The sequence below is a fragment of the Anoplopoma fimbria genome, chromosome 15, assembly GCF_027596085.1.
Source record: "Anoplopoma fimbria isolate UVic2021 breed Golden Eagle Sablefish chromosome 15, Afim_UVic_2022, whole genome shotgun sequence".
In the NCBI taxonomy this organism is placed as follows: Eukaryota; Metazoa; Chordata; class Actinopteri; order Perciformes; family Anoplopomatidae; genus Anoplopoma; species Anoplopoma fimbria.
Genome location: NC_072463.1, coordinates 20,390,253 through 20,953,715, shown reverse-complemented (window position 1 = coordinate 20,953,715; position 563,463 = coordinate 20,390,253). Strand labels below are relative to the sequence as shown.

General features: G+C 41.0%; 25 protein-coding genes across 41 annotated transcripts in view; 13 read left to right on the top strand and 12 right to left on the bottom strand.

Annotated features, from left to right (window-relative positions):
* Positions 1-2,678: 2,678 nt before the first annotated feature.
* Positions 2,679-3,455, top strand: LOC129103006 (protein FAM181A-like). Its single transcript, XM_054613247.1, has one exon. It carries the CDS (start codon positions 2,679-2,681, stop codon positions 3,453-3,455), a length of 777 nt encoding a protein of 258 aa, XP_054469222.1.
* Positions 3,456-3,933: 478 nt separating this feature from the next.
* Positions 3,934-13,093, bottom strand: LOC129103565 (ankyrin repeat and SOCS box protein 2-like). Of its 2 annotated transcripts, none has more exons than XM_054614087.1 (9): positions 13,086-13,093; positions 8,842-9,046; positions 6,407-6,576; positions 6,059-6,214; positions 5,722-5,967; positions 5,466-5,637; positions 4,674-5,277; positions 4,440-4,593; positions 3,934-4,294 (listed from the first exon to the last, which is right to left on the bottom strand). In XM_054614087.1, the coding sequence occupies exons 2-9, from the start codon at positions 8,961-8,963 to the stop codon at positions 4,164-4,166; spliced, it is 1,755 nt and encodes a 584-aa protein (XP_054470062.1). In that variant the 5' UTR covers positions 8,964-9,046; positions 13,086-13,093; the 3' UTR covers positions 3,934-4,163. The 2 variants fall into 2 exon arrangements, with proteins under 2 accessions (XP_054470062.1, XP_054470061.1); XM_054614086.1 differs by lacking the exon at positions 13,086-13,093 and adding an exon at positions 9,540-9,578.
* Positions 11,774-14,410, top strand: si:ch1073-416d2.4 (coiled-coil domain-containing protein 42 homolog). Of its 2 annotated transcripts, none has more exons than XM_054614089.1 (9): positions 11,774-11,999; positions 12,113-12,158; positions 12,347-12,523; positions 12,636-12,793; positions 12,875-12,957; positions 13,081-13,253; positions 13,364-13,474; positions 13,572-13,688; positions 13,778-14,410. In XM_054614089.1, the coding sequence occupies exons 1-9, from the start codon at positions 11,896-11,898 to the stop codon at positions 13,961-13,963; spliced, it is 1,155 nt and encodes a 384-aa protein (XP_054470064.1). In that variant the 5' UTR covers positions 11,774-11,895; the 3' UTR covers positions 13,964-14,410. The 2 variants fall into 2 exon arrangements, with proteins under 2 accessions (XP_054470064.1, XP_054470065.1); XM_054614090.1 differs by having other exon boundaries at positions 13,572-13,696; positions 13,778-13,928.
* An 840-nt stretch (positions 14,411-15,250) lies between these two features.
* Positions 15,251-17,053, top strand: LOC129103363 (ubiquitin thioesterase OTUB2-like). Its single transcript, XM_054613805.1, has 5 exons — positions 15,251-15,505; positions 15,618-15,736; positions 15,822-15,906; positions 16,526-16,717; positions 16,834-17,053. Exons 1-5 carry the CDS (start codon positions 15,425-15,427, stop codon positions 17,038-17,040), a joined length of 684 nt encoding a protein of 227 aa, XP_054469780.1. The 5' UTR covers positions 15,251-15,424; the 3' UTR covers positions 17,041-17,053.
* Positions 17,054-17,314: 261 nt separating this feature from the next.
* ddx24 (DEAD (Asp-Glu-Ala-Asp) box helicase 24) lies at positions 17,315-22,751 on the bottom strand. The gene is made up of 9 exons (XM_054613798.1): positions 22,450-22,751; positions 21,320-22,369; positions 20,779-21,231; positions 20,526-20,679; positions 19,068-19,580; positions 18,411-18,486; positions 17,888-18,076; positions 17,673-17,802; positions 17,315-17,577 (listed from the first exon to the last, which is right to left on the bottom strand). The coding sequence occupies exons 2-9, from the start codon at positions 22,260-22,262 to the stop codon at positions 17,315-17,317; spliced, it is 2,721 nt and encodes a 906-aa protein (XP_054469773.1). The 5' UTR covers positions 22,263-22,369; positions 22,450-22,751.
* A 315-nt stretch (positions 22,752-23,066) lies between these two features.
* On the bottom strand, positions 23,067-25,237 carry LOC129103361 (protein Z-dependent protease inhibitor-like). Its single transcript, XM_054613800.1, has 5 exons — positions 25,135-25,237; positions 24,299-24,926; positions 23,914-24,187; positions 23,536-23,683; positions 23,067-23,438 (listed from the first exon to the last, which is right to left on the bottom strand). The coding sequence occupies exons 1-5, from the start codon at positions 25,135-25,137 to the stop codon at positions 23,247-23,249; spliced, it is 1,245 nt and encodes a 414-aa protein (XP_054469775.1). The 5' UTR covers positions 25,138-25,237; the 3' UTR covers positions 23,067-23,246.
* A 144-nt stretch (positions 25,238-25,381) lies between these two features.
* Positions 25,382-31,240, bottom strand: atxn3 (ataxin 3). Of its 4 annotated transcripts, none has more exons than XM_054613803.1 (11): positions 31,158-31,240; positions 29,280-29,444; positions 29,134-29,178; positions 28,951-29,036; positions 28,780-28,846; positions 28,614-28,701; positions 28,404-28,533; positions 28,114-28,277; positions 27,652-27,808; positions 27,393-27,457; positions 25,382-27,289 (listed from the first exon to the last, which is right to left on the bottom strand). In XM_054613803.1, the coding sequence occupies exons 2-11, from the start codon at positions 29,331-29,333 to the stop codon at positions 27,237-27,239; spliced, it is 909 nt and encodes a 302-aa protein (XP_054469778.1). In that variant the 5' UTR covers positions 29,334-29,444; positions 31,158-31,240; the 3' UTR covers positions 25,382-27,236. The 4 variants fall into 4 exon arrangements, with proteins under 4 accessions (XP_054469778.1, XP_054469777.1, XP_054469776.1 ...); XM_054613802.1 differs by lacking the exon at positions 31,158-31,240 and adding an exon at positions 29,928-30,026 and having other exon boundaries at positions 28,114-28,274; XM_054613801.1 differs by lacking the exon at positions 31,158-31,240 and adding an exon at positions 29,928-30,024.
* Positions 30,395-50,480, top strand: ubr1 (ubiquitin protein ligase E3 component n-recognin 1). Its single transcript, XM_054613797.1, has 47 exons — positions 30,395-30,863; positions 32,350-32,609; positions 33,917-33,995; positions 34,450-34,560; positions 35,730-35,857; positions 35,947-36,085; positions 36,222-36,284; positions 36,385-36,508; positions 36,675-36,782; positions 36,882-36,970; positions 37,056-37,154; positions 37,237-37,394; positions 37,479-37,578; positions 37,716-37,844; positions 37,984-38,164; positions 38,253-38,305; positions 38,452-38,562; positions 38,683-38,748; positions 38,883-38,981; positions 39,073-39,136; positions 39,213-39,337; positions 39,426-39,478; positions 39,565-39,667; positions 39,758-39,806; positions 39,927-40,081; positions 40,191-40,290; positions 40,396-40,499; positions 40,889-40,969; positions 41,516-41,697; positions 41,791-41,999; positions 42,100-42,199; positions 42,327-42,479; positions 42,574-42,674; positions 43,196-43,295; positions 43,390-43,538; positions 43,642-43,697; positions 43,809-43,905; positions 44,009-44,076; positions 45,239-45,386; positions 45,489-45,573; positions 46,869-47,005; positions 47,088-47,196; positions 47,300-47,356; positions 47,439-47,516; positions 47,597-47,767; positions 47,866-47,967; positions 48,490-50,480. Exons 1-47 carry the CDS (start codon positions 30,819-30,821, stop codon positions 48,629-48,631), a joined length of 5,220 nt encoding a protein of 1,739 aa, XP_054469772.1. The 5' UTR covers positions 30,395-30,818; the 3' UTR covers positions 48,632-50,480.
* An 837-nt stretch (positions 50,481-51,317) lies between these two features.
* Positions 51,318-54,072, bottom strand: LOC129103025 (photoreceptor outer segment membrane glycoprotein 2-like). The gene is made up of 3 exons (XM_054613269.1): positions 53,492-54,072; positions 52,578-52,824; positions 51,318-51,590 (listed from the first exon to the last, which is right to left on the bottom strand). Exons 1-3 carry the CDS (start codon positions 54,070-54,072, stop codon positions 51,318-51,320), a joined length of 1,101 nt encoding a protein of 366 aa, XP_054469244.1.
* A 1,976-nt stretch (positions 54,073-56,048) lies between these two features.
* Positions 56,049-68,025, top strand: LOC129103024 (uncharacterized). The gene is made up of 15 exons (XM_054613268.1): positions 56,049-56,139; positions 56,259-56,348; positions 56,477-56,620; positions 56,762-56,920; positions 57,015-57,096; positions 57,207-57,396; positions 57,541-57,684; positions 58,129-58,319; positions 58,413-58,545; positions 58,635-58,692; positions 58,781-58,922; positions 59,187-59,364; positions 59,469-59,811; positions 59,967-60,389; positions 67,933-68,025. The coding sequence occupies exons 1-15, from the start codon at positions 56,049-56,051 to the stop codon at positions 68,019-68,021; spliced, it is 2,457 nt and encodes an 818-aa protein (XP_054469243.1). The 3' UTR covers positions 68,022-68,025.
* An 11,764-nt stretch (positions 68,026-79,789) lies between these two features.
* Positions 79,790-81,129, top strand: LOC129103987 (transmembrane protein 179). Its single transcript, XM_054614636.1, has 4 exons — positions 79,790-80,091; positions 80,559-80,696; positions 80,790-80,868; positions 80,956-81,129. Exons 1-4 carry the CDS (start codon positions 79,790-79,792, stop codon positions 81,127-81,129), a joined length of 693 nt encoding a protein of 230 aa, XP_054470611.1.
* Positions 81,130-81,823: 694 nt separating this feature from the next.
* On the bottom strand, positions 81,824-220,079 carry c15h14orf180 (chromosome 15 C14orf180 homolog). 3 transcript variants are annotated; one of them, XM_054613842.1, is made up of 11 exons: positions 219,813-220,079; positions 97,651-97,788; positions 95,105-95,332; positions 94,292-94,322; positions 91,166-91,252; positions 89,465-89,585; positions 87,536-87,566; positions 87,316-87,424; positions 85,204-85,367; positions 84,913-85,045; positions 81,824-83,842 (listed from the first exon to the last, which is right to left on the bottom strand). In XM_054613842.1, exons 3-11 carry the CDS (start codon positions 95,255-95,257, stop codon positions 83,637-83,639), a joined length of 1,035 nt encoding a protein of 344 aa, XP_054469817.1. In that variant the 5' UTR covers positions 95,258-95,332; positions 97,651-97,788; positions 219,813-220,079; the 3' UTR covers positions 81,824-83,636. The 3 variants fall into 3 exon arrangements, with proteins under 3 accessions (XP_054469817.1, XP_054469819.1, XP_054469818.1); XM_054613844.1 differs by lacking the exon at positions 97,651-97,788; XM_054613843.1 differs by lacking the exons at positions 97,651-97,788; positions 219,813-220,079 and adding an exon at positions 184,631-184,763.
* Positions 220,080-220,972: 893 nt separating this feature from the next.
* kif26ab (kinesin family member 26Ab) lies at positions 220,973-287,708 on the bottom strand. Its single transcript, XM_054613267.1, is given in 17 exon segments — positions 220,973-223,022; positions 223,127-223,277; positions 223,665-223,688; positions 224,598-224,791; positions 225,437-228,683; positions 229,546-229,708; positions 230,065-230,224; positions 231,001-231,184; positions 232,056-232,318; positions 232,885-232,978; positions 234,007-234,219; positions 237,103-237,286; positions 254,896-255,095; positions 259,933-260,168; positions 260,171-260,408; positions 285,365-285,583; positions 287,574-287,708. Coding segments are annotated over 17 exon segments (6,087 nt in total). The 3' UTR covers positions 220,973-222,840.
* A 5,304-nt stretch (positions 287,709-293,012) lies between these two features.
* On the bottom strand, positions 293,013-308,931 carry aspg (asparaginase homolog (S. cerevisiae)). 2 transcript variants are annotated; one of them, XM_054614516.1, is made up of 17 exons: positions 308,008-308,931; positions 306,056-306,182; positions 303,478-303,589; positions 303,131-303,256; positions 302,950-303,033; positions 301,508-301,634; positions 301,299-301,411; positions 299,773-299,958; positions 299,520-299,633; positions 299,267-299,386; positions 298,733-298,828; positions 297,591-297,754; positions 296,209-296,295; positions 295,623-295,722; positions 295,468-295,533; positions 295,270-295,323; positions 293,013-294,183 (listed from the first exon to the last, which is right to left on the bottom strand). In XM_054614516.1, the coding sequence occupies exons 1-17, from the start codon at positions 308,255-308,257 to the stop codon at positions 294,142-294,144; spliced, it is 1,968 nt and encodes a 655-aa protein (XP_054470491.1). In that variant the 5' UTR covers positions 308,258-308,931; the 3' UTR covers positions 293,013-294,141. The 2 variants fall into 2 exon arrangements, with proteins under 2 accessions (XP_054470491.1, XP_054470492.1); XM_054614517.1 differs by lacking the exon at positions 295,270-295,323.
* Positions 308,932-316,302: 7,371 nt separating this feature from the next.
* arf6b (ADP-ribosylation factor 6b) lies at positions 316,303-318,901 on the top strand. Of its 2 annotated transcripts, none has more exons than XM_054613890.1 (2): positions 316,303-316,460; positions 316,711-318,901. In XM_054613890.1, exon 2 carries the CDS (start codon positions 317,304-317,306, stop codon positions 317,829-317,831), a length of 528 nt encoding a protein of 175 aa, XP_054469865.1. In that variant the 5' UTR covers positions 316,303-316,460; positions 316,711-317,303; the 3' UTR covers positions 317,832-318,901. The 2 variants fall into 2 exon arrangements, with proteins under 2 accessions (XP_054469865.1, XP_054469866.1); XM_054613891.1 differs by lacking the exon at positions 316,303-316,460 and adding an exon at positions 316,471-316,613.
* A 7,964-nt stretch (positions 318,902-326,865) lies between these two features.
* Positions 326,866-328,272, bottom strand: vcpkmt (valosin containing protein lysine (K) methyltransferase). The gene is made up of 5 exons (XM_054613851.1): positions 327,986-328,272; positions 327,695-327,808; positions 327,509-327,581; positions 327,248-327,367; positions 326,866-327,120 (listed from the first exon to the last, which is right to left on the bottom strand). Exons 1-5 carry the CDS (start codon positions 328,240-328,242, stop codon positions 327,016-327,018), a joined length of 669 nt encoding a protein of 222 aa, XP_054469826.1. The 5' UTR covers positions 328,243-328,272; the 3' UTR covers positions 326,866-327,015.
* Positions 328,273-329,674: 1,402 nt separating this feature from the next.
* On the top strand, positions 329,675-336,087 carry msh4 (mutS homolog 4). Its single transcript, XM_054613850.1, has 20 exons — positions 329,675-330,020; positions 330,212-330,385; positions 330,470-330,633; positions 330,764-330,874; positions 331,066-331,181; positions 331,264-331,437; positions 331,531-331,703; positions 331,794-331,861; positions 332,023-332,097; positions 332,240-332,304; positions 332,392-332,561; positions 332,659-332,795; positions 332,919-333,022; positions 333,546-333,670; positions 334,345-334,545; positions 334,645-334,763; positions 334,878-335,006; positions 335,222-335,396; positions 335,480-335,568; positions 335,853-336,087. The coding sequence occupies exons 1-20, from the start codon at positions 329,873-329,875 to the stop codon at positions 336,048-336,050; spliced, it is 2,715 nt and encodes a 904-aa protein (XP_054469825.1). The 5' UTR covers positions 329,675-329,872; the 3' UTR covers positions 336,051-336,087.
* A 627-nt stretch (positions 336,088-336,714) lies between these two features.
* Positions 336,715-355,347, top strand: ktn1 (kinectin 1). Of its 7 annotated transcripts, none has more exons than XM_054613743.1 (36): positions 336,718-336,862; positions 340,623-341,323; positions 341,419-341,589; positions 341,698-341,820; positions 341,924-342,054; positions 342,181-342,285; positions 342,422-342,562; positions 342,707-342,813; positions 343,149-343,293; positions 344,341-344,437; positions 344,560-344,744; positions 344,965-345,054; positions 345,159-345,196; positions 345,294-345,384; positions 345,617-345,685; positions 345,791-345,828; positions 345,943-346,033; positions 346,175-346,243; positions 346,341-346,378; positions 346,772-346,862; positions 346,983-347,095; positions 347,180-347,276; positions 347,520-347,560; positions 347,682-347,772; positions 348,536-348,622; positions 350,078-350,167; positions 350,291-350,362; positions 350,461-350,550; positions 350,631-350,723; positions 350,834-350,902; positions 351,529-351,612; positions 352,033-352,116; positions 353,675-353,758; positions 353,872-353,967; positions 354,080-354,190; positions 354,314-355,347. In XM_054613743.1, the coding sequence occupies exons 2-36, from the start codon at positions 340,624-340,626 to the stop codon at positions 354,341-354,343; spliced, it is 3,852 nt and encodes a 1,283-aa protein (XP_054469718.1). In that variant the 5' UTR covers positions 336,718-336,862; position 340,623; the 3' UTR covers positions 354,344-355,347. The 7 variants fall into 7 exon arrangements, with proteins under 7 accessions (XP_054469721.1, XP_054469723.1, XP_054469718.1 ...); XM_054613745.1 differs by having other exon boundaries at positions 341,695-341,811; XM_054613744.1 differs by having other exon boundaries at positions 341,695-341,820; positions 347,523-347,560.
* Positions 355,348-358,548: 3,201 nt separating this feature from the next.
* Positions 358,549-369,311, top strand: peli2 (pellino E3 ubiquitin protein ligase family member 2). The gene is made up of 6 exons (XM_054613930.1): positions 358,549-358,856; positions 363,129-363,258; positions 365,635-365,736; positions 366,699-366,896; positions 367,077-367,265; positions 367,512-369,311. The coding sequence occupies exons 1-6, from the start codon at positions 358,780-358,782 to the stop codon at positions 368,088-368,090; spliced, it is 1,275 nt and encodes a 424-aa protein (XP_054469905.1). The 5' UTR covers positions 358,549-358,779; the 3' UTR covers positions 368,091-369,311.
* A 7,576-nt stretch (positions 369,312-376,887) lies between these two features.
* Positions 376,888-402,320, top strand: tmem260 (transmembrane protein 260). The gene is given in 18 exon segments (XM_054613962.1): positions 376,888-377,077; positions 377,193-377,309; positions 380,944-380,975; positions 382,511-382,662; positions 390,895-391,072; positions 391,194-391,307; positions 391,570-391,749; positions 391,896-391,936; positions 393,288-393,374; positions 394,457-394,565; positions 394,906-395,006; positions 395,008-395,076; positions 397,004-397,175; positions 397,811-397,950; positions 398,543-398,719; positions 399,952-400,005; positions 400,275-400,359; positions 400,501-402,320. Coding segments are annotated over 17 exon segments (2,061 nt in total). The 5' UTR covers positions 376,888-377,077; positions 377,193-377,200; the 3' UTR covers positions 400,762-402,320.
* Positions 402,321-421,988: 19,668 nt separating this feature from the next.
* Positions 421,989-424,307, bottom strand: otx2b (orthodenticle homeobox 2b). Its single transcript, XM_054614208.1, has 3 exons — positions 424,211-424,307; positions 423,501-423,652; positions 421,989-422,609 (listed from the first exon to the last, which is right to left on the bottom strand). Exons 1-3 carry the CDS (start codon positions 424,305-424,307, stop codon positions 421,989-421,991), a joined length of 870 nt encoding a protein of 289 aa, XP_054470183.1.
* A 53,949-nt stretch (positions 424,308-478,256) lies between these two features.
* exoc5 (exocyst complex component 5) lies at positions 478,257-488,900 on the bottom strand. The gene is made up of 18 exons (XM_054613902.1): positions 488,715-488,900; positions 488,324-488,418; positions 486,888-487,035; positions 486,561-486,755; positions 485,092-485,156; positions 484,823-484,851; positions 484,609-484,718; positions 484,356-484,400; positions 484,132-484,272; positions 483,949-484,031; positions 483,655-483,864; positions 483,381-483,528; positions 483,173-483,281; positions 482,591-482,711; positions 482,395-482,481; positions 482,167-482,275; positions 481,763-481,978; positions 478,257-481,248 (listed from the first exon to the last, which is right to left on the bottom strand). The coding sequence occupies exons 1-18, from the start codon at positions 488,739-488,741 to the stop codon at positions 481,060-481,062; spliced, it is 2,127 nt and encodes a 708-aa protein (XP_054469877.1). The 5' UTR covers positions 488,742-488,900; the 3' UTR covers positions 478,257-481,059.
* A 50-nt stretch (positions 488,901-488,950) lies between these two features.
* ap5m1 (adaptor related protein complex 5 subunit mu 1) lies at positions 488,951-493,134 on the top strand. 2 transcript variants are annotated; one of them, XM_054613903.1, is made up of 8 exons: positions 488,954-489,171; positions 489,316-489,976; positions 490,067-490,294; positions 490,375-490,514; positions 491,395-491,480; positions 491,585-491,697; positions 491,906-492,002; positions 492,091-493,134. In XM_054613903.1, the coding sequence occupies exons 1-8, from the start codon at positions 489,104-489,106 to the stop codon at positions 492,171-492,173; spliced, it is 1,476 nt and encodes a 491-aa protein (XP_054469878.1). In that variant the 5' UTR covers positions 488,954-489,103; the 3' UTR covers positions 492,174-493,134. The 2 variants fall into 2 exon arrangements, 1 of the variants encoding a protein (XP_054469878.1); XR_008531743.1 differs by lacking the exon at positions 492,091-493,134 and having other exon boundaries at positions 488,951-489,171; positions 491,395-491,422; positions 491,906-491,996.
* Positions 493,135-522,390: 29,256 nt separating this feature from the next.
* Positions 522,391-540,337, bottom strand: slc35f4 (solute carrier family 35 member F4). Its single transcript, XM_054614098.1, has 7 exons — positions 539,919-540,337; positions 525,639-525,939; positions 524,910-525,129; positions 524,682-524,807; positions 524,409-524,601; positions 523,666-523,755; positions 522,391-523,100 (listed from the first exon to the last, which is right to left on the bottom strand). The coding sequence occupies exons 1-7, from the start codon at positions 540,145-540,147 to the stop codon at positions 522,859-522,861; spliced, it is 1,401 nt and encodes a 466-aa protein (XP_054470073.1). The 5' UTR covers positions 540,148-540,337; the 3' UTR covers positions 522,391-522,858.
* Positions 540,338-561,922: 21,585 nt separating this feature from the next.
* The window catches only part of pgfb (placental growth factor b), a 13,458-nt gene continuing 11,917 nt past the window's right edge, over positions 561,923-563,463 (top strand). Inside the window, exon 1 of the mRNA XM_054614054.1 lies at positions 561,923-562,479. Within this exon, the coding sequence (XP_054470029.1) occupies positions 562,417-562,479 (63 nt within the window). The 5' untranslated portion in view covers positions 561,923-562,416. The remainder of the gene's footprint in view (positions 562,480-563,463) is intronic.

The following is a 563,463-nucleotide window of genomic DNA, read 5'->3' as shown; positions in this document are numbered from 1 at the left end:
GGCTGTATCATTGTGGAGGCAGATTGCCATCTAGTGGGGAAGTCTGGCAACACATGCCAATAGGTGCTCTGTAAATATATTAACATATCATTTGGACAAGTGGATACAGCAAGAAATAAAAAAAGGCAGAAGGTGCATTTTTGTCTGAAGTTGGATATTCATTGTAAACTCGTCTGTACTTATTTTGTATCTGCAGATAGACTTTTTGTGACTTCATAATAATTCAAATATATTTTTACAAAAGTAAAAAAGAGAGAAAACATAAAAAAGTGTTTACCAAAGTGCGACCAAATAGGCAATACATCTATCCAATATCTTCATGTCTATGTCTGTATTGTCATCAGATTTATCTAGATCCAGATAGCAATTTCTCTCTCTTATTTTGAGAGGTCTTTGATTTATGGTTTAGCTCACCTAATGTTTTATCTTCTTTGTTATATGTTTGTACCTTTCTTGTCTCTTCATCTAGTCTGTTTTTTGTGCTGTTGTAACATTTTGTTGTCCCATGGGAATCAATGCCTTTTTTAAATATTTTTTAGCTATCTTTGAGCAAAGAAGTGATACAGGTGACAGAGAGAAAGTGCTTACCATATAATGTTGCACTAATGGATGCATCGGCTTCTGTTGAGGATCTACAGCGCAGACAGAGTCCAATTTCGGTCATATTAGAGCTCCACTGGGCTACAACTAAATACATTTCTGTTACAGCATACAAACATGATGAGGAGTGATGGTTCAGTAATTTGTAACATTATTGTGCATAAATGGAGACTCCAAACACTCCCTGACTGCAATCTTTTTCCAGTGGCAGTTTGCATGTTCTCAAAAGATATGCAAGTAAGGTGCATATTTTGGGTGCACATGCAGCAGTTAACTTGTATGTTATGTTGGTTTCCCTGAACAGACTCCCATGACCCTCTACAGTTGGATTAAGGTGTAAAGATAAAGAAATAAGTGAAAATTGTCATTTGGCTCAGTGATTTTTAGAAGTTCCATAAATAAGCTCAATCCTCCAAGTATCTTAAATACTCGACAAACAATTTTGTCCACCTGTCTTGGCACAAGGACAGCGTCACATTGTGGGATTTGTGGATGCCACTATGCTTCCTCTTTCTCTTTCTCCCTCACTTCAAAAGCACAAGAGTGGGGTGACAGGCCAGGAGAGGGGAGCCCCATTGTTAATTGGCCTTTTCAGCTGAACAGAGAGGTGTAAGGAATAAGAAGAGAGGAGGACAATAGGGTCCCATTGCCTCTCCAGAACAAGAGGGATGCACCGCCTAAAAAGATAGACCAGTCAGAGCACATATAGACCTGCAGGGCTCTCCTCAGACAACCCCAAACTGAATGAATGAGGCAATCAATCATGTTGGCTGCAGCTCCCTCAGAATAAATGGCCTGTAGCATCGATGTAGACTGCAGATTGTTTTCAAAAAATGATCTGTCCTGGTGCTGGAGTGGTTCAGATAATGCTTTCAGGGTAGCATAGTGCACAAGCACGAGGTGTTACTTACCAGACAAACAGTTTCCTCACATCTCCTTCCACTGCTGCTGCTCTTCAGTGGAACGATAGGTACTCTTTTTTTTTTTTTGCACTTCAATAAGGGGATGAAGCTCAATTAGCATTTCACAAGTCCCCTTTTCCTCCTCCATTGCGGCCTTCCCCGCGGAGCCCATGCTTTCTCTGGGGATTGTCCTGTTTTGGGCCCTTGTTGCCGTTGGCAGGGTGACAGTATTCGAGTGTGCAAACTTGTGCTATTGTCCGCGGGCCAGAGGGAGCCATGGAGACCCCATAATATGACACAGGAAAATGTTTGCTGATGGCAATTCTATGGGCTTTGTCCGACTCTTTCTCCTTCATGACGACTCGATTTAAGTCTCTAAATGTTTGACTACAAATGCAGGAGTGCTATCCAGCTCCTTTGCCTTTGTCCCGCGAGGTTTGAATGAGTAATTCAGCCTTTGTGTCCCTCGATTGAGGGGGCAAACAGAAAGACAAGATTCTTGAGCGTTCAAGCCCCTTTCCATGGTTATGCACTCTTTAGACCCCCCCCTCACCCAATCCTACAGCTGACATCACTCTTGGGGAGGGTATGAGGGGTATCTATGTTTAAGACTAAACTTTAAACCGCTCCAGAATAAAGTTACATTATATGCATATTTGTTATTCATGCGCACCCCGGCGTTTTTGGAGATGTTTGGCCAACGCGCGGAAATCACCGTGTAGGAGAAATATCGCATCCCCTCAGTGGCTTTTTCCAGATCTCCATGACAACAATTTGCAATGGTGAAGAATTCGATAGCAGGGCGCTTGGAGGCTGATTGGGGTGCATTGTGAGGGGCCTGGGGTCGCTGATTGGTTCAAGGAAAGCACCATAACTACAAGGAGTTTATATTCATTCAACTTGTTGAAGTGCTCAGCCTGGAGGGAAGTCTGTGCCTGGACTGTGGCTTGGAGTGAGTCTGGAGCCATCCAGCAGTGGTGAGTAAAGGGTTATTATCAGCCTGAAAAATATCAACTGAGAGGCATGTCATTCAGTGTGTGCTTGATTGTAAAATTCCTTTAAAAAGAGAAATGTGCTATTATGCAAATAATAAATAGTTTTTCTGATTTCCCTTTAGATCTTGGTGGTGGACTACAAGCTCCAACATGGACTGATTTAATCAAAATCTTTGCAAACATGGCAAACGCAGACAGTGAAGTCAAAACGTTGCTAAATTTTGTGAATTTGGCATCCAGCGATATCAAAGCGGCCTTGGATAAGTCGGCTCCGTGCAGGCGCTCCGTGGATCACAGGAAATACCTGCAGAAACAACTGAAGCGATTCTCCCAGAAGTATTCCAGAGTCCCCAGATGCCACACGCACAGGTCTGCGGAGTATGGATGCGCCAAGCCGCTGGGGACTGCGCACCAGAGTGTGAAGGTCACAGAGGAGGCCGGTTCGGATGCGCAATGTGCAGAGAATGTGGGGAGCGCCGCGGAGCAGGTGCCCATGCGGAACCGCCAACTACCAGCCTCATTTTGGGAGGAACCTAAGTTGACCCCAACTAAGAGGGATCACTCACATTCAGGATTAAAAAAGAACCATGCAGCCACTTCTGAGGGCAGTGAAAATGAAAAGAGGAAAAGGAGTTACGATAATGATGACACAAAGGCCACTCTGTCGGCATCCAGTCGGCGCAGTTCTGCGGATAAAGACACTCTGAAACTGGACCTGACCTCTCACCACTGTGTGAATGTGTGCGGCTGCTGCCCCTTCCAGTACCACGGACACCAGGTTCTCCACAGTCACATTGTTGTCCCACATCCGCAGCTGGGACTGTGGAGTAAAGCAGCAGAGACAGAGAGACCTGAGCATCCTTATGGACAGAAAATCCACACTCACGTTGTGGTCAAACCCATACCGACCAAACCCACCGTCCAGTCACCGATCTTCAGTGTGTTTGGATTCATTTAATTGCCCTACTAATGGAGTAGTCCCACAGAAAACGTGTTAAAAGGACTAATCATTTGCATTCTGCAAAGCCAACTCTACATATTTCAGCATTTGTACATGAGATACTTCATCAAGCACTTATTGGAAAGCTTAATCTATTTTTATTGTTTAAATCTAGAGGACTAAGTTGCACTTGCAGAATAACCTCTTCATGTACACTTTCATGCCACTCTGATGCCTTTCCAAGTATCTGAAAAGTGACAGTAAGTTAAAGTGTTTCTACTTTTAGGTTTTCTGCAGAGGATGGATGCTCTTTTTTTTCAGCACCAAAAGTCATGCAAATGAATGAGAACATCCTGTTTTAGTTTCGTCTTTCAACTATGAGAATAGAATGTGGGACAGAAGATTGCTTTTTTCTTTGTCAAAGTAATGTATGATAGATAGGCACATTTGAAACAATGACTTTTATTTTTAAATAAATGATTCAACTTCCCTCGAGAACTCCTTTGGGCATTAGATTATTTTTCGTTTCTGTGAAACTACAAAACTCTCTGACGGACAGATTAAAGGAATTTATTGTCACATTATACATTTGTTATAAATAGATATTTTACACATAGACAATTGCATCTACAGATAAGAGATAGTGGATGCAGCTAAAAAAAGAAAACAAATTGATAAATTTAGTCACATCTATGAGGCTTATATTGCTTGAAGTTCAGATTAAAGTCAGTCAGCCAGGCTCAGGTATCTGATCAGTCTGTCTGGCAGAGGTAGACTTGTGAGAGATTTCAGTCTGTGTCTCCCCATTTGTGTCCGAATCCTAAATCTGCAAAGGTTCAGCAGTGGACGAGGTGACGCTGTGGACAAGAAAAAGAGAAAAGATCAAGATTGTCGCTTGCATGATTGTTGACCACATTTGCGTTGTATACATGCATGAGGAAGTGAAAGACAGAAAGAGACACGTTTGCACGCCAGAATGATAAGATTTTGTCAGTTGCTTACATGACTTCCTCTTAACGGCGAGCCATTCTTCTCGGCTGTCCAGCAGTTCAGTTAGCTTGCTGCAAAGCTTAGCGTGACCAACATGCTCCAGCAGCAAATCTATGATCGGTCCTGCCGATTTACACATAACAGGTGTTGAGATCCACTCACAGAACTGAAAAGGAAAAAAGACTTAGAAAGCACATTTCAGTTATTGTGAAATCCCTGACACTGTTTTTTGCACATTTTTCACACCTGTGTTGCTCTTCCTTGTGGCTCACTGCAGTTTAAAGGGAGCATATTGTCATTCTGCACAACAAGTCCATTGCTGCCAACTGTTCTTATGTGGGATCCTCCTGATGTTGGGTGAGGGGCACAGCCGTATGTACAGGTAAAACAGGAGGGGGCATCACAGCCATTGTCCAAAAGACACTTGAGGAGAGGCAAATTATTCATGCAAAGTGCAACGACAGCGGGGAACGTAGTGGCGTAAGAGGGTATGCTGGCATTGACATTGGCCTCTCTCTCCAGCAGTAAAGACACGGTGCTGACACAGCCCTGCCGTACAGCCATCAGTAGAGGACTGACTGGGTCCAGACTAAGATTAGCACCGGCTTTCAGTAACACCTCTGCTGTCTCTGTGCTGCCGTTGGCAATTGCAAAGTAGAGAGCTGTTGCTCGTCGATCAGCATACTGGATGGAGAGACTGTTGGCCAGTGTGGCGTTTACATCTGCACCTGTCTTGAGTAGCACAGCTGCCACAGTGTGTCTGTTGTGCTCTGCTGCCAGGTGGAGGGGGCTGATACAACTGTGCCGGAGCCTGGCTCGACTTGTCACTGAGACAAGCAGGGACACAATCCTGCACACAAAGTGAGGACACAAAAGACATGAAGGCAACAAATGCAAAGCAGTTTCTAAAACTTTCGTCATGGTTTCATTCATAATAACTACTCTATTGTGAATTATAACCACACATTATTTATCTGAATACAAATAATACATCATCAATGTTTTCTGTTAAATAATACCTAATTACAAGTGACTTACTCATGGTGTCCACACTGGGCAGCGATATGCAGCGGCAGCAGTCCTGAGTTGGTGGGTTTGTTGGCATCTGCGTTTTTAGTCAACAGCACTGCAACACTTTCCTTGTGGCCATTTTTACTAGCCTCATATAGAGCTGTGACACCATCACACGTCTGCATGTTCACATCTGCACCTACAGAAAAGCATGGTTCATTTATAACCTTGAAATGGGGATCGGAAAAATGAAAAGGAGGAATATTTTGTTGAAGAGAAGTACCTTTTTCAATAAGGTAGCAGAGTGCCCTTATATGTCCTCGCTGAGCTGCTACAATAAGTGGTGTGATGCTGTAAGTATTAGGTGGATTTATTGCAGCCCTGGCTCTTATTAGTATCTCACAGATCTCTGTGTTGTTTCTGGACACAGCTTCATGAAGGGCTGTCCAACCCTGACCACACCGCTGGTTCACAGTGGCCCCATAGGACAGAATGAGGCTCACCATGTCCATATTATCCAACTCGCAAGCTACAGAAACAGACAAGTCATTTGGCTGTTATACAGTTATCTATACAGTTTTTTTTTCTGAATAGTTCTGTTGTACACAACACTGCTGTACCTTTGTACAAAGGGGTTTCTTTGTTCTTGTTGCTGATGTCGGGGTCGGCGCCTGTCTCCAGAAGGCACCGCACACATGACAAGTGTTCAAAAGACACAGCTAGCAGCAGGGCCGTCTGCTCTTGAAGGGTACGTTTGTCCACCGATCCTGGATGGACTGGTAAAGAAAATATTCATATCACACAAACCAGTTTGGTGACTCATTTTGCATTTTGATAATCTACAAACAGAGCACCCAAAACGCCTCTTTGAATAAATCTGTGTTTTTACTCTCCCATATTGTCCCTTTGAGCCCATGCGATTTAAATAGAACCAATGCACTGCCTTAACAATGCTTTCAATGTCATACCCCTCAGTATGATCTTCAAGCACTCTGTCTGTCCACAGAAGGCAGCATCATGCAGAGGTATCCAGCCATCTTTGTTCTCCTTCAGCAGGCTGAGAGGAGCGGATGTTGCCAGATCATTAACAGCCTTCACATCTCCTCTCCTGATGGCAAAGACCACTGGATCAACATCCCTTAAAAAGGAGAGAAAAAAAACCACTTAAATTCTCCTATACACCAAAATGAAATCAAGATTAATTCTAGGCAGATATGTTATTATTGAATCATGATTTAACATGTCCTACTCATATTCTACAACAGTTATAAGAAGACCTCAGATGACCTCAGATGAAGAAGGACAGCTCAGATGACCTCAGATGCAGAAGGACAGCTCACACACACACACACACACACACACACACACACACACACACACACACACACACACACACACACACAGCCCCCGTGTCAAACAGCCCACAAACAACAAAAGACTCACTCCGGCTCTGACGCTTCGTCGCTCGGACCGTCTCCTCTCCTCCTATCTCCCCGCAGTCGCGACATAACATTATTACATTTACTTCCAGCATTACGGAACTGAGATAAGTACTCAGAATAGATGAATTTGGTCATTACTGAGGATGAGGGATTTGAACGGCAGCGTGGCGTCGGAGCAGCTGTGCAGCCTCAGATTATTCTGGGAGCGTTTTGTCACAGGGCGACGCGTCTCTCCATATATGTCAAGAGACTCGGACACCCAGAGATAAGGTGGAGATAATGCAGCCGAGATGTCTTTCTTTGCTCGAAGCCTGTATTTTATTGGCTGGTTCCCACATTAAACAATCAGATAATAAAAAAGACTAATGTTAGAGAGAATAGGCCTAGTACAAGAGGAAATACACAGCAGGGGATAACAATAAGTACTGCAGAAGATTAAAAGGTATATCACCACAGAGACACTCACTTTTGAATGCCACGGTCCTTGACTGTATATGTGTCCATAGACAATGTTATTTGCATCTTATTGTTATGTCCTTCATTTTTGTTAAGAGAGGAGGAAGATGCTATAATGAAATGGACTATACAGTAAAAAGGGCTGTAACTAAGACTTTAGAAATACTGGGGCCACGAGTCTGAATTCCACCACTGATCCTTATACATACAACTTGTTTAACTTTTTGTTTTGACATTTTATTTACTTAATTGTAGAATTATATTTGAAGTAAATTGAATTTGTGCTAGTCGAGAAGCTGTTAAAATTGTGTGTTTGAATCAATTTAGGTCAAACTTCTAAGGTAAGTTAAAGAGTCTGCTGTCCTCCATCTGAGAAGCACCTGATTCCGCTGCACACTGCTGGGAGATGCACAGAGAACCCCCCTTCTCTCTTCTTATGTGAATCGTCCCTATAAAACCCTCCATATGTAATTTGTGTGTATTTGTAGAAAGTAAACTCCATAAGACCCCCAAAATGATCAGAAACATGGTCACTACGGGCATTTGGTAATGTTTTAACACCATGAGAAAATTAAAAAATTATATAACACAAGTATTTACCAAAATACATATATGTGAAGCAGTGGCTTTATTTTAATCTTCAAGCTTTTACCTCTCGATATCACCTCATCTGCCTCCTAAAAGCAGAAAAACTTAAGTCCTATTGAGGGGTAATAAGCAAATTGTTTCCCAACTTCTTAAAATGTTGGTGCATAATTTGTCAGCCAAAACTATAACTTCTTCAAAAAAAAGATTACTTTCTTTTCAAGGCCAACCATCAGGTACTGGTTGGAGTCAGTTTGGTACAGTTACATATTTAATCGCGCTTGGGACCTTTTTTAAATGTGAAGCCCCTTTAGTTGGTAATTTACACACTCATTCACTTTAAGGGGGGCTACAGTTTCTCCACAAGAGGGAGATGTTTTGTCATTGACAGTCCACATGCTAATCTTTGTCATCAATTAAAGTAATAGCAGAAGCAGTTTATATCTGCAGATGTATTCATTGCTATGTCTGCGTGTAGAAAAGAATAGCTGCTGCACAATCACAGGCCTCCAGCGGGCAATAAGCATTTGAGCAGTCCTGTTTTTCTTTTAGATACACTTTTTTTTGTGTGTGTATTTTCAAAGCTAGAACAATAAATTATTAAAATTTAACATCTTTTCGTCACATTTCACTTCCAGATTATGTTAACCACTCAAATACTGTGTAGCTATATACGTAGCTCTTTGTTGTGTCTTTTGAAGACTGATCATGCTGATCCATTGTTGTGACAACTTATAACCATGCCATTTCAAAAATACTACAATTTATATAGAAAACGAAATAGCACAAGTTGTTACTAACCACATAAAATGACTGATTTCAAAGGAATTGTTCTATTATAAGACTTTTGCATAGAGAAACATCATGTGCATACTATACAGTAGTTCTGCGAGTTATAAAGTACATTTATGTTTCCTCACCTGAGCAAGTTTACTGTTGAGTTGGCTGAATTGTGTAGACTCAGGGAGTTGACAGCCAGCCTGTCTTTGATAACGTTGTTTAGTCTCTGGTAAAGAGACCTGGATCTGCTGACTGCAATCATCACAGGAGGAGATGTGTTGCCCAGTCCGAGGACGAAGACATCCAACAGTGTGCTGCTGTCTTCCTCATAAACCAGAGATGAGCCTGATGATCCAGACCAACAGAGTCAGAACAATTACAGCAGCACGTGTAAAAACATGTGTAAACACACATACTCTATGTTCACACTGTGTGAATCAGAGACCAAGCTCATTTGACAGAGCTGAAATCTGCACTGGCAGACATCAGAGAGCAGCAGCTCAGGCAATGAGGCTAGATGCCTTTTAAGGGCATGTTCAACTGCGTTTGATTCCACTTGATTCTGCAGCTCTAGAGGCAACGCTGAGGTGAGGTCGTGTGTAGTGTTACAGTGAGTTATGCAGCAGAAAGTTAGCAAAAGAATACCATAACATTAAGTTGGAGTTAGCATTTATTTGTTCAACTATGACTAGGCTTAACGGTTTAAGAAAACACTGTTTGTTTATTTTTAAACAAAGATACAACACACACAGAAAGAAAAGAGATTTGAAAGAACAAGTGAATAAAACTTTTGAAATTTCTCTTTAAAGCTTAACTATAATTAAAAACTGCAACTCACCCTGTGTCAGCGTTCCTCTTCCTCATTCAAAGAAGTTGCTTTAACATTACAAAAGTGTTGATCTACCTTTATGTGAAGAGAGAAGATAACCTTCTGCTGTAGCTGCACTTGCTGTCACATGATAGAGTGGAAAAATGTACACAAAAGAATGACAGCGGATTTTTGTTTCACAATCCTTTCTTCTGAAGTGTTTGTGAAGAATGCTTCCTGCAACTAAACTGGAAGTGGCTCATGGTTTACTTGACACAAACAAGTCTATCAGCATGGCTATTTACAACTGGAGGAACCAGACTACTCTGATGCTGTTTCCAAATTTCTGAGGAGTCCCACATTGATTTGGCCGATAAAGGCAAACCTGTTTTTTAACAATGTAGTCCCCATTCTTTGATTCCAGGCAATGCTACAAAAGGACCAGCAAGCACCCACAAAACAAATTAAATTTCAAGCAGTTATCTAATAGATCCTCACATATGTAAATATTAATAAGATGTACATTGATGTCAGTGCAGGATTTGCTTTAGATTTAAGATAAATGTATTGCATATATCATTTATCTACAAACTATATATATATATATATATATATATATATATATATATATACTCACTCATTAATATAAATGGAAGTTGAATAAGCAATTGTCTAGTTTTGACAATAACAGAATATTACAACCATCATTACAGAAGGATTTAGTATTGTCTAAAAAGAAGAGAGGAGATAGTGCCTCTGTCTCATTTCAGTGATTACACCTGCGTTTTTCCTGTTTCTCAAGTCAAATTGTCTGCTAGGACAATGGTCCATTGGTAAAACTCTGCAGATGCAACCATCATTTATTTTATTACTTTAACCTTTGATTTTTTGCAATTATGTGTCATATCAATGTCCATTATGAAAAAAAGTCTATAAAACTAGAAAGTCCCTCCACTTAAAAATGTGTGCTTAAAATGCTTAGTGGGACTTCACTTTCATGTTTGACCTTCACTGATACGAATGATGTACATGCAGAGCTGAACACCAGGAGGCTGTTTTCATATCAATCTCCTGAAAGATGAAAGTTTCTCTGTGCTTACATCAAATCTGGATTCAAGACACGTACATTGGTGTGAGCATGATTTGTGAAGTTTATATGCAAAACACTCATGGTTCAACATGCAACTTACACATGTGTGATGTGGAAACTTGAAACCTCCAGTGCACAAACTCAGGCTGAGAACAGACCTTTCAGTGATAAGGACATCTTGCATCCACCAGTAAAACGTTTGAAATGAAAAATATTTGCATATTCACAAAATCTGGAATTTTTTTAATGAGGGAGAAGGAGAATATTTTTTTAACAAGGTAGCCTTGTTCTACTTTTTTTTGTGAAAAAACTTTATCAGACAGAAATTATAATTCATAGCAGAGTATGTGCATAAGTCTAAAACATGTCTGAATGGGATTTTTAATAAAAAGTTGGCAGAGCAGCAGACCTTTTCTTCCTAATTATGCTGTTATTATTATTCAATGTCAATATTGGGTTAATTATGGAACATATTTTGCCCGATTTTTTGCCCACTGCTCCTCCGGGATGGGTCAAATGCAGAGAACTGAATTTCCCCATTGTGGGACTAATAAAGGCTTAATTATTATTATTATTAATTATTATTATTATTATTATTATTATTATTTTACTGGTAAAGTCTGGAGAGTAATTTACAATGTGAGCTCTCATCCCAAACCCTGTCTGGACACAAATTAAAAGTTCAAGTAAAGTCAGTAGAAAGAGTGAGACAATGAGTTGATGTGGATCTTTAACAACTTACCATGATGTCCCTGCTCACAGTAATCTAAGTGTGTTGAGAGTGAAACTTAATTTTTTGACCTTGGAAGCAGTTACAGCAAGTATGACAACTAAGAAAACTACATCCGCTAATGATGAAGGTGAAATGCATGGAAATGAAATGCATGTCGCCACCTATAAGTGGTTTGACTCTTTACATTTTTTGAGTTTGTGTAACAGAGTTTCAGTGTTCAAAACTCTTGATTCATAATGCTATAGTTTGGGACTCGATTCTCGGGAAATAAAACGGAGTGAGTGCTCTTACTTCACTGTAGTGCTCCGGTTCATATGGATGCGTTGCTCTCATCCAGTCATTAAAACAGAACCGCCCCTTTTGCAGTTTTCATGACAACTTAGAAAACGCTCCCTGCACATTCCCTGTTGTTTCGCCGGCGGTTCCCAGGCAACTGCAACACAAATCCAGGAAAACATCCGGAGAAGACTATCTGGTCGCTCGAACGTGGAATAACTGCAGGACTGGTTTACTCATCAGGGTCACTGGATAATGCATGTGCAAAATAAATAATACAAAACAACATGACGTCTTCCCTTCCTATCCTAGATGACAGAGATCCCCGACTTAAGCTGACGGTGGAAAACAGAATAAGAAACATTTTTGTAACACAATCGGAAGACACCAGGTAGGCCGGTGCTTGTATTATACAAGGGGACCATGCACCATGCACACTTCATTTCTCTTAAACCATTTATAAATGTGTCGATTGAATGGTTCTGAACATCTATTTCTCATCAGACACAGAAAGGAGGAAAATGTCAACCTCCTACCTGTTGTGACAGAGGTAAGGCAGAATAAGTCCACATGCATAAAACTAAGGATGTAATTATATGCTGTCGACCTAGGAAACTTTAGGAAGTAGACTATTAAAATAATAATACAGAAAATTAAGTTTTTTTTGGCCTGTGATGACTTTCTTGTTCAAGATATTTTGGTGCATGGACAGAGTTTTAGTGTTTATCATATGTTTAGACTTCCAGCAGAGTCCTTGAGACAGGAGTGAACACTTTGCAAAAGACCCTGGTTCTGAAGAAACAGGCTGAATTGGACAAGGTGGACAAGCAGCTCGCACTCAAACGACAGGAGTTTAAGAACCGTGTGGAGGCTCTTGCTTGGAGAAGGTCTGAACTGGAACTAAAACAACAGCAGGTGAATTGAAAACCCCCCGAGACTTCTTGAAAGCAAGAATGATTATTCTCTAGATATTCACTGATGACACTGGCCAATATTAATGCCCCTTGGGATTTGTATTTTCACCCAGACTACAGAGAGGGTGATGAAGTTTGAGAAGTTTGTGGCTGAAAATGAAGTGAAGCGACGCCGAGCGCTGAAGAAGTATGAGGCTGCACTTGAGCTGAACATTTCTAAACAGAGAGAGATAGAAGATCTGACGGATCAGCTTAAACAACTCAGAGCCAGGTGAGAACCTTCAACCAACGCCTTAATGCGACAATCATACCGTCATTTTTAACCTCAGTTTTCCCACATCTCAATTCACAGAAAGCAAGTTTTAAAGGAGAGAATGTCAAATTACAAAATCTATGAGGACTACTTGATGAAAACACTAGATCATTTCCCCAGCAGTGAGTTCAACAGACTTTTACTGGCCTCAATAGGAAACTTTTTACATGATTCTGTTCTGCTTATCCTAATGAGTGAGTTACATACTGTCTCTAAAATGGACCAAATGGCACAATGTCTTTCAGCTTACCTTGATAATGGGTCTGAATCTTTGGTAATGCCCATCATTCGGCGCCACGAGACCCTGTCCATCACCCACCGGGAGCTGCTGCAGCGTCTGGGGCGTCTGGAGGAGGAGGTTGAGCAGGGCCAGCAACACCTGCTGATCATGAAGCAGGAGCACAGTATTAAAACATTGGTAAGAAACACACACACACACACACACACACACACACACAGATGTTCATCTTTTCTTCAATTGTCAATGCTTGAATGAACAACTTATTAGAATGTTTATGTGAGTTGCAGATGGCCAATAAGGAACTGTCTGAACTCCAGAGTGAGTTAGAAACCCTCAAAGAGAAGAACAAGCAGGCCGAGGTTAACCTGCTGATGGAGCAAGGCCTGTCCAGAGAGAAGGTATGCTTTCAAGATTATGAGTGGGAAAGGACTCTAAGATAATTTGCAGATTGGAGTTAGGGATAGAAATATTGTCAAATGTGCCATTGTCACCCAGGTTGAAGAAGTGGGTCGCTTGCTTATGGCAATCAACAATCTTGCAGAGCAGTGCTATCTATCAACATATGGACCTCTGGAAAACATTAACATACTGACGAGGATGGACATGGTGAAGGTAATATTGTAAGAAAATAGTTGGTTACTATACGGTAGTAATTTTCGTTCCTTTACCTACCTTTTAACTAACCAAGAGTATGATTTCAGGAGTACATCCTGGACAAGGCAGACACAGAGAGGAGAGCGAGGATACTGATGGAGTCTGGGTCTGCCATGATGAGTAGAACAGCTCCGACAGACAAAAGAGAGAGGGGGTCAATGAAAAGCATCGGCAGTAAAACACAAATTAAAAGTTCAAGTAAAGTCAGTAGAAAGAGTGAGACAATGAGTTGATGTGGATCTTTAACAACTTACCATGATGTCCCTGCTCACAGTAATCTAAGTGTGTTGAGAGTGAAACTTAATTTTTTGACCTTGGAAGCAGTTACAGCAAGTATGACAACTAAGAAAACTACATCCGCTAATGATGAAGGTGAAATGCATGGAAATGAAATGCATGTCGTCACCTAAAAGTGGTTTGACTCTTTACATTTTTTGAGTTTGTGTAACAGAGTTTCAGTGTTCAAAACTCTTGATTCATAATGCTATACACCAAAATTTGCACTTCAAATTCTAAAAATCTCTTTGGAATGTAATCATTGTTGCATTTAAAAAAATGTTTACAATCAAATAATGCTGTGAGACAAGAAGCAGTACCCATCAAAACGGCAAATGCAATGGTATGTATGCAATTTTAACAGGTTTAGACTTTACAAACAGCAATGAGAAAAGATCTGTAATTTAATGAGTATTTTAAATTATGTAGAATAAATGACTCTTTGTGATACTCTGTATTTTCTCTATTTAATACAGGACCAAATGCTGCAATCATTTACATTTTCTGTTCCATGTAGTTTGTGTTTTTGCTCAACACACCAAACATTTGCAGCAAATTCCAGAATCTGGCCTGCTCCATGTTGTCAGACACTGGCATACATGTTTTCTTACAGCCCTTTAGTGCACACAGTGATCACCAATTAGGTTGCAATGCTACTCCTCTGCATATGCAGTTAAAGTAGCAAAACATGTTCAGATAAACTTTTTAGGGGGTTATTTTGTCAGTAATTAAGTAATAATCTTCGTTGTAAGGCTGTGAGGAAATGTACTCAAGTAGCTTATTTTATACAAGGATTTTTTTTTAAATAGCCTACTTGTACTTTACTTGAGTATTGTCTATTTTTATGCTTCAACTTCACTTAATTTCAGGGGTAAACATTAAACTTTTTACTACACTACAATAATGTGACAACCATAATTAGACTACGTGTTACTTCGGAGATTCAAAACGTTTCAACAGATACATATGATGCAACACTGAAGGCAACATAACGTTAAAAACAAACCCCAGCTCGACCACATACATTGTACTGCCGAACGTTACTTTTACCTTGATAATAAAAATAAATGCTGATAATACTACTACTTTTAGGGTTTCTACTTGTAGCAGAGGTTCATTGTTGCCATTACTTTTAGGCTTGATTCATTTTTGTTACGTTGCAAGAAGTGCGACTCCATCATGAAGTAACACACTGTCCCTTTAACACGAACACGTGGTTTCTGCAAACATCCGGTTTCCAGAAAATGGAAATAAGATTGCAACAATGTTTTGACACACAGCTTTGACGCACATATTCTTGATAAACTGTAATTAGGTTTGGTCTCGCATTGTCTCCACACTGAGGCGTGTCTTGCGGCTGCTCGGCCCTGGAGCTGCTGCCTGGTCTCTGAGTAGTAAAGCTGCTTGTGTCTCGACAGATGGAGGCAGGCTGCCTCGTCTCTGGCCGAGAGGACATCTCGTCGCTGTTTCCTGAGCTAATGCCGGGTGCCAAATACAAAGTAGGACATTTAGTTTGGGTTGGGCTGGTGAAGGCTACTTCAAGTGGTCTCTCGTAGTTTAAAGACTTCAAACTGTCCAACATATAATAATCACACTGTTGTCCTTTGTTAGGATTTAAGCGGTCAGTTCTCCACCGTCAGACAAGTGCGTGGAGATGGAAACTGCTTCTACAGAGCCCTCTGCTTCGCACACTTGGAGTCATTGCTACACAATGCCAGGGCTCTGCAGAGGTCAGCCGTCCTCATGATTGACATTCCTCCAAACTGAAGCCACTTACAGTTTAATGTGTTGATATCTAACTGTTTACACTTTCAGATTTAAGGAGAAAATCGTTCAAACCTATGAAGACTTGTCTTCAGCGGGATTTGATGAGAGGTCCTTCAAGCGTCACCTTAACACAGTAAATAATGTATATTTGATTGACTTCACCATGAGGTTTAAGACCAGTAAAGCACTAGTTTTAATAAGTCTGGAAAGGAAAACAATCTTAAAGGGGAATTTATTATTTGGAACGAAACGTTCAGAAATGATATAAGCAATAATACAACAAAGTCCTAGTTTGGGCCTTTGGGTCCATCATTACAATGATCATACAAAAGTAGTGTTTGTAATAATCTGACAAATAGGCACATAAAGGTGTATAGTGCAAAATAGATCGTTATAATAATTTGGATAAGTGAGAATGTTTTAATGGTGGCGTCAATCTCTGACACGAGACATCTGCAGAACAAAACTAAATTTAAAAGCCATCTTCTGGATAGGAAAGCCACTGATCTGGCAATATGTCACATTACCTATGAAGGTTCTCTGTTATTTAAATGTAATGGCTAATTTGGTAAAGTATTGCAAGTCTAAACTTGATATCTTGAAAGTCTTTAGGCACTAATCCATCAGTTTGTCATTGGTACTTCTAATGGATCTCTCTGCTTAAAAAGGTGTAGGGAATTAAAATAAAAGTATTACAGGGACACCTAGAACTATTTTGAACCAATGTGTGTAAAAACCTAGTTATCTTGCAGGTTGTCAACATTGTGGAGCAGTGCCAGGCTGATGAGCAGGAAGACACGCTGCTCAGGCTCTTCAATGAGCAGATGACGTCTGACAGCGTGGTTCAGTATCTCCGGCTGCTCACCTCAGCACGCCTGCAAAACCAGGCAGAGTTCTTCTGCAACTTTGTGGAGGCCCCAAATCTGCTAGTCTACTGTCACCAAGTGAGTAACAAAGTGCTGCTTCCATCTAGTGAAAAAAATAGTAGACCCAAGGTTTTACGAATGATGACACAAGGAAATCTAAAAGGTTTGGTAATGTCTTCGCTCTCTTCATTCAGGAGGTGGAGACCATGGCGATGGAGTGTGATCACGTGGACATCTTAGCTCTGTCACAGGCCCTGGATATCTGCATCCACATCGTCTCCATGGAGGGCGATGAACCGCTGCTGGCTCACCACATCATTCCAGAAGGTGCCGAGCCCTCCCTGCACCTCCTCTACCAAACGTCACATTATAACATTCTCTACCCACGACCTCAACACTGACCAGAGACCCACACGGACTCAGCTCAACTCAGGAATATTGACTTTGGTGGAATAAAAATCCCTTCTGGGCTTTAAGACACTTATGAAAACAGATTTTTATAAAGTCTTGCAGTGTACAGCGACTCAACAACATTTGGAAACACAATTTTTTGCACATTGTGCAAGAAGTATTTAAATGAATGGAAATTAATTCATGTAAAGACATTTACATAAATCAACAATTACATAAACCTTGTCAAAGATGGCTTCTCTAAATACACATTCCATTAACACGTCACTGCTGCTGCTTTTTTTTCTGCTGTTGTGCAACACTTTTCTTTAACTTCCGTTTCTTCTCCTGTATTGAAACCCTGGTGAGGGCATTTTCCCTCCCAGATAGAGGCATGTTAGGCAGGGACAGCTTTCCCATCTGAGTGGGGTACTTGGTCTTAATATCATTCTTGAAAACAGGCTGGTCGATCAGATGCTTCAAATGCTTTTTCATCCCCTTCACCATCCTCTGCTGCTCTTTGTCATCGTATTCATCCTTTACCCCGCCTGTGGACATAGATCGTATATTCAGTTGTCTGTATTTAAACATTTTTAAATAAAGGGAACCTGATGCAAGACATGTTGTGTTATGTTGGTCTCACCGATTAAAAGATCCTCATCCAGGTCGACCTCAAGGGCCTCTGCTGCTTGTTTGAACCAGGAGTTGTGTTGCTTCTCCCTGCTGTTGTGGAACTCAATCTTCTCTATCTGTCTGGCCAAGTTTACCCGATCCTGTGGAGAAACGCGGTCAACGATGAACAATCAAATATCATTTCTTTAATGTCACATAAAGGCTTGTCCTAACGCTGGATCTCACCTTGATGGCTTCCATGCATTTGATCTCTATGGGGAACATGGGAAGGTCCTCGTCCTTCCCAAGAGCCTTGTAGATCTTTTTGAAGTTCATCATGTCATCTGGTCCCATTAGCAGCAAACTAAGACCCTCTTTGGTGGCTCTCGCTGTTCTGCCGCTCCGATGGACGTAAGTCTCAGACGTCCTGGGAACCTTATGTTCACAGGATTATAGATAATTACACCATGGACTAGTAACACTAAGGCTCACTTTATGCATGCAGTATGCCGTAGCAGAATATCTATATACCAGCCTCATATACAATATTGCAGTCAACAGAGCTCTGCAGCTGTATTATTTAAAATAAAACATGTAAAACCTGAAACCAAAATTTTGCTCGACAGTATAGCAAGTCCTGCACCAAGGCTCAGTAAAAAATAATGGTTAGTGTTACAGTTAATAAGCACCCTTGTTTATACAGGACAATACTCCGATTAATATAAGTAAATGTCTTTCAGAAATAATAAATGCTGTGGACAAAGCTTACCTGGTAGTGAATGACATGCTCAACATTTGGGATATCCAGTCCTCTAGCTGCCACATCAGTAGTCAGCAGAACACAACTGAGAATGACATTTTGATATTGTGTTAAGTGTCAATTTAATAAGCAAGGAGTGAATGGTGAAGTTTTGAGTTGATTACATGTCAAGGGAAGTGACACTGAAGAGATGCTAAATAATGAAATTTTCCAGAAAAAATCTTTAGCAACTAATAAATGTGTCAATATCACTTTAAGACAGAGTTTATTACAAAAACTGGGGGGAAAAACTAATCTCAATCTGTATAATTTATAATAATTAGTTTATCCTCCATGATTTTCTACTTATTTTTTTAACCAAGGGTGCAAAAGCACATGAACAGACAATTCAAAGTGAACTCAAGTTTCTCCACCTTTCACTGCCAGGAGGGCAAACTTGTAAACTACAGAGCATATTCTGTAAATATGCATTTTTGATTAAACTCTCAACAATAGAACATCAAGTCATGGAAACATAATCCAGGACTTTTAATGCATTCCAGATAAAACCCTGAAGGCCTTAGTTGCAGTAAAGTTATTTTTATATTTCATCATAGTAACACAATTACTAACCTAACCTGAGGCAAACACCTCCAGAATGCTAGTGCAAGTGTGTGCAAACCTCACCTCTCCCTCTCAGCAAACCTTTCCAGGTTTTTGAGGCGTTGTTTCTGATGCATGTTGGCATGAAGGGGAAGTGGAGTGCAGTCCAAGATAACCAGCAGAGAGTTCAGTCTCTTGATGCAGTCTATGCTGTTGGCAAACACCATGGTGCGGCCAGGATACTGGAGCATGAAGTAGTAAAGGTAGAAGTCCTTCTCTTCCTTCTGACAATGGATTCGGGTCTCCGTCAGGGTCTCCACAGTTGCCTCTTTCCTGGTAAGGTCAATGATTTTAGGTTTGGACTTGATCCCCACTTTCTGCATGAGAACTTCCAGCATGCTCCTCTGGTCCACGTTCTTCTTCTTCTTCTGCAGAACGCGGGTGGGCAGGCTGCGAGCCATGGTCAGTGTGGCGGAGAACACAAAGGTCTGCCTCTTGGGATTAAATTCAACGGTGTTAAGCATCTCCAGCAGACTCTCCAGCTCTGCAAAGTGGCCTCTCTCTACCATGCGATCTGCTTCATCGATGACCAGGCACCTGTAGAATAACACAACAAAGAGAAGTCAATAAAAAAATTAAAAAAAAGGTACCTCTGTGAATGATCAGCATCAGAGCAATATTCATCACACTCAAACTATTCCTGATGTTGATCTAGCTTTCTGTAGGGAAGTCAAGTTCAATAAAACAAAGTTTGCTTTCAACACACACAGTTCTGCTGCCTCTGGCTTTTTGTTTGAACATGATTGCACAGGGACCTCCTACAACTGGCAATAATGTGTCTGCAGTCAATGCCAGGACTCTTTGATTTATAAATCCTTTTACTGTTGATGTTGTACTTAAGGCCCGTTCATTTTTTTACAGAGCATTTTACATACTTTATATTTAATCTTTATATTACATCCTGTATGGTTCCCCGTATTTGGAAATTACCTAATGTGGTACATCCATATCGGCCTATAAAAATCAAAGCCAACTCCATATTTATATTTCTTTATAACTTTAAATGTAACAGGACATTGCAGTGTAAAAAGCATTTATGGAGATCCGTATTACCTTCAGGAACCCAAACCAATAAAACCTTTAATCAAAATCTGATTAAGGAAGTAGGGGCTTGATAACATGATCATGACATTAGTGTTTTACAAAATTGTGTTATTATTTATTATTGACTCAAGGTATATTTTCATCACAAACTAATATGTTAACAAAAACAATATAAAAAAACTCCCCCAGAACACACAAAAACAATCCTTGATACCTCTACCCAATGCAGGTACACAAAATACAAATGAATAGAAAACATATATTACATTGACTTATTGTAGTTTTTGTGTTTGATGACCTCTGTCTGTTGTAATGCAGTACAGTGGGAAACAGTTTATTGTACTGAATTTGATAGTATCTTTATAATTTGTTTTACTCCATCTCTATTTATCTGTGATTTTGCACATATTTGCCATATCTTGAGAAACTATGACTTACCGGAGCTTTCTTAAATTCGTTAGATGTGGATGCTTCTCCTGGATCAAGTCCCAAAGACGTCCTGGAGTTGCAATAACGATTTCTGGTCTTCTCTTCAGCATCCTTCGTTGTTTCTGTTGTGCCATTCCACCCACCAATATCGCCGTTTTGATGTCTACAGAAAAGTTACATATTGAGTCTCCTGACATTCATAATTAAGTTTAAATATAAAAAAAACAAAAAACCTGGTAATCATAAAACTTGAATGACTTACCTGTAAATTTTGCTACAGCATCAATATGGTGCTTGACCTGAACAGCCAGCTCCCTGGTGGGACAGAGCACCAGTCCAAGCAGAGGCTGACTGCGACCACCAGCAGGTTCTTCTTCTGCTTCAGCGGTGGGGTCAAAGTCAAAATCTGCATTTTCGATTACTTTTACACAGCCGAGCCTCTCATCGTCATATTTTTCTTCACTGTCGTCTTCGCTGTCCTGTTCATCTGTGTCACCTTGATCCTGCTCTGCGACGCTTTCACTCTCTTCTCCCTCAGCGTCCACATTGTCCTCCATGTCTTCTTCTACTGTGGACTTATCTAAAGCTGGTAAATACAAACTCTCCACCATCGGGGTTGATTCGGTGTTGTCATCCGCCGGCTTTTCTGAACTGTTCTTCCACTCCAGGATGGTGTGGATCATGGGAATACCAAAAGCCAGTGTCTTCCCACTTCCTGTAATCACAGTGCTCTCATTAGCTTCACTTATGGAAACATGAGGACATACTTTTATGGGACAAAAACAAAGGGTACTTTATCTTACCTGTCTCAGCCGCCCCCAGTATATCCATACGATCCCTGATAGCTGGAGGCAAAGTCAGGGCTTGTATGGGACTTGGTGAGCCAAATCCAAGACTGCTCAGTGCCTTTAACACAGGGGAGGGGACGAACAGGTCCTTCCAGGCACTCACATCTGCATTTTTGTCACTGGAGCCAGATCCAGCTGCATTTGTCCAATTCTTTATCTGCTTTTTGGTTTTAGGGGGCTTTGTGACTTTATCTTGAGTGGGTTTTTCTTTTTCCACAGCCTGAAGTTCTGATGTAGACTGGTTTGGCTCTGCCTCTAGGGTTTTATCTTTTTTCATCTGCCTCTTCTGTTTCTGTTTCTTCTTCTTCTTTTTGTTGCTATTCTTTGTGAGTTTTAATTGGGCATCGGGTTCTGGAATAATAGCTGTATCTTTAGAGGCTACTTCTTTAGGCCTTTCATCTTCTCCTCCCTCCTCACCTGCAGCGACATCCTTCTGTGTCACTTCTTCAGCAGTCTTCTCTGCTTGGTCCGATTCCTGTGCAGCCAGTTTCTTATTTTTCTTCGTTTTGGCTTTTTTCTTGGCTGGTTCGGCTGTTTTCTGTTGTTCCTCTTTGCTTTCCACATCTACCTTCACTTCAGCCTCCTCTCCCTCGCTGGATTTTCTCTTCTTCGTTTGCTGCTTCTTCTTCTTAATCTTCTCCTTCTTCTTCTTCTCCCTCTCCTTCTTCTTTTCGAGTTCCTTTGCTGCTTTGGCTTCAGCTTTCTCAGAGTCTACCAGCCGGTAATCTGTCAGCTCTTCAAAGCAGACCAGACCCTCCAATCCCTCCTCGGAGAAGAGACTGGGGTCGAGATCTATAGCTTTCCATTTACTCTTCAAGTGGATGCTCCGTTTGGCTCGTTTCATGATCAGCGCCGAGGACATGACCTTGTTTCCGGGCTTCATCTTCTTTATCTTCATTTTCGTACAAATATATTCAGAGTCACGCCAATATGTTGAATGGCCTCCCTGAAACGCGTGGCGTTGTGTGTGAAGTGAGCTGGCAGCTACGTGCAGACGCGATCCAACTACACAGACAAAGACACGTTAGACCCGACATAAACAACAATACAACAACTAGAAGTAAAAACAGAGAAAAGAGTGCTACCTGGACTGGCTGTGTATTTTGTAAGTCAAAATATTGTTAGGAATGATGACAACCACGCATGACACGAGGGCGCAGCCATGACAGTGTTGATCACGTGGTTTAGAAAACTTTATTTGTCCCACAGCGGTTACAAAGGTTCTCTTCCGCAGGTCGATGAAAACGATGCAAACGATTAGTCATGTTATTTATTTGAAGTGATCAGGAGCATGCTTTCTCTAGATTGTAGGTACTCTCAGACATTTCTAATCTCACTAAGATCAGTGTTTGAGCTGACATGTCTTATTCAAATCAGATGTGTTGTTGTGTACCTTTAATTAAAAGGTTTATACATTTTACAATCTATTCTTTTTTTTTTATACATCGGTCATAATATAACACTTCCATAATGCCGGTGAACAATCTCTAGCTGGAGAGCCATCAGTTAATTAGCCACCAAGTTTGCAGATTTAAATGTTCATGCTTCATCAGTAAAAGTTATTTGTCATCTGAATACATTTATTAAAGTAAATCTATCATTGGCTAAGGATTTTTACAATAATCCGTCAAGTCTGCAGTTTTTTTTTTTTATTGTTAATACATATTTAAAGGTTGATTTCAGATGTAAAGAGACAAAAAGCCAAAGTGAGGCACCATAATGTTAGTTCTTTATTATAGGGATCACATTAGACAGGCTAAAAGAACAGAACAGCACAACGTTTAATCTTTTTTTTTTTTTTTTTTTAAAGTTGCATCAAAACAGCCATTTAAAAGCCTTAAGAAACACATTGTTACCTGCTCAAACAAGCAAGTCATGACTGCTAGTTTTTGGTAGGGTCTATCACCCTGCCCATGAACAGCAGACAGTTTGTGGCTTCATGGTATATGAAGAAGAAAAACGGCCTGTTGACAGTGAAGGTCCTGGGTAAGGAATATGGAATAATGCCAGTTACTGTGACAGCTGCTGCAGTAGTTCCTGTCTCGTCCACCTCAATCACAGCCTTGTGCAGAACCTGGGATTTTACAGTAGAGGTTAAAAATAAATTCACCATCTGCAGAGGTTGGAACATGCAAGTATACTTTTACAGCGTGGTGAAATGGAAAACTAACCTCCGACACTTTGAGAGGTTCTTCCTTACTCAGCTTTGTCAAATTGGCTGAATTGCTGAAGATACTGGCCATGCCCATATCTGGCAGAAGATTATGCAGGGAATACGACTCTTCCATCTTGAATTTGGGCATGTTGACTTCCAGTTTGCTGTGAACATAAAGATATGGCTGGCAATGTTGAGTAGACTCACTTGTTATCTGTTGCTGTAGGTATTTGATATTATGTATTTGCATTGCATTTGCAGAACCTTTCACAAAGTACTTAATGGGCCAAATACAACAGAATAGAGACGATAAAACAGTAGAAAAACTACAAAACGATGAGCTTTTCAGGACAGTGTAAAAGATTCTCCACATAATTACTTTGTAGGAACTTACATTTTTTGCAGATTTTTGATCCAGCTGAGAAACCTCTTAGCAGTGATCCCATCATCGATTACATTGTAGTCCATGTCTTTGTTTGGTAGCAGGATAAGCATGGAAACACCTTCCTGATATGGTAGCTTCAACACTTTAGCACCAAGAGGAACATCTTCCATTGAGTAGAACTTATCCTCTAAAAACATTGTCGGCACTTGCACAATATTATAGTTGTCAATGTAGAACGGTGAATTTTCGGTAAAAGCGGGGTTGAAAGGCTTCTGCCAGGATCCTGTGATGAAAGGATACTATTAGTTTGTTTGTGACACTGAAGGTCAAAACACAAATGGGTTTCAAATCATGGTTAATAAAGACCTTAGTATACAAGAGTGATTCAACTTACCCTGGAAGAAAATTGTGTTGATTAACATGAGTTGGGTCAGTGGATCTAGGTTGGAAATCATCTCTGCCACTTTGTCCAGAGTCTTGTTCTTGAAATACTCATTGATGAAGCTGATGCTCCCCGTTGTGTCCGCAAAGTCTACACTTTTGATGTCAGCGTCAAAAAATGTCTTGATTTGATCTTTGAATACTTTTTCGATCACAAAGTGCTGGCACGAAAAGAGGGCCATGCCTTGGTCCAGTTTCAGCGATCCATTCTGTGTGATGGTCTCACGAAGAAGTTGAAAGAGAGCTGGGATAAGTTCTGGCTGGTCAGCCTGCTCCAGCTGCTCCAGGTTGAGTCCTTTCAGTATTTCCTCGCGTGTGACACCACCAGTGGCCATTAAAAGAGCAGCAAAGCTTGTGGAGATGCTCAGAGGGGAGAAAAAGATATTCTTGTCATGATAGCTGGATATTTTTCTGTATAGGTTCATGGCAAAGTCCATATTTTTGAGGGAAAGATCTGAGATGGTGGCACTTGGAAGGTGCGCTTGGTGGACAGGAGCGAGGAAGAACATGCAGGTTACAAATAAAATAAGTCCCATCTTCATTTTGTGTGCCACCATATTTTTGAGGTTTGGTTGCACAACCTGAAACACACAGACATGTAGATGTCAAAAGATAATTAAAAAAAAAAGCACAATTGAATAGTGACACAATTGCTAACCAATTCGTTCCCATATATCTATAGAATTTTTCATTTCCAATACCAACAAAAGCACTTGAAATAATTCAGTTTTGAAATGCAATAGATAGTTCTGACTAAATATTTTTTCCATGATTGACGGTCATACGTACCATTCAGCTAGTGTGAGATTACTTCTGAAAGCTCCATCTATTATTTGGAGAAACAAAGTGCAAGTGTGCTCTGAGAGTTACATATTAACCATGACACTCCGCCTGTTATGTTGCTCCAAATGAAGTCAGAGTTGTTTTTTGAACATTCAGGGTCTCTTTTCCAGAGGTGAGCCATGAGAACAGTCAATAATTGCATATGAACATTGAGGTGCCAAAACTGAGACATGAGAAACTTCAGGAGGAGTGAATGTCACTTTATTCCTGGATCAAGAACTAATACATTAAATGAAAGAACGTACTATGGTAACATGGAATATAAGAAAAAATATGACTTATTGTGAGAATGCAGTGAGTCAAAATAATGCAAAGATAATAACCCCAAAACCAACATTTAATACTCTCTCGCAAGTGCATTTTAAATAGAAAAAAGCCTAACAGATCCAAAGGAAATGAAAACAATCAGGAAATCATGACATTTTCTTGGAAGTGATCCAGCACAAGAAGCCAAACTTTGCATGACATCCAACACTTTTGTGGAGGCATCAAGATATTTGCATGCTGAACAGTCATTGGTTCCAGCAAACATAATAACTGTAAACAAACTCAACAGTTCAAATGCTGTAATGTGGTCTATTGATCAACGTTGTATGTTGTAATATGACATTGGTATTTATACAATTCTAAAACCAAGAGAAAAACTCTTCAAAGTGATGTTTTGTTCCATCTTTGTATTTTTAATTATACAAATAATGAGGTTAAATAAAAGCTGCCCTTCATTCTCACGATCTGACTGTCATTTCGGAAGGTCATCAATCAGCCGATGGCTTTAATAGCTTTAAGCCAAGGCAACCTCACTAAAAATAAATGTGTCTGCACAACTAATGTGTACAACATTGCTTAAAGTGTTATTGGTGTTACAGGATCAGTCAAATCAGTGCAATAAAAAGGTATTTCAGGGTAAAACTATTGAGGTTTGTAATAGAGAGAAGGATCATTTTAACATTTGTTTCTTTATCATGAATTCCTTATTGAGTTCAAGACAAATACTGATGAGAGAAACAACAGATGAAGTCACTAGTTGGACATGTCAGACTTTTTTTGGTTTTAAGTGATCATACTGTGCTGGAAAAAGGAACTATGTATATATCTATCAGCTGCAGTGTCATGCGGTTACAGATTGCTTCTTTGTTCCCCATTACATGTTAACGTATTCTGGACAAGATATGAAAAATATGCATTAATCAAAAGCATCTTAGACTCAGCCAATAGTTCTATAGAATTCTGTTGTTCACCATCCATCAAAAATGGACAAACACCCTTAATATCGTGTGTGTTAATAAGTGTTGTGAGCTGTGCAATCTTACATTTCATTATGCCTACTTATTCATAAAGCCACAACATCAAAATGATGTCTAACTACTTGGAAGTTCACTCTTAGACATTCACAAGTAAAATGATTGATAAAGTCAGGAATTAATGACCCACACATTTTAGTGCTGCTGGCTAAAAGATATTTCACTACAATAAACTATTTCATAACTACACTGGTGTTCTGATGGGCGTCTGTTGGAATCACATCTTATGTCAGACAAACGCAAGTCCAATGTAAAGGTAGGGGGCTCTGTCATTATCTATCAAACTTTTATCTGTGGTCCTTAGATTGGTCTCCTATGGCTTCCACAGAACAATCATCTCCATATGTATTCACCCCAAACAAGTAAACACACCCTTTGTATGCTGAAGATTCATTTCCATCTCTTGCAGAGAAAAAACAAGAATAAAAAACAGTGTACAATAGAAATAGAAGGCGACATGGTACCAAGGCAATTGCAAACTTGGATTAACTGCATCATGAGTTCTGCGGTCACCCTATTCCCAGCGTCAGTGTCTCACTGAGTTAGATTTGACTAACCGATGCCTTTTCTTTGTCGTTGTTCTCTTCTCTATAGCCTGTCAGCGAACTAATCAGGGGAAACGCGTCAGTCTTCTGACTGTCCTTATGTTCGCATGTGCAAAAGGTTAGAGGAAGGAGCAAAGCTACCCCTGTATGGGGTTGCCAATCCTGGCAGGTGGTAAACAACATAGGCAAACCAGGCACACCTTCACTGGCTGGGCTTTTGTTGTTTGTCCTCTTCAGAGCCAGTGTTTACTGATCCTGAAAGAGGAGAGAGGATTTTTGATCAAAATTCAATATTCTGCACTGTATGCATGAAAAAAAAAAAAAAAAAAAAATAAAAAATACATCAAAAGGTACTTACCTGAGGCACCTGATGATTTTGTGTCTGGTTGTTGAGGATTGTTCGGCTGAGCATGTTGCTGCTGCCTGAGAAGTCAACAGTGAGGATTTGTATCAGAATCAATGCATTCATTTTCCGTTAACTCAAAAGGGGCGGTTATTGAATACTTCAATAACTTCTGACTATAAATGAATAACAACAACAAATATTATGGCTTAAGAAACTACCACCACAATAATGTTTACATAAACAAGTGTTGATAGAAGCCGGTTAAATCTACCGATCAAAATAGGCTTGTCTCCTCTTCCGCAGTTCCTCCGCTGTGAGAGCCTCATTCTGGCCGGCTCTTTGTCCTCCAGCAGCACTCCCTGCTGCCTGGCTCCCTGATTTCACATTTCCCATTTCAGACTCTGAGGACTTGTTGCTCATCACTGCGCCTATAAAAATATGATAAAAAAACCAAAACAGGGATTTCAGGATTAATATTTGTAAAACACAATGGCCAATAAATGTAAACATTAAAACATTATTACTGTGATCCAGGGGCATAATTTGCTAAAATAAGACTGAAATCAACAATATGATCAAGGGAAAAGGACTTAACAGTGCAGTATATATAGAATAATGAGTTTATAAAATCAACAGTTTTGTTGATTTCATACTCATATTTATATAAATAGCAATTCATCTGGAAAAAGAAACAATTTAATATTTTAAAACTTTTGGATAACTCATCATTTACCTTGCATGCTAAGCTGTATGGCCCTGCGAAGATCAGCTTCTTCATCTTCCACATCTATGTCCTGTCTGCTGAGTGCCAGAGCTTTCTTCAGCTCTTCATCTTCATCAATAACCTCATCCTCCACAGCAAAGCCCATTTCTGCCTGGTTCATAGCTGCTGACCTGCTGCTCACAGTACAAGACTTAATCAGTTGCCACAAGTAAGTAGAAAAGCTTATTTTTAGCAACTTGAAACACAAAATAAGAAGTAATACTTCTCCATATTGCACTGTCTGCACATACAGTACATACCCTGCACTTGTCTGGGCTTCATCCTCTCCAATAAGCTTTGGTCGCTGCTGCTGCTGCACCCTCATGATCCCAAGAATCTGCTCTGCTTCACACTCTGGGAGGTTTCCTCGGATTACAAATATGGAATAACCTGCACAAAGTCGACTCTTAGACTGGTTTCTGCATTTGCAACAACTAAACATTTTAAAATAAAAGTAAATCTTACAATACCTTCTTGTTGTAACTGTGCAAGAAAAAGGGCTAGATAGGTGTCTGATATCAACTCTGGTCCAGTCAACAGTGAATTCAGATTAAACCACTGCAATGACAATACATTTATTTTTAGTAATTTAAAGTTGTGTCAACTTTATTTATTGTTTGTTTAAATGCCACATACCTGTTGTCCAAGTTTGCGTATAGTAAACCAGTGCTCCTTGTAGTTGCAAATGAAGGCGTTCTCATTTCTGAAACATGAAAGGAGAAATAGCTGTCACCTTCAACTTAAACTGTAAAGTAGTTATGGGATCACAGAACAAGATATTACACAATAAAGTCTTGAAAACTTTACATTGGATTAATCATCAGGCTCTGGTACTCCCGGCTGTTGAAGAGGATTAACTCCAAACCCCACACTCTCAGTGCATTGCTAATTACCTTGAGGAAATAGATGACAGAAAAAAGGGATTTGATATCACAAATTAATAATGGTTATTGATCAATTATTAACAACAATAAAAAGTGAATCCCTCACTTGTATTGAAAAGAACCCGCTGTCATCCATGTTCCCAGATGGTTGCTAGAATCACATTCACAGAACATAAAGTTAGAAACTGTTTAAACACACAGAAAACGTGTAAATAGGCTGCTGCATTAGCATCCACTGCTATACCTCCTCACCTGTAAGAAGGTCCTGTACTCCTCACTGCCCATACCTCCTTCAGCCATCCTCATTCTCTCCTCTTCATCGAGCTGATGAGCAATGGAGGACAGGTCCACAGGAGTGAAGTACTCACCCTGCAGGAGGTTGTTGAGGCAGTGTTGGGCGCAAAGAGAGCCCTCTTGCTATAATAAACAAATAAAGGTTTAGTTACTGATACCACATACCAGTTCTCTTAACTTAGCTAGCTTCATGAACATGGAACTAGCTAACGTGAATGATGACCTGTGCTGGACGTGGTCTCTCCTCACGGTAGCAGCTACATGCGGCTATCTTACGTAAACAACGTAACTCTCACCGTAACCCATTCATAGAGAAAGCAGCGCCTTCGTTTTATAACATGACATGTTCTCAGCTCATGGGAAGCCCTCTGTGTTGCTCCTACAAACTGAAATGAAACTTTTCATAATATCCGACTAGCAGGTGCAGTTAGCATCTTAGCTGTGTGGACAACACTCCTGACGAGCAGCAGCAGGGATCGCCCCTCACCGGACCGGGAGCTCCGGGGAGCAACGAGCAGGCCGCCGCCGGAGGAGACGAGGGTCCCCGACAACAGCACGGCGGATTACCCGGGGCTTCATGTTGTAATTTTAAAGATTTTAACTTACTTTCTCATGAAATATGGAATCCATATTCAGCTTTCTGTCAACCATTGAACTCTGACCTCTGGCCTCGCTGCATGCATCGCCATGAAAAGGAGCGACAGTCCCGACCGGCGCCCCCTAGCGGCCAGTGTCCAGCACTGCACCGTCTCCGCTCAGAACAACACTGGCGGAGTTATACATTTAAGTGACGTCATTGTGTGATCTTGCTGGACATTTTTTTTAGATTCCCTGGCGTAATATGAATTACATTTTTGTTTGCTGTTTGTATGTTTCTGTGTTTTATATGTATGAAGAAATGTCTCAATAAAATTATTGAAAAAACAAAAATTAAAAAAAACAAAAAAACATTTCACTTAGCGACGACCGGCGCCCCCTAGCGGCCTGGTTCCAACACTGCACCGTCTACGCTCAGAACTCCACTGGCGGATTTATACATTTAACTCAGTGACGTCATCGAGACCCCTGTCTGTTTGCGGCACACGGAGCGATGCAGCTCACTACTAACGTTACTACGTCGTTACATAGGGACGCCGATCCACTAAGTGTCTTTATTTTTGTCCGTAATATTGCAACATTTTCAAAAATATATATAGATTGAATCAAAACGTAACCTAACAGATGTGATATTAAATCCTGTATGAACTACAGAGCACCACCAGAGGGCGAGCGTGGCACATTTTATTTTGTTTACAAAATGTTTGTTTTGACCAGATGCATATCACTAATAGAAGACAGAAACGATCATTTTTGTTTGTTTACGTCTCCCATTACTTAGTCCAAAAGGAGGATGCTTGTGAGCGCTTGACTACACGTATCTATTTCGGAGTATTTTAATGGTCTAAGAATGTCGCAAAAGGTTTCCTACTGACACTCCTCCTTTACGGCAAATGGAATATGGCGGAGGGTGAGAAACCCCTCGGCGGACTGGAGCTCAGCAAGGTATGGTTTTTACAAAGCTAAAAATATCTGTCAGTGGTTATTGAGCCTCAGGGACCAGACACTAACGTAACATGTGTTTATTCCTCTGTACGGGTAGTTTCACCGTGCAGTTAAAGGGCCTCTACGTCCCAGGCTAGCATCCGCGGCTAGCTCCTGTGCTAGCTACCCGTTAAAATGTCCCTGCAGAGGCTGCAGCATGAACCAGTCAACAACAGCGAGTGTATTTGGCTGGCTCTGGTGTCATGTGGGTGGTATGATATTGAAGTGATTTTTCTTGGTGTGTAAATGTCAAACCTGGTGTTTTCAGTGGCGCGGTGTCCATAACTCTTCAACATGAGTTTTCCATGAGTTTGGACATGTTGAGGACCATTGTCCCGACTGTCTTCCGGCCTCAAACTCTTGCATCGTTTTGTCAGTCATGTAATATTGCCCCATACGTTGTTGCAGCGGGACATTGAACATGGCCAAGTGTCATGGCCACTTTTCATGTTGGAGTTCACGAAACGAAACTACAAATGACAGGCATGGTTTGTAGAAGATGGGGCCTGTGATACCTGGCAGAAGCAGCACTATAAGATCATAAAAATGTTCTGATATCTAGTGTAACTATAGCCTCCAGGTATATTGTGCATATGCAGCTACAGCTATTATCTGCCAGTGAGAATGGTGTTAAAAAAGACATCATAATATTTCATCCAACTGTTTCAACTTTAGGTTGGCTTTTAAAATACAAAATCAAATGCAGGAGCAATACATGTCTGTGTTTAAAAGACATCAAAATTCATGCACAGCTTTAAAAATGTTTCTATCATGTTAAACTACTTCATGTTTCAGCTTGTATATTTTCGTAATGGCATCCAAAGTGATACTCTGGTCCTCTACCATATGCTGTATCTATAGTATAAATAGAGCCTACCAATATTACTAATTCTTGTTGCATAGCTATGACAATTCCAATATTATAAACACTACTCTGTGTACATGGTGCTTTGCATCCAGCTGCCAGCCAGAACAATAAGTGTTGCTTCAGTAATTTGGCAGACGACAGGTGGAAACAGGGTGACTAATCCCTTAATGATAACTTAAGGTATTGAGAAGTTGTTAAGAAATCGATTGGAATTTGTTATTCTTACATAATCTTTTTTTCACTTTGATGCCAGTCTGTTTGTGGTGCACGTTTCTTCACTACAGATTTCTAAAGACAAAACAAATTGAAAGCTCTGCCAAGTGGGAGCATCAGCAGTCATTCAAAATAACATAGTTCTACCTTTATTGCAAAAGTTTTAATCTTCATCATTTTACTCAATTACCCTTAAACAAAGATTTTAAGTTTTAGTTTATGAGTAAAGATGATTTTTTGCTATAGTTAATATTTATCTGTGTATCACTATGAGAATAGTGGCTTATAAATGTGGTTATGTGTCATTAGGTGGAGACAGATGTGAGTCACTGCAAAACAGTCATGCCTTTCTCTGTTATCTTGCAGGAATGGCTGGAGGCTGCAGACAGCAGGGCGGAGCTATTCCGCTACCTGAAGGAGCAGGTGCCACAGATCTTCTGCCTGAAGAAGGAGTCCAGCCCTCAGGAGGAGGATGAGCTCATGCAGAGCCGACTCCTCCACCCTCTGGAGTGCTTCCTATTTGGAGAGGATCCTCAGGAGGGTCTGGAGAAGCTCCAGCAGGGCAGCACCTCCTCCCAGCTCTGTGGACGTGTCTTCAAAGAGGGAGAGACAGTCTACTCCTGCAGGTCTGAATAGATCCTCTGATCTTCTATAATAAATAAGTTATAACAGAAACAATAATATTAGTTATGATAAAATACTAGATATTTATTTGCTATTAATAGTAATTTTAATTACTAGATGATTCATATCAATATCTACATAAAATAATAATTGTTTTGGTTGTTGCTATCATTTAGGCATGAAATGCAGGTATCAAATAGTTATTCCACAGTAATTGGCCCAGTTGAATCTGAGGTTATTGGATGCAGCTTAAAAACTACAGAGTTCAAAGACAGTATTATACATACGTGGAGGCTATTTGGAAGGAATAGTTTGGCCTCAGTAGGTTTTTGGCCTAAGTAGGTTTTAGTTTACGCAGCGTTTTTTTTGTTTACAAATTGAACCAAAATGTAATATGGCGTTTTTTTGTTTTTTTTTTACCGTGTAACGTGTGTCAAAATACCATATTTCTGTGCTGCAGATATACCCTGGCCTACAAATCATATTCTATAGACTTAAAGAAAGATTTTTTGGGGGTATTTTTTGGTACAGATTCATAACCTATATTATTGCAAATCATATTTTGCAATATAAATAAAAATAATTGCGATTAGGTTTTTTTTCCAAAATCGCTCAGCCCTAGATCTAACCACATGACAACCCCACATGATTTAGGCTAAATGAGAAGACCCTCTGGTTTCAGTATGTGGCAGTCCTTGAGAGGATTTGAATGATGTGAAATACCACATTACTCACATAGATATGTGCTTCTACGTGTCTATCAGTTTTTGTGGAAACTTTACTTGATTTTCTTCCCAAAGCTGTCATACGTTTTATGTCAACATGAGTTGTATTTCAGTATAACTATGCAACAAAAGTCAGCAGTGTGTCCCAGTAGGTATTCTAAATGGACGAGATAAGGCACTGTCGCTGTATTCAGATATATAGATCCATGGAGTACTTGATCTTGATAAAAGGTATATACCATAGGACAACAAACAATCCTTAGTAACTAAGTAAAATGGGTACATGTAATATTTAATGAGATGAAGTTGTGTTTGCTATTGTATGACACAAATCTTGTGATACTAGAATCGGTATAATATGGAGCCATCGGTAGTCCATCAGTGAATCAAACTCAACTAAGCTGTAGTCATGTTTACACCAGATGTTTATATCGAAGTAAGTAAGTTTGGTTAATGAAGGAGAGGTTGTCATAGGGTTCAGTTTGTACATTAACTTCAGTGGCATGTCTTCACCCTCACATAATGTAATACATTTTATGGTCATTTGCTCCACCAAGCAACAAATCCTCTACTATTTATTGCAGGGATTGTGCAATAGATCCCACTTGTGTCCTGTGCATGGACTGCTTCCAGGATAGCCTGCACAAAGGCCATCGTTACAAGGTTGGTGTCAAAATAATTTAAATGTTTTTTGGGGGATTTTGATGGCTCGCAGTCAGCTTTTTCCTCCTTTTAATAAATGTGAATAATTGAAAATCAGTCATCATTATATTTATTTTCTGAGATTTCTAAATTGGCCTACACATACTATAGCATCCTTACGTTTCCCTTGTCAATTATTAGTTTCTTTGATTCTCTCTTGTGCAAAGTTTCCTGTAATGTGGCTTGATTACCTTTCTGTATGCCCTTTAAGCGTTAGAATAAAAAACAAAACAGATACATTTAAATCTACGATTAATTAATTCCAAATCATTCTAGGGCTAATATTTCGCCTTTCATGTTCAAACTAATTTTGCTTAATGCATTTCCACAGCTAAAGCTGTTGGACAACTTAATTGCTGTTGTGTGTATCCACTACTCTCCCATAGTGATGTACCATATGCACATTTTTTCCCAGATGCACGCGTCATCAGGCGGGGGCTTCTGTGATTGTGGGGATGTAGAAGCCTGGAAGATTGGCCCCTGTTGCTCCAAACACGACCCCGGGGCAGCCACCGCCATGGTAACGGTGAGTTACATAATAGAGCGGAAAGAGGGATGTGGGAGGGGCGTACGTGTCAGTGAACCCCAGAATGCTTATTTTCCCATCTTAGTCCTGGATGCTGCTCTCTTGGCTTTGGTTTCGGATCCGGAAACAAGAAAGAAACACTTTTTTGACCTGCTCCAACTGAGACAACATATAACTAGGTTTAGAGATTGGGAGAGTGACTAAACGCTAGTGGAAAACAGTTGTCAATGAGACTGGTTGTGATCTTTCTTTATACAATTGCTTATATCCTGCTTAACTGTGCAGGGATGTATTCAGTGTACAACTTCTCCAACCAAGCTGCTGCTGGACACATGCTGATTGATTGTACTGCTCAGCAGTTGTTTGTCAGGCCTTTCTTTGCTGATCAGTGTTGGGATTTTCTCTGATAAGATCCTACTCAGGGGCTTTGAGCAAATGTACAGCTTGACGGCTCTGTGCCTTTTTTCCGTAAACAGCAGGTGTTCCTATTAACAGAGCCATCGCTGGCACCGGTCTGGCTCGCTGCTTTGTGTTTTCTACACCAGATCTGAAGCTGTGCTTAACAAGCAGTGACGCATCAGACGACCATGAACGCATCTCTACACTGAACATGAAAACCCCTAATGCTGTTTCAGAAGTCTTTTTGTTTAGATTGTGCTAGATTCCATTGCTTGTTCTCACACAGCAGTGTGACAGAGAGACTGGTGTAAATACACAGACACACCGTATGTTTGGTTTGTGTGTTAAATATCAGACATTTGTATGAAATACTTAGCTGCTATGTGGAATGTTTGCTCTCAGGGGATTTTATATAAACTTCACAGGGCCGGCTGCCTGTTAAGCTCTTATTAAGCAAAATATTTAGTCCAGTTCTTGTCATATTGTAGAGTTAGTGCTGGTGATACAGGAAATAGGGAATTAGCAAATGTTATTGCAACAAATTAGCTTCAGTTTCAGAAAGTTTGAATATTTGTTTTTCTGTCTTAATCTTAGAACACTTATGTCAGTATAAGATCACTCCAGGTTCAATGTTGACGTCACTCAAAAATTAGAGCGTCACAAAATAATAAAGTGTTTATTTCCATTATGTTATTTATGGAGCAAGATACCTCTTGAGGGTTATAGCATGCTCAAAAATGTGTTCTGTGTGATTGTCTAATTTTTTGCAGGATGAGTGTGTGTTGGAGCCAGAGATATATGAGCGTGCTGAGAGGCTGTTTCGGATACTGATGCATTACGTCACAGATTTCTTGGTGTGGGAGGAGAACCTTGAGTTATCAGCGGAGCTCCAGCCCCGGTATGGCCTGTCTAATCACCTTCATATACCTAAATCCATATGCAAAGCACACAATTTAACTTTGACAGCGTATTCATCTATCCATGCAGGACAAAAGACAATGCATTCTACTGTGTACTGTACAATGATGAGCACCACTCCTACGACCATGTAATCTACACCCTGCAGCGTTCTGTCAACTGTGATCAGGCTGAGGCACAGACACACACAGCACTTATTGACAAAGAGGTATTTTTTTGGCTGTATTTACTTATGACGTTTCCTTTACAATACTGTCATTATTTGAATCATGTTCAATAATTGCAATCATCATATGCATTGCAGATTATGCCATTTTTTAAAATTGTTGTGGACTGTTGCACAGGGTCGGCGGGCAGTAAAGAGAGGGACCCTTCGTTCCTGTCAGCAAGCAAGAGATCTCATCAGGGTAAACACCAGTGTGATACCAGAAATGTAGAATAACATTTAGCCTTGATCTGATATTGTTAAGTGAGCTCTTAATCAAATCCTTCACTGCTGTGTTGCAGTCCAACTCCGAGCACATTTCCCTGCAGCCACTACGTGTGGAGATCCTTCACGCAGCAGTTATGGCTCATCAAAGTTTTGTTCTGCGCCTCGGCCCCTGGTTCCAAAAGATCATCAGTTACTCAGGTGCTGTAGTCATTGTCTCCATACTTGCACCACACAAACTTCAGCTTTATTTATAGTTTGTGCACCTTTTATGTGTACCATCTTTAGAAAAAATATCTACACTGTAAGTCCTGTCTGTGCACAGTTGCATGTCATGTGACTGGGAACCGATGTGTGTCTTGTGCAGTGGGCTTCAGACAGGCCTTCTGTCAGGTGGCACTGGAGACCAATACAGACAGTGACCAGCCTTGCCTCATCAGCAGACTTATGCTGCACGATGGCAGGATGTACAAAGGCAAGTACATCTGAGCTTGATTTTCAGTACACGCTTAATCTCAACTTGATTCCAAATGACACTAACATGAAGGTGTTTTTTTATTTTTATTTCCTCAAGGAGCTCGCAAGATAGTACATGAACTGATTTTCTGTAGCATGCTAATGGAGACAGAGTTCAAGAGGCTTTTTGCAATTGAGTTTACAAAGGTAAAAAAGGAGGGAATTCTTTGCAATTTTTTGCAATTTTTTTAAGGTGCTTAAACTAATACATGCTCCATCTTTGTGTTTTCAGTACTATAAGCAGCTGCAAAAAGACTTCATAGTTGATGACCATGAGAGGAGCATATCCATCACTGCTCTGTCTGTTCAGATATTTACTGTACCCACACTGGTAAGAGCTGTTAGTTGTGAGGGCTGTGTATATCTGTGCCTTTACATATATCTCTGCCCTCACATTCCTGTTCCTCTCCTAGGCCAGACAACTCATCGAAGAGGGCAATGTCATTAAAGTGATAGTTGGTACAGTCATGGAATTGCTGCGTGAACATCTGGATAACAACAATCGCTTCTTCTTCCTCGGCTACAACTCCGACAAGTTCTCACGGATCCAGATCATCTTCCATGACCTCAGGTTATTAAACTGGCAACAACTTTAATTCACTCTTTGTTCCTAACTTTTGGGGTCTTTATCTAAGATGTAACTTCTTTCTCTCAGGTATATTCTGATCAGTAAACCCTCAATATGGACTGAAGAGCTGCGGAGGGAGTTCTTAGAGGGATTCAAAGTCTTTCTTGGGCTTCTCAAATGCATGCAGGTAATAATTATTTCAACCCTGATTCATTCTCGGATAGTGTGTAATAGCAGGGCTATAACATCGGCTTATGGTAACTTGACAAACCAGTTTTTTAAATTAATCCTGAGCTTCTTTCTTCTTTGACTTCTCTATATAAGGGTATGGAGGAACTGAAGCGCCAGTTTGGGCAACACATTGCAGTGGAGCCAGAGTGGGAGGCTGGCTTTTCTCTTCAGATCCAGCTTCGGCACATTCTTGCTATGTTTCAAGACTGGTGTTCCTCTGATGTGAGTTGTCATGCAATTTGTCCGTCAAACAATAGAGTTATCCCACAAACAGAGGTAGTATAACTATAACCCCTCTTACTGTCCGTTAACTTAGAATAGGAAGAAGCTGAGGTCAATTATTGCTTGTTTGCCCCTTTAGGACGAGATCTTGATGCTTGCATTTGAAGAGTGCCACAAAGTCCTGATGCAGTGCAATAACCAGCCCTTCCATAGGGAGGCCACTAACTACTACTTGTTAAAGCACATCCTCCAAGTTCGCCCATACAAAGTGTCTCAAGAGCCAGTCAGCATACATCTGCCCATCTCCAGGCTACTGGCTGGTAGGTGAACTAACGTTTGAGGCCCTTAGTGATTTATTGGTATTTTTCTGTTACTGTGTGAACTTACTATGTCTATTGTGATCCCTAGGTCTGTATGTACTTCTGTGCAGAACAGGGGCAGTTGACCGTCTAGCTGATCCTGTAAGTGACCTTTTTTTTTTTTTTTATAAATGTTAACTAAGACTTCATTATTTAGTGTGTGCTGTGTTGTTGTGTTTGTTGAATGACCAGTCATAACTTCCAATGCAGGCATTACAGAGTTATGTTTATTTTTCGGTCTGTTGTAGGAGCGCTTTGACTACACATTCCTGGCAGAGCATCCTCTGCGCTGTGTGGTGCTGGCTGCACAGGTCTCGGCTGAAATGTGGCGGAGAAACGGGCTTTCATTAGTCAGCCAGGTATACAAAATTTTTTGGCTGTTCAATGCTTTGTTTTTATTATGTATGATCTCTGTTTTGTTATGTGCAATGTTCAGTTAAAAAATGCCAAGTAACTTAATTGTTGTTTCACATGATCAGGTCTACTACTATCAGGATGTAAAATGCAGGGACGAGATGTATGATAAGGACATTCTCATGCTCCAGGTTGGTGACAATCAGACCTAGAGAAAGGCTTGAGATTTTTGTCATGCTCTCACTATTCACCTTTTGTTTCATATATATCTTTTTATACGCACACAATGTGGTGATATATGGCTCTCCATCCAAATTGTTTACAGATCGCTGCATCCAAAATGGACCCCAACCACTTCCTCATGATGGTCTTGTTGAGATTTGAGCTCTTTGATTATTTTAAAGGAAGTACAAACAAAGACCAGGCAAGCAACACCCCAATAATCATTAAAACATTTTAAAAGTTATTGTGTCATATAAATCTTCTAAGTGATGTAATGCAACACAATTCTTTAGGATGAACTGATACAGTGGAACCGCTTGACAGAAGAGATGCTGTACCTCCTGATCGTCATCATTGGTACAGTGTCACATTCTACTAGTCAAACTTTGAATATGAACCATACTATAGTGTCTGACTAGTGTTGTGTTTCCAGGTGAGCGCTATGTCCCTGGTATCAGTCAGGTGACCAAAGAGGAAGTGACCATGAGAGAGGTTATCCACCTGCTGTGCATTGAACCAATGGCTCATAGTAGCCTGGTCAAGGGTCTGCCGGAGAACGTAAGCTACACACAGTCTAAGTTAAAGTGTGAATTTCTTAGTTTTTATGAATGAATAATCATTGGAAGTTGTTTTGTTTTCTTTGTAGGAGAGCCATGAAACAGGCCTGGAGACTGTTATTACCAAAGTTGCCACCTTCAAGTATGTAAATACTGTGAAAGATCGAGTTTTATCTTAATAATCTTTTCAGAGTAAATTTAATCTGTCTATTCTACTTCTGTTTTTAGAAAACCAGGAGTTTCAGGGCATGGATTGTATGGAGTAAAAAAAGAGCGCCTGATAGAATTCAACCCTTTCTTCTACCATTATTCAAGATCACAGCATAGCAAGGTAATGCAATGTCTCACACCAGTTTTCCATTTACTCGACACAATTTTGTTGAATATTCCTCATTTCTTTCTTATCTTTTACTCTTTGCAGGCAGAAGAGTCTCAAAAGAAGAGAAGGGCTCATGAGGGTCATGATAAAGGTGATCAATGTCTTTGCTCTGCACAGGCCTCTGTATAGCTCCATGTATGTAAGGATCTGTACTCAAACTGCTAATGAATCAACTCGACTAACATTCCCACTGTTTTTGTTTTATTCTCAGCTCTGCGTCCTCCGGTGCCCCCAGCCTTCTGCCCAGCTTTCTCCAGCATAGTGCGTCTGCTCTGCTGTGACATTATCATCCACATCCTGAGACACACGCTGCAGAGAGCTGCAGAGGACCGGGCGACTCAGTGGACAGAAGCCATGATTCAGAGGGTAGACATTATATCTATTTTTTTTGCTTTACAGAATCTACCTTGCCCGACCTTTGCCTCTCATTACTTAAACCACTTTCAGTAACAAAATACATGCATTTACCACACAGGCCCTGCACTTGATGGGTCAGGCATTGCTTGAAGAGAAATCACAGCTTGAGGAAAGCACTATGGAGGAAGTGGCTTTTGATTTCAGCCTCAAGGCCCGCAGTGAGTAAACCAGATTGTCACTTACTATTTATCATAATTCTCAAAGCTATAAATTGGACTGTTTTTGTGGATATTTGTACATAAATGTCTCTTCTGTTCTTCCAGGAATTGGTTCAGAACACGGCAAGTCAGTCTTCCTCTTGTTGTCCAAGATCAAGGCTGTTCCTTCCCTCGAAGCTCAAAAAGACATGATTAAATGGGTTCTACAGGTAGACTGTTCAATTATATAAAGTTTATCACATAACAGTTTCTATCACTGATGTTTAGTTTATTTTGCACAATTAAAAAAATACACAAACATAACAGAGATAAATAATATCACAGTGCAGGGAGAGGCAGAAAACCCACTGGGCTTATTTGAAGCCTCCACCTTTATGATATAAACATTTCACTATATTGTAAAAAAACACAAAAGTAATATACATAACATATGACTATATAATATTGATGACAAAGTATTTTAACACAATATGATATATAATAACAATAATAAAAACACATTATCAACAACAAGAAAAGAAAGATGATGTGTGGGTGCGTGTGAGCGCATTTGTTTTTCAGTTAACTAAACCAACTGATATTAATGTTTTTCTGCTAGATGTTTGAGATTGTAAAGTGCCTTAGAGAGAAGTCCAGTCCAACAGCCTCCATGAGTGTGGATACAACCAAGCCAGAAGAGGTAAATGAACAATTAATGATAAATAGTAGTAAAAAGTAGTATACCTTTTACAATTGACTCGACTTACCTTTTGCTTCGGCCATTTTGGATGAGTACCTATAGCTTAAGTTTCATACTGCCTCAGTGAGTGTGAGCAACTCTGGTTTTACAAAGAGGGTTCTGGGCAGTGTTAATGAGAATATTTTGCAGTTGAATGGGTGCAGATAAAATAACACATTCATGTCATTGTCTCAAACAATGAAAATGTAGTTGTTTTCAATTCAAGCAATGTATAAACAAAATTTTAAAAAGCATCAAATATACAACTATGCAATCTAATAGGCACCTTGTAGCGCTCACTACCGCTCTGTCTTTACGTTGCACAACCTACCTAGGTTACAGCATCACACTGATGACTCATCATTCATTTGGTTTCCTTAAAGGATCTGAGTTCTATGTGCTAAACACAATGTAGTTGTCAGTCATGAAATTATAAGAAATAACAAAAAATGTATTGCATTGTGTATCTTCTCAGTAGTTTTACTGTCTGACTTGTTATTATTACAGAGTGTTCAAGACAAAGAAAAAGCTGAGCGCAAAAGGAAGGCAGAGGCAGCCAAACTCCACCGGCAGAAGATTATGGCCCAGATGTCTGCAATGCAGAAAAACTTTATTGAGTCAAACAAGATGCTGTATGACAACATGCCAGAGAGTGGGACACAGGGAGAGCCTGTTACAACTACTGAGAGGTGACCATTCAAAAATAATATCCATGGGTGTGTTGATCTGGCTTGCAATCAAGATCTAAACCTAATTTATTTGGGTTGTGTTTATTCTTCCAGCTGTGCCATGGAGCACATGGAGCTGTGTGTAGCAGTCGGGCCCCACAGAGGCTCGTCTCCGCTCGAGAGGGAGGTGCTCACCTGCATTCTTTGCCAGGAAGAACAGGAGGTCGCCGCCCAGGCTCAAGCCATGGTACTGACTGCGTGTGTCCAGAGGTCCACGGTGCTGACACAGTGCAGAGGGAGAATACCTACCAATAGAGCAGATGGTCAGTCTCCATTCACTAATAACTCCATTGAATCGTTAACAACAGTAATTTGATGGGGGGAAAATCTGACTCATATGTGCATCGTATCTATCCCTTTAAGGGACAGGGACATCATATCCCCTCTTCATGCCTCCTGAACTGGCAGTTGGAACCCACACTGGCAGCTGTGGGCATGTCATGCATGCCACATGTTGGCAAAAGTGAGTTATAACAAGAACACATTTGCTAATTATTATCCTGTCAGTTCTCCCTCTGTGATTGTGGTCCACTTGCAGGTTCAGTTGACAGTTAATTTGCCATTAAGGTTTTATTCTCTGTAATCTTCAGATATTTTGAGGCTGTTCAGAATACGACCAGGAACCGGCTCCATGCTGAGCTGATCATCGACCTGGAGAATGGGGAGTACTTGTGTCCCCTGTGCAAGTCTCTGTGCAACACTGTTGTCCCTCTCATCCCGTTTGAAACTTTAGTGTTTAACTAGTAAGTCCAGTTCACCGTCTTCAGGCCAATCTGCAATGGATCATTGGTTTTACAAATTTATGGAAGTTATTTGAATATTTTATTCCGTTTACAGTGAAAATGCAGAGATAATTGGACAGCATTTGACCCTGCCTCGCTGGATCCAGATCCTCTCTGCCAGGATTAAAGGACTAAAGTCAGTCACTCAGGATAATGGTAAGAAGACATACTCAACATACAATGATTGCACATCTTTGGTTGGATGAGCAGCATTGGCACATGAAAAGGCATGTGGCACTGCTATTGTGTGTTGGAGGTTTTTTAGGTCTGTATAACTGAAGCAATGGAAAACCTGCACAAAATATCCTAATATAGATGTGGAGCATCATCAAACCTGGCAGACTCACATGTGAATGATTTTTGTAATATTAGTATGCCATTAATGTGAATTCAACACTGCAGTTGCTTTATAATAAAAAGCTATAATTAACTATTTGATGAAAGGCTTTTGCTGTAAAGCAGCTGCAGAGAAAGACTTATTTAGCAGCATACCGTCTTTGAAAACATAAAACGGATGTTTGCAGAAGCTAGCATATGACGGCTGATAGTGGCTTGCCTCAAAATATGATATCAGCTCTTTTGTTTGAATAGTTACAAACATGTAGCATTCAATTCCATTACGTCTAGTTTTTGACATGTGACATGAGATAAATGATGCTTTTCTCTCTCTTGTGCAGACAGCAACACAGAGAGCAGTAGTGTGGATGGGGACAAGGGGCTGTGTGGAGAGGGCCAGCCAGACTTTAGATCCATTCTGAGCTATGGAGTTCAAGAACCGTGAGTGAAACTGTCAGCTCCTCCTTCACTGCTCCTCGAGTCTCTGTTTCCCATAGAACAGCAGTTTAAATTATCTGCGGCTGGTTGTTTTTAGGAGGAAGTTCTCCGACAGCATAGTGGAGATGCTGGTTGTTTGTGCCACCACAGTTCACAGGGTGGGACTGCAGACGGCACCCAATGAGCTGTGCCCACGTGTGCCCCTCATGGCTTGGAACACATGTGCCTTCACTATTCAGGCCATAGGTAAAGTACGAGTTATAAGGATTATTTTGTCAATCTGCCCCTTTTTTTTTTTTTTTTTTTATTGTTTTTGCAATTCTTAATATATGTTTGCATGTCTTGACAGAAAACATATTGCAGGAGGAGGGCAAGTCACTCTTCGGGTCCTTACAAAACAGACAGGTTGGATGCCACATGAAAAGTTAACAGCTGTCACATAATACATGTTATGTATAATGGTTTGGGTTTTAACTTGCTCAGACATCCGATTTTCAAATGTTTCTCTGTTTTTAGCTTGCAGGTCTGAAGGCCATTGTTCAGTTTTCAGCAGCTCAGAGACTTAAGAGCTCCCAGGCTGTCATTCAGAGGCACTTTACCGACATGTTGGGGGGTATGTGGTCATTTAAGAATACATACAATTTATTCATTGGAATATGATTGTACAGCCTGCTGTCCATTTCCCTTGTGGTCATAACTGCAACTTCTTTCGCCAGTGTTGCTTCCGGTCATGGGCAGAAAGAACACCCCTTCTCTCCTGGAGGTGGACTTCTTCCATCTTCTGGTAGGTTTCCCTTAAAGGGAACAGCTCTGTTGATAATGATGGACTCCAACGCTTCTTGTCCTCATCTCTCAACAACTTTTGTTAAATTACAGTAGTTAAATATATGTATTGATGATTAATGATTATGATGATGATTATTGATGTACCGTATTTTCCGCACTATAGGGCGCACTGGATTATAAGGCGCATTGTCAATGAATGGTCTATTTTCGATCTTTTTTCATATATAAAGCGCACCAGACTATAAGGCGCATTAAGCGGTCAGTCAGTCAAACTTTATTAAACGTGTTCACAATAACTCAACATTGTTCAAACGTTAATGAGCGTATTCACAATAACTCCCAACCCTGTTCAGTTGTAACACGTAAAAAAACCAGTCTGAGTCTTTTCATAAAACGAAAGCACCAAGAAGGAACGCCTCGAAAGTCATTGATATTCATGTCCCGTGCTAACGCTGTTGCCTTCAGTCGAATAGAGACTGTAGAGACGCTCCTACCTGCTGCTCTCTGTTCAATAACCCACTGTTCAATTTTGTCCTCTAACTGTGGCCATCTTGCTTTGTTCCCTCGGAAACTCTGTGTGGTCTTCTTTACTTGGCGCTGGTCATCTTCTTGCTTCCTCCACTTCCGTACCATTGATTCATTAATGTTGAATTCTCTCGCAGCTGCTCTATTCCCATGTTCTCCTGCGTGACTGACAGCCTTGAGTTTGAAGTCCGCGTCGTAAGCGTGTCTCTTGACAGGTGCCATTTTGGGGTCCTTATACACACACACTGTAATATTATGGTGAAGCACAGTATGTATTACTCCGCGACGCTCCTGACTACGGTGGCCGTAATGCTGCAAGCGGTGCGTCTTTGTAGTTTACCAAAGTCGTACTAAAACATTTTGACAGAGCGCCGTGTACCACACAAAACCGCTTCGAGGTCAGTAAGCACAACCAGAATTAATCCATATATAAGGCGCTCCGGATTATAAGGCGCACTGTCGTTTTTTGAGAAAATTAAAGGCTTTTAAGTGCGCCTTATAGTGCGGAAAATACGGTATGCATTCATGCTCTCTTAATGACAGTTTCTTACGTTTTGCCAATTCAAAGCTTATACTTGCATTTTCTATACAAGCAATTTTTTTTTTTTTTCTTAATGGTGTATGTGTTTTGTCAGGTGGGGTTGGTGTTGTCTATACCTGCACTATATCAAGAGGAGGCCGTAGACTTACAGCCGTCTGCTGTCAGCTCTGCCTACAACCACCTGCACATCATTCACCTGGTCACCATGGCTCACATTCTGCAGGTCCTCCTTTCCTCTACAGGTAAAAACCACACACCACCATACATTCTGGTTAATTTACTGAACTGCTCAGAAAGCTGTACATTATCAAGGATGATTAAATAATGGCTTCGTTTCTACCTAGATTTTCCTGCAGTGGCTGGAGAGGAGACAGAGGAGTCGAGAGCAGCAGCAGAGCTATACACTACAGTGTCACAACACACTGAAAGGTACAAGTGTTTCTCATCATCCTTTTATTCATCCGGCAAAATACATGAGCATCATTTTCTTTTTTTTTTACATTTTCATATGAGTACATTTTTACCAAGTATAATATCTGTGGCTCAGTTCAATTGCTTCTATTGTTATTTTTGAAGTTCAGTTATCCTTTATTAGGATAATGGCAAACAGGAAAAGGTTGATGAGGTACACTTTCCCTCTCTACTGAATGACAAACAAAACAAAACAATTTCTGGTAAAAATCCATTAGCATAATCAGCACAACCATTAAAAGTAACGACAGGCATGGCAGAGAATGGATTTTCTGGCAGTATAATCATTCAAGAAGATATGCAATTTTTTTGTGCTCAAAACTCATGAACAGATAATTAACTAAATGAAAAGTTAATGTGTTCGGATGCCTTGATAATGGAATTTAAAAGACAATACAAATATGAGCCAAAATGATTGCCTGCTACTGATGTATACATATTACCATGAATTTCTCTTTTCCTTATTGGAGTGTTTTTATAAAGGTCACACTTTAATTATCTTGTAAAGAGTCCATTAAGAATCTGTGTTTGGCTGTCATTATAATCAATGTTGGCACAGAAGCCAAGCAAAACGTTCTTCTACCATCAGACATTAAATCTCAATGCTGCTACTTCATCTCTCATGCCGCTGCTAAAATTGAGTCTGTGAAAATGTAAACTTCATGGTGGCAAATGGCCGTTTTTTTCAACACAGATTAGTTTGAAATCTGCGTTTCTACCAACCCATATTGATTTTTTTAGGTTGTTTTGACCGTTCCTCTTACCTGGCATAACAAAATGTTCATATAAGGCCTGAAACCAAATGATGGCTAGATATACATTTGTGATTTTTGTTCAGTTGGACTTTAAATAGCAGCGCTTGACAAGAAAAACAAGGAATACATTTATAAACCATTTCCATTGCTAAGGCTGTCCTTCTAGGGTTGAAGCCACATAACTTTTATTCAGGGAACATGTCTACTTTCACCTTCAAAATCCACCATCCGTGTTCTCCATGAACACAGTCTACAGAAGTTCTACTGAGTGCTGGGAGCAGAGTGGGACAATTATGTTTTTTTTATTATCCTGCTTCGTAATCAAACTTGACAGGATTCAACCTCGCCTGTTTGTAATGGAAACATGCTCTCTCGGTAGAGGCAAACATTGCTTCTTATTATCAAGGCCTTTTCCATGCTGCATGCTCAGATGATGTACACAGCAATGTGAACTGTCTTCAGCTAGTTTGACAGATTGTTCTGTGGTTTGCTCATCAGGCTGATTCCGGATGTATCAGGAAGCTCTGTGGCAGAAAGAGTGAAGAGAGGAATTGAACCTTTCCTGCGCTGCGCTGCTCTATTTTTCAATTGCCTTACAGGAGTACAACCTCCAGAGGAGCTTTTTAGTACTGCTGGTGGGTGACGTATTTTATCATTATAACATACTATATGTGATGATTTTATTAATTCAAGCTTAACATTTTTGGTCTCTTGCAGTTACCCCTCAAGGACAGATGGAGGCGCTATGCAGCTATTTGGCACTACCCTCCAACGTGTTCCAACTCTTCCAGGAGCACAGAGACCCTGTTACTCCTCTGCTGCAAAGGTAAGTGATAAACATCAAGGCAAGATCAAAGAGTTTGATCAGTAATCTTTTCATATTTACTGGTGAGGTTGGCAGTTTTATGACGATGCTTTTTCTTCCTTAGATGGTGTGGGAATCCAGCTGTAACCAAAGCCCTGAAAGGCAAAATTCAGACAGTCAGGTAAACTTTGTTATACTTCAGTCCCCCTTTTATCTTGTAATGAACCAGCTTCTAATTATTGATCAATATACTCTTTCTACAGATACCCCAGGAGAAGGAATCGTTTAATTGATCTTCCTGAGGATTACAGTGCTCTCCTCAACCAAGCTAGCCATTTTCAGTAAGTGGGAAATTAAAGTCCTTTCAGCGGAAAATTTGCTAGAGATGTTCACACTGCATTTTCACTCTACTTTTCATCAGGTGTCCCAAATCTACAGATGACGACAGGAAACATCCGACCTTGTGCCTGTTTTGTGGGGCCATGTTGTGCTCTCAGAGCTCCTGCTGTCTCAGCCAGCTGGATGGAGAAGATGTGGGAGCTTGCACTGCCCACGCTGCTACCTGTGGTGCTGGAGTGGGCATGTTCCTCAGGTGGGGAAATTATAGGCCTTAGAGCATTTTGACTTTTAATTATATTTTGTCCTGCTTGAAATGTGCTGCATAAATTTAGTTTGTTTTCATGTTGACAGGATCAGAGAGTGTGAAATTGTGTTGATGGCCAGTAAGACTCGAGGAAGCACATACCCTGCCCCTTATCTGGACGATTATGGGGAGACTGATCCTCACCTTGGGTAAGAATCACAGCTTCTCTTGCAGCTGTTGAACTGAATTAAAAAAAAACTTCTGCCTAGAACTGCAAATGTAGATATTGCCTCCTACATGTAAATACGTAATAGCGGCCATGAGTGTTACAACTCCAGTTTTCATTGTGTCCCAAACCTGCATTTGGAAAACATTTCTGGGCCTGGTGCCTTTCTTGAATGACACCATGTGTCCTTGTTTGAAAACAGTCTGTACTTGATCAAAACAATTTAATTTCCAGATTGGAAGAAGGATTAAATCACACATTTATACACATAATATTAAGTCAAATTTCAAGTCTTACTTTACAAAAGTCTCCCAATTAAGTCTTGAATAGTTTGTCATTCAATAATGCTGTCACCGGGGGAAAAAACGACTGAATATCTGAATCATTACTGGTTCCGTAGGCAGCCTATAGCCATTGCCACAAAATTCATAATTTTCTCTTATTATATGTATTGTTTCTTGGACAAACCTTGATTTAATCAGGCCTTCTCTCTTTTCATTTTTAGAAGGGGCAATCCATTGCACCTTTGCCCAGAGCGCTACAGGAAGATGAACCAGCTGTGGCAGCAGCATTGCATCCTGGAAGAAATAGCCCGCAGTCTAGAGGTGGTCAACGTTATGTTTGCCTTTGAGTGGCAGATGTTGTGATGATTGCTCCAGCTGTGGTGGACGGGAAGTAAAGAGCACAGCCATAGAGCACAATCTGCTCCAGTGCTCCTTAGGCAGACACACACACACACACACACACACACACACACACACACACACACACACACACACACACACACACACACACACAGACATGCACATACACAAACAACCCTCCTACAATCAAAGGAGGCCTGAGCAGCCAATCCCTCACTGATGAAACCCCTGCCGGGGTCTAGAGAGGTGGGACACTCAAAAGAGGAAGAATGGTGGAGGGTAATGATTAATGAGTAAACCCAAGTCGCCTTGTTTTAATTTGATTGTCTGCTGTAAGAATGAGTTTCTGCTATAGAAATGGTATTTGCAAAGAGGCTCATTCAATAAAGACAAACAACAGATACACACCAACATGTTGCAGTTATCAGTTCATAGATTTAATTTCTCTCAGTAATGCTGTGAATTTTCTGCATTCTCTTTCGGTGTTATAAATTATGATTTGTCATAAGTGATTATGCTTTTTTGGAGGGTACATTCATTAAAAAATTAGGCATAGTCACAGATTTCACACATTTTTGCTTTTGCCCAATAACTATGTAGAAGGTTCAAATAATGGAGCCACATAAAGTCACCTATACACACATATAGAAGCGTATGTAATGGATAAAACATTTATAGAAGATACATTATTTTCAAAGTTGTATTAAAACAAACTCAATATTCTGAGAAAAGTATACAGTAACCTGCTTCCATGATTTCCTGATTTATATACTTTTTAGGATAAGCAGACATTTTGACACTTTAATGTTATCTGAAAATTTCAGCCACATTTGACATTTATGGTTGGAATTCCTCACTGACCTTAAGAAACGGTGAGTGAAATATATAAAACATCGCTACCAAACTATATGGCAATATGATTTAACTAAAATACCCTATTAGGCCAAAGGGATTATGATTATCAGATATCCACTGTATGTTTTATAGTGAATGCAATTTATCAAGGGGACATTTGCTTGACAGATTAGTCTTATTTCACCATCTGTTGGTAATCCACTTAACACAAGTTGAATTTAAATAAAAAAAACTTTAAATATTCTATTTAAGAAGGAAATGTTCTTTTTACTGAAAATAATCTAAGGTAGTATATGATATCTTTCAGTTATTACTCCTTTTTGTTGTTGTTTGACATTACTACATGACTTCCAGGCTATAGAAATGAAGACACTAGCTTATATACAGATAAACTGCTCCTGTGCCCTGAATCCATCCAAGTACAGTAGTGTCTATAATGTTTGATGTGTTATGCGATAAGATTTGTTTCATTATAAAGGAATAAAAACCTCCCCGTGCTCACCCATAGAATAAATGAATGATCTATTTTCCATCATCAATATTTCAATATCCATCAAGTGAGAGCCCCGGGTGAGGTATAAAGAGGCAGCATTATCTTATTTCACAAGTTTGATACTACATTTAACTCAATGTCTCAATGCGGGAATTAAAAGTTGTTCAACTCACATGCATTAATTTAGCAACCTCCAAGTTTCTGTATCTCCCCAAATGTTTTAAGATGTAATCGGCCTTCTCAGCTGCCATGTGCTCAATTATGTCTGAAAAGAAAGGCAGAACAAGCAGAGTTCCTTTGACCAACAGACAACATCCAGCCTCCAGCCAATATGATCTTTGAAACAAAGTACGGCAAAGTAGCTTAGTTTGCAAAGTAGTGGTTTTGAGTCCAATCACAAATTAAAAGCCAACCATCACCAGCACAGACGGTTTATTGTCAAGGTTTTGGTAAGTCATCCTAGTGAAAACGGCTGAGGCGTTTTGATAAGACCATGGTGGCATTGCTGAGGCACATGAGTCATTGTAGTGATGGATTAAACTAATAAAATGTCTGTCTGTTTATGTTTGAATGTTTGGACTAATGCAATAGCCTTAACATACTTATACATATTTCTCACATTGATACTACTTTGTTTCTTAGAGTTAGGTAAAATGCAAACTAAGTATCCATTGATCTGAATACCCAGAACTAATGTTAAACTTGAGGCCAGAGCACTCCGCACCTAAATTTGTGGAATCTAATTAAAATATCCTTTATTCCTGCTATATTCATTTTAAACTCTTTTGACTGGATTTTCCATCACACTTTGAGAAAATCAGGCGAAAATGTAGGCTTAAACTTCTGACCCACATAACAAATTTTTCTTCATCAAACAAAAATACATTTCAACTTAATTTTGTCTCCAGCTGTATAAAACAGTTTTGAGCAAAACCATGATACACAGGCAACAAGATATCATTTGTAAACAACAGAATACAATACAGATGTACAAAAAATGATGTACGTTTGTGGTGGATGTTTGGATATTTACATTATCAAAAAAGGAACGTGTAAGGAAAGATGTTGACTCAATAATGGTTGTAAACAAGTCAACAAAGCATTATCTTCATTTTGGAAAAGGTCCTCCCCATCATACTAGGGAATGTATTATATATTGTGTGATATTTTCCACAATATATCTAAGTTTCCATACACACAAACACCTTTGTATAGGTATTTTTTTGTTGTTATTCTTGACTCCTATGGATAAAAAACAAGTAATGAACAACTCTTTTCAAGTAACTGGGAAAAGGCCTTAACTTAGGCTTTCATGGATGCTGTTCACTGAGGCATGAGAGGTCAACTGGCCTCAGGTATTTCCTGTGGGGGCACATTGTCTGGCCCATAGTGGGCTTTAGAGGTGGAGGGAACATTAATGTTGGGGTCTCCATTGTCGGCCGTGTCTATCTGGTTGCCCTTGCCGAGGCACTTTATGATGTTCAGGTTCATGCGGGCTGTTTCCATAAAGCTATTTTCTAGCAGCCAGCCGTCAGACTCAGAGTTGAGGTCGCCCTGTCTCAGCCCATTTTCCAGAGAAGTCTGGAGGTAACGAACACCTGTCAACACCGACAGCTAAAACAAGACACACAAATACATTTTATTGACAACATCACACAAAATGTGGACACAAATCGTGTTAATATAGATCACAGAACTAGTTTGGTTGTTTCCTCTATATGGTTCGCTGTAATTTTGTGTCTTATTTGTACTTATGAACTTCACCCTGATAGGTAACTAAGTAAAGGACAATATGAGTCTACTTCAAGTAATACGTACAAAAGTTTCACACTACAGTATGTCTTAAAAGTGTCATTAAAACTTCATATGATAGCATGTCACAAAAAGTCATTCTATTTTATAAAAAAAATGTCCTAGTATATTGTGTCATAAAATAAGTCATAGTAAAGTATGTATTATAAAACTTTCAAAATATGTTATGCCAGGAAAAGGGTAAAAGTACAGTAAGCCGTAAAAAGAGTTATACTATTCTAAGCCATAAAAAAATCATAAAACAAGTCATAGTATCATATATTCTAAAACATGTCATAAAAAGTCAAGTATATGACAAAAAACGTCATAGAGCATTTGCAACGTATGCTATAAAAATGACAAATAAAGTCATAGTATGGCAGCTAAAAACACAATGGATGCAGCATATCAAGTGATGGCTTTTTTTTTTTACACCAAATACTATGTAATCTTCTTCCTTGTCTGACACCTGGCGCGTTTATTACCCACAATGCAACTCAACTGCAGTTTGAAATTGGAGACTCAGGTGTTCTAGTTGGGACACGATGCATAAACGTAGCATTAAGCTAACGAGCAGGCTACAGAAGTCTGACTTTTTCAAACTCAACACAACCCAAATGTGTTTTATATCCAAACTTGTAACAATGCTTTATAAGCTAACGTTGGCCTACGACTTTTCACATATGCAGCAGTAACGTTAAAGTTACCCCACAAGAGGACCTGAAACAGACCTTGAAATGTAATCTACAATAAGTGGAATCCCCTTTAACTACACCAATAGGGCAATATGTTATCAACCTATCTCCTCACCTCAAACAGCCAGGTGATGAGGACCGTGAGGCCAATGGACTGCACTATATGGGTGTAGTACTCCAGCAGCGCCTGACGACACCCTTTCTTCCACAGGTTCAGCTCCTCCGTCTGGTGCTCGTAGTTGAAGTGAGCAGAGTTGTTGGTGATCTGCTGCTGGATGCAGGGCCGAGGGGAATTGATATTGCAGCAGCTGAAGGGGACTCCGTCCATCAGGTACTTCCCTTCTACGTTACTTCTTAATCGGCTGGAAACAGGAAAAAGAAGCTCAGGGTCTGTCTTTACACTTTTTATGCATCAGTGTATCAAAGATTGGACTTGAGAGTATCATTGATTCCAAATTTTTACTTGGGAGGGGATATGTTGTTTTTCTTTTTGCTGAAAAGAGGTTATCTGACTTTTTAGAAGAGCAGTGATGTATCTTATAACATTCACTCATCCCAAATATATTTCTTTTTTGTTTAAGATTATTAAAAATAGATAAAGTAATAGTCACAAATGATGGTTTTAGTGTGTACAGTGGGTCACTACGACAATAATCTTGTCAGTGTTTCCGGCCTTGGTATTTCAGTTAACTAGCTAATGTTAGGACATAATACACATGGATCTTTAAACATATTAGTGGTGAGGTTTTTATCTCCACCAAAAGTTGCACCTGCTTCACTTTAGTCTGCATCAAAACAGAAAGTTTGAACTTAACGCTTTTATCGTGACAATTATTATTCAATAATATGTTATGGTTTAATTATATTACAATATGTTATAACTTATAGTTATAAGGATTAACAAGTTATACCGACACATATTTTGAGATATTATTGGGAGGGTTTTGTGTATTCTGTCCTTTTTTAACTCATCTAAAGTGTGAATTTAATCTTAAATCAGTGTCCTCATTCTGTAGTTTTTACACTTACTCCACCACCTCCTTTTTGGACATATCCAGGTAACGGTTGCTGATCCACTGTATTTGAAACCAGTCTTTATAGCCGTTGTTCCCACAGCAGTGGAACTCTATCTGCAGCATGTCCACCGTTCGCTTCAGGAAGCATCGCCCTGGTGTGTCTGTGTCCTTATAGAACCTGATGGCCTCCGTCAGCCCCAGGTTCAGAGACTCCTCTAGCTCCCCATGCATGCTGTAACACATCAGAGCTCCTACCAGGACGCAGAAGGTGAAGAAGAAGGTGCATACTATGTAGGGCAGCATGATCAGCTTCCAGCGCAAGAACTTGGTGGTGTCCACGCAGTCGTAGCAGATCTTCCCTCCCAGAAAGTTTATGGCACAGGCGATGAGGCCGACAGCAATCAGCATGTTGGGCACGTACTGGATGTCCCTCTCAGCCATCAGCTCTCCTCGCTTGTTGATCTCCACCTTAAGGAAGAGCCCCAGGCTGAACAGGAGGATCCCGGTCAACACTGAGATCCAGTTCAGGATCCACAGCACCTGAGCCAGCTTGTCTCTCTTGTTCTTGGTTAACTTCAGTCTCAGGACCGCCATTGTGTTTATCTCCTGTAAGTTTTCCTCTAAGTCTAAGGGGGATTACTGGTGGGGCACAGGTAGAGCAGGGGAGAGGAACTGGTTATCCTCCAGGGTGTGTGGGGGACCAAGGGGATTGGTTGTACGGTTCTCTGAAGGTCTTCTCATAAGCAGCTTAGCCTCGTAGTCATGATCAAAATCTTGTTGACGCTTCATTATGGTTATTCTATAGATGCAGCAGATCTGTAAGAGTAGTCAAAATATATATATATTCTCACACGACAAAACAATTTCTTTGAATGAAAAACACTGTGACATTTGATCAGTTGTACTCAAACTAAAATAAATCTACTTGAGACTAACAGAAATGTTCAACAATCTGTAATTTGGTTTAAAAAAAACATTTTCTCTTAAGTCCAGTTGTCCTGCCGTGTCTCTCTGGACAAAGCTCCTAAAAATAAAATCTAAGAAATACCTGACATAACAAAACAGAATCCAAGAAGTCCACTGTACCTTAGTTATTTAGGACAGCATTCCCCCTGAACATCTGGCATTATTCTCTTCTCATTCTCTGTTTGTTTTCCTTCAGACATCCTCAGATTTATTCCTGAGAGAGGCGAGTGGTTGTAGTGACACAGATAGTATGAGGGCAGCCACGCAGCATCAGTGAGACTAGTAGCAAAGTCCTGAACCTCCTCCTAATCCGCCTTAATCATTAATCAGCCCTCTGGGTCCGAGAGGGATTTGAACACACCTTCTGCCACCTCCGCAAATCTGACTATCCCAGCACTGTGAAAGTAATGGTGAATTTATAGTAGTAGGAAAAAAGAGTAGACATCCATCTTGACATTCTATTAATTTATGTGCACAGAAAAAAATATATATATATTTTTCGAGTAACAATATTTCAACATGTGCTGCCCCCAGACACATAATCTTAAGAAGTAAATAAAAGGTCATAAAGGGTAAACAAAGGTTGTATAAGCACTGACATGATTACTGAAGGAAAACTGCTACTGTACTTCTATACTGATGCAGAAAACAATTATTTTCATTTTTAAGGAATCCGCAGATAATTTTCTTGGTTAATTGTTTTGTCTGTAAAATGTCAGAAAAATGACCGCTATATTTTTTCACAGCTCCAGTTGATATCTTGAGATGTTTAATTAATTTGATTATGCAAATTATCGTTGCAGCTCTTCCTTCCAGTTTGGTGTGTTTTGTGTCCACAACAAGTGATGTCATAGCAGGTGTAGCCTTAGGGATAGAAAATGCTGAGAAAAAAACTTGCTATTAGATTGACGGAGGTGTGGCCTAAAGAGCCTAATGCCTGAAAGATTCAAGCTGTAGAGAGCAGAGTACTTTTCCTCCCTCTGTCATTTAAGAAGATCATTTTCACCTACTGCTATCCTATCATCCTTCTTGGTCTTAGCTATTCTGTTTCAAATTTTAATTTTAACACACACTTGCACACATTAATACACACTCACAGCCAGACTGCAAATCAGCCAATGAAATGTTAACTGAGAGTGAGATTAGTGGATTAACATGCACCAAAGTAGCTTGTGTAAGAGGAGAACATTACCGTAGCCACCGGGCCAGTCACCTAATCCACAAGGCAGACAGAACGCACAGGACTGACCGCTGTGTGGTCCGAGAGTGAAGCTCAACAGAGCTACTGGAAATCCAAACAAAGTAAGTATTGAGAATTCAACAAATCTTTACAATTTTCTCTATGGAGGCTTCTCAAAATAATGACTTCCACATTCACAATCTGTTCTTGCACAATATGGAAAAATGTCGAAGACAGATTTTCCAGGCTTAAGTGCACAAGCTATTTAAGCACATAAGAACATTATATGAGTTATGCTTAAAACACCTACAGTACTAAGGATGTTTTCATGAATAATCTTTTGTGTCTTTTGCTATGATAAACCAGCATTTTTTTCAGTAATGGTCCCTTGATGCCATCATGTGAACTTCCTTTTTAGGGCATCATGCTGGATACAGAGGGCCAGTGGTCAGAGGCGTTAGCCAGCAACAACATAAAAGCCATCATACACTGGCTGCGGGATTTTACAGCTGAAGGTACATTAGAAGCATTTTACTACCATCAAATTAGTATTCTGTACAATATTTGCAAAACCTTCTTTAATTATTTCAGTGTGTTTCATTAACATTTCATCTCCCATAATACATTCCTGCAGGGGAGGCTGATGTGGAGGAAATCCTACCGACTTTCAGCTGCTGGGTACAGAGGGCATCAGAGTTTGCCAAAAAGGAGTTATTAACACTGTGTAAGAACATGTTCCTAAATCAATCGTGTAAATGTTTGAGTTGCAAAGCTTGGGATCGTTTTCTTACATTTTTATATATCTATATAGATATATTAAGATATATATAAATAAATTGTGTCTTCTCCCAGGTTTCAGCCGTTGCCAGGGCCTGTGGATGTACCTGGACCGTAGCTCTTTCACCAGGGTGCACATGCTGCTCCAGAGACTGAGGAACTTGCTCACTCTCGCCCAGTGGGCAAGAAGGCAGCTTGGTTCAGCCCACTTCTGGCACGGTACACATAAGGAATACAGCATACAGCTGGAATTGCATGATGGTTGGGTTGATATTTGTCAAGGCAGTTGTTGTCCTAACTGTTTGACATGTCAACTACAAATTGTCAAAAATCCAATTCGTTTTTATGTTTGTTTTTTAGGAATGGGGGTCCCATGCGTGGTCTGCAGGAATACATTCGACTACTCAGACATCAGACGTGGCTGCTGGAACCGAGAGCACAAGGCCCTAAAGCAACACATCTGGCTAGGGCGGCTGGTTCAGTGGTGGGGCATTATGGGACTTCTGCCCAAGTACCCTGGTACAGATATAATCACACAGGGTACATTATATTGATGTGATGAGCTGTCATGACACCTCTAAATTGTTTCTTTGTTCTCTCCTGTTGCTGTCAGAAGCTAATGAGGTGAAACACATCTCTCAGATGTGGAAGGAAATGGATCACAGCCATCGGAAAGCTTGTCTCAAGACACCTGGGTAACTCGGATGATTTGACTTGATGGACGAATTACGTGTTTATTTTCCTTCTGATGAAGTTTCTCTTTTTATTTCTTCTCGGTTTTTCCTGTTTTCTTGCATTTGACTAGTTGGGCCGAGGGACAATCGGAAAGATTCAGGTCCTTGATACAGGGTATGCTGACTCAGCTGGAAAGACAACATGGGTGCATTTGGACTTCTGAAGATGGCACAGACCAGTGCTATCCTCCTCCTAATCTGCAGGCCCTGCTAAAGCTTGTGTTGGTGCCTCATATTGACAACACGTCAGTTCAAGCCATTGTATCCATCAAAATACAATATAAGCAAATTCTATGGAAAACACTGTGCATCCCTTTTTCTTCTGTGGTGCTCTGTTCTACTTTATTATAGATAAATACTGTATATGTGATTCAGGTTATTACTTCTTAACCTTATGTATCACAGCTCATGTACTTTGTCCTGGATATGGCGAACTTCCTGCAGTGCAAAGACGACCTCCACCAATCTTTCTGCCACGCTTTCACTATTTCTTCCAGCTTTTCCCACCAAATCAGGGCCTTCTGGATGCTTGATCATGGACACATCAAGGTAAATAACCATAAGCAAAATGTGTTTTATACAATAAGTGAGTGACTGCTGCTGATTTTGATGAAGTCTTTAAAATCAGCACGTGCAAACTGACTGTGATACGAGTGCGACTCAAGAACCAGTCAACCATCCTGTTGATTACATTATTTTCCTTGATTCAGCAGCCATAAAGGTCTGCAGGTGACACTAATGGGCCACTGGAGTAGCGCGTATGATCAATGTAATAACGCTCCACTGCCAATCAGTAATGAATTTACAGTTTACTTCTCTTTTGAAAAAGAGATGCTTTCATGAATGATAAAACAATTGCAAATAGTTTATTTCTTGATAACAACAAGAAGTAGAATAACAGATGGAAAAAAAATCATAGATGTTATGAAACATTTTAAATGTCAGTCAAAAAAAACTTGAATGCTGCTCTTTGTCATGTCATATCCTACCCAGGCCTCCATGGAGTTATTGCTGAGCCCCAGGGCTGCTGCTCCCTGTCTCTCCTGGCAGCATCGCTGCATCATCCACTGTTTGCTATCAAGGAAGCAGCCTCAGTTAGCGTTAAGGTACCTCCACTGGACCAGACCTGCAATAGAGAGCGTTGAGGATGCTAAGCTCTGTGCAGATGTGCTACTTCAAAACAGGTACACTGTGGTACACTAATGACTGGCTTGTCATGTGTTTAATCATCAATAATTGTTTAATTGTGTTTCGTTGATGATGTCTTTGGTCTCCAGTTATGTATCTGAATCCTTGGCTCTGCTGAAGAGAAGCCACGCAAAAAGTGACAACATGGTCATGTACTTTCTCCAGGCTTGTAATGGATCTGGTCTGTGTGAGGCTTTACAGTGCATCTCTGCAGGATACAATGTAAGTGAATGTCTTGTAATGCAGCAAAAACATATACACCAAAGATATCCAGCCGTGAAATGACATTCTTTCCCCTAAAAACATGTCAGGATGAAGGAGACATTGAAAATTGGACTACAAGGCCACAGTTGCCACTGATGATGAAAGGTAAAGCAGATTAATTGAATAGGATATTAAATGGTATAAGAACAAATTAAAGTGTGTTGTATCTAACCATGAGATTTCATTGTATAAGACCCGTCAGCAGGAGGACCACCCTGCCCGCTGTCTGCCAAACTGTATCAGGCTCAGAGAGTCAATGCAGTGTCGCCAGAGGAACTGGTCCAACTAGTCAGAAAGGCTGTGACAGAAGCGAGAAAGCCAGATTCTAAGATAAGGTACTGTGTTTGTAGATGGCATGTGGATAACAGATAGAGTCTTAATGGTCCTTTTCCATGAAAATGTATTTCCTCAGTCTGTACAGAGCATCACATAAACACATTATACACTACAACATTTGGTACATGGAAGAAATCAGATAGCATACATCCACACATGCATACCTATACACAAAGCACCTACAATAGAGATTGAATTATGTTAAAATATGTTCAGCATCCCAAATAACTCAACATATAATTTCTCTGTGTTTTTTATTCCAGTGAGGTGGTGTTGGTGTGGCCGGAGCACAAAGCGAGAAAATCGAACAGCAGAGATATGTTTCTGTCAACCCAGGCTCTCCGTCAACTCACGCCCAGCCCCTCCCCAATGGACAGGGCAGAAGAATCAGAGCAAACGGCACATACAGATGAACCAGAAAAGGAAAAGCCCGTCCATAATGTATGCACTGTCAGTGTCCCTGTGAAAAATAACCACAAAAGAATAGATAATTGATTTTGAGGAATAATGATCCTTGCCATTTACATCTTCTCTTGTCCTAGCAGCAACCGAAGTCACCAGGGCACATTTCTTCTTCTGGGGATCTGAGATCTGAGTCTGTCTCCTCCTTCGTCTCAGCCTCCTGCTTGCCTCTGTTGAGACAGGACCATACTTATGTCTATGAAAGTACATTGACTCTGCAGAGGATCTCCTCTCTCCTCACTGATGGAGAGAACCAAAGTGGGGAAGAGGAGGAGGAGGTAGAAGAAGAGAGCAGAAACCCTTCCTCAGTTGATGCCCTGAAAGATTGCCCTGAGCAGACAATGACACTAGATGGAGCCACAGACTCTATTTTTGTTAGCAACTTGAACAAGGACATTGTGGTACAGCTGGTGCTTTCTGCAGAGGGTAAGCTTTGTGTTTGATTTTATTTGTATACCATTCACAATGATAGGCAGTCATAAGATAAAAAGAAAACTTCAACTATTTATAAACCCTTATTATATCACGCTGAATTGTGGTTTACTGAATGTTCACATCACCGCATGAACTTTTATCTGCAGAGAAAATGGCCTGCTGTAAACGAGAAGAAATCATTCACAGTCCCCCAGATGTCACTGATCTGTGGAGCTCTGCATTGTCACTCAACCAAGAAGAACAATCAAACTGCATCAGGACTGGTCAGCAGGACATATCCCTTCTCACCACAGTGTGTAGCTCCATTTTCCCCACACAGCTTCAGATCTCTGGTTGCTCTCTGACAACAAGCCTATCCTGCAACATCATACCCACCTCTGCTCCGTCTGACACCACCAATGAAAACTCCCTCAAAGCCCATTTAACGATGGACAAACCCTGTGTTCGAAGCACCTCCACCGGGCTCGGCCATTGCAAAATGGGTAGATGGTGGGAACAAGACCTGGAGACCCGCAGAGCTTCCACAGGCCTTCTACCTGCTGCAGAGCCAGGAGCAGCTATCACATCAGGTGAAGCGTTTGTGATGTTTTTATGCCTCCGCGCCAGGGACAGCCGTGGTCCAGGCAAGATGTTTTTAGGTTGTCCCTACGTCCTTCCGTCCTTCCGTCCTATGACACTTTTATTGCTTACTATGTTATGATTATTTGTACAAAATAATATTCTATTACTTTTTTCTTTATCATAACTTTTTTAAAATAACAACTTTATGAAATGGCATACTATACAGTTACATTTTTTAAAATTTGTATGGCATACACAATGACTTTTTCTGTGCCATACTATACTACTACTTTTTTTACAACATTTTTATTGCAAACTGTAAGACTTTTTCGAAGCAGTTTTTTATGACATACTATATTGCCAAAACATGTTATTGTGGCATACTATTATGACATTTTTATGATATTTTATGGTAGCCTACTACACTATGACTTTTTATCAGATGCTATGAAATGTTTGACATTTTTGTGGCATACTATGACTTTTCTATAACATATACTTAAAAAAATATATAGATTTTTTTTGGCCATACAATACTATGACTTTATTTTGATGGAATATAGTATGGAATGTTTATGATTTTTTTTGTGCCATTATCCTATCACTTTTTTTTATGACCTTTTATGACCTTTTTTATTCACCTTATTATGCCCAGCCCATTTTGCCAATAGTATTTGTTCTTCTGGTTAAGCAGTAGTAGCAATGATTCATATTTTGGAACATTCAGCAGCGATTGGATGGTTTTACAGTACCTCATCCATAAAAAAAGTATAGAATAGTATGAAAAAAAAAATGTCATCGTCTAGTATGCCATAAAAATATTTTGTAAAAATGTTGCATTTTTATAGCATACACTATATGCCATGACTTATTTATGATACACTATGCCCTTCATTTTTGTGACATACTATGGCTTTTTTTCATGGCATACTATAAAATGCATTTTTTTTGTACATATTACACTTATTATTAAAATGTATGGCATACTACCACTATGACTCTTTAAGGCTTACTAAACTCTGCAAGTTTTAATGATATTTTTATTGTTTAGTAAACAGACTTTTTCGTTACAATTTATAATGGCATTTTTATGCCATGCTATACTTCAACTTTTTATGACATTTTATTATTTTTTGTAAATAAATTTGTATTTGGAATAGGCTATATTCCAGTAGTATCTGACTGAGTCCAACTGTCTTGCATCTGCCAATAACTCCAACAAAAAAATACCTATGGAAATGATTTGCCTCCAATGAGCCAAATTGTCTCCAACACGTCAAATTCATATTCTTGTACTTTTCCAGATTTTGGGTCCTAAAATAGAATATTTTAATATTTTCCAGGTCATGGAGATAGTTGAGTAGATGACATACTATTGTATTGCTTTTTTTATGGTATACTATACTATGCATATTTTTTATTGTATTTGTTTTGGTACACTATACTATGACATTTTTATGGCTTTCCATACAGTGACATTTTTTTTAAGCCTTTTGTATGGCATAGTATACTATGACTTTTTAATCACATACTATAGTATGGCATTTTGATGTCATACTATTCCTTTACTTCTTTATGGCATACTATACTGTAACTTTTTTACTACCTTTTTTGACATGCTTTATTATGGCATTAATTTACAAATTATATTATGTATTTTTTTGTTTTTTCGACATACTATATTATGGCATACTATACCATGACTTTTTTTATGGCATGATATGCTATGACTTTTTCTATGACGTTTTTTTTGACAAACTATACTAAAGCTATTTTTACATATCAAACCATTACCCTTTTTTTAAAGCATTGTATACTATGGTTTTTTAAATTATATTTTCATCTCATATTATACAATTACTTTTTTTTCTACATACTATACTATTTTTGGACCTCTTTCCATATATTCCATTTATACTTTTCTCTGACTTCATTCAGCATATTATACTTATTAATAATAAGTATAATATGCTGAAAGTTATAGTATCCATAGCATAATAAGTTATTATGCTATGGATACTATAACTTTTTTTGACATGCTATACTATGACTTTTTTTTACTTTTTTTCGACATGCTATACTATGACCTTTTTGGGACTTACTAAATTATGACTTTTTTCGACATGCTATACTATGACTTTTTTTTACTTTTTTCGACATACTATACTATGACTTTTTTTCAACATGATATTCAATGACTTTTTTCCGACATGCTATACTATGACCTTTTTTGACATGCTATACTTTGACTTTGCCTTGGAAAGATATGAAAAAAACCTTAGCAAAACCTATCCCGGACGAGCCCCCAATTTGTTATGACCACATGGCTCAAGCATGGCATAACAAATTGGGAGACACGCAGTGACAAGCTTTTGGTATATTTATTTAACAATAAATAGGCCCTAACAAGGAAATTAAGTATCAGTGTAGATGGCAGCTTAACTATGTGTAATGTGCTATGGACTGGTGTAATGAGAATGTACAACAAAACCAAAATAAAGACGATGAGGTTTGGCAGCAGCTTCAGTCACCCAGCAGCGAGAGCCCCACAGGCTGGATGTCTTCCTCCTTTTATAGGCCAATCAGGCCAATCAGGTCAATCAGTTGCACCTGCTGCAGAAAAGGAAGAGCCAAATGGCCCAAGTAGTAGCGCCTCCCCCACCACACAGGGGAAGGACACCTTCCCTGACCGCCATGGTATACGTTACCAGGGGGACGTAACACCCTCCCCCTTAAAACAGAGGCCCAACATACGTATGTGGCCTCTGTAAACAAGGCTGCGGCAACAAAGAAATTAAACAATATTAATGTCAAAGGGAGGAAAGGCAAAATGCTAAATGGGATCGGTCAGGGAAAACAAATGCCGGGAGCATGTGTGCTACGGTAGTCAACATAGCAGGTTTAACCTCCTGAACCACATCCGCTCCTGGCACAGATATACGGGCATAGTAAGCTTTCAGCAAGTTCACATGACACAGTTGTGTTGACTTTTTACGGTCTGGAGTATCAACCAGATAGTTCTGTTCAGAGACCTGTCGGACCACGGTGTACGGTCCAGTGAACTTGGCCTGGAATGGCGAACCAAGGATAGGCAGCAATGCCAACACCTGGTCTCCAGGACAGAACACTCGAGGCTCTGTTCTGCGGTCATAGTACCGCTTCATCTTACTCTGGACGGCTGTCAGATGATCACCCGCCATCTTAACCGCCAGATGTAGTCTACTTTTTTTAACTTTTTTCGACATACTATACTATGACTTTTTTCCGACATGCTTTACTTTGACTTTTTTTCAACATGATATTCTATGACTTTTTTCCGACATGCTATATTATGACTATTTTCGACATGCTATACTTTGACTTTTTTTCAACATGATATTCTATGACTTTTTTCCGACACTATATTATGCTATTTTACATGCTATTATGACTTTTTTGTATTAAATTTTTCGACATGCTATACTATGCTTTTTATACTAAATTATGACTTTTTTCGACATGCTATACTATGACTTTTTTTACTTTTTTCGACATGCTATACTATGACTTCTTTTAAACTTTTTTCGACATGCTAAATTATGATTTATTCCGACATGCTATATTATGACTATTTTCAACATGCTATACTATGACTTTTTTCGACATGCTATACTATGACTTTTTCCGACATGCTATACTATAACTTTCTTTGTATTACATTTTTTGACATGCTATCCTATGGCTTTTTTTTTTACGTTTTTCAACATGCTATACTATGACTTTTTTTCTAACATGCTAAACTATGACTTTTTTTTTCTTTTTGGGACATACTAAATTATGACCTTTTTCGACATGCTATACTATGACCTTTTTTTTTCTTTTTTTGGGACATACTAAATTATGACTTTTTCCGACATGCTATACTAAGACATTTCGGGATATACTAAATTATGACTTTTTTCCGACATGCTGTACTATGAATATTTTCGACATGCTATACTATGACTTTTTTTTAACTTTTTTCGACATGCTATACTATGACTTTTTTTTAACTTTTTTCGACATGCTATAATATGACCTTTTTGGGACATACTAAATTATGACTTTTTTCGACATGCTATACTTTGACTTTTTGGGACTTACTAAATTCTAACTTTTTTGACATGCTATACTATGACTTTTTTTTACTTTTTTCGACATGCTATACTTTGACTTTTTTTCAACATGATATTCTATGACTTTTTTCCGACATGCTATACTATGACCTTTTTTGACATGCTATACTTTGAGGTTTTTTTGACAAACTATACTAAAGCTATTTTTACATATCAAACCATTATGACTTTTTTTTTAAAGCATTTATACTATGTTTTTTAATTATATTTATGACATATTATTTTTTCTACATGCTATATTATTTTTGACTATTTTCCATTTATATATTCTATGACTTTTTTCAGACATGCTATATTATTTTTGACATGTATACTATGACTTTTTTGGGACATTTTATGACTTTTTTTGACATGCTATACTACTTTCTTTGACTTTTTCGACATGCTATTTTCTTTTTGGGACAAACTAAATTATGAATTTTTTCGACATGCTATACTATGACTTTTTTTGAACTTTTTTCGACATGCTATACTATGACTTTTTTTTAACTTTTTTCGACATGCTAAATTATGATTTATTCCAACATGCTATATTATGACTATTTTCGACATGCTATACTATGACTTTTTTCCGACATGCTATATTATGACTAAACTTTTTTTATGCTATACTATAACTTTCTTTGTATTACATTTTTTTACATGCTATCCTATGGCTTTTTTTTTTACGTTTTTCAACATGCTATACTATGACTTTTTTTCTATTTTTTTTGACATGCTAAACTATGACCTTTTTGTTTTCTTTTTGGGACATACTAAATTATGACTTTTTTCGACATGCTATACTATGACTTTTTTTTTCTTTTCATTTCGGGATATACTAAATTATGACTTTTTTCCGACATGCTATACTATGAATATTTTCGACATGCTATTCTATGACCTTTTTTAACTTTTTCGACATGCTATACTATGACCTTTTTGGGACATACTAAATTATGACTTTTTTCGACATGCTATACTATGACCTTTTTGGGACTTACTAAATTATGACTTTTTTCGACATGCTATACTATGACCTTTTTGGGACTTACTAAATTCTAACTTTTTTTGACATGCTATACTATGACTTTTTTTTACTTTTTTCGACATGCTATACTATGACTTTTTTTCAACATGATATTCAATGACTTTTTTCCGACATGCTATACTATGACCTTTTTTGACATGCTATACTTTGAGGTTTTTTTGACAAACTATACTAAAGCTATTTTTACATATCAAACCATTACCCTTTTTTTTAAAGCATTGTATACTATGGTTTTTTAATTATATTTTTCATCTCATATTATACAATTTCTTTTTTTTCTACATTCTATACTATTTTTGGACCTCTTTCCATATATTCCATTTATACTTTTCTCTGACTTCATTCAGCATATTATACTTATTGTGCTATGTATACTATGAATTTTTTCGACATGCTATACTAAGGCTTTTTTTTTCTTTTCATTTCGGGATATACTAAATTATGACTTTTTTCGACATGCTATACTATGACTTTTTTTTACTTTTTTCCGACATGCTATACTATGACTTTTTTTACACTTTTTTCGACATGCTATACTATGACTTTTTTTACTTTTTTCGACATGCTATACTATGACCTTTTTGGGACATACTAAATTATGACTTTTTTCGACATGCTATACTATGACTTTTTTTGACATGCTATATTATGACTTTTTACAACTGCTGATGGCATACTATTCTCAACCTTTAATTACCTTTTCCTTACACTATACTTTTGTTAATTACTTTTTTCGAAATGCTATTTGATGACTTTGTATAACATAAGATGAAGGTCATATGACTTTCTTTCTGACATGCTCATGAGATTTTTATGACATCTGACATATTATACCATGGCATTTTCATGGTAATTTTTTATGGCATACTATACTCTTGACTTTTATGACATAATATACTTTTACATTTTTATGGCATAGTATACTACAATTTTTTTCATGATATTTTAAATGACATACTATACCATGTTCTTTTATGACATACAATACAATGACATTTTTATGACATTTTTCACGACATAACGACTTTTAATGTCATGGTATACTACAAATTTTCTATTACATACTATACAATGACATTTTCTTGGCAATTTCTATTGCTTCTTTATTATGACTTTTTCATTAACAATTTTAAGGCATACTATACTATGTCTTTTTAATAACTTTTTATGACAAACTATACTATGACATTTTATCCCATTTTTAATGACATACTATACGCCGACATTTGATAGCATATTATACATGACATTTTCATTATAATTACATTTTTATGACATTTCTTTGCCAAATTATACTATGACTTTTGCATCACATTTTTATGTCATACTATACTGTTACATTATATTTCCCTATTACCTTTTTGTGACATACTATACTTTGATATTTAGTTTGACATACTATCCTGTTACATTTTCGTGACATACTATACTGTTACTTTTTATGGCATACTATACTACTTCTTTATGTAGCATTTCTATATGGCATACTTAATTATGACATTTTAATTATATTTTTTTACATTCCTTACTATGACATTTTTTGGCAAACTATACTACCACTTTGTATTACATTTGAAGAACATTTTGTTTTGGGCCATCTTATATGGCATACTATTCTATGTTTTCGGGTGGTCCGTCTGTCCATCCCTCCCATTCTCCTGAAAGAGATTCCTAAGGATTGCCACAAGAGAAAATCTTAACATTTTCCACAAACTTCCACTTTGACTCAAGGATCAACTGGTTAGATTTTGTTGGTAAAAGGTTATTTTGACCTCACAAAATAGGAGCTTTATCCACAACTCAAGAATTGATATGCATTTTTTTTTGCACACCACACTATAAGTGTATAATCGACATCGAAGCCTTCATCGAATCAAGGACACTTGAAGTGCGGAACTTACGCCCTTGGCCCAATTTGTCGTTGCTGATTTGTTCCCATCGCAAGTTTGTCTCCCAAGATATCGTATCCCTTTATTTTAAAATCTCACTACTTTATGTCTCAGATTCCAATTTATACATGTGTGTTTTCTTTTGAATATATTTTTAATGAGCACTGTTGGAGGGAACCTGAGAGCTAAGATTTCCATTGCCTTCGACTGCCTCTCTGTAATTGTGGAGATGAAAAATAATCTTTTATGACATACTATCCCATAACATTTCTTTACGACGAGTTACTGAACTATGACTTTTATGACATACTAGGCTATGACATATTTTGCGATTTTTCTTTTTTATTACGTGCTATATTATTATGACAACAACAACAACAACAACACGCAACATTGCCAGGAAAGCAAGACTGCTCTTCTTCCTCCTCAGGCTGAGGAGGCTCAACATTGACTCCAGGATATTCTGCAACTTCTACAGGTGCCACGTCAAGAGCATCCCGATCGGCTACATCACTGCCTGGTATGGCAATTGCATCCAAGTTAATCGTGAGGAGCTACGGAGGGTAGTGAAAATGGCTCAGCACATCACAGGCACTGAGTTGCCATCAGTGGAGGACTTCTACACACATGGGTCTAGGAAGAAGGATAATCAGGATAAACAGGATAAACAGGATAATCACAGACCCCAATTACCCCGGCCACCAACAATTTGGCCTACTGCCGCGGCATTCAGTCCTTTATCACCTAAGCGAAAGTTCAGCCAGGAGGTCTTTCCACTCTCATTCATCTATTCTCTCTGTCTCTTTTCTCTCTTCTGCTTCATGAAGATGGGCGTTCACTCTGAAACTAACCAATCAGATTCTACAACAATCTCTCTAAGCCAATCACATCATTGCTGTCAAATTAAAAAAATGTATATCTTCTCTGCTGCTCTCAGTTATAATTTCAGTACGAACTGATGCGACTCTTCTCGACCCCATTCACATCCGGTCTCCATCATATCCAGTGCCCAGTCCTGCTCCTCATCTCCTCACCTCATCAACAGCGGCTCCCTTCACCAGCACCAACAATATCAGGACTCCAGGAGGGAACATTCCTGATCCAACCACAGAATCGCTACTCGCTTTGATTCAATACAATGGAGTCTAATCTTCATTATTCATCTTAGCATGCACATGTAATAAATTCTTTCACTCAAATTGAAGTCTTGCCTGATTAAAATACACTTACTTATTGTTTTACTAACTGTTTACCCTTCTGATATGTATTTTCATTACTTGTCATTACACATGTACATTTACTATATCCCTGATTTAAGACATGTTTATGATATACTTTATCACTTTTTTTATTTCATAGTATACAATGACATTTTTTAAAACATTTGTATGAAATGCTATAAGATAAAAAAAATGACATACTTAGCAGGACTATCACTTTTTTTTATCACATTCTATACTATAAGATTTCTCGACATTAAATGACATACTATATTATCTATTTGTTGACATACTCTACTATGACATTGTTATGATATATTTCTGACATATTATCCTATTGCATTTTGACATGGGATATTGTAGTACAATGTTTTTTATGGCATACTATACTATGACTTCCTTATTACATTATTATGGTATAGTATTATATTTTATAGCATCCTATTCTATGGCCAGTTTTATTAAAATGTTCATGTCATGTTATACTTTAGACATTTTTCTATATACTATACCATGACCTCTTCTTTGACTTCATTCAACATACAATATATAATAATAATAATAATAATAATAATAATAATAAGACTTTTTATGACTTCTTTCAGCATACTATATTGACTCATTTAGACATTTTTTTCAACATACCGTACTGTCACTTTTCAATCCTTTTTTTCTAAGAATAATACGATGACATTTTTATGACTATTCGACGTGCTATGCTATTATTTTGTTTGACATGCAATACTATGACTTTTTTATGCCTTTTTTTACAAACTTAATTATGCCTTTTTTTGACATACTGTACTATGATTTTTTCAAATAGGTATACTATAACATTTATGGGTTTTTGTACATGCTATACTTTGACTTTTTCGACATGCTATACTATGACTTGTTTTGTATTACATTTTTTGACATGCTATACTAGGACTTTTTTTTACTTTTTTCGACATACTATACTATGACATACTATATTATGACATCTTTATGGCATACTATACCATGACTTTTTTTTATAGCATGATATGCTATGACTTTTTTCCTAGTGTTCTATGAGTTTTTTTTGACAAACTATACTAAAGCTATTTTTACATATCAAACCATTACCCTTTTTTTAAAGCATTGTGTACTATGGTTTTTTAATTATATTTTTCATCTCATATTATACAATTACTTTTTTTCTACATACTATACTATTTTTGGACCTCTTTCCATATATTCCATTTATACTTTTCTCTGACTTCATTCAGCATACTATACTTATTATGCTATGTATACAATTACTTTTTTTGACATGCTATACTAAGGCTTTTTTGTTTTCTTTTTGGGACATACCAAATTATGACTTTTTTTACTCTTTTCGACATGCTATACTATGACTTTTTTTCACTTTTTTCGACATGCTATACTATGACTTTTTCTTTCTTTTCTTTTTGGGACATACTAAATTATGACTTTTATCCGACATGCTATATTATCAATATTTTCGACATGCTATACTATGACTTTTCTTTTACTTTTTTTAGACATGCTATACTTTCAGTTTTTTCGACATGCTATGGTATGCCTATTTTCGACATGCTAAACTATGACCTTTTTGTTTTCTTTTTGGGACATACTAAATTATGACTTTTTTCGACATGCTATACTATGACTTTTTTTTACTTTTTTTCGACATGCTATACTATGACCTTTTTGGGACTTACTCAATTATGACTTTTTTCGACATGCTATACTATGACTTTTTCGACATGCTATACTATAACTTTTTTTCGATATTCAATGACTTTGCTCCGACATGCTATACTATGACTTTTTTACTTTTTTTTTGAGTTTTTCGACATGCTATACTATGACTTTTTTCGACATGCTATACTATGACTTTTTTTTACTTTTTTCGACATGCTATACTAAGACTTTTTTTAACTTTTTCGACATGCTATAATTATGAATTTTTTCGACATGCTATACTATGACATTTTTTTTTTTTATACTAAATTTTTTTCGACATGCTATACTATGACTATAATTTTTTTTTATGACTTTTTGGGACATACTCAATTATGACTTTTTTCGACATGCTATACAATGACTTTTTTCGACATGCTATTCTATGACATTTTTTTTTTTATGACTTTTTTCGACATGCTATACTATACTTTTTTTGACTTTTTTTGGGACATGCTAACTATGACTTTTTTTTGGGACTTACTAAATTATGACTTTTTTCGACATGCTATACTATGACTTTTTTTTTTTTTTTTTTTTTTGACATGCTATACTATGACCTTTTTGGGACTTACTAAATTATGACTTTTTTCGACATGCTATACTATGACTTTTTTTTTTTACTTTTTTTCGACATGCTATACTATGACTTTTTTTTACTCAATTATGACTTTTTTCGACATGCTATACTATGACTTTTTTTTTAACTTTTTGGGACATACTAAATTATGACTTTTTTCGACATGCTATACTATGACTTTTTTTTTTTTTTTTTTTACTTTTTTCGACATGCTATACTATGACTTTTTTTTTGACTTTTTTTTGGGACATACATATATTATGACTTTTTTCCGACATGCTATACTATGACTTTTTTTTTACTTTGAGTTTTTCGACATGCTATACTATGACTTTTTTTTCACTTTTTTCGACAGGCTATTCTATGACTTTTTTTTACTTTTTTCGACATGCTATACTATGACCTTTTTGGGACTTACTAAATTATGACTTTTTTCGACATGCTATACTATGACTTTTTTTTACTTTTTTCGACATGCTATACTATGACTTTTTTTTTTATGACTTTTTTCGACATGCTATACTATGACTTTTTTACTAAATTATGACTTTTTTCGACATGCTATACTATGACTTTTTTTTTTACTTTTTGGGACATACTAAATTATGACTTTTTTCGACATGCTATACTATGACTTTTTTTTTTACTTTTTTTCGACATGCTATACTATGACCTTTTGGGGACTTACTAAATTATGACTTTTTTCGACATGCTATACTATGACTTTTTTTTGACTTTTTGGGACATACTAAATTATGACTTTTTTCGACATGCTATACTATGACTTTTTTTTTTATGACCTTTTTTCGACATGCTATACTATGACCTTTTTGGGACATACTAAATTATGACTTTTTTCGACATGCTATACTATGACTTTTTTTTAAACTTTTTTTCGAGATGCTAAATTATGACTTTTTTTTTTTTTTACATGCTTACTATGACTTTTTTTTCGACATGCTATACTATGACCTTTTTGGGACTTACTAAATTATGACTTTTTTCGACATGCTATTTTTTTCGACATGCTATACTATGACTTTTTTTTAACTTTTTGGGTCATACTAAATTATGACTTTTTTCGACATGCTATACTATGACTTTTTTTTACTTTTTTCGACATGCTATACTATGACTTTTTTTTTACTTTTTTTGGGACATACTAAATTATGACTTTTTTCCGACATGCTATAAATTATGAATACTTTTTTCGACATGCTATACTATGACTTTTTTTTACTTTTTTGGGACATGCTATGACTATGACATGCTATTATGACTTTTTTTTACTATGACTTTTTTCGACATGCTATACTATGACTTTTTTTAAACTTTTTACGACATGCTATACTTTGACTTTTTCGACATGCTATTTTTACTTTTTTCGACATGCTATACTATGACTTTTTTTTTACTTTTTCGACATGCTATACTATGACTTTTTTTTTTTTGGGACATACTAAATTATGACTTTTTTCGACATGACATGCTATACTATGACTTTTTTTTTACTTTTTTCGACATGCTATTATGACTTTTTTTTTTTTTTTTGGGACATACTAAATTATGACTTTTTTCGACATGCTATACTATGACTTTTTTTTACTTTTTTTCGACATGCTATACTATGACTTTTTTTTTTTTTTTACTTTTTTCGACGGGATATACTACTATGACCTTTTTGGGACATACTAAATTATGACTTTTTTCGACATGCTATACTATGACTTTTTTTAACTTTTTTCGACATGCTATACTATGACTTTTTTTTACTTTTTTGGGACATACTAAATTATGACTTTTTTCGACATGCTATACTATGATTTTTTTTTTTTTTTTTTTTTTCGACATGCTATACTAAGACTTTTTTTTTCTTTTCTTTTTTTCGGGATATACTAAATTATGACTTTTTTCGACATGCTATACTATTTTTTCCGACATGCTATACAATGAATATTTTCGACATGCTATACTATGACTTTTTTTTACTTTTTTCGACATGCTATACTATGACTTTTTTTTACTCTTTTCGACATGCTATACTATGACTTTTTTTTTTTGGGACATACTGAATTATGACTTTTTTCGACATGCTATACTATGACTTTTTTTTACTTTTTGGGACATACTAAATTATGACTTTTTTCGACATGCTATACTATGACTTTTTTTTTTTTTTCGACATTATTCAATGACTTTTTGGGACTTACTAAATTTTTCGACATGCTATACTATGACTTTTTTCAACATGATATTTTTTTTTGACATACTATGACTTTTTTGACATGCTGTACTTTTTTTCGACATGCTATACTATGACTTTTTTTTTTTTTTCGACATGCTACTATGACTTTTTTTTATACTATTTTTTGGGACATACTAAATTATGACTTTTTTTCGACATATACTATGACTTTTTTTTTTTCTTTTTTGACATGCTATTATGACTTTTTTTTTTTTCGACATGCTATACTATGACCTTTTTTTTTACTATGACTTTTTTTACTTTTTCGACATGCTATTTTTGGGACATACTAAATTATGACTTTTTTCGACATGCTATACTATGATGCTATACTATTTTTTTACTTTTTTCGACATGCTATACTATGACTTTTTTTCTTTTTTTTGGGACATACTAAATTATGACTTTTTTCGACATGCTATACAATGAATATTTTCGACATGCTATTCTATGACTTTTTTTTTTTATGACTTTTTTTTTTTTTCGACATGCTATACTATGACTTTTTTTTTTTCTTTTTTTGGGACATACTAAATTATGACTTTTTTCGACATGCTATATTATGACTTTTTTTTCGACATGCTATACTATGACTTTTTGGGACATACTAAATTATGACTTTTTTTCGACATGCTATACTATGACATGCTATTTTTTGGGACATACTAAATACTATGACTTTTTTTTCGACATGCTATACTATGACTTTTTTTTTCTTTTCGACATTATACTTTTTTATGACTTTTTTGACATGCTATACTATGACTTTTTTTTTCACTTTTTTCGACATGCTATACTATGACTTTTTTTTACTCTTTTCGACATGCTATACTATGACCTTTTTGGGACATACTAAATTATGACTTTTTTCGACATGCTATACTATGACTTTTTTGACTTTTTTTGACATGCTATTCTATGACTTTTTTTACTTTTTTCGACATGCTATACTATGACCTTTTTGGGACATACTAAATTATGACTTTTTTTCGACATGCTATACTATGACTATACTATTTTTTTTTTTTTTTTACTTTTTTCGACATGCTATACTAAGACTTTTTTTTTCTTTTCATTTCGGGATATACTAAATTATGACTTTTTTCCGAAATGCTATACAATGAATATTTTCGACATGCTATACTATGACTTTTTTTTTCACTTTTTTCGACAGGCTATTCTATGACTTTTTTTTTACTCTTTTCGACATGCTATACTATGACCTTTTTGGGACATACTAAATTATGACTTTTTTCGACATGCTATACTATGACTTTTTTTTACTTTTTTTCGACATGCTATACTATGACCTTTTTGGGACATACTCAATTATGACTTTTTTCGACATGCTATTCTATGACTTTTATTTACTCTTTTCGACATGCTATACTATGACCTTTTCGGGATATACTAAATTATGACTTTTTCACCTTTTTCAACCTGCTATATTATGACTTTATTTTTCTACCTTTTTGGGATATACTAAATTCTGACTTTTTTCGACATGCTATACTATGACGTTTTTAGGCAAACAACCGCGATACATATTCTAGTTCATAATTGAAAAATAACAATACCATACTTCTAAAACCATATTCAAACCTTTGAACCCGTGTAGTGTACACTGGACCATAAAGATAATGAAATGTGCGCTACCAGTTGCCGTCATTAGCAATAATCTAATTAAAACCCAATACATGGCATTGCTAGTATGGGTTTTAGAATTAATAAATTGTGTTTGTGTTAGGGTTGGACATAAACACTGTCAGAGGTGCTGCTGTTCACTGCAGGGTGCAGGACACCAGCACTTGTACCAAAGGCGGGGGGTCTTGGCTGCTAGGAGAGGGAGAATGGCGAGGAAGTAAAGTGTCAGTGATTGGTTCCCTTAACCTTGCCGCAGCAGTCAGTCATCCACAAAGCAACCCCTTCTACCCCCTCCCCCACACTTTCTATTGGGGGTTACTGTCTACCACTGAAAGCAGACCTCCCTCCATCTGCTGGGTTGTACTGATCACCACTGGGCCTCAGGGATCTACGGCCCATTGCCCCACACCGATGTCCCAACCTTGTGACTGGGACAAGGGTTAAAGACATAACAGTGAGCAATGTTGCATAAAATTAAAATAGTGTATTAAATAGTAATTGATAGAGTCAGGCTCTTTCCTTGTTTGCTGGAAACATCACTGACAATAGGTCAGTGATGTTTCCAGCAATAGATCATTACAACTGGTGAGATTTTAATAGATAGACATTCTGACAACAATTTCTTATTTACGGTTTTGTTTCTGTTCATTCACAGATAATAAGAAGCCTTCTCTTGTACTTGGCCAACCATATTCCTACAGTCCGGTCAACTTTGGGGACTTCACTGAAAAGCAAAAAGGAGACAGCAGAGATGGCAAACAGGTACTTTTCATATGATACATTGAAGCTGTGGCATATTCAACATAGGGAGATACAAACCAGTCTGGCCAGTAGGGGTCACTATTGTTCCATTCAAAGGCTTAACAGCATCTTCTTATTTGGATGATCTCATTTCTTGTCCCTGGGGATTTTCCTTCATCACAACCCAGCAGGTGCCCACTTTACTACCCTTCATCCCTCTTTCTCCTGTCCTCCGGCATAAACACCATTGCTTTGAAGAGATCCGCCTACAATGATGTCATTTTCCAAATATGAAGGCAATGTTTCAGGGGATATGAATCAATTGTATTGTATCTTGAAGTGCATAGTAAAATGTGAATGAAATACCTAAGAATGTAGCTATTATTAATTTGTCAAAAATACAACACCTCACACTGATGTGGTCACCTTTTTATATTGCATAATTTTCCTTTTGGGCATTGACCTGAACATTACACTGCTAAGCACTATTATATCATCATTGGATATGACCAGGTAATTGTTTTACTTAGGTTTCATTGGATAATTGTTTGATTGCAATGCAGTTACCTAATTATTTTGTTCAGAATTAGAGACCATATGGAGCTTGGCAGGTGAAACGTAATTAGGCCATGTTAATTTATGATTATTATACCTTAGGCCTGAGTACTCTATACTGTACAAGCACTGTGTGTCTATCAAGGCCAATCTATTTTGGATGTAAAGTGCACGTTTGAAGTGTATGCATTACATCCATTAACTTGCAGTCTGAGAGATGTTTCCAGGGGGTTGTTTTAAAAGAAATGCCGTTAGTGTTATCTAATCGTCCATCCAGGCCATAAATGACGCTGTATAGGATTTGCTTAATTCGCAGATAAAGAAATACTAATGACTAATGTGTGGAAATTAGTACAAAGCAATCCCTAACTGGCCGATCAAACTATCATCTTTTAAATGCCAGAGTGGCCAAAGATAAGAAAATCAGGATATTAAAAAGAGTTATTAGTGTAAACTATAATTTTTAAGTTGTCCAGTATGACCTGAAGCCTGACTGTTTATGATTATTGTGGCACAGTTGTCAATGACATAAACACCATGGTGAAAACAAAGTAACTGATTGAAACATAGAAGCAAATCACAAAGAGATCAAGTCTGCTTAAAAAGATATCACAAAATGAAATATTATTGACTTTGCTGTCTTTATGAAAACACCAATATTTGCACAGTGAAAGGCAGGGCATAGTACTGTTGGGTGATGTTGCATGTTTTAAACATTCAGGATTGGAGGGGAGACGAATGGCCTCTATTAGGAGCATTTAATCAGTGCTCCCAGTCTCCTGCGCCCCCCTGGGGAAAGATTAATGGGTACAGGATATTTCATCAGGCCCTCCACATCACTGCACAGGATATGAGGATGTAATTGTGTCTGTTTTTTCTGTTGTTTTGTGTTACAGACAGACAAAGAGGAGCCTGCAGGTTGGAGTAGTTTGGGGACGGGTTCACAAGGTGCAATAAGAAGTGGAAGAACACTATCAAGGAAAGGAAAACGAGTGAAGAGAGCATAAAGATTTAACACATCTATGAAACAGGACAGTGGAGAACTGAACTGAATATAATATATTCTCTAAGTCTTTTAACAGGATTCATCTTTCTTTTGATTCAGAAATATACTGTGAGTCCAAATTTGAATTTGATCTATTAACCTAAAGCAATACTGTAAGGATTAACTCACAATAAAAATGTACTTACTGACCATACAACAGGCTTGATGATTACAACATAGAGTTTTCACCTTAAAGTTATCCATCTCCCTTTTGTCATCAACCTCCCCAAACCGGTGATTTTGTCCTGCCACACCCTTTTTCTTCCACTGTCATACCACGTGTCAGAAAACTCAATGAATTTCTCAGGAATTATTGATAAACTTATTAAATACAGTAAAATAGATAGTTTGGCTTGTATTGTGTATTTGTATTATCTGGTCACAATGATGCATGTTGCTCCATTTCAAACATAAATGCACCTCATTTAAATGCAGTGATGGTGTCCTTAAAAATGATTCTGCAAATAAGATTCTTCACTCTTTTTTTCCTCTTGAAAAAAGGATGTTTGCTTTGCTGCCATTGGATCTCATGAAAAATGGATGACCTCCCGATGCTTTTCTGCCGCCCATCGCGGCCCATATTTGCACAGAGCCGAGGGACTACATTTGGGTTAGCATTCTCCTCCCCCCCTCCTTCCCTCACTCAGTGGCTTGTTCTGGGGCTGAATAACTTAACACATATTTCAGCTTGACACACTTCTGCACTGGGTCTTCACTGGATGCCTGGTCCACGAGCCCACACATGCTGTATTATTTAAAAGTGTGGTTTGGAGTTCTGTGTGTGTGTGTGTGTGTGTGTGTGTGTGTGTGTGTGTGTGTGTGTGTGTGTGTGTGTGTGTGTGTGTGTGTGTGTGTGTGTGATCTCCTGTTTGTGTAAGGAGGAGTGCCTTATGGCGTTATTAGGCCTTTCCCTGTGACCTTGCAGGTGTGGCAGCACCTCTGATACCAGATGATGTCTGTTTATGTTTTCTAGCCAGCGACAACATAAGCATGGCAACATAGTTATGGTTCCCTCCTCATTTTTTCCTACTTTTTGCTGTTGTGTGCTTGGATTAGAAACATTTTAAAAAGCTGCAAGCAGCACAATACTCTAGTGATAATATATCTACAGAAAGGCCTAAACTGCAGTGATTTATTACAGGAAGGACTCATCTGAACGATTTATCATACACCAGAGAATAAAGATCTGCAAAAGTAAAAAAATGCCCAAGGAGCATGAAACATAAGTAACAATGATGCTTTAAAGCAAACCAAGACAACACACGAACATAAGCACACACAATGACTCAACCTAACCTGAGAGCTGATAACATCATGGAAATCAGAGTGCTGCGGTGCAGCAAAATGACACATAAATCATGCGCACGGGAGAGGATGCAAAATGCTGCATTTGTATGATGGATACAAATAGCCGTCTGAGGTCTGGAGAGCTCCAGTATGAATACTTGTCTTTCTGTTGAATAGGATATTTCCCAGGAAACTGCTGTACGATTAATATTTTCTGAGACAAAATGACTTCATGCCAGCCTCTAAAGAAGCTTTTCACTTTGCTGTTTTACGTTTATATCTAAAAATTAAGGTTTTTACATTTTTCTAATCAGCATTAAAACTTTTTTAGACAATTAGCTGATGGTCTTTATATCCCAACATGCTGCAGCATCCTGCATCACTAGACTACATCAAGGCAAGGATTGTTTGAGTATGCAGATACCTTGCCCACTGGAGGGCACTGTGAGCGGCACTGAGGCTGGGTGGTCGAGGAAGGTTGAAAGACACCTTGGCCAGCTCACCAGATGGGCTCAGTGAAGCGTGTCAGATGGCTGTGACAGCTACCTGCCTGTGCTTAAGGACTGTCACCATGTATAAACAAACTATTACTCTAATTTGTGAGTGCACTGACTTGTGTGTGTGTGTGTGTGTGTGTGTGTGTGTGTGTGTGTTTACAAAAGTGTGTGCACAAGGGTGAGACTGCATTGAACCCACTGAATGAATGTATGTTTCCCTGAAGAGTTGTACCCACAGTATCTAGCCAACAACAAGAAAACCTTTAAACATTAACCTCTATACAAACTAAGCTGAGAAGCCAAACTTTGTGAAAATCTACAGAACTGTATATTAAATAGTGGAGACAATGTTTCCAAAAATACCAAATATGGCTAGCAATTTTGGGGAAATTTCTGGGAATGATATTTCAGTTTCATGGAATGGAACCATAAAAACATGGAGTAAAATGTTTGCCCATGACTCTCATTGTAAACATGTTAAAGCTTCAATGAAGAGATTGAACTCACTGAAACAGAACATGTAATCCTGTATGCATCACTTGATTTGTTCTCATATCTAAGGGGTGAACAGTATGTTGTTAAGGGGTTAAATGTCATAATTAACTGTTGCAAATGGGAACACCAGTGAAGACCTCCACAGCCTGGATGTAGAGAAGATGGAGAACCCCGAAGGCCTCGGGCTGCTCATTCATTTGCAGCAGAACGTCGGATGCTGAGCCTCCGCTCATCGCTGCCTCCACTGCGCAGCCGCAGTTTCTCCAGCACGCAGAGAGCCGAAGAGGCAGACAGAAAGATGGCCCTCGATAATTTAATTTTCGCCCAGTGCATTCTTTATTTTTTAGCCTTCGTATTCGGTTTCATCGCCGTGGTGCCTCTGTCGGAAAACACGGAGGACTTCGGAGGGAAATGCCTGCTGTTCACGCGGGGTATGTGGCAGAACGAGAACATCACGGTGTCCAAGCAGCGCTTCATCGTGGAGGAGTGGGGCAGCGAGTCCTCCTGCAGCTTCATCACTTTCGTCGGGATATCGTCCCTCATTCTGTCCGCAGTGCAGGCATGGAGGCTGCTATTCTTTCTGTGCAAAGGACACGACGAGTGAGTGACCGTGTACCTGTGCTAGTTCACCACTGTTCACTACTGGCACCATTAAAAGCTCAGCTGGACAAACCACTACTGGTTTAAAGTCAACGTGATGCTGTCTATCTCCCGTGCCCTTATGTGCACGCTATTCTGGAAGAATCGGAGGCTGCATGTTATATAGGCTATATGCTATGAAGATAAAAAACATAGAATGGTATCAAAACGACTAGTCACTGTTGTCCTCCATTACAAAGATGGAGGGGGGTTTGCCTTTGAAAAATCTAAATCAGAATGTGACTTACATACAGACAGTAGGTCCAACCTGTGTCACTATTTTCATGTAAAAAAAAAAAAAACAAAAAAAAATCATGCTGTGTGATAGGCTTAAGTATTTAAAAGTTTTATAATACACATTTATTTAATAAATATGCAGAGATTTCACAGTTCTTATTATTTCCAATTTCTGCTTGACCTGTCTGCAGCTCCATCTTCAACGCCTTCCTCAACCTTCTGATCAGCTCCCTCGTGGTGTTCACAGTCTTCCTGTCCAGCACCATTATCAGCGTGGGTTTCAACATGTGGTGTGACTCCATCACAGAGGGCGGGACAATGCCTAGCAGGTGAGAGAGCGGCACACAAACTCAACTTTTCTGACAATTTCATCATACAGTAGGGTGACGTTACTTCATACCAGCTTACTTGTCACATTTTAGCTGCGAGGACCTGCAGGACACGGATCTAGAACTCGGCCTGAACAACTCTGCTTTCTACGACCAGTTTGCTATAGCTCAGGTAAGACTATGGTTAATATTGTTCAAGACAGTTAAACAAAATCCTGAATCACACTCATTATTACGATTATTGCTTTCCGTCCTTCAGTTTGGCCTGTGGGCTGCGTGGCTCACCTGGCTTGGGATTGCAGTGATGGCCTTCCTGAAGGTCTACCACAACTACAGACAAGAGGACCTGCTGGACAGCCTGATCCATGAGAAGGACCTTCTACTGGGCCGCTCCTCACGACGCAACTCTGACCTCAAGACCGGCCTGATCTAGAAACCAGAGGACACACAAACATGCACTCACACTCACTCGTACAGTCCTCTCGCCTGCCATGAGAAACACCAATGTTTGCCTCTGTAGACAATCAAATTAGCTTTTGCTCCCATTGATCATGGATTGAATCAAACAGAAGGTTTAAGCTTTGTTAGGCAATTGATTTTCCCTCAAAATATCTCCCAATGGTTGTTAATCCTTGAGGAATCCTGCTTTATTGAGTTTATTCATCCACTGTGTGCAATCCTCTTCAACACACACAACCATAGTTCAGCTCCAACAGTATTAAAACCATTCAAGGGAAAAGCACACCCATTTTTTATCAGCTCATGAATTTCTATTAAGCAACACAGTATTAATAGTGTGGACAGATTGGCTGATGGATCATGTTGTCTTTGTGAAACTTCTGCATGGACATAATGCATGACAAATTAATAGGGTGATGGTTTTTAGATGTAAAGGGATGTAATTTAGTTTTATACACCATTTAATGTATTCCTAAGGAAGGATTTTTTTCTGAAGGGATGTGCACTTCTTCTTGATGAAGGGAGACTTCTTTGCATGCTGCTGCAAAGTAAAATAATGGTGGTTGCAGTGCATTCACACAGTGTGATCAGTGTGATCAGTGAGTGTTTAATGAAAGTGACAAATTGTAGTTCAGAACATTCATGTATGGGGCAGATGGTCCAAAAATGCTTTTAGCAATCTGTGTGAGATTTAAAAAAAGAAAAAAAATCCTATTTTGTGCCAAATAGTAACTCAGGCTTCTCCTTCACACTTTATAGGCTTCAAACCAATATATACGGTATTACTGTGAGTAGGCGCAAAAAAGTACCTGCATGCACCTCTCCCTGTTCCATACACAACACACACTCACTTATTGCCAGAGATTACAGGAAGAAAGCAAATCAGCTCCTTGACTTTGATAGGCAATGACAGTTTTATTCAAAACAACTGAAATCATAAAACGGTAGGAACTAAGAAAACCCTCCATAAAGGCACTTCTTACAAAGTGACCATAAACCTTTGGACAGCTGTGATATGCAGCTTCTAAGCTAAATGGGTATATGCAGGACATGGGTTCACTGGGTATTGTTTTATTGCTAATGACAATATAGTTTGACAGTACAGAGCAGAGAGTGTTTCTTTCTTCTATACAGGCGCTATTAGCCTTATATTGCTTTGACATTCAAATGCAAAACCTTCAATCCAGTGCTTTCCTTCTGAGTTCCCTGAAACCTGTTATATAAAGAACAATGTTTTACTGGAAACCATGTGATGTGTGTTATTGCTCATAATGAGAGGTATTTGGGATTTGCATCTCTGTGCCCATTGGTTCCTTTAATCAATTTGTGTGGTTGAACTTTTTTTTTTTGCTTCATTTGATAAAGGGACTCATACAATAACAAACAGAATCGGATTCTGTCATATTTGTGTTTGGCCTCATATTAATGGCAATGGACTTGATAAAAATGTTTTTTTTGTCCAAAGCTTGATGAGCATTTGACATCACGATTAAACCTGAATATTACTGTTTTTAAATAGAAATGTACCGGTAACAAAAAGTTAAAAACGTTAAAGTAATGGAAAGTTGGATATTTTGTGATGCAGAAATACAGTATAGAAGAATAAATAACATTTAGGATCAAGGACATTTTGTTGGATTCAAGCCGTTATAAAGAGGAACACTGTCAAAAGCATTAGTATTCATTCATTATGAGTATATTCTATTTGACGTTAGATAAGGTGAGAAAATTCATAACATTGTGCTGCAGATTTTCTCCTCAGTGGAGCTAGAAATCAGCTTAAGACAGTCAGTCGTACAGAAGACCAGACAGTCTGTAAAGAAAGAGGTGTTCTCATCTGTTAGTCATTCAACCTGGTGCTGTGAAGTGATGCAGCCCTGTGTTTTCCATCTCACAGATAATTATCCAACAGTTCACACATTTGTGCTTCCGTCCACCTCCCCTCGAATGTGCGCTGTGCAAATCAAAGCTGTCTCCAAACTTCTCTACATTCATTTTTGTGCAATTACAAGGCTAAATATTGAGTAGTCCTTATTATAGTGAACCATATATACACATTCAGTTATGTGTAATATCTGATGGAGACAAATCATGTTTTGAAACTTAATAAATATTTGCATTCCATGGAAACGGTCACTTACATACAGTGACATGAAAGATCGAATGGTTGTTGTGATTCAATGAGCGGTATATGTGAGAGTCAAAGTTGCAGATGTGCAAAATCATGGCTTAAATAGGGAGTGGCGTGTCCACCACCTTAGCACATTTGTACATAAAGACATGGAAGCTACATATTTCTGGGATTAAACATTTTTCCATTTGTCGATGCGAGAGTAGTTCAACACCACAGACGGTGTACAGAGCCTTGCCAAAAGGCTGAGGTGTTTGTTAGCCCTTGTAGGCTCGTTCAGAGACAGGAAAAAAAGATGGATCTGAAAAAATTAGAGGCGGCTCCGTGTCTCCACCTGTGGTCGGTCTAAGTCACTGCATTGTCAGCCATATCCAGCAACCCCACAGAAGCCGTTTCATATGCAGCACGTAGACTGACAGAGCGTCCTCCAGCTCCTCACACACTCGCTGTGGGTGCCGCCGGTCTGTGCAGTACATGGCCACACCCAGGAATGACATCAGCAGGAAGAGGCAGGTGAACAGGGCGAGGTGGGGGCGGGACGGTGTCGTCTCATAGGCTACAAACAGAAACCAAAACCAGTTTTTTTATTGAACAATTTTGATTTGTAAATGAACATTTGAATTGTCACATGCAAGGATGGCTCTCTTTCCTGTTGAACTAATAAAGACCTTAAGAGGCCAGTTTATTGATTGAAAAATATATGTGGCTACATATATACAGTAGTGGAGGCCTTGTCACACAAACAGGTGCTCTCTTTGTTTAAATTATTGTTAAAAAGGGGGTGACTGTGAAATGTTCAATTTTGCATGGCAGGCAACAAAGTTAATAAAAAGTGATATTTAAAAACACCTTTGCCCTAACAATTAACCTTAATCACTTTTCTTGATGCTTTCCCTGCACATACTTACATCCAGTAAACTTAAAAATGAACAAAAAGTGTAATGTTGGCATTTTCTTGTGCACATTAATATTGTAAATCGGAACACTTTTAGACAGACTTACCACCTAAACAGTCACAGTAAGGAATGTCTGTGAATCCGACAGAAAAGAGGCCAGTCAGTCAACAAGAGCCAACCTCTGTGATGTACAGCAGCTACCAAACAGCTGCTGAGCCCTTGTAGACTCTACTATCTCTCTGGAACAGACTCTATGGTGCCTCATTTGCATGCATAATTAATTACTAAGAGTAAATCACTTGCTGATGTTTGGAAGTCCCACAGCATTACATTATTTTTAAATAGTACAGAATTCCCAAAGGACAATGGTTTACGATGCAATCTCAGGATGTTGTGATGCATTTTGTCTTTTCTCTTTACTGCTAACTGCAGAGCGCACACTTCTGTTAGCTGGGATGGCACACATTTTGAGGATTTATTTTTATTTTTTATAAACAATATAAATTACATTCATCTTGTTACTTTATGAATGCATTCCCATATTCAGACTTCTGTAAGTAGAGCGAACTTTGAAATGTTGCAGAAAATAAGGCTGATATGAAGTCACTGGACTTGTTTGGTCAAGGGGTAAAGACACCAGAGGACAGCATGTTCTCTACAGTTGCACAAACACATGTCCATGCCTGAGCAGGCTGGACATGTGACAAACTTTACTTGTCTGTTTTCTCACCATGTACTGTGGTCTCTGGCTCCCTGAAACGAACCCTCCGTTCACCTTTCCGTCTGTGGTTGGGTTCTGTGTCTGGCCCGTAGTTGGAACTTGGCCTCTTCAGAATGGAGGTGGGGACTTTGTCATTGGTTACCTGCATCAGATACAGCTGAGGATGACTATCTATATAACAAGCTCCTGAGAAATTTCAAAGGCCGCCAACAAACAGCTGGAAGGCACAGATTCAACAAACAAACTGCTCAGATCCAGAGTAACACTGCTAAAGATAACTGCAGGTGTTGTTGACACTACCTTAGGCTTCAGTGCATCCTCCTCTTGGTGGTGGGAGTCCTTTCTGTGGCGGACCTCTGAGTGTTTCTCCCGGTGGGAATGAGGAATACAGTTGACCGTGTCTCTGATGGACTCTGCAGCAGCAAAGCGTTTGGACAGTGCAGACACACACTGACCCAGGGAGTCTAGTAAGAGAACCATGACCATACATGAGTAGTGATGTAGTGCTGCCTCACACAGCTGCCTGCAGCCTGCTCTGAAGAGAGTCAATGAGGCTTAGTTAAACATGCAAATGTGTCTCAGAAAAGACGCCAGTGTTAACTCTGTCAGCGCCAGGTAGAGTTACTACCTTACTAAATTACAAATAATAAGTCAGAACATCTCGTTCACATAACACTTGCCAATATGTTTGCACTTAAAGAAGAAAAAACTAAAAAGTTCTGGTCACACTCACTAAATAAAATTTTCTCAACAGTTTCTTAAAAACAAAACTAAAATGTAGGTAAAATGAGCCTCAGTCTGGTTGCTGATTCATTTATATTGTCTGCAATTTTCCTGTATCTCTCCACTAAATACTGTTTATGTTTCGTCCATCAACACTGGCTGATGAATTAGTCATTGTCTGACTTAATCAACTGATAAGTTGATCTATTACTGTTCAGGGTCTCGATGGAGAATAACTGATTGACAGAGAGAGACACAGACAGGCATATATATATATATATATATATATATATATATATAGAGTAAGTGTTTACTTTCTTTGATTTTGTTGGACTAAGGCAAACAAAAGTAACACCTCTTTGGACTACATTTTTGTATGTGCTAAATGATTATTTAAAAAACACACATGTGAATACCACCTCACCAGAATTGATACAAATATTAACACAGATATTGAAAGATAGTCAAATATTCCTCGATTTCCAGTTGTTCTGTTTTGTGAAGTCAATCAAAAACAAACAAACAAGGGTCCTATATTTAGGGACAGTTTAACCAGTTTAACTTTTTTATAAGATACTATATGCAAGTTATTTGTGGAGGAAACGTACATCACTTTTGCATGCACCTTATGGTTAGCTTTGTAAACAAGGTGGTCCAACCCAACAATCGTATACTATAGTATGTTGAGTTACCTTGTATATATATATACATATATATATATAGACACACATATATATATACACAAGCATATATTGTGCGTGCGTGTGTGCTAAAAAGTAAACAACAAAGTTCCTTAAGTCCCTAAGTAGTTAGCAGTTTTGTTAGCTATAGTCTCTGAATGTTACAACATACTGCTACACAACATACTACATTTTATATACCAATTCAACTCGCAAACACACACAAATAGTTTGTCCACTGAGGGAGGAGGCTGAGTCAGTTTACAGTGAACGGTATGTAAGATACCATATCTGTAACCAGTTCAACATGCCTCCGTTGTTCATCTTACTGTGGGTCAAAGAGCATTTCTGTGTACAATACAAAATAAAAGGTTGCAAAAAGTGCACAGAGTCTACTGTGAGCTCTGATCTGCAACAACAAATACAACCACTCTCTGACCCTGCATTTTTTCACCATTTCACCCAAAAAGTTTAACACCATCTGAGGTGAACAACAATGGGTGTTGTAAATATTTTTCTTAACAGCCTGTACATTTGTGTCTCTCTATAGCCGGCCCAGTTCAGCACCACTGCCTCTGAAAGCTGACTCAACAACAAGGCTGGTTTGTGAGGATTGCTTTTTACACCACAGCAGTCTTTTCACAAAAACGCAGAGTTCAAAGTGTTTCTCCCTCTTAATGCAAGCCAAGCATACATACTGTACAACAAAACTGTGCCCTCATACTGTCACTAAGCTTTTTTTCTTTTTCGCTCTGCGTAAAAAGCACTTGTGTCTGACATGACTGCAAGTGTTGTACGGTTGACATGGTTTAAAGGGTAACTGAATAACCTGTTTTTAAGATAAACATCACTGTTCTGATATTGTCATGTCTCAGGAGACAGCGAGGTCCCAACCCTCATGCTTCCTACTGAATGGTATATCATATAAAACCATGTTTGCTGATCACTGTCAGGATGACAGTAGTGTTACTGTGCCACACTGTGTCAATCATCCCAGGTGAGGGTTTACCTGAATATTCAGTCTTGCCGATCTCAGCATAGACGGTAGCCATAAGCTCCAGGCTTCTGGCTGTGACGGGATGGTCGTTACCAAAGGCCCTCTGGTGGATCTTTGCAGCCTGAAAGATTAATTAACAAACGGCAGAGATTCAGAGTTGACACAAGAGTGCCGTAAACATTTTTATTAGTTCAAAAATCTGGAAAGGAAGCAAAGAGAATTATGTACATACCTTACCGCTGTATTCTAGAGCGAGATGCGGTCTGAAAGAAAAAGGAGATGCACAGTTAAACAAATACAAAACTTTCTTCTTCCATCCCAACACAAGACAACAACAGCAGCGCCTGACTTCTTAATCTAATGTAGTGGCCCATGCTGCATTGCCAGGCCAGCGTATCTGTTCCAGCAGCATGAGAAATCTAAACGTGTGTGCTGTGATTAGACACGGGCAGCAGGGCTGCAGGTGCTCAGGCTCCTTATGGAGGAAGTGGAAACCTTCTATTTCTGCCAGCACTGACTGTCCCTTTTCTATTCTCCAGGGTGTATTACAGAAGGCATGGCGCTCACAGGTTTGTTTACTGACTTGTGCCCTTCCACTACTCTTCTGCTTACTGCTAAGCTAGATGAACATGAGGTGGTACATGGAGAATCTGCCAGCTGTTCCGCTCATATCTGCCCCGGAAAGTCAGCCAAGGACATTCATCACCCTCACACCCTCTTGTGTGCCTATAGATGTAGATCACGCTCTGTTTAGTGTGACAGATGTGAGCTTCGCTGTTCCAGACCCACACTTCCCTTCAATTAGTAATGGACAGGTGTCAGTTTACACTTTTTTAGAACATCCTTTTCAGGGGAAATCTGATCGGCAAAGACAGAAAAGCCCTTCGCCGGCCCAAAGGACTTCTTACAACATTGGCGAAAGATACAGGGAGTATTACAACTTCCAATCAACAGGAAGGAAAGACTGGGACTGAGGCTTATGTAAGGGTAGTAAGAACTTTGAGGCATTAGGACTATTCCCCCCTTCAAGAAACCAAAGCTAATTTGTGTTTTTTCTTGTGTTTGTTCCTCCTTTTGTACTTTTATAGTCCTCACAGGGAAAGTCTGCAAGAAAAGATCAGAGAGTGGAATCAAATTCCTGCTTAGTCTTATTTAGCCAGAAACCAAAGCACAATCAGTACCATCTCATTTAAGTTTAACTGCTATATGCTCCTTGCATTAATGAAGCACTGTGACCAGTCCTCAGTCAAGCAAACCTTCCACCCTCTGTCACCCTCTCTGGCAATCAGGTTAAATGGCCTTATCCCAACAATGACAACAGAGGCAGAAAATGGGTGCATGCTACGGCCTAACAAAGTAGCCTTGCAACAGGAGACACCAGATCCAGTTAAGGTGTTCCTTCTCCAACACTCACGTTGAGTGTGGTGTCTCTTTTCTCCAAATCTACAGGGAAATTCAACTCTAGCTAAAAGACTTGGAAGCCAGAGTTTATCCAGATCAAAAAAATTCCATTCGAGACATTTTGTGTACGTGCAAGTCGACATGAATATACAAACATTTTTTGTCTGTTACCACATATTTCGCATTTCCTCAACACATTTTTAAACATGACAAATAACTAATGTTAATAAAAGCAAAGATCAAAGTGATTACTTCCTTGAAGTTGGTTTTTCAACTGTCATACAAATTTACCCTAGCAAGCCAAATATTCAGTTCTGTGTCTTGTAGTAAATTATTTATCTCAAGATTATTTCAGTCTGAGATGAATCTAAACTCAGGGTTCGGCTTCTTTAGGCAAATGAGAATTTTATTGCTCCGAGCAGCTGTTTTGGTAATAAAACTGATAACTGAAACAAATGCAAATATATATATATATATATGTGTGTATACACACATATATATATATATGTGTACACACACACACACACACACACACACACACACACACACACACACACACACACACACACACACACACACACACACACACACACACACACACACACACACACACACACACACACACACACACACACACACCATAAAAGTGAACTATAAATTCACTTCTGATGAGCCCACTGAGCCTTTAAACTCCCAGAACATGTAACGCCACATTAATTACACCAAAACCGAGGCTACTACAGGACACAGTTTTACCTACTGTTTGCTCATGATGCAGAGCTGGGCCAGCCGTTCGAGGTGCTGTGCCTGGGAGGCCTGCTCCGAAAGCTCCTCTGGTGTTGTCCATCCTTCAGAGCCCAGCGTAGCCTCCTCCTGAGGCCCTGTTACACAAACACAGGGCATGGAATCAGTCAGCCTGCCAGCAAACCACTTCGTCTTTCCCTCTGCTTGTCTCTCTATCAGTCTGTCCCTCTTGACTCACTTTGATCTCTTTACCTCTCTACCACTGCATAGAGATTGAAAAATAAAACCCCCAAAAGCCTAGGTATCTGGCTATCAGCCTGTCTGGCACTACTGCGGACTTTAAGCCTGAACAGCACAGTGGAGCCAACTGAGGACTGGAGACAGGAGAGCAGAGATAAGGCAGGAGAGAGCGGATAAGGGAGTCAAACAACACACTCACCACGCCCACACTGTAACACTGAGACACACGCACGCACACGGTGACACACCACAAACATACAGTTTGTACTGTGTACACACACACACACACACACACACACAGTTTGTACTGTGTGTACACACACACACACACACACACACACACACACACACACACACACACACACACACACACACACACACACACACACACACACACACACACACACACACACACACACACACACACACACACACACACACACACACACAATAATGGAGGTGGTAATTAGTTTGACGCGTAATCCATGCCAAAAGCAAATACATCATTGTAAGGTACATTGATATATTTAATAGGTTAAGTCTTTTGGTTGCATTACAAAAACCACAAAATGACAATTATGTGAGCTGTCGGTGGGGAATTACTGAGAAGGTTACATTAGAGAATGAGAGCTTGTAAGCCGCAGCTACAGTGCCAGCTCTGCCTCTGGAGAAGTCCAGCATTCATCCAAGTGAGTGCTGAATCAGGGGCTTCAGTATTCTGTAGCGACACAGCTCCTAATGAGAAAGTGCAAAGTGTGGCCATTTGTCTTCTACCACGTCTGTCCCTGTCCTCCACTGTGCCCACGCTACACTGCACTGCTGCCTCAGCAGCAGACACAGAGGAAGAGGCAGACGTCTGGAGCAGCAGCAGCAGGTGATGAATGAGCAACCTCGCTGTGAATGCCCGCTTATAGCTCCACCAGGTTTGTTGTAAACAAAGATGGACTTGGGTAAAATGGGATGTCATTTCATTTTGGCTTAATCAGTTAACAGAATAGGTGTTACAGATACACGTTGTGTAATAGTATAATTAGTTTGTAGATTCAGGTTACACATAACTCACTTTGGAGAGCTGCTACAAGCAGTCTGTCAGCTAAAGTGCATCTGGTGCTTTGCTAACAGCCCCAAAATCAGATAAAATGTTTTATTTGATTTCATACTATTTTGCATCACGCACCATTCCCAGTGATGGGTGCGAGAGAAAACGAAACATTTTTACACTTTTAGTCTATCGGATTTTCACCGGCTAAAAGACTCGATATGTTGCTTAGTAATTTTTGTGAATCAAATATATGAAATCTCCATTTTACCTATAATAAGCCAAATAAAATAAAGCATTACTTAAAGATACTCAAAGTCAAAGTAGATAGCTTATCCAAGGCTGCCTAATATACATACAGTACAAGCATACTGTTTATATGCACTTACAGTATATTCCCAGAAGTATTCAGCTATATCTTAATGTCAAAGTACTTGCCTGTGCTCCCATGAAGAGTGGTGAGCTCGATCAATGCCACCTCATAGAACATTTTCTCTGCCTGGATGAACTGGAGGGCCTTCTCATCTGTTTATATAGGTGAAGGATCAGTCTCAGTTGTCAACAGGATTAGTCAGTTGTTTGATTCAAACTTCTTTGTTTTTTCCACCCTTCTCGTGAATGACCGCACCAGGCAAACAGAATGTGTAGTAATCAAACAGCGGATTGTTGATCTTGAGGTCTGGGTTTTGCAAAAACAGATTCAACTACAGGCGTCTGTGTTATTGCGAATAAGCTGCTATCTACAGTTTTTGGGGGATTGTTTCAACAAGTTTCAAATGCTGAACAAAAGCTCACAGTGTAGTTTATCTGATTACACCCTATTGTATCAAATCGTATTATATTCCTATTTAAGTGCTTTTTATGTTTTGTACAGAATCCTTTTGATTGAGCTGAATGCCACTTTTGTTTCCATGAAAAGACTCTATAAAAAGCCTCCTATAAATAGAATCTCTTCACTTTGTCAAAAGCATTCGCACTGAAAGTCCGTCCCACTGTAAAATGACACCATTGATGCTTGTCAGGTGAATCTAAAGACCAATGGGAAGAAGAATGCTTAAAATAAACACAGCCCTGCCGGTCTGAACGTCCTACTTAACACCAGATCTCCAATGAGAATAACACTATAAATTACATCATAGGTATTTCAGTTTTCACTTTATTTGCCAATTATTCTTTAATATATCTCACATAAAAGTAGATATCTACAACTTTTATAATGAGGTTGAAAAGATAGACAGTGGGTTTTCAGTTGAACATGAAACTGAGAACCACACAAGCCGGTTTCCTTCATTTTGTCACCTGGACAATAATGGCAGTACTGCAGGACGGGCGAGCCACAGATCCACCAGAAAAAACAAGAAACTGTGCAGTTAGAATCCTATTGTACATATGAATCAACAAAGATGTTACTAAAATGGAAAGATAAAATATACTACATCTGATGAACACCACAAGATACCAGAAAAGATGATGGATAGTGAGGGCTGGATGTTGAAAAGCTATTAATGGATGTACATCTGAATAATTTACTGTAGAGTACAGTAAAATATGACAGAGCAGGTCCTGTCATGAAAACCCAGCAATTCTACTAATAAAGTAGAAGTCCCTGATATTATATTACATTTGCATACCACACATTTTATGTTATGGACACATTTTTAGATATGCATTATACCTTCCCCACTTCCTGGGAGTCACCTGACAGCAGGGAATGAGGTAAGTGTGTGCTGGACCATCTGGGAGGGAGGATTAGGGCAACAGCCATCATCAAAGGTCAGTCTACTACTTCGGTCTGCTATTTTTAGCCTTGCTGGACCAAAACAACACCACAACAGTAACCTCACACAATCCTCTCCAGGGAATGTGTGCCCAGCTCCACGCACATCCACACAAACAACCTCCCCATAACTGGTAATTGGACTGCACTCCGAAACTCGACAAGAACTTGCATTAACACTGACACCTTCAAAGGCATATCTGACCACACGTGCAGCACAACTCTGCTATAGGTACACTGAAATGAAATACACCATCAACTCTAGCCAGTAGAATTATAAATCATGTGATCAAATATGACAACATATATACTATACTATTATGACAATGTATTACTACATTTAATGTACTGCATATCCAATTTAAGAAGGTTAATATAGGATATGCCCAGATTTAAAGCTCATAACCCTGTATATTTGAGTCTAAAGTCAAAAAGGCAGCATGCTTTCCAAGAAACTTGTATCAGTAAACACTAAGCAGCCAGAGTAACTTTTGGCTTTGCACAAAGGTCGCTTGTTGATACTGCCAGCTCTGATAACGATACATCAAGCCTTGACTATGTATATTCAGCTTTGTTTCCTAATTGTGGATTGTGGTTTACCCCCACAAAAAATGTGGGAGGACACAGCTAATTCTGTAATCATTTGTGTAAAACCCCGGAGTTCCCATATCCTCTTCCAGTTTGAGCACACTGACCCTTCACCCTCATCCCTGGAGGACCATTGCAGAAACCACAACATCCATACTTCAGCTGCTATGATGCTCATGAGAACTATGATAATTAAAACTACTCTTTCTTCTTCTCATTTTATGGAAAATTACCTTCTACTTTCAATCCCTGCACACAATGATATTACTGAAGGCACCATTAGATGCAATTCTTACTGTATTATTATTGAAAATACATGTGATAAATTATGAAAACATAATACATCTCTTCTGCTGACCAACAAGATGTTATTACATTTTCTTGACTGTAATCTCAGACTAAAGGTAAAATAATACACGGTAAGTAACTCTACCATACAAAAAAGGACACAGTTTGACATGACTAGACACCATTACTATTGATGACGTTATGTAATAAAGTGCTGTATGTCAAAATATTTAACCCTGTCATGGTAATGGCCCCTCTTGAGTAGATACCTTTACATGCTGAGAAGTGGCCTACTGATGGCTATTGATGAAGTGAAGCTCAGCAAATCGAGCTATTTTGGAAAATGGACAGTAAGGGGTAGAGCCTTGCTGAGGTAGATAGCCTGAGCTGGCAAGTTAAGCGTTGGTGTGTCTCAGTAACGCTGAGAAGAGCCACCGAGGTAATACATCCTGCAACGTAACACCTTTCCATTATCTCTATGTCGTACACTCCTATAGTTTATAGAAGCAGTGAAGTGGCGATGAACAGGCTCGTCAGTGCAGATACAGGTTAATTAGTGCTCTCCACTCTGTTGTGCAGAGATAAGAGCGTGCAAATCCTCTTAAGAGGCAGACACACAACCTGAGCTGCACACAAAACATATGGCATTCTGGGACAAATGTGTTATGAACTCGCCCACAGACATCCATTCACCCCCCTCAGTTTACACCGCTTTCTATAAAGGGTCTATGTCCTTCATTGTGCTGGAATTTGCCGCGCCTTCAACCACAGACAATCATGTTCACCTCACAGAAAGAGAATGCTAGTGTTGTAGTTAGCCTGCGTGCTAACACTTACAGTCCTGAAGGGACGGTGGAAGTTAAAGTGTCGGATGTGAGATGGGGAGTGAAGCTCTCCCTGAGAAAGGATACAGTTCTTTTCAGTGATGAAGAGTTCTGCAATCTGTAAATCACAGACAAGGGACATGGTTAAATAATTAAATAGTTAATCACCATGATGCTTTCATAACAAGTAATTCTGCTCTCCTCGCAACACCACTGGTCCGGTCAACATCATCCCCCACGTTCCAAAGTTCTGGTGTAGACGCTTTGTTTTGACATCAGGGACATTCCTTCAAACATTTCTAAACAAAATAAAATTGTTGCCTTGCCTTTGTAGGAGAGCCTTGAAAAGGACCCCAGTATGTAATCTTCTAAGACTTTGGCCTGGCTACACAGTGTAATAAAACCTGTGACCTCAAAAATACGAAAACAAAACATAGCCCCCACACACACACACACACACACACACAAAATGGGACAGACTTTAACTGGATACTCCGGTATCTTTAACAATGTGACCAGTCTAACAACATTGTTACTGTATGGGAGTGAGGCTTTCGATTTAGTAGCAGGCACACTATCAGTCCCACTAAGAATGAAATTATCTTCCAGTGTCAACACGGGGACTCATGATGGACTGTGCCGTTAAATTTGACTTTGGTGTTGGTGATACCAAGGTTGAATGTGTCCTGTGGTATGCGATCATTTATGATGCTCTGAAGGAGAGGTGATGCAAATGTGTCAACACAGCTGTGCAAATACATGATACAGCAGATTTAATGGATGCATGTAGTGAACATGCATGTTGGTTTGTGGGTGAAAGACAAAGAAGGGCATAGAGTAACACACATGTTATGTTGTGTGTGAATGTGTGTGTGTCAAGTCTTCAGGCATCTGGCTCACCTGGTGTAGGCAGTTGGGCAAATAGGTGAAGCTCTGCACATGGGTCAGTCCCAACAGGCAGCTGAGGAAGCAGTGGAGGGCGGCCTGATACTCCCCCTGCTGCTGGAGCTGCTGTCCCAGCTCAAACAGGCCCTCCCTCCCCCTGTTCAGCATCCCCAGTCCCAGCCAGAGCCAGCGCTTCCTCCCATCAGAGCTCCACCGGTCGACGTTGCTCTCTTCGCCACTCCACTGGAGCAACACGGGTAGAAAGAAACAGCCACACACAAATTAAAAGATTAAAAAAAAATGCAGCTGTTCACATAAACACAGACATATAGGAGCCAGAAGGAGGAGTGAGCAGCACAGCTTCCACTCAGTCTCGTCTGAGCACTGTAAGTCAAGGACAGGTGGTAAGGAACAGGCTGAGGGAGCTCCGGCGACCCACATAGAAAAGATCCATTCCCCTCCCTCCTCCCAGGCTGCACCAGGAAAGGAGGACAGAGGAAGTCGGGGAGTGTTTGCTGTTTGAGTGGCAGAGCTGTTGACCAATCCCTGCTCTGCTCATGTACAGTAGCCTTGCCGGCGTGTGTTTAACACACTGAATCTCTCTCCAGTGATAAAAACCACATATAGTGTGCACATGTCCTGTGATGTATATCTAAGTGTTGTATATAATAAGACTTGCATTTTCTTCCAGTTTGACCTAATTTCCCTGCTACTGTGCATTCACAGAGCAGTGCATTATGTATATCTACAGTACAGTCTGTGAGAGAACCATTTTAAGTCTTACTGCCCGACTTATGATTTATAAATGAGAAGTGCATAAGAAGTATGCACCAACAAGCAAACTAGAATAAATGCTGTGTGAGGGCGTTTCACATTACCTCAGAGAAAGCAAGCTTTTCTAAATAATCTAAAGCAAACAAGAGAGCTGATGCAAATACAGGGTCATTAGGAACAGCCACTGTTCTCTATGACAGAGAGAGAAAGCACCCTCACTATCCAAACAAGGACGACAAATATGTATTCACAAGGAGTGCCTCCTCTGGATGCGTGCTCACTTCTCTTCACACTCTGCAAATCAACATTACTGTTAGGGCAATCTGTGCCTGGGGAGAGAGAGGGAGGGAAAGGAGAAGAAGAGATACGACCACAGCACATGATCCACGGATGATCCAGAGGATCATGAATGGGTCTCGACTTTGAGAGCAGCACTTCTCCACACCATCGCTCCATTTGGACACAAACGTAGTAGCTGGAGGAAATGCATGGGGGGAAACACAAAGCAAATGTGCAGAGTCAGTCTCCATTAGTGTCTGATGCACCTAGCTAAGCTAGATGGGATTCTATTGGTTGTGAATGCCATTAGACTGGGGGACCAGAGAGCATTAAACTTGCACTGGCAGGTCAGAACACTGTTCATTTTGGACTAACAGCATCTTGAACAGCGGCGGGACTTGATTATGCTGATTCAGCATTGCTTTATCCCATCCACCTGGAGTACCGGGGAACACAGACAGGTGATTGTGCTCACTTTACTGTGGAAGCAATAGAGTTGAATTAGAATGCAGCGCAAAAGTAAGCAAAGCTTCTGATGTGATTGAGTTAGAAGGCCACTGTCTGACTCTCTGTGTTCAGTCCTAATTGAAAAAGAGTGGGCTCGTTCTCCTCATTACAGGCCAGTCAAGCTGAACAGAAGCACATCAGCTGAGAGGAGGCGGCACGGGATGTTCTTGTCGTCATGTTAACAACATTTGACAACAACCATGCAACAGGAAACTCAGCCAGGCAGGACTGCAACCCTTTCAAGCTGAAAAAGCATTATGACGCATCATTTCTGATACGATGACAATCCAGCAATATGTATTTTTAAAAAGCCATTGTGCTTGTTATGTTGGGCGGTTAAGTAAAGTTCTAGTTACTTTGAGTGAAATTGGAGGTACAAAAACACTGAGTTTTTCTAAATCATTCCTTTTTTAAAAAACATATGTATTAGTTTTAAATATATAGAATCAGATACCTAAAACACATCATAGACAAAATTAAATGAAATACATTAAGAAAAAGAGCAGGAGGAAACTTCCAGATTCACAATATTTCCAGTCATGCAGATCAGTATGTCAAAGCTGTCCACTGTCTATAGCACATGCCACAGACTTTCAAAATATTAGCCCTGAATTTTGCAATTAAGGTAAGTCTTGGCACACTTTTGAATATTGTCACCATGCGTAGACTTAAAATGTATAGTTATTTTTCAGCATATTTTACATTGTGTTTGGAAAATCCCTATAATATTGTACACTAGCTCCAACTTTGCATATCATAGATTGGAGAACTGTTCAGCAGTAGTGAAGATTTACATTTTACCAACCGACGTCTGCTTTTCTAACACGTTAATATAAAATTGTAGCTTGGACACTGACTAATTTGATATAGTGGCACCACAAGGCTGCAAGTCATTTGCTCACATCGTGCTCCAAACACCTTTGCGTACATGTACTGACAGTCATTTTGACAAAGATACTGACTGATATTCGCTACTCCACAGCGCAAGAATGGAAACCTACCTGTAATTGGAATATTGATTGTCTGTCTTACGGAGTTTGTAGACAAATACATCAGTGTGATCAGTAAACACTCTCCCCAGCTCCCGATTCCAGGGAAGCCGATACACCAGACTAATGCAAATGAATGGTGAGCAGGCCCTACAACAGAACGCAGAGAAGAAGGAAACAGTGACTTATCCACAGATATAAATCATCAACAGGTTACTGCAATGCAGTAAACCTCAATATATTCAATTAGTGTTAATTCTTTGTATAATATAAATTTACACTGTGCAATGAGTACATATTCAGCTGGTGTAAAAATATCACAGCATACACCCACTAAATGACTACAAAACTTTATCAGAGGGTTAAAATCTATTTATTTTGTTCTTAAAATCTCCTCTTGCTGTGGATATTTGCACATTCCTCTTCTTCTGACTTACCATAAGGTCATTAATCTTCGATGAGTTCATAAACCATTTGTTAGAATAATGCATTTTGCATTGTCCAGCAGGTTTGCAGAGGAACATTGCCTCTCTTGTGCCCTGTTGTCATTTCACAACACTGCGCATGGCCCTACATCAGCATATACTATTTATATTTCCTGCATTGTGCACATGCAGCCACTCTATGCAATTTTGCTGTAGCCTAGAGGCCTCTGGTATGGAATATTTTACTCTGTATGAGTGACAGCAGCTATGTCCCTGGCTACAGTATGCCAACTTCACTGATGTGAGATGAAGATCAAGTACTTGTTTTGCTATAAGGCACATCAGAGATCCTAAAAGTTGAAAAAGCTCCACTGTTACAGAAATGATACTTTGCATCCATGCTATGATATACATATTCTCTGCCTGTACTCTAGATGTTGGAGTCTCTAGTCTTGGCCAAATGTTTAAACCCCTCCAGTCCCCAACCCTCTAAGATTCAGGCTCTGGCAGTTTAACAAGCTTGGACCTGACAGCACCAGCTACTGAAAGGCAGTTTATGACCTCCATGTAATCAGCAGTAAATGCTGCCACCATCTGTCTCTTTTTACTCAATTATCTGACCCAGTGACTTTAACTGACAAACACTGCTCAGGTAAACAGTAACGCAAATCCCCCAGCTAAGATTATGACACATCTATACATCATCTCACACTCTTTATGACTTATTTTTGGTCAGCTCTCATGCCAACAGTGCTTCAGTTATGAGCAGAACATTCTAGTATGAATCATAGATCCTATACAATCACGGCTATGGGGGCGTTATTACTTGAATCCTCATTGCCGATTCATTTTAAAAGGGTCACATACAGTATATCAGTCTCTTAACTGGGTTTATAATGATTCATCACAGTATGTTAAAATCAATTCATTAAGAACTGTTGATTAAAGGGAAAGCCTCATACAGCACCTTTGCTGGGCTCATTTTCTTTTGCTCCACTCTTGCACAGCCTAGTGGACAATGTGTGGATGGTAAATAGTACGACATTTTCAACAAAGCTTTGCAAAACAGGGTAAAATACTGTGTATCTCTGTATTTAAAGAAAAGTCTCATCTTCAAACATTTTAATGTCAGAAATCACTGGTGTAATAGTCATTTTTTTTCTTATATGGTTCATAACCACAAATGCTTGAAGTAAAACAGAATAAAAAAGAGAATATGTAACAAAAGATTTAGACTATGCTGATGATGCTGATATAAGCAGCGGTGAAAGAAATATGACTTAAAGGGGTTGTATCATAAAAAACTAATTTGCATATATGGAATGCCTTCCAGCCAACAAACCTTGAAATCAGACAACCCAGTCAGTTTTTTGTGGCCTACATCATAAACCGTAATTCAACAAGCCATTCAGATTTGCCTCCCCTTCCTATTTCACACGCAGGCTCATTACAATATACCACCCCCCATCCGAGTTTCTCCACACACGGCCCGAGAACTACCTTTGCAAAGATGCATTATATTCCATCACAAATCAATCAGAGCAGATTGGGCGTTTTTTGACTGGAGGGGGCTTACACTAAAACAAAATGTTTCAGATAGACGGTGAAAACAGGTATATTCAGAATGACAGAATGAGAAAATTGTGTTTTTTGAACATTAATTCATGTAAACCTGTTCTAGTAGACCCCCAAATACAAGTAGGAACCTGACAATGAGCATATGTCATCTCCTTTAAAGAAAAGTGGCAATATAACAACACCCTAAAGTATAAGTATAAAGTTGATTCTATTTTTATTTTATGCAACAAGATGAAAAAAAAAAAACATTTGGGAGAATGGGCTCTTCTAATGTTGTTGTCGACAATTTTCATCTTATTCATTCTTTTTAGCACACGTTGACCTCATGTAAATTCCAGCAAATGTAGCTTTGCGTAACTTCAATCTTAGCATTTCTATCATCCATATAACTCAAAACAACTGTGGCGGCATTTTAACTATAATGTATCATATTTTATAAGCTGATTAAATATTTGGTATGCAAAATCAAACCGAGTGGTAACCACAACTATTAAATAAATCTTGTTGAATAAAAATAACAATATTTCCCTCTGAAATGTAGGAAAGTAGAAATTTAAATTAACATGAAATTAAAATACTCAGGTAAAGTACAAGTTCCTCAAAATAAACTCAATACTTGACTAAATATACAGCACTGCACATAAGGCAGTAGTACTGAGCCTTTATTCATGCATGACAACCACCTATCACACAAGAATTTAACTGAATGATTGTCATTTAATGTGAGTAAAACAGGTAAATCTTTAATCTGCTGATGGTTAAAATCCTTATAGGCACTGGTGTCTCATGGCCCTCTTATTCTGAGAGAACTGTTACTGTTACATTGACTTGTCTCTGACTGCTTGAGACTGTCACCTACTCCTTCTCGTCCTCTTACACTCCCTTAACCATCACAATTATTAACTCACCTCAAAAGCTCTCCTTACATACGTCTCTTCTATTCCTGCTGTGGTCTCTGTCCCTTTAAATGCTTATGAGACATGATGTCAGAGTGTAGGATAGGAACAGTGACGCCACAGCTGCTTACTCACTAACAGGGACATCATGATGCTTAGAGTCACAGGATCTCTGCCAGGTCTTGTAGATGTAACCCTTTTTCACACTGCATGGTCATAATGCAAAAATCATTTCAGAGCATCCAAGGGATTTTTTCTTTTTTTAAACTAATAAATAGATGACACATTAATAATAATAAAAAAAAGCTAAGTGCACTCAATCTATAGGCAGCAGATCATCCACGGAGAGAGTTTTATCAGCTACATAGTACCTCATGTCCAGCTGACAGTACACTCATGTAAAGCTTTTAGGATTTAAATGTGTTGTCCACACAGCGTCAAAGCACAGGAGGTTGCCATGCCAACTGGCATCAGCCTGAGGGGTTTTCTAGTTGAGCAAAGGTCACAAGGTTCATTTCTGTGATGAATTCATAGAAGGCATATGCCACCTGTCAATAAGGCTCAAGTGTCAACAAGACACCTGCCGCCTCACCGGCCTTGTTGCTGATAATCATTTCATCATCTTCCTTCACCCATGTCCCCCCTCTTCCTGCACAATCAGGCAGGTGTGGGCCACTTCATCAAAGTGGTTACATTTGGCTGCTTTCTCCCATTCAAGGTGTCTGAGGGGAAAAATGATGATGAGATCTGGGAGGTTTTTTATAACAACACCAAAGCCCAGTGATTTATGAGCTGAATACAAGCAAACATCTTCAGCTGGCAGTCTTCAGGACAGACAAGTGTCTAAAGATGAATCTGAGGTGAGAGGAAGCTGTAAGATAAGGGTGTTTTCAGTTTTCTCCACTAGGAGTCTAAATTGAGCCACAAAGAACCACATAACAGCCACAACAGAGCTACTGTGTGTTACTACAGTGTGTTACTACAGTGTCATTACTGAAAAGCTTGATAACATCCCATGAATGCTGTTTTCAAAAATAAGAGCAGATAATGACACTGTTTTGGATGACAATTGCTAAATAAAGAAATTGACATTGTAGTGCAGGTCAATTGCAATGGGAAATAAGCGTCAAAGCAACTGAAAAAAAAAATTGAATTCTAATTGAAATCCCAGTTTGTATTGAACAATCTGATTAAATGTATTTTCTACATGTTATTTTCTATTCAAATTCCTGTTTCTAAAATCATTAATGATTTGACAATGTTTTAATTTTCCGCTTGCAGCACAAATATAAAGCCTCAAAACACATGTATTAGCTTCCTGAAGGTACTTTCTTTTATTTTTAGCCAAGCTATCTGCGTGGATTTACTGATTCTGTTAATTTTCCACTAAAAACCACCTTGAGGTTGACAAGGTTGGTTTTGAGTGAAATATCACAACAGTTATTAGATGGGTTGTCATACAATTTGACACACGTTCCCCTAAAGGTTAATTTCTAATAACTTCCGAGAATTTTCCTCTAGCACTATTAACAACAAGGTGGTTTATGAGCAAAAAGCTGCAAAACTAATGACATTCCTACCATCCTCAACTGTAGTTTGTATAGTGCGTATTTGCAAATGTCATGCTAGCACTTACATGGTGAAAATGGGAAAAAAATCCCTTCTAAACATCAGCAGTTAGCATTGTTACCATTGTTAATTTGAGCATGTTAGAATACTGATTCGTTCGAGCATTTTGCTCAAAACACAGCACAGCCTCACAGAACTGCTACCTTTGAAAGGCTGATCTATTGAAACATCTTGTTAAAATGTGAATTTGCATGTCACCTCTTTAGTCTTGCTGTGAGAGCCTTCCTAAAACAGCTCAGGGACTACTGCATGCTACTAATCTGATAAACTGAAGCTCTTTGCAGAACCCATTTCATCTTCACTCTTATTACATGCTGGTGAAATGGTAATTTGTTAGATTTTACTGTTGATCAGAGTAGCATAGTTTAGTCGAGCAAAACTATCAGGCAAAACAGCCCTCTGATATCAACTCCTGCTTTTCAATGTAACGCTAAGAAAATTTTAATTTGATCTGTTCTTCCTGAATGACTTCATATAAGAAACCTCTCACATGTGCAGAAGAAGAAATATACAACTTAGTTTTACTTTTCTGAATATTCTTTTACATTGTCTTTGTGTATTCCTTCCAGTTCTCTGTAACAGTAAGCTCTGTGCTGAGAAAAGATTTTACATTGAGTGAAACCTTTGATGCAGTGTGAAGAAGAGCACAGGACAGCCCTGTGAGAGGTCCTTTGCTCTGTGAAACAGACTTGTTTTAAGCCTTTGTAAATCCACCCAGACAGACATGCGAGTTGTGTCTCTGAGATGCCCTCCCTCTGAGACTAACATAGAATACATATCTTGAGTGCTGATAGTTTCAATGTCTCTTTTCTTTCCAGAGAAGATTAGTTAAACCCAGCCTTCACTGTTTGTTCACCTTATTTCCTGTGACCCTGTATATAATCATGGCCAGAACTGATTCTGGTCAGAGAGAATTCTACAGTTTTGTTGTAACCTTCTGTCTCCACTTCACAGATAATTGTAACTCATGTGAACCAGCTACAGAATTGGATCTGAAATACTTTTTCTTCAACACAGGTTTTAAGGGATGCCCATGATGAAATTAAAGGTCAAGCGTTGTCTCTTTCCCTATCCGGTGACCCACAGAATGGCCATGACTGTGTGATGCTGCTGCCTCGGCAGTCTGTGTCACGGTCAATCAACCACTGGTATAGGCTTCAGAGGCACACACCTCACTCTATAATCACTCCATAGGTATGGGGCTTATTGTGGAGAGGTAGAGAAGGGCAGTGACTGGCCACACACAGTAAATGTTTATGTGTCATTATTCAACCTACAAGACAATCTCTCCACTTCTACTCTCAAATTCATTTTTATTATGGTCCATTTAAAACCAGGATAAGAGGCTTTTAAATTTAATTTGTTGGAAAGTTTGGTAGTTTTATTTTTGTGGTGAACCGTTGCTACTGTACACACTTAATCCTGTGAATTTCCAATCGTTTTACATGCGAGTGGTTTAGAGAGAGTCAGGGAAATTGGCTCATCGCTCAATAGAGCTGTGAAATTTCTGCTGATGACATTTCCATTAACAACAGGACATAATATGTTTATAGATTCCTGTTTGCTTGGCCCTTTAATTTCACCTTCTGCAACACAGTTTCTAACAGCTGTGTGGGCGTGATGAGGAGGGAGGACTTTATAGATTGTCCATGCAGTGGATCTATAAGCAGTAAATTGTGCTGACAAAGCACGGTGAGGTGGCTTGGGTAGAAAACTCCATCGAATGGTGACTTATAGAACATGCATAGCTCAATTAAGACGGTACAATGAGATTGGATTGCAATAAGTAATTTTTAGTAAATGCATCTCAGGAAGTAAATGATTGTATACAGTACTATTGTACTTTTGAACCCGACATTTTTCAGAAGATAATGGTTTGAGCTCAAACAGATTTTCTAAACCAAAGGAAGAGCAAGAAGAAAAATCACTAATGTAAGCTATTGCAGCAGTTGCCAGACTTCCTGTTTCTGCGTTGTAGCCCTGGTTTCAGCTGTTCTGGTGTTAACAGACAACTCCTGCCACATGATGTCCATTAATTGTCAGTAAATTAGATCCAATTCTGTATGAGCAGGTCTGCTTATTGGGTATAATTGGGTTTGGGAGGCCCAGATGATGTGTCCCTTCCATGGCAAGAAGATTGTTGGATTCTTTGTGCCAGAGAAGATGTTTGTCCGTCTTGTACCGTCAGGATTATATGTAAGACCGTCATGTTGTGTGCAGAATCAAAAGAAGCCAAAGTTACCAGTGAAGGGGGATAAAAATATAATGCCTTTGCATTTTCATTACATAGACTATATTTAAATTGAAAATAACTGTAGATAACACATTCCTTCAATAAGCAGGCTATAATAATAAAATGTATAATTACCTTTAAAAAGGGGGCCTACATTTCTCTATTATCAGTGCACTAACCCAGTAATTGCATTTTTGTTTCATCCATAAAACAGACTGAAATTAAGGATGTATTTTCATCTTTAAGCATAAAACAACAAACAAAATAAATTATTATGATTATAGACTTCACCAGAAAATCTATTCTTGTGAAAGGACTATTGTCCTTTGCTGCCTTAGCTTTGATAACTGTCCAATTGTCGTATCTTTTTTAGAATGATACATGAAATATTGTCCCCTCTATTATTTTTTGACAAAAAAAACAAACAAACAAAGTCATGCAGAGAAGCTCCATGTACGTTTTTTTTTTCTTCAGTTTGGCAGTTCTTTTATATTTGAGACCATTCTAAACAGAAATGACACTGTGGAAGTGGTGGGGGAGGCGTCACACCTATAAATTGGATTCTTAGACACAGAAATGACACCCTGAGACAAACGCGGCCCCTTATATCGAGAGGATGCAGGTGGTGTTCTTGAGTCTCTTTGAATTGTTACAATAAAGAAGCTGCAGGACACCTGTATGGGCACATCTGCCCTATGATGATTACACATTAAGAATTACATTGGTCACCGGAAGCCATGAGCTACTGCTCCATGAACTGTTTATTTACGGAGTCATCAGGCTCTGGACAATTTCATCATGGGAAATAAACAACCAGGGTCACGTCCTTCACTGGTGAAATATGTCAACTCGTCTGTGAGGCACCGCATAAATAAAACATTCTGGCACAGAGACATAAAACTCAAATATTAGGTGCACACACTCACACACACGCTCGCACAAGGTTTAGGCAAGATGAAGCCCCGGTTAAACCATCAGTGTTAAAAAAAAAAATAATATATATATATATATATATATATATAGAGCTTGTGCTGACATTTCACTGCACCTAATTAACAGAATCCATCTGGGATGGCAGCTTTGCCATAATTTGGTTTTCCTTAAAGAGAGAAAGAGCTGGAAAACTCAGTGTGCATACTCTTTATAATGACGTTGCCATCAAAGAAACGATTCTCCTCAAATAAAACAAATCTGATCCTAAAGTAAGGAAAAGCAGCATGTTTGTAGTCTGACATCCAACATGTAAAGTATGCTTTATATCATGTCATTAACATGGTTTAAAATAAAAAGTGGAAAAGCCACCAGATCCACATTATATGTGTTATTGGATAAGCACTATTGTACCAGCATTACTGCTTTGACAAATTAGCTTTCCCACTCTATGTCAGCTCCTGCTCCTCCTTCACCTGCCCTAGTGTTTGATGCATGAATCAGAAGATGGATTCAAATAAAATTTGAGCATAATTGCTGGTCTCAAAATGAATCAAAGCATTTATTCAAAGAACGACAGGCATGATAGGCATGCCGAGTTATAGCACACCCTCTCATTTTGTGCTAATAATTGAGTTGAATCTAAACCGTGCTCTCCCCTCCGCACAAACACAGCTTTTTAAAAATGGTGTTTTAACTGTTTTCATCTGGCTGTGACGCCCGTAAAGCATGTCCACTGATAACGTTGTGTGTGGGTTGGGAACTCTCATGGGAAATCTAGTAGTTTGTTTGGCGGGAAACAGGAGGCGTAAACAAATGGAAGGCGGTGGAGGATTTACAGCTTCCTGATGCATACATCTCTGTAGTGGGACAAGCCCACCTGCTCCGCCATGGCTCATTCTGACAGGCTGCAAAGAGACAGTCGGAGAGACTAACCTGCTGCTACTGTGAGTCTTAGGATGTACTGCTGCTTTTCTGTCATACAATGCTGAAGTAAAATGTACTAAAACTGCAGAATTACCTCCCAAGCAGTAAATTAAACTGAGGTATATACATGGGTGGCTGGAAAGAGCTGGGAGTGGATTTGTGTCTGCTATAAAGGTTGATAATTAGACACAACTGCCCTGTAGTTGGTTTAACGTCTTTTTTAGGGACATTCTGGATGATAAAAAGGTAAGCCATTCCCTTATATCAGTTGAATGCAGCCATGATGCATACCAGGAATTCAATTTCAATGCAGCTCAGGAGCCTTGACATGTCAATCCCTCGTTCGCTCCCATCATCCCTGTCACGTTCCAGTCAATAAAACAAACATGCCTTTGTCCTTAAGAATAAGAGTTATATATATTTTATCAAGTTCTGACAGAAATCAATAACCAAAGTACTTGAATATTTTGAAGATTTATCTATGAAGAACTCTATTCAGGAACAAAAATACACTGTAGAGCTCTGAACAAGTCAGCCAAATATCAAATGGTACAGAAGTAAACTTCAGTTGTAACAGAGACTATTTACAGTATGATAGCATCTACACTGTGGGCCAATCTGGACATTAATTACCTATAAATGAGTACATAATGTATAATATGCATTATGTTGCACATTACATTGGTATGCAACCGCTGATGCGTTTATTTTTTTATTGCAGGTTCCCTCGACTATAAAGCTAGGCTATTGTATTACATCCTAGATAGTGAGGCAATGTTTTACTGTGAGATAATAAAAAGCAAAATCCATCTGCAAACGCATGACCGTTTCCCCTCTAGGAAAGATTCAGTGGGCATATTGTAAAATCCATGGTAATTATCTTGCAATATTGGTTTTATTACTGAAGAAAGTATCCCAAAACACATGCTGCTTTCTGCTATAATTTAAATGCTTCACTGCCAAATCATGAGGGGAGGGTTGTACCCACAAAGCAAATAGACAAAATCAAGTAAGGACCTGTCCAGATTTACTCTCCATGGTATTGTTTATTGTAGAGAGTCATGAACTCACATTAAAAACGTAAACATTAACTTCCGTCTCTTTGTGATTTTGGATGAAGTATTATGTTTCTAACAATGCAGGGCATACTTCCCTTCCCTGCTACTTCCCAACTACTGCATTACTGTAAATTTGGCATAGTATTCAATAAAATCAACAATGTTTTATTGTTGTAATCACTGTTGTAGGTTAACCTTGTGCATTCAAGCACAGTTTAATCTCCGGGGTTTAAAACAGGTTTACATATGCCTTTTGCTATTAATGTCCTCTCATATACACACACATATTGTATTTGCTGTATCTAAATGTTTTAAAATTAAATCACTGTAGATGATGCTGAGTCAAATATTCAAAACCAATCCATGTATTTTGACTACAAAAGAAGGAATTTATCTATACCTATTCCAATTAATTTATACGCATTACTTAAAAAATGAGACAAATTTAAGATAAGATAAGTTAATTTACAAATTTGTGAAACATTTTGAAATATCGTGCTACAGGAAAAGTCAGTGGATCATTACAGTTAATACAATTCAGCCTAAGGGAAAAGGATGTCTGAACTAAATTTCTTGACAATCATTCCTATAAGAAACATTTCCCTAAAAACAACAAATGTCATCACATGGTATAGAAATAAAGTGGATAGACGTACTGCATGACAAACTGACATTGCCATCCATTGAGCTCCGCCGGTATAGCTAAAAATCTTCAGGTTTTAACACAACAGGAGTTTAAGAGAGTCATTTCATATCAGGATGTTCGATACGGTCTCCTGTGGAAAACCCTTTCAATAGCTACTTAAAGCCATGCACTGATCCTTTTAAAGGGTCTAGCTGTGGCCTTTAAACAAGATTTCTTGGCATGGAAACACCTTGTGCACAATTTTCAGTTTCTCTCCCTTGATTTATTCTTTGTCTGGTGATGTTGGTGCATCACAGTGGGGAATCCCTAAAGCCTAACATACATCTTTCAAGTCACTTCCTGCTAACCAGCCAATATATGTGGGTTCACCATGCCTCTTGCCTGATTAACTTCTTGTCAGAGGAGAATGGACCCAATAGGAGTGAAACCTCAGAAATAATTGCACTTACTGAAACCATCGATGGAGAGCAATCTACTGTAAGACTTTATTCCTGATCCCCATCTTCCATCCTCCTGAGACCATCCAACTGTAATGTACGTAAAGATCTCTGTATAGAATCACACAGCTCACTGTCAGACCTTATGTGGCCCTGGACTAAAGATTGAGAGGGTCTGTGTATAATCCTGAAGGAATACTCCTCTAACTCTGTGCAGAGGCCTATCAATAAAAAGATTACACCTTTTCATTTTTGCTTCACATGCTTGTAAGAAATCAGAGAGGTATTGTACTGTTTCAATGTGCAAGGATGTATTTCTGATTTGAGAGCCATTAAGAGGTCGATTTTTGCCTTCTGGCTTTCATTATTTCATATTTTAAATTCAATCCTGAGGGGATTGGAGAGGGAAAACTTCACGGTGCATATAGAGCACAGCGCCGGCCTCTGCCCGGCTAAAACCAGTCTGCCAGCGCAGTGCAGTAGGGCATGAGGCCTGTTATAATTGCATCCGCTGTTGGAGGTCAACGAATATTGGGTTGAATGTGTATTACAGATGGAACCCTGTAGAGTGAGAGGAGCCCATTACCGCAAGTCCAGGACAAGAGTGAAAAAATGAAATGGCTTTTAAAAAAAAAAAAAAAAAAAAAATGGCTGCTGTAACATTTCGGTGCCATACGTTGGTGGAGTAACTGTGTCAGTTGCAGCGGGGGGAGTCGGTGAGGAAGTGGGAGGCTCAACAGGCTCGGAGATGATCGAGTGATACGAGAGCAAGGTGTAATTTCCTGGAAGTCCCCCAGAGAATCCCTTCCCTGGATGGGAATTGTCACAAATTGTACATACACTGCAGCAAATACACACTGTAGCTTGATTCTCTATTGTGTCTACCCACACCCACCCACACACACCCACACACAGAGAGAGAGAGAGTCAGAGAGAGAGACAGAGAGTCAGAGAGAGAGACAGAGAGTCAGAGAGAGAGAGAACCAGATCTGTTCTGCACTTCTTTTTACTGAGGGAGTAATTGGCTCCAGTAGCAGCTACAGATGCTGCTGGGGAGAAATGGGGCAAATAAAACAAATCTAATTGCAAATAAGTTACCTGGTGAGTTCAGTTAGATATTTTCCTACAGGGCCTTGGAGGGAAGAAAAAAAAAAGACAAGAGGGGTGGGGTGGTGGTGGTGGGGGAGTACACCTACTGAGATACACCCAACGCCGCACCTGCCACACCTGTTGGGTTAATTGGATTTTATGACATTCAGATTCTGATCATCTGCTATACAGTACACTGGTAAGATTATATGTCCTTATTATTTTCCAGGCCTGAAGAGGGCAGACGGGTCCTACTTTAAACTAGGAAGGCTGCAGTCACATCCACAGTGTTTGTTCATTCAATCTGAGGTATTTCAGCTCATTATAAACTACTGTTGTCTTTTATTCACAGCTGTAGAATTTATCATGAATTATTATTAAAAATGAAGCGCATGCAGCTCCACATCGAAGCCACATAAACCTACACATAACAGTATTGTATTCAAATGCATTGGGCTCGGCAAACACACCCCTATCAGTTCCATTAGTTCCACCAATGTAACAGTGACAATAGCTTGATAACCTCCCAGCAGGCAACAACAATCAGGCGAACTAGAAGTGTATTTCTCTGTGACGTGAGCCGTAAAAGGCATCCATCCAAAGAAGTGTGTGTGTGTGTGTGTGTGTGTGTGTGTGTGTGTGTGTGTGTGTGTGTGTGTGTGTGTGTTCTAACAAAAGCCAGCACAGTGGCATATTGGCTGGAGAGCATAGAAAACACCTGTCTTCTTATCTTTATGATGCTGAGGTGGTGGAGCTTTCCATGGTTGAAGCTTTTACAAGAGCAGGAGTTCCCCTTTATTCACATCCTTTTGTTTTCTGTCAAGGAGAGTTCATGTCTGCTACTGTGGAGCTACCATTTATAGTCACATCAATATGGGGATGCTAGGCTTCACGTTTGAATATGCAGAGAAAAAAACCCTTTTCACACAATTATGTTAATTGAATGTCCAGGATAGTAAATCAGATCTCTAGTTTGATCATTTTCATTCTATAGAGACAGAAGAAGGGACTGCAAGGATCAACAGATTTTGCTGATACTAAAGAGCCTATTAAAACAACTTGGACATCCCTGGAAATCCTACTTGTCCTTTCATTAAGAAAATGCTGGAAACGGCAAAAACAGGACACGGCCATCAGAAAATGACTATCCTTTAAACTGAAGGAGACAAGCTACTTAACTTGTGAAATGGTCCTTTTAGAGAGAATGTGGTTATTATAGAAAACAAAATGGTGCAATTTCTGAAGCAGTAATAACACATAAATAAACAGTTTTCCCTTTGTAATCACATTTCTGCATTGTTAAACTCAGTGGTGAGGAGCAGATTGACGTCATTACTTTGTGGTCACCGGATCCATCGCTCTCACTGTAATAGTCCATAAAATTCTACTGCAATCATCTCTCTTAGTACAGTAATGTTGCAATGTCTTTGAGAAACAATGGGATGACTCGCACAAGATGATATGTCTTTGGATTCTGTTGCGAGATCGGCTTGTCTCAGACAAAATAATAGCAGTGGATGCCGCTCTGTCCTCCCTTTCATACTGGAAATGAAAATGAATCAGGGCAAAAGATAAAAGCTTGACAAGCACCACAGTCAATCCTTCAGTTTAACAGCCAGAGAATTCACTACTGAACAAATGAAAGTGGGCTGCTGGGGAGAGGGGAAAAGCATTATTGTGAAAGCGAGAACTGAGCGGTAATGTGTGTGTGTGTGTGTGTGTGTGTGTGTGTGTGTGTGTGTGTGTGTGTGTGTGTGTGTGTGTGTGTGTGTGTGTGTGCCTTTTTAGCCACTGTGCACTTTCTCACTTACAGAGTGAGAAAAGAAAGGAGGCAAGCATGTGTTTAGAGGATGTGGGTTTTGAATGGAGAGGATGTGTGAGCTTTAGGCCTTCCTCAGAGAGGAAGAGCAGATTTGACCAAATAAACTGCCCCGACTCTGATGTCTGTTGCCCTTCTCTCTGAGGGGAACCGCTGTATTACTCACTGCAGCTCGGTTGAAGCTGTGGCCGCTTGGCAGTGATGCAGTGACTTCTAATCGGTAAGTAAGTCTAGCATCAGCATTTCACACAAGACGTGTTGCTGTCTCTCGAGCCGCTGACCTAATCGCTGGAGCTAGCAATGAGCGGACTAATCCATCAATGTGACACCACCGTTCCCCCCATGCCCACCGCCTTCACCACACACATCTCTACGTACACACCTAGTCTATTTTTGTGGGTGTGGACAGTGAGAAACAGGGACACCAGGATGTTAAACTGTAAACCCAGGGTCAAAATGACAAAGATTTCTGCTTAGGTTGTGTTTTCTGATAGGGAGAAGCTTCAGTGTGGCGGATTTGGGAGTTTTCACAGTCACAGGCCTCTAAAAGTTACAGTGTCCTTTACCCCTAATCAGATAACCACATGTCCTGCGTGAGGTCCTACAGGCTGCACTAATCTCATTACAACCCCCATGTGGAGGAGCTGCAGAGGAGTCCCTCGGAGGCCACACCTGCTCACACAACAGAGCCCTGTGCACTGATCTAATCAGGTGATATGCTCATCATTGATTTTCAGCTATAACATTTTGAATAGGATTGAAGGGAATTAAAGCAAGGAGACAGACAGGGGAAATGACCAGGAAAAATAAAAGAAATGGGATGGAAAGACAATACGAGGAAACGAGAATGATGCGTGTGACGATGGGAGATCCACGACTCATTGTGGCTGCTGTCATCTGCATATCCCCAGGGCAGTCGGTATTGAAAAGTGACTCCAAGACATGGGAAATACTAAAATTATTCATCTTTTCAAATCCTTTAATTTAATTCTAAGCCTTAAAAAACTTTTTTCCTAAAAGGAATGACAAAATCGGCATGATGGATTGAGACATTTCCATTATATTACTATTTTTCTTGTATCATATATTCCTGACATAGATGAGGTAAAAATGTTTGATGCTATTTAGTTTATCAAGTGCTCTTGCAGATCCACAGACATTTAAATTGTGGGTACTGGCATTAGAGGAATGATAAGCATTACATTGTTTGTTGTGTCTCTTCAACTCCAGCTCATTAATGCCCTCTCACTGTCGCTTTTCTTGTGTCGGTCATTGGAGGGGAAGGCACAGAGCAGGTCAATGGAACAATAGTGGGATTAATAGGGAGTCAGCCTGGCTGCTGATATGAGGTCCAAACAGACAGAGGACTGGATCACTCCCCCAAGGGACAGCTTAATGACGAACATTAAAAATAATTAGGAAAGACAAAACAGTTCTGCTCAAAATTAAACCTCTTTAAATCCAACGCATGTCCCTCTGTGAGCAGCATTTGGGCTGTTCAATTATAATCCTCATGATTGTAACAGATACATTACCCCGTCATGTATCTGTTTTTATGATGTGGTGTTTGCTGTTTAGTATTCAGTATGGCTATCGCAATAAGTGTCATATTCTTTTCATTAATTAGACTGAAATGGACAGCTATCAGGTACTTTTGCTCTTTGCACAGGTTAGTTTTGTAATTCCTGTGCTTTTAAGCCCAAATACCAAAAATCAGTTATTTTGGATTTGGAGCTTTACAGATTTTTGAAGAAAAGATTGGGTTGGGGATTAAAATAGGAAAGAAGAAGATAGTGGAATCACCATGTGCATTATCCGTTTTAGCCCAGGATATGTCCTTAAATATCCATTACTTATTCAACTTAAATCACTGAGTTAATGAGCCTTTAATTTGCTTTAGGGTCTAACTACAACAAGTGTGAAGTATAGTATTACTTTGCATAATCATTTTCAATGTGGATTTAATCCGGAGGGTATTTAATGAAATGAAAGACTTATCTTTAACCATGACTCTATAGGTTTTCTTAATCTAATTTCAGAATGCACATCTTGTTACCAAACGTTAAAAAGCCCTGGTGTCTTTCCACTCACTGTATTAAATAAAATCTTACAGTACATTGAAATGACAAAGCAATGAATCATCGGAATAGTGTGTGAAAGGCCTTTACCTGACACTTGTTGTGTTCTTATGCAATTAGCTTTAGAAATGAAGAGCACAGTAAAGACACTAATAGATTTGTCAAATCCTACATGGCAGGTACGAGAACAATATTAAATGAGTTGGGAAAATCAGTAGCTTGTTGCTGAAATGAGACATGGCCATTGTAATTTCACAGTAGAGGACTCCATAAAAAAGAAAAAGTAGGGAGTAACTAGAGGAGATGGGCTTTGGGAAGTGATTTGTGTGAATCTCACAACCATATAATTTATAGGCCGTTGGGGAGTGTTAGTTAGAGTTACATGTCCAGTGGACAGCAGCTTCATATTTCCATAAAGCCTCCTTTCAGATCCCACACTGTGTATGAATGTCAGAGACATCCGTCTGCTCTGCTCTGGGGAGGACTGGGATGCTGCCAGAAGCACAGTGGATCCCTGTTAAGGAGAATGGGTGGGACAGAAACCAGAGATGGCTCCTTTTCCCCCTCCTGGTCCCAAAAGAAGGGGTGTATCGGCAGCAGCAAGCTGCAGACCCCCTCAGATAATTAAAAGTGAGGTATAAATCAGTGTGTAAGCAGTAATCACACAAGCTCCTGCCAACTCCCCGCAACGATCATAAATCTAGAGGAAAACAAAGCTTCAGCACTAACAAAGGCTCTGCAATCCCCACTGATCTGGGGTTGGTTATGCATTTCATAGAAACCACATTGCCCTTCTATTGCAGACGTAATATATCTGTAATACTGAAGATATGGTTTTATGATTAAATGGATTTGAATTGATCCCAGTCTCTGTGAGGGATGACTTAATACGGGAGGTTTTTCATTGAAGAAATGCCCTTATACAAAAATATGGATTAAGAGAAATTTCAGTGGTAATGTTCCTTATGCAATTTTAATCTCCTTGGCCAGTGTTTAATAGGTTTTCTGTGGAAGAAAACCTTCAAAGGAAGGCCAGATGAAAGAGAAGATGTAACCACTTGAATGCGACATTTTGACAGGAACAAGTAAAAGCTGAATGGAGCCAGTGTTGTTCTTGCATTTGTGTGGTGATGGGGATATTGGTAGCAGAACAACACATCACGCACCTTATTGATTTGTGAAAAAAAAAGTGTGAGACATGAAAAGAAGTTATTGATCCTTACTGAAATCATGCTGATTAAAAGTCTGGGCCAAGAGGGAGGTCAATAATGGTTCACCAATGAATGCATCCTGATAAGGTCAGGGACAATACACTTTACGTGCACAAAGACAGAAAAAGAACTACAACCACTGATTTGATCTAATTTGCTTGTGTACCAGTTAGTGAAACAAATTTCCTTTCACATGCACAGAAACACAATCTCTTTATGTTACTGCCTCCAAGACATGATTTCAAAAAGATGAAAGACAATATCAAGATCACATAAGATGAGCCTAAAATGTCTTTGTTCTTTAATTTTACCTTGTTGCTGATAGAGAATCAGGGACAAGGACCTGCGGGGCCAGGATCAAAGCTGGTCTTGTGCGCTGAGCAGTCAACTGTACAACGTGATGCCTGAGGACTTATCCGGGCTAGTAGTGCAGAAATGACTCCCTCTTCCCTCCGTCAGTGCAATGAAATCAAGATGAAAAGTTCACCTCAGCATGTCATTAAATGAGATTCAGGCAAATCTTTTGAGAGTTACAAACTGGAAAACAAGGACCATTAATAAGCAAGTGTCTCAACCTTCTGCAGAAATACATTATTTAAAAGCTTGTTTAAATAAGCAGCATGTTTTGGTCTTCAGGATATGAATTCGTAATCGGATCCATTACTACATAAAGCCCATAGCCTGACCTCTAGCATTAAGCAAAGCTGGGGTTTATTACAGCTAAATAGAGAAAAATACATTGAAAACTTCTCATCTAAGACCACTGGGCAACAGAGTAGAGACGGATTATAGCATGTCTAAGCTATCAGAACAAACATGTTGTGTACTTATCCTTCTGCTAATCTGCAGGGATCAAAGCTTGTTACTGAGATTACCTGCTAATCAGCACAAAAAGCACAAGTGGTTCCAACGGACAATGATATTCCTGTGTGTGTGTGTGTGTGTGTGTGTGTGTGTGTGTGTGTGTGTGTGTGTGTGTGTGTGTGTGTGTGTGTGTGTGTGTGTGTGTGTGTGTGTGTGATCAAACCCCCATGTGATCAATAGGGTTGTAAGCGTGCGCTTAAATCACGCTGCCCTCTGTTCTTGGGTAAACATGCGTGTGAATGGCAAAGACAGCTATAGTATAGTCAGTGTTTTCTCAGTCAGGCCCCGGATTTTAAACAATAATGACTTTTTAATGTGGAACTGTGATTACATTGTCATGGTGAAATATGGCTCTTCTTGACCGCATTGGAAATGAGGGCCTAAACGTGAATTACTACAGTGGCATAGATTACCGCAGTGCTCCAGGTGAGGCAATCTTCATAAATTCAAATCTAATCTTAACAGAGCCAGCAGTGTCAGCCCGTGGAGAAGGCCTTTACTGAGGGGAGGCAGGGCCAGAGGAGACGAAGCCCAGAACTCAGGCTACTTAAATGAACCCTCAGGACAAAAGGAAGGATCAAAGAGTCAAACCATTAAAGGAATAGTTTGACATTTTGGGAAACAGTCATTTTCTTGCCGAGGACTACATGAGGTCGAGATCACATTCTCATGTCTGTAAGGCAAATATGAAGCTAGCCAGCCGCCAGTTAGCTTAGCTTAGCATTGAGACAGGACATGGGGGTAAAAAGAAAACCGTCCTCTATCCAAAGGTAACAAATCAGCTTTTCATTGACTCTAAAGTACAGTGACCAAACATCCTGGTTTGTCCTGAAATGCTTCAAGTTGGGTGTCATGTAACCCGACAGATATCTGTAAAACACTAACACATCCCGGTTTGCAACATTCACTTATGTGTTGTCCCTGTTTTCACCATAATTCATAAAAAATGATAATATATACTATTTAAAACAGAATTTTCAGTGCTTACATAGACATTTATACATTTTTGTCCCACTCATTATTAGCTAACCCAATATTAAAACAAACGATGCACCAAACACCTGAATTCAACAATTAATTCAGACCTCACTGAATTCAATGCTGGTAGGTGTGTCAGTCAATCAATGTATTGTTGTTGAGGCTGTTGCCGTGACGCTTGTGGCTTTTTCTGACAGAACAGTCAGTATGCCAATGGTTAGCGGTTATGCCGGCGAGAAATTCTTTCTTTCTAAATAGCTCATGGAGGCTTGAGTGCGATGTCTGCTTGGATTGTTGGTGTCCACATGGCTAAAGTTCAAAATGGTTAACTACGCGGTTGAGCAAAGAAAAGGGAGAAATTTTAGGAGCTTTGAGAATGTCGGTTTGCTGTGGGGAGAACACCACACGGAGCATTAAAGATCAGACATTTCCTCGTAACGATTTCACGTCAGGTCCTTTTTAATGTGATCGTCCTTGGGGAAAGTATAATCAAGGCTTTACTCCTTCCTTCATGAAATACCATCAACAAAATATTGCATTCTCGACATACTGCAAGGGAACAATTTTAGTTGTGAACATCGAAAATGCCGATATAAACAACAAATTAAGACAGACAAATATAAGCAGTGGCTACAAGAGAGAAGTCCTAGCGATGCGACCTACTTCAGCGCGAAAAGCGCCCGTGACAGCCATCTGAAACGGGCACCTCAGGAGGGGACCTCTGCCATCTTACACAACCAGAGCTTTTGATCCATGAACTTTACAGCTAGTCTTTTTCAAAAATTCTACAATGAACGTTTTATATGTGCTCACATACATAGGAGAAATAATTGTTCCCCAAAAAATTAGTCAATTACTCTAAAGCTCACTGATTAACACATTATATCTTGTTTGTTTTATCCTGTACAAAAAATAAGACACATGACCCCGGTTAAACCACAAATTATGTTACGACCGATAAAGTTTTTGTACAGGAGTGTGCTTCCACTCTTTATGCTAAGCTAACAAGTTGCTAGCTGTAACTTCATTTTGACAGATACAAGAGAGTTGTATCGATAATTTCCCAAATGCCGAAAAGATGATTACTTATTAAAGGTGTTTCAAATCCAAATACCTCTAAAATGCAAATCAACCCAAAAATGTAATTGTCAGGAATATACTATGAGTTTCTCCTGAAGTGTCAACAGTTAAAATAATTGTCTCTTTTAAAATATTATCATTTGTTGATTCTCCGTCCAGGGCATGTGTCAATTACATTTTATACCCCCATGAAGTGGTGACACAATGGTGTCAGAGAGGTGACAAATCACTGGAATGTGGTGTAGGGCAAAGCTGAGTATCTGTCAGCACCTTGTCAGGGGCTGCTTCCCTGGTTTATCTATCCTCTGCCTGCAACTACAAGTGATCACAGTTTGATGGCTCAAGCCACGCATCTCACAAGGACATTTCTTATTCAAGTCACAATGCTGCCATTGACGTTTTAGAGCCTGTGGGCCGCTACGGTGGTGATAGCACAGTTCCTATTAGCGGCACGCATTTTGACATCCTGACAGAATTCTTATTATGTTGCCGGCATAGATATCTCACACCTTCAAAAACAAATCATATGTGAAGAACCTCCTACACTACAGTGAGAATATAATATGTTTCATGCATATATCTACTAAGCTTTAATTCTCAATACCCAGTTGGCACTCTGAGGAAAGAACAACTGAGGGCACAGAGGCCATGTCTTGTGTATTTTGTTTCTGCGAATTTGGGGGTTCAGCTCGCTAAAATTAAGTTTACATTAATTGCAAAAAAGTTAAAAGCTATATTTTTTACTAAATTGACTATATTTTAAAGTAAAAGATTGTAATTTATTGCCAAGAGTTAGATGATGAAGATTGATACCCCTCATAATTGTCCGTTACATTTTAGGCTACAGGCTGCATCCGGTTAGCTTAGCTTAGCATAAAGATTAGTTTAGGGGGAAACAGCTAGCCTAGCTCTTTCCATTAAATCCACCTACAACTAACTTATTTCAAATATTATGCCTTGATTGTTTAGTTTGTACATAAGATGCAGAGTGAAAAGAACTGTTCTCATACATAACGTGTTAATAAGTGAGCGTACACATTTAAAAATGGATTTAATGAACGAGGAAAGATAGCAATGTGGTGTACGCTGTTTCCCCAGATAACGCATTGTTTTTGGATATGGAAAGAAAGTGAGAGAGATGACAGGAGAGATGAGCGGTGGGAACAAGAATGAAAAGAGAGTAAACTTTTAATTGTCTCAAGATTTGTCCCTGTGAACTGAGTAGGCATAACATCTCAAGATGTTACACATAAGCCTCAGTATTATTTAAAATCCTGGCCACAACTTTAAAAATACTAAGCTCTTGGAATAGTTTCCACTTTGCTGGTGCTGCTAATCACATATTTGAAATGTAAATGTGCATGCCTTTCCCCTAAGAAGGTATATCTATTATAAATTACCCTTTGCTCCACTGATACATCATACATTAACCTTTGTCAGCTGACAGGCCATTAACTGGCCTTTTTAACTGAGATGCATCAGCAGACAGAGGTGCATTTACCCAAGAGAAAACCCCCTGTGCTGATGAATGAAGCCACACGGATGTTCCAAAATGCATTTCCTCAAGTGGCCACTTGAGGCTGGACCCAAAAGCGAGTCTTTTCACATAGAGGGCCATGTTAAAATTTCTAACTTTAAGTTTTTTGTCTCTGTAGCTAATATCCACGTTCATGACAACTGTCCGGGTTTTTTTTTTTTAAATAACTCACCGGTTTCAATTATATTAAGCCCTAAAGTTATGCAGAATCAAAGACATGGCAGCTTTGAGTGACAGGTTGATGCTGTTACAGGTCGCTAGCTGCAAGCTGTCTCCGCTGCTGCATCATCTGGGCCGCCTCAGCTCCACTGACGATCAAACGATGTCATCACCCACTTTAAGCTTCACAACAACCCTTCAGAACCCAATGGGTGCATTAGGGAGACTACATCCATATTTTATACAGTCTATGCATTCACCAACCCTCACATACCAATATAACTTCAGCTCTTTGAAGGTATTTTTCAGCAGCTGCATCCGGGGCTGGAAACATAAGAAATTAAAATAGTTGGTATTTCAGTGACGCCCTGGTCTGAGAAAGGTATATATTTCTGTGCGCCTCACTCCATGACAGTGACACGGTAAAAGGTCAAAGCCCCTGAGCGTGCAACTGAGCTGGCAACGGAATTAAGAGGCCTGCTGTAAACCTGCCCCACACGGTTTTCATGGCTCAACGCTCTCTTCCCATGTTCTCCCCAAGCAAACACATAGCATTTGCATACCACCCTGCTGATGTGCCCCAGACAGAAATCACAGAACAAAAAAGATTATACAAGGGTGAAATACAGTATTATCGTGTGTGTGTGTGTGTGTGTGTGTGTGTGTGTGTGTGTGTGTGTGTGTGTGTGTGTGTGTGTGTGTGTGTGTGTGTGTGTGTGTTCACATGTGTAAAGTAAAGACAAAATAAAATAATCCAAATAAATATGGTAATGAGTGAATCTGGGACTTTACACCTGAAGTGCTCCCACTCTACGTGTTAAGATATATTGGAGGAAAGCATTTTGAGAATAGAGAATAGGGAGTAAAGAGCAGTTGAGCGAAAATGCATCTCCTCTGAATCCCTCAAGCCCTCGCATGCAGCCATTATCCTTCTTGTGTACGATTCTCTGATGCCTCATATGCTCTGGTAAAGTGCTCCTCTCATTAAAAAACAATGTGATATCTCCAATTTCTAATTAAATAGGACATTATCTCAAAGACAAGCTGGAGTGGAATGAGGCCCTCAAACGAGTTATGAAAAAGACTAGCTGCTCATAGCCTAATCATGCTTATGTTGATCTCAATGGTGTCTTTGCACTCAACTGATACTCAGGGATAAAGCGGGGTTATTACAAAGCTAATTTATCCAGGAGAATGGTTATGTTTTTTCCAAATCTATTGGTAATTTCAGAAGTGCTACTTTGTAAGGGAGAAAACCCATGAGGTTTGAGGCATTTGATGGAAAATAAGTGTGGTCCAAATAGACCTTTGTTTTCTCGCTGCCCCTTCAAATGGTTTTCATCTTTACACAGTAAAAGTGAGTGGGTATTTGAAGCTCAACTCGTACCTCATTGCTGGCTTTGGCTGCAGGAAAAATAGCTTGTCATTATTTCTCAGAGACAGATAAGCCAAAGAAGAAGGAGGCAAAAGATATCTGTAGCAAAACAGATTAGAGGTGAACAGAAAGAAGTGCTATTCACCACAATACAATGCAATACACAGTGAATCCGCTTTTCAGCTTAAATCTACTTGAACACTGAAAATGCCACAAATAAAACTATACTGCAGTCACTCTTCTGCAACATTTGCTGTTCTCATCTATTATTGATTTTTTTCTTTGTAAAAGTGTATTTGTGTATGTGTGTGTCTGTGCCCGTCCACATAGGGATCTTGATGATGTCATCTGCTCCAGCAACTCAATCTGCTGTACTCAGGGAGCGAACCAGTCCTTTTTTTTTTTCTCAGGACAGTGCTCATACACAGCGTAGAAGAAGCATTCTGTTGCCACTGGCTTGTTGGCCTGAATATTCCTGTGAACACTAAGTGTTTCCGTGTCAGCTAACATCACATGCATCAAACATGATGGCTGCTTTTGTGCGTGAGTTTGTGTGTATGTGACTGCGTACAAGGAGTGGTAATGGGTTAAATCAGCTGAAATGCCAGTTAGTGCAGACAGACGCTCCATTAAAATGCACAGGTATAACAGTGAGATGTCTTTGTTTACATTTGAGTGCTTGAATGCAGCTCACAGACATTGGCAAAAAAAAATCTCCCATTACAGTTTTAAAAGGTCTCTACCATGTGAGGACAGTAAATATATTTCCTGCAAGTAAAATGCCTTTTTTGTGTGTAATAAAACATATACAGTACAACATGCCATAAAAGGATGCTGTTTATTGATGTGAAGAAAGCCAGTGTCGCCTGTAGAAACATTTAATTGTGCCATCTTGCAAGCATCAGTGATTTGATATGAGGAAAAGACCTTAAAAGGCACCTTTCCTTTCGCAGTGCCATGGGGCCACGCTGGCATCGTGCTTCATGGCCAGCGTGCCATTCATGGAGAGATGACAAGGACACAGCCTAGGTGACTTCTTCCAGCACCGGGCTGCCTGGACCTGATAAAGACACATAATTACACAGCTCCATTTATCTCGCAGGGTCAATCCCATCTCTACCTGATGATAGTAGGAACTCTCAAGCTCCAACCCTGAGTTCAATTTCAGATAGCATTGTCTCCACTATTTTATTCAGCAGTTTGCTTCCTGTAGATGTGTATTGCAGTGAACCTGGAAATAAATGTGCTAGATGATTGGCTATCCTCCTGAAGGGCTAGTTATTATTTCTTCTGGGTTCTTTTTTAACTGGTGTAAACCCATTCTCTATTATACATAATTAAAATGAACGAATACACATAATATTCCTTTGTGAACATCTCTTGGATTTAGCTTTAGCTACGGCTAGCTGTAGTAATCTCTCTGGTTTAGCTAGGTCTCTGGTGTGGTTTTTAGCCATTTCTTTGAAATAATACCTTATATGGCAAAACATTTTTTCCATGTTACAAGAAATGTTAACAAGTCAGATTTTGGTCTTCACTAAATCTTGCTAAGATTGGTACTTTGTTACTGTATGTTGGCTTTGTAGGGTGGTATTAATTAAAGGTGCTAAAGAAAAGTTAAGAGCATTATTTAGCAGCAAACAACTATCTTGAACAGAGAAACTAGACACACATATTGAGTGTGTTTTTAATCCCAGTTTCCCTGTGCTTTGTTTCCATAGCAGGTCCGGCCATGCCTGCATGTTAGTGCTTGTGAGTCCCAGTGTATGTTCCCCACTTGCTAGCTAAACGTCAGCACTTTGCTCATAAGTCAGTTACAGCTGATAATGCCCTCACGACACACGCGGTTATAGTGCAAATGTAATGCAAGCGTCCGGTTCCCCGTCTGGTAAATACTGTTAGCACTGTTGCCATTCTTTGCACTGTTAGCACAGTTAGCACCATTAGTTGCTTGTCACTGGCTCAGGCATCTCCGTGTTGAAAGCCGTATGGAGACGATCCCTCAATCATAGATATGTTCTAATTTAAGAATTTAGCACATTTAAAGTACTGTTAATGTAAAAATATGCTCAGATTGTGTCCTGAAACTTACAAAAATATAACATCACCTAAGAACTCTCTGTTTGTGGCTCTAATGACCAAAAATCATGTGCCAAATGTGAATTATTGATCAAATCTAAATTGGTATTGATCGAGCCTTGATATGAGGGAAATAAGGATGACAGGCCCTTTACACACCATTAAGAGTTGTCACAGTCACAGCATGCACAATGTAGTTCCAGTCATCCAATGGAGCATGAACAATCAAATTTCCTATCAGTTCCCCAAATGTCTACTGGTGTTTCACTGTTTGTCGCTGTAGTTGAACATTTTACGGAGATCTGTTGAGAAGTTGCGGAAGGGACCTGGATAAATACTCGACCATATGGGCCTTAATGGCTCTCTAAATGTCATGGTTTGAGATGGAAATATACAATGAAGACTAGAAGGATAGCTCAATAAATCAACTACTGATGTTGGCTGTCACATTCTGCAGTGACACATAAGGGCTGCTGTATATTTATATTAAAATAAACCATGAATGATCATTTGCTTTGAATTTATTTATTAAGTGGCTGCTTATTTACCTCTTTAGCAATAGACATCTTTAAAATAACGTACAACATGAATGTAGCCAATATATTGGCATGCTTTTCATGAGCTGTAACCTATAAGTTTCAGAATCATGACCTGCATTGTAAATTTCTTCGGAGGTGCAATTTATATTCATAGACCTTTAAAAGGCCTGTTACACCAAAGGAGGCAGATATTCAAGTCTTATGGACTCATAGGGTTCAAGATCCTTCCCCTAATTCTTATTTGACAAAAGGGATAACTGTAAAAAAAAAAGTTATTATGTAGAAATAGTCGTCAAGTCAATTTGAAATCCAATTTCAAAGACACACAGCTGAATTTGAGTTTTAAAACCCAGGGACTGTATTCACAAAATATCTTAACCATAGCTCCTAACTGGCTGATTTAGGAAAAAGTCATAAAAATAAGATGTCCAATATTAGGACTCCTGATTTTTGGTCTAAAAGTAATTCACAAAGGTTTTTAGTGCTAAAAGTAGGCCCTTAGTCTGAGAGAAGTTAATGGCAACCCAGAGAATTCCCAAGTCACTTAGACCTGCTCACCATCAGTCAAGTGTTGAAACTAATGCACCTTATTGTTTATCTTGTAATAAACGTCAATAAAGGTTTAAAGGTATATTTAGATGGCGGGTGAATCAATAAGAGCTCACGGCTCATCAACAAATCAAAACAATAAAATACCGAAGATATTTTTTATACAACTTATAAAATACCTAAAACATTTGTTAAGTAGAAATGTGCACTCGATAGAGTAAAGATCTCTGCCTGCTGTGTCTGCAACGACTACTGCTGTATTGTGTGAATGAATGAATACAAAAAGTGCTACAAAGTGTCATCAAACAGACTTCATTAAAAATCAAAAACAAGCGGCGATGGAAGGTTAAAGTCGTCGTATAATACACTTCATAGAATCGTATCAAAACACAAAGTTGATCACAGCAGCTTTCAGGGCAGCTCTTAAGAAGAAAATCTTTGCAAAGAATGTGTAATGCTATTTAAGAGGACTTTTAATGTTAAGATAAGACTTTTCGTGAATATGGCCCTTGATGAAAAAAAAGTTGACTTCTTATGGTATAGCTGTTGAAGAGACAGTAACTAGCATGTTTTAAAATGGCCAAGGTAAACTCAACACTAAAGGTTTCTGTCTCCAAATGACATGAAACAGGGATCATCTCAACATAAACAGGAAGCTCATACTACACCATCAATTATGCAACCAAGTTGGCCTCCTGATACCAACTCAAAATACCGGAATTTGCTCCAGGTGAGTTGTGGCGGGCATATGAATATGGTTTTGTAACTCTTTGTGAATACTATTCAGATCATATATCTCAGCATGCAGTTTTCCAATATAAAGATCACATCTCCATTTTGTACTTGCATTTCCCAAGATGTTTTCTTTTCCAAGGAAAGGTGAATTTGCATTTTACCTTGAGTTCTCAATATATGCATAAGCAAAACAAGCCTGGATCAGATCAAATTTAACAAGTTTATATGCAGCTACAAACATGCATTAACAAGAAATTCAGTGCAAGAGCAGAGACACACAGGAGCCGTCGGTAGCTTTTCACCTCAGAGATACAAACTACCAGACAATTAAAAGTTCTTCTGGGAAACTCAAAAGTGCCTACATTTTCATTGAACAGCTGCCTCTATGCACTTTGTCTAAAATTGACAGCACTATATAAAGTGTCACTAATGAGCTTTTTTCAACAATGGCATGTGTGTACCGCAATGAGTTGAAGTCATTCATCGTTTTGAATCAAGGTTATAGAAGACAATGGTGAAGAGGTGAATTAGAATTTTTGTTTGAGGGTGTCGCTGTAATATTCGTACAATAACTGAAAGGAGTGTTTCAAACAAAAGGCTCTAAATCTACAGACAGTGCTCACAAATATTGCATTAAATAACTCCACTATTGGAGTTTTCACGATCACAGAGTAGAGATTATATTGTCTACAAGTCAACATGTGAAAAGAACAAAAGAGATTTACTATCAATTCTCACAATATTCTCCGCTATTTTCAGACTAAATCTCAGACAAATCTGCACTGATAGATACTGTTACTGTAGGACATGGATGACTCAGTTCGGATTGACAGTTTGCGGTTGCGGTTTCTGCGATAGATTAATAGAAAGCGGAGGTAGACTGCAGCTCTTGTGCTCAGGTCTGAGACGGTCAGGTGTGAAATTAAACAGGAAACCGACATGGCCATGGGTTGTGCAATACAAAACTGGATCAGCCCGACTGCATGTATAATTGATGAAAACATTTCAAGTGAGTGTATGATGCATAAGTGAATTATAAAGTGAAGTATGCGATCCAATGGCAAAGGATTATAATATAAATAAAACACAGATTTTGCCTGTCTGTGCAAAACATGCTCCCAAATTAAAGTCAATTAGATCAGCTCTCTGATCCCAGCTTTGGAAAATGAGTGAAATTGGGAAATGGGATTTGTTTGCTTATAGCCACTGTAGAACCAGCACCACAGCTGAGGAGGATAAGAAGGATAAAAACAAAGAAAGGAAAATAAATGTAATCGAACACAAACTGCAGGCAAAGGTACAAGTCAGCTGTCAGTAAGAAAAACACATTCCCCACGAGCAGCAATCACAATCCATATATCATACTGCGGTGAACGTCTGCCCTTACTGTATGTGTGTGTGTACCAAAGGGGAAGGGAAATGCAGAGCGTACTGAATTATTGAGTTGAATTTTCACGGGCTGAAGGTCAGTGAGGGAGTGGGGGAAAAAAACCCCACTGCTGATTAAAAATAGATGTTTTCTTATTGTCTGCCACGCCAAGTGCTGAAATATTGCATAGATGATTATTCCCAGAGTCAACACTATCAAATCATCTCCATGAAAGAATAAGCACGGAGAAATATGAGCAACAGGATTGTAACTATAAACTGAAGTCAGCTTTGGACAAAATGAAAGTCCATCAGAATGATACACATGCCTATGGACGGACGGATATTACTCACTAAAAATCTATGATTATTAAGCACTAAACATGAATACAGCCTCCATTATCACATCATAATTGATCTTTAAGGAGCTTCTGAGATTTATACGTCCCCTGTGCAGTGAAACTTTACTCCAATAACAAAGATTTCTCAACCAGGAGAAATCCATTGTGGACTAATTGGATTATCAGTGGAGAATTACAAAGTGATCTCATGCCGTTGCCAGCAGTCCTCTTAATGAGCTCTGTCCTCATAAACGTAGCATTGGCCTTCTCTTACGGTCTAATTGATATTTCATTAGAACCTTTCTATTTATGATTTTAATGGCTTGTCCTATCGCAGTACAAGGCAGGGCTTTTAGAGGGACTAGGTTCCTATTGGATATATTGTCAGCTTCAATGTGGTTCTGTGCAGAATCTAATAAAAAAAACTGGATTTATGCTTTTACCCTTTGGATACTGGTTTACAAGAACAGGGAGTCATTAAAGAGAGCTAGATGTCCCTGTCCTTCAAGTACACACAGAGAGACATCCATGTACATGTAAGGGTTGTGTTAAAGGCTGTTCATGTCATGTCTGTTCTCAGCTGGAACATAACCGTTAGTAATGTGCTTCATAGACTACTTCTGTACTCACAACTTTCTTGCTCTTTCTCATGTCGGGATGTGATGACATCAGTCTTGAAGGCTCAATAATTGTGGTAAAAAAATATCATGATAAAGGATCAATATAAAATCCCTAAATACTACTGCACGTATTGGTACTAAGATATAGTAAAATTACTTCCTGTAAAGATCGCATTGGAATTAATCAAACCTAACTGTTGCAGCATGGTCAAACTATTGAAATGAGATAACTGAAAATGACAATAGTTAGAGGTTTTTGGCCGTATCCATAAAATGTTTCACAATGATGTATATTAAAACAGATAAGTTGTTCCTACTCATTGAGCTTGCCTCGTCAACACTTAATCTGATGTAATGCATCTCCATCCTCGTTAGGGTGCCTGGCCGGACAAGTGATGGCTCTCCTTGCCAGACATGACACCACCTCCAGCTGCAGACCCCCCATGTCTTCCTCTTTACAGCTTGATGAATGCTAATGGTGGAGTGGAGTCGGATATGGTGGAGGTGGAGGTCGGTGCGCAATGAAGGGTAACTGTTAAGCTACTTAATAGATGTATCCTGCCAAAAGGAACCTCCTCTCTCTCCTACCCACCCTGCACCTGTCCTGAGCCCCTGGACCGCTTGACAATTTGTCACACTCTTTCCATTCTGCTCTAGTCTCATTTGCTTGGTGGACAACAAGATGGAGCGTGAGGGCTCCACAGGAAAGGCTATGGGTGGCTCATTGACTCTGCAGGTCCTAAGCAAAATCGTAGAGTTACCCAAAATATGTGAAGACAAATAACCTTGCTATACTCTGTGGCTATTTGTTTAAAGACCTTGACGTATGTTGCCTCAGCACTGATACAGCCAGCGTTATGGAGATGCAGTCCATCATCCAGTAACAAGCTCCACACTGAAGAAGCATCATTACAAGCAGAGGCCAGTCTTCTAATGACTCGCGTAGAGCGAACCCTTGTTCTGTTTGAACATGAAGACTTATGACTGTGGCTGCTTATAGGGAGTATACGCAGCTACAGTACAGTGGGGAGTTGGGAGTAAGGCAAGGCATTGTGGGTTTGCTCTGATCAAAGGGACGGGACTTTGATGAATGCTGTTCATTAGGCACACCCGAATGGGTTTAAGGGAGAGGAGTTTAAGGGACGTCAAGGAGGGGATACAGAGAAATAATAAGAGATAGAGAAGGAAGGAGGGAGAGAAAATAAGAAATATTGAAGGGTAAGATGAGTAACATTTTGCAACAATATGGAAACATATCATCATTAAACCCAAAACCATTTCCAATGCATCTTTGCATTGAGTTTCCACTCATTTCCAAAGTGACCACTGGGTGGAGACAGCTGTCTGGTGAGTCAAACCTCCCTCTGCTCAGTGCTTCATTCACAGCATGAGTTCACGCATTACCCTGAACTGCAGCATTTTATGTATTAATCTAAAAGTAAATGGGGTAGTGTGTCAGTGCGAGAATTATGTGTTAATCTGAGGGAGTGAGTAATGAGCAGCCATTAAAAACACAGCCACTCTGTGGGCAAAACCAACTGCCCTACAAGTGCACCTGACTGATTGTTTTATGGATGGAGGCTGACATGAACAAAATGGGGAATGACAGATTAACTCATCCTCCACTCATTAATACCTACAACTGGATTATGAGGTTAAACTCATCTGCCTCTGCCGGTGCTGGAGTCTCAGATGCCGGCGTAATGCCTACGTGTGTTATTATTGTATTGTAAACTTAAGGCTTAATGGGGTCCAGAGGAAGATTTTCTATGACTGCCAGTAGGAAGGAATGCCAAACAACAACCTTCCTCTCTCTGTTTGCAGCAGAACTGTACAAATGGATTTGGTATGCTGTCCGCCTACGTCTTTGCTGAAAAATATGGAGAGAGAACCAGATGTCACAAGAAGTTTTCTGAGACACCTGAGATTCAATTTCGGAGATATGAATACCATTTTTGGAACACGGTGCTTGGGAAATTAATCTGTGCTTCAGACTGTTATTTTAAAATTCTCCGCTCATAGAAGCTTCTTTTATATATTCCATTCAATCCCATTGCAATTCAATTTCACCAGGGTAATCTAAGTATCTCGACCGCTCTACTAGAGAGCGTATTGTTATATATATATAAAAATATATGAAAAAAATATATCCAAGACGACACAGGATCCAAAACAATTAAAAAAATATATCAAACAGCAATAACAGTCTGAAAACTATATCGATATTATGAGGGAAAAAATGCAGACAAAGTTCTTTGTAAACCGGTCTGTTCATGGTCTTCAAGAATGGAGGCCTGATAAGAGTAGGGGTAGGTGTGAAATGTTTAATATAATGTTCCTGTGATGTGCACTAGCCATTGATATTTTACCTCATCATGCAACACTTTCATTTGGTTATTCTGCCCATTGATTCTGCCTCGGTAGATTCAAATCCTAGGAGTGTTAAGCAAACAGAATTACGGGCAATTAGCATGCCATGACTTCATCTGTTATCTGTATTCATCATGTGATAATGAGGATACACTCATTCATATGTGATGGTGCTAGAGCAATTAGTGAGGAGCAAGAAGAGGAACCAGATGTCCAAAATGCAGCAAAAGATTATGGTGCATTATGGTATCAAATTTAAAAAAGAATCTTACTTTGAAAAGTTAACAAGTTACGGATGTAAAATGAGTGCTATTTGTGAAATGACATTGCTATAGTCCACATTTCGTGGTGTGGGGTGTTTGTTGTACAAGATTAAGATGAAATGAAATGTCAAAAAAGCAAACTGGCTAGTTTTCTTAGAAGCAACATCATTTGCACCACAAAGGCCCTCAGCTTTTGCTTTTGAGATGGATCCTTTAAATGAAAAAAGGAGGCCTGAGCCACCTTCTAAGGATAACTCTGCGCATCTTCATTATTCTTTATACGGACAATTAATGGAGGGTTTTCCCCCCCCCCTTTCTTCTTAAAGGGCATCTCACGAGTGATAAACTCCGGATGCAAAACGGTTTTGAAATCTGCTGAAGTGGTTGGAGGGATGAAGGAGCATGGGGAGGGTGGGAAGTACACTGTGCAGAAAACTAAATTTGGATGTGAGATGAAAACAGCCAGGGTGGTTGAGAAAAAGGGACATCAAAGGAACGGGGGGGGGAAAGAGAAGGAGGCAAGCTTTCCGATCGTAGTTTTTGTCTCTTTAGATGTACTCTGATACCACTTCAAACCATAAATCCTGTGCTTGATATGGAACGGTGAAAAAGCATACTCATAACTGAATGTCAGGTTAATTTCTGGTCAGAACCAGTTACACAGACCTGGATCTATAACTGTAGTTTCTCACACAACACTGTCCAGTCATTGAACTATACCAAACCTCCTTTATTGCCGAAAAGAGAGTTGCTGCGTTCAGTTCATTAAACATGACAACTACAATGTTTACACTGATGATTCAATTCACAGAATGTGACCAACTTCACTTCCAGGCTTATTTGAAAAATTTTGCAGCATCATTTAGTCATGTTCCATTATCTGATGGAAAAGGGGAGAACTGAAGTTTTTAAAGGGCTTGAAGTCAGTGCCTGCATCTATCTACTAAATGTATAAGGGTATTTATACACGTATTGGTGCCATTTGATCCAAACATGAAGCCAAGAAGCCTTGCTCGAGGCCAGCGGCTACATTGGCTACTACTAGTATAAAATGAACAAATCTCCGACCGAACTATTGGTGGTGAATTGCATTTTGGGAAATAGCGACACAAGGTTTTGACAAGTAAGAGGAATGCATGGAATAAAAAAAGATGTTATCTCTGGTTCTGCTGCATCAATGTTTCTCTTTTTAAACTGCTCATTGTGCAACGTGAAATTGGTGGAGCACTCTTAATCATATAGTAAGAATGTTATGATTTAAAGCAAAGATTTAACATTAATGTCTAGTTAGGATTAAAATGGTGTAATTGCACCTATCAAAGGACTGAAGATACAGTACATCATAGTCTTAAGTGATCTGGGTCAGTGGAGATCCATATTATCACCCCTTTAACCCAAAAGAGAGCATGGCTAATAGCCTACCCAACCTAGCCATAGCGATAATGTAAATGGCTTATTGACTGCTTCATTGAACTTTCTCAGTTTCCTTGCCCTCCTCCACAAAGCAATCAGAGTGCAGATTGGGTGACACATAAACCAGCCCAAACCCCTTGTAGTGCGAGGGATTCACTCAGGTCAAAACACTTCAGGAGAGCAGGTACAGAGGTTCTTGAAACCAGATTCTTATATATTAAAGTCAATCTTCCTTTTCACTGTGATTGTGACAGATATAGCATTCACACAAAAACACAATTACATCATAGAGTGAGGCTTTCAAAAACCCTGTCAGTCAGGATTATAAATCTTGGAGACATGGCATCTCATTAAGTAGGTATCTTGAGAGACCTCGATTAAGGTAAAAAAAACAAGTGTGAATGACAGTTAGCAGTGCACGTCTATGCCAACTGATACTAGATCAGCAGATATTCCATTGCAGCTCTCTAGCCAAATCTCTGATGTATAGTTCAGAGCTGAGCTGAGCTGCTGGTATTGTGTCTGCACTCATTCATTGGAGCGTAATCCCATATTGAGGAGTAATCCACAGGCTGAGCAGTCAAAGCGAGCTCTCCTTCTTCTCTCAGCCAAGCCTAACTGAGGTGGCTGAGGGGATTTTACAGCTCTCCCTGCTCTGCCTGCAGGGTCAATGAGAGGTGAAAATAGACCGGAGCATTCACAAGGTCTATAAACTGGTTAAAATGTGCACACACGTAAAGCACAATGTCAGATTTCAGGGACACACATGGTGGAAAAAGGTTGCAGTGGGACGTTGTTGGAATTTTGATTGGTTGGCATTTGTTGTGTGCTCAGCAGAAAACACTTGGGGCCACACTGGGTGCATGTACGCGTGATGCATGCAAACACACATACTTATCTCAAGGCATATGGTAGACTGATTGACTTGTTCTGCATGCATCATTCATAATTCTGACTGTCTGAAAAGAGATAGATTCTTTGGGGGGAAATTCCCCATATCAGCACTCTGCTGTAATTTCCTGCAACGCTCAGGACATGCCACAGTTGAATGGCAAGCTAAATTGCAGTTGGGAGCATTACCTCCGAAAGGTGCCTTGCTCGCTCTTAGACAGGGCTATTAGCACTGGAGTGAGCCCAATGATACGCTGGCCCCTAAGGAGCCTGGGAAAAGGAGAGGCTGTAATGATGACAGTCACCACCACTCTCCATCTATTTGTGCTTCTGCTCAACTGAGCTGGTAAATGTAAAACATCAATCAAACAGAATTTGCATGTCTGTTTTTTTCCCCCAACTCATATCTTATGCTAGATATCAGGTGAGTACCACACCAAAGCAAATGAGCACATGCTACTATTGCCCACGATCGGGGCCATCACTTCTAAGATGAATAGTATTTAACTGGTTTCAATGTGAATCAACAAGTAATAATTTACACTTTAAAGTGGTTGGAATCTATATTTATACTTTATTTTACTAATGATCCAAATAGCTAATGTGTTATGTAAAAATAGTTGCATTCAGTGAGCAAACCTCCACGTTTTTTTTTTTTAATAATTTCTTTGCACATTGTTTCATTTTCAGATGTAGCAGGCTGCTGTTTACAGTAAATAAGCATATTTTGAATGCTACCTACCCGGCATCAAACAGCAGACAGACAAAGTTAACTAACTAGCTCATGAACATAGTGCAGCATTTAGCAGCTAATGAGCCAGATATTTCAGTAGTCAGTGGAGACAAAAAAAAAAGGCTAAAGCAGTGAAAATATTGGAGTTACAATCATCAGATGTACGGTAACACAACACCACTTTGATGCTTATGTGGCTCAGTACATCCCGGATTTGAAAATAAAGGTATGTTTGCAAGTTTGTATGGCAACGATATCAACGCTAAATTGTGACAATTTGTCATTCTTGTGTTTACATTTGGGTTCTACTGCAAACTTAACTGCAGGTTTAAAGTTTGTTTCATCAGCCAGTTTGTCATTTAACACTCTCCTTGGTCTAATTTTTGTATAACAAAATCCCCAAAACACAGACAAAGAAATGGATATGCTACTTATTGACGGAAAACAACTTGTGGCGCAATATGTCACTTGTACTCGTCTCTGGAAGAAGAAGCCATCTCACCTTGCCTGGTAGTGAATGGTACACCTGCAACACACTCTCTCTGTCTTATCACTGTTACCCAGACACCAGCCGTAACAAACAACCTGTAATCCTCTTAGAGCTGTAGAAAAACACTGGCTCCACAGACCCATATCACTATTAACAGAGTGAGACAAAAACCATCATACAGTTAATTACGCTTCTTATTTCCCTTGTTTTTTTATTCTATCATTTTCTGGTTTGTGGAAAGTGGATCAATAGGATTCAGAATCTGTGGACATTGAGGAATATTTTAAGCTACAATCCTGACATAGGAGAGGATGATGAATTTTTCAGTACCTGTTTGGTCAAAATTTAGAGTTCATTTCATGGAGTGAAACTGTATCTTCGCATGGCTCAGACAGACTCGTGGGATGGAGCGCTAGACACAAGATTTGTGTGTTGGCATTCATGTCTGCGTGTGTGTGACTGCGTGTGTGTATGTGTGTGTGTCACTAACGACCTTGAGTGTCTCCTGCATGCTTGCCACTGCCACTATGCTGGCACAGTCTTTGATTAGGAGTAATTAATGCTCTCACATCTGGTGGGAGCTCCCTAATCCCTTCTTAAATTTGGTCTCATGCTCTCCATATTTCCTCCTTCTCCATTTTAAAACCATACAGATAAATCGTTGATTATCTGACATTCTTGCTTCTGGGTGTTGAACATACTGTCCATAGCTCTCTCTCAACTTTGAACTTACCGGAGGTGTGCGTGTCGGTGTTGATGTGAGCGAGTCTCTGTCATTGTCACCTTAGCTGTTGCCCAGCTTTTGATCCGCTTTCCCTTCTAACCTGCACTGCTTCAATGTGCAAGAGATGAAACGCTTGTTTTCTGGCAACCTGAGCAAAGCAAGTCCCCCAGCAGTGATCCTTAACCAGTTTGGCCTCTCCCAGGAATTGCACATCACATGCTCTCAGGAAAAAAGAAATGGAGGAAAATAAACAGTTGGCGAGGAATTCTCACTCCAATCACTATCAACAGATGTGAGCCGTGGTAGACACAGGAGGGGTAAAAATGGCAGAGGTGCATTTTATAAACCAGGTTTCTATCCAGATGGAGCATAAATTTAACAGAATTTTCAGTATATCTGCAAAAGAATATGCAAGTTTATTCACATTTCAGGGATAGATTTAGCTGAAATTATAACTTTGACTAACAAATGTAATCCCTAGTTAGCTAGCTAATTAAGATAGTATTAGCTTCATAAGTTGGTTGAAAGTCCAGTCTCAAGCTGACTTTTTAATGTTTCAAGCTGTGTTCAAATGAGGTGGGCTCACTCCTTTCTTCGTAAGGTACCCGGCAAAAAAAATGCTCTGTTTTGCAAATAATGCAAGAGTACTTTTTTGGTGTATGACAATATAGAAACAATATACGATAGATGGCAGAAAATGTGTCACAATCAGCCATTTAGCCGGCAGCCTGCGCTTTTGTACACAATCAAATACCTCGTGTTTAGATTTTAAAGGTATCTGACAATAACTTATTATCTTGTGTTTTTGGTTTATGAGTGTTATGTTTTGGTGGATTTTGGGAGACAAACCATTATTTTCTGTTGCTGAGGTGCTGTCTATGGTGTTAAAGATACGCTCGGTAGATGTGCTAAGCACTAAAATAATGGTCCCCGTCCTGATGAAAACGCCTCTGATGTGTATATTTGCGCATGCATGAATGTGCACTGTACAGGGTCCCAGTTTGAGGGGTTTGAAAATATGGTCACCATGTTACTACTACATACTTGTACTAAAAGACTGAAACTAAAAGTCCATGTCCCAACAAAAAGTCAACATCCTTACAAGTTGTCAAAGAAACAGCATTGTTCTGTTTTCAATTTAATTCCAACGCAGACCCGTTTAAAATACATGTTTCACTTTGTGAAAAAGAAAAGGCTTTTATCATTTGGGCTAATCAATGTGTTAAGAAAAAGTTGTAAACATCCATAAATCCGATAGACCAAGACAGATAATGATGGCTTTTGCTCTGATATGCTACATGCGTAGCATTCAGGAGTGGTTCCCAATCAATGGCCCAATATTACACAGGTGATATCGTATAAAATAATGACATGCTGCTGGGAAGTAATGCTGGGTTAGCTACTACTTAAGATAAAAAACTAGTTTGCCAGTCTTGCTAATGTATGCAGCTTCTGTTAGGTCAGACAGATACCGAAGAACTGTTACAGATGCACTGTTTAATCCATTACTTACACTTAGATTGTTGTATTTTTGGTTTTGGAAAAGAAATCCCAGGCCTGACAAACCACCCTTGACCAGGGACAGTTGCTAATCTCAATTGAGATATGACAATTGCTGTTTTGGTGAGGTGTTTATCGAAACGTCAAATGGTTCACTCCAAAAGTATGCTAGCCGCATACTACTCAGGCATTATTTAAAGATGTCCTACTCAAATGGAGGCTTATTTGAGGTTCTAGTGTGTTAGAAAACACACAGGGTCGGGTTACACAAGGTAAAACTTAAATGGCAACTGGGGTTTTGTTCCTGGACAGTGACCAGCTCAGCTTTCAACACCAGCCCATTGACCGCAGTCCACACAGCAACACACCCTGCCTTGGGTCACTGGCCCCCTCCATTTCCCTGGCCAAGTACAATGAGCAGCTGACTGCCAGAGAAAGGGCCATGTCCAGCCATTATCACTCCCAGCATGGGGCAACATGCAGACAGAGACGGGGTGAGGAAACTCCAGGAGGGTTTATCTGTTAAAACTATTTTCTTTCTGTGCTGTATTTATTTTTTATCATGTTTTCTGAATTCATCAGAAGAAAATAATATAGTATTTCCTAAAGTGATTCATTTTTGAAAGCCAATTCTTAACCTGTGGCTACAAATTATGAAAGAATTAAAAAACATGCACGTTAACAATGTGTCTTTGTTTGATTGTGTTCCGATCAAAAACGGCAACTGTAAGGTGAGATCATATTTTTTGTCAGTTTCAAAATTCATCTGGCTTCACTGATATGGAGTCATGGCATCAGTGATAGAGCAAAGCTGAACATTTGGGGGGGATTTCATCAATGGATTCAATTCAGCAGGAGGTCTTAGTTGAGGTTTTCTGCGTATCTGGAGATCGCTGGAGTTGGGGGATGTGCTGAGATAAATATTCAGCAGAGATGCACAAAGGGGAAAGGCCGTCAAGGCATGACCGCATGAATAAACATTGTCCCCTGTTGCGCTACAATTACAGCCCACGAGCAAATGGTTCAAGTAATTGACGCCTCAAAACGCTCTCAGAGCCACCTGATCTAACTGCAAATGGGGTTTTCACCTACATGATAACAAGAGATGGGTTGACCACTCGGATTATTCCCCTTCCTCTCTCTGATGGTCGGTTCTATTTAGGCTTTCAGCCATGATAGTTTGCTGTGTGCGGTACCATTTATGCAGTTTGTTTGTGTATGTCTATCCTTAAGTGTGTGATTTGCGTTTACAGAAAATTATTGGGTATTGAGGGCTGTTTTGACAGCAGAAGTAAACTTTGCAATGGTTAGCATTAACATAATCAGTCCCTGCTTGGGCAGCAGCCTCTGCAATGTTTTGCTCTGGGTCGTAGGCAGGCAGACCGTGCACCAGGTCCAGCAGCAGTCCCAGTATGTGGGCAGCTCCAGGCCCACAGTGGCTCTGTGGCCCATGAACAGGGCTGCTGAGACTGATAAAACCCAAATCTTTTGGGTCCCCTGGAGCCAGAGCTAGCAATCAACAGTCCTGACCTGCAGTGAAGACACAAAGAAAACTGAGGGGTGCACAGAGGGACACGCTCAGCTATTTCTACAAATTCACAGAAAACTGTCAACAATAAATCACAACCTTCAACCCTGAAGACGTTTGGATTTAATGAAGTGAGTTAGTTCAGAAAAGACTGAGGGATATTTCTGCTGTAGCAATGACATTAATGTTTCAGGGAGAGGAGAGGTGACGATTCAATTTAGAAGTCCAGTCTTTTTTCTATCACTGAATGAGAGCTAATACATCAACAGCACGGTGCGTAATTAGAGGTTCTAGGCTATCTTTAGATGGATCAAGACATTAGCAGCCACAGGCAAAGGAAATGAGCTGAGTCAAAATCATTTATATTGTTCAAATAAATTGAAGCTGAAAGCAGTCATCCATAGTGCGGCTCTGCACTGTTCTGAATTCACACAGTCAAACGAGCAAATCCCTGCATTCCTATTCAGAACAATCCACAATTACTGGATTTCACAGCACATTTAAATAGAATAAATAAGCCTGGGAAATTTAAAACTAATCAAGCCTGTTGAATTATGCAGTAAGGTGTGCTGTGCGCTTGACATGACCAGCTATTTCTACGGGGAAAAAGCCATTTTTCCCATTCTCCGTGATTTATTTGATTATATAAAATGGAGGACAAAGGGAGGAGCGGGCATGGGCAGCTGCTGTATGGTAGCCACACATCTAAAGCCCTGATGGTCCCCTATGGAGACAGAGATAAAACCAGAGCACGCATGAGAATGCAACATTAGTCATGTGCTCTTGTAGGAGCATTAAAGACACACAATCTCTTGGCTGGAAGGAGCATGGTTCTGAAATGCCCTCAGTGAATGGATCTATACAACAGATTATATCATTGTCTTTTTAGAAAATGTCTACTTATATCCTTTTTCAAATTGAATTTTTTAAATGTACAACATTTTGCTTTGCAGCTAATTTACATTTATTTTCAAATAAACATGATTTGAGAAATGTTTTTGCTTTGAAATGCTGATATGTAAAACTGAAGCCCACATGACCACCGGATGCATTGTGCACTTGTGCTCCATCTATCACGCATAAAGCCAATGGGTACATCATCCTACAAAGGAAAGACATATCCCCGAGAGATTCCATTTCCAATTCCCAGATTACAGCCCCACTGGTTAAATGCTGATTGAAGATAATTTAATCATCTCCAAGAGAATGTCGGCGCATATCTTAGACCAGAAAAGATTCAAATAAGATTCTGGTCAGGGACTCTAATTATGGAAATCCTGAGAAGAAATATTATATTGTCATTTACATCTTCAAAGTAAATTGGAAGTTACATCAACTTGAATCAACTGGAGCAGTATTAGGAATTTATTAACCACCATGTATCAAAGTCTATACATTTTTCCACAGGTAGTGAGGAGTATTTTAAAAGATAACAAGGGATGGGCTCAACATCTAAGCCTGTCTGTCGCCATGAATCTCAAACACTGTGGCATCTTAGCGATGGAGAAAAGTGCATAAGCTGATGATGACTGAATGAGCAGGTGTTAGATGCTCTATGCTAATGGTGTTGTTTGTTTGAGATGTGTGGTAGCTCTAATGGGCTCTGCACAAATTGCATAAAACACTTAAGACAATCTGAGCTGCAAATTTCTCCCTATTTTTGCATTATGTTGTTGTTTTTTGCTGTCAAACTGTGTTTTTGTACTACTTTTTCTAACTCTGCAGACCCCAGAGGTCCAGACAACTAGCACGGTGAAACAAATGACCCAAAACATACAAGTACATGCTAAATGTTCAAGGTTACAAATGATTAACAACATTACACAGCGGGTTCATGCATATCCCTTTTAGAAAAATAAGTTTGTTTTACGTCATTGTTAACACAGAAATCTTCTGGGTTTTTTTTACATCTCAACTTACACTAGGTGATAATGAAATCAATATACATTATACAAAATCAGTTTACTTTTTAAGGGGAGTACGACTCAACCTGTGTTCCAAAATGTCTTGTTTTCTTGGAGGGGCTTTGTTTAGTCTAAGAAAAAAGCTCAAGGGTCGTTATCAATGTTAACTCAGCTGGAGGTTGAGGTAACAGGACAAGTTCAAGAAATTCAAATAATTCTGGAATACTTTATAGGATCGCCTGTTGAAAAGACATTACCTGAGAAAACAAGTCCAATACTGTAAATAATGTGTTGCACTTCAAAGACAGAATCTTTTCTTGAGGAGGCATTGGGATTTAAAGAAAAGGCAACCAAAGCTGGTTTTCTGTCCGTGTCCACACGTTATGTCCAGGGTCATAAATAGTGAATTGGTCCTCCATGAGCCACCACATGAGGAGTTAAGATTGAGTCCTTTCTGGTGAATGTGATCCATCTGAACCCAATCAATGTTTAATATTTGAGGTAGCTCAGGTGAGGAGAGGCGATAAGAGTGCACACAGATGGACACATTCACACAATTACACACACACACACACACGCACACGCTATCACAACAAAGTTACTTAAATACACATATACTCACACCTACTGTAACACAATCATTTACACCCGCTTCAAACCATCTCTTTGAAGCAATGAAAGTCACAGTCTAAAGGGAGAGAAAAGTAATAGGATTGCTCAATTAGGTGCCAAATGGCTTTCTGGGGGCTAGTATTTCATCTCCACTGCCAGTGCAAGCAAAGTGGAAAGAGAGGCATAGGCTTCTGAAAGGTGAGTGCAGACATAAGCTGCATATTGGAGGGATTTTATTGCCTTTAAAACACAGGGCTGATACTTGTTACAGTGCTGGGGAGCTCAAGGTCTATCACCCAAACTACCTGGGCAACATGTATGCTGATGACGTCCTGAATCAACCGAAGCGTTCACTGATGGCATGAAAGTAAGATTACATTTTCATGCAAGGCTGCATAATGCAATTTTATTTGTATTAATGGAGGGAGTACAAGGGAAAAACAACTTACAAACACAGTGAGGATCTACTCGACTTCCAAGAAAAATGTGCCCAATGCACTGTAGGCAGAGACGGTTGGCAATAATGACCACTCATTGTTCCACCTCCTTCCTTTGCATCAGATCCAATTGCTACTTTTAAATAACAATAACAACAGGGAGCCAAGAGTGGCAAAGGCAAATTTGAGATTCAAGCCTTCTTCTATAATCAACCTCACACAGACTGATTTGTAATTCCCAAGAACTAATCAGAGAGGTCTAAAACTAAAGGCTCAACATTCGACTCGGTCTCGCTTTAAGATTTGGCAGTCCACCATTATGCCTTGAAGTACTGTACACTAGGAAACCTGCAATATGGAACTACTAAATAAAAGGAAACGGGCAGATTTTGGACAGAGCCAGGCTAGCTGCTCCTGTCTCCAAGCTAAGCTAAGCTAACCAGATGCCGGAGGTTGCTTTATATTTATGTACAGACTCATTAACACTCCGCAAGCAAATACGTATTTTCCAAAATGCCGAGCTATTCCTTTAATGATGTGCAATATTGTATTGCATCAATACATTCAGTAGTGAGTCAGTTGGTATCCCTCACCCTTCTCAAATGAAATTCTGATAGCGGTCGCTTCTGAAAACCCAATAATTTCATATATCCCTCCAAATAAAGAACAGAGGTCAGAAGAGTCTGTAATAACAGCAGTCCCTCCGTTACCTAGGATATCCTAGATCAATAACACTCACAACATGTTTGTTAGACTGCACGGATCCTCTAAACCTTTCCTTGACTCCAGGGCTTGGCATATTGGAATTTCCATCCTGCTAGTGTTTTATTTACCATATTACTAATTTAGTATGGCCTTGTTATCCAGGCCTTCTAGGTGTCCAGCTCCTCCTGGGAGTCACTGTCGTAATTGTGTTCAGCAGATCTGTGGTGTAGAATCCCTGACCGGGGCAGAAATGAGAATATCAATAAAAACAGACCCTGGATGATCTTTGCTTGTGGCACAGCACTGGATGGTGAGATTGGTAATTACATTCCCTTGAATAATTGAAATCACTGTCCTCCAGCTATAAGTAAATCCAACTGAATGTTCAATACTATATCATTTTATATATCATATTTTACATGCTGTCTCTCAGGCAGTTAGATAAGATAGCGGGGAAATTTGCAATTATTCCAGGAGACAATTAAAATGTCACAGAGGGCTCAGTGAGGAAGTCTTAACAGCACAGTAAACAGATGAGGATGGCAACTTGGTCAAATATGAACTTTTGTCAGTCCACAGACCTCTGTGCTCCTGGCTATCACAAAGCATGTTTTCATCAGACTCTCTACAGCTGACACCGTGATGTGCAAGGTTGTGGTAGTTATCTGTGGAGGCAGGCGGGTGTGTTCTGGTCACTCTGCCCTCATAAATTGCCGTTGGGGTTTATGGCAGTGCACTAGCAGAGCAGGTCTTGTCAGTTCATTATCACAGTAGTATAGCTTTCTGATTTCATGATGTCTGCTCGCTCGGCAAGGATTTATTTCCAGCGCTGTGAACGTGTATATTTCACTGCGGCTTTCCTATCCAACAGAGAGCTAAGACTCAACAGTGTTTCAATCATTAGCTTACACTAAGCAGGGGAATTATTCACATGGATCAGCTTAAACCACTGATGGCCAGGGTGTTTTGTTTGAATTGTGATGCCTGTAGTAGGGATGCTATGCCAGTTTGATGAAGACATGTTTTCTATCCTCTTCCTCACAATGTTTACATTCTGCCTCTTCCAGTAGCATCAGATGCTGACCTTTACTGAAAAGAGTGTCTCTTATCGCCCTCTTGCTTAACTAGCTATCCATATGGTAACACCTTTACAAGACTATTAATATGCAAGCATCATTATTGTCTTCTTATCAGACAGTGCAGAGGCTTTATGTCTTTTTCAATTCTCATTAGCGTCTAATAACGGATATATATGCACTGCTGGGATGGCGTGAAAGTGCCTTTTCCTTAAAACGGAGACTCTTTATAATGCTACTTGACTCTATGCTATCTGCACAGAGCAGTCTTAAATCAGCTAGATAACATGTAAAGTGGGTTTGGGGAGTAGGCAAAATAATCTAATTAGGAATTGTCTAATTTGTCATATCATTGAGTGAGATTACTATTGACTCACTAATGGATGATCTGGACTGGCTGGAGCTTATAAGACCTTAGCGATAAAGGTTAAATGAGCACAAACACTTTTCACAGGAGTCTCCTAGAGAGAGCAGTATTTGTCACACGCTCGCTTCCTTTTGATATCTGTTGCAAATCCACAGTACGGGCACTCGTGAGAAAAGTTTATAAGCTTAAGTGCAAGCGAGCATTGCCCTTATCCTGGAAACAGGAATTTAGTAGGATGGTTTTTGATGATGTGAGAATCCTAAATTCATCTATTTCATAACATCTCAAGGTTCACTAATGCAATTATGAAAGTTCCCTGGACATAACAGGGACGGTGATTGATTGACTGATTATGTTTGTGGATGTTGCCGTACATATGGAAATAAAAAAAATGACATTGATAACCACTTGAATCTTTTATAGCTGTAAATCTCTCATATCTATGAAGAAACAGTGATACGGGAGAACCCCATATAGAAGTATGTGTGAATTCCCACAACAGTTCACGAGGGAAACAAATTCAATGTTTGTCAAACCACAACTTCCTAGTGCTGCCTCCTCTTAGTCGACTTATCGGTCGTTTTGGTCTCATTCTATTAAAATTACATCCGAAAGTAAAAGAAAAAGTTGCTTTTGTGTGATTACTTTTTGGAGAAACTCAGTTTTACAGTTCTGTTAATTAAATAAACTAATCAGTTATACTGCAAAATTGTAAAATTATTAATCGGGACATTTCTTTTCATGTGGACATCCATACAAGTGACAGCTCGAAGGAAAAACAGGCAGGAGCCTTCATGACTAAAACTATTTAGTATAAACTCTGATTAATAATCTTAATGGCATAATATACTAAATCCAAATGACTAAATACAGCAATGTAAGAATTCTGTAAATATCTGAAAAATAATGATTTTTCAGCTAATAATTCATTTAATTGAATTATCCACTGAAATGTCTCTTTCCAAAGTCTTTCTTCCTCGTTCATCCTAAAGCAATTATGGACACTGTAGCCAGTATGAAGTGCTAATCTCCAAACCAAATTATCTAGAATAATACCCGATTGAATTGAAAGAAACGGCTCGGAGAAGACCCGCAGTCCACTTAATGACCTGACCGATGATTTAGAGTCTGAATGTGAATCTAAGCCTTAGATTGAATCATGCTCAGCAATTTCTGAGAGAACATCCACATGCTGGACTGGGTGTGCGCCGTGTGTGACCTTGGTTAATGTGCTCAGCCTCACACACATATGGCCTTTCTTTTCAATCACTTGAGGGATTGATTCCACACTGTGACCCCAGAGTTCAAAGGAGGGGATGATTGCTGTTTTAAATATGTCTCATTATAAGCAGAGGAGGGTAATGTTCCTCACTAGCATAACTCTGATGGCTAACCCTTCCTCCCACACAGAGGTGATTCCTTTTTTTTACTATCCCATTATCAGTCATTGCGCCGAGTGGAGCCACACATCGTCATCGCAAAATGGCTCCGACATCGAATTGGGAAAAACAACCAAAGATGTCTAGTGGTGATTACATTATTGATCAGAGTTAGCTTAATTCTCACACATTGGAGAGTAAATGCTGGTTATAGTTGAACAAGTGCACAAGGATGCTTTGAGGCTCAGTCCAGGCCAAACAGCTACGGGCACACCCAGACTTATACAACAGCTATACATCCCAGCAGGCGGTCTTTCCCTGTGGAGCTCTCCAGCTGTATCCTCCACAGACATGCAGACATGTACTGTAGAATTGGATGTCAACAAATTATACCAAGGCGTACATCTACCAGAAAACAGCTGAATGTAAATACAGCTTCTGATCCCTTGGGTTTCGAGGGACATGCAGAGTCCGTCCCCCACCACACACATGCACACACACACACTTGCTTTGAATCAGGGAGGGACCCGGTGGTGACATCCTATAAGTAAGTTTGCACAATGTATTAGAGAATAGAAACTCATACATATTTCAAATCTCAGCATCGCCTAAAGCTTTATAGTGAGGCACTTATTTTGCTATTCACACCAAGGGGATAAAAGGCAGCAATCTCCTGCATCGAGCTTTTCCCCTCTGCTTCTCCGTTTGTGTGCTGGCTCGTCCTTTGCTGATCAGTGGATGGGCTCCAGCGCTGGCCACAAAGCCCCTCAGATGAAAAACAGAGAGGAATAGGGATTACCTCCTTCAGGTGACCTTCCTCAGAGGCAGAGAGTGAAAACATAAGAGGCAGGGAGGAGAAAAAGACTCTGGAAGGCTAAGACACGTAATCCCACTTTCTCGTATAGTGAGAGCAGGACTATCCATGCATGGGTGTGGGTGCTGAGGGCATACACTGACTACAAAACCAGGCCTGTTATCTCCACTCAAAGATACAGTAGGATTGGATTCTGCCAGATTCAATCTGAGCAGGTTTGGGGCTCTCACACTTCTAACATTCCTGGGAGGACACATCAGTTCACATGTGTGTATTGGGAGTGGTTTTCATCAAGAGGGCCATTATTTTAACACACACCAAAATATGTGCTGAAAGCATTCCTCTCTTAATACAGAGTACCTTACAGAGGTCTGGAAGATGTTCTTCACTGAATCAAGCTATTAGAATCAACAAAACATACACACTCACATTATTGTAAGTCAAAAACATTGATTGTCTTTCTGACAGTCAAGACATGGCGCTGACAGAAGAACATATAGAAGAACGCGCATCAGTGGGATGTGTTAAACCTCACAGAGGGATTTGAATCCATGCTGAAGCATTGTCTTCATTATCTGGGCCCAGCACTCCTGGCCTCCAACTCTCAGCTCAATAAGTATGGATATGAGGGGAGATTTATTGACAAAAGTTGGTGAATACAGCAGAGGTGCAGGAAAATGGCTATGAAATACTGCTACTCGTAAGAGCCGCAATGCCCTATTGTGAAAGACGTGATGAGATGATTTGTTCTGCCGAAGCAGGTCTGGAGCCTAATTAGCCTGCTAATGCTGCCTTTATTACCTGGCTTTGTCGTTGGCCCACTCCCAACAGGAAACACACAGCCAAGCTCTTGGAAAAAAGGAAAGCAATCACTTACAACAAGGAGATGACAGCGGGGAGAGTCAAAGCTAATTTGGGAGTCTGTTACAGTGACTCTGCTCCCCTGCTCACATGCATTTGCAAGCCTTATTAGAGGAAAGGGACAGCTAATGTAATTGTGCACACTGGCCGTGATCCGAGCCAGCTGATCAGAGTAGAATCTGAGGAGTGGAACAGGAGCCAAGGTTTCATCCAGCCAGCCTCAACTCAGTGGAGCAAGTCTCCTCACTTTGTTCATCAGGCCAAGGAATAGCTATAACACAGGCAGCCTAGCAGGGTTCAAGATTAAAGTCTGGTTGCCCCAACGAGTGACTTGAGGTGGACTTTGAGCCTGACTTAAACACATCCATCCATCACAGAGAGTCGGCCAGTGCTAAGAGGTTAGGTTGCAGTTACAGGGTTGACACAGAGACCAAAGACAACTCTGTGCAGCTGCGCCCCATAAATCTCCATGGCTGACAGCAGCCCAAAGCTTTTTATCACGGGTTTCACTTTTGTATGTATACAAACTACTCAGTGTTATTCCAATAAGTGAACGACACTGAAACTAGACAAGTCATTTAAGACTGAACCCCTCTTCAGCTTATTGCATTTAACCAATTTATGGCTCCTATCAGACAATAACTATTCTATTTTATTAAGTCAAATTTGCCCAGAGAGTATGTACATCATTTAAATGCCCTCTGTAAAAGTACCCTGCCATCACTTCCCATTTCCCTTTCTGACCATTTCAAATGCCACTCCTCCATTCCCAGTAATCTTTAGACGAGGGCTTCATCTCAGAAGCGACCTCCCTTGACCAGAGCTCTGCCATCCCCTTTACTTGTTGCCTTCAGAATCTCATAAAGTCCTCCTGCTTCAATGGCCAGCCGTACCTGACAGCATGTTATTCCTCCATCCATCCCAGACAGTGAAACCACTTGCCTCCTGGTTGCCCGGAGCCTCCGATGAGTCTTTCATTAAGGCTACTGTCAGTTGTGTGGCCCATCTTTTCTCTCAGCCTTCTCAGGCTCTGAGGGCACTGCCAAATTGTTTAAGGATGGATGATCTGTCAGGAGGGTCCAGAGGAAATAGAAACATCCCTATCAATCATCGGGAGCCTGTGACACACACACACACACACACAAAAAGAAACATAAATGGAGACATACAACCAAAGAGAACACATACATTCAGGCATGCATCCCGTGCACATCAAGCATCGTCCTGCCTGCTGAGCTTCTCAGGCCCCAACCACTCTGCCAGACCCTGGCTCCGTATTCATTGTATCGACTAACAGAAGCTCGGTCTCGCACAGCTCTCCACAGGGGCAACTTGGGCCTTTGTGCCAAGGCGTTACCACCTCCTGAGCAGCCATTAGACAAACTATTCATAGCAATAATGAACGAGCCTGTTGAACAAACAGTGTTTCATGTGGAGAAGAAACAGGGATTTGTCTGATACTTTGCCAAAAGACACTATTGTAAAACAAGATATTAATTATTAATAGGCAGTGCTACAGAGTACCAACAGCATTCTGCATGTGAGTGGGCTGCTATGAGTTTGTAATATGAGTTTTGGCTCATCTTAGTGATCTAAGCTAAGATGTTATGTTACAGCCTTTTATAATAACACAGCTATAATAATATTTTTCCTGTCATTATTAGCAGAAACAATTAGGGGTTACAAAAACAAAGGTCTCAGTACAGTAGCTACCAGCTGCTTGGATATCCTCTGTATGTATGTGTGTGTATGGAATAATGGTCAACCATAGGGATGTTAAAGAGGCTACAGAAAGCAATCCTTGCCTCCTTAGCTTTGATCTACACTTCATTTCCAAAGCCAACACAACGTAGCACAACACCACAGCATGTCTCCAAACTGTAATTGATCTTGCCTTCAAACGTCCCCCATGCAGCAAGTTTTCCTCACCCACTGGATCTTTGTTCTGGTAGAGTCCCATCAGATTTCTAGGAGAAATCAATCAAACTAAAAACATCTGTCTGTGGGGAAACGTCTGGCCTCGTAATTTATTCCTTTTTTCCCTAAAGTTTAATTAGTTAAGATGGATAACATCCACTGGCAAAGTATCCGTTACATGTGTCAAATGCAAAACAGTAACAAGTCTAAACTCTATGTATGACATGTGGTTACTCAATCTTTTAGTGGTGAGAAATGACTGCCAGGGAGACGGGCACGCCTTGCTGTGGTCCCCAAAGAATGCTGTTAGGTCTGGGTCCCAATCCACCATGACAGGTCAGGCGTGACCTTTAGACCTACATGACATTACTGGAGCATCTGAGCATGTCAGCATTTGAGGTTGGAGGCTAGTGGAATGTTTGGGGAGAAAGGAGGGAGGTTTGACGAGGGGACAGTCGACCTGGTCCAGAGGCTGAGGTGGGGGATGGCTGCGGGAGGTGGTGCCTTTGGGGGACTCACAGAGGTCAAGTGGTGCTGGTGGTTATTAAAGAAGCCCCCATAAAACGCTGTACGGGTCCATGATTACACTGTCAGCATGTGAGGGAGAGGATGCATGGGGGAGGAGATGTAGAGGGACATCCCATAGATAAAAGCTGTTATTTTTCTGTCAGGAGCTCCTTGAAATGAGTTTAAATCAAAATTTGTGATTTAATTAAGACTTTAATTCACATAACTGACAGATATTCAAGGTAGTAGCAACAGTGTTCTGCTTATCCAAGATTTGGAGGCATTGGATAGATGGATGGGGTAACTGTAACAGCAGCCCTGGCCTGAAGACTTAATTCACTACACTCGTCCATTTAACCATGAAACAACATTCTTCTTGTTCATGTTGAAGGATGAAAGTGTGACACATTTCCCTCTCCAACAATCATAAATGACGTTGATAGGCAACCAAACCCTCGGGCAACAGACTGCTGATTTTTTTCTGTGAAATATAAATACATGCAATCTATCCTGCTGTCAAAGGCCCCATGATCTGCGGAAGGCAGTTTGACACGGTCACTGGGAAAGGGCTTTAGGCAAACCACCATTGAGAGAAGCCATATGGACATGGAGTTAAGGAATTGTTTTACACTGCGACAATAAGGGGCAATGAGGAACTCAATGGAAATTACATTTAAACCCAAATAAGCTGTCAGTTCTTTGAGGGCTCACGTGTCAACAGATCAAAAATGGGCAGGAACGCAAAGAGAGCTTGGTCATCAAATTAGAAATTTGAACTGTGACAACACTAGGAGCTGATCACATGGTTTAGCTAAAATGTCTTCTGCTACCCCTCCATGTACCTAAAATAAACCTTATCAAATGTAAATAAGCTACAGCTCAAGCTTAGAAAAAGTAAATTGAAAGTGCTTTTATCAAACCTTTATTTGTTGCAAATAATACATTTTGGAAATTTGCAACCCAAGAATTTTTGTAAAGAAAATGTTTGAAGGTGGACCAGCCAAGTAAATTACATACATTTGATACATTCGATACATTCATTGGGATACTTTACCATGGCTTCTCTCAGAGGAGTAGAACAATTATTATTTGCTACCATTCTCATATTTAAGTGGTATCATCCTTGCATCTAACTCTTGGCAAGAGAGCTAATAACAGTATTTCCCAAAATGTCAAACTATTTATTTATTATTGTTCTTGCAGGTACTGTTGGTACAGTTTATCCTTGGTCAACTCACCTATGACCCATCTAAATCAGTCAGCATGTGCAACAGCTTAATAGACAAAATGTTGATGGCATAACAAATTAGCTGCAGAAAATCTCCCAAAATGTTAAGATAAACTTACATTATACAATGCTTACAATACAGATTTGTTAGAGACAGTTTGTGCTGACTCATCTACAGTAAGTTTAGTGTTTTCCCCACTAATTCTCCAAAAGCATACTGTGCAGTAATATTGTAACATTTCAGAGAGGCTCCGGGGGTCAGGGAGTTCACAAAAGAGATTGTTATATATCAGGCTCTGGCTGTGTGGTGGCACTGTGGGACAGGCTAGTGTTTCTGCAGATGTGAAGGGCAGTTTGAGGTCAGCTAGTCCTCCACCGCTAGAAAACAAGCTATAAATACAGAGCGAGCAAACAGAAGCCCTTACCAAGTCCACTGGGAGTGAGACTCAACTCGTATGAGAGCACTTACAGTAGCAGAGACACTGTGCTAAAGCACTGAGGCTATTGTTTGTTAACTTCATTAGCTTTGCAGTCATCTAAGTGCTAAAGGAATTACACAGAGTATAATGGCATATCCTGTAGCTTTTATATTATTTATAAGCTCTGCTGCTGGTTTATTGCAACTAGGGGCTCCGTTTTAGACAACAGTATAGATTCAGGAACATTTAAAAACATGTATTCGCTCTTGTAGGTGTGGCTGCGGAAGACTAATGGCAACAGTTTAGGCACAAGGAGTTTCAAGCCACACTACAGAAAAGACAATGAAGGCTAACCGCTGCTAGCATTTTAATGATTATACATTTTGAACACCCCAGGGAGAGGAGCATGTAGGCTTGTGGCTTGTGGGCCAGCATGTTAAGGCTGGGGGACAGAGGGGGTTTGAGTGCTGAATTGACTTTTCACAGCACGCCTTCCGAGGTAATCAGTCATTTTGACTGGCAGTGTTTGTGTAAATGTTCACGCCTGTTCAGTGGCCTTCTGCCTCACGCATGTTCCACCAGCAAGTTCCTTCCTGCCTGGAAATTATGTAGTGATCTCTCACTCCACCGAGACAGTGCCACAGAGTGATGCGTGAGTCCTCCTTTGCCATAGCAGCAAGAGCATAACCGTAACCGAATCCTCTAACCTGAGCTAGGGAACAGTACACAAGCATCCTTTGTCTCTGGCCACACACATATCAGTGGGTAATTTCCCCTATCGCGTCCTCATTGGCTCAAGATAAGACGGTAATAGCAAAGTGAACGTCAGTCTTTAGGGTTGAGAGTCTCTGTTGGTGTTTTTTTAGGGGAAGGACAACATCTCATTGCTACCCTATACATACATTATTAAAAAGGAAGTGTATCTCGATGGAAGATGTCTCACCCCTCCCCCGGTTTCTCTGTGGCAGGTTGTTCTATCTGCAGTGCCTGTGCTCTCTCACTGACTCTTATCACTGCTCACTCGTCCCTCAAACAGGACCTGTCAACAAACAATCACAGCAGGAAGAGAGGAGGTCACCTACACCCTCATACTGATGGCTCCCTGTGCCTCTGCACCAGTAATGGTATCCTAAAGAGAGAAATGGGCACATAAAGATAAAGCCAACATATCCATGACTTGCCCTGCTATGTCCACAGTGCTGTAAAAACAACATTATTTAGGCCCAATGCAGGCATGAGATAAATGATAAATTGGAAAAGGACTATGGTAGTAAAACAAAGGAGTTATTGAATTCTTCCATGTGATTTTTTATGATTCAATCATCGTTCCCAACAACCTCTTTACCACTGCTGCCTAGTGATGTCATTGTGCAGCTTGACTAAACAAGCTCAGAATGAAATTAAGTTATAAAGATACTAATCTAATACACTCCAAAACACCAGGTATTCTAGTTCATCCTGAGGAGGAGATAGATATCAGTATCAAATTTCCAAATGGCAACTCATTCAATAGTAGTTTTTTACTTAAAACCATAAATGTGAACCACATGATGCGATCAGAGGAAAGGTCAGTCAATCACCAAAGATAAGGTAATTCATCCTCTTTGAACAAGAGTGTCTGTACCAAATGTTCTATCCATCCAGAAGATATTCTACTGGATAAGTGAAATTTTGACCTGCTGGTGGAACAAGATAAAAGGTCATGGGATCACTAAAAAAACATTAGGATTCATCCTCTGGGGATCAGGACTGTCTGCAAATAATTTAATGCCAATCCTTGATATTGTTGTTGAGATATTTCAGATAGACTGATCAACAGACATTGCCATCCCAGAGCCATATATCTAGAGCCTGACTAAATTATGTTTCACCAAAATTAAATTAAATTAAAAGAGAAACAATTTTTTTTTTTTAAGCTCAGGTATTAAAAGCGAATGCAGCCAATGTAGATTTTAATTAAGGAAACTAATATATGTAAAATAAAAATAAAAAGCTGTTGTGCAAAATAGTGCAAAATATCTTTATTTTGTTAAACTGCAACAAACGTTCAACTAACCATCAACAGCTGAGTCTTTGCCAGTGTTGGAGATGGATACTGTCACCTAGAAACTGGTATGGGGACAGGCCATTACAGTAGAGTCACTTTACTCAGACTGTGACACTGGCTGATCTATCTCATTTCACTTGGGTTGAGTCACTTGATTGACATGGCCAGCACAACGCTGATCTCCACCACTCGAAGCCTCCTCTCTCGCTCTGTCAAGCACAATAACCCTACAGGGCTCCTCAGCTGCCATCCAGCAAAGAGCTGCTACATGTATCCAATACAAACAAGCTAAGCATGGAGAGATGGCAAACCTCTAGAATAGAAAGAAGATACTCCAGCAATTCAGTGTTTTCTGGCACACAGCATGCTGCTGATTGGTGTCAAAATGACCATTTGGAGAGAAGAGGCCATCATTGTGAGGGAGGGGGAGGAGTTTCTCATGATGAGATCATTTGGCATGGCAGCTGTAGCAGTAAAAGTAAATATCAATTGACAATCTTTGTCTATATGGATGATTAAAGCAGCTTCTTGTATTTGGAGTCCCTTTGTGCTATAACCAGTCCAGGCAGCACATTCATGGTTTGATTACACATTTTAAGTCAAACAAAAGCATCTATTCAGTCCGTTTACTGCACGTGATCATGAGCAACGGGAGATAAACTGGAGCATGTGGTGACCCTTGGAGACAGCGTATTTCCTGGCTCAATGGTCATAAACCTTAAATTGATTTTCAAATAGTTACCCTTTCTGTCTAACATTATATGATGCAGTTACTGACTGCCTTTTCCTCTTAACTTTCACATATTTGTCAGTATGGTCATTCACCGCATTAACTCGTGATCATGATATCTAGCTCTCAATAACCATGGCTCAGTATTATGATACAGGCATTTCATTGATATGCCATTAGGGTGTAGACTTTAAAACGTTAATGAACAGATATAATAACTGCATCAGTCGTACTGTGTATAAAACTTCAAATTACTTTTTACATCTGTGAAATGAATGCATTCAGTTTGAACTGATTTTAAACAGTTGTGCATGAAACAAACAATAATAAATCCCCGGATACATTTATTAAAACAAACTAAACTGCTCTAAGGCACAGAGTGAATGAAATTCCCTTTTTTTCGCCCAATTTATTATAGTTTTGCTTCAGGTACAGCTACAAGTCACAGAGTTCACATGCAGGAATATCTACAGTACAGTATAGTTTCCCCTCCATGCCCTGGAGGAAGACTTTACCCTTTGTGAAACTATGACATATAAAAATACCTGCTGGGTTACAAAAAAAAAAAAAAAGTGTGATGGTTTGGATGAAAAGCTAGCTCATGAAATAGATAATGATAGTCATGAATGATAATTACAAATGTGCCATCTTGTTAAGTTGTCATTGCCTGTGCAGCTTGTAACCTCAGGTCCTGTTCTATCATGCAGCGCCCCCCCCTCCACAGTTAGCGGTGTTGGTACCTGTCCTCTGTGAGAGGATCTTTTCACAACACCCTGGCACTTCCCTCCCAAACCTGAACCCAACCCAAACCCAGATAGCTCAAACTGAAGCCCTGTAATCACAAAGTCCTCGCAATGTTTATGGCCCAGTGAATCAGGAGCATGGACAGCTTTACCCACGGGGCTCCGAGGGCTTGTTCCCAGCATCTTCCTGACAAGAACAGACAAACCCCCTGCTAACGACAGCTGAAGCAAGCCTCAGTGATGGATGGCTTTCTTAAACAGCACCCTTACCTAACCTAATGCAGTGTTGGCAAATCCTCTTATGATTTTATCAATAATTAGTAATTAGAATTGGAGGCAGACGATAGAGTTCACTGTAGTTTTCAGTTTGGTTTTAAATGCCATGACATCACCTTGCAGCAGGAAGCAGACTTCTTGCCACCTGTTATGAGAGCAGTTCTAAATGGTTCATTTTGGCTGGTTGATGTTCACACTATTCACAAGTGTGAGTCTCTGCTCAGAAGTAGGAGAAACCAACAGACACTTTTCCTGATCGATGCTCATTCTGTGTGTCACGAGGGAGTTGGAAGCACTTTCCCTGCTCTTCCTTCTTTTTTCCGCAGTCTTCTCTTTTCTCTTCCTCCTCTCTCTTTATCCTAGCCTTAGGTCTCCACGGGTTCTTCCCATTAGCCACTCTGCCGGCTTTCCAGTCTGCAGAAGACTCCTTTTAAATCAGACTGTATAGTGACTATAGCCTTGGGGGCTTGTGGGACGGTATCCTCACCATATTCATCTTCCACCAGGAAAACGGCAATCATATGGCCTCAGGAAAAAAACTCATTACTGTAGTATTCCTCTGCGGTTCTAAATTGTGATTGGAGGGATTGTGAATTTCTTATCAAGTTTTTTCAAGAGAGCAAAAAAGCACGGAGAGATGCATGCCATGCCTCCTAGATTAATCTGGGCCTGGCTGATCCCGGCAGGTGACAGCGGCGTGAGTCTCCGAGACGCCAAGCGCTGCAGCTCAGAGCTGATAAGCATAGCACACAACGTACAGAGATTCTCGCTGAGCTACAATATGGCAATGTTTACACTTGCTCCAAGCCATGTACTAGAAATCCTGCCCTGCATAATCAGGGAAGTTTAATTTAATTCCCTGTAGTGTGTATCACATGAGAAAATTAGATCCACACAAGCAGAACAAGCCATCGCTGAATTTTCCTGCAATCATGAAATGAATGCCAGCTGAATTCAATATATGAAATTAATATAATGATTAATAATGTATAGAAAGCTAAAAAGTAAATATTAACATTCTTTTAGGGCAATGTAAAACGAGAATGTTCTAAATATGAAGGAATGGCTCAACAAGTCTGTTTTACAAAATGATTTCTGTCCATTTTCTGAGCTGTTTTTGCATGTGCCTATGTTTCCTCACAGCGCAGGTGCAGGAGATACAATAAATAGATACATACTGCAGGGGCGACATACTCTAGATGATGCACCTGTCCAATGCACTGGTACATTAGGAATGCGTATTCCTGTCTACATACAGTATGTGAATGTAATTAGATACTCAAAAGTGCCCATTAAGGATCTTCGAGTAGCAGGATGTCACAGAGGTACCATGCTGTCCACTCATAAGTCCTAATGAGCGCTGAGTCATAAAAATAAAATGTATTCAGGTGTCAATCAGTGCTACAACAGGATTGTTCCTTGGACACCCACATCAGATTGTAAGAGTGGATGGCACAACTGGAGGCAATTTAGTCTCAAATGCTTCTAATAACACTCTGTACTCTGTTTTTATACAGACATTATTCAGGAGTTGAAGCAATTTACTTTATCATGACCCTTGGTTGTCTTTAACTCTGTGTCATCTGACATCATGGTTTGAGAATTTAATTTCTTTCACAATTTCAGAAGTGAGAGACAATCAGTTTACATCTGCAGTTTTCCCACTTATGTTGTGAGGGTCACTTCATTATTTGGTTTGATATTGATTACTGAATCACAAAAAATATTTTGATCTATCTTACTCAGATGTTAAATGGAATTGTTTGGTTAAATTAGCCTGGATTTGCATTTAGTCACACACTGCTTTCCATTTGATTATACACATCTCAGCCAAACAGAATACATTTGAATTTAAACTCAGATGGTCGCATTGCATTATGTTTTCTGTGCTGCCTGTTTAATCCTCAAGGGAAATCAGCTGGGAGAAAACACACAGAATAATCTGTCAATAATTGAGGATAATTTACGGCTAAACTATAGACGTTTCCAAACAATAAAACTATTTGCTTCTATCCATTACAAACTATTTGTTATGATGAGGCTATCCCCTTAATTGGACCCAGCGTCTAATCGATGTGATATCTGACCAATTGCCCATGAGTCATCATACGACAACAGCACCAGCAATCACAAATCTACAGGAGTGTCAATACACTTTGCTAAAATGATATATCTACTGTATTTCCATACACATTAATTCCAGCCCTGTTGACACAGTGTATTGATCTGTTGATGCCCTATGGAATAGTAAAAGCCTCTTTAAGGTATGTGGATGTCGTTGTTTGGCTATAAGCCCAAATGCTGTATGACAAAAGCCTGAGGAGGATACTGTGGACTGAGATTCAGAGAAGCAACGCTGCCAACCCATTCATCTGAATCACATTATGGAAGTGTCCTTCCCACGAGAGCCTGTGCACGCCGTCATTCAGGATGCTCAGGTGTTGCTCCACTATCATTAGTGGTCAGTGTTTCTGGGAAGAACAGCCTAGGCTGTGAGTAAACGCAGGGTTTGTGGTGGTGGTGAACTGAAGGGCTGCTGCTTGGAATGGCTCATGTTTTCCACCTCTTGGGTAATAGCTATGGATCGCTATGTAATCATCGCTCTTTGTTATGTGCTGCGACTTGGCTGCTATGCTGTGATGGGGGGCTGCAGAGAGATGAGGCTGCCAGCACAAACCTGGACGATAGTCATGTTGAAAAAAAACCAAAAAAAAAAACACAATTGCAAATACAAGAAGTTAATTGTATATCAAAGACTTGGATGAGCTCGAAAAAAATCTTCCATCTGCACTTACAGAGCACATTTTCAAGCAGTGCAACTATAAAAGACCGTGGTTACACTCGTCTTTTCAATGCAAAGACTTTTGTCATCCAATCACACCAGGACGCATTAACTGTCAAGTCAGACCAAGATCGGACCTCCATCATTTTCTTCCCACATGGGAGTTCCTCTCCCCAGAGAGAGCAAAGGGAAGAGAGGAGGAAAATCAGGGCTGGAAGTGAAAAAGTGTAAAGCGTGGACATACATATGCGGATACAGCCGAGTTCCAATCTGGTCCATCCAATCACAAAAGTTGCATTGAAAAGACAAGTATATTCATTGCCATAGCCACTCAAATTATATGTTAATTTTAGGTAGCTTCTTTGAACATCAAGCATAAAAAAGTACAGGTGACCCAGAAATCAGAGTGGAAACTGTGCAAAAGAAATGAATAAAACAGATCATTAATTAAATATGGAAAGAGTTTACTTCATGTTGAGGCATCTTGCACTTCTGTGCCAAATATTATGATTATCATGACGAAAGGGAGAAAAAAAAAAAAGCTCTACGAAGGGGGGACTGGGTGCATACTCAACTATTTTCCTCCAACAGATTTATTAGAGGGCATGCACTCATAATGAAACAGAGAAGCTGCTTTTATTTACTTACTTCTGATTTACGACTTGGCAACTGTCTTTTCCAAAACCACCTGCAACAATTTCCCTTTTTGTTTTGTCGTTAGGACTGGCCAATTAATGACATGATGACAGATAAATGCTTAGGTCTATATCAATCACAAAAAGTAATTCACACCTTTGAATATCTAGGTCATATCCTTTAGAGGAATTTTGCTCTCACGAAATGCATCAGTGACCGCGCAATATTTTTTGTAGGGCTGCTTTTGTTTGATGCTAGAGGAAAAAATAAGACATATTGTAGTAGACTGATCCGTACGTCGGTATGCTCAGAATACAGTATCCTTGTAGATAACATTTATAGTGGTTCAAGCCTAAGAAACAAGGACAAAAAATATCTCTGGCAAATGTGAAGAACAGGTGGACTCTGAAGGACTTGTAAGTGAAAATGTAGGCAAGTTCAAGGCCTAAAATAAAACACTTGTGATGTTAGGTGGCCTTCAATAAACTGAGTGACATCTGCATTACGTTATATGTGCAAACTAAGAAGATGCTCTTCTCTAGTAGAAAATGTTTTTAGGCAGTGTGCCCTCTCTCCGACCTTTGTACTCATGATCTGTCTGTGTCCTCTGTTCACTTCTGAAAATAAAAAAAAATTGGGAAAATCTGTTAAAAACGCAGAAGTAGATTTTTTTTCAACGCTCTACTGAATTATGAATTATGCATAAACCCTGACACTTAGTGTATCACCAGACTGTAGATATTTTACAAAACCTTAAGCCTGTTTACAACATATTGGTCGAAATACACTGCAAATCATTCAGAGAAAAAGGTATTTCTGCCTTTCACATCACTATTACAACCCGCAAAGTCCTTAGAAAGTCGTAACAGTACACATACTAATATAGCCACATATCATTTAACCATATAGCACCAAGTACTATGGAACACTGTGCATAAATGTCACAAGCCAATAAAGGAGTTTCACTACATCCCCTTCAGGATTATGGGAAAGCCTGTTCAAATATCTAAATGTCAACGGCACATAAACACTTTCCAATTACGATCTATCCAAGCAGCAGCTGGGGGTGGGGGGGTCACACACGCTTTGTCAAGCCTTCGATCCCCATTGGGGTTTGATCACAACACACACGGAATTCACAAACACATTAAAGAACGGAGACATCTCCTCATGCAACAATTAGTGTTTGAAAATAGGATGGAGCTCAGGGGTAGACTTTGAGGTGTCAGTATCGGATGAAACATAGTGAACAACAACAACAACAACAACCTCTGTTATTAAATGTTTATCTGCAGATATGGATAGGGACCCTGAAGATAAAAGCCCCCGTTTGCGAAAGTTCAACGACCCTGTATTCCTGCAATCTTCTCATGTGTGGTGGTAATGATGATGATGATGATGGAGACTGCTGGCTGCCTGTCATCACCCCTCCACCAGCACACATATCATTATTGTCACAGCAGATGATGGGTCATTTGTGCCTCACTGGGGGCAACAGGCATAGCTGGACCTTTTCTGACCCTTCTCCTAATTATACCCTCAGGACATGGGGACACGTCTAACAGTGGATGTCCCGTCTGGTTGCCAGTCAGATATGTGGCTGCTGTTGTCTTGCAGACATAACCTCAAAATCTCAGGAAAACGCATGAGGAGATCTCCTTAAGCTTAGAGACACACAGGACACCTAAACTACTAGGCTTCTTAAGGGTGTTTGTGACTTCATGTCCGCTGGTGATCTGTGGGGCCAATGCAGATGAGGTCTTTTTAGTTGTGTTTCCAAAGGCTAATTGCCCAGATTATTAGCATAAATAGCAACCCTTATGCCCCAGACTGGGTGGAAGAAATCCCTGCCCAATTATTACAGCCACTGCTATGGTGGCAGCATGTACTCCCAGCAGCCTGGTTAATACTAGTGTTAGCTGACTGACTGTTCATGTGCAGACCAGTGAACCTGCAGCAAGATATCTACACCTGTGTAGCAGTGCTAAAGATGATAGTTTGTATGAAATGAGGAAGAAAACACACAATATTATGGGGTTTGTAAATATAAATATGCATCGATTGATTAAATCATGCTTTCAGGCTGCCACGTGCTCTGGGACATCAAAAAAAAAATACTTCAATAACTTGACCTTGTAGGCTCAATATTATCATCAATTAGAGCATCAATGTTATTGGATCTACTTTCAGTGGAATTATAAAATGATAATATTAATATACCATTTTATGGTTTTGCTCAGGTTGAAGAAAGGAAGCGCCCCGCTGGGACTCCAGGTACTAAATGATAAGCTGTCCTTAAGCAGAGCTTTACCAAGCTAACAAGAAAGTCAAGAGGATGTCAATCAAACACAGGCTACGTCCTAAATCACTATGTTGTTCACTCGTTCACTACTCCCTATATAATATAACATGTAACAGTGTACTCTATAGTGATCAACAAATTGAGAATTGTGATACAAATCATATTTTGTTTGTCATCACTGTGCCTTCTTCACAGAGGACATTTTGACATGATGGCTGAATTATTTTTAGCTGCTTCAGTTTCAGGGTCTTTCTATGTGTATACTTGCTCATTGTAACTTTGACAAGACTTATTGTAACAAAGACATTGTCAATGTCATTGGTAACACCTGTGCTTTTTCCATTATGACATTTCAAAATGACTTCCGCCAACATCATGCCCTATAGCAAAACTAACAATATAGAGGATATTATTTTATTTTTTTCCTTCTCTTTCTCACATATTTCGGCTTAGACACCTCCATCGTTTATGTTAAACACCATGTTAAGACACCATATTACATTATCGCTTCACATCAAGGGATTTTCTATCTGGCTGCAAATTTACACTGACTATTTCAGTCAGACATGGGTATGTGCTGTAGCTCCATGTTTACATTTTCTCAGTACTGCATTGCTCCCACATTGTTATATAAAGTATAAAAGCATTCCCCAGATATCAGCCAACACAAACATGATTATAAATGAACAGTTAAGGTAATAGGACCCTCCTAAGGAAAATTAGACAATCTGTAGTGATGGTAACAGGGTAAATCTTGGGGTTATTTGCAGTCATACTTCACCTAAGTACAAACCCCTGCAGCAGCAGAATGTTATTCTGGCTTTAAGTACTCAGCAGGGAGAGATATTTCAGTGGTGATCCAGAGAATAAACACTTTATTAACTCCTTACTCCACAGGTTCAGTGGACTGCACAGAGAGGGAGAAGAGAGTGAGGACATATCACAATATGATGCTCAAAGATATTTCTTTACAGTGCAGCGGCAAGGTTAAACGAAAGGTAGGCTCTAAATAATTTGTTTGTACGGGAGACATATCTGGCCTCAGGTTAAGTAGGGATCTGGGGCACAATAAGGATTACTGCATGTAAGCATCTATACCCTTCACGGTAAAACAACAGCAGCTGGTCATGCAGGGTAACAAAAGAGGGATACACAGAGAATCCTGTCATTAAAACTGGAAAGGGTGACCCAGGTAGAAAACACTTTCGACCTTTTAGCCTCTTACTCTCTTTTATCCACTCGTTCAATACCTCTCTCCTCCGGCTGCTTGAGGTTAAGGTTCTGGCTCTGTGCCACATCAGATGTGTGTGAGCAGTTCTCCTGTTTCTCCTGAAGACATGCTCAATGTAAAAATGATTCAGCACCCATGTCCCCCTACCAACCCAACGCAGAGTCCTTTACCAGGAGGATCATTATGCTGTGGGGCATGGGTAACAAACACATTCTTAGGAACATGGACCAAGAAAAATAGGACGGGCTTGCGTGCATGGATGGCGTCATGTAAACAACTGCTTCATGAAGTGCTTTTTCAACGCAAAGTACCGTTGGACATCTTACTCTTAGAAAAGCAGAAATTATATATTGCATATAATGAGGTAGGGGAGTATTACATTTGGGCTTCTCATGCAGTCTATTATAAAACAAATCTTAATACTTTAACCAAGAACAAAAGGATATTTTAGCATCTGGCTGATGGAAACAAAAAGATCCTTTGCTAGCAAATATTTCTTCCTCCAACACAATGAACAATTTTTCTTTGATGAAACTGAAAGTCAAAGATTACTTATGTTACATTATTGTGCAGGGTAAAATAAATATGTGCACACTTAAATCTACGAAGAGAACACTTTATTTTTAGCTTTTGGTATAAAGGACCTTCCTCAGAGCATACATGGTTTATTATTTGCAGTACCACTGATCCTGAGGAGGCAGTAATACAACAGAACCAATGTACCAGATAAGATCGGTCATTCTGTGCCTTAAAGCTGCAGTAAGCATCCCAATCAGTCAAAGGACAATATATCTCCACATGTCTTCCTGGAATATTGGGTTTGTATGCCTGGCTTTTTAAGACAATCTATAGCCTAGAAATCATTCTATCCCTCGGCTCTTTTTCATTTATCTGTTTCAATATCCTGTATCCTGATGAGTCTGGGAACGGGGTGTTGACCTGACGTTTAAATCCCAGGCAAGTCCATTATGGTAGGACAGCAAAAAGTGCTGATAGAGGAGAGAGATACAGCTCAGAGGACAAAGAACACACGTGGACACCTGACTTTACGGCCCAGTAGGACTATCTTTGTTATTGTGTATACCGTTTGTGTGTAGTATATCTATATGTGTGTGTGTGTGTGTGTGTGTGTGTGTGTGTGTGTGTGTGTGTGTGTGTGTGTGTGTGTGTGTGTTCCTGTGATTGTACTGTGCTGACTGAGCCATGGGGTCACCAGAACATACCATACGCAGAGTTATGGTCAGCTCTGTGCTACCTCCATTTCCCCATTGCAGCTGAATGTCTCCCAGCGGACCGAATCCTGTCAGATAAGAGCGGACAGCTATCGTTCCAACTCATCCGCACAGACATGCCAGCTCCACGTTGGGAGAGATTACGCCAAAGGAGAGGGTGACAGCCCTATCTCTAGGCTTTGGGGATCTCTGTGGCAGTGTCTGGCTTATCAGACCTGCTCTGATGTCTCTTTACCAATGCATCAACAATGACAGCAGACACTTGGAGAAGCATTTTTATATACTTGTATTTCAAGTTCTTGCCAATAGCAGCCAAATTTAAATAGTCACTGTATCAAGCCAGCAACAGTAACTGACCATCAGTGTGACCTTTTCAGATCAAGCTATTTAAGGATGATTCCTACAAAATACATTTCTCATCTATTTGTATGACATGAAATATTCTTTCAATTCATTATGATTTGATTTTGACAAAAAGACTACAAATCTTTAAGGACAATAATATATCACCTAGCATGATTACAAATCTTGCTAAAGACAAAATATACACTCATCTCTCCATTTTAAATAATGAATAAAGCCTTGTGTTCATTATCATGAACTCTGAGGTTGCTAGGGCTCATAAAAAAACATATGCACTATAGAAGCTTTTGACTCTGTTTCACATATTCATTAGTTTCAATTTTCAACAATAAATCTGACCTTGAAGCAACTGACCTATGGGCTTTTAAAAATAAAGCAATTTGCTACATGCTCTTAAAATGAATAGCAAATTAGTAGTTAAAAGCCACATAAGGTAATAAAAAATATTCATTGAATATTTAGCCTTTAGCAGGGCTATTTGGAACGACAACTGAAAACTGAAAATGACATGAAAAACCCATAGAGTCACATATGAAATGAGACAAAAACAAGAAACCACACTCAATGGGCTTAATGCAGAATACATCACTGAATATTATTGCAAATCACTTCTGCAATGAACTGAATCAACCCCACATTTAAATACACGTATTAAGTTGCAACTTAATGTAATCCAAAACAACAGCACCTATTTATGTAAAGCATATAATGTTCAGTTTTTTTGACTCGTCACAGGTTGTGATTCGTGGTGGTGCTGTACTGGACTAAATGAGGTTGAAAGTGTCACTATCTAGGGTGCCCTGTATTGTTGTTGAACTGTGGGACACTGATATTGCAATAATTCCCCAGCTTCTCAATTGATTGTATGCCTAATGCCAAACGCAGGGTCAAAAACCATGTTGCACGAGCATCCCAGGGAGACTTTGCAGCAGGAGAACCTGAGTGAGAGACAGAATCAGCAGACTATTCTTTTCTTCCAGCACAAAGAGAGAGCCGTCATCATAATGTTATTCTTTGTGCCATTATTTCATCTCATTCATAACCGTGGATGTTAATGTTTCTGAGGACTTTATAATGTCCAGTGGTTTACAGTCAGTCAGCCTGGACTGGGTTTAAAGAGAGTGTTATAACTTCAGCTCCTGATGGGGCAGATGATGGGCTATTGATTGGTTTGCTTGTTGTTCTGCAGGCTCTATAAAATGTGACTGACAGAGGCTTCCAGACTTTGAAGAAAGCCCAGCAGGTTCTTTCTTCAAAAGTCATGCTCCAATGAACAACACCCATAACTATACACGCACAGCCAGCCACTGTTCCACGTGTCAGATGACATTATTAAAATCTTTTCTTCCTGCAGTTTTTGCAGTAAAGAGAACTTCTTTCATCTGCATGCTGCTAATTCAAAACAAGGCAAAGCAGACAGTTTCCATTTATGTTACATTGCTTTTTCAGAGCGTTGGCCAGCTAGAACAGCAGCAGCATTCAGTAGAGCCTGAGGGGATTTTTATTAAAAACACAGATTCTCCACATCCAAGTGGATGACTGGGATAAATGCATAGCTTTCTGTCAATTATTATCTTGCTTTCCATTGTACAAATTTCCATTTACAGAGATAATGACTTCTTACTGCCCCCAAAAGCCCTGCAAAGTGGGCTTTATGGATGAAATCTCTGCACCACACAGGTATAATTGCAACCTCCAATCTGACATTAAACCACTCTAAATGCATAATGTAATTTTTCCTTTTTCTTTGAGTTCCATTTTATAAAAAAAGCACCATAAAAGCACTCTGTTTCATAGAACATTGAGCTTTTACAATGTGCATGTGCAAAGGCTAAAAAATAAAAATCCCCTCGGTAGAAAAAGAGTTGAAAGATTGCAATTTTAACAATTTGCAAAACGGGAAATGGATATTTTTCTATAAAAGCAAAAAAAATTCTCACTTTTAAAGAGATGAAAAGCAAAGTCAAAAACCTCTTGCAATACCTATTAGATATTATATTTAAAATAAAATGCACCGCTCACAATTACAGCCAATTACATCACTGTCAGATATTCTTCTGTATTTCGTTTGATTCAAGGAAACTAAGTTCCCTGAGTTGATCTTTTGATCACTACATACAACATGACAAGCAATTAAGGTGCTGATGGATAGTAGAAAATTACCGAGATCTAAAAGCAAAGTACAGCAGAGGGGTAAGGAAGCTCCGTCTTCTAGCCTCTCAATTTACTTGAGAAAGCCTGGAGGGCAGATCCTATTAACCACTGGGGAACTCTCCCCTCATGGCTGATGTTGTTTTATCACAGTAGAGTCGGGGGAATGAGGCAAAGTAATCTCCATGGAGTGCTGTGGCTGTTACTGCTGCACTTTGGTTTCAGCAGGAAAACCAAAGTACAGCAGTAATCATCAACCGCAACTATTTAGGACATCAATCAAGGTCAAAAACATACTGTTGAGGATGACATGCTCATTTTTACAGGGCAGCCTTGCTGTGGCCTGACAGGCATTTCTTATACTTGGCTTTGATTTGAGTTAACGTAATTGGTTCTGTCAACAAAAACAATAGTGACCTGACAAGCCATCAATGATTTGCCAAAGCTGGGAACAGAAAACGTCTGAAACTACACAGTGGGTTTGTGCTACTCAGATATGCAGATGACGTACTGTATATTAACAATTTAGACATCTAAAATAAAACATTATTATCAAAACAACTTGACATACCCAAAATGATTTACTTTCTGCAAAGGTAAGTAAACATTTTGGATATCTGAGACAGCTAGTCAGTCTCCTCTGATGTGGTGGGCCACTTAAAACCTGAACACTGCCTTCTCCAGGGCCAAGTCATCACCTCCAGCAAAGGTCATGGCCGACCGTGATGGATGGGCACTGCTGTGGATTTAATTTAAAATAAAGAGCAATAAACACAGGGCGAGGGCTAGTGGCAGCGGGGACGATGAAGAATCCATTAGTTAAGAAAAGGTCGCAGGCTCCTCCCCTGACAGTCGCTGTCACCGTGGCATCACAAACAGTGACATGGGACAAGGGGCCAAAGAGGGTCACAGGGCGACATGGGCTCCACAGAGGTTCCTCTCTGTCAGAGCTGTCTTGTTTATCAGCCATGTCAGAGGTTCTAGCACAAACCTATTGGTTGGTGATAAGGGAATGACTGTGAGGTTGTTATGAATGTCAGACTTTGCTGTTAAGATTCAGAAATTGAGATGCATTTTAAATGTCACTTCATTTGCATGCACCGAGGGTAACCTGTTAGTCCTATATTCAAAGTAGGACAGGAATCCTCTCTCTTTCAAAATAACAAAACCATTAATGGCAGCAGGTGTTCCTTGTGATTTTAAGTATACTCTCTGAGCGTAAGTGTACATTTGATTTGGATTATTAAAATGCATTTTTAGTATTCACACCCCGCATGGTCTTCATACAAGAGTCTGTATGCTAAAAGCTAAAGTTACACAGTGCTTATAGTTCACTATCCATGTCAAAGCAAACATGTTGGTAACACTAATGCAGAGACCTGTGTAGCACATGGGTAATTTGCTGCCTTTAAATGCTGCCCACTAATGGCATTTAATAGGTTCTGTGGGCCAAAATTGTGACAGCATGATGTATTTGGCCAACCAGCCAAGCTAATGAGTGCCATCAAATGTGATTTTAGTTTTCAGCCGTGGTTATCGGAGTGAGCCCAATTTATTTAGTGTCACCTTTTAACTACAGCGTTTGGCATAGACACATGGCCGATGAAAACATGAGTGAAGGCTATCTCCTATTAGCCGTGCTGATTGGCTAGTGATGGAGATATCTCGTTTGTTTCCGATTTACAATATGAAGCCATTTGCTGCAGGACGAGGTGACAAATAGACGAGGTGAGAGTCTAGACACAATGTGACAAACAAGATGAAAATTTCGGCTTGGTTGATCATGAAAAGTTTAGATGTGATTGAGGAGCTCTGTATTGAAGGCTTTTAATGGTAAGGGAAGAATGGTGATGTCTGAGATAGATAGTCCTCCCTATCTTTCGCAGCGTTTCGCACAACTAGATTTATCACAGTTTTGCCGTCAAAAAGGAGAATTAACTGATCCATCGCATCAACATAATGGCAAATGTCAAGGCATTTCATATTTTACATGAAAGGAAAATCAAACAAAAAAACTAACCTAAATAATTAAAACCCAACAAAATATGCTTCACACTCACAATTACTGCCATTGTCTGGTAACTTTGCCTTCCAGCACATTTCCTTGCACTGTCATTTGCAAAATACATGTATTGGGTTTCAGGTGACTAACACAACCCCTTCTCCACTTTCTGCAAACAACATCTGAGCAAACAGACACTCTTTAATTGTTGTTACACATTCCTGAACCAAGAGAACCACATTCATTTCACTTTCACTTAGATGGCGTTTTAAAAGCAGACCCTTTTATTGAGCATGCACACATTCACAAGCCTTTATCAGATAACCACTCATTTACATGTATAATTATTACTGGCGCTTCAGGACCCGTTTGCTAAAAAGCTTTATGCAAATTCTAATTAACGGTAATTAAAAACCCGGCTGCCTTGACTGGGAGCCACGATACCAGTGCATCATTTACAAAACCAAATTGAATCTTATGACTTTACTGTGTGGAATCAGCAGGGGGCCTGAGCTGGGCCTAAAGATGTCCTGTCTTACATCAAGACCAAAGAATGCAACAGCGTAGTCGCATTGCTAAATATCTGGACGTGAGCCAACTGTTGATGCTAATCTTTAAATGCCGTAATTATTCACTCAAACAATTAAACGTCCATATACGCAATATGTGTAGATATGTGCCCTGGAGTCCTGCTATATTTCCCGGTCAAATAAACCCAGAAACTTTTAATTGATTATAGTAAATTATCTTTCAAATGTGGCCAGCTGGTGCATGTGCATTTTATTTCTGCGATAATACCTTTCCTTCCGTTTTCCCAATGAAGGGCCTTCAAGAGGAGTGAATAAAATAAAAAAGAAAGAGCTAATAAAGGATCATTGTAATCACCATATTCTTTCATCTGGCATTGAGTTGTATTATGTGTGAAACACCTTACAGAAACTGCCATATGCAGCTCCATCTAGTTTTAGACAGCATCCCAAAATATTAGAGCACATTGAAGCTAAGTTGCATGTTGTTTCTGACACAACTGCATATTGACTTTTTCTTTTCAAGTACACAGATATATAGAGAGAGAGGGTTAATTGAGCAACATTGCAGCTCCGATGGAGCAATCCTGGATCACTCAGTGGATCTTAATCTACAGAAATGCCACATTAATGTCCTCTCAGAATCCCAAATTACCTGCCAAGTAGGGAACACAAATATGAACATAACAATTCAGTTGGCTTGCCTTGGAGTTATCTCTAGAGATGCAAAAAGGAAAAGAGAAAGCATCTGCTGCTAAACAAGAAATGACTAACTCTTAAGCAAGGAGGCTTATAAACTATAGCTGTGGGGAAAATAGTAATGCTAGTTTGCCTTTAAAATAAAGCTTACTGTACTTTCTCCCATAAGGATCAAAGAAATGAAGCCATTTCAAAAGCTAATAAACTGCAAAAGGATTTTTTATGTTAACAACATGGGCCACCAGTGGTGCTCGTTGAAGAGGTCATGATTTGAAATTTGTTACAGATTTGCTCTAGATTAATTCCCTCAAAGGGAAAAACAAACACTGCAGAGCATAATGATTGTGTTACTTTTTAGAGTTGCCTACTCACACAACATGACCACATATAAAAGTTATCACATGGCCACACATGCACACGTATAGATAACAAGACAGGACGCTGGATCCAGAATGTTAAGTCCCAATGTTTGAGTGGAATCATCAAACCACAGAGATCTCCATCATTTGCTGGAATAAGCACCACCACTCCTTCTCTTGCGGGGATGTGCACATGCAGCATAATTCAGATTAGATGCATATGTTTGGCCAAAGCTGTCACTCAGCACGCGTCAGGCCAAAGTGAGCTGCTGAGTGGGAATCTTAAACTATGCAAATCCCTCCTAAAACCCTGGTATTGCTGTGCAGTAAAATCAAATTTAAATTTCTATGTTAATGTTATTCATTGATAGCTTATATTTCCTCATTGGTAACATTGTTATACTTCAAAGACATTGACATTTGGGTATATACGCTTCTTTGTTTTTTTGCAGAGAGTTAGATGACAAACTTGATACCACTCTGATGTTTGTATATAAAAGGTGAAGCTACCGCCAGCAGCTTATGCTATCCAAGTTCAGCATAACGTTTAGAAACAGGAGGGACCAGATAGCCTGGCTCTGTTTAAAGGTAACAAAATCTCTACCAGTGCTTTTAAATTTGCCTGACTATTTATTTGCCTCTACCATTGGATAGAGCCATGCAAGGTGCCTCTAATCTTTATGCTAGATAAAGCTAACCTGCTGCTGGCTCCAACTGCATGTTTACCATATAGTCTATGGCTGCAACTATAACTATTTTAATCATCCATTAATCGGTCAATTATCTTGTTGATTTATCCATTGAATGTTAAGTAACTAAAATGCCAGACAATAGTAAAAATGCACTTCACAGCTCACTTAGCCTCAATGAAGACTTCAAATGACATGTTTTGTCCGACCTACAGTCCAAGAACAGAAAAGAGGCACGTTGTTACATTTGAGAAGCTTGAACCACCAAATATTAACATAATATTTTCCTGGATAAATGACTAAAACAAGAGAGTGGTATCAACCCTACTCTCCAAATATAAACCAAATAATAAGAGTGACATATCTCCCTTCACCAACTACGTTAGTACTGAATGCATTCCTGCCACTTTGAATGAGAGCTCTACATTGAAAATATTGGTCTTCATTATTCCCCCCCCCCTTTTCTTTGCTCTGTCCTGGATTGAAGTTGGTTACAGGTTTGCAGCAGAGACTGACACACCTCACACATTCTAGACATATCTCCCATTCTTTTCAATACTTTTTCCTTTGCACATCTGTCGGGTAGATATCAGACCTTGCTCTATAGACTCTATATCCACATGTCGTAGGGCCATTAAACTGTCAGCCAGGATTTACTCCAGATGGGCGGAGAAGAAAACCAAGAAATTATCTTCTCCCGCACATGTAAGGGGACAAAGGGCAAATAAAGGGAGCGAGACAGAGGCACGAGTGTGAAGAAACATGCTTGAGAGTAAATAACGTGTATGGCAAAGTGCCTTTGATGGCTCACAGCATGGGATGATGATTACACAAGGCAGCTACAAGGAGAATGGGGATTTTAGAACAGAAAAAGAAGAAATAGAGCTTGTTTTTTCACTTTCCATCAGACCACGTAACAGTATACTTAAAGCAATGGTGCATAAAGACATTCCCCTCCTAAGAATCTACTGCTTTCACCATTTCATTTTATTTCATTCAACTGTAAACCCCAAAATCTGGACAACTAAACCATGACGATGGTATGTGCAGCAAGTAGCTCTTGGTGGCTGCAGTAGCGAGAGACAATGATGATGTTCTGATAATGACGAGAAGGGGCACTGGGGTACAGGGAGGCACAGATGCATCGTCACCCAATTCCAGCAGAAAGCGGTCAACGATCTCACACTCTGTCAGTTTATTCATAAACCTCCCTCTACACAGAAGACACACATGCGGTGGAACAAGGTGTGACGGACTGAATGAGGCCAAGGATGTGTATATTGATGGCTCTATCAGGATACTACTCCTCATACGGCATCATCTGCTCACTTATGTGTGTAATACTGACAGCTAGAATAATAATGGCTGTCAGACATCAGTGAAGGAGCTGTTGGACCTTTACAGCCAAGAAAATATTGTACTTGTTTACCATGCATAGTTTCTTAAAAATGGTGGGTCAGCAGAGCTTGAGGATACTCATCAAACCTAAACCTGCTCGAGGAAGGTGATTCCCGCTGCCTCTGACTTGACAGATGCTAATGAGTCAACATTTTCGCACATTATCTCAGGTTTTGTGGAGAAAGCTCTCCTACCTGAAAGCTTTGCGCTGCCTGAAAAAAACTGAATGATTTTATTGGCTGATGTGGAGAAAGGTGCTAAAAATAAGGGCTTAAGTCAACCTTAGTGTTGTAGTTAACTCTGTAGCCTATGAGCATAAGAAAATTTAAAACTGAAAATTTCTCAGTTTCAGGATATTTATATTCAAAAAAAAAAGATAAAACCATGTAAAGTAGGTGTTGAGGGTTATCCAATGCTAATGTTGGTCAGACAGATCATTTGGGGTTGCTTGAAAAAACCAAACACAGGATGTTGAGTGAAAACATTGTCAGAATTAGCATATGAATTAATGAGATAGACCAGAAAATGTGTTTTGTGAGGTCAAGTTGACCTTGACCTTTGACCATCAAAATCTAAATTAAGGTCTGTCTCAAGTTCAAGTGGCATTCCTGAGATATCTGTCCAGATGTAAACGTCCCGAAAGCGTAATGCCTCCCCGCCACGGCTGTCTCCGGAGGCATTAAAAAAAACTACCTGATTCTGCAGAGCCTTAAAAAGGAAAAAGAGAAACACCTTTAGGCTCCTGATGTATTATGTGTTGCTGTGCATTGTCAGCTTATCACAGGGATAGGTAGGAATAGGCAGATTTATGAAGATCAATCACTCTTGCATGAAAGGAATTATAAAAGTCTGTAATTGTTATTCATGAAAAATACAATCTGACAAAGTAGGAATTTCCGATCCACCAAAGGCTTGCCAAGAGGTAGAGTGAAAGAACATGCGCCGCTTTATTGACAGCCCAGGGGAACATGATTCCCTTCAATGAATATCATTTGGCATATCCCCATCTCGCACCTTCAATAATTTACAGTATTGATTTGAAACAAAGTCATACACTGTGAAGTGGATAGTGGAATATGTGCCTTCATTTAATGCTTTAGTGATCTGTGGCTCCTGATTTGGTATACAACAACCGACAACAATGAAACATACATCCGGATTTTGTCCTGTAGGGAGTGTTGACACATCTATCTGTCAATGTGAAATAGGGACTCAAAGAAGAAAGATATTCGCCACTGATACCTCACATGTGACATCCTGATACTGCCAAGCAGCATGATGAAATGCATTATGGGCCAAATAAACACAATATAAAAAGATATCACTTAATCCACATTTTTGAAAAATCCTACAAGTTATTTATGACATTGCCCTCGTCTTTGACATTTCCAATCAATTACAGATTGTATCCAGGTGATTTAATTTGATTTTGTGTTGCAGTGGAGCGATTTTGGGATGCACGGCATTAATCAAAGAATTATGCGGAGTGAAACACAGGGGAGGCCTGTTGTCACCGTTACAGCCAAATCAATCAGACTCTGCTGAGCCCCCTCTGAACACACAAGCCATTCTTATTCTCCTGATATCGACAGATCTCTCTGTGCATGTCTATGGTACACAAGCTTTTATGCTGTTTTGACACAGTATTTTCTTAAACACCAGGGACATATCAAAGAATAATGTATTACATATTATTATTATTATTATTATTATTATTATTATATATCATATGTTTAATCATATACATTTTAATTTAAACTACTTCAGAGGTAAAGTTGATGCATAGGGTCTTCTCTGACATAATTCTCATACCTGGCATTTATGTACTCTTTTTTTTGAATACCTCATTCTTAAACAAGAAGTACAGAGGGTTTCTTGTATCGTGTATTGCATGAGTTATAGAGATAGCTGCTTCCTCTGTCCCCTCCGGCACCTCAGAAGAAAAGTCTCATAGCGGTTTTTTTCTTATTATTGTGAATATCAAACATGTTATATCCTTTTCCACAGGCCCACCAGTGAATTAAACTCATCGCTCTCATCTTGATGGGTCTCATTCTTCTCTTTCAAGAGAGATTGATGCTGCTGCTCGCCAGGTGAAAGTCATATTCTACCACCCACTTGGTGTATGTGTAGGTCTGTGTGTGTGCGTGTGTGGTTCTGTCTGCAGTAGGTAGGGGTCTGTTTAGCCAAAAATACAAAACAGTCATTTCCCAGGTTCGACCTCCGTGTGTTCAAAGTCGCGTCGATGTGTAGGTAGTTAAATCTGACTGTGCTCATAATTCAGGTCTGGATCTTTTCCAAGATGCTTCCCTAGCCGCAGAGCAATTAGCACAGTGCTCCCAGACTGTTTTCACTGTGCAGCTTATCTGATCCCACTGCTAATAAAACCTAACAAATTCTTTCAGATAGTACACATGATTATCTAATATATAGGGCACAAACATTGGCATGACTACCACACAGTGCTATCGTATGAAACAAAACAATGGAAGCAGAGGATTTTTCGATGGTAAATCATGTGGAAAGCCTTTTCTTTCTTTCGGTCTACCAGCAGATGTCCAGCAGCAATCCCCCTGAGATCTGACTCCATTCGCACCTCTGAATGATACACGCTTCATCCGGACTAGGATGAGGAGTATAAATTATTAAATCCGAGAACCATCCATCCTCTACTCTTCATAAAATGCTGGATTTGCTTCATGAGAAACCCCAAGTGACAGCCAGACACTATCAGCTCCACCAAACCGTCTTTGAATAAGTATCGTATTGAGAGCGATAACGGCATGACAAACAGTTAGCTAATAACCCAAAGTGATCCTTTTTTAATTTGACTAAATCGCATGGAGTCCCTCTTATCAACAGTGTCATATGTTCAGTGTGATGCCTCTCCAACAACAGGCTCCCAGCAGGGGATCCAAGGATTAGGGGAGGATTGTTCTGACATCTCTGAAACGCTACACAGCCAGCTGTCTGCAGTCTACTGGCAGAGGCTGCAGCCCATTCATACCGTTCCTGACTGAGGCACACACCGGCCGCCAAGCCGGCTATAGTAATTAGCCTATTAAAATGGAGATCCAGGTACAAGTAGAACAGCAATATGAAGATGAACCACGTTTATATCTTGAGCCCTGGGCAAGGTCAAAATGGATTTGTACAGCAAGTCTTCTTTTCAGCTGGAGACTGCAGTCACATTGTCCAATCAGGTTATCGTCCAGCTATAGTAAAATATATATATATATATATATATATATATATATATGGAATCATACAGCTTTGCTTTTCGACAGAAAGGCATACATTTATGGTAGACCATCTCCATGGAGGCATCTCCACATAACAGCTTTGGGAAATGCATTTTACACAAATGTTTTTTCCTTGTTTTGTTTCAGGGTGCAATTTATAATCTGCATTAGCCATTAGTCTACACATACACTCAGTTGTCAGTCATTATTAGGTACACCTACTGTAGCTAGAACTAATGCAGTCTGCTGCAACAGCGCTGCATTAATCCTACCTTCATGAACAAGACTACTGTTCAGTTTAGGTTGAAACTGTTTTGGAGAGGTGTTGATTCGACTGATCATTTTGGAGGATGTGGTTGTGGTGTTGTTGTTGTTACATCTTTGATATAAATGGGGTGGACAAAATAATAGAAATACCTGTCAGTTTAAAACAATGCAATTCAACAGCACCATCATTTACAGCTTCCAACAACAAAAACAGAAACCTTAATGAAGGTAGGATGTGTTGCACTACTGTCGTATTGAATTGCATTAGTTTAAGCTAAGTGTACCCAATAAACTGGCAACTGAGTGTATGCTCACATTTTTGGACTGATCATCATTTAGTCCACAAAACCACAGAATAAAAATAAGAAATAGGGACTAGTGAAAAATGACCAGAAAACATCACAGACGCCATCGCAAAACGTCCTAGAGCCCAAGGCCATGTCTTCAAATTGCTCATTTTGTATAAAAATAAATAAATGATAATAATACGAAAGAGATAAAAGTAGCAAATTCTCACATTTGAGAGGCTGGAAGCTGAAAATGATTGGCATTTTTGCTTGATAAATGACAAACTATTATTGATCATCATAATTGTTAAAAGTTGCCTGTTATTCAATTAATTGTTTCGTCTCTCTTTGCTATATACCATCTGAACCAGTTTTACATTGACAACAGAACCAAGGGTAATACAAATCAGCAGTTTGACATCATTAACTCAAGCAGGGGAGACCATCCCTCTCTTTGAGGAATTGCTGGCCGTCTGCACATCAGTTACAGAGGAGATATCAGTCCCTGGTATAACAACGTTGAATCACTGGCTGTATCAACCGCCTGGAACGACAAAATTAAGCTCCTAAATTTCACTAAGAGTGTCTGATGACTGATGAATCTGTCTAGCTCCCGGGCATTCTCATCCTTTCCCAAAGACACATTGATTGTCTTTCGATGGTTCTCTGCCTGCCACAGACTGATAGATAATACAGTACGTATACTTTTATTTGGAGAGAGACCGAATGGAACAGTTTAAAATTACAAAACTGACACTGTGAAATACAAAATGATCTACATGTCTGTGGGTATATTTATGATCACTTTGATTTAAAAGGGTATTAACAATTCACTCACTTTTAATGGTGCAGCTGTTTGCTAAGCCAGGTAGGACTCATTAATGAAGTGTGCATTAGACTGTGAATTGGAAAGTGCAAATGAATAGAACAGATACATTAAGTATTGATTTACGCAGGGATGCATGTTAAAAGGCTCAGAGGAAATGCACGAGTCTCTCTGATTGGACTGGGAAATAAACAAACAAACACTTCCATCAAAAAAATATTCAACCTTTCAAAAATGCATGGCGACAGCTCAGAGCAACAATATAAGTAGGTTTTAATGAGCATCCCAAAAAACAAACTGTGGTGATAGTTTGGGAACTAAATGATTACAGAGAAGATTGCTCGGGTTAATTTTCTTTGGCTTCAATCTCTCTATGCTTCGGTTGGCAGCTGAGTGAGGAGCTGAAAGTAGAACAGTAACGATGTCCATTTAACACATGACCTGCACAGACATGCCAGCTCCACTGTTTGACTTAAGAACGCATGAAAAATTTACATTCAAGATCACCTAAATCAATACGCTCATTAAGCCCTTGTCAGTAGACCATTAACATGCTGCTTCTCAGAAAATCTCCAGCCAAAGATCACCTCCTTTTAGACATGTAGAGCAAAGCAAAGGCACGGAAAACCATCAGTTATGTTATACAAGTCTTAAGCCAAGCTCAGTATACGACCATTATGTCATACCTGTTCAATTTGATTGCTAAATATTATCGCATCAATTTTTCTCTCTCTTACAAACACGTCAACTTTAAGATGAATATCTAATGAGCCTGAGAAAGGTCTGAGCCAGGCTGACAGAGGAGACATCCTGTTATTGCCCCAAAAACTCACGTACCAAGGAAGCACGTGCAAGACTTTTTCTACTGCAGTCAAGAGGAGAATTAATGTTAAATGTCAAATAATGTCTACCATATGAATTCCTTGTTATTAGCAGTTAAACTAAGTAGCTCCCTGACTGCCCATATTTAAGATCAACTGGAAGACAAAGTAGTGGATTGAGGTTAAAATCACGACTGTATGCAGTTATATTTACAATTTAAGAGCAATTTCAGTGTGGGTGAACTTTAACTTTTATCCTGTTATGTTCCGTAGTCGGAAACAAGGTATAATGGCTTTAGCTCTTACTGAATAAGAATTAGGTTGGGGTATCGTCATTTTCTTTTAGCTGAAGGTAGGTTGACCTTTTTTTTTTTTTTTTTTTCGGAGAGCAAAGACGGCTTTTATTTGCATTTAATTTGCATTAGTGTCAGAAGTAAGTAGCAGTAAGAACTTTCTTCAAGAAGGCAACTTTTACCTGCTTCATTGTGCACATAAAATGTGCCCTTTGCCATATGAACAGTCTGTCTAGGTATCGTTATTTTTCTTGTCAATGTGTACATTGGAGGTGCACATTAAAAGTTCCATTTCAATAGTAAGCTTTCATTTTGGGACACGATTAAAAAAAGCTCAGTTTGAAAGGAAAGTTTTCTTTTTTAAATGTGTTGGGGATGTCGTCAGTTTTATTCTAAGTCATTGGTTAGAGGCCGAGTCCTTACAATAGCAGCACAGATCTGTGTCCATCCCAGGGCCCTTTGCTTCATGTCATCCCCTCTCTCCCTCTCTCTCTCTCCCCTGCCATCCTGTCTGTCTCCCTCACTATCAAATAAAGCAGAAATACCAGAAAATTAGATTTAAGAGAAGGGTTGAAAGAAAATATGAATAACCCCAGGAAGGGCTTTGCCTTTTTAAATGTTAAACACAAGGACCAGCCTTGCTCACCTTCCTACGAAAACCTACAATGTCAAAACTGAATCTAGAAACACATTCCCTCTATATGGCCTCTAAATGCACACAAGAAGGCTAATCCCATACACACTGTGCCTCTAATCTCCATACAGAAGACGAGTACACAAAGTGAACACAGAGTTGGTTTTATCCCTGATGCACTCTTCCACTGTCTGGGCTCTAGCGGTGTGGTTGAAGAGATAAACCAGGTGGAAGGAGGATTAAAATGTCCCAAACATTCAGGCTGTTTAATTGAAACCTCCCCTGGGACAGGCGAGAGGACGAGAGGGCGGGAAGGCTGTCCAGGGAGCCACCTCTTGGGATCCTCTTAGGTGAATCCATTCCCTCATCACCTCTCAATAGGAGATGATGAATAGTGTGACATCAGCAACCCGCAGGGGAACAGGCGTGTGCCACTGTCCCCTGAAAGAACTGAGCGATCTGTGGCCTTTATGTCAGGGATGGAGTGGGGGGGCGTGGGTGCTACTGTGATCAATAATTAATCAAAACATTAAAAGCATTTTCCTTTTTTTTGACAGGCCAATTGGAGCATCAGTCTTATAAAAAGGAAGGCAGAAAGAGTTTGTTTCGGGGATGTGGCACATATCCCCCTATGGCCTGACTGGAAACTGCTCACCATATGTTGCTGGGAAAGAAACTAAAAACTTAAAAGGGCCTCAACTTGCCTCATTGAAGTGAAGGATCCAGCGTTTCTGGAGTTTGATCCATATTAAAAATTAAAGCCAGGATATCTCTGCTGCATTGACTTGGACCTCTCTTTTTAAAAAATCTCTCCCTGGTAAATCCTGAAACTTTATAAAAGGGGAATACAAAACTGCTGGTCTACTTTGAATATTTTTAAGTCATATGTTTAATCTGAGAATATGAGAAGGTGATGCGGAGATGATTATGTGTCTGCAAATCTCACTTTGATGAACATTTACAAATATACAATTAATTATGAGAATAAGGTTATTGAAGTTAATGTCTGATACAAGGAGTGGACAAAATAACAGAAACACCTTACAATATATGACAAACCAATTAAATAGCCTTGTAATAACTTATTTGTCCTTCGTCAAGAGGATTAGTTTTTGTTTCTTTTGCATGAGAGCTGTTGATTCAACATGACGATAACTTTTCAGGCCATGATTTGGACTGCTTTTTAATTGAATTGCTATATTTTTAGATTTTTTTTTAATACTTTCCCTGCACAACATGGGATTTTGGCCTCATCACCAAGACCACTACACTCCCTTTTGTGCTGCCCGTCCCTCCTGTAATAGAGCACTGATCCATGTGACATGTGAGTGATGGCTTTTGTCAAATCAATGAGATGTGAACAAGTGCTGTGATAATGTTGTTAGCGGCATCATTTTCTCTTGTTCTTGGTTGAGCTGGTGATTGATAGAGGTGGTAGCCATTTCGTCCAAGGTCAAGCGCTGAGAGCGTTAGACATAAACTTGCTTTGCAGTACGAGTCCTTGAAAGTGCACCACAACAAAACAGCAACAACAGATATCGAGCAGTTGGGAATCGCTGACACATCAGTTTGAAAGGGACCCTTGAAGCTAGTAGATATTTCATTAAAAAAAAATCTCAGGCATCAGTGGATAGATCTACCTTCAGCCAGTGTACAAGGATGTGAGAATCAAACAGATTTCTTCCTGTGAGATTCACTGACACATCACTGCGTTAAATGCGTCCAACTTTGACAGGTGAAAGGTCAGATGATGAATAAAGAGCCTGGATGCCTGGAAACAAAAGGCATAAATGGCTTCCCAGATCCATTTTCATTAAAATGCTGAGAAATTGGCACTTAGCTTTTATTCACAGTAGATGTGGTGTCCAACAGGCTGACAGTCACAAAGACTCACAGCATCCATTTGATAAAAAGAAGCCTCTTTAGTTAACATCACATCTCTTTCATGGCAAGCTAATACGGTCATAATTATTCCAGAAAGGTGTCAGAAGCACACAGTTGCAGAGGCGCTGAGGTTGAATGGTTTAAATGTACCTTTATACAAATCCCAACAGTTACTATGGCTTCTGGTAATACATTTATGAGAGATCTTTCAAATGGATGTGTCAAGAACCTACTTTTAAGTGGATTAAGCTTTCAAAAAAAAAAAAAAAAAAAAAAAAAAAAAAAAAAAAAAAAAAAAAAAAAAAAAGCTTTAAAAACCCACAGAACAGCCCATCCGTCCTCATTGTTACTCTCTACATGGCTCTGGGTGTTGTGTTTATGAGGGTGCTAAACTCCTGTCAGTCTAACTTCACACTCAACTCACTAGTGTATACTCTGGTTTGGATTTTTAATTAGCTAAACTGAGAATATTAATTGGATGACAAAATACTATTTCGTTTTGTTTAACAGATTAGAGATGCTTACTCGATTCCCAATTAGCTGCTGAAATTAAGCTTTATGTAATTGTTTGTGTGAAGCCCAGTTTGCTCCAAAGCTAATACTCAGTATGCAAATTTAGTTGAATACATCAGCACAGGGTTATTCAACAAGAGACAGAAAACTAATGAATTAGTCTGGGTTTAGTTCCTTTGATCAACAGAGAAGTAAAGCATGGCAGTCATTTTCAAAGAGAAAGTTTGACAAATCATTACTGTAGTATCTAGTGGGCTGTGATGGGTGAACTGCTGTTACCACACTACGGTTAATCCAACAAGTTTTACTCAAAATTATTTTATCAAAACATTATTTGAATTTAGAAGGAAATGTTGCCAGCGCCAACCTTCAATTGATAGTAGTCCGTCTTAAGTAACATATATCCTCAAACTGTAGTTTTTATCTGTCAATCTATCAATTTTCTTAAAAACAATAAATGGATTTTATTGTCCCCAAATGGGACATTTGTTTCAACATTATGCGCATTATGTTAGCCTCTAGAATACATACATAACAACATAGCTACAGTATACAATAGTGAGTTATTGTGATTTGCGAGTTATGGAATTTAGCACCTTTATGTCAGAGTATTGTTTCCGTTACTTGCAAATGAGATGCAGCACACTGTAATGGTTCATTAAAAAAGATGCAGGCTGGAAAACGACATTTTCACTTCTTCTCTTAACCATCTGGTGGCACTCTTCCAGCTCCTAAAGACCCAGGAGTGCGCTACATGTACAGTCCCGTAATGGGACCAAAAGCTGCTGCGCCCACTGAACAAAGGCTTTTGTGATGGAGATCACATTCACTTCATCCTTACAGTCACACAATCAGATAAAGCCTCTATGTACAGTACAGTTCCTGTTCACAATGCCCATTCTGTTATACTGAACCCTTATGACAAAGTTCATATGCAACCAATTAAAAAAATGCATGATCTGTGACAACCACATCAGGATTAATGAGATGCATCATTAATGATTATATCAGTGATGAAGACAAACTCTGTAAGTGACACTTCTGCATTACAATACATCACGCATAGTTGGCGAGTGGTTTCATAATTGTCGATCTATTAGGATTCTGAATTTCAATCAACAAATATCTATTTTTTTGTGTTGATCAGTAGAATATTAATAGTTCCTTTTTCCTCAAATGGTTTGGGCTCTCTGTAAGTTATTAATAAGACACATCTGTGGTAAAAAGAAATATGAGTAACTGAGTAAAACTGCAAAAAATGACACAATATTCATACAGGATGTGAGATTTATCTATGACTAAAACTGTAAAAGATGAAAATAGAATTCATCACACTACCAAGTATCCAAATTAAATATTAGCAATATTTAGCCACTAGAGTTAATGCAGCGATTATGTCAGCCGTCCCTTAAAGTGCCTGATGATTTAGCAGCAGTAGGTCTCACCATGAGCTAATGTCTTCCAGAGAATCACAATGACCCTCGTTGTGAGAGGACTTTAGCCGGGCCCCTCTTCTCCCTTTAGCGGCAGCGACCCCCCCCTCTCCACGCCCACTGTCTTGACTGTCAGCAGCCCCTCCTCTCCTCTCCTCAGCCCTAATGAGCGATCTCCTGGGGCAGGGCTTTACCCCCGCCAGGGGTAAAGAGGCCATCATGTTGCTCATCTAAAGACGACACATAGCCATGACTTCCCTCTAATTGTGTGCCTGTGTTAGCTCATTTGTTTGCGTCGTTAAAAATTCACCCCCTATATTTTCCCCTCCCCACTGATAGACCGGCTGTAAGCAATTTGGGGGAGCAGATCGTTTTTACTGGCTTGGGAGGGCTTTGAGGCTCTCTCTCTCTGATGTATGTAAACACCCACAGACACATAGGCAGACTTGCAAAGTACAATGAAAATATTAAACACAAACACTCTTCATTATGCATACACACAGACAAACTCACACACACAAGTACACACTCACAGGGACACACGGCGGTGAAACCCGTTGGGACTGTTTGGGTTTGATGTTTACTACTTTGAAATTCGCCACAGACGCAGACTGGCTGCGACCTGTAGGAGAGGAGACCTTTAGCTAGCACATTAAATATTGATGCGGTAAAGTTATGCAGATTGTTTATTGACCGGCTTCAGAGAAACTTTGGGGGGGGAATTACTCCTGTCTGGCAAATTCCATTTTTCTGAATACTGTTTAAATGTACCTCCTCTTCCTGACAGTTGGGTTTAATTCCACAGACAAATGAGCAATTGAGAAAATAATTTTATAATAGCTGCCTTGCTTAAGTGCCTCTCTGAAGTAATGCTTCAGTTTGCAAAGAATGGATCTGATGAATGCGTATACTATTAGTGTGTAATACCTCAATCAGCCACAATTACAGCTGATTCAATGTAAGCATGGCCCTCCCACAAGTCACTTGACTTGGCTGTGACATTTGCCAGGTGGTGTTTGCCTTCACCATGCTCGGGCTATTATTAGTCTAATGCCCACCAAGCATCCTGTTTATCTGACTGAAGGCAATAAGGACACTACAAGGCTGCACCTACAACAGAAGCTATAGTTAGTAGACCTACATGGTCTTGTCATTGCCAGAAAAAGTGAAAAAAAATAAAAAAAATAACGAGACATAACAAGTCCAGCTAGAGAGTTGACATTTAACACTGCACTGAATGCTATACATGCTGAATTCAGCTGCTGATCATATACGCTTACTTTAGTTCATCAACTGTATACTAGAAACCATACATGTAGAATTGCAAATATTAAATGTCAGATTCAAGAAGCCAGATGCTGTTTAAGATGTATTCACACATGGACTGAAGAGTGATTTGTGTATTCATGGATCATTATTTCCCTGCCTACCCAGTTTTGAAAGGGCTTTGACCGCATCATTAACGTCCTCCACTCAGGGCGACTGTGAATAACTATTTTTGCATTTCATAAAAAGGTAGAAACTCATGTTGCTTAAATTACATTTAGAGAACAGGAGCGCGAGGCTCCAGGAGTCAGAAAGATAATGATGTCAGCTTCCTGTGAAAGACACATCCTACTGTCAAACCGCGCTGATATGTGAATTAATCTTACAGTGTTTAATCAAGGGAGAGCAGCTCTATTGTTCTTCAGCCAGACTGCCTGCTTCAGAGAGAGGGAATGTGGGAGGGATGCGGAGGAGGGATGAGATATTAGAGGTATAAGGACAAGCAGAAACGCATAACATGATGACTCATACAGAGCGCAATGTAAACAGAGGAAGGAAACGATGCATTTCTGTCACACTTTCCCTCAAAATACTCCCAGACTCTTATTTCCTTATCGTCTCATTTTCATGTTAATGTCACATTTCAACGAGTAATTTGCAGTCATTGTGAAATCTCACATCTACCATTAGCCATGGCTGATGATATTACAGATCAAATCCAATTTGCAATAAAGATTTACACGTGCAGCCTCACTGTGTGATACCTTGATGAACAAAATCTAATCAAAAACACACACACACCACCCACCCACACACACACACACACACACCACCCACCCACACACCACCCACAACCTAAATCAGTTACCAGTGCCTGGTCTGGGCTCCAGTGCCTGGCACCACCTTGGTGCCGTCGCCAGCATAACACCTTGCTGTGTCATGTCATGACCTTCTGTTAATCTAGCCAGCCAGCATGCGTGCATTGCTGGGAATGTGTCCAAACTAGGCTGCAACATGTTGTTCATCCCAGTGATACTATAGCGCACAATGGAAGCCTGGGTACCAAGTTCACTACGATGTTCCCACTTTATCCCAGAGAGCTGTAATGAAAGATAAATCCAGAGTGATAAAAAGGGGGAAGACAGTGATACAGTGTTTTTGCCTTAGGTGAGACACCTGTTACTGCATTGACATGACAGAGAAGATAGAGATCAGAGAAGATGCTCAGGAGAATGGGCTTTTGCTTTGTGTGTGCATAGCTGTGCTGCTGTTGCTGACACAGTTGATCATAACCCCCTGTTTCAGGCTATTTCACATTCGCACAAATACTTTCATGCAGATGCATGCCAGCTTGTATGATCACATATACACACGCGCACGCACACACGCACACCTCCAGCAAGTACACCTACACATACAACACCAGAGATGATCATGAGCTTGGGTAAAGGTCCTTTTCACATCTCCCCCTGTGTAAATCAATAGCTTTAAAAACAGCAGACAGAACACTCCTCATTTTCCCTCCTGTCCTTTTTCATTGATAGTGTTTTTATGGATGCCAGCTACTTTAAACAACAACAAAACAAAATCCTGCTTGACACACATCCAGCATTTTTAGTGTGGGTAAATAAATGCTGGCAGCCATGTGGGAGTGAGCAGACATTAAATAGCGTCAGTGTCAGTTTACCTCCATGTTTAGGTAAGACAATCCCTCTGACAAAACATACTGATATCTACCACACTGAGTACAAAGTACACACAGAGAAAAATGTAATTAGTGCCTGTTTGCAAGCGTTCAATGCATGAATGCATGTTGAGATACCTACAGGGGATACGCTGTAAAGAAACACTGGAGAAGAGAGTGAGGGAGAGAAAGCACACATTCGTGTGTGAGTGCATGTAGGTGGAGGGGATTAGCCTGATTGGCATGCAGGTGGAGTAGTGCCTTCTCTCAATGCAGCAATATTTTGCAGCAACCTTCTGACAAGCAGGTGCCACTCAATCACGTGGGCCTCATTCAAACCCTTTTCTCAAAGCACAGATGGTGCAGGACTGAATAACGATTTCACCGCTGTTATCCTTCAGAAAATCACACACGCACATACCGCAATAAACAATATTTCATTTAATAAAGAAGACAGCTCACATCCAGCTTAGAGTGTCATTTTAGAAATTCATGTTAACGTGACAATTTACACTGCAATCCACTAAACACCAGCAGCTGATCTGTTTCACTGTGCCTTCAGGGGAGGTTTTCCAGAGGTAGCTTCCATTCGCACCCTGCACTCATACCCAATATGGTGACACAGAATGTGCCAGAGTCGGGCTCTGCTATGAAGCTCCAGATAATTGTGTGGCCTCATGGAGAGCCGGCACATGGAGTTTAAACTTGCCTTCAGCTATAATCACACCACAGCACTGTCAAAACCAAAATGACAGAGAAGCAAACAAGAAGAGTGAAGACACTCTGCTTCCTGCCTTGAGGTAATAAACTTTCTTAACAGGTCCCTTGTTGGAAAGTAATAGAGGGATTTTTGAAACCAGTGCAGGTGTTTTATCATGCAGGACACAACAGGGACATTTAGGTACACAAAGAGCACTTTGCACCATAAAGAGGACATCCTTGACTGTCAAAGCAGAGGTGTGTAATGTGTTTGAGTAAAGGAATGACACACAGCAGCCATTTCACAGTGACTTATGTTCAAGATTTCCACGTTGTATCTTTAATTGTCTTACATTTGAGTGGAAACCAATTCCAGTGACGATCGTCTCAGAGGGATTCTTCTACAAACTGTGACCGTTCCGTAGATTGCCAACTGACACCTCTCCAGCCAGTCTGACAGAATCTAGCACCTTTAGGTGTCCTTTCACCCAGTTTATCATTATCACTCTTTTTTCCTTTCTTTCACTTGTTCCCTTTGTCATCTGTGCCCAGACCATGAAGTGACATGTGACCCTGTTGGTCGCAGAGGTTAACGCAAAGCCTAATGACTTTGAAAACTGACAGTACAATTTCTTCTTGTAAAGAAGAGAGAAGGGGCGGCAGTAATTGAAATAAAAATGAACAGGATCAGCAAAATTGAGGAAAAGGAATTAAACACAGCACTCCTTTTCAACGCGAGAGGGAATTTCTATCAACAGCTCTGTAAACAACCAGCTGTAACACAGTATTTACCAAATAACCAAGTGTGATGGAATGGGCTAGAGCAGCCTTGGTCAAAATCAATACATTTTATGCCAGCTGTCTGTTTCACTGGTCGGTTTACCTCCCAAATAAGCAGGAAAGAACCCCATTATGTTTTTCCTACACTTAAATATATAGCTGTAGATAATCGTATATCATGACGTACTGTAGCTTTGTTTTTTGTTTGAGGTTGCATTATAATTAACTTGTGATCTAGGTACGTAAGAAACTGGCCATCTTAATCATAATAATAACGATTTCTTGATGCATATTGATATTGACGCATCTGGTCAAGAGCATCAAAATATTATAACTTTTTGACAATATTTCCGAGCCCTGCTTTATTTTGTGATATTTGTTTGCAATTGCTACACCATTCCAAATTAAATCTTTCTTGATGGGAAAGGACTCTATGTCTTGTCATGGAGTAACTGCTTTAGTTTATAGCCCTGCCAGCATTTCGGATCCGGAGGGGCTCGCAGTAACATGCTGACACCATTTTATCCATTTAGTTGAAAATGAGAGGAGAGTGCCTTGCAGTTTTATGATCTTATCCCACTTGGCGAGATTTCTGTCGCTCCTGGTATGTCTAACGCCCAGGGCATGGAAAATAGAAAATATTCTCTTGTTCTCTCTCTCTCTCTCTCTCTCTCTCTCTCTCGCTCTCTCTCTCTCTCTCTCTCTCCGTCTGTGTGTTACAGTTACAAACACCCACACTAAAATATTTGTCTGCATGCTAAAATATTTGTGCGTGGGTGTTCGTAACCCCTGAGTGCTTGCCCTTTGCTTAAAAAAAACTGCAAAGCTTCTGTACTGCTGAACCCGTCATCTCCAAGCCTCTCAGCTACTCTGTTTACCTCTTGCTGGTGTTCCTCCCTCCTGGACTGGTTTGCTATGTGCAGAGTGAGTCAGCAGATCAGAGGAGAAGGAAGGCTTCAGGTTGAGAGCTGGCTGTGTTAAGAGTCAGTGCCAAACCGTGGCTCCATGATGAGTGACCCGCAAAGAGGAGATGACAGTCAGACACATAGCACCTACAGCAGTAGGCTACACACTGACGCAGACCAACATACCGATGCCTTTTCCCCCTCATGAACCACCATGACTCCACTGGTATTAAAAACAGGAATATTCCCAGAGAAGTCACGCTAAAGGTAACCACATTCTTACATATGACAAGTGTAGCTCCATAGCCACAAAACATTGAAACAACAAAATATTATTAACCCTCCTCACAAAATCTTATGAAATGTATTACACATCTTATGATTGAATAAAGACTAAATAACCATGTAAAAAGATGGACAAATGGACGTATATTGCACATACTATAAAAACCTACCTTATTCCGATGTTTAAATCCAGCATTTATGCAGGTTTCTTTTGTTATAGGGGTTTGGTAGAAACAAATATTCATGATTACCAGCTGTTATAATCCCTCCAGCACTCCGAATGTGCTCAGCCTCTAGGTTTAACTATAAAGATGCACCTCTGGAAACTTCTATACCGTAACACATATAACCGCTGCCTTACAAAAAGGACAAATGCAAATTCAATCACAGCATTAAAGGAAGAAAAGCCTAGAAAATCTTCAAATAAACCATATAGCCATAGGGTTGCAGGGTGAGAGACGGGGGGTAGGGCTAGAAATTGCACCGAGACAAAGAGAGGAGCAACACCAAAAGTCTTTCTGTGATTACATGTCATAACACACCATGCTGACGACTGCGGGTGTCCTGCCAGAGTGTAAATCACTGCCTGGTCTCCCTTGGGCTCCCTCAGTAGGTGACAGCTCCAGACCTTGTCTCGCCTGCTCCTCACGCCTCCCCCCTAAACACAGTGGCCAAAATTTAAAAACTCTGCATAATAAATACAGTGGGAGGATGACAGTTACTGTAATATCTTATCCTTGCTGGCAGTTAATCAAAACTTCCTGCATATAATCGTCACACCAGAGGAGAAGGTGAACAAATGAAAGACGCCTCTGGGTTTCCCACTTACAGTAAGAAGACTACAGGTAACACAGGGATAAACTGAACTCATTATACGATCCTTAGGGGGGGAAATGTGTGATTGTGTTGATTGAAAAAGAAATTTTGATTTTAAATGAAGCTTTAATGAATTAACTGCCTTAATTTTCCAAGATTTCAACACAATGATGCAACATACAGTAGCATAGATTTTCTCCAAAAATAATCACATAAATACTCATTTATGTAAGTATCAATACTTAAAATGATCATTCCCGGTGAATAATGCCTTTGTCTGCTAAAACAGGTGGATGCTCTAGTGCTGAGCAACAGAGTACCAATGGCTCAAGGTTCAGCAAGAAGAAATCAAAAGGCAAAGATAATTTCTGCCTTAGTGTGTCAAGTGAACTATATCAAAGGCCATGGTGAAGATTTTCCATTATCCACAGTAAGACAGATGTACAGAATGCCATGAAACCCACGAGACACCAGGCTCTGAATCCCTACTTCTCTACAACACAGTAATCATTTACTGCTGCGAGTGACAGTTCTGCTTTGTAACAGAAAAGTATGTGGCTGTTTATCCCCCATCTGTGGTGGCATCTGTTTCATATTGTGCTCTCTATCGGTTTGCCAGTGTTTGGCATCAACACATTTCAAATGTTATTTTTATCCGAACACAATGAGAGTCAGGGAGGCTGCCAAACTCACTATGTAAGATTTGCTTGGTTCTATCTGACAATTTTAGATGACAAATTCTAATTATATGTATTAAAACCAGCAAATAAGGATGACTGTCAAATAGACGGCGGTTTTACTCTCATTGTTTCATGCGTCTGTCAAAAGAAAAAAAGGAGCTCATCATCTGTCAGTGTCAGGTGGAAGTGCATATAAAAATCACTTGTGCTAAAAGCCAGGGTCAGCGTGAGCCTGATGTCTTCCATATTCCATCTTCTTCAAGGTCGGGATCCTGTCAAGTTCAATGACCCCGGTCAAGAGTCAAGATTACGGTCACAGGACACAGAGTGTTTGGGATGGATGTCCATCTGTGAGGTGGCCACGAGGGTCACAGACCCTTTAATGTGATGGCCTCACTATGTGCAGCGCTCATACTACTACTTGCAGAGGTGTATGTCATTCAGTCATATATTTCAATGCACAAGACATAAAACTGTCCAATCAAGACCACACAATGAAAAGAGATGTTCTTTCTCTCTTTTGCTTTTTAATGTAACCATAATTGCATTTTAAATTCACAATTTATTTAAAGCAAAATCTTATGGTTTAAATATTTTTTTCAGGTAAAAGTGGCACATCATACTAAAAGCCCTGTCTATTCAAACATAAAGAACAAAAATATTATTTTCTCTGATGTGCTGGCAGCCATTTAAGTAAATTTTGGTCCAGATTGAAGAGTAATGGAGCCTAAGAAAAATCAAAAGGGGTGCTAGCCATGCTAAAAGGAAAAAGAAGTGTGATTCACCACACACCATTTCACACATACAGAGCAGCCAGAGAATGTCAGAGGTATGTGCTGTTCAAGAAACCTATGCATTCACACGGGCTTAACCTCAATACAGAGGGGGATGGTGCACTGTGCCAACCATGAAATTAACTATTTCTGAGACCCATGCAGCTCCAAACACCTGTAAGGCTACAAATTCCAGTTGAGTTAAATCACAATGTCACCGTGCAGTACATGGAATAGTAAAGTAAATATACTATTGTAGGAAATGGGTTTTTTTGCTTTTCATTCTACCTGCTGACAATCCACCCTCATAGCGAAAAATAATGGAGAACCAGACACTGTAATTCTCCCCCAATAAACTAACTAGCCACATATCATGGACTTATGTTAAAAGTCAAAGCCTCGGAGCAATTTTGGCCTTTTTATCATGATGTGTTCCTGCTAAGCTAACCGAATGCTTTTGGTAGCTTATATTTAGTCTACAGGCATGAGTGGTTTCAATCTTCTCATTTAACTCTATGCAAGAAAGCCTATAGAAGTAATATACTACTGTACATTTTGCTCGAAAAATGGAAACTACAATTTTAACCATAAACTTTATTTTTAAATCATTATTTAGTCAGGATAATCCCATTGAGTCAAAGGTCCTTGAAAAGATAGCAGCGTAAAAGTTCCACACCCGCACCACACAAAACACAAAAAACAGACTCAATAGAAGAATTGTCATTCAGTGCTCAAATGCTGTTTTTAAAATCTTGCACGCTTAGAAAATAATCTATCTGTAGCTCAACAAGATGATAAAAGTGCTTTCACCAACCACGGTGCTGGGGAACACCTACCTAATTTTTCTGCATGATCTGAGGTTGAAGCCACTGAGTTTTTGGTGAACATTTATAAGGAGGCATTTCGTGTAATATGGTTTCATCACCTCCCTTCCTTTTTGGAGGGAGCTCATGCTGACTTGTTTGGTATAAATTAATTGTGACATGTTGAAAATTAGACTGAGAAAAGGATGGAAGTAGTTTTAATCTGTACTGTGGGTCAAACAAAAAGGCCACATCACTGCAAACTCAATAATGAATTCTCCGATTTAAATAGAGTCACAGCACCAATTAATCAAAAAGTTCTCCAATAAAACAGAGGAAGTGACAGGACTGGGCCCGGCTTAGCGATGCTGCCAGAAGTGGCTGCTCAGCCTTTCCTCTCATCTGTTCTCATCCAGCCCTGGTGTGTGTGTGTGTGTGTGTGTGTGTGTGTGTGTGTGTGTGTGTGTCTTTTGTAACACTCGATGGCATTACACTGCAGACAGAGTAGAGAGATGTGAAGAGGTCAGTTTTACTATGCAAAGCTGTAAAACTATTTTATGGGGACTTTCATGAGGAGCTTGCTAGTTGCTGCCCTGTCACTCTTTATCTGCTTAGCAGCCGGAAGACCACAGCTCCACCACGACCTTGGAACTCTCTCATATTTGCTTTTTGCACACTCGTCTTTGAATTTCAAGTCCAGGAAGTTGAAAGCTCAGCCTTTGAAGTTGGTCTGATTTACACATAATAACAACTCCATTTTTCTTTTTTAACAAATCATGCTTTGATACCATAAAACAGCTGCACTGTGCTCATAGTATTGCAGACTAAGCTGGCTTAATGTGACAGCATTATGAAAAAGGCTACTCATTTATGTGGCCATATCCTTGTGAATTTATAGACCGTGCTGCAATGGTGTTACTGCTTACAAAGGTGACTAATGAGAGTGAGGTGAGAAGTGAAACTTGTCATTAGAGTGAAAAATATAAGAGGGTCAGGCCTTGTGTGAAAGGAAACAGGGATGGTGATTGAAACTGCCAGGTCAAATTTGAGCTATGGGGTTGTGATTAAACTGAAAGGACAGACATTATGGCCCTCCTATCATTTAACACCTTGATTGCAAGCCTGCCATGTCCCTGTCAGACGGACTGCTTCATCAAAAGGTCTTTGTCTGGCACCAGAACCCCATTTGGTCGAGGGCCTTTCCCCGGGGACCAAGGAAGACAGGAAAAAAACTGCCAAAAATGATCATATTACCAATGTCAGAATATATTACATTTTTATATATTCTTATTCTTTGCAAAGTTATTCCAAAGCTGTGTGAGCTAAAGTGATAGTACTTCATCATAGCTCCTCAGATTATACTGTAAACTACTATGGTATATGATCTATGCAGACTGCTAACAATGATTTTCAAGTGGTTGTAAAAGTAAATAAAATAAAAACTCACCTCATAACTATGACTTTATAAAAACTGAAGTGTTTCATTAAGATGGTCCATTTTTATTATTTGTAGATATGATAGCAGTGTGGCTTTATGGATGGTAAATGTCAGCTACTTGGTCAGTCCAGACTGACATATCTGCACCACTACTGGATGGACTGCTTTCAAATGTTGTACAGACAATCATGTTCCCAGAAAATAATCCAAATCACCTTGGTAATAGCCTGACTTTATTTCCAGCTCCACCAGCAGGTAAAATGATCTACTTATCCAGTAAAAAATCTCAACATCTATGAGACGGATTGACACAAAAGTTCGTAAAAACACTGATATAATAACCTGAACATTAAAAAATGATGAGCAAAGACCTTCAAAACAATTGACATTGCCTGAGTCTCCACATTTTGTGCTAAAAAACAACTGTTAGGAGAACCTTGTAAACAAACCTGGTAAAATCAACATGTTATCAGTCATTGTGAGCTTGCTGATGTTCTCTTTAAGCACTGTGTGCACAGCAGTATTCCTACGAGGCATCATATCTATTTTAAACCAGGCTAGACTCAGTGTTGAGCAGAAAGATGAATCTTTTACCACCAGCATTACAGGCTTGAACAGAACATGGGTGAACTGACACAAAAAAAAATGACAAATAGTTTTTTGGTGAAGCAATACTAAAATCGGATGGAGATTAAAAGCCCACTTTGAATCGAGTCAGGAAGCAAATCATGTCCTAATCACTTCTCCTCTTTGTGGTTTCAATAAATTGTCTCACAAATTGGTGGAGGGTTATAGGGTGCCACATCAAAATGACAGAGTAATAGTGGCCAGGGCTATTTCGTTTGTATAAAAAAGCATTCTGAATAATGAGAGGGCACCGAGATGGACTCTCTGTGTGTTGTAGCATTTCTTATATTTCATACTGCTTTCTCTCAAAATAATAGAGTAGATAACAGCTTGTTTGAACATTTTAGGGCATAATTTATTGTACACATTTGGTCTACATCTTTATTCTCTTTATAGTCAGTGTGCATGAAGCTCAGACACCCCATTCTGGTCCCCACCCGGGAGGTCTGGCCCTCCCAGTGACCCCAGCGCACCCAGTCAGACTAAACAATGATGCTGGGTCACCTCCTCATGGCCCAAGACAGATGGCTGGCTCCTCTCTGCGGTCCCCACCATGGCCAAGGTCACCTCCCCTGCTCTCAGTGCACCTGCACCCCAACACTCCCATCATCATCATCATCTTTATTCCTGCTACACCTAGACGCTCCGCTGCGCAAAACCTTCCCCCTCACATGTTAGCGAGGAGAAAAGTGACCATTTAGATCAGACATCCCCAAATGGCAGAACGCAGTCCTGGCCCGGACCGAGTGTTGGTTCTAGCCGGACCCCTGAGCAATTTCAGATAAATTTATGAGAATAATAATCTTCTCCGAATGGACTTTTTCTGAAAGAGTATTTAGGTAGAAGATTTTGACCGGTTTTCTTTCACTTAAATTGTAGGCCTTAGATTCATTATGCTAGGACTAATTCTAGTTGTTTTTCATACAAGGTAAATGTGTGCAAAAAGAAAAAAAACACTCTAAAAGAAAATTTCACAGGAAGACATTTTTCAAGAGTTTATCAGTTGATAGATCCATTTCTACAGTCATTACTGAAGAGCTGTTCCGTTTCCTCTAATGAAGACGTGATGCAAGGCTGGCAAAAGACGGCAACAGAATAGAAAACTGATGAAAACACACTGAAATAACGGTAAATTACGACAAATGCCTCCCTTGCATTACCCCGAATCAATGGGCACCTGTGTCATTCGACAAAATGGTCCACAGCAGACCACTGGAGAGGGCGGGCAGTATTGACGAGGGGCTGTGATCCATGAGACAGGCGACCTGTCACCATCGCAGGAGTCCCTCCCTCACACGTTCAATACAGCAAACCATCAGATCAATGTCCACAGACACAGTCCTCCCCCCTGCAAAACTAATTATATGAACATTTTATACTGCCAAGTCCCCTCCACGCTTTGTTTATGCAGGCTGCAATTAGTGAAAGAGTCAATAAAAAAAACTGGGGGAGGTAACATGAAGGAGGAACAATGGCAGAAGGTGAGAGGTGGAGGCTCAGGAAAGCTGCCACTGCATTGGCAGCACCAGCGGGCAGGAGGCATGAAGGCAGGTCTGCATGTGTAACGGAGCAGACTGTACACTGGGAATTCTTCATGACACGGACTGTTCCTGCGAGTTTCTGACAAGTCGAGTCCGAGTGAGGTGCCAAAGTACTCCGTTCTGTAGCATCAATTCCCCAGAAGTGTGATGCTGCTGGGTCTTTATATCACTTCAGCACGCACAATTAAGTTGCTGTGAATATTTATGACTGGTTTAAAGACATCCTTCCCAGTCCCCCAGGTGTCACAAAGTGGCTGTAATCAGAATTCAGAGGAGTCTCCTGCTCTCTGTCGATAGCCTGCTTGTCCACTGAGAGCTGTAAAATCCAGAGCTGCACTCCGCTTCTAAAGGTCTGGTTAAGTAGCAGAGAGCTACATTACAGCCGCAGCTCAGCCTCTCATACTGCTGTTGCCATCATCATTGCTGGATATACGCATAAGAAGTGTAGTTTTTCAAAGTTTCTCAAATGATGAGCTATTAAACAGATGGCAAGAGCAAAATAATTGTAGAAACAATGGCATCATTAGAGATTTGATATAAAAAAAATGTTTTAGTATTCTAGTATTCTACATTAAATACGTGGTTTGTAACACACTACAATAAAAAGGAGTTATAGCCGTTAGTAAATACATAAACTTGTTTATATACTGCCTATAAATGCAAAATACATGGACCAACATTTTTACAAATGTCATATAACAGACATTAATGAATATGAAGCAGTCAACACTAACATGAGTGTAAGTTTGGCCACCTGTCAGTGTGTGTGTGTGCGTCATTGAATGTGTGTTCCTGATTCACAGCAGGGGGTTTGGAGCAAAAATATTTTAATTAGACTTTTTTTTTTCCACAGAGGCATCGTTTGTGTTAGCGGGCAGGTCTAAGGCCTGCCATCTGTCAATAGAGTTATTTTGAGTCAGTTTGAAAGCTCGCCCATGTGGTTGAAATTGTGACGTTAGATCGACTTAGGGGATACGGATCTGCAGCAATGACTCCTAATCCTGACTATTATGTTCATCTGATAATACAAAGTCAGAACATTGGACTCCACTATGTGGCAGAGCCCATAGATTTCTATGTTAACAGTAGAGCAGTCAGTGTTTCATTTTCCTCCAGGGAGCTTCTCAGCCTGGGCCACCAGCTTGTAAAACCTAAAGACCTACACATTGCCTATATTTGCATGCAGTCTTATCTTTAATTAAATTAAAACCCTGATTTCCCTCAGCTGAGGGTTGATTTCCTCCTGGTATAATTATGCCGGTCTAAACGTGTTCACTGGTGTGTTTGGCCACTGGCAGATGATCTATCCAGAGAGCATTGATCCCTGACCAGCGTAGCCAAGAGCATTCATTACCTTGGTTTACAGCAGATTAAAGCATTACGAGACTCTGTAGGGCACAGACGCTTAACTAATATTTACCAATAAGACGTGTACATTGATGCTAAACATACAAGTTCCATCTATGACAATTAATAGTTTTAGTATTAGCTAGTTACAGTTCCAACCAAATCATGTCATTTATATTTAGTATTTGAGAGTGATCTCTGTTGATGGCATTAATGTTGATGGTCAGCTCTGATCATTCCGTCTATAGAAAGAATGAATGTTCACATTCAAAATAAGTGTTGGCATGAATCTACAATATTAATGAATACTGTGTACATGCTGGTAGCAGCGTTGATAAAAAAAATATATACCCCGATAGCTCACCAAAATGGATCGATTGCTATGAAGTAACAGTTAACAAGACTGTGAACCTCATCTATAACAGAGGATATGTTGATTTGGAACTTTCATTACAACTAACAGGAGAAGAGGGCAAATCTAAATCTTCCCCTATTCCAACAGTGTGTTTTGCAGTTATGAAAGGGATATAAAATATAAATACAAAACTGTGGTGTTTGAACTGAAAATGTCCAGTGATTCAATGCTTTAATATTGTCCATCTGTCTCACTGGCAATGAGAACTGGGGGAGGCGAAAAGTATTTAAAGTATATATTATAATGAATGAGCAAGATGCAAAACACAGAAAGAAAGATGATTATAGAGCAGGCTAAACACTGTCATTGTAATCCTGGAGAGCTGTACAAAGCATAGTCTGAACTAGAGACCATGTTGTGATTGGCTCACACCAGACATGATGTCAAATCAGTGGCTCCTTCCCCACTTCCTCCCCCACTACTTCTGGCGGCCTTGGTTGAACAACACTTATCTTTGAACCCTGCCTTCATTTTGATCACAACTTCATACCTGTAAAGTCTGGTGACTGTCACTATCGCAGTGACAGAATCTGTCTGCAGACAGAAAAAGATAAAGACTTGACAAAGGACTCAAACCTGCTTCTGAGGTAGTCCCTTTAGGTTGCTCCAGGACCACATTTTGCCACGATGACTCACAAGCTCAACGATAAAAACAATACCAGCGTATTTGTTCTTGTGAAGTTCTGGACATGTTGCTTTTCTAAATACTAAAAAGAGCTTTTTACACTGGCCTCTTTTTGTAGGATGACGGCAAGAGTACTTCATTCCAATGGTCGCTTTCTTCTTATGAGTAAAACTAACAGTAGTTTACAAGTCAAACTTTGATGAGAACTTTCGAAAAACAATTCTATGATTTCTTCTCCCTTTTTTGTTTCCTATCAGAACATAGGGAGCCAATAGTGTGGGGCTAACTGACTAACTTCCACTGCCCTCCAGGTATGCAGACAATTAGGAAAGCCTCTCTGTTTGGTATTATTCCCTGCAGCCGTTCTGCTGAAGGCAGGAGAGTGGTGTTGCCTTTTAATCAGCACCGACGTGGGAAGCTCCCATGTGTGACCAAAAGCCCCGAGACAATCAGAGTCAAGAAAAAGAAGTTAGCCCCTACTCCCTCACAATATTTTCTTTCCTTTTCTTTCCTTCTCCCCTTTCTTAGCCTCTCTCCAGTTGTTCTGTGGCATTAGGTTGGCGACTCCAGCCTCAGTGTTATCTCCAGACTGCAGACATGGAAGCAAGAGCCAAAGTGTGGAAAACAAGATCCTGTCTCAAACGGGACCTGGAAAAGGAGCCTTATCAAATGCCAGGTATGCCTCAGATGCCTCGAATATGTTCAAAAACATTTTTTTTTAAAAACTACCATTCAAGTGCTTAAGACATCAGTCAGCAACTATCTGCTGATCCATCCATTTATCCCTGCTGATACGCATTCAGGCATAAATCGGCATAAACTTGGCGAGAGGCAGGAACACAACCTGCACTGGTCCCTAGACCATCACATTTCATATAATTTCCCATCCAAGGAAAATATCTGTGTTCTCCCATTTGGTTAGGATTCACCCTCTAAAATGAAGTTCCTCAGAAGAGATCACAGTAATATTCAGGGTTTTTTTCTTCTAGAATTTGTTTTGGAACCAAAACAAAGGGTTCCATAACTCAAACAGTTTCCTGACATCCTCGGCGCAGCAGAAGGAAGCGTCCTCCTCCCCTTATCTTACAGGAAGACGCTCTTTGTTCTGAACACAGTGGTGAGAATCTTTGACAACATCAAAGAGTTGCAGAGCGCTTCTCCAACCGGAGTGCTAATGAGAGACGACTGTGCTGCACGAGTGTGATTACAGCAGCTTCATTAAGGGGTGAATTGATATCGTGCACTCAGCTCTGGAGCTGCTGCCTTTGGGAGCTCGTCTCCTACTCAGAACTCACATTCACTGAAGATCAGGTCCGTCAGTGATGAGTGACTGGGTTAAAGCACTTCTCTGATAACTTTTGATCTTGAGAAAAAAAACAATGAAGAGTGGTTTCCATTGTAGAATCTTAAGAAGATATGGCAAGCATGTTGAAAGAAGATCACATGTAAAATCAGCATCCAACTAAAGGATGACAGCAGCTTCCCTACGCTGGTGCAAATTCTCCTCAGGGTGAAAAGATCCAGTGTATGCAGCTGAGCTGTTTATCATTGCCTCCAGAGCTCTAGAGCCATTCACTCAAAACGGAGAGGAAAGGGAAAAACAAAAGGGACTCTGTTAGCATTACATGTCACAAACCATAAACTCAACAAATCACCAGAAAACAACAGAGAGCGAAAAAGAGGGTAAATGAGAACAACTTGACCCTGAATTCTATTCTTTCACCGAGGGACAACTGTAAGAGTTTATTTCCACCACAGTCTTCAGCGGACACGCATCACAGCATCAGCCGCTGTATTTACAGCCGGGACAACCAGCACTGATATTGTTATGGATTATTCTGCAAAATTGGTTTTGGTAATTTATCGGGGTTTATGGTTTGATTAATTGCTTGACCTTTTTGGTCATGTTTGTGTGGTAGTGGGTTGTGTGTGTGTTTGTGAAAGAAAAGGGAAAATGCTCCCTGGACAATAATTTTTCCAAAGTGTGCCTATTCTACAAATGTAATCACAAAAGCAGATAAAACAGAATCTATGAAATAAAGTTACTCATTAACTAGATCAGTGATCACACTCAGGCCCTTATTACCTGCTATACGGCTTTCAGCAGAATCAATTAGTGACAATAGATCTGACTCCACCTTTTGATATACAAACTATCTCCTTCCCCTCCTTTTCCTCTAAATGGGGGTGAATGATTTGGGCGTCCCTCCACTTCTCCACCCTCATCCCATCTAGCTATAATTATTTGAGTTGCATTAGGTCTCCCATTTAAATTAGCAATGTTTTATGGTAATTCCTTTTGAAAAACCATGTTGCTGAGGGAGATAATTATCTTGATTATTCAGGCTCTCATACCCAAGATGCATAGGGCACATCCTCCCGTTTGCTCGGGGCGTTCTTACCCACAAGTGGAAATAATTGAAATGTAGCAGATGTTTAATTATTGCTATTTTAAAACACTGTAGATCGTAATGAAGAGTGTATCGTTCTAACATTACCAAGTATAATAATCACACATTTCATACAGAGTAATTATTTGCTTACTAATTTAAATGTAGAACTAGTGAAATGTTTATCAAGTTCATGAATCATCACACAGAGGGAAACCCTGGATTTATTCCTGCAGATCAAAAAACGTGATCTAGGCTCCCTTTAATGAAGACACATACAGGACTGACAATGTAAATATACAGTACAGGAATATGTCCAACCCACATATCATACATTATGATGTATGATATGTGCAATACCAAGGCAACATGAAGGGTCAGTGGCCGGTTCTGAAAAAGGCTTTCCACCAAAGAAAAAAAGTGCTGGCTTGATACTATATGGAATTCTCTCAATAACAAGCGCACCGGTCTCAAAGGACATCATTTATTATTCATCTGAAGATCTAATGAATTAACTATGAGATAATCTCACCATATATGTTTTACATCAACAGGAAAACAACTATTATCATGAATATTGTCTTATCTTCTACAATTATAATTCTAAGGAGACCGCTGCACAAGAGCAATATTAATATTTGATTGAAATGGAAAATACTGTCTGATCATCTCAAATTTGAGATAAATTTGTAAAATTGATTTTAATTAAAAAAAGGGCAAGTAAGGCTGCCATATCATTGTAAATGCAACAAACTACAACAACTCTCCAGTCATCAGATGCAAATCAGTATCAGGCAACATGCTGCTGCGTATAATACTCACTAGCACTCCAAATGTGTATTAATCCACTGCAGAAAATAGTCCCAAATACACAATTTACTCTTGTTTGAGTAACATTTCCTGAAGACTTCGCTACCCACCTGCTTTGGGAAATTGTCCAGGCTTTTATAAAAACAAAAGTATATTACAGACCTGTATTTACGTAGGACCCCACAAAGGTGTCCATCTGTCTTTGTGCTTGTAAGGGCAGATGTCTCTCACCCTATGGTCCACCTCTCACCCTCTGAGCCTCCCTCCTCTGAAGCAGGTATTTTAATTAAAACATTTTAGTAGGACTGTACCATGGGAGAAACATACCCTCTTCCCCCCCCACAGGAACAGGTCGAGCCCAGCATCAAGCTGAAGTGGATGCACAGGGCCCGCCACGACTGAGATGTGATAGGAGTAGACATGATACAAGTACTTCACGGCGGGGCGGAGAGAGGACATGGAGATACGGCCGTGGTCCAGCTGTCCCTCCCTTAGTGCCAAGGAGTTCAGTACACAGGCAAACAGACATGATATAAGACAATATTTGCTAAATATGAAAGCCCACAGTAAAAGAGTCAAGTGCAGGATGTGATTTAGGAAAAATTTAGATTAGAACAGGAAATTGCAATTCATCTCAGTTTTCTGTACACAGATTTCTGTAGATCTCGTTAGCGCTGTTAGCTTGTCAGGAAGAAGAATTACATTATCCATCATGTTTTATGAACATCTCAAACAGAGAGCGACAGCCACGCGTAAAGCCAGACTGGCATGCCCTGCAGCGGTCCCCTCTCCTCCTGTGCAGAGGGAGCACCCTGGATCAGTCACAGAAACAGCCCGAGTGCACATCTGTACGCTCGTTGGTGTAAATGTTTGTAACAAGCTATCGATGCTGTTATTGTGTTTTATGATTATCTCTGTAAGGAGAATCACGTCACCGGTTTGGCTTGTGAGTGCGTCCGTGTGTGAGGGAGTGTGCACCTCTGTGTCTGTCCACAGGTCATTTCGTATTCTGCATACTATTTTGGGTGGCCACTGGACCTCTCAAGGTTGTGAAGACTCACACTTTCTAAAAACACCTTTTATTGACCGTTTTTTAAATGCCATTATCTGCCTGCTGACTCCTGACTCACTACATTTTACCAGTATGATTACACAGCTGAGTGCATCTCGGTCACCTATCTGCTGTTCTGCGACACACTGTTTGCTGTGTGTTTTGCAAACAACTAACAAAATGGTACAAAAACCGCTGCGCACCTCTCCGCCACTGGTCTGCCCCTCGATTATATTGTTTTGGACATTGTGTTTGACTAACCGCTAACAGATAACGGAACTACCGGCACTCACACTGCTGGACCTTACTGAAACTCAGCCGCTGCTAATTGAGCAGACAAATTAGTGAGTTGAATTTTGTATGAAGTGTTTCAGTGGTTTTTGGTTGTCTCACTTTTTGAGAAGCCTGTATGACCCGTCTTATACAACTACTGCAAGACGATACCCTGCAAATTATCGCCGCTGGTTTTTGAGTTTGAATGAAGTGTGTTCTACGACGCTATACAGTCAACCGGTTGCTCCCATCGCTGCTTGTTAGTTGGTTCACTGTGTTTTACGACTTACAGCCAGACATGTCTAGACAGGAGGTAAGCCAATTATAGGTGTTTTTCATTCAATAATACACTACAGCAGTGGTCGCTGCAGCTACACCTGACCAGACCTGAAATGTACTGATACTGAGCACACCTTTCTAGTTATCATTAGTTTCAATTGGAGCTGGAATCAAGGTCTTGGATTAGATTTGGCCTTAGACAAGTCCAAGTCAATTCCACAACCCGGTCCAATTAGGAGTGTGTCAAGACCTGGTATATTGAATTAAAGTCACTGTAAAAACAGATGATTCTAAAACAGATAACTGAAGAAACAGCTTTCATCAGGCATCACATACTACACAAGGTTGTAATCTGGGACACCCAATGAGTAAACTAGATGACATCTTTATACAAGCAATACTGTGAATAATGTGGTTAAAGTGTGATAAAGGCAGACACTCTTACTTAGAAAGCATATCTGCAATCTCTGAGCAAACCATTTTCAGTTCAGTACATTTCCATTTTTTTCTGGCAAATCAAACCAAGTTTAAGAGGAGTATCTGTCGTAGTGGAAGATTGACATGCAAATTGTGCATACAACTTGCACATGTATGTGGAGGTGTTACACAGCAACTGCATATGGGACAAGATTTGTATGCAGGTTTTTCCCTTGAGAATGCAATTACAGACCAATTTACACCCCCTCATTTTTCCATGCAGCATTTATCTTTAGCAAAGTGCACTTGGTATGAAATGAAGCATGGCAATGGTCTGTGTTTATGAACCCTATCAAAACACACTGGAATTGTCTGCCATATGCTCCACCATGCTCAGGTTGCCCATCAAAAAGACTTCAAATTAGAAAAAAATCCTCCCTTGTTTTCCTATTTGATTCACTTTCAGACTAAGTCGTCTTAGCTTCAACAGATCACTGCTAATTGGTGTGTTTTTTCCTTGCCAGTATGGCTGCAACATTGCTGAGGCCTTTCTCATTTCTTGTTGTTGTTTCTTGCTTCTGTACAGTTGTTAACATGCACGCACAATACTGTGTTTAACACGGCGACCCATGGAATTGTTTTCCACTAATGCTTCTTTGGATGAGTAACTGAAGAGCGAGGGTGAATCTCCCGAAGTGGTAATATGTCTACAAATACCATTTAACAATGCCTGATGAATATTCAAAGTTATTTTTCCCAGGCAGGAAATCCCTATCAGCCATTTTACAAAGTATAGCAGATAATTAGGCCACCTCTAAAATGGAGATCTTGTCTGATGCCTCCCAGCTTTTAATTAACTAAATTACTGCATACTTTCCCCCCATTGATTACTGCTATGGAGATTGATTATTTCCACACAAACACAAAACTGCTGCAGGTGTGAAAACTAGTTGTAATGAGAAGAAGTGTTTAACATTTTAAAGAAATCATGACAAAATGAAAGTAAAATATATAAACATTGTGCAGTCTCCTGTTTGACCTCATTTGCAAATGAAACGTATTACAGTTTTTTTCTAGTGGGGGTATGAATGTCCTCTACGCACAGACAGAGGGCAGAGGTCTGGCTATAACCTGTCTTAGCCCTGGATCTCTGTCAGGTGGCACAGAACCACAGCGCACAGAAAACCCGTTGCAGCGATGTGGAGGAAACCTCATTTACCCGCCTGTTGTAGGCCACAATTTGACTTGACACGTGAAAGGGCAAAGTTGCATCTACAGACCTTTATTAAGATGGACATTTTGAACAAGAGTGAAATTGCAAGTTTAAATTGAGTAAGACTGAATGGAAAATTGCAGGCAATGTTTTGCCTCTCAGTGCAGAGGGAGTGTAGGCTTGGAAAATGTGAGGTGGTCACTTCCCCAGTGTTTCCAGTTACCAATCAGACTGGTTCTTGTTTCAGCCTCACCTTAAGATCCTTTTCAATATGAACTTGCATTATTAAGAGCTGAGTAAAATATCTCAGCCTTCAACCACACCTTAATTGAAAGGTAATTATTAAAAGGCAGTTAATCAAATAGTCATACTCAGTTTGCTGTTACAGATTTAGGTCAAGAACATATTTTAAAGATACACAAAACACATGTACCACAAAAGACTATTTGAATTAGATTGGTTGTTATTTCAGCAGCACGGTTTACAAGTACTCACATCATGATACAATGCTAGACTAAGCCTGAGGCTTCCTTTGAGTGAGCTTCAGGGTTTAGGCTCTCTGAATTACTGTAACCGCATATTCACACTGAAAGGACAATTTCTAAGACAAGCCCAAATAACAGTTCAAAACTTGTAGGCCAATTTAAATACATACTTGTGTGCAGGCACACCCTTTTTTTTTTACACATGTAAAACTCCCGTGAACTGTGAACCAAAATACTTTTCTTTTGTATCAGACGGACACATCAGCTGGAGACACGCTGACCATTATTGTTTTCATCCAACAGAGCAAAAAAAAAAAAAAAAAAAAGTTGCAGCTGTATGCATATGGCACCTTCTGTGACATTCAGAAGAGATGATTTGCAATCTCTCTACTACACTGACATTCAACATCATGGGCTCCATGTTATGATAGCATCTCTTTTTTTCCCCTCTCTGCCCCCCTTCTTCCCCTCTTGGGCTCTCACAGAGAGATGGTGCAGGCTGTGGCTGCCACAGCCCTGCTGTCAGACTGCCATAACAGCAACTCTCCCCCTCTCAGCCCACGGGGTACAGCTGACAACACATGATCCTCAGAGCCAGACAGCCAACTCCAGCACAGCAAGAGAGCCTTCAGCTAGTGCTGACATATTCCAGGGCCCATTTCAACAGATGGAGTTTTTACAGGTACCGTTTGGGGTAAAATACCTCGCTTGAGGGTACAGCATCTGGTCCATCACAAATTGGATGGTGTACCCCGCCTACCCCTACCCTCCACCTCACATCTTCAACCCCTATCACCCCAACCTTTCTTTCTCCTTCCCCATTATGTAGAAGTTGGGTACTGTCCATCAGAATAAACACAACATTCTTGTAAATAAAGCAGCCCTGCTGTAGAGTTTATTCAGCACTGGTGAAGCGTTACTGTTCAGTCTATAATTCCTACCTTCATACCTCACTAAACATTTCGAGCATCGCATCACCAGACACTATTCTGTTCCACCCAGATTTTTTTTTTCTCTTCTGCCTCAGCTAAGGTCTATGACATGACACAGTGTTAAATCTCATTTCCGCAGCAACTTGAGCCTTGTGGACCACTCCAAGTCTCCATCACTCACGCTGCGCTCAATAACCTTGGACTCATATTTCTCTGGCAGTGATTTAACGACTTGCAAAATTACATTGCGGTTGGTTGAGCCTGTGTTGATGTTGATATCTCTACTCTTTACTGTCCTGTGACCTGTCAGTCTGCTCCTGTTATTTATCATGACTTACGCCATGACACATGAGCAACGCCCAACCGGCCATTCATCTCCCTGTTAAATAATACGTGCCAGGCCAGGTCCAGATCAGAGGAGCAAGGTGAACTATGAGGTTTTGAAAACTGCAGCACATGAATTACAGCCATCAAGGAGTTCCTCTGAAGTTGTGCCACCAAGCGTCTTCGCTAAGGCCCGACAGGCTGTAAAAATGGATTTACACATGCAAGGCAGTTACTGTGGTTAGTTTAGTGAGCTGCTTAATCCTGTTAAAGGGAATTTATTAGATTGTTATATTACAGAATGCCACAAAACAACCCTTGTGTTATGTACGCACTGATGCAAATACTGAGCTAAAGCATAAAAAGGCACTAGAAGAAGACACAACAAGAAACAGAATTACTGCCTTTTCACATTCCTTTGTTTCACATGTCACATAAAGGGGCTAAATCGGAGGTTCGCTGCATAAAAAAAAAAAAAAAAAAAAAAAAAACTATCGGAGAGAGGGAGAAAATCAATATTTGAAGAGTCTCAGTCTGTGCATTTTAAGCAGTCTATGAGAGAAAAAGCATGCATATTCCACCATGTCTGAATTATTAACAATTCTATGGTTTGTCTCAGTGTGCTTGGAGTTAAATGTAAGAGAGGTAAGAGGACAAAAGCAGCATTAACCTTTGGCAATAGCATGTATTCAAATTATCAGCCAGAGCCATTGTTTCAGTGGCAATTCATATACATTTGTTATTTAGTGTAAAAACATTAAAAAACAAGAGCTGTGACTTTATGTATGTACTTGAAGATATGAATACTCTAGTTTCTGTAAATGTAGGCAATTCTGCGGAGCATTCCTTCCAGTCGATATCCCCGCTGATTTCTTATTTATTTACTCATACTAATCGTTAGTCCACACAACGCAATCAGGGGCCATTTCTACACACTGCACACAGCAGGGAATTCATTTACCAAAATGTGGTGCAGGAACTAGAATACATGAACACAATATACATTACATAAATACTGTTTGTGTTGCAATGTTACACATTTACACTGCAACATGCCGTGTTTGGGCATTTTGATAGGCCCACCTTGCTTCTACCAACAGGGTACAGCAGTGAGATAAGCATGGAGGAAAATCATTGTCAACATGATGAGGGCCTTTTTTTAGCACAAATATTCTTTTAAATAGACACACATTAACAGCATGACTCCCCACTGACGTCAGGACAGCAGAGTCGCTGCCCATCTTTCGGCGCAGGCTGAAAACTCACCTCATGAAGTTCTACCCTGAGCCTTCCTCGTAGCACTTATTGTATTCGTATCAGTTCGCTGCACTTATTATATGCGTATTAGTTTATTGCACTTATCTTATTCGTATTAGTTTGTAGCACTTATTGTATTCGTATTAGTTTGTTGCAATTATTGTTTTCGCAGTAATTTGCCTCTGCACTATACTTTTGCTCTGGTTTATGCTTTTAGATGTTTGTTTAAGAAAGGAGATGCACTTATGACTTCTGGTGACTAGTAGTTCTCTTGAATACCTTTGTTGAATACACTTCCTGTAAGTCGCTTTGGATAAAAGCGTCTGCTAAATGACTGACTGTAATGTAATGTCTCTAAAACCACACCGGAATGAGAAATCCTGCGTTTCCATTTTTACGGATCATTGCTGAATAGATTTGTTATTTTGAGGTTTATACTTTGGGTGTGAATTAAATCTTGCAGACAGGATGAAAAGATGAGGACTGAAAGGGAGAAATTCCAGTTCCCATTAGAAGACTGTCTAAGTCATGGAGATACTTAGTAATTCAAATTGGTCTTATGAACGAATATATGGGATCCCATAACAAAGACAATCCTAAAGTCACTGCAAAATGTTCTTTTATTCCTTTGTCACATCTGATGAAGACATGATGGGCAGCGCCTACAACGAGATTAACGCTGATATGACAGCAAGACAATCATGGCAGACAAATGGCCAGTAATTCAATCACTGGTGCAGGACATGTCATGTCAGCCAGTCTATGGACTGTGACAGGCTGCAAGAGGTGCTGGCAGACCTATATTGACCCGGGGCACACAAAGTGCTGATGCATCATTGTGTAAATTACAATGAGACCGGTCTCCTTAACATTTGACCAACAGCTTAAGGGAGGCGGACCTAAAAATTCAACTCAAAAGAGAAGAAAGTCAGTGCACCTACATCAACAGCCATCTTATTTGACACCAGCAGTTTTTCTTGGTTGTCAATGGTAACTACAAAAACAAAATGTCATACAGAAAATAAAACAGAACACAAAAGCAATCTGTAGAATGACCTATGAGAGAACTGTTCTGGTATCTAGAGAAATATTTTCAATTCTCAGTTTCCTGGGCACCAGTGTAAGTGGACTCATTAATCCAACAATAACTTCTGCTACCATGGATATTGCACCAGACAAATCCCTGTACAGATTAGGAAAACATTTCAGTTGCAAAATATTGAGAAGAAAAAAAAGATTGCATCCTATATCCCTTCAGTTCTCATTTCCATCACAGCTCGGATCCATGCACAGCCTCACCAGATCCAGATGCCAGTCATTAAATAATTTATGTCCAGCTGAGATGAACTTTGATTTAATTGATCCGGGCAGCCGGGTGGAGAAAAACTGATGGACCACAATGTTTGGATTGGATTCAAAACTGCAAGAGAATCAGTGAGTCCGAAGGATTTATTGAACACATTACAGCAGGAAGCAGATACAAGATCCTCTAACCAGCATGACTAATACCATAACAAAACAAAAACCATAGTTTGTGTTTAGGTAATTACTGTTTAAACGCAGTGATGGACTGTTGATTAACGCCTACACCCATCCGCGGTGATGTAGATAAAACACACAGCGCCATTCAGGCTTTCAATTTTACTGCCATCTAGCCCTGCTGGCAATTGAAACTTGTTTTGTCCAATTTTTCCTCTTTTCCTGGGGCACAGCTGAGCCTGATATGCATAGGTGCCCGAAAGGGACGCTCATCTGAGAGCAGTGCGTGCGTGCGGCCCAATCATGGAGATCTCTTAATCGTGTTTCTTTTTTTTTTTTTTTCTTACCTGAACTCACAAAGGCTTTATCAGAATGACGACAGAATTGAAAAAAACAGAAAGGTAAAAATAGGCGGGTACAAGAAGTGACAGTCTGTAGAATAAGGGGGGGGGGGGGGCATGAGAACGGGTGAAGGCAGGTGGTGATACCTGTGCCATGACACCTCAACTGCACTGCTTGTATGAGGCAGGTGTTGCCAGCCTCAGGGGTTGGACCGTCTTTCACCTTTACTGTACTTGATATTATTCCACCGCCCAACGCATGCAGAGTAACACAGACGGCGTGCACACAGATATGGGCAAGCAACCATACACACAAAGAACAGAGGTGGATGGGGGTGGAGACAGCGGCAAGGCGAGCGAAAGAGAAGGCATAGCAAAAAAAAAAAAAAAGCTGCTGCTTGTGTAAATTGGCTGTTGCTGCCTCCTCTTTGCCAGATTAACTCCACAGGGCAAGGCAGAGGAGGAGGGAGCGAAAGAGTGCGAGTGGGGGGCTGGGCTCAGTCCTTTCATCAAAGGGCCTTTCTTTCCCCCCCTTCTCTTTCTTTCTCTGCGTGAGGGAGTGCCAACTCCAGAGTGGGCAATCCATTCTGTGATTGCGTGTCAAGAAGTAAAAGCTACATTGTCTACGCTGGAAATCACACCTAACAGAAATAACAAGCGTTGCCTAAACTCTTGACCAAATATGCATCGATCACACACTTCCACATTCTGCTCAAATTTAGTGCAACAAAAACACGCTGCAGAATTTGTATGGAAGTCAACCCAGTGGATGCGCTTAGAGCAAAAAGGCAGAGCACTGGAATAACAATGAATTATATGCAACATCCTCACGGCCCATTATTCCAATTGCAGCTCCTGTGTCCCGTGTTTGGGCGTGCGGTTTCCAGGCCCTACGGCCAGGATGTTTTAATCCGTTGTGCCTGGCCCGAGGCCATGAGGCCAACCCTCAACCCTGAGAGACAGGTCTGTTGACACTCCTCTGCTCTCCATTGTGAGGCTGTCACGTCTCTTACTCAAATGCCCAGCCCACTTCTGTCATCTGCTCTCCCCTGAGTGGGTGTAATTACATTAAGGAGTCGGTCCTAGCTCAAACTTCCTCTACACACATCTCCATCCTGCTGCATATTTTAGCATTAGCTTTTCCATAATCCTGACCTAGAGCAATAATAATGACCTGTGTACAAGGGGCCCAGACAAGACTTCGCTCACTCTTAAAAGAACATACATGCAATTATGAACCATTTGGCTCGCTGTGCCTTCTGCCTTTTCTTTAATCTGATTTAGGTTTAGGATTAAGTCAAATGTCTGCTGGAATCTGTGCAGCCATGGTCAGTCATAGATAAAACTAGGCCCAGATTCATATCTGTATTGATGAAAAAGAGATGTGATATAATTTATTGAATGAGATATAGCCTACGACAAAGGTGAGTTTAAGTGGATGTCAATGAAAGACCTCTGAATATTAATCTTACTGTAAATGACAAGTCAAAGACAAAGGGAGGTGTAGCAGCGCTGGATAAATGATGTGTTATTCAATCGGGAGGGTTGAAGTTCACCGTCTTAATCTGATTTTAGAATATTCACTCATCCTGATAATTGCTTTAGCACCAAACCTGTAGTCGTAATTACATCACTTGGTTAATATCAGCATTCGGCTACTGTTAATCTAATTCTGTATGAGGTGGGTGAGCATTGCACTAAAGTTGTCTAAATTGAGTTAAAGGCTATCGTTTTCAGCAGATTGGCACAGATTTCCACCGCTCTAAATGGATGATTTGCTGGTGTGCAATCACCCAGAGGAAATCAAAGCCTGATAAAACATTAAACTAAAGTGGCAAAAGAATTGCTGCATCAAAATAAAACATTAGTCATCTTGGTTTTACAGCTGCTTTACAATGATATATATAGCATTAATAATCTAGTCATCCCTGCTTCATTATAGTGAAGCAGCTCAAGAGAAATGGATATAAAGAGTGCACTTGTTACATGCTGTAATCTATTATAATAAAAGGTTTGGAATTTAAGTTTGAAGTTATTTGACACTATAATGAATTTTTCATTACAACATCAATACCTATTTTTCACAATAAAATGTTATTCCGTCTTACTTTTTACTTGCAGCTCTGATGTTTAGACTGATGATTGTAATTATATCCTCCGTCTTTCACTGTTTGAGTTAAATTATGTTACACTATGATGTCATAGAGATTTCATAGTAAGGAAAATTGTTGCTTTTCCACAAGTGGAAATGCCCATTTTAAATGTAAATCAAGGGTAGCTGAGGAAATACAGCTGTAACAACATCCACTTGTATGAATTATCTCATGAATAATTAAAGTGCTTCAGCCCCATGTTCAATCATGTACAACCTTACTGAATAATTATCCATAATTCTTTGATTGATTAGGGAGGAGAGATCATTACAGTGCATTTGAATCATCTGTAGTACCTCACATTGCTATTCTGGAATATGAGAAAGAAAGGAATGAGTTCCAGCACAAAGCTAAGGCACCATCCCTCTCTTCTCCTTATACATAGGATTCAAAAATATTTATCCATCCTCTGTCTTTGGTGGGTGAAAACACTGAATTTTGCATGGCTTCTCTCGGAAGACAAAAAAGTGCCAGGTTTGTTAAGAAGGCTGGCATTGTCATGGCCCCCGGAATCCACTCCAGACCCCCCGCAAGGATCCTCCTCTGAAGTTACTCTGAGAAGTGAGGAAATGCCTGCCTGCCTGCCTCATGGAGGACCTGCTGCTCCATATTCATGTGTGGATTTCGGGGGGGGGAGGACACACTCATCAAACATGGCAAAAAGTCAAACTAGGAGCAACTCCTTTTTTGGATAGAGGGGCCTTTTTGAAGTTTGCAGGGATGCACTGTAATGGAAAAAAATACAAAATAGCAGGCACACCATGTGTTCGCTTGTGTGGTGCAGAGAATGAGTCCTGTAGTAAGTCCCCCATAGCCATTGGGAAAAAATGCATGTACAGGATCTGGTACAGAGCTAAATATTTGGCGTATGTGATTGGTCAGTGACATAATGCTCTATCTTGCACCCGGCGCACAGCACAGCGCAACTGTCATCGGTAGTTTCAGACCGACACAGTGGTCATTTTCATGCCCAAAAATGTTGTCCAAGTGACAAATGTACTTGTACCCATCTGTAAGCCACTGGGCATGTAGGTCTTAAAATACGGTATTTTCAGGCACATTGTTGGAACATTGCTGTCTTGAAGCAGCACAAAGCGATAGCACCATTGACAAACAAAAACCTGGTCTAAAGTCAATGGTGCAGTATTTTCTTGCTATTTAAAAAGCAAAAAAGATGCGTCTACATAGGCGGGCTCACAACACGGTACACTCTTCCTTTATCAGGGCTTTATTTGCTCATATGCAGTCAGACGGAGATGTTGATGTGACAGAGGATTGGGAGACGGTGGAGGCAGAGGCTCCCTTCCTTTCCTTCACAATATGCCACGGCAACATTAAAGGGATAGTTTGGGTTTTTGGAGTGGGGTTGTATGGAGGTACTTATCCATAGTCGGTGTAAAACCTACAGTAGACGGCGGTGGGCATGAATCAAGCTTGGAAAAGTAGGCAAGAGCATCAGCACGTCAGCAAAGCAATACAGTTCTGTGGACAGGAGCAGCACAAATGTATTTTAGCCAGCATTCCTGCATCCCAGAATACACAGCAACAAAATGTTATCTGTGTGCCCTCTTAATCAGAAAACTCATCAACATAAGACAATTCCGGGGCTGAACCGAATTGCTATAAACTTCGAAACTTAATTTATAATAACATTTACATTTGAATTCTAAATCCTATATTTGTTTACTGGTTTTTTTGCATGTCTAATTTTTCTGTTGCAGATAAAGATAAGGCTGCACTAATGTTATTAATATTATTTTATTTGAGGAATTAGCATTCTATCGGGGCTGCATAGGATTGTAGTTGTTTCCGACTTGTGTGATCCAAACCTTTCCAATATCTCCAGAGCATTGTAGTTCAAGTCCAAAGGACAAACTTTATTAAAACAAAAGAGAGATGTAAAAAACAATTTCAAAAATCCACAACCTGTTTTTGTTATTAAATATTCTGCTTCGATATGTATTGGCGTTAAGCCTTACAAAAACATTTTCCAAAAAATGCTTGCTTCTCCAATTTCCACCATTTAATTAGCAATGTGCGCTGCAGGTTTGAAAACGAATGGGAGATGACACGGATTGGTTTATTTTATGTTATGTCCAAAACACACACCTATGATTAATTTAGAGGATAACTAAAACTCCCTTGGCCATGAGATACTTGTTTACTATAAATGGTTTAAATAGGACCCATAATGCTTTCATACAACCAGCCAGTCATTCTGTGATCAAGGTATACTCAAGCTACAGTCAGTCTGCTTTGCAAACTGACCAGGCTGCTGTGGGTCCTTCCATGTTGTATGTACGGATTAATGCGATGCAGCAGCTCATCAAAAAGGGGAGCGGGCATGCTGAAGTAGATGAGGTGAATTTCCTCGTTGATGGCACACATCAGCCTCACACCACAGCTATATTCCCCAGCGAGAAAGCTCTTTGCATGTCAGGGACCAGCAGACCATCTCCTATCGTGTTGCCTTTGTTGTTTTAAGTGGCATAAGCAGATTAATTCTCCCTCAGCTACAACGAGATCCAGGGCAGAGCGTGTGCCATGTTGGATAATAACGTTTTTGACGGCAAAGTTCTTCCGGTAACACTGGCTGAATTATCCACAGAATATTTAGTTTGTACGGCACCTGGCCTTTCAAAGCATATTGCGGCAAATAACGTGTTGAGCATAAACATCACTGTGCAGGCCCGCGACACGGTGTCTGGTACGAGTATTTAAACAAAGCTTAAGGTTGGAGGTTGTTGCACTGCAGTGTGGCAAAAGCTGAGCCAGGAGCAACTTTTTGATGGACAACTCTGTTTTTTTACTGGAGCCCTCTGCCGCAACAACCGTGCTTTGCCGGTTTAGTGGTCTCCTTGAAAAATAATGAGTCTGTGTTTTTTTGACGCAGTGCTATTATTGGTCTGAGCAAAGCCCGAGGATACAAACGTCATGTTCATGTGGATCACGGACCATAAAGGTTCCTATTCAAGAACACTACAGATGGTTAGAAGGTCTTTTAAAAAACAGGCAACAATACACACTAAGCATTTTGTGTGTGCGTTTCATGGCTGTGTATGGCAAGAGGATGAGAGAGGACGGGGCTGGCAGCCAACAGATTGTCAAAACGCCTTAAGTGCAGAGTCCAGCTGCTGATCGTGCCATTTAAATGTGCTTTTATCCAGTCATTCTTTCCACAAAGAGAGTGGAAGAGGGTAATATATAACATACTCTAGCTCTGTAGACTCTGACCATCATACTCAGGGATGAACCCTGCAATCCATATAACACAGTTTGTAAACTCTCAGAAACCACTTTTGTTAAATATGTGCCCTCAATTATCAAACTGAAAAGATAAGGGAACTTTTCTTCTCCATGCTGAAGATGGAGTTTTCTATGGGTTCAAGTCTACTGCAGCTGTGCATAAGTGCCTGTCAACATCTCAGCCAAGATAAACTCTCTGCATGCATCTGCATCCAGCCTTGTCACATGAGACGTCTGAAGGCCGTTTACGCTACTACACAGCTGCAAGGAAGATATGACCCCATCAAATCTGCAGAACTAGCAACTGACCAAGACCCAAAAGGTTTCTCCTCAAGTATTGTTTGTCTTCTTGACTTCAGCCGGTTGTTATCTTGTTACCCTCTCCATCAGAGCATTTGGAGGTTTTATGGTGATGTGATTTATATTGGCTTGTGGCACGTTAATGATGCCAGGGAGCCATGCCTGGCATCCATATTCATGAACAACTGTGTTTGGGGAGCTGTGGAGATGGAAGGAGGAGGGATTGCCACACGTCCGCCAAAAGTCTCCCGAGCACAAAGTGTGGATGGTGGAGCTGCTGAGGCCTCAAGTTCACATGCCTGTAGGCACTGGCCCACCTGTTCATACTGACTAGTCGCATTCCCAGAGAGAAGATCAATGAGAACCAATGAACAAAGAAGCAGCACGCTAAGGTCTCGATATCCAATGCGCAACTGCCACAATCTGACCATAGTGGCTACTCGCACAGGATACTGCCATTTAAAAAAAATTTGGGGATATATATATATATATATATATATATATACATACATACATACATAGCAATTGAGTAGTGTTTATGTTTAATGATTGATTTGGCTGACATGTACCACTCTAGATTAACCATTTCATAAATTATTTAGAAGGACTCTGGCCCTTTTCATAGGCTCATATGCCAATATCGCTTTGGAGGCGTTCTTGTCACAAGTTTACTGGATGCTGCTAGGAAGAGAGAAGCAGAAAGCAAAAATGCATGTGGATATGAATCTGTATAAAGCTCTTCTGCTTCCATTAGGACATTTATTTTTTCTGTAAATATGGTAAAAGAAGGATTGCTGTATAATTCCATGTTCAAAATCAGCATGTAAGCACAACCCTCATAAATAAATGGGGTCCCCAGGATATGCACTAAAATGTTCATAACTCCAATGTGATTGTAAAACACTGATATTACACATTTGCCTATTAAATACTTAACTCCGAGGTCTGGCGGCAGTTTAAAGCCCCCATTCATTCTGGCCTATATCAATAGAGAAGGCAGCAGGATTTCACGTCCTATTAGCGATCATGACCTAATCAATGAGCTGTGCCTTAAAACAGCTGACGGCTAATTACGAGGGCCGCTCTCTGTGTGCCATGCCATTCAGGTAACCAGTGGTAATTAAAGAGGAGGAAGAAATATCTGTCGAAGGTTGTTCATAGCACAACGGAGGCAGTGCAGAGTGAATTGCATGGATACTCCAGGGTGAGGCGTAATTTGCTCCCGAGCAAATCAATAAAACCATTTAATCTCAGTTGCTATGGAACAACATATACTAAAACACAATGAACATTTCCTTGGGGAAATTTGCACAAGAAATAATCTTACTGCTGCTATTTTGAGAAATGTCTTGTTTCTTCATTTGGAAAAGAAAGTGGCTGAGTGTTGTCAAGGACATTATGTTTTGTTCTATCCTCAGAGGTGTTTCCATCCCTTTTCATTACTGTAACAACAAGAACCAAAGTCAAATTACTTTTGTTTTACCACAGTACAAAATAAATAAACATGCAGTTTGTTGTAAAAACGGTTCTCGCTATATGACAGCTAACAAAACCGTTATTCATTCTATGCTACAAATCATAAGGAAGGAGGCTGGTAACTAGGCTCTGTGATTTTAGTACCTTCGGGAATCTGCTTAACTGCACTATCTTCCATATGGAGCTCCACAGAGAAATATAATCATAAAAGAAAATAATTAGCAGGGTCCTCTTGTTAAATAAACGATATCCACTAACCTTTTGATATTGGAAGACCTTTGCACATGCAAGCGTAATAGATAATTCATCACTCGTGAACGAGATTTCAGTATACAGCTAACAGTAATGTGTAATTCAACATAGGAAAAATATTCAAATTTCCTGTTAATCTCTGTCACTCTCATCAAAAAGCCCATCATTTGTTTCAGCAGTGCTGCTCATTACCGCGGTGGTGAGAGGTCCTTCACTCAGCGTATGGCAGGATTGGATGTATGTGCCTCTGACAGGTCAGAGAGGTCATTCTTTCAAGTGAACTAGATGAAAGCTGCAGTTGTTAATTCAGGCAACCGAGGGAAGACGTTGTCGACGTGGAACGACTGGTGGCGGCCATACGTTTCAAACTGTGGACAAGGGTCATCGTGTCAGCAATGAGTGTCAGCACATTGGGGGGGGTTGAGATTTTGTACAAGGGAGATGGCGATCAAACATATGTGACACAAATACCACAGCAAAACATACAGCAGCATCATCTCTGGCAGTTAAATGTAGTTGGAGTAATCAATTATAACAATAATACCATAAACTAGATGTTGCAGGGAAAAGTAATGATAGCAATAATAATGGAAGTAGGTAAAAAACAACACTTTAAAGAGGGGGGAATTAAATTGATTAAATTAGGAGATAAATGAATAAAATACAAGACACACTAAAAACAGCTCTAAATAAATGAATAATTAGATAACAAAAATTAAAGAGGGGTTTGTAGCTCTTTTTAAGGCAATGTAATAAAAAAAGACTACTTTACACATTAAAAGATATAGCAGAATACTTGAATATTCGACAAATTGTTTCCATTTTAACATGGTTGCCAGCTTTAATGAAGCACAACCAGACACAATTAAGAATGATGATCCATCAGTTATTCAGAGGACACATTTATTCTCCACCTACTTTTGGCTATGAATGAATTGCAGGAAAAGAGAGGGGGGGGGATTGTATGAGCCTGCCAACCAACTCAAACAGACAAACAGCAGGACACGCACTCCCTGCCAGACAATCCACCATCACGGCAACTGTTGCCACGGCGCAGAGCTGCCAGCCTACTTTTGATTAGCGAGGGTCTTGGATGTGATTGGCTACAGTATGAATGGTGAGGTAAAGAAGGGTCTTAAATGTTGGGTAATTAACCTCTTCACTTGCACATATTCCACTTCATACATCACAGCTACTGACAGCCTCCTGTCAGCAACCTGCACCAATCAAGCTCTAATCTGGGAGACAGAGAGGGAACACAAAGACAGTGTTTGGGCTGTCACCACTGTGGTGCGTCTGAAACTGTCTGATTAGACAATGCACTGGATCTCAGTGTTGACAATGAAGGGCCCCTCACTGCTGCTATGGAAAAAGCTCAGGGTAGACAAAAAAAAACACCTCACAGCTATAATCATCATCATGTACATGTGTAAAAGAAAACAGCACACATAATCAAAAGGTGTGAGCGAAAAAGGCAGACGGAAGCATGATGGGTAGAACAAGGCTTTGGCTGATTGGTGGATTAACCCAGAGGTTGGACCATGACAGATTCATGAGATTTTTTTTTGTTGTGTTAAAAAACATGCAAACTGTGAATGGGATGCAAATGATATCACAATAAGGTGAAATACAGTGAGAAAAATACAAAGGAAGTGAGCAGACATAACTAAAATATACACCATCATTAATGCAAACTGCTCATTGCATTGCAAGAACTGACACTTAAGGAGAAGAACACAGTGCTGCAAAGACGTTCACATGGTGTGAGATTAAGTGTGCAACAAAGCTATTCCAAGTTATTGTAGATACATCCTAATCCTGAGGAAACCAGATTTACTTTGTAGTTAAATTGGTGTGATTTAAATTTTGTTTCACATTTATTCACATTATAATCTACTCAAGATCTTGCTCGTTTCCAGTGGTTTGGTACATTTTGTAAAAAGAAAAAAAAGGTTTAATGAAATCTTGAGTAAAAAGGTAAAAATGAAACGCCAAACTAAGGTTTACATTTTTTACTACCTTGTAATTTGCAAGTGCCTTCATCATTTCAGGTGTTGATTGTAAAAAAGAAGTGTTATTTCATAGTTAGAGACAATTTTCTTACTCCTGACATTTTTGTATTCTGCACACGGCACTACAATTTGGTATGGGCATTTCAAAAGTCAGCAAACAAATAAAAAGAGCATATTGTTTTAAGATACTACTTAAGACAGATTTCACACACTTGAATGTTGTGTTCACAAAAGTAAAAAGCGTAATCCAATGCATAAGGTTTCCTGAGAAAGAAATCAGAGCCTTGAGAAATCGAAAGCCCCTCTTCAACAAGACACACAAAATGATTATTCCTGGTAAAAAGAGAAAGAAATGCACAAGTCTGCTTTAAAATGAGAACTAGAATTCAATTTATCTTACCAGTAGCCATAACAGTGACCTCAAATCAAATTAGCTTTGCATTTCATGAGTCACAGTTCATCCGGGAAAAAATGGAAAGTGCCAATGCTCTTGCGATTTAAACATGTACTGCTCTAAAAAGGGACAGAATGTAAGAATAATGACTTGCCAATCACAGCTCACTGAATGTGAAGTCATCCAAACAGAAAGAAAGCGCTTTACAATAAAATGTGTCCTGCAATCTGCTGATGCAAGTATCCATCACACAGCCTGTCAAACTGCAATTCCCAGGTGGTAATCTTTCTGAAACTATACGTTGATAGACAATTTCATTTAAATATTCTGATTGCAGTGTGTAAAACATGCCATTCCATTCAGCCCAAACAACACTGACAACCATCAAGGTTTGACTTCACACTACATATCTTGGTGCGTTGTTTGTTTGATCCCTGATCCCCACACAGAGCAGAAAGGTAACAGATAAAAACAGCGTCAGGTACAATCCTTGAGTCCTTGAGTCCTTGGGCTACGTGTCAGCTCAGTGGAGTGAGGAGCCACCCTGTAGCCCCGGTTCTGCTGTCCACCAGATGGCTGCTGCTGGGAGCCAGCTAAGAGTCGGCCTGGTGGCCACTGAAACTTAAACGTAAAACGGGCTGTCGATTATGAAGAAACGTCTTCAGACAGACTAATTAAAAAAGGGTCTTTTTCATCACGCCTGCCCATCTGTTAAGAGAGCCCAACCTGATGGAATGACTAATGGCTATTCAGTTTAAATGTGCAATTCACAGTAATATCTCAGTGAACACTTTTTCTGGTATTAAATGTTTATGCTTCTTTTATGGGAAAAATATATTTTTTATGGCCAGTAATCTCCTGAGTGCAATTTTCAGATCAGAAAAAAGGTGGAAACCTTTGAAAAAACAACAACAACAAAGACCTGCATAGGACGACACCAAGTCATTAACCTGACTGTTGTGTACTGCAACCTGCCCGACTACTGATGTAACCAAGGACTTTACCCTGTCTATGTTTTCTGTGTAGAACCTTTTTAAAATCATGAATATTCATTGCACATTAGCTTCTCACATCAGTATTCTGGAAGCATTTTAAAACAGTGTTTCTAAACAAAGATTGTATGTAAATCAGCTCTTATCTACAAGTAATCTGGACCAAGGGACTACACGACCACTGATAGAACAAGGTCAGTGCATGTGGAGGAGGAAGGAGTTCTCCTCATCACTCTTTGACAAGGTCAGTGCATCAAGTACTGACCAAACACAATAAACCAAGGAATAACTAGCATTTGTTTCAGCAACAGAGAATAAAATAAAGAATAAAAATGTAACCCTTCATCCATGCAAAAACATAAAACAACCAACTCTCCTGTGACTCATTCGTCCACCAGCACTTTCTGACGACAGCTCGCTGTCAGACCGCATCTGAGACTGTGTGTGTGTGTGTGTGTGTGTGTGTGTGTGTGTGTGTGTGTGTGTGTGTGTGTGTGTGTGTGTGTGTGTGTGTGTGTGTGTGCACATCTTCATCACCTAGACACTCATTACCTTGCCAGCCTGCAAGCTGTCAACACACAACAACAGGCTGTTTGAACTCGTGACCCACATCCTGCTCGTCCTCCTACTCGGGGAGTTCAGTGATGGTAATGAAAGCGAGATGATTCATATTACAGTTTGTAATGGTCCCCAACCTCTCTTGCCCCAAAGCTTGCTAAATTACACACAGTAAACAAGGTTAATTCTTCAGTTATGGATAATTTCAAGTTGTCTCCGAACAGCTAATAAGTTCACTTTCACATTATGGATTGCTTTGGTTTGATTAACTGCCTGTAGCGTTATCTCAGCTCAGTGGCATGTCGTCGGACTTGTATGGCCACCCATCCTGAAATTACAGTACACATGGAGGAAAGCCTTCAGGACTACGGCTCTTAAAATGTTTCTGTCTTGGTGCAAAACTCCTCACACATGCAATCTGTTGTGAGGATGGAGATGTCAATGGTTACGACCCCCCTGAAGCACGACCACGCAGGCAGAGACTGTGTGTGTGTGTGTGTGTGTGTGTGTGTGTGTGTGTGTGTGTGTGTGTGTGTGTGTGTGTGTGTGTGTGTGTGTATCTTGCCTAGCCTCTGATAATTTAAGGACTTTTCTCCACGGCAGCTTGTTTTAATTACTGAGAATAAGTGGCAGCATTTGGTCAGGTTTATGGGTCTTCTTCAAAGTGCAGGCTTGGTTTAGACAGACCAATCTGTGGGACTGCAGAGCTGTAAATCTAAAAAGTGAGCAGCTACTACCACTAACAATGCCCAGGGCAGATGCAGGCAGACCAACACAGGCAGCGGGGGTTAGACAGGGTTCAAAAAGCTTTCCTTTCATATAAAAGTTTTCCTTTAATATGTCTGAAGCGAATGACATTCAGTCTGAGGAGACATGAGGTCATCTAAAATGATGAATACCAAAGGAATTAAATAGTTTTGGACCTGCATTTGTAGGATTTAAAACATCTTTGAAGTGTTTGACAGGATAAATCACTGTGAACTAGATGTTCGGATAATATATTTTCCCTTACCAACAACGATTCTGATACTTAAACTTGCCTATTGGCCAACACAGATTACTGATTCAATACCAGTGCATTAGAAAGACAGGTTATAATTCCCTCTCTATTATCTATTTCATATTGCAATCAAACATTTAATCAAGTTTCTCGCCAAAAGATTTCAAAAGATGACATTTGATCACGAAAATTTACTTTAGAATTGACTTTCGCCCCAACCCTTTTTTTTTTTACTGAATGAAGCCTGAATGCATCATAATGGAACTTCTGTTAACAATTGTTAGCTTAACGTTTAGATAAGCAGGATTGTGCTGCCCACCAGCTGCTAACAGCTAACATTTAGTATCTCTCCTGCTGCTGATTTCAACACGGATTTGTTGTTCACAATGTAGCATTATCAGGGAAAACAAAGGGTGCACTATTTTTTAAATACAGGTGTATAGTACTAGTTTGCACATGTTCAGTACCGAATGTGCAGGATGGGTCGATGTTGTTCCAGTATAGTGTAAAAGAGCTGATAAATAATATGAAAATGTGATATCGTATTGGTACGTATACTCGATCCAGCGTTTTGGGCTGTATCAGAGACATTTCCGATACTGGTATTAGTAATGGAACAACTCTACTTTAAACAGTACAGACATTGAATAGATTGCTTCAGGGATGACGTTTTAGGTCACATTCCTGCAGTACGCTATGTCAGCAGACAATAATGGAAACAAAAGACGCAAGACATGAAGAAAGGGAAATATATAAATTGGACCGAGCAATAGGCTGGATTGGGATTGCTCTTGAATTTAAAACTCTCACAGTGAGGAATGAGCAGAGTTCCAACCCAGGGTCATTATTGGGTTTGGGTGAAGGGGGTGACAGGGGACTCCCGACTTTTCAGTGAACTCATTTCTATTCTCATACAACATCCAACTCCCTCCTAATGATGAGAGCCCTGAGGCAAAGTGTGCTGGGACACACGGGACTGACTGTGCTCAGCAGCCATCAGACGTCTGCAGCAGCCCCGGCCAACTGTTACCACTCAGACACAGACTTCCTGAAGAGGTACAGTCTGAGCCCACAGGATCTTGAGTGGTTTGTCAAAACAAGGCTTTTGCCGTCCGCCAAAATCACTACAGGATGAAGACTAACTGAATAAAAAGATAGAATTCCCTACATTGCATTTGTCAGAATCGGGTGTAACGAGATACCTCCTTACAGGAACACGCCTGGATCTGTAATCACAAGTGTCAAAAAGAGCCAAAAAAACACTAAGACCGAAAGCTTAAAAGAAAAACCCAAAAAACACAACATAATTCTCCCAAAGAATTTGATTTGAAACACAGTGACCAGCTGGTCTTGCAAGTCAGCCAAATTAACCTCTTATGCTTTTGATCAAAACAGAATTAACCAGGAGGAGGCAAGATGTTATTGCACAGCAGGGTCCAAGTTCTATCTGAACACACACACACCTACAGTATAACGCTCAACAGGGCACCATGTATCCCACTGAGCAGAAGGCCCTCCTGATATAGGGAGTAATTAATCACTCTGGACCTGGCCCTTCTCTTTTTATGTCATTTCCTTTAGATCAAACTCAACGCTTTAACAATTTTTGCCAATTTGCTATTGCTGATTCAAGTAAGCAGAGACAACTGTATGTTCTCCGACGAGGAGCAAGACGTCATCCACAGAGTGTGTGATTTATATATATATATATATATATATATTTTTAAATATATATATATAAAAACGTCTTGAATGTCACGGTGCATTTGGCTACTGGGTTCAACATCACTGTAACCTACAGTAGTTGAAAATGTTTAAAATGTTTAAAACTGCCACAAAATGCACCTTAGAGCAAAGATATTAAATCATATCACAGTGGAATGAACCACTGATAGTGTTCATGTGTGGTGTGAAGCTAATGAAACTAAATAGTAAACCTATGCTTGACCAGCACCCACTTTTACCTCTTTATTCAGGAAAGGTGAGGCTTAATTACATGGTTTCAGTGGCCTGCAGAGGCTAACAGCTGTTTCCAATTACATCTGGTTAGGCCTCTGCTGAGGGAGGGTTTGACAGAGCCATGCTTGTCATGTAGGCCCATACACTGAATATAAATATAAGATAGTTTGTTAGTTCCAACACATAAAAAGAAATACTTTTCTCACACTTACCTGTGACGTTAATGGTATTTAGACGTTCAAACAGCTGGTGGTTGGCTTCTTTTGGTCTCAGTACAATGGTGGTGAATGATGTGTTGAACCGGCGCACATTCAACAGTGACACATTACATTTAAAACAATTAAACTGCAAAGCTGTATTTCCTGGCACAATTTCCCTCACTTCCCCCGTGTTTAATCCGCAGAAGACGTCGTGAATAGTATCTTAATGATTGTCCAGTTCCTTCCTGGGATAGATTGGCCGCAGTGTGCGCAGGTGCATCAGGACAGGTGCATCAGGACAGTCAATCAACAGTGTGACACGCCCCCACCTGTTAGAACAAGAGGCCAATGCGGGGAATGGAGGCTAGTTTAACAACAGCAAAGCTACTGGAAAAATGCTATAATCGTACTTTTTTAAACACTCCCCCCTGTAGTTGCCGTAATATTAGCATTTAATAATAATAATAGATTTTATTTATATAGCACACTTTAAAATACAATGAAATCTCAAGGTGCTGTACAGGGTAAAACAATCACAATAATCAAATATAATAATAAAACGCTAAAATCAAATAAAAAATCTAATTCATTCATTCATCTAAGAAAATATATTTCATCGGTTTTCCATATACTTATATTTTTTGGGGGAAATAAATGTCAATTTAGTGACAAATATAGTTAAAAGTTGATTGAGAATCAGCCAGTTATTAACAACATTTATTTAATTTGTAGGCCAATTGTTACTCTTTTTGTCTAATGCATATAATAATATACAGACCTTTGCAAACAACATAAACATTCATATTGGGCCACTTTGTGTTTCCTGATGCAATGATTGGTAATGCAGTAGCTGACAATACTGTATTGTATTATATTAAACTAATAGAAATCTATAATGAGTTTATAAACTGCATAAAGACCGAAAATGAAGGTGTGCAAAAGTAAATAAATACTAGACATATGATACTTTGTTGAGGAAGTGATTTAGAACAGCCAAACATATAAATGTAAATGTTTTGATTTCATAAGCAGATTGCAGACAGAGAGGGTGTTCAGCCCTTTCTTCCTTAGGGTGTTGAGACAAATAAGTACATGGATATAGAATATGTGAACCAGGACAAAATATTCAACTCTGAATCATCAGTAAGAAGAAACATTTTATTCACAGGTACTGTAAAAGTAAAACACAAGCTGCCATATCATACATTTATACACAGGGTTTGAAAATCCTATACAAAATCAAAGATATCAGAAAATATGGGTTTTGATATGAAATATGACCTCACATATAATAATTTCTTGGAAAAAAGGTCTTGGTTTGGTAATAGTTATTTAATGTATGAGCCTTACCCACATTAGTGAAAATTGAAGTTATTGTAAAAAATTAGAATGGTAAAAATGGAGTAGAAATCATTCTTTAAAAAATGATTAAAAAATCTCATGCAGCATCTTCAGAGAGGCCCTGAGAGAGTACATCTTTGTAAAAGAAAGAAAACAAAGTCATATTTGTAACAGATATAGAAATCAAACATACCAAAATACAACAAAGCCAGTTTGTTTTACTCAACAATAATTTTCACGATCATCTTTGTTCTCTCTTTGTCAGCTGTTTGATTCATAATAAGCACATTCTGGCAGCTTCAAAGAGCTGATATCATGATTGATTTTCCCAAACAATGACACGCTCAATTGCTCTTATTCACTCCATCATTTAAAAAGAAACTAACAATTCTTGAGTCTTTGTTTGAGACACTGGATCAACTTTGTAAATTCGCCTATAACAAAAAAAAGGAAGAACAGGGGACAAAAGAGGCCAAACTGTGTTGCTGCCCTCAAGTCAGCATTGAGGTTGTTACAGTAGTTGCAGTAAATGTATTGGAATGCATAGAGCCGAGGCTTGGTAGCGCTTGAGAAAGTGTTGTATCAGAGGCCAGTAGACTTGTGCTATTTCATCTGTGCGTCTTTGTTGTACAGTGTATAGATAGCACCCAATCCGAGCCCATTTGGAGAGAAATTTGGCTCACAGTCGAGCACTTCTATCAGTGTAACCGGTCATCATGCAATCCTCAGAGGCTCGTGTAACAGGGAAGGTTAAGTCTCTCAGGGTTGCTTGACCACATACTGTATTGAGGCACCAGAGTGATTGGCTGAATCAAGAATAATCACCCACTATCCATCAAAGTGGCCCTCTGATTGATATGTTTTGGCGTAATCTCTCATTTTCAGTGAGATAAACACGGGCAAGGACAGCTTGAATAAGCCCTCCGTCCCCCAACATAACTGCTGCCCTGCCTTAGTGCATCCACTGAGACCCATTTCTATCAAGGCAACTGGAGGGAAAAACATTCACTCAACCCTGCTAGCTTTCACAGGCCAGCTGGCAGGCGATGAGTGACAACAGCAAATGCAGTCCTTGATGAGATAACATAGTCCAGTTTGAAAAATCTAGAAAATTACAGAACCAGAGAGTTAAAATAAGGCGCAAGAGGCTGAATGAACATGGATAAAATGCTGACTGAGGTTTGAAAAAAGAGAAAAAGGCAAAGTCTGGGAGCGCAATAACATTAGCTTATTGCTTTTTTTTTTTCCTCTTTATTTTTTTCCTTAAAAGGATATTTGTACACACCACATAATCGTATAAATACACTATACAATGCAATATAAAATATTTTTCTTAAAAGCAATATGTTCAGGGTTTGCAAAGGTATGCTTAGGATACCCGCACCGTATGAAAAATAATGACTCAAAAACAAAACAATACAAAAGGCACTTCCAGGTGTTGTTCATCGACTCTTGAGTAAGTGATGGCCACTGCATTGGTGCTCGCGTTTCATTTCTCTGCCATTAAAACATGTCCTGGACAACGAGGCACTGTAGCTAGGAGGTTAATATTTCCTGTTTTCATGCAAAGATCCACTCTCATCTCATCTCCGTCACTTGTTGTTCCTCATTCCAGTGATATATGTAGACTGACGGCTACACATCATCTTCCTTTTGTTTTCTCACTTCCTTATTTCTCCACCTCGACTTTCTTTTGTCCTCAGACTTCAACTTCACGCAGTCCCTCCTGAGCACCAGATTTTGGCATGCTGATGTCAAAGCAGGTCACCATCATGACACGGGACTTGCATAGATTGACACAGAACTCCAGGTCCTCTGTGGCCTGTGCCAAGGCCTCCAGGTACTCTGGAGACTCTTTATCCAAATTCTGGTCCACTTCAACTGTTGAAAAGGGGAAATTAATGTTTGGTTAATGGTTTGTCATCAAAGAGCTTTCAAAGTCGACATATGAATTTACAGTAAAAGAACATTTAGCAGTCACTTACACTCTCCCATCCACTTGCTGGGGTCCATCATCAGTCGAGCCTTGGTGTCTTCCAGCTCCTCCAACAACACCTCATACTTTGCCCTCAGTTCCTTCACTTGCTGTTGCCTTCTCTCCAGCATCTTCAGCTTATTGTTAAAATACAGCAGGCCCTGAGAGAAAAGGAGAGATGTTTAATTACAGTTACCTCTAAAGTTCAGTTGACCGAAGTAGCTGAAAGTATAAAGTCAAAAAAGTTGAAACAGGCACAGCAAAAAAGTAGGAAAACTAACAGTAAAAGTAATTCCTAAATGCAAAATGTCAATTAAATGGACAATGGAATAAAATTAATAAATAAAATAAAGTAGGAAGTACAATCAATTAAAACATATTTTAAGTAGCTGAGCTGTGCTTTGAATGTCGGAATTGTTCAGGTTTTGGGATCTAAAAAAATGTTTTGTCTCAATTTTGGGCTGAATAATGAACATGGTAATATAACTACTGTAATACAGCCTGTTCTGCTAATAACAAAACCTCAGTCACTCCTAATATTAACTCACCGTGTCAACATCCTGGAATGGTTGCTGAAGACAAGATTGGGGGAAACAGATAAAACCAGTTAGCATGTCAAACAAGACAGAATATGAACAGAATGAATGGCATATGAAAACAGTATGTTAATATTTACGCTTAGTGTAGACACAAACTACTGATGCACATGCACGAGACTCCAATGCTTTTGAAATAGTAAAAAGCAATTCAGGCAGTGATGGCGAGCAGAGAAAAATCTAAGACCATTTTTTCCTAATTGAAAGTAAATCAAACCACCATCTAGCTGATTTAATATCTTCTCTCAACAAATCCCTGTCTGGCTGCAGCAAACTTGTGGGAGCAGTCAATGATCCACAGAAGAGGAGTCGGCTATAAAAAGCGATCAGGCGTCCAGCGATGAGTGCGAGCTCTGAGCTGATTTGGGCTGGTGCTGGGCGCCCCTGCATTCATCACACATTCTCTAAACAGTCTTCTCCCATCATCTTTTTCATTTTACTCCCCCCCACACATCACCATCGTCAGCGGTAAGCCAAGTCGTCACTCAATTCTAAACCAATTAACCCTCTTCAGTAATTGCCTCCTGAACTCTTGACATTCCCGAGGAACGCTGCCAAAATACCAAGCTCTGGGAATCTGGAAGCAGACACTTTAACTCCGGGATTTGCCTCTTAGCTGACTGAAGGTCAGACGTCTGAGACATATTATTACTGTCTTGTTCTTTAAAAAGAAACTGTGAAGAAGGGAGCTAAGACATTCCCACAACGGCAAGTCAATGTGACACATCTTAAGCATGCACGGCATCAATGTCACACATGCAAAATATGGCTGAGGCTTAGAGAGAAGATTTTAACGAGACCTTGACCCAGACAAAACATTATCTTAAACAAGTTCAGCGAGCTGTACCACCATGTAGAACAAGTCAGGAGTGACCCTTCGCTCACCTCTGTGGTTTCCTCCAGACGCCGCCTCTGGAGCCGCTCCACATCATCGATCTCATACACCTTGATCTCAAAAGGCTCCTTTAGAGGCCCCGACATAGGAGGCAAGTCCACCCACTGGCCTGCTGTGCCCACCTTCTTCCCCAGGGAAGAGGAGTCTGGCAGGGGTGCGGGGATGAGCCGTCTTCTCTGGAAGCCTAGAGAGCCATTCATATGGTCAGATAGGCACCAGTTGCGTGTGTTGACATACCATAGTTGTGTTTGCTGGGAATTATGAGTAAATATTTATGAGTCTCACTCTGAGATGTAAAGGGATGCGAGGCCGAGAGGCAAGAGTTGTGGTGATTGCATATTTATGAGGGTTTCCAGGGGTTGCTATTCTGTACATACACAGCCCAATAATTCAAAAGGTTGGTTTAAGGCGTATGAATTTAAATGGTTATATATACTGGGCTACGAATACCTGAAACCAGGTCACCCCTGTTCGTGTTCAATTCATCTTATTTTATCATCACACGGTTCAAAGTCGTCTTGTTTGAAACATTCATTTTCATTTCCCTGTATATGTATGAATAATGTATTCTGCTGATTCAAGAGGAGAGAAAATCCAATGAAACACCAATCCGTGGATGTAATGAGAATGGATTCATAAAGTTAGAGCTGCTGTAAGGCTAATTTCCTTTGAGAGGGCATTCATTTCTGGATGCTATTTGAATGTGTGTAGCTGCACGGGCAAGCGCTGTTTGATACATCTCACATACAGAACGCTGCTATTATCAGTATTATATCAGTGAATATTATTATTTATATGTAGAACCCGAAAAGCCAAATTACATTCTCACCATTTGCTCTCTTCTTGGGATACTTGGAGCTCCTTGTTCTGCCTGAAGTAGACATGCCGCTCTCACTCATGGAGTCATGGGCAGACGAAGCGCTGCCTGTGGCTTCGCTGTCACGGATCATGCTTTCATATCCGCTGCTGCCACCACTGTGGTAGAACAGAGCTGTGCGGCCCATAGCTGGGGGCAGCTCCCCGCTCAGCACACTACTGTTGTCACTGCCATGGCCGCTGCTGTAGCGTTGAGGCCGCCTGGGTGCTGTAATTTTGCTGTACGGAGAAGGCAGGATGGCTATGGGGGATTTGTCCTCACTCACGTTCACCCCGCTGTCATTCCCGCTGTCTGAATCTCCTGAACCTCTTATGTGTTTGCCTGATATGTTGCCTGTCGCCAGTTCGCTCACGCGGCTGTTGGCGGCCCTCATGGCCTGCTTGGTGCCCATGATGGTTCCTCTCCCAGGCTTACTGGTGACAACAGCAGTGGTTCGGGGAGCCGATGTCCGTCCTGATGGCGGGAGGTTGGCATTGGTATTTCTGGTCACGGGGGTGGCCAAAGATTTGGTGGAGGAACTTAGGCCCTTGGAGTTGTTGACTGAGAGTGAGCGTGCCTTACTAACGCTGACTGCTCCTAACGCTCTGGGATTTACAGAGGCTTTTACCTGACCAGGTTTGCTAATACTTCCTCCACTTGGGGATGATGGGCAGGTGGCTATAGGAGAGCTGGATGAATTAGGAATTCCAAATCTCGGAATGGTCCTGCTGGATTTGTTACTGCTGCTTCCCAGACTTGCCCCACTATTCTCCCTACTAAGCATAGGCCTGGAACCCAATAAGGACAGACTTTCACACCTTTCCAGGGACATTTGACTGCCATAATGCTGCCCAGCCTCTCCTCTCGGGCCTCTGGCCTTCAGGCTGGAGGTTACTTTGGCTGTGTTGAGGCTTGAGGTTTTGAAACCGGTAGAGTTCGCTCTGTGACGTACTTCAAGCTCATCCTCTGATACAGCTGCCCTTGCCCCGGAGACCCTTCCTGCTTCCCCATATGCTGACTTTAAGGCACTTTGGGGCAGCAGGATCTTAGTCTTGTGGTCAAGACTGGACTTTCGCACTGGAGGAGGGGGAGGTGAGGTGCAACCAGGTTTAGGGAGATTGCTCGCTTTCTGTGAGTTAGCCTTGTTGTTTTTCCCCAGGGAGGAGTATTTAAGGCTTGTGGTAAATGCAGTAATATCTTGGGTTGCCTTGTAGTCTGTGGAGGAATGGATGACGGGCACTGTTCCCAGGGTGGTGGCGCCTCGTCTCAGCTGAGGCATTTTGCTGGGTGGGTTCTTACTGGCTGACTTCTCACAGCCATCGACCACCCTCTGGGATGAGGTAGACCCCTGCACCTTGGGTGTGCGAGGTACGCTGTTGCTGTTGTTGGATGTTTTGCTGGAAGGGATGCCACTGGGGGGATTTCGGAGAAATTTGCTGGTGCTGCTTGAGTCGGAAAACTGAGGCTCTGGGTGGTTGTCAACACGCTGCCAAGGATCCTCCTGCTTAGCATCTTGCCTCGGTGGCTCTTTGCTGCTGCTGCTGCTACTACTACTACTATGAGAGATGGATGAGGTAGGTTTAATCTTCCTGGGAAGACTGGAGTGGACTATGGAGGGGCCCTGTGGAAGTGGAGAGGAGCTAAGTGAGTGAGCTTTAGTTATTTTGGATGTCAATCTGAGGGAGCCTTTGGCTGATTCCGGAGATGGGGGGCACTTTGTCAAGGATAGTTTGCTTGACGCGGCACTATCACTGTCTAGTTCGGAAAAACTAAATCCACTGTCATTTAAGGAGTTCTTGGCATCTCTTGGAGAGGACACACAATGGAACATATCCAGGGAATCAAAGTAAAAGGCAGCCTCTCGTCCCATGTGTTTGGCCTGTGGAAGGAAGACGTCTGTGGAATGAGCCCCTTCACTCTCCAAGGCGCAGACACTGACCTCACTCAGCCAAGAGCTGATCGATGAACCCCTGCTATCGATACACTCCATTGCTCCTTCCTGGTGGGGTGTGCCCACTGCGATGTTCCCCTCCGATCCTCCCACAGCCGACGTGTAGGCGTCAAATTCATCATTGATGCTGCTGATGATGCTGACAGGTCGGGAACCAGAGGCCAGGGCCTGAAGGGAGCAGTCACTGTTAAAGCTGATAATGCTGGATGGCCGACCCTTATCTATAATATTGCCTATAGACAGCTCCTCCACCACAGTGAACACCAGCTCATCCTCTCCATTCAGCTCCACAGGCTGCTGCAAGGTCACAGTGGCTGTAAGGATGTCCCGATCCAAACATCTTTCCCTCAAGGTAGATCGCACCTGGCACATCTCAACCGGAGCTCTTAGCAAAGAGGAGGCGTAAAGATCCCTCCTTTTCACAGCCTGGTGACTCATTCCTACAGGAGGCATCCTGGTGCTGGATCTTTCCTCATTGCCAGTATTTTCCTTGCTGGAGTCTCTCTGCTGTGAAGGAGGTGGGGCTGGCTTAGGCAAAGCTTTCTTGTTGAAGTACACCTTCTCCCTCACCACAGGCTCAGAATTAGGCCCTGAGGCGGTTGCTAGTTTGTTGGGGCTAACTCTGCTTTCTGAAACCATGGCTTTTTCACCATCAGCGCTGGTTCTGTCTGATGGTATACATTGCGTCTTGGCATTGTCCAGTTTAGATTTAGTGGTTGGACTGCAAATCGGTTGTGTGGCAACAGATTTAGGGGATTGTATGGATGAGATGCCCTCTTCGGTGTGAGAAATATTGGCTACAGTCTTTGGTGAAACGGGGCCTTGGCTCTCCTTAGATATGTCAGTCTTGGGGCTAGCAGGGCCTCGCTTGCCCTCTCCAACAAAGGCAGTGGGTTGTTCACTGCCGTCTATACACTCCAACCTCTCCTGCAGCTCAGCAAATGTGTTGCATTTAAAGAACTGGTCTCTGTCCATTGGGCCCTCTTTTGCAGACTTCTTTCTGTTCAGGGATGGGATGATTGGAACAAAGGAAGGTGGGCCTTCATTGTCACTTAGCTCCCTGTCCGAGATAGCAGTTCCCCCAGGGCCCACATAAATGACAGTATCACAAGACTGTTCACTACTGGATGAGTAGTCTGGGTCACTGAGCATGGAGGGTAGATCTGGGTCCAGGGCTACCGTCCGAGGGTGGAACGGCCTGAGGTGGGGCGGCCGGCGGATCCTCCCTTCCTCACAGGAACTTTCCCCTCCAGATGAACTGGATGCATACTGGAAAGCAGAGTTAAAACAGAAGAGAAAATAGTTTGGGGGGGGGGGGGGTTTCAAAAATGATCTCATTAAGCTATGACAGTAATGTGATTCTATCTTGCAATATTAATGTTACAATCTCTTTTTGCAAAACCGTTTTAATCTTTATAATTCATAGTGGATTCATTTCTTAACAATTTCATAGCAAAATCAATCGTAGGGCAAATATTAATTCCTATGACATTATCAGTCGATATTTATCTAAAGGTTAAAAGTGCACATCAATAGTCACACAGAAATTAATGTCAATAATACAAATTGCTGTATGTGGACTGCATTAAAATCGTGCCTGGGACCAATTCCAAATAAATACATGCTGTCATTCCACCTAATTATCTGGAGCATATATTTCTTTAATCCTAGGCAAAGCATTACACACTTCCTTGGGCAGTGGTATTGATTACATGATTATGCGTCGAGGAGCCGAGAAAAACTAGCTCTGAGTTACTGCACTAATAATCATTTGCAGAAGCATTCACACATTCATTTGCTTAATAGCTCCAAAATTACAGGAGGAAGAAAGATTTAGGACGTGAGTCGTGGCATTAAATATGATGAAGGCAATCAAAGTTGCACAAGCACATTAGGAATTGCTGTAATAGCAACACTTAAATAGAATGTTAAAATTAACAATTACTCTGCATTTATAAACAATGAACAACATTAAAAAGGAGCACAGTTGTTGCAGGAGTATTAATTTGAGTTGCTAAATGCCTACTGCTAAGAATGTAGCACTGGCTTTTCATTCACTACTTATTCATCAGTTTATTACTGCATGTGTTTAACCATATTCATCAGAGCTAATCAGTTTATTTATATGTACCTTAGATTTCTTCTTCCTCATGCGGTGGATGCGGGATGCCAGCTGGATCGTGGTGAGTGAGTCAGCATAGTTGACGGGGGAATCGGAGATGTGGGCGATCATGGTGGTTCTACAGTTGATGTTGCCAAGGGACTCCCTCAACAACATTGTCAGTTTGCTGTCCCTACATGGTGAAATGAAATTGTTGTTAGCAAACTGCACGGTAATATTTAAAATGTACAATGAAAGGTAGCGGACATGATTCCGGGAAGAGCCATTTTTTATTATCTGAGCTGACAAATACTCCTGTGACGAGTCATCAATCTTTACATGCCTGTGAAACTATAATACAATCTTGTGCAACACCAGTGAAAGCTATTATACAAGGCTAACTAAACTAAATAAACTGTCACACAACTAAACCTGTAAGCCTGACGACACATGCAGCAACTTGCCTGAAACCACTACTTATAGACACAACTTCACAGAAGCTAAAACACAATAAAAAAAAGACAGTAAAACTAATGGTGGTTTTCTTACCTGTAAGGTACATGTTTTGCTCCATTTGCTAAAGCCATGATGACATTTCCCAGCGCATTTAGGGAAAGACACAAGCCTCCCCCTCCGTCTCTGCTTTTACTCAGGACCTTTTCACAGCTCCCCAGGTCGATGAGGTGCAGCCTGCTCCGTCCGCCTGACACTGTGCCAACAGCAGAAGAAGAACCAGGTGAGCACAGCCCAGACACTCCCTCTCTGAATTCAATTCCTCATGCACAGTTCCCATGATGACAGGATTGGCACAGCTCAGCCAAGAAAAGACAGTTCATTGTCACAGTCTGATTTATTTCCTAGTAACATTCCCACAATGAAGTAATCCAAATTGCAGCCTGGCTGGTAAATGTCCACCAGATGTGTAACTAATGGTAACAAGGAGGCACGAAAACATTCCTCTTCTACCGTATTAAAAATACAGGAGGAGGGAGTTGGCTGTCATTGTAAAAAATCACAGGGCTGCACATCGTTATGAGGGTGACTGATGTTATTGCTACTGCAGCAGCAACACATTAAACTCCTGTCAGCAAGGCTTCAAATCTTAATTTTGTCTTGACCAAAGCATAATACATGCATACAAACACATTTCTGTCTTGCAAAGAGCTCAACCAATTAATTCATAAACATTTCATCTAAGGGACTTGTCTGATGTTCCAGTCACACTTATCGTATACTTTTCTGCCATCTAGCTCACAAAAGGAACTCGTTATTATTAAGTGTAAAAGGGGGCTATAATTAGGGGAGTATATGTTAAAATAAATGAACCGCTCTTGGACTCATTTTTAACACACACATGCTAGAAAATGTGTGTAGCAGTGTTGTGAAATTGAACAATGATCATATAAGTTTGTTGCATAAATGCAAGGTGGCAACTTGTTGGAAACCCTGCTAGAGTTGTAGGTGAAGTAATCTAATGGTACTGACTTCCTCCCTTGCCGCTCTTCTCCATGCGGTACTGGTAAATGTGCAGGGTGAACAGCATGTGGGAGTTGCGGCGCTCCTCCTCCTCCACGTTGGGTCGGCTGGTGCTGCGTGCGGCGATGGCAGCATCCAGGAAGAGGGCAGCTTTCTCAGCCGTCGGAGCTCGTAGCTCACTCTGATTCTGGAGCTGTTGGGTGGGGGGGAAAGAGACAGAGAACAGGGTTAGGGTGAGCAACGGAGACCACATAGGGCCGATGTGAAAAGGATACTGGAGAAGAGAGGGAAGAGAACGAGAGGGGAGTCAGTTAATTGGACCCCGGCACACATTTCTTGCCCATTAGATTGGGTCTCGGGGGAGATTAAAACAGCAGATATGCACACAGAGGGAGGAGGATTAGGAGAGGTAATGGTGGAGCAGGAGGCAGGGGGCACTTCCCTCACCATGGATGTGATGATGGTTGTGGTGAGATACAGAAAGAGAGGAGGGGAGAGAGAAGAGAAGAGAGAGAGAGAGAAGGCAGGGGGCATCACGAGGGGAGCCCACACGTGGCTGCTGAGAGAAAGAGCAAGACGGAGCTTCACAGAACTGAACAGCGTTTGAAGTCAGAGTCCATACGGCTCCCCAAAAAAACAACATCTGACAGCAACACCTGTGAGTGCCTTCAAACCCACAGTCTACCACCATCCCCCAATAACACTTCCATTGTGCTGAAGAGGGCTAGCGCTAACACACAGGTAATAGATGCTGATGGATGCTGACAGGAGAGTCAATACAAAGGTAAGAAGAAAGCCATCAATACCACAGAAGGGTTTGGTGGAAACAAAAGCAGGGATTGGTGAGGCGGGTAGGATAGAGGGAGGCGGACTGGGAAGTCCTGAGAGATTGAAAATGCATACATACACATATAAGAAAAAGTCAAACATTTCTGGGAGAGGAAGAGGTAGATCATCAGACAGAAAAAGATCAATACTCAGACAGACTAAGACTGCAACACCCCACAGAGAGAATGAAAGGATCATTGAACAAAGAAAGAGTGGAGAGGTTGAATGCTTCTCACCTGAGTGCCACAGATGGGATCCTCCCTCAGGTGGATGCCAGGAGACTGCCCCTCCGTCAGGCTGCCGCTGGACACCTCAGACAGCAAGTCCTTCAGCTCCTCATCTTTCCCAAAGATTTCCACCGCAGACACTCGGACAGAGAAGCGCGTGCCCGTCTTCTCCTTGCGCTCATTGATGAGCTTGAATAGCCAGGAAATGGCACAGGGCACGATGCCCAGGCTCTGAGTGGAGCTGTCTTTGCCAATCATGGTGTATGTCTTGCCTGGGGACGTGTGAAAGAGAGAGGGGGGGTGGATATGGAAATATAGCCTTGTGTCTGAATACAGAAGGGAATATTTTTGGGATATTTTCGGGATTTTTTCTGAGGTTTTTTACTGTGTTTAACAACTGCTGATGAAAAAAAAAAAAAAAAAAAAAAAAAAAAAAAAATAGCTGATGTGGGGCTTACGTCCAGGAGGTAATATCTAGTTCATGCATAATAAAAAAACACTAATCCAAGGACCCATTCCAGAAGCAGTAACTCTGTGGAGAATTATACCTGGTGGAAACTGCAGCACGAGGAGAGCAAGCCCTTCAGCCTAAGAGCCCTGGCCAATTACTAAGATTTTAATTACAGACTGAGCCCTGAAGCCTGGATGCAGCACTTCGCCCCTCACCCCCCTCCACAGACTCCCTACCCATCATTCCCTCCACTCTCCCATTCCTTGACTCACCCCAGTGCATCGCTAAGCCAATTGTGGACATCAAGTGCTGCTAACAAAGAGCAATGACAATTTTCTTCAGCTGACAAAGCCTCTTGTCTAATCTCTTGCCAGTGGAGGAGCTTACCGAGCTTGACTTGGCCAAAGCAGAAGATGCAGCCGTCTGCACCGTTCACCACAGACTGGATGACCTCGGCTACTGTCCCTGAGCACACCTCAGCCTGTGAAAAACACACAGAGAGACAGCCCCCTCAGTCAGTTCAACAACATCTAAGAAATACTGTCAAACAGAGAACAATGAATCCAAAACGATATCCTATAAACTAAGCAGTTATTTGTCATTAGTTACACACAAATCACATTAATGGTTTCAGTATTTTTCATCACTCAGGAGTATGTGTGTGTCTGTGTTAATATGTGTGTTTGTGTGTGCTGCAACGTGTGGCTCATTTTTGCAATCTGTTTCAGCACAGGTCCTCTGGGGCAAGGCTCCTGCAGCAGAGGCCCCTTCCCATACATCACACTGCAAACAAGGCCTCTTACAGCACAACAGCTTGCTGTTACTGTTAGCCACCAGCAGTGCTGTCCCAGCGGCACAATCTAGCAGCTTGGCCTCAGCTCTGTAGCAGCAACATTTAGGCTTTAGCAGCAGCTTCCTTAGGAAAATACTTAGTAGGTGGTGTGATAGAAGATATAAGGCAAAAAAAACACTCTCTTATCTGCTCTCTTAGCTTTTTGGAGTCAACTGCACCATGGTGAGATGCATTAATTACTTGACCTCGGGTTCTTTAGGTAGAAAAATAGATCCAATCGTTCCATTAAAAGACTGAAGTGTAAGACTGAGCTGCGGAGAGAGCAAAACTGGTCTGCTCCCAAGTCAGTATATAGTAAACATGTATCTGACCTTTGTCTTTGATCTCCGTGGGTATGCCTGCTGTGGGCTGCAGAGGGCTGAGGTTACATATAGCTGTTCTATGAAAGGAGAGGTTAGATATAACTGTGGTGGATTCAAATCATTCCCCAGGGAGCTTAAAAGGCCCAGCTGTTAGGCCCACACTGGTAAGAATGCCCTCTGACCCAAGACAGGCATTTTTTCTCTAAGCCCCTGGCCACACCCTGCCAGCATGAAGACATCCATTTGTCCTTGAGAGGCTGAATTCCCACACGACACCTTAAAAAAAAAAAAAAAAACACATACGTCGTACACACACAAACACACATGTAGGACACATCCCCTGCAGGCCCTTACTTGTGAGGCATCCTGGGTAAAAACAGCATCGAAGGCGAATATCTTTGGGACGGCCACAGTGGCGGATCTCCTGTGTCCTGAACTGGAGTGTGGGCTGGATGCGGGGTCGTAGAGGGTCAGCTGCTTCTTCCTGCTGTCCACTTTCAAGAAGGACTGTGACTCTGAGGAGTCTGCAGTCTCCAGAGATGGACAGATACGCATCATCACTTTCACCTAAACCACAGAGAGAGACACATAAGCAAAAACGAAAAAGGAAACGGATTAACAAGTGAGAAAGCATAAAATCATAAAAATGCGGAATAGGAATGACGGACTCAGCAGAGAGAAGCAAGAATGCATTTTTCGGAATCAGCACAGAGAAGGAAAAAGTAACAGGATGAGCTTAAAATATTTGACTTACATTGAACCAGAGGAAAGAGGAGAAATGTATGGTATGAGCTTTGAATATACAGTAGGTTATAGGCAGGGCCAGTGATGGTGCCTTGAGGCCCCTGAGCAAATTTTAAACACCAAGGGACCGAGGGACCCTCACAATGTAGGTGCCGAGGGACCCGTGCTATGTGCACTTAAGACCCTGGTGTTCAACTTCCCCTACCCATCGTGCATGGCCTGAGGCTTGGAGACCTCCGGGGCCCTGGACCTGCTTGCCCAGTCCATAAGCAGGCATGGTTATAGGTTCCAAACAGAGCACGGCTCAGCATTGTGCATTAACATCACATCCACTATGTCAGAGTTGATGGACATTGACAGTTGCCATGGAAACACTCGGTCTCACATTGACTGGTGAACCTGATGGGTCAACACATTGCCTAATGGTGTCAGTGAAAGGCAGCAAGGTGCATATTGAAAGTCACAGCAGAAAATGGTGGAAATGAATGTGTGTGAAGCGCCACGCTGGGGGATTATCTCTCTAGTGGGATTGTTTTTCTGGACCGGTAGCTGCTCACCAGCATGGGAGTGCCGGAGCATATGGCCCCCCTCTTTTTCCTCCTACTCACTGTCCACATTAAGAGCCTCAAAACCTACTCTGTTGCATTCCGGGGCTTGACATTCATACAGTGACCCAACAGTTTTAGCGCATTCCCACAGGTCACCGTACAGCTCATCATGCCCGCATGTTACGCTAAAAAGGATGCCGGCTTATATCTGACAAGCCCACTCCTGTCTAACGTCATTGCCATGGTTACAGAAGTGGGGGTCATTCTGCCAGCACCTCTTACAAACAATAGAATTTAAATTTAACAATTTCCTGCCTCTACCACGCTGTACTGTGTGTGTGGTCGTGCTTGTGCGTGTCCGACTGTACGACACCTCCTGTTCCAATCTCCTTCTTTTGTATTTTTGTCAGCTCTGTGTTGCCTAAAATCTGATGGTTGGAAATACACCTCTACTATATCTCCAAAGTCACGGCATAAATATATCTGTGATGACAGGAGACATAAACGGCTCTCGGGATATGAATAGCAGGCTTTGGAGTCCCTGTCAGCCCCCTTGGTGATAAGTGTTATGCCTAGCATTATATCAACTGTACAGTTTTTATATCCATATGTGATTGGGGAACTCAATCCTGAGCCATTTCAAAGCTTCTTGAAAAAGTACCCATGATGCATCTCAGGCATTGAAATAAAAACCTTAGAATATAACTAACTCTCCCTTTTTGACAGAGGACTGTTTCACTCAGCCTGGGACTCTCCATCGTCTTCACGCCTACACAAAAGGCCCATTCTTCCCACGTCTAGAAGATAAATATTGCTACAGACCAAGGCTCCAGCATTCTGAAACAATGTGACTGGAAATCCCTTTCTTTCAATGAGTGAATTCATCTTGCATTCTGCAGGCCAAGTGCAAAATGTCTTTGTACTCCGCAGGGAGCTGTTATCGTGACTGACGTGTGCATATGTTGTGTAAATTACATTTGCTATGACATTTAAACTGGGGCTTCCACTGACTGCTGAGTCTCTGTCTACAAGACAGAGGCTACCAGGCGAGCTAATGTCTCAGTTTTATTTATGTTGGCAGAGATCAGATACTGGAGGCCACAGAGGATTGGCTACAGTATTTTCACACCTTGGACTCCGTGCTAATGGCCCTGTTTCCCTGTCCCTTGATCCCCCACAAAATCCATTAGTGTGGCTTGGCATTCCTCCATCCACTCAACTGTCTATTCCTGAAAGAACTGTGTCTAGGTCAAAAGTGGAAAAGTGGAAGTGACCCACATACGGTTGATGGAAAAAAGAAACTCACCTAAATCTTATGGTTGAATTTGAAACAGACACAGGCAAAATAAAAACCATGTAAAAACTGAAAATGTTAAAGCAACTGTGATTCCACAAGCAAAGGATAGACAGAGACAAATAATCAAAGAAAGCACATTGACGTGTTTGATTTACAATAAGAAAAGCTGAAAATCTGTCCTGATGCAATAAATCTTAAATTTCCCATTTAAAACCATCCCCTTTAGCTACACAGATGTATAGTATACCTCAAGTCTGGGCTTGAGGAGGCTTGTTAATAACACAGGTTTTTTTTATGAAGTCCTTGTGTCAATGGGTGATTTACAATATGTGGCAAAATCTCAACCGTCTGGATACCTGACAACAGAAGCGAGCACTTCCTATCCAGGTGGGATCTAATCTTGTTAGGGGACTTCTTCTGCTTTAGAGATACAGGACGCCAGCTCAGACAAACAATACCCAATAAACCACAAAGGAAGAGCGATGTGTTTATACAGCTTTGTTTAATGACTGTCCTATTGCTGCCAGCCTGACTTTCATCATCGCACACTGTGCCTTACATGGAATTAGAAATTCCGCTGTTCGACGTGACCGCAGATTTGTGGATTATAGTTTTGCTGTCTTTCTTTATTCAGACAGAGGAACATTGGTCTAACAAACATGAATTCATGACATTCCAGGAGGCTTATCTGACTACATCTGCATGGACTGGACCAGACGGCACGCTGCCTGTGGACCAGCGTGTCGCCACCCTGCATTCCCCCCTTCAAATGGGGGTCTGTGTGTGTTGTATGTTTGTGTGTGTGGTTGTGTAGAGGGGGGTTAAATCATGCATTCAGCTTTGAGTATACTGTGTTCTCACCTTTCCCATCCCTGGGTTCTCTTTCACTTTGGACACGGCTCGTAGCAGGCATGGCGGGGCTGGGGGCGGCGAGACCTGCAAGATGCCGCTGTAGTTGGTGGGGTAAATGGAGGGCTCCTGTGGGTGGAGCAGTGAGGGCTGGTGCTTCTTCCGCTTAGAGGACAGATTCAGCTTCTGAGCTGCCCTGGAAAAAGAACGACAACAAAAAAACACATTTAGGTTGAAGCCTAACCTAAAAAAAAACACCATTCCATACAGCTTGTGCATAAGCAAATCATTTTTTTTTTCTCATGTGATGTTTTCTTCCAGTGATGCCCAAGAGCTTTTGTAAGGGTGTGCTGCAAAGCCTTTAGAAATCCCACGCTGAAACCGCTACATAAAGGTCAACAAGCTCCTTTTAGTTCCCCTAAAGGAAACAAAGTCAGCAGGGGAGCTACGCGGTGCCACCCCTCCTGACCATTCCCCACTAAAACAGCTTTTTCTTCCAACTTCCACCTCGAACTCCCTACCAAGAAAAATAATGCTTCAGCCCTCCACTTCAAATAGAACAGGTATCTTTACAACAGAAACTGCAAATCCATAAGATAAATGATTGCTAGACAACTCTCTTTGCCTGTGAGGGATCAAACATAGGCTGTCTGTATACTCATACATTTATCTTAATCAAACACAAAACAATTGTTATAAACATGACAGGCATAGACTACTGACACACTGCCCTCTGGGATATGGTCTTGTCTTTCTCTGTTACTAAAGCTGAGGAATTATGAGGGACTGTTCACCCATCATTTAAGTCAAAGCTGGAGCATGTACTGTTTTAAATTTGACAATAAGCTGACCAACATTAGAAGTTGAGAGGCAGGTTGGTAAACCCAACTGTCTACTTTCCTTTAGTAGACAAACTGCCTGAGTAGTTCTGCTGTGCTGGCATCTAACAGAACCCTCTGCTGTAACCGGATCCAGCTTTTTGACCGTCCTCTAATTAAAATCCACTGTCATCCTGGCCTCTTGTCTCCAAAAGTCAGTGCTAACGAGACATCTATTGGTCACAGAGCCAACTGAGTCAGGCACATGCACTCCTTTCTGTCTAAACTCCTGTACCTCAAAGGACAGAACCAATATCACTGCACAGCCTGCAGGGAATCGGGCCAGACTTAGAGTGGTTCCAGGTATGGTATCGCCCTGGATCAGCTAACACCATTACTCGGCTGGAAATTCAAGGTCAGGGAGGAAAGTAATACTCCAAGGGAAATTCAAATGCACTCAAATGGTTTTCACTCAGGCAGTCGGATTTCAGAGCAATGCAGGGAAGACAAAGACTCTGTTGTCAACATGAAGGTATGACTGGCACAGGGAATGGAAAAAAAAGTGTGAGATTAAAAGATGAGAAATCTGCAGAGCAAGGGATTTTATGAGAAAGTAGAAGAAGCAGAGCATGTGAAAGAGCAGAAAAGGGCAGAACCGTGTGTGTGTGTCCTGGTGAGCAGCAGTCCCCTAATGGGCCAGCCGGAGCTCATTAGCCCTGCTCTGGGCTCCTCCGGACAGGACTGGGTGGGCTGCTGCCAAAAACACAAACCCCCTTTCCCCTCTCCCTGTGTGCTGGAATCTCCTAAACCCGCCCCCTCTCCACTGTACGCCCCCTGCAGCGACAGCCCAAGAGCACAATCAGGGAACACACTGCCGGCTGATGGAATAATTATTGCATCCAAGAGGTCTACAGGAGAAGGCTCTCCCCAGGGAGCTGCCTATGTGTGATAGCATGTGAGACGGATCATGTGACTGAAAAAGAAAACGAGATGGAATAGATGAATGTGAGATGGAGAGAAGGGGGGAAACTACACCAGGGTACACGTGGCTGTGTGTGTGTGTGTGTGTGTGTGTGTGTGTGTGTGTGTGTGTGTGTGTGTGTGTGTGTGTGTGTGTGTGTGTGTGTGTGTGTGTGTGTGCAGGCTGGTGGGTCTGTATGCGCATTTATGAGAGGTATCCACAACACATTCATTCAAGATAAATGTACCCTGTCTCTCACACGCTCTCTCTCACCTCATTCTGTCTCTTTCGTCTTTCAGCGAACAGATAAATCAAGCATCAGCAGTCACCATGAAGGGGGGGGGAGACGCTACTATCCTGTACTGATTTATAATTGCCTTGTCCAGTGAGGAGCGCTCACAACCCAGAGCTGAGCTTGTAACCTTGAGGTTTGAAACTATGCTGCACGATGACGATCAGTGCACGTGTTCTTCAATGGAAGGTGAGGGGGAAAAAAGGATGATATTGCTGGATTTCTTTTTCCACCACAAACAAAAGTACAAAGGGAAATTAATTGCTTGTCACTTTCTCTCTCTGTCTCTCTCTCCCTCCCTCCTTCTCTCTTCCCTCTCGCCGGCTTGCCGAACTATATGATCAGTCAAAGGAAAATAGGCGGTGAGGAGAGGCTCCAATTTCTTTGCCCACAACAGCTTGTCCACCTGTTCACTCCCAATCTCCATGCTAATGAAGCTGTTTCCCTACACAACTTAGTCTAAAGCAGAAACTGTGCCTCTGATATCAGTCAGTGTTAAGTTAGTACAAAATATACACACACTGCATATGCTCTGTTGAGTGCTATACATATGACAGACTGAACCACAGGTTTGCACCAGTCAAGAAAATGCTGCAATGGTGTACTTACAGCTCTTTCCAATCCATTATCTGGTTTATGCTTATGGTCAAAAAACAGACAACTGATAGAGTTCAACTTTGCGGTCCATATCTGTGTTGTCACTGTTCTCCATTACTTGCACATTTGATACGCCGGCACGGTGGCCCGAGAACGGAGCGAGGCGGGGCTGCTCACTAGTTGGGGCACGGGGGTCCTCTTTGCTCCGATCACAATCATCGAGGTTCCACTTGATTTCACAGAGGTCTGTAAGAAGCCGGGGGGGCGGAGGGAGAACCGGGAGGAGGAGGAGGCGTGGGCGTCATAGTAACTAAATCGAACAAGCGCCAGGTGGGGGAGAGTGGAGGTGGGCAGACAGGCTGAGTACCCTGCAGGAGGTTCACGGTGAGCTGTGCAGGTAGTCCAGAGAGCTTTGTAGGAGGAGGTAAGGAGAAGGTCAGGATGAGAAGGAGCAGCTCCCCTGTTCGTACGCCACCAAAGAACCTCTAACTCTTTCCATGCCTCTTCCACCAGAAAAAAGTTCAGCGTCAGTGCGGAGACGCAAAAACCCAGCAAAAGCTCGCTCTCCAACTTTCCTCTCCCTCTTTCACATCCAACTCTGCGTTCATCCCACAGGCTGCATGCTCGTCTCTCATTTAGTAAATCCACTGTGCTGTGTCTGCTGCGAGTGGCTGCAGGTCTGGATGCCCAGGTCCTTCCCAGAGTCTCTGCTGCTCACAGGCAAGAGGAGGGGCAGAGAACCGGCACGCTTGGCTGAGCTGGAAGATTTTCTTCGGGTGGCTGAGAATGAGGAGAATTCCTACTCCTGTTCCGCCTCTCGGTCCTTCTCCTGCTGTCGGAGAAATGCTGGCAGCTGTCCTGCCGTGTCTCTCTCTCTCTCTCTCTCTCTCTCTCTCTCCCTGCCTCTCTCTCCCTCACACACACACTCCCTCCTCTCTCCCTGCCGCCCTCTCTCTCTCTCTCTTTCTTTCCTCAGCCCAGCCCCTTTTCCCTCCGATTGCCAGACGAGGTGTCAGCGCTCGATTGCTGGCTGCTCGCGGCGCAATTTGTGAGTATTCTCTTTCTCTCTCTACACACACACACACGCACACATATTCTGTCTCACACAAACCCCAACGCACACACACACACACACACACACACACACACACACACACACACGTCTGCCCCCCACCACACGTCACATGAATACTTAATGCATACAGGAGCCTTCTCTTCTTTTAGGGTCCCTCACTTCAAACAGATTTGGTTAGTATGCCTACAGTGCATGCATGCATGAGCACGAGTGTGTATGTGTGTTTTTGAGGCTAGCGAGTGTACACTTGCACATTTGTATTTTTTTTTTTGCCTTTGTTGAGGGATGTAATTAGCCAGATGAATGAGAGTGTTATTAATCATAAGGAGTGGCACACAGATAAGGAAGGATATACTTAAGAGCACAAATGATGGATTGCCTGAATGAGCGATGCTCTGATTCAACTGGAAAGCAGAGAGAGATTAAAAAAAAAAAAAAAAAAAAAGAGTGAAAGAGAGGGAGAGGACAAACAATGAACAGATGACATCTTAGAAAGACAGATTTATGCTGGCTAGTGAGAGAGAGTGCAGTCAGTCAATGGTCAAGGGTAAAAAGGGGAATGAAAGCATGTGAGTGGGCGAGCGCCGGGGTGAGAGTACCCTGTATTCCCTCGGCTGCCAATTTACCAGTAAGCCCTCTCAGCCCCCGACCAGCCAGCCTTGTTTGAAAGGCTGCCGCTTTGGCTGCAGAGTGCCTACTACAACGTATCGGCCACAGAGTGGGTGTGAGACTTGCCAGATGAAAGTATATTCAACACAAACCCACAGCAAGTGCTCTCTGCCTCTCTCTCCCTCTGACACAGTGCCCCTCGTATGAACTCTGCCGGATTAAATTTTCGGGGCAATAAAAAAGCCGAAAAATAAAACCCACCACTGGCTACCTATCTAGAGAGCACAGTATACTGTGGTAATGAAGCGGTTTGATATATCACATAACCTTTATCTCCCTCCTTGCCACAGCACGCTTACCTCTGATTTTCTGCAGTGTGTCCAAATGAATCTGCCTGAGGTGGGCTTATTTTAAAGAGCACCAGCCATTTCCTGAAGCTTTGCCACGTGCTACTTTTACTCTGAATCCCTTTGAGCCACGACCAGCGACAGTCGATGAGCACGGAACAATACTAATGTGGACATTGGTCACCCCGACAGTGCAACCTGTCATTATTCTCACACTCATTGCTGCTTCATTTATTGTGATTTCAAGTGTTATATATCAAAATGAAGTAATGATATGGAGCAGCCACAGTTGGAGGTGTCCTGATAGCCTTTCAGCTCCATCACTGTCTCCTTCTGAACAGACCTCTGGGACAGATAATGATTGTAATGTATATATATATATATATATATATATATATATATATAGATATAGATGAGCCAAAGCAAGACGGATGTAAAATCAAGGATCGTTTGGAATAAAAGGTCTCCTGGTGCCTTTGTTCAAGAAAGGACATCTAGATTCCACCCTCACCTCTGAAGGGAGTGACAATGAGTGAGGAGGAGAGGAGGTCAATGACTGGAGAACAGGCAGAGTTTGCCCGCTGCTTCAAAAGCTTCACTTTGCCCAGCTGTCAATAATCGCTCCAGCCCTCCTTTCAAGCTTTGTCAAATTAAGAAGAGAAATTCCTCTTCCCCAGAGAATCATTAGCTGGAGCATCCATTAGCTTGTTTGTGCACATTTGTCTCTGTTCTCCAGGCCAGCTATACACCTCTTTAGGTTGCCCCTCTCTGTGGCTAATTATCATGTTTGCCACATTTACTATCCTTGACATTTTCCTTTCTGTGATTCTTCTTTATTTTCGCTCTGCAGACAAGATAAGGCTACTCTGACCATTCATGCAGGGATCAGATCAGTGGGGCTGATGTCAGACTGGTTTACCTCCCTACCCCCCTACCCCCCTCCCCCTCCGTGAGTCTGCTTCACACTGCTGCTGATTAGCAGGTCGGCATAGCTCCTCATGAATGGAGGTGGGAATACTGGGCTCCAGCCAGCCTCAACACCATGCAATGATAATGACTACAGCACAATGAGTCGGGCTGGCACGCTGCTGGAGACATTCAGAATTGATCACGGACTCGGTAGTAGAGGCATTTGTGAGATTTTTAGAGTGGATGGGTGCATGAAGCCATGTTGTTGTGTGCTGGAGACCAAAATGCCATATCAGCATATGGCCATGATTGGTTGGGATGGATTGGGTGTCGGTCTATCAGGTGAGGCGCTGTGTTTTTGAGTCATAAGATAATCAATAGGAAACCTCCTCAGAGCTAAAATCAGTACACACTGTTTTATTGATGGGCTGCCCTTGACACGATCAAACAGCCATGTGCCCCAAAGGTGTGGGGGGATAACATAAATCTACCAACTTAGCTCTTAAAGAAATCCAGACCTAGGTCAGTAAAAGTAAGAGCACCAGACTCATGTTCAGCCTCCACAGTGCAGCAACACATTTCTGCATGATTCGCTAAATTTGGTTTGGATTAAAACAAATCTGCATCTCCGCGCTGGCCTCACTGGCTGCAGTCCCAGGTTCCCCTGCAGCCTGACCCAACCGCAGCTTAGCTTCAGTGGTGATTAAGCGGCCATGACATCAGCCTGTGAACACACACAGATTCGTGTGGGCGCACAGACAAGCGGAGATGATGTCATACTCTGCCAGCCAGCACTGGCAGCGGGAAGGCCCACCCAAACAAGATTTACAAGCGAGGTCAGGATGGCGATCATTAAGTATGAGACAAATGCTTCCTCACCATAAAATGCTTTTTCTTTGAGTCATTGTAGCTGTGTTTAAATGGGTCAGCAAAGACAGTTTGCTGTGAGTGTCAGCATTCACCAGATTTATGGCCATTTATGTATAAATATATGCATTACCCTCAACACTAAAAGCCCAGAGGGTCGCATAGGGTGGGCTCTTAAAATAACCAAGAGGTATGTGGATTCGGGTTACCTGAGACGCAGCATTAGGCACATGGGGACAATAACAGAAGCACAGGCTGTTGAATGTATGGCAAAGCTGATCCGAGCGTCCTGTGTGGCGCTGGGGTTTAGTCTGGTAACGAGCCTGTCTCCTCTCTAAAGTCTCCCCTACAATCAAGGTGCTATAAACATTCATTTTTCTCACTTCCTCTCCTTTACTCTAAATCACTCAAAACAAGAAAAAATGCCTGAGGCTGAAACATCCTGAATATAGCGATTGATCTTGGAATGTGGTTCAACAAATGTTAATTGTTTGCAAAAATGTGCAATTTTACTTCACAGAAGCTGCGAAAAAAATAATGAAAAATAAAAGTCTTCCACCTGGAGATACAGAAACAGACATTCCCCCTCCGTGCACTGCGGTTATCATATCATTTAGATTATAATCAACCAAAACGCAGATCTTTCCAGTCAGTTTGAAAAATGTGTTTCCCCTCTCCTCCAGCAGCCCGAGACACATTCAAATGGAAGAGAGAACCAACAGGCTTATCTGGCTGTCAGTTAAATCTTATCAATCCAAAGTTCTGAAGCTTTCAACTGACTGCCAGCCCGTTTCCTGCCCGTTTTAATACTGGTCCGAAGGCAGAGCGCCTCCCTCCTGTGTCGGTTTTCACAACAGCAGTTTTGCAGGAATGGGCCAAACACCTGCGGGCTAAGATTTATACTCTTCCTATAAATCCTCAGAAATAGATAAACTGATCCCCGCTAAGCCACACAGCTATGAATGTGAAGTCTAGTTAGCTGAGCAATATCTGGATATTGGCACCCACCAAACACATTGGACCAAGGCCTTTTAGAAACTATCTTTGTTCCAACGAGGTGTTGAACAAGCCTTTGTCCCTGCACAGTGTCTGGCCTTGGACACAGAATACCAAATGAGGCATCATTTGTGTGCTGACTGCTGACAGCCCAAGGCTGCACGCACGTCTTCACTGAACCAATCCCCGGCCAATTAGGTAAGGCCAAATGCATTCATGTAACATCTGTGAATACAAGGGGTTGTCATAGAAAAGAATAATATTCCCCACAAAAAAACTGAAAAAAATTGATGTTGCCTCGTGCAACTGACTTGTCATATTCATGTTCCAATGCAGATTCAAAGAGCCCTTCTGTCAGAGCAAGAGAGAAACACGCAGCTTTGCGTAAATAAAATCCTAAATTCTACCTGGGGTTTGAAAACCTGTTCTGTCACGGTCTCCTCAGAACTCCTTTGAAACGTTCTGTGGACTGAGGTGGAAAACGAGGGATTAGTGCATCCTCTGGAGAATTGCTTGAATAACGGGGGGGATCATTTGAAACACAGGGGAAGAAAGAAAAGGGAGTGCAAGTGGGAAGAAAGCAGTGCGGAGGCGATGAAAAAAGAACAAATTAGAGATCACTGAGATGGAGTAGGGGAAGGAATATCCCAATACAGTCAGGAAGAGGAAGGAGGAAGAGAGACAGAAAGAAAGAGGCAGTGAGAGAGGGAGCAGCAGGGTGTGCAGCCAAGTCCTCTGTTCGATCAGTGGTCCTGGCTCTGCGCCAGTGAGGCGCTGTCCATGAGGAGGTAAATCATTTTCTGCCTGAGAAGGAAACAGGAAAAAATGATCGTTGGGGCTATGCCACAGCCAGCTTGGAATTGCTTTATTCCCAAAGATGGGAATCCCCCAGCCGGCCAAGAATAAATGGAACAGTTGGCGCCAAAAAGTTAAAAAAATTCATCAATATTCAAGAAAGCTTGGTTTGGTCCTCCAGTATAGCAGATTAAGCAACAGTATATTTAAGCACTAGCTTGTATCAACACAGAGGTGACATCATCTTTGACGTTCATTTTAATCTGAATTTCTCTCAAAATATCAAAGGAAATATGTTAAGCAGACTTATCATCCGTCCCTTTGGACATCAGATCAAGAAGAGGAGGCTCATGCCAACAGATTTCCAAAGGACTGTGCAAACACGGTGCTCTGTGTCTGTGCCAAGGTTAAACCCTGTACTGTTGGAGGAGGGAATATTGTTGGTGCAGCACCGCTCTGCAGGAGTGTGTGTCAAACCCTTCTTGTGTTAGATAGGACATGGGTGTTTTTTGTGTTTAATGCTTTGCCTATAAAGCACTGCGTCTCCAGACAACCTACACACACATCAATCCCCACACAGAAAAGGCTACAAAGCTCTCTTGCCAAGCAAGGGGCTTAAGGAGAGTTTAAGACAAAGGAAATAAAGAGTAAAAGTCAGGGTCTATAATTCTATTTACAGTTCATTTTATTGTTCTTTCTAGAATTCAGGATTGAATCTTGCTAATATGACCCTAACTAGCTTGAACATAAGACCATGGTGAGATGAACAAAGCACATGGCATTAGCTCTGAGGGACCTGTTTGTCAGTCAATGAGATAAAGGGGCCAATTTAAGGCCCCTAGAGGAAAGAATTGGAGATACCTACAATGAGAGTCACAAGGTCCTCGAAGGAAAATCTCTAGCGATTGACCCTAACTTGTTTGCAAGAGGCTTCCAGAAAACTGCAGCCTCGGATGCGAGCGGGGGAAAGAGCACAGCAATTACGTCAAAATTGGTTCAGGCAGCGAAGAATAAAAGTCTTGGGAAGAAAATTCACTTTTCAGCTGATGGGTGACAGATGATAATGAAGACATGTTCTTCCCTGCTCTGCAGACTGCAGCCCACCCCTGGCACTGCTGACAAAGATTAACAGCTGCTTTCATCTCTTCCAGTGCATTTCTTCACTCTGCTCCTCAGACACTGCTCCAGGTATTCTGCTACGCTTCTCTCCAAGGCTGCAATAACTGGAATAAACTTCACACCCTCAATACGAATGTTGAACTCCAATTCACCCAGCATCCCACCCACGTCTTGCCTTGAAAACCTCAGGAAGGCTGTTCTGCTCCGAAGAGAAGAACTCTTGGCATTGAATCATCGCTGACTGAGTGACGTTTCCCGTCTACTGTCTAGTACAGCACACAGCGGGGACGGATATTTGATATAAAAGAGACAAATGAGGACTATTAGTAACATGAAATGCCCCCCTGATCAAATATAATGCCCTCTTAGATTAATACATAACACCATATCAGAATTGTGAATTACTAAGGAGAATGATGAGTGTGGGAGAGACAGACAGAGAGGAAGAAAGCCAGCGTACTCCTGCTCCCCTCCTCTTCTTCATTAATCACTTGCTGCCAGGGTAAGACACCTACCGATTATTTATTTGCACTTCTCCACACAGAGGCTATCACAACAAACAGGCCCGCAGGCTGCTGAGAACATTTGGGAGTGATTAATCAGTGGGCTGTTCGGAGAGACACAACGCAGGGGGGGAGGGGAGTTTCTAACACGTGTTTCTTAATCTTTCATCTATATTCAAGTCAATGGGCAACCTTAAAAAAAATAAACTAGAGGGCGTCCAAGTCAGGTGAAATGAGCTGCGCGGTCAGAGAGATTGCCACGATAGCAGATCTGGGAATAGACAATGAGGTGACATGTCGTAAGATAGAAGGAAGACACAATTATTTGGATCAATAAACACATCACAGATGTATATAGAAAAGGGGAATACTAATCTAACTGCGTGAGGAAAATGTCCCTGAGAACAGCCGCTAAGATGTTAGTGACTACAACCGCATTATTCTAGTTAAGCAGTTTATCCTGTATCACACACTCATAAAGTCAACCACAGACATAACACACAGCAACGCTCACTGGGCCACATAGAGTGTATGGGGATAATGGGATTTCTAGCACTCTGCAGCTGGCTCTCACGTGCTGGGTCGTGAACCGATTACAGGCTATAATCCTCTCCATTTAAGACGTTGTGCATGAGGAAGGCAGGAACGGAAACCCAGAGGGGATCAATCATCCTTGCCACTTTAAGTTTGATACAGTATGATTTTGCACGTGTCCAAAAGGAAAAGGTCGAGGGCATAATATCCTACATAATAACTCTTAATCTTTACTAATTCTCATTCAGAGACGGATTGTGGTTCAAATATAATGGGGAATATGTACTAGAAGCACTATTATGTTCCCCCCGGTGTCTTAATGTGGATCATTATGTATTTATTGCACCAGTCAACAGTGAAGCCAAAGGTTAATTTTATACATTTGCAGATAATAAACTCAACGATACAAAGTATGTCTCATCAGTACCATAACTCCCGTTTTAATTCAGCACAAATGTCATTTGGCTTTCAAAGCCCCAGCAGCCAAGCAACCTCTTGATGGAGATAAAAAAAGTAAGAAGGCAGTGTGATGGTGGTGAAAGGTTTCAGCCATTGTGGCTCTGGCTGATGAGGTAAACGCTTAAACCACCTGTCTTGGCAATGGCCTTATCCTCAGCGGTAATATCAGCTCCGTCCATAAAAGCTGGGCCCTTCCCATTGAGAAACAGTAAGTTTATATATGTGTCTGAAAGATATTAAGCATAGCGTTTGGGGAAATCAACCTAGAACCCCTGATTAGGCAGCTATCAGTTATTCATGTTGAATAGAAGGCCACGGTGATGCTGAGCACTGAGGAGCAGTGATGCTGAAGAAGCCCCACAAGGAGTCATCTTTGTTTCTCTGGATTGTGAGACATAAAGGCAGCTCATGGGAGCAGAGGCCACAGGCTCTATTCTGCATCTGCACACAATGGGTCATAAAATTTCCTCAACGCGTATTCCCTGCCACCAGCCATTGCAATTTTACTCTTTCTTATCCCTCAACACTCTCACACTGGGTCTCAACCACAATGCAGAAGTGACTCAATTGTAATGGCAAAGATAATAGACTCCATTTGCATGACACCTTTCACTGGGGGACACTAAAGAGGTTTAGATGGCATCCCTCTGCTACCTACAGGCCTGATGCGTTACATCCATTCACCGGAATGGGGGTTAGAGAATTGAGCAGAGTCGACCCGGTAAAACCGAACACTAATGTTCTGATTGTGGGGCCCCGTGGGCGGCGATCAGAGCCGTTATCCAGTTGGGGAATGCCCGACGTGGGACGGCAAACAGAGCAGGAAATAGATTAATGCTGAAGGTGTGACTTCTCCTGCCCACGTTCAACTAGTCACACACAGCATAGCCTTTCTGATCATCCGCACCGACACACTGAGAGACAAAGGCAGCCCTGTGTCAGGTGACAATCCTACAGGACAGAGGTCTGTGCTTCACATCCTCTCATTTCTCTGCTCATGAAAGGAATCTGTCAGGAGTGGATGGCAGTGCTTTCCCCCTATCCCCATAGGGCTTAGTACACGTGGACCCGGGGTGAATGCACAGGCTTGAGTCAGCGCTTTAGCTCTTTGTTTGTCGGCCCTCCCTCCACTGGCCCCCCTGTAGGCTATATGAGTGGGCCAGACAGACTTCCTGACTCAGGGATTTATTTGGGGGAACAGGGAAAAGGGCACAGAGGTTATCCTCTCATGCAGGCTGAGACAAACTCTCTGCTTTTTTTTTTTCCTCTATCACTGGAGCTGTTTGCCATTCATGATGACAGGCACAAGTGATTCTACGTCGCCTGCCACAACAGTGCCCATCACCCTGGTGCTGCAGGGGGCACAGCACCATCACACCATGTTATCGTATTCCAGGGAAGTGACACGCACCCGGAAAAGACGCAGGGGAATCCGCCACAACGAGAGAGCTACATCAGCTGTGCAGCAAATTCTTCTGAGCACCGATTTTGTGAAGAGCGAAAACACTGAATCCAAATAAGAATTTCTCATGCAATATTCAGTCTGTACTCCTGTGCAGCATGCAATACAGAAGAGTCACTCAGGCTGTCTGGACATGATCTTTCCCGTTACAATGTCTGATACAGTACAGATTAAATATGTATCTCTATATCAGAAAGCAAAGTTGTTTGTTACGCAACAGTCATGGAGGATTATGAGTCAGATGGAGGATGAGGAGATGCATGAGGGTAGCGGGATGTATCTACCTGATGTAGATCCCTGAGGCTGCATGGCCAGGCTGGATCTCCATCAACACCTCAGCCTTGACGGCGCCTGACAGGCCTTGGATAGATTCACACCTGAGCTTATCTACAGGCTGCAGCCCCTCCATGGCCTCAGCTGGTGCTGTCACTGTGTCTGCCGCTGCATGGAGGCAGCCATTAGTCCCATCAGCCTGATTATGGCAGGGAAATGCCAGCTGGTGTTTTATCCAACAGTACACAAAGACAAATACCACAGAGCGGCTCAAACATCCCTGCTACCACCCACTCAATACTTCTGATGAGCCGTTCGCTGCCCTGGGCATGTGTTGCTCAGATTCAACAGATTGATAGGAATCAATTCTCATTTGTCAGGCTCTGGAGGCACAGGTAGTATTAACATTTCAGCTCCACTGTGGCTGTTTCCTCAAAATGGAGCAAGCATTTCAGCAGTATGTTTTCTGCCATGCTATACATTCTGCTCACACTCTCGCTCTGGTGGAGGAATCCATCTCGCTGTGGGTTGACAACAAAACCATTACCCTCTCACCTCCAGGGAGAAAGTCAGTCCAGCTCCAACTGCACAAAACTGCACATTCCACAGAGCGGAAAGCGGAGAGGGACACAGAAAGAAAGATAAAGAGAGGAAAGACACTAGACAATGCAGCTCAAAACATGCATTGGGCTGCATGTATAACACAAACACACATCCACATGAGCTCGGTGCTGTCTATGCATAACATAACTTACTTGACTCCCATGGCAGTGAATCCAATATTCTTCTCCAAAGACTTCCTGACTCTGATGCTGTTAGAATGGAGCATTAGCCAGAGCTCGCCTTCTGAGTGACAACATTTATAAGCACATTCGTCCCGGGCAGCTACCGTCCTGCTCCGTGTCTTTATCCCCCTGCCATGTGGGCCAGATCCACTGTGCTCAGCAGACCCCTCTGCTCCACATAATATGTCCTGCCTTTTTGTCAGTGATGGAGATCCCTGCTGTCAATCACAGCACAGCCAACCAAACACATCACTGTCCTGCTTTGTCTGCTTCAAGCCCCTCTGTATGGATGACCCCTACTGTGAAAGAGATGGAACTACTGTATTTCCCCCAGCAACAAATGCTAGCAGCGCATTTACAGACAAACAGGATGTACTTGGCGGCCAAGTTTCTCATGGAAACTTCATAAACAATCAAACTATAAACTGATTAAACAATGGACCTCAGCAAGGCAGCCAACATGTGTTGTCCAGAAGAAGAACAAGTACTTGTGTTCCGGCTTTTCTTCCACTTTGCAACAAGCAGGAGTCATTATTGAAGTGATGCTTTCCCCTCTCCCTCTGATTTAATTATAGTCCAGTGGAGTGGAGAGGGCTATTTCAACTTCCTGATTTCCAATCTCCATTTTTGAAAAAAAAACCCCAAAAAAACAGTAACATTTTATTCCCACAAGCTAATGACCTGTTTCTATGGTTACTCAGAGCCTGGGGGATGAAGGGCAGAGTGAGTGTTGCTGACACAAAGACAGGGTCTGGTGTGTGCAGGAGAACAGAGGCTAAATGGCCCTGCTGCCACAATTACAGGAGGATTCCTTCTGCACAATCACAGTCATTACCGCACAAACACTCACCTGGGCAGCAGCTGCGGGGCGGCGATGGACGACCATAAAACCACATCCTCCTGACACTCCTCCAGGGCCGCATTCCAGCAAACAGCTGTCCACCCTGCCCCTCCAGCAGCCCGCACGCCAGCCTCGGTGCCACCTCTGGAGTCTCTGAATCTCTACCAACTAGTCATCTCTCCAAGGTCTTCTATACTCTTCTATACTCATTACCTCCATGTATCTTCAGAGTGAGTAAATCATAACTCTCCGGAGTGTAATTAGTGTGAGGTAGCAAACAATTGAGGGACTATCTTCCCTCCAAACAAACATAAACAAGGGACCACCTATAGACCATGGAAAACTGTTTCATGCTGATATGCAGAAATGAGCACAGCGAGAAAAGTAGACTGCAAAGTGAGCAGCCGACTCCTCTTAGTGGTGTACGCTGAGAAATCCCACGGGCCCGGTGGGTAATAAACACACCGTCACAATCAGCAGGTGTTAATGGAACAGAAAGATGGGTAGAAGGCGGTGGTTAGCCACACCGTCTAGCCCCCGCTGTGAGCTCCGCCTGGTTTCATTACACAATGCTGTGTCAATACACTAATCATATGCTCTGTCACAAGGCAATCAGTGCTTAACGTGCTAGTCAGCTGAACACATGGCTCTGAATTCATTACCCCCCCAGTAATACTATGACGCACACACACATAATTACATGCACACATGCACACACACACACACACACACACACACACACACACACACACACAGACACCATCCGGTCAGAGTTTGACCCTTGACTCTTCCTGTCTCCCTGCGACTGTATAGTCAGTCTAATTGCCAATTGGTCATTACTGACCCCGGGGTTATCGCTTTGCTCTCAGCAATTACCAGAGACAGGAAGCAGGATGACAGAACCATTTCATAACTGGAATTTCAAAAGTGCCTTAAGGGATACATTTGTCGCGTGACCAAAGACATTTTCTAGTTTATGAAAATAGAAGCATCCCATGATAATATTCATAAACAGACTTCTATGGGAAAGTTGTCCCATGAGCAACAGAACAGACAGTAAAAAAATATTCTCATTCATCTACACGTTGAGTAATTTGTTACTTTGAATTAATAACAACTTCCTTCACATTAATCATTTGCTCACCCCAGTTGCCAAATCTATCAATCGGTTACCCCAAAAAATGTTTTTCAGGGAAGACAAAATATCTAAATGTTGCATTTAAAATACAAAACTATGCACTAAAATGAACGCATTAACTTAATGCTAAGCAATTCAGTGATTTGTTGCGAAGGCCGTTAATCTGTGGGTCCTTTGACGCTGAGTAATCAAAACATTCTGTATGTTCAATTCTTATAATAACTTAATGCTTTTAAATTATTTTGAAGGGATTTTTGATTGAAAGTTATTTGACTGCACAAGTAAGTAAATCAGGTGGACCGATTGTATTCTGGGGGGAGACATTACTAATTTGTGCAAAGAATTTGACAAAATGTGACTCTGAACTGCTGGTCTCAGTATTTATCGATTCGACATTTAAACTAAAATGATTTTTCAAGTCAGTAGACATCTTAAATGAAACAAATTAAATGCTTTTTTTGTAACCAGTTCAACGGTTGACTTATTTTTGCAATGAAAAAATTTAACGAGGAATCGCTTTTGTTCACCACGCTCTTCTTTTCTCTCAGCAGCAGAATAGCTAAAGCAGCCAGACTCCAGCTAATTGCATTCTAATTAAAATTTCATCTCGGAGTGGAACGGTGTTAGTGAATGTCAGACAAGTGTCTAAGGAGCCCTCTCCACTCCATTGGGGTAGAAACTGCTGTTTGGTTATTCTGCTCCCACATCCTGGGCTCTCAGGATTTACACATGCATCCCACTAATTGTATCTTTCGAGAACAAAAAGGAATACCAATCAGATATGAGTTTTCAATCAAGTCTAGGGCCGTTGCTTTTATTAAAGCGCGACCAACAAAACAAGAAAATCTGTTGATTGATTCAATTTGTTTTCACTCAATCAGCAGCGATATACAAAAACAAAGACACCAACAAAATGATGATGATGATGATGATGATGATGATGATATTCCTGTTGCAGTCAACAGCTGCAGAGGGTCAGGAAAAGGGTGTGTGCTTCAAATCAAGCACAGAGCATCTCCACCACCTTTTTCTGTGTCTGCGAAATGTGATGCTGTTTCATAGTCATTGTGTTTCTCTGGGCCAAGTAAAACACCACATTCTTGGCAGCAAACTATCTTGAGGATGAAATGAGAGGTGAAACCTTTTACTGTGCTTCCCCACCAGGACCTGCTACAGGAGAAAAAAACAAGTCCACCTCCCTCTTTACCCAGCACTTAGCCCACGCTGGCTGGCCAGACATGACTCCCTACAGAATGCTACTCTTTTAAACTCAGATCCAATGAAAACATAAGAACTAATACATCTGTGTCGGGAATTAACCCTAGCAAAGGGCCACACCTCTCTGTTGTTCAGGACTTCTGCTCTTGTGACAGGAAGTGGTAAGCACAGGAAGTTGCATATTTAGTGGAGGATCTGGAATGTACTCCTAGCCAAAGGAGAGGCCTCATGGTCTCACTGATATACTCCGACCCTGTGAAAACTGGCAAGACAAACTCCATTCGGGGTGCTTGGAGAAAAGCGAAGCTCCACAGTGATCCCCCATGGGCTTCCTGTCACACTCCACAAGTCCCCTTCACCTCCTGTGGTGCAGAGCTTCAATGGTCCTATGCATCATTCTTAGCCAGCATTCCCTTTTGCCAACATTCATTATGGCGTAGCTCTCCTCTGAGAGAGGAGGCAGGGGATGTATGCACTGACCAGCCTGCCAGGGAATCTATCAATGACAATATAGCACATTGCACCAGCCATCCACCCGCCTGGAGAGGGTGAAGTATTCTCCGGGGCAACAACAACACCGGAGCCAAGCAGTGCTGAAAAAGCCTCGCTCAGCCTGAGAAACACGATTAACATAAGGTTTCACTGAAATATAAAATGATTGTGCTGCAAAGCTGCAAAATGTTAAGAGATTCTTTTAGGTAGAAGAAACAAAAGAATGATAAAAAAATAACTAAACATTAAATTCCTCAATACAATACATGGCTTTAACCTAAGCCCCTTCGTGAGAGATACTCCCTCTTCATATCGAATGATGTAATTCTATTATCTATTCATGGGCAGTGATGCCTGTAACTAAAGGCTCATTTAGTCCCATGATGGTGTGTATCCCAGGGCAATGATATAATTCAACCATGGCAAGAACAACATCTCCATGGAATAGGTGCCCCACATGGAAGTCAACACCATGAGCCACGACCTTCGACAGACATCTGAAGGCGAGTCTGTGCATATCTCCGCGTCAGCTTTCTTCTTGTGCACACACACACACACACACACACACACACACACACAGGAGCCTGAACGCATGCAGGTGTGTACGCACACAAGCTCCCAAAAACACTAAACACTTCATTTAGCACTGCAAAAGCTCGATCTAATCTCTGAACGTTTTGACAGTGATTTGACGGAACGGGGGGAAGGCGCTTACCTAATGAAGAAGGAGGTTGCTGCAGATGAGGACGGAGAGGGGGAGGTGGATGTACTGGTGACGGGTGCCGGGAGTCCCGGTTGGCTGGAGCTCCTCAGCCGGCAGGGCGTCAGGGTGCTGCTGATGCTGGTGGTCATGGTGGTGACCGGGGCCTCCGAGGCTGTGACATCCCTGTCTGCTTCCCCCATCAGACCATGAGTCTGTTGACACACAGATACAGAGATAAGACCACAGCCTTCACTTACAAGTTTTAGTGCTCCTGCCCACCTTCCTTCCACTCCATTTACTCCCCCTGTGCCACAGATGGACAGGCAGCTGCTGCAGCCAGCACCGACTAGCAAGAGTCAGCAGTATCCACAGCAGAGAGCTCCCTACAGAACAGCAAGGATGCTGCACCATTCATTGATTCTGGCAACACTCTGGAGGTTGCTCTGGCTGTAGCCTACTGTAATTAAGCGATAACCCACATTTAATTAGTAATTAAATCACAAGCAATTTACCTCACTCTGCTCCCGATTATATCTATACCTCCATGGCTAATTTGGCACTTTGCAGGCTAAGTTCTTACTTGGACTATCTAAGAGGGAGTTTCAAAGGGACCAAAAAACATCAACAACAATCTCAGAAATGTGATTTGTTCCATAAATGTTTACGAGCTATCGACACTATGCCTGTTACTGGAAGCTCGGTAGCTGTAAACAGACCTGAGCTGCATTTGTTTCAGCCCTTGGTACTCTGGTACCTAATGCCAAAGCTACTCTAGATATACCACCTGTAAGTCTTCATATTTGTTACATGTGTGCTGCAGGAGGCCTTACTACGATGGCCTCTTGTTTCTTGTTGCACTTATTTCCAAAAAGTTATGTAAAGATTATTAACATTGTTGTGATGATGCTACAGTTTTGGACAATGCACAGTTAAGTATGCATACGGCTTAAAAGGTTTGAACAAAACCCTGCAGATGCACAGAAACAAACCTCTGTCACACACCAAGCATAGCCCTCTGTGTATGGTGAGGCTGATTGGAGATGGAGCATAAAGGCTCGGCTGGAGCTCAGGACCCTGCTGTGGTTCAGTGATTGCTCGTAGTCCAACTGAAGGAGTGCAGAGAGCTAATTATATAAGCCAAACTCAACTCGGAGACTACGCTTCAGCTGGAGTCACCGTTCGGACAAAAGGTTAATCCTCACCGGAGCCGCTGGTTTATCCTGCGAGACAATGATCAATAGACGCTGACAAGAACCGGTTCTGTGGTTTTTCAGCATCAGAAATTAAATAAATATAGGCCAAAGTTTTCCTACAAACATTTATTACACTGACACATGGACATCGGCAACGACCTTGAAGTGAGCACAACGCAGCCTCAGTGCCATTTGACAGGATATGTATTATAAACACAGTCCAGGCCCTCTGCATATTTACCATAGTGTTTGCCCCTATATTCATGTTTGGCACCTAAAATAAAATTCTTTAAAATTCAAGTGTCTGGCCTTCTATTATCTGCCATTTGTCAACACGGGCTGACAGCTGCACTATTTATATGCCAAGCCTGACATGTGAATGCTATACATCAGGATGTGAGGACATACTTACATTCTGATATTCACATGAGAGGCCTGGCCATTGCTCTGCACAGTGCTGCCACTGTTAGCTTTACATGCAGTATAATGGTTGCTATAATAAAGCGGGGGAGCGTTATCTTTCCTCGGAAAAGCTTCACTGACCATTTGACAAACGATGGACCTGCAGTGCACATGCATGAATTCCCACTTTCCCATTTTTTCCCTTTTAGCTTGTTATCGGAGTTAAGAATCCTTGTTTTAGAGTTCTGGTTTTGCTCTCTTGAGACTCCATCATGGAGGTTGAGTCTGATATCAAGCTGCGGTATGTGAAGTTATGACTTGAGAAGTACACCGCACAAACCACTGGCTGCAAACTGAAACGAGCCAAATACAGATCCTCAGCAGAAGCCAGATCGGAAAGCCTCATACCATGCTGGTGTCGGTGACAGGCTAGGAACTCCCATTACACTTTGGCACGAAAGGCTAGAGCACTTCACATGCAGCCGTACAGGAAGCTGTTGTGTGTAACTCATCGAGTCTGTCACTGATTGAGTCGGTGTAGTGTCGGCTTTAAAAATCAATCTGCAGCACATTTTCAGGAGCATGACAGCTGTTCGTAGCTGGGGTGTGGGCTCGAAATTGATGAAACTTCCGACTCACACACACACACACACACACATATAGGTGCACACACCCATGAGCTCATCACAGTGCCTGTCAAAAAGTATTCCCCTTGGTATTAAGGCTGCGGACCTCAACCCCTCAGCCGAGCTGCTCTCTGTAGCCTTGGACCTGGACTGGCCCTGATTCTGACTGAAAAGAACAATCTATCCCCTGGTCAGGTAATTAGGCCGTGTCAGTGGAGCCATGTGTGCTCACCCGCTTGCACTGAGAGCCAGTAATGAGCTGGCCTTCCACCCTTTAACCCCGCAACTCTCCCTGATCCCTTTTTCTTGGTTTACCACTGGAAAGAAAAGGCAGGAAGGGGGGGGTGCTTGCCCCCTATCTGCTGATAGGGGGCAAGCACGCTATCAGCAGACCATCTTCCCCTCAGCCGCTGAGAGCACCAGGACTCCCCAGTGACTTTTGATCCCGGCGGTCAACAGACGATTACTGCTGAAGTGAAATGGGCCTTGTATTAATCCGACTGTCGTGCTTGGCTGGCCTCTGTAACCAACTGAGTCCAACTGAGGTGAAAACCGACTTCTAACAATACCTCTCATGTGAGAAAAGGACTAAAGTAAAACACCCTGACGTTACACTCCTTCTCTGGACAGAAAATGTCCACTGTCTATAAGCAAATACCATAGTAGCCATTTTTTTCAAAATTATTTCCTAATTTGGCAAGAATCGTCCTTCCCTTTCCTTCCTGTATCCATTTCTTCTCTTGTCATCGTTGCTTTCTGTGGCACACAGCCATGCGAGCACAGCTGCACCAAAGAAACAGCAGCCAAGATCATCTGCTGGGCTTCAAATTGGTGGCAATGGAGCAGGCTGTGGCAGCAGGCGACCATGGGGCCAATAACGGAGGCCCTCATGGGTCAAGAGCACTTGGTCTTGGTAGATTAGCGCACATGTGGTTGTGGATTTTATTGGGCAAAAAAAAGGAAAGAAATCACAGACTTGGGTAAGTAATTTTCTTGTTTTGTATAGTACGTAGTATTTGATTTTCTGGATTACTTTAAATGCTTGAAGATCTTATTCGAACACCCAACAACACCAGGAGTTACTATAGGAATTGAGAAGTTGGATCTTATCTAAGTTGGGGTTTTGAACCAGACTGCCTCAAATCAGTGCATCTGGATGGCAATTTGCCCAATTCAAGTCAGCTACTCTCATATGAACCAGTGTAAATTACAAAGAGGGGAGCAAGACATTTTCATTTCAAACGATCACAAACATCATTTCAGATGTTAACCAGAGACTTTTCCCAAATGGGAGATTCAAGGTATAATGTGCTGTGTGTGGGAGCGCCTCAGGCAGCCTGGTCTACAGGATTTCTGTCTTACACACACACACACACACACACACACACACACACATCCATCTCTGCTTCTTTGTCAGAAGAACACTGCATGCTTTCCCAACAGAAAACCAAGAGGGACTCATGAATTAAAGCTTGTGCCTTTCGGCACAGCGTAACTCCCAATCCTCGTGAGTGTGTGTGTGGATTTTTGTCTCTCTGAAGGATCTGGTTTTAATGAAAGAAACAAGCTAGGGGAAAACATTTTTTGCATTTCTGCTGTGTCTGTAACTTCATGTCCTGAAGACATTTCTCTCTGTCCAAGGAGGGCCTCAGCCTCAGCTGTGTGGCATTGAGTGACTCACCCCAGCTCTGAGGGCCACTAATTGCTTTTAGACACATACTAGATGGAGAACACAAGTCAGCCTCTCCCTCCTGTGCCAGGCCGTTTCATTTGCCCTACATTGTGTACATGCAGTTAAAAGCTTTTGATAGCCTCCCATAAACCATCTCTAAAGGCATTTGTTGACATTAAACGGGGGAGTGAAAATCTGTCTCCAATTGTGAAGCAGGAAGGAGTAACACTGCCAAGACCTGTAACGGACTGCAGTTAACAACAGTTAGCAAAAACGGTAAAATTACAGTTTATATACTGTATCTGTTAGGAAATATTAAAGTGTAAGGACCAGATGATGTTAGCACGTGCTGTTTGGTATGAACAGTGAGTCTGCCAGGTGAAGAATGTTACAAAGGTCTGAGACCAGATGTCCCTGTCAACACAGGAAGAGACATCAGTAGAAAGCTTCATATCAGCAGCCAACAATATGCTTTGGGATGTTACAAAAATCACTGTCAACACTTACAATGCTTACTGTATAGCTTGTAAATGTGCAAAGACATTATCTGCAGTCATAAACCAGATACAGGATGATCAGTTCCATGACACCAAGGGCAAAACTCAGGACCTTTCCAAGTCTCTTAGACATCAAACAAAGCACAGACTAATGCTTCTCCAACAGCACAGAGGAGTTATGGTGACGCTGCGGGGTGGTCATTTGAAATGCCCTTGAGGAGAAGGTCAGCAGATTAGTGTAGCGATGACCTCTGACCTCAGATCACTCAGACTCCTTGACTACTGAGGAATGAGAGGTCAGCACTCCTGTGGAGCTCTGACTCACACATTCTCTACAGGGCTTCCTCTCCTCGAAAGGTCCGAAATGTAACATTTGTACTGAAGACACTTAACCTGACGAGCACTACGGCACTAAATGCAGACATTTTAAGAAAAAGCAAATGTTTAATCAAAGTATTTCATGATACATTTTCATTTATTTAGGTTGATTATTTTGAATATTTATCATCACTTTTCCTCCTTTACATTATCAATTATTTTCTGCTATTTGACCCTTTAAGAATTGAATCTAAATCTACTGCACTTTTTAAAATCACTCTAAATGGATGAGAATGCATGAAACGTTGTATAAAGTTGCAAAAAACGCATCAAAGACATACCGGTTTAGGCTGAGGGATGAAGTTGTTGACCCTGGAGATGCTCCACATGCCCTCCAGATACTGCTGTGCCTGAATGGTGACGGAGCTCAGGGATCCACTGATCTGCCCTCCTGCCACTGTCACCTGGACACTAGTCTTAGGCCCTGAGGAGACAGAGGGGCTCTGCGACCAGCCTGGTACCCTGTGCCGCTCCCCCAAGGGCAGGACAGAGTGAGCAGCCGGTTGGCCTTTGACGGTTGTTTTGCATGAACGCTGGAGGACGACACAGTGAATCTAGCGGGCTGTGGTAAAAAGGATCTAGTGGGCAGGGCGGCCATGTCTGAGCTGAGGGTGAGGATGGGAGCGTGCAGCGTCTGCAAGGCCTCCTGCCTCAGTTGGTGGAGAGGTGTGGAGCACACCTGGCAACAGCTAACACCAGCTTCATGGCTCCCGGGTCTTTGGAGCTGCTCGAACAGGAAGGCTGCATATCCAGGGTCCTGCAGAGTAAACACAAACAAGAGAGGGGGCTTAAACACAACTCTATGTCTAACCTGATCTCGAGCATGTCTAACTATCTGTTCTTTTGAAAGGATTTCCTGTTTGTTGTTCACATTTTCCAGGCACGTCAGTGGTCTGCTAGCAGTGTGGTCCCTGGCTGCCCTCCGGGACCCTCACACCCCTGCTTTAACCACTTCCTCTCTCTGGGATGGTTGTTTGTTTAGACTGAGATGCTTTGCCTGCATGCAATTTAAGACTGCTGATCAGTTTCACCAGGCAAGTGCTCATTTCACAGCGTCTGCTGGGGATCTGAGACCAAATGAGCCAAACATAGGGAGGCAACTCTGAAATAATGCTCGGCGGGATTACTGGAAGAGACAATCCTAACAAACAAACAAAAAAAAACAAGCGAAATGTGTGAAGCCTTAGATATGGAGGGCCAAGCAGATTTCAGCTTATTACTGCTTTTAGCGACGGTGTCCAGTGGAGTTTTGTCCTTTCAGTTCGTCTCTTAGAAGACTCCCTAAGGTGTCAGTCTCTGCTTAGGAGGAAGGAGAAAAGAAAACAACAGCTGAGGGGACTCTAGTGCCCAAAGCCATACAATTTACATATGATAAGTGTCCCAGCATGAAAACATATGATAAGACACCAAATGTGACAATAACTAGCTCCTCCAGGAAGCATGAGGCATGCTGAGCTATCAATGGACTATTCAAATCCTAAGTGAGGCTGGAACATAGTTTTCTCTGTGTTTTAGGGAAACAAACACACACAAACACACACAAACACAGACAGTCAACACAGTCTCTTAAGAGGCATAAAGGGGCACCAGGCTTCTGCCCTGTGGAGTCGTGGCCTAAGACAGGAGCCCACAGCCCATACATAAATGTTTATGAGGCCTTTGCTCCGTGGAACCTCCGAGGTGATCAGGAGGAGTGAAGCAGCGGCGAAACAGCAATCCTCTGCACTAATGTAGTGCCACTTAATACAGCTAACCCAATAGACCTAGAGACCAAAGAGCTAGGCTGAGGGACTCTAAATCTCCTCCCCGTGAAAGCAGCTCAATACAAAGACTTTTATATGACCTTTCTCTGCAAACACCCACAGAATTAATAGTATGATCACGAAAACCTTCCCACAGCCTTATAGAAAGTGGACACATATCATCTGTACATTTGTCTTTATTCTCAAAAACAGACAAAAAGTGGTATCCACTGAATTATACTCATTGACGGATAACCACAATCTCCATATCATCACTTTATGTAAAGGGAAATCATGCAGAGGACTGTAATGTAGAATGAGTGCTTCTGGTAAATGATTTACTGTATTGGCTACTTTTTTTACACATAGGCAGGAACGAACAGGATGCAAGCAAATCTAAGAAATATGTAGAAAATCCCATAAATCTCACAACGAACGATGGGCTGACGACTGGCTGATGATAGATCAAGTGCAGTATGTTGAATGTTGATGCTTTAGTGAGGAATGGATTTAAAATGTAAGAAGCTTATAAAAGAAATATGAAGCTATGATAGGGATTTAAAAAATGATATCAAACACAGCTGGATCCTGGCACGTGAACAATCTGTACTTTAACGCTTCGGCGGGATACGTATGCACAAGACGGGACAGTTCCGCTGAAATAAGATGAAAGAGTCTATGACAAATTGGAGCGAGAGAAAACGCCGCTGGCTGCTACTTTCACAGTCTCGTCTGGCTTCATGTAGGTGCTCTCTAGACAGGAAATTGAAGTAAAGTCATAACCAGTCAATTCGGCCCTTTCATCACCCCTCACCCTTTACCCTCCGACCACACCCTTACCCACCTCGGGGCACTGGTAGATGGAAGAAATCAATTTCCCTCTCTATCTCCATGCATTGTTATGTGTTGATTTAGGGGAGCTAATAAAAAAGACACACAAAGCTGAGCCCATCTGCTATTCAGTTAGGATTCTGGAGGTTGGAGAGTGGGGCTTCTCCTGTAAAGCTGTCTGTGAGCTTTACGCCCTGTGGAGTGAATAAAGGGTCAGGGCCGCAAGGCTTATGAGGGTGATGGCGCTGATGATGAGGATGATGATGTCAGGGATGCGGAGGAGAGTGAGGTGGATGTGATGAAACTGAAGGCCACACAATCCGTCTCGATATGCTACATGAGAGGTGGAGAAGAGCATTTTAGACAAGGACATCGAGATCTGTAGATAGTTCACACATCGCTCAGACAATGTAGCTTTGGATATAATCCTCAAAAAGTTAACTCCTATGTTTGTGCTTCCATGTTCAAGCTAACTGCTTGAGAGCTTGTGCATAAGCATAAACATGAAACATATGATGCATGGGTGTGCCCAGCCCCCGTAGTCATATTGTTTCTTTAATCATCCATATGATCTATTACTGACAGGTGCAAGTGGGTGTGAAGAGCAGCACTGCTAAAGGAGAAGTATGTAATGCACAGCATCAGCACAAACCAAACTTTCAAAGCATTCCCGAGAGGCGTGGAGCTACTTCAGGGCTCTGACTCTTCGGAGTTTAACCGTAGAGAGACTCACACTGCCCGAGCGAGGATAAGAGGACAGGGGAGAGAAAGAAGAGAGGTGGGAGGAGGTAGGCCGGGGTTGTGGCCTTTGCCTGGAGGCTTGTGGGTGGTTGTGTTGGTTTACTGCCTGTCGGCACTGATCTTTATTAAACTCTGGGGACAAATGTAGTCAGATGCTATGGCCTTATTATGGAAAGGAGGTGTGCCGAGCTCACTGGGGAGAGGAAGCCCTGCCTTTGGAATGAGCCCCTCGCTGCCCTTAGAGACCTAAGTTTGTCTCTGTCCCTAACACTAACTGTAATGAAAACCAGGGCAGGAGCAGCAGCAGGAGAGAGAGAGAGACCACCGACTAACTGACTGTCTCTGTGGGTTGATGGAGAGTGTCATCACAGACATCCCATGCCCAGAGGCTGATGGAAACAAGCTCAGCCGTAACCACTTACTGTATGGATGAGGAGACGGGCAGAAAGATGTGCATGATTTCTCTCCCATGCCTTCTTGAGGCGCAAACAGCACCACCGGTTAAAGTCACACATAGGACTCTTCCTCGAATCACACATCATTTACCTCGTCTCGTCAGTACACCTTTTCTCTAACCAGACAAAAGTGACACTGCCTCCTGACTGTTTCAGCGTTGGGAATCTGATGTGCCTCTGATGGGGAGCGGCAGGCCAGATATAGCAAGCTGCCTTAAATCAAGGGAAGGTCATAGTGATTTGAAATGCATGAGGCTCCTTGCCAGCCGAGAGACTTTTTAGGCACGCTCCATTGAAAGTAAAATACTCTGGAAACCATATTTTCTATTCCAGTTGAGCCCACGGTGACCCACTGCATCAGTGGCAGAAATAGAAATGAAGCAAAATTCTATCAATGTGCATCTATGATGAGAAAAAATAATAAAGTTCTGACAATCTGGGGCCTGCGGTCTGCAGCTCCTATCTGCTGGTAATCTGTGGCATTCTGTCTGAATGTGATTTACTTTCTTATTTCCAACATCAGTCATGGTGCGATTTGCCCAGAATCAGTCCAGAACATTATAGCAATGTGACCTTCACTAATGATTCTATATTAATATTAAAATGCTCAGTCTTCCTTTCTATCCCTCCACTTCCAGGTTTCTCCTTATTATTCTACCAACATGGAAACATTCCTCCAACTGAGTCAGTCCAGCACCACGCTTTATATCTGTCCTCACTAAACCTTGCTCTCACCAGCACCAGTCCTGTTTCCTTCAGTACTTCCTATAACTGCGTTTCTTGTAAAGTCAAGACCACACAGCAGCTGCCAAATCAAATGCCCTTTCAACTCCCGCCTTTCCCTTCCTCTGCTTCCCTGTAAGGATGCGACCCAGCCGATCTCTGTTTGCTTGGCCTGAGACAGTGTTGACCCCAACCACACACCGTCTCCAAAAGTCTCAAAGGGATTGCTCCCCCCCCCCAATAAACCGCAGGAGCCCTGGCAGTCCAGATCCCGGGGTGAGGACGAGACCTTCCAGCAGGCCTGCTTTCCCACAGGTAGCCCGGCTCCCCCTGACAGCCGAGTCGGGAGAAAAAACGAGCACAGCTGCTGGCCTTGCTCCGGGTGAGCACGGGGCATTAAGGCAGATTACATTCCCAGGATGAAAGTAACACATCCAGCGGTGTAATCCCTCTCTGCCCCCTGCTCCTTCTCAACTGTTCCCACCACCTCCACCTTAAAGCCCCCTGAAGGAGAGGAGAGCTGGGAGGCCGGTGGCTCTGATTAGGTATCAGGTAGAGCTTTTAGTGCAGCAGCAGATCTGGGATACAGACCATTAAATTTAACCACTGCCTGCTCGGAGGCAGAGAAGACAATGACTCAGGATGTCACACTAGCATGCTATTTAACTCTGTGGGAATGCCTTTGGTAGAACACAGAATGGGCCGGCTCACCAAATCACATGAAACAGATGTTTGCCCCCTGTTTGCTGACTTGACAAGATTAAACAAACCTGTAATAAGACTTTCTCCAAACAAAGCACGGTATCTGCAGCAACACTGTTATTACCTACCTCATAATAGTGCCTCAGAGAAAAAGCATCCAGCGCTATGCACTACTGAATTCATTCATCCTCTAGAGCTGTGTGCAAAACTGATTCATTTTTCTGTCAGTCTCTGGGTTTTTTATTGGCGCACAATGAGATTCCATCAAATCATTATGAAATATCTCTTCTGCTTTTTCTGAATTTCTAATGTAGAATTTGGCTTTTGTCTAACTCTTATCGCATTATTCAGATAATGTGATAAGAGTCTAAATGGAGTCTGAGCTTCTGTGAGAGAAATGCTCGCAAAATGCTTTTCAGATTCCTTCTCACTGCTCCTCTTTCTCTTGTAAACCTCCTGGTTTAATAAAGGTGAAGCACCAAGAAACAAGCCCTGTTGAGGTATACTGAATATTCAGTGTTACACCTTTTCACCTCTGACTTTACAATATTACATTTATCTCAGAGAGATAAGCTAGCATTACCACATTCTGCAACTATCTTGAAGACAAACTGCTTACTTACAAAGTCAACAACACATTACAATGAACAAACTTCCCTGTTTCTGGATCAAACAGACGATTACCTTGTTTAGAGGAGTACATCCGATTTTTGCAAAAGTATTCTCTATGATGACCAGCCAATATCCATGCACCAAGCATCTGTTCGTGAGAAGCTTACAGACAGAGACGTCACTCTGTCTGCCCTGTGTGATTTAGCCCTTACCTCCCTTTAACTGTCAGTGAATGGCTGACAGAAAATGCAAATAGGCTTTACCCCTTAGTGACATTTTCAACACATGATAGCCCCACCTGTCCAGTATATCACAGTGACACAACCTCAGATGATGAACGTTTACAGGGTTGAGCAAATCTGCCCTGAGAAAGAGCACACAAGATTAACTACAAAGTGCAGTTTTGACCTTTTTTAAGAATATCTCGATAAGATCTGGTGCGACATGTCGCTGTGTTTCGGGCCTACCAGCTCTGCGATACAGCTCATTGTACGCTACAGTGCAGCCTCCAGCCTCTGCTGTCATCCATAAAAACAGATGTCGCTGTCCATCAAAAACAAAAAAAAAGCCATAGATCCTGCTGACCCTCAGGTTAAACATAGATAGAGTCAGATGTAATCACTCATGAGTCTTTGCCGAACCACCCTGCAACCATTAATGACCTCCCATAATGATGTGTCACCACTCCATATGGCCGACCCATTTATCAGGGTGTGATTGCTTGTAGCTCCTCTTACTGGAGGCAGAATGACACATACTGTACATGTTTTTATTCAAGTGTGACTATATAAAGGGTTCACTTAGCCAAGAGGATGCATGCATGTGTGTGTGTGTGTGTGTGTGTGTGTGTGTGTGTGTGTGTGTGTGTGTGTGTGTGTGTGTGTGTGTGTGTGTGTGTGTGTGTGTGTGTGTGTGTGTGTGTGTGTCCTTGTGTGGCTGTCTCTTTACACCACACCCATCCATCACTCCAGTCTTTCGCCACTTGGCCAGTTAATTACCTTTTCCTGTTCACTCACGCACATAAAGAAAACAAGCCCCTTTCAGATTGTTTGGACAGACTTCATTCTCCCCCCTCTGCCCTCTCCCCCATCTCTCTATCTCTCCTCTGTGGACCCAAGGCAGCCTTCACTGTCTCAGCCCCAGATCCGTCAAGCTTTCATCGGCTCTGGCCGAGGTCAGGCTGTTGGGAGGTCCAGTCTGGACTCACCGGTGGGAGAGTGAAGGACTTTTCACAACTGCCACAAAGACTTCTCTATTACTTCAACTCCACAGCAAAAAATGATTTCAGAGTAGCAATGCTCTGACTTTTACAGAGAGAACAACATGAATGAACCATGCAAAGTTTTCTCATTAGTGAAAGTAAGGCTCAGCTGCATCACCAGATACATTTTTTCTCCCAGAAATATTTTCCCCTTGCCTACTCACTCATACAGTAGTTGCTGTGGAGCACGTCAGACAGCAGCAGGGCTGTTTGCTATGCCTCCCTCACCGGGGACTCAGTGGATTGTGTTTATGTACACTTGCACCAACAATTGTGCACCTCTAATTAGAATGGCTGATTTTTGGCTCAGAGATGCTCTCAAGGTAGTTTCTCTTTTCTCCCTCCCCAACCAGGCTTGGCCGTGGAAACGAACCAAAAATGAGTACATAATGAAAAATTCAACAGGCAAGCTGGAGAGGCAGGAGCCAGGTGTTGCTGTAACCTGCAGGTGAGAGCAAGGACAGAAGGGAGGAAGAGAAGGTGGGCTGAGGGGATGGAGGTTGAAAACAAGGTAAGAGGGTTAAAAATCATCTGGCACATTCTCAGAGGGCATGGCTAATGAAAGGTAGAGATTAGTGCTGGGTCCTCTCCTCTCAATCTGCTATTTTGCAAAAAAAAAGGATGCATGAGGAAAAGAAAAACACATGACCACTGGCATTTAAAGCTCAAACCGACCATTTAAGGCCGAAACAAAATGTCCCCAGTTTTCCACACTTTTGCAAAGTCCTCGTTAGTGTGCTGTGTGAAACTGAAACAGTATTCAGTATCCATCCACTGGAGCTCGTTGAGAGATCTATTTTTGTCTAAGAGCCCACTCTAAAAACACTCAGTGTGGAATAGAGGATCCTGATACAATAGTTCCCTCCAACAGCCCAAACCGCTACTTCACTTGTATTTCAAACCCCCATTCAGTCTACACACAGTGATGACAGCCACCTGCTTCTCCTCTGTCTGAGCTGTCGCACCAAGAGAGCTGCATTCACTGCAGTTTGTTCTACGGGAGGGCTGCTTTTTCGTTTGGACTGGGAAACGGAGCACTCCCAGTTCCCTGCAGTTTATTTACAGAGAAAACAAACTGCTGCTAAAGCTCACGGGAAACAATCACTATCGCAGGACTCCCTCAGCCACACGGAGAGTAAAGTGTGCACGCAAATGGTTAATTATCAAACAAAAATGCAAAGGGAGTTACTCATGCTCAAACAGAAGTAATTGCATACGGTATCTTCATCAACATCCTCCAGATCCCATAATGAAAAAAAAAAATCTCAGTCTGTATTGTCAACAACATGATAAGATCATTTTTAGATCGACATTTAAATACTATTTAATGCCAAGCAGCACATAAACATATAAGGAGCGCTTTGGCCTTATTTTATATGATTTTACATAGGATATTGCAGTATTTCCTCCCAGGCACCTTGTGCGTGAATGAATGGATACTCCAAGTCATGAAAATAGAGCGTTATAAAAGTGATGACAAGGTGAAGTGTTGAGTATCCTACCACAATTATTCTCTCCACTCTCCTCTTGGAATGGACGGTACAGTAATTAAGCTGGCAAGCTGCCATATGGATAAATATTCAAGTTTTCTGTGTCTGCTGGAGTTTCAGTCTCCCTCCCACTCCCTCTCTACACATGGAGTGACTATAGATTTGGTTTGCGAAGCCACATAATGAGGCACTGCAAGAGGTTATCGTTGAGCATGGCATTTTTTTGTATTTGGTGGATATCTCAATTTTCACTTATCGGGCCCGTGTGCCGGCGCGGATGCGGGAGCAACAGGGCGACTGATTAGCAACACAAAGCCGTAGGGACTGTGGAAAGAGCTAAAGGTTACTCCCCCATTTTGGCTCCTTAACCGTGTTCATACAGCAAAGCACAAATCACCCTGAGCCAAGGTGAGCTGTGCCGAGCGTCCCTATCCCATCCTCTCCCAGCATGCAGAGCTTTATCTCAGAGAGTGACATGCTTTGTGTCTCACAAAGCTGCTGCGTGTCGGCAGAACAATGGAGAGGCAGAGTTGCGAGCGGCAGAATCAGTCTGGTGCAACAGCCTAGTGTAGGTGAGGCAGAGAGGGGGGGGAATACTAATTTATCATGAAAGATGTCATTACCATGCCAATGACTTCTCAGAGAACACAATTATCACTAATAATAGAAATTTAAACATCAGCCCGGGGCTTTCAGCCAGGAAGGGCTGTATTAATGGAAAACTGTAGTCTGTTTGTGAGAACTAGTTGTTGGAGGCTGGTGAGAGTACTGGTAGATAAGCACTAACCATTATCTATTTTTTGGTTGTTTTCTTGCTAATTGAGGCGTCTAGACATATTCAATTGAACATCAGTGAGATAAGGAATGTAGGCTGAACTATCTCGGTGGAAAATAGCGCACACTAATCCACTTACTGAGTCCGAAGGATTTTCATTCAAAATGCTTTGGCTTATCAAAATGTTTTCACATGCACATTTTGCCACTTTGTCTTTGAGAGACAATAGCATCCTGCAAATGGCCTCGTGGCCCCGCAAAAAAAGCAACTCCAACCAATTCACTTCATAGACAAATGAGTTGGTGAGGATTGGTTAGGCAAAAAAAAACAAAAAACACTTTTCATTTAGATTAATCCATGTGAAAAAATATTTTAAAAAATGTATAGTAATAATTGATTCATTAATTATATTGTGCTTTATTTCATAATGTTTTCAGTTTCAGCAAAGTTAAATGGAACATTTTCCTGGCATAATACTTGTTACAATACAATATTATCACGTAAAGCAGGTATACTTTCCCATGTTTCCCATGTTCACCATCGTAGTTTAGTAAGTTAGCATGCTAACATTTGCGCAAAGCACAGCCGAGACTGATGGGAATATCATTAGTTTTGCAGGCATTTGGTCATTAACAAAACTGTTGGATACATGAAATGTTGACCTGCTGGTGTTGCTAGATGAAAAGTCAGGGCATCACCAAAGTCAGCAGGAATCCTCCTCTGAGAGTCTGTGTTAAGCTGTTTCAGTCTGGACCAAAGAAGTGGATTGACAGACTGAAAAACTGACTAGACTAAAAAAAAGATTGGCAAGGGTAATGCTCAAACACATTCCAGCACACCGGAGAAAGCAGACCAATTTGTCAAAGCTTTGTAATTTATCCACCTGTTTGAACGAGCCTCTACATGACTAAGAGGTCGGACAAATCACTGACACGAGCTAACTGGAGACCAATCCAGCCTTTTACTCAGCCCAACCAAACGCAAAACGGGGAACAAGTTACGAAACCGACTCTATTCACACGACAGGGACGCCAACATGAGCGGACAAGGACATTGCTGCTGTCATTTCACATTGCGAAAATGAAGAGTTAACCTTGGAGTTGTTGGCAGCTTTGTTGAGTTCTGTCTTGAATTGTGCTCTTCACATTCTTCAGGGGCTTTTTTTCTGCTCATATGAAGTGTCAAAACACGGAAGAGCTCGGTGAGAGTTGAGGAATTCGTTGTGATGGAGAAACACGCAGTCTTGGGAGAAACAGACGGAAGCTGCAGGTTCACAGCGGAATTGCGAGTTCAAAGCCACACTGCGAGGACGGATCATGTCAAACAAAGTGAAAATGGAGAGCTTGAGTCTGCAATGACATTTTTATTTTTGGCTCAAGGGTTTGAAGGCATTCATCCCAGTCTGTCTGTCTGCATGAGCCCTGAGTGATGTGCTTTAACAGCACTTAAGAGCATGAAAAACACCCAGTTAAGATCAGTTAAATAACAATAGTCACTCAAGGAGGAAAGCTGTACGATTTGCAGCAGATGGAGACAGACTAATGGATCTTTTATATATTTATGAGTGTAGAATGGAAAGCCGCCAGATATATCATTAGGTTGGGGGAGAAGATTTTTATGCATGGCTCCAAACGCTTCCTTTTTTTAATTTTGAGTGTTAAGTAGACTTAAAAAAGGAAAAAGCTATTTATTACATCATGTCAGACTGAATCAAATGCTACATCTGGGCCTTTTTGAGCTAACACACACACAGACACCCCCAACACACACAGACACCCGCAACACACACACGCACACACATAGTCATATGTAAAGTGGGTCTGGGGATGCAGAAGCATGCCCGGTCCATGCCCTGAGTTTGATTGGGGGACCGTGGGGTCAAAGGGTAACTAATTGCGCGGCTCATGGAGGTCAGCGTCGGTGTGGCCTTCTGCCAAAGCACTGCAACACAACCTGAAGGTCTGTCAAGAAAGACAAATGAACTCCGACCTGCATGCTGATGACAACGACCCCAGTCAACAAGCACACGCCGTATCTTAATCTGGGTCACGGAGAAAGGAGCCGACCACTGCTGCCGCTGTAGACACTACGTGCTGAAGGAGCAATCGCCTGTGTTTACCTGGCAGGTCTCATGTTCACTTACTAATCAAATACACAAACAAAAAAAAAATGAATTCTACATGAGGTCAAACTGGGTAACTGAAGCAGTGGTAGTGCTCTATAGCTTCTTGTGAAACGTAAATAAGAGTTGAGGTCACTCAGGCCTCAATACAAATTGCTTGGAAAACGAAAAAGCCCGCTAGGTGCAATCGGGTCAATCTAACAGTAGCGTTCTTTTGCAAGCAGCTCTTTCTTCTTTAGAGACCCCATGAAGAGCTAAAGTTAACTCTGCCTTCAAACTCTTGGAATTCCACACAAGAGTAACTCTCGTTTTTACACAGTGACTCCCTAAGCGAAGCGGAGTGGGAGATGGTTATCTTTTTTCAACAGTCAATAATTTGCTGACTCCCTAATCAGCTGTTTGTGCGGCGTGCCCGTCCGTGCCTTCTCATTTAGCCATATCACAGCAGACGCCGAGGCTTTTACCTACCATGCCATCAGAAGTACGCCGCCTGAACCACACTGATAGCTGACTCTACTGTCTGGAATGTACTCAAAGTTACGCCCCATAAAAGAGCATTTAGCAGGAATGAACAAATATGTGTGATGGATGGATAAAATCACATGACAACTCCAGCCTGACGGAAAAGGGTATTGTGATGGAGGTCCAGGGATCATCCAAAGAAAAGGAGTGTCTCGCTTTCATGATTAACGAAACGCCAAAAAGGATTTCCCTTCCTAAACAGAGACCACAATCATTTGAGGCTGCCAGCCGAAGGGACACGTCCAGATGGGACGTCTCCCTCTGTTTCTCCGCCTGCTGCTCCTGCGCTGTTTTGGAGACAAAAATGACCCAGACCTGTGTCAACAGCTGGGAAAAGCATCCCTCGCTGTGCTTTGTGAAAGTGATAAAAATAACACCATGAAGTATCCCATGGTGGGTTACGCCCTGGACGGGTCTGTTTTTCCTGGCCAGAAGGGTCACTGTCAGGCAGAGCTGGAACTCCAGCCAACGCACATCAAGGCAGCACTTTCCTAACCTCCATTTTCGCCCATGTCCTTTCCTGTTTTGACAGGAAACGGGAGATGATAACATAGTCGCACAAACAAGCAGAGATTGCCTCCGACCTGCTGCCTGGCCGTCCACGTGTGGCGGTGGATGTCTGTTTTCTTTAGAGGGCCTCGTGTCCAAACATACAAAAAATAACACACACACTGTCTTGTACAAACACGGACACCACGCCACTGTGAGGCACAGGCACGCACACCTGACACACAAACACACACACAACCACACGACTTACACACCTGTCTTCATGCCAAGCCTTGAATAACCTCTAAAGAACCTGGCACAGCCGCGCACTTCCTCACAGGCTCCCAGCAGCGTGCCAGCAAAGCGCCACACAAAGGGACGCAATAAAACAGACCACCAAAGTCACGGACACAGGACTGAAAGAGGGGGGAGATGAAAGCTTCAGCGGTCGCCACGGGGAACCAAACATACACGGCGGAGTTGAGCGGAGGAGCAATGTCAATATCTAGCGGCGATAGCAAGGGTGGGGAGCGCCGCTGTCCAAGGGAGGTGTGGACGGGTATCGTCTCTTGTCCGAGGCTCCCTTTTGGAATGTGAGCCTTTTATGTTGTCAGGAAGCACACCGTAGTGAGACACAACAAGTGGAGTGACGGGGCCATTAGAGGGGCTTTGTTTGACGGCGAGAGAAGCTCAAAGGGACGGGACTCTTTGATTGCCCTCTCTGATCCCCCACTAGCCTTTGTTTATGAGCTAATTAAGTATTGTTCAGGAGCCTGGAGCCCTCCATCCCCACAGCGCCACCATGACTTTGAATGGCTACTGTAGGGCTTTTACAGCACCCTCTATAACTTAACAACGCGAACAGGAATTACTTTCTAGCATGGGAACCAACCCTGATTCTAGATGTGTATGTTAATGCATAAGAAGTGCATAAAAGGGATCAAAGCACACAAATCAGGTTCAGTCTGAAAGGTCAAATTCAGTCCAAAAGTGGTCTCCAGCGACCGCTTCTATGGGAGTTCAAGTGTGCCCCGGTTTCACCCCTCCATTGGACACTTCAGCCAAAACAGCCTCCCACTCACAAAGAGATAAAGACATAAATGCCCAGCATGGGATGAGGAGGCCGAGGGGTCAGTGGATGGACAGAATAGGGAGGGAGTAGGGTAGCGTCTCGCTAGATGGAAGTGGTAATGACCGTGTGACAGCGGTGAATACATTCTGGTGAAGAAATGCTCACACAGACGGAAGGTCAGTTCTATAGAAATTGAATACTTATGTTCAGGTTAACCTGTGTTAGGGGGCAGGAGCAGCACATGAAAAGGAAATAAATGAGAAATAAATGAGAAAAATCCCAATTTGTGCGTTAACAGCTCGGAATCTAATTCCTGTTTGCTAGCCAGATGAAAATCACAAGAAGAGATTAATTAAAGTTGTTGATCATATCAATTATAACATTTCATGAAGTCAAGTCAGCATTGGTTTGTGTGACTAACGCCTCCTCTGGAAACCAACACTTTGCTTCAACCTCAAACTAGAGCTGGCACAACATGTACCATTCTGTGTTTTAATAAAACCACACATTTAAGTTTGACCACAATAGTTTTACGGCCCGCTAGCTGTCTGGACTTGAAGTGGACATGAGAGAATGACCCTGTTTTTTGTAAGTTTTGGCTCTTATGAGCTGCTGAGTGGTTGGGGGGGGGGAGCAAAGGGTCAGCGGACCGACCACAACAGTAGCATCCTCCTCCTCTGAACAGTGAAGCTATGCAGGAATCCACCAAGGCCAAATACACAGGTGTGCTCCCCGAGAGCTTCCCTCCTTTCACAGAGGGAGGGAAGCATTTCCGTGTTGCACAGACATGTTCAAAGGCATTCCAGCACAAATGCTAAATAAAATGGGATAAATTTAGAGCAGTATACAACAGGGGAAAAAACAAAACAACGCCAGCATGTCGGAAAATAAATACTAACTGAAAGACGCTCCAGAGTTAAGTGAAATGCCAAGGCAATCAAAACACATTCAGTGGGGCCAAAGAGATAATTATGAATATGCATATCAGAATCAGAATCAGCTTTCTGATATATATACAACTATGAGTAAACATGTACGCATATACACACATACTTGTCCACACACTCTCTCGCAGACTTGTTTTCACACCCAGCAATGGAATCGGGCAGAACTTAGCTGGGGGTCTGTACAGCGAGGCCCAACAGACAGATCCCAGTACAGCCAGGATAGCTGTGCTTTTATGGGCGATGCTGAACTGATACTGAGCAGCAAACACAGAGGATGGAGAGGCAGTTTGGGACTCGTAAACAGAGAGGTTTACGTTTAAGTGCCCGACACACACGAAGGAGATAAAACAGCCCAGAGCTCTTCAGTGGAGAGAGTGACATCATAAAATAGAGCGGCAGTAACAAGAGGGGAAGCATAAAGGATGGATGTATTAATGGGAGTCGGATCATGGGAGAAGGCAGGGGGAGGATTACTCCACAAGCATCCGCTGGGAGTAATGACAAGCTCAAGATGGCATCGTTTCTCAAGACAGTACTGTATATCTCTGCTGATCTGAATATAAATCTAATCAGCCGCATTTAGATTGTTTTCTGTGACCTCCAAAGTAACCTTGCTTTTCTTTATTGTTTCTCAAAGTTCAAGGCACAATGTAACACTTTTATCAACTTTGAGGAGATTATACAAGGGCCTCCTTTTCTCTCATTTGTAGCACTCTGCTGAGCAGATCATTGGATGAGACAGACATTTAAAGGGAAGCTGTCAAGTATCAGTACTCGAGGCTATACTAACTAAAGTGTAGCAAAGAAGGGATGGAAATCTCTTAAATCAAGCAGTACGAAAGAAGCAAAAATCACAACGTATCTCGGCCTGCGCTGCTTCTCTAACGTCTTCTCTAAGACCTCGCCTGCCACTCAGAGACAAACAACACTGCAACTGTATCTTAGTGTACTTCTTTCTGGTGAAAATCCATTATGAAAAATCCATACAGCGGAGGTTGACCTTTTCGGGTTTCCGCCTATTGAGAATTCCAGCAACACGGTTTTCTGATCAAAAGCAACTTTGCTGCCATTTTGTAAAATGCACCGCTGTTCCATTTCTTTTCAAATGTCAGCAGGCAAATTGCTAAGACAAGTCATTCAATAATGAAAGAAAAATGAGTTCTTTGCTACAACACTTCAGAGGTTTTGGATATTTATATTTTACAGACCAATAATTAGGCAAATAACTGAGTGAATTGTAGTTTTACATTATATGTGGTATGGCTGGGGGATATGGCTAAAATCTTCTATAACAATATAGGTCATTTAATATCTTGATAACAATATATATCATGATCTATCATGTTTTCTGGTCATTCAGTAATTAAATACTCTCTATAAAACAACTACATGGTAATGTAAACATCTGTGTGAATTAATACAAATGAAAAGTACTGAGTATTTTCTCATTTAATTATGACTTTTATGCAAAATGAACATATCAGTTTTAAGTGAAATAATAGAGTAGAAGAAGAAGAAATATGTCTAGCTGAACACTATGTGCACACAAAAACGTAGTAATCAGATAAATACAATAGTTTGATATAACTACACTGAGGTATTACCATAAGTAGAATTATTATCAATTCAGTTTTTTAATGATCATTTTGAGTTAGTATGTGCTTGTTATTTTCAATTTAGACAACTTAATTGGTTACTCGATATAGGATTTAATCGTTTAATGATTCCATTGAAAGATGATGAACTATCAAATTGAATTATTGCCCAGCTTTTCGTGGCCCCTGATATAAACACCAAACCACGAGCAAGTCAAAACCAGCAGGGCTGATATCAGAGCTAAAGAGAGCTTGTATTATCCTTATATTTACCCTTAAACTAAGCCCACCAAGAACCAGAGTAATGGCACGGGCCAGTCACCTTCTCCATCACCTTCTCCATTAACTAGACCACCAAGAGGCCTGCGTTTTATAAAACTCTGACTGTAATAATGCACTCATAAATTGGTAGCAGTTAAGTTCAGAAAGATGGATGACTTCTGCGGCAAAGTGGAAAGGATGGAGGGACTCTGAATGTGCTTCATCTCTTTCTTTTTCCTCTGGTACTTACACACACATTCACACATCATCAATACACGCACTCATCCTGCCCCACGGAGCTGGACACTCAAGCATGAAATGAACATGAGCAGTGTGAACTTTGACTGGCATTTTCACACTGTGCCAGGATTTATGGAGCACTATATACGTATCAGAATGAGCTCCTGACGATAAAGAATGGACCAACGCGTAGCTGGGGAGGCCAGTCGGACGGGTTAACACAACCCATCTACCAATCACACCACAAGCCATCACAATCCATCTACTATTACACAAACACAAATAGAATAACACAGGGATGCATGCATAATGTCAACCGGACATATATATAGAAATATGACATGAAAGCACACTGGTGCATTCACACAGCAGCTGCACCGGTTACTGCTGTTGGTCACTGAGAGGCTCCTCTAGCAACAAACATTAAATCGCACCCAGTAGTCCAAAACAATTATTGTTGGGATTGTTGAGAAAAATGACTTTGCTGACACGATCACTATAGTGAGAAAAGTGTATTTAACTACCTTTGACAAGCTTGAGTGGACTCTGTATTATCCATAAACGTTGAGTTAGCTTACTAGGGTTACAAGCTTTGCAATTGTACTTGTATTTATCCACTAATGGGTATTTCCCTCCGGAGTTGGAGGAGATTAAAAAGAGCTAAATTAAAAAGGGGTGAATATTTGGCTTACATTTGGCAGGGGTCCAGAAACATGACTCAAAACGAACACTTTATACGTGCGACATGAATGCCTGATGTGTGAATAAGCCACTATTTGCTAAGACATTCCACATCAGCTTTATGAGGTGATAATAATAACTTTGTCATACTTTGCTAATTGCAGTCATTAATGGAGCAAATGTAATACATTCGGCTGAATCTCAGCAGTATTACCCAGTCCTACCCATTCCTATAAATCATATTTAAACATACCTTCAACCTGCATGCAAAATACTATATAAAATCTAATCAGTCGTCTTTTAGTTTGTTTCACTTTGTCTAAGTAGGAAAGGGAATTACAGTCCCTGCCAAACTACAAACTCCTTAACTGCCTTGCTCCTGGAACTTTGACAATAGTCGTTCAGAGACAGTTTTGCTCATAAACATTGATCACATATTTCATTTTTGTAAAAAACACTCGATGCGCCACACTTCCAGGCTAAATATTGCCACAGAGGCCATCTTCTGACCTGGCAGACCATTAACATCTGCCAAAGAGGAAAACAAACAAAGCAATGTCGAGTCAACTAAGGCACGATACTCCACTGATCCACTGTTTGCTGTGATGAAGGGAGCCACGCCCAAAACAGCCCGGAGTTTGCTGTCTGCATATCCATCTTGGCAAGGACACACAGCACTGGCATTCTCTTTCAGCACATTGCTATAAGCCAGGCGATTTGTCTGCTACCACAAGGCCTGCTGTCAATTGAACGCTTTTTATGGAGCCAGCAGGAGATTACCTCCAACTCAGTGCTCCTCAGTGTCTGTGTACCGTCTTGAAAATTTATCTCAACAACTATGTTTTTCCAATACTCTGAATCAGACTCAATAATGGACTGCAGTCTGCCTCGATCATGCACGTCTCACTTCACCATGACATATGGAGCCGGGCAGTGGGAGAGCCGAGTGCATAAAAAAAAACCTACATACGCACATACTTTATATCACACACCCTGGCGGTTTGCCCTAAATTAACAAGTCAAACTGATTAATTCCCACTGGTTACACTTCCTGTTGCATTTGTGTCATTTGCTCATTGACATTTCTGCCTTTGTTGCTCCGTTCTCATGCTCTGCAGACCTGGGCTGTGCTGTAACACATCGCCCTGTCAGCCTAGACAGCAGATCCATTGTTTCATTTCAGTCTGGCGCATTGTAACACATGATCCTTCACCAAACAACTGCAAACCCATTCAGACAAGTGCTATTATGCATGGCAATCATTCTTCAAATACACTAACAATGAGAAAACAGTTAAAGTACATAGGTGTTGTCACAATCCCAGCATTATCTGGTGATTTAATTCAAAAAGGATGGCTAATAAAGCAAAACCAAGCGTCCGTTTAGATTACCGGTCGGAGTCACGTCTTAATTCAAACACAAATAAACACCTGTGAACAGGTACTTTAAACATTTATGCACCAACTCAAAGTGACCACACATAACTAACTCATTTCTGTGATGCTGGCTAGCATGTTGCAACAAACATGTTGTTTAAAGGTGTGTAAAGGTGCCTTCCAGCACATTTAAAGCTCACATATTAACACATAGCTAATTTGTATAATCTTTACACAAACTGAAGTGTAAAAGAAAAGAGTTGTGTTGTTGTTATTTTACTTTTTGAGAGACTCAGGCTGGATGTTTCTCCTAGCTTTAGCCTTAATGATATACTGTCTTATGTCTGTAGCTGCTCTTCTTCTTTTTTCTTCTTCTTCTTCTTCTTCTTCTTCTTCTTCTTCTTCTTCTTCTTCTTCTTTTCTATTCTTTTATCATCATAATAGTGTGGTACCATTTCTTTGTTAACACACAACATGTCTTTTATAAATGCAACAGGCCACATCAGGCCAACATTTACAGATATTTGAGAAAAATGAAGACGCTCCACCAAGCATGAAGCCGTAGCTTGTTGCCTTCTCATTCTCATTATTAAGGTTATGGCGCAGCTGGTCTCCCAAGTCACATACTTTGATTGAACGTCTTTACTGAATAGCTGTAGGTTGTCCTTACATATTTGACTTTAGTGAATGAGAGAGGCATTGCAACCTTTACAATAACTGAAGGCAGCAAAGTAGATCCCCAGGTCTAAGCAGCTCTAATTTGCTCTTCTCACCTTGACAGGTAAGTGAGGGAACATCTGGTCGGCTCTCTGTAGACATTACAGTGGCATGCAGCCGTAACCAGAAAGGGCCAGATGGCCAGAAGAGGACACATTCAGGTAAACTCTGTGCATCTGTGTGTCTGAGCTCACTCATGGGTTAACCTGTGTGCACGTGCCTGTGTATGTAGATTGTATGTGTGTAAGTGGGCATCTGCTGTGGAGCCTCAGTCAGCTCCTGTTTCATCTCGGCCGCCGTGGATCTGCTCTTCTGAGCAGACAGTGCAGACGTAAGGAATGGCAGTTATTCCAGGTGGAAAATTCCCCCTCCTCTGACAGATTTCTTCACTGTCCTCCTGATGAAAGGCGATCCGCATCAGCCTTACTGCAGGTTAGTTTCCATCAGACCCATCACCCTTTGCATCAGCGCACCCTGAAACCATTTCCTGCACTCGTAGCAATTTACCCTCGCAATTGCGATAAGTAGTGGACTGGGCAGCAACAATTGGGGTCAAATCACTTTCAGCTCACTAAATTAAAGATGTAAAAAGAGACTTCAGCAGACAGAGTGAAGATGTGGCATTCATTACCCAAGCTGCCTGAAGGTTAGAAAAAAAGGTTTCTGGACAGTGAAAGTCAGCTACTTTGAAAAACGGGACCAGCTGTGAAAATCTAGAGGCAGGAATGTAAACGAGAAACTTTTTACACTCCGTTAACTACTGTCGGAGTTGTTCTACTGTCCACATTTAAAGCACTATGGCTGCAAAGTGCAGCTTGCAGATGGAGAAATATGGTAAATAAAAGAGATGAAGGACAATTAAATTCCTGCAGTACTTGAACAGAAAAGTTAACCAACTGAGCCTTTTTTTCTATGCCAGTATGTCCACTGTACTGTAATACTGTATAGTACAGTAAGTACAGCTTGGTATTGATTGGAAATGTTGCAACTACTCACAATGGACAGCTGAGTTTTATACAACTACCAAATAATATCTTTTTTTAATACCTTACTTTAAGAATTACAAAAAAGTGTTTCTATAAAATACTTTTTCATTGAACAAAAGTAGGCAAAATTCTGGAAAATGAATAGAGCGGGGCAAACCTTTGATTTAAATCAAGAACTGTCTAATAAAAGAACAAGATAATTACATTATTTATCTAGCCACACATTTGACGCCAGGTTTCAGAACTTCACAGTCAGTATCACTAGGTGCTACGGACACTTTTCATTTGCAATACCCAGCCCCTACATTAGGTTTAAAAGAAGAGAATACAATGCATGCAAATTTGTCACATGAAGAGGAGTCTGACAGCTGAAAGAGTTTATGAATGAAGCTGTGGAGACTTGAGGTAAACTGGCAGTGGACAGCTGCATGCTGCTGAGGCTCCCAGATACAGTACAGCACGGTAGCGCCATGACTGATGTCTATGGTCTCTGCACCACTTGACACCAGATTATTGCTCTGCAGTTTAATACAGCCACATGCCATAAAGCAGAAGTCACACTGCATGCAGGGATGAGGCGAGGGGGACGGCTCAGCCCGGAGTCTCCTCTATTTTCCCGTCATGTCTCTCATCTCCTCCCAGGCTCTCTGGAGTGCATGCACTGGTGAGCAGGCACACCGGCACGCAACAAACACATCACAGAGAGCCCCAGGGGCTCAGGTGCTTAGAGGTGAATAGAATAATATCGTCATGCTCTGTTTTAACTCCACATTAGCTCAAGTTTCACAACCAGAGGGGTTTTTCATGCAGCCTTTTTTTCTTTCCCTCCCTCCATCCGTCTGCCAGTCACTCTGTCCGTTCGTCTGCCCTCCTGCAGCGAAAACCTGGCAGCGTACACCTGTTCCAGCCCAGGTCGGTCATCTGAAACCCTAACCCACCATAAAAGACTGTGAGAGCTGACAGAAAGGTCAGAGGTCAGTCAACAAAGGAGAAGTAACAATCCCAACTGGCCTGAGAAACAGTAGCCAGGTAGATAGATCTGCAGCCATTCAGCAGCACTCACTCCTTCTTCTCTCAGAAACTCATCTATGCACAGGGACATTCTCAACAAAGCAATGTTCCTGCTGGCTCTTTGGCCATAGCAAACACTCTGCCTCACTTATTCTTTGACAGCTATACAAATCAATAAATGGGCAAGCAGGCACAGAATGCATTAGAAAAATAGCACCAGACCCACATATGGCTGTGTAGAAATAAATAATAATTTATTTCACACAAAGCCAAACAAACTCAGATGTGCCTGACTTTTTGGCCGGGAAACATTTTGTTCATGACATGGATGATTAATTTCGTTTCCTCTGTGCTTCAGGAAACAAAACACGATTTGACACATTTGCATGAATTCACTAATAACTCTGCGTGTAAAGTGGATCAAGGGTCAAATGATGAACAAAGCAGAAACAAATCAAACATGAATCCAAATGAGTCGTTTGAGAGAATTACTGGTCCCATCATTTATGAATTTGCATGAAAAAAAACTGGCAAAAGGCTTCATGGTACAAATTAATTCCTGCAGCCAAATTCACAGTCACACTCATACACACCATCCATAATAGGCTTGGACACATGGTGCATAAATCAGCAGTGCACTGTATTCATGATTAGCTGGTGGTTGGCTCATTTTCTGTCACTAAGATTTAACTTCATTAAACCTTCATCTCCATAGTGACCTGGTGCTAAATTCAGTTTCCCCATATGCAGAGGGCAAAGGTCATCAGATAGACGAGTCCTGGCTGCAACTGACCTCCACCTCCAATGGCTCAACTTAATCCAAATGCTCGAGCCCTCACAGCCCTGCAGGACGTTCTCTGTTAATCAGTCAGCGGACTGGTGGAGCACACAAGTGCTTGTATATTCATAGGCCTAAGTATTTACGAGCGGGTGTTTCCTCTGCTGACTTTATTACTGACCTGTAGTCTCTGCAGCAAACCAAACCCCAATGTATCTGCTGAAAATAATGAATATGTTGCTCTGTATTAACCTATAGTTTAAGCAGTAGAAATACATACATTTTATATAGCCATTGGGGGCAACAAACATGTATTCTTTGCAGACATTTTAAAAGATTTGTTTTAAATTTTGGTAAATGTGCTTATTTACTTTCTTGCAGAGAATACGATGAGAAGATTGATGCTCTCATGTCTGTCTACTTAACTTGTAGCTGCAGTTTATAGAACAGATATCGGAAACGTTTCGTTTTAACTCTTTGCTTTTCGTACCGATTAAAATAGGATGTGGTGTGCTAATTACTCAGCTTAGAGGGTTTGGAGAGAGCAAGGCTACTGTAGCTGTATACCCCTATTTCCTGTTTTTGTGCGTAATAGGAAAACTATCTGATGGCTCCAGCTACATATTAGACCTTAATGTTTTCAAGAAAGTGAATTAGCGCATTTCCCAAATAAGTTTTATGCAACTTGTTCTTGAAATATTCTTTGAACATTTTCATGTTTCTTTTTGGCTCCCATTCTCCCTTAATGTCATCTCTCTCATGGATCAGCAAATACGATTATGGTTAGCCTTTTCAAAAAACAGATATCAAGTGACAGAGCTTCTGTCTAAGCTGTGACTGAGGGGTTTGAGCTGCTGCAGCCTGGCCACGGGCGAGGAATAGAGTCCTTACAGGTCACAAGGACTCCAGACTACTCGCTCCATACACACTTAATCGCCTTTTGTTGTCAATGACACTCTCTTAACTTTTCATGAGATGGTTGATGACACAGGCACAGAAAACATCTATACATCCAACATCAGAGGTATAAACCTGCTGTCAGGTCAGAGACTTACAAAAAAGGCAGAGAACAGTTAGCATGTATAAACTGAGGTTGGATCTGATCCAGAGCCTGGGATTAAAGTAAGAAGCTAATTGGTTTCTTTGAAGTTGAGGTTGAAGTGATCATCTTTCTTCATATCATACCTCACATAGCCACTGTGTCCAGCCACAATAAACACAGTCTGCAATTATTGAATCCAGACTGTCTGCTATTCACCACTGAAGGTATTATTTACTGTAGCTTTTAATTATGCAAATGAAGTAGGTAAATTCCTTTGATTAGATCCAGTCTGAAGGTTGTCAGTGTATATGCTCTTTCTCCCTGGCTTTTAGCAAAGGGCATTTTTTCCCAGGGTTTTTTTAATCATCTGCTGTCTGAATAACATAAAATGTGCAACGGCGGCTGAAACTTAAGGGTAATAGCTCAAGGACATAATTTCAGCAGAGTTAATTTGGGGTTGAGCCCTTCAACACAATGTCATAAAATATTCATAATCAGAAAATCATTGCAAATTAAATGCATAAAGGGCAATGTATTTGCATGCATGGTTTAAATAGTTTTAAAAAGTTGTCAAACACAAGACCATGTGCACTGTGTTGCTCTTGATATCAGGCAGGCACTTAGAGGCAGGAAGCATGACAAATATTTAATTGCTGCCAGTGGATGTGGACGCAAGAAATACATTTTCATTTGGAGTTTTATAATGCTGCCCAAGTGGTTTCTGTGCATACATATCTAGGCCACAGTGTGGAGGGAGAAGGCCTCAACTGCCCTATATTTGCAGACTTGCAGGACATAGCATAAGCAGGTTCCTCTAAACCCAAACAGGAATACACAAAAGCTGTCTGGGAGGCTTCAGTGTGTGTGTGTGTGTGTGTGTGTGTGTGTGTGTGTGTGTGTGTGTGTGTGTGTGTGTGTGTGTGTGTGTGTGTGTGTGTGTGTGTGTGTGTGAACAGTGAACTTTCCCTCCAGTACTTGTCATTTAGAAAAGCACATTCCCTCTACCCAAACACTCTTCCTTGAATTTTTATCCACTCACTACTACTACTATGGCCAAACAATAAGTCTGCCAGCAGGCTGAGGGGGAGAGGGATGTCTGGGGACCAAGCCGACTTCCTCTTCACAAAAACGGGACGGCCTGCGGATGGGGAGGGAGGGGAAGTGCGACCACGGGTAAACAGTCTCCGCTCTCGTTTTTTCCCATGACAGCCACAGACACAACACCGGCCGAACCACTGCAGGTATCCTGATCCCAGACACACCAACAGGCCACCTGAGTCACCCCGTTGACCTTATTCCCTCCAAGGAGGAAGCAATTTGGAAGCGATCATCCATGACCGCGTCCATCCTATTAGGCCCAACAGGTGGGCAGCTCAAACTCACAAAGACAATGGGTTTATTATCCTTCCATACCATAACCCTGGTACAATAAGAGCACCCTGCCATCACTGTTTGTCACCCCAGAATTAAGGCCCAATTTAGCCATCAACAAGAGCGAAATAGGGGGGGAAAGGGGCTGCTCCCAACTCTTTCTACAACTCAGAGCACCTGGTGAAGGCCACAAAGCAGTGCTGGAGGGTCCCACAGTAAAAAGGGGAGGTCAGTTCCCATGGCAGATAATGGCAGTTAGGGGTAGGCCTTAATGTGTTTACAGGATGGACTTACCTGATACCTGAACACAGATCTGATATGCTTAGAACAAAGATTAGACCACACATGCAGACGTCTCAAACAGAGAGAGCCCAGGTGCTTCAGAAATGCCCCCTTGTTCCTTGTCTACCTGTGCACCTATGAACATCGGGTGCTGTGGGATTTGGGGGTGAACCTTGAAGAGCTGTAATCCAATCCAACTTCGAGACTCTCTCTCTAAAACGGGACAACAAAGGAGAACCGACCCGAGGGCAAAACCCGGCCCGCCACAACAGCAGCAGTCTCAGGGCCTATATTTAACAGCGGTGGGAATTGTGGGAGCAGCCATACAGGAACACTTTCAATGCACAGCGAAGGTCGACTGGGACTTAACTTCCTCCTCAGTCTCCAACGTGAGCAGCTCGCTCATTTCAACTCCAGCAAGACTCCCCCACACCCAACAGCAAAATAAAGAGATAAGCATTGTTTAGCAACACAATGGGCTACTTTCAAAGTCTCGAAAGCTTCCATTTTCACATGCAAGGCCAGCATTTGAAGTCAAGCATGCAATAAACAACTTTACAAGTGGATGGAGGGGGGCTTTCTTGGTACAGTTATAAACCATAAGGACTATTGAATTCCATTGTTCGTAGATATCAGCTTTAGGAGCAGGTGCAGGTGGACAAGAAAAGACAACTGTAGTGCTACAGGAATGTCACAGCAGTTCAGACTCACATGTTTGGATTGTTTAATCTCATTTGACTATTTTCTTAGGGAGACATGCTGTGAAATAGAAATGCAGCTTGGGTGATATCAGTTTTTTAAACTTTAAGGTGAAAACAGTTGCAAAACTGTGCATTTCTAAAATGGGATTGGACAAAAAGTGTGTGGAAAAAAAAGTGAATAAACCAACCTTGAGTGAGTTTTGGTCTGCCAGGGTCAGCGCCTGCTTCTTCAGCTCGATGACTTTCCTTTGACATTGCTGGCAAAAGCCCCCCTTCTCCTCCGACTCGGAGATGGGAACAGACCCGGCGCCCTCGGGGGGAGGCCGGCTGCTGCAGCGCGCCTCCTCCGCAGAGTGGAGCCGTTTCCTGGGGGTCACCGGGGACTCTCCGCTCGGACATCCATCCACCTTCAGCATGGGGGGGGGAAGTTTGGTTAACTTCAACCGCTGTAAATAACAACAGCTCACACCTCCAGTGCGCTGAAGTGTGAAAGTGAAACTGTTTTGTTTGGACCTCGACGACGCATTTAAATACAGAGCACCTGTGCACACACGTCTGGATGCTTTTGCTTTTTAACTTAACCTATGTGATCTGATGTATACACTTAATCGTGTGCAGTGGGACACTTACAGTGGACATGCGGGTGTTGGGGTCGGAGTTACCCCCAGTAGAGCTCATTCTCCCGGACCGAGGGTTACACCTTCAGGACGTCTTCGTCAAACACAGACCTCACAGCGGAGCCATAGGCTAGACGGGAGGACCTGACCGAGGGCTACCAGTCATCTGTCAGACTGTACTGGACCAGTAAGCTGCTGGTCGAAGGCAACTGGTGTTTTGGCACAGAAGGTGCACGGGAGGCGGTGTTACTCCTGGAATGGGAGGGCTGAAGGAAACTTTTTCTGCGCAGGGTGGGGGGGGGACTATATGACGGTTCAGAGCTCTCATTCTACCTTACTGCACTCTGATTTGACTGTGTGGTGAACGGTGATTTATTCATCTACTAATTTAACCCCATTCAAATATTTCCATCTTGCTCTTAGGCTGAGAAAAACCATCCTATTCCACACAGTGTCACATACACGCTCAGCCTCCAGATCTCCATTGAAGCTATTTTATGCTTATACTAGGAGAAAAAGTCAAACCCCAGACTCACCATTACATACATTTTAATATTGCAGATGTCTTACACATCATTTTTATACACATTTCTCCAAATTTCCGCCTGGAATTTGAGGGGCCTATGTGCACTTTGGGATCTGCATTTGGACTGAATAAGGAGTTTTAACGGGGGTTGATCATGGGAAACAAGTAATTAGAAATTATGTTTTCAAGGAATTATAAATGTGTGTGCCCTCCAATAAGATCACAAGACTGACATTACTTTCATATTGTTACATACAACAAATGCACATTAAGTCCTTTGGTGTAAATTGAGTTCAGGATACTTTACGCTCATTATATTACAATTACTGTAAGTGTGTATCATTTGTTCTGTCTGGCAACCCTTTGGAATAGAACAGAGTAGCATCAAATAGATCACTTGTGTTCTGGTTCAGCAACTGTTGCCTCCCTCCAGACGCAGGGCTGCCTCTCCGTGCTGTTAGTGTCTGGCGCCATCCTCTGGTGAAACGCAGAACTGCACCTCTCAAACTGGGAAAGGGTGGACCGACCGGGGTTAAATATTTAATTGGTAAACTTTTAATATTTCATGTGAGTGATGTAAGCTTCCTCTGTCCCCTGCCCTCAAACGACCTATTTAGGGCAACACACTGTCTTTTGTCTTGTGGCTGTGCAACTCATGCCAAATGGTACGATGTGAAAGAGTAAATTGAAATGTGCAAATATATGTTCTACTGTCATTAAAGCCCTTCCATGGTGGGCTGCTGCAACATCCTTGGGGCTGGAAACGATTGTGTAAACGCACATGCAAATATGTATGTTAAGAAAAACACAACTAAGATCACGATTAGGCCTTGCATATCTTCCACAACGCTCCCACAATAAGTTATCAAACATATTGAAATCGGCTGGTGTTCATTTAGAGCAGCTTTAAATGTTATTCTGTAAATATTCCGTAGGTATTTTGACCATAGAGCTCTGCGCCGAGCAATGATTTAGTAGAATAAAAGTTCATCACAGGCAAAGACACGTTTTGGGTTGTTTTTTTTTTGCAGCTCCGTTTTCCAAAAGTGTTGAATAAGCCGAACTGGTGATGAATGAGATGCAAGGATGAAGTTTGAGAGCAAGAGAGGAGGGCTGAGGATGCTGCGAGGTGCTGTTCACTGTCTGTCTCATCTATTCTACATTTATTCTATAGGCTACCTGATAACAAAAACGCATTAGATCATTCTTTTTCTCATAACCTGTGTTTCAGTCATCCCTTCAGGCTACTCTTACCTTGTTTTTTCTCTTCAGCAGATGACTTGTAAATCCAAATATGATGTCGGAGTCAACGAAGAATGTCCCCAGGTCAATGACACTGGGGTTGGGCTTCCCAGCTCCGGGAGACCCCGATGAGTTTGGCAAAGCCATGTGGGCTGCGAGTTAAGCCTAGAAAACACTCCACTCCTCGGGGAACCTATTTGATTTGTATATCCATCTAAGTGATTTCTCTCGTACCCTCCAAACAGATCCACGAGGTGTTTTAATCCGGACATCCAGTGACTCACGGTGGGCACGTGTGCGTAAAGCCACCTCTCAGGGTTCCAGCTGTCCGAGGAGACAATAGAGCAGTACAATCCATCCGACAGGCCAAAGAAAGGTTCACATCCAAGTGAGATACTTTCTAAGACATCCCGAGGCTGATCACGCCTGATCTGTGAGCGCTGCAGGTCTGAGAGGAAGGAGCACCTTGTGTGCAAGTGCTGCTCCTCTCTGTTCTCCAGCCTCCCCCTTTCTCTCTCTCTCTCTCTCTCTCTCTCTCTCTCACTCCCTCACTCCCCCCTGTCAGACAGTGATGACCTGTTCTCCCACCCGATTTGCTGGTGCGTCGTTGTCAGATGTAAAACACAATGACAGCCCTGGCCATAACCCCCTAACGACAGAATCCCTGTAATATTCCTATAATATGCACGTACAGTGTGTCTGTGGCACGCAGTAATGACCTCATCATGGCTTATGTCTTTCTCCTCCATAATATCCCTGCATGATGTTCTATAAACTATACTGTATATGGTTGGGAGAATTGGCCTCTGCTTTCTTTGGCCAATGCTTCAAACCTGGGCTGATATGGTGTGACTGCTGCTGAGATGGACTGTCTGCCTCGAGTTTGGGAGGGCTGGAGCGGTCTGTGGGCTGGAGTGCTATCTGTTTATCTGTTTATCGTTGAACCCCCAGCCTCGTATTGAGATAGTGTGCTACTTGAGTATGACTGCTGTATATGGTTATACTAGTGTGGCTTTATAACAATATTTTTCACATGGGAACATCTGATAGGAGACACTTGATTTCTTATTGATGGTAGAAAAACCAACTGTAGGGTTTTTTTTCTAATTAAAATAAAACTGATTTGATTTTGATTGATTTTAATATACTTTATTGCAGGCTATATCAAAATATAATCAATCAAAATGTGCTTTAAAATAATCAGCGTTGACTGAATAAACTCTCTCGTGGCCTCTTAACTTGATAGTTTAACCTAAATCCTACTGACTGTGGTCCCATGTGACCATATACGTTTTTGTCATATCTCACAGGTTCTTCTTTCTGACCTTCCAATCAATGTGTTCCTAACGCCTTCATATCATTGTTTTCTGTTTTAGCTAGTGCTTTCCAAAAATACCAGTGTATTGAGGTTCTGAGGGTCCCCAGTTAAAAGCACCCAATTCTGCTTATTCAGTTTTAATAAATGGATGTATTTATTGCGTTCATGTTTGCCAGGGGTCCTCTGTCATTCATTTTGAAGGAGACAGACACAGATGCAGCAGACACAGAATTCCTGTTTTTGTTGTACATGATAGGAGAATTAAATAACTTTCCTTCAATAGCTATTTTATTTCTTCCAGATTACATTTATTCATAACTAATCATGTTTTGAGAAGAAATTATGATGTTTGTTTCTTACAGTAGTTAATTCAGTCCCCGTATGTTTAGTTTGTTGGTAGGATGAGGGTTAAGGTAGCATATTTGTAGCTACTGATGCTAAATAATGCGTCTGGTGTCTAAAATTCATGATTGGTAATCAATATACTATGAATAGCCTTCAACACGTCTATACGGCTGAGGCTTCCATAGATTGAATGGCTGAGTGGGTAGCCATTAGTCGATGTTATATGCTCTAATTATAGAACATGTAAATAACTGTGTTTGCAATAGGAAAGCTCAATCTGAATCAGAATGCACAGAACATCCTGACAGCTCAGTTGAACCAGTTTGTCCTGAAGCTCAACATCCCCGTGGAGCGGCTCCACACAGGGTGAACAGTGGGGCAGTATATGACAGCAGTATAGTGATGTTACTGAGATTTGTTTCTTATTCACACTTGGAGACTGCACTCAAATAAGTAAAGTAAGTCATTTAATTGTGACTACTAAAACAAAATCTGTGTGAATGAATATAGTTCCAGGTTTTTGTGATTCAGTATTGCACTCTAATTCTGCTTTTTATGTTCAAAATCTAAGCAGCAGAGGCAGATAACACGACTTTTAGTTCATACTATTTGGTCAAGTTACAAAACACTAGATTCTACACCTCCCATAATGTATTAGAACTTTCCTGCTTAGTAAATGCCCACACCTTACAAACCCAATGCCCTCAGATTGTAACACATGCAGTTTCCGTTAAAACTATATAGTGTCCAAGTCCTCCAACCTGTTTTCACAGGTTGACTGTAAAGTTGGTGGAGCACCTCTTGAACTGAAAAAATGAATAGTGGAATAGCTAAAGCGGAATTCTATTTAGGGTGGATTTTCCCTTTAATCATTTGACACTTCTGATCACGAGACTGAGTTCAGTTGGCTGTCAAAAAAGTTTAGTTAAACTTCCTGTTGCTTAGTTCAATGTTTCAGTTGCAGATCAGTGGCTCTGGAAAAAAAAAAGGTTTGGTGTGCTTTAACAGCATTTATTTATTCTAGCATGTCAGAGGTGATTTATTAAGAATGAAGATTTAAACTCATGCTACAATGACAGCCGAGCACAGGGCGATAAATAATAAATATTCTAAGGATGAATAAATTATTTTTTGATCCCACAAGCACCTCGCAATCCACGCGACTCATCACCCCCTTGTCTCTCTCACACACACAGACACACCCACACACACACACACACACACACACACACACACACACACACACACACACACACACACACACACACACACACACACACACACACACACACACACACTTTGGTGAGAGGGGAGAGGCAGGGTTTGTCAGCAGACCGATAATTACAATCCATAGTAAAGATGATTTACCACGTCCGTCACCCAGCCCTCCCCTCTGGAGGAGGTTGGGTCCCCCCCCTCCCTGGCCGCTGATGAAATTCCTAGGACGGGATCCCCTGGGACTTCATGTGCTACATCTGCTGCCCTTGCGCACGCACAGGGGAACCGCTCTGGGCATCTCATTAATGCCTCTCCTGTGTCTTATCCCCTCGCCCGTGAGACCCTCAGTCTCGGACAGCCTTTGTGAGAAACGTTTAGCAAATATTGATAGTTCTTGGCGCATGGAGGAGATCAAAGGGAAGAGGAGAAGGGGCTGTCTAAAAGGAGACCCGGAATAATCGGCGCACAGTGCTTTCATGAATTATTGATGCAGCATTAAGTAGCCTATACATTGGGAAAGAGGGCACCTGGATTTTCTTGTGTCAGAGTTTTAGTCTTTGGGTCTGGTTTTCCCACCAAACGTATCTAAACTAGTGTGTTTAGAATTTAATGAAGGCATTCACAGTCTAAGAGAGTCCAGCTTTTGACTTATAAGTACTTTAATAAGTTTAACAGAGAACGAAATTCAAGAAAAATTGGTCATTTACAATACTGTGTTTAAGAATACATTTCCTATGCTGGTTGGCCTACTAGCTTGAGTATTTACATTTTATTTAATATACTTATACTCGACTATATTTGTCTGACAGCTGTAACAAGTTACTTTCAGGTTACGATTTTTCCTATTTCTTAGGCTTCCTGTTCAGTGAAAACCATGAATCTCCAAGTTTGGTGACTTTGAAATATATCTTTATTGTTAAATTGAATGTTGAAGTGTTGCTTTATGGGTTAAAAGTACATACAGTAGTTAAAATTAGCACAATCATAAACATCTACAGTAATAAAATGGAACATACACATAATTGCAGCAGTAATAGCGATCACAAAACATTAATAAGTGACCATTTTTCTGCATAGTGAGTACTTTTACTCTTGGTACTTCAAGTAAAGTTTGCTGATAATACTTACACACTTTTACTGAAGTCAGGTCGTTTGTTCACAGTGTGGTATTAGTACTTTTACTTAGTAAAGAATCTGAATACTACTTCCACCACTGCCCGTGTCTAATCACTAATATACGTTGACCAAAAAATACACATCTTTCTTTTCTAATTTAAAAAAATTAGATGGCAAATTCGAGCAAATGCACTGATTTTGCAGCAAGTTTCCGTACTTTGGACAGCGATTAAAACTTGTTTTAATCAGTACCTCTGAATAGTGACAACAGTAAAGCAGCAAAATGACTGCTCTTACTACAGCAGCAGAGCTGTTAAAAATGTGTCCAGGTGCCAGCAGAATGAAATGACTGAAGCCTGGTGATTTTTTACAGCCCCCCAACGTACCTGGACTGCAGTTGGCATTGTAACACAAGGGGGCACAATGGGAGAAGAAGACAGAGAGAAACATGAAAAGTCAGGTTCATGTTTTCAGAGATGGTTTCCTTGTCAAAGATCGACACAAAGGCATCATTTTTCCCAAGCTGGTAGCATTTGTCTGACTGGTCAAGTGGTCCTAAACATTTCACAATTTTCTCAAAGAACTGTTGAACTGTTGAGAACCACTTAATCAGAGGGACCACAGGCTTCTTCAGGGAAAAGTCTTTCCTTCAAACTGTTGATTCCACTAGTGAAAGAAAAAGAAAACAGCAGCTAGAATTAGTTTCCTGAAATAATCTGCTGGTAGGAAAGGCATCGCTACGACAAATTTAAGACCCTTCATGATAGAGAAGAAATCTACCTACACAAGCAGCCAAATACAAGTTCTCTCTATAAGGGTGCTTACCTGGAGAAGGTGAACTCTGTCCTCGCAGTGGTGTTTCCTTGGTGCCATCCCAGCCCGACTGAGTGACTGCAGAGTTAACAGCCTTTTATATACTGTTTTGGGGCTAGGTTCATACAAGCCTCTCATTCAGGCAGGAATGAGGCCCATGCTGGTCCGACCGGCTGAGCTGGGTTCCATTAGCACAGAGCTCGACGGGGCAGCCGCCCTCAAGACAGAGATAGCAAATACCAGCCAATGCAGGCAGAGAAGTCACATGGACATACAACATTTTTATGTCATCTTTGTCTTCTAAGTTTGTCTCATTTCCGTCCGATTTATCTCAAAGTCAGACAGTAAAAACTCACCAAAAAAGCACTACGTTTTGGGTTTGATGTATTCCTCCTAAAGGCCTACAGCGATCACAATGAATCCAATTATTATTCAGAACACATTTCTGGAGAGAACACAAAGGGACTCAGCTCACTCAGAGAAATGACCTTCAACAATTGGGTAGACGTGCGCTAATTCTTATAGAAAACCATGTCCAATTGAAAATTGCTCAGGTGGCCTTAGCCAGGAGCAGTATATGCACAGTTTCATGTGAGTTTCAGTGTTTGGAGAAACTCAGAAGCAATCACAGGAGACAATGCTTTGAAAGAAAAGATTTATTTCTGTTGGGGTTTTTTTTCCATAGAAGACAAAAGACCACCGAATGACTTTCTCTCTCACACACAAACACCTTTTTTTAATATATCAGTGGGGCAATAACACTTGTAACAGCAGGAATTTCAGGTCATTTACATTAGTTTGCACTTCAGAGTCCCATTGATCACAGGAGAGGTGTTAACATTGCAGTGTAAAACACACAGACCTAAATTGATTTAATAACTTTTCAAACCATACAAGAGTTGTGATGTTTTAAATCCCATACTCGTCACACAACAAAAATAAGGAAAGCACACTTGGCAATTGTTTGCAATTGAGTACGCAAAGAATATAATTTGACATCAAAATAGATGAGAACACAGACAGTCTTTATCTGGCTCACAAAATAGTCAGAATTTCCCTTTTCCATTTCAAAGTGAGATATGCGATTCTTCCAGCTTGATAATCAGTGCAAGAAACAGGCTGGATGAGTCTGGAAGCTAACCATAGGTTTTTGTAGTACCTGTTTGAGCAACAGGAAGGGATCTGTTTCAGGGGCAGCGGACAAGGGCTATAGCTGAATAACAGCCAAGAAAATTAAAATATATTTTCACTTTCCAGCATTTCAGTACAAAAAACTGCATAAAAATAAAATCTGTAAGTGAACCCTGTAGTTTCAGATATCATGAATGTATTGCAACATTATATCATCAAGTATGTGACTGTAGTCAAGAGTTTTGTAACTCTTTTAGTTCATATAACAACATAGTGTAATGGTAGGTTTCAGCATTCATAAAACAGCTCAGGTGAAGTTCACCCTTAATCCCTGATTGGAAAATTCACATACATAAACTACTGTGCAACAATCACACATCTACATACATATGCCAATAGTCATGCCCTTTTTGTGCATCTTGCACTCAAAGTAGTGCTTACACAAAGTTGTACTTTTAATGGGTTTGGAGGGAAACGCTGTAACGGTGATGGCTTTAAGAAAGCATGACAATCTAACATCCAAAGTCACGGTAACTCTGTGAAATTGAATAGTGCGGTGGACGGAGTGAAGAGGATGTCTTGTGTGAGGGAAGTGGATGCTGAAGGAGGATGAGTCATGTTGGTTGAGGTAACGTCAGCTCACAGTCCTGTCGGGGTGGCTGTAAACTCGATCACTCCACTCTTCCACAGAAACAAAAAGAGGACAGGATTAACAGGAAGCACTGGGAGGCAGGCAGGCAGGCAGGCACGCGCACACGCACACACACACACACACACACACACAGGTCAGCCTAGTGTAAAGCAGGCTGCACAGGTTTAGCACCCACAGGTGTTGGTGGACAGGCATTAAAAGGTGCTTTATATCTGCTGTAGAGTTTTGATGAAAAAACAAAGTGTTCTAAGGCATGCTTGGCTTAAATCTCAAAGATCATGGTTGCTTCTCGAAACCAGGGCTGAAACTAACAATTGCTTTAATATAAATTAATCTGTTGATTGTTTTCTCGATTTATAGCCTGAAAGATCAATCGATTTAATGTCATAAAGTAGAGAAACAAGCCAGTTATAATTTCCCAGAAATGGATTTATATTGATATAAAACAGAAAACCTAGTAGATACTCATGTTTAACAAACTGGAACCTGTAAATGCTTGACGTTTTTGCTTTTAGAAAGGGGTCAAAATTGTTTCTGTTTAATTTTTCATCAATCTTCAATCAACTAAACAATTATTCACTTTGTTTCCCTTAGAAATGTATATTTTAATAACATATAACCAATTTTTCTCCGACTCTCTTTTGTTGAATCCTTTTGAAACCTCTTTTAATGCGTTTTTCTGTGTCTCGTGTGTGTGTTTTACGACACAATATGCACAAAGGTCCCATGGGCACTTGGTGATTAGCACTGCCGCTAGCAAGAAAGCCGTTGTTTTGAAACCCATCAGGGACAACTGAGTCCTTTCTATGAGCAGTTTGATGTTCTCTCACTGGCCTCATGTGTTTCTTCCAGGTGCCAGGTGAATTGGCAGCTCTAGATTGCCTGTAGGTATGAACGGGTTTGTTGAGTATAAATGTGTGTTTTAGTCCTGTGACCCTAACCAGGGGTGAAACCTGATTCTTATAGAAAGCATGCCGGGACACAAAAGCCACAAGCCCAAGCAGGATAAGCTGTATATAAAAGATGGATGTATGGATTTATAATCGGCACATGCTCATGCTCAATATGGGAAATGCACAAACTGGGAAAACGCACGTTCACTACATCTAATTTACCTCATCATCATCATCCTCATTTTCATCATACTCATTAAATTCACCAATTACTGGCTGAAATTAAACAAAAACATGTAATTGAGAGACAATTATGGACAGAGAATTATACCAATCTGAGTGCTGCACTAGCGTGCATATCAAATTAAAGCTGTTGAGAGAGAGAGACATGAAGCAGCTAAAGTGGAGAACAATGGTTACCTTGGCTTTTTTGCTCATGAGTTGGACTAAAAATGCCACCACTTCCTTTTTGCCAACAGAGTGGGCCTGTGAGAGGTGAAGAATGAGAAATCGAATGAATAAGACAGGGTTTTCTTCTGAACTTTGTTTTGTGGAATATAGTCCCGAGGACCCACCAGTCGTAGTGCTGTCTGTCCGTCGTAGCCTGGTTTATTCAGATCAGCTCCAGCAAGGCTCCACATTTCTAGGCCCTCCAGGTCGCCGGTGGCTGCCAGGCTGGAGGTACACCACAGAGTTAATACAACACAGGGCTCCGTTTCTCAAAATCAATATTATCAACAATCAAACAGCCATTGGGTGAAGGAGAAATTGTTGTGTAAAGAGACTTTTCCTGAAACTGGGCAGCACATCAAGGGAAAGAATTGATAACGTTGGACCTTGTGACTTAGATGTTTTCGTTTTATCTTAATAGCAACACAAGCCATACTCATCGTGCCTTTCATAAAGGCGTGTTTATGAAACTGTTAATTGTCTTGACAAAACCCGTCGGTTGTCTCAGGTAGGTAAATGAAAAGGGCACAGAGCAGATACGAAGCTATGCTGCCGGGGAGCATTCCTTCCAGTTTGTGTAACAGAGGGACAACTGGTTGAACCTGTGACAACTATGTAGGATGGGTCACTGTAATGAAGGCTAAGAAACCAGGAAAATTGTGACTTTATGCGTGTGTAATTGTTTGAAGTCGTGCTCTACGAGCGTCTCACCTGCACAGTTCAGTTCCGGCCTCATCCAACTCGTCTCTGGAGAAGTGAGCTCCAGTCTTTCTCAGCAGCTTCACGACCTCCTTGTGCCTAAGTTATTTAGAGAACATGCAATAGAGTTACATACTCAGTACTTTATATGTAACATATACATACTACAAGTATATCATTCAGTTTCACTTTTCACTTCGATAATATGTTCCTTTCAAACAGTTTGATTTAATGTCGTCTGACTTCCCTTGACAGTCTTTGTGGCAGTGACTGTGGTTTGACATGTAAGAACAAGTTCCTTATCCCCTGCAATCAACCACCCACGCGGGAGTCACCTGCAGTGACACTTGTGGTGGCAGGAAACTTTCGATGGAAAAAAAAAAAAGACCTCAAAGTGTTTACCACTGGACAGCTCAGGCTATAAATAACAGCTGAACTTGCTATGTTATACGGTAAATTAGCCTACGATTGACGCATAGAGGTATGTAGAGCAGCGCACAGCTAAGAAAACAATTAAAAGCATTTAAAATGCTTCCTGTTGAGAACCCAGTGTCTCTCATCTGTGAAACTGGGAGCAGGTTGGTCGGACTGGTTCAGAGGACACTCCCCATATTTGTTCTATAACCCTTCTTTCTCTCTGCTTTCTGCCACTCCTTATATGGGCACCGGGCTGTAGTGCACTGTGAAATGTCAGGGACATTCAAATAGAGTCGGACATGGTAACATCCTGACAGCTTAAACTCAAATCTCCAAGTGCTTAACGTCATTCCATGAAACGCATTCAGGAAGGGCAAAGCGAGCAGAGGTGTGTAGCATCAGGAGTGTAACGACAGGTGTTAGTGCGCCAATGCATCCCTCCAACATCACAAAAGGAAACAAGTCCCTACTTGCAGTGCCAACCGTTAAAATAGGACAACAGCCATTTGGCACAGCTTCGACACATACAACGTTTTCACCCTGAGGCTCAACATAGCACTACAACATTAAGAATGGCTTTTCCCTGATAGACGTTTAAGGCAAAGTCAATGAATGACAAAAAATAAATAAAAAAACAGCAAAAATAAACACTGTTTAAACGGTCAGATGACAATTAGCCTAATTATTTTATAATTATTGCCTGGCCTCTAAACTCCATTACGAGTGGCTCCCCTGGTCTCAACCCCCCTCTTACAGCCGCTGCTCCTTTCCTGTCATTTAAGCAGAGCCAGACTCCCTCCCTTGCAGCAGCTCATTTAATGAATCCCCCTCTATAGCTGCTATTAACAACATACTCAGTGTTACTAATGGCCAAAGGGGGATTTTAAATGTTGTGTTTGCAACTTCATAAAAAGGACACTATTCTTTTAACAGACAGATAAAAACAAACACATAAGCTCTTACTGTTTAAGTCCTACCTGAAGCGTACAGCGTTGCTAAGGGGTGTGTCTCCATAGCGATCTTTAGCATAGACCGTGGCTCCGTGACTCAGTAGGTACTCCACCAGTTTGAGGTGGCCCTCACAGGCAGCGATATGTAGGGGTGTACGTCCATCGTAGTCGCTCAGACACAAGTTACTGCCCTGTTAAAGACAAACATGCACAGTGTACATGTATTCTTTATTTTTCTTATTGTCAACAAAACTAAATTAAAATGGAAAGAACAAGGCCAACAGTAATTTGATCCTTAAATTAGTATTTTATGTCAGGCCAAAACTTTTCCCTTAGTGCCATAGAGTGTAACTCAACAATAAAGCACACAGCTGCACTGGATGACATGGTCTTTGATTACTATTAACATGGGCGCTGTAGTTTACAATGAATGAGACTAAGTGATACAGACAGTGTTGGAATGTATTGAGAGATTGACGGTTTTAGTATTTTTATGGGAGGTGTTGACTTTAAAAAATAAACAAAGAAAATCTCCAGCCTTATCCTTTAATTAACAGTTCTGTAACCTTCTTTCTTACTGTTCAGCAGCACATATAGAGGCAGCAAATAAATATGGTGAAGGAGGATAGATGAATGTGAAAAAATAAATCCTCAAAGACAAAGTTCACAAGAAGCAGGGACAATGTATTAAAAGATCCCTGTGTGGGTGTGAAAGTAGCACATCTACACTTGTTATTTGTCCATAGAGAAGGTAAGCTAATCTAAGAAGCGACTGTCGAGCCACATACAAACATGAACACGTGACCGCTTGGGCAACTCTAGGCCTGCCTTACCAGTCGAGCCTCATGTTTTGTTAGGCTGTGTGCGTTTCCCATACCCCCTCATACAGGATAGTGACCCTTGTTGGTGAACCATCAATGTGAAAGGTTCACCTGGGTGCGTTGACCCTACAAAACAAACATGATGGAGATAAAGTAAAATGCTGCTCTGCTGGTTTAAAAGTCTAGTGCTAAGCTGTGTATCGTAGCCTCAGAAGGTTGATGTGCTTGATTTCGATGTCAATGTTTAAAGGCTGAAGGTGCGAAGGACATTTCCCTGAAACAAACAATAATAACCCCAGGCTGTGTGAATGAAAGGGAAGTGCGTAGTTATATCGTATGGTTGCGTACCATTTCCTGTAGGGCTTCGAAGGCCTCTATGTCTCCGATCTTAGCAGCAGCACATGCTAGTGGTGGAGTCAGGGCATCACGGATGGCTTCCAGCTCCTGTGGACACCACAGACTTCAATCAAAAAACTAATACTTTTCTAGGCTGAATTTAATGAACTTGGCTTTTTAGGAATAGACTTACAACACTGCATGCATGAGTCTAATCATGTCTGGACGTCTATGTGAGTTAAGTGCTTTCTCCTTGGGTAAGGCAAACATGAAAAGAACTGGGGTCGTATTCACAAACATTCAGAGAATACCCTCAGAGAGCCCCTAACTTCTAGCATTTCATTTATTTTTGGCATTAATACTGTTTTGTGTTGGGCAGGAAATATATCCATCTCTAATGAGATCGACCGCAAACATTACCTCTGAACCATCTAATCAGTAGCGTTTCATTCACTCACTGTCATTCAACCTCTTTGTCACTCCACCCTTCCCTCCCCTGTCATACCAGTCATACTATTTGAGTCTGTGTATAGGTGGTGCCCTCACCTCCTTGCAGCTGATGCTCAGAGACTTGGCGATGACCTGGATGAAGCGGCTGTCGCTCAGACACAGCTTGGCTCCTGCTAAGTCTGAAACCATCTCACCTCGCAGGTTCTGACCCATCATCTGGACAGAGCGACACACACACACACACACACCTGAGCTTCACTTTTTTTCCCTAATGATTATAATTGTAATCTACATAGTGATCCTCTTAAACTTTTTAAAAGCAATATTTCTTTTGAAAGTAGAAACCAACCTTTTTCTTGGCCTCAAAACTAATGTCTTTCTTGGCCAATACGTAGGACAGCTTAGACAGGGCCGCCTCTGGAGTCATGTCTCCACCAGCTATCAGCCCTGCATCCATCAACACCTGAGAAGTCAAAAGGTAGACATATGACATGATTGATTCACTCAGCTCTACGGTCTCTTCATTTTGTACTTGAGATGGTAAACGTTCACAAAATGAAGTAGAAATGGGTCAGGGTTGACTAGAATGTGAGGTGACATGCCCTGCCGGTGGCGTAAGATGCAGACACGGTCCCCCTCAGACACTGGGTGCAGTTCATGATGATGACACCAGAGTCGGTGGCCTTCTTCAGCTCCTCCAGAAGGTCAGGTCGGTTATCGGGGGCATTTCCGCTGCCGTAAGTCTCCAGGACTACACCCTCCATGGGTGACTGCAGGAAAGCCCTCACCTGGACACAGATGTACCAATGATTCACATTACAAACTCCCAAGATTTATGGCCAACTGGACTGGCTTCTCAACTGTGTGTAATCAAATTGAGGAATTAGTATTCCGTGTTATTTTTCCTGCAGCCTCTTTCACTCCAATGCATGAGACCATTCACTCTCCTAAAAGCCCATCTGGTGCTTTCTATGCAACCAGTATCTCAGTCACCGGTTGGCTGGCAACGGGAGGCCCTATACCACATCATTAGCCATGGCATATGACTAGAATGGCAGATGACTGAAATGACAGCAAGGAGAGTAATTAATCTGAAGGTGTTAGCAAGCATAAAGTCACTTGGCAAGACCAAAGCAGTAACCATAAAAATGTAAGGAGAAGGCGACATTAAAACTGCCAGGTTCGGTCAGTATTTTTCTGATGTGATAAGCAGTTTGACAAGAAAACTTTTGACGCAGATTACCAATGAAGCGCTCACACAGCAGTGGGCGCACAAGAGCCTGGTGCATAATCAAAACAGCGCCTCATAAAAGGCAGTTAAAGGCTGTAAGAAAGTCTTGATAGCCGGGCTGGGTGGTGTGAGCAGATTGAGACAGTAAAGTCACTCTCCCAGCAACCCTTGCAGGGGGAGGTGCAGCTAAAAGTTACAGTATCTACGCCAATCCTCCCTCTTTACAGGGTGATTGGTCACGGCCCATAACTCCCTCTCATCCTTCTTTGGGCTGAGCTTTGATGGCAGTTTACATGACCGGGGAAGGTAACGGAATATGGGTAATGGCACAATTAAATTAAAGTTAACTATATTTTATTGCAGTTAGACAAAACAGTAGTTTTGAACAGTCAGTTACCTTTGGAGAACATATCCTTAATTACATTTTAATACACCGTGACGGAAAACTTGAAATTTGCACCTAGCTGATTCATTTACTTTTCATTTATCTAGCATTATTTGACAAAATATATAAATTTGTGTGGATTAGATTTTTTGTAATTACCCATAAATAATGAAAAGACATCAGGTTACACCCTTGAAATAGAGTGATTTTTTGTATTATGCAAATACTTATATTTAAAGCATGTAATGAGTGATCTGTAATGTGATTATTTTGTCTGGAGTGTAACACAAACACTCCGGACATATCAGTCAAATCTGTGCAAGAAGCAATGCATCAAACTATGAGCAACTGAATAATTACCCAAAGAGAAAAAAACAAAACTGCTTCTTAGTATTATGGTGTGGGTCACATCCACCAAAAACCAAGGACAACAAGTAACCTCTGGACATTAGAGGGCTCTGACAGAGACAGAGTAAACTTCTGTGGTCCGGTTCAGGCACTGAGTGACTTACAGTAGCAGAAGTGATTCCCGGGAACAGCCTGAGCAGGCCCACGTTCCTGTTCAGCTCAGTGCTGACTTGAAACTTTGCCGTGGTGTTTGCCCTCCACACTGTATCCCAGTTGACTAAAGAAGGAGATGGAGAAAAACAGATTTAAAGTGGAGAAACGTGGCGTTTATTTTCCACATGACGACAGACCCATGATGACACCACCGGCTCACTTGTAATGTCCACTTCAGCGACGGCCAGAGGAGCCAAGTTAGGGGAGGAGAATGCATTGAAACTCCCAGCATCCACCTTGGTCACACGGTTCCCTCTGTAGAGTTTGTTGTAGAAGTACAAGCACACCTGAATAGAGACAAAGATACTTTTACTGCACAATATTTGCTTCTCTACGTAAAGACAAAATCCTTTTAGTGCTGCAGGACTTATACACGATATATATGCAACATATACATGAAAACCTGTGTGCACCCATCTGAAGATGCAACTGTTGTCTCAAAACTCATTGAAAAATGCTTGTCACGGAAGACATATTAGTATGTTTAAGTACAACCCTCAATGCAGCAAAATGAAATTCAATAGACACATTTTTACTGCACTTCGGTTGTGGATATGTAGAGCAGGTTGATGTCTGCACACCAACGTGTCCTGGGTAAGATACTGAACCCTAAATCGCTCCCAAAGGCTGTGCCATGTTTGTGTCATTTAACTTAGTTTAGATCCTGATGGGCAGGTTGAACCTTGAATGGCAGCCCCTATGAATGTGTGATACTACTTTTCAGTGTTCTTCCTGTTCCAGTATTTGTTGTTCGGTATTGCGAAACACTGTCATTAGAGAGTATTCTCCTGTTCCAGTATTTGCAATAATAGTTAAAACTGTCATTTAGTTATTGTGTTTTTATTGCTTATTTATTCTCACTGGACAAGTCTAATAAAGGATTATCTTATCTTATCTTATCTTATCTTAAGGAGAGCTTTTGTTATACACCTGTCTCAGCAGATCATACCGTATTTCCTCAGCATATTAACAAATATAAAGGGTTACAATATTATTTAATATTCTTATTTTCATTCAGCGGTTCATTTAAAATTCATTTAGCATTTATTAAATCCATCCATCCATTTTCCATAACCTGCTTATCCAGTTAAGGCAGGGGTGCTGGAGCCGATCTCAGCTGTCAATGGGTGAAGGCAGGGTACACCCTGGACAGTTCACCAGTCTGTCGCAGGGCTGACATATAGAGACAAACAACCATTCACACTCACATCCACACCTACGGGCAATTTAGAGTCTTCAATGCACCTAAGCTGCATGTCTTTGGACTGTGGGAGGAAGCCGGAGAACCCGGAGAGAACCCACGCTGACACGGGGAGAACATGCAAACTCCTCACAGAAGGTTGTCCAGCCCGGGAATTGAACCCAGGCCCCTCTTGCTGTGAGGCGACAGTGCTAACCACTACACCACCGTGCAGCCCTATTTATTAAATCCCCTATAAGAAATCTAAGTCACTATTGGTGATCATCTAAAGTCTCATATTCCCTCTGTTTCTTTCACAAATAGGGCAATTCTTAATGTTTCTCTTTGAGGCTTCCAAATGTCTCTAATAATCTTATACAGTGTAGCTGAGTAGCATTTATGTCCCATCTCCATTTCCTCACCTCGGGAATGACAAACTGGCCTGCGATCAGCAGTGCCCCCAGCAGGTTGTCTCTGCCATCATTCCTCATCTCATAGATCGGCACCTGAAGTCAGAATGTGTGTTGTCTTAAGAGGGCAGAGAATATTTAAAATGCAGCAGACACATTTTGTTCTTTTAGTCTGTTAGACAGCAGCTCTTACCTGTGATCCGGTGAGAATGACTGGTTTGCCCAGGTGTTCACACATAAAGGACAGGGCAGAGGCTGTGTAAGCCATAGTGTCTGTGCCATGGAGGATCACAAAACCGTCATAGTTCTCGTAGTTTTTCTGGAGAAAAAAAAGACCATTTATTGTGGATAAATTTAGATGGCAGCATTAATTACAAATAATATTTATTTCTACAATATTATATGCTGTATTTCATGAGCAAAATGAATATTATAGGATTGATTGATGCCTCGCTTTTTAAAAGCATAAATCATTTGGTGTTTAATTAAACATGGAGGCAATTAGAAACCTAATAACGAAATGGATCCAGCAGCAAGTACCTCAATGTCCTTTCCAATTCTACCCCAGTCATCTGTGGTCATATTGGAGGAGTCCAGCAAAGGGTTGTACTCTATAACAGTATAGACTATCCTCTTATTGTCTTTACTCAGCCTGCAGGAGAGAGAAGTTTATCCATGAGGTTCTGTCGTTATAAACCCAAGTTCAAACGGGACAAACAGACAAAATTAATCTGGTTTTAGTCTTTGCAGGCAAAAACGTTCACTCCAAAACAAATCAAGGACACATGGTTAAACAAATGATTATTATCTTCACTGTGACGAACGATTATTTGTCTTCATCATGCTCGTTAAATAGAGTTGGATTATGTTCTGGTTAAAATTGAGAAAGGGAGTTTAAAGAAGGATAGGGGAAGGCTAAAAACCAAGCTGACTTTATGAAGCGAGACAAAGTCTATTTAGCCGGGCCTTCTGTCTCAGCAGCAGGGTGCCAAAACCTGTTTCAGACACACACAGAGAATTTCTGGAAGTGTAAAAGGGAGGGGCATGTTTGCATACTGTTAAAGAGAGCAGCACTTTACTGTTTTGCCATTTTCCCTTTCCACAGTAAAGACTTAATGTTCTGTGGAGCTGTACCACTGTGTATGGTAAACACAGGCATGAGGGACATGATTTGAAATGTCTTGAGGGTTATTTGGTGAGCCATTTCATATTAGGGCAAAAGTCCATGTTTCTTTTTTCATTCCAGTAACAAGGGCAGGAGCCTCTCATATGTATATATATGTATATATATATATACACATATATATTTATATTTATGCTGCCTCTGTGTGGATTTTAACTCGGGCGTCTAACAGCTCCGCCTGCGACACTCCATATTAAGCAGCGTGACTGGCTGAAGAGCCATGGAAAGACTTTCTTTTTAATCTCCCTTTTAAAGAAACAGGGTGGGACACCCCCCACATTACCATAGGGCAGCCTTATAACATGACGATAGGAGCTGAATGGACCAGCGGGGGGGGGACGAGCCACCGAGCCCCAGTACACCCAACCAGGGGTCCCACAGACACCCTTCTAATTAGCCTTAAGTCCACCCACGACCCTGGAACATATGTTGTTGATAATCTTGAAGCCAAAGTGCCACAAGAAAACACTATTCAAATCACCAATTATGCATCTATCTGGCAGTGTACCCTAAGGTGTAGCAAAGCTACACATTAGCATACCCGTGCTAAGATGCCTCATAGCTTAAGAATAATGAATGTATGTGCGTTTCTGTGCGTGTATGATTGGGGACTTAAGAAGTCGAAGAGGAGGGTTGGAGGTGGGGGGGCAAACAGCCTTGTGGCGTTGCCTCTCAACATCACACGAATAAAGCTTTTCAATAAATCAATAAACTAATTCCCTCCTTCAACATAGACTGGAACCGCATACTATCAACAGGATTAGACTTGCATACGAGCCTACTTCAGTTGAGGTTTACACTATGCCAACACAAGGATGAGCGAGTGTTAAAAAGTGAATCATGCTATCAACCAAAATATTAAGTCAGCAAAGGTTTTAATATAATTCAAAGTAAAAATGATTGCTACCATTTAAGACATTTACAGAGCAGTTTATTAAAAAACAGTAACCTCTTGTGTAATTGCTGAAGGTGTGGGAACATTGCGAGTTTAAAGTCAGTAAAACTGAGCGGTCCTCTAAATGAATTCTTATAAGCCCTACAAACAGACCACAACAGTCTACCACTGCCTGGTGTATCAATAACTTATCTCTACCACACGTCCTACTGCCTCTCAGTCGGTTTTCTCAGTGGCTCAAAATGAAGGAGGTATGGAAATGAGTGAGTAAGGGTACGTTTCTGGTAGAGGCGCCCCTGCTATCACTGACTATTAAAACCATTAAGAGGTTGTTGCTCGCTGGGGAGACCCATCACAAGGGACTCCACACAACATGGATTAAACAAACAGCAGTAAAGTAGATTAGCTTTCTTTTACTAGTATGACAACAGCAGCTTTTCTCAAACAAACCCTACATGAAACATCCGGTTATCTCAGCTGGGCTACTCATCTGCCACACTTTAAAGCAGCTGGATTGTTGGTGACAGAGGTGATATTAGCAAGTGAAGAGTAAGAGACACAAAAATACTTCAGGCAGTACACAGCTCCATGCTCCTGTGTCCTTCGCGGCATTTAAGGCCACGTCGGCATGCATTTCCTGTCACGCGAGCACACCCAAACATTCGATCTCACGGACTGCAGAGACATCCAACCACTCTAAGGCACAGTGCAGGCACACACAATGCTACCAACGCTACAGCACCCGTGAAATAGATGGTCAGAATGGGGCGTTGGCTTCCTGTTAAAGCAACAAGAGCAGTTAAGAATCATTACAACCATTAAGGACAGTGATTCGTTTCCATTCATTGTCTTCCCGATTTAGGCCAGGTTCAACTCTAAAGGGCAAAAACTTTACATCGGATGAAGTATAACATTTTTCTCACTAAAAAGAGAAAGAATTGTGATGTGGGAAAAGCAGAACATGGATTATTGTGATTTTTCTAAATAAAAAGTTATAGCTATGTGCTGATCGAACAGGAAATAATTCTGGGTTCACTTACGGCAGGACCAGGCTGTTCTCCGATCCGTAGTACTGATACAGGCAGGTCTGCTGGGCATACAACTCATCGTGGAGGATGGGCAACTTGCGCAGGCCCTTCACAAAAGAATTGGCTTTTGGGGCAAGCACTGTGGGTTACAGAAATTATAAAATTATTAATAAAAAAAGGGGGTATTGTGATATTTCATTTCTTGCTCTCTGTGGGATTACTGTTTATCAGCAACAGTTAGGAGAATAGCACACGGGGCATCACAATCAGCTCAACACCAAACATCAGTCTCATACTGAACCCTAGTGGTAAATGTAAGAAACATCATTGTTGCAGGGGCTGAAAAATCCTCCAAAGTTATGATTCTTAAATGCAATGAGTTAATAGTTTTAGGCCATTGAAAAGTTCACATTTTTCAAATATATTATATAAAACTGGAGAGCAGTGACTACAGTGAGCACAACACCACTGCTGCTGAAGAAAAGCTGAATGAAAGCCAAATGAGAGAACGTGGCAGCTGACAACCACATCAGCAGAAGACATCATGAGAGCTAAAGTCAGATATCAAGACAAGATGACTTGATAAGGGTAACACTGCAAAAGGGAAATTACCAGGCAAACATAACCTTAGAGCAGAGGTTATCAATGTGACTAAACCGTTTCAGTTGAGGCTCAGTAGAGGAAATAATATTGCATTACTTATTATTCTATTATACATCAGTTTTCAAAAGAAGCTCACATAGAAATACCATGATTTGGTAAAAGAGATACAGAAGTTTGTGGGAATATAACGAGTCTTTTTCCAATCTTTGTCTGAAGGGAGGCCCTGATGGCTCTGACTTTGAACCCCCCTGCCTTAGTTAACTCAACGTAAATATGTTAAATGTTCCAAAGTAAACTCAACTTATTTTTCATTAACTGGGACATGGCCTTGGCTGTTAAAATATCTCCCTCTGTGAAGTGTTAAACAAGCAGATAGAACGACCCTGGCTAGAAATTGGCGATCCAAGGCTGTTAAAACTAAACAAATGTGAGAGAAACAAGAGGTGTTTGCATATACATTTAGTGTTATGGACCTGCATATCCACATTGACGCATTATCAGAGAAAGGTTTGAACGATCCCCAGGCCATTTCTTTTTTTTAAATGAAAAGACAATCAAAAAACTATTTAATAATATAGCATTGTCATAACAACAAAACACCTTTATAATAGGTGAGTACATACTAGAGAGTAAGAGTCCATGAATGTACAGGAAGGGAAACATTGATGGAAGGCCTTGGAGGAAGAAGTCTTGTTGTAGTTAACTTGCATCCAAAGCTGATAGGACCTTTGGATGACAGACTACTTACAGCAGCCTCACCATCTGCTCCAAACGTTGCCCAACAGCTCATGTCAACATCTAGTTATTCATTGAGAGAATTCGTGATGCCATCATAGCCACATCAACAGAGGCAGCTGTTACGACTGTGTATTCAGCATTACCTCCCTAAGAGATTTACATTCTGCTGGAACTATTAATCACTTAAATAATGATCAACTCAATTTGGATTAACCCTTTCATGCATAGAGGTCACTACAGTGGACAGCTATTAAAATGTTGTTTTTCTTGTATATTTATGGGTTTTGATGGCATAGTTGCACATCAGCCACTCCAATAGTATCACTGTAGTGGCTGATGTGCAACTATGCCATCAATACCCATAAATATATATATACACAAGAAAAACAACATTTAAATAGCTGTCCACTGCAGTGACCTCTATGCATGGAAGGGTCAAGGGGTCAAGTAGGACGGTTGCTTACAGTTATAACTCCAGTGAGCTGAGCAGGACTATTTTAGGGATGCACAGGCGCGTTGCTGTGACGCAGGGCTCAACCCCATGCCTCGTGTTCGCAGTTAAAAGGAGAACAACAGATCTGCGGCACAGGAACAGACACAACACGTGGCCTTCAGCCGTGTACCGTTATCGTGGAGCGTCATTCCGATGGTCCCTCCGGTGTTGATGACCAGGACCCGCGCCTCGATGGCGGAGGGTGAAGTCACCGGCTCGATGGTCTCCAGAGAGTTGCAGCTCGACAACTTTCTCCTTCTGCATGAATGCCGCTGAGCGTTTCTCGGAGAAAACACGTCGTTCACTTCAGTCAGCTCTAGTGTCGGCTGTGACAAAGCACGGGCGAGAGATGTCATGTTGTTGAGGCTGGAGTCCGCCATCACGGCTGACGAGAGATCCCGGTGCTGTCCCTTTAAACGCGCTGGTTGCTGGCTGCTGGCTGCAGGAGCTGCAGGCTGGCTGCAAGACGAGGCCGCTTCTCCGGCCCTGAAGAGCCGCGTCCCATCGCTATCATGTGATTAAACAGTGGGCGGTGCCATGGGGCTTAAATGTGTCCCACATGCAGCCAACGGTGCTTGGCTCTTGCTCATCTAGGAATAGATCTTGGATAGTTGTGACCTTGAACCAGCTTGATGGATATAGTTCCCTCTGACGTCAGTAATTTGGGTGCGGCATCAAGGGCAACAAACTTGATAGACAGTTGCAGCAAACCTCCTCCACACTAGTGTGTGTGTGTGTGTGTGTGTGTGTGTGTGTGTGTGTGTGTGGTTCAGCATTACAATAAAACTGCCTAAAATATGTTTTTTTAAATTCTTTGAATCATATTTAATACTTATTCAGCTCTGAGCTCTCTCACTCTGATACCACAGTTGATTAGTCTCAGTATTGGGACATTATATGATAGCCTATATCTGTAGCATGAGTACGAAAGTACAGTAACCCTACATCAGAGTCCATCTGTCGTGCAGTCAGAGGGAGCTGTATACTGGTGAAATGTTGAAGACACACTGTGGTGCAGCTCTTACTCTTATTTTGACTGGGGGAACCATGTACAGAGCAATTACATTGTAATGTCTTATTAAAAAAGTGATTTTAAATCTGTTATGTCTGTTTGTTCAGGATGCAGCCAAAGCCAAAATTGCTATCGCATGTTTGTTTTTTCAAAGATTAAAGGCAGTTAACTGCAGTTCTGTGGATGTAAATGCAGCAGCTAAAATACTTAAATAAAGTAATATAACCTTACTGGACCTATCACTTGCTTTACATCAGGGATGTAACTAAACAGTACAGACAGTGAGGTGGCACTGGGGCCCGAGGGCAAGGTAGAGATACAGGATTACTCAGTGACTCCTAGGCTGTCTCCTGAAGTGCCTACTACATTAAACACATGACCACAAACCTTGTATAAAGACTTGGATCGCTTCTAGCCATGACCCATTTGGTGTGTGAGTTTAATTAATTGTTATCAAAGGGTTCTTGCAAGTGACTCAGACAGCCACCTATGCATTACGCCTGTGCTTAAGGGGGCAGCATGTAGGATTTTGTGGCATCTATCCCAACTGAATAACCCTCTGCTCACCCCGACGCATTTCTGTCCAGTTACTAGGTTTTCCTTTCTTTTGTTTTTGTAAAAGAGACAGTAGCAATATCAAAATGAATGCTTACTCTACATAAACTATGAAAAAAACTATTAAATAGAATGAATAATTTCATATTTTCTTTGATATTTTAGTTATATACACTCATGCCATCATGATTGTTGGGTAATATGTAGGCTTTGTTGATAGCGTTCTATATCAAGTCTTTATTTGATCATATGACGAAACAACAGGATGGTGTTTGTGTGTGTGTGTGTGTGTGTGTGTGTGTGTGTGTGTGTGTGTGTGTGTGTGTGTGTGTGTGTGTGTGTGTGTGTGTTCTTTTTAACTGGTAGCTATAACGAACTAGGACCAATATATAGAGGGCACTGGGGCCCATCATAACTACCTTATGCCAGTGCTTTACATTCATTAACATATATATGTTCAGTGATTTAAATTACTAAGTACATACTCAAGTACTGTGCTTAAGTACAATTTTAACCTGTGCTTGACCTAAGTATTTCTATTTTATTATACTTTATGCTTACATTTCAGAGGGAAATTTTGTACATTTTTTACAGGTGTGGACATCAAAGTGATAATAAATATAATTAGATAATTACATTGAGTACATTATAATGCAATCATTTTTGTAATTCTACTTGAGGCTAATTTGGAATGCAGAAACAGAGTATTTCTACACTGTGATAATACCACTTTAACTTCAGTAAATATTGTATATTTTATATGTCAATGTTATTATCTATTTAACTTCAGTGTACATCTCCCTAGTTCACCTGAGATATTGACATAGAATATGCAACAAATAACACAAATGTACTTATACAGTCCCAGCTGAATGTTTATTAATAGATAAGATAACAGAGACGTTATTCAATTCAATTCAATTTCAATTCAGTTTATTTTGTATAGCCCAGAATCACAAATTACAAATTTGCCTCAGAGGGCTTTACAATCTGTGCACATGCAATATCCTCTGTCCTTCCCTCACATCGGCACAGGAAAAACTCCCCTAAAAAACCCCTTTAACAGGGAGAAAAAAGGAAGAAACCTATGGGAGAACGACAGAGGAGGGATCCTTCTCCCAGGATGGACAGAATGCAATAGATGTCATGTGTACAGAATGAACAGCATAACAGTTCTTAGATACAACACATTCAATGTATATGACATAAATGATTCATATAATAAGACTACTTATAATAACAGCAGCAATTATTACAGTAGAATTATAGCCATGAAAATAGGGATAGTAATGTGACTAATAATAATAATCGAAGTAGCAGTGGGTGTCAGTCGGCTCACAGCAGGAGGCACTACTACGGTCCAGGTACCACAACGATTCATGGAAACCTGCAGAACGAGAAAGCAAAAGGGCTTCAGGGTGGAAGTAAAGCTAAAATGCTTAATGGTACAGGTAATAGTAATAGTAATGTGACTAGTAATAATAATAATGGTGGTAGCAGTCGGTGTCAGCAGGGCCGTAGCAGGATGCACATCCACGGTCCAGGTACAGCCACGATTTATAGAAGCCTGCGAAGCGAGAAAGCACAAAGACTCCAGGGTAGAAGTAAGTCAATAAGCGTAATAGTACAGGCAATAATAATAGTAATGTGACTAATAATGATAGTGGTAGTAGTAGTGGGTGTCAGCAGGGCCTCAGTAGGTGGCACGATGACAGTCCAAATATAACCCGATTCCTGGGAACCTGCGAGGCGAGAAAGCACAAGAACTCCGGGGAAGAAGCAAAATCAGTAATGTGCATAAATAGGAGATTAATACATAAAGAAGGAGGGAGAGAAGAGGAGAGAGGAGCTCAGCGTATCCTAGGTAGTCCCCGGCTGTCTAGGCATATAGCAGCATATCTAGGGGCTGGACCAAGGCGAACCTGAACCAGCCCTAACTATAAGCGCTATCAAAAAGGAAGGTCTTAAGCCTGCTCTTGAAAGTGGTGAGTGTGTCTGCCCCCGGACTGAAACTGGAACCTGGTTCCACAGAAGAGGAGCCTGATAACTGAAGGCTCTGGCTCCCATCCTACTTTTATATACTCTAGGAACCACAAGTAACCCTGCATTGATTGAGCGCAGCTCTCTAGTTGGGTAATATGGAACTATAAGTTCCTTAAGATAAGACGGTGCCTGACCAGTTAGAGCTTTGTAGGTAAGTAAAAGAATTTTAAATTCTATTCTTGATTTAACAGGGAGCCAGTGCAGAGAAGCTAATACTGGAGTAATATGATCTCTTTTCTTAGTTTTTGTTAGAACACGTGCTGCAGCATTCTGGATCAACTGTAAAGATCTAAGAGACCTATTAGAGCAGCCTGATAATAAGGAGTTACAGTAATCTAGTCTAGAGGTAACAAATGCATGAACTAGTTTTTCTGCATCACTTTGAGACAGGATTTGCCTGATTTTCGCAATGTTACGTAAATGAAAAAAGGCTGTCCTTGAGATCTGTTTTATATAAGAGTTAAAAGACAGATCCTGGTCAAAGATAACTCCAAGGTTCTTAACGGTAGTGCTGGATGCTAGAGCAATGCCATCTAGAGAAACTATATCGTTAGATAATTGAATTCGAAGGTGATCTGGACCTAGTAGGATAACTTCTGTTTTTTCAGAGTTTAACATTAAAAAGTTACAGGTCATCCAGGTTTTTATGTCCGTAAGACATGCTTGAAGTTTAGAGAACTGGTTAGTTTCGTCTGGCTTAATTGATAGATATAACTGGGTATCATCTGCATAACAATGAAAGTTTACTGAGTGTTTTCTGATAATATTCCCCAAGGGAAGCATATATAAGGTAAATAAAATAGGTCCAAGAACAGACCCCTGTGGAACTCCGTGACTAACCCTGGTTTTCATCGAGCTTTCATTGTTTACATATACAAACTGAGATCGGTCTGATAAATACGACTTAAACCAGCTAAGTGCGATTCCTTTAATGCCTATTAGATGCTCCAATCTCTGTAATAGGATTTGGTGATCAATGGTATCAAATGCAGCACTAAGGTCTAGCAATACAAGTACAGAGACAAGTCCTTTGTCTGAAGCTATTAGAAGGTCATTGGTAATTTTCACCAGTGCCGTCTCTGTGCTATGATTCACTCTAAATCCTGACTGAAAATCCTCAAATAAACTATTGTTATGCATAAAGTCACAGAGCTGATTTGCTACTGCTTTCTCAAGGATCTTAGAGAGGAACGGAAGGTTAGATATAGGTCTATAGTTAGCCAACACCTCTGGATCTAGAGTAGGTTTCTTAAGAAGAGGTTTAATTACAGCTAGTTTGAAGGCCTGTGGTACATGGCCCGTTAGTAAAGACAGATTGATAATTTCTAATAAGGAGTTGCTAATTAAAGGTAAAACTTCCTTAAGCAGCCTAGTCGGAATCGGGTCTAAGAGACAGGTGGAAGGTTTAGACTTAGAAATAGTTAAAGTCAATTGTTGAAGGTCGATGGGAGAAAAGCCATCTAAATATATTTCAGGTTCTACAGCTGTGGATCGATCGGTACTGGTTGAGGGCAGTAGATTATAAATTTTTTCTCTAATAGTTAGAATCTTATCATTAAAGAAGTTCATGAAGTCACTACTACTGAGGTTTATAGGAATACACGGCTCAACAGAGCTGTGACTCTCTGTCAGCCTGGCTACAGTGCTGAAGAGAACCCTAGGGTTGTTCTTATTTTTCTCTATTAATGCTGAATAATAGGCTGCTCTAGCATTACGGAGTGCCTTCTTATATATTTTAAGACTGTCTCGCCAGACTAACCGCGCTTCATCCACATTGGTGGAACGCCATATCCTTTCAAGTTTTCGCGATATTTGCTTTAAATCGCGGGTTTGAAGATTATACCATGGAGCAAACCTCCTTTCTTTTATTAGCTTCTTTTTTAGAGGAGCTATAGAGTCCAGTGTCATTCGCAGTGAGCATGCAGCACTATCAACAAGATGGTCAATCTGAGACGGACTAAAGCTAGCGTAGGAGTCCTCTGTTATATTGAGCAATGGTACTGAATAAAACCCTGAAGAAATCGCTTCTTTAAATTTAGCTACAGCATTATCAGATAGACATCTAGTGTAGAAACTTTTGCCTAATGGCGTACACTCTGGTAGAACAAATTCAAAGGTTATTAGAAAATGGTCCGATAAAAGAGAGTTCTGTTGAGAGACAATTACATTTTCTACTTCAATACCATAAACCAGAACAAGGTCGAGGGTATGGTTAAAACAGTGAGTCGGTTTATGTACACACTGACAGAAGCCAATAGAATCTAGTAATGAACCAAACGCAGTACTAAGGCTATCATTATACACATCCACATGAATATTAAAATCCCCTACAATAATAACTTTATCTGTCTTAAGGACTAAACTAGATAAAAACTCTGAGAATTCAGATAGGAATTCAGAATACGCACCTGGTGCACGATACACTATAACAAATAAAATTGACTTTAATGCTTTCCCGCTCAGGTTTGAAAGACTAAGAACAAGGCTTTCAAATGAGTTGTAATTTAATTTAGGTTTAGGGTTTATTAATAGGCTTGAGTCAAAGATAGCTGCTACTCCACCTCCTCGGCCTGTGCCTCGAGGAATATGAGTATTAATATAACTTGGAGGAGTTGATTCATTAAGGCTAACGTACTCTTCATGACACAGCCAGGTTTCAGTAAGACAAAATAAATCAATATGATTATCTGATATTAAATCATTTACAAGTACACCCTTAGATGACAGAGATCTAATATTTAAGAGTCCACATTTAACTGTCCTGTTTTGATGCACTGTTGCCTTAACTTTTATTAAGTTATTTTGTATAACTCCTCTTCTGTTGACTTTAAATAATTGAAGTGGCCGTGGGGCAGACACAGTCTCTATAGGGTTTTGGGTGGGTAAATGGGTGGGTAACTGCTCCAAAGGAAGCGCAGAGAGGTGTGAAAGACTGCGACTCTGCTTCTGCTTCCTGGTCTGAACTCTGGGTCATGGATTAGGTCCACTAATGAACTGGGTCAGATTTCTAGAGATGAGATCCGCTCCATCCAAAGTAGGATGAATGCCGTCTCTCCTAATCAGACCAGGTTTTCCCCAGAAAGTATGCCAATTGTCTACGAAGCCCACATTGTTTGCAGGACACCACCTCGACAGCCAGCGGCGGAATGATGACATGCGGCTATACATCTCATCATTGACCAGATTAGGGAGAGGGCCAGAGAATACTACGGAGTCCGACATCGTCTTTGCGTGTATTGTCATTACTCTTTATACAGTGCAGTACAGCAGGAACAAAATTGTGTTTCTTCTCGTCTCCAGTGCAAAACAAAAGAATGAATGATGCATCATTCAAAGTGAAAGAAGGAAACAATTCAGACAAAACCAGATACATAACAGGTACAAAAAACAAAACAAGGTACCAACATGTAGTGCAATATGCAGGGCAATACAATACAGTGTTGTTAAGATTTTAAAAAGTCTAAATATATGTGAGAGTTTATAAGTAAGTGTTATGTCAGTCAGCTGCAGTTTGTGGGTGCCCGAGGATATTTATTCAGAGTAAGGCGCAAGAAGAAGTTAGACAGGCTACATCCACCTCACACTTGGTTCCAATGATTGTATTGTATTTAAATGTTGTTTTCCCATTATATTATTATATTGTTTTGCCAGTCTATTACCAGTATTCAAATTATATCAATTGAAAAGATGATTATTATGTGAAAATTATTTAAAATGTTGGTTAAAATTAAAGTCATAGTTATACACAATGTGGCAATTGTGGTTAGGATTGTTTAAACAGGTTAGAAAATGTAAATGATGAATACAGAAGATCAAACATCCCCTGTGCCAGTCTGACTGACTCAGCAGTTTGTTTCTCTTTGTCTCTGCATAAGATAAAATAAGATAAGATAATCCTTTATTAGTCCCGCAGCAGGGAAATTTACAATACTCATGTGCCTTCCTCTATCTGATCACTGTCTATGCTAAAGCAAATAAAAAACAGTTGAAATACATACAGTACCAGTCAAAAGTTTGGACACACCTTCTCATTCAATGGTTTTTCTTTCTTTCTTTTTTTTATTTTTTTCTACATTGTAGATTAATATTGAAGACATCCAAACTATGAAGGAACACATATGGAATTATGTGGTAAACAAACAAATGCTCAACAAACTAGAATATGTTTTATATTTAAGATTCTTCAAAGTAGTTGAATGAGAAGGTGTGAACACACTTTTGACTGGTACTGTATGTATGAAGATGATCAATGTCAGTTAATAACTAAATGTGGCATGTATTACATTACATTTACATTACAGTCATTTAGCAGACGCTGTAGCAGTACTTTACCAATAGAAAGTACTTTACCAATAGAAAACACCAGTTTGGCTTTAGGGAGGATTGGTTTGGCAATGGTTTGTTTAGTATAAATTTAACAAAAACACCATATTGACACACAGGGGACTGTCAAAACAGACTAAACAATCAAATGATTTGCTCATGGGACTGAATTTGGGAGTGAATGTATAACACCTGTGACCACCACAAGGGAGTGCTCTTACCCTTTACATGCACAGAGATTCACTCTAATCGGATGACAACATAAGATATGTTTATAACATTACCAATGCCATATTCAAAATATCATAACGCAAACAAAATGTTATTCTAAACATAATGTGTTCACTTTAAATACACCAAAAAGAATCCAGAACAATTTAAAAATAAACCCACAACAATAACTATGTACATACAAACATACAAATAAGGTTATTTATTTGTATTTCATGGTATTTGGGGTTGTTCATTGTGTGTGGTAGGACTGGTGGGCTCTCCAGACAGAGGCAGCAGCAGCAGCACGCCGACGGGAGGAAGTGGCGCTGAACGCAGCTCCACACCTTTCCGGTGTAGCAGCGCTGCGACCAGCTCCGCCGAGAGGAGAACGACGAGAGCCGGGTGTATTTATCGAGCCAGGAGGGGGGAGATAGGAGGTAAAGTCACCATATTTCAACCTTCAACTCACACACATGCGAGTCCAACATCCAGTCCGTGTCTCACGTGTGTTGTATCCGGATGTAACGCAACGAGAGCCCGCTCAGCCCCCGTTATCTGCCTGTTAGCATCGAGCTAGCGGGCTAGCTAAGGTTAGCCTGCTAGCCTCTCTCTCCTTTAGCAGCCATGAGCGATAGCTTTGCTAATTTGGCATGTCTGACCCTCCTCTTTAAATCTCTTTTTCTCCAGGGGGATAAGAAGTGGAGTTGTGTGAGTGGATACACGTGTTGCTGAGTCATCCTCTGAAGACGCCGGCAGCAGGGTGAGGTTACCCGGCGCCACGCTGTGTGGACTAAAGCCGCCGAAAGCTGCTTTTTCTCCGCCGGGAGCGGTGAAGAGAACAAGGGCGCAGCCGATGAGGAGGACCGGACACCAGGAGGAACCACAAGCACCGCGGCCTTCCCGGGGCCTTGTCCACACGCGTTTGAACCCACTGTCCTGTCTCTGTGTTGATGTGACACAATGCATGTCCAGCCACAGCTAGTGTAACCGTGCCATGTTGTGTTCAGGGCCTGTGAGCATTGTGCTACTTTAAACATACACTTCACTGGAGGCACAGTGTCAAGTCAAGCTCCTGTAAGTACTGTTTGTTAGGTTAAACATGAGTGTCTATTTTTGACTTTTTTTTTTTTTTTTTGTTCACCCCCCCCCTATGGTCTTCACTGAGTCATGTTTTCAGAAGTGAGCCCATAAACTGAAGCTGTAAGAGAGTAAATCACCCCAACATAGAGCAGACTTTTCTTTCTGGTTAGGATCGAGGTGTGTATGCACAAGAGTTCAACATGGGGAAAGTGCTGTCCAAGATATTCGGCAACAAGGAGATGAGAATATTAATGCTGGGACTGGATGCAGCTGGAAAGACAACAATCCTTTACAAACTGAAACTGGGACAGTCTGTCACCACAATCCCCACAGTCGGCTTCAACGTGGAGACTGTCACCTACAAAAATGTCAAGTTCAACGTCTGGGATGTGGGGGGGCAAGATAAGATTCGCCCCCTGTGGCGACACTACTACACCGGCACCCAGGGGTTAATATTCGTGGTGGATTGCGCGGACAGGGATCGCATCGACGAGGCGAGGCAGGAGCTCCACCGCATCATCAACGACCGGGAGATGAGGGATGCCATCATCTTGATATTCGCCAATAAGCAAGACCTCCCGGATGCCATGAAGCCACACGAGATCCAGGAGAAGCTCGGCTTGACCCGCATCAGAGATAGGAATTGGTATGTTCAGCCCTCCTGTGCGACCACAGGTGATGGACTGTATGAGGGCTTGACATGGCTAACCTCGAATTACAAATCTTAATGATTGAGTGCTGACTGTTTTAGGTCAAAACTATAATACCATTGCAAGTAACAAATAACTTCTCGAAATGAGTATGGTTAAGAGGAAGTTGATTATCTCCCATTTATTTTTAATACTACGTTTACCCCACGACTAATTTATCTTAAACTGGGTCTGCTGGCTTATGGTTCGCTTGTACTCTGTAGCAGGCCTGTATCACATTCATTAGCTTGGGCTTTGCTTGATGAATATTGAATTAATTGGTCCTAATTTTAAGCCAGAGAGATCACTGCCTTTGCCTATTCTTTGCCCTGTTTGTATGATTTTTTTTTTTCTTCCAATGAAGCTGAAGCTTTTGTCTTCATTCTTGGGACTTTAAAAACTTTATTCAAGGTTCTTCGGTCTCTGTTGCATTGAACTTGGATCTTTTTTCTTTTCTTCTGAGGTGAGATCTTTAATGTCACAGTATACTTGAAGGACTTTGACATCTGTATGGACACAGTACTGCGATGAAAAGTATTGCTTAATGGTATTTACTGCTGCAAAGGGAGAAACAAAAAAATAAATCACCTGCTTACATTTCATTGTCATTAGTCTTGACATCTGAGAAACAAAACTACTTGACACATGTTTTGATGCCCCTCCCAATCCCACTCTGCGGGCTATATAGTTTACTGATTGACCTTCCGTGTCATGTCTCGATACCCAATTGTGCTGAATATTCAACCAATAGGCCTCCAGTAACTCTTAAACATGCTTGTTGGGATGCATTTTGATTTTGGGTAACATGTAGTAAGTTGACTCAATCTTTCCAAAGGAATGTTATTCAGCTCTGAGCTCTCTCAATCTGATACCACAGTTGATTAGTCTCAGTATTGGGACATTATATGATAGCCTATATCTGTAGCATGAGTACGAAAGTACAGTAACCCTACATCAGAGTCCATCTGTCGTGCAGTCAGAGGGAGCTGTATACTGGTGAAATGTTGAAGACACACTGTGGTGCAGCTCTTACTCTTATTTTGACTGGGGGAACCATGTACAGAGCAATGTCATTGTAATGTCTTATTAAAAAAGTGATTTTAAATCTGTTATGTCTGTTTGTTTGTTTTTTCAAAGATTAAAGGCAGTTAGAGTAACTAGGCCTGTGAGTAATCAAACCTTAAGACTGCCAAAAGTTTGTCTAAGCTACTTGTAAGTAGTTTAATATATGAACAGCTATTAAAAAAAACTATGGGAAAGCTTCAAGAATGCTCACAGTAAAAGTCTGTATTGTTAAATTTCTCTTGGGTTTCAGTGCTATTGGGCAGATTCTTCATAAAGGGTTTATGTCCACCCTCAGACTAAGTGGTTGGCCTCAGTTCCCTTGCCAGTGAATGGGGGGAAAATGTACAAAACAGGAAGTCCAACTGCTGGTCTTTTTAGAGCAACAACAGAGCCACATGATAGTTTGCATGAGAGTTGGCCGGGCAGCAGAGATATACAGCTGAATCGTGAATTCTTTTTGAATGTTGCGTGTTGGTTGCGAGGAAAAGTTGAGTTGATGCTGAGCTGTCAGCTGTAACTTCCTGAGTTTGCTTTTGGTCGTTACTGGCATTAAAAAGCGACTCTGTTGTGTTTGTTCAGTGGGAATGATCTGTTCAAGTTGACTAATGCACAGCTGGTGCTGAGAAGTGAAAAGGAAATGTAAATAGGATAAACACTTGAGTTATGAGTTACTTAGGAATAGATGGCGGTTGCTAATGAGACCATTTATTGAACCTTTTTAAACATGGGAGCCACTCACAACTATTTGTTACACACTTACTACTTACTGAGGAGCATAATGTGTGTATAATGTTTTTATATAATCTCTAAAGTGAGAGGGATCTCTGTACAATCTTTAGTGTTTCCAACATGTTAGGAAGATGAGGCCCAGTTCCTGTGGAGTCTATAGCACTCCCCTTTTCTACTCTGCTAAAATGCTGACCTCATTTGATTCTTGCTTCTGCTGAATAATCACTTCAGTTTAGGTATTTTCATAAAATGTTCCTTTAAAAGTTGAATTTGCCAGTTCAAATGTTTACTTGTAAATTCTGACACAGATAGCACTGAGACACATTGAAAGAAGGTTTTGGTTTCCATTAAAGCTGATTAACAAGTGTGTTTGCATTCCTGACAAAGACAGGATTAATTTTGACAAACGGTCTGACCACTGTGTTTAGGGCTACAGAAGATTAGTATTATTCCACCCATTTTTAGGATTTTTTTCCACTCAGCAAACTGAAGAGTACAGTTTCCAGTGTTTTACACATCCTCATAAAAACTGGCACTATGTAAGCTGCTTAAAAAGCACAGAGTTTGCATTTTTTTGTTTTGCATTTACAAGAACAGGATGCACACTCGTATATCCCACATATGTTTGCATCCAGGAGCAACTGGCTGTATAATCATGGTGGCAGATTCGCTGTGTTGAGGATCTGGTGCTTAGCAAGTTGCTGTAGAGGCCTCAGGATGTTTGCTTTAGCACCACAGAAGCTTCCGTCACACAGGTCAGGTGACAGACAGATCTACTCCTGCTGCTGGGATTTAAATGCCCCCATCAGAAAAAGAGGTCTAAAATCGTAATGATCAGCAACGAAAACTGCAAGTCTTCAAAATATCAAAGCTTCCTAGGGTATATGTAAATACTTGCCTTCTGTAAGGTCTTGCTCAAGAACGTCCATTAGATGCTGATGGCAGTTTAATTGGGCTGTAATGGTCGCTTTGGTTGCCACCACTTCATTACAACCATATGATCCTCACAGCTTTATTGGTAACACTGGGGCCCCAGGGGCAAGAACAGAGACTATAAGCGATGTTTTATGACCTCTCCTCTGTAAAGATGAGACCTCCTGGCCCTAATGTCAACTCCCTCTGTGCTCGGCTGGAATTCCTGACACTTTCTGAGGGAAAGGTCATGGAGGAAAGCTCAGTAATAGGTGCTTGGTATAATAGGCGTCATTCCTCTTGCTTAATGACGTCTTCGATTGATCAGCTTTTTCAAAGGTGGGTTTGAATATAATTGTGTTCACTACAGCACCGCAACAGGTTCATTTAGCATCTCACTAATGGGAACTGCTTTTTTCACACTCATAACTCACTGGTGGCATCATTCAAAAAGTAAAAAGGTAAATTACTTTAATATATCCACTGGTTCGTACAAGAATGTATACCACAGATTTCTTTTCTCAGGCGGCCAAAACGCCTGTTTGTGAAGTTCCTATGACGATGACCTGATGAGATCTCTGCCAGTGTGGCTTGGTTTTTTTTTTTGTATTATAATGTACGAGGCTGACTGTGTTGCAAGTTTCCCGTCAGTTCCTCTATTCTACATAGAAAGAGGAAGAGTGGGGAGAAATTGAAAGAGACCCTTCTCCCTGTGAGCATAGTTCTGCAATATTGGAACGTACCTTTTTTTCCCTTTGACGTAATGACAGTTTCCACTGTCATTGGTCAAGATTTAAAACAGCTCAGGAATAACAATGGTGAGTGGTATTACAGCTACATGCCTGATATGCCTACAAACCCAGCCTGAATTCTGTTTTGTGGTTTTCAGGGGTGTGGTTTGTCTTCACTTCCTCATAACACCAGCTGCAGGGTAACATTTGCACAGGTACTACTAATGTAATACTCCTTTTCTGACTCAGGGTTGTGAATAAAGTCATCGTGGCTTAACATTGGCCTACAGTTCAACAGCCACACCCAGCTGGATAATAACTGTAAGATTTGAGATGCCTGCAGTGACAGATATTCTTGTGCACATTGGCCAACACCGTCATTAAAGTGGTTTATTTATCTTCAAAATGGTAGGAGGGAACACCTACTCTAAACCACAGCTCACACAGCTTGGTTCAGTGGCTGCTTATCCTCAAGGACAGTATAAAAAAAAAACTTTTTGGTTTTAAACTTCTCTCCCTCTGTCTGTGGGTTAAGTTCTCTGAACCTTCGGTAGCCTCTTTGAGTGAGCTGTTGAATAATGAACTCACGCGGAGCTCGGTGTAAAACAAGTCCGGAAGTGGCTGAAAGTTGTTTCAGGTTTCCTGCTGAGGTTAGCTCTCTTGAATGCCACGCTGCATGCAAACCCCCCTGGTTGCCTTTACACAGACGCTCTCTTTGCCGTTTATGTTGTAGGTGTGACTTGAGTTTGTTTTGAATGCAGGTGTGTCGGTGCAGGTTTTACTCAGAAACAATCTAAAAAAGTCTTATGGTTTAAATGTGGGCTATGCTGTGGGATAGGCCCGATAAATGAGGTTGAAAATGTGTGTGACTGTAAGTAAAAGGTGCACTCTGGGCATTGGTCCAAAATACATTCCATTCATATCTGTAACTGAAGGTTACTTGCTGTGGTGAAATTACAAATTCAGAGAACCATAAAATTAGTATCAAGAGCTAGGGGTCCACACGACAGAACCAATTAGTTTTTAATGGATAAATGAAGTACAAGCATTAACTACATCATTTAAGCCACTAACCATACAGTTTTGTTTGTATAGCAATGACATATAATCATATTGTTTTTCCACTTTAAAAACCATCCAATCTAAGTTCCATTACATATGTTAAGCCTCAGGGCTTCTATTTATATTACATTATGTGAAAACTTTGAAAATTGTCCACATAGTTCCTCTTGAGAATTCCAGGATGTTTGACACAGCTGTGTGAGTGGGAACCAGTTTGTCTTTGGACTCATATGCTGTGTTTTCCCAGCTGTAACACACAGAGAGTAAAGAGGATCATAGCTGAGTGTTAACAATCTTGCCCTTGAGATGTAAGCAGTGCTATGTATCTTGAAAGGGGGGGGCAGACATTATAGATGGTGCTGCAGCTTGAGGTCTCCTGCGTCGCTTGGCTGCGAGGAATGAAAACCTCAGTGCGTCTGTTTCTGAAGCAACATGAAATCTATTGGATGCTTTTGAAATTCTTCTTCTTCATACAGTACGCAGAGCATGAACTGACCTTTGCCATGTGCCATCTGTAATTTGGATTTACAAAACCTCCTCAGCACGCACAGAAACAGTAACATAGAGAGGAGTCATTCACTCAGCTGCTGCATCCACCAGCCACATGTATTCATTCACAGCCAGCACACACTGACTGACCGAACTCAGGCCTCATTCAGCAGCTTGCCACCACACTGTCACGCTCCATGACTGACTACATATGTATATATGACACAATCCCTGTTAATTACTGAGGAGTCAGTGTTTAGAGTCTCACTACGCCTGGATTAGACAACAGTCTGGGCTTGGGAAGAAATCTCAGATCTCAGGCTAGTCAGGCGCTGCTAATCACACACACAGTCCTGATTCAGACTACTGAGAGCTAATGGTTTAGGGATAGGCTACACACACACTCACACACACACACACACACACACACACACACACACACACACACACACACACACACACACACACACACACACACACACACACACACACACACACACACACACACACACACACACACACACACACATGCTGCACCCACCCTTCTGCAGTTCTCCCCTTGGTGCTGGGCCGCCACACATTCTAATGATGACAAATACATCATTGCACTAGAATGCCGTAGGGACAGCAGTCACAGGCAGTCAAGTCTCCGCAAAACCGGTGGTATTTCAAGCAAGGAATCAATACACTACTCCACTTTTACTGATACCACGTTGGAGCCACACTCAACCTATAACACTAATATTATACGTAGTGTTTATTATAACCTAACACTGCCTACAAAGACTAACGGGAGTTATACAAGTTTGTGTTCAGCTCTTTTTAGTTTCGATATGGACTGATAAGCACTGGTGTGTTGTAGTGCTAATATGGCTGTATTTACAGTTATGGAGGAAGGGGGCAAGTGTGCACTATTTTCTCACAGATCTGGATTTGTGTCCCCCTCTCAACTGCAGCACAGCTGTCTTAACAGCACCCCCTCCCTCCTCCTGTTCCCCTGCAGGGGGTGTTGGTGGAGGTGGGTGTGAGGGGGGTTAAGTCAGCATTGTGTTTCTATAAGCTTGTTGTCCTGGTGGGATTTGCTTCACTGGCACCACATCGCCTCATGCTTTTAAATCCATGAAACAAGAGCGTCAGAGATTATTAGCATTGTGGCATCTCATTATCAGAGACACTGATCACATGCTCTCTTTTGGAAAGGAGCTCTGGCCTGTTGTCTCTTTCTGGAGCACAAAGTGAAGCATTACGTGAAGCATAAAGAGAAAAAGGTGATCTGTGTGTGTGGTAAGAGGAGGTGGAGGGTTGGAAACCTTTGCATGATCAGAGGAGTCACACATTTATGCAGCTTCCTCTATTTTTAATCAGCCCAGTTTGATGTCTATTCTTGAGCCACTCCCTAATAGCGAGAAAATGAGTCTTCCTTTCTGGAGCAGTGTCTCTTGGCTCCAGGCGGCGTGATGATGGTGACACAAAGGATCTTCTGTGTCACTTGGCTGTGATGCGGCAGAGTGGTGCGCACCACACAGGCTGCATGGAGCAAGGCTCTCCTCCACCCATCTGGTTTGGAGGGGAGCTGCACTGCACCCTCATGTTTTCTTGTTTTCAAAGAACCAAGGGGGGGATACGTGCACATTACGGAGTCCATGCAGATGTTTTTCACTATGTTTTGTGTGTAGAAAGTGCAGACTGGCCTGGGGTTTGAATTGTACATGAATCGAATGAAAGTAAGACTAATTGCACACAGAAAGACCAAACAGCCGCAACGAATTTCATCACCATGCTATAATCAATAAGTTTCCTGTGTTAAAGCAGTGCACAATGTGGCCTATTTATGAGGACTTGAACTGGGTTGTTCTTACTGCAGGTTTTTCCACACAGGTAAGAGTTATTTCTACTAATAGCACCATCTGTTGGTAGAAAATGCCCCCATTCTGTCTTGGTGCATGCAGCATGTACGCCACATGTTCAGTAATGAATTTTTACGGTCACTGGAATCAACTGTTAGGTGTATATGATAACAGATTAGAGACACCACTGCTTCACTGTGGGCCGTCCTCATTTACTCCGAGCCTCCCCGATTCCCTGTAGTGCTAGCCTCATTAGCCAACCGCAAGAAGACAGTAACTACATTATATAAATTATTTTGGGTTAACATTTAAGGGGGAGAGAACACCAAAGAGACTGGAGAACAGATTCTAAATGAACTGACTGAGGGAGCTGTGTGTGGCGAGAGGATGAAATGTTGACACAGAATAGTGGAGCTCGCCTCTACCAGTTTAATCTTCCAATAACCCCTCTGGGTCCCGTCCTCGCCACACATGGGGACATGGACTTATTACCAGCTGTGAGTCAAATTAATTAGCTGAACACATCCTGGTCACAGCCAAAGGAGACCTCAGTAGTAGGCTGACTCGGATTGTAACAGTCCAGCTGCCCCAGGCAGACGTAAGAGTTCAGAGAAGGGCCACAGGGAGAGATTATTGTAAATGATCCGATGTAGTAATTTAAGTAACTGTAAAAAAAGAAAACATTAATCTCACTACTCCTCTTGTGAATGGCCATATCATCAACCAAGACCTATCAGGGGGTCGGATTGTTAAACTATGATATTCAACCTCACCAAATCATAAATACATTTAAACATTTTCGATCACAGTTGGAATAATGACTCTATTAGTTTGGACAGGAAGGGTTGTATTGGTTCAATTACGTGTTTTATCAAATGTGCCAACAGTTCATGTTGTATTTAAACGATGATTTGGCATTAATTAGCGCTTATGAAGAGTTGCTTGTTTCTGTTAAAATTAAAAATCTAATCATTAAATTCCTAAAAAAAAAAAAAAGAGGCAGTATGCCATCACAGATGTTTCTGCCATAAAGTAGAAGAACATTTCAGGCAAGCTTAGCTTTGTCCCTCTGGATTCGCATAGAGAAGAAATTTAGGATGAGCATGAGGAGCATCTTATTAATGCATAATCAACTTTGCTCCCACTGCATTCTTCTATAATGTGATTTAACTATTTAATGGGACCTTCAGTGTTAACCCCACCCTGTCAACATCAACATTAGCATTTTTATTTGGTCTGAACGTTGGAGGCCACCCTGCTCATTACACTAGAGCCCCACTGTGTAAACAGAGAGCAGCATGAAAGGCTGTGAGGGGCCCCTGCATGCCTGTGGGAGTACGGGCGTACTTCATGGTTTATGCTTGAAAAAGAGCCATAATCTTCCATCTAATCTGGGGCTTTGGGTGGAATTCCCCTTTGCATGGAGGGCTCATATGAGCTAGCATACACAATGTTGACCTCAGTAGTAAAAAAGGCTGGGTTAACTACATAAACATAAACTTTGGATTGAGAAATGTAGTCATGATTTGTTTCTTATCTCTCTCAATGTGATACATTCTAATAATGTAACAACAAAGTCATCGCAACTTAAATTAACATTTAGTTGCGAGATAACCAGCTTTGCTTAATACTCTAATAATACCTTTTTGCACAGAGGAAACATTTACACACTTTTTTTGGGACCATTGCCCCCTAGTGCTCCAAATGGGCAATTTCTGAATTTACATACCTCATTCACAATTAGAAGAAATCCTTTAAGTTACAGTGAAAAGCACTCTTACAGCAATATGGCTGTCAGTAGCTGCTCCTTTCTAGGGTAAGGTCAACAATTTCAATCTTACATGTGACCGTGCGTAATATACTAATGTTATTACCTGCAACAATGTTTATTTAATCATACACAGCAGAAAAAGGCAGTGCTCACGAGCAAAAGCACAGTAAGTCTTGTGTTTGTAGTTTCCTGCAGTTAAGTGTGCTTTAAACTCTGGACTTTAACTGTGTTTTGAATTAAATGACTAAAGATCACAGACATTTGCAAGACTAATCCTCAACCTCAAACATACAAATGAATGAAAACATGGTTCAGTCCCTTCCTGGCCTATTCGTGAACCCCTCTCGCTTTAAAGATAAGCTCTTTCTGTCATGTCTGTGCTTGCACATGTCTGCCATCTACCTTCGCATCCCTACAATTACACAAAACAACGAAACTGATATTATTTAAACTTTGTTTAATAGTAAATGAAAAATATATATTTTAAAATTGTTGCAATTTTCAGTATTGTTTTAATCCTATTACTATATCAGCAAAGTCATATATAAGAGCCTATTTTTACATACACAAAACTGTTCAAGAGTGCAGACATGAAGATACATTGATTAGGGGGCCCGTCAGTCTTTTCTCCGGATGTGCAGGATGTGGATGTCAGGACAACTAAACTCTGGGTCTTGTTTGTCTGAAGGGATCTCCTCACAGTTGAAGTTTTGTTGCAGCAACTAAAAGATAACAACAACAACAACAACAACAAAAACACATACTTACTGAGGGAAGAGGCCATAAATCTCAACTTCTTAGTATCTATTTAACGTATTATTAGTATGGAACAGGCAGTTAGGCTCTCACCTCAAAAAACTGCTGTTCCACTTTTGGGTTGACACCTTCTGTGCGCTGCTCATAGCAGCAAATGATGCAGGTCTCTGGTCCAGAGAGCAGCTTCAAGCTCTCCACCAGTGGAACAATAGACTGTGTGGAAATGAAATGATTGTGAATACAAAGACAAAAACAGCATTGACCCTCAAGTTTAACTTTGAATTACAATGATGGTGATACAGTGCACATTTGGTTCAAATTTAGATTAAAAAGTAGAAAACTCTTTTTAGTTACCTGCTCATAATAGATGCAATCTGCCATAAGGACATAATGAGGGGGAGGCTGGAAGTCAGACACATCTTCACCCCTTTTAAAAAGAGAATAAATCAAACAGTCAGCATTTGGACATGTCTCGCAAAGTGTTGAACATGTGGCTTGGATACATGAATGTAATCCAAAAAACAGAACATAAGTACAAACCATTTCAATACCTTGGCAGTTACTGATCCACCACTGATGAGTGCCTGGTTTTCCTGGATGTTTACTCTTAGCAGGGTCTGCAAGTCCTCCAGGTCTGTCACAGTAACCAGAGCTCTGTGGGATGTAGTACACAGCAATGAAAACAACTGCCCTCTTGTCCTTTTGCATGTTATTAGTTTAAATCTTTCTTATATACAGTCTATGGTTTTTAATCAATGAAATTATGTCAAGGCTGAACATATACATCAATACTTTAAGGACAGAGTAACACACACTAGGCAGTCATCTCACCCCAGTGTTGCTGCCATCAGACCCACAACTCCTGTCCCAGCTCCCAACTCCACCACACTCTTTCCAGCCCAGACGTTCACTCCAGAGGACGGGTCATAAAATAGTTTGGTCTCTAAATATTTCGCCAGAACGATGGCTGCATCCCAAACCACGCAGCCAACGTCCCCCAAGTAGCACTGCTTCACTTTCAGGGTGCACCCGTCGTTTTTCTCTATTTCCCTCACAAAGTAATCAGCCTCATCTGCGTCCGCCGCCATGTTGGCCCTCGGCAGGAACGCATGAGAGGACTTCCGGTTTGATTTTTCCAGAATAAAAGAGTTAAGAACAAGAAGAAACACAAAGGCAGAAAACTTATTTTCACAAGAACAAATTGTTAGCAAAATGCAACTATTCATTTTGTAAAATACTGTCTGTGGTACTCATCATTCTAATAAAAGTGATGGCAGCCCTTCAGCAGCACTGTCAACTGTTTTGAGATATAAAGTGATACAACTCTTTTTCTAATTGATAGAGACTACATAAGATATGTCCTAAATACAGTCCATGGGTGTGTCAGGCACTTACACAAATAAATATACATAAATAAATATAAATATAAAAATATATAATAAATAATATAATATAATATAAATAAATATACATAAATAAATATAAATATATATATATAAATATACAAAATACAGTTGTGGTCTTGACCTCAAAGTCTGCCACAGGCTGCAATGGTGATGGTTTGCTTAAGATAGCTATTTTGATAGCTAACACTCCTCAGGCCATGTATATATTGTTATTTTATGTATATATACGTATTATTAGCTGCTTCCTCTTTCCTTCCTTCACTCGTTTTAGTTCCTCTTCTTGCCAAGTCATGATTTGCTTAACCTTTTGGATAGCTGTTGCCTTTGTGACCCAGCCTGTTTTATAACACCATGGTCTATTGGAAAACTAATGATGAACAAATCTTCCTATAGGGTATTTCGGTGTAACATTGGATTGTGTGATACGGTTTTGTTGCTGGTTTGATGGTTGCTTTAAAATCTATACTCAGAAAATTGTTGCATTATGTTTCCAACTCCTACATCATCCAAAGGTAACTAAATCAATCATCCAAACTAAAAACTATCCAAACTATAAGTTATCCAAGCTATACTCTAGATAATTCAGTTCCCTTAGTATACTGTTCTCATCAAGACCATCTCCATTTCACTGCCTATGGGCCTCTTATTGGCATTTGTTCAAATTAGGGTGCTTTCGTTTCATTTTCAGTTACAGATGTAAATAAGTTTAAAAGATCTTTAAAATTTCAATCAAAACTTTGCTGTTTCAGAAGGTTCCCAAGACCTAAACAAATTCAAACCTGGTAAAAACAACTAAATAAATAAAACAAGACTATCATGTTACTACTAATATGAGATCTTCTTTTTATAATGTGTATAAGCTCATTATCCCATAGACACCATAGTCTACTCTGAATATCACAGCCATTGTTTCCTCTTAATATCTTTCCTTTTCTTTTACTGTATTATTTTTTATCTCCAATATTTGGTAAATAAATTTGGTATATAAAACATTAGTTATTATATTATATTTGGTAAATATATATTATTATTTGGTAAATAAAATGTAGTTATTGTGGCTTTGAGCAATAACACTGCATTCCTGTGTGAGGAACATTTGAGGTCAAGGGTCAACCTCTGACATCATTGCGCGCGTAGCTAGCAGAGCCCGGTAGCTAACAGTCAAAGCTAGCTGTGGGTCTCATTAACATTCAACATTACCACTCACACATGTCTTCATTAGCTGGGTAATATAACTGTTTCTTTGCGGGGGTCTGAACATGTTTGGCAGCAGCACAGAGGAGGTAGGGGACACCTCGGGGTGTGGACCGACATGGGGGTTTCCTCAACGGACAGAAGCAGACTCCATGAAACCACCTCGTACGGGCCCGCGTCTGCCTCCTCCGGCTCATCCCACCAGAGTTTAGAGGAAGGCAGTTCTAGCTCCTGTCATGGCCCATCACTGCCCCCAATGGCCTCAGGTGATGTTAGGGATGCCAAAGGAGTTTAAGATAGTACTTTAACACAATTAGATAAGGGACAGTACATTATGATAAGGACATTATTAAAGTGTTTAATAGTGGACCATAGAATAACAATAGGGCCACATTTGCAATTTGAGGCACAGTACTAATAATATGACACCCTCTCCTCATGTTTTGTCTCTCCATAGGTCAGATCCATAACAGCTTCAGGTTAGGCCGGATAGATCCATCCCTCCTTGCATCCACCTCGGACAGCTCCTCCCTCCGCAGCCGTGGAGGAACACCTAAACCCAGGAGGACACCGGGGTGTGCCGGGGTCACTGGCACACACCCAGCACGCACACCATTGACTGATCCCACCGGTACTTCAGCCACACATCTTCTTCGAAACGTATCAAGATGGCTGAAGCTGTGTTTTCTAATTCTGATTCCTGTGTTTTGTGCAGCAACAAGTTGCTCCTCTGTGACCACGACCTCTGGTGCCTCTGTGATTGTGGCAGTGGTTGAAGGGCGCGGTTTGGCTAGGGGAGAGATTGGCATGGCTAGTCTCAATTTGAAATGTCCAGAGCTTGTACTCTCGCAGTTTGCAGACACTGGGACGTATGCCAAGGTAACCAATTCATGGTCACAAAACTACAGTACAACCTACATGCTTGATTGGCTGTTAATCATGGCTACACTCAGCAGAGACTCTGAAATAGAGGAAACTCCTGTCTCATTCATATTTTACTCTTCTGAAGGTCATAACCAAGATTCACATCTTGGTGCCGCTCGAAATACTTATGCCAGACACAGCCAGTGAGAAGGGGAAAGGGACGAAGCTGTTCAGCCTCATCACAGAGAACTTCCCGGTACTGATCTAGTTTAGGAATAATAAGCAAAACCCACAATTCATTGAAACAAATACTTACTTACTCTCATTCGCTCACTCCCTCCTGGTTTATACTACTGTGAACTGTGTATGGGGCATCCCACCTATTGACATGTGTTTTAGTTAAATGCTAATGTACTGTAATTAGCATAATATTATGGTTTTTTTCAGGGAGTAGCTTTCACTGCTATCCAAAGGAAGTATTTTAATGAGAGGAAAGGACTGGAGTACATTCAGCAGCTGTGTGCTCCAGAATTTGGCACCGTCCTCATGGAAGTGCAAGCTAAGTACGCCACTGAGTACAATAATGTATACAAATAGATATACTGTAACACAAATCTTTTATTACAAATGTCATGATTTGTTCAGGTATTATTGCCTAGCAGCAGCTGCTGCTTTGCTGAAATATTTAGAATTCATCCAGAACTCCGTCTATGCTGGCAAGTCTCTCAAAGTGAGCTTTAAAGGGAGTGAACAGACGGCAATGGTTGACTCTACATCTGCTGCTAACCTGGAGCTGGTTGTCAATAATAGAGACCACAAGTAAGGGGGCAAGAGTGTGACAACATCATCCTTTGTATGTGTAGTGTTTGTATAATCATGTACAGTAAGTGTTCAGTCTGTTTGTCTCTACAGGAGCGAGCATACTCTTTTAGGGGTACTTAACCACACCAAAACACCTGGTGGTGCGAGAAGGTTGCGCTCCAATATTCTGGAGCCTCTTGTTGATGTGGACACCATCAACATACGCCTGGACACCATACAAGAGCTGCTGCAGGATGAGGAGCTCTTCTTTGGCCTGAAGAATGGTCAGGAATGAATCAGACATTTAATAAAGTTAATGCTGGAGATGGGAGCATAACACAGTATTTGACTATTTATTCTTTTGCACTCCTTAGCCATAGCTCATTTCCTTGACATTGACCAGCTGCTCTCTGTTCTTGTCCAAATCCCGAAGCAGGAAACAGTACGTACCGTACTTTCAGTACTCACAGTTGCACAAGATGATATCATTGCAGTGGAATGTCTTGCCCTGAAGTGAATTCATGTGTGTATGTTTTTAAATGCTTAAAGACACAAGGTATTTCTTTTCATGCACTTTTAATTACGTTTGCTTTGTTTTTACAGGTTCAGGTTGCTGAAGCAAAAATTACACACGTCATTCAACTGAAACACACACTGGACCTGGTGCCACGGTTAAGGGTATGTGAATTTAGCTCAACATCATCCTTTAACCATGGATAGGATGAAAAAACACTTTTTACCCCACCAAAAGCCTTGTACTAGCTGTTATTTTGTTATAATGTGAATTGCAAGTCTTTTAAACCTTGCACTTTATGAGCAGATGGTGTTGAAGAATTGCAATACAGCTCTGCTCAAGGCATACAGCACCTCATTGGAAGACAACAGGTACCAAGCCTTGTGCCTAAGGTAGATATAGATTTACTATCATGTGCAGTCTACAGACTTCCTCTGCCATGTTTGTGTCCGCCTCAGGTTTGACATGATCTTAGAGCAGATCAAGACAGTGGTTAATGAGGACACTACCTACATGAAGGGGAGCCTGAACATGCGCACCCAGAAGTGTTATGCGGTCCGCCCCAACATCAACGAGTTCCTCGACATTGCACGCAGAGCTTACACTGAGATAGTGGACGACATTGCAGGTGTTTAGACTGGCCGTTCATTTAATATCTTTGGTTTACGATGTTTGTATATGTTATTTATACATCCAAGCTTAATGAATGGCATTGTGTTGCACAGGGCTAGTGAACCAGATGGGGGAGAAATATGGTTTGCCAATGCGTACCAGCTACAGCACAGCTCGAGGTTTCTTCATTCAAATGAAGCTCGAAGGAGTGGTCTTACCTGAAGGGAAACTCCCCCCTGAGTTTATCAAGGTATAGTCCACTAGAGGCAGGGCTAATAGACAAACTCAGAACAAACTAAAATGAATGCATCATCTGGGAAGGAAAACAAAGTTAAATGAAACTAATGAACTCATAAAACATATGCCACCACAGGTAACAAAGCACAAGAACAACTATGGATTCACCATTGCAGACCTGATGAAGATGAATGACCGCTGTGATGAGGCCCTGAGGGAGATCTTTCACATGTCCTATGTGTAAGTAGATCATGATCCTATCACTGACAAACATGCACAGTAATGTATTGTAGGCACTGATTTGCACTACTCTGAATATTGAAAGAAAAATTGTTTTTGTACAAGGGCTTCCCTATACTAAAGAGCTTCTTAGCTAGGTAAATATAACATTTCCTTGAGCAATTAGTTGATTTAATATGTCTGATTGTTTCTCTAGCACATTTTCCATTCCACCGAGGAATATCACTATGCAGAAAAGACCATCTTTAAATATAGTTTTGATGCCAGAGATGACTGACAATCCCTAGATAAAAGGACACAAGAATCATTTCTTAGCCGACAAAAACCTAAACAACCAATTAGTTAACTCATACATTAAATGGGGGCCCTGCAAGTTTCTAATTTTCTCTATCCAAGCAAGTTTGTATCTTAACAGATTTGTTTCCTCAATTTATTCTAATTCTTGTCCACCAGAGGGTGCTATTTGTTAGCTCATTTTCCTCCTGTGAAATGCCCCTTTAGCATCTAACTTGTCTCCATACAGGGTGATATGTCAGCTGCTCAGCACAATCCATGAGCATATTCACTGCCTTTACAAGCTCTCGGATGCCGTATCCATGCTGGACATGTTGCTGTCACTGGCCAACGCATGCACCATCTCAGACTATGGTAACTATGACTAACTGTCGATATCCAAGTCCGGTTAACTGTCAAATTAACCTTGAAGAAGGATACCCATATGTTGTCTGAGGGAGGACTGTGTGCACACAAGGCAGCACCCAGCCAACGTCACACACGACAGCCAGAAACTACTCCTCTGAGCTGGCACTTCTGCCGTCTTCATTTTTTTTTTTTTTTGCGGGTCGTGGGCAACACCAGCCCGATCAGCCACGTGGGTGGTGAGCGCTGGCCTTCAGCTGTCTGAAAGCATATCTCTATGTGCTGACTGCATGCCCCCCTCTATCCCAGCCAGCTTGTACTCAGATTACCCTTGTTACATAAGTGTGCACTGATGTGATGTATTTGCAGGGAGGAGCTAGCTGGCTGTAACAACTGCACACCCCTCTGTCAGAAATAAGCTTTCATTATATTGTGACACACTTTTCAGTTCAACAACTAGCAATTAAGAATTTAAATATAGAGATGAAATCATATACCTAATAATTATTTTTACAACAAAATTGCCAAATACCAACTCATTGCCAAATACTACATTTAAGCTGTATTTTAATGCATTTTGGTCATTCCATGGAAACGCATGAAAGATGATTTATTATGTAAACAAAATACCAACAAATCGATGCATTTTTGATCATCGCTTTTTATCCTGCTGTGTCTGCCAGTGCGCCCAGAATTCACAGACACGCTGGCCATCAAGCAGGGTCGTCACCCCATTCTGGAGCGGATGGTTGGACAGCAGCCCGTATCGAACAATAGCTACATCTCCGAGGGCAGCAACTTTGTCATCATCACTGGACCCAACATGAGCGGCAAATCCACCTACCTCAAACAGGTGGCGTTGTGTCAGATCATGGCTCAGATAGGTCAGCAGGAAACCTTTCAGCCTCTCGTGAATTTGGAGTGCAAAGCTTGGCATGTGCTTGGCTTGATTTTGGAGTAACGCCCTTACATTATTATTCCAGGCTCTTTTGTCCCTGCTGAGTATGCCTCTTTTCGTGTTGCTGACCAGATTTTCACCAGAATAGGTGTGGATGATGATTTTGAAACTAATTCTTCCACCTTCATGTTGGAAATGAAGGAGGTATGTTTGTGTGTTTGTGTCTTCTTAGCATTAGGGCTGCTGACGTTCTTTAATTACATATATGAAGGAACTGAATTACAAAATTATAATTTACTTCATATCTACTCCCCAAAGATCTCTTACATAATCCACAATGTAAGTGACCGATCCCTGATCATCATAGATGAGTTGGGGCGGGGTACCAGTGCTGAGGAGGGCATCGGCATTTGTCACTCAGTTTGTGAGTTTCTCCTCAGCCTCAAGGTAAGAGTATCAACTTATACAGTATCAACTTATACAGCCCTGCACTGACATATAACAAATAGTCAAATAACATTCCCAATCTCTATATGAGTCGTTGAACTTATTGTTGATTTTGGTACACCTCTTAGGTCAACAGCAAGGTAGTAAAGTCAATACAGGAGTAGCTCGTATTTTCAGTTTTTTTAAGGTGTGTGCTGTCTCCTGAATGTTTGCAGGCGTTCACCCTGTTCGCCACACACTTTCTTGAGCTGTGCCAACTAGAGTCTCTGTATCCCAACGCGGAGAACCAGCACTTGGAGGTTCAGCACACACGTAGTGGTGACACTGGTGCAGAGAGCGTGGTGTATACATACTTGCTGAATCGAGGATGTTCTGAAGAAAGACACTATGGTACAGAACCAGTGAAATCTAACTACAATCCTGTTGAAACTGGTCATGAAAAAGGTTACAGAGCTTGTTTTTTGCTCTTCTAGGTCTGAGAGCAGCAGAAATGACGGCACTTCCCTCAGATATAATCCAAGAGGCAAAGATGATTGCCTCCAAAGTTAGCCAGCAGCTTTTGGTATGATTCCTTAAGATCAGCTATTGCCTCTTTGTCCTACCACCCTTGGTACCATAACCTGTTCTATATGCCTTTTATTTACAGTATATTTTAGCCTGTGCTTTTATGGCATGCCACACATAAAACAAGCATTAATTTACATATTTGACCTTGAGAGAGTCAAATGCTGTACAGTGACAGGTAGCACAAATATTTGTTTGTGCTCGATATATAATCCTGCTTCATATCAGAGAAGGGCGTAGTTAAGAGACAATAACCATGGTGTGGTTTGTTTATTGCTCCAGGCCAAACATTACAATGATCCAGGAACACAGAGGCAGAGAGCTGTGTACAAGCTGGCCACCCGCCTCCTGCAGACTGCCAGGAACTCCAGACTGGACCGTGACAGCTTGCGTATGTATCTGAAGGGCCTGAAGAAGCAGTATGAGGCTGAGCTGCTGGCAGCAGGGCAGCCAGCGTCCATTGACACAGAAGAGGAATGATTGATTGAGTTACAAAATTAAAGTCTGAGTACCATTACTGGGCATAGTGTGTTCAGATTAACATATAATATAATAAATTGATTTCTTTGAATTCCAGTGTTCATGTTACATTACATTACATTACAGTCATTTAGCAGACGCTTTTATCCAAAGCGACTTACAGGAAGTGTATTCAACATAGGTATTCAAGAGAACTACTAGTCACCAGAAGTCATAAGTGCATCTCCTTTCTTAAGCAAGCATCTCAAAGCATAAGCCAGAGCAAAAGTATAGTGCAGAGGCAAATTACTACTCATGTGTTTCTTTTTTGACAATAATATCATTATTACACCACAAGTTAATTTGGAAAATGTTGATTAAAACATCCCTAAAGAAACACTGTCCTTATACCTTTACTAACTAAAACAATGTAAGTGTGGTTAGGTCACAAGATGCCACAGATATAGTGCAAGTCCACACATAATGTGCTCGTGTTTTAAGGACTTTGGAGGAAGTGCCATGACCACTCCCCTCTTTGATTCTGCCGACAGTTAGATTTATGAGCCGGGGCTGTCTCCAAGAGGCGGGGCGATCTCTTGTTTCTTTCCACGCGTGTTACCGGCTCTTCGCGGTGTACGCGGAGTCCCAAAACAAGCGTCCCCCCTGACGCCTGTCTATGACCCGCCCCCGCGAACCAGAAACAGCAGATAGTGTGACGGATAGCGCAGAAGAAAGCCAGGCTGGAGCTGCCCTGGGAAGTCGGAAGTCTGCAAGAGTCAACGCAGAACAACCACATTTCACCACCGGTTACCGGAGCAGAGCTGAAGCCACAGGTAGGCCGTGTTCACCGGGTGTGTGCGGGCTGTTTCCTTCTTTAAAAGGCCGCTCGTCCCGGCCGTAGCTCGGCTAAGCTCTTTACCCGGGCCTGGGCACGGCCTCAGGACTGGAGCGGAAGAAGGAGGCAGCAGCCCGGGTCAGATTATCAGGAGAGAGGGAGGCCTGTGGGGGCATAGCGTCCACGCCTCCATGCGGGTGTTTAGGGGGGTAAACCACCGTGAGGGGCCGCTAACATGTGGTCTGTCCCCCCCTGGATGTGTCACGTTACCTGCACCGGTCTGGTGGGCGACGGTGGTACGTGGCGGCCGGCAGTGGGTTAGCTCCTGAGTTAGCCAGCCCATTCATAACATGAGCTCACTCCGACACCCACCTGGGTTAGGGTTGTGCGAGGCTCTTCTTTCGCTTTCGAGGCTCATGTGAGAGTGAGCAGGGGAGATGGATCAGCTCTGCTATGAGGCTGTCTCAGCGAGCAGGTCCTTCCCTGGTGTAGGAGCAGCTGCCATTACGTGTCTTGGTTCAGTAGTGTGCACAAGGCCGACGATTGGACATGCTGGGACATTTGGTACTCTACCACAGTGAGCTGTCCTGGTTGGATTTTGAGGAGGCCTGCTGGACATCGAAGACAATTCGTTGTTTTATCTTATTTGTGGTACTTAAAATGAATGAAACTTTTGTTGGTAACCCTACTATACATCTGGAATAGGGTTGTGGCTAAATAAACGAAAGTCACACTGTGTCCAGATGATAGTTTTTGTTTGTTAAAATAACTTAAATGCTAAATTAACTTTGAACCAAAAGTACTTTTTTGGTTCTCTTTGGAAATCTAAGGAAAACACCCCTTGATCCCACTTTTAGAAACTTTGGCTTAAGAGTCCGTAAAGGTATTCCTGAACTTTTCCAGTCTTGTGGCTTGTTGGCATCTCTGTCAATTTCATTGAGGTCTATCTGTAGGTAAGCTGTTATCTAGGGTGTTTTGTTTGTATTTGATTTTTATATGAGCCACACTCATATAAAAATGATCAGGACCAGCAGTGTTTTCCCACTATAATCAGATGCCCCACTGTGTAGTTTGCTACTTTCTGTTTAGTATATTACTTTATAATGGTCAATTATCAGTTAGTCATCCTTACAGCTTAACTATTAAGACAGTCCTCTCCCAGTTCTCTCGCCCATTGCTCTAAACTATGTATTTTTCAATCTGTATCTGTAGTCATTGAAACTTTCTAGATAAAAGGTACTGTTATTGGTACTGTTTTTAATGCCTAAAACTAATTTGTTAAGCATATGACACTTGCACTAGTAAACTGTTTTATTTGTTATGACATTTAGTGTAATTATATTAATAATTATAAACTTTTGAGCCATGTTGCCGAGCACTAGCACCATCATAGTCTAAGTGTAGAGTGCTGCATGGACTTGTTCTCAAGTGCTGTCTGCACTGCTTTTTAGGCCCAATAGTTATCAGGAGTTCCCTCTCTGTCCCTGTCTGCCAAATCAGGAGGCCTGGCCAGCCAAGTGGTTAGATTCCGGGGAGCCAACGGCCCGAGAGGGCTTTGTCCTCAAGGCTCATTTTGATGCTGGGACAGGGCTATGCCTGCACAAGGAAACTCATGCACCTTCCACTCTGAGGCCTGGGACTGACTGACTGAAAGAAAGCAAGCAGGCTTCAGACGTTTACGCCACTTACTCCACCCACTCCACCCATACCTAATATGTCAAGAAGCAATGTTGCTTTGAGAGTTATTTCATAGCTTCATTTGGTCTGACATGGGAGTTTCCTGGAACATACAATGAATGTGAAGAAACAAAGAACTTCCTTATTAAGTAGCCACTGAAAGATAGCAGTTAAAACCTTGTAACCCAGTTCAACCATGGTGTGTATGGAGGGCACAATGTACTATTGTGTCTTTATGGCTTTGGTCTTATTTTATAAAACCTTGGCCTATTTAATTCATTTCTAGGTTTTAGACATTTTAGTCCAAATCTCCAGACTACTGAAAGGCATTTTTCTAGCTTGCTCTTTGCCTTAGTGTGTGGTTTCTGTATTGTCATTTGTGATATGACACATCTTCCAATGAAGTAATGAGTAAGAAAACTATACAGAAGACAAGAAGAGAACTGCTATATATCTAGTCACATATTTTTTTATGGGTTTACCCTCGGCTGTAGTCTATGGAGTGTATAGGAATGCATGCTCTTTGATACAAATGCCATACCAACACCTCAGAGGAAGTGTATAATCATTGAAAGTATCAGCCAAAAACATTCAATAAACTAGTAAAATCATCCAATGTATTCAGAAAACCAGAGTCAAAGCTATTTAAAAAATGTTACATAATCCGCTTTTTAGCCTATGCTCAGAGGAAAAATGTTGTGCTTAGAAGGCTTAATATTTTTTTCAGAATAAAATGTCAAATATTTAACATTAAAACAGGCCTGGTACATTTTTGTGTGTTGTGGAAGATGTAATAAGAGGTTTGTGAGATGGGACTGAAACAGGGTCAACATTACACTATAAGGCTAAGTCTGTCAGTCCACAGGAAGCCCTGCAGTGGAAAGTTATTCTTAAATGTATTATCATGGGTAATCTCCTTAATCCAAATTACTGAAGAAGTCTGCTCTACAACGCCGACTCCTACGCTATATTACTTCCACAGATCCTAGGTATAAAATGGGATTTTGCAGCACTTCAGGTCACTCACTGTTGGTGCCACTCTGTAGTGTTGACAACGCAACGCTGCTGTCGTAACCCAAGGCCTACATTTAAATCTAAAAGTTCCAGTTTTTCAAAACATCCATCCATCCAACGGACGACTGCTGCAGGAAAAATATTTATTAAAAAAGATGGGACTAAAGTGTCCCTCTTTGAACATTTTTGTCAGGGTCCGAATTTTTCTAAAACTGATCGGATTACTTGTCTGAGTAATCACCTTCATTTATATACTTATACTAAGTCCACTTATCTATTCAGGGTCATTTTATGCCAGGAAGTGACAACAATGCTTACAGTTGTTTTAGTTTATAGGTACTCCTAGTGATGAAGCTATTAGCTTTGGTGGATGCTAAATTGATGAAGTCTTGGGACTCTTGACTCTGTTTGCCTGCAATGGAAGAAGACCCCCTGTCCTTTGGCTTGAAGCATGCAGGGGTTAAGCTGCAGCTGCAGCAGTCCCCTTTGGGTGACACTTACATGTGGGTGTATTTTTGCTTCTTGCGAATCCATCTTGATAGGAGTTTTAAATACCACCATATAGCCTGTGTGGGGGCTTAAGGAGCGAAGTGAAATAAGCCTGGTTGTCTCTCAGATGTTCTTAACCTATTTGGTCCCCTGTTAAACGATGAGTGAAGTTTTCTATCTGGCTCTCACCAAGCTGGGTGCCAAGTACATGAACCTTATTGAACATGAATCTATATAAAGATGGGGGATTTAAGCTGTGAAGCCGGGGTGGTGTTGTCTAATTGGATCATATCACTAACAGAGGACAGGGTGTCAGTGAGAGTCCTTACATTCACACTCTCTCAACATTGCCTTCACCATAAGTCATACTTTCACCAGGTCATACATGGCAAATCACAGATTCATTTTCATTCTTGTGATCTATGGATTTGAGCAGCATTTGCCGGTTGCCTTTCTTAGTAGAAATCCATTACCTTAATGTCATACATTAAGTATGTGGAACATTTAGGCAGATCCCATACTGTGTTGACTGTTTGCCAAGTGGCCTAAATTTTTCTTGTGTCTCTCTTTTTCTTCAGAATGGCGGTGGATATCTACGACTCTCAGTACCTGCTCATCCTGGCCCCTTCCCTGGTCATTGCCCTTATGTTCCTCTTCTTCTGGCTCTTCATGAAGGAAACCTCCTACGATGAGGTGCTGGCCAGGCAGAAACGCGATCTCAAGGTACCACCATCCAAGCCAGAAACGCGAAAGAAGAATGAAAAGAAGAAGAGCAAGAAGAAGGAGAGTGCCAGTGGAGGAGGAGGTGGGGGAGGAGGTGGGGGAGGTGGAGGAGAGTCAGAAGAGGATCTTCGGGATTTTGATGTTGCTGATGGGGCCAATAGCTCCTCCATGGAGTTAGAGGAGGAACCTGCACCAGCAGCTACACCAGATCCTGCGCCACCCTCACCAATTCCCAACGTGCCGGTTTCAGTGACACCCGAGGCGCCTACCAGTCTGAGGGAGAGAAAGAAGAAGGACAAAAAGGCTGCAAAGGCTGCTGCTGCTGCCGCCGCCGCCGCTGCTGCAGCAGCTTCTGTTGGGCCTGAAGTGAACGGCTCACAGCCAGTTAGTCGCAAAGCAGAGCAAACTCTGGCTTCAGGTAAACAGTCCAGCCCTCCCTCTCCCAAGCTTGAGGTTCAAGTCCAGGTCCAAGCTGCTCAGGCTCCTGTTCAGGCTCAGACACCTCCCCAGATCTCTGGGAAGAAAAAGGACAAGAAGAAACAAAAAACAGAGCCTGGTGAGTATCTAAGAGCGCAGTTAGAAGTGAGTGTGTCACTTATTTTCTTGTGGAAAAGATGGAAATTGCTAACAACTCAATGAATTTCTCTTAAGTGACAGTGAATGACCAGCAGCCAGAGGTTATAGCTGAGCAGCATCCAGCTCCAGTCAAGAAGGAGGCTCCCATTTTGGCTGAAACCAGAGTCCTGGACGGTGCAACCCCAGTTGCTACCAGTGGCAAGAAGAAGAACTCTGCCAAGAAGCAGAAGACCGAGCCTGCTAATGGTGATGCAACTGTCCCACATGCTAAATTATATTTATGGACACAAACCAAAGCCTGAACATATCACCTTGTATTATGTATAATTAACCAGTTTTTCTCAAATCCAGTAGATGAAGCCCATGTTCTAGTTGACTCTGCAACTCCTGCCAACCACCAAGCGGGCCATAACGATGATGTACCATCCAAGGGGAGTGGCAAGAAGCAGAAGAATGAGACTGACAAAGGCAAGAAAAGTCTGTTCCAGAATTTGCTTCCTTTTTTTCTATCCCATATATTCCTCTCCAGCCATATAGTAATGTGCTAAATTGTTTCCCCTATCTTGTGTGTTTAAAACAGAGAACACGGAGGTGAAGCTGAAGGAGCTGCTGTCCGGTCTGTCCAGCCTGGCTCTGTCAGAGGCTGAGGCTGTCAGTGTGATGGTTCTCCTCCGGGAGAAGAGCCCTAATGCCTTGGATGCATGGCACAAAGTGAGAGATTAATAAATCTTACATTTCAATATGGTGTTGTGTGATATCACACTATTTGCATTTTGCAGGATACTGTAGTTGGACTTTCTATGCCCGCTGTTTTAACGTCATGTGTCTCACCACCAGTCTGCAGCCAGGCCTGACCCAGCTGCACAGGAACGAGAGAGACTTCTTACAACTCTGCAGGAGGAGGCTTCCATTGCCAAGGACAAAGTGAAACAGCTTAGCCAGGTCTGGACTACCTGATATGATGAATAATAATAATATGATATGATGAATGATTTAATTCCCAATGTATTGTCTGCATAGAGTAATTCCATTTGTTTCAGTTAAGAACTTCGTATGTCCTCTTACTTCTGTGCTTTAGGAGCTTCAGGTTGAGAAGCAAAAGACAGGCCGGGTGGAGTCCGTGATGCGTGAGCAACGTGCCGTCATGGAGAAAGAACTGGGTAGCATGCAAGGCAAAGCACAAGGCAGCTACCAGGAGATTCAGACCATGCAGATAAAGGTTTCCAATTTTGTTGTTTTATTAACAATACAGTTATTAAATTATATTAGACAACACTCTCTGTTATCAATACTGTAGGGTAAATGTGAATGAACCCAGACCTTTTTGGCGTTCTTCTAAAGGCTTACCTCTCTTGTTGTGTAGTTCCAGCAGGTGAGGGAGCAGATGGAAAGCCAGATCTCTCGACTGCAGCAGGAGAACGGCATCTTGAGGGACGCAGTCAGCTCTGCCACCAACCAGATGGAGAGCAAGTCAGTGTTGCACTACAACAGATAATACCCTACTGGTCATGCTCTCTAGATTGTCACACAAGTCTAATTTGCTCCTCTTGGTGAAACAACACTAGTGATCCTAATCAAATTAGAATTCCAGATCATTTTCTTTTGCTTTTAACTCAGACAGTCTATCTTAACATTATCGTCCATCTCTTCTGCATGTGGTGCTTACATTAAGAGATCATCTGTATGCACAGTTACAGCATGGGAAACGGCCCATACAGGCTATTTGTAGTTTTATTCATCAATAATGCCCTATCAGCCATTTTCACATCACTCATTTGTGTATGTGTGCGTGTCTGTCTTGATAGGAATTCTGCAGAGCTGAACAAGCTGCGTTCTGAGTACACCGGTCTGATGAAAGAGCTGGCAGACAACAACGGCAAGCTTCAGCAGGAGGAGCGCCAGAGGCAGTCACTGGAGGTCAACTACAAGCAGAATGTGTCCCAGCTGGAGGTACACTAATCCAGATGCACAATGTGTTTATTTAGCCTGTGCTTCAGTTTCCCCAGCCGAGACAAAAATTAACTGAGCTGTGCAAAACCTTTGACCGTGCCGCACAGCTTCAAATCTGGTTAGCGGCTGTGGAAGCATTACCGAGGAAATGGGAGGAGGTTGTAGTCGAAGTGCTGGGGCGGGAGCGGTGTGGGAAACAGAACCTGGGCTGGGAGGATTGTGTTGGCTTGGGAAGCTGGAATGTTTGAGGCTTTTGTGCGTATGAACACTTTCCTGTGAGACACTGAGATCAGCCTTTCCTGTCTTTTCATTGATCACAATCAAAGACGGAAATTTTAGTTGCTGGGTTGACACAGAAGTGTCTCCGTAAAGAACCTGAGAGCGATGCCAAGGGTTGAGATATTGATGAAAACTTTTTTAAATTTTTTTTATTTTTATTATTGATAAGACTATAAAAAGAGCAAAACTTTTGCACTCCAGCAGGACGACAGGTGTGTAGAAGAATACCTTAGGTAGACAATATAGAGCAAAAACCTCCTGCACACTGTCTTCTTCACTTGGGGCAATCTGATTGGTCTACCAACCTATTTACAAACCCCAAGTTCTATTTAAGGCATGCATCCTCATTTCCTTGTAAAATAACCTGATGAAGGTCTACGTACCGAAAAGTTGCTACTAAAAGATATTTATACGCAAGTGAAGAAGACAGTGTGCAGGAATTATTTGTTCTATATTGATAAGACTATAAAAATCAATTAAAACATCTACAAGATGTTTTGTAATTTGGACTTGCCATTAACTTAGTTTGGCAGATCAAAAGCTGTGTTTGAATTCTTGGGGGGAAAAGGCTTGAAGAAATTCAAATGGCCTTATTTCAAACCAACCTCCTTCTTTGACCCTACAGTTTAGTGTTGACAGTGAGATGGAAGTAGATTGATGGATGTCATTTTTTTGTTTACTTGGTGTTTTGTGGCGGTACACCACATGTCTATTTTAATTTGTTGGAGAATAGTGATCATCTAATTGGATATGTCTCTCTATCCCCAGGCCCAACTGCAGGATACTAAGCGACGTTGGGAAGATCTGCAGAATTTCCTCCACAATGTCAATACTGAGAGAGAGAAACTTCAGGGCTCAAATAAAGGTGATAAAATATATCACACAAATGTGATCCTTTTAACTTAATGCATCTGCTACATTGCAGTGAATCGCCGGGCTACTTCAGCAGCTGATTGTCTGTCTGTGTCTGTGTATGTGTGGGTGCAGAGCTTCACGGACAGCTTCTGGTAGTGGAGACTGAGATGAACAACAAGAACAAGGAGATCCAGACCCTACACAGCAGCCTGACTGAAGCCATGGTTTCCAAAGAGCGACTGGAGCAGAGAGTGATGGAGCTTATGGAGATGTCCCAGCACAGTATGCCTGATGACGCACTGCAAGCCCGGATTCAGGTGAGCCACCACGCCACCACAACATCACACACACAATACCTCTTTGCTTGAGTTGTATCCAATTATATGTTTGTATAAATCAAAATGAGCTGTCGTATTGTTCTACACTCATGGATAATTAAAATGCATTTCAGTTAATATTGGAATGCAGTGGGAATTTCTCTGTGATGCAGAGCAACACACAATTCTTGTATACACTAATACGGACTGTGTTTAACAGGATCTTGTGAATGAAAACAACGGTCTTCAGGTCCAGAGTGGGACCCTGCAAGTCCAGAATGAGACCCTGCAGGCCCAGATCTCTTCACAGGTATATGGGTTAACCTCATTTACTTATGTTCAGTAAGAAAAAGATGCCAGTCTGCCTAACTGTATGTATGTAGGCTAATAAGATCTTTTTTCCTTCTCATTTAGGTCACCCATGTCTCGCACATTGAGGAGCTTCAGAAGCTGTGAGAAACATTTTTTTTTTCTTTTTTTCAGACATAGTGACAGCATGACTGACATTGTTAAGCCATTTCTCATTCACACTTGCCCTGCTCTTTTCAGATTGGCTGATAAGGAGTTGCAGAGAAAGAGTCTGGAGGATTCTCTAAACGCTGAGAGGAGCAGTGGGGCCGGTAGAGAAACTGACATGCAGGTATCTACAGCTTCCTATACTAACATGGCATCGGTTCATTAGTCTGCTGGAATTTTGCTAAACATGTTCTAGGCCTCTCATTGTGTTGAGAGAGAGAGTATGGATTGAAGACCATGTGTAGAAAACGGGCATGCTGGTTCACATTTGCAGATAGTTTTTAAGTTCCATTGCCAAACGGACATCATTTATTTTACAGCTTTATAAACTTCTCTTTCCTGTTTATCGTCTGCAGGCCTTGCACAATGAGAACGTGTCAATGAAGGCAGAGGTTCAGAATCTGCAGGCACAGATTTCTGATCAGGTTAGCTGTGTACCTTCATTGTTTGTTCCAAACTTTAAAAGGTCGGTATGTGGTTGTGCATTCTTTTGGTTGACACACCCTCTCTGTTTGACTCTCCCCATGCAGACTGCCTCCCAACTGGCTTTGGACCAGTTCGAGAAGAGGTGGGTGTGTGTGAACACTGGAACATATTCTGAGTACTTCAGCTGGTTAGGCTTGTTAATAATAACTCGTACTGATTATCTGAATGACCTTCTAAAACATTGCTTCCTACCCAGTGTCCGAGAAAAGGAGGACAACATGAAAACCATAGAAGACCTGCTTGAGAAGGGGCTGATTGAAGTGGCGAATAAGGGAGAAGAGCTCAAGGTGTTTGTTTTCTCTTGTGCTGCCTCACACTCATTTGACTGACCTCAGCATGCTTTCAGTGACTCTGCATTCCTCTCCTTGCCTTGTAATCACAAACCCTAATGGGGGAAAATCTTTAAGTAATTTCTTTCCCTGATGCAGTTCGTAAGAGAAGAAAATGAGGTGCTTAAACAAGAAATGGAGGACCTTAAGAGAAAGAAAGCAGAACAGGCAAGTTGTCTCCAATCTTAACTATAAGGATTTTATGTTTTTTCCACACCTTATTTTGTACTAAATTATTTTTTAATTGTTTCCCCACCAATCACAGGCATCATCAGAGTCCCTGGTGGAAGAACTCCAGATTACGTAAGATTAATCAAGTTGACTTTGATATTTTAATGTCAAAGTAATGGTACATAATTGCCTGATCACCCAACCCCGTCCACACGCAAAGACAACGCTTTTATTTCCTTAACATCAGTCAGCGAATGGCACCAGCTTTGCCAACTCGCTGATACTCTCAAGTCATAGGTACATGTTATGAGCATAAAGGCCACTGCCTACTCTACTGTAAGCATTTTAAAACAAATTCCTCCTGCCACTCCCTAAACACACCTGTTAGCAATTCTCCACTAGCACGACAGGCTGTGTATTGTTAAATGTCCTCTTGTAGGGGGTTGCATCATAAAGGTAATCGGCAGATTCTGTGTGACGTCAAACTGTTCTGTATGATGAACCTTTGCTCACTTTGCTTTATAGGATCAAAGAGAAGGATGGGAAGCTAAAATCAATGGAGGAGAGTCTACAGACGGCACAAGAAAGCAGCTCTAACAGAGAGAAGACGGTTGAGGTGGGGGGGCTTTTCTGTATTAATAAAGTACTGGGTTTGCATTTTGAAGTGATTTCCTTATATTGTTCATGTTTTATTGTCCTACTTTGAGCTCTTGTCTAAGGCAGTTTTTTGTCTCAGGCTCTGGAGCAGCAGTTGGTTGCCCTGCAGGCAGAGATGGAGCAGCTGAGACAGAGGGCGATCTCAGAAGAGCTGACCAGTTCTGGTGCCCAGCTCCAGGAACTCCAGGCTCAGTAAGTTAACACCAACACTTCAACATGTAGTCCTCTAGCATTGACTCACAAAACAGACTACTGATGAGCACGTCTGACCCACAGGCTAGCAGCAAAGGACCAGGACATCCAGATGCTGCAGGCTGAGCTGGAGGCAAGAACTAAGGAGCTGAGTGAGAAGGTGGAGCAGGTTCATCTTCAGGTGAGGAACAATCTCAAAGAACTGCTCAATAATTGGGATTGTGACATATGTTATGGTGTGAAGCAGGAAGATTAGATATTAGAAGATATCAAGTTGGGGGAAGGGGCTTTTTTGGCTAGTGACTCAGAAAAGACTAGACAGTTCTTTGTTCTTAAATTACAGCGTTTTTCCTATGAGAGTCATAAAGTGATGCAATTCTCATTCATTCATAGTTTTAACAGACTCTTTTTCCCCTCCAAATAGCAGTCTCACACTGAAGTGCCAAGCCCAGAGCTGCTTACAGCGTGAGTAATGTTACATGCTATATGATAACATACATATTTCCCACATCATTTCATTTTAAAGGCTCTTTAACTACACAATAATCCATAATAAGTGGTAATTTATGTTGTTGTTGTCTCTCAGGCTGTCAGAGAAGGAGAAGCAGGTCTCAGATCTGCAGGGTGAGCTGGCCGAGCTGGGAGACTCCCTGGAGCTTCATAGGAAGAAGAACAACGTAGGTTTTTCTACAGCGATTACCTGAAGTGTATTACACCAGTAGCTGCTCTGGTTAAGCCCTGCAAGACATCATCCCCCTCCCTTTTGTGTGGAACCCCCAAAAACTCCCCTCACTCTGGAGTTGCATACATGCATCCATACGTGCTTTTTTTTTAGTCACACTTGTTTTGCTTTTTTTGTTCATTTAATAACAAATGAAAAGGTTTTTTAGGCTAAGGTTGTGTTCTCAACATGACTGTACAGAGGTCTATTTCGATTTGGATTGCTGAGCGTTGCATAACTTGGCTTCTAGCCTACTCTTGTTATGATCTACATTGGCCTTGAATGTTTCGGCAAGCTTGTCGGTGCTTGTTGGTGAGTCAGAGCATTAGAAACTCGCATACCTTTTTATTTTCTAGTCATGTTTGAATTGAAAAGCGTATATATTTGGACCCTTTTTGTATCTACCGTATATATCTGCCGATATTATTACCTTATTTTGAAGAGAAAGCACTCACAGAACATTGTTAAAATATATATCTTGCGTTTTGTGCATGTTGCTTTTACCCACATGAGGTGCGAGATTGAGACTCTCGAGGCTATTTGTTCACACTTATATTTAGCTGTTGGAGCATGGGTGAAAAGCAGGGTGTAGCAACCTTAAAATGAGAAAAGCATTCGGTTTGTTCTGTTACTATACCAGTGTTATTTGAAGGGTCACTGAATGCATTTTTCCTGAGGCTGAACTGAAGGTAGTATCTCTCTGGAACTGACCAAAACAGGAGCTTCGGGAGAAAAACTGGATTGCAATGGAAGCTCTGTCAGCCACCGAGTCCATGCTTCAAGGGAAACTCAGCAAAGCTGTCAAGGTTCGACACCCCACCTCAGTCTCCTTCACGCTAGTTCCAATCTGATGCATCCCCCCAAAACAAAAATCTTGTTTTTTTTCCATAATTGACCCAGTGAGATTTTAATTTTTTTGCCACCATCCATAACAAAGCTGCATACTCATTTACTTAACTGTCACCTCTGCTGTTTGCCCTCAACTGGCTTTGTGTTGAGCAGTTGATTTAAGCTACTCCCCAAACAAATCTAGGTTATAGGCTTTAAGCTCTGTAACATATAGAAGATTTCAACCTGCCCAAAGCTCAGACTGATGCTTGGAAATGAGTGTGCAGTGACCTAGAGATTGTTTCACTAGATGTCATTAGACTGAGAATCATGGTAATCGTTTTTGCCGCTTCCTGTCTTTCTGTCATGTGACTCATTTCTAGCATGTTTTCCCCCCCCTCATTCTGCTTTCTGACATCCGTGCTGTCAATATTACCAGTTAATCGGTCAATGAAAATCTGTTTAATTCACTTTGATTTTATTGCAGTTTTTTTCTTTTTGAAGGAAATGTGACCATTTAAAACTTAAAAGAAATATATTTGTAAGAACATTAAAGTGTAATGTACAGTATAGTTCTTGTGGCTGCCGATCCCTTCGTGTAGAAATAGAGTGGGCTACCAGATAGCTGGTCTATTAACAGTTACAGTGAGCGTATATTTTTGCCCTCCTCCCCCTAAATTAGGAAAGGTACATGCTGAATCATCAGCTCAGCAGTTGCTCCTCTGCCATTTGCGTACAGTAGAAAGCACCTCCTCAGAGCCGAGCCAGGGAGTCCCTTGGCAGCTGTTGTGTACTGTCAGTGCACGCTGGTTGTATTCAACTCTATACAGTCGTCTCAGGGCTGCCTTTGACACGGTGTGTTAATGTGAATAGCGGTTAGAGCGCCAGCTGGCTTGTGCTTGGCATACGTTCTCCCTTCAGGCCTCAGAGTGACAGTGCATGATGCTTGCTTATTGTGGGAGGACTGATAGCTACCTTTTTATTTATTGAAGAGTTTCAAGGTACTTTGTACGATTACATGAAAGCAAATTGATGTATTTGTGGTTGCAGGAGGACTGAAGCATTTGATATGCTCTGAATCTGAGGTTCCTGACACTTGGTGTAGGTGTGGCCTGTTGAGCGATGCTGATGTTTTCTTCGGGTAATTGAAAGTAGGAGTGAGACAGCGTTAATCCTAATGCTGTAGAATTATAATTTAAGATTATATTAAGTGAATCATTCCTGTGACATTGATTGGAGCGCCTCAACGGATGACTTGATGACTGATTTTAAACAATATCATGAAGAGTAGATGGAAAAGCGGTGGTCATAATTGCTCTGCTGACCACTGGACCATGTCTTCGAAGTGATTGAACTATTTGAACAGTTGGTGATCAATCTCTCCTCCTCTCTCTTTGTCTTTTTCCTCTTTGCCCCCTCCTATGGCCTTGTAGGAGAACCAGACAGCACTGGCAATGTGTCAGGCCGAGTGTCGAGATGTTCTGCACAGACTTCTGCCCCATGTGCCTCTGCCCAGTGAGCAGGTATGGGTAGTATTAGATTTTTACCTCTGTGCCAGTTGTATTTGAATACCTATCTTACTCCATGTCACTTCACATCCTGTCTCATGATGTCTTTATTTACTCTTAATCTCTTCCTTTCACTAGAAACATCAGGAGTGGCTCCACAGATTTGAGGGGGCAGTAGCTGAATCCACCCCTGCATCAGGGGACTCTAAGGTAAATATAGTTGAAATGTAAATTTGAACATCTTTCCTCTTAAACTGAAGAAAACTTTAGCAACAAATACTTCTCTCTCTCACTATCTCTAACACTAGGGACTGGTTGAGAAGATGAAAGAAGCTGAAGAAGCCCAAAGGATTCTACAGAAAGACTGTGAGACGTACAAGAAGGTGTTGGCAGAGACGGTGAGATGAGGTTTTAACATTTGTGCTTCTATAATGGTGTCTGTTGCCAAACTGACCTGTCATTCCTGCTGCATCCACAGGAGGGCATCCTGCAGCGCCTCCAGAACAGCGTGGAGCAGGAGGAGTCTCGCTGGAAGGTGAAGCTGGAGCTCTCACAGGGAGAGCTCAGAGAGGTATGTGGTTCAGTTTAAGCAGGAACCAACTCCCGGATTGAATACCAGATCACTGAATATTGCTCAGTGTGCGCAATTGATTGCATCATTCTTCTGTCTCTTCCTTTTAGATGAGCCTGAAAGTCACAGCTCTGGAGCAAGAGGTTGAGAGACTAACTGATGGAGCAGAGTTGGAAAATGTAAGTCCACTTAAAACACACCTCTCAAATCAAGGCTATTTTTTTTGCTTAGGAAGGTTTCTAAAAGGGAAATGACATGGAAATAATAAGTGGCTGTTTAAATTATTTAAGCTCTAAGGAAAGGTGCTTCAGTGCTTCCTTCTCCCCTTTAGCAGAGGGTAAACTGGAAAAAACAATCAGCCGTCAATAACATCCGCAGATCCTGTCTAATTGTACATTATGGATAAATTGAAAACATTTTTCTTCGGAGGTGTGATTTCTGTTTTGGACAGGAATCCTTAATTGAATGGTACAACAGTGAGTTTGTCACTTTACGCTTTTTTTTAATATGCGTTATATATAAATGGTCTTAAAACATATCCACCGTTGCATAGTGTAAGTGCAGTTAGATTTCCGAAGCCCTTATGAATCCTCCTTCACATCTTTCCTAGACTTCAGGATGTGTTTCATCAGGGTCAAGAAAAGGGGTTTGGGAAACATGGGACTTAATTTTTGTTTTGATAATTCTTCCGCAGCTTAACACCCTCGCATTCCTTCTAAAACTTATTGTAATTCAAATATTCGTCCATTTTAACATGCGTTTGTCTCGGTCATAAGTGACTCTGAACCTCTGTTGTGCTTTGTAGCTGAGAAGAGAAAAGCAGCACTTGGAGTCTGAGTTGGAGAGAGCGGAGCGTGAGAGTGCCACCTATGTAACAGAAGTGAGAGAGGTGAGCAGAAACATGACTCCTTCACCTTTTTGTGATCCTCAATCATGTCCTAAGCTCCTGTGGCAAAAGAACAAGCCCTGTTGAGCGTCACCTTCATGTTCATGGCGTGTTTTGATTTTGTGATGTATGAAATCCACACAACACGGATATCAAACATTGTTGACCTGAAAGCACAGACAATCTTCACATAGTCAGCTCTTAACAGGCTAACTTAATAGACTGCTTTTGGTAGTTCACAGCCATACACAACAGGATCCTGTGCTTTATTTCTCACTACACTGCTCTGCTTAATAGTAAGAACATTCCCTTTTGGTAGAGGTCTTATGGTCCGATCAGCTCGTATCACTGCGTAGCCTGTGTGCTGGTGGTGCTGTCCTGGACCAACTCCCATTAAACACATCATCTCAAACTTAATTTCAGCTCAAAGATCTGTTGACTGAATTGCAGACCAGACTTGATGGCTCATATACAGAGGCTATCAGACAGAATGAGGAGCTGACTTTGGTAAGCGTGGCTCACCCTCCAGCTAGAGCTCCTTTTAAACCTATCCCTTATTGCGCTCAGCAGTGGCTCTTGGCTGACTGCTACGAGGCGGGGCTCTCCATCTTCTGCTTGTGCGGGTCATCTTCCATAACCTCAGTGAACTTACTTAACCCTTAACTAACATTCTCTCTTATTTCTGGAGCCAGAACATTTGCCTCTGTAAAGTAGCAGAGGTTGAGAGTCATGACTCACCTTGACACTCTGGGATTCTTACAAGACTAACTCCTCCTTCTAAACTGGCACTTCATTTCAGTTTGACTTGTCAGGCATCTAACAAATGGCGCACTAGTCAACTTGCCTTCCTTCTGCGGTGTCCAAAAATATTTTGTCCATCTTCTGCTATAACTCTACCCAACACCTTCAACTGCACACTATTAAACCCTCTTTAGCCTTCTCACAAACCTTGTCTGTCTGTCTGTCTGTCTGTCTGTCTGTCTGTCTGTCTGTCTGTCTGTCTGTCTGTCTGTCTGTCTGTCTGTCTGTCTGTCTGTCTGTCTGTCTGTTAGTCTCAGGACCTTTGTCTTGCCATAATGCCACTGGACACTTTTCTGTAGTCTTTGTGAAGTGTTGTAGTCAGTAAATTATTGACAATATATTGGCTGCATTCAGACCGACAATAGCACTATTAAAAAATATGTAGCCTCAAGATTAATTGCAATGAGGTCTTATAAAAAAATCAAAAGAAGCGACACAGGATTGCCAAACTTTTGCTTCCATAACTAGTGTCTGGCAACAATACATTGGCCTATTGGGTATGCAATAGTAGGTTAATATGTAAGGTGAAGGATGTAGTTAAACTCTTCATCTTGTGGTGATAACTTTCCAGTTATATGACCTTAGTATGGTGACTGTAATGCCTTAAAACTGTAATGCCTAAACTGGACTTCCAGGATGGTGATTCATTCTCTCACCTGTACCTTTAGCAACATGCCCACACCAATGCAACCACTTGCACTCTTTTTATACAGTGCTATTCTTGGTTTGAACATTGTCACAAGCAAAAACTGTAGAATCTGCGCAAATGTTTAGCTCTTTAATGTACATTACATTGTCATTTGCACTTTTAAAAGGACAGGAAGTGTATGTTAAAAGGACAGTTCACTCCATAATCACAAAAGGCATAATGTCCTCCTATCTGTAGTACTATTTATCAATCTAGGTTGTTTTATTGTGAGTTGCTTAGTTTTGGAGGTATCGGTTGTAGAGATGTCTGGCCTTTCTCAAATATAATGGAACTATGTGGTACTGGGCTTGTGGTGCTCAAAGCTTAAAAAAAATATATATATATTTTTAAAAACTCAACAGCAATGTCTCTTTCCAAAAGATAATCCACAGACCTTGTTGAAACTGCTCATAACAATTAGTATTTTTGGATTTGGGGTGAACTGTCCCTTTTTTAATGTTGGCAGGAGGCTCAGAATAAACAGGAAATGGTAAAATACAAAATGGGATTCACCGGTGTGACTGGGAAGCTAAAATGTGCTGTTGATCAGGTGCTGAGTGTCTGTTTTGATTCCAGCTGAAAACCCAGCTCACCGTCACTGTGTCCAAGCTGGAGACGGAAGAGAATGAGAGGCAAAAGGTGGCCGGTGACCTGTATACGGTAAGAATACTTTGTATTTGATTAAACTTCTATTACTGACTGCTGATATGGGTCCAACTCCAGGCCACATTGTAAACAAGTTATTAAGGTCATCTATGTGGTCCTTTTCCCAGGCCCAGCAGTCTCTTGATCTGATCCAGGACGAGCTCGCAAAAGTGCCGGACAACGCTGATGCCGTGATTGAGAACAGCAGCCTGTCGTCACAGAGAGTAAGAGCCTGGAGCAGTACGAGTGTTGTAGCAGTCGATGGCGTATGTCTTTGCATGTGTGCTAATGAGGTTGTTACACTGAGCCCTTAACCAGCCATTCTGTCTCTGACAGGAAGAGATTGACAGAAAGGAGAAAATGACTGCAGGACTTAACCAAACAGTCAAGGAACTGCAGCAGCTGCTTCAAGGCGTCAGCCGGCGACTCGCCAAGAAACAGGAAGGGGTAAGGAATGTTACTGTGCTGTTCTCACAGCCCAATGAAACCACGTAGTGTCATCGGCTTTCCACTCACCACAGTGTATTTGAATGTGGAGTCTGAACAGTGTATATTTGTGCTTTCCTCCAGGAGGCTGACCAAGATCGTCCCAAGGTATAGTCAGAGGAGGACGGACCCCCATGCAGCCACCCTGACTGCACTACAGAGACCACCTTTGACCTTTGGTCTCATCACTACCCGGTCAAACATACTGTCACACCCAGCTCCCCCTTTTTCCCCATCCTCCGTCACCTCACCTGTACTGGAGGCAGCCGCCAACTGACTGGCCCGGGGCGCTGGCAAACCCCTCGTAGTCTCACTGTTGGCCGTAAGGGAGCAAGTAAAGGTTACGGTTAATTCCAAACACTCCAGACACTGTACCAAAACACACTACTCCACTCCCACCACATTCCTCTTTTTGAGCAGCATCGCCAGTTAATTTTTAATTCTTAACTTAATAAAGGACATCCAGTATAATTTTAAACTGTGTGGCAACCATTCCTCTGTTTAAAACACCTGCATTTTTCAATGAAATCCTTTTTGAATACTACAGTAGTATTTGTTGTTATTTGTCAATAGAGGGCAGTGATACAAATTTCCAACTTGTTGAAACAAACTTTGGGGTTTCAGTACTTTCTTTCATAACTTAAAGATATGTATTGTTTTAATGTATCAGTTAGGACCTGCTGAATTACACTATGTTGTTGCTCTGTTTGACTCCTGACCAGAAAACTATCACAAACTGTGGATCATTGTGCATTCATGAATTCATAGCTCCATGCATACCTTGGCTCAGTATTGGGTGGGAGAAGGGAGGTCAAAAGGGGTCTCAGCATATCAGAAGGGTCACTACGTGACTGTAACTATGGAGATGCATGGACATATTGTAGTCAAGTCTGTACTGCAGCTCCAGAGAGAAGGAAGCCTGTGACCCTGGCTGTGGAAAGAGAAGGCCAGGTCAACAGTGTTGAGGTTTTTAATCCTTCTGCAACTACTCTAGGAATAAGCGTCCCATATCATTTGTAATCAACACTCGCTCTGTTGTTGCTAAGTTCATTAACACTGAAGATTTTGTTCTTTTTGTAACAGGCGATGTTAATAAAAGGGATGCTTGATGAATCTGACCAGCATCCTGTGTTTCTTTCTCCTCCTCTGCACTTCTTTCTCCCCACCACTGCGGGGCAGCATGCAACCTTAGTTGACATTTCACACTGATGTGATTCATAGCCTGGAAAAACCTGAATGTGCAAATGAAAATGACACAGCTTCTGTTGATGCTGACAGGTGTAATTCTTGCTTGGCAAAACATTAGCCTGATTTACCTGTACATGATAAACAAGTTTGTTATGTTGTGGTGTTATTTCAGGTAAGTGTTTGTATAACAGGAGAGAAGATGACATCATGGAATATAATCTTTTAGAACAGGAGACTGTTTTCACAGCTCCTGCATAAGCTCTTTACAAAATACTTCCCATCAGTAAGAAGATGTGAAAGGAAGTTTCAACTGGTAGCTGAAATAATCAAAAGCTCACCAGGGACAATATGTGACTTGACTGCAATGTTGGGGGGGAAAAATAAAAACACTTGTATGAGGTCACTTGTTGATGCTGTGAGTGGCTGAGTGTGAAAGTGTATGGTAAACCCAGATGTGCCATGGGTGGGATTTTCCCTTTCTAGTGTCTTAGATTCATCTTCAACACTACTAGCGTTCTATTTTTATTGAAAGGGTAAATACATGTTCTGCATGGCTGGACCTAATTTGACTTTGGGTATTTGTACAGAAAGCTTTTGCTCTCATCTTTTGCATGTTAAAAGGCCTTTGAAACAGCAGGACTATTGTGCTGGTAGGGGGGGTGGGGGTCAGGTCAGAGGCGTGAGCAACATGGGATCAGCACATTCCTCGCATTCTCCCACACCGTCATGCTGCAGTCAGCTGATTGGAGATCTGGCTTTTACCCTCACGGAAACTGTTGCAACTAAACAGGCATCTCTGTACTTTCAACATACTCGTCATTAAATGGATTACACAGGGAGTTCCTGCTGTTACACATACACGTTCCCCTGTAATGTATCTGATTGCTAATATACAGGCATGGGCTTAAATGTCTTAATCCCTCTGAATTAAATAAACAAGCTGTTTGCAATACATTGATTAAATTACAAATGTAGGATGTTATACAGTTCTGTCCCTTTCATCCCATATATTATGTCCCTCAGTTCTTGGAAAAGCCGGTCGTCCTATGTGCGTAAATGACAAAAGCTTTAGGATTGTGGGAAAAAACAGCAGTAAATCTGCCTGAGGTTACACTTCCTGATGCCTCATAACTTCCATAGAAAGGCTTACGCATACAGCCTGCCAAGGAGCTGTGAGGAAGTTAATAGGAGCTTTGTCTTCCTATGTCATCACTGCTCATACTGTTGAACTCAATTTTGCAATTAGTCTTGTTGTGGTAGACCTCTGCTCTTAATGCTTCTTGCCTGGCAACATTAAACTCCTCCTCCTAAACATAGATTTGCACTCAGACTACGCCAGTACAACTTAAGCAAAGGAGCCCACTCCCTGCATCTGCTCTCCATCAGCGTGGTATGCGCTAGAGAGCCTTTGATCCCCCCCACCCTCCACCCTCCACCCTACTGTGTATGCATGTGCATGTGGGAGGGTGAGTCAGACAGACATAGAAAAGACTGTAGTGCTCGTTTACACAGACAATGCCCAGTGGATGAAAGCAAGCGAAAAGACACAGTGATACAAAAGAGCAGTAAACATTCATTATGCCCACAGTTTTAAGTCCAGCCTCCAGGCCTGTAGTTAAAGGCCCTAATGCAGCTTGATTCGTGTGGACAACTGCTGAAGGAGCTGAAGTTCACTCTGTACTATTAATGGACAAGTATGCGCAGACATGAACAGAACCAACAAATGCCATAGTTTAATCTGAGTTGTATTGTTTACAAATGGAATAACACATTAATGTATCTTTTTGTCCTGCAGAATGTCAGTACCAAAGGGTGGGGAGGCTAGTAGCCTTCCTTCATGGGCCCCAATGACCCCCTACTACCTTTTGTTTTTGTGTCAAGTGATATTACACTTTGAAACTGAACACCAGTTCAAACAGGGAGCCATAATTGCACAGGCAATAGGACCATTGGAGGGGCCTGAAGCAGTAAGGGCACCTCCCGCCAATGAGCTTCTTGTAAAAACAAGGCAGAGGCAGTAAAATGTTGATGAGACTGCCAGACAAAAGTGGAGAAGTGGCACATTCATCAGAAAGCTGTGAGAACTACTGGAATTGTGGGATACTGGAAGGTTGAGAGGTTCTTCACATCCTCTCATAAGGTGTGGACATTTGCTTACATTAGTCATTCTGTGAGTCATTTCTCAGAAGAAGCAATTAAGCAGATTACCAGGCCATGGTGTTATTATTAGACTGATTTACATCTTCTCACATGGAGCCTGTGAATAATAAGATATTAGAGAAAGAAATAAGCATATACCTGTAGGCCAGCAACCAACAAAAGGAAAGCTGAGAATAGGGAGCTAGACAACTAAATGAAATGATAAAAATTAGAAATAGGGATGTGAAAATAAAACTGCCAGGCATGCAGATAAAAAGTCACGTCATTAGGTTGTATAAACAACCACATGCATTAGCCAACTGCAATAAAGTCATAATCAAATAAAGTCCATGAAACGGCCCTAGGGGGCAACAATGAAAATAAGCAAACCTGATTTCACTGTCCTTTCACTCTCTACGTGATATCACAGCCAGGAAATGTACCAGGACGGTAATTTCCCCATGTGTTTCCCGTTATTACGCCACACCTTCTTTAGGCTCACATAGGCCTGTGTGACTTTATTCTTTAGTCATATAGTATAATAAAAAACATGTGATCCTCGCTACATTTGTGCTAAAAAAACCAAAAACTGATTCACATGATGCCAATAGTCAAATGATATTATGAAGAAAACGTGCATAAACCCTTATTTTCGTTAGATATGGAAATCTAGAAACTTTACACAGACACATCAGAAAAAGTATGATGCCTTTAAGAATTCCCAGATTGTACTCTTTGTTTACATAACACAGGGGGCGACCCATGGGCCGTGTGAGGGGACACCAGTAGGGAGGTTTACACCAAATACGATAACGTTTGTTTTATCCAACAATAAATTAAACGAAAAGTACTTTCACCTACAGTAATAAAGTGCTTTTATAACTTCACGCAGCACATTTGGGTCCAAAACACTGTTTTAAAACAAATAAGTGTGAGCGAGTCCCCCCTACACAAAGTGGAGAACACGGTGATGGTACAGTCCGGCCCTGCTCCTCGCTGTTTTTGTATCTGCTTCAGAGCGGATTCGACCGCCAAGTAAGTTACATTTTGCCATGTCACGCTGAAGTAGTTTCAGACCGGTTTATTTTTAGGGAAACTGGACACACAGACACACACAGACACACACGCAGCTGGACGTAGAAGTGAAATGAGAGCCTGCGGTGTTTCTGAAGGTGAGCGCCGGGGGTTTGTGTGAGCCGCTGCTACTGTGAACCAGAAGCCTCATGTTTTCTCCAGGCCAGGAGGAGCCCTGCGCCCCGTGCAAAGACCCGGTGAAGTACGGGGAGCTGGTGGTCCTGGGGTAAGTGTTTCACTGCTTTTATATGTTGATAACACCACCGTATGGACTATGAAACATCCAGGGCGGTCATGAGTCTTGAGGAAGTTTCACAAGAGGGCACCCACGAAGCCAACTAAGGTGTGAACTTTATTACTGTGTTTTATTGTAGGCAAACATCCATGTATACAGATATCTTTATAGGTATATTCAGGAAACATGCTCACGTTACTGAAGTAATCAGACATGTGCGCAGTCAGAAATGTGTACATTTGCGTGTTGGCGAGGTTTCATTGTGATAATTGGGGAAGAGAGGAAAAACAATGTAAGAACCAACCCAAGAACCCCTAAAACATCAGCCTGAGGAACCCGGATGAAGGGCACCCGAGGCAGCTCTGAGCAGGGCGCCTATCTTAAAAGTTGGATTCATGGGGTTTTAGGAATTCGGAAGTGGTGCTGGTCCCCTCCCCCAGCTCCCAGGGCTTTTCCTATTTTCTAAACTATCTGTAGCTCAGACCGCCTCACAGCTTTACCCTTTTTGTGATTGCGCACATGCACCACAAGGCCATGGTTTGTACTATTTCCATGATGCTAAAGTTGGGCCATAGATCATTGTTGCGTTCAATAGTTTGTAATCACACACCATGGTTGTCCCAGCTCACAGTAGCTTTCTTTACATTCACTAATGTGCACATGGTCAGGCTGGGAGGAGAGGATCTTTATCACGATATAGAATTTAAAATCACAATATCCATGTAAATTGTGACACAATAATAGTGAAATGTGGAGTAACAGCATGGATACAATATATCCATTATTAGTTAATCCAGCAAATCAAACACTTGACACTTGAACTGATGACTGTTCAGCAAAAAAAAAACTTCAACCATCTACAACTATGAAATGGTTGCTGATTAAATTTCCCACGATTGACTAATCAGTCGATTATTTGTTTCAAAACTGCTGTAGAGTGTAGAAAGTTGTCGCCCCATGCCTAGTGAGATTTAGTTTGCTTATGATTTCATCAGATAACCAGGATCTTGATCTAAACGTTGCATTTTTACATGTTATTTGGCACGTTTTGTTACAAAAAATAATAGACTTTTGTAGATAAAAACACCTTTTTTACATTCTAATAAAGTTTTGGGATTGACACTGAAACTATCATATTTGCACTTATATTGCAAACTTTCAAACCCACCCATAATCTGTTGATGTTAAAGAAAAAAACAAGGTAGTTATAGTGTCATTAGTATACGTGTCTCATCCTGCATCTGAGTAAAAACTGGTGTGTCTCTGTCTTTGTTTATGTCAGAGCTTTTTGAAACCACTGCACTTTTTTTCAGGATCTGTTCAGGAGACTGTGACCAATTATCATTCTGGACAATCATGTTTATATTGATAATCTGTCCGGGGCAACGGCTGCCACAGATAACGGAAAACACCTGCTGTGTCATCAGCGATTGGAGTTTGTCCTGTTTTGCAACTGACCTAAAATGAGCATTTTAGGTGTTTGTGCTCAACAAGCTTTAGAGAACACATGTATATAACTTTTGCTTGAAGCACTTAAAATGAGAGCCATATAAAGGTTATATACGCAGAGCATGGTACATTGTGGTTTTGTCCCTTGCCCTCCACCCATAGTCTCACAGCCATACTGCTTATTATAGGGGACAAAAAGCGCTGACTGCTTATTACCCCAGGCTGAACACGTGGCATGTTTGTATCTGATACGTTTGTTCTCCTTCCTGACATAAAGACACATATTCGAATCAGATGTGACGGGTGTATAATCACTGCCATGACATCACATCCCCAGTGATAAAACCGATGGTAGACAAGATAGCTGACGCCATGGAACAAAGCTTGTTTGAGCAGCACTTCCCTCAGTGGTTTATTGCCATGACCGTGGTGGCTCTTATTACTTGCATGGCTGCCCCCCCCTTCCTATCTCTGCCTGGTTGGATTGGCTTGGTCCTGGTCAGTGAGGAGGGGGTTGGCTGTGTGGGTACCCTGGAAATGAAAGGATGGATTGATCAGGACTCAGCCTTCGCCTCTCCTCCGCTTCCTCTGTCCATTGTGACTGGGAGACTGGGCCTATTGATTGAACTTTGTACACTTCTCCCGAAAGAACCGCTCGGTAAAGGAAGTATACAAATCAACTTGCGGACATCTTTGATAAAAAAAAAACTGGCAGTGATTGTTCAGATTGTTTGCCATCCTTAGCTCCACAACAGTGTCAGAGTGTAGTTGGAGCTGATGTGGTGTCCGTTTGTTGTGCGAGGTTATATCAGTCAGATGGATACATGGCGGCTTAAATCTGAGTCAGTTGACTGATGCTCCTCTCACTCACTGTGCCATCTGGCTGCCTCCATGTAGTGATAATGTGCTGTTGATGTATTCGCACAGTTTAGATTGACCTATCTGAAGCACTAATGGCCCTTGAGTCCTACTTTGCAGCATCATCTAACCTATGTGCCATCCTCTGTGACCCTCCTCATACTCTGAACACTTTAGCATAAGAGGTGGGAGGTGCTGTTGGCTACTTAGTGCACCCCTGGTGGGGATAGGTGATGCGCCAGAGTCTTCTAATCCCTGCTCCTAAATATTGGAAGGTAAATCCGCTGTCTGTCTGGCACAGGTCAAAAGGTAAAGCGATCACCAACGGTTCGAGGGTAGCTTTAAAAAGCCTGTGCTAGCTTATAAGACGGTGGCGGTTCCTAAATGACAGAATATTGTTCCTCAATTTAATGGTGAATAATGGAAGGCATGTTGGATTTTTCTTTTTTAAAGAGACAGGATTATATTCTGCGGTTAGAATTCACCACGGAGGAGAAATGCTAAACTGCATATCATCTTATTGTGTGTTATATATGTGTGAGACATCAAGGCAGGTATCCAACTAAGACAATATATTTTTATATGCCTAGTTTTTTTTTTAAATTGGAGTACAGAGTCAGGATGGTGTTAATATAGCTTCATACATTCTTTATTAATAATAAATAATCAGTATTCCTTTTCCAAATGGATCTTTTTTAGGATCAAGACCATATTGGACCATTTTATATAGTTTTTTTCCTCTAATTTTGAAGGGTGTTATCCTGTACCTTGTTACCAGAGTGAATTTCTTTTTTGTAAAAGAAAACCTCTATTAATAATCAACATTAGCTGAAGAGCCTTTGCAATAGTGAACAATCTAAACACTAATACAATTATTCATCCACTATTATTTAGTGGTTTCCCTCCTGCTGTCACTGTATTAGTTGTAGTTTTGTCCACAGTATCATACAGTGCCTCTCTAGCTCTCTGGGTGGCTTGTCCTACAAGCCAGCTTTGTGCACTGTGCTGACTGGGACCATGTGTTTCCATGCCTGGCCAGCCGCGAGGAGACCCAGGACAGGTGGACTAGCTTTAGACGGACATGTGGAGGAGCAGAAAAGCGACTGTTGCTTTTGTGGTACAACAAAGATTGCAGATTGTGTAGTGGTTGAAGAGTTCACTCCCTCATGATATGCATTGTTATGCAAACATGATGCTTTTGAAAGCGATATTTCCGTTGTGTCTGTTCCACACACCGTGGTTACATGTGAGTGTGTGACAGAAGGTCTGTGTGTTGGATGGGAGTAGAGCATGGGGAGTCCCAGCTGTAGGAACCAGCTGGTGGATGGGGAGAGGAGCAGTCCTACCGGAAGGGGCTTCCTCATTCACAAGGAGCTGTCTAGGCTAGATGCCTCACAGCAGACTGAGGGGCAAAGTCTGATTTCAGAAGTGAAATCAAAGGATTCTCTTCCGGTGTTGCCGAGGCTTTGAGATTGAGACCTTAGAACTCCACGTATCAGTGTAAAAAAAAAAATCCAACTGAGAAAACGTGAGCCAGCTTTCCACCCTGACTGTGCGTTCCCCAAAGTGATAGCAAACCTGACCTGCATCTTAAATCCTGCTCCTGCCTGGGATGCAGAGCAAAAGAACAGCTGCAGTTAGCACAGAGTTGGCTCACTGAAATCACAAGTACCAAAGTGCCTTATGTAATGAGAGACATTATCCAAGGTAACGCTTAGATTGCTAATAGGGTGCATTAGATTGCCAAATGATGTAATGCATGGCAAAGCTTCTTTACAAAACACGTGTTTCTAATTCTTCCTGTTTACTTGTTATACGATGACAAGAATTTAGCCCCTAAATCTCATTGGACAAAGACTCATCTTTTTGCAGCTACTAATGATTGGATGCATTTCCATAACATTTTTGAACTGTTATGCTAATTTGCTGTCTTTCCCTCCACCCCTCCCCTGACAGGTACAATGGCTCTCTGCCCAATGGAGATCGGGGGAGACGGAAAAGCAGATTTGCGCTGTACAGGAGGACCAAAGCCAACGGTGTTAAGCCGAGCACTGTGCACATCCTCAACACACCCCAGGCAAATAAGGTACAGAACAGATCAAAGGGCGGATAAGTGATTTATTGAAGAGACAGTCGGTCAGAATGAACAGCGGTCTGCTGGGTTTTTTTTTCCTCCTAATTTTAAGACAAAATGTGAATAAGCATGTAAGTGAAACACTTGGACAGATTGATGAGTCATTCTGTAATTGCACCTGTGCAGTTTTGAATTCATATTGTATTTTATCTTAGCAGTTAGAGGAATGACAGCTGAGGAAAAATCTTGAAAAACACAGCAGACTTTTTCAGAGCAGCAGAGTGATTTTTTCAGTGAACCCAGTAGCTTATGGAACTTGCGGTGAGCTCCTTTACATTATTGTTGGCAGACCTTAATGTTGACATTTCCAGTACAATAACTGCCGTTCCTACCTGGGCCTCATAGCTTTTCTTTGCTCTGGAGGGCCTGCCAGAAACTGCCTCGTCCAGTATAACATGTCTGCTGCCTTCCTGCATTCCTGCCTTTGGTTCCCAAGCAAAACTGCTAAACAAGCAGGAGGACCTGCTTACCTCTGCACCTCTTGGGGGCCAATATTCCAGACATTTGCTGGGAGTTTAGATCGCTGGCCAAAGGCCCTCTGGTTCAGGTTACTCTCACCTTGTGGAACTTGACTCCTGGTATCTGCTCTGAGGTTTTTCTGTGACAGAGGCTTTTTTTCATCAAAGAGATTGTGCATCATTCTGGTTGAGATTGATCTTAACGTTGTGCTGCAGTGGCCTATGAAGTATATAAATGTTGCTGAAGTGGTTTCTCACACAGAACACAATGTTGCACTGAACCTAAGCGTTTTAACTGCGCAGCTCAACTTAACAAAGAGTGCCCTTTACACAATTAGTCACAGACTGTTTCAGAGATGGGAGCTGCTGTGACCTCCTTCACCTTTCACTGCTGTTCCTCTTTGCCACCCTGTTGCCAGGCCTCGGATTAGGACGGTGAACCAAAGAGGAAGTTGTTGCAGTAGCCTGACCCTGCACTCTCAGCTGTACACATGGCCATATATAGCCATTCCTTAAGAACCTAGCAGGGTGGTGAGCTTGATTTTAGGAGAGCCTTCTTTTTGAACCAGAACCAGGCCATCTCTTTTTGTTTTTTTGTCATTTATTTTCTACAGCAGTCCAACAACTGACACCAGCTCCCTCATAGTGTAGCAGTGTCAGACGAATGAACTGAGAGTGCTCTGTGGCTCAGAAGCAGAGAGGGGAAGCTCACGTGTCTGTGCACACTCTGGTGTTCATGACAGATAATGAGGAGCTCCCGTGATGCCGCTGCCAGCCTCCTATTCAAATCCCGCCTCTGCTTTCTCACCTCCCCATTTGATCTCAATTACTGCATTTGTGCAAGTGTGATTTGTTTTTATTGGCCTTCCTTCTGGGACTGGATGACCAGTGGCTCTGTTTTTTATTTTCACTCCTTCGCCCGAGTAAGGGTGTTTGTGTGACATTATGTTTATGTTTAGAGTTTGCATCAGCTGCCGAACAGGTGGAGCACCATTTGTTTGTAGCGGCGCAGTAGAGACAGGACTGCATGTGATGATGACATTTGTCCCCGTCTGTCTATGATGTTACGGCAGAGTGTGGAAGCGCTGATGACCCACTTTCTCTCTCACTCTTGCACTTTGAGGGGGGGCGGGGGTTGTTGTTTGGGAAATGGAATTTGCAGATTAGAGCGCGATGATGGTGGCACATGTGTTGGTGGGAGTGGGGGCCTCTAACCCACCCTGCCTCGCTGCACTGACCGAGGCCGTCCAGCTGGTAGGCACGCCTGTGTTAAGTGAGGCCAGCGGGCAGTTTATGGTCACTGTCATGGGAGTGTGACTTTTCATGCTCTTCCCTGTTCCTCGACCAGAAATTCCTGCCACAGATCTGTGCTTGTAGGTAATATAATGGAGAAATGTTCTTGCTTTACTGTTTTGTTATGAGAAAACCCAGTAATAATCCATTGTAATAAAACACCTAACAATGTTATGTTGTTGTAAAGAACAGGGTGAAAATGAAGACAAATGTATAATCTCTCCCAACAAACACTGTAGTCTTCTGAATCCTAGGATGTGACTCATCAATTGAGTGCATTTTAATAGTGGGGTTTGTTTTGCACTGATCTGTAATTTACCCTCAGCTACGATGCAATGATTGCATAAGACATATGGTTGTGAAGCCTGTTTGTGAACCCTTGGCACTCCCAGATCTGGTGTTAAATCCACAAACCGAGACATCAAAGGGTTTCTACTGACGCAAAACCGTAAAACACCCCCTTGTTGTTGGTGTGCTAAGTGCTTAAACCTAAATTGTTAAGAGTATATGTTTGTTGTGTTTAATGTGATATCATAATGGGTAGCATGTTTGTAATGAGTTGGTTGCTTTATTTCAGGCTGTGCACTGTAAAGGCCAACACAGCATCTCCTACACACTGTCCAGGAACCATACGGTAGTGGTGGAGTACTGCCATGATAAAGACACGGACATGTTTCAGGTAAAAACCCATGAAATGACACTGTTACCTGTTAGGATTGTATTTTGAATAACCTGATTAAAGCGTTCCTTTCCCAGGGTCCATGGAGATGTATTCAGATTGTTTGTTTTATATGGCTTGTATACAATACTATATAAGATAAAGAAAAGCAACAAATCCTTACATTAAAGAAGGTGTAATCAATTGTTTGGCATTTTTGGACAATGAAGAAATTATCAAAATTCCTTCACACACACACACAGCCGCAATGAAATGCCTTCATTGCGGCTGTTTTGTTCTCTGTGTATTCAGTTATAGTGTAATTGACATCAGCTACGCCTTTAAAAGAATCTATGCACATCGTGCTATTTTTCCCCTTCCTGAACTTAACACTGCCCCAGATTGTGTGCATGTGTACTTTCCACTGTTCTGTCTGTAGCAATAATCTGAATGTACAGCAAGAAGATGATGACCAGAGGGAAGTCAGCACAGCAGACACGTGCTTCACATCCAGCTCTGTTTAGTCTCCGTGTGTCTTTAACAACGCTAAATAAATAGTCAAGCTGCAGAGTAGTGGGAAACTAAGATGTAAGGAACAAGGACATAGATGGATGAAGAAAATGAGGAAATGAAAGAGGGAAATGCTTATTTTTACCTCTGCTTGTTAAGTTTAAGAACTGTTTGGACATTTTTCATTGTTTATCGCTGTTGTCTGCGAGATGCACTGATATAACAACATGCTTCTGTATGAAACATAAAAAACATGCTGAGACACAACGACTTTGGTTGTTGTGTCTCAGCATACACATACACAGCAGCATGATCTCGTACGCCTTCGTTTGGATGTTAAACTAGCACAAACTGAGGGAAAGAAACAGCTGATATACCTTGAAACAAAACAGTTCAGTTCAAATGTCTGCTATCACATGAAACAATATAATAATAAAGCATGAAATTCATTATTTTTCTGTGCTGCTTTGTAGATTGGGCGTTCCACAGAGAGTCCCATAGACTTTGTGGTGACGGACACAGTAGCAGGAGGCCAGGAGGGAGAGGAGACCCCCATCACTCAGAGCACCATCTCCCGTTTTGCCTGCCGAGTTGTCTGCGAGCGTAACCCGCCTTACACTGCTCGCATCTACGCAGCTGGTTTTGATTCTTCCAAAAACATCTTCCTTGGGGTAATTACCATTTAGTGTACCATGGTAGATATACGGCTTCTCTACTTACACTGCCGTCTTAATGGAGGGTTGTATGTCCAGTTTGTGCCTTTAATCTAGTTGCAGCTGACTTCTAGTCAGATAAACAACTTCAATTTCTTCCACTGTTTCACTTTCATCTGTACTCCGTCTTGCCTGCAGGAAAAAGCCGCAAAATGGAAGAACCCTGACGGTCACATGGACGGACTAACCACCAATGGCGTGCTGGTGATGCACCCCAAGGGCGGGTTCACGGAGGAGTCAAAGCCGGGCGTATGGAGAGAGATCTCAGTTTGTGGGGATGTTTACACACTGAGAGAGACGCGCTCAGCACAGACCCCAGGCAAACTGGTCAGTAGCTCCATACGAACAGTACACGTGAAGCAGATGCATTATTAAGAAGATGTTTCTCAATTCACAAACAGAATAAGATAAGAGGTTTTTATTGTCACTGTAGTGATACAACGAAACTTCGCCTGGTAGCTCTCAGCTAGCCAGCAGCAGAATAACAACAATAATGACAACAACAAAAATATATGTCTGACCAAAGCATTTTATCTGAAACTAAATGTCCATCTGCTGCTTCCCCCTCTGCAGGTTGAGCATGAGAGCAATATTCTGCAGGACGGCTCCCTGGTGGATCTTTGTGGAGCCACTTTGTTGTGGCGTACTGCAGAAGGCCTCTTTCACACTCCCACCCAAAAGCACCTGGAGGCCCTCAGGCAGGAGATCAACGCGGCGCGCCCACAGTGTCCCGTGGGTCTCAACACGCTCGCCTTCCCCAGCATGCAACGCAGCCGCGCCCTCTCCTCTCTGGAGGACAAGCAGCCTTGGGTCTACTTGGCCTGTGGCCACGTTCACGGCCACCACAACTGGGGCCACCGCTCAGAGCAGGAGGCCAGCCCCCAGCGAGAGTGTCCCATGTGCCGGGTGGTCGGGCCCTACGTACCACTGTGGCTGGGCTGCGAGCCGGCCTTCTACGTGGACACGGGTGCTCCCACCCACGCCTTCGTGCCGTGTGGACACGTGTGTTCGGAGAAGTCGGTCAAGTACTGGGCTGAGATCCCTCTGCCACACGGCACCCACGCCTTCCACGCCGCCTGCCCCTTCTGTGCCACCCAGCTCGGCCTCACTCAGGGCTGCTCCAAGCTAATCTTCCAGGGCCCGGTGGACTGAGCTGAGGGCTCCTGCTCTGGCAGAGGAGATTAGACAGGAATGCCAACATGCTGTGAAACTGTTAAGATTATTTTGTGCTTTCTTTTGTTCATGTAAGCCAGCTGTGGAAAGGAGTCATTCTTCTCAAGATCTGGTCATATACTGTGGATTCTGCACAACAGAGAGCCATTACAGATTGTTCAGGGCCTCGTGTGGCTATTTGGATGGCCACTGTGGGATACAGAGACGTGAAGCACACTGGACCACTGATGCCTTGCTCCTCCAGAATGAAATACTATTTCAGCTGTCCCATGAACAAACTGCTTTAAATACGGCTGTTTTTAAACTACAATGTCTGCTGGTTTCCCATCCGAGGGCTGGGGAATTAGGGTTGTTGAAGGCATAAATTGAGAATGATTTAAAGTTTTTACAGAGCCAGACAGCTGGACTGTTGGCTGGGAGAAAAGCCAGGAGAAACTTTGGGTCTAATAGCTAACTAGTTAAGTGCTCCCCATTGCCCTGTCAGGCCTGAACCCCTAATGGCATCTAGACCATGTAGTTCTCTGGATTTGGGCTTCCATTTGCTGAACAAACTCTAAGGAGGGGGGGAAAAAGACTTAATGTACAGAGATATAATCCAGTGCCTCAGATCCCATTAAACGGTGGGAATATTTTTAATAATTGAGTAGAGATGGCAAAGGGAGAGATAGTTTTGCATACTAAAGACATATGGAAATGACAGCCCACATGGATTCTTCAACACATTTTTATCTGACAGAAGAGGTATTTTACTACACTGAGGCCCTTGTTCTGTTTTGTAATGCAAATGTTTAATATATTTTTCTCCTGCATAAATAACGTGTGTGTGTGTGAGAATGTTTGAGAGTGTGTGCATGAGTGTGTATGTGGGTTAGACTGTGTGGGTACCCTCTGGCTTTGTTTTAAATCGCCCTGCATCATTTCACCCCAATCCCCTTTCTATGATCTCACCCACCATCCAAAACACTACCAGAGAGAACAGGAATTAAACCAACCTCGCAGGGTTTGACGATGAATGTACTCCAATACATTAACTCTCCTCACTAGTGGCATTTTAATTCATTAATACAACTCACTTTCTCAATGGCTGTGCTGTTAAAGGTATATGCAAGGCCTATTCGCAGTGAAAGACCAGATTAGAGCTGTTCCACAATATGCATCAACCACACCTGCTTGCTAGCTTGCTGGCTAGCTGTGCCCCCCCCCCCCTGCCCCCACACACCCACCCACACACACACACACACACACACACACACACACACACACACACACACACACACACACACACACACACACACACACACGTACTGTATTCAATCTGCACTGTTGTTAGCTTTATCCCATGCTGGGTCTGATCCAATGATTTGTACGCTGTTAAACCTGGGCACAGTCTCAGCAGCATCCAGAGATAATACCAAATATAAGGAGGAGCTGTTTTTTTTCTCCACATGCAAGATGTAACGACCACTCTCTCCGATCCAAAGTGTTTCTGTAAACAATCCTAAACCCAAACTGCTGCTATGGTGGAATGTTGACAGCTCTGGATTAGAGTCGAGGCTGTTCAGCTGCTCGCAACCAGCTCCAAGGGAATAATGATATTATCGTACACCAAGCCAAATTTGGTAAGTTCCATTGTGTGTGGATGAGTCAAGTTGTCCAAAAACAAAGTAGCAAATCAATTGAAACTACAGAATCTGGGACAAATTGTGCATTCTTCTGTGATGTTAGCTTCCCAGACTGTGCCCATATGTAGAGTGGAGTTGAAGGTATTCATTCTGCCTCTTGTTTATAAAGTACAATATTGAGCATTAACATTATGAGATGTTGAGGGGTGTTCCTATTATAGCATTCAAACATTCTTCAGGTTGCATTATGTTGAAAAGAGTTCCTTCTTAAAAGACACGTACCTAGCATTCTTAAAAAGTAACAGCAGCATTACTCTTCACTCATACCATAGAGCATTTCCGAATCACTTGACTCTTCCAGTTTTTGTGTAACTGCCGAGCAGGAGTCAAGTACTAAGCCGCATATTGTACAGTAGCATTCCTCTCCAAAACGTTCAGCTCAAACACTGTGCCCTTTGCTGAAGACCGTGTTCTGTAACAGCTGCAGAGTAGCTGCCCCAAACATTCCTCCTTGGTAAACATGGGTGGGGCTCTCAGTTCACCCAAGGGCTTGTTCTATGATTTTGTCTGTACACAAGCCATAGAACGCACTGATGCTCCCAATGCCTCCTTTGCAAAGAATAAAATGGTTTTTTTTTGTTTTTTAATTGTCTTAAAGTGAGTGGTTTCTGAGTTGTAGGCCTTGGTAAGATCTGACAGTCTGGTAAGGGTCGGTTGTGATATTGATTCAGTGGTTTAAGAATATATGTGCAGTTGATGGAGCTACTTTTTTGAGGCCTCTGCCTTTTGAACTGCTGATGTCTCAGCTGTGTGCACACAACACAGCAGTAATGTTTAATCACAGTTACATATGTGTTTCATCATTCCTCAGTATGAGCATTTCCCCGCTATCTTGGTTGCCAAAATGGCCCCGGATATTGATAGCTCTATCAAACACATTCTTTTGTGAGATAAGGGACACATTTTTCTTGAAGTCTGTTTTATTCATGTTACATTTTTATCAGCTTTATCTTAATATTTACCATAGAAAATGACTGCATGGGCAACCTTTGCTGGTGTTCAGTGCTGAGTGTAGTTTCCCCTCTGAAGCCACAAGAGGGCACTATTTCCTCAGCAATAGAGAGGTTGGCTCTATGCCCAACCAGAACCCTGAGCCTGCGGCATCGAATAGCCAAAAACACAGAGAAAAGAAAGAAATGGAAGTTTGGTGTTTATGATGAAAAAGATTTAGTATAAATAAATTCAAAATACATTTAAGGCGAGAGAAAATTAACTGACTAAACTTGTAAGCCCATAGATACCTGACAATCCTCTACATGTGCAATTACCACAGGAAATATATGTAGGCTATACATTTACAGTTGGACATTTATTGATTCATCTTTTACATTCCATGTGTCTTTGTTATTATATATTTTTTTTCCAAATTTAATTATACTGTTCTTAGATTTATGCTACATTTAATTCCTGGCATCATACATAAGACATCACTGACAAATATGCACCTTAGTGAGCAATTTTTAGCTTTTATTTTTATTTGCATGCAATAATATTTTACGATGATGACATTTTCCATCATTCGCATGTGACTTCATCTCCTCTATAATAAGGGCACATGAAAGGGATTTAAATACGTAACATGTCAGTTAGGCGTTTGGAGAGGAATGGAGCTGTGGGATGCCTTGCTTCCTAATTAACATTTCTGCAGTAGATGTGAGATGGGTTCATATGTCTGCACACTTGCCTGTTTTTCTGAATGACAGAAGAGACTCTGAAGGTGACAGCATGCTAATTTGAGATCACTCGGTGGCTCCCCTGCCTTAAGCAGGGCAGGGTTATGCAAATAAAGTGGAATGATACAATATTTTTTTTTGAACCAGCTTCCTGGATGAGAAAGTGAGGTTTGTGTGCTATACTGACTTTGGTCTTTGTAACAGACAAAAACCTCAGTACCTCTATCATTACCTCTTTAAACCTAATTAACTTTTAACACTTTTCATAGCCGCACAACTCAATTTTACATCAGTTGCATTACAATTGTACTAAAAAGTTCCTCTTCGGATAAGTAATACACCTCATTATTATTTGACATGGAATGTCAATGAATACAGTGGAAAAAAATCTTGATTTTGAAGGGCTACTCCAGCATTTTAGTTTTACAATTCCATAAAGTTGAGGAATTCACAAGAGAGGGATTCAAAATAAAATTTAAAAAAAAAAAGTTGTAAAGGCAGAGATATTCTAACTTATAGTTCCTATAGAATGGGTAAAACACGCTGAATCCTACGTTTCCCATAATGCAACTCAATAGTGTATTTTATTAGACACGGCTTCACAATTACCAGTCCGATTACCCCAATACTGCTGTTTAGACTCCAGTCTGCTCTATGAGATGAGAACATTCTGTAAGACTTGCATTTAAGAAAACATTTAAAAGGGCAAAATGTGAAAAGTGATCAAGCCATTTACTTGGGTTCGTATATTTATGCTTTTTTTCCTGACAGCAGCCGGCGATATAGATTGGATTATAATGTGCAACAGCTGTCTGTCAACCAGCTGCCACATACCAGAGGGCCTCTATAACTGTCAGTTTTAAAGAGTTCAGATCCGTTCTATGTGTTTCCTTGTCCTGAGACCTAACATGTGAAATGCCACAGGTGTCTGCGGGTTGTGAGCCAAGTTATCAGCAAGACACCTTCGATGGCAAGTGGAAGGCTGTGATATTTACCCCAATTACCCAACATGCAACTGATGCAAATTATATGCAGATAATAATCCGTAAATAAGAGATAGTTCTCTTCCCCTCATTTAAATTATCAACCCATAATCAACGATGTTGTTAATGTCCCACTATTTCTGTCTCATTTGTTTAGTCACTATTTGTGACGGAGACTGTTTTTCCCGCCGACACTGCACTGATATTTTGCTGTAACTTGAGCCCACCTTTCTTTATCCATGCCCAAGGTCAGACACCTCACACATGGCTCACTTTAGATTCATGCAATTTGATCTCATTAAACAAAAGCTTCACTTTTTTTTTTGAGGTATCTTTTAGCTTTCAGCAGGCTTTGTAGGGCCAACATTACACAATTCAAGCTGTATGCAGTGCCGTTTGAAGAGGATTATGATTATATCAGGCCTATTTACTATTTCATGTGGCTCTTGATGATACTTTGTACTCAGCCTACTCAGCTTATTACTTTCTCAATGAATAACAAATGAGTTGTCAAATAAAAGGCAAATAAACACAGGCTGAAGAGAAGCTGGAACAAATATTTTGTTACAACATATGAGGGGGAAGTAGGTTTGGAAAATCGAGCATTAATTTCCACCATCACGAGTGAACCTCTTTGAGCCTCTGATGCACTCTTTCGCTCATGTGCTCTTACAGAGGCATGTGGCGTCTCATCCAAACAAGGGGGCAAATTACTTTAATTATGGAGTAATTGCAGAGTCGTGTGTTAATTAAATCTTTATCAGGTTCAAGTAAGTGGATTTCTCCCGCATGGAAACCATGCAGAGGCGTATTGCTTTCCCCCCTCCTGCTCTGTCTAAATTTTCCACCAACACCACAGTCTGAGACCAAATTTATTCCCAGTCTCCCCCGACTCTCCCCCTCTCTCTCACCCCTGGGTCTCCAAATGATTGGGATAAGCATCATTTGGGGAAAGGGGGTTGTTTTACCAACTCTGTCAGTAGCCAGCTGTTTCTTCAAAATACCATAACAAACATGATAGCACTGGCGTGAGGCAGCGTCCTCCGCTGGAAAATGAGATACAAGATTTATCTTAGGTTCCCGGTGTTTGACAAAATTGAATCCTCTCATTTTAATTGCTCTCGACTAGGTGTGCTGCTCCAGGCGATGGAAACAGGAGCTCCGTATGTTGTCCCTTGTTCTCTTCAGACTATTATGCTCCATTGTGCAAAATGCCGATTATGATTTGCTTTATCCTTGTCATCTATCTTATTTAGAATCATTTAGGTAGCCACATGTTACAAAGGAACAGCAGTCAGCCCTGTTATTACGTGTTTGACTTCCCTGCTTCATGTAATGAGAACAGGATCACAGAGGAGAATTAATCCCTCTGAAGACTTATTCACTGGAGAAAATGCAGGAAAATTGACTTGTTTTGTTGATTTTTGTTGGCCCAGCATTTGATCCAAGGTTTGGAATATTAATAAAAACACTCGTCATGTGTCTTGCAGCTTTCACTTGACAGTTTTTTCCCCTAGAATATTGCTCCATGGTTTTCTGAGTATAAGGAGAGGGTGACTGTTTTGCATGACAGGAAGTAGTGAGTCTCCAGAGTAACTTGACTTACTGTCTACAGTATCATATTGGGCCTAAAATGTATGGTGTGTTGTGATATTGGTTATTGTTTTAACCTTTTTTTAGCTTAAGGAAAGTCGACTAAACACTGCTTCTCTTTGCATTCCCTCCACAACTGCAAATACCAATGCTGGATCTTTTAACATCTACGGTATGTGAGTTTTAACTCTCAGTGAGCTACTTTTTAGCATTGCGAATGTTTATGGGGCTATGAATGGGTGTAATATGGCTGTGGAGCAGATTCAAAAGGGCTTAACTGGATTACAACTCATTTCAAGGATGCTTAAGGTAAGATTAAAACAGATATGTGGTAATACTAAATCAAAATACTAAATCAAATAGATTGAATTTCACTCACTGGTCTCGTAAGCCATTTGCTTATGCATGTCTTTCCTGTGTGTATTTGTGAGGTGCTGAGCTAAAAATCAGATGCCTTTCTTTGTGAGACAATATGTAGCTTGTTAGTGTAAAAAAACGATTCAGCAGAGGAAACACACGCACATTTCAAACAACAGTTTTGCTCTGTTGGACCGTCACAATTCACCATTAATGCCCTTTCTTATCTCATGCTGCAAATCCCCAGAGCTGGAACATTAGAAGTCGCTAATCACACACACTGGCACACATCGAGTGTGTGTTCATGCACTCCAACACACAAACACGCACACACACACACACACACACACCTTACATAGAAAAGATAATGAATTTAATACCACTGCTATTACAGTCAACTAATGTTTGTTAATAGTGTGGTGCCATATGGAACGAGGGCCTCAACCATGTGGGTAATTCCTCTTTTTGGACGCGCTGTCAATAAAAAGGCCTTGCATTTTGTGGATGCATGGTAGAGGGGGGCTGGAGGATGTGCTTAATCCAGCAGACTCTCTAATGATTCCTCCGTGCCTCGAATGGGAGCTACAGGCCTCTGTGAATATACTCGCGTGGCAGCTGTGTTTTATCTTTCCTATCAGAGCTGTAATATGTGTTCATATTAACACTCCATTGAGCCTTTTGTCAGTGCATATGCTATTCGGTTTGGCTCTGTGCAAGACTTTGGTTGTGATGGGGGGGCTAATGGAAGCGGTGGTTTTAGCAAGAAAACTTTATGACGTCCCCCCCTCCACCACCGCCTCCCCAAATTCACTCCATCTCCTCCCCATATCCCTCTGGCAGCACTGCAGCCCAGCGGATAACCAAGCGTGGATTAGTAGTGACATCACACTGAAGAGATGGCTGAGCCCGAGTGTGAGGAAGGGTGAGTACTTGGGTGCGTTGTGTGTGTGTGTGTGTGTGTGTGTGTGTGTGTGTGTGTGTGTGTGTGTGTGTGTTTCAGATGGGTGTGAGCGTTATGTGTGTGTTCAAGACTGATTAGACGATGAGGGTGGTGGTGAGAGGGAAGCGAGGATTAGAGAGCCATCCGAGAGTTGGCTAGGTGCTGACACCACTCCACCTCACCAAGGGCTCAATTTACTGAGGGATCAGACTCATTTATGGTGGGCTGGGATTATTATCAGTTCAACAGGGCAATTTCTTTATTACAGTCACCCTTCAACCTGTGAAATATGGACACTTGTGAAACATTTATGGGTGCATTTATCTTGTTTCAGTTATAATCTACTGCTTCCCTGCAACAATTAATTGTGTATTTGCCGCAGGTAAAGTTACAGCTCTAGTAGGAAAATATTTGAATTAAGTAGTATCACTCGTTCTACAAAGTCTAAATGTAAAGTTTAGAAAGGGTATCAAAGTGTCTGTGTCCTGGCCGTGTTCCACCCAAAAAATGACGTTTCTTCCTTTTTAGAAAAGACTGTTAATAATTAAACATCTTTTAGCAATTTCAGATACATACATCCATCCTACTTATACTCACAGGAGTTTAAGGAAGGCTCAAGTGATGACGTGGATCTTATTTTTTTAAAGGGTCCAAATCGTGAGACACAGGCAGCTATATTTGAGTTTGGGTTTACCTGGAATGTCAACACTCTTAAGCTGGCCCTCTTTATCGAACCCCTTGTATTGTCATTCACCTGATTCTTTGACAGCACCACAGTCCACTGACAAAAACAGTTTTGATTGCATCTACAACAACAGAACAATAGCTAAGAGAATGTAACACACATTGAGTTGTAGCCTTAAATAAAAGATGAAGGGAGTGGGGCTGTGCCATTGAGTCAGGTTTGAGACCAAATGTGCCATCGTCAAAGACTAAAAACCACTAACACAGAACAATTTTTAGGTATACAAAAGGTATGCACACATATATAACCTTCATAATCAAGACTGGAAGTTCATTTTGACATTGGAAACAAACCTACCAATCTCACTAGCTGTTCTGAGGCAACTGAAATGCCCACTATGAAAATGTAGATGTTTACAATGTCCATACTCTGTGGACATTAGGGACTTGTTGTCTGCCATAAAGTTTAGATTAAGAATTCCTTCTTGACCTTGGAAAAGCAGTCTGGGAAATGTTGTATGTAATGCTATCATATTTTTCTGTAGATACATTTAATAATCTGGCACACACCCATATCATAGGCCTATTTGAAAAATCTGAAAATACGATGTAAAAAAAGGATACAATAACACAAATATGGAACAAATGAACAGTATTCATCATTTTATTTATTTCCACATTAATGTACATAGTGTTTGTGCAGACTATGTGCAGGAGACCCTGAGTCACAGTGAACAGGGGAGTGTTACCATTGTTTTTATTTACACAACACATCTGATGAATAAACACTCGTCTTCCACCACTGCAACGAACCTGAACACAACAGTATTTATTCAGATACAACACAAATCCCTATTTTGATAACTGCGTCCCGTAGTATCGCGAGATTTTGTCGTTGGCGTGACTTGAGCTGCTTCTTCCCGGGAAGAGAAGCGTTTCAATTGAGCTAACTCTAACTGTTACGCTGCCACACATATAACCGTAAAGTTAAGTCAGGTCTTTTCTAGGTATCATGTAAACTGAACTTCCTCGCTCGACTAATGTCTGTGTTCAGGTAACTGGTAGCTGAATGGATGCTAACCATTCAGCCGATGATGCTAACGCTATGTGCTAGCTCGCTAGTCGGTCTACACTAGCAGTTGTTTTTAACATTACTGCTGTTTATCCAGAAACCAACATGTCTGCGGAGCCAAGGGCGAGCTGGATACTGACATGCACTACGGCTGCTTTGGTCACCGCCCTGTATGTGCCCTGTGTGCAGAGGACGGTCCCCGGCGGAGACTCAGGTTGGTGCTAGCCAGTTAGCTAGCTCATGCTCTTCCGGTCATGTGACTTTGTTGTGTTGCCAGGCAGCCAATCACGTGGCGTATCGTTGCTGCTGCAGCTGAACGGGTGCTGTCCGTGGTGCTGCAGGTACAGAGGGATACACTTAAAAAAAACAAAAAAACTTTTGCCAATATGAGAAACAAAAGGCTTTGTTCAAAACAACTTAATAAAAGTGTGGACACACCTTCTCATTCAACTACTTTGAAGAATCTAAAATATAAAACATATTCTGGTTTGTTGAGCATTTGTTTGTTTACCACATAATTCCATATGTGTTCCTTCATAGTTTGGATGTCTTCAATATTAATCTACAATGTAGAAAAATATTTAAAAAAATAAAGAAAAACCATTGAATGAGAAGGTGTGTCCAAACTTTTGACTGGTACTGTACATAAACACACTAATACATTTAGAATGTCACATGTGAGTAACGTAAGAAAGGTAAGACATATTATTAGAACACTTTAAACATACTTTGGTTCATAACTTTAGATTGAAGAACATACACAGTTCGCACACCAGCAGCGTTTTCTCAATCTACTATTTGCTATTGAATATATGTTGAAGGCAGACTTGAATGAAGAGTGAACACATTTGAGATAATGCTTGCTTGACAAACATTTCTGGTAAAGAGATAGATGTGTAGGGGATTCTTTGTACCTTGTGCAATCAGAAAAATGACCAAACCACGCTAAAATATCCTCATGCCCTGAGATTATAATTCCATTATTAAGTGTGTGTATATTGTTTTTTATTCTTTTTGCTGTGATTGATTTCTTTATTGGTGAGAGAAAGATACATGTTCTGGCCTGGTGGGGCAACTGAGTTTATATGTTCAAGTAAAAGATGAGTTTTGAAAAAGCGTCTTAAAATGTTGTTAATGCTTTTAGAAGGAATTCAGTGTTATTTTTGAATGAAAGGTTGTGATAAGACTGTTTCTTTGAAATGTAAAATATTTTAATTATGCTCTGATGTCAGGATCAAAGACTAATTTGGCCCAGTGGATTAACATGAGTTTATGTCATGATAATAATCACAATATTAACTTTTACCATTTGACACCTAATTTCAGTCTCCCGCATTGAAACCAAACATGTGTTTTTCATAGTTATTAGAAAAGTTATTGACTGTGTCAAAATGTTGTCCCTTATACAAACGTTATTCTTGAAATATCTTTTGCTGTTCTTTCTTCAGAAGCCACAAGGAGAGAAAAGATAGTAGAGCATTATATATAATACTGAATATACAGCCATGGCAGGTAATATAGACACCATTTGTAATGACAAAGTGTTGTTGACAGCCCATGACTTATAACAATTTGGGTCAGTTTGTTTGAATTTTATATTATGTGTGTGTGCATAAATTTAATTAGCCCTCTTCTGTAACCAGCTTTAACCGTGGTCCCAAATGTATTTCACTCAGTACCTTCCTTTGTTGTAGGCCAACAAATTTTACAACATTCTTGTAATGCAGTTTATGCAGTACTACCTTGCACAATTACAAACTGTGTTTAGAAGTGATAGCAAGGTTACAAACTTGTAAATTTGGACTTGAGGGCATGAAGGCTGTGCTTGTTAGGTTTGCGCTGCTCTGGCATACAAGCTGCTATAGAGGGGAATGCTCATTTTGCAGAATGAAAGCGTGTGAAAAGCTCGGCCAGATATGAGCGAGGGGAGACGAGGAGAGAGCAGGCAATTGGAGCGCTGAGTAGCCCTGCTGCTTGTGCTGCTGCCTAGCGAACGGGGCCTTTGAAAAAATGGCCAGCCCCTTCTCCACAGTGTTTAGGGACCGTGCAGGATGCCCGCTCTGATAGTGCCAGCTGAACACCCTTCTGAATTCTCCAGGTCTCCGTCTCTGTGTCCTAATCTCTTTAGGTGTGATGTGCCCTGGAGAGGCTTGAGCACAGCCCCGCGGGTACGCTGTTGTCTAGGAATGTGGAGTGTGGAAATGATGGGGATTATGGGTAGACTGGTGTGGGTGCCCATGCTCCACTATCACAAAGACTCTTGGCACCCATGCTACTACCCCGTTGAGTCAATATTTTTCCCTTTTTAGTATTGGGGCTGCAGAACTGCATCTCTGTGGCACTGAGATGGATGTTTTGGCTCGCTATTAGTTTGAGTTTTTCTCTGTTGAATGGTGTAAAAGTGTGCCACTTCTGAGGGAAAATAAGTGAAATGAGAAACTGATGAGGGACGAGAAAGTGTGATGTAAAATGATGGCAGGTAACTAGCTGGCGGCTCATGCCAGGTGATATGGAGCTGAGAAAACATTTAAGCTGTGCAGGTGCAGGAGTTCTGACTTCATGGTCCATTAGAGTGATAAGAGTTAGGGCTCCTCATGTGGCAGAAATTTAGGCATAATAATTCACTGTATCGGCAAGGTTGCAAAATACGTGAAGCAGCCAATGCCATCTGAAACTCAGCCGTTCTGTTCTATAATGGCTGGTGCTGCATCAGGGCACATGTCCCTGCTCTTGAAATGTTTATTTTGAACATGTAAAAACACTTTGATGCGTTCTTTGGAAATAACCACCTCTTCTGTGTTGCTGTTTTTAATGTTTAGTTAAAAAACAATTTAAAATACTTTTACCGTTTTAATTTAATCATGTATTAATTTACTAGGTGTCTTAATTGAAGCTTGTATGCTGGTAATAGAATGACTATCCCGACAGTGCTGATGAAGGAAACAAGGCTAATTGGCTGAATTGGATGGATGAGATGAGTACCCATGTAGTACCAGTAGAGGGAGCTGTCTTGAACCCAAACATTTATCAATGTCATTTAATCTGAACCAAATTTCAATTTTCATGAGTGGGAGATGCAAACATTGGGTGAGAAATCAGTATAATTTGAAACGCTCTGGGTGTATTCTGGCACAAATGGGTTTGTGCCCAGATACATTAAAGCTTCCTCAAATAGCTTTTAGGGGTTTTTCTTTTCACTTTGTGCTGCGCCTCACACAGAGCTTGTCACAAAATTGTGCAATTGGCTCTTATTTTTACAGCTTACCTCATTCTGTGACTGTCACCAGCGTTGCCTTTCTGTTTGTGCCCAACGGACTGAACGAGACATTGAGGCATTGGGAGTGTGGGAGCAGGAGAGAGGCACGTAGAGCAGCAGAAGAAAGAGGAAGGAAAAGGACCCTGATACATGGGGAGGATGGGACTGGAAGCATTATTTTCAGATCAGCATATGTGTGTCTTTGTGTGACAGAGCATTGGAGAGGGAATCTAATGGCTTGTGTGTGTGTGTGTGTGTGTGTGTGTGTGTGTGTGTGTGTGTGTGTGTGTGTGTGTGTGTGTGTGTGTGTGTGTGTGTGTGTGTGTGTGTGTGTGTGTGTGTGTGTGTGTGTGAAGACGTGGGATCTGGGAGGCATCGGGGAGGGAGGCATCAGGGGAGAAGCGAGAGATGAAGAGAATGAGCGTGCCGCTTAGGAAATGTCACACTGGGAAGATTTGTAGGTTTTGATCCTGGCAAATTAATGCAAAACCCCAGTGCAAGTATTTGATTTGGGAAAACTTTGGGAGCAGACTTGTCTCTTAATAATAATTATTGGGTTTACATTAATTTCCTCCCCTATTCTCTTCCACAGGAGAGCTGATCACCACTGCTTGTGAGCTGGGGGTAAGTATTAGCTGTATTGTTTAATCAATTCACTCATTAACTCTTATACGCATTAAGGAAGTTTAATTAAGCATGGGCAGAAAGCAGATTAATTTACTTTCAGTCCACAGGTTTTTCCCCTTCTTTTCTATACACTTATTTTACTAAGTTGCAAGTAGAGAATGCTATAATTTGCAACCCGTTTTTCAAATCCAATTAAAGTCAATGGTAAGGCGATGGCTTTTGTAGGCTTTGCCTTATGTACGGTATAAGGCTTATTATATCCACCCCTCTTTTTTGTGTGTGTGTGTAAGCCGCGAAGAATGAACTAAATCGGGTTAACAGTTATAATAAGTTTTATTATTTAATAAAGTTTATTACGCTGCTGTGATCCTTTTAGGGAGGCTGTGTCGGTGTCACTATGCCAGTAATCCTGCCGTTAGTGCTGCAGTCCGTGTGGCCTGCCTGTCTGCCTTTCAGGCCTCCCAAGGGCCTTGCAGTTCGTCCCTGGGCCCCAGGCTGCTGCCCCCCCCCCCCCCTTCTGATCCCAAGAGCTCCAGAGTTCTGCTTCCCCATGCTCCCTGTGGCCTCTGTCCCCCAGCTGTGCTTTTGCTGCATGTCTGTCCTTTCCTGTTGGCCACACAGTCCCTCCTCCACATGCTCTTTACTGATGATACCTACGTGTCTCACACTAACACTTAGTTCACCGAGCTGTCTGCTATATTTTTTTTTATTCCCTACATGACATAATCTCTTTTGCTCCTTGACTTATTCTGACCTACATGCTCTATTCCCGGCCCATCCCTCTAATTTTGGGGCAGCTGTATCCATGTTTGAATGCAACCAAGGAGCCTTTGCTGTGTATGAGGTGAACAGTGAGGTAATAGCACTCTCACCTTTCAGCTCTGTTCTCATTTGAAGAGCTGCCCCTTCTCCCTGCCTGCCTGGCTCGTGTTATCAGTGCCAGGGAATGAGTCTGTGTTTAATGACTGAGCCGTTATCTGGGTGGAGGAGACTTAGCGGCTAATTGCTGTGATTGCTAAGATCCCCCAGGCGAGAATGACTGCGGCTTGGAGGTGGTTTGGGGGCTGGGGCTGGCGAGCACCACGTGCTGCACCACGGGCTCTAGGGGGCTGCACTGTCCTTGGGCAGAGGCCAGAGAAAAATAAATGAGAAGAGGTGGAGAGAAGGGCTCTGGTATCATAGCAGTCAGTTTGTCGTGTCTTGTTTTTCCATAACGGCAGCTCTACAGCACACAACTACTGGCATCTACAAAGGGCAGAGGAGCAGCGAGATATCCCACTCAGTCAGAGGGGACTAGTAAAGTTAACCTTACTGCTTGACTCATGTTTCATGGTCACCTCCTATGTTATCACTCTGGCTTTTGTTCTTTTCACTCATATATCTTTTCACATCCACACTTTTGCCATCATAGCTTGGCATCCACACAAGTACATCTTGAGTGAGGCATTGCCTTGCTGTTCTCTTGAAGCTGTGACTGTATCTCTCATTGCATCTTGGGATTTCAGTTTCCTACCTCGTTGTTTTGTTCTTAGGTGGCCCATCCTCCAGGATACCCTGTCTTTACCCTACTTGCTCGCCTGGCTATGTGTCTTCTGCCCTCACTCTCTCCAGCCCACAGTGTCAACCTGATGAGTAGCCTGCTGGGGGCTGCAGCGTGTGGTACCCTCTGCATTACTGTCTGCAGGTAGGCATAAAAATATACATTTCCATGTCTTTTTCCACAATTTTTTGTCGTATTTCTTATTCCTTTGCCATTTTTAAGTAATGTGCTCCAATAAAGATATGTATTTAAGTCACCTCAGCTTGTTTGTGTATGTCTCAAATTTAGATTTTGGGAAAGCACAGAGAAGCTTTCCCCCTTCAGCAGAGGAATCTGGCAGCAGACGCCTAGTGACAAACTTTGCACATGCGTCAATCTGTATAGCAAAAGTCAAACAACCGAGGGAAGTAACAATGAAAAAGGACATTTTTTGTGTGGAGGGGGTCTTCAAACATTCCCTTACTGACGTTGTGCATCTTGATGCTGTCTGGAACAGAGAGTGGTATTTTTGGGTCCTGACAGACTGGCAGCGTCGTCCCTGATCCTCTGTTCAGTATTCAGGAGCAGAGCCCAGCCGCACTCCTCCCTCCCACCACCCTGCCCTGCCTGTTTACCCATCAGCCACCCGTTGTGAGCGTGCGTGTGTGTATGTATATCACAATTATCGTGCCCTCCAACCCCCACCCTGGTGTGTGTCGTCCCCCCCCCAAACACTGCCCAGCGTGCTCCCAATCCTGACATAGCACGATTTCTTATCTCCCCCTTCTTGCCTCCTGGATGACTAACTCTGCTCCTCCCTCTCTCCTCTCTTCAACCCTCTCTCCCCTCGCTCAGGCATGAGCATAGTTAACGGTCTCTGCATTGCCATCTATCTACCACCCTGCAGTTTCGCCTGCTGCTGACCCTGTCATGTAGGAGTATTTTACCCCTTTCCTCTTTGTGTGTGTGCGCTTATCTCCCATGGTTGGCTGGACTACCTTACATCACCCTTTTGCTGATCTTAGTAATTTTCTACATCACATTGTTAGTGGCAGCTTAGTGTCAACATTTTTCCTTTGTCCCTGTTTATGCATACTGGGGCATTTTCAAGCATGTCATATACTTGTAATTTACTCTCCCAGAATAGGAATTGTTGAATATGATGTAATTTCGTCCTGCTGTACATCTTGGCAGGCTGTGAGGACCCAGTGATGGTGGCGGAAAAGCAGGTGAAAATGGAGTGGTGTGTGTTCTCAGGTGCTCAGCACTGGGCCTACTTCCTGTGTGCTTGGCCAGTGTTTGCTAGGTGGCAGGTGGTCCGGAGTAGGTCAGGGTACAGGGTCAGCCCTGCTGCAGTAGGGCAGGGGCTTGGGAGGCTGTGCTCCCCAGGGGACTGGCCCAAAGCCCAGACTGCATCAGTCTTTTTAACTCTGAGAGACAGTAAGGCGAGGGCCCTACTGTCTCTCAGAGGTGAATCGAAAATTTGCCAGTTTCAACCACACTTCCCAGAACAGGAAAATAATAAAGAGAGGACAGCAAGAAAGGGAAGGAACAAAGTGCTTCTTTTGGGCTTCCTGACTTTGTATCTGTACTGCCCTCCTAGTCTTAATAGATTGATGAGCTACCAGTCAATTGGAGGATTGAACTCAGATCTTGACCAGACATTTACAGATAGTTATTTTAGGCCAGAAAATATTTATGCAGTCTGGGTGATATTTGGCTCACAGAGTACATGTTAACTGCAGCCCTGTTTGTAATCTCTGGGGATTTAGATCCAATTTTGGATTATGGTCAAGTAAAAAGTCATAATGAGGACCTCCAACCCCACCCACTCCTCAAAAAGGGATGATGGGTAGTGAGGACTTCAGCCAGAGTACACAGTCACACCATATAAGCTCTTAAGTATGAACGTATAATCTAAGCTTTCAATTTGAAAAATAAGCATAAAAGGTTTTAGTCATTATCTGCTCAGGGCCTAGTTTGGGATGAGCTTGTGGCTGTAGATCAGCTGGCAGACTCTGCCTGGTGAGGGGTTACTGGAGAGGGCAGAAGATGAAGAGGGGGGTTTCCGGATGGTCAAGACCCCCCTCTCAGTTCTGTCACAGAGGGCATTGGGGGATTTGACCAAGATGACTGGCATAGATGTCAAGCCACATCCCTGCAGGGATTCTCTGGCCAGGCCTTCCCCGCACATGAAATGCCAAAACTGACCAGTCGACACCCATTGGTACCTTGTCTATCCTAGCGGTGACGCCAGTTTGCTGTGTCTTTTCCCAACGTAATTAAATTATGTACTTTGTTGTTTTTGTCCCTTTGAGGCCCTAATAAACTTTTTCACTACTTCTTATTTTTAGGTTTGCCTCAGATGAGAAGTAGACTTTCCCCCCCGCAAACAAATCATCGCTTTGTGTGATTTATTTTCAGATGGCAAAATGTATTGAAGTTAATACGGGTACTTGAAGGCAGTTCTCTCAAATAGTAAATTGTAAGACCTTGAAATTCATCTGGAGTATACCCAACATGGCAAGCCTTTGATGTATCAATTTAAATTAGTCGGCCCGATTGCCTTGTTTAATGTGGGGGAATGTAAGTTGATAGGCTTGAAGGCCACTTCTCTCTCTTGCATAAGTTTAAATGTAGCACTTAGCCTCCCTTTGATTTGTCAATTACAGTTCTCTTGGCTTGATCATATGGTTTGATGGCCAAATTGCATGTCTTGTTATGTTTTCACACCATGGCATGACAAGCCTTTGAGGATGGTGGACGTAATGATAATTGCTATCGATTGCACTTGGAGGTTCACAGAAAGAAACATTTCTGCCTGTGGAATGCTAAAGGCCTGAGCCGTGAGTCTCTAGAGGAATGCACCCTTCATAGCGGGATAATCCAGACAGCTCGGTATTTTCTGCTCTCTCGTTTCACAGTTTATCTGCTAAAGCTGCTCTGAATCTCTGCTACCTGAGAAGAATCTCTCTCCATTCCCGAGCTTATCCTGAGAAACCAGGAGCAGACACGTTAGCGTGCTGACAGTCATCAGAACGGAAAAACAACCTCGCAACGCTCAGTCATCAGCACTTTTTGTTTGGTCACATGATTACATAACAGGGCTGTTGAAGCGCATCAAATGTGCCTGGACTCCCCTTTTCCCTGGCGCTCTCGAAACAAAATGCACACCTGCTAGAGGCTCCCCCACCAGGACCTGGCCCATGTGGCACAGCTGATACCTCAGTGGACCGGAGGGTGGGCGTGGTGCCATCCCCTGCCTTGTGCTGCGTCCCCAGCTCCTTATAAGGACCTTCACCATATGGTCCTGGTGGCACCTTTCCTCCTCGCTCAGGTGTGTTGTTTTTCCACAGGGTGTGGGGTTGCATGTAACTTGTTGGGGTCACGTCAGGAGCAATGTGTGTGGGAAACGTTGTTTTGCAGCCATTTGGGTAGTTTTGTTCTCGGAAACAGCTGAGTTTCGTTGGGTAATGTTCTCACCTCTCCCTGCAGGTGGCAAAGCTGCCCCTCCCTCTCTCATCTGCTGTGGTCAGATACAATCTTCATCCCAAGTGGCAATAGAGAAAACACACATTCCTATTTTCTTCTGAAAACGCAAAAAGACAATTTTACTTCTCTGGACCTTTTGTTCCATTTCTGCCGTATCTCATTCTTCATATTGTAGTCCAACAGACCTCCTTTACTCCCCCCATCCTCAGCATGACCAATGGTTCCCCCAGGACTCATCCTCTAATACAGTTAAACAGATGTCTAATGAAGATGTTATTTCCTCATTACTGGTTATGGGATGGGGATGGAGAGGAGGAGGAGGAGGGAGGGAGGAGGGCTAGATAGACAGCAGAATACAGTACCAGTTTAATATTCCTTTCGCCCGTGGGCTCGAGATTGTGTCTGCCTCGGACGTCAATATTACATTCCTCACCCACCACAGGCAGTCTTAATAAGGCACCAGGCACGGAGACGGATCAGACTCGGCAATTACAATTCACCCAGAATTAGTTAATGGAATCTATACAGCGACATTTATGTATCACTGGTGTGTGCCTAATGACTCTGTTGGAAAAAAGCAGCAATAAAAATGGCATTCAGTGAATTGCATAAACACAGGATTTTTGTAAATTGTTTTTTTTCCCCCTCTTCCTGTAATTTTTGTGTGTTGGGTGGAGATTAAGATGGCATTCTGGAAGAAATTGTCATGTCAGTGGCTGCATTGTTTGAGCAGAATTGTGGTGATTAATTTTACACGCACTTGGAGCACTGGAGCTCTCTCCTGGAGGAGGGGTGTCTGAGCGGGAGCGTCGGGACCCTTATTTGCCCTCCTCTCTGAGCAGACAGCCTCTTCTCCGCACACCGGATGAGGCAGGAAAGACAGGGAAGTGATTTAGTGACTTGCTGAAAATGAAGCTGTGGTATCCTAGATTCCAATATACTGTTTTGAAAGTCGGTTATAAAAAGTACTATGGCTGGGCAATACTTAAATAAATATATTATATGTATTATATTTACCTCAATATTAACAATGTATTATTTTGGTGATGGTTCTTTGGAAGATAATTTCACACCAAATAATTTTGAAAAATGAAAAAGACATGATACAAACAAGTAGAAGCATTGGGTATTCACACAGATAGTACTAGCCTTACAAGTTCAAAATAATACATTTAATATGCATCATTACATAATAAACGACTGGGTAGTATGGCTGATATTAATATCAGGATATTGGTAAGAAAGGATTTTTGATATTTATGGGTATCATGATATTGCAAGTTTATGCAAAATTACATATTAAATAGTAAATGCAATTAATTATGTTACACTCTTATGCTCTTCGCACAAAAATAAAGGCATTAATAATATATAATTCTTTCAGTCTTTAAATCATTTAAAGGGGCACTTCAGTGATTTAATATTGCACTTACATAAAGTTAGGGGATTTAAAAGAGATTAATTTAAATAAAGAATTGTCAAAATCGGAGCAGCAGGGGCCGAGATATTCTGACATTTAGTGGCAGGTATAAGTCGAGCAGACATTATACATCTGTTTTCACAGGCTGATAAAATAAAAACACAAAATGATCATACGGTCAAGATACAATACCACTGAAAGACATTATTGCTCGGCCCTAATCCATACATTGACTGTCTTTAAAACACTTTGTCGTATTTGATTTAGTATTTTGTTTTGTAACACACATACATAACTTATTATTTAAAAGCTTAAATTTGTATATCAATTGCTGCTTGGCTTTGAAATGTCAAAGCAGTGCACCAGACACTTACTGTCACATAATAGCTACTAAGTACCCTGCTAGTGTCCCTGCCAGAGGAGAGCCCTGGGGTGTCAGCGAGGGCCAGCTGGAAACCTCTGTCTGAGCCCGAGCAGGCCACCTCCTCTCTCGGGCTCTCTAGCCTCTTCAGGAATGTGTGATTCTTTTCCAGCGCTGCTCCCCCAAACCACCACTCGGTTAGAGAACAGCGCAGCCCTGATCCACGATGGCACAGCTGTGGTATTGTCTGTTCCCCAGGGTGGTGTGCGACAGTGCCTCCATTGGCCAGCTCCATTGTGAAGCCTCAATAGTGCAGAGTGCTGTTGTAGGCTTTTTTGTGTGCTGTTATTTAGCACAGACGACTGGCGCTGGCACGCCTCTGGCCCATACTGTAGAACTGAGGGGGTAAATGAGGCAGGTCCCATTTTGACACTTCAAAGTGATTTATACTGAGCTTTTGTTGTGTCCTTGAAGGGGGCATTGCTTATCAGAACCCGCTGTATCATTGTCATTCATTCGTTTTCTATTTACCTTTGATCTTTCGTTTCAAACCTGGTTTATGTATAATTTTGTATGACATATTTTTTCTTCTTTCTATTTTACCATTTTCATTCCTTATGTTTGATTTTGAGCAAAAACATTTTTAATAATTGGTAACTTTTTTTTTTTTTTTTTTTTCAAACAACTCACATTATTACCAAGTTTGTGCTTCATTCCAGGCTTCATGCACACTATTTGTCAGTGGGTTAATTACCCAAGTGATGACACAGACATTTTGGCAGAGTGGATCAGTTCAGGCTAGAACGGTCTCGTTGTCAGCCATGTTATTCTCCTGCCACGTCTCAAGCAGGCCATTGCCACTGAGCCACAACATTTCAGCACAGCAGCATCCTGCACCGCATTGAGTTGTGATAACAGGGAACACGGCCACACTGGTGTCAGAATGTGTCCTGCTTTATCTGTGCGCCCTGGGAGCAGCCATCCTGGAGAATGAGCTGTGGAGAGGAGCGGAGAGGCTGACTGGGACCCAGGTGGTCCCGCGCAGACAGACAGGTCATTTACAGCCTACACCTCACTGAGCTCTTACACACTGACAAGCTCTAACAGAGAGATTTGTCAGGCACTTGGGGAGAATAAAGAAGTTGAAGAACAGGAATGTGTATGTGTGCATGTCTGTGTGTGTGTCTCTGAAAATGTGACGAGTGCTTCCTGACTATCAGACAAGGCTTCAGAGGCAGGGACACACTGGGTGCAATAACCCCGTCCCTGGATCCCCACCACTGTTGTGCACCCAGTGCTGCCCCCAAATCAGCCCCCCTGCGAGGTGTATGAGCTATGGGTTAATTGTCATGCAGGGAGGTAAAATTATGGGTGCGGGGGGTCTCTGCACCTCAACAAAAGTCCCCATCTGCCCCCTCCACCCCATCCCTCTTCATCCTTCCTTCAAGTTACAACTAATTCCTGGAGCGGTGCAGTGAGAAAGACGCTGCTATCTCTTATTAAGACCCACTCCTAGGCGCCCCATCAACACAGTCCACCCCCTCTTTAAGTGCACACACACACACACACACACACACACACACACACACACACACACACACACACACACACACACACACACACACACACACACACACACACACACACACACATACATATTCATTCACCAAGCTCGCCTTACAGTGAACACAGAGGAAAAATAGTGGAGGGAAGGAGAGAGAAAAACCCAAGAAAAAAGGGGAAGTAGTCAGCAAGCAAGAGTTTTTTTTTTTCCACCCTGCTCTCCCTCTCCCTCTCCTTTTTTTTCCTGATTTACCGCGCTTTCCTCAGAAAGCTCCATTGTTCCCCTAGCCTAAGTCTCATCAGGCCTTTTGTGGCTGACTATCACAGCGGCAGGCAGAGAGCTGGAAATGTATAAATGGTATCATGCCTTGTGATTAATGGCGGTGCTTATGAGTCAGGTCTGATAACGGCCCTGCTCTCTACTCAATTTCAGATACCGTTAATGGAATCTGTCTTCTGCGATTGTAATGTGAGAGCGCCTAATTTGCTATGGAGCTTGAAGCTGTCACCGGCAAGGGATTGTGGGGTCATAAGGGACCTGGCAGCCGTTTGGCCTGCAGCTTGTATCTGCGGTGCTGAATAGAGCAGCTCTCTGCCTGTCAGTTAGCTGATAGGCTGATGAGGACTCTAAGCCACTCCACACAATGGCGGAAAGGGCCATACTGCCTGACTTCCCTAATTGTCGAGCCTGCTCATATTTCAGAGCCAGCATGCCGAGGACTGGGCTGCCTTTTTTTTTTTTTTTTTTTTTTTCTCCTTTCTCTTTTTTCCCCCCTCTCTCTTCTTGAACTTTTTTCTTCCCTTTTCTATATTTCATCCTTTATCCCGCACACTGTCTCACCCCTTTAACGCACCCTCCTCTGCAATATTTTTCTTTTCTTTCCCTTCGCCCCATCATTTGTCGCCTCTCTCTCTCCCCCTCTGTCTCTCATTTTAGTAAGTGGTGGGTCTTAGCGTATGACAGATTATCCCAAGTTTGCTTCAATTACCGCAAAGGAGATGGAGACAGTACAGGAGAGGAGGAAGGGGAAACTTTTGTGCACACATTATATTTAAGAAGCTGAGGATAAAGTGCTATCGCTACCACGGTGGTTTCTGTGCCAGTCTGCTCGAGATCAACCGGCTGCTGGGAAAGGGGGGGAGTTCTCATGATATGTGGATGGCCCAATTCACTGAGTGTTTTTCAAGGTCCTGTCCGAGAGGCAAACTTGGGTCAAGGGAAGATTATAATGGGTCCCCAAATTAGTCTGGTGGAAGTGGTGGCTTTTGTTACGGCAAAAATTACATTTTGTGTGAAGCTGCTGACTTTGTTGTTTTGCATTTTTTTGTGTCAGAAAAGTGTAACTTGGATCGAAAAAATACTAAAAAAACACTTAAAGTTCTGTAGCCTTAAAAAGTGACTCAGAAAAAGTAAGGCTTGGATTGGTATATTTGATTATCTGTTTACTCAGTTTGCTTGGAATCAGTTACTGAATGCGATTTTAAATCCACAAAATATATTCCTAGTTTTGTTGTTTATAGTTGTTTATAATTATGAAGGCGTCTCCTCTCTCACTGTCAGGTTGACCGGCCCCGGCCCCGGAGCAGTACTGGCTGGAGGGCTGTTCGCTGTGTCCAGGCTGAGCTGGCAGTGGTCCATGGTGGCAGAGGTCTTCACCCTCAACAACTTTTTTGTTGGTCTGCTCTTCTTCCTGACTGCCAGCTTCCACTGTGCTAAAAATGCCGTCCAGAGAAGGAAGGTAAATCTTCCACCCACTTTGACCCGTCTTTCAATTTCCTCTGATCACTCCTTAGATGCCTTGTTAACATAATTTCAAATTAAACTCACAGTGCTGTAGTAAAATGTTTGACCTTTGCCAGATTGCACACTGGGGAGCACTATGCTGTGGCTTGGGGCTCTGTAACCAGCACACCCTGCTGCTGTATGTACTGGTCATCATTCCCTGGGTCCTTCACAGACTTTACTCTCTCAGGGTAAGTTGTTGGTACTTTTTTTTATAAAAGCTAACATAGAATAGAGTCTAAATGGGTGTTTAAAAAACCCAAAGACAGGCAAGAAAGGGATGATTTTAAACATATAGTAGGTATTGTTGGCATCCCATCTATGGTGAAGGCACTTGCCATGCTCAATATTAAATATAAAGTCATGTGTAAAAACGATGATCTAAATCTGAATTTCTTGAGACGCTGCTTTTTTTTAAAATTGAGAACATTTCTCTCCAAACGATATCAACAGGAGCTGACTTTACGGGGCCTTGTGTCTCTGGGAGCATTTTTTGTAGCTGGCTTTCTGCCGTACATCTACCTGCCCATCTCCTCCTACCTCAACACAGCCCGCTGGAGCTGGGGGGATCAGACCACCCTATCAGGCCTGCTAACTCACCTGCTGAGGGCTGAATACGGCACCTTCAGTCTGGTACGTGCTGCTTGACCTGCTGTAATAAAATAAAATAAACACACTATAGATTCTTTTAATTATTTGCCATTAGGTTGTACATGTGCTCTAGTCACGTTTCATCGTGTATACCAATTGTTTTCATTGAATTCTTTTTGTGTTTGCAGGCAAAGACGGACAGCTCTGTAAACCTGACCTCAATGCTGAAGTGAGTCTGCTCGGCCCTTTTTCTCTTATTTCCCTTAATTGCACACATATTTGAAATACTAAATGCAACTATTTATCACATTTTTTTAATAGAATTGGACTGTTTAACTCGAGGGGGACGTGATATAAAAAAAAAAAAAAAAAAAAAAAAAATCATTACATCATCACATACAATGGAACACAGTATAATGTAGCAAATTTCAACCTCTGCATTTAACCCATCCTCAGTATTAGGAGCCAGGGGCAGCTCAGTAATGGCACACATGATTCTAGAGATGGAGGACCAGACCACTGTTTGTGCTGGGTTTGGTGTTTTACTACAGACCCTCCAATCTGTTCTGAGAGCCCAGAATCATTTCTGCAGCCCATCTCTCTCTCCCCTCTCTTCTCCCCAGCAGCTTTTGTTCTTCCCATTCCACTCTCTCCCATCAAAGCAGAACTGAACCTGCTTAGAGGGCCAAATCGCTGTGTTCTGTTTCTCCAGCAGTTTGAAATGATCACTCAGCTCTGGTGTTTAAGCGTGACAAGCTGTGATGACAGACACTGCAATAGAGCTGGAGAAATTGTATTTTTCCACTCCAGCAGCCCCCCACCTCCTCCACCCGATTCCCTCCCCTGCTCCCTGCTTCCACCACCACCGCAGTCATCCCACTCCTGGTATCTTTCTCCAGCTGACGGGATGGGGGTGCATGTGCGTCTTAAGACCCCCACTACCAGCCCCCCTCTGCCAGGCACCCACCCCTTCCCATCACCCCTGCTGCTTGATGGACAAGCACACCTTCAAGATGGGGAAGAGAGGCGAACATGACAGGCATGTCGCACTGGAGACGTAAACCCACTGGAGAAACTGACACACACACACACACACACACACCCACCCACACACACACACACACACACACACACACACACACACACACACACACACACACACACACACACACACACACACACACACACACACACACACACACACACACACACACAACCACAGGCTGGTGAGCACACTCACACATAGTGTACATTGGGAGATATAGAGACTCAATAAGCTGTCAAATAGAGATGGGTATTAAGGAAGAGGCAGGAAACTATCTCTCTGCTCTGAGCAAGCGCTCTGTGACTGACAGGCACTGTGAGGAGAGGATGGGGCAGCGGGGGATGGATGACACAGTCATTCCTATCTGTCAATCCGATTGAAAGAAGGAGCGAACAGGCCAAGGAGTTTGTTTTGACGGGGGTTGGAGTGCATTTGATAATTAGTGTCCTTGAGTTCTGTAGCAGGGAGGGTAATTGAGCTTGTCTTTGGTGTCCATCATAAACTGTAAGCCATATGTGTGTTTGTGTGTGTGCAGGGCCCAGTTGGACCACTGCCTGCAAGACCTTTCACTTCCTGCTTTGGTGCTGGCAGGAATAGGCCTCCTCCTCTCCCCATGGGACAGGTAGGATGAGTGAGACGCCGGCATACAAAACACTAAACTCTGTCACACACATCCCAGCAGCCACTTCAACCAAAATCTAATCCCTTGCATTAAAGACAGGGAACAAAACCACTGACAAAATGCTGATCTGAGTAAAAGAGAATACAAAAAGCCACTGAGGCACCTAACTGTCAAGATGTCGCAACGCTCCACTTTCAAATCAAGAGAGGTTGATGTGTATTTTTGTGTACAAGTAAATCGCTGCTTGTACGTATCTGTATGTGGCAGTGTGATCCAGTAATTCATTACAGCAGTGCCTTTGCTGGGGTCTTTGGGGTGGAGCTGATAAGGCCTAGCGAAGCCCTGGGCTCTCTAGTGCACCGGCCACCCCCCGCTTCCCCCTCTCCCGGGGTGCACTTTGATAAACATGGCTGCATTCACACACAGATGAAAAAGAGCAAGGTCATTTCATAGGATGCCAAAAGGAAGCCATGCAAATGCTAATTTACCCAATGTTAAAATATTGAGTGGAATTATTTGTTTGAAAGAACATCAGAACATTTTATTATAAGAAAAATCAAGATTTTTTTATTGTTACTAACGAAGCCCTAACGAAGCATAACATGTAGACAAAAAGAGAAGCACAATCTTGACAGTATGTGTTAGAACCCATTAGATCAATTTGTTGGAAGGAAAACCAAAAGTAAGTTTTAAGGCTTGAAAGTGTCTCTTTCGGTTCAGATTATGATTTGTTATTGCCACAAGGGTCACATGTTTTGTTTGTAGGGCATAAGTACATTTTACAGCTGTACTGTAATGAGGTTGTGATTCAGCGTTTGGCACCAGCTCATTATGACTAAGTCTGCATTAGGATCTCAATCATGCACCTCTTAGCACTCTGGAGTTTACATTTGCTCTCAGGCTTGGGATCTCCATCCCTGCATTCATGTTTCTAAGGATTTATTCAAAACCAGTATATTTATTACCTTCAAAACAGACATCATAATATGTTAGGCTAGATATATATACAGAACAAAATTAATTTAGTATAATGAAAATGACGACAATGATTTGTATACAACTTGTGGCCTTTCTTATCCTAGGAAATGTCGCTCAGTGTCCTGGCTGTTTGGTGCCATGCTGGTGGTCTACTCACTGTTTTTTGCTTGGAGAGCCAACCTTGACATCAGCAGCCCCCTACTGCTTGGAGTGGTGAGCATGAGACTACAACTCAGTTTGACATCCTCTCTCTAAGCTAAGGTGTTTCTCTTGTTTTTATTTACTGGAAGGGGTCTAAAATGTGTCCTTATACATTCAGTTAGGACTCAAATTAAATGTTCATGTATGAGAGAGCTATATACAGTAGGCAGTACACACATGTAGAAATACAAGCACTGAAACAGAAGTATATATTGACTCTGATCCTTGAATGGGTCCTTTGGTAAACACATGACTGGAATGAGAATCAAAACCAACTACAAAAACAAAACTACAAGGAAACACTGGTGCATGTGTGTTTGTCTGTATTAACATGTACGCTCACTTCCTGCAGGTTGAGCGTTTCTGGCTCCAGAGTGATGCTGCAGTGTGTGTGCTGGCAGGCCTCGGCTTGAGCCGGACGCACACTGAGCTGGAGAGGAGGCTGGGCTGTGGGGTTGTGGAAGACCACTGGATGGGTCCTCACCGTGGCTCTACTAGCACATATGGTGCACACCAATCACAGGTGAGCATGGCACTAAGTTAAAGTAACTAACTTCCTGTTGGGTGTGATGAAAACATACATTATTGCCAGTAAATGTCAACAATATTACATGTCTTTCAATGAAACAATGACGTGATTTTTGTGGGTGTTAATATTCATTTTGGGTGAACAGTTTTGGACTCAAAGTCTTTTTTACAATAGCCCTAAGAGCTCAACGCACTGCAAATAGCCAACACAAGCAAATAAAGAAACATTCACCAACCTGTGACACATGCGCAGCTACAGAGGAAATGGCTACAAGAAGCTCACAATACGACGGGAGCTGTTTCCAAGGGAAACTGAAAAGTAATGCGCATGGCAGGGACACGCTTGTTGTTGCCACGTTTTGGTTTTGTGAAGTTATTGAAGCTGGCAATATGTCAGTGGTTTTGGAAAATGACCTAAAATATACATCTATTTCTGCTTATTTTCACAGTGTGAACTCATGATTCAGATATTACTGATTACAGATCTGCAGTTAACCTAGCATGTTAGCCTGCTGTTTATTATTAGACTGCCAATTAAAATAATAAGACACAATCCACACAATTAATGATGAAACAGGCTAACCTTTTGTTAGCTGGCGATGTAATAGTTACTTTCAGAACCCGTAATAGAGACAAGCAGGTTAAATTGCAAGAAGGTTTGGCTGACTAATAAAATGATGTAACCCTAGCCGGCGATCCTTCAGTTAACTTATCTCTAGGGTGGAAACTTATACTAGTTAGATAAATGTGCCTGTGGTGTTAAAGTGTCCCTAGAACAGTTTCTGTTTATGTGAGCTTCTTGCATTGCGTTTTTTCTAAATGCTGAGCATGTGTTGTCAAGTTGGTGAAGATGTTTCCTCATTTGCTTGTGTTGTGTCTAATTGCAGTGCGTTGAGCTCTCAGGGCCACCATACTGTTTGCTTTTGGGTTGTTTCACTTCAAATCAAATGGAGCCAAAAAAACAACTGCCCTTAAAATACCATTTTCTGTGAGGGCTCAGACATAAGACACATACAGTTTTGTACAACAGGAAAGATTGTGATCACAGCACAACCAGGAACTTGACAACAAATACACACAAACAGGTCACGCATAATTGTAGCTGCATTGTATTGTACTTCTCAGCTGTTGGTGATTTCAAGCTCTACTAGTGTGTCAAGCTGCTCTTGTTGTAGAGTTTTGTTTGGTGGTCCAGATATCAAAAATAAGTCAGATTCTGTACAATCTGTGAGCATTAATCTATGGAATCAGTTTTACTTTACAGTATCCCTGTTGCAGTAACTACACTAGAGCCAAATGTGTCCTAAGTAACTTTTAAATACTTTTAATGAGTAAAGTTATAGTGAAATAAAAACTCTCCTCTCATTCTAGTTCCTTCTGAAATCCCCTCGCATAAGTTTTCCCTGAGTCAACCTGATTTGTTTCTCCTCTGAGCTTCATACCGCAGGTCTGAACTCCACATGTCAGGTTTTTTTTCTGCTCACCCAATGGTAGGGGCTAAAGAGAGGCACGGTTAGCACATAGATTCCACTCACAGGGCTCAGTCTGAGATGTTAGCTGTCCGAGAAGGCAGATTACACCAGCGTAGTGCTGGGGAGTGCCAGACAGCCATCACTGAGCGGCTTTGATCAAGGGGAGAGCATGGCCTGTGCTGTCAGACCCATCACACCTGTCTCCCCACGATTAGATAGGCAGCCAGAGCACTTTGCAGAGGGGAAGGGGCGGGGGCACTGACAACTTACCCTCACAGCACCTTGAAAGCGTACCTACAAACACTCACATACACACAGTTGTACACATATCACACACTTCTAAGCTGGAGAAAGGCTGCACTCAACCCTCCTTTTTAAGTTCAAGTAAACACAACTTGTGTTTTGATGATATTATACAGTATGATGATGTATGTTTCTGATAATCCTAAGGGAGTGCGATCAGAGCAGAAACAGTGTGGTCGAGAGGTTCGGCAGGGAGCTTCTGGCCTCCGTCCCAACAGACTCAATCATCCTGACGAGAGGAGATCTGCCCGGAAACTCTCTGCGCTACGTATACTACTGCCAGGGTGTACGGCCCGATGTACGCCTGGTCGACCAGGAGGTCAGAGCTGGGATTTATCCACTGTCTTTGTCTTTGTTGAGCTGTTGTCATGGACATTTTGATATTTGATACAAATCTAAAGTAAGAATTAAGTAATATTAAGAACGGTTCAATTTCAGAACCAAAAATCAACTTAAGTAATTCAATTAGTATTTCAAACATAGCAATAAAAAAAAAAAAAAGGAATACTTACTGGCCAACCAGAAGTTAAACATTATAGCATTGTGTGTATTTTATTGAAATTTAATGTTCTTGACAAAATTGCTTTTATCTCTTTTGGTTGTCAGTAAGTAAGATATAATTCCAAAAAGGATGATTTCTGTATTTAAATTATATTATAATTCTAAATTATATCTTTGGACAAAATGACAATTTACCTTGGCTGTATCATAACTGTTTGAAATTCATACAAAATACAATTACAGCATTTCAATCATAAAGGGTTTTATTGAAAACAAGAGCCTCCAACTTTAGACTCTTAGGTGAGAAAATAAAAACCCCTCTGATGACCTCAAATGTGGAGTAAAAGCCACTGAAATAGTCAATAAGCCTTTTTCTATAAGTGAATTGTACACCCATAGTTTAAGGGATACAATGAATTAAACAGAGTTGGTGGTACTCTTTCTTCTCTCTAGATGATGACATACGCTTGGTATGTGGCCAAGCTGGCGCAGCACCACCCTGGGGTGCTCTTTCCTGGACGCTGGTGGGACCCAGTCCACCCTGAAGGGAGAGACACCTTCAGTCTGGAGCAGTTTCTGTCCGTCAACACACAGTGAGTCACAAGGAGAGAGCCCAGAGAGATCAAAGGGTGGTCTGAACAGATAAATGGAAGAGTGTAAAATGGAGAGACAGTGAATTGGGAGGGCAACAATGGCCCAAATGAACAAGTGGGTGATCTAATGAGGCAGAGATCAGTGGGATGAGTGCAGGGAGAAGATAAACCCATGGAACCGTTGAGGCCATAAAAGGAGTTTGATGAACTAGAGAAGTCGACTAATCTACTTGATTTGGTTAAACATTCTCTGGTGGACTCATTGCTGCCCCCTGCTATCATCTCACTCCTCCAAGAGGAATTGAGACACAGAAACTGGCTGGAGACCTGTTAATACCAAGCCCACCAGGGGGCAGTGTTTGCCAGGCCAACATGCCAGTCTCAGTGGGGCAACACCGACCTGTGGGATTAACCCTCAAGGCCCGAGTCTTTGGTGACTGGAGGGAAGCTAGAAAGTGTTGGGATGTGAGAAAGGGTTTGTCTACATGCTGTTTCTTTGTCTCATCAGCAGCAGTTGCCTTGCGGAAAGAGGGGTGTTTACATGGATATAATAGAGGAAGTGAGAAAACCTCTTTTGGATGTTTTTTTGCAGGAGACATGTGTTTGCCTGCATTGGGCTACCTGAAGGAGACCCGAGCTGGGAACGTAGCTTCTCTCGTTGGCCCCTGGGTGTGTGTGACTACTTGGTGCCTGTTCAGCGGCAGTTTCACCCCGAAAGATGGGCCCAGCGAACTCGCAACATCTACAACTGGAGTGAGCCACACAACAGGTGCATACACAAATAAACACGATCATGAACATCTCCCCACAGGTAAGGGTTTTACCCCTAAACATACAGTTTTCCCTTTTAAGTCTCTTAAGCCTCTTCAGTAGAGGTTGAAAAAAATCGCCTTATTCCACCCAGTTTGAAAATAATATAGGTACCCTGTATAAACCTGTTCAAACTCTCCATTGAAGCTATATGATGTTAACATTGAGTGAAATATTCAAACCCAGAAGTCAGATGTTTTTTTACACTAGCACCAAGTGGAAATATTCTCCTTATTCTGCATAATTTTATACACAAAAAAAGTTAAGCCTGACATATTTATCTCTGAAAACTTTGTGAACTCGACTAGACTAGACCATCTGTAGGTTTGAACACTGTTAAGCTCCACTGTAGGAGTTTGTAAAGACTGATCCAGTGGCAAGTCAGTGTTGTTTGCAGAATGTAATTTCCCGGAAATATAGGAAGAATCCTTATGCATATTGCTTAAACAACTCATGATCTTTCAATGACTCTAGAAATATTCACTCAGAAAGATAATGAACCCCAACTAATGAGTCCTCACCGTGTATTTCATCACCAACACCTCCTCGCCCCCTCGTCTCTCTGTGGTCTTCTCAATCCCCCTTCCAAAGACTCCACAGAGCTTGCCTCAGTGAGGTTTTCCTCTGTTCTCCGTGCTGTGATCCAGGTCTTTGTGAATTCAACCAGAGCAAGACATTAGGCCCTCAGCATTCTGAAATGAGACTGAAGATGAAAAATAATGAGTTTCTTATTGCATTTTGTCAATAACTGTGTCAAAAGTGAAATTAGTCAAAGCTCCATATTCTGTTGCTGTTGCCAGCAGCCCTTCATTCACTCAGATATCCACGACTGAATACTGTGACATTATTTCCTGCACCCTCACGACAAGCGTGTCCGCCGATGCCCACAAGCCAAATATTAGCTCGGGAACTCTGCTAAAATATTCTTTTGAAGAAGAGGTCAAGTGTTTACAGTCAACAAAGTGAAAAAGGGAGATGTGGTTTAACTCCATGTCTAATGTGCTCGCTGGTATTGTTGCTCAGTCATTTAATGTTTATGCAGCAAAGATTGATATTTAGTGTATCGAAACCTGCACAGTCGAGTGGAACAATATATTCACATAAATAATAATTTATAGTAAGTGGAACTGTGCACAAGCCAGAAGCTGTTTACATTTAAAAATGTTCTGTTTTTTTTTCATGTGTGAGCAGTTTCCATCCGGCGTCCTGGGAGCGTGTTGCTAATGAGGAGATGTGGCAAGCCAGGTACAGCAAACTTTTTACAAAAGACATTGGTTTCATCTTTAAAGAGGTTGTATACTTTAGTGTGCAGATAACAAGATGAGTCACGATGCATACTAGCCCACTAGAACATCTCCATAAACCAGTCTTGTGTGGTAGAGCATCTACATGTACATTCTATTTGGTGGCGGCATCTACATAAATCACTCCATTGGAGTGGTGCGTCTGTGAGTGTGGATCTGCATGGCTCATCCATCCAGCACTTAGCCCTGAGCCTGCGTGCTTTGTTTCAGGATGAAGACGGCTTTCTTTCTGTTTGACCTGGCAGAAAGGATGCAGGGAGAGGGGAAAGCTCGCCTCTTTGAGCTGTCTTACACTGTGAGTCTGACCTCAACAAACACGTAACAACACTCTCATTTACCAGAATGGAGCAGATTTAAGTGCATCACAAAGCAAAGTATGACATATACATATTTTTTTTTTATGTAACATCTGTTATTGTGTCTTTGTCCTGGGCAGCTGTATAAGGAGATTGTGGAGGCCCACTCAGACTACCCTCCAAACTGGGACAAGAACTTGGCACTGGCCTGCGAGAGGTTGCTACGATCGGGTCACCGGGGCTACAGTGCAGACAGCCTGCTGACCTGCAGCACTCAGCACTTTAGTCTCTACTTGGAGAAGGAACCCACAGATCCCCAGACACCTGCCATACGCGCTGCCATTACTGACCTGCTCAAAGAGAGGGACGAGCTCCGCCACAGCCGGAGGCAAACCCCATGACAAGACCCAGAGATACCCACATGGAGCTGGCACACTGAGAGTGTGCCCGGAGCCCAGCTGATGTGCAAGGCACTGGGGACGAAGTCTGAGCCAATGTACCTCTTCTCTTGGTTTGAAGGTGGTGTTCCAGAAGGCTAGAATGATGTTGAGTTAAAGTTTTGGCTCAATGGACTTGGCCAAATTGGACTTGGGAGTAAGGAGGAGTGGTGATGCAGACGTACTGGAACTCGGTTATCAAACAGAACTCTGCACAAAGGACAGAGAACTACAACTCAGCAACGCTTCATCTGATGAGCGTTTACAGTTGACCATGGACAGAGCATGACTTCGGGAAGCCTTGACTGACCCCAATCAAACTGTGCATGCTCCACTTAAAATCACCCATTCGATTGCTTTATCGTTATATCTAGTTCTTTTTTTTCTTTCCTCTTCTGCTCTCACAGCTTTTAACGTGCTGATTATTTTTGCCTCAGACAGTGCTCTACTTCTCCTTTTCTCACATTAGGACGGCAAGGCCGAGATTGAGGGAAAACCAATTTGGGGGCAGAAATGGGGGATTAGAGCGACTGTTTAATCTAGGACAGACTTGTGCTGTACCACACAGTCCTCACTCCGCATAACGGGCACTGCCCACCCACCCCTCTATCCTTCCATCAGTCTATCTTAGATGGTCCTTTAAATGTTTAAAAACTAATGGATTCGATGGGTGTTTTTTTCTCTCTCTTGCTTCCTGACGGGAGGGCTGTAATCCCTCATGGATTTATATGAAATGTGAACTGTCACAATGCCAGGGACCCTTTTAGAGGTGCAGATCCATGTGAATGTGTGTGGATTTGTGTTTTTATGTTGATGTGTGCGTGAGCACGCCTAAATCTCAGTCCAAGCCTTTTTCCTGCCGGAACTGCATATAAGCATAGTCAATAAACTGATCGACACACTGAAAAGCAAATTACTTTGATCATCATACAATAACAAAATAATGCAAACTCTGGAGACACATGAAAACACGCAAGACCATCAGCCCATCATCCCACCAGCTCAAGGGGCTTTTAGCCCTGTGAAGGTTGTTGGAGAGACAACGTAGCATGCAAACACAGCGAGTGGACCAGAGTCATTTGTCTTTGGAGTGTTTTCAGGGTCCAAGACCTCGGTTACACACTGTTTTTGTAAATGTTGGTTCTTAACCCCTCGGCCATGATTTTTGTTGCACAGAGCTGAAACCAGTCTGTTGCTATAAGGTTCATATAGCACTGCTGGAGGAGCCTGCTGTTTGAATCGCCACTAGAAAGCGTAGGGCAGTATAAAGTGCATTTGTAGTTTTTTCAGAATGTAATCTTCCCTCTCTGTTCGCAGGGCTGGTTAGCGGCTGTCAGATTCGACCTGCTGTAGCACTGATGGTTTGGTTTCTCATAGAAAGAGGGAAATCTGTCACTCTGCTTTTTTTTACAGATTCAAATGTTTCAATAAAGATTCTGTTTATTTTATTACATTTTTGAAAACATTTTCCACAGTAGACGAGGCCTCATATATATCAATATGGATCATATTTTTCAACCAATTTTAACCTCATGTACATATTCATGTTTGTTTTTTTTGTTAACATTACAAACATTTGCTCTCACTTGTCTCGTGCCCTCCTGTTGTTTTTTTACTTTACTTTCTTCCTGTCCTCCCCTTTGTTTTTATCCCTCTCTTGTCTCCCACCCTCTCATCCCCTCTCACCCTGTCTTTCCCTAACCCCTCTGTTTCTCTCCTCTCCCCTGTCTTTGAGAGTCAGTTGCCCACCCTAAATCAGCAAGCTGCCGAGGATTGTGGGAACCCATGGAATCGCCGTGACCAGGGATGCAGGCAGGGAGCCACGGCAACGCTGGAATGTGGGGCGTCTGAGGAGATAAGAGCTGTGAGCCCAGCCAGGGAGAGGGGAGGGATGCAGCGAGAGAGGAGCAAGGGGGGGGGGGGGAGGACGAGCCAGAGTGAGGAGGGTGAGACGGAAACAGGGAGTGCAGCAAGTCTGTGAATGGAGAGACAGAAACACAACACCATAAACAGCCCAGAGAGCAAGACAGAGTGAGACAGAAAGAGGGGCGGAGGACTTAGGGGGGCACACACTGGAGATGGGAAGCCAGCCTTATTCCTCTTTGCATTTCATTTACATCCCTGGCCGTATCGACCAATCGGATTGGGAGCAAAGCCCAGGGCTTAGGAGGGGAATAAAAAGACAAAATGCCTTTGCTGCTCTCATCCCTCCCTGATAATACCCCTTCTGTTTTTCTTTTCTCTTTTTCTCCCGTCTATAAGTAGATACTGTCCGAAATGCCAGCGGAAAAGCGACACCTCCGCTTGCTGTGTATCTCAGATAGACCGAGCGGGAGCAGGGGCTGAAAAGACAGCTTTAGCAACTGGGCCTATCTCCTCTCCTCTCCCTGGCTGGATGGAGGCTTGGAGTGGAGGAAGGCGGAGGGCTGGGGTGTGTTGGTTAGTGTTTGGGAAGAGAATAGAGGGTGTGAGAGGCATGATATACTCAGCTGGCCACAGATTTTGCAGAATCTTGCACTCTGAAAAACTTTGCCTGCAGATCCCTTTCCTAAGCATGAGAAACCTGTTTCAGGGTTGTTTACGAGGTGCCACCCATCTTTGTGGAGGTTGCCAATGCCTGCTACCAAACTCCACACATATTTTTAGCCTTGGATTGTTCTTATTCTAGTGCACTAAGTTGCAGGTTTTTCCGAAACTCTAGTCAGTTGGTTTACCGCAATGTATTAGATAACATTAACCCTGAGCCTTCCTCGTAGCACTTATTGCACTCGTATTAGTTGTTGCACTTACTGTATTCGTATCAGTTCGCTGCACTTATTGAATTTGTATTTGTTTACTGCACTTATCCTATTCGTAGTAGTTTGTAGCACTTACTATATTCGGATTAGTCTGTTGCAATTATTGTTTTCGTAGTAATTTGCCTCTGCACTATACTTTTGCTCTGGCTTATGCTTTGAGATGCTTGTTTAAGAAAGGAGATGCACTTATGACTTCTGGTGACTAGTAGTTCTCTTGAATACCTATGTTGAATACACTTCCTGTAAGTCGCTTTGGATAAAAGCGTCTGCTAAATGACTGTAATGTAATGTAACATTAGATTTTCCATACAGTGAAACCTTAACTGTTAAAGTCACTTAACATACTTAAAGTTGTTGTTATTTTGGCTAAATGAAATATTTTCCTGTAGACTCAGTGATGGGTATTGGGTAGAATTAGGCCCATTAACGTCAGTCTGTGTTGACATGATGTCATGATTGACTTGTCTCAGGTTTTTGTTTGCTATCACTCTTGATGTGTGTGCTTCTCAGTGTGTGGTAGCCACCGTTTGTATGTCAGGTACAGTATGTTTGCAGGTTTACTTAGTTTATTTGTACAGGTGTTTGTAGTGCTCTTCATTGTGTTTCCTGTATTTGGGTTGCTATGCGCCTATTGTTCCTAAATGGACAAAGTATTTTTGTTGTTTCTTCCCTGTATTTAAAGGACTGTGTTATTGTCTTTGTGTAGGAGCACCCAGACTATTGTACTGCCACTGGATGCAGTGCTGGCATCGCTGCTGATATGGAGCTTATTGAAAGTGATTGTTGTTGCACAGATGCGAGTTCATCTCAATAGAGGTCTGCGGCAAAGCATTCAGAAATGGAGAGGGTCCTTTACCTGCCTCCACCAGACGCATGTGAGAGATAAGGTCACCTTAGGACCCTGTGTGGACCCCCTCCACCTTCCTAGCATCCTCATCCTCCTCTGACCGCACAACCTCATCCCTCTAGTAAAACAAACCAAACAATGGAGGCAGATCTGAGAGGGATTATAGGTCAGAGGGTTGGGGAATGCGACATCTCCATTTCCAGGATCAATCTTCAACCGCTTGGTAATCTCTGTCCCCAGGCCCCACATACCTCCAGTGGACTCTCTGGCTGAGAGCTGGCATTGCCAGGCTGTGTGAGCTGGTACTCTGGTTGTGGGGTTGCTGATAGGAGAGTGGGAGGGGGGGTGGGGTTATGAACCTGATAATGTGGATGGATGGAAGAGCAGAGGGATGGGTAACAAAGGGTCCTCGCTTTATATCCAGACCTCACCTAAATCCTCACCAATAGATGTGTAAATGCATGTGTGTGCGTGTTTGTTTGCCCATGTATGACACGAACACGTTAAAGTGTGTCTGTGTACTTTGTGTGTGCACACATTGGTAAAGTTTGTTTTAATCTGTAAATGTGAAATAACTTTGAGTTCTTCAGAGCAAACTGAATATTATCCCCAAGTTCCCGTTGTTATCTTGTGTACACACATTTGTTTATTTGATACAGCCCCTCTCCACTACAGCACTTCTGTATATCAAAGACAGCAGTGCAGAGCGCAATTGAAAATGGCTACCGTGAAGAAAGGTCTCTCTCTGCCTTTGACTGCGAAGAGGCAGAAAAAGCCCCTTTCTCCGCTCCCTTCTTAGATCTATTTAAATAATTGAGGAGTAAACTGACAAATTAGGCACCTTTATGGACGCCCCTGGGCTCTCTCTCGGGTCCTCCAGTTTCCCCAATACAAGAGAGTGCCACCAGCCACAGGATAATATCTCTGTGTGCTTTGAGAGAGGGGGAGGGAGGAGGGAAACAGGGTAGTGGGCCAGGAGGGGTTTCGCCAATCAAGCGGGCCACACTTCCTCCCCCAGGTTCTAATTTTGTGCCACATTAAAGAGCTCGGCCTCCATTTAGGACACAGAGAGGCATTTTCATAATTTGCCGGGTCTCTCGACTAGCTCGGGGTGCCTTTTTTTCCCTCCCTCTCCCCGCTCTCCCTCTCACTCCGTGTCTGAATGGAAGGCCTGGGGAGGAAGAGGGGTAATTCATTCGCCTCCTTTCAACCAACCGGCTACAGTTCTGCATAATGTTGCTGCTAGGTGTGTATTGCAGCTAATATTTATCTCTTTAATAATTCTCTATTAGACCTGAATATTATTTGCCGTATATATAAAAGCTAACACTGCCTATTGTCTGCTATACAATAATGTTCACGTTTTTGTTGACACATTAAGGCTAAATCTTACGCCTGTGTTTAGCATTTTCAGTTAAAGACTATAGTGTGTCTAATCTGTGACTTTGCAGCCATACAGCTGTGATTCTTCCATTGATAACATCTGTGATGTAGTATACATACGGTACATAATATAGGTTAGGGATGTTCATTTTCATTTTCTCTTGCTGACACTATTCATTCATGCACTACAGTATGCGTAAGCATTGATTCATATGTGATTGGTCACATAATTCACAGTCTCAGGGGGCATTTCATCGCTGACAGACAAGCTAATCTAAAATCCCCCAATTTACAAATGAAAATCCCACCATCCAATTGAGCTAATAGAGGGACTTGAATGGGATAATAAGATGTGGTGTAATACTGTGTAAAAAGCCTGTAATGTTGTGTTGGTGTAAGAGCCTGTGTGACTGGATGTTTGACTGTTTGCAGTGATTACAGGGGCCTGCGGGCCTGGCGGCGGCTCCGTGGCTGGGACAGGGAGCTTCTCCCTGGGTAAGGAGATACGCCTGTCTCCCCCTTCTGCTGGAGCTACAGGGACCAGTCTGTCAGGAGGGAGAGTGCTCCCTGTGAGCTCCCTCTCTCTGTCTCTTTCTGTCTGTCTCTCTCCCTCTCGTTCCCCCGTTCTCGCTGTGTCTGTACTATTGCAGTGCTTGCAGATGTGCACAAACAAGGGAGGATTAAAGCAAAACGAATCTAAACAGACAAATGGAATTAGAGTGATGGGTGTCGGTGGGCTGGTTCACAGTGATAAACATAATGATGCTCTGTATGTGTGCGTGTGTGTGCGAGTGTGTTCCCGTGTCTAGGGGATTATCAGTGGTTAGGTGTGTGGTGTGTATGGCTGGGTGACTGCTTCTGGGTGTCTTTCTGTGTTTGCCTATCCGTCTGTGTTTTTGTAATTATGTGTGTGTATATTTACTCGGTCTCTACTTGTGTGTGTGATAAATGTGTTATTCTACATTGCCTCACAAAAACAAGTCTCTGCGCCCTCTGCATGTGCGTGGATATGTGTCTCTGTGTTTTCCTGTTGGTCGGGGTCACATCTCTTTCTTGTATTTCACAGTGTTTGTTTGTATTTGTGTACTGGAGCTGCTACCTAAGCCTGTATGTATCTACTGGACACTAAAACTCTTCACCCAATATTGACATATGCCAAGAAAGATGAGACAATTTGCGGAATATGGTCTGAAAAACTAATTTTGCATACAGTGCCCTGCAGTTTATGTGCTGATGTGGTGTGCAGGCTTGCTTTCTTGGGACAGGGATCTGTGTATTTTTGCGCTGAGGAGGTCATGAGTGTGGACGAGCCAGCAGGGGGGCAGTGATCAACAGACTGGGGCTCCCCTGCCGAGGGGCTCTGGGATTAGGGCTAAACCCTGCCCTGCCAGATGGGCACAACACAAACTCAGCATCGCACACCAGCACCAGCACCTTCGTCCGTGGAAACCAGGCTACTGGAATTAAGGTGGCACTCACTGGTACGCTTCTCCACTGACTCGGAGGTCAATTGAAATGGTCACAATAGATTATATGTGGAGTCTACCCAGCGTTATGCATTTGAAAGAAACACCTAATTGTTGCATTTAAAGAATACCCCTACCCACCTAACATAAAGTTAAAAAAAATGACTATATCTTAGTTTATTATTGTTATAGATTGGTTAACTACATGAGACCTGTGCTCATAGGAGCAATTTTCGTAAATGTGTCATCAATCGTCTCTTCTCAGGACCTCACAGAATGGCAGCAGCAGAGACGACTGAGATGAGCTACTCTTCAAAGTGTCAGCTAGTGGACATTATGGCCAGTCAGCAGGTTCAAGGGTATCGGAAATGAAACTTACAGGTTGTTTTGATGTGCTGTATTTCAGAGCCACAGGCAACACTGAAATGATAAAGTGTGTGTGCGTGTGTGTATGTGTGCAGGCATACGTGTGTGTGAGGTTAGACTGGTGGGCTCAGGAATCAGCAGTGTGTTGATTGCTTCCTGCTGGACTTTTATCGCACACAACCGGCACTTAATAGACTCCAATTCAGTTTAAAAATCACTAGGTGTGTGTGTTTATATCTTAGGTTATCCATACATACATACATACATACATACATACATACATACATACATACATACATACATACATACATACATACATACATACATACATACATACATGATTATCTCTGGAAGGCATTAATCTTGTTCAATCACACTTCATTTACTATTACATGGGCATAAACTGTGGTTTTATAATTGCAAGCAGATAGTCACTATGGTAACAGTTGCTGTTTCCAGTTTCAGGTTAGCTTTAATGTTGACTAAACAACATGTTTAAAAGCCCTGGTAGCATCCCACAGAGGCTGTGCTGCTTTTTATACCTACAATATGTGGTTTGAACTAGCCAATCAATGTTGTGTCTTTGTCATACTACCCCACCTGGATCTTTTCCCCAGCATGACTTAGGAAATCGTCTCTGTATTAGTAGAAAGCAGATTACATGAGTAAAGTGTACAAACAAATAAAAGATTACAGGCTGTGAACATGTTTCAGTCTAATGCCCTTTCAACAAGCTGTGCTCAGCACAATGCTTTTCTCTCCCCAAGCTAAATTTGGATTTCCCCTCTGATGTGAAGGCCTGCTGGCCAGCCATGTCTTCCACCAAGAGCACAACCTCTGTAATGACAGTGTTCCACACGACTGGCCTGTCTCCTCCGCTGGTATTAGTTAGGCTTTGGAGTTCAAGTGACTACGGGGTTTAAACACAGATTTTTCTTTTTAAAGGGGGGGAAGAAAAGACTTGCTGTTGTTCTTGAAAAGCTGTGTTTATCCAGGATTAGAGACACCAACATGTTAATAATTGTTTCTCACAGAACTGCAAAGAAGCACTTTCCTGTAATCCCCTAATCAGGCATTACACCTCTGAGCGAAGCCACAACGCAGGCGCGTGGTGTCTGTGACGCAGCACGCCCACACTGTGTGATACACCCGCGTCTTCCCCAACACCACACCCACCCGATGTACAAAAGCAGCTGCTCTAATCATTCCTTCTAAATCTTATTTCCTGGTCCACTACATCCATTTACTACCGAAGATCTATTGAGACAGTAATATTTTCTTTCGGTAGTGGCATTTTCCGTGATGGAACTTGTAAATATTAAAACTAAGGATGCATAAAATCTGGCATGCATATAGTGTTGATGATGTTTTAACACTTGTTGACGTGTGCAATGGTAGATAAGGTTTTTTCTGCTCACCTGTTTCCTATCACCTTCTTGTACTCCAGAAGGGGTGTGAAGCATTGCCAGCCTACAAATTAAGCTTTCTCTCTCTTCAGGGTAGTTTTGCTTTAGATGATAATATCATCGCCAATTGGTGGTTTCTTTCAGGATAAGAGCCCATAAAAAAAGCACAATATTACCTTCAGAGCAGTTTGAAAGTAATTTATCTACCCTGCACATAGGAGGTGGAATGTATGTCACATAGTTTGCTAGTGGTCGGTCTGTATGTCAGCACACAGGAACAGGGTCAGACGGTCAGACACAAGGCCACTGTACTTGCTGAGATGATGACAGGTCTGAGGCTATACTGGGAGTGTGAGGGCAGGTCACGCAGCCAGTCAACATGGGAGCTGCTTGTTAACTTTATTAAGTCTATGTATTCAAGAAAGAAATCTGTAATCAGCAGGAGCTTTGGTTTACCTTACATTTATTAACAAAATATGTTCACTTTATTTAATAGGATGAAGATGAATTATCATCATGTTGCACAATGAGTTTTTTTCCTTGGGATGCATTAATGTGCAAGCTTGTCTGGCACTGTTGGTGTGGCCTTCCTGCTTCACTAAGATGCTTGTTTGTCCACATACTTGCTTCTTTAAACCAGCCCCGCCACGTGCATCGTTTCAGTCTTTTCATTTTCACATTCAGCCTCTTTTTCGTGCCCACTGTTGGTGTTGGATGTTTGTTTGTGTTCCCCTGGTCGCTGCCCCCTGTCTCCTTGCAGGGCCTGGTTGGAGAGTGCGACGAGGGGATCGGCAGGGATTAACCTGGGGAATTTAATTAGTGGAGCTGTCGTCCCTGCTCTTAACATTTCAATCTCCGTGGGCTGGCTGGCGGTGCTGGAGCTGGACCTGTGATGTCTAGCAGCTGGGGAGGGAGTGAAGGAGGGAGGGGCGTTGTAGGGTGCAGAGGAAAGACACGCGTTTGACAAACAGATTAGTCTAGCACCCTGGTGGAGTTATTTCTGGTAGGGGGAGGTGATGGAGAAGGATGGAGGAGAGACGAGCTGAAAAAGCATGAAGACTGTCTTTTGGCCTAAACACACATTTGAGTTAGAAACATTGTTATAGCTATACATCTCAATTTTTTTGTTTATCGTTATAACCAGCTATGGCCATGAGAGGGAGCACTTCTTTTTATAACACTTAGATTAAGTGGCTAATGCAGTTAGCTAAATGGGAGATTTTAGAATGAATTATTAATTTTAAAAACATATGATACCTTTTTGGTATTGTGGAGGAACTCTGTTTTCTGCACAAGATTTTTGGTTAAACCTGTGTTTATTAGAATGCCCAAGACTCATTTGTACATATGTACACCAAAAAAAAAAGGTTTATAAAAGACATTAGATGGTATAAGTTTGTTTTTAGGTTAAAACATTTTGGTTATTGTGTTTCCATTTTAGTAATACTCAAGACAATATTGTATTTTGTTATCATTTCGGCCACAATGTCTTATTTATTTGTCCATCTCACCACGCCCTGTCTTGTTGGCCCAGCGGTGGTGTTGCTGAGCAGTAGAAGGGGGGGGGTAGCCAGTGTGAGCTTGGGGTAATCACTACTCAATCCAAAGCCACACTGTTGCATTGTAATCCTGATGCTAAACTCCCCATTAACCCATCTGGGACCCTACAACAGCCCACCCCCAGCCCACCCCCCACCACACACCCCACACACACACACACACACACACACACACACACACACACACACACACACACACACACACACACACTAGACTGTGGGTGTATGTTAAAGTGCTGTCTGTCCTGTTAGCGCCTGCTCGGGGGGGTCATGTCCAGCAAATTAAAAAAGCTGCTGTAGGAATGCCGCCAAGTCCCCCAGGAGCAACCAGCACCCGTCCCTCTTCCAGCGCTGACCCACTGGTCACTGGTGAATCCCCTGTTTGTATTCCACACACACCCCAGCTCTGGGGAGCGGTCCCAGAAGCCTCCTGTGGGACTGCTGATAATTTAAGTCAAACATTATGTCCGCGCTTGTTTGACACCCATTTAAAGCTTTTCAATCACATGTGTTTGCTACAGTCCATTGCCCAGCCTTGGAGTGCTATCCATGTCACACCCTTTCAAAGACCTAATCAATTTTGTTTGATCAAGTTCCCCATGTCAAAACAATTGATTTTCTTTTGGAATCCAATTGGTGGACTTATAATTCAGAATAGGTTAGATGTCTCTTTTTTTGTTTTTTCAACAATGAAGCAAACAGTGGATTTATAAACTCGACTCCCCTCCCCCAGTGTGCCTCCCCGTCTTCCCAGCATGCCCCTCCTGGTGCACGGCCGGCCAGTGTCAGTGTGCCACTAATTAAGGACTCTTAGAGAGCTATGGAGCACACTCATTAACGAACTGTAGCATCCTTACTGTCCAGGGAGAGACGAGGGGAGGGAGGGCAGATTCAGTTAAAGGGTCTGCTGGCCTCGTTGGCCAGAAGGTCATGGACCCACTGAGATGAAAAGTAATGTTGGCAAATTAATATTTTTTCAGTTGATTTTCAAAAATATGTTGGGTTATTAGAAGTGTTCAGAGAGGCATTCTTTAATTAGTTTATTTTTAACTTTATTAAGTATAAACCCATTTTTTATTCTTTACTGTTAATGTTTAACAAGTAGCTTATTCTCATGTGTTTACAGTCTAAAAAAAATATTCCCCAGGAATTATTGTTTTTTATGACCGTTGCTCTAGCAGTTATGTATTCCCCATCCCATACAAAAAAACCTGCTCCAACTGTCCCCCTCCATGCCACTTGTTTATTCCATTTTCATGGAAATGCAAAACAAAACAAATGGCTGTGTTTGTCTTTATGAAAGTAGGCCAAACAACCTCTGACAAACAAGAGGGGGGAGTTGTAGGTCAGGGCGCCACAAGCCATGTGTAACCGTGTCTGACGAGAGAGCATGACACGATGTAGTAAGCCACAATAGACACAATAACATACAAACAGCGCTGCCAGAATGATGTAACATCGTCTAGACTAAACAAAAACACACACATTAATAAATTAGTTTTTCATAGTAGACATACAGGCAGTGGACAAAATAACACGAACATCACATTATGAATGACTTAAACAATTTGAACAGTTACAAATTCAGTTATTAAGACAAATCTACCCCATATGACTGCTGCTGATATGTGTACGTTTTTAAGGACGCTAATAAGAAAGATTTTATAAGAAAGATTTTGAAGCAAAGTCAGTCATCAAATAAATATCCAAAGAGGTCAAAAAGGATTGATTGTACTGATGGAGCAGCTAATCATTGCTTTTTTTGAACTGATCAATATTATTTATCTGTGAGGCAATATAAGTGAGCAAGGACTGTAGTAAGTGCTGGCCCAGACAAAATGTAGTCAAAATGTAAGAACACATCAATTATATAGAAGTTCATGAAAAAGTGGAGGGAAAATTCAACCCAAATTTCTTCTCAAAAACTCTAACCTGTAATGTATTTTATAAATCGGGATTGTTTTGTTGTAAACTGCCTAGTTTTGGAGATGGCTGCCGTAGAAAAAAATAGATTTGAAAAACTCACTAACAATGTTTCCAGAAATCATCCCCCGGTAAGTAATCCTAAAACCTTACTTTGAGAAATAAATCGTTCCTTCATGAAACTTCTCACAGCATGGTCTGATTTCTGGGTCATGATTTCTGGAAGGAGACACTGCAGTTGAGTTTTTTTTCTTCTTTTTTAGCATCAAAACTCTGGTGCTATATAGTCCCACTATTTGAAAGCAGACACAATTATTAATTCATTTATATATCCACTAGGCAACACACAAGCAAAAAACATTTACAGGTAAGAAGATAAATATGCATTTTTGAGTTCTGAAGGTATTTTTAGGGCTTTTATTTGCACTGTTGACACGTTTCACTATTAGGGACAGACAACATATTTTGAATACTGATCAGCAGTTTTCTTGCACGTTAAAATCAGTTAAAGAATACATTATGAAGCACAAGTTGCCAAGTACTCCAATATGAATTTCATTAGCAGCAGAAGTTGACCTGTTATTAGTTAGACCACAATGTATTCAATTGTAGACCTCATTTAATTATAATAGATGCAATTGTTTTTAAGTGCCCCCCCATCGCCTCTCTCTCTCTCTCTCTCACACACACACACACACACACACACACACACGTACACACGTCATATTCTTTGTCTCCTGCACCCTTGTCTGGCATAAGACCTCAGGTTAGACACACGCACACACCCGCACACACCCACACACACCCACCAGATGCCCCCTGACGCTCATTCACATAAAGCGGGCACGTGATCGACGGCCCCGAGTCCACAGGCCTGCCAGCCTCATGGCATTGTGTTCCCCTTGGGCGGGCAGCCGGCCTCCCTAAATACCCCTTTGTCTTGGGCGCGATAACAAAGCAGTGGCCAAGCCGCTGGTGTGGCACGCGCACCGCCACTCATCCCCCTGGTCTGTGACCCAAACAGGTGGATAGAAGGGAAGGCTGGTTGTTGTGGGTGGACGACAAGGGAGGGGAGGGGGAGGAGGGGGAGGGGAGAGAAGAGGTTGCATCTGTCCCCCCACACTCAACGACTCCCTGGGTCAGCCACGGCCCCATATGCTCGAAGTAAAGTGGGAGGCACGCATGCAAACCCAGACTAACAGGTGGAGGGGAAAAGGGGGATTACGAGGTAAAATTGATCAGAGGGGGATAGGGGGGGGGGTTTGAAACTGTCAAATTAGCTGTATAAGAAGAAGGAAAGGAGATTTGGCTATCTCCCGGAAGATTTCACTTAGAGGAGATTCTCAACCCTTAAGCCATATTAAATGTTTGGCCTGCATTATGGGAAGCACTTTTTTGTCTTTGCCTAGAGGCCATATTGTCTCTCCCACCCTAGAGCGTCATCTCCTCAACACGCAACTGTCGCTGTGTTTGTGTGTTCATGCAATTTGCCCCGTTTTCAAGCCAGAAACTAATTTTTCTCTAAGATGAGACACTTACTTAATAGCCTCGTATTAAGCTGTGTTTTAAGGAGTTTTTTCCCCTGAGCTGTATCTATTTAATATGTATTGTGTGTGTGCAGAAGATCAATGGGGAAACAACTTTCACATATGATCATTTTCAAGACAATGATTTCTAGTTGTGCCTCTAACCGCAAAGCAATTGAAGCAGAAAAGGGTAACGATACTTTTTCAGTTTTGAGCAGCACGGTGAATGTGAAGCCGAATAGACCTTTTTCCACAGCAGACATTTTGACTTGTCACAGCAGGAAAAGCCCAAATGAAACACAAAATGTATCAATGGCTCAGCTCCATCAAGTGTCCCAGTAAGCCATGCCAGTGAGCCAGCATGCCCAGTACCAGAACCCTGGAACAAGCTCACCTGAAATGAAAGCAGTTGTTTTTTTAATGTTATAAATTACACCTACGCTTTTCCTGGTATGACATGCCAAAATGTCTGCCATGAAAAAGGCCTACATCTATGCCTTAATTTTACAACTCAGTAGCTGTCCCTGGTCCATAATGCATGCTTATTCTAACTGGGTTTTGAGTACAGTATTTACATCATTTGTTCACACTGGAAAAGTAAGAACATCTACTATATTCAGACTATGTGTTGAACTTGTGCGATAGAGACGGCTGCTTACATGTATTCGAGGCACGTCGGATGAAGGCATACACTTGTGGGCTATGAATTCAAAAGGCTTAGCTTCTGTGCATTGACACTCTGGAACAGTTCATCGATGTATAACGCTCAATGAAATATTGAAATAAGCAAAGAAGAGATTCTGCCTTTTAGGCTGATTTGCCTTTCCTCACTCTCTGCACTGTAGTCTAACTGTCCATCTAGGCGTGTGTGTGTGGGGGGGGAGTCTCACAAGAGACTAGTGTTTGCAGGAGATTAAGAGACAGAGTGTTTGTTAGAAAGGTGTGAATTATCAGCGCGGCCTCATCACATGCACCTGTGTTCATCGTCGTAATGAGGAGTCTCGTGGGCTCAGCGGCTGGTGAGGAGGAGAGAAGTGTCTTTCACAGGTAACCACAGAATCATGAGACAACAGCTACTTATATAGTCTAAACATGATGAATGGAAATGAAACATTATGGTTGTATTATGTTTCTGGAAATGGTAAATTACACATATTGAAGTCTTCACTTTTGTGAAGTCATTTATTGACATTGCTGAATTCATGGGGCCAGGGATTATGAATACATTATATTATTGCACTACTTATTTTCTCTTTAGCGATACACTGTAGCTGTTTTTGAAATACCGTGTAGCCTGTGGTGAGAATACTGGCAGAATGGTGAGAAATTGGCTCTGTTCACCATGAAGTCATTCAATTTGTAAGCTTTTTGTCATCAAAAGGTGTGTTTGAGGCCATTAACTATAGAGTTTGATCATGGCTTCCATGCAATGTCAAATGTCAGCTGTTCCTGCGATTTCCCCCAATATTAGTTGAAAGTAAGTGTTAAACCAGAAGAGAGCATCAAAAGCGCCCTATGTGAATGTTAAATGCCAGTATTATATACTGTATTGTTTCTGATTCACATTTGGTGCTCAATAAACTCACTGTGCTTCAATTTTAAGTGGGATTACAGGCAGTTACGTCCACCAGTTCTTTGGTTAGGCCACTTGCCTCAATAGTATACATTTGATGGACTATACCATGTAGAAATATTTTGAACTTGAAGATTCATTCTTGACCTTGTAGCAGCAGATTGACAAAACAAAAAATCTGTTCATAAGGTCCAATTTATTTGTTGTTTCCAGAGTTTATAGCCTCATCTTGTGGACTTCCTACAACTGAATTGGGGGACATAGCTGACACAACTGACATCTTCCTCCATCCACAGAGCAAGACCACAAGCTTGGTTGAAAATTAGAAACCAAACATAAGCTTGACATTGTGTTGAGGATTTCTTTGTCAACATGTACGTTTTCAGTTTTAAATTCTAGATATTTCCAATGTAGAAATAATGTATTTATTATAGGTCTAGGGATTTAGTTCACCTTGGACCACTGATTGAAGGCAGATGGCAGAAGTGTCTTCTCATATTGTGGCTTTACATACATATTACATGTATGACAGAAACCAACATAGCAATAATGTGACCTGTCCTTTGCTTTGAAGTTTAATGTGGCTCCGTTTAATACCGAGGGGCCAAAGTTGTCGGTTTGAACTCTAGGACTTCGGCATTACTAATCACCATTATTCATCAGTTAGGGCCGATTATACTTGTAATATTTCAGCACTTTACCATCCCGCTGTGTGGGGGCATCACCATTAGGACCAAGCATTATGGAAATATTCCCAGTGGTCTCATAAAAAGAGTTTTTGAATGGTTTGTGAATATTTAATCCAAGGAGTTTGAAAAACCTGCAAGCTTAAAGTGCATTACCACTATTTTAATGTAATGTAACTATACACATTTGGTCATCAAACATACATTTATTGACTATCTGCTATTTTTGTTTCAACATTTGCAAAAAAGGTTTATTAATACTGAATGCATGGTCCTAAACTGTGAAAATGTAACATAAATTCTTAAGCAAAAATGCCCTTTAAAAATGGACAGCCTCCTTAGTGCTAACTAGGTGAGCTTTAACTAACTAGGTATTAACTCGACCCATAAGCATAGTAATAATGTGTTTTTTTAACATATGCTGAGATCTGCTAATCTTCTTATGGGTTTGAGGTGTTTTCTCTCAGTATAATAGCTTAACAAAATATGCCTCAGTAATGGATGGTCGTATCCTCATCCATCGCCCTCCTCCCACCTACTATAACTTGAAATAGGCCATCAAGTGGCTAATGAACTGATAAGCCCTCTGTGTCCTGTGGGGCTTATGAACATCATAAGCCAAATGTTTAGGCCTATTTGGCGAGAGCATTTTTATGAAAGAGCACTTATGTGGTCAAAGGACCCTGCTGAAAAAAATAGGGACTAGTTGCAACAGTATGAGAATGTGTTTTAATAAATCCCTGCAGGTTATGGAGGAAATGGTGAACTATTTTGAGTATTTTTGATTTATCTCATAGATGCTGTGATGCTGGCTGGTGTAGAAAGAATGTGTGGCCCTTTGCTTCATCAGACCTCCAGCTAGTCAAGCTGCTAGTATCATTATCAGTTTTGGATCTCTGTAAATCCGTGGATTTGTGTGAGCAGTCTGAGAAATTAAAATAACATGCTTTTTACTGCGCTTACTTCAAATCTCTTTAGACTTCATTTTTTAAAACATCTAAATCTGTTATTATGTAGGCTATACAAAACCCTTTTAATTTAATCTTTGACAAGATTATCAAATTCATTGATGATGTCACAAACTTAAATAATTTCGGAAAATGTCGACTAAGCCTGGATAAGCACTTTCAAGGGGATACTGCTGGATTAGCTTTAACATATTATTTATTTTTGTTGTTTTTTTAGTTTTCACATTTTCCACATCATTATGTTATTGCTTTGATTTTTATTTTCATTACAATAAATACACATGCATATGTATATATCATGCACCCTATGCAGGCTTTCAAACAGGTTGTAAGATCTAAAAGCAATTAGGTAATTTCAATCCAAATTACTTTTTCTTTTTTAATTAAGAGCCATATAATTATTTTTCTTATTTATTTATTTCTTTGCTTTTTTTTTTGTTTCTGTATGCAATTTTAGAAAAACTGTCCCACATTCCTGGGCAGCTTTTTATAGTGTCCCTCCTTCTGTCTCCTTTTCTCTAAATAAAAAACTTTTTTTGTTTGCCCTAACATACTTACGCTTTATATTCATTGAAAGTTCCATCAACAGCAGCAGCAAAAGCAGATCGTAGTGTGATTGGTATTACTTGGTTTAAGGGGAAACACCTGCAGACCTGTGCTCCCACAATCACTATATCCTAACTATGACATTCTGATTGATTCTGATTGATAATTGGTGAATAAGATTGCCTGTTCAACCTACTCTAATATCATTTTCATAATTGATGATCAGAACACATACTTGGTGAACAGGGGCGCCGCTAGGGATTTTGGGCCCCATGAAAAGAATCTTTACAGGGCCCCCAACACAGCGGCAAAATTTTTTGATGCTATTTTACATACAATTATGCATTTTAATGGTATTTTTGACTATCATTACCATATTTGTGAAAGAAGAACAGCATGACAGTTGACATGTACAGTAGGGGAAGAACTGAGCACTCTGATATATTATATGTTAGTTAATAACTTAGTGTCATTATTTTTTCTGTATTATAATTTCATCATCATTAGGGGCCTCTCTGGGTCCCCCTCCATCATGGGCCCCTAGAATCCGTCTCCTTTACCCCCCCTTTTCGGCGCCCCTGTTGGTGAATAATCCCCCCCCTGCAGGCGTTGCGGCCTTGCATCAACTTTTAAACAGGCCGGTGTATTGCGGAGGACCACTGAGGCCGACCGGACTTCATCCAGACCGGGGGCCGAGGGGCCAGGGGGGCCAGGGGACCGAGGGGCAGACAAACAACCAGGAGGGATTACTGCCGCGTCTGTTGGTCCCATATGGTCCTCAGCACTGCTTTGGTCTTGATTAAAACTCTTTGTATGTGTGGAGCAGTGTGGAGGCCGGAGGTCTGATCCTCCTCGTGACTTGTGCACTTTGAAGACACGAGGCTCCGAGGTTACAATAACAGGCCGGGCTGAAGCCATTGTGTTCCCGGTGATATTAAGTATCAGTGAGCATTGATTAGGGCCAAGTGAAATGTAGAAGGTGACTCTTTGAGTTGCTTTTTTAAACCACTCTATTGGGGACTTACTTCTTCATTTTGAGTTTATACCGACTTAAACTTATAACATATCAGTTTATACCCTTTATTATAAGAGAGATTTGTATGAGTTATAGGTTTTTCTTTGGGAGTCTTCAGACTTTTCTGATGATTCTTCTTTCTTTCAGTCACTTGATGCATTTCTCTCAGTGGTTGTTTTTCTCCAGCTGACATTTAAACGTGACCCTGTGGCCTGAAACGCAGTCTGGCTGGAGGAGCTGTTGACACTGAGAGGAGAGACGCGTCTCATGAATATTCAGTCTATTGTTTCCAAGTTCAATTGTTGCATTGTTTATCGCCATAACGATGCATGTGCGTGTCGCAAAAACGTGGCGTTGTATTGTTGCGAAATTATAATTGATTCTTGAATATTGTAACGTTACAATCGGCCTGTGTGATAAATAAAAAAATTAAAAAAAAAGCGCAAAGGCACCAATATAAACAGCTATTTCTAATCAACCTTGAATAAGTTATGGATACGAGCTATTGTATAATTAAGTCTTTCAAAAGTACACACACACACACACACACACACACACACACACACACACACACACCTATTTTCTGTCAACGCAGGAGCGAAATCAAAGTCGCTCTTCTCTTTAACGCTTCGATTATTTCAAGCAAGGCTTTTAATTAGTGCTCCTTTAGCGGAGACTCCAGTGAAAGAGAGATTATTGGCAATGTCAAGGATGCTAATTGAATGTTGGACTTCTAACAATTAGCCCACTGCAGAGCCTCGTTACAGATCCCAGAGCCGGTCTGACTTTTTTTTTTTGTCTTCCCAAAACTGACAGTAACGTTGGACCAAAAAAAAAAAAAAAGTAAATACAAACAAACGCTCCTTTTTTAAAAAGTTATTATAAGAAGCTGTAGCCTCTCCTGTGCACCGTCACCTGCAAATAAACCCTTTATGCAGGTGGAAAAGCTACAAAGTATTTAAAAGTAATCTGCATTCGTGATAGCCCATATAATAATTTTATAGAAATATTATTTATGAGTTTTCTATGAGTTCAGGCTTAGAAGAAAAACACAGCTCACAACGTTGCTTTAAGCAGTAACTGTGGGTTTTAGTGCCGAGTTTTTGCAGATTTCTCAATTTTTTTTATTCACCACCCAGCGATGATAATTTGTATTAATATGTTTTTTTTACACAAATGATCACCTACAATGCCAGCTACCAAAAATCATCAGCAAAAAGAATACATGCAGTGATTTTCAGTTCTTTTTTTTGTACTTTGATAACCTTGAGGATTAAAGGTTTTGCTGCAGAATCTTGATGGATTCAGGAATTATCAACGTGTGTTTGTTAGTTGAATTATGAGGCTTTGAATGAGAGCGAACATTTGAGAAGCAGCCATGTGACCCATGTGGTGGGCTTTGATTGAGGCCTTGCTGCCGAGAAACCCCCGACGGTAAGATATTGGGATTAACCTCTCTTGGAGGCCGGGATTAAACTCTGCTTTTCAAGCCGCACACTCTCTTTGTTAAAACCATCTGAATTGAACTACCGGAAACTTAGAAGTGGAATATTTTTTTGTATACAGACCTTTAATATATTTTTGTATGCATCTTCCCATATAATTAAATGACTTTGAAATACAATCGATAAATGTAATTTAAATCCGCATTGTGTTGATATGGGTGTTTTAATCATATCACACATGTTTGAGTAACAGTGATGCTTAAGGAAAGAGTGTGTGGTCGAGAGACAGTAATTATTGGTCTAATTAACAAGAATGAACACACATGCAAAACTGTCGTGCTCGACTTTTTGAAAATAGTCTCATTAAATCATTAGATGTTCCCATTTGTATTTTACCCTCAAATATTGAGTCATTTTTTTTTTTGTTAGCAATGAAAATGGTCGTCATCATAAGTTAAGGTTCTGTTTATTTTTACTCACTATTATCTCGGTTGATAAAAGTTAAAATTTGCCTTTATGATTTTTTTTCCCCCCACTATTGATATTTAATTGTAGTTTGTTTAAAAAAAATATTCCTGTAGCTCAAATAAACCATCTAGAAAAAACCCACGCTTTGTTTTGCACACACTGCCTGTCACTTTGTTCATTCACCATGTTTTCTCCCCACCACACACACACACACACACACACACACACACACACACACACACACACACACACACACACACACACACACACACACACACAGATCGTTTGTGATGAAAGAGTAAGCTCACAGGACCTTTATTCATGTCTTTTCAGCGGTGAGCTCACACCATCTTTGGAGCCAGTAAAGGATCCACAATCACCGTGTGTTGAGATCAATGGAGGGGAGCAAGTGTGGAGCTCTCAGCAGCCGAGAGTCTTTTCCAGTATGGCTAACTGTGATTATACCTACCATTTGCTTGGAAAGTCTCGTCTCTCTTTGTGATGCCGAGTCATTTAAACATTAGCGTCTTTCGTTGTTCAAAAAAAGTTAGAAACCTATTAAAATCACAGCAGAGAGTCTGGTGCGAGGGGGGGGGCTCACAGATTGCATACAATACAACATATCACAGTTTCGAAGGCTAGCACAGATAAAAAAACCAAAAAAAAAACACATATGTACCATTTATATAAGACACACACTGATTGTCTCTTAGAAACTACATATTGATTCCTTATAAACACGTTTTTTTCTTAAATAAAGTAGTGCATCCATGTCCACACACCATCCCCATGTCTCTCTGCCAGCAGGTCGGCAAAGTTGTGTAAGGAGCTTTAAGGAGGTCTGTCCAGCCCAAGCACTTCACGAGCAGAATGGACGTGAGTTATGTTCTTGGATAAACATTAGTTCCGTGGCTGTGGGGTATACTTTTCTTTCAGTCCGTTGTGTGGTGCCCTCAACAGGTGTTTTTACGCACTGACAGACATGGATGAGGGGCTACAACCTGTGAATGAACGGACAGAAACCTCTCAGCCAGTGCTAAAATAAATTAAACCTCTTCTCTAGGAGGACCAACCACCATCATGCCCAAAAACCCGAGGCCCATGAGAGCCCTGAACCAGTCCGATGTGTTTTATTGAGTGTCTGATGTGATCGTCACTTGTTTGTGCACTTTTTTTTTTTTTTTTTTTTTTTTTTTTGGACAGCTGATTGCTCTGTTCACAGGACCTGGAATTTCCACGAGGAAGTTTGATCCTTATAATCCAAGCAATCGGCATTGAAGTTCAGCTTCCACGACGCCGCTTGGTCCTTATAATCCAGGCAGTCTGCGGTGGAGTTGAAGCCCAGGCCGGACGTCCCGTAGCCCTGGGTGGAGAGGGACGCCGGGGACTGGTTCAGATGGCTCGTGACGGCGTTTGTGCTCATCGGACTGAGAGTTGAGCCGGGGCCTGACAGCTGGTGGTGCATGGGAGTGAGGTAAGAGCCGCAGTCCATGCCGCCGAAGTAGGACGTCGAGCCGGCGTAGCTCTGGCTGTAGCCCGAGGCCTGGGTGTAGGTCATGGGGTAAGACCTCTGCATGCAGGAGGAGGAGGTAGACAGGGGGTCTGCGAGAGGAGAGATGGACGCAGGGCTCCAGATGGACACCGGGGCGGTGCTGGTGGAGATGACCGGGGCTGTGGTGGTGCTGGGAGGCGTGAACTGGCCGCTGGCCCCGCTCTCTGAGCTCACTTCTCTGGTTGGGGAACTTTTCTTTTTGGCAGGTCGCACCTTGTTCTGGCCTCCGTTCTGCTGCTGCTGCTGCTGCTGGCGACACTTTGCCCGCCGGTTCTTAAACCAGACCTGAAACAGTCACACCTACATGTCAGTGTCGAGATCCCTTAAGTAAAGAGTAAGTATAACCCACATTATACCATTATACACGTGTACCCTAATTGTTGAATGTTAATGTTATATGTTATATTGTTATAATGTCATAGTGCTACAGAGATATATGTTTTTTTTTTTAAATTGTATGTTAATGTTACTTTTTATATGTTTTATTGTCATAGTGTTATAGAGTTTTATGTTATTTTTGTTATATGTATGACGTCTACTGCGTAGATGAATGATGCTTGCCAAGTCGTAAGAATTTTGCTGTGCTGAAGCAATTTGGTACATGCAATAATAAACACACTTTGACTTTGACTTCTCCCAAAAATAAAGAACAGACAGTTAAATCCACTCGCAAATAATATGGAGTTTTTTTTTTTAACTCCATGAAGAAAAAACATTGTGATTAATTATTTTCAGTCCAAATCAATATGTCTAGAGATCTAACTTCTCTTTAATAATCAAACAAATATTGTTGTACCAGTGGATCGGTCTTATTTCATTACACAAATTCTCCTAACAGGATTTTACAGTTAAGTGGAATTATTTCAACCCAATGGCAAAAGTTTTCCACTTGATTTAAGGAAGACGAAATTCTAAGCGTGTTTCTGGCAGTGCAGATATCAGATTTATATTAACCAGTTTCATTCGAGCTTCTTATGTTTCATATTTATATTTCTATACTATTTTTCCCCACTATTAAATCTAATAGATGTCTTAACATTCAAATGTGTTACAAAATGTGTTATCCCCAAAGTTACACTTTTGCTTATTTGGTGGTTCCCAATTTTTTTCATACCTAAAGTATTTCTCTACATTGATCAATTTCCAAATATGCTGCTGATGTTCTGGTTAACTCACCTGTACTCGGGATTCAGGTAGATTGATTTTCAACGCCACCTCTTCGCGCATGAATATGTCCGGGTACCGGGTTTTGGCGAACAACGCCTCCAAAACGTCGAGCTGTGCGCGTGTAAAAGTAGTCCTCTCACGCCTCTGCTTCCGTGGCGTTGCTGCAATTAAAAGAAAAATGTAAATCAATTGAAACATTTAACTCTTGTGTCCCCTAAAAGCAAGTCAAAGGCAGATTTCTAATAGAATCACAGTATTTTTTATTTGTTCTTGTTTGCGTAATTACGCACAAGTCCTGTGAGACAATTTAAAGCACTCCACCTACTTTAGACTAATTTGTCCCCCGAAAATAATGGATGCAGTTTGAGCAGAAATCAAAAGCAATTTGTCACTAATTCATTTGAAAGGCACATCTAAAAATCAAATCACACAAGAGGAGGAGACACTCACAACAATCAGAGTTCCCTTCACTGCTGAGTGCGTTTTGGCAGGTTTAGTAAAATATCCATTGCAATATAATGTTGGATTTATTTAGCAATTAATATAAATCGTCTGTATTATATCCCCCAAAAAATGCAATATTGTTCAAGTCAGTCGATTTGGAAGTTTTGGAATTGGACCTGATCACACACTGTAACATGGAGTTTATAGTTTATAGCCCGAAGCCATTACTGTCATTTCATTACTCCTGATTTATTCTTCAAAACGTTTCAACCCACCTGGATAGCCCACTGATGGATGCAAAAGGTCCATTCCAGAAGTAGTTAAGCTGAGGCCATTGACTGTGTAAGGTGGTTGCTTTAGATACGACATCATGCTAATGTTCGTCTGAGGGCTGAAGTTGGAGAAAATTTTGAAAAATGGATGGAGCTCCCGATATGTACTTGGTGTCTTCTGTTCGTGGTCCGTCTTACACCGGGCACCTGTTCCAAAAAAACGACAAGAGGAGAAGACACCGATGAAGATGCACCTCCTGAAGAGACTTTATGTTTTTTATGCGCTCTCTCCAAAAAGCACCGACCACTTGTCCAGCTGTCTTTCTCTCCACAACCCCCCCACCCCTCTCACAAACAAAAAGCAATACACCGGCACTGTGATTGCAACAAGTCACTTGAAAGTTCAATTACAGACAATGGCTCCAGTATGTGAAGTACAATAAAATTTAAAATAGGACATTTTAATTTAGGCTATTTCATTTCCAACTAAAAAACAAAACTACACCATTAATTCTCGTTTTTTTCCTCATTTTCTTTGGCTCTATTTTATACTATGTTTTACCTTATTTTATTTAAAGTGTAGTTTAGAAATGTTAACAGAAAATCAGTGGCATTTGAAAAAAAGATACTGAATTTGATGTAATGGAAACCTATTCTATAACACACGCTCAGTCAACATTAATATATATATTTGTTTTATCAATTTAAAATGACCTACCTTTTAAATTATATTCTCTGTCATTTAAGAAATCCTGAATAATCTATAATCTGTTATCTTTTTTTAACAAGATTGGTATGCATTTTCAAGGCAATTTAGTCTGAAAATCATCAGATTTTTTCTTAAAACACCAGATTATTTGTTGCAGGGACGCTTTCTACCCGTAAAAACCCTCCTTCCTTATTGAGAAACAGTTGCCTAATCAGAACTAAACGTGCTCTGTGATGTTGATTGGTATATGTGTGATTGCTGTCACTTCAACTCCAGTGACCCTCATCCTCTATCCCCACTGCGCGTCTTGATTAGCTGCATTTTTTTTTTTTCAACATCCAACGGTTTTAACCCCCTCATCCCAATCTGTCACACTTAAAACACACCCGTCTACCAGTTGCACACTGGTCAATAATGATCACCCTCTCGTAAAATTCATTATGATAAATGTTTGTTTTTTCTGTTGATGAATTAACGAGATAATCTAACTCCAACTGCAGTTTGATATTAATACAAAGTGCTGTAGGCTCCTTAAAATAATGCTGCAAATCAGCAACGGTGGTGAATTGCAATCAAATATTTTTTTTAAGTCTCAGAATAATCATCACCCCCTTTTTCATAAAAAAAAAAATGCATCTACAGGGGGAGACGTTTGATTATTATAAATGTTTATTTAATGGAGGTAAACTCCCAATTTTGGACGCATAAAACATTCTGTTACCAGATCCTCTAAAACACGGCTGGAATATGAAATGATGTGTTTATTGTCCTCTAAATGGTTCGTCTCTGGAGGCAGAGGAGAGTTAGCAGAAAGAAAAGGCTCGAAACATATTTCTCGATAGAAGGCCTAAATGTTCTTTCTTCCCAGTGCAGCTTTCAGCCTCAGTCCTCCACATGAATTTACAGGGGACAATATGGATAACTGTGCAGGATGAAATGAGTAGGGTTTCGTTTTAAGTTTAAACTTGGCTCACTGAATGAGTCCTCGGTAGCAGCACTGGCTTCAGTTAGTGAGGATGTGGAAATAGTCAAATATGAATCTATCATTATTATAAAAAGGCAATGCTATTAATATCCGAAAAGCTTTAATTTACCTTTGAACCTGCCTTTGTTTCCATTAGCAGAGACTATCGTGGTGTAACTTCGTCACTTTGGTAGCCTACTATAATGATCGGATGCTCTGTGTGCATTTCAATCATTTACGTCAATTTGTGTTGATCCAGAAGTGTTTAATGAGCAGACACACTTACTTCTCTGTGCTCATAACATGCTGAGTTCATAAGAGGGCATTTCTTTTGAGTGTCTTCGTGTGTTTTATTTCAGCGTTCCCTCTTTTAAAGAAATGCTTTTGAAAGACTTTAAAAAAAAAAAAGTGCTTTTATAAGTGTGATTAGGCTTCTAATTGTTTTTACTTCTTTGTCTCTTTCGCGATTCCTTCTTTCGATATAGGATCATAATATAAATACTAGGCTGATAGTTATGATGTTGATAACGATAATAATAATAATAAGAGAGAGAGAGTTTAAATAATAATACTTAAAGTAACAAAAGTGAAACTTACCCTGGTATCGACGACTGTAAAGATCTTTGTCTACTTGGTTTCCTCCTGGAGAAAAAAATACACCTCGGTGCTGATAAACGGCGTCCTGGCGCGTAAAACGACCCAGAACCGACCAGAAGCTTCTTCAGTGGCAGAACATCAGCTAAAATAAAAGCATAAAAGTTAAATGTTGAGCGGCTGCATCCGGGTTGGGAAGCTGTGCGGCGTCGGGGTGATGGAGGAGTGATGGAGGAGTGATGGAGGAGGCTGCGTGGAGCCTTTAGGATGTGTTGGTGTGTTGGGAGTGAAGTGGTTGGAGTTGGATTTTGTACAAACTGCCAGCCAATGGGAGCCGCAGGACTGAGGTCTGTCTCTGTCTCCGTCTCTCACACCGGTGGGGAGGATGAGGGTTTTTTTTTTTTTTTTTTTTTCTTTTTTTTTTTTTTTTTTTTCCTGGGAAACAAATGTCTCCAGCTACTTTTTTTTTTTTTTGACGCACAGTCCTCAGCCAATGGCAGCGAGAGGGCGACTGACAACATCCCCATCGCACCGCAGAGAGGCTACTGGGGATACATACACGGTGTGCCGGTGGATGTTGAGAAGTGGAGTTTAAAACGAGAAAAAAAAAGTCAGTTTATTCACATTTTATTACATTTTATAGTCGACATCGCTGTTGTCATTGACCTGAGGAAAGTTGCAGGTTGGCAGAAATATGCGCATAAAAAGAGTTAAAAACATAATGTATGCCCAGTTTATTAGTGGTATGAATGTATACCCTTCTCATATTTAAAAAAAAAAATATTTCCAGTGTCACCTAATAATGTTAATTGTGTTTTTCAGATTTATTCACATTTGAAAAGTTCGATCTTGGAAAATAAAAGCATCTCAACATTCATTTTTCGGACTTTATGGAAACCCGAGCAAATCAGATGTCAGCTGTTTAAATCTCTGTATGTCGTATAGAAGAGTGTTAAATTAAGTATGTGACACAAATAAAGGCAGGGAATGACATCGGCTGAAGCAGTGCTCGGAGGCTGAACCGTCCTCTCACATTCCAGCGCGTCGCAAAAAAAAAGGGGATTTAAGAGCGACTTATTTCCTTAAAACTGTCCTCCCATCCACAGAGCCAGTCAGTCAGCTCCCATCAGCCACACACAGGCCTGCACCAACATCCACCGGCAATATTTACATGGGAGCTCCCACCGAGAGACACCCAGCAGCCGATGACTTCCATGCAGCAGTGGAGCTGCAGTGTGCATAGACCCAGAGATGAGGAGGGATGAATGGGGGGGGAAAGGTAGATATAGGCCGGTCCTACTGATGGAGACATTTTCACTTATTTCACTTGACACGCGTTCTGCAGGAGGAAGAGGTGTAAGAAGATAAATATGAAGGTAGGCCTGTTTAATTTGATTTATTTAAAAAAAAAAAAAAAAAAAAAAAGCTGTTATTTTTAGGTTTGATGTTGTAACATTGTAATATCATGTAATACGAAAAATAATAATAATGTGGAAAAAAATGTATGTTATGATAGCCGTTTGGATCAGTTTACATCTTATTTCATAATTACTGGAGGAAAAGCTGCAGGGGACCAACAAGCTTCCTCTAATGTCGCTTGAGTTCTGAACCTGCCCATCTCACAATAATATGCCGAAGGTTTTTGTCACGGCTTGGTAAATGTATCATCTTAAGAGGCTTTGCGGAACACCACACACACACACACACACACACACACACACACACACACACACACACACACACACACACACACACACACACACACACACACACACACACACACACACACTTCAAACAGATTTGAATATTGATTTAGATTTATAAACACAGGCAGACCTTGGGTTTTTATGAATCGTCATTTCGCCTCTCTGTGGCTCGGGTGGAAGGCCAGAGTCAAAGGTGCAGTGAAGCTGCTGGGAGAACTGGTTTCCAGTCAGGAGCTGCAGCCTGCTGCTGGCTCACACAAACTGGTTCAACATTCATCAACTTTACCAACTCAGTGACTTCTCTTTTGACAGATTTCGATCAGAAGAATGGATCATAACCCCGGATTTCTTTTAACAACCAAACTGCAAGAGGAGAGGCTTTTCTGTGAGTCTGTTAGGAGACGAGGAGCTGCAACACTTCCAGGTATCCATGTTTGTTTATTTTTTTTGTCTTTTATTGATGTTTATATATGTTTTTGCTGATGGATAATACACATGTATTTTGTCAACTATTAAGATGAAAAAAGTGGAGTTAAACTACATAAACTCACCTGTTTATGTTGATTTAAAATGCATGTCATATGGCCTATCAGAGAGCAGCTTCTCACGGGTGGGAAGATCAACTCTTTGGGTATTTTAATTATGTTGCTGTTTGCCTTATGACCATCACAAAGGTCAGCCTTCACACATTTTTACTGCAACATTCTCCACCAGACTACAGCCAGAAAGCACCACATTTAGTACAGTGCAGTTTAAATTGAGAGGCTATAGAGACACATGTTGTATATTCTTTTATTTACTTTTACTTACTTTATAGCCTGAGATTTCAGAGTAATCAGCATGCAGCTTAAAAAAAAAAAAAAGGTGAATTCAAGCTGCTGTATTTTAGCAGCTGCATGGTAATGTCCCCTAACGCGAGACTTTCTAACTGCTGCGTGGAAAATCGTGACGTCTGATGCAGTTATCTGCTGGATCTCACCGTTTAAATTGCTAAATAATTTATTAAAGTGTAAAGCCAGGCCCTCCGCAGGGACTGTGTATCTTAAAAGGACGTTTAAAGGGAGAAGGAGCTAAACGCCTCTGGCACTGACTCCCGGCTAATTGACGACGACGGCTTTTATCTCCGCCTCTGCTCCACCCAACCTGAGGGCCAGGACTCCACCAGGACTCCACCAGGCCGGCTCCAACCTGTGCTTTCCACCAGTTAATGCGTAGCCTATGCATCGTTACTAATGCATTGCACAGGCATGGATGTTTGACCCTTGTTTGATAGCTTTGAAAGGAAAAATCTTATTTCAAGATTGGATAATTACCGAGCAGGCTGCTCTGCTCCTCATCCAGGCATACAACCAAACAAACAACACATTATAGGATGGTTAATGTATGTTCTCAAGATCTAATAGGATAAATAGACGCACAACAGCACTAACATTTAAATTGCTGTTTTGCTAAATAAAAACACAGACAGATTGTGAGTTTTTGAATTTAAATCAAATGCATATTTACCACGTTTACATCTTTTAACTATCTAGGCAGCTTTACTCTCCTCTGCCTTTTCCCCTCCTTGTTTGATATCCGCATGGCTGAATATGAGGAATGTGTTGGTGGAATTAATTCTGAGCTAAAAAAAAAAAAAAAAAAGAACCAGAAAGAAGGGAATTAAATCCAAGAAAGACTATTCATATAGAAATGATGATAATCTGTAATGTCAAGACAAAGCTTTTCCTTCGGCATTTGGAATATAAATTGACCTGAGTCTATACTGCCTTTTGACTTTAAAACAATACGTTACTTTATAGTTGCTTTCATCAATATTTTTTCCCTTTTCTTTTTTTTTGCTATTAAACCCAGAAAGTTATAATTAATACCTCAACTACTGGGAGAAAACATTCTGTAGATCTGTATACCTTTAAACATGATCTTGCTCTACGTTATCTTGTTATCTTGACTGAAAAACTGACATATAAATGTTGTAATAATGTTTTTTAAATTATTTATTATTTATTGGGTCGTGTGTAAGTATCTTTTTTTTTTTAAAAACCTGGCTACAGAAAGTATAATTGTGGATAGATATGCAGTCTGTGTGTGTGTGTGTGTGTGTGTGTGTGTGTGTGTGTGTGTGTGTGGGGGGGGGGTGTGTGACAGATAGAGAGAAAGGAGCTGAAGTAGGATAATCACAAGATGTATTTTAATTAGCCTGGCAGGTTTGATAGATACGTTGCCACTGCAGCTGCTGCTTTGCAAAAAAAAGGTGCAGTGCGTATGAGAAAGGTCTCTAAACAGAGGGCTTTCCCAACACTGTTTTCTTATCACAAAGGAGCTAAACCTTTGTGTAATGTAACATGTAACTGACCCTAAAGGTCATCAAAACACATCCAGTCTCCTCCCCGGGGATTAAAGAGGGAGAAACCCCATTCAGTGTCAGTTTGGAGAGTTTACTGACACAGAGGCACACAGACGGATTCACCACTCTGCATCTGGGATTGTATCTCTATATAATTATTCACAATGTTACAAATTTAGTTTTTGGTCAAAGTTGTGCATTAAATGATAATATAAAATGCTGTTGAACGAGTGTGTGTTCTAGTGTGTAGTGCTGTGCCTCTGTAATGAAATAGATGTGCTGATCATATATTGGGTTTATACTCCAAACACACATTTTTTGTCAATTCAAACGTGGTGCCTCAATAATGCCGTGGCTGTGTGTGTGTTTGCCAAGTGTGCTCTTTCCATTAATATGACATGCCTTTTAATTAGTGCCATAATTGTTTGTGTTGTGTTTGTGCAGGAGTTCGCCAACAAACAAACGGATGCAATTAAACACACTCGCCTTCAGATCATCAATGAGGAGGCAAAGTCAAGACTGCTAGAAAAACCAACAAGGACAAATGTAAGACGGAAGAAGACTCAGCCTCCTCAAGGTTAAGCTTGAACTTTGTTAAGAGGCCCGACTTCACACAATCTGAGTAGTTATTGCTTCTTCTATAAACACATATCTTTAGCTGTTTTTGAATTAAACATCCTCATTTTAAACCCTGTTATAACTCTTAGTTTATGTTATATCTTTGCTGTATTTGCTAAAAAAAATGTTTCTTGTTTCTTCTCTTCCTGCACTCTGTCTTAAAAGTAATTAAAAAAATAATTTGCAAATAAAGACTATCATTGTCAAACCACGACCCTGCTCTCTTACTCTCTCCCTCTCAACCTTAGCCATCAGTAGCCTTCTCCTCTGTGTGCTGAGGTGTCTGCATGGCGTGGTAAAACCTGCCCTGCAGACCGGACCTCTCAAGTCTTCAAAGGAGTAGGAACTCAATGTGGGGGATTTGTTCAGGCTTATTTGGTAACCTAGGATTTGAATTGGATTCTGGGAGGCATTCATAACACATTTGAAAATGTTACATTGTGTGATTTTGTGTGTAATCCCCATAATAAATTTTAGAAATGGTCACAGCACTTGCGCAACTGTGACTATTCATGATTTATCAAATGGTTTTCTTGTCTTGCCTCTCGGGGCTGAGGTGTGTGTTTGCCGGCAGGGAACGGGAAGATCTCGGTCGTCGGATGGAAGAGCCGGTGAGGAGATGATTCCTGCGTTTTAACCTTTCTCTCAACACTTTTTTTTTTGACCTGAATATGTGATCGGGTCAGACACTGTGCCTCCAGAGGGATTCTCTCAGACCCCCCAACAGCACTGGTGCATTACAACCTCTAGTGGATTATACCTCCCTGGTAGGAGGGTTAGTGTACACACACACACACACACACACACACACACACACACACACACACACATACACATATACACACACACTGAGGGTACAGTTTATTAAAGTCTGTATATTTGATCAAAGCCACAGCCATAGATTAATACGCAGTTCTCTTTTCTCCATCGTGCCTTGTAAAGTACTTCATACTTTGCATTAATACAGTTAAGTAGGAAACTGTGCGGCTGTATCGTTTTGTACTTGTTGAAAAGTATTAAATAATATGCAAGTCTAATGAGTCCAATTTTAAAGGCCCTCTCCAGACATGTTTTACGACGTATAAGATACTCAGCTTTGAATAATTATTTGTGTTTGATACGGTTTTTACACAAAAAGTTAAATTGCTTCGTCAAAAATTCTTAAAATTACGTCTGCTCTTTCCTTCTCATTGAAGCATTCAGAGTCCATGAATACGCAAATGTTCAAAAGTTTAACTGCCGGACAAAAGATGTCTCCTACTTTGTGTAAAAGTTATTTCTGAAAGTTTCAAGTTTCCACATTAAACTTATGTGTTTGACATCCAGACTCGATGTGATGTCACACAATCTTGAACTCATATTTAAGGTGAGCAAAGAGAAACACTTCTCCTTTTGCAAATACATTTGAAAACAGCTTTGTAGTGTCAAACTCTGTACATACATCATTCTGCTCACTAAAGGTAAACCATCCAAGTGAAGTATAAACAAGCAAAATATATTTTACGAGTGGAGGCCTTTAAATATTACGCCCTTTGCCATCAAAATGAGCCATGTGTGATTGCAGTCATTTTTGGCCAGGGGTTTTATTGAAATAGTAAAAAGATATGTCCCAGTGCGGCATGACGTTTTATATGGTGAAGTAAAATGAGTGGATAATGTTATCCAGTAGGTTAACTGTCCTCACAAACATGGTCCATCACATGGTTTGATGGCTTCACTGCTTGGATTTCTTTTCTGGTACATATACTGTAACTCTCCCGCCTTAGTTCGATAAGAGCGAGACCAGTGTTGTGTGTGTGCGTGTGTGTGTGTGTGTGTGTGTGTGTGTGTGTGTGTGTGTGTGTGTAAATCAGAGTTTGTGCCCTGTCCAAACCCTACTTTGCTTTGAATGACACTTTGGCGATGCCCGCAGCTCCCCACTTCGACTTCTCAAGCGTACCCCCTGTTAGTGCCAACTCTGCCAATTCCTCTCATGTCTTTAATATCTCTCTTTGGGCCCTTGAGTTCTGCCAGTGAAGGCTCCCCTGTGACAGTTGGACATCGACCTCACATTTGGGAGACAGCGACGGGTGTTTGTAGCGTTCCCAGCCCCAGGCCTGTGGGGAATCTGTGATGGCTCGCCTGTCAGCCGGCCCCTCCCCTGTAATTAGGAGAGTAAACACAGCGCCTGGCTCGGCTTGGGGGAGAAGTAGGAGGGAGCGGAGGAGGGGACCGTCCGGCTACTGTCCTACTGCTACTTGAGCCGTCCAGGAGCAACTTTGGACTGACACCCCATCACATCTCTGAGATGTGGAGTACAGTGTAGTCTGCTAACATGCTGAGAAACATCAGATTTCCATTTGTACCTTGTAGCATCAGTGAACAACTGAGGAAGCTCGTCATTGAACTGAATCTTTGTAAAGAAAATACAAAGAAACTGATCACTCAAGATGATCTGAGACTTTGCAGATCAGAACATGTACAGCGATGAACATGTTGATGAGTGGAAGCTGTTTCCTGCAAGGTATTTCATGCACATGCATATTATTCCTATGTAGCACCCCAGCAGATAAAAACACCACTAAGCCTCCGTCCCTCCTCTCTTCACCTCTCTCCTGGTTGCTGGGGGGACTGGTCAGCAGCTGGAGGAATGTGTTGTGGGCTGGAGTTGTAGCCGTAGCTTGGGACCAGCTTGGGGGGAGCGCCGTCCCACCCGGCCCCAGCCACTCCGCTCTGCCCAGGCAGGGAGGCTGGCTGCGGGAATGCCGAGACCAGGAGGGGAGGAATTTCACTGGAGGACCTGCCAGAAAAATGCCATGCGGGGAGCGATGAAGAGAGAAACCTAGATAGAGAGGAAGAGAGAGAGAGAGAGAGAGAGGAAAAAAGGAGATCTCAGCCAATTGAAACACAGCCTGTCAGTGTCATTTCAGTTTTGTAGGATGCTTACTGATGATGGGCCAGTTGCTGAATGAGCTGGTTGCCACACAGACACAGTGGCACCGCATCTGACTTAGATCCTTCGCAGATGGCTCTGGGTTCAGTGGGCGTAGCTGAGGTAGCTTGAAGGAAAGCATTTAAAACCTATTATTGTTTTACAGTTTCAGTGTAAATCATCCGTCTGTATTAACCGCCATCTGTCTCGCCAAGACATGAGCATGATCACATGCACTAGTTTTTGTGTAAGTACATTTTAAATCAGATGGTGTGCATCAGTGTGTGCATGTGGCGGACAGGGTGAGTACAAAGGGAGGGGTGCTTGAAGGCCCAGCGTACTTGCCAAAGTCTTTACGGCGCCCAGAGAGCCATGCTGCAGCATCATGGTCCACAGCATGGAAAGACATGGGGCAGATGGGTGCAGTGTAGCAGCACAACCTCCCCCTTTCCCCTCCCAAATGTGAGGCAGCAGTGGTGGGAATGGCACAGTGTGAGAGGGAGCCTGGGTTCATGGCTGAAACAGAAAAGCTGTTGGAGGGGCATTTGGGGGCTGGGGGAGAGTGGGGGCTGAAAGCTGTTTTAAGGGGGGTGACTATGGAGAAGTTGGTCGGGCAGGATCCTGCAATGGAGAGGGAAAGCCAGTCCCCCTGTCACATCCCTTTGAAATCCAAGTGCAGGGGCACGAGCCCAGGGAGGAGTGGCAGCGTGGCCCAGCGCCTGGGCAGACAGGCAGTCACCGCACTGGGCCGCAGTCCAGCTCTCCTCGCCTGGCCCCTACCCGTCCCAGCCCAACCCGTCTGGCCCAGGCTTACGGGAGTCAGGCAGCCGACCCCCAGTGGACAGGCCGGAGCCCTACACTACTGCGTCCCATCTCGGAGCCTCCGCTGGGTTCGATTCGACAGCAGCGGCCCACCGGGAGAGAGGCCCTGCAGAGATGTTAGGGGTGCACCTCATGCGCCCGGGCCTCTGGATGAGGGCCCAGCAGAGTCTGCTGCTGATGATAACCCCCACCTCACCACCAGGCCAGTCTGCCTTCAGGGCCTGCGCAGGTCCACACATCCCCATGGCAACAGTGGCAGGGCCGGCCACACAATGTGAGTGGGCAACAAGCCAAGTGCTGCCAAATTGGGATGAGGGAGAGACATTTTGGGATAATGCTCAATCCTGAATCTTTCCACCTTTATTTTGTCTCTGGTAAATCATGTTTTTGGCTCAAGTGATCTAATATCAGACACTTGGACAGTATTCTTTATTTGAACAGTGGTCAACAGCAGCAGAGACAACCACACTCTCTTTTGCGAGGTTCTCCACCACTGCTCCGTATTACTTCAATTCTTCCACCACTCTTTAGGCTCTAAAATTCTAATTGTCAATTTTTTTTGTCAGGCATTTATAAAATTAGACCCTGGAGCAGAATTGACCCAATACATTCTGAAGCATTCGTTGTGTGCTTAAAGAGACCTTGTCATGGCAATATTAAGCCTGGGTAAACACAAGTAGTTCAATGACATTCACAGCAGCAACCTAAAGTTGATTCCCCACCCACTCTAAGCCACTGGGAAGATACTGCATAAGTGGTTGGGTGGTGTTTACTGAAAGTGGATATCTGCTGTTTGTTTTGTTGTTCTGCTTTCCGACCGTAAACACTGCATAGATTTCCTTGGGTGGTGTTTGAAACGCGTATGTGTGTGTGTGTGCCATGTGTTATATTTGCTGATAACAGGATTTACTCAAATTGCAAATCACCAGTTGAGAAAGGTTAATTGTCAGTGCAACTGGTAGAATGGGTACATGCAATAATTATTAGTCTAAGTTCCTTTATTATTTAGGGACGCTAATTAGGCATTAACTGTGGGCCCCTTTTTGGATCACAACTTCAAATGCATGTCAAATTGCATTAAGTTCACTTTGACATCCATTCATCAAACTAAAGGAATGTTGTTTTGTAGATGTCCTTAGTGCGTTTATTAATATGAAACCGATCTGTTTTTGAGGTATTGATCAGAAAATTAGCAGAGGGATTTTCAGAAATTGCTAATTGTAGTGCATCCTCATTTTATTCACTGTGAGGACAATACACGTTATGATTTATGTGTTTTTGGGTTGCCGGTGGTATTAGTTTGGTAATTTAAGATTGTACTAAGAAGGATATTTGATGAACACAAAACAAGGAACACTTAATTTGAAGTGTATTCTCAGTTGCAGCAGTTATTACAAGGCTTGGCCTGGATGTGCCACCCATGTGGATGAGGCTGGCATGAGTCTGGCACTAAGGTGAGGTGGAAAGTGACAAGGAAAGAAAGCAAGAGATCAAGGCATGACTGCCAGTGCATGTCATTGCCCTACACTCTCATCAAATAGCCCCGTGCTGCTTATGATGCTGCCCAGACGCAAATTAATTTGGACGCCTGGAAAGACTGCAGAGCCCAGGACTCATCTCTGCCCTTTAAAAAAGAAAAGACACCAGCGGAGAGCACTCTTCCAACAAGGGGGGAGGGGGGCGGGGGCTGAGAGAGGGGTTTTGATGGATTTCAGCGGAGGGCAATGCAGTGTCTGGAATAAGATGGGAGGTTACAGAGGACACGGTTGAATGTGCTTGTCCTGCTATGATGACAAGATGGCTCAGCCACCACTGTGCCACTGGCCCCCTGGCTTTCTTACTCCCCTCCCTCCCCCTGGTACTCCCCCTAAGGACACCAGCAGTCAAGTAGAAGGGAGTGCTGAAGGAAAGGGGGGGGGGTTGGGTTGGGTAGAGGAGCACTGACGGTTAGCCGCCGTTTAATCTCCTCCTTGGCTCACTGCAGATTCTTTCCCTACATGCCCCACTCCCTCTTCTCACCAAATCTGTACCTGCTCATCCCTGGGCCCGCTTTACAGGGGGCTCTTGATCAGTGAGGTGATGGAGAATGGCTCTCGTCACACACCCCAAATAGGATCGGATTGCCTGGGAGTAAAAGGTGAGAGCTTCATGGAGCTTGGCAAGAAATAGAGGTGGTGGTGGTAGTGTAAAGGGGGTGCTCCCGCAACCAGACACTACCAAGAAATGAGCTCTGTTTGAGATGGAGTTTCTGGGGCTTGAAGGTTTTAGAGAGGTTTTATGCTTGTGCAGAACAAACGCAAAGTCCCAGTGCATGTGTGCTGGAAAGGGGGGCTGGCCAAAAGAGGGGGGGAGTGAGACGGAGGTCTTGTTCTCCATTGGCATGTCGTTGGCATGTCGTTAACCTCCCAGGGCTCAGGGGAAAATAAGCAAGCCCCCGTGTGTGTGCTTAAAACTCAGGCTTCGTTTGTGCCTGGGGAGAGCTGGACCCCTGCTGGAGGACAAGGCAACAAAACAGCAGCATGCTGACTGAGGGAGGGATGGACACTTGAGTAAAGGGTTAAATAAAAACACATGCTGGGTCACAGACCAGCCCCCTGGGTCTACTATTATACAGTTAAGTGGCTCAAATGAAGTGGTTCGATAGTCTGGAGATCCTTAAAACTTCACTTTAACCCAATACTTGATCCCATTGATTTTGTCTTATTTTATCAGTGCTGATAGAGATTTTCAGGTCTTATAGTAAAGAACAAGTAGTAAAACCACAGTGTAAAAATACTCCATTACAATTAACAGTACAATTAGAAACAAATTACAAAGTGTCAAAGTATTATAAATGCTGAGAAGTGCCATCTGTAAGTATTTAGTTCACATTGTCTTTTTGGATGTGTAAGTGGCATTTTACTAACTGTCAGATAAATGTAGTGAACCAAACAGTGATTAAAAGTATTTAAGCAATAGATTGACATTTTGGGAAATAGGTTTTTTGCTTTCTGGCAGAAAGTTAGATGAGAATAATGATACCACCCTCACATATTTTGTACTGTAATCATAAAGCTACAGTCAGCTGCTAGCTCAGTTTAGCACAAAGGGCTGGAAACGGGAAATGGTTAACCTGCGTCCGTCCAAAGGTAACAAAGTCCAGCTACCAGCACCTTTACATTAACTCAATGTATTTTATAAAGCCAAAGTGGAAAAACAAAATGTTTGCGGGAGGATATATGCAGCACAATTCCTTGACTTGAAGAATATCCTTCTGTTAAACTGAAAAGTGTTGTTTTTACATTTACAATTATTGTTGGTTAATGAGTTTTGAAGTTGTTGGTAGATGGATTATTATTATTATTATTATGTTGTACCTTTGGATAGCTGTTTCCCCCCATCTAATTGCTAAACTAAGCTAACTGGCTGCTTTTATTCCTAATAGTACCACAAATAGTAGCATTTTAATACTCAATAATTGTACTTACGTTACTTGAGTAAATGTATTTAGTTGTATTATTTTTATATGTTTTGTATATGCCACAATGAAATCAATAATATGCCAGCTGCTTGTACAACACAAAACAATAATATCCCAGTTAACTCTGTATTAATTATTGTAACAGGATAATGTTCAGAGTGATGTTTAATTCTAATAAGGTTTTAAATGTTGTGAACAGAGAGACAGAAACTTGAGGCCGCTGTACTTTCAGCCGCCTGTCATCCAGTATTAATGCATATTTATCGCCTTAACAATAGTGAACAGCAAACAACAGGAGTTAATGAGATGGAGGCTGGAGATGGAGCACAGAGGGGGAAAAATGGGCAGTGAGAGTCAGAACAAGAGGTTGGTAACTCTTGCTTAGTCTTGTGATCAAACACCAGTGGTGACACTACAAACTTCTATCCCCTCTTTTCAACATCCCCCCCTCCTCCCTCCCCTCTCCCTTCTTTTCTACAGTAGTAATGCCCCTCACTATTTTTCAACATCTTATCCCTTTTAATTAGAAAGCAAATTCTGCAGCCTGGAGAGACCTAATCCCCTACTAGCCAACAATGCACAGAGTGGCTTTGAACAGCCGACCTGCAACCCCCCAATGCCTCAAATTCTCTCCACACTGCTGGACCTTCAAGGGGGGGAAGGGGGCCTTTCTCTTCACCAGAACATTATTACTCAAGGATACACGTGCTGCGGTATTTGCAGAACTACATATTTGCATTTTAGGAATGTTAACAGTAATTAACAACTAAGTGACACATGTGACAGAAATGTGTATGCCAACTCGGTCTATCTCCCCCGTGAGAGATGTAGCCTCAGCTGATTTGCATATATATTAATGTCCCTTATTGTATAGATTAGATCCCATTAGTTGTGGTGATTCTGGTGGAAGGTGCAGTCACTATGATGCTTAAAGTCTCATTATTATGTTAAAATTATGTTTAAATTGTTGGAGGGCAAGGAAAAAAGCAGGGGTTATGGCACTGACGCAAGGTTAAGGGTGATTAGACACCCTGACCATCCTGACAATAGGCTGAGATTAGATTCTAAAAGCCCCAAAAAGGATATGGCCTCTCTAAAATGGAACTCCATTAGCTGTCTGTGCATTTACACTGCTTGTATCTAAAATTACCAGCCTCCATTTCTTAATAAAAAAGTGTATCTAGATGGAGCACACAGTCTGCTGAAATTAAATTCTGGCTTCATTCCTGGGTCTGAGTGCTTTACATCCACTCTGGCAGTTAACATAGTGGCAAAGTGATCAATTACTGAGCTGTTTGTCGGGACAATTATGAAGCTGTCAGCATCTGCTCTTGCGCCATCCATGGAAAGAGAGGTCATCTGATAGCGGCGATGATGAGAGTGAGGAGGAGTAAATCAGGCGCAGAGACGCTGACAATGGAAACCGTTTAATCTACTGATTGCTGCTCTTGATTCACAAGAGAGCTAAAACAATAGAAAGTTAGACGAGTTTTTGCACTGCCTCCAGTGGTTGATGCTCTGTTCCGACTACATTGTACTTTCTCATGACCATAGAGGCAGATGGACTCAACTTTAGCAGTTTAAATGCAATTGGTGAATTGCAAGGAAGATAATAATGTAAGTGCGTGTAAGGTTTACTGGTCAAAGGAAGAGGACAGTGAGAGTTTTTAATGGAATGGTATTACAGTTGGTGGGTTTTCTTGTTGGTAATCACAGCTTGATGGAGAAAGAAACATTTCTGTTATTTGTTCCAAATTTTTAGTATAAGTTATTTCTACACTTAAAGCAGCCATGATCAATATTTTCTATATGAACAATTAATCAAATGAACGTGTGAAGGGAAAGGGATTGCTCTAAAGGGGTTTAGCATCATTCAGCTCATTGTTTTGGTGTTGTGCTCTTCATGGTTATTGTTTTGGTTCACTCTCACTGCGCTCAACATCATAGTTTCCATCAGCTGGCAGCTGTTTTCAGTAAAGAAGCCCAGATTAACCCACTGGAGCTACCTGCCCAGCAAACAGAAGATAGACAGACAGAAGTTAGCAACTTGCTGGTAAACACAGTGTAGCATTTAGCAGCTAATGAGGCAGTTATTATTCTCAGGAGTTGGTTGAAATGAATGATAATGTTGCTCTGTGTTTGATGGTGTAAATTGCTAACTTGTTCACTTGACCAACTTTAATTTTTTCAACTTTTATTTGTTTGGAGCACGGGGATGGATCTTATGCTTTAAACATTTTAAGTCAATCCAAATTGATGTAGAATTAACTTCTGTTTTCTTCAACTTTCTCCCTGTTTTTGTGTCTAAGTGACTAATGGGGACAATTTTTTTTTTAATTGGTTGAGTATTGAGCCAAAACGTTACAGACGGAAGCTGCAAAACAAGCTGCAGTGTAATTGCTCGGGGCAACTCCTCACTGTCATTGTAGGTCCACTAAAAGTGCTTGTTTTCGAACATGACAGACTCAGATTGTTATTAAATGTGTCTGAAAAAATGATGCAAAGCACCATAAAAAGAAATAGAATATTTTTCTATTACCTTTTGCTTGATCCCGTCTGTTTGTGTTTAACCAAGTCTTGCGCAGAGAAGTGTCGTTATAAAATCTTCACATCCACATTCTGGAAATCATCTAAATATTCTGCCATGGCATTGGAAATATTTAAGTTAACACTAAGCTAAGCTCTCTGTACTCTAAACAAAATAAACTCTGACAACACCAGCACTCCCCACTCTCAACCTCTCACTCACGGCTCCACCAACGTCATCAGGCCAAAAGTCACACGACAGAATAAAAAACAGACCAGATAAAGTAAAAGGTAAAGACATTTTTTTTATTTCATAGTAGGATCCTCTCCATAATGTGTGAGACACGTCTAATAACAAACCAGGCCTGTCAGAGGCAAAAACAAGCACTTTTAGTTGAGGTACATTGACAGTAGGAGTTGCCCATAGCAATTACATTGCAGTCCATTTAGCAGCTACTGTCTGCAGCATTCTGGCAAATTCAATAATTGTTGTCCCCATTAGTCACTTAGACACAAAAAGGAAAATAGGGTGCAAGTTTAAAATAATCGCATTTACCCTTTAATTAAGAGTTGTTTTCTAGGTGTTTTGGTTGGTTGGGTTACCAAAGTTGGTTACAAATAATTTGAGTAAAGAGATAATGTGATGAGCATTCTCAGATATGCTAATTGTAGGACACTGCTAGTGATTTTTTTTATGCTGTTTTTGCATCATAATTGTGTATAGTGTATTTTTTTCTAAACCAGCCGCAGCAGGAAATGGCCAGAGCATGGATGTACTACAGATACAAGTACATTTTTTAATCAGTGCTAGTCAGAAAGAAACTGGATAAGAACATTTTGGTTCAAATGGACAAAATGACAGAAAGTATATGTCATGAATGAATAAATTGAGCCTGTGTGCTAATTTGCGGACTACATTCGTCATAGCTAGTTTCTTCATTCTTTCAGCTCTGTCACCTCTGTTCTCTCGCTGTAACAATGTTGTCCTCCAGGACATAATGAATGATCTTTCAACGGAAACACCAATTACATGAAATAACTTAATTTAGCTTCCATATTAATAATTGCTCAGCTAATTAACATTGATAGCGATGCATTGAGCAGGGATAGAGCTCTCTGTGTCTGTGTGCAGGGGTGGGAGTTGCTGGGAGAGGGCATTCTCCCACTTCCATTTACTTAAAGCTCAGAGGATCTTTTTTGCATCCCGTCTCAATTAGTTACCCTCGCTGTCACTCTGTCTGTCACATCCTTGTGTGCCACACTGAAACAACTGTAGAGTGGGCAGACTGAGATGAACAAACAACAAGTCTTAGCGCGAGTGTTCAGGAGGAGAGCGTGGGTCACACTCTTGCCTAAGGCCACCATATTCCTTTCCTACTCAAGGCTTCAATTTTCAGAAAGCTACTTAGGTATTATTCTAATCCCTACCCAGCTTTTTTCCCCCCAAGGCCAAACACTCAGGTTACCACTTTGGACACTTGATCAGGCGTAGTGCTAAAGTTTGAAGCCGTGGTTTAGTTTGTTACAACACTGTGTGTGGCATGAGAAGACAACAATGGCAGGTTTGAGGTGTTCAATGCCTGCTTGACTTCTACTGACTCTATTGTCAAACTGAGTGATACAAGCACAATGCTATGGAGCTGTCGATTAATATGTGACTGTGTAGGAGAAGACTGTTATGCCAATCTTTATCTGATGGAGTAGGCTCCAACTTAATAATAAAACATCATCTCTTAATTAGCTATAACAACGCATTAGCGTGACAAAATCAATGGCTTTGATTTTATATTCATGTATTTCTCTGAGCATATTTGCTGATCTCTTGGGCCTGTGTATGTTCCTGAGGCTGCTGCAGATGGGCGGGGGTGCAGTGGAGGTCATGGTGAGGACTGCTGGGAGTTGTGGGGACGTCCGCCTCTGTGGGATGTTTTTCTCTTGTACAGTTTTGTTGTCTAAATGATTTACAAACTTAATTGGCATCCCTGAGGGAAGGCTGCCAGCTGTCTGCCTGATGGCGAGGGTTTCTAATTTGGTGCATGGCGAAGGCTAGCTGCCGGGGTATCTAGCGGAGCGGAGCAGGGCGCGCAACACGCCGCACGCTGCACATGGCCCGATCAAGCCCAGAGTTTGTTTGTTTTTCCCTCGTTTGTTCAGCAACAGACATTGCTTCTCCAAGAGAGAGTGTAACAGCTGCTATCTAGCAAGCAGAGTGCAGAGAGAGTGCTGGGCCGTGATGCTGGGCTGAGGTGGTGGAGAGAGCTGGCTGGCTACTGGTGAAGCTGGCATTATAGGCAATCGTGGCCTGGTATATTATCAATGCTATTTCGTAGAAACCAACCTATTCCATCCAAGTGTTTACTCTTCTTTTATGTTACACTCTAAGGATAATTTAAACGTTTCTGAAAATGTTTCAACGACGTCTCTGAGCTGTCACTTTCTCACTGCAGCACATACTGTATATCTAAACTGCTTTTTAACTTTCACTGGATGACTTTTAGGTGAAGCTCCAGCTAGGTAAATTCTCTTCTCAACTCCAGGCAACCTTTAGATTTAACAATCTGATGCCACTGAGGGATTTCACAGGTCAAGATACCAATTTAAAAAGTCAAACTAAGCTTGATTTTGGCTTTAAGCACTAATTTGTATAATAAAGAGCCCAAAAGTATTAACAGTTTAGTTAGGAATGATAGAGGATAGGAAACTGCTGACACTAGAGTTCTCCATAAGACTTTTATTTACAAAAATGTAATTGCAAAGACCAAAAGTTTTATATTTTTAAAAGTACTTTATATATTCAAGCTCCAATATGCTGTAATTCTATCGAAGCTCTGGTAAAGTAAAAGTAGGCTAATAAAATTCCACATAAGAAGGATTTATTAGAAAACATACGGCACACTGTAAATGTTGATATTGCATTATGTTGAGATCCTTAATTTAAGTAAAGTAGCAATATTGGAATATAAAAGTACTGTAAGTATAATTACATTTACAATGTTTATCAGCAAATATGCCAAATAACAATACTCATTATGCAGCAGATCAGTGTTATATTAATATAAATAAGTGGACCTTAATTATGTGTAAGCCATGTTTAATGTAACTGTTTGAGTTGGTGCTAATTTTACTGTTGTTTGATTTGTATGCAAAATATTTTGTGTGCTATTATATGTTTTAAAATCTAAATCGTAACTATAACATGCAGTGGAGACAACAGTTCAATATTTCCATCAAAATGCAGGGATGTAGAAGTATTAAGTAGGTTAAAACTGAAATATTGACGTAAAGTATCAATTGTACATATTGTTGTACATTAAGTGAATATATAGTGTACTAAAACACGTGGCAGTACTTTTTTGAACTCACATTCTCTATCCAGAAAGAAAGGATGATAGTAGTGTTGATGGAGTTCAATTAATTAATTCAGATATCCACATTTCACAAACACACACCCACAGGCACACACACACACACACACACACACACACACACACACACACACACACACACACACACACACACACACACACACACACACACACACACACACACACACACACACACGAACACAGTCCAACTGAGCTAACAGCGGGGAACACTGCTGTAGTGACCTGTATGACAGGGTGGGCTGGAGCTTGTAGAGGCCAACCTCAGCCAGCGAGCTCAGTCTGAAAGACATGTTGACTCTGTGCACATTATCACCAACGGCATGGCGCTGCATAGTCACACTGGATAATTGGCCTGCAGTGGCGGCACAACAGCGGGAAATGTAAAAGTTGCTGATTTTTCAAGGGTAAACAGGACTCACCTCCCTGACAAGGTGGTGACAGCCGACTGATTTATAAACATGCACTGGGGAAGAGGGTCCATATTCATTACAGGGCATCCACACTCTGAAATATGCATCTGTAGTGGCCAAAAACCAGCATATTGTTGGTGTTGCATTAAATCCTGCTAGCTATTTGGAATATTTGTTACAACACTGGGATCTGAGAGGTATAAACCATGTGAAGAATAGCTTATCTGCAGCAGAAGTGGCATTAGATGCTGTAAATGTGCTCCTGTGGTGCCCAGAAGTGATGAAATGCCAAGGCTCTCAGTTTGGGAGAAATATGCACCGTCTGGTAGGACAAATATCTATAATGTATAAAATGCTTTTCCTCTCCACTTTCCTTGCTTTTCTCGTACTGTCTAGGAAAAAAGAAACAAAGACTGGTCAAGTGTCCTCTTGTGCCAGAGTTTTGCTCGTTTGACAAATCCAAGAGATTTTGCTCGAGTATCCCATCAGGAGATGACTAACAGCTGCAACCTCTCTACTATAGATGGGCTACACTGCCAAGATATTTCATCTACTTTTTTTTTTTTTTTTTTTTTCAAACAAGAGGCCGGATGTGGAGGTTGTAGAGGATCAAGGGCTCTAAAGCTTAGTAAGAGCACTGCATTCATGATGCATGTGGCTGGTGGCCGGTGCTGGAGCGAACATATGCTGAGGTCTTTATTGGCATTCTAGAGGAGATTGGAGGGACAATCAATTAGCCATGAAGCTGTCTGTCCCCAGGGGCTCTCTAGATATCCAAATGACTTAGTGAACATACACACACCCAGATGCTATTCAGCTGGGCTTGACCACATGGGCACATGCCATTGGGCGAATACTGCCCATACACAGCTTTTCTTGAAATTACTAAAGGTCAACTCATGAATCGACAGGTGCAGGTGGATGAAGTGAACACGCAGAAGGTGTCTGAACCTGGGTGGTACAGGCAGACCTGGTGTTAGTGTAGCTGCTTGTGACTTTAATTGGCCCTGTAATAGTCTAATTGATAAGTGTTGTGTGCAGGACAGGGAGGGGTTCAGAGGGCTGCAGTGCACCCCTGGCTGCGGGGCAGACTTGAGAGGAGCATGCAGGGGCACTGCTGATTATTCAACATGTTTCTCTAATCCCAGCCCTTGTGGTAGGAACCTGTGAAAGAGCCTGGTCTTTGTGCCGGGGGGCTAATCGTGTTTTGGAAACGCCGATCGAGGCTAATCTTCTGGCCTGCCTCTAATGTGGAGCCGCTGATATCCTCTGCTGCGATAAATTAAGCTACTTATTAATCTAATTATGGCACATTCATCCACACAAACTTTCATGTGACTTGGAAAGCCCCCTTCACCATTAACTCCCACACCCCTCCATGCTCCCCTTCTCCAAACCCAGATCTTGAGACTGACTCCCCTCTCTCTCTCTCTCAGACTGCCTGGCCCTGGCTGGCCCAATTAGGAGCCCTCAGGATCTTGCCTCTAACGAGCCTCCAGGCTCCGGTCGGCCTCTCCATACGGACTGGGGTCAGTCTAACTCATTTTCCGCCTCCTTCCCCCCTACCAACTCTCCACCTGCTTTATTCTGTCTTTCATTGCCATCCACCTCGTTGGAGGGCGGTGGTCTCAACCGATTTCTTTTGTCTTTTTACTTCACTACAGTTATACTCAAACCACAGCTTTTTTCTTCCTTTATACTCCATGTGCTCTATCCAATCATCCATGTCTGCCCTATTGTGAACCCCCTCTACATTTTGACTCGTCCGAAAGTGAACTTCCTAATGAGAGCAAATAAGGCCTCTTTCTAACCTTACTTCAGGCCATGTGATGCCTGAACTCTCTGCTGCAGGTATTTGCTCTCAGCTTTGGGGTGATATTGCTCCTGTTGCGGTTGCTGGGCTTTTCACAGGGTGCCATGGCTCTGTTACGTGGGAATCTTGAGGAGCTGGGAAGCTCACTGTGGGGAAGTGAGAGCAGGATGACAGGACCCTTCCCTCCATGGACAGTGACCCTGAAGGTAGATGAAAGAAGTTCACGTCTGCACTTTAGCAGCTCAAACTGGGCTGCAATCATCCGTGAAGACTCCCTTACCCATCCACCCCCACCTCTCCCCTATACCCCTCGTTCTTTGATTTCAGGTCAGGTGGAGGAGAGTGTCTGCATACTGGGTGTTTCAACTTCTCTTTCACTTCTGCCCCTCCTCATCCCTCTCATGCTTTCTCTCTTTTTCTTTCTCCCATAGGCCAGTGGGAAACATTTCCTTTGCAGTATTCTACTTTCAACAGCGGAGCTGACTTTGTTGTCACCTAGAGCTTTGTGATCTTACTCTTTTTTTGTCACAATACTAAGGAGCAGAAAGACTGATTGTTCATAACATTCAAATATAAGTTTGTCTTTTCTCTGAATACAACAAAAAATTATCTTTAACCTAATTCCCTCCCATGTGCTGCACTTCTCTTTATTGTTTCTGCAACCTGACCATACTATGACCCTTTTAATATCCTTTACAAATATTTCTGTTCCCTGTAATTTGCCTTTGTAATGTTTTCATGCTGTTTTTATTTATTTTATGTTTTTAATGCGTTATGTAAATCACTTTGAATTGACTTTGTATATAAAATGTGCTATACACATAAACTTGCCTTTCCTTACCTACCGTGGCACACCTTCCACAGGTATAATCTGTGTGGCATTAACCTTCTAGTGCGCCCTTACTCAAGTGATGGTATGGATGTGTTCTTTCCTCAAAGCCGTGTGGAGGGGGCGAGACGACAGGGAGGCGCTCACTGTCATTTGTTCTTAGAAACAAAGGTTCTGCGCCGCTATCAAACTCCCATTAGATATGGAGAATTGAGTGTGCGGTCTGCACCACGTACCAAACAGCGAGGTGATAACACAACGCAGAGGCAGGCCAGGACGCTAATTGCATGCCGAATATTTATAGTCCAGACAATTAGCTGTTGCCTTTTATATGCAAAATAACAACAGCAGCAGTGGCAACAGAGAGAGGGATGGGGGGGGTGTAAGTAATTAAGATGCTCAAAACAGGACAGGGACATGCAGGCTGTTGTGCTCTGATTTGTTGCTAACAAACACAATAATTAGCCTGTTATTGTGGGATAATGAAGTTGCCAGTGTCCTTTTCCCTCTGCCAAGTGCCATCCTGAACAAGGACGTTCCCACCACTGCTGCTGTTACCGTTGACAGGGTGCTGAGGAGAAGGTTGTCTACAAGTTCAGAGGTCACAGAGTGTGTCATAGATCTTTTCAAGGCTTTTTTAAGGTAATGGTATGATGTTTAGTAGTAGTATAAGGTTTAACAGACTGTCTTAAGACAGTGGTGTAGTGGTAACAGAAGAAGTTATCCTTTAATGATATGATACAATCAACAGTTACTGAAAAACAGATGACTTCTATTACATCACTAGTCTGAAATACATAATATGTCCAAGTGAAAACTGATTAAGCACGAACAATAAATGTTCTTCTGGTCGTTAGCCAGTTACAACAGTTTGAATCAGAGGAGAACGTGACAACATGAGACACATTACAGCTCTCACCTAATGTGTGCATGTCACTGTGTGTACCTCCTTTGCACATATGGCTGTGTATGTCTCTGACCGCAGGTTCATTGAATCAACAATGCTGTCTGGCAGGATTAGGTGCAGCTAGAGCTGATTTGATATTTGTGGCTGATAGTGCTTGTAAGCACGCCTTTGTTCCCTTCCATTGTGGCTGAGATTAAGGCAAACCTCCTCTTCATCATCCTGCTCCAGTGTAGTAATAACCTAGATAAAGCTACTCTTTGATTGAATCATTTCTGCTCGTGTTCAGGACCTGCTCTCGTTCACCCCCGTCAGCTGTCGCTTGTGCATCAGACGCTTAATTTCTACTCTTTATTTCCCTTCATAACTCTGTCACTATGTCATTCATCTCTGTTTTGATGTATCTATAATACCTGTCAGTCACAATGCTAGACGCTAATGAAAATCTTTGAGTGTTAATTTATTTTTTACTAATGATGACTTGAATACGTTTGAATATTGTCTGTAAATATTCCAACTGTATCTAACACAGGACAGAACTTTTGCTTGAACTTTTAATTATTGCATCAAGTCTCTGATAGGTTTGTTTGAGTTCTCCTTTGATCCACAGATGAGGTCAGAAATACCAACTTATTTGAGCAGTTATGCCCAGGAATTCATAAATGCAGGATTATTTTGTAATGCTTGGGTCTAGGTACAGTGTTGCACAGGAGACTTTCGGCTGTGTTTGGTGTCATGTGGGAGTCAACAGCGACTTATTGATGATCCTTCTGGGGGTGTTGTGGATCTTATTCAGTGCAACATTTGTATTGATAGGTGCCAGCCTCATAAAGATATACCCACACTCACACACTCATATTCAAATTAGGAGGCCGGGAAAATGGCTCAGCATGTCTTTTAGATTTTGGGTTTCTTGAAATGAATTCTGTTTGATTAAAGAAATCATGGTACTCAAAAACATCACATCATGTAAATGTTATGTAAAAAGGTGATTTCCATGTGAGTTATTTGACCAGATGACAGTACCCATCCTCCCGTATATAAAAATGAGATATTGTCACTTTGATTATTCAAGTATTCATTCACCTTTTATAGCTATCATTCTCTACTTTCCGTTACTCTCTACTCTCTTTTCTGTTTCTCTTGTGTTTAAACAACCTTCAAGTGTCATCAAGGAGTCAAAAAATGTGCAACCAACACCTTCCATGAAGTGATGGCTGTGCAAAACCAACACGTAAATCTCACCTGGCCAGGTAGAGGTACTGCACTATGAACTATTCTATACATTCAGTGTTTGTGCAGTTATAATGATGTGCAGGTACTATTTCTCTCACACACACACTTTAGAGTAGAGTAGAATAGAACATTGATGGTCACAAACACCACCTTCCTGTTTGCTTCCCCGCTGAGGGTTGTCAAATGACAAAAGACGTCCAAAGTCATTTATATCATTGTGTATCTTTCCTCCCTCACACACACACACGGCCTAATCTCTACAGGTATTTCTCCTCGGCTGCTGTTATTAGAATGCAGCAAATGCTCTCTATTGATGCATGTCAGAGCCTCATTCTTTCATCTCCAACATTTAATTTACCGTCCTGTTGTGCCACTAATCCTGTGTCGTGCCATTTCCTCCGCTCCTCAGATTGCTCTCTCAAAGCCCCCTCTCCGCCAGATAAAGAGGAAGGTAATCGCCATTGTCTGGCTACAGATACACCAGTGCCGGCCCCCCCTTCTCTCCGCAGCCCCAAATTAAAGGGCTGTCCTGCCCTCGCGCCCCTTTAATCACTGGCCTCGTCTCTCTGTGCGAGTGGACCCCAGGGCTGCTGCACTTTCATCCACAAATAGGCTTTCAGTGAGAACCACCCAGGGCTGGCCTCCTCGCAGGAGATCCCCACACACTCCTCGGCTCTGCTCTGCTCTGCTCCGACTTTCTTGCAGCACTCTCACTTCCAGCCTCACACACTTGCCCCCCCCCCCCTCCAGTGATTGGTCATGAAGCGTATTCTACTTTCACTTGTATTGCACCCTGATGAATTGAGTCTTTCTCTCTCCTCAGGAGGTCTGACCCGCAAGTCTGTTAAGGAACTTCAAAGTGAAAGTGCACAGAGTCATTTCAGCTGTTTCAACTCCGAGTGGAGCCAATAACATCTTCCACTGTGTTCCAACCATAACACTTCTTTTAATACTTTAATATTGAAATAGTATTAAATGTTCCGTTTTACTCAATAGCATACATTTTCAATAAGTTTGACACACTGACATTCATATCATTATGAAGAAAAAGGGTGCATCGTTCATTAATATTCAGATTTTTCTATAAAAGTGTGAACTCATATCTGTTCAGGGTGAACTGCTGATGAGGCAAAAAGCATTCGAACTCCACAGATTATTGCAAACAGCTACTTGGTTAATTGACTGAATGATTCTGCCCGATGCTCACAATCATAAAGTTGGCCCGCAGCAGTGAAACTATAATTGATTGGCAACACAGTGTGGGGTTGTTGAGGTCAGCGCCCTGCCCTCAAATACGCAGAACCACTCAATAGCATTTAGCTAATTTCTGTTAATTGTGGCTCTTACTTCCCTCGGCTGAATTGACATAACGCCGGAGGGCTCAGCCAAATCATCACCATTATGACATTAGCAAGGGCTTATCCAGCGCTAAGAGCTTGAGCTGATACTAACACTAAGGAGTTTAGGATGCTAAGATGAGACGCAGCAATTGCAGTAGCTGCCGTAAGACTGATGGACAACAATGAAAGTTTACAATAAGGATCAAAGATTCTCGCAGGGTTAAGGGAACTATCCAATTAAGGAAGCGCGCCTTTCAATGCATTCACACAAAGTTGGAGTCTCACAAGCGTGGCAAGAGTAGCTGCTCGAGCTAATGCAGAAAAGATACACCCCCATCTGCTAATAACAAGCCGTTTAGCTTGAGCGACTGCTGCCATGTACAAAGGAATGACTGCTTTTTCCTACGCAGTTAGCCCCTGTGCCCTGGACTTATTAAGACTCCTGTAAGAGGGATCCTCCTTTTTGACTTGGGTGAAGAGGGTTTTTAATACACACACTGCAAATTAGTGAGGGAACCGTATTGTGCCTTTCATGAAACAAGCATTGGAGGGGGGCAGTGTTCAAGGTTTTGGGGCTGTGGGGGAAGATGATTGCTTGTGATGTATCCCAGGTTGTAATCCTCGGACAAGAGATCGTGGTTTCCCTTTTAGCCAGCAGAAGGGCTCTGGCTGGGAAAAGGCGCTGGGCTTAATTAGACTTGTCTGGGGAAGAGATGGGCTTTAGGTGTAGCTAATTAAGATCATAGCTGTGGCTGAAATGGCTTAAACTGTACTGCAATACCAGTCAGGTCCCAGAGGAACTGAACAATGCCAGAGAGACGCCATCTTCCTGCAGCCCCTGAATGCACATATTGGCTGCATACATTTTTCTTTACATTAATGTAAGTTAACAAAGCATGAAGGAGACCTGCTCCCAGTGTGCTGGTGGGATGACATTTCATGTAAAGTCAATGTCATGACACGTTTTAAAAAGATATCTTTGAAATTGATTAATTGAGCACATGGTACTCTACTGCTTATTCAAATGTTTATGTAAATAAGGCAAACATGACAGTAGGTCAATCGCCAAATCTCTGTCAGTCTGTCTGCTAGCGCCTGAGCATGTTAGCGCCAGAGACACTTGACAATAAGAGTGGAACTGAATCAAACTGGAGCCCTCTTGTGTCTTCTGGCGGGCAAAATGGTTGGAGGCCAAACAGCCGTTCCCATAATCCTCACTATTGACAGGGCTTGCTCTGTTCTCCGCCTGATCTGTTTGGTCTGTCAAGTTACGGGAGCCCCTCTAGTGCTTGTGGGAACCAAATCTATAAACAAACCCTCAACTGATCTCCGAGCCTTTCGTAAGGTCCTTGGCTTGCCATCGTCCCTGCTCCTTCAATGGGAATCATTATTTAATTGGGACCTTCAACAAAATGGCCAGTTTTTTTTGTTCCATATTGAAATAGGGGGATTATATTTCAACGCACATGCATTTGAGGTTTTGCAGTATCTCTGCAATAAGGTTTCAGGCTCACTTTACATTGCCAGAATGTTCTTTTCAAGCAGAATAAAGGTGTGAATGAGTAGAGCAGTAGAGAAATACATTAGATATTTCCCCTGAGCTTTTTGTTCCTTTCATCATTTTTCATCTTTGTTGAGAGCGGACCTTTCTCGCTGTGACTTTGTTCAATTGCACCGTTTCCCATCTTGTTCATTTCAGCTAAGGGTGAAGAGGGGAGGGAGTGTTCTAAATGTAGTCGCATAGCTGTGATAACCAGTCTCTCTCTCGCTCTCCCCTCTGACCAGCCGTCACCTTTAAATCTGCCTTTTCATATTCCTCTCAAAGCATCTTGTCCATAGAAAAGGCGCCTGCCAAACCGGATCTCTGGACAAACAAGGGATGTGGAAAAGAAAAGAGAATGGGAGAACTATTGGAGGCAAATTATTTAACCACTGGTGAGGAATAAAAATGCCTCCTCTTATTTCTGCCTTCCACTTTTCCACATTGCTACCGGTTGTAATAGAAAATCATTGGGGAAATCTGACTAATTCTAATATTATAAAGGTGATATTAAAAAGGCTTCCATGAGTCAATAACAATTTTTTATTAATTGTATGAGCATCCATCACACCTGAAAACGTTTAGAGCATTTGCTAAAAGCTACTGATGCGTGTTAAACCGATTGTCTTTATGCTCAAAGTTTCTATAGGGTGTGAGTGACAAATCCGAACAACAATGTGAGTAAGGAGTACAGCATATCTACCTGGGTGGCTGACCAGTGATGGGCTGTGGGAGAGCAGTGGCCGGCTTGAAGGACAGGCCTGCGATGGGTGACGACAGCCCGGCCTCCTCGCCCATGAATAGCTGGAGGCCCAGCAGCACCTAAAGCTACATCTGCCATGTGCTTTGGAAAAAGGAAATATTCAAATGGTAATCGGAAGGCCGTGAATCATAAGCCCAAGGTAAGCTATGTAATGCTGGTAAGACAGTGAGTAGTGCTTTATTGGTGAAGAGGGGAATCCTTTTTGCCATTCAGGAGAAGAATTGCAACAGTAATACCATTAACTTGCACCCTGGATTGCCAAATGCCATTTAATTGCCAATAGCGGCCCATTGTTTGGAGTGGGTGAATTTAGGCTTCAGTGTGGCTGTGTTTTTATGTCAAAGGGGGTAGAGATGGAAGGCTTTATGTCGCAGGGGGGATGTCGGGTGTCATAGTGTAAGACGTCTGAAGAATGATGGCCCCTCACACATGCACAATCACACACAAGCAACCGACGCCTAACTAAAGCTCCGCAGTAACTAGCTTAACTAAAGTCTTTAGGGAAAGTAAATTCGGACAAACTCCTCTCTCCTTAATACCTGATTTGTTCAACAACATGATTTGGGGCGCGTCTATTCAAGGCCCTTTTGGGCCAAGCCGAGGTTTTAAGGCTCAAGGCTTGTACCTCGCGGTTATTGTGGGCTGTTTAGGGTTTGTCTCAAATCTCCTTGTGCGGATGTGTGGACGCTCCTAATGCTGGCTAATGGGCTTCGGCAGAGTAACAGTCTCCTAGCTCCCATTGAAGACCCCATGGAAAGCAGCATAAGCCCCATCGAATAAAGGCCCCGGCCAGACCTTTCTTTTGGAGTTTTTTTATTATTGGGAAGAGGCCACCCTCCATCACCCCCATTTTCACCCCAAATCTCCTGTCCATTCTCCTTGGATCTTCTGTCCCCGCCGACCTCCCTCCAACCTGACCAGCAACAGCACCCCTTTTCTCGACTATGAGCCCAAACCCATCAGCATTGTCATTATACCCCTCCTCCCCTCGAAAACCTGCCACAGTCCAAGACATTGGCCTCCACCCCCAGCCTTGTCTCATAGCGCCGATGCTGACCCTGACAGCCATGTCCCGGGGAGGGCTAAATTGAATGTGAAATGCATGGTGGGTCCTCGCAGACTCCATTGTGCAGAGGGGGAGTCTGGGAGGCGAGCAGCGTCACTGCTCCTCAGTGCTGATCGAGTTTGACAGCACGACGGGAGGAGGCAAGAAAAACGTTCTCCTGCTCTCATTCAAAACTCAAAGAGGGCCTTTTTCAGTCCCTCTATCCACCACCCTCCCCACCCCACCTCCTCGCCAACCACTTCTGCCTTCCCTCCATCATCTCGCCCCTCTTCTTCTTTTCACCCTGCAATAACACAGGCCTTAGCTTTCTCTGGACCACTAGCTCCCCTGAGATCACACCGCGTTTCATTGAGTCCATCCTTGGCTTGACAACAGAGGTGTTACATTTGGAGATTCTATGATCATGTCATTTTAATCAACTGTTCTTAAGATACACCCTTCTCTACACAAAACATTGTGGATCTTAGTCAAAAGTCTTTGATTTTATGAATTTGAGCCATACAATATGACCAGCTGTGTTTGTGTGTGTGGCAGGTAGGGTTGGCATGTGTATATGCATACAAACTTGTGTTTAGGCTTGTGTTTGTGCATGCACTTGTGCATGCAGGTGTGTGTGTTGCTCTCAGTACATTATGGAAAGTGCTATTGAGTCTGTTCCACTCGGTGTCAGGCAGCCCCTCTCCACTGGATGCGGCAAACCCCTCATTTAATGCAAATGACAGTCATCTAGAATCCAATGCATCTCTCATCGCTGCACATTGCCTAATCAATGTGAAGTGCTGTGTAAAAAAATACATTGCCTCTCTGTAATAGTTGTTTTTGACCGAGTCAAGTGCAGCTCCTAGAATTAATCCCAACCTGAGATTCAATTACGGGCGCCTGGCTAAGCAGAAGAGGGATAGCAGTGTGAGCCGGGGTGAGGGGACTGTGATTGTATAGTGGAGTTTGTCTGTATGTTTTCTGTATCTGTGTGAAGTGTATGTATGTGTGAACATTCCTGGTCACTGTGGGTGAGTTATATATGAGGGCTTATAATGTGGTGTCGTTTCTTGACCTTGCTGGCTTGAATCAGGGGCAAAAGGCCGTCCGATCTCTCCCTCCAGGAGTCTCGTCATCATTCAAAGGCAGCCCACGTCAGTCTTCCTGGCCGTGCTCTGGGTAGCAAAGGGAGATGTAGAAAATTGGCTGGTGGAAATTCAGAGTTGTGAAACCTCATTGTCACCTTTTTCTAATGAGTTCCCTGATCATCAAATGTGTTTTCAGTTCTGACATTGCTTTAGGAAAAAGGGGGAGGAGGAGGAGGAGGTGTAGACTTAAAGCCTGGTTGTGGGAGGCGAACTGGAACTACACTGTGGCTTCATCAATGTGCATGAAAGTCAGGCTTCCGGAAATTCATTTCTGTCGCCTTTGCCACATAAGCATGTTTCAGGTCAGTGTTTGTGCAGTGTGTTTTTAAGGAGACGCTGTGTTCATTACAAGGTGTTAGAGGGGCTCTTGTAATTTTCATTCACATTTACATACTGTTGTTGTTGGGATCCATCAACACCTCAATTGCGTATAACGACCAATTTGAAGATATTAGATTAGCCAACCCAGCAGGTGGGAATTTACTTCTGAAGCACAAAGTAAGATTTGTTTTTTTCCTAAATCTCAGCATTAAAATGAGCACACAATGTCTGATCGCAGCAGATCTTAACCTCTGAATGTATGCAATATTCATAAAATAACACATTGACTTAGTTGCCTGACATGCACACACACACACACATTTGTGGTATAAATGCCATTTACTCTACCCTAAAAGTTGATCTTCCATTCAGCCCAAGGACATTGCTGCTGCCTCCCGTTCTCCCCCTCCTCTACCCTTCACGACAGTGGGCCAATGACAACATAAACACAGAAAAGGCAATTTAGCTCCCTCTTTTAGAACTACTTTGAAAATAAAGGAATTTTAATTATGGACACAATGAAAAAGAAAAAAGGACTAAAAAGGGAGAAAACATTCACGCACAGTAAACAAAGCTGAAACAATTATCTTCTGGTGACCAGTCGGTGTTTTTAGAACAGTCATTTTAATCTTTTATTTACTGCAAAGAGAGAGAGGGGGAGCGAGAGAGCAAGAGACAGAGAGGGGAGAAGAGGGTGTAAGAGAAAGAGGGGGGGAGGGAGAGAGAGAGAGAGAGAGAGAGAGGGAGGGGGAGAGGGGAGAGCGATGGGAGAGAGGGGGAGGGGGTGAGAGAGGCTAGGGTGAAAGAGAGAAAGATAATATGCATATATTTAAAATATCCCCACCCTCACAATCAAAAGATGTTTTTTTTATTAGAGAAACAATTTTGCCACACACCCGGTTGGAGGAGGGGGTAGTTTGTCATTTATTGTTGGAAATTGCTCGCTGTCAACCCCCAAAAGACAACATTGCATTTCTCCATTCATCAGTGAAAGAGAACGGAGTGACATTGTGAGTTTCCTCTGGTGGGATAAAGCCAACCAGCAACAACAACAACACAATACAATGTGATGATGGCAGAGTGATTTTAGACACCGGCATAATTGAACCTAGAAGTAGCCTTTTGTTGACTTGTGGTGGAGTCACAGAGCGGCAGGCCCGTTATAATAGTCAGGTAATTGACATTCACATGATTCAGATGACCTAGCAGGCACAATACATAACATGATGTTTAATGGTCAATTTCAGATGAGAAACACCTTCACTCCCCCCGTGCAGATAATTACAGTCCTGCACTGCTAAGTGAAATGATGAGGAATAAATCGAGGCCTGTTCAGCATTTTGGACACGGTCACTGCTGCCTGGGCCTTGTAATTTGCAAAGGAGCTGTGTTGCGGGACGCCAGTGTAAGTGAAATATAATTAATCTATCACATCTATTCTAAATGAGCCATTGACACCTTTCCTTTGAAGCTGTGCTGCTGCGTGGATGTAGATGCGTATCAGCTGTGTCTGGCCCCTGGGTGCCTCAAATATAAACATTCACTCTACCGGATGCTGTTATCCTCTATTGAGTGACACTGATGCGTTATGTGGGATTGGCTAAAATAGCAAGGCAAAAGCTACAAATCTCCATTTGCAATGAGGAGAAAATTCCATAGGATTAATTTTCTGTATAAGACCCCTGCCCAGACCCCCAAACCCCACCCTGTCCACAACTTCAGCTGTGCAGCCCGGTGTTAAAAGACCCCGAGGAATACTGTCTTTGTCATCCTGCCGTTTGGGGCCGAAGAATAAGAGAAGTTTTAATCCCCATTGTCCACGAGTCTGGTGGGGGGGTCGGCGGCTGTAAGATGATCCAACCGGCCACACTAATCCCTCCATACCACTTTCGCCTTCACATCAAAAAAATCCCCCACCCTCCCACAAAGCAGCGGTCTTGTGCGTTGGACCCCAATGTGCAAATTCTAAAGAGGAAAATGGAGCAAAGAAAAAGTTGCAACAACAGAGCAGAATAGACTTAAAGACAGTTGCACAGAAGATAGGGTGAGCTCTGGGGCGAGGGTGGGGGCATGGTGGGCTCCATCGCCGCGAGAACACACGCTCCCTCTGCTGCCACTCTCCCCCTCAGGTCGGGCCCTGATGCTGCTGCAGTTGCTCTTTTATAGGTCTCCCTGACAACCAAAATATTTCCCCGAAATCCTCAGTTTTTTCCATTTTCTAGAAAGACTACAAGCCAGGGGGAAGGGGACAGGTGCCACTCAGCCGAATGCACATGGGCTTACCGTTGTACACAAATACCGACTGTGATACACCATATTGTTTCTTTCTAAATCCTACTGGATTAGCCAGTAAAACAAAAAGGCAGCCAAATGTGAACAAACTGAAAAAAAGTGTGGATTGTGGCTTCCAAGGACTCTCTTTGCTGGTGGATCAAAAGTGATTTTTTAAGGAAATCATCAACAAAATGTGAATCTCATTTCAGGCTCCTTAAACAAGAGTTGCCTGCTTGAATATTTTCACATGGGACGGACTGGTTGTATGCCTTTGTAATCAGGCTGTAGTGATTCATGATTTTGTAGCAAATTTGTCTTTTGAGCCATCTTTAGAAACCAAATTGCATCAGTAATCTCCCAAAAACGAACATAAAAGAATGATGATGATGAGGATGATGATGATGATGATGATGATGATGATGATGATGATGAGCCTTGAATGTCAAATGAGACGTCTCGATGAAAAGGGGTTCCCTTCCTTATGATGGTTGGAGCCACTAAGGCAAGAGGAGGGAGAAAGCATTCAAGGGCCAGAGCTCAAGGCCACTGAAGTCGTCGAGACAATCCACTGTGTGGCCTCTAGGGGTACACACACACATGCACACACACACACACACACACACACACACACACACACACACACACACACACACACACACACACACACACACACACACACACACACACACACACACACACACACACACGCTGGAGCTGCTATGATGAAGTTCACTGTAATAGAGAGTGTGTGAGGAGTCAGGGCGGGGGCAGGGAGAGAAGACACAGGGGGGTTGTGTGTGTGTGTGTGTGTGTGTGTGTGTGTGTGTGTGTGTGTGTGTGTGTGTGTGTGTGTGTGTGTGTGTGTGTGTGTGTGTGTGTGTGTGTGTGTGTGTGTGTGTGTGTGAGGGAGCCAGGAGACAGCCGTTTAAAATTCTGTTTCCTGCAAGTGAGGAGGCTAATCCTGCCCCCATAATTCCCTGCAGCCAAAGTACCCCTCCTTCCTCAACATCACCACTCCCTTTTTCTCTATCTCGCTCTCCCTCGATCTCGCTCATTCTCTCTCTCTCTCTTAGTGCACACTCCATGAGTGACAGCACAATGCCCAGGCCCTCGCACGCTTATCTAACTCTAGCAGATGGTCGACTTGGATCAATGCACACACGCCACGATCAATGGCTGCGATAAAGAGCAGCGGGGATGGTACCCTCTCCCTAGCTCCCTCTCTCCTTCTATCTGCCTCCCCTCATGCCCATCCCGCTGCCCCCTGCCCAATTGTTTCTCTCTCTGACGCTCGTTCATCTGCATCTGCACTGGCACCTTCCCGGCTGCAGGCCCTCTGCCGGTGCCGAGGTCTCGCTCATGGCAGGGGTGCCCGATCTGCTGTCTGCTGCATCCATCCACCTCCCTCGACCTGCTTGCTGGGAGAACTCTGAGCCCTCTTTCTATCAGGCTTATCATGCGATCACTGCTTCATCTCCTCCTCGCCCTCCCTCCTTAACTTTACTCACTCTCTCTTTCTCTCCTACACTGACTCTGGCTTTATCTCACATGTTAATCTCTCACGGCTGTACTCATTCTCTTCAGCCATACAGGGAGCGTTCTGCTTCTGACCTTCTGTGCTCTTCTTGAATGCACCGTTCACCATGAAGTTGCCATCCTCTGATGACGCAACCTCATGCTCATCTCTTCATTCCCCCAAGGGATGGAATATTTAGCTTATCCATAATTTCTTCAGTATTGTTTCATCCAATGTCGCTATGATCAGGTTTGGTTCTAATGGGGTGCTGAGGAGACCGAGATGAATCAAAGTGGGTCAAAGACAGAACTGTAAGGAGAAAGTGGAGCAGAAGTCTAACTGAGTGAATCCCCATCAGGAACTATAGTTGGAAGTGGGCCAGGGTGCACGCTGCTAAACAAATTTAAATACGATAAGCAAAGAGTGTATTCAGAAACGCACAGGGGGATCTGATTCGCCAACCAGAGTCAAAACACAGGTATCAACAAAATAAAACTGCTGTTGAGTTTCAATTTTATTGTTGTTAACGCCACCAGGAGATTACGCATTCGGTCATGTGTGCGTGGATGAGTGTCTGCGTGTGTCAGTCTGTCCTCATCTAATCTTTATTATACTACTGGACCCATCAGCTTGTGTTTTTGTGCTCGTTTATGACTGGATGCTCAAGTACCTCTCGCGGTCGCAGTGATTCACACTTTTATTTACTTTTTTGTATTGTCATTGACTGCTGACTCCTCACTACTCTTAACAGGCTGGTGCGGGCCAACAACTGCTTCAGTCTGGACTCCTGTTTCGCAATGTAAACCAAAATGTCCAATGATAAACCAACATCATTGCTATGTTGCTACAGTTTTAGGGGCTTAAGGCTCAGAAAAGTATTACTATCTTTGTTAAGGTCTGTAAAGAGGTACTTTGGCAATTCAGTGTTGCTCTTCTATTGATACAGGGGACTTGCTAAAGACAGATTAGTGGAAATCAAAGCAGCAGAAGTTGTGATATTTCACATAATACAGCTGGATAGTGTAATTCATTGGACCCTTTCTGCTGGGTAAATGTCTTTCAAACTCCACAGCCCAAGTTCATCACACAGGCATCGCTTTGAAATTTTGATTTATCAAGCTGAGACTTTTTTCTTCAACTTAAAAAAACCCTTCTGAAGAGGTTAAGTTGTACACCTCCTTCCTTTTAGGGTAAAATCATTAGAGCACTGTTTTTATATTGCAAATGCTGTCAGCTTAAAGTTGTCTCTCTGATAGTTTTGGTTTTATTTGCCCGGGGTCTTCTGCTGTATACTCATTATAATCAAGGTATAATGAGGTGATTGTAGAATTGAAAAGGAGCATCTCTTTCAAAAATCCTTGTCCCAATAACTCAAAATACTGAGATGTAATATTTCTTCTGTAGAAGCAAGTTGCACGAAAAACTGGTCACAGCGAGGTCTCTGGCTTATAGTAAAGAGTGACAGAATATCATGACATTGACTATGGAAAGAGTTGTTGCTGTGAACAACACAAAAATTCCACTCACCTCCATTGAATTGGGTTGGAGGCAGGAATCTCAGAGATGGATCTCACAAAACATGACAATTTTATTAGGAAATTACCCTTTAGATCAAAACTGGTCTACACTGACAGGAAGTTATATTATTAATGTATTTTAGAATTGACCTGAGATGTGTTCATTGTGCAAGGTGTATGTTTTCAACAGTGATCTTATAATCAAGATTTAAGTGTAACAAATGTTTATTAAAGAAACAAACACGTAGTTTTAGACTACAGCTATTAAATGTCACCCATAGGACCAATGCCTCTACTTTAACCAAAACATGAGGCCATGTGACCTGCATAAACTTTGCCACAGAGTAAGCTCTCCCTTTCCTTCTTCCGTAAGGAATTTGTAATTTGCCGTTGGTGATGTAATGCGGTTCATAATAAGCCCATTAAAGCCTTTCTCTGTGCTGATGGAAAATGCAGTGGCAATATGGACACCTCCGCTATTTATACCTCTCAAATCCTCATGCATATTCACACAGTGTAGAGACGGGGAAAGAGCAGGCAGACACCCTGACAAATAAGTGCCTGGATCTCATTTCATTTGGGGCCTAAGCTATTTCAGCACACTGGGGCCTCCTCCCCTCCTCACACTATGGCCACAGCCTCATCCATTCTCTGAGTCTGCCTGCTTTCACTTGCTCTCGGTCAACCCGAGCGAATGTGTGTGTGTGTGTGTGTGTGAGAGTGTTTATTTGAGTATGTGTGTGAGAGAGAGAAATAAAGTCACAAAACGAGGTAGAGAGTGAGAAGGATAGTAATAGGTATAACGAGGCCTGGTTAAAAAGTGTTTTAGTTGAGGCAAAACTCACTCTACACTCATCCATCTTTCAAGTACACCAAGCTATAGGCGTCCTCAAAAGACTGTATCCCTCTTTGGTCACACTGAACATTGCTGACTATTATGTAAAGCTGTCACCTTGCACCAACCATTCTTTAAGTTGATTGTACCACATTTTTCTTCTTCATATTTTAAAACACTTGTATACATAGCTTTTTTACATCTGATCTACGTCTAATGAGAACTGTAATAATTATCTGATATTCCAAAAGGGACTTCTACCATTTATGTGTTGCTCAATATGTTGAATGTGTTTGTAGTGCCAAATGTTTTGTATTATGCACCAATCTTATATTATGCACACCTTAAACACTGTTTTTGATGTTGATTTTGACACTTTCATACAGACAGTACTTTGTCTTACAGACAGATGAAACAATTAAAATGAGTGGACAAACTCGTTCATGGAGCCCATCCTCATCGAATCACCAGATAATGGAATATATTTTGAAAAAATGTTTATTTGTCCCCAGTATTTTTTCAAAAAGTCTGGTTTAGCAAGTTACCAATATAAATTACTGAAAAGCAGAGAAATGGCGAATAGTGTGGCTAAAATTGACACAGATGTACTAGTTGTGATGGATGCGTCACTAGCTTCTGATTGGTCAGGGCAAAGTAAACAAAAATGTCCCTCCTAAAAAGGGTATAACATGAACAAGCGGTTCAGTCTGATTATCAGGCTAGGTTTCAGAGACTTTGAGAATCTTTGCCAAAGTGTATTCAAGCTGTTCTGGCAGCTTGTGATGGCCGGACACCTCACTTTAGACACTTTCTGTTGTTTTTTCCTTTAATTTGTCACCCATCTGTAGTCACTGGCGGTCCCTGTGTGCTAACAGAGGGCAACCTCAGATCTCTGCTACCTCGCGTTCTGCTGGACTGATAGTCTGGCTGACCACACTCAGCTTTTGTCACATGAGCTGTAGTCTGAAGAAGCCGGTGCTCCCCCCTCTGTCCCTCTCTGTCCCCCTCCCCAAACTCCTTAATCCTGCTTAATTTGAGTGCAAAGAAATTCACATGTGCCAGTAAGAACATTTACAGAGTACACTGCCTCCATTTTCCTCCCTAAAATAAAACAGAGCTTAAGCACTAAGCTTTATTGATCTTACAACTTGATAGTGTGATTAAGGGGGAAGATGGTGCCTCTAAAAAAGTGAACACTTTTAGATTACAGGCCATGCTAGACCGCTTTTAATTGGGGATCGTTAGCATGGCTGCAGATTCTGCAGCAAGGACACCTCTGTGTTTTAATGCCTGTGGAGTGAATGTGTGTATGTAGTGTCATATACTTTTAGTGTAGGTAAAAAGCAGAAAATGTAAAGAATGTATGCCACTTTGTTTACCTGCAAAACCAGTTTGAAGCTTCTTGAAATGATAATCTCTAGAAGTTGCTATAACTCCGGCTGCCATCACCACCATTTACCAGTCATGGAGGGGGGGAGTGGATCTTTGTGTGTTTATGTATGTGTGTTAGAGAGAAGGAACACAGAGAGAGGGAGCCATGGGCCAGAGAGATGCAGATTTGTCCCGATGGAGATTTGAACACCTCCATACTGTGGGTGGGCAGACACATGGAGAGACACAGAGCTAAGGGGCTGCACGGCCACCCGGTAGGAGAAACTCTACACCCTGGCGATGGTAGGCATTAGTTCAGCACCAGATCTTTGGCTCACACACACACACACACACACACACACACACACACACACACACACACACACACACACACACACACACACACACACACACACACACACACACACACACACACACACACACACACACACACACACACACACACTAACAAACCCAAAGGCTGCAGAAGTAGCAGCTTTGATCACTGAATCACTGGCAGTGACGACATGAACACATCTACCAGTTCCATTTAACCCATTTCCCGTAAATCACAAAAACTCAAATTCATTTTTCCCCCTCTCAACATCAAAGTTTTACAGCACAGGGCTGTTTCCTCCAGTGACGTTCCATCTATATTTAAAAAAAAAAAAAAAGGCAAAGCACCATTCAGTGTCTGTCAAAAAATTTCATTTTGGAACAAAAACTTCATATATGAGATATAATGACGAATCGAACAAAATTAGAAACCCACACCAAGAAGCTGAGCAAAAACTGTGCCATTTTTTCCTAAGATTTTGTTCACATTAAGCCAAAAGGTAAGAAAAATGAAACTTAAAATCCTCAGTTGACAATGGCACTATCTCATTGTTTGCAATACTGAATGTAATGTCTCAGATCTCATTGGCATCTTCCTCTGGCAGCCTCGCTCGCTTTCCTTTTTGTATTTTCATTGTGGATTGTTGTTTACTGGCTTCAGCGTTTTATATCAGTGCCTCTCTTTCCTCAAAACACCTACTCATTTGAGGACTGATTCATTCCAGGGTAAGTCATATTCCCGAGGGATTAGAGACATCTAATTTGGTGATATTTCTGTCATGCTCGCTGGATATAGTATTCAAACAGTCTTCCCCTCCCCCTTTTGCCACTAGCACAAAAACACACACAAAAAACAAATACACATTGAGTAGTTATCTCGCTTGCCAAGCTAAGTATCTTCTCATTTTTGAAAGAATCTCATGTTCATGTGATTTTTGGACATCTACTTTATGGTGTCTAAACAACATGAAGGCTAAGTATTTCCAAAATTAAATCATTATGTATAGGCACATTTGAGCCAATATATCCAGATAAGAAAGCAAAAGTCTGAAAGATCTGGACAATGTCCCAAACTGCAACAAACAGATTAGATCAAAAGATAGCAATTTTTCAGTTGACAGATGCCTGAAAATGTTCTTGTTCAAGATGAATTTCCATGAATTTATCCTATCATCCTCACACCCAGTGCAACCTTACAGCTCATTTTGTATATTTGAATACAAATGAGCTGTAAGGTTGCACTGTAGGTTAAAATCAAATTAAATAGAATGGCAGGGTGGATCTCATACTATATTATGATTTTATCGTTTAACCCAATGTTTCCCCACATTTTTTACTTCACTTTACTTCACCTTATATTATCTTGAATACGTAAACCAGCCATTTGAAACAGATATACATTTGATAAATCACAACTTTGTTTTATGCATGTTTTGAATTGTATTGAAAACATATACACATGTTAAATATTTAAAAAACAAGACCAAATAAATGCATTTAGGCTAACTCAGATCATTTTGATTTCCTCTGTTTTCGTTTCCCCTCATCAGTTGAACAATATGCGTTGAGGTGTAGTTAACAAGCTCTCGTTTATTTTCTCTAATTGGTCAAACAAACAGAATGTTTTCTGTTTTCCATATTAATTTGAATGCTATAAGTATGATTTATCAGAACTATACAAACTTTCAGGCTCCCTTATGTGGTTCCAAGGTGTACTGCAGATAAAAATGTTGACTAAAAGACGGAAGAAATCACTGGTTTAACCCTTAAACACCCATTAAAACAGTGTTGTGGTTTCCCCCCCTTGCAATGACATTACTTAGCAAAACGCTTATTCAGAGTTAAATTAGAATATCGATACTACTCTCATGTCTGTATGCTAAACATTAAGCTACATTCAGCCACTGACTAGCCTAGCTTCGATTTAAAACTGTAAACCGGGGGGAAAAGCTAACCTGGCTCTGTCCAAAAGTAACCAAATCTGCCTACCAGCACCTCTTATTCTCACTTATTAAACAAGACTTGTTACTGAGTCTCACTAAGAAAGAGTACAGCACATAACCCCCCATACAATAATCCTGTCTATATATCATGTTAAATGGTGAATTTTAGAGGTACTAGTAGAAGGATTTGGTTGCTTTTTTACAGAGCCAGGCTAGCTGTTTCCTAATGTTTCCAGTCTTTATGCTAAACAGGATCTGCTGACGATATCTTCATATCTAACGTACAGATAAAACTTTGCTATCAATCTGCTCATCCAACAACTATTTTCCAAAATGTTTAACTCTACCTTTAAGGTTTCAGCGTTGTGCATTGTACCTTGATTATTTTAATGCAGGAAATTATTTTTGACAATGATCACAATCACCCAAAACACAAAAGTTTAATGTATAATACTACATGGTAATAATTGTTACCATGCAGTTAAGGCAGAACTGTAAATGTTTCAGGGTTAACTCATTTTTTTATTTGGGGTGAGTGATGCTAGGCAGTATCAGGTGTTTTATTTTACAACTGGTTCAGTTTAATCTAACACATATGGAATAAGACACTAGAGTTTCACAACAGTACTGAGAAAGGTTTTATTGGGGTATGAGTACATTTTCTGGTTCAAACTTTGCAGCCCATAGGGTGTTAAAACTAAAACAAACATTTAATGTATCAACAAACTCACTTTTTGTTCTTTCAATGGAGCAGCTCCAGGCTATGCATCGAATTAACAAAACAGTCTTATTTTTCTCACTCAGAGATATTTCTTTACTTTCACAATTCACAGCAAACTCTCTGCAGGCACAGCAAGAAGTTTATGTAGAGTTTTCAGGTGTAAAGCACCGACCCTGCAGACAGGGACTTCTAGATTCCTGAAGCCACAAGTGTTGATGCCGTTTCTCCCCAGTGTGCCCTGGTTTTCAGAGAGTGGTGTGACAGTGATGGATAGCTGTAAGCTTGGTACCAATAAGAGCCTCCAAGTGGTCCATTTGGGGCCCAATGCTCCAGTAGATGGGCCCTCCAGGAGACCCACTTTAAATTAAATCCTCTGAGGCTGCCAGGCTACTATGACGCTTTTGCTGTGCCCCACGCCCGTTCTCGACCACTGCCTCCAGCCAGCCTCACTTTTGTTCCCCAAGAATAAGTTTTTCCTCCTTAATTAATTCAACAAAAAGTAATTAAACCTTTGCATTTCGCCGACATGCCTCGTCCCCCCCACCCTCACGAGACACAAAGAAAAGGTAGGATGGAGAGAGGGGGCGCGAGAAATTAAGAACACTCAGTGCCAAATGACCGTCGGAAGCAAAACAATATTAGCCCCCTGAGTCAGTGTTCAGGACTCATAATAAAGGAATAACAAGACCAGGCATAGAGTTGAGATGAATGCTCTGCGGTGGTAGTGCCGGTTGTATTGTTCAGCGGGGAGGTGGAGGCTGCTGAGGTGGACGGCCCCAGCCACACAGGGTCCGCTCTTAATTTGCTGAGTGATGTAAGTCCCCAGGGGAGCGTGTTGTTTGGCCCTGAGGGGTAATAATGTACTTGGCAGCTTCTCCTCGTCTCCCCTGAATTCAGCACTTTATGTGGAAAAAAAAATATGTTTCCTCACTACTCAAACTGCTCTTAAAAGCTCATAATATATATATTTTCTTTTTGTGTTTTATAAAAACATCAGGAGACTGCTTTGGCACAAAGACAAAGTTATTTTTTTCAGCATAAGAAACAGTTTAAATTTAACTTTGATCAATCAGTCGATTGACAATTGTGTTGTCTTTTTGGTTTGTCCTTGGTATCTTTGAAATGATCATGCACTGGAGGCCCTAGAAAAAATGCAACATGATGTGCATTTCTTTTCTGTTTTCTGACGTTTTGCAGATTAAGTTATTAATCAAGTAAATAATCTGCAAATGAATCAAGAAGGAAAATAATTGTTAAGCCTTTTTCAGAACTAAGTTACATTGTGCAAAGAGACTACACAAACTAGATCTTTGTAGATTGGAAATAATATTGCTACATTATTAACAACTGTTTTTACTCAAATAATTAATCTAGATAATAATAATAATAATCTCAATAAAATAATAAAATAATTTTCCAACATGTCAAAGTTGTGTATGTGTTTAAGTATTAATATGTTGTCTAATTTAAATTAATTATTTATTATTGCTCAAGACTCTAATTTATTGTATTTGGTTATAGAAGTAAAACTCTAAAAACTTCTACTACTAACTATAATAATACAAGTAGTATAAAAGGAGAAGAAGCTCTTTGGACAAATAAAGGGCACAAAAAAAAATTCTGTACTTTATTTTTGAATACCTCAAGTATATTTAGCTGAAAGTTCTTTTGCCTAAGTAACATTTCAAATGCAGGAATTTTGCTTATTTTTTCTACATTGTAGCCTTTAGTTTTACTCAAGTAAAGAACCTGATTCTTGACAATTGCATAAGGTTTGTGTTTTCCAGCAGCCAGTGTAATTACTAATCCACAGTATACTTTATGTTCTTTGGAGCCTTTTGGTAATTACCTCAGTTTCAATGGAGCACATGACCCATCAACACTTGACTTGCATTCTCAGCATTTCAGCTCCATATGTAGCATGAGATCAGATGATTTACCGTTTTAATGCAAAGCCTACATTAGATTTTTATTCTCACTGGAGGTTATAAATGATTCATGGTCTGTGTACTGGGTGTGGTCTGGGGATGTCTTGATGGTTTGTCAAGTAAAGAGAAAAGTTGGTTAAGCCCATGTCTTTGAACTGTGATGTTGGGTCAGACAGCCAAGGCAGATATTTGCCCAGCAAATATTTTAATCCCCAACTAATCACTTGGTGAGTCCAGTGAGTGGAGGTTTGGGGTTGGGGCGGGTATGAGGGGGACTACTGCGGTGGCCTGGCACATTCTTCCTGTCAGTGACACGCCCTTTTTTCCAAAGGGATTGTGGGAAGAGTCAAACAGGGCGACCTCCGGAGTGAGCCGCTGCATGGCGGGAGGCGTTGACTCAGGCCTCGCAGAAAGGCCACGTGGGTGCGTGCATGTGGCACCCACCTCCATGCTGGCACCTACAAATCCACCTAAACCCCCCTGAACAATTTGCCGTAATCAATAAGAGATGTGACTCCATTTGTCAGTGATCTAAATGTGAAATCTGAGATATAAATGAACATTGTGAGTGTGCGTCTCTTTCATCTTCAGCATAAAGAATCTGCCCTCTAGAAGCCCCACTCTTTCTGCGCTTTGGATTACATTTCTTTTGAGTGAAAATGCTGTGCATGCACCGCTCACTCTAAACATTTTTTCCACTGATGCAGAGGAACACACTCTCTCACGCTGTGGCACTCCAGATTCCTCAGCCGTTCGGTGACTCTTGGCATTTGCTTATTATCAGAATATTCTTAATCATAGTGGAGACAGTGCCAGTGGAGAGAGCGAGCCGAGAGAGACACGTCAAAACATCTTCAACCGTAAAGGACCAGACAGCAAGCGTGATGGGCAAATTAGTCAGAGGCGCTGCCTAAATGGATGGTGAGGGCACAGGGGGAGAGATAGGGAGTAAAAGTGTGTGTGGAAATCAGCGAGGGAGCAGAAAACAGAAAAAGAGGAACCTTCTCCATTTCACCATTCAGCAGTGCCTCCTATTCCCGAAGCACTACGCCAGATCACAACCCACTAACTGATAGAGAAATAAATTAAGGAAAGGCTGCTCAAAAAGATATGATTCTGAAGGAGATTTAAGGAGTGGAACTGATTGTGCATGTCTGATTTTCCTGCGCTTCAGAGTCCTCACCCGGGGGGCTTGGCTTTCAAAGCTGAGTGACTTGCACAGAGAAACACTCCATTAACAAAGTTCAGCTCTCCTCTGAGCCTCCCTTCTCCTCCCCCCTCTCCTCTCCCCCTCTCCCACCACAGAAGACCTCTCCCAAACACAGCTTTTTTTTCTAATGATGTTTCAGGGTGCCGTGCCATAATAAACAGGAAGAATGTACATGAGAGAGCAAACAGTTGATGTAGGGAGCTCCAAGTTTGGTTAGCGTTTGAAAAGATAATTGCAGCTTATTACAACTTTTGTCGTATTTTACTAGATTTGTACATTATTTCTATCAGTAATCATAACACGGTACTCATCATGTTAGTTGCTGCGATCTGGGAATTTCAACATCATCATAATATGTAATTGTTGGGGCAAGTAACACAGGCTGTGTAGACGCGTGGTTGAAAATCCAATAATTTAGCAGTTATCGATATCTGTACAGATACAAAAACAATTTGTTAATCAATATCCTTATTAAATTCAGTCCTCAGTGACATTCATTCATTCCAACCAAATTGCTGACTCAATTTTAAGTGCCACGGCAATCCCTGGCCTCATATTACCTTACAGAACATTGGTTATAATAATTTCACACATTGAGGTATATAGATTTTAAATTGGTGATTGTAGAAGGGAGAAAGATGGTTTGATCAGTTTGATGAATCCCCCACCTAAACCACATTGTTTGGAGGTTATAATGAGTGCACCTGAAATATTAGTAATAATCCCCCACACAATAAAGCATTTCTTCATAATTGTTTGCTCTTTATTTGCCTAAATTTGTTATTCGGTTTTTCCCTCTTGCAATTTTACTTTTTTTTTTTACTTCTGTTTGATTGTCTTTAGACAGAGCTGAACTGTTTCCTCCTGATAACAGTCTTTATGCTAAGCTAAGCTAAACTAAACGGCTGCTGCTCCATCTTCATCTTTAGTGAACATGTATGAAATGTGAGTGGTATTGAGCTTCTCATTCAACTTTCAGCAAAAAAGTGAAAAGGCGTATCTCCCCAAAAGTTGAACTCGCAATCCTATTATTACCAAAATAAATGATGCAACACTAGGAAAATAAGACCAATGTTGTAATTAGTCGAACCAGTTCTTTATCTGCCTTCTCATTTTATTTTATTTCATTTCATTTTTTGCTTTAGCCCTGTCCACTTTGTTAATGATCAACAATTCATTTGCATACATATTTACAGAATAGTGCTGAAGGGTTAACATTAGCTGAGGTATTTCAGAGAGACAGAGGGGCATTGAGCAGGCAGCATGGAGGAGAGCAGTAGCTTGGGTCCCGAGTCCCAGGATTAGAGTCATGGGACTAGGCAGAGGCAGGACCATTACCTCTGAGTGGAAGGGCTCAAACCCAGTGACTCCTTCTGAGATCTGATGGAGAGAAAAGACTCAGAAAAAGAAGAGAGAGAAAGAAGCAGAGAGGGATAGAAGTTGGGGGTATCGTCTGAGAAGAGGATTGCAGAAGTGCAGAGCAATTAGGTGTGGTGGGATGGGGAAGATGTGTTTTTATGGTCAGAGGAGAGTCTCGTGATCACGTTGAAAGAGTGTATTCATAATCTCTATGGAGGGGTTACTGTAGTGAGAATGATTGTGGTAATGGAGGTCAATTTCTGGCTGAGGTGCCTGGATGGGCCATCGCCACTAAACTTAATTTAACTCAGTCCTTCTTAATCCATCTGATACGAGTCCCCTAAAAACCCGTTCATAAATCCCTGTATTATACCAGTGGGGGCTGTTATCATAGGGATGTGTGGCAACTTTATCAGTCAGCTCATGTCTACGACTGAGCTCTTGACCATTAACCCCTTTAACTTGTCAATATGGCGTTGGAAATATTTGATATTTTTTTTTGCATGGGCAAGAAGAAGAAGAAGAAGAAGAGGAAACTAGGTGAGTGTGGATAATTGAGCAGTCTGCAGGCATGGAGCCCAGAGATAAGTGAAAGAGTCAGAAATTGAGTGTGATGCTGAGGCGAGGGCCGGGCCCTTTATTTGATGGAGCAAAGAGGAAACAGGGAAAAAGGAGAGGAGGATGTCTCTGAGGAGGAGAGATAGACGGCAGCAGAGCAAGGGACTCAGAGACAGAGAAGGAGAAAGATATGGATGGCAGGCAGCAATTACTGAGACTGAGGCTACATGTGAACACAGCCAAGTGTGTGAGTGTGTGTGTGTGAGACAGTGTGTGAGGAAGAGAGAGGCACAGAGCAATAGCGGGGGGAAGAGGAAGAGGGAGGATTGAGATCTCTGCCCGCCTGGGCCCCTGCTGACTCTCATAGAGGCAGATCACAGGCTCATCATGTCAGCTCTGTTTGTGGAAATCCTCCCTCATCAAATGACAAATTTGTTACACGTTTACCTTTATCAGATCCGGGAAGAGAGGCAGAGGAGATGAGCGAGGGAAAGGTGTGTGTGTGTGTGTGTGTGTGTGTGTGTGTGTGTGTGTGTGTGTGTGTGTGTGTGTGTGTGCGTAAGTGCCTCTCTCTCTCTGTCGCTGCTACCGTCGAGGGGCCAATTACTTGCTCCTCCGAGAGCAACGCTGCCATCTCAGGCCTTTCATTCAGCCTCCCGCGCTCCTCCGCCTCGTCCTCGGAAACATCTGTCTCTGAATATGCAATGAGCGTGTCAAAGAGAGTACACCCACGTCCTGCAACAAAGCTAATATTTGCTAACATCAAACCTGTCTGTTCTGCCTCTAGTGCCGTGTACGCGGCTGGAGCAGGACGCCACCGATGCTGCTGGGAACCTTTCCCCCTCCTGCTGTTAGATTACCAGCCTTGTTACTGACACCATATCTGCTGCCCTACTCTTCCTCCCCTCTCTGCCTCCCCTTTGGCCATCCTGTTATCATCCAAACTCCCTCCTCTTCTTCTTTTTCTTCTTCTTCCACTATCTCCTCTATTAAGGTTTAATTAACTGGACCAGGGCCTCTTCAGCCTTCTTGAATAAACATCAATATTGACCAAAGCTTTGCACGTCAGTTAAGGCTATCTGGATTTTTACAAGCTGGTTACAAGGTGTATTTATTTATTGTGATTGTACAACATAATCGTTGGTAATGTGTACATTTATCTGCCTTTACTTACCTGTCAGTATCCTGTGATATTTATTGGCCTCACTATATACATTAACAAGACAAGCCTAAGATCAAAAGAGAGATGTGAAGATTTGAAAATCAAATCTAAATAGACTCTGCAGTTATTATCTTATTTTTTTTGTTTATTTAACAAAAAATGTAATAACTAGCAGAAGCTAATTTGTCGCCCTGTTCGGGGTCAGGCTTTAAAATCCAGGTTTAAGCAACTTAAAAATAAATGACTACATCATATTCAGAATAAATACAACAGAACGGATAAAAAATATGTCTGATGTACTGACATTTGTGCAAGAATGTGTCAAAGAGTGTAAATATGTAGAGGTAGTGGATCCATTCAAAACGTATTCAGTATTCATATCTTTGTTTTTGTTAATGCCACTTTTTCACTTGTGTTTTGAAAACTTGAAAATTGGAATTGTTTTATTCATGATACAACAGCCCATTGATACATAACAAATAATAAGAATACATGAATATTGGAGTTCGTTCAGCTTGGTTTCTGTATCATCATGTGTGAAAAAAACACCTCCTTCTCTTTCTCTATGTCACCCGTCAAGCCAATCACCTTCCACCACCACCCTTTTTTGACCATTAAAGAGTACTGGTAAAATTTTTGGATTCACAATGAACAGTTTAAAACAAAAAAGACCAAAATCGACGCTCAAGAACCAGAGATATCATCTTTTTTTATTCAATGCTTTGTGTGTTATCCTAGTAGCGGCTATAGCCTTGAGCTGAGGAGCTACATAGGTCTGGTAAGGTCACTTCTTTCAAACTCCACATCCTCATGTTTTTAATTTTCAATCTTTTTGTCCTCGGCTCCATGAAAGACTCTACATCACTCTACATCAACACCTGTAAACATATATATATATATATATATATATATATATATATATATATATATATATATATATATATATATATATATATATGTTATAGCAGCTTTCAATATATATATATATATATATATATATGTTATAGCAGCTTTCAATGTATATATATATATATATATATATCAATATAACATTGAAAGCTGCAAGGAAAATAAAGATTCTACTGCCCAGGACTCCAACACCTCTTTATCAAGCCTATTGACCCTAACAACAGATGACTACATGCGCCAAGCCACTGATGAAGTCATATACAATAGGCTGGTTTCTATCTAGTTTACAGCTTGTTTAAAACCATATATTTATTATTAACTTGGCTCTCTTCCTAACCTTTAATTTGTTTCGGGAACCAAAACTTCATGAGCGAAATAGGAGAGAATAGCGAGCCAGAGAGGGGCTGTTTTGACAGGAGACACTCTCTCTACACTTTGTCTGTCTCTGCTGACTGATGAAGATTAAAGGGACAGAAACACACGGAGAGAGAGAAAGATTATAGGAGAGCAGAGATTGACTGCTAGAGAGAGAGAGAGGGTAAAAAAGGGAGGGAGGTAGAGAGAATGGATGATAGCAGGCTATGAGAGAGAGTGAGGGAGAGCATTTGCATAATGTCCTCCACCACAGTAAGTCCCTGAGGCTAGCCATGCTGGATAACAGAGGACCAATACTCTTAATTCAATCTCTTTATTTTTCTAATACTTCAGAAATTAATAATTCGTCCCCATTCCACCCCCAGCCACCCCCACTCGTCCGCAAACCACCGTGAGCGTCGAGCTGAGCTGCCTAAGTTTGTAACTTTAACCCAAGAAATTGATGTGAGCAGGCCTTCGGGCAGACCTGCTAATGAATGGATAGAGAGAGAAAGAAGAAAGTTAAAAGATGGTCTTTTATAAAGTAATTTAAGAAAATCCTGTTAGCTGGATCAAGTACAAGAGTATAATTTCTCAAAATGGGAAAAAGAGGAGCTTTCGCGCCTCTCCCGCACACTTAATAACAAAATTAAGGAGGTAAAAAGATAAAGAGAGGGAATCAATTAGGGCCAGGCCTGGTAAACAGTGCTAAGAGGGTGGGATGGCCCATGGAGGTGGGATGATGGGTGCGATGCTCAAGTGCTCACATCCTCAGGCAGACTAATTCCACGCCGCCTCCCACACTGACACCCTGGATCAGAACTGGGCTGGGCAAGGCCAACGGGGGAGGAAACTCAGGACAGGTAGACACACACACACACACACACACACACACACACACACACACACACACACACACACACACACACACACACACACACACACACACACACACACACACACACACACACACACACACACACACACTCTGTCCATACACCTTTATTTTGATTTTTTTAAAAGAGAAGACAGTATTGCAGAAATGTAACACATATTTAATTAGCTGTTTATTCCCTAAGTAATTGTGTACATAATCTGTTTTTCTACATGAAATATTGTGCAACTCATACTAAAACATTGATTTTTCCCTGCTTGATATTCCCTGCATTCTTCCCTGATCTAACGTAGCCTTCATTCACTATACTAGAGTACTGCTTTTTTTCAGGTTCATGATGACACGATCATTCCCCTATGGCGGAGGCGTGTAGAGACACCCATCAAGTAGACAGCCTGTTAACCAGGCACTAAACACACTGGAGATAAGAAGAGATTATCAGGCTGTTATTGTTCCAAAGGGGAGTCCTCTGTCACAGAGACCTGGCCAGGCTCAGTCAGTCAGAGAGGAAGGATGGATGGATGGATGGTACAGTATGTGGTGGTGGTGGTGGTGGTGGTGGTGATTACGGAGGGAGAAGAGGATCCCTCACTATCTCTTCCTTCGGTTGTAAGCATAACCTTGGCAGTGTCGCCTAGGGGACTAAAAATCAGATAAATATAGATGAGGGATATGTGACATTTGTTTTGAAAATGACACCATTGTTATTAGAATAATGTAAGTGTGGATTGATGTGTGCATGTAAATAGGTGCAGAGCAGGGGCTGTGTGTTTAATGCAATCTTTTGTTAAATCATAAGAAGTTTAACCCCTTAACATACAGTTAACTGCTTTTGTTTCCCCTGAAGTAAGTGTGTAATATATAATATAAAATAGTTTGTTTAGTATTGTTTAATAATTGTTTAGCTGGTTTGAACTCATCATAAGACTATAGATCAATATACATCTACAGGATATTTATTTTATAACACTGAATTAAATGTTCAAACCCATTATGGCTGCCCCATTTCATCAAATAGAAATATTATAGATGGCGTGTGCATCATTTCATACGCTTTTGGAGGTCCACTAAATAAAACATTTTTAATTAGATTTTTTTTTGTTTGTTGTAATTTTAGGATAACCTCACACTTTCCATTTAGATGATGCAAAGTAAAATTATGCTTTTTGAATTCTTAATCAAATAACCCCTAAAAATAATATATTATATATATTTTTCTTTTTTGGTAATAACAGAACAATATAAAATGTAATTACATGTTATGGTATAATTCCAAATGAATTTGTCAGCATTTGATATATTGTAATTAACCTACAGATAAAGTGGTGTAATTTTGCATTTATTAACTCATTATTTAAAATTACTTTATTTACTATATAAATTATATTTAAAAGACAGGCTGTATAGTAAATCAAAAGCAACATAAATTGAAATCCTAAAAATCTAAAATGATATTTGGGTATTCAGATTAGATTGTATCTAAGCAAACAATTAATTAATCTTTCCTTATACATCTCTAACTTTAATTGGTTGCTTTACCTTACCCTGAAATGTGACCCCTTTGACCTTTTCATCAGTGTTTCAATTCTGTTCCACTTCCTCAGTAGATAAAAGTGAGGATGAATGGTCTCTGTGGGTATACCAAACACTGAGCATTATTTGATTTAGACTCCCCTGGGTGTTATGACTGGGAAATAATTGTACGCATTTGTATTTGTTTCTTTTACACTGTGGTGTGCTCTGGGTAATTCTTAATACCTTCTAGAGATTATACGGTAACTCCCAAACTCCCATGATTATAATTAAGCCTGACTTGGTTATAAAATGAGCAAATAGCAATTTAGTTTTGCATCGTGTGAGGGAGCATCTCTGTGTGTTCCTCCGTGTCCCCGCGTCTCCATACATCTTTGAATATTCTTGTGATTGTGCTTGAGAGTTTGAATATGCACATGCATTTTGTGTGTGAGTGTGTGACGGGGGAAAGTGCTGCAGAGGAAAAGCATATATACAGGGATGTTTGGTTGGGCATGGAGACAGCTATCATCTTCCTTCTGGCAAAAAAAGAAGAAGGAAAAAAAAAACACAAACATTCCCTCATCCATTCTCTTTTCTCCTCCTTATTCTCTATCTTGCACTCTGTTCAGCTTTCTCCCTCTCTCTTTCTGTATCACTTACAAAGGCAGCCGTTTCCTCCAAAATGAGGCCACGTATGGAAGGTATGCAAATGAAATCATTGCTCGTGGATTAGAATGGGACACCATATACCCTAAATCATGATTGTCAATCATGGCTGGGGATTAAGGGATATGCGCTCACAGACCTAAAAAAGCAACATTTCCCCCCCTCAGGCAGATCCCCATTGTGAGGAGCTCTGAGGAAGAGAGGGCTCCACAGGGGAGGAGAGCAACACTGGAGCGCTAGTGCCCCCTTCTGTCTGATGTTCACCGCACCATTTCATCATCAAACACCAGCCAGTCTGAACAGAAATAGAGGCTGGCACACACAAGCCTATTCATTTACATTCAGTGTGGCCGCAGGCAAAAGCTTGATTAGACAAATGCACATGCTTTGGTGATACAGTGTTTCATCTTCAGAGGAGGAGAGAGAGACCTCATTTGTTTCTCTGGCATGTGTGCCGGCTTGGTTCAACATCAGTGGGTTAGGAGGGCCATAGGCCTTACAAACAAACAGATGTTTGTTTGCCCTGTGAGTGAATGTGTTTAGCACCAAAGTCCCTTAACCATCAGAATCAATTTGTTCTTTATACTGTCACTGTGTGATTTTAATATGTTGCGTATGCTTTTTTTTGTGCATTTTTACATTTGCCAATTTGCCAGCCAGTGGGTGTATGTTGTATGATTTTATGTGGGAGTATATCAAGATAACAGTAGAAATGTGCATTTTAGCACTTTTAATTAAAAGGTATATTGCCCTAGAAATGATATTCATACCCATTAGTTATAATAATAATAATAAAGAATAGTTTAAATGAATTATTGTAATAACTGCTTATTAAATAGGCTTAGTTTGTGGTAAATCAGGACTTGTACTTCCTGTTTCGGAAGTAGTGCAGCTCCTCACACAGAGACATGTTTAGTGGATTGAGTGTGCAGACCCTGGAGCCCTCAGCTAGAGTGCCAGTCTGTTCCTGTGGAGCAGTCAACCAGACATACCCAGCCAAGAGAGAGCAAGGCACAGGCACCGGGCCAGGAAATAGCACTGGAAAACACTCCACCATGGCAGAGAATTAATAGTGTTTTTATTGGAGAGAGGACGTGGGGGAGGGTGGAAAATAAGGACACTAGTTTTGCATCATCAAAAGGACAGTTGTGTATGATTGCAGGAATCAAGGGAGAGTTTCACTAAACCCCATCAGACTAGACCTTGATAATGACAAAAGTGAGCAAAGGAGCAAAGTTGGCACCGTTCACATCCTGCACAGTGGAGCTCCCGGCTGCCCAAGACTGAAGGTGGCGCGGCACCTGTGCCATTTTGGCCCTGGCATCGTTTGGGCAGGAGGTCAAGGCCAGGGCAACATCTGCATCACATCAGAGGGCCTGGCTGTGTGCCCACATCAGGAAAGTCTCTAGCAGAGAAATCCTAAAGAATAGATTTGAAAAGGACAAAGTGCTTTCTATAGATACCTAGATTTCCCAGCCACCATTCTAAACTCAGCCGACACAGTATTATTTTCATGATTTATACTCTGACGTTGTTTAGAGTTAAATAATCACAGATGACACTGATCACATCTATTGCATGATTTGTAATTTTATTCTGTTATGTTTGAATTGGTACAAGCCAACAACATTTAGCATGTGAAACCCTGATATGTTCGGTATGACTGCCACACACTCTCAAGTGTGAAGAGTCACAATTACCCGACTCATTTTAACAGGGGGATCCTTAACGTCCGTGTCTGGCTGATACAGTTAAACCACCTGAGTCAGCTTTGCGATGGCGGGTAAAACAAACCACCAAAATTGATACTAGCCGCCAGCACACTAAAGAGAAAATCATTATGCATCATTAGGTGAAGATTTAGCTTGAACGTGTTTAGCAGGAATTAAGCAAAGCTGTTGTTGACATGGATTGACTGCTGTAATGCTTTATTGTCAGTGCTCCAGGAGGCAGAGGGAGGGCCGGCCTAGTTGGGGTAGCAGCAATGCGCCGAAAGCAAGGATTTATGGGATGTTGGAGGACCAGCCTGTTGTGCAGGAAGAGCGGAAAGATAGGAAAGTATGGTTGATGATTTGGCAAAGGAGACAAAAGGAGGGATATGCATGAAAGAGGGGAAACAAATGAGGGTATCTGTGGTCAGTGGGAAAGAGGATTCAATTGCAGAATTTTTTTATTGTGTTTTTTTACACTCACATGAGGTTCTTTTTAAATTTAAAGATCAGATTTTTTGTGCTTTAGATGGCAGATGTGTTGGCGCCTGGCAGCTTTAATTAGTAGCTTTAATTTTTTGTTTAAAAAGTCTTAAATTCAAGATTCTTGGCTGGTAGTTACTGTACAGGTCCTTATTCAGGGCTAATAACTGTGATATTATGAAGGTTTTCCTGGTATCTGAATGGCTACCGGAAACATACTGAAGGTGCTTATTGAGTGCTATTGGCTTTTTGGAAGGATGTGGATTTAAAACTAGTAGAACATGAACAACTTGTCCATGGTCAGTTTAACCGCAGATACGTTTCCCTCTCCTGTCCTGATGTCCCTGTGTTTGTATGTGTTGGCGTCTTTATGTGTCTGAATGTGTATGCAAGAGCTGCTCAAACCGACGAGTAAGAGAGGACAGTCTTATCCAGCTCTCCAGTGTTGACAGTATTACTAATCCCCTCCACCTGCTCAAACACCCACCCCAAAAAACACATCCCTCCCCCTCTTCCATGTGCCTGCGCTGGGAGTCCCTGGGGCCAGACTGCGCCTCTGCCTTCGTCTCCACACCAGTTATCGTCCCTGGCCTGGCTCCGCTCCCCCAACCCTTCCTGCGTCGAGCACATTAATCGCCGCAAAAACAAATAGTTTTCAAATGTTTGAAAAAGACCCACTGTTTGCATCAGGGCCTAACAAAATAATTTTTACAAGCTATCCAGTTGTGATTAGGGCTGAGAGAATTGAATTTATGTGGCATTGATAATATTAATATTAGCCTAATTAATTATGTTGTTTGAACTTGCACAGCACAGTGTGTACATTCTACACAACACTAGCCAGCCGGAGCTGGAACTGAGCTCTCAGGCGTCTCTATCTCCCCGGCTCTCCCCCAGTCCATGACTACTGCACACAATTCATCAACTCGTAGATATCTAATCCCCTCTGGCTCTGCTCACTTCCTGAAGTCTAAGAAAGAACTTTACTCTGGTGACAAGAATTCCCATGAATACTTGATGACTTCCATAGAAAGGAAGACTGTTTCATCTCACTTTGAAAGTGACATTCGTGGAGGGACTCTGCAAACTTTCTATTCACAGCTCCCCATTTATTAAGTATGTTCCGAAGAGGGATGATAATAAAATGCAACATTTTTTTAATGAGTCACTAATTAGGGTAAACAGCAGTACAGTGGGAGCAGCTTTGCGTTGGAGACGGTTTCAGGCATCAGGGACATGATCTGCCTTCTTTTTTTAGTGCAGAAGACAGTGACTGAGACCAGATAAGCCCTGTGTGAAGAAGTCCCCTCTAGTTTGTTTCATTAATCAGCAGAGGTCAACATTTGAATGTCCCCTGACCAGGAAACACTGCAGATCCAGCCAACAATGTCTTTGGACTGTGTTCACCCACAGCTGGATGAGTAAGTGTTGATCTGTGCAATTACAGTGACACAGACTCACTGACCCATCACACCAGTCATCTTAGCCTAATAGGGGACCACCCAAACCTCCAGAGAAGTTCTCAGACCTGTTAATAGTTCAGATCACACTTCTCTTTGATGGCCTCTTGACCTCTACTTTGTGGTCAGAGGTCAAAGGTTAGAGAGGTGGTCACGTGTCTCTCTTAGCCAGACAGGGCTCTATATTGCATGCTGTGGGGCTGTCTCTGTCAGGTCCCCTACACCTCATTACAAAGGGAAGCTGTTCCCAGTACACAGTGCTACTGCAGCCCGGATGTCTGACATTACAGCGTTATTGTTGACAGTCTCCCTTTACAGCAGCTTTAGGGGTCTATTCGTGTGCACAATTGCAGCCACAGAATTTATATATTTGGCACAATCAAAAAATATATAGTTTACATGAGCACAGAAATCAATGTTGTCCATTTACTATAATAGGTCAGAAATTTTAGCCATGTGGATTGGTGATGGATTAGTATTTAAAAACAAATGAAATATTAAGTCAATAGACATTTTGGATTTCTTCAGATTGAAGAAATGAACAATGAAAAAAGGTGAAATGCACATTTCCCACATTCAAGGAGCCTTTTGTCTCGATGATGCACAAAGCAACCCCAGAGAAGTCTGTCTGCCGGGGCCAGGCCGATGCTTTCTCTGAAGCAGCAATGGGTTTCTTCAAGGTGCATCGTTTCATCAAAGCATGGGTTTCTGGACGGAGGGCAGCGAGGTGTTGAAATAGTCATTAACTGAAGTGTCGGCCCAGTCTGGCTGAACGGTAGTCCACTCTGAGCTGGACGAAGGCGTGCAGGAGGTTTCGGTCCAGATTGGTGAGCTGCTCACCTGAACAAACCTGCTTCAGATTGTCAGGGGCAACGACCAGGAGGTTACAGAGGGCGTGAAGTGTGTCGAAGAGCTGCAGCACCAGAAGTACCTGGAGAACAAGTACACTAATGTATTATACCATGTTAAATATATACAGTATACCAAGGTTTTATTCCCTGCATACATGCAAACCTGTCATTACAAATGCTCTAAATCACAGGTTTCATTGTGTTGTGACTGAAGATGCAAAACATGATGAAAACATGCCCCATCTCCTCCACCCCTGCATTTACTTGTAATGTCGTCCTGATTGGGCAATTTATGGACTATTCACTGGACAGAAAATATATCAACACGAATGTATTATTAATCATTACATGTAATTTATCATTTTAGTTATAATATTTTAAAGGTTCGAGGATCACCTACGTGAGAATTTGCATCTTTTCTGTATAATAATAATAATGTAATCTGATAAATTTAAAAAAAACATTTAAGAGCATTTAACTGAATTGCCAGGACTACTTTATGAAACTAAAAACATAACAAGGGTCTTTGTTGGAGGATGCTATGTTTTGCTCTGTGACCAGTGTATCCTGGACCTACGCCCCCGCCCCCCTCACCCTGAAGTCCTTGGCGCATCGTCGGTATTCAGCCACGTCGCAGATGGCCAGCATGCCTCCCATTGAGCTGTAGCTGTACTGCTGTAAGTGCTCGTGGATGAGCCGGTGGAAACGAATGCCCAACTCGGTCAGGACTGTGTCCACGTTTTTCCCATCCATGGACTTCCGCACGTGCTCCACCTGCCGACTGACGTAGGCGCATACCTTAGAGCAAGCCTGCCGGGAGGAGACACACAGGGACACATGGAAAAATTTTGAAAATTGCCAAAGGTAATTCAAAAACATGCTATTTTCATTCAAAGAACAACATAGACAGATGTCAGTGATTTGCAAGTCACATTTGCTGATTTGTTTTGCTTTGCATGTGAGCTCAGTGGTGGAAGCTGAGGCCTTGTATGTCTTACTGCAGTGTACTGGATCATGACGTTGTTCTCATCCTCAGGCCTGAAATCAGTCTTTTTCTGCTCTGTTGCCAAGATGTGCTTCATTTGCCCCACCATGCAGTTTATTGTTCTGTGTGTAGCAGAAAAAACACTTTAGAAAATGTTTTGGAGACCGGTCATTGTTCTATTATGGGTTTTGGTCACGTAAGAAACACATCAGATGTAAGAGCAACTTCTAAACATACTGACCTGTCGATTCCTGTGTCCAGTTTCACTTCCATCTGTTCAATCACCTCTTTCTTCTTGTGCAGGCACTCTGCCAACTTTGGAGATGAGCTGGTGACATAGATTTAAATAAAAGGTAAAATCAGAGGTCTCCCTTTCATCTTAAAAGTATGTGTTGATGAAAGGCAGTGGCGACTTTAACCTTTGACCTGGAACTGACCTTATAAGAGGCATGAGCTGGTCATTAAACTGCTTGTCAAACAAGTGGAAGATAGAGTTAGCCTGTTGAACGACGTCCAGGAAATACAGGTTGGCATTCTTGGAATCTGATGAGGGAATCGCTGTAGATCAAAGAGAGAGCGAAGAGAAAAAAAAAGGTAAGTGAAAGGATAAATGATTCACAGAAAGACACTGTTGCCTGCTTTATATGGGTTGTAACCACAGAAATACAACGTAAAAAAACATTCACAGCAATGTACTGCTTCAGCATCAGACATTGAAGAGAAAGCAATCAAACTATGGGGACATCAGTGTTGCATTTCTTTGATAATGAATATACCTTACAAACTGAGCACCTGGAGATGAATAAACATGTTTAGTTCCACTGACAATGATCAGCTACAACTTGTATTCACCCACATATAGCATTCAAAAAAATTCCAGAGGCACAACTTGCAGTGCACAAGGTAACTTGGATTTTCTATTATTTTTGTTTCATTGAGTTGACTGCTGTTTTCTAATGGAAGTGTTCCTTTTACGAGTCGAATGCACAGACAGACAGACAGATATGAATCGGATGTACCTGAGAGGCCAATCTCTAGGGCGTAGTCAATGTGATCCACACACAGATGGTCAACCAGCAGCAGGAAGATTGAGAAGGCGTTCTTGGGCAGGTCTGAAGGATCTGAAAGCTGTGTCACCAAAACCGAAAGAAAGGGAACACATTTAGCTATTTTAGCCCAGCAGGATTTTGTCTCCAATACTGCTCTCAGCTGAAGTATTGGCCTCACCCTGTTGCATCTCTCAAAGGCATGACGTGTCTCCTGCAGCAGGTTGACGACTAGCTCTGGGGACAGAAAGGTCTCCCCATGGGTCTCAATCATAGGGCCAAAAGGGAGATTGGTGCGCTGTCTGATCCGCTCCTTCAGTTCTTGGATACTGTAGAAAGACACAGATGGTAATAACTTTGTTACACTATTATTTTTATCATTTTGTAATACCTGTTCAAATAATTAATCATAACCCATCCTTATGTGGGGGAAAAAGTGAAACCCCAAATCTGACCTGCCGGTGCCAATTGGGCGTTTTTGGTGGTTCTTGGAGTCGTAGTATCGCTGCAGAATCATGGCACCTCGACTGCGAAGGTATTCCCTCTCCATGTCAATGTAGCTTTCAAGGTATGAGGAGAATATGCTCTTTATCAGCTTAGACAGGAACGTGTGCTTGTCTGAGCCAAGGTTGAACTCAGTCAGCTTAGTGGCCAATGCTGTGGTCCTGGAAAACGTGCAAAAAAAGAAAGTGTGTAAACATAAGGTTTCTGTGCAGACATAAAGTTAATCAAAACAAGAAAACAAATACCTGGTGTAAAGATCATAGAGGTTCTTGAGGTATTGTTCGACATCAGAGTGTTTTGTTTCATCCAGTTTTTCTCTAACGTGGGCCTGCAGACACAAAGGTGTTAAATATGAAAGATACTAAATACTTACTTATACTAAATACTCTAAATACTTAACATAAAAAAAATTGAATTAATAGAAATACCTGCAATTTGTTTTCAAAGATGTTCTGAATGAGTTTGGCCATAACAGTCTCTGGGCTGCTGAAGACCTCGCCCACCTGCTTGTTGACTCTCTGGCAGAGGACTGCAGTGTCCTCAAACACATCATTCCTCTGGTAGGCTCCCTAGGGAGACAAACAAAGGGTTAACCAGCAGTCTGTGGATGTGAAGTGGAATATTATGTATAAGTTAAACTTTTTACACTCACTTCCTGACACTGCTTAATATAGACATCCACACAGTGTGCATAGCCCTTCAACAAAAAGATCCAGAAGTTACTTTTCTGCAAGATTCACTGAAGTGCTGATTTGAAGCAACATTCAGAGACATAAAAAAAGTGCACGTTAGAACAGTATACACTGTTTGAAGCTGGTAACAATCCCAATTATCGAAGACTAATGGTTAGACCAAATGTGGACAAAATTTAAATGTAGACATCAAATGTGATTATTCCAGGTCACCTTGAAATGCAACAGAACCGCTGCCACCTCCCGCATACGTCCAATCTCACCCCTGCGCTGGGCAGCTGTGAACTCCTGGATTAACTGCCGCTCCAGGTCATGGTACTTACCTGGGTAGAAACGCAAACACAAACAAAGACACAAAATAACATTATAATTTGTAGAAACTTCTACTGTATTTTTATTAAGGACGCCAAGTTTTTCTTAAACTTACTTGCAATTTTTGCCTTGACATCTGCAAATCTGTCAGAGGAAAAGATAATGAATCTTCAAGGAATTATACCAACGATATTACACTATACATTTTATTAATTAATACTAGTTAATGTGTGTTTAATTTCTTGATACTGAATTAAAAACTTTAATACTTCATATGTCCTGTGCTGTGCTTACACTGTGAGGATTTCTACATCGCTAATACTCCACTTTCCCCTTGTTTGACAGTGCTCTTGTCTAAAGCCGCCTCCAGGATGCCTGACTCACCTGTCGAATGGCAGCTCCTGGGCAATGAGATGCAGCTTCTGAATTATATCAGCAGCCTCCTTAATCTGAAGTTGAGAGAAAATGAGTGAGTGTGAGTGTGAGAGAGAGAGAGAGAGAGAGAGACTCAGGTGAGGCAAAAAGAGAGAGAACACGACAAGATCATGAGAGGTGGACATCCAGAAAGAAAGCTGGCAGGCCGCCGGCGGTGTCTCCACTTGGGGGATCAGAATTTTAGAGCTGCCCTTCTCCACCTCCCCATGTTGAACAGGGAGCTGATAACAGACCGGCTGCGCTCACCTGGGCATCGGCAGCAGCAACAGCAGCAGTCCTGATTTAGCGGCACATCCAACTCTATATTGGCGTGCCTTTTCTGAATGGGCTGTAATCCCACAGGAGTCTAAATCGCCTTCAATAATCTGTCCGGCCAGGGATATCTGTCTTAAAAAGGGGGGCCCTGTCGAGAGCCCCCTCCCTCCCGCCCCTCCTGACATACACACTGGCTGAAAAAGCCCCAGACCTACGAAAGGCCCGCCGTCCGCAACTCCTCTGTTCCCGCAGATGCCTGCCTCAGCTAACATCATTACTCTGCTCCCGTGAGGAGGATCCAGCCTTTCTGCTCGGCGAAGGTTTTCTAAGTATCTGTCCCCCAGCTAAGATTAGCTAAATCCCATGTAAGTAATGTAGCCGTCTCCCTGCAGTCAGGGTTTAGCAGCACTTGTCTCCACGCTGGCGGCCCAGCCCTCCCTTTCAGAAGGATTAGCAAAGCCATCCCCCTTCAGCTATTCACTTGCAGCTTTCCTCTTTTCCCCTCGTCTGGAGGTATGCTCAGGAAAAAAGGAATCTGGCCAGATATTTCTGCATGCCTTTCCGGAAAAACTAGCTCCATCTCCAGCTCTCGTCTCTAGGATTGACCCCCAGACTCACTGCTCTGCATCCACTAATGGAGTTACTAACAGGAATTAATCTAAAGCATCCCAATCTTCCTACTGTCACATTACAAAACGACAAAATCAAACTTTAATGGGTCACTTGTCTTACATCAACATGGTCCCTGTGTAGGCAGGAACTAAGTTAAAGTGTGCAAGTTATCTTCCTGCTTGCATGTTATCACCGCCCTTACATGTACCATAATTACACAAGCTCTTCTCTGCTGTAATGCGACACAAAGCTGAGGACCAACCAAATTCTTGCTCCCAGACAACCTTCTGTAAATGCAATTAGGGTTGACATGAGCATGTTGACATCCGTGCTAGTCAATCATCCAGCTATTGTCAGACAGCAAATGACAGTTTATTAATCCAAATTAGCCCTGGGATCCAACTAAAGGGATAAACTTGACAAATTAATATGGACGGTTTACCTCATAATCCTGTTCATTCTCACCTCCAGCTTTGTCACAGCGGGTGTCCTCGTCAATGGACACACACACCTCCACTAAAGTGGATAGAAGGCGTATGCAGAAAACTCACCTTGTCTGGGTTATTGAAGACATCGCTGCGTAGCTCCCCATCCAAGAACTCGTTGAAGTAGGTCATTAGACGCTGAGCTTCCACGGCCCTCTGTCGAGGCGTGTTCACACCCTCCAGCTGGTCGCCAAGGTGGCAAACCTTTGTTGCCACATAGCTTATGTGCTCATCGAGTTCCTGGAAATGCTGAAAGGCCACCTGCATACACATAGAGCCGAGGGAATGTGTAGTAGAGATAAAGTAATTCTGTAAATGTGATGTAATAAAACAAGAACCTAAGATCAAAGACACTGAGGTATGAGTGATTGGCTGCTTGACCAAACAACCTACCTGGTTGCTTCTTTGCAAATCTTGCACTTTGTGTGCAAATTCCTTGGCCTCACGATGACACTGATGCTCAAGCTTCTCGACTCGCCGCTGGATCTTCTCGTCCAGCTGCTTCAGCTCTTCTATGTGGTTCTCAAATTCTTCCAACAGCCTGTCACAGAGGAAAGAAAGACTGTAGATCCAGAACTTCAAACTGATCTTATCAACATACACGACAGGGAAAACACACAGAACATGATATTACTCTAGAGGAGTAATTGGGTACCACAAGGTTAAATCTGTCCCATTGAGCACACAGTTATAGTTATAGTTAGTTACAGAATAGTGCCGGAGGCTTTACTCCTGGGTCCCCAGGCTTAAGAAGCTCTGAAAACCAGCTACTTCGTCAGCTGCATTTTAAGTGCCATCAGGACTGCAGAGCAAATGTTCTAAGTCAGCACCACATTTCACAGACTAGGAAACATCCCAAAATGATGAGTGTATAATCTTTTGACTAATTCCCTCTGCACTGGCTACAGCTTAAAGACATCTCCCATCCCTTCCCAATAGACACTCATTCACTGGCTGGTGACTCACAGTATGGTGGCCTCCACAGATATGTTGTCTCTGACTCTTCTCTAAGAGCTTCAGAGGAGGTGGTGGCAACAGTTTTGTGGAGGAAGTAGATAAGGCAGGATGGATCCACAGTATAGTTAAACTGTTATGGCATTTTTGCTTGCGAGAAGTAACTCGGTCCTCAAGTGTAAACACAACAACAAGCAGTGAAAATACCATGAAACAAAATCTTGGACATGGATTTTTTCAGTTTTTCTCCAGTAGTATATGAGAGACCAAGAGGACAGCTTTAGTAAGTGCAGGAGGACTAGCTCAGTTTCACTCTAAGTATTTAGCAAGTTGATAGAGGCGGTTGAGAATAAAGAAATCTTAATTTATTGTGGATAACTTTGAATTATCACAAATCTTGTTATTTTTTAAAGTATTATGTTTGGAAAGCTGAATCAGATCTTTTCTCCCAACCCCTTTAAAAGCTGCCAAGAAATGCAGACAGAAATCAGAGCAAGGACTTCACCTGACTGAAGACAAATATCTTAATGTCAACATTTACTCAACTTCATTTACTCAAAATTTATAAAGGAAAGCCGTGAATTACATTATGGAATAGGCAAGGACGGCAGCATTCTAAGGAAAGAGCACCTTATTATAGATGGTCAGCTGTTCTAAACTGTCAGCAGACATCAATGGAAACGCTGCATTGCCTGTTTATAAATCACTAATATGAATAATCAAGCTTAATGCACAGGTAAGAAAAAACTGTGCAGGTGCAAGAGACAGCAACATGTAGGGAACCATTTGGTACAACATTCCACTGATGTACAGACTCAAGTTCAGGGGAAGGATGTGTGTGTGCAGTAAATGTGAATGAGGAGAGCCTTCAGTACCTTTTGGGGTCAAACGCCTCAGCTCCTCCCTTGGAGCCTCCCCCAGGTGTCCGCCATGCCAACCTTTCGATGTACTCATCCGCATCAAAGGGCTCCTGACGGGGGAGAGGAAGTAGAGTAACATCAGCAAATGACCCGCAATAATAAAGAACAATAGAGTTGATCTGCAGACGATAAGGTCACACGAATACATCCTGTCTTCTTCTGTCACGGTTTACAGATATGCATTGGTTTGACTGCACACACACACACCTCACTCCGAATAGCTCAATTAACTTTACCCCCCCCTGTATTCTTTCTATCTTATAACAACGACATGAGACGCTGTAAACCCTCGTTTCTCTCCTTAGCCTGACAGCTAGCTCAGCTCTCCGGTGCAGCAGTGGTTTACCTCGAACAGCTGGGCTGTGGTCGCCATGTTTCAGGTTCAGCTGTCGGCGTGGTGAAGTGCAGATTTACAGAGAGGCTCTCAGGGTCGACAACACCGCCGACTTCCTCATGGATTAACCGACTTCGTACAGTTTCGTCCTTTGTTGACAGCTAGCGTTTAGCTGAGTAGCAGCCCAGCTTCCTGTATGGGAGGAGAAGGGTGGGGGAATAAAAGCAGGCGAGTGCGCAAGCGCGGAAGTCACGTGATTGGCTGGTTACCGTCACATGACGCAGAAGCAGGAAGTGAAACGCTGCGTTTGAGGACAATTCATAGGGGATATTTGGATTGAACAACGATACGATGAGAATATTAATGTTGACGTCACAGAATAGGCTGTAAATATAGGACTGATGAGTGTGCGTGCTCTGTGGATTATTTCTCACGAGAAGGGAGAAAATGTGTCGATACGTTTCACAAGGTAACGTCACGTGAGTTGTAATGGCTCCCTTATTCCTGTTTACAATAGTGTTGGGTGTAGTGTAGTAAAAGCTCTGCTGTGCTCACTGATGGCCTCCTACAGTATCTTGTATTATAATGTCTTGTGTCTTTTCCCCCCCCACAGGAGGTTTGCTACAGTGGAGCACCGTGCAAAGAGCCTGGCAGGTTCCTCATATGTAGCAGTCCCAGAAGACCACAGTGTGCTGCAGCTCCTGCTCACTGAGTTGGGGCTTTCAGACTCAGACAAGTCCTATGTAGCTCTCAGAGATGACTGCCTGCATCGTCAGCGATCACCAGCCCTGGAGCTGCGTGTGGACGGTCCTGGAAAGGGAATACTTTGGCCAGTGTTGGCCATCTCACATGGGCCTCTTACCCTAGCTTGCCTGCCTATAGTGGATGCCCCCGCTGAGCCACGGCCACCCCTTGCCAGCCTGCTGTCTGTCTCCCAGGGCCTAACACTCTTGGCAGGTCTGCAGACTTTTCTCCTCGGCTCTGGGGGTAAGCCTGATAACGAGGGGATGGCCTCTCGTCTTGCCATGCTGCCATCTGTACTCTTGCAGGTTTGTCCACTTGGCACACCACTCGATGTGCCACTTTTAGGGGCGCCTGCTACATCCACAGTGCCTACTCCTGCTGGGAACCAGAAGCAGCCAGCCTGGAAGACGGGGCTCCACCGCGGTCGAGCTGTGGTGAACGTTGCATTAAAAGAAACAGTGCGCTCCATGCAGTATGGTAACCGGAGCAGACAGGACCTATGGGATGTTTATGGCACTGTGACATGCAAAGTAAGAGCACAGTGTAAAGGAAAGCCAGTAATGTTATAACTTTTCCCCCATTCTTTTCCTTTATTCTACTCTTTTGTCTTTCTGTAACAGTGTGAAGTGGAAGGCATGCTCCCAAATGTGACGGTGACCCTCACACTGCCACCAAATGGATCTCCACTACAGGACATCCTGGTCCATCCTTGTGTCACCTCACTGGATTCTTGTATCCTGACTGCCAGCAGTGTGGATAACTGTGATGGCTCAGCTTTCTCTGGTCCGTACAAGTTCCCCTTCTCTCCTCCTCTGGAGCCGTTCAGACTATGCAGCTATACATCTCAGGTATTAAACATACTAAAACATACTTCTCACCCCACACATTAGTGTTAAAGCCATAAGTGAATTCTACAATATTTCATTAGGTCCCTGTTCCTCCTATCCTCGGTTCGTATCAACTGAGGGAAGAAGAGAATCAGCTGCGTGTGTCGGTGACCCTCAAACTTCACGAGAGTGTGAAGAACAGCTTTGAGTACTGTGAGGCACACATGCCATTCTTTAACAGGTAAGAGGATGTAATCTTTCAGAACTGAGCAACTTCCAGTGTTTGTTTTCTGTAGAGCAAAGAGGTTTAATGCTTTATGATCAATCCTATATTTGGAGGTAAATGATCCTATAATAAATACATGACGTTCTGTCTAGACGGCATTCTGTTTTAAAGCCTGAGAATAATCAATTATTGATATTGAATTTGGATTGTTTTAAAATCTTATTAAAAGTAGGTGAGATATTTATATTGACTACTAATGCATAAATTAATTCCAGCTCGCAGTCATATAAAACCACCAATGAGAGAATTGCTTTTTAAAAACTGCTATTAACATTGGAAACACCACGTATACACGAGGAACACGTCATTGATTACATATATTGCTGAGAAGATTATGTTTCATTATTTATACCTGGTTTATGGTGTCTTATGTGGGCCTTTGTAATATGGAACAGAGCCGTCCTGAGTGCATATTCACATTGCACAGTTTTCTTTTCAAAACACCTGTACTGGTCTTACTAAATAACTCACGTAAGCTGAATTATTGAGTCATCCAACAGCCAGGTAATAACCCCAATAGACAAAGTAAACAAATAAACTGATCTACAAGTTTCGAACTCAACCCAATCATGTGGAATCATGTGATAAAATACTCTCACACATATGACAGAAATGTCCCCAAAAAAAGATTACACTACCAACACTTAAAACCATTTATTTTAGCAATAGACCATCCTGTTGTCCAGTTCTTTCACAATGCACTTACCACTGTTCCTGTGGGTTTTCTTGTAGAGCAGAGAGGATAAAACACTCTTTTCTTCTAGTGATTGAGCCCAACCTCTTAAATCTTTATGTTTGCACCAACATCTGAATGTGGACTCTGCATCTTGTGCAGGGATCAGATGGGTGTTGTGGATGTGAAGGTGAGCTCTGGACAAATGGATGTTTCAAAAGAGAAGAACTTGCTTGTCTGGGGCCTGGGTAGGCACTGTGCTGCTGAGCATCAATGTTAAAAAATATCACTTTAATGCAGCTGTATATTTGAAATTGACACTAATGAGTAGTTTCCTCTCACTGATATTTAGGACAAAAGTTCCCTAAATCTCGTGAGGTCACAATGGAGGGCAAGATCAGCTTTTCTGGGCTGACACCAGGACCCACTGACCCCCTTTGCACAGAACTCACAGCCTATATCAAAGTAAGTTAATACATTTAGTGATATTCAGGAGCCTGATTAGCCTGATTAAAAGATCTGTGATTTATGATCCAGTTTGTTTATTTACACCTACAGCATGTTGCAGACATTTTTAAACAGCTAATGGGATACGATTAAATGGATAAAGGATTTATTAATATATAAATATTGGGTTGTGAAGTGATTAACACTCCCTCCATTATCTTCACAGTTGTATTTCAAAGTTCCTGACATGACGCTCTCTGGATGCGGTGTTGACCAGCATTCAGTGCAGGTTTATTCCTCTGCCAAGCCACGGATTATAACATGTAAGCTTACAATAGTTTTTTGATCAAAATGTGGCTGTATAGACATTTTCTGAAACTTGTGAATAAACACTGTCTCTTTTATTTTCAGCTCGCGAACTTCAATCCAAAGAGTACTTCATATGGAATTCAACCGGAACTGCTCCGGTATCCTCTGGGCAGATGATGCTGTAGCATGGACACATTAAGAGCAGCTCAGATGAAAGGTGCTCAGTTCACTGTAACGTAACATGTATGAAGACTGAGCAAATACCGTACAGTGATCCAGACTGGATATGTGACCCCATAAAACATGTTACTATATTTTTGTTACTGCTGAGCTCACAATGATAGAACATTTTGATAACATTCACAATAATAAATAAATAGTATTATAATCATGTCATAATTTTGCTTTCATTCTGAACAGCTCACAATGTGCAGTCTTTGACTGGCAGAAATATTGATTATGTTGATGGATTGATACTTAAAAAAACAACCTGTTCCTGGAGTCCAACTTCTTTATCCACCAACCTTCACCCTCCCTCAAATTTATCCCATTGCAGACACAATGGCCACCCCTCGCTCTGACAGTCCCACTTCAGTGACTCTCCATCAGCCGGATAATTAGCAGCTGGGGCCTTGTTATCAGCTGTTGTGGGCCTAGAGGAGAGGGGCGGCTGGGCTGTGAAAGGCCAGGCTGCTCTGGCCAGTGTCTTGGCTACAAAAGGCTCCTCTTTTAGAGCTGGCAGGAGTCCTTGCCCCCTTCACAAATCACTCCCCCACCCCTTCTGACCCCATCCCCGCCCTGTCAACTAGTGGCTAGTTCAAACACTCAACCTCTCCAGCCAGACTGTGATTGAGCGCTGACCTTCTGGCCCTCTGGGACTTAAAAGCAGCCGGCCCCATTCAGAGAGAAGGACCTGCCTAATTGGTGAAAAAGTCACAAGAATGGAAATGATTGGGTTGCATAGGTGCATTAAATTAATTAATGTACAACTTAAAGTATATTATTGTGTCAGTGTAGTATTTTAATCAATATTCAATTACTGTACAAAGATATTATTTAAATAGGAGCATGTAGTTCCAGATGTTTCTCACTGTTTACATTTTTTTTTAACCTGAACTATGATGGGTTTCATACTAACTTACATGCTTTTACATTTCTACTATGAAAACTCCACCTCAGTGTATTAAATTAAATAAATAACCAGCCAATGAAGGGTTAAATCAAAGAAGATTGTGCCCCTCTATTCCACAGCAGCCAGACTCCTCTGAGTGCACTCATTGTCTGCTTTTGGCCTCTTGTGCCCCTTGCTGGTCCAACTGCTACATTCTCACGTGGATTTCCACTCAGAAGGCTGACCATGACCAATCCTCTGTCAATTGGAACCAATTGCTCACACGGCATCCTTCACCTTCTTTTTATGTAGCGGTACGGAGTGGCAGACACCGAGACCTCTCGGCTCTCCCCCTGCACGATGATTTGGCTTTAAGGCCCAGTGTGTATGGTTAGCGAACTGGAAAAGGAGAAGTTTTTTTTGAAGAGTCGGGCCACTCTAAAGCTCCTCAGTTTCCCAATATGTGGTCATTCTGGCTCCTCAAGTCTGCAGTCAGTGACCTCTTACTGGCAGACTTTGCTTTGTTGATTGAATGGCTTGCTAAGTAGATGGACTCGTTTTAATGTGTTGTTCTGCTCCAGCGCCTTCAGCTCATACCTTTGGCTCTTTAGTTCTACACAGTTTTTCAGAGTCATTAATTATTTATTTATTTCATCTTTGCTTACTCTTGTATACATACATGGAAAAAAAGGGATTAACAGGATTGTACAATATTCATCATAATAACAAAGGCTAGAATACATTTGTGAAAGTAAAGTAGCAGTGTGGATTGTCATAAATCATGTTAATATATCACAATGTTGCATAGCCTTAAAAGCTCAAAATGACCGACCATACCAAAATATATTTATATACCAAAACATTAACTACACTATTATAAACACTGCAACTGTTATCCACTTAACTGTGGGACTTTACTTCTCTGTGCCCCTTAACCCAATTATGACACCCAGTGGTAGAGTACAATAAAGTTCATGTTAGACCTTTTGAGTTATTTAAAACACTTTAATGCTTATTTCATCCATTGTAATAGTTCTATACAACCACTGCCAGATAATCTTTTCTTTAATTCCCCCTCTGTGCAATGGGATCCCAGCAATGTTCATCTAGCGCACCGTGCCCGAGGACCAGGCTTTTGTTGGCCACTGTGGCCCCAGGTGTCTGATAGGAGTCCAGTTTTTCTCAGCTTCTCTAAACCCGCTAGGAGCCGGCCTCAGGGAGACCGCTTGAAGAACGATGGTGCAATCAGCAATTTCTTTTTTTCAGACTAATTATTGTTCAAGAGCTACATATCTTTTCAAATAATAGGATATCTTTACACTGAGGGATTCTTAAGTGCTAATTTCTATAGCAAATGCCCAATAAAAGGACAGAAGCTTCAAAGATGGCTGAGTTGAATCTCAACTCCTTGAGCTAAATATAAAAAATGTTTTGGGATGTTTGCTATGAATATTGTAGTAAGGCTAAATGAGCTTCAGATCTACTGCCTGACAGCAAGTGTTCTCACTGCTTTCACCCATAGAGGGCGTCATACACACACATATAGGAGGCACATCAAGAGGTTTGTTCATATTGCATGTTGGTTGACTAAGTGTTCTTAGTCCGGCTTATTGTCCCAGATTCCTCTTGCACCTTTTATCCACACTGTCTGAAAGCTTCTGGCAAACTCATGCCACATCCAACTATCCATCTGTGATGTACCCTTCTTCTTTTCTCACTACTTCCCTTTCAGTTCTCCTTGATAAGTCTTTTGTCTAAAGACTGTCTTTCCTCTCTGTTTCTGGGAACATGAGCTTGATCTATCTGGATCCCGTCTTCTCCATGGCACAGGGGCTGATTTTATGGCTGGTTAAGCTGTCTCTCTTCAATAAGTTGAGGCAGAGATTCTGGGTCCTGAAGGCAGCTGGGGTGCAGACTTTCTCCTGTGGTCTCATCACAGAAGATGTCCCTTTCTGTGGGCCTTCTCACAAGTTTCCTCCTCTGGATGTCTTCTGTATTTGTGTGGTGCAGGGTAAGGGATAAAAGTCAGCAGAGGCCATATCCTTGCTGAAGCCAGGTACTGATTTGATCAATGATGAGCTGTCAGCGACTTTTCATTTGACCAAGGTGGTAACTCATGCATCTCACCTATCGGCTACTGACTTTGCTGGTCATTAGCTTACGAGGCAAGCAAATAGCATGCCAGGGCTAGAAACCCACCAAATGAGCTACTGGCTTGGCTGGTCGTTAGCTTCTAAGGCTAGTCATTAGAAGGTGCTGATGTAAAACCATGGTAATGCCAGTCGCCCACTGAATTCCAGCATTTCCTCTGGGTGCAGCGTTAATTGCTCCACTTGCATCTCCTCTTCTTGTGTCTTATTGTCTTGTGCACGTCTGTGGCCTGCCTGATCCTGAGCTAGGTGTGCATCTCATGCTTTCCCTGAGTCAGCAGCATGTGCAGTTCCTTTACCTCATAGGTTAATTTGTGATCTGTCTAGTTTAGACTTAAATATGTTATCATTTACAAATATAATAATTATCTTAGTATTGTGAAATCTTACCTTTGAGAAATCTGTGCTATTGCCCTACAAGTAGTTTCCACCGCTTGAACAATATCACATACAGAATTGTCTTTAGTGACCAAGTATGTTACAAATACAAATAGGATACAAATATTGCAAATAAGTCGGGAGCGCAAGGAGTGATCAGATAGATTTTAAATTGTTAAAAAAAACAAAATGTTTACGTTATAGCTACATATAGCCTAGTATGTGGTTACGTACAGTAGCCTATACAGCCTGTTCAGATATAGCCTACAGTACGGAGTAAAATGTATTGCACATTTTGTATTTATTTTAACGCCGTCGCCATGTTGTTGTTTTTTTAAACCCATGAAGGGAAGTTACCATATTTGGCATGCGGAGGAGTGACGTAGTGAGTTAGTCAATCACAGTAAGCGCGTTCTAAAGCATACGCCGCTTTATGGTCTATGTTATTCCAAATGGGACCAGAAGTTAATGAATGAACATCATGCTGTATTAAAGAAGACTTGAAACTAGCTATTGAGACCATAAACTCATGTTTACAAAGTTTACTTGGGTAATAAATCGCCCCCTGCTGGTCAGTAAAGGGAATGCACGTTTTATCCAAAAAGCCAATAGCCAATCCAGTTGGTTGCCAGGTTTGATGCACGAGTTGTAAAGTTGTCGAATGAATAGTCAGCTTCTAATCTACCACAGCCGGTCTCTCAGTTACTAGTGCCGGCCTACTTAATAGCCAGATCAGCAACATTAGCCTCGGCTGATATATCAGTATAATCTTAAGTATGTTAGAGTCCTCCAACTAGATGGCCAATTTAAATGACATTGGAATTAGTAGACAACATTCATATATATATTATTTTTTGTAACAAGCTTGCATATTAGATTAACAATTCACAGTCCTACCATTAACTGAGTAGACAACCTTATGTCTTCTCTGCTCTCTGGCATGTCGGATGTGACTTCGCCGATGCCGATGAGCCTGTTGAGTGAGAGCTGTCTGGGCCTCCAGGAATCCTCCCTAGAAAGACCACAGTCAAGAAACCAGTGGTGGAAAGACCATTTGCTGTACTTTATTAGGTAATGTTACTTCAGATCTTTCAGTTGTTAGCAGTCCCACAAAAAAGTTTCTATATGATACTTAAGTACTTTTTACTTAAGCAGGATTTCTTCTTATATACACATACAGTGTATTACAATACATGCTTTATGTGATATGTGGGATTTGTAGTTAAGTTAATATATTTCCTATGGACAGATGTAATATCAAAGAAAACCATTGAATAGGGAGAATCATGTGACTGTCAAGACTATACTTTTGTTTTTGTCTAAGACTGTGTATCTAATAATGGGGGGGGGGGGTTCTGTTCCCTGAGAATAGATCCCATTGAGGGCCAGTCATGGCTGTAGACCACCCTACTTTCCACTCCATCAACACTTTAATCAGATCCACTGGGACTTGAAGAGCCCAGACTCACAACTCACAGCTGTCTCCCTCTCTCTCTTCTCCCTCTTTCTTTTCCCCCATCTCTGGCAAGCATGCCTGCAGCCTTTAATTTTGCCTCAATATAAAAATGCATGATCTGAATTATTTATGTTATTGATGCACTTCAGCTCTTCCGTACTTTGTCATGATGCTTTACCTGAATCATTCTGCTGGAGCCAGGGTGTCCTGTCAGGCCGATTGTAGAAAACAGGTGGACACCCCCATCGCTGCAGTCCCTGCCCTACAACAAACATGAAAGTCCTTATTGGGTTCTGAGATGACATGGGGTCGGTGAAGCTGGGACAGTCAGCAGCGATATGTTTCTTTTTTTTCTTTTTTTATTACCATGGCAATTTGATTGGCACTGCTTGTGTGGCCAATTTGAAGGGCCAGTGGTTGCAGTGTCTGAGGGGAGAAAATGATGGTATGTCTGGATAAAAATCACAACAACTCAGGAACAATATTGCAGAGTTATGTCTGCCAGAGTCCCAGCACAGGATTGAACAAATGAGAAACTTCTCATATGAATCAGGCAACAAGAATAGCTTGTTATAGTTAATAAAACTATATTAGGCAGCTGATTTTGCCGTGCTAACCTGGGGTCTTCGGGGTGGATGGGAGTGAATGATGCTTGAATTGTTACTTTGCTTTGGTGGGAGGTTTCCTGCAAAGCATGGTTCTTACAGCACACACACATGCCCACACTGTTATATATCAGAATCAGTATCACAGCACAGACTGGTTAGTTAAAAATGATAAAAGCCTGAATGTGAATCAAACATTAGAGCCAGGAGACGTACTAACCTGAGAGTGTGGAAAGGGTTATTTCTTGTCTCAGTGGAGGTAAGATTGTCTTCCTCTGTCCCAAAACTCCTGCCGGCTGCTCCACAGTGACTGGCAGAGCAGGGAGGGTCCATTGTGGTTCGGGGTTTGCCCCCTCGTCTTGCAGGCTATTACAGGGAGCAACTTTCCGTGGCCTGGGTCTGGAGCCTGTGGAGCCCATTGTCTCACACCATATCCCAATGCTGTCAAACTGAAATACTAAATTCAAATTGAGATATAAAAAAGTTAATTTATCTTTCTACAAGTCGTGTTAATTTACACTTATTGATCCCACCTTTTTAATGTCTTCTCATCAGACATGTAGGTTCTGTTGCTGTAGGTCCACTGGTTTTATTCACTTTTCCCATAAAGCAGTTGATTTCCTTTGTAGTTCTGGCCTCCCCTATTAAAAACTTTGTCAATTACAGAGAGACCTCATGTTTAAAATCGACTCTCTATCTTACCCCATTTCTTCCAGCTGCTTCCACACAAACCTGGTGGTCTTCACGTCTCCCCTGCTGGCGAGCTTAATGTTTGTCCTGAAGCATTTCTGTCTGGTGCCAAAGTACAAATGAAAAAAGCACTTTTGGTAGTGGTAAAAAAAGTAGGTGTGCACTTCATCTCTGCCATCATACTTGCCATCATTGTAATGAGTTAGGTTTCTATAGCAACTCTCCCTACAGGTTACTTTGTAACTCATAAGTTAATGCTTGAAAGAACCTGTTATTTCCCTGCACCCTTTCCATATTGTAAAGCCCAGAGGGGCGAGGAGAGAGACAGGTTCTTTGGGAAATTTTTAACTGACAGAAAATTGTGACTTCATGAGTACTCAGAAAACCCCAGGGGTAGACAAACACTGTTACAAAGACGGTACATTAGGCTGCATGTCATGTGCCCAGGTTTTTATCAGTCCTTTACATACAACGATTAACTTCAATCCATTACTTTGGTCCAAACTGAAATATCTCAACACCTTTTGGATGGATTGTGGTAAAATGTATTTCAGAGAATCAGGGTCCGAGCAGGATGTTTCTTACTGACTTTGGTAATCGGCTGTATATTCTTCCCGCTCAAAATTTCTGTCGGTCGAAAACTTTGGTTTATGACAGAACATTCCCATAAGCCTCAGCTGTACTTTGAATTTTGTGCCATTTATGTTAGCGTGCTAATGAGATAAATTTGATAATGTTCAATGTTGTGCAGAAATTAACAAACAGCGTTTAACACTGTTTATTTTTACAGTGTTAAACGCAAATGTTAATTATTATATGTCTTTTCTATCATTTCACATGACTTACATACAAACACACACACACACACACACACACACACACACACACACACACACACACACACACACACACACACACACACACACACACACACACACACACACACACTATCACTTCGTTCTCCCATACACTGACTACATGATTTTGATGGCCTGTATTCACTGTTCTTGTCGTCCTCTTGTTGTTTTGTCTATCTATTGTCACTTGTCAATAAAAAAATTGTCACAGTATAGTATGTTGTAAAAAAGTCGTAAAAAGTAAAGGTATAGTATGTACAAAATGTAAATACAGCCATACTACAGTATAACTACTGTTTACATTGTTTTTCATTTTGTTATTTCTGTCTTTACCATTTAAAGGGCATTTAAGTACCTTTTAAAGCACTATACAAATAAAATGTATTATTATTATTAGTATGCCAAAGAAATGTAAAAAAAAGTAATACTACAGTGCTTTGTAAAAAAAATCATAAAACCATCACGTCGAAAAAAGTCATAAAAAAGTCATAGTATAGTATGTCGAAAAAAGTCATAAAAAAGTCATAGTATAGCGTGAATCAAAAAAGTCATAGTATGTCGTAAAAAGTCATAATAAAAGTAATTGTATAGTATGTCGAAAAAAGTCATAAAGAAAGTCATAGTATAGTATGTCGAAAAAAGTCATAAAAAAAGTCATAGTATAGTTATTAGGAAAAAGACATAATATAGTACAGTACAGTATATTGAAAAAAAAATAAAGTTAAATTATAGTATCTCGAAAAAAGTCATAAAGAAAGTCATAGTATAGTATGTCGAAAAAAGTCATAGTTGTATGTCGTAAAAAGTCATAAAGAAAGTCGTAGTATAGAATTTAGGAAAAAGTCATAAAAAAGTCATAGTATAGTATGTCGAAAAAAGTCATAGTATAGGATGTCAAAAAAAGCCATAGTATTGTATTTTTTTCAGCCATGTACCCCTAACAAGCGCAAAGCATTTTTGGTTGAAAAAAGATGTAATACACAGCGCTCTGCCATCAGTGTCTGATTTATTAAGCTGTCAACACTGAAGATTGCATTGTTGCATTGAATTCAGTTCATGAACTTACCATTATATTTCATTGAATATTTATTAAATAACTATTTTTAAAGGAGTTTTGAATGGATGCTAATTTTAAATATATTTTTAAAAAAATCTCACATACCCCCTGGAGTGCCTTCACGTACCCCCAGGGGTACACGTACCCCATTTGAGAATCACTGTCGTAAAAAGTCATAAAAAAAGTCATAGTATAGTATGTCGAAAGAAGTCATAGTATAGTATTTCGAAATAAGTCATAAAAAAGTCATAGTTGTATGTCGAAAAAAGTCATAGCATAGTATGTTGAAGAAAGCCTAAGTGTAGTATGTTGAAAAAAAGGTCATAGTATAGTATGTCGAAAAAAGTAAAAAAAAAGGACATAGTATAGTATGTTGAAAAAAAGTCATAATAAGGTCATAGTATAGTATGTCGAAAAAGTCATAAAAAGGTCATAGTATAGTATGTCGAAAAAAGTCAAAAAAAAAGGACATAGTATAGTATGTCGAAAAAAGTCAAAAAAAAGTCATAGTATAGTATGTTGAAAAAAGTCATAGTATAGTATGTTGAAGAAAGCCTAAGTACAGTATGTTGAAAAAAGATATGAAAATGTCATAGTATAGTATGTCGAAAAAAGCCTTAAAAAAGTCATAGTATGTTAATGAAGCCTTCATTAGTCCAACAATGACAAATTACAATTATCTGCATTTTACCCATCACAGAGGAGCAGTGGGATGCCTGGGGAGCAATTGGGGGTTAGGTGTCTCGCTCAAGGACACCTCTGCATGTTGACTGAAGAGGGATTCGAACCACCAACCTCGTGGTTACGGGATGAGTGCTCTACCTGGTGTGCCACAGCCACCCTTTTGAATAAATTCATAAAAAAGTCATAGTATAGTATGTCGAATAAAGCCTAAGTGTAGTATGTTGAAAAAAAGGTCATAGTATAGTATGTCGAAAAAAGTTAAAAAAAAGGTCATAGTATAGTATGTCGAAAAAAGTCAAAAAAAAGTCATAGTATAGTATGTTGAAGAAAGTCATAGTATAGTATGTTGAAGAAACGTCATAAAAAGGTCATAGTATAGTATGTCGAAAAAAGTCATAAAAAAGTCATAGTATAGTATGTCGAAAAAAGTCATAAAAAAGTCATAGTATATTATGTTGAAAAAAGTCATAGCATAGTATGTTGAAGAAAGCCTAAGTGTAGTATGTTGAAAAAAAGGTCATAGTATAGTATGTCGAAAAAAGTTAAAAAAAAGGTCATAGTATAGTATGTCGAAAAAAGTCAAAAAAAAGTCATAGTATAGTATGTTGAAAAAAGTCATAAAAAGGTCATAGTATAGTATGTCGAAAAAAGTCATAAAAAGGTCATAGTATAGTATGTCGAAAAAAGTAAAAAAAAAGGTCATAGTATAGTATGTTGAAAAAAGTCATAGTATAGTATGTTGAAGAAAGCCTAAGTGAAGAAAGCCTAAGTACAGTATGTTGAAAAAAGATATGAAAATGTCATAGTATAGTATGTCGAAAAAAGTCAAAAAAAGGTCATAGTATAGTATGTCGAAAAAAGTCAAAAAAAAGGTCATAGTATAGTATGTTGAAAAAAGTCATAGTATAGTATGTTGAAGAAAGCCTAAGTACAGTATGTTGAAAAAAGATATGAAAATGTCATAGTATAGTATGTCGAAAAAAGTCAAAAAAAAGTCACAGTATAGTATGTCGAAAAAAGTCAAAAAAAGGACATAGTATAGTATGTTGAAAAAAGTCATAGTATAGTATGTTGAAGAAAGCCTAAGTACAGTATGTTGAAAAAAGATATGAAAATGTCATAGTATAGTATGTCGAAAAAAGTCAAAAAAAGGTCATAGTATAGCATGTCGAAAAAAAGTCAAAAAAAGTCATAGTATATTATGTTGAAAAAAGTCATAGCATAGTATGTTGAAGAAAGCCTAAGTGTAGTATGTTGAAAAAAAGGTCATAGTATAGTATGTCGAAAAAATTAAAAAAAAAAGGTCATATAGTATGTCGAAAAAAGTCATAAAAAAGTCATAGTATAGTATGTTGAAAAAAGTCATAGTATAGTATGTTGAAGAAAGCCTAAGTACAGTATGTTGAAAAAAGATATGAAAATGTCATAGTATAGTATGTCGAAAAAAGTCAAAAAAAGGTCATAGTATAGTATGTCGAAAAAAGTCAAAAAAAGTCATAGTATAGTATGTTGAAGAAAGCCTAAGTACAGTATGTTGAAAAAAGATATGAAAATGTCATAGTATAGTATGTCGAAAAAAGTCAAAAAAAGGTCATAGTATAGTATAAATTCATAAAAAAAAAGTCAAAAAAAGGACATAGTATAGTATGTTGAAAAAAGTCATAGTATAGTATGTTGAAGAAAGCCTAAGTACAGTATGTTGAAAAAAGATATGAAAATGTCATAGTATAGTATGTCGAAAAAAGTTAAAAAAAAAGGTCATAGTATAGTATGTCGAAAAAAGTCAAAAAAAAGGTCATAGTATAGTATGTTGAAAAAAGTCATAGTATAGTATGTTGAAGAAAGCCTAAGTACAGTATGTTGAAAAAAGATATGAAAATGTCATAGTATAGTATGTCGAAAAAAGTCAAAAAAAGGTCATAGTATAGCATGTCGAAAAAAAGTCAAAAAAAGTCATAGTATATTATGTTGAAAAAAGTCATAGCATAGTATGTTGAAGAAAGCCTAAGTGTAGTATGTTGAAAAAAGGTCATAGTATAGTATGTCGAAAAAAGTTAAAAAAAAAAGGTCATAGTATAGTATGTCGAAAAAAGTCAAAAAAAAGTCATAGTATAGTATGTTGAAAAAAGTCATAGTATAGTATGTTGAAGAAAGCCTAAGTACAGTATGTTGAAAAAAGATATGAAAATGTCATAGTATAGTATGTCGAAAAAAGTCAAAAAAAGGTCATAGTATAGTATGTCGTCCAAAAAAAAGTCAAAAAAAGTCATAGTATATTATGTTGAAAAAAGTCATAGCATAGTATGTTGAAGAAAGCCTAAGTGTAGTATGTTGAAAAAAAGGTCATAGTATAGTATGTCAGAAAAAGTAAAAAAAAAAAGGTCATAGTATAGTATGTCGAAAAAAGTCAAAAAAAAGTCATAGTATAGTATGTTGAAGAAAGTCATAGTATAGTATGTTGAAGAAACGTCATAAAAAGGTCATAGTATAGTATGTCGAAAAAAAAAAAAAGTCATAGTATAGTATGTCGAAAAAAGTCATAAAAAAGTCATAGTATAGTATGTCGAAAAAAGTCATAAAAAAGTCATAGTATAGTATGTTGAAAAAAAGTCATAAAAAGGTCATAGTATAGTATGTCGAAAAAAGTCATAAAAAAGTCATAGTATAGTATGTCGAAAAAAGTCATAAAAAAGTCATAGTATAGTATGTTGAAAAAAGTCATAGTATAGTATGTTGAAGAAAGCCTAAGTACAGTATGTTGAAAAAAGATATGAAAATGTCATAGTATAGTATGTCGAAAAAAGTCAAAAAAAGGTCATAGTATAGTATGTCGAAAAAAAGTCAAAAAAAGTCATAGTATATTATGTTGAAAAAAGTCATAGCATAGTATGTTGAAGAAAGCCTAATTGTAGTATGTTGAAAAAAAGGTCATAGTATAGTATGTCGAAAAAAGTTAAAAAAAAAAGGTCATAGTATAGTATGTCGAAAAAAGTCAAAAAAAGGACATAGTATAGTATGTCGAAAAAAGTCAAAAAAAAGTCATAGTATAGTATGTTGAAAAAAGTCATAGTATAGTATGTTGAAGAAAGCCTAAGTACAGTATGTTGAAAAAAGATATGAAAATGTCATAGTATGTTAATATTAATGAAGCCTTCATTAGTCCAACAATGACAAATTACAATTATCTGCATTTTACCCATCACAGAGGAGCAGTGGGATGCCTGGGGAGCAATTGGGGGTTAGGTGTCTCGCTCAAGGACACCTCTGCATGTTGACTGAAGAGGGATTCGAACCACCAACCTCGTGGTTACGGGATGAGCGCTCTACCTGGTGTGCCACAGCCACCCTTTTGAATAAATTCATAAAAAAGTCATAGTATAGTATGTCGAATAAAGCCTAAGTGTAGTATGTTGAAAAAAAGGTCATAGTATAGTATGTCGAAAAAAGTTAAAAAAAAGGTCATAGTATAGTATGTCGAAAAAAGTTAAAAAAAAAGGTCATAGTATAGTATGTCGAAAAAAGTCAAAAAAAAGTCATAGTATAGTATGTTGAAGAAAGTCATAGTATAGTATGTTGAAGAAACGTCATAAAAAGGTCATAGTATAGTATGTCGAAAAAAGTCATAAAAAAGTCATAGTATAGTATGTCGAAAAAAGTCAAAAAAAAGTCATAGTATAGTATGTTGAAAAAAGTCATAGTATAGTATGTTGAAGAAAGCCTAAGTACAGTATGTTGAAAAAAGATATGAAAATGTCATAGTATAGTATGTCGAAAAAAGTCAAAAAAAGGTCATAGTATAGTATGTCGAAAAAAAGTCAAAAAAAGTCATAGTATATTATGTTGAAAAAAGTCATAGCATAGTATGTTGAAGAAAGCCTAAGTGTAGTATGTTGAAAAAAAGGTCATAGTATAGTATGTCGAAAAAAGTTAAAAAAAAAGGTCATAGTATAGTATGTCGAAAAAAGTCATAAAAAAGTCATAGTATAGTATGTTGAAAAAAAGTCATAAAAAGGTCATAGTATAGTATGTCGAAAAAGTCATAAAAAGGTCATAGTATAGTATGTTGAAAAAAGTCATAGTATAGTATGTTGAAAAAGCCTAAGTATAGTATGTTGAAAAAAGATATGAAAATGTCATAGTATGTTAATATTAATGAAGCCTTCATTAGTCCAACAATGACAAATTACAATTATCTGCATTTTACCCATCACAGAGGAGCAGTGGGATGCCTGGGGAGCAATTGGGGGTTAGGTGTCTCGCTCAAGGACACCTCTGCATGTTGACTGAAGAGGGATTCGAACCACCAACCTCGTGGTTACGGGATGAGCGCTCTACCTGGTGTGCCACAGCCACCCTTTTGAATAAATTCATAAAAAAGTCATAGTATAGTATGTCGAATAAAGCCTAAGTGTAGTATGTTGAAAAAAAGGTCATAGTATAGTATGTCGAAAAAAGTTAAAAAAAAGGTCATAGTATAGTATGTCGAAAAAAGTAAAAAAAAAGGTCATAGTATAGTATGTCGAAAAAAGTCAAAAAAAAGTCATAGTATAGTATGTTGAAGAAAGTCATAGTATAGTATGTTGAAGAAACGTCATAAAAAGGTCATAGTATAGTATGTCGAAAAAAGTCATAAAAAAGTCATAGTATAGTATGTCGAAAAAAGTCAAAAAAAGGTCATAGTATAGTATGTCGAAAAAAAGTCAAAAAAAGTCATAGTATATTATGTTGAAAAAAGTCATAGCATAGTATGTTGAAGAAAGCCTAAGTGTAGTATGTTGAAAAAAAGGTCATAGTATAGTATGTCGAAAAAAGTTAAAAAAAAAGGTCATAGTATAGTATGTCGAAAAAAGTCAAAAAAGGACATAGTATAGTATGTCGAAAAAAGTAAAAAAAAAAAGTCATAGTATAGTATGTTGAAAAAAGTCATAGTATAGTATGTTGAAGAAAGCCTAAGTATAGTATGTTGAAAAAAGTCATAGTATAGTATGTCGAAAAAAGTCAAAAAAAGGACATAGTATAGTATGTCGAAAAAAGTCAAAAAAAGTCATAGTATATTATGTTGAAAAAAGTCATAGCATAGTATGTTGAAGAAAGCCTAAGTGTAGTATGTTGAAAAAAAGGTCATAGTATAGTATGTCGAAAAAAGTTAAAAAAAAAGGTCATAGTATAGTATGTCGAAAAAAGTCAAAAAAAGGTCATAGTATAGTATGTCGAAAAAAGTCAAAAAAAGGTCATAGTATAGTATGTCGAAAAAAAAGTCAAAAAAAGGACATAGTATAGTATGTCGAAAAAAGTAAAAAAAAAGTCATAGTATAGTATGTTGAAAAAAGTCATAGTATAGTATGTTGAAGAAAGCCTAAGTATAGTATGTTGAAAAAAGATATGAAAATGTCATAGTATAGTATGTCGAAAAAAGTCAAAAAAAGGTCATAGTATAGTATGTCGAAAAAAGTCAAAAAAAGTCATAGTATATTATGTTGAAAAAAGTCATAGCATAGTATGTTGAAGAAAGCCTAAGTATAGTATGTTGAAAAAGGTCATAGTATAGTATGTCGAAAAAAGTTTTAAAAAAAAGGTCATAGTATAGTATGTCGAAAAAAGTCATAAAAAAGTCATAGTATAGTATGTCGAAAAAAGTCATAAAAAAGTCATAGTATAGTATGTCGAAAAAAGCCTTAAAAAAGTCATAGTATGTTAATATTAATGAAGCCTTCATTAGTCCAACAATGACAAATTACAATTATCTGCATTTTACCCATCACAGAGGAGCAGTGGGATGCCTGGGGAGCAACTGGGGGTTAGGTGTCTCGCTCTGCATGTTGACTGAAGAGGGATTCGAACCACCAACCTCGTGGTTACGGGATGAGCGCTCTACCTGGTGTGCCACAGCCACCCTTTTGAATAAATTCATAAAAAAGTCAAGTATAGTATGTATAAAGCCTAAAGTATGTTGTCATAGTAAATGTCATAGTATAGTAAAAAAGTAAAAAAAAAGGTCATAGTATAGTATGTCGAAAAAAGTCAAAAAAAAGTCATAGTATAGTATGTTGAAGAAAGTCATAGTATAGTATGTTGAAGAAACGTCATAAAAAGGTCATAGTATAGTATGTCGAAAAAAGTCATAAAAAAGTCATAGTATAGTATGTCGAAAAAAGTCAAAAAAAGTCATAGTATAGTATGTTGAAAAAAGTCATAGTATAGTATGTTGAAGAAAGCCTAAGTGTAGTATGTTGAAAAAAAGGTCATAGTATAGTATGTCGAAAGAAGTTAAAAAAAAGGTCATAGTATAGTATGTTGTCAAAAAAAAAAGTCATAAAAAAGGTCATAGTATAGTATGTCGAAAAAAGTCAAAAAAAGGACATAGTATAGTATGTCGAAAAAAGTCAAAAAAAGTCATAGTATAGTATGTCGAAAAAAAAGTCAAAAAAAGTCATAGTAAGTATGTTCTAAAAAAAAAAGTCATAGTATAGTATGTTGAAAAAAGTCATAGTATAGTATGTTGAAAAAAGCCTGAAAAGTATGTCATGAAAATGTCATAGTATAGTATGTCGAAAAAAGTCAAAAAAATGTCATAGTATAGTATGTCGGAAAAAAATCATAAAAAAGTCATAGTATAGTATGTCGAAAAAAACATAAAAAAATGTCATAGTATAGTATGTTGAAAAAAGTCATAGCATAGTATGTTGAAGAAAGCCTAAGTGTAGTATGTTGAAAAAAAGGTCATAGTATAGTATGTCGAAAAAAGTTAAAAAAAAAGGTCATAGTATAGTATGTCGAAAAAAGTCATAAAAAAAGGTCATAGTATAGTATGTCGAAAAAAGTCAAAAAAAGGACATAGTATAGTATGTCGAAAAAAGTCAAAAAAAAAAAAGTCATAGTATAGTATGTTGAAAAAAGTCATAGTATAGTATGTTGAAGAAAGCGTAAGTATAGTATGTATGAAAAAACATAAAAAAATGTCATAGTATAGTATGTAGGAAAAAACATAAAAAAATGTCATAGTATAGTATGTCGGAAAAAAATCATAAAAAAGTCATAGTATAGTATGTTGAAAAAAGTCATAGTATAGTATGTTGAAGAAAGCCTAAGTACAGTATGTTGAAAAAAGATATGAAAATGTCATAGTATAGTATGTCGAAAAAAAAGTTAAAAAAAGGTCATAGTATAGTATGTCGAAAAAAGTAAAAAAAAGGTTATAGTATGTCGAAAAAAGTAAAAAAAAGTCATAGTATAGTATGTTGAAGAAAGTCATAGTATAGTATGTTGAAGAAACGTCATAAAAAGGTCATAGTATAGTATGTCGAAAAAAACATAAAAAAATGTCATAGTATAGTATGTCGGAAAAAAATCATAAAAAAGTCATAGTATAGTATGTCGAAAAAAGTCATAGTATAGTATGTTGAAGAAAGCCTAAGTGTAGTATGTTGAAAAAAAGGTCATAGTATAGTATGTCGAAAGAAGTTAAAAAAAAGGTCATAGTATAGTATGTCGAAAAAAGTCATAAAAAAAGGTCATAGTATAGTATGTCGAAAAAAGTCAAAAAAACGTCATAGTATAGTATGTTGAAAAAAGTCAAAAAAAGTCATAGTATAGTATGTTGAAAAAAGTCATAGTATAGTATGTTGAAGAAAGTCATAAGTATAGTATGTTGAAAAAAGATATGAAAATGTCATAGTATGTCGAAAAAGTCAAAAAAAGGTCATAGTATAGTATGTTGAAAAAAGTCATAGTATAGTATGTTGAAGAAAGCCTAAGTATAGTATGTTGAAAAAAAAAGGTCATAGTATAGTATGTCGAAAAAAGTTAAAAAAAAAGGTCATAGTATAGTATGTCGAAAAAAGTCAAAAAAAAGTCATAGTATAGTATGTTGAAAAAAGTCATAAAAAAGTCATAGTATAGTATGTCGAAAAAAGCCTTAAAAAAGTCATAGTATGTTAATATTAATGAAGCCTTCATTAGTCCAACAATGACAAATATCTGCATTTTACCCATCACAGAGGAGCAGTGGGATGCCTGGGGAACAACTGGGGGTTAGGTGTCTCGCTCTGCATGTTGACTGAAGAGGGATTCGAACCACCAACCTCGTGGTTACGGGATGAGCGCTCTACCTGGTGTGCCACAGCCACCCTTTTGAATAAATTCATAAAAAAGTCATAGTATAGTATGTCGAATAAAGCCTAAGTGTAGTATGTTGAAAAAAAGGTCATAGTATAGTATGTCGAAAAAAGTAAAAAAAAAGGTCATAGTATAGTATGTCGAAAAAAGTCAAAAAAATGTCATAGAAAAAGTCAAAAAAAAGTCATAGTATAGTATGTTGAAAAAAAGTCAAAAAAAGGTCATAGTATAGTATGTTGAAGAAAGTCATAGTATAGTATGTTGAAGAAACGTCATAAAAAGGTCATAGTATAGTATGTCGAAAAAAGTCATAAAAAAGTCATAGTATAGTATGTCGAAAAAAGTAAAAAAAAAGTCATAGTATAGTATGTTGAAAAAAGTCATAGTATAGTATGTTGAAGAAAGCCTAAGTGTAGTATGTTGAAAAAAAGGTCATAGTATAGTATGTCGAAAAAAGTTAAAAAAAAAAGGTCATAGTATAGTATGTCGAAAAAAGTCAAAAAAAAGTCACAGTATAGTATGTCGAAAAAAGTCAAAAAAAGGACATAGTATAGTATGTCGAAAAAAAGTCAAAAAAAAGTCATAGTATAGTATGTTGAAAAAAGTCATAGTATAGTATGTTGAAGAAAGCCTAAGTACAGTATGTTGAAAAAAGATATGAAAATGTCATAGTATAGTATGTCGAAAAAAGTCATAAAAAAGTCATAGTATAGTATGTCGAAAAAAAAGTCAAAAAAAGTCATAGTATATTAAAAAAAGTCATAGCATAGTATGTTGAAGAAAGCCTAAGTGTAGTATGTTGAAAAAAAGGTCATAGTATAGTATGTCGAAAAAAGTTAAAAAAAAAAGGTCATAGTATAGTATGTCGAAAAAAGTCATAGTATAGTAAAAAGTCATAAGTATAGTATGTTGAAAAAAGTCATAAAAAAGTCATAGTATAGTATGTCGAAAAAAGCCTTAAAAAAGTCATAGTATGTTAATGAAGCCTTCATTAGTCCAACAATGACAAATTACAATTATCTGCATTTTACCCATCACAGAGGAGCAGTGGGATGCCTGGGGAGCAACTGGGGGTTAGGTGTCTCGCTCTGCATGTTGACTGAAGAGGGATTCGAACCACCAACCTCGTGGTTACGGGATGAGCGCTCTACCTGGTGTGCCACAGCCACCCTTTTGAATAAATTCATAAAAAAGTCATAGTATAGTATGTCGAATAAAGCCTAAGTGTAGTATGTTGAAAAAAGGTCATAGTATAGTATGTCGAAAAAAGTTAAAAAAAAGGTCATAGTATAGTATGTCGAAAAAGTCAAAAAAAGGTCATAGTATAGTATGTCGAAAAAAGTCAAAAAAAGTCATAGTATAGTATGTTGAAAAAAGTCATAGTATAGTATGTTGAAGAAAGCCTAAGTATAGTATGTTGAAAAAAGATATGAAAATGTCATAGTATAGTATGTCGAAAAAAGTCAAAAAAAGGTCATAGTATAGTATGTCGAAAAAAGTCATAAAAAAGTCATAGTATAGTATGTCGAAAAAAGTCAAAAAAAGGTCATAGTATAGTATGTTGAAAAAAGTCATAGTATAGTATGTTGAAGAAAGCCTAAGTATAGTATGTTGAAAAAAAGGTCATAGTATAGTATGTCGAAAAAAGTTAAAAAAAAAAAGGTCATAGTATAGTATGTCGAAAAAAGTCATAAAAAAAGGTCATAGTATAGTATGTCGAAAAAAAGTCAAAAAAAGTCATAGTATAGTATGTTGAAAAAAGTCATAGTATAGTAAAAAAGTCATAGTATAGTATGTTGAAAAAAGTCATAGTATAGTAAAGAAAGCCTAAGTATAGTATGTTGAAAAAAGATAAAAAAGGTCATAGTATAGTATGTCGAAAAAAGTCAAAAAAAGGTCATAGTATAGTATGTTGAAAAAAGTCATAGTATAGTATGTTGAAGAAAGCCTAAGTATAGTATGTTGAAAAAAAGATATGAAAATGTCATAGTATAGTATGTCGAAAAAAGTAAAAAAAAAAGGTCATAGTATAGTATGTCGAAAAAAGTCAAAAAAAAGGTCATAGTATAGTATGTCGAAAAAAGTAAAAAAAAAAAGTCATAGTATAGTATGTTGAAGAAAGTCATAGTATAGTATGTTGAAGAAACGCATAAAAGGTCATAGTATAGTATGTCGAAAAAGTCATAAAAAAGTCATAGTATAGTATGACGAAAAAAAAAGTCAAAAAAAGTCATAGTATAGTATGTTGAAAAAAAAAGTCATAGTATAGTATGTTGAAGAAAGCCTCAAAGTGTCATAGTATGTTGAAAAAAAGGTCATAGTATAGTATGTCGAAAAAAGTTAAAAAGAAAGGTCATAGTATAGTATGTTGAAAAAAGTCATAAAAAAATGTCATAGTATAGTATGTGAAAAAAGTCAAAAAAAGGTCATAGTATAGTATGTCGAAAAAAAAGTCAAAAAAAGTCATAGTATAGTATGTTGAAAAAAGTCAAAAAAAGGTCATAGTATAGTATGTTGAAAAAGTCATAGCATAGTATGTTGAAGAAAGCCTAAGTGTAGTATGTTGAAAAAAAGGTCATAGTATAGTATGTCGAAAAAAGTTAAAAAAAAAAGGTCATAGTATAGTATGTCGAAAAAAGTCATAAAAAGGTCATAGTATAGTATGTCGAAAAAAGTCATAAAAAAGTCATAGTATAGTATGTCGAAAAAAGCCTTAAAAAAGTCATAGTATGTTAATATTAATGAAGCCTTCATTAGTCCAACAATGACAAATTACAATTATCTGCATTTTACCCATCACAGAGGAGCAGTGGGATGCCTGGGGAGCAACTGGGGGTTAGGTGTCTCGCTCTGCATGTTGACTGAAGAGGGATTCGAACCACCAACCTCGTGGTTACGGGATGAGCGCTCTACCTGGTGTGCCACAGCCACCCTTTTGAATTAGTTCATAAAAAAGTCATAGTATAGTATGTCGAATAAAGCCTAAGTGTAGTATGTTGAAAAAAAGGTCATAGTATAGTATGTCGAAAAAAGTAAAAAAAAAAAAAGGTCATAGTATAGTATGTCGAAAAAAGTCAAAAAAAAGTCATAGTATAGTATGTTGAAGAAAGTCATAGTATAGTATGTTGAAGAAACGTCATAAAAAGGTCATAGTATAGTATGTCGAAAAAGTCATAAAAAAGTCATAGTATAGTATGTCGAAAAAAGTCAAAAAAAGTCATAGTATAGTATGTTGAAAAAAGTCATAGTATAGTATGTTGAAGAAAGCCTAAGTGTAGTATGTTGAAAAAAGGTCATAGTATAGTATGTCGAAAAAAGCTAAAAAAAAAAGTCATAGTATAGTATGTCGAAAAAAGACATAAAAAAAGTTCATAGTATAGTATGTCGAAAAAAGTCAAAAAAAGTCATAGTATAGTATGTCGAAAAAAGTCAAAAAAAGTCATAGTATAGTATGTTGAAAAAAGTCATAGTATAGTATGTTGAAGAAAGCCTAAGTACAGTATGTTGAAAAAAGATATGAAAATGTCATAGTATAGTATGTCGAAAAAAGTCAAAAAAAGGTCATAGTATAGTATGTCGAAAAAAAGTCAAAAAAAGTCATAGTATATTATGTTGAAAAAAGTCATAGCATAGTATGTTGAAGAAAGCCTAAGTGTAGTATGTTGAAAAAGGTCATAGTATAGTATGTCGAAAAAAGTAAAAAAAAAGTCATAGTATAGTATGTTGAAAAAAGTCATAGTAAAAAGTCATAAGTGTAGTATGTTGAAAAAAAGGTCATAGTATAGTATGTCGAAAAAAAGTTAAAAAAAATCATAGTATAGTATGTCGAAAAAAGTCATAAAAAAGGACATAGTATAGTATGTCGAAAAAAGTCAAAAAAAGGACATAGTATAGTATGTCGAAAAAAGTCAAAAAAAAGTCATAGTATAGTATGTTGAAAAAAGTCATAGTATAGTATGTTGAAGAAAGCCTAAGTACAGTATGTTGAAAAAAGATATGAAAATGTCATAGTATAGTATGTCGAAAAAAGTCAAAAAAAGGTCATAGTATAGCATGTCGAAAAAAAGTCAAAAAAAGTCATAGTATAGTATGTTGAAAAAAGTCATAGCATAGTATGTTGAAGAAAGCCTAAGTGTAGTATGTTGAAAAAAAGGTCATAGTATAGTATAGTCGAAAAAAAAAGTTAAAAAAAAAGGTCATAGTATAGTATGTCGAAAAAAGTCATAAAAAAGTCATAGTATAGTATGTTGAAAAAAGCCTTAAAAAAGTCATTGTATAGTATGTTAATGAAGCCTTCATTAGTCCAACAATGACAAATATCTGCATTTTACCCATCACAGAGGAGCAGTGGGATGCCTGGGGAGCAACTGGGGGTTAGGTGTCTCGCTCTGCATGTTGACTGAAGAGGGATTCGAACCACCAACTTCGTGGTTACGGGATGAGCGCTCTACCTGGTGTGCCACAGCCACCCTTTTGAATAAATTCATAAAAAAGTCATAGTATAGTATGTCGAATAAAGCCTAAGTGTAGTATGTTGAAAAAAAGGTCATAGTATAGTATGTCGAAAAAAGTTAAAAAAAAAGGTCATAGTATAGTATGTCGAAAAAAGTCAAAAAAAAGTCATAGTATAGTATGTTGAAAAAAGTCAAAAAAAGTCATAGTATAGTATGTTGAAAAAGTCATGGTATAGTATGTTGAAGAAAGCCTAAGTATAGTATGTTGAAAAAAGATAAAAATGTCATAGTATAGTATGTCGAAAAAAGTCAAAAAAAGTCATAGTATAGTATGTTGAAAAAAAAAGTCATAGTATAGTATGTTGAAGAAAGCCTAAGTATAGTATGTTGAAAAAAGATATGAAAATGTCATAGTATAGTATGTCGAAAAAAAGTCAAAAAAAGGTCATAGTATAGTATGTCGAAAAAAGTTAAAAAAAAAGGTCATAGTATAGTATGTCGAAAAAAGTCAAAAAAAAGTCATAGTATAGTATGTTGAAAAAAGTCATAGTATAGTATGTTGAAGAAAGTCATAAAAAGTCATAGTATAGTATGAAAAAAGTCATAAAAAAGTCATAGTATAGTATGTCGAAAAAAGTCAAAAAAAGTCATAGTATAGTATGTTGAAAAAAGTCATAGTATAGTATGTTGAAGAAAGCCTAAGTGTAGTATGTTGAAAAAAAAAGGTCATAGTATAGTATGTCGAAAAAAGTTAAAAAAAAAAGGTCATAGTATAGTATGTCGAAAAAAGTCAAAAAAAAGTCATAGTATAGTATGTTGAAAAAAGTCAAAAAAAGGACATAGTATAGTATGTCGAAAAAAGTCAAAAAAAAGTCATAGTATAGTATGTTGAAAAAAAAAAGTCAAAAAAAGGTCATAGTATAGTATGTTGAAAAAAGTCATAGCATAGTATGTTGAAGAAAGCCTAAGTGTAGTATGTTGAAAAAAAGGTCATAGTATAGTATGTCGAAAAAAGTTAAAAAAAAAAAGGTCATAGTATAGTATGTCGAAAAAAGTCATAAAAAAGTCATAGTATAGTATGTGAAAAAAGTCATAAAAAAGTCATAGTATAGTATGTCGAAAAAAGCCTTAAAAAAGTCATAGTATGTTAATATTAATGAAGCCTTCATTAGTCCAACAATGACAAATTACAATTATCTGCATTTTACCCATCACAGAGGAGCAGTGGGATGCCTGGGGAGCAACTGGGGGTTAGGTGTCTCGCTCTGCATGTTGACTGAAGAGGGATTCGAACCACCAACCTCGTGGTTACGGGATGAGCGCTCTACCTGGTGTGCCACAGCCACCCTTTTGAATAAATTCATAAAAAAGTCATAGTATAGTATGTCGAATAAAGCCTAAGTGTAGTATGTTGAAAAAAAGGTCATAGTATAGTATGTCGAAAAAAGTAAAAAAAAAAGGTCATAGTATAGTATGTCGAAAAAGTCAAAAAAAAGGTCATAGTATAGTATGTTGAAGAAAGTCAAAAAAAGTATAGTATGTTGAAGAAACGTCATAAAAAGGTCATAGTATAGTATGTCGAAAAAGTCATAAAAAAGTCATAGTATAGTATGTCGAAAAAAGTCAAAAAAAGTCATAGTATAGTATGTTGAAAAAAGTCATAGTATAGTATGTTGAAGAAAGCCTAATTGTAGTATGTTGAAAAAAAGGTCATAGTATAGTATGTCGAAAAAAGTTAAAAAAAAAGGTCATAGTATAGTATGTCGAAAAAAGTCATAAAAAAGTCATAGTATAGTATGTTGAAGAAAGTCAAAAAAAGGACATAGTATAGTATGTCGAAAAAAGTCAAAAAAAAGTCACAGTATAGTATGTTGAAAAAAGTCATAGTATAGTATGTTGAAGAAAGCCTAAGTATAGTATGTTGAAAAAAAGATATGAAAATGTCATAGTATAGTATGTGAAAAAAGTGAAAAAAAAAAAAGGTCATAGTATAGTATGTCGAAAAAAAGTCAAAAAAAGTCATAGTATATTATGTTGAAAAAAGTCATAGCATAGTATGTTGAAGAAAGCCTAAGTGTAGTATGTTGAAAAAAAGGTCATAGTATAGTATGTCGAAAAAAGTTAAAAAAAAAAAAAAGGTCATAGTATAGTATGTCGAAAAAAGTCATAAAAAAGTCATAGTATAGTATTTCGAAAAAAGCCTTAAAAAAGTCATAGTATGTTTATATTAATGAAGCCTTCATTAGTCCAACAATGACAAATTACAATTATCTGCATTTTACCCATCACAGAGGAGCAGTGGGATGCCTGGGGAGCAACTGGGGGTTAGGTGTCTCGCTCAAGGACACCTCTGCATGTTGACTGAAGAGGGATTCGAACCACCAACCTCGTGGTTACGGGATGAGCGCTCTACCTGGTGTGCCACAGCCACCCTTTTGAATAAATTCATAAAAAAGTCATAGTATAGTATGTCGAATAAAGCCTAAGTGTAGTATGTTGAAAAAAAGGTCATAGTATAGTATGTCGAAAAAAGTAAAAAAAAAAAGGTCATAGTATAGTATGTCGAAAAAAGTAAAAAAAAAGTCATAGTATAGTATGTTGAAAAAAGTCATAGTATAGTATGTTGAAGAAAGCCTAAGTACAGTATGTTGAAAAAAGATATGAAAATGTCATAGTATAGTATGTCGAAAAAAGTCAAAAAAAGGTCATAGTATAGTATGTCGAAAAAAGTCAAAAAAAGTCATAGTATATTATGTTGAAGAAAGCCTAAGTGTAGTATGTTGAAAAAAAGGTCATAGTATAGAAAAAGTTAAAAAAAAAGGTCATAGTATAGTAAAAAAAAAAAAAAGTCAAAAAAAGTCATAGTATAGTATGTTGAAGAAAGCCTAAGTGTAGTATGTTGAAAAAAAAAAAGGTCATAGTATAGTATGTCGAAAAAAGTCAAAAAAAGGTCATAGTATAGTATGTCGAAAAAAAGTCAAAAAAAAAGTCATAGTATATTATGTTGAAAAAAGTCATAGTATAGTATGTTGAAGAAAGCCTAAGTACAGTATGTTGAAAAAAGATATGAAAATGTCATAGTATAGTATGTCGAAAAAAGTCAAAAAAAGGTCATAGTATAGTATGTCGAAAAAAAAGTCAAAAAAGTCATAGTCATAGTATATTATGTTGAAGAAAGCCTAAGTGTAGTATGTTGAAAAAAAGGTCATAGTATAGTTTGTCGAAAAAAGTTAAAAAAAAAAGGTCATAGTATAGTATGTCGAAAAAAAAGTCAAAAAAAGTCATAGTATAGTATGTTGAAGAAAAAGTGTAGTATGTTGAAAAAAAGGTCATAGTATAGTTTGTCGAAAAAAGTTAAAAAAAAAAGGTCATAGTATAGTATGTCGAAAAAAGCCTTAAAAAAGTCATAGTATGTTAATATTAATGAAGCCTTCATTAGTCCAACAATGACAAATTACAAATATCTGCATTTTACCCATCACAGAGGAGCAGTGGGATGCCTGGAAAAAAGCAACTGGGGGTTAGGTGTCTCACTCAAAAGGACACCTCTGCATGCTGACTGAAGAGGGATTCGAACCACCAACCTCGTGGTTACGGGATGAGCGCTCTACCTGGTGTGCCACAGCCACCCTTTTGAATAAATTCATAAAAAAGTCATAGTATAGTATGTCGAATAAAGCCTAAGTGTAGTATGTTGAAAAAAAGGTCATAGTATAGTATGTCGTTAAAAAAAAAAGTTAAAAAAAAGGTCATAGTATAGTATGTCGAAAAAAGTCAAAAAAGTATGTCATAGTATAGTATGTTGAAAAAAGTCATAGTATAGTATGTTGAAGAAAGCCTAAGTACAGTATGTTGAAAAAAGATATGAAAATGTCATAGTATAGTATGTCGAAAAAGTCATAGCATAGTATGTTGAAGAAAGCCTAAGTGTAGTATGTTGAAAAAAAGATCATAGTATTGTATGTCGCAAAAAAAAAAGCTATTGTATAATTTTTTGAAAAAAGTCATGAAAAAAGTCATAGTATAGCATGAAGTAAAAAGTCATAGTATTGTATGTCTTAAAAAGTCATAAAAAAGTCATAGTGTAGTATGTCGTAAAAAGTCATAAAAAAAGTCAGAGTATAATATGTCGGAAAAAGGCGGACTCTAACTAACATTCATATAACATCCAGCCCACACCGACGGCAAAGCCTTCTGGATCAACTTGTGGCTAAGTGTCTCACCCAAAGACACATTGACTGCCGAAGCCGTGTATCGAACCGCCGATCCTCTGAATGGAGAACGGCCCTGCTCTCCACTGCGCCACAGCACTCTTATTCTTGTATGCTGAAAAAAGTCACAAAAAGGTCATAGTGTAGTATGTTGAAAAAAGTCATAGTATAGTATGTCGTAAAAAGTCATGAAAAAGTCATAGTATAGCATGAAGGAAAAAGTCATAGTATTGTATGTGGTAAAAAGTCATAAAAAAAGTCATAGTATAGTATGTCGAAAAAAGTCATACAAAAAATCATAGTATTGTATAGTATGTCATAAAAAAAGTCATGAAAAAGTCATAGTATAGCATGAAAAAAGGAAAAAGTCATAGTATTGTATGTCGTAAAAAGTCAAAAAACTCACAGTATAGTATGTTGAAAAAAGTCATAAAAAAGTCATAGTGTAGTATGTTGAAAAAAGTCATAGTATAGTATGTCGTAAAAATTCATAAAAAAAGTCATAGTATAGTATGTCGAAAAAAGTCATAGTATTTATTGTATGTCGTAAAAAGTCATAAAAAAGTCATAGTGTAGTATGTTGAAAGAAAGTCAAAGGTTTGTGTGTCATGAAAAGTCTTAATATAGTGTGTCCAAAAATTCATAGTATAGTATGTCTGAAAAAGGTCATAAAAATATCAGACTCTAACATTCATCCCACACCGACTTGGGGTTAAGTGTCTTACCCAAAGACACATTGACTGCCAAAGCCGTGTATCGAACCGCCGATCCTCTGAATGGAGAACTACCCTGCTCTCCACTGCGCCATTGCACTCTTCTTAATGGATGTTGAAAAAAGTCATAAAAAAGTCATAGTGTTGTATGTTGAAAAAAGTCAAAGTATAGTATGTCGAAAAAAGTCATGAAAAAAGTCATAGTATTGTATGTCGTAAAAAGTCAAAACAAAAGTCATAGTATAGTATGTTGAAAAAAGTCATGAAAAAAGTCATAGTATAGTATGTCGAAAAACTCATAGTATAGTATGTCCAAAAAGGTCATAAAAAAGTCAGACTCTAACTAACATTCATATAACATCCAGCCCACACCGATGGCAAAGCCTTCTGGATCAACTTGGGGTTAAGTGCCTCACCCAAAGACACATTGACTGTCGAAGCCGTGTATCGAACCGCCGATCCTCTGAATGGAGAACGACCCTGCTCTCCACTGCACCACAGCACTCTTCTTATTGTATGTTGAAAAAAGTCATAAAAAGTGAGTGCAGTATGTTGTAGTATTGTATGTTGTCATAAAAAAGTCATAGTATAGTATTGTATGTCATAGTATAGTATGTAAAAAGTCATAAAAAAGTCATAGTATAGTATGTCGAAAAAAAAAAGCTATCGTATAGTTTTTGGAAAAAAGTCATAGTATTGTATGTCGTAAAAAGTCAAAAAACTCACAGTATAGTATGTTGAAAAAAGTCATAGTATAGTATTCGAAAAAAAATATAATAAAAAAATTAATAAAAAAAAGTCATAGTATAGTATGTCGAAAAAAGTCATAAAAAAGTCATAGTATAGTATGTCATAAGAAAAATAGTATAGTCATAGTATTCTGTCATGAAAAAAAAGTCATAAAAAAGTCATAGTATAGCATGAAGAAAAAAGTCATAGTATAGTATGTCGAAAAAAGTCATAAAAAAGTTTCCCCGTTATTTTTTAACGGGGAAACAAACAAAATTGTGGTACAGAGTGGCTCTATCAGCACAATGTACTTACATTTATTTATTGTCTGTTCAAGGTGGAGCTTTCAATTCAAATATGATGCTGGATAGTTCAATGAATAATATTGCATTTTATTTAATTTTTTATATTTTGAGTTTTTTTGTCGTTTCCTCGCTCCTCGCTTGAACCGGAAGATATTCTGCGCCACCATACTGACGGCTGTTCCAAAGCTCTTATTTCTGCTCTGAGGAGTGAGGATAGAGGAGTGAGGAGGGATCTCTGAGGAACCAAGAGCGAGGATGCACGAGAGCAGCCTTCCAGGAAGTCTTTTAATGGCTGACAGTCCCCCTCATTGTTCAGTTATTTAATTGGACGCTGCAGCAGAATTGTCTGCTGTGTTTTCTCTAAACGTCACAAGTGAATAGATACAGATAACGGATTAAACACAAGTTTTCTATTTATTTTGTTTTCTGATTCACTAAAATGCATGTTCATTGTAGGTCTGAACAACTAAAAAGGACCACAAACAACTTTCTTAATTTATAAAAATAATTGTCTGTTCATGATCTCTTACTGTGGAGTTTTTAAGTAGTAGTAATAGTAAAACACAGGGCGTCAGCACGATACACTGGCTCATCTTCATGCTCAGCTTCTAATGTGCATTCTCACTCAAGCTTGAGCCAAGAAGGGTCACATCAAAATTCATTTTCACCACAGTGTAAAAATATAATGTATCCCAAAAGAAATAGCATATAAGCAGACTTGCAGTAGAACAATAGAGATTCAAAATCAGCACATAGTATTGAGTTTATAACTCATAAACTCACTTTCTGGTAACACTTCATGAAATAGAGCTTCAATATAGGATAAACAGGATAACCAACCTTTTGGTGTGACGTTACAGAGTACACCCCCCCCTCCAAACTCTCCTAAAGAAACACAGACTTAATGGTAAATGAAATACATTGTATAAAGCGTCACATTATCTTCAGAAAACACATAATCGCGACTCACCAGCTTCGAATGTGCGGTGTAACATCTTATGATGCCCCTAGGAAAACCAAAAATGTACACCGTAGAAAACCCGTGATTAAATCGATAAGGTAGCAACCTACTTTCAGGTAGGAACGGATTTGCGGAATTCCAAAGAATAAAAAAATAACATTTCTGAGAAATAAGGAAATACAAATAAAGAGATGTCTCCCCTGAACAAAACGGCACTTTTATTACTGACACAATAAATTATTTCCATTCATGAATGTGTTCAGTGAAGAGGGACACTGGTGTACTGACTGTGCTTATTTGAAATCACAACAAAAAAAGAGATAACAGTTATGGCTATGCATATATATGCATAATATATATATATATATATATATATTAAATAACATTTAATATATATATTTTTATATATATATATATATATATATATATATATATATATATATATATATATATATATATATATATATATATATATATATATATAAAACTATATATTAAATGTTAGTTTTCAGACTGTAAAAAGTGGAGGGGTCCAATACTGCCTTCTGAAAAAGTGTGTGGGGGGGGAGACATGTCTGCTGTGACCCCCTGCGAATTTCACCCTTGCTTATCATCATCCAGCAGACCTACTGTATCATGAAATTAAGATTTGAACATTACACATTCCTCTGCTTCTTCTACAGTAGCTCATTTTTAATAAGGTAAAATGCCACTGCAGTTGCTTGGCTGAAAGTGTCACCTCAGCAAATGCTTCATTAGAGGTTTCAACTCAATGACTGCACTCCAACATCCATAACGCCACTGTAGTGTTAGACCCTTGGGAGTGTGCATGCATGTGTGTACGTTTGTGTTTGACAGTGTGTGTGTGTGTGTGTGTGTGTGTGTGTGTGTGTGTGTGTGTGTGTGTGTGTGTGTGTGTGTGTGTTGTTTGACAAAGAGTGATGTTGAAAGACTAAAAAATTATTCTCCTGACACCTCATCATCTCAAAAGCACTATTTGGACTAAAATGTAAATTCCACCATGTTATGAGACACTAGAAAGTCATTTTGACAAGTGCCTATCACAGTGTTATGCTTTACAGGTACAACGTGTCCCATGGGCTTTTTTTACATTCCCAGGCAGATAAGCAGGCCCTGCAATATTACCACAGATTATGTGAATATGCGCAAGAGGAAAAATAATTGTACAAACAATCATTCTCAATCTTCTTCAGTTTACAGTGCATTAGTATGTATGTGTGTCAGTAAGTGACAGCTAAGCGCAGCACAGAAAAGCACTGCATAATATATTATGATGAGAAGAATTCATCGCTTCTAAATCAATGCAATGCACTTAACAGATTACTAATATTGTATGAACCTCACCGCATAGTTCTGCTAAAAATATCTGGTGATGAGACGAGGGATATGGTGGACAAAATAGTTTGGCAGTTTTATAAGTTTACGTTTTGAAAAAATGGTGGTCACATCTTAAACCTACTTAAACATCAAAATATGTGTTTGGCCTCCATTAGACCACATTGATGAGATGGCGAATTCACTTGGAACCAATGGCAAGGGGGGCCATTGGAAGGATTTTAGAAATACTGAGGCCTTGAGTCCAAGTCAACCCTGACAACACAGATAACCAACAGCATCAAACATAATTATATAATGGTTATATTTATACAAGTAAATGATAATAAAAACGTATAATTGTAATTCATTTTACGTGTTTGTAAAGCTTTGCAAGCATCATCAGCATTCTATGCATCCTTGTAAGTGCTGATTAAGGCAACACAGATATTACCCTGAAATCTAAAGATGTTCCAATATATTGTTAGAAAACTCAGGAATTAGACATATTCATGTGCTCATTAGTTAAACAAGTAATACACTGCTAATATGAGTTTTAAGTATTTTATTATAAAACCAAAAGAGCCTGTACATTACGCATAGTATAATTGCCATTCTTGTATATAACACTAATCAATAAGACTTAAAATAATACTCTTATTGATACAGCTCTAAATAAATATCATAAATACATATAAGATTGAGCCAAATTGGCCCCGCCAATATTTATATTCACAGAATACAGTCCACAGAGCAGGTCAGGGGAGGCCAGTCAGCTCTTGCTTTGGGTACGTGCGAGAAACAGGACTGAGTGTGGCAAGTATTTTAAGAAAGTAAATAACACTTTCCACCCTTTCAATAAGCAAAATCCATGAATGTTGTCATTTTTCCCTCCTGTAGTGAAGTGCTGGAGACAGAGGTGCATCTCCAGAGTCTTCCTGATAGAGAGTCCATGTGGACCCAACATCCCGCCACACCCCCTGGGTGGGCAACGGAGGAACATGAGCAGACAGAGCTTTAAGACTGGTTAACAGAGGCTACTAGCAGAGCTCAACCGTGTCATGCCAAGGGAATGGAGACAGTGCCGTTTGCTCGACTGCGGCTTCGAGTCTGGACGCTGGACTCTGTCAGCTCCTCACCATGTTCCTCTGACTTCTTGTCTGCGATGGTAGCCAGGAAACGCAGAGTGACTGAGTCCCACTCCTCTGGCAGCAGCAGGAGCAAGAAGCCCAGGCAGATGATGCAGGTGGCTGCCAGGCGCACCACACTGAAGATCACCTCATGTTTCAAAACATCCACGGCTACAGCAGGTGAAAGAAAGACAGGAACAAAAGAGAGAGAGCCGAAGAGCAGAACAGGGAGCGAGGGATGGTGGCGGAGAAACAAAAACAAATTGAGATTAATTACATAAAGTAGGATAAACCACAGGACACCGTGGCTGTAGGGGATAAGTGTAGCAAATGCGGCTTATAATCAGCACAAGCCGTCCACTTTATCCTCTGTGTCTCTGTGGTCTGGAGCCCTGGGACAAGTTGCCGTAACCCACTGACCTTCATACGGTCCATCGTGGTTAGAAAAAATAACTCGTCTGCAGGCATTTAGTGTCGCCTTTGCAACCTGATCCTCCCTCAGCTAGAGAATAGTTGCAGGTTCTGTTGAAGCACATTGATGATTGGGTTTCCAGGATGAGAGAGGCAGACTTGCTGTGTAATCTGTTTGCTACAGAGGCCTAAAGTGCTGACCTCTCAACGCAAAACCGCAGTATGTGGAGACATTTACTCTCATTTTTACAATCATATTAAATTTACACCATAATAATCAAGAAATAATAATCAGTTAATTGGAGGTCAAATTAAGAAACCATACCTGCATTGCCCGGAACACTGAGCAGTGTCCCTATGGAGATGAGAATGGGGTACGTCAGCACCACACCAACATGGACCAAGATGTTGAGCACTGTAAAAGACACCAAGAGGTTTAAAACATTGGAGTACATTTTAATGAGAACTGGTCAATTAATCAATTAGTTTATTGAAAGGATATTATTTGGTGACAATTTTGATAATTGATTACTCTTTCAATACTTTTTTTTCAGCAAAAATGCCAAATAGTCACTAGTTCCATCTTCTCAAATGTGAAGATTTTCTTTTTTTTTGTTTTTAGTCCTCTCTGATAGTAAACTGAAAATCCTCTGGTTTTGGACTGAGAAAACAGAGAAAACAAACAATATTTTAACCAGGGCTCTGGGAATGTGTCAGGCATATTTTAATATTTAGTTTTATAGACTTAACCACAGGGTAAAGATTAAAGGTACCTTGTGGAGTTTTTTTTTTAGTAATATGGAGCAATGTTATTAGTTGTGAGTCCCCATTTTGTTTGTATCATGCACATGCTCGTAAACTCACATGCACACACAATGCATTACAGTGAGAAGCACTAAAAGTAACACACTAAAAGTCTGTTTACTCCAAAATTCACCTTCAATTGAGGAAATTGTTGTAAACTAAAAAAATTATAAAAAACAGCTACAGCTGCAGCCCGAAATTAATTCAAAATGCTTTCATAGAAACACACCCTACTCTCTACAAGGGATGTTTATGCACTCTCACCCAGCCACAGTCCTGCCAGTCCACACAGGTATCCCCAGGGCAGCGAGGACAACGAGCCCCAGTGCTCTACTTTGGTGAAGTAGAGGATGAGGGGCACACAGGAGATGAAGATGAGATTGAAGAAGCCCATGGTGGAAAGAAAGTGAGCCACTTCTCCGAGGTTAGCACTGCCCAAGAACATCTTGAACAGCACCTGGATAATTAGGAGACAACTGTTAATTTACACCGGCAAAGGCAACCACACAAGTTATTCAAACTATAACGTGGTCTAACCTTGTAGAGAGCTGATGTGGAGGCGGACCCCACAGCCAGTGCTACGCCCACAAAGGAATCACCATGGAAACCATCAGCATAAGCCATCATCACAATACCTGTGATGGCCATGATGGCTGCCACAATCTGCAGATAGAGATTCAGAGCCGTCAGTGGCATGGATACCCCTCAGGAGTAAGAAAAATAATTATAACATATCGTAATCATTGTTGGTGTTTTCATACAGACCCGAACACCCATGAAACGGTCCTTCAGAACAATCCAGGACAGGAGAAAGACAAAAGCCTTGTGGCAGCAGTAGAGGGCAGAGACATCAGTGGCGGTCAGTTTCTTCAAGGCCATGAGGTACAGGTAGTTGGTCAGTGTCCACAGAATTGAGAAGGGTGCTGTTCTCTTTACGAAAAGCTTGAGAGTCATCCCATCCTCCCCAAAGAGCTTGCTGCACTCCCTGTTTGAGAGTAAAAACACAGAGGGGTTAAGAAAAGTAAGTGTGTCAACCTGGTTTCCTCTTGGAACAGCGTCTTTGTTTGTGAGGGTTTTAGTGACGCTATCATGACGACCAAGCTCTGCGAATGGAAATGTTGGTTGCTTAGTTGCCTGGTTCCTCGTGGACAGGTGGTTTAAAATGTGTTCCAGGTGAGTGCAAAGAGTAGCAAGGCCTTTAGGGGGGCTCCATTAGAGCTTTAATGCTAAACTGCTAACTGGCATACTGCTCTACCAAGTTAACAATGGGATTTTTACTTTATTTAGCTAAACATAAACACAACAAGATGACTATTTCTCTATATTTGGTGACAAACGTCACTGACACATCTGTAAATCTTCTGTCTGTCTGCTATAGCTCTTTAACGTAGCAGTAAAAATAACTGTGGCCAGCACATGTATTGCAAAAGCTTATGCATTTGGGCAGATTGTAAATGTTTTCTGAATTGAAGAATAATTTTGTTTGAAGTTTACCTGAATTTCTGTATGGGTGTCTGCTTCTCCCGTGTGGTAACCACAAGTCCGGAGTAGTAGATGGGGAAGAAAAGGATGTTCCAGTTGCTGCTGAACCAGGAGATGAAGAATGGACAGGAGAATGACTGGAAGGTCAGCTTAACAACCTGAGTGGTACCCACCCAGGAGGAAGAGACACACAGCACCAGCAGCAGACCACCCAGCACCTTCAGAGCTGTGTTGGTACATGTCTGATAGGACTGGCTCTCTTCGCTGGTCTCGCTGCCTGGTGTCTCTGCATGAGACTCTGAACCATCCTCTCCTGATGGGAGACAATAGGAGAAAAGACAATTACACAACATGCATTGCAGCATCTCTACTTCCTGTTTAAAGGCCATGAGAAGTGAAAACCTCAACAATAAATCTATTTGCCGCTGAAATGTTGTCTCCATCTAGATTCTTATTACAAAATCTCAATGTCTAGTAGCATTCAAGATTCCCAGAAGATAAATGTGATCCTCCAGACCAGGGTTGACATTTTTAACTTTAGTGAAATGTTTCGACCCCCTTTTGTGGATTGCTGTGAGATTTGGAACATATTTCAGTTGTGTCGAGAGGATAAAGCCCAATGGGGATCAATTGACTTTTTATGGAGTGCCACCATGAGATTCACATTTATGGTTTTGAGTGAAATATCTCAATAGGTCGATATCTCTCATGAATTCTAATAACTTTGATGATACCTAACTTTTCATCTAGGTCTAAATTTCAAATAGTCCAATACGGTCCAATTTGGTTTACGACCAAAGTACCTAGAAAACTAATGATATCAGCCTCAGCTGGACAAATGTTAACATGCTAAACTTAGATGGTGTGAGTAGTAAACATTAAACATGCATAACATCAGCTTGTTAGTATTGCCATTGTGACCATGTTAGAATGCCGTCATTAGCATTCAGTTCCAAGCCCAATACTGCCATGGATGTTCATAAATACAGCCTCACAACCTTGTTCCTAAATCCTTTATATTAGCCAAACATTGCATATTCTGTATGCTCTGTATTTCTGTAAATACAGGGTGTAGCTTGTGTCTCCCTGGCTGGGGTCCAGCACATAAGCATCTATTGATCCACTGCCTTAGTGATCACTATCACAGTTTGCATGTCTTGCTGTAAAGGCGCTGATGCATAAGGCAAAGCTTTGTTTAAAATGTGATGGGTAAGCATTGTGGCTGTGCATGTCATAAATAGCTTTGACGCCTCATGATGCAGCACGTACTGTCGGCCTACACCCATTGTAGTCAGGTGTGCACAGAAACCTGATGCCCAGAAAGCAAGAGTAAACCTAACCACATGACATTCCACAAGAAAGTCATTTCAACCTTGGCAGCTACTGTTTGGACTGTTGGTGCATTCCTGATATGGAAATGTTTCCTTTGGTACATATTGTAACATGGAAACGAGAATTTTATGTAGTAACCGGGAAAGAGGTACAGTCTCACCAGACTAATAACACCAAAATTATATAAATATAGATAAATAAATTAGATTTTTTTCTAATCTAATTGTATGCCAGTGACGCATGGTTGATCTGGCCCAGTGCCTTAATGGACTGCAGGACTGAATGGCTTCCTCAACGGTGCTGTATAATATGTGAAGTGCTGTGTGTGTGTGTGTGAGCATTTCCGGAGAGAGCTCAGATCCATTCTTTAACTCTAGACAGTGTGATCAATTTTCACTGGGGCAGGAATAAAAGATGACATGTGCTGGATGTTTGCTGCCTGTGCTCCCTTTGCTAGCTCAGCATGTGAAGCTCTACCATTTCCACCATGGCCATAGACACTACAGACCTACGAGCACTGGAACTTGTACCCGTAGTATCTTCCCTCTGCAGTAGCAGGCCATTGGGGGATGTTCATTATTGCATCTAATGGTAATTTGTTTGCCATGAGACGTTCAGCAGGAAGTCTAGCTATGGGAATACAAGTAGTGTCACTCAGGTTTAATGAAAGTAGATTGCACCCTCATGTAAGAAAATATTGTTTTAATCCAGAAGAAACCTGTAACACAGTATGTGGAGCACAAACTCTTTGCTCAAGTAAACAATGATAAGAATATTTGTGTGTTGAGATGCCACTTTGTTTCATCTAAGGTCCCTGTGTCCACCCTGAAACTAAGTCGATAAGTGTATTTTCTAGAGCCACTTCTTTTCATTCACAAAAGAACTCAACAGTCTTGCCACACTTACTTTATACACTTAGTGAATGAATGAGATCATCGCTGGCACCCGGTAACAGTATTAAGGCTAAGTCCTGGCTATAACTGTTACACCCGAGAAAGAATGGTGAATATAAAGTCACAGATTCAGATCACATGAGAACAGTGGTGGAAGAACTGGTCAGATCCTTTACTTAAGAAAAAAGAGCCAACACCACAATGTAAAAAATGCCCCATTGCAAATAAAAGTCATGCATTTAGCATCCTAATAAAGTAATAGCACTTGTTGTTTAGAAAATTGGCCCCTATGAGTGATGTGTTTAATAATATTTTACATCATTAGGCTGTGAATACTGATGAACCAGTGCATAAGTAGTATTATTTGTAAAGTAACCTGACATGTTGGAGCTTGTTTTAACTACTTTATATACAGTTAAGCAGTTCAGTCCAGGGGCTACCAACTAAGGCATCCGGCAGCCTCTAAATGGACAGAAGATAAATCTGAGAGGTTGCCAGAAGATTAGATCAGGCGGAGAGAGGAAAAAACAAACTTCTGCTACATAAATTTGTTTCTATGTTTTTGGGAGATTTTGGAAAAGTCTCAAATAAACCCATATGAAAAGTTTGGAAGGGAAATCTGTATGTGAATAAAAAGTTAATCATAATTTTGTTAATGTGAAATCTTATTCTAAAACGTAAAAGTAACTGTGTCCGTCAGATGTAGTGGCATACAAAGTACAATATAAAATGAAGTTATGTAGAAGAATAACGTAGCATAAAATGGAAATAGTCAAGTACAAGCAACTCAAAACTGTACATAAGTACAGTGCTTGGGTTAATTAGTTACTGTGTCGGTTCAGCACTGGCCTTGAGTCTGTCCACACTGCAGAACAAAATTTTCCAGTACCATGTTTGAAGTAAGAGACAAAAATAACCTTCAAACTAAAAGTCACAATTAAACCCTTTAGCGTCCCAGAAGTGTGAAACTAGTAATGACTCCCACTGTCAATGAGTCACACTCACTTTTTTTTTTACTCTTTCAGGCCAGTCAATTCATTACAGACTGTGACTATCACCTCAGAAAACTCTCAGATAAAATGTTTCACCTTACAGTATATCCCAGCTGGGAGTATTTGTATTTGGTGAAAGCATAATGTTCAACACCGATATACTTTATTTTCCAGAGGGATCATCGAGGGATTTGGTCTAATTACATGCTGCCACAGCAAGGATTCTTAATCAACCTAATGAGCCTGGTGGTTTCTAACTGGAAAACAGATCTGATATTTCTGCAAGAGAGAAGCAGCGTTTTTATTCTTTTTTTTTTTTCTCTTTATATCTGCTTCTCCTCCTCCACCAAGCAAGATGGTTCGTGTTTCATTGTACCGACAAAACCTAAAGCTTTTAGTGTTGGATACGGGCTCTTCTGTCCTGTACTACAGGCTGATCTGGTGCCAAGATGCAGTAATATTATAACTCAACTATTCCCCTGTCTCATAAAAAAGCAGCTCTTGTGGCCAAAATTATATTCTCATAACAGGAGTTATTGCTGACTAATATTGCTGCTAAAAAGTTGCAAAGGAAACAATAATGCCTGTCTGCACAGTAATGCAGTGAAATAACATTCGAGGTTGCTATTTGAGGCTAATTTCAGTCAACTTAAAAAAAGTATACTTCTTTGTCTCAAATTAAAGAGTAGTAGTCTTAAAGTATTTAGACTTATTAATTGTCCTAAATAATGTGGTGCATCATTGTGCTATGGGATGTATTTTTCATATAAAGATGATGATGATTCAGAATCTAAAGATTTTATTTAAAAAGTCATCACATCAAAGTATGAATAAATGCCTATACATTAATAAGTAGACTAACACTTCCATTAGAGTCAGAATATCTGCTTAAAATATGTGACTAAATTCCACCTCTCTCAAACAAGCATACAAATATATACCATTAAGGCTATATGTAGGCTTTAATGCTAACTAATACTATACTTAACTCTTGAAAATTTGAAAAGAATGTCATATTCATACAAGGAATAGTTGATTACATCATTATTGCTAGAAGAAAAGAGAAAAAAGTCATGCCATTTAATTACAGAAATCACAGTGCTGCATAGGATCACTCACTACTGGCACCCATTAACAGAGCTTATCTACTCTGTGTGACGCAGCATGCTGCTCGAACCTCACATTTCAATCCATTCTGTGTTTTATCCCACCACTGACACTGCATGCCAGTGACATTGATGGATGGACCCCTGCCGGATCCAGTATGAAGCTCACAGTCACGTCTGCAGCGTTATGCAGGCTTACTGCGGGTCAAACAGCTATAAGTCTTTATCTAAGTTAGGTCTGAAGATGTGACATGGTTGTGATGATACTGATGAAAAGGTGATTAGCGGTCTCTCTCTATAATCTCTATTATATATTATAAATAGGTGGAGGGATTTATGTGAAGTTCAAGGCTTTTAGGGATGCTCAGTTAGATGAAGGAAGGACTGGTGAACAGAATGAACAGATGTGAACAGAGCCGACCTGGGCCTGTTTGGTTTTATTTTATATCAGTGCTGGACAGCCATCAACATATGCTGCTGCTACAGCTACGCCTCCTGTAAACACTTTAAGCTTCCCAACTCTGCCAGCAGAAAACTGAAATGATACAAATGTGTTTTTTACACCATCTAGAGGTCTAAAAGTCCACATGGAGAAAAAGTTCAGTAGCTGGTCTTTAGATTTTAATTTCTGATATCAATTCTTCAAAGTAAATGATGCACACCACTGACTTAAGAAGAATACATTAGCATCAAACTATTTGTATTTCATATGAATACCTATACACTCTATATGAATCTTCAGCACGTGTGGTGTATTATGGGGAATAATGTGTCGTCAACAGTAAAAGCTGTATATAAATACAAGCACAAGTACAAGAACTTTTGACCGCCTTTCTAAAAAATAATGATGCCATTACCTCAGTTAATGCTTACACAGCCTACAACTAAATATATATACATAGTTTAGTATAAATAGCGTCCTGTGCCTCTCTGTTCCTTTCAGTTTACCTTCAGAGTTGGGGCAGGTCAGGACCTGAGTGCTGTACGAGCTGAGAGGAGCCACTCGGGCTGAGTGCTTCTTCATCCTCCACTGCGGGCCCAACACACTGTCCTTCCTTGGGAAGTGTGTGTGTGAGTGTCTGTTACTAAGTATGCCCGGGCTGATGCTGCTACACGCTCAGCAGCTCCTCCTGCTAGCTCCGTGCATCCTCAGTCTCCTAACTCCTCCGTTTCTTCTTCACGCTCTTGATCGCCCCCCTCTCCTCCCAGGTCTCTGTCAAACTCTTCGGTCTTCTTTGCAGCACTCCAGTCCTGACTCTCTGTTCCTCTCCAGACCAGCGATCCCACTGCCACTGGTGCTCTGACTCTCTGTCTCTCTCTGTGTGTCTGGATAGTGACACAGCTCAGTGGAGGTAGCTCAGAGGAGGTGCAGTGAAGTGGAAACTCTACTGTAGCACTGTCATGCCGTTATCCAGCGCTGCCACTGTCTCCAAGGGAGACTGAGCTTCAAGTGTGTGTGGCATGGCGCAATCACTCCCCTCATCTCTTTCTATCCTCCCCCTCGTTTCTCTCTTTTTCCCCTCCTCTTCTTTTGCTCCACAAATCAGCAGCTTTGTTTGGAAGGTAACCAAGCAGCCCTGGCTAATTATGCTGCATTAGCTGCTGTCCCCTTCTTTTCTCCCTCCTCCTCCCCTCCCCTCCCCTCTCTACCTGACCAGGCTCTTCTCCCTCCTTCCCTCCCTGTCTCTCTCCATATACTCTTGTCCCCTGTCTGACAATGACTCTCTATCTCTTCTTTGCACATCTCCTGCTCTTCACTACTCCTTGAGGCTCAGATTATTAGTAGAGCTCTCTCCTGTTGCTTTCACCACTGCAACATTAATCAGTTGAGCAATGAAACAGAAAACCAGCACATACATGTACAATCTTTGCCACATGGTACTCACACCACTATTACACATTTACACATCACTACTATGATATGCTACACACGTGATATTTCCACCTTCCAGAATGCATAAAGGAGGTCAAACTTACTTCTCAAAGGTATACTAACCGTGTTTGTATTGTACCTTAGGTTTACACCTAAGTATAACAATTTAATCAAGTATGGATCCCATGGATCTTAGTCAATCTATCTGTCTAATCTGTTTTTGACACTATGATTGCCTCTCATAGTAACAACAAGAAGCGGGTGAACACGATCTCTGTCATTCCTCTCAGTGTGATCATATGTAGCGGCATAATTCCATTGAAGATATCAGCACTTTTTGGGCACGTTTGCTTTCTCCATAGCAGTGATAGAATGTAGCATTTACTTAAATACTCTTCTTACGTTAAAGTTGTACATAGTGGTGGTATTTTCACAGTGGGACACTTTACAGCATTAGTTTAAAGAGGTAAATATTATACTACAGTATGTATTTCTCCAAAACCTGATGGCTGGGCTTAACAAGCTTATACATACAAAAGCTCCATTAGCTCTTATTAGACCTGCCAGCATCTTGATCACCTGCAACATTAAAGCACTGCTCACTATGTCAATAACTCAGCACTTTGAAATGTAAAATTGCTTGTAGAAAGCTGTGGCTCCAACCACCCAGCTCAAGTGAAGGCACTGCTGTGCCTAAACAAATGCTATACATCATCACTTTCTGTAAGCACTTTTACTGGTGCCTTTTTTTCCTGAGCAGGACATTTACTGTTAAGGGATTGTTTTTTCCATTAAATATTTACATTGTAATGATACTACTTCAATAAGAGATTTCAATACTTTTTTCCAGCACTGATGCACAGTCAAGGGAAACCCTCTCATCAGCAAAAGGTGTGGACCTGAGGAGGGTCAGTCTGGGCCATGTGAGTCATCCTCGGGGATGTGGTCCGGAGTTTCCATCTCAAGGAAAGCCCTATGGACAATCTATCTCCAGCTGTGGTTTATCTGACTGAAGATTTAATGGACGTAAATACCGCTTGGGCCCTAACATAAACAATATATCAGTGTCTTGTGTATGCGTTCCGACACATGAGGCTTTTCAGCCTGGAACATGATCTTAATATAACCTATGCTATGATATGCTTACCCTCTCACCAGTAAAATCAATACTAGCCAAGCCGGAAACAGCAGCGCTATGACCTGAAATAGAGAACGCACTCAAATAAACATGCAATAGGAGAAATATCTATATTGGGTTGTTAAGAATATTAAATGGGTGCTATTTTACAGTCACTTTTTCCCAGGCTTTCTGTCATTATCTCAGTTTCACCATGATTCCCTCCCTTCCTCTGTCTCCAATGCTCATCAGCCAAATTTCTGGCACTTCCATAGAGAGCATAGCAGATCAGAGTACTTCTCTCTGTATTCCTCAGGCTGCGAGGGACAGCACAGTTTTTGTTTGACTGTTTTTTACATAGGAAAAAATGCAGGGCCACGTTCCAGTAACACCATGGTAATAAATAAGTTTGAATGCAGAATTCAAAATTGAGGAGACGCTTTGAAAAAAGGCAACACTTCGTTGTCATTTTGGGAAAATGCCACGGCGCAATCAGGGTTATTTCCCTCGGTCAGTGAATGTGACAGTATGAGTGCACTACTAATGCATCAAGTGATGTTGTGAGAATGAGGCTTGATTAACATTGAAACAAATGTTTGTTCAGGTATAAGCAGGGGATGAGCTGGAGGTGGAGACAAGGAGGGTTAAACTTAAAAATAGCCCTGCTGATGAGTGGAGCCAACAGCTAGACAGGGAGGGGACAGAAAAACGGTCCAGTCAGCAGAGCCCAGGATGCTAATCGCTATCAGATTAAGAGAAATACCTGGAGCATGTGTTCTAAAGGAGACAACAGTTGACTCAAAATGCTTGGCCCTTCTCTGTTGTGTAGTTTTCTATTGTTTTTAGGAAAAGGTTCCTTAAGCTTAACATTTCTCAAGTTCATTGCCAGTTTTCAAGTTTACTTATATTTTTTGTTTGTTTTGTATCACGTCAGGAGCTGACAATACCAGAAGAATATTTTTTCAATTTGTTGCCTCTCCATCGATTTGTGCCCGAAAAGCCTTGTATGCAACAACAGCAATTGTGACAGCACCACAAACTTCTTCAAAAAGACCATTAAGTGGAATTAATTCCTCTGTAAACCGTATCCAACAAAAACACAACATCACAACCTTCTATAACCCAGCTAGGTGTAAATAATAAACAGGAAACTGAGTGTATTTAACACAATGGTACTGTTGCATCACAGATCAAAGCAAAATTGTACCCAAACCTCTCATTACACCTCCATAGCAACCGTGCACCTTGTGTGTATTGATGCACTTCCCCAATTCAGGCTCTTTTGTCATTTAGATTAGCCAATGCTCCTCAGATTATGGCACACGCTCCTTTGTCTTTAGCCCCTCTCTTTTACTCATCACAATCACAGTAAGGACCAAGAGCAAAGGAGGAGGATGAGAGAAGAGAGACAGACGCATGAATGTTATCTGCAGCTGATGTTAGCTTTAGTGGGCAGACCCTGAATCAAGTCCTGACTATTAGTTTTCAGTCATTGGACCTCATATTATCAATTCAACTCAATGTAATTAGAAAAAGGTGACATCTAGTGGTCAATAAGGTGGATTGCACATTGCTGAGATTTGGACTCGTTTTACATATATCAACATATTCATCCTGCACACCCACATAACGGGAAGAAGCTCTAGCTCTTAGCTCTTGATAAATGTTTTTAAACCTATCTGCAACACAGTTCCAACACCAAGAAATAAATAGATTCCAACAGTATTTTTTTTACTCTAGGATAAAAACTAACTGAACTGGCAGCCGAAGAAGAGAGAAAATAAACTTTATACAGCCATAACCATCATTTTTCATGTATTCAAGGATGATATATTGCCATTATGCAACACAGTGTTGCACAACAAAATGCAGTTGTAGCCCATTTGCTACAGAGGAAAAACATGACAACCAGCAAAACAAAAAGTGTTGTGCAATCCTGTGCATTTTTTTTACTTGCATCAGGAGGAATGTAAACAGCAGCAACATAACAATTCTCAAAGCAATATGGCCGACATTTTAAGATAAGATAAGATAAGATAATCCTTTATTAGTCCCGCAGCGGGGAAATTTGCAGGCTTACAGCAGCATAGAGTTAAAGTGCACACAAGAGACATAGTAAAGAAAGACAAGATAAAAATAAAAATAAAAACAAGTATTATAAATAAGCAATAAAAACAGTAGAAAACACAATAACTGAAATATAATATTTACAGACAGAAAAAAAAACTATTTTAACTATTATTGCACAGTGTTTTTATTGTCATGTGGTCTGCTGGGAGCAGAGCTGGTTGTGCAGCCTGACAGCAGCAAAAACAAAAAAATGAAATCAGGGAAACACTGTCCATCAACTTTGACTATGTTTTAGCTCAAAACATCATTTATGTAAACTGAGTGGATCTGCTGAATCCTGTGCTTTTCTGCATCTGCCCTTTAAGTGCAGCTTGTAGTGATGTATGTCAGTGACTTAATATTTTGGCTGGCCCAAGCAATTCACTGTTGGGCTCCTATTTTGTATTTCTCTATGTACCCAGTCACCTCCAAGTTACCATTAAGTACATAGCACACACAGCACTTTACTGTAAATGGCAGCTTCAACCAGCCAGAGACTCTATTCTGAACTACGTGGCACTGTCTGTCTATCTACAAGACAAAGCCACATCGTGATTAGGTAATCAATGCAGGACCTGAGTTGATTCTGTAACATTTTTTTTTATAATTTGAAATTAATAAAATAACCTTTTGGGCCAGGGTGCAGTTGCCCGGTTAATTAGTCAGCGAAGACAAGTTGTTATTGAGTTATTTAAACTACATTTTGCTTGCAATTCTCTGAGCCCCACACATTTGACACAATGAGCTGATGTTTAATATTATATTGATCTTTTTGATAGTAGGAGTACTGAGTAGTGACATTTTCTGGCATTTCATTAGAAGATGAGCTTCACTTTATTGTTGTTGTTGTTGGATTTGCTGACCACAGGGGGGCAGTGTTCGGCAGCTGATAAGACTGTTGGTCTTATCAGCTAAGACTGATGGAGAGGCCATTACAAACCTTTCACATATTGTGCCCTTCTTTTATGTAATATTACTTTTGTTTTACAGAAAATAGCTCACAGGAAAAACTTTAAAAAAAATATTTAATCTCCTGACGTACAGTGTTACAACATGTGACCAATATCACAGTGTCATAGTGGCCTACAGGTCAGCAGTTCTGTAACTACTGTTGAGAAATACTGCAGCCATTATGTTTTTGCTCATTCCCAGGAGCATGTGAGAATAACAGCACTCCAGGAGTCGTTCAGGCAAAACTCATATCCCATTCGACGCTAGGCTCGTTATAAATAGCACTGAATGAGCAGGCATGGGAACAGGACAGTCCAAAATAAGTGCATGCACATACAGAATGTTTTAGGCAATGTCTGAGGAAGACAGTGAATTCACCTGCTGTTAACGCTGGATATAAAGGGTATCAAAAATGCAAAATGAATAACCAATCAGTACAAGCATGAATGGATTCAAGCGCATGTCTTTTTCTCTTTGTATATCTCTCCAGACTTTCTCTGTAGACTGACATAGACATAGCAACACACCCCACTGTGATAAATGGTTGCATTTCAGGCCCTTCCTTCACATGTTCCTCTGAGTGCCTCTGTTTGTTGTTGTTGTTGTCTTGGTGTGATGCTGGTGGGGAACAACACAGGCACAGTGCTGAATGGCACTGCCACTACAAGTACCTGTCTTATCTCCCGCACCATGCCTATTCACACAGATGGGATGTCTGCCGGCACAACAGACCTGCCCTTTTCTAAATTGGCTACTCAAAAGATGGTACACTGCAAATTATTGTAATAGCTTTGCAGGAGATGCTGAGGAAGCATTTTCTGCACAAACACCATTGTTGTTTGCTCCAGCAGAAGTCAAGTGGGTGCTGTAAGAACATGTTGTCCTATATTTTTTCTGATTAAAAGTCAGTTTCATGTAATTTTTCTTTTAGGAAATACAATACATTGCTTGTTTAGAATGACATTTACCTTCTTACTTTCAGTATGGTGTCATGACTGTACTGTATGCATTACAGCTCAGAACCTGTCACCAAATGTAGTCCACAATCCGCCTTAGAGGAATCTTCTAATTCAACACAGATGGCAAGTAGCAATAATAAACTGGCACCAGAGTCTTACTAAATATATCATTAAACCATAGGCTTGGCAGGGTGAGCCCACTGTTCTATTTACGTGCTCCTTTGTCTTACCCTCCGTGGAAAATAATACTCAGCAGATTGAGGGATGTGTGATTTTCAGCTCAATGTTTACAAATGTGTAAACAAAACGAAGTAAACAAATATGACACTTTCAGGCAGAAAGCAGCAACAAAAGTGACTTTTCATGTTCTAGTTTCTAAGAATGAATCAAATACATTTAAGAAGAAGACGGTTGTGCGTATAACCAGAGGCCTTCACAGTGACAGCACCAGCAACAGCATGTTTAATAGCTGTGCAAGCAGGAAAAATGGTGACAAGTATGCTGCCCTGAGGAATACCTTCTGTTGACTCTGGCATGCATAAAATCAGTTGATGGATAGATGGAGAAAGGATATAGGGCTACAGATGGCATATTTCATCAGAGAAATGGGAAATGTCTCTCAGATCAAATTACCCCTCAGCTCGCAGATACACTGGCTTGTATAGTCTTGGTGTGGATGCTATTACAATCCACACCTGCTCCTTATACCTGAAATGTCCCCGCAAATGACACCCCCTCTTTCATTTATGTCTGATTCAGTTACTGTAGGCAATGAGATGGGAGAGACAAAGGGCTGTATACTGGGAACAAAAGCTGCAACTGACTGCCATTTATTGAGTCATGCATTGCATTATTATTATTATTATTATTCAGACCAACAGTCAAAAAAACAAAGACATTCAGTTTGCTTTCATATGTATGTTTCAAATCTTCACATTTGAATGTGATGGATGTTTGACATTTTTGCTTGAACTAAAATGATCAGTTGACAAAATTGTTATGATAATATCTGTTAATCGACTTATTGTTGTAGCGCTATTGGGAACATTAATATCTAAATATATCACCTTTGATGATTGTGTATGTTGACATTCACATAGTAAATCTTAGTAACCTTTAAGGGAATTTACACTTTTAAAAACAACCAATGAATAGTATGAATTCTAGCTTCTATGGTCTTTAGCAAAAATGTACAAATAAAACGATATTAGAAGTCTTAATAATCCTAATTATCTCTTCCAGTACCCGAGCCAAAACTCTTTTCACACAATATCAGAGGCCATTGAACTGTTAAAATTGTTCAATCTGTTTTCAATTTAAAGTTCTGGGTGCCCCTCGTTAATCAGGTATTCTTCCAATAGTTTAGTCTGGACGAGTGAATATATTCTCAAATGAGAGTGTGTGATTGCATTCATGGTTAATCTACTGCAACTGACACCCCTGATAAATAGGAGGCAGTTAATGAGAGACAGGCTCATTTCGTTTTCCTCAGCCTCCATCTAAAAAACATTGAGGTGCTCTCAGCTCATCCAAAAGAGCCTCGGTGGAAACTGATTGAATGAGGCTCTATCTGTGTGTTCACTTTTCCTTTCAGACTTAAAACAAGCTCGTCAGAGTAATGGGTTGTGTCACAGGGTGCCAGGGTTCGGTACTAGATCTGAGTAGGAATTGTATAACATTAGGAGCACATCTCTCTTCCAGAAGTGTATTTCTAAGTCATTCATTTGTAGTTAAATTTGCACGTAACAGCCAGAAAAGTCTAATCCATTTCGGTGTACGAGCAACTGAAACGAGAGGCTCAGAGATAGACGACCGATTAGATCTTAGGTAATGTATTCAAGAAAAGCGCCAGTTCATCCCTACCTTAAAGAATGATGGCACTGATGATGCAATGAATAGGCCAATTAAGTAACACAGAGGTGAGTACCTGTGACTTCTCCAATGCTACAAATCCTTCTCTACTCTACCCCTTGCTCCGTCACCATGAAGCCGTTTGTAAAACCACTGATTAGCTGTGCAAAGAACATTGCAATGTTTGTTCTTTACCCTTGTTATTATCACACTGGCAATACTTCAACAGAACTGGAGGGCAAGATATAAAGATCATCGCTGGACAAAGTGCACCATCAGCTCTCTTCTCCAATCCCAGCCATTGTCTCTAAGTCAGCAGAATTCAGAGCATTGCTCTACCAATCAAAACCACATTGACAGATGAAAATAATAGAGAAGCTTAAAGTATTGAGGCGCTGACATAGCTCAGGCACGTCAGGAGACAGCTGGCAATTATTCACATGCACCACAGGAAGAGCTGCTGTGTTTGTCATTTGGAAAATTGGTTGTTTTCATTAAACATTTGGAATTCAATACGAGGCCTCCATGTAAGTCATTGTTTGCAGACTTCACCAACATGATGTGGACAACATTAGGGCGACAGTTTAAACAATTGACTCTGAAATTGAATTTGAAAATTCCAGCGTAATTAGTGCATGACACTTTGCTGTGTAATTGCACAGCTTGATTTGTTTCCTGGCTCTCTCTCTCTCTCTCCCTCCCTCTAATGTTGTCTCTCAGGGATGGATGGGCCAGCATCACCCAGCCTCCAGCTCATAGTGACATGATTGACATCATGCTGCTCCATAATAGGCATAATTAAAACCCAATTAGCTAAGTTTGCAAAAGTGGAATTTGCAAATGCCTAATTAAAAATAAAAACTGATTTGCAAAGATACCAAGATTCGTGCATTGTTTCTTCTTTCCCACACCACTGACACAGACTGCATTTTTGTTTTTTGTGTGAGTATAAATTCCACTGATACACGTTTGCTTTTTATTTATAATAAAAAATCTCATAAAAATAAGGTGTCTTTAATTTACACCATCGCACACCTGGGACACACATGTGTGAAATGGTCGCATCCACTGATGATGCCATCAATGTACTTTGTTTTCTTTGCACTCACTTCTGTGACTGGAGTATCCCGGGTTGTAGCCGTAGTAGCCGGTGATCCTCAGAATCCGGTCCTCTATGTCGTGCACCCCGTTGGCTGTCACTTTAGTGCTGCCGTCCACGAGAACAGCACAGCTGCCACCGGTCGGCGTCGCCTTTCCCGGCAAGTGCGTGTGTACCAGGGGCTCCAGCCGGATGCAAGGCTGGTCTCCACTCTCCAACACACTATCGGTGCTTGTCATTGTAGGTCCGAGCGGGGATGAGCCCTGATCACCATGCGAGGGACCCACGGGGCTGCATCTACAATCAGCAGCAGGAGGAGGACATCCACATCCACATCCACATTCCTTCAGTGAGGCTCCCGGACGCAGAGCAAGGTTATCACACTCCAGGAGTCTGGCAGACACCAAACACTAGGGGGCGTGTCAATACTATCACATGCTTTGAATTCAATTAGGAAGGGAAACAACTTGGCTCTTTTCAGCTGTGTGGAGCAGGAGCCAACATTAATTACAGCCTTTATATAACCAAGTTTCTCTGTGGTTTTTGATAATGATTTACTTGTGGTCATTTTCACGACTATATAATTATATATTGTGATACTCTTCTGTGTTTATTGAGGCAGCAAGGTGGTATTTTTTTTTTTTTAATCTTTGACCTTATATATTAATATACTACTGTATTCTTGCTATACAGCCACAGGTGACGTTAATGTGGCCTATGGTAGCACTGTGATATTTCTGTAATGTTTGAATTGGGGATTGATATTTCCTTTTTTTTTAACGTGAGTTTATTGATCTAAAAACATCTCCTCTCTCTTTTTGTCTCTTAAAATAAACCACCAGAAGTTCATTCATCGAAAATAACTGCATGTCTGTAGCTGTTTTAGGACACAAATGTGATAGAACAGATATCCGCACACTTAGATCTATGCAGAGAACACTTTATTTTTAGCTTTCAGTCTAAAAGACCTGAAAGATCAAATAAATGCTAGCTTCTCATTTAACCCCACACAAAAATGTCCAACATGATCACCAAGAATTTATTACTAAGACACTATTTTCAGCATCCATTCACTGCTTCTTCCTGGTCTCTGATATTTGTGGACTTATGCTACTCCTTCTCAACCCCTCTGTGATGTTTCCATTTGCTGTTCACAATAAAAAATGTATGTGCTTTTGAGAAACAAATGTGGGAGAGGTTTGTCTCACACACTGGTTCACATCTGTTGACTCCCCTCCACACTTGAATGCGGGCCATAAGTGTTATTTTTTATTTTCGCTACTTTTCTGTATGTCTAATATAAAAGTTTACAGATATCGAAGTTTGTGCAGAATATTTTATGCCATAAATAAAGTTTTTTCTTATCATTTTCAAACACGTATTATAACATGAATTTTATTCTAAAGTTAAACCCAGAACAATCGCCTTTCCTCTCTCCTCTCTTTTCCTTGGCCACAGGTTTTCTGGCTGGCTCGGGAAAGCTCCACTTGACTGGATCCCCCAGCTTGCAGATGCTGTGCAAAAAAAGAAAAATTCAGAAAACTGGGCTCCAAATCCAATAACACAAGATGCAGTATTTCAGTGCTTCTCCGATACGCCTCTTTCCAAGTCCTCCACTCTCTGTGTGAAATCAATTCCCAGTGTGTGGAGAATTTGCGCCCCTGTTGGCATTGTTGTGCAGACACATGCTTGGGTTTATGATGCCCTTGGACTCCAGAAGTGCTTCCTCCCCCACTCTTACTTACTAAACCAATCTCCACCTCATGTTCTTTTGTTTCAGTTTGTTTGCGCTCCAAAGCACTTATCTCACACGTACAGTTCAGGGACAGCTTTGTGGCTACAACAATGAAATGCCAATGCCCAGAAAGTTTATCCACGCTTTTTGAGAATTGCAAATTTATTATTGGACACTTTCTTACAAGTTTGTGCCGCTTTACATTCCAAAAAAAGTTTTCTTCAATTGCCTACTTTTGTTGTGGTGCTTCACAATTCTGTATAGTTTATGCAATACAAAACGTAAACAGCTACATCACAATATTAGGTGGTGGCTTTCTCTCCTGTCTAAGGTACTCGTCTATGTAATTATTTTCAGCTAGTAATGCAATAAAAAAAGAATTTAGCTCAAAAGGGAAAATTGCTCCTTGACAGTGGTTGGCTTATTAAAACGCTTTGCAGCCATCACCCACATTAGGAAAACAGTTTATGCAAGAGCTGTGACAATACAAGTTCAGGCTTTTTAGATTTTAAATGCACATATACTGCAATCTAGGGCGTGTAAGTGTCATCACCAGCAAGTGATCTCCATAGCAATCATTCAATCCTCGGGGCGATATCTTAAAAGCTATCATGAGAGGAGGATTCTCGTATCTTCTTTAATAACATCTCTTATTGTCCCCCAGTCATGACGATGGAATGGGGTTTCAGACAGCATGATTAGCATTCATAGCATCCTTGGACACAAATCCCCTGTGCACGATGAACATTGCTTCACCTTACTCTCCTCTAAACTCCTCTAATTCAGGATAATTAATCTAAGAATGTGAGCCTATTATCATGTTCATTATATCTTTAAACGTTTCCTATTTTTTGTATCACTTCTGGTGAGACAAGCAATCTCGCTGTTGCTGTACAGCTGTGTTTATTCTGTGCAGCTTGTTCAGTTAGTGTGTGCAAAGAGTGTTGCTTCTATTTTTAGATGCTGGTTTGGATTTTGATGCTGAGATATGATGTATTTTCTGGAGATAAATCAAATGACCATAACTCACTGCCTCACTCTAATACATGAATACGTCATTGATTCTTCTCCTCAGTGCTTGTGATAGGCATTCAACCATTAAACCCTATACTTTGCCTAAGTGGAATAAAAGGACACACTGAGGAGACAATATGTCCCAATGCGACTTCATCCCAGGCCAACCACAGCACACCAGCACCCCCCACAGAGACTCAGCAAGTCACCTTAGAGATCAGTGACCGACTCCCCGGCCACCTGCTTTATAAATATTCAATGTGCACTAAAGATAACCTGGCTCGTGCAGCCAAGAGAGAGAAAGAGGTTCTGTTCGGCAGAAGACGGTGCTGTGTTTGAATATAGTGAGCTCAACTGTGGCTGCATGGTGTGTTGGCCTACAGAGGTCACACTTTAAAGCGTGGTAAATATTTAATAACTTTGATCACTAGGTCTCTTTGGTAATGTATGGCTTTAATTAGAGGGAGGGAAAGGAATGTGAGCATTTAGTATTACATAATCCTACCAGGGCAGATTTACAGGATGATTAATCTCATTTTTAGGCAAAGAATGTGTGATCATGCCAGAAAAAATGTCTCTTCTTACAATGGATGCTATTTTCTTGCACAACAACAGAGTGATGATTTTACATTCTCTCTTTGTTCATTGTAGCTTTGCACAAGATAAAATATCATAATGTCCTTTGAAGCCTCATATGACCTTTCTTTGCTGTCTCCATACAAAGAAAAACACCTGCTTGTGAAGTCTTACTGAGAGCTGAGCAGCCTATAGGGTTTCCTCTTTGTCTCTCTTCAACAACATAAGTTTATATACCTCGAGGAGGCAATTTGCGATGAGCCTGCTCCCTTTCTTTTAACAATGCTAATCCGAGTGTAAATAAAATATAAAATAACCAGACTGCATTTTTTAAAATAGGCAATCTGCAGTTCTCGCTCTTCTATGTTTCATGCCTGTTTGAACATGCTTTTCGTGAAAGTCGGATAAGTACTGTATGTGCAGTACAAACTACCGACTGTTCTGCAAGTCGCTTCTGTCACATGTACTGTACAACAGACCCAGCATGCAATTAGCCTGAATATCACATACCTAACTAGAAGTGTTTTTGCACATGAAAATTTCATAAGCAACTGTCTAGGTATCCACTTTACTTAAGGTCAGCATCTTCACATGTGACCATTCATTGTAAAACGTGTACACATGATTTAATGGTTGCTGACAGGGGACGCTGAGGCACGCTACTGAAACTGTCAGGAGAATTGACATCACAATATGTTTTAAAGATGTAGCTTGTACATGAGAAAGCTCTTAACTGTTGACCTTATGCTATTTGGCCTAAGAACAATCAATATACCAATCCAATTGACTGAACACTGCAGTGAGGCTCTCCATCCTGAGGCATTTGTTTACAGAATACCGTGTGTTTTTTTTAGATTTGTTTTGTGTTTTATGCTGGGGTTTTTTGTCAGGCATTCTTAAATATTTCTTTACTGTGGGTATATGGAAAATGTATAGTTATAAAGTATATTTACAATTATTTGGAGATATTACCCACGTTGTTTATTTATTAGATTGCGATAAAGAAACTTCAGTGCATGTTGGGTGTAATCTGTATTCTAGTGCTGAACATCGCACATTCATCCTTCTGTACAGTTAAGGTCGAGCACCTATGTAAAACACATTTTTGAGTTCGGGGGGCTTTAAGTTTAGGTTACCTAAATGTGACCATTTAGGATTTCCTGAGAGGTTTTCTCTCCACTAGGGCACACTGCTTGTCAAGAACAAGTTGACCAGATCATTTATTTAGTATGTGATGATACCATAAATCCTTGGGATAACTTGAAGATTGCACAATACACTAAGCCTGGTGAAAAAGAAGTATTTGTCTCAAAGCAACAACAAAAAAAAACAATATCGCAGCAGCCTCCTACACACATTAATCATATTGCCTTTTTTGCTACACGATATCTACACATCACGTATGCTATCCCGTGTGTTTAATCATATCATCATGATGCAGAGGGATTCTGTTCTCCTTTCATTATAGTGGACAAAGGCTGTGTTCCTCTGGCTGAATTTTAACTTGATCTCACCTGCAGAATCTGGGAGAGGTGACTGCTGGAGATTTATGGTCTCTGGAGATAACAAAATGAATCCCTCCGCGTAGCTTTTCAGCACGCTCCATCCCTCCTCACTGCAGTCAGGATGATGGATTAGGCCACTAGCATGAGGGGGCTGAGGAGCAAAGGCTGGACGACACCAGCAGCAGGGACAGGGCATTTAGTCTGATTGACTGGGCGGGATTGTTAGTCATTTTCACATCGATATCAGCTAAGGGGCTGTCTCACTGTCACCCGCTTTGAATTTTGATTGTTTCAGGATGTTTAATGTAACAGATGCTTTCCAGCAGATTGCATCTGCAGATACTTTATTTCTATTGCACAATTGGGGTGTTGACAGAAACATGACTACATAATAGTAAACAAACACTCATGTGAGCTGAACAATGTTTTTGAGTTACAACAGAATATCTGATGCCAATGTCTAATGATTCTAAGGGTTGTTACGTTTAAATTGTTTATTAATAAATGAATAATTCACCAGTGCTTTATATTTTGTTCCCATTAATAAGAACCAACTTTTATGTTGCCAGGTTGGGAAAAATCCCTTTGGTTTTTGGCATTGGTAAAAATGCAGGTATAAATATTAGTAATTCATTAATAAATGCTCTTGCTTTTCTCACTTTCTAATAAAACAGCCAATCTGCAGTTATACATTTTGATAAATCATTAATATAGAGCAGTAACTCAAATCAGTTAATAAATTGATTTTTTTCCGCAACCTGACAACCTGAAAGCTCCTATGTGTATGCCTGTGGCCGATCAATAAAGCCTCATTATATGATTGGCAACCCTTTATGAAACCATAAATTACTACTTTGCCCCAATGTAAAGACTGACCTATGAGAAAGCGGTACAAAAATTCCCTTTTAGCAATATGAGTTCATAAACACACTACGGGTCTAAACTCCAGCTATAGCGGCTCCATGATGCAACATGCTGCTAATGTCAACATGCTAACATGCTCACAGCGGCAATGTTAACACACTGATGTTTAGCAGGTATTATGTTTACAATATTCACCCTCTTAGTTAAGCGTGTGAGCATACTAACATTCAGCAACACAAATAACAGCTGGTGGTTTTGTCATAGTTCTCAGGTATCTGGTCGTAAACCGAAGCATTTACCAAATTGAAATTGTGACTTGACGATGGAGCAACCATAGATCAGGATCAGCCCCAAAAGTGGTGAGTCAAATAAGACGACAGACAATCAATCAGGACATAAACTTCTATTCAATACACAGCTGACCTCACTGTGGATGGTCAGTTTTTTTTATTTTGTGATGTTAACACCATAGGATCTCACTGCATCAGCTCTATTACGTTGAAGTTGACTATAGCAATGGTTGTCCTTCTTCTGCTCCACAGGCAGATTAATAGTCCCTTTGAACTTTCAGCCTAAAGCCACTCTGCCCTCTGCTCATTAAATAGGGGATCAGTCATGAGGGTCAATTCTCTGAGTCAAACCCATTGACCTCTGATGGCCCGCTAACACAGTAAAACCAAGGTTGGGATGCGTATTGACTGGGAGATCTATGAAAATTCTCCACAGAACCCTCTGCACCAGCCGCTTTCATTTGTCTCAATGAAGAATGGTGTAGGGAGGCGGCCATTGCTCTAGCAGATTTGTATCCTGTGGCTGTAGTGCACAGGTCCAGGTTGTTGAGGCACAACTCCTCCTAGCAGGACCAGTTACACTTTAATTATTTAAGCTCTTGTTCTTTATGATTCCTAAATCACACAGAGCCACTGGCCATAGATATAAGTGTTGTTAGGAAGTGCTTGTCAGCAAACTTTGTCTGAATAATGTTAAAAATCTGCCTTTTGGTACCATACCAACAGACAAAAAAAGCTGATTTACTTAACTGTGAGGCAAGGGCAGTTTTTTTTTGCTTTCATCAGCAGCATGCCCCCTTTTGCACTTATTTTGGACAGAATATTATCTTAAGGATATAAGCATTCGCAGCTGGGAGCTGCACATTACAGAAGGTCCATCAAAGGAAAACTAACTTGTGTGATGTTTCTCTTAACTACATTCATTTGCACTAATCACAGACTTATGAATTTTAAAATTCAATGTTCACTCTGTTTTCAGGCTTCGTTAAGCTATGCTATCTGGCTGCTGGCAATAGCTTTATATTTACAGTACAAAACATTAGAGTGGTCTCAATCTTCTCATCTTTCTCTTAGCAAGAAAGCAAATTAGTGTATTTCCCAAATTTTCAAACCATTCCTTTCATTTTCTACCTTTAATGTCAAAACTCTTGATGAGCAAGTTGTCTTATGACTGTTAAGTGAGCCTTAGTTGCACATCTCATCAGCCTGGGTATTTTCAATCATTTGCTTAAGGAAATATTGATCCTGACCCCCTCTGACCCTGTGCACCCTTGAGCATCACCCACAATGCCCCTTTCCTCCTCAGTTCCAGATTGATTAAACCACTTAGTTCATCAAGGTGGTAAAGGTGCAAGGTCACTCTCTCTCTCTCTCTCTCTCTCTCTCTCTCTCTCTCTCTCTCTCTCTCTCTCTCTCTGTCTCATTCTCTCTCTCTCTCTATCGCATTCTCTCTCTCTCTCACACTCTCTCTGTCTTTCTTTCTCATGGTCACGGTCTCAGCAGAGAGGAGTTTACAGAGAATCAATGCTTGCTGATGGCCAAGTCCAAGAGGAGCTTTCTGAAACAGGAAATGGTCTCAAGCACCTGACCAATGGGTTTGCTTCGGTTATGTGCAACATTTAATTAAATTACCCTCAAGCTAACTAACACATATGAGCACAAGAGGATTTCAGGCCATATCCAAATTTGTACACTGCTATGATCTCTTATTCAAGCCGTTATCTTTTTACTTTCAGCTAAGACACGAACACTTCTATTGAACATAAAAAATGTAAATGAACTCAAAGTAAATGCAGCCATTACCGTGTGTCATCTCATTAACTTTAATGAATAATACCTTTTGAGCTTACCTTCACACTATTGAATCTCAAGAACTATAGTGATGATGGATTTATTTTTTATTCATTTCTTTATCATTTTATGACACAGTTTCTCATGTATCCTTTTTGTATGTTAGGCAGATTACACTGCATGTGTGTTTGTGTTACATTTAGTGTAATACATGCGTTCCCATACTGAAACACTAGTGTCATAACACATTGTTGCCATTTTCCAGGCACTGGTGCTGAAAGTCATATTATATTCATGATGTCTTGTTAATGCAGGATTTATGCAAAGTCAATGTGTGTTTGCGGTAAAACTGTAACATTTACGTGTAACTAATTCCAATTTATTTGACCGTAGCTGACTGTAGAATTAATACATTTACAGGATCTGAACTTCATTTTTGTAAAAGCATGATTAATTAGAATTTTGTTCTCAGGAGCACATTTTTTGTAAACATCCAGGTTCCATTGCGAGAGCATAATCTCATGCTTTATATGTTCTCCCTTTTTCTTACAAGATCATATTTTGTTTAGGCCTTCCATCCTTTTACAGCTGTCACCAGACTGACACCCAGTGGTCAATCTGCTAATTGCACTACCAGATCATTCCCTCAGGCGCTGAAATACAGCGGAAAAGAGATAACAGAGTATGATCAAAAACCCTCAAGATGAATAAAAGACAATCTTGTTATGCTTTCAAATGTTTTGCACTTAATTTGGGCAGAATATGTTCATAAGGATGTAGGTATTCTCAACTGGGAGCTGCACATTACAGGAGGAATATCAAAAGATAACTCCTTCTGTTTGTCTGATGTTTCTCTTAACATTCATTTGCACTCGGTCATCATGATTTTTTATTTTTATTAAGGGGTTCAATTATGTAAGTAAGATTAATGCAATATTCATAGAAGAGTATTTTCATTCAATAATATGTTTGTGCTTTGATTTGGTTTTGTAGATTACACTTTGTCATTTGTGACTACTTGTTTCTATGTTTTGGTTTCAGGAAATCAGATAACTGCCTCCACATTGACGAGTCACTTTATTTTCACTTTATTTCCTGCAATTACAGTAAAACTAGTTGCTACAAGCAACAGACCGTACTGCCTCTCAGGGCTTTCAAACAACCACATGTTTTCCTTTTTTTTCTTCTTTGTCTTGTCTACATTTCGTTTCCTAATTTTATATTTTCAAACATGACTTTGATCATTTCACGAGTAGGCCAACATCCGAGAAACCACAAATAAATTCAATTGTTTTTGTTTGTTAAATGGGAGTATTATTCATGAAAATATTTTGTTTGGAAATCTGAGAGAAGTACAGCATAAAATAACACAACTGCCTTACTGTTATCTAGTGTACAAATACTAATTCTATACTATCCACTTTGCTTCACTTTACATTTTGAGTTCATCATTTGAGATCACAGAAATACCCAAGCTCCCTCACAGTCAAGACCCTTTAATCTATCAATAAAGCCTCATTTCAATCATCATATTCAGTTTCATGCAGTTCAAAAAATGCAAAAATCCAATACATTCCTCACAAATTTGAACTTTGGATCAACTGATGCATCTCTTGAATTTGGCTCTTGTGTCAGTGGGCAGACTGTAAAGCCAGAAGCCATCTGTTTCTGAGGTCCTGTATTCATTCACACAGATTTTCACAAGACAGACTCGGTGGTCTGCAGCAAAGAGGAAGATTCGGGTCCATTTGAAAACTCTCTAACTGTGTCCTCATGATTAGAACATTACTGTACAAAGGTAGTTTTTTTTATCATCACATTTGCAACAACAGTACAACAGCCAATATTACTGAATTACATGATATGATATTGATGCAACGTCTAAAGAGGCTGTCTGTTTATGCATCCCTTAGGGGATTCAAATCTAAAGCTTACATTTTTTATTTTATAAACTGGAATGAGGAATGCTTCGGCATTATGTTCAGGAAGATAACATTCACCGTTAACCATATTACCTTATATTCATGGCAGTTTTATCTGACTTCCATATCTAAAAGTCTCATGATTCAGTCATCCCATAAATAAATGATCTCACTCCTCAGCCTGCTTTGTCGGTGTTCACTGTAAACTGACTTTCTTATGCATGCCAAAACCTATTGCATTGGCACTGCATTTTAACTGACATATTATTTACACAACACTTGTTTTGAATTGCATTTTGTAAATGTTTTTCTTTGTTGTTGAATAGAATAACATAGGAACTGCTGAAATAAAACGTCTGCTGTTCCTTTTGTTAATAAGGCTGAAAGTGATGATATATGTTGAATCCTTTTATTGAAAATGTTTCAGTGATCTGATATGTCTGATTTCACATCTGCATGCGTTCAAAGGCTTTGAAGTAATTAAATTCATTGTACTATTGAGGTCACATGGTTTGTATTCTAGAGACAGATGCTTTTGATATGATATTCTTAAATGAATACATTATGAATATCATTGAATCATTTGCTGAGATTTTGTTATAAATAAAAACACAAAAAAGCATCTGGGCAGATATAAACAGCAGATGACTTGCCTTTTAAGAAATCTTGTTGTGTGCTCCAAATTTTAAACCGGTACAGATGTTTCTGATTCCACTATCCATTACGGTACAGCACAGTTTACAGTGTTTCCCATTTTCTGCATCACGTTAAAGGTAAATAAATTCTTAAGGAATTACACACATATATACATAATTATGATTGCAGTTTCTTGAATTGAGAGCAGAAAACTGTCCAAAATGAGCACGAAACAGCATAATGTCTTCCATGAGCCAGTTCATGGGAATGACCAATTCTTGTTAATTTGAGGTTTTCACTTACTTTATTTCCCATATCTCAAGGGACTCGCTATTGGCTCGCATGCATTACATCATCTCAGATACCATCTGCTTTGGACAAGACAATGAGTTTAGTATTTTAGATCCTATATGCCTGCATCTTTGAAATGACAAAGTGCTCTCATATCTTCCTATTCTCCACTTTCCTCAGCTTACATCTCATTTCGACACTAATGACATAGATATTCATCAACTGCCAATTGTGACTTCTTCAGATTTAGAATATGCGCTTCCGAAAAAACACAAAAACAGGAAGAGTAAAGAACAATACAACTTTGCTTCTCCATTCAGAAATCCAATTAGTTAATTTAAGTTTGACAATTCCTACATGTACAACTCAGCAGTGTGAACTACATTTCACAAGTACTCATTTCCCATGCAGTAGTGTCTGATGTCTCCCAGCTGTTCAACATCTGCAGATTCGTGTTTCCTGCCCAGAGTAAGAAGGTCTGTCTATTCATGAGTGCTTTTCCCATGCTTGCGTGCTCAGCCTGATCCTGTTGCTTCCATGCTTTGTGCCCCCTCTCCGAGGCCTGTAATCTGATCCAGGATCCGAGGGAGTGCACAGCACAGATCTTGTAGCTCACCAGCGTCCACAGTGCCACGAGGCACACTGCCTAATGGTTACAAGACATGCCGGCCCCCCATTGCTGCTGCAAATCCCTTGTCACTACAGACAGAAGATGAACAGCAGTGTGCAGGCTCTTCAAGTTAAGTTGGCATTTCCTTCAGTGACTTCTTCACATTGATAAGAGTCTTCCCAGGGGACACATGAAGCAGAGTGCCGAGAGGAGGGGAGCACCGGTTTCATTACAGATATCACGAGAGTGTGTAAAAAAAAAAACTTGCCAGAACCCATTTGTGAGAGTTTATCTGTTATGTGGTAGACTGTAGAGAGCTTGGTCCCTCGGGACGGCGAGCCCCTTACCCACGCTAACCTCGCCCCCTGCCAGAGCCATAAAGCTGCTGGATATGCCTGCGGTGAAAGTGGACAAAGTCACGACAGAGAGGACCTAAATTCATTCTGGTCACAGTGTGGGAATATGTCCTCTATGGAAGTGGCAGGAATAATAAGAAGAGGAGGAAAACCACGGGGAAGAGGACAAGGGGAGGGGGGAATCACTTGTACCTGCACCATCAAAGGTGGTGGATGTGGGACTGCTCCTTCCCCTCAGATCGCCTGGTTAAGAGACAGGGAACCCCCCTTTTTTTTTTTTTTTTTTTTTTTTTTTTTCAAATAATGGCCCATTTAGTCTCCTGCTATACCATTTAGTCTCCAGGCCGTCCCGCATATGCATTACTGGGTGTTATGACCACACTGTCACAGATCCCCATAAATCACCAGCATTCTTGCGCTGTGTGATTAATCTCTCCATCTGCAGCGTGTTGGCTGTGCAGGTGCCTGTGGGCTGGTGTTTCTTTACATCCAGGTGTAGGGGTGTGCGAATGGAGAGACCCAAGAGGTTAAACAGTGGAACATTAGAGTAGAGTGGCAATTGTTTGGTTGCAAAATATGTCAAAAATGATAGATGAGACCAGTACTAAGTGCTTGCTTTTGTATGTTGGGAGAATACAGAATCAGGTGTAAACAAAAGACTGTGATTCTTCTCTGATCACAGGCACAAAGACGCCTGATGATTGTCAAGTCTTGTATTAATGTCTGACAAATTATGAACTCCTCCCGAATGTATCCAGTTAATATCTGTCAAGTGTTTTTTTCCTCTCTATAAAGCTCCAGTGTGTCACTCATTGTTTCTTCTGAAGTTATACAGTAGCACTAACTTGAGAAGAAAGGGTCCAACTCGCCCCAAGTTACTCTACGGCCCATTTGTAATAATAGCTAACATGCCATAAAAGTCAAAACTACCCCTGAAATCCCCTACTGTCTGAAACTACTGCACTTCCTCTCACAAGCAATTGTCAGATTCTTGGTATGGGAATATGTGTCCTAATCTAGAGGTTTTGACCACTAAATTCACATAAGCAACACCACATTTGTGCGTCTGAAGGCGTTTCATTTTGAATTTTGATGTCAAAATATATTGTCTGCAAGCAACTGCAATCATCCTAAATCATATTAATAATCATGAACTGTGTGAATCACAGTTTTTGTTATTTAGTTGATTTAAAAGCCCAGCAGCAGTGCATTTATGCATTGTTGATTAACTCGTATGAGAAGAGGAAAGTGCATTTACCCTAAACTAAGTGTTACCAGTATTTCACAAGATGTAACTGAGTTTATCTTGGTGTACGTATTTTGGAGTTTTATATAGTATACAAATGATAAGTCTAACTAATGAGAGAGCAGGTCTGCTGATGTGAACATGCATGCCATTCTAGCAATCAATCCTGCTGATATGAAAGCACTCGGTACTTCCTGAACACAGCTTTCAAACCCTCATCGGCACCACTTGTCATCTGAGTGTATGTACCATCAAGCCAACACTAGCTTCCTTTTAATCCCAGGTCATTCAGGTCTGCTTAAACACGGAGCCGCAGAATGTAAACACAGCCTTATTAACACTGCCAGACTCAGTAATCTTCCTCAGTAACCTTCAACCATGACTCAGGCTTTAGCCTCAGATGTGCATTGTGCTTTGCTCATTACAGCAACGCACAGCAGTGTTTATAGTCAACATTTCTCTAAGTTTGATGTGTTATCATATGTTTGATTTTTAATTGACATCAATATTTTGTGACTTTATACGCCATTGAGATAAAAACAAAAGTCCACCAAAAACTAAAAGTGGTTTAAAAAATAGCCCTAGGTTACTGTATTTCAAAAAGGATTTGAATGAAGAAGCATAAGTGAAGAGATGGTTGAAGTATATGTTCAAGTTATTTATTCAACCTAAGCCCTTCCATTCTCCATGAATCTGCCTGAAGGCCTATAGCATGGAGCTCTTTAGTCATGTAGCCTATGAATATTAATAATAATACATTTTATTTATAGAGCGCTTTTCAGAGTACTCAAAGACGCTTGATCAACAATCATTGTGTTTGTTACTATTTCAATGTTTTTCAGAGTTGCATGTTGTTTGTAACATGGCTGTATGGAAATAAATCATTCTTGAAATAAAACTCCCAGTAAACAGTCAACATGTTATCTGTAAACATGGCCAAAACATTGAGAACACCTGAGTTTATCTTTATACATTTTTATCATCAATTACTTATTTTTGTCACACAGTATGAACAAGAACACTGTACCGTTCCTATAAGTTATAAGAGAACTGCACAGATTTAGCGTTGCACTCACTATTAAGTTGGACTTTTCTTTTTTTAGTAATAAAACCGACGCAGCAGGACCAGCAATATTTGTATTGAACTTGTGTTAATGTACCTTGCGCTTACGTTACCCACAATGCAAATCGACTGCCAACTGTTCATTTAGAGATTCTGGTGTGTTATGTATTAAAAGTTCACTTATTTTCAACTCCACCACCGAGATTTAAAAAAAAAATAAAACAGACCCAAGTGACATCAATTAAGGCAATAATCAGGCACATTTTTTTTTTTAAATATGCTTAGTCCCCAAAAGCTTTAACAGACTCTATGGCGTCAAATCAGTGCAATTCCCCTTTAATTAGACCCCATTAAACCATTTTGTTTATTTTGGGGGATTTTACTAAACAAGATATTTATTTATCCCCAAAGGATTGTTCTTGTTTGATTGCTCTCCTCGGCTTCAGAGCAGCATCGCAGAGGTCTTCAGGGATTTAGAGTCTTGAGAAGGACACTTCAGGAGGTGAAATTCATGTTAAATTGGGGGCTTTAACCTTAGTGTATTGGTTGAGGGATGATCTTTCTTACCACCCAGGAATCCTAGTTGCCTAAACAATCTCATACCAAAAACATTATCTTAGATGATGGCAAGGCAACTTGGACATTTAACAGGCATCCATGTAAGCCTTATATCTCATCCCTTTGCTCTCCCGCCTCAGGATAGTCAGTTAGTCTCATCTCCAGTGGGAGCTCCTGTTCCCCCTCTTGCTGATCTGTTTACAGACCACGAACAAACACCCGGTGACTGGCCCACAGTTCGTCTCTGTATGTTTACGCTGTAAGTCAGAGTATGCACGTCAGAACTGAGCCACTGGAGCCAAGGGTTTGGGCTCTAGGGAAGCCAAAGCCAGGCCCCAGGGGAGCCGCAGGTGCATGAAGCAGAGCGTAAAAGTCTGAGTATTTATGGTGAAAGGACCAAGAGGCATGATGAGAAGAGGAGGCGTGGTCAGTCTCTCCAGTCTGATCTCCATGATTCCTCTTCCTGCCAGAAGTCAGGGGTCACACTCTGAATCAACACTGGGAACAAAATAGTCAAGTCAAAGTATCTCCAGTCCACCTAGAAAAGCCCGCTAGCAAGCACTTGTCCTTCTTAAGTGGAAACCGGCAGAACATGACGTTTATATCAAATCGCCTTGTTTGTGTTTTTCCATGAGAAAGTTGGGAACTCTTGGACCGACTCCATGTGCTCACAGCTCTGTACCTAACGCAGTGCCTCCCACAAAAAGGGTCCCTTCGTCATGTGATCGGGCTTGGGGACAGCCACCCTTCCCATGGTGCTCATGTTCCTCCCCATGTCCCTTTGGGGACGAAGGGCTAGGTTTGACTGAAGGAGGGAGGGAGACAGAAACAGAGTCGGTCCGACAGCACAAGAGCGAGAGAGAAAAAGAGACATCTGCTTCTCATCTCGATGGGAAAGTTCCCCTGATCCTGGAGATTAGGATGGAGTCCCCCAGACAGAGCATGCTGGCTCCTCCGAGGCTCACCATTTGTAAGCAGGCTCCCTCAGGCCTCGTTGGCTTTAATCCAGATTTACCCATTTGAGTGAGTGAACCACTGCTTGCACCGCAGTAACACCCCAACTAATCTATAGTAATTAAAACTAAATCATAATCATAGTTGATGAATCATTGGTCTAATTGTGTTTCTGCTTCCACATACAACTACAAGACAGACATGAATATATATTGACTGTCTCATGATGTCTGGGCCTCACCATCCTGCAGTCATTTCTCTTGTTACCATGATGTCCGGAGGGTGCAGCTCTGTTTATTTTACCCTGATTAGCGCTGCACATTTTCACTCATTCACGACTCGGGGTGTCAGGAGTCAGTCAGTGGTCTGTGTTCATTCAACACCAGCTCTTTCCACTGTGGTTCAAAGCTTATCATGACACCTTCTAAACCCCCCAACCATTTCAATGCCAGATCTGCCCCCAAACACCCAGCCCAGAACCACATTTAGACTTTGTTGATCTTACCTCTGGCATTGTTAAACACCAGCTTTCAATCATTTCCAGAGCCGATCATTCAGGAGATAAAAACCATTTGCCATTGGTTACATATTTGTGTAGTCTGAAAGCAATCATGCCTGTAATCACGCTCGATATTTCTTGGATGTCAGTCTTACAGACAGTATGGATGTCCTGTTCTTCATCACAGATGTATATTGGAAGGACCTCACAGTTGGTTTCTAAAGAAAAGAATACTGGCTCTAAACCAGATCTTTCTGCCAAGCAAACTGCATTACTGAAATATCTGCAAATGTAATGAGGGACTTGAAAGGTCTTGTGTTGTAATGTGTGAGCTGTAAAGGACTTGTAGAGCAACAACATATCAGTGATCAGCTTTTATTTATGGAATAGAGCCTAAAAATCACCGAAAGCCATATTTTATGTCCGCAATTCATTCCTAAATATTTCCTAAAGAGAGTCATTCCTAAATATTTATCTGGATTAGTTGAGGCTTTGTTTCTGTGCAGTGTAGCTGACGTCAGCACAGCAAAAGAAGAATTACGTCTAACTGCTCCTCCTTTCTCACAACCCCAGCCTCACCATCCTGGAACTTGCTTATTTTCTTTTTTAGGGTAATGGAAAATTAAACGTCCCCCAATGTCACTGAAAATGTTTCCTTTACAAATGGAAAGTCATGCAGATTTCGTCCCAGAGAACTGAAGCATCACTTAATTGATAAAAGTGAGAATATAGTTTGAGATGCACTGGTCAAACCTCTCACTATCTGTAAAATAAATATAATGCACGTGTACGCTGCAGAGCTGGTTCACCGTCCAGTTCTTTTATACACCCTGGTGGTCCTCGTTTATCCTTTCCCTCTAGGCACAGCGTCATCTGGGATTAGTTGTCCCCACCATCTCCCTGGCAGCAACACTTCAAGACCAGACACTTAATCACAGGAGTAAAAACAACAAACACACACATTGTCTTGGGTAATGAAATCTCCTTGTCCCAAGGTGCACAGTAGCCACAAAGCAGTAAGGAGCGTAAACATTTTTGTCAGTCGAACTGAATTAACTGATGATAATAAATGGCCCTGCTGCCAAATTCCCATCATTGGGATGTATTATTTATTATTCCAAGTTATTAACTTTCCGTTGCTCTTTGACCTCCACTCACCCTCTCCCTGCTCTGCTCCCATTTTCTTGTTCCTTGTTCTACAAGCTATAGCTACTTGAGTGAAGATATTTCTCTACACATAAATAAATCTCGCTGCACAACTTTGCTTGGCTGCAGTTTGGGTAAACATTTGCACACAGATGAACTTCACCTAACACTTGCTCAGGCCACGGCCTACTTCTGTACTTTTTCTCTCAGGCCTTTTCTTCTGACAGTCAATTGATCATTTAATCACCATTCTTAGAAGTCACTGCCTTTAAAAATGAGTCATAATGGGTTAAATTAAGGACGAGTCATTCCAGCTTTCTGGCATTGTTTTGACACCTAAAAGATCAGACCTTGGAAATTGATGATTATCTATCACGCTAATCTGGATCCAAGCATGTATAGATGTGTAGCTGTAAAAAGGTTTATTTGAGCTACAAAAACTTTAATGCCATGTTTATGATAATTACACAAGTGCTACATAGCTACTGTCACTTTACCCAAGTTTATAAAATGAATATGGCTGATGTGTGTGTTCTCTTAGAAAAACCTTTTAAAACTCTTACACATAGCCCCAAAGGGAGGATAAACTAATTTGAGGTTTAAAAAAACACTCTGTAACCAGAAAAAATAAACAGCAGCACTCAAGTGCGATTGCAGTCTTGCAGCATGATTGTGTTCATGTTTACTCAAGTGTCCCCCACTTCTAGGAATAAATCTAATCTCACTGCCCATCAATCTCAGTGCAACACTTACTATTAAAGGGTGTATTCCATTAGCCTCTGCCTCCTTTATCTCTTTTAATAACATGTCAGGGGTCTGAATAAATCCTGTAAGTTTACAAGTAAGCGTGTTTACAGAGTGATCTGAGGCAAACTGCAGTACACCTGCTTGAACTCACTGAGGTGAACATTATTTTTTATATCAAACTAGTTTTGGAATGATAATTTGTGGAGAGAATGTTTTAGCATGAAGGAGATGTAAAACATGATCTAATGTATCTGTTTAATGGCCGAGGCTGAACCACCCCCAATAGAGTTAACCCATGAACTTGTGAATGTGCTCCACATGTGGGACCTCTTAATGGAGTTTAGAGTATAACCACAGGCCTGAGTTATAACCTGCTCTCTGACTGCGGGACCACTTCCGCCCAGTTTGCACCGTTCGCTCTCCATTTATAAAGCTAACGGCTTTTACAACTGGCAATGACACAAGCCGTGATAACTCACTTTCAGTGCTGTGTTTCCTCTTCTATATTACCAACCGCAGGCCCCCACAGCTTGTAGAGGTGATGAAATTTTATCTTGGACAAACACTCAGTTTCCTTTCAGAGCGCTGCTGCTAGTTCTGCACAGTTAGTCAGGGGGGTGCACAGCCTCGTGGACAGACACGGACAGATCCTTACATTGGATCATGTATGTTACGTAGATGTTACCAAACTTAAGCTAGTGTATCTGTTAAGAGAAAATGCATATTCCTTACTTAATGGGATTTGAAGGGAACATGTGAGTAAAAGTGTCTGTGTGAACATTTCAAAATTAAGTTTCATCCCTCTACTAAAGGAATAGTTTGACATTTTGGAAAACACTTGTTAACCTGCTGGCTGAGAGTGAGATGAGAGGTTTGATACCACTCTGACATCTACATAGTATATACTGTATGTAGTTAAGGGGAGCAGCCAGTAAGCTTAGCTTAGCAAAAATAGCTAGACACTCTTCTGTCCAAAGGTAACAAAATCCATCAGCGCCTCTAAAGCTCACTGAATAATGCCTCATGTTTCATTTGATCATTTATACACAAACAGACAATTTGTGGTTTTAGAGGAAGTTGTATGTGCTGTTAAAAGTTATTAATGGACAGTTTGTCTATTTGTACGGCACTTTTTTATGTCAGAATTAGCACCAGCACATAACTGGCCAAACTGCAGTTTGTCATTTTTTACATTTCTGTTTGAAGTTAATAAAAAGAATAATTACTGACATTTAGGTTTTTTTAATTTTGGACTGAACCAGGATAGCTGTCAGCCCCTGCTTCAACTCTTTATGCTATGCTACGCTGGGCTAACCCCTTTGCTCTAGCTTCCAGCCCAGCACACAGATATTAAGTGTTATTGTTAAGTGTTACCCTAAATGTAAAAGTTGTGCCAAAGCACTGAAGTGTATAAACTCTTTTCCGCTAGCATTTCTTCCATTTTAAGCTTTAATTAAACAATGATTTAAGGTCATATGGTTTGCTTTAATTGCGTCCTCGTTTTAAACAGAATAAACTGTGCCACATTTTCTTGTGGCATCAAGAATTAAATCCTCATGTAGCCTGTTGTTACCATGGCCACCAGATATTCTGATGTCCAAGGCACAGCTGCATAAAGTTAAATAGCATTACAGATTTCTGCAATGATTGATGATACCTCCAGACTTAAATAACTTCCTATTGTCTGTTTACATGTTCTTTACTTCCTACAGAATGAAACAATGCTCACACAAACAGGATGACACCTGACAACCTTGGAACAAAAATGTGTCTGTGCTAAAAATATGTCGGTGTAGCCTGGAAGTGAAACAGGATTTGACACATTTTAAATGAAAGAACTTGTGTGATATAATGCTAATCATCTTAGGCAACAGTAAGCAGCTTATTACTCATTGCTCGGGCATTTCCTATTTACCAGTTATTCAGAATATAGTTATCGTCCCAATGATGCAGTTGGCACAGGAGGAAAAGACGCATGGTTTGTCACATCTAATTAATGACAGGAAATGGAAAGGGTATGGATCTTACATATTGTCGTATCCTGTTTGGCTCTGCAGTCCAGGTGGTCCAACAGGAGTAAAATCATATTACATCATCTCCCAGAAGCCTGCTGTGCAGGTTGTCCTCTTCCTTCTTATACATTTGCTTTTTGCTTAAGTGTTTCAAATATGTATTAAGCTACATTCACGGTTTTAGGGCACGTCATTTAAATCAAAGATGATAATCAGAAACTTTGGTCTCCCTGTACGGCTCTAACTGTTATTAATTAGATCCTTCAAAGTACAGGGCTCTCTGGCTTCCCACCTTCCCTTTCAAGGCCCCACTGTGGAGGAAACCAAAGCTGCCCCAACAATGATGAATGGACATCATTAATGTTGTTCATCTGTTTACCTTTTACTCTGCAATCTGAGAAAATTAGGGGTCAACAGCAAAAGGGGAATGTGCTTGCTTTGGCACTCCAGTTTCTGAGAGCCAACTGTTTGGTCTTCACAACATCAAGAGACATCGCAAACCGCAAGGGAACTAATTAATTCAACCAGCTGACCTTCCTTAAATCATGAAGCCTTATCACAAAACCCAATTAGATAAGAGGTTAAGTTGCTGTTTAAATTTTATATTGCATTTCTGGATCAGTGAAAAGCTTTGAAACACTCTTCAAATACAGGAAGGAAGTCTTTCCTTTTAATCCCTGATCATAACAAGCCCATGTATCTGCACTAGACACAGAGGCCTATATATCCTTTAGAACTTGATTTCATTGAATAGGCATCATTTAAATGGATAATATCTTGATTGAATAAATCTTTGGAAAGAATGTTGAATCAAAGCAGTCTTTTCTCTCCAAACACAACAACATGAAGACTCATCTTGTGGTTTTAGCAAAAGCAATGAAGGCCTCAAGGTTGTTTCACCATCTGACAGGACTAGAGATCCATCTCCTCCAGGAATACGCTATCACTCATGCCTCGTTTGCTTGTCTTGTCAGCGGGTATTTATAGTGCAAACAATTTCAGTGGTCTTATTAGGCCCTATCAGCTTGTGCACCTTTATAAACACAGATAGATCACTGGACAGATGACGGGACTGTAGTAACAGTCTGGTTATGTCCTCTGAACAAACAGTCAGTGCTGCTGCTGCAGGCAGAGAGGAGACGTAATGGTCTTAAGCTATTGTAATCAAAATGTTTAAAACAAAATAATGTGCACTACATCAGCATGGCCTTACTTTTGCTTGAGTTTGATGTATTAATTACATTTCTTAGATGACAGAAAACAGCCTCTGGGCAATATTTGGTCTATCTTCAATGAGGTGAATAGTTAGACAGTCAGAAGGACCAAAAACAGAATAATTGTAGAGACCAATTCCCTAAAGAGTCACTGTTTGCTTTGCTTCCATTCTGTCGTCTCCTCGAGTTTCGAAGAGCATCCATCATTGCCATGTAGAGATACAATTTAGGAAAAAGACTACTGTGACACTGCCCAGCATAATTAGAGGAAATGTCTTTCACAATCCCTGATTGTTTGCACTTACTGATGCTCGGTCCGGGACGACGGTAATGGGGGGATGGTTTACTCAGCCCAAAGTGTCTGCGATGTTTAGAAACACCACACTCCTGAGTGTGGTCTGTACAATAGCAGGAGGCAGTGGAGCTATTCAGCGCAGTTGAAGGAATGTGAGGAAGCCCACAAGGAATCCTTTCGTTCCAGGGTTTCTCCAAACACAGAAGTCTCACACTCAAGATTAACTCTGTGTGTCAACAGTAATGGAATCTCCCTTTCTGTCTCTGCAAATACTAAAGCCTCAGAGGAAAATCTCCGTGCATCCTGGAGCCTGTGACAGCAATGAGTCTACCATCCCTGTCACCGCTGCAAAGGATCTTTTAATGTTTACCTTGCCTGAATAGCTCTCACAGAAACTCCTCAGGAGAAGCTTTTTTAGCAAGTCTGTGTATACTCTGTAAATCACCTGTGGTGTATAGTCTACCATTCAGAAATAAAGCAACAGCAGCAGTGCCACAGTCTCTGCCATAACCATTTACAGCATCACATAAACTACCATTACATATTGCAGCTTAAAGGGGCAGTGAGCTGTGTGAGGACAGATGGGGCAGAGCAAGGAGGAGGACAGAGAAGGGGAGGAGATTTAAATGGTCAGCTTGTGAAAAGGTAGTGTGGTGGCAATTAGAAGCAAAGCTCGGCTCAGCGCAGCACTGGAAACTGAAACTGTCGGTGAAACTTCACACATGGAGCGGATCGTCACGTTTTTGGACTGAATAGACAACTTTTTTTTTTTTTTTTTTTTAGATCTCTGTGCACTGAATATGCTTTGTCAAAACTGGCTGCCAGTATTCCATGCGGCAGAGACGTTTAAGGATTTGTGCTTTGATTCCGTTTATTCAGTGAGTTAACAAAAAAAAACAAAAAAACTTTTTGTTTTGTTATCGTATTGCACCAGCACTTCCAGTTCGCCTCTGGGGCCTTAGTAAGCACAATCCACTTCATCAGGTTACACGCGGCAAGCGGAGCTACGTGACTGCACTCATTCGCAGAGTGAGCCTGCTGAACCTGGAGGGGGGGCGGATGAGTTGGAAATTCCCAGTCAGCATCTCTTTTTTCTTTTCTGAGTGGTTTGGCACTCTGGTTGGATTGTTTGATTGTGTGCATCGGGAGCCATCAACTCCTCTCCGACTCGCAGACATCGCGAAATGAAACTCGGTCTCGTCATCCAGGCTGCGGTGGCGCTGTATCTGCTGCTCTCACCTGCACAGGTAAGATGCGTTCAGGGAGACGGTATGCTCAGCAAGACATTTGGATTTTCTATCGTTTGAACTCGCATTTAGATACTAGTTCGATTATTTGTGTCTGCCATTTGTATGCCATTAAAATGACAAAGTCTTCATTTTAGATAGAATATAGAATAAAGTGCCTATTGTTAGATATAAATATGTTAATAGCTATCAGTCTCAAAATGTAGGCTACATAGAAAATGGTTGAGTCAGCAGAAACCATGTAGATTAAGTGATAATAATCCATGGATGATCCATTGTGCTTTGACACCTTATACCGTTTTGAATGGTTTTCTTTCTGCTGAGTTCATTCATAAGATGGAACGTGACAAACTGCATCTCTGCCTGTGGAACACATGATGCAAAGTGACTCACTGTTGTATCTGGCAGAGACCTCTAAGCCTACATAGGCTGTAATTATAGATGCATCACAGACATTCCCACTCCTGTATGAGGTCTTTTTTTTTTCTTTTTTTTTTTTTTTTTGCAGTGTAGATTTCCATGAGGACACCCTTTCACTCTGTTGGTGAGAATTCCCTTAAATAAGCAATCCTCAATAAATATTTGAATGGTGATACCTATAATTTCACCAGATCATGGTGAGTTGACAAGCTGCTTAGCCAGTCTCAAAGTGTTTACAGTGTATCAGGTAAAACTGGCTAGCAAGTTTGCAGTCTTTAGTTTCTCTTCTTCAAGCTGCAACTGCAGCTTGTCCTCCTGTCTTGTTACATCTCAGCATATAATGTGCATGTTTAATAGGTGTGTGCAGTGTGACTTATCAAGCTGATAAAGACGAACAAGTGTGTGCGCGTACGTGTGTGTGTGTGTGTGTGTGTGTGTGTGTGTGTGTGTGTGTGTGTGTGTGTGTGTGTGTGTGTGTGTGTGTGTGTGTGCATTAAATCTATTGAAACTTAATTTCAGGCCAATCATATCACTGTCGGGCTGGCAGGGGATTACTGTGGTACA

What these genes read in the sequence shown, in the direction of transcription:
- LOC129103006 (XM_054613247.1), top strand. Translation starts at nt 2,679, where the DNA reads ATGGCAAACGCAGACAGTGAAGTCAAAACGTTGCTAAATTTTGTGAAT.
- LOC129103565 (XM_054614087.1), bottom strand. Translation starts at nt 8,963, where the DNA reads ATGATTGCAGTCAGCAGATCCAGGTCTCTTTACCAGAGACTAAACAAC. An exon ending in CTGCTACCTTATTGAAAAAG is followed by an intron (nt 5,638 to 5,721) that starts GTACTTCTCTTC and finishes GCTTTTCTGTAG; the next exon opens with GTGCAGATGTGAACATGCAG. An exon ending in GCCCAGTGTGGACACCATGA is followed by an intron (nt 5,278 to 5,465) that starts GTAAGTCACTTG and finishes CTTTGTGTGCAG; the next exon opens with GATTGTGTCCCTGCTTGTCT.
- si:ch1073-416d2.4 (XM_054614089.1), top strand. Translation starts at nt 11,896, where the DNA reads ATGACGTCTTCCCTTCCTATCCTAGATGACAGAGATCCCCGACTTAAG. An exon ending in TGGAACTAAAACAACAGCAG is followed by an intron (nt 12,524 to 12,635) that starts GTGAATTGAAAA and finishes ATTTTCACCCAG; the next exon opens with ACTACAGAGAGGGTGATGAA. An exon ending in AAGGCCTGTCCAGAGAGAAG is followed by an intron (nt 13,475 to 13,571) that starts GTATGCTTTCAA and finishes ATTGTCACCCAG; the next exon opens with GTTGAAGAAGTGGGTCGCTT.
- LOC129103363 (XM_054613805.1), top strand. Translation starts at nt 15,425, where the DNA reads ATGGAGGCAGGCTGCCTCGTCTCTGGCCGAGAGGACATCTCGTCGCTG. An exon ending in TGCCGGGTGCCAAATACAAA is followed by an intron (nt 15,506 to 15,617) that starts GTAGGACATTTA and finishes GTCCTTTGTTAG; the next exon opens with GATTTAAGCGGTCAGTTCTC. An exon ending in TCAAGCGTCACCTTAACACA is followed by an intron (nt 15,907 to 16,525) that starts GTAAATAATGTA and finishes GTTATCTTGCAG; the next exon opens with GTTGTCAACATTGTGGAGCA.
- ddx24 (XM_054613798.1), bottom strand. Translation starts at nt 22,262, where the DNA reads ATGAAGATAAAGAAGATGAAGCCCGGAAACAAGGTCATGTCCTCGGCG. An exon ending in TGCTGTAGCAAAATTTACAG is followed by an intron (nt 20,680 to 20,778) that starts GTAAGTCATTCA and finishes ACTTTTCTGTAG; the next exon opens with ACATCAAAACGGCGATATTG. An exon ending in AGGTTTGCTGAGAGGGAGAG is followed by an intron (nt 18,487 to 19,067) that starts GTGAGGTTTGCA and finishes TGTCATTCTCAG; the next exon opens with TTGTGTTCTGCTGACTACTG.
- LOC129103361 (XM_054613800.1), bottom strand. An exon ending in CAACACAATTTTCTTCCAGG is followed by an intron (nt 24,188 to 24,298) that starts GTAAGTTGAATC and finishes CTTTCATCACAG; the next exon opens with GATCCTGGCAGAAGCCTTTC. An exon ending in ATCAAAAATCTGCAAAAAAT is followed by an intron (nt 23,684 to 23,913) that starts GTAAGTTCCTAC and finishes TTATGTTCACAG; the next exon opens with CAAACTGGAAGTCAACATGC.
- atxn3 (XM_054613801.1), bottom strand. Translation starts at nt 29,972, where the DNA reads ATGGTTGACAGAAAGCTGAATATGGATTCCATATTTCATGAGAAA. An exon ending in AGCCTGATGATTAATCCAAT is followed by an intron (nt 28,847 to 28,950) that starts GTAAAGTTTTCA and finishes TTCATGTTTCAG; the next exon opens with AAATGAGAACGCCTTCATTT. An exon ending in GAAGCCCAGACAAGTGCAGG is followed by an intron (nt 28,278 to 28,403) that starts GTATGTACTGTA and finishes TACTGTGAGCAG; the next exon opens with CAGGTCAGCAGCTATGAACC.
- ubr1 (XM_054613797.1), top strand. Translation starts at nt 30,819, where the DNA reads ATGGCGGAGGGTGAGAAACCCCTCGGCGGACTGGAGCTCAGCAAG. An exon ending in TTGCAATTGAGTTTACAAAG is followed by an intron (nt 36,971 to 37,055) that starts GTAAAAAAGGAG and finishes TTGTGTTTTCAG; the next exon opens with TACTATAAGCAGCTGCAAAA. An exon ending in ATCATCTTCCATGACCTCAG is followed by an intron (nt 37,395 to 37,478) that starts GTTATTAAACTG and finishes TCTTTCTCTCAG; the next exon opens with GTATATTCTGATCAGTAAAC.
- LOC129103025 (XM_054613269.1), bottom strand. Translation starts at nt 54,072, where the DNA reads ATGGCGGTCCTGAGACTGAAGTTAACCAAGAACAAGAGAGACAAGCTG. An exon ending in TCCAAAAAGGAGGTGGTGGA is followed by an intron (nt 52,825 to 53,491) that starts GTAAGTGTAAAA and finishes TCCTGTTTCCAG; the next exon opens with CCGATTAAGAAGTAACGTAG. An exon ending in TCATCACCTGGCTGTTTGAG is followed by an intron (nt 51,591 to 52,577) that starts GTGAGGAGATAG and finishes GTCTTGTTTTAG; the next exon opens with CTGTCGGTGTTGACAGGTGT.
- LOC129103024 (XM_054613268.1), top strand. Translation starts at nt 56,049, where the DNA reads ATGCTGGATACAGAGGGCCAGTGGTCAGAGGCGTTAGCCAGCAACAAC. An exon ending in GCTTGTCTCAAGACACCTGG is followed by an intron (nt 57,097 to 57,206) that starts GTAACTCGGATG and finishes GCATTTGACTAG; the next exon opens with TTGGGCCGAGGGACAATCGG. An exon ending in AGGAGCAGCTATCACATCAG is followed by an intron (nt 60,390 to 67,932) that starts GTGAAGCGTTTG and finishes CAACTTCTACAG; the next exon opens with GTGCCACGTCAAGAGCATCC.
- LOC129103987 (XM_054614636.1), top strand. Translation starts at nt 79,790, where the DNA reads ATGGCCCTCGATAATTTAATTTTCGCCCAGTGCATTCTTTATTTTTTA. An exon ending in GGCGGGACAATGCCTAGCAG is followed by an intron (nt 80,697 to 80,789) that starts GTGAGAGAGCGG and finishes GTCACATTTTAG; the next exon opens with CTGCGAGGACCTGCAGGACA. An exon ending in ACCAGTTTGCTATAGCTCAG is followed by an intron (nt 80,869 to 80,955) that starts GTAAGACTATGG and finishes TCCGTCCTTCAG; the next exon opens with TTTGGCCTGTGGGCTGCGTG.
- c15h14orf180 (XM_054613842.1), bottom strand. Translation starts at nt 95,257, where the DNA reads ATGCTGAACAGGGGGAGGGAGGGCCTGTTTGAGCTGGGACAGCAGCTC. An exon ending in CACTCTTCATGGGAGCACAG is followed by an intron (nt 89,586 to 91,165) that starts GCAAGTACTTTG and finishes TTTGTGTAACAG; the next exon opens with GGCCTCAGGAGGAGGCTACG. An exon ending in CTCTGCATCATGAGCAAACA is followed by an intron (nt 87,567 to 89,464) that starts GTAGGTAAAACT and finishes TTTTTCTTTCAG; the next exon opens with ACCGCATCTCGCTCTAGAAT.
- aspg (XM_054614516.1), bottom strand. Translation starts at nt 308,257, where the DNA reads ATGGCGGACTCCAGCCTCAACAACATGACATCTCTCGCCCGTGCTTTG. An exon ending in CATCTTACGCCACCGGCAGG is followed by an intron (nt 299,634 to 299,772) that starts GCATGTCACCTC and finishes TTGACTTCTCAG; the next exon opens with GTGTTGATGGATGCAGGGCT. An exon ending in GCCGGAACTGAACTGTGCAG is followed by an intron (nt 295,723 to 296,208) that starts GTGAGACGCTCG and finishes GTGTACCTCCAG; the next exon opens with CCTGGCAGCCACCGGCGACC.
- arf6b (XM_054613890.1), top strand. Translation starts at nt 317,304, where the DNA reads ATGGGGAAAGTGCTGTCCAAGATATTCGGCAACAAGGAGATGAGAATA.
- vcpkmt (XM_054613851.1), bottom strand. Translation starts at nt 328,242, where the DNA reads ATGGCGGCGGACGCAGATGAGGCTGATTACTTTGTGAGGGAAATAGAG. An exon ending in ACTGCCAAGGTATTGAAATG is followed by an intron (nt 327,582 to 327,694) that starts GTTTGTACTTAT and finishes TCTTTTTAAAAG; the next exon opens with GGGTGAAGATGTGTCTGACT. An exon ending in TGGAACAGCAGTTTTTTGAG is followed by an intron (nt 327,121 to 327,247) that starts GTGAGAGCCTAA and finishes GTTATCTTTTAG; the next exon opens with TTGCTGCAACAAAACTTCAA.
- msh4 (XM_054613850.1), top strand. Translation starts at nt 329,873, where the DNA reads ATGGGGGTTTCCTCAACGGACAGAAGCAGACTCCATGAAACCACCTCG. An exon ending in ACCTGGTGCCACGGTTAAGG is followed by an intron (nt 332,098 to 332,239) that starts GTATGTGAATTT and finishes CTTTATGAGCAG; the next exon opens with ATGGTGTTGAAGAATTGCAA. An exon ending in TTCTGAAGAAAGACACTATG is followed by an intron (nt 335,397 to 335,479) that starts GTACAGAACCAG and finishes TTGCTCTTCTAG; the next exon opens with GTCTGAGAGCAGCAGAAATG.
- ktn1 (XM_054613742.1), top strand. Translation starts at nt 340,624, where the DNA reads ATGGCGGTGGATATCTACGACTCTCAGTACCTGCTCATCCTGGCCCCT. An exon ending in AGAGAAAGAAAGCAGAACAG is followed by an intron (nt 346,244 to 346,340) that starts GCAAGTTGTCTC and finishes CACCAATCACAG; the next exon opens with GCATCATCAGAGTCCCTGGT. An exon ending in AGAATGAGGAGCTGACTTTG is followed by an intron (nt 352,117 to 353,674) that starts GTAAGCGTGGCT and finishes TTTTGATTCCAG; the next exon opens with CTGAAAACCCAGCTCACCGT.
- peli2 (XM_054613930.1), top strand. Translation starts at nt 358,780, where the DNA reads ATGTTTTCTCCAGGCCAGGAGGAGCCCTGCGCCCCGTGCAAAGACCCG. An exon ending in ACACACCCCAGGCAAATAAG is followed by an intron (nt 363,259 to 365,634) that starts GTACAGAACAGA and finishes GCTTTATTTCAG; the next exon opens with GCTGTGCACTGTAAAGGCCA. An exon ending in CACAGACCCCAGGCAAACTG is followed by an intron (nt 367,266 to 367,511) that starts GTCAGTAGCTCC and finishes CCCCCTCTGCAG; the next exon opens with GTTGAGCATGAGAGCAATAT.
- otx2b (XM_054614208.1), bottom strand. Translation starts at nt 424,307, where the DNA reads ATGATGTCGTATCTAAAGCAACCACCTTACACAGTCAATGGCCTCAGC. An exon ending in TCCATCAGTGGGCTATCCAG is followed by an intron (nt 423,653 to 424,210) that starts GTGGGTTGAAAC and finishes TTTTAATTGCAG; the next exon opens with CAACGCCACGGAAGCAGAGG. An exon ending in TACCTGAATCCCGAGTACAG is followed by an intron (nt 422,610 to 423,500) that starts GTGAGTTAACCA and finishes TGACTGTTTCAG; the next exon opens with GTCTGGTTTAAGAACCGGCG.
- exoc5 (XM_054613902.1), bottom strand. Translation starts at nt 488,741, where the DNA reads ATGGCGACCACAGCCCAGCTGTTCGAG. An exon ending in CAGGAGCTGCCATTCGACAG is followed by an intron (nt 484,852 to 485,091) that starts GTGAGTCAGGCA and finishes TTCCTCTGACAG; the next exon opens with ATTTGCAGATGTCAAGGCAA. An exon ending in GATGCGCCAAGGACTTCAGG is followed by an intron (nt 481,249 to 481,762) that starts GTGAGGGGGGCG and finishes CTTGTTCTCCAG; the next exon opens with GTACTTCTGGTGCTGCAGCT.
- ap5m1 (XM_054613903.1), top strand. Translation starts at nt 489,104, where the DNA reads ATGAGTGTGCGTGCTCTGTGGATTATTTCTCACGAGAAGGGAGAAAAT. An exon ending in ATGGCACTGTGACATGCAAA is followed by an intron (nt 489,977 to 490,066) that starts GTAAGAGCACAG and finishes TTTCTGTAACAG; the next exon opens with TGTGAAGTGGAAGGCATGCT. An exon ending in TATGCAGCTATACATCTCAG is followed by an intron (nt 490,295 to 490,374) that starts GTATTAAACATA and finishes ATATTTCATTAG; the next exon opens with GTCCCTGTTCCTCCTATCCT.
- slc35f4 (XM_054614098.1), bottom strand. Translation starts at nt 540,147, where the DNA reads ATGACAAGCACCGATAGTGTGTTGGAGAGTGGAGACCAGCCTTGCATC. An exon ending in CCACATCAGCTCTCTACAAG is followed by an intron (nt 524,602 to 524,681) that starts GTTAGACCACGT and finishes CTAATTATCCAG; the next exon opens with GTGCTGTTCAAGATGTTCTT. An exon ending in ACTGGCAGGACTGTGGCTGG is followed by an intron (nt 523,756 to 524,408) that starts GTGAGAGTGCAT and finishes TGTCTTTTACAG; the next exon opens with TGCTCAACATCTTGGTCCAT.